Genomic DNA, 576,716 nt, shown 5'->3' on the forward strand with positions numbered 1-576,716 from the left:
TGTGTGTGTGTGTGTGTGTGTGTGTGTGTGTGTGTGTGTTTCAATATGGGTGCCTGCAGAAGTCTCATTCAAAGGGCTGTGCAGCTGTTATATGAGACCCACTGTGGTCTTTTTGTAAGAATCTTAGGTAAGGTAAAAACCTAGTGAGAAAATAAAAAGCTTCTTTAGAACTAGCCTGGAAGCTCAAGAACTTAACAATTACAACACCGCAATATGGGCTCAGGTCTGGAAGTTAACAGTAACTCCAGGAGTTACTCTTACCCTAAAGAATTTTGTACATTTGTGTTTCAACAAAACACTCTGCTATTTCCATCTTCCTCCCACCCACTCACTCCCCAGGGGATGCTTGGATTGATGGGTGGATGATAGATTAGATAGGAAAGAGGGAGGGAAGGAGGGACAGAGAGAGGGGGAAGGGAGGGAAGGGAGAGAGGAAGGGAAGAAAACCAGCTCCTCTCTCATCCTCCCGTCTCATATCTTCGAGTAAAAAGCACCTGTTTGTTGGCTAATGAGTCCTGGATGCTGAAATGGTTGCTGGGTTCAGTGTTTCTTTCCACTTACCTTCCCCGTGGGTCCTGGAAATATCTCCAGTCTAAATAAGGAAAAGAAAAGACCCAAAAGAACTTGTTTTCTAAGGAAACAAGACAGCTCTGGGGATGGTAGCTCTTGTCAGCTCTGGGGACTCCTCTTCTTTCAGGGTCCTGAGGGCAAGGCCTGTGTCCCCCCGCCCATCCCCCATCTCTCCCTCAGCCAACACACACCCTTCCCCTACCCCCGAACTAGTGGGAAAGAGCTCCTTCAAGGTATGGTGTTGGGAGAGCAGGCTCTGGAGCAGGGAGAGATTACACAAAGCAGGTGTGTTGGGAGAGGAAACAGATGTCTCTGAAAGACAACCGAGCCTTTCCCAGGGGTTCCTTGGTCAAACCAGTAACACCACCCTCATCAGGGGACCCCTTACCTCCAAGTAATGGTGAGGCCACTCCTGTCCCCGGAGTCAAACCTGTACCACCTCTCCACTGGAAGATTAAAGAAAAGAAAGAAACAAACAAATAAATTCACCTCCATGTCCCTTCTGAAAGAAGGACTATGAGCCTAGAGGAGTGTAAAAACGAATGCCCACCTGAGGGAACTATTCCTGGAACTTGAGCGTTTGGAGGCATGTTCAAAACATTGGGAAACTTAATGTAAACTTATTTTTAAATGGCACGTTACCTTTTTGAAATAAAATGCAATATATTTTTTCTTCAAGCTCTAGACACATGTTCAGGTGAAGTTCCTCTAAATTTCAAGTAATGAGTACAATTGTTAATAATATACTACAGAGTGTGCAGAAAGTCTGGAAATACAGGAGAAATCATGTATTTATTTTACTTTTCCCAGATGACGGTCTGATGAGATGGTCATTACCTTTACTTTACCATTCTCTCTACCCTGATTAATTATTCTTCACCACCACGTGACATAATCAAGTGTGAAAAGGGTTGGTAAACCATGAGGCGATGTATAAGCAAGGTCACTATTTCCAATAGTTACTGTTACCAATGTAGCGGTGATGCCAGCTACATGCCTTTTCTGGAGAACTGGTAGGAGGAACCCACCTGAAGTAATTTGCTAGGAGATAAGGAGCTTCCAGGCTGGAGGCAGTGCATGGTGGCGGCAGACTTGCTCGTGAGCACCTATCATGAGTCCCACTCTACACACTCCCAGAAATATTTGAAAACCACATGATAGAAATTTGCAGTACTGTGAGAGCCATTGGAGTTTGGATGATTTTCATTGATGCTGTATTTGTATCTCCGTCAGGGAGCCCTTAGGAAATCTGAATGACACTAACAAGTCATTTTTACTTCTGCTACAATGGAGCTGCATCACCCATGCATTTCATTTATATGCATGTAATTTATGAGAAATCAATTATGGTGGATCGGCAAAAAATAATAATACTAATAAAAGGATGAATCAGCCAATGCATGCTGATAACGACTATAGGAATATATCGTGGATTATTTTAAGGGTTTTCCAACACTGAGAAAGAACTAGAAGGCATTGTTTAGGTGGCCACGTAGGTAATGATGGCTATGAAGACATCCTTCAAGGAGAAATGAAATTACTTTAGACTGTTGAGAAGATCTGACTAAAAAAGACTTAGAGGAACTAATAAAAGCATCTAGGATTTTATGATAACACCAAATTTTGTACCCTGCCTTTTGCGTGTGACATAAAGTAACTCCAATTTTGTCTCTGACTGCCGAATATAATTCCCAATAAGATGTGATTCCACTGTACAACGACTAAAGAAATGGAATCCTTCCCGGATACTGCAAGTGTGTTTTGAACTTAGGGAATTTCATAGGTGCTCACAAGCAATATTTGGAATAGCGTGAGAAGCAGCATGATTTCTTGATGGAAAAAGGAAGAATGGATATAAACCAATTAGGAATCTTTATGAACCAGGATTCATTACGTCCATTGCCTCTGACTCAGCAACAGCTATTTTGGAGAAAAATGAAAGGTAAGCTCACCCTTCACCTGAAATCCTTCATTTTTAATGACATGTTTATATTTGGCTTATCTGAATTTAAATTACAAAGATGCTTTTGAGCTTTGGACTTCTCACAATAGCTGTGCACTAAATATGTGCTGGATACTCATTTTCACTTACTACTATAGTAAGCTTCCATCAAAAAGATAGAAATGTGATATTTAAGACATATTTAAGACATTTAAGAAACAGCATTGTTGTTTCAATGGGGGATGAAATCTGTGCATGTAAGACCAGCTGGAGTCTTTTGAATTGTTTGAAAAATGTCCCACTGTAAAAGCTAGAGCCACTATAGCCAAATGGAAAAACCTGCGAATGCTGTGTTCATTCATTCATTCATTCATTCATTCAACAAGTATTTTCTGGGCCACCACTCAGGGCTATTTTCCAAGCTCCTACTGTAGAAAAGATGCTTAGCAAGGACTTCTTGGAGGGGGTGATATTTGAGACCTTCCTGAATGATGAGAAAAAGCCAGTGATGTGAAGGGAAAGAGTCTCCAGACAGAGGAGCAAAGGCCAGTGTGGCCGGATCCTAGAGGAGAGATGTGAAAGATGGGGGCTGTCTGTGTGCGGCCCTTCCAGTGGAAGGTGTAATGCAGGAGAGTGGTGAGCCAGTTTGCATGTTTGAAAGTTCATTCTGGATGCTTTGTAAAGTGATCATAAGAGGGCAAGAAGAGAGAGAGAGAGAGAGAGAGAGAGAGAGAGAGAGAGAGAGAAAGTAAGTTAGGAGTCTGTTACAGTTGTCCAGGTGATAGCTGGCAGTGTGTAGACCAGAGCGATCGTCCTGAAGATGGAGAGAAGTGGTCAGATCTTAGATGCTCAGCGTATCTCTTAGAGGAATTCTATGCACTCTGACTACACTTTGCTCCCCAGTTGCAACTGGCACTCGAACATAGTGCTCATTAGGAATCTCTTAAGCTCATTACCGTGCCTCACATTTATACAGAACTTCCCATTTGAAAAGGTACAAAGGGCGGACAATTAAGTTCGCGAACTCATCCTAGGAAAAGGGCTACATACCTCATTGCTGAATATCACTACGGTCACCTTCGAAGTCCTCCCCTTAGGAAGCTATGCACCCATGCCAGCACCTAGTCCACCCTTCAAAGCAATTTTGGAACTCTTTTTCTAGCATGGCCATCAGAGCTGTCGTCGTATTACCCTTGATGTCCTGAACATTATCAAAATGTCTTCCTTTCAATATTTCCTTTATCTTCAGGTAAAGAAAGAAGTCATTGGGGGCCAGGTCAGGTAAGTAGGGAGGATGTTCCAATACAGTTATTTGTTTACTGGCTAAAAACTCCCTCACAGACAGTGCCGTGTGAGCTGGTGCATTGTCATGATGGAAGAGCCATGAATTGTTGGCCAAAAATTCAGGTCATCGGACTTTTTCACGCAGCCTTTTCAGCACTTCCAAATAGTAAACTTGGTTAACTGTCCAGTTGGTAAAAATTCATAATAAATAATTCCTCTGGTATCAAAAAAGTTTAGCAACATCATTGCAACAAAGTTCGTGAACTTAATTGTCAGACCTCGTATGTTGATATTGTCTTATTCGATTCTCATCACATCCCTGTGAGGTACACCAGGCAAATATTAACCCCACCTAAAAAGGTGAAATGTCACACAACTAGAAAGTGTCGCACCCAGGTGCCCCAATCTCTAATCTAAGTCTCCCCTCCCATTTGATGGGTAGTCTCCCTGCCCATCAAAATCAACTTAACATGTTTTTCATGGCATTGTGAAAATTTAGCCCATATTGATGAGGAACAAATAGGCCAAGGTTAAAACAAGTTAGGAAACGATCCCAATACGTTCTAATTGTGTGTAGCTGGATTTACCAGATATATATATATAAACCTCAAGGTATAAAAATATGTGGGCTTTCACAAGACAAGGGGAAGTGACCAGAAGGGGGCTTGTGTAGGTCATGGAACATAGTGTTAGGGGGTGGGAGAGGTGGATGGAGTTTTGCAGGATATAGAGAATATTAGACTGAAAGGAACTGTAGAGACGAGGCAGTACTCTTTTATAGATGAGCAACTCAAGGTCCAAAAAGAAAAAAAAAAATGACATGCTGAGAAAAATTTGATGAGAGGATGAAAGGCAAGTGGTTGGGCTGGAAAAAACAAACAAACCTCAGGATGAAAACCATAAATAATTCCGTCTAAATCTGTAAGGGAAACAGGGAGGCTAGAGGGAAAAAAATGAGTCTATAAATAAATCAGATAAAGGACAGCAAGGGTGGAAAAATGGCAGACTCACTGTGGGTGACAGTCACTATTTCCATACTGATGTCTGCTGGCAGGCACAGTCTCCTTTGATGAGGGTCAGGGGCATTCAGTGGACATGCACTCCTGGGCATCACCCTCCGGAACCACGGTCGTCTCGTCCTCCCTTCTCCAACAGCCCCCCGTTTCTGCTTCTTGTCCACTCTTTTGATTGAATTATTTTTTTCCTGACCCACATTAGTCAGTTTTTTGCCTTGATGCCATTCTTTGCATGCCCCGTCTTTGTCATTTGTCTTTCCCTTCTGCCTGATAATTCTGGAGGGGTAGAAATTTGTAGAAAATATTTGAACGAGGGACTCTCCATTAGTTGTCAAATAAGGTTGAAGGGACTTAGGCAAGCATGTAGATTCACACTGTGTTCAAATAGTTTATGTCCACTGTGAATAGTGCTCCCGGGGTGGGACCCAGAGGACCTGCCAACCATCCACTCAGGGTAGAACCTATCTGAAAGAAACTAGGATTTAGGATAATGTCGAAATGATTTCATGCACACTACTCTTAATCTTTTTTTACAGAATTGCCTGTTGACGTGTCAAAATGTAAGGTCCGAACATGCCCTGGGTAGGAGATGCTAGGTTCAGCCATAGACAAGAATAAATACATCCCCTCCACGAGCTGAACGACAGATGAAGTTCACGACTCTCTAAAAATGGGGTGGGTAAACTTAGGTGCATTTCCCAGAAGGTTGTGAAATGGAAGGTGGGTTTTTTTTCCTATAATTTTTTTATTTCAAGAATGTTATATAAATGCAATCCTACAGTATATATAACCTTTGGGGTTGGCCTTTTGCACTTTGCAAAATTCACTGGAGATTAATATAAGTTGTTGAGTGAACCAATAGTTCATGCCTGTCTATTGCTGAGTAGTTAGTATTCCATGATATGAATGTGCCATCGTTTAACCATACACCTGTTGAAGGACACCTGATTGTTTTCAGGTTTTGACTATTATGAATAAAGCTGCTTTGAACATTTGTTTACATGTTATTATGTGACTATAAGTTTTCATTTCTCTGGAATAAATCCCCAAAGTGGAATTGCTAGATTTGGAAGGCTTTTTTTAAAACTCTGTCATCAATTATATGTCAGCAAAGGTATTTTTCCAGCTTCCCGTGAATGCATCTCCCTTGTCCTCTAAGGATCTACCTTATATCAGCCGGTGATACACTAAATCCACAAGCCCCACACCAACTTGTTCCAAGAACTGGAAGGGCTTTCAGTTCTCAGAGCACGACTAACTGGAATCTTCTACTGACAGTTCGGAGAATTGGTAATAGTTATAACTAAGGTTTGCTAATGAGCTCACTTAATATTCTCAATAACCCTATGAATCAGGTCCTGTTATTATTTCCAGTTCACAGATGAGGAAAGCAAGGCACAGAGGAGCTTAAATAACTTGCCCCAAGTCAAAGAGCGAGGCAGTGGCAGAGAAGGCTTTGCACCCAGGCAGTCTGGCTCCAGACTGGTCCATTAACGACCATATGATGCGATAACTAAAGACTCAGGGCTGGAGAGGAGTTGAGAGAGGACACGCTCCAATATCAACCTACAGATGAGGAAAGACCAGACAGATGAAGTGACTTCACTAAAGTCATTCAGCTACGTCATGACAGTCTCTACCCAGGTGCTTGCCTTCCTATGGCAAGATGAGTCAGAGTGATGTCATTCAATCAGGTGTGAGGCTACCCAAAGGCCAGGCCAGCCAGGACCTCAGAAATCCTTTCCTTCAGATCCAAAGGTTAGACAGAAGGAGCTGAGGGTCTGTGCCACACAATCCCAGATTAGGCACCCCAACAAGCCCAGAGAAACTTGATTCCATGGGGTTCCACCTAGGTCTCCCGCGGTGTTCAGACCACATTCACTACATATACAGAATTATTTCTCAGAGCCAGTCCTTCAGTCCTCCCAAAATCCTGTGTTCTCCACACAAGAATTCCACCAGAAGGGCCCTGACCCGAGGGATATAATTACCCTTGATTTCCATCCTCCATCCTCTGGGGTCATAGAGCCTCGATCTTTACCCTTGACCACACCCTGTCTGTCTCTGCCCAATCCTCTGCCCCAGGCTCTATTGTGGTGTCATCATGATGTCACACCAAATCTGGCCTTTCAGGGTATTAGGGGACCACAAGGGCTATGTAGGTGGAAAATTAATCTATGGCACAATAAAATATATCGTCGGTAGGGAGGACATTATAGAATTGAGCAATAGAAGAACAAAAATGGATCGTTGCTAGAGACTATCTGTAATTCTCTCTTGCCCAGTTTTAAAGCTGGCAGGGAAGAATTAGAGCAAGTCACACCTAGCATTTCTCTGACCACTCCGGTGTTTCTTTGGGGGGGTTAATTTGCCAGAGGCTGGTGTCAATCCAAAGAAAGCCTCTTCTGCACAACACAGAGACCAGGGTTTGGAAGTGTGAGTAATGTGTTCCTCCCATCAATGCAGTGTTTACACACGGCTTCTTAACTTCCTCAGAGTAGGGTTCTCAGTAGAGACACTTTCCTTTTTTTGTTTTTGTTTTCTTTTTAATATATGCATTCAGGTAGAATGTTGCGGGGGAGGGGGATATGTTTGAAGCACTGAGAGAGCTTGCAGGAACCCATCAATAAATAGTAAATGCCTCACAATCTGTCCAGTTTACCTCGACTGTCACTTCCAAAAGAGGGTGCTACCACTCTATTTCCCTCTGAAACTTTCCATACTTGCCAGAAAGTAAGAAAACAAAGTTTGAGGAACAGAGAGCAGAAACCTAAAAGCAGAAACATTACATTGAGGTTCACCCTGGGAAGATCAAGTTTAAAATTACATCTGGCTCGAAGCCATGGCTACAGCTCTAAGGGATGACCATGGAGACGCTAGTAATGCTTCCCTCGCCGCGTGGGGAAAACTAGTCTTCGAAGGGCAGGTTGCTGACCTGGCTGACACAGCCCAGATCCAACGGTGGTCATAAAGAAACGAAATTCGGACTTTGGGAGTCGGGGGAGGTAGCGGTTGGAACGAGTAACTGTTCCCTGCAGGCCAGTCTGGTGCTCAGACTTTTAGACTCATTGTAAGTTGCCACTGCCAACACAAGAGCAAAGCGTGTGACTGGTCTTTGGTGCAGCATGACAGTATTAAAGACTGATGCTAAACCTCACACACACACACACACACACACAAAAGACGAAAGCAATTCAAAGACTCTGATAAAAGGGCAAGAATCCAGACTTCAGGAGACAGGACGAGTGGTGTGGCTATTTCCTATGTGTTTCTGCCCACCCACCGCTTAGCATGTCCCCAAGCAGGGCCCAGACCTTGCCATGAGTGACAGATCAGTGATGTAAGCAACAAGGTCTTTAATGGCTGTGTGTGACTTAAGTAGGACTGCTACTGCGTAGGGCTGCTGTTCAAATGAGGACCTTGATTTTGGGGGCAATAGAAGCCCCAACTGGCCAAGCCCAGGTAATAGCAATCAGCCATCAAAGGTAAAGCAGATAGTCCTGTCATCAGATCTCCAGGGACGGTATGACATGCAGAAGATGCTAACTGTGGTGTGGGCTTGCCAGTAAACAAATGAACAGGTAGGCCACCCAGGTCTTAATTACTTGGAATGCACAAAAATCCTCCCGCTGTGGGAAACTAAAACCCTGACTTGTATTCAAGAGTCTTAACTTTTTATCCAATTCTCTGACTTGAGTCAGTTCACACATCCAGACCCCCTTAAATGAGAGGATGATTGGGTCCCACTGTGGAAGAATCCTCCTGATACCATGTCTGCCCTATAAGCCTGTCTCCCAGCCATTCCCAAAAGGAACAGCCACCATCTGCCTGGGCTGACACTACCCCCCAGGAACGCAGCCCACCACCAGCCTTTGTCATTCCGCATAGTGGTGTATGATGACCTGGTGATAAGTGGAGTTCTAGCCCAATTTTGCATATTGGCAGGCCCAGTGGAAACGGGGCCCTTTCCGGGGGATATTTCAACATTCTGAGTGTTTAATGGACTGTTTGGCCTCAGCAAGTCGCAGAATGCCCTTTGGTTCCCCCGGCCAAGTCTCGGGTGACCCTGTTTGCTTATTTCATAATCCTTCCGCTACCCTACGCTACCTTAGTTATGTTTACTAGTTATTTGTCCCTTCCAACTAGAATAGAAGTGGCTTGAAAGCTGGCACCTTGCCTACCTTATACACTGTTGTTACATGCCCAGAGCCTGAATAATGGTTATTATATAGTACACCCTCAAATGTTCGTAGGGTAAATGGTGGTAAGTCAGACTGTCACTGGCGCAGTCCCTCCCCATAAACAGAGTCAATCAAAAGCAAAACTGCATCCCTGGAATAATCAGAAATTAGACCACAAAGACTTAAAGCCTGCCGTGTCCTGTCACCCTTCCACCAGCTCCCCAGTTTGGTGCAAAAGGTTCGTGGGACTTGGAGAAGAGCTGCATCTATCAAAAACTTAATCAAGTAGTGAGTGCAATTACAGGGGCTTTTCAGATGTCGTCTCCTTACGGAATAAACAAACACAGCTCCTGGCACTCGGGAAAAAGCTAGTGATCTGGCAAATGCATCTTTCTCTGTTTTGATGAACAGAGACTACCAGAAGCCATATGGTTTCAACTGACAGGGTTTCATACCTTCAGAGGGGTGGACTTACTACTTCTAGTCATTCAGAGCATGAAACCCAGAGCTAGGTTCAAATCCTGGCTCTGCTACTTACCACCTGTGTGACTTTAGACAAATTACTTCACCTCTCTGTGCCTCAGTTTCCGCATCTATAAAATGGAGAGAAAAGTACCTACCTCAAAAAATTATTATGAACTAAATGAGTCGATACTGTGAAGTGTTTAGAAGAGCATCTTGCACACAGTAAGTGCTATAAAAATGTTAGCTAGCTGTAACCATTAAGGGTTCACCTTTGCAGCTCCAATACATAATCAAGTCAGCAGTTGCTTGATTAACTCACCAGCCCTCAGGACAGCATGCTGGTGCTGGTTCACTGGAGGTGACATCCTGCTGATGTGATCTGGAAAGCAGGCTGTAGCTAGCATGTACCTCTCCGTTTGTTCCCAGAACTGTAATTATGTAACTCCTGTGGATTATGAACTCGTTTCCTCCAGTCTTCCTACCTTTCTCCTCCAACCCTGTGGGCCCTTGGAGTTTCTGACACCACCAGTAGGACCTCCCAGCCTCAGATTGTGGACCTGCAAACACTTCCTTCTACTAGAGGAAGAGAGCGGGAATGGAGAATAAAGGAAAGGGGCCCCAGACCTGGAGGACGCTTTAGGAGTCAGGAGTGAGCTCTTATTATCAGACCAGTGACCATGCCTCAGGAGCAGGGCTAGGTTCAGGAAGAATACTTTGACTTGCAGAGAAATGGGAGGCACGTTCTGCCCCACTGAGCTAGCCCAATCACTGGCTATGCTCCTATCAGCCTCAATGGCTTTTAACCTTCCACAAACTCCAATTCACAAATTTCCAGGGGCATCTTTGTGATTGGAAAAAAGCATCCAAGTATTTCTGCCATGCTTCCTCCATAAGCATCGTATGACCAGGTGCCTGCAGCCTCACTCAGATGCACGGCCAAGGTGAAACCAGGCACCAGTCCTGGCAGAAATCTGACCCAGTCCTTTCCCCCGTTCTGTTCTCACAGCCTTCCTTGCCAGGTCATTCTACAGGGGGAAACAGCCTCAGGGAAGGAGATACCAGGGGGCCTCAAGCATCCTTGTTGAAGACCCCAAAGGGTAGATATACCCACCAGTGTTCATGTGTAACTGACTCTTTACAAACCTCCAAGTTCAGAGCCTAGTGCAAATACTCCAATTTGTGATGCACTATGGAAAATACTGGGGTAGATGGATGGCTCAGTTGGTTAGAGTGCAAGCTCTTAACAACAAAGTTGCCAGTTCGATTCCCACATGGGCCAGTGAACTGCGCCCTCCACAAGTAGATTGAAAACAATGACTTGAGTTTGGAGCTGAGCCGACTTGAGTTTGGAGCTGAGCCACTGGTGGGCAACCAGTTGGCTCAGTGGTCAGAGCGTGGTGCTCATAACACCAAGGTCACGGGTTCAATTCCCACATGGTCCAGTGAGAAGCAATCGCTTAAGCTTGGAGCTGAGCTGCCGGTGGACGGCTGGTTGGCTCAGTGGTTAGAGCGTGGTGCTCATAACACCACGGTCACTGGTTCGAGTCCCACATGGGCCAGTGAGCTGCACCCTCCACAACTAGATTGAAAACAATGACCTGACTTGGAGCTGAGCTGCGCTCCCCACAACTAGATTGAAAAAAACGACTTCACATCCTGGAAAAACACACTGTTCCCCAATATTCCCCAATAACAAAAAAATTTAAAAAAGAAAATATTGCTAATACTAGGGACCCGCTCATGATATCCAAGGGTATTCTAAAAATTGAGGTCTTATAGAGGAGAAGCTTGGGGGTACATGTCTGAGTCACACCCCAAGCCCTTAGAGGACAAAGACAGTGAGGCCGCACTTCAGAAGAGCATGGGAGCTAAATATGACAAATGAGAGTCAACTGAAGAGAAAGCCCCAGATAGAGCAGGAAGACTCCTAGACTCCCATCACCCAGGAGGGCATGGAGGGCTTGGACAATCATATCTTCCACACTGCCTGAGAGCACATCAACCAGACTGGAAGAGAACCTGGACTTCTTTTGAAATGCAAACCCACGGGTCCATCTTCTGGCACACATATGCCCTCTGGATGAGTCAGGAGCCTGGGTCCTCCAGCTTTCTCTCTGTTATCTTACTTCTTGCTATCTTAGAACTCTTGCTCAAAAGTAAGCAGTCTTTCTCAGTGAGGGAAAAAAATAGCAGCGACATACCAATGAGTCACGCAGCATGTATGAGGGAAAACTGAATTTTTGGAATTGTCTTCAACAAGTGGTTCCCATCAGAAAGGAACTACTTCTAGAAAATGGACTATTTAAGTACAGATCCACCACTAACCTCAACTGTCAAGCTACAGGCCTGGGGTCAGGCTTAGCAGTTTCCCAGGAAGTAGTGACAAGATATTTGTTAGAACAGCTACTGAAGAGTGTGCAAAGTTCTAGGAAACGGGACAGTCAGATAGGCTCAGCCTCTTATATTCTCACAAGTACGAAAGAGACCTCTAGAGAGAGACCCAAGGAGTTTCTATTTCTTATAAACAGCAAGGGGGCGTCCGGATAGCTCACTTGGTTAAAGCGGGAGCTCTGAACAGGGTTGCCGTTTGAGTCCCACATGGGGCAGTGAGCTGCACCCTCCACAACTAGATTGAAGACAATGAGCTGCCACTGAGCTGCCGGAGGGGTGGCCGGATGGCTCAGTTGGTTAGAGTGCGGGCTCTCGACAACAAGGCTGCTGGTTCAATTCTCACATGGGATGGTGGGCTGCGCCCTATCCTGCAACTAAAGATTGAACATGGCGACTGGACTGCACCCTCCACAACTAGACTGAAGGACAACAACTTGGAGCTGATGGGCTGGAGAAGCACACTGTTCTCCCATATTCCCCAATAAAGTTTATTAAAAAAATGAAAGAAAGAAAAAAAAACAGCAAGCCATTTTAATTAAAAGCATTTTAAAATTTCAGAAACAAATAACAACTGTCTGATATCAATAGCAATGAGCCAAGCTGACGCAGCAGGAACAAAACAAGATCGTTTATCAAACTTGAATAATTCAGATAGCCATTTGCATGTTTCACTGATGGGCTTTTATTAAAATTGTACATAGATCCCATACTGAAATTTTTTTTTTAAAAAAAGAACTTTTTTCCTAGTATCAAAATAGTTACTTTTTTAAATACCTTGAAAAATCTTTAACACAATTATTTTATATATTAATTATTCTCCTAAAATCTTAATCCTCTCTCTCTTCTAGAATCTTGCATTACTGTCACTTCCACTTTTTTTTGACATCTTTAGTGTTTTATCCCAGAGAAGCATTAAAAGGAAAAAAAGGTTTTCCTGTAAAGTCAACTACCGTGTTTCCCTGAAAATAAGACCTAGCCAGACCATCAGCTCTAATGCGTCTTCTGGAGCAAAAATGAATGTAATATAAGACCCGGTATTATATTATATTATATTATATTATATTATATTATATTATATTATATTATATATTATACAAGGTATTATATTATGTTATATTATATTAGACCGAGTCTTATATTAATTTTTGCTCAAAAAGATGCTTTAGAGCTGATGGTCCGGCTAGGTCTTATTTTCGGGGAAACATGGTATTTAAATTAAACATTTTGTAACACTAGGAGAAGCCAATGACAATATTTGATTTGATACTTAAGATTTGTATTAGCTAGGCTTCCCTACAGAGTTATGCTGTAAGGTCTGCCCACATCCAATCGCTCTTCAGTGCAGGTACTGAGGTCCTGGAATTCAAAGAAAACAGTCCTTGCCCAGAAATAGTAATGCTGACCCAACAGCACCCTCTGGTGTCCTGTAAGTATAAAAGCAGCCAACAATACAGGAAGGTATGTGGATATGAGGTGTTAGAAATCTATTATAGATGACGAGACCAAAAAATTTTCATTTTTCAGGGGTCACAAGATAACTGGCTGCCCCAAATCCCACTCTCAACACAGGCTACCTATAGCTGCTCCGTGTCGAGTTGAGAAAATGCCAGTTTCACACAATACTGGAATCCACCATCAAAAGCTGGACTCTGGTAATGTTTTCGTTCGACCTAAGGAAAGAGTGTGGTATTTCACTTTTTGCAAGGTGCTGAAAGAAGTCTGTTCCCCAGGAACACTCCTTTGTGACGTGCTCAGGGCACTGGCCCTTGTGGGCCTGCTGGCCTTTCGAGGGAGGTGGAGAGAGCTGGGCGCGGACTGAACAGCCCCCTCCAGGCGGCTGGTCGGGCCCCTGACCAGGCTGTCCTGAATCCTCAGGGAAGGGGACGAGCCTTGATCCTGCTCATTCACAGCTGGGCTCAGCCTGCCGCTCCCCAGGGAAGCTGCGGACACCTGGGGGCCCACCGCAGCCCTGTCATACTTCTTATTCTCTTTCTTCCAAAACATAGACCTCAAAAGGGTAAGGGTCCCCTGCGAGAATCTGTCTGTCTCAGAGTCCCTCTCTTCTGCCTTAGCCCTGAACTTGGCTAAGGGATTTCGGCGACTGTCTACACTGTTTCTAGATAATGCTGCTGCTCGTGAAGCCTCCTTGGGGGAGGGAGCTCTGCTACTGCTCCCCACCTGGCCACTTCCCTTCCAGCTGGTGGTCTTCTGACCCTCTGGCTGGGCTCGTTTCTCATTGTCCATTGAAGGCATCACCGTGAGGGGCAGCTCAAACTGCTTGGGAAGCCTGATATCCTGTCTTGTGTTTTCCTTCAATTTCATTGCTGTGTTTAGACCGTCTGAGATTCCAGGGCCTGCACCACGGCTGGGGTGGCCTGAAGGGCAGGGCACTTCGGCCAGTACTTTCTCACTGGCTCGTCCACTATCGTCACTCTTAGCAGAGAGGGTGGCATTTGACCGTGTCACCACTGACTTCTCATCCCCGCCAGCAGCGCCTGTCAACAGCGGCACGATGGACTGGCTCGTGGATCGAGGTCTCCGTCTGGACTCCAAGTACTCCACCAACTCGACAGATGCAACAACTGGTTTCTCCCTGTGTCCAAAAGACCACCGGAGGGGCATGGTCTTGAAGGTCCCCTGCTTGACTCGGGACGGGGTGGGCGCCTTCATGCTGATGCTTCTGCCTTTTATACCTCGTACCAAAGGCCTGGACTCCAGCCCTCCTGAAAGAGACACCAAGAGCATCAGTGCCCAAATATGCCTCCAGCTGCAGGGCCAGTCATTTCACGGGCATTGATTGAGCCCCTCTGATGAAGCTAGCACTGTGCTGGCCTTTTGGGACACAGTAGTGACTAAGACACTATGGTTCCTTCCCTTGGGAGCGTCATGTTTTCATTCACTATTCCACTGAATCCATTTACAATTCTGAAACCCTGGGGCAAACCAGTGCCAAAGAAGGTAGCTAGATTATAGGTAGCTACAGGCCCAGGCAGTGCAGACTCCCAATTAAGCCCAGTCTAGTCCTAGGATTTAACAGCATTTTCATGCATCTTTAAATAGTCCTATGAAACAGAATGCTCAGCAAAATTCTACTTATTGGGTCTGCTTTTCCAGGTCTAATTAGATGCATGTACCTTTCAAACGCAAGAATCTCGACATCCTACCCCGGGCTAAAAAAAACTGAATTGTGTGTCTGATTTTATCAGAGCTGCCACATATGCCTCCATTGGGTGTTTTGCAACATCTGCATATAGATGGAAAGATGTTTTTGATGTATACTGTTAAACGATGAATAGAGTCTAGAAAAACTTAGCATAACCCAACTTGCAAAATAAATAAATAAATAAATATATAAATATATGCATATATATGTATTGATGTGTGTGTGCATGTATGATGCATGCAAGTCAAAACACACAAACTCGTATGGAGAAACTAATACTAAAATGACAAGGTGCAGAGGGGGCAATGCAGGTGCTGTCTAAGACTGATTTTCCTCTCAATTCCTTTATGTATCTCAACGTTCCCAAAGGAAACATCCATAAAACCAGGGCTGTGCAGTTTTTCTAAAGAAACACTCATTCAGTTATAAAAACAATTCCATTTACGATAGCATCCAAAAGAATAAAATACTTGGGAATTAACCAAGGAAGTGAAAGACTTGTACCCTGAATGCCACAAAACATTGCTGAAAGGAATTAAAGACGACCTACATAAATGGAAACACCTCCCATGTCCATGGATCGGAAGACTTGATATTGTTAAAATGTCAATAGGCCCCAAGGTGATCTGCAGAGTCAATACAATCCCTGTCAAAATGCCAATGAACTTTTTTGCAGAAATAGAAAAAGTCATCCCCAAATTCATATGGAATCTCAAGGGACCCTGAATGGCCAGTCACAAAAAGACAAATACTGTATGATTCCACTGTATGAAGTGCCTAGAACAGTCAAAATCAGAGAGACAGAAAGTACAAAGGTGAGCAGCAGGGGCTGGGGGGAGAGGGGAATATGGAGTTAGTGTTTCATTGGTGTAGAGTTTCACATTCACAAGACGAATAGTTACGGGCATGGACGGCGGTGATGGCTGCACAACAATGTGCCTGTTTTTAATGTCACCGAACTGTACATTTAAAAGTGGTTAAGACGACAAACTCTGTCGTGTGTATTTTACCACAATAAAAAAAAAGTCAAAAGAACACTTGGTCATGAATCATTGCACCATTGAGATGCCTTGACTTACAAGATGCCTGTAATCACTGAGAAAGAAACCTTCCACTGAAACATACAACATGGTACAAGGACAGTCACACACATTTATAAAAAGATCCTAGGTCAATTATGCAAGCGTGTCACCCACAGCTGTCCACTCTCATCATGGAGCATGAGAACTCCAAAACTGAGTAAAAACCCCGGCCACCAGAAGCCCCCATAAAGAGTAGCACAGCCCACTCGCACATGCTATATGGAGAGGGACCAGGGACTCTCAGGGCCACAGGTGAGAGAGGGCTCAGGGAGGTCAGAGGTCAAGGGGTCACAGTGTAGCCAGGAGGGAAAGTGCAACACACCTCAGCCATGCTTCCCAGGAAGAAGTGACGGGAAGGCAAAGGAGTGAAATGCCCATTGATGACAGGAGGAGTTTGACCACGTCTCAGAGGTTCCTTGAGAATTTTACCTTTTCGATTTTTCAATTTGGGTATTTTTTTCTTTGAAGCACTTCAGCAGATCAGCCAGCAATAGACACAATCGCACCCAAAATACTTTGTGATTTCAGTTTTGATTTGACACCGTTACTCCGCCATTCAATTCCCATACCTCAGAGGAAAAAAATTAAAAAATTCTGGCGTCTGAGAGGTGTGTGAAGTTTTTTTCCTCTTCCACAGCCCTGACAAGGGCAGAAAGAGAAGCTTTGTATTAAGAGGACAAAGCTGTGACTTTTGGTCTTTCAAAACAACACAGCCTGTAGCCCTGGCAGGTGGTGAGATGGGTTGGCAGGGGCCCTAACACACCAACCTTCCCTTCTTCCTGGTATGAAAGGGCCTGAGGCCAGACGCACATCACCCTGCGGCTCCATTTCATGGCAACCACAGATGTCCACGCAACCCCTTTCTCCTCTTTCTCAAGGTGGCAGTGGGAAAGCACCTTTGCTATCTTTACTCGATTTCATTCTATTTACTGGGCTCTAACAGGATCTGAGAGACAGCCAAAGCTTTAGATCAATGGAGAAATAAACGGCATAAGGACAGAGGGAACAGGATATGTGGTGCTTACTATCAAATATCTTGCTTCTGGGGTAGGGGGGATAAGTCCCAGTGCTCCTCCCGTGAAGATGCTGGGGGCCAGAGACAGAGGTGTTCAGAGGACCCCCCCAACCCCCGAACACCTCTGTGTTTCTCTCCTGTGGAATCTATGGCCTTGCTCATGCCCAGTCTGGCTTGAGAACCAGAAAGGGCCTGGCGTTTTAAGCCACCTCGAGGATGTGAACAGTTAAGTTCTTCCTGTCCTGAAGGTCCTATGAGCTCCAGAGCCCCCCAAGTTCACAAGAATCCTCGTCACACTGGTGGTGCCTGTACCAATGGGGGGCACGGCCCCCACCCACCGCCCGTCCCACACAGTGGCTCTGGAGCCAGCAGGTGCTGTCCTGAGAAATGCCCCATGTGTTCCTATGTGACTTTTTATCCTCAGCGAATGAGATGGGGCATCCATGTGACCTCACAACGTGTGCCATGAGCAGGGGACAGGCAGGGGCTTCTCCTCACCATCCTTAGCCCACCTGCAGCAGGACAAGACTTTTCCTAGTCCAGCGCTTTGAGTCTCTCCAAGGGTTGTAACCTAGGCATTCAATAAATATTTGATAGGAGCCTACTGTGTACCAAGGAGTTTTCAGTGCTGGGGATACAGCGGTGTAAAAAATACAAAGCGCTTGTCTGTTATGGGGTTTGACGAAAAACAAAAATATATAATATCATGGAATGGAATGCTAAGAGTTATGAGGAAGAATGAGGGGGGAGGGGAAACACAGGGTCGTCAGCAAGTGATGAGTGAGGAGAGACCTGAGTGAGAGAGGGAGGAAGCCACATGGAGATCTGGGGAAAACAGGCTCCAGCAAGAGGGAGCAGCAAGTGCAACGGCCCTGAGGCACAGGGAAGCCCGGTGGGTCAAGGAAGCAGGAAAGAGACCACCATGTTTGGAGCCAAGGAAGAAAAGGGTCCCCACTAGGGATCTTCATCTTCTAACCCCAATCTGTATTTAGAGACATCTCTGTGTCTTTTTGCAGAGTGCAACCTGGGGCAAGCCTGACCCCCAAACCTTTCTCTGGTCCCCAAGAAGGTAAGGAGAAACTACACAGATGAGCAGAGCCTCTCCACCTCTGAGAGTAAGCCAGCAGGATGAGGCCGGTGAGGAAACAGGCTGCCTCAGAACTCAAGGCCACTGCCCCTTCTACCACTCTAAGAATCATCAGGACTCAAAAGAGGGTGGAGGGGAGCCCCACTGGGCAGAAGCAGGGAAAATAACAACACACATAAGAGGGTCCAGCAATCAAAGGACAAGAATATGCAACCATCAGAACGGCCCTGTAATGAAATAGAGCCACTGGAGGAAAACAAACAGCTTAAAATTAAAGCTCTCAAGGAGATTCAAATAGAGAACAACAGGGAACTGGAAAATATAAATTTCAGGTTTTTAAACTCAGTAAATAACTTGAAAGCATCCAAGGTCGCTGTTGAGACTCAAATTAGTGGCTTGGAATTTATGAAAATTCCATAATCGTGAAAGCAATGTCTCCGACCACAGAGCAAAATGACAAAGAGACAGAAATCACAGGAAAAAGCTAGGAGACATAAAGGACAAATCCAAGCGACTCACTAGGCAAACAATAGGAATTTTAAAAGTAGGTGAGACAATAGTTAAACAAAGAATGAACATTTCCCTAAAGAAAAGCCTGCATCTGTAGAAGGAAAGGCCTCCCCGAGATTTATGTAGGGCTGATGAACAAAACACATACCAAGGCATATTCTGGTAGAATTTCTAAACTCCAGTGTCAAAGACAGAATCTCAAAAGCTTCCAGACAGAAAGAACAAGTGATTCTCATGTGAAAAAGAATGGGCTTCTCATCTGCACCCCGAGGCCTGGTAGACTGTGGGAAAACATCTGAGAGAAGCCTGAGAGAAAAGGATTGCAACCCAAGAGTCCTCCAACCAGCCAAGCTGCCATTCACTCCCAGTGAAAGAAAATATTTGTGGCTATGCAAAGAGTTAGAGAACATAACACACATACCAGAAAGGAACTCTGACCAAACCCTAATGAATCAGAACTGAGACCTCAGAATAGAGGGTGACGGAAAGAAGACAGACAGCGGTGCTCAGTGGACCCTGCAATCCATGTATCATCCACCCATGTGGGGGACAAATGGTCTTAGAATGTGTAACACAACAGTATGTAAGTGTGCTTGGGACAGGAAAAGTGCTGCAAGAGTTAGAATTGGTCTGGAAGAGTATTAAACTAGCTCAGAAAACTCCAAGAGTTGGGGATTGAGAGGGCGAAGAGTTCCTAAAACAGACCAGAGGGAACACATAAAAGCATTTCAAAGCTCTTATCTGGAGGGGAATGACATGGAAGCATTATGTAGGTCTCATCTTATTGGAGGGAGGAGAGAAGGCAGTGAGGAAATAGAATGACTTACAGGAAAGAGTCGGCTTCTCATATCCATATAATAACAGGGAAATGAATTTGACTATAAATATTCGGAAAGATGAAACAATTAGCAAGATGGAAAAGAACAGCAGAACTCTCAAAGTGAACTAGGGGGACAAAAAGGGAACAAACAGCAACACGATCAAATCAGTAAAAATAAGGAAAAAAAAGAAAAACAATAGACTAAAATTTAAATGAAATAAAATCAAATTCTGTAGTTGTTACATTAAATACGAATAGACTGAACTCTCCCATTATAAGATAGGCTCTGAATTTTTGACATGAAAAAACAAAGCAACATACTATTTACCAGAAACCACTTAAAACTTTTAACGCTACAAGAAAGACTCAAAAAGCAAAAGAGAAGAGCAAAATAATATCAGGCAAATGCAAACAAAAAGAAAGGAGGAAGGGGGTTGAACTTATTAACCTTGAAAAAAGTAGATTTTAAGATTAAAAGCATTAAGCAAGATAAAGAGAAACATTATAATGAGAAAAGACACAATTTATAAATTAGATCTAATAGTCATCCGCTTACAGACGCCTATTAACAAAGCAGCTAACAATGTAAAACAAAAATCATTCAAGTTCCTGGAGTGCTCGATTAAAAACACAGCTGTCCAGGAAGGTGTCTGTGTACCTCCTTCCTAGCCAGGCAATTTAGAGTCAATTTAAAGACAGAGGGGGATTGAATACAACAATCAACTCACCTAGTTTGTAGTAGCGACGTAAAGTTCACGTCCCTCAAATAGACAATGTACATGATTTTATATGTACACAGAACATTTATAAAATAATACTCATGTACTTATTCAATCACAAAGAGACAATGTTTGAAAACCACATTCTTGGCTCCCAATCCACAAAATTAGCAATAAAGGTGAGCAAAAAAGCTTACATACTTGAAACTTCCAGATAACCGTTAGATCAAAGAAGAAATCAGAACTGAAATAACATACTATCTGGAAATCACTGAAAAGAGAAAAACAAAACCTCTAAGGCCCAGTGAAAACCACAGAAGAACTATATAACATCGGAGCACTCATATGACTGAAAACCTGAGGAAGCTTAAATCCCAGGGCCCATACTCCAGGGGGCTTGAGAAAAACCCCAGCAATTTTTCCACATGATCATGTTTTTATAAAAGTTGCAAAAGTAAGGTGTTTGTATATCTTTTCCTTGTATAACCTCTCCTGACACCTGTCCTCAATCATATAAGGTACAGTCCTGACACAACTTCAATCTATTCATTTTAGTTTAAAATGCCTTTATTATTATAATATCCCATAGCCAGAGCTACTGTGAGGATGAAGTTCCCAAGCTATCAGTGAGTATCTCTACAAAGGACAGCTGGCACTTGGGAGGGACACTTCTATACTCAATGGTAACCATCCCTGGGAATGGCAGGACATTGCGCATCCCTGCCCCCTTGGGGACTAAATGCCAGTGGTCCCCTCTACTCCTTCTGACAGTTAAAAATGTTCACCCACATACCCACGGGGAGAGGAGGTCATACCAACCACTACTGAAGACCTACAGGCTAGATTTTGATCTTGCCCCAGTTTAGTACTAACAAGATGATAAGGCTGGATTTTCAACCATCTCGGAGCTTCTCGAACAGGTTTCAAAATCTATCGCCATTTTATTCAAACCCCAAGAGGGAAAGCTCCCTTTGAAAGCAAGGTGCTAATAGTGTCCAAACAGAATAAACTCAAGTTTGGAATTTATGTCTAAAGACCACAGATCCAGGACTCTGGCAGCCAGAGGGCGTGGGGTCTAGCTGCAGCCTTGCCGGTTTCCAGAGGGTGCGCTTGTGACCGGTTACTTCCAAGACTCAGCTTTCTCCCTGTAAAAGGGCTACTGATTTCACCTCTCCCAGAGATTTTGATGACTGGATGAGATAAATAAAATGCCTGCAAGGGTCTGGAGGCCAGTTATTCTTAAATATTATTTCTCCTCCCACCCCAGCCCTCTCTCTGTCTCTCTGGGGAGTTTTCTGGAGCTATGTCTTCCCCTGTCCAAGTAACATGTTGAAAAGTTTGGCCATCATTTGAAGTTGCCTCCTTTTGGGGGTGTCAAACATATTTCTCCCTGGGAAATGGCCTGAACAATGGCCCGGGGTCCATGCCACTGGACGGAACTGGGATGAATTTATGAACTCGTCAGAGGCTCACGCTGATGGGGATGAAGAAACCTGGGAAAGAATGTAAATCATACTTTTTTTTCTATAGACGCTACTCTGAATGTTCAGTCATGAAAATGTGAAGGGAAAAGAAATATTAAATTCTTGTAAGGGAAAAGAAGCATTAAATAGGCTGCCTACACAGAAACCTTTTTAAGGAAATCAGACAAATGCAATATGCACGTAGAGGTCCTCCGATCAGCATTTATCTAATAGTGAAATATTGGCAGCCAAAATTCCAAACATTGAAGAACGATTAACCAAACTGTGATACATAAACCATTATCCACCAGAAAGTTGGATTCCATGATAATCTAAAACCATTGGCAGCTTTCAGATTCTATCACATTTATTCATTCATGAATATGGAACCAGAGCCTGGTACACACCAGATTACTGCATTGGCTACTTTTATACAATAGTAACAAAGTAGAAAGAAATAAACAGCTGCTGAAAAACACATACACTGTGCCCCAGCAATTGCACTCCCAGGTATATACCCAAAAGAAACATAGACATGTGCACACAAAAAAAGACATGAACAAAAATGTTCACAGCATACTACTGGTAATAGCACAAACCAGAAACAACCCCAATATCTAACCACAATGGAATAAACAAACAAAATGTAATCTACTCTTACAACGTGGGAGACTGATGAGGGAAGTGGTGCAACCACCCAGGTGGAGATGACACGGAATGGCGAGTCAGAACATCGTGCATTAAACGCAGACGTTTCAGAGCCAACCCGTCATGTAGGCTTCACAGCAAACCTAGCACGCATTTTTGGAGAATCCACAAATAACACGAGAAACCATAAATCTATAACCCGTCCAGTGGAAGACCCAAGGTGCTTCCCCTGATGCTGAAGGAAAACTCCTCCAGGCCAGACTAGGCCAGCCTGCTATTGATTCAAGCCAATCTGTGAACCCACGGGAAAAAAGAGGTGGTTCTCCATGTCCCACCTATCATGCTTTCTTTTCCAAATCCCTGATTTTGCTCTTTTTTAATTGACAATAGTCAGCAGTCAAGAGAGAACTCTCTCTCTCTCTCTCTCTCTCTCTCTCCCTCTCTCCACAAAGGACTTCCCATCCACCCTATCTTACCCCTGCAGAGGGACCCCCTGCATCCTTTCTCCCCCACCCTGGCCTAGATATCTTCTTCTATGATTTACCTCTTTGCCCTTAAACCCTGCTTTATATCCATATTCTTGTTCACTTGTTTACATTTGGTCTTCCCCATTGGACAGTAAGCTCCAGGGAGCAGAGAAAGAATGTACCTGACACTGGAGTGGACAGGGGAGGACAGGCAGGCGAGGACTAGATCATGGAAGCCCCGATGGGAGAGATGAATAAACCTCTCATAAACCACTTTACACCCAAGGCCGTGAAATATCTGCATTTTCATAAAGATGAGGAGCAACAGTCATTATAGAAAATGAAAATAAAATCAGCAAATTTAACCAACGTGATAAAACATACCCTTTTCCTGCCTGGAGAGGCTGTTTGTGAAAATGGGAGGGTCGGGCACCTGGGACCGGGAGGGGCCGGGGGCAGAGCTCCAAGACACCAGGCTTCCCCTCATGCTGCCATTATTGCTCCCGAGCCTCATGAGCCAGTGATCAGACAAGGACGAGCTAGTGGAACCTGCGGGGGAAGCAGAGAGAGGCATGGCTGGACCCAACTCCATCCTTTTGGGATCCCCCAGGAGCCTCTCGTGGTTAGACTGCCATCCCTGAGCCATGGAACTACAGGACCAGAATGGAATTATATATACGGAAGGTAAGGACCAGAGAAGAAACCTGCAATTGATTCACCAAACTGAAAAATTTAGGGAAAGGCATTTGGGCACAGAAAGGAAAATACACTGATGAGTATTGCAATGCTTTCCATGAAATTGCTTGTCACCAAGTATGGTTTTCTAAACATGGTATGTTTTTCATTCTTTCTACATCTATCTTCTGTAAAAGGAACGCAATCTTTGCATTAGTGTTGATTTAGACTTCCTGGCCTTTGGGTTTTATTTGGCCATTTTCCAACAATTGTTGGAGAGCAAATCTGAGTAATTTAAAAAGAAACGCTCTTTCTTCCCAAAGAACAAGACGGCTAGTATACAAAGCAAAGTAAGTCACTTAAAAAGGTCAACTTTATCCATATTTTCCTCCAGACTTCCAAGCAAGTTTGAGATTATCTAATAAACATATCATTGGGAAGTGGTTAAACGATTACCTTTCCTATGAAGGCCCTGCAATCCTCGTAACCGACCCTTCCTTTCCAGCAGGACTAATGCAGGTTTACATTACACGAGCTTAATTAAAATCTGGCTTGACATGAGTGAGACTGGGATTATGGAATTTCCACACCACCACAAGTCACCTGCCACAGATACAAAATATTCCTTCCCCCTTTCTTGGATTTCAACATGACCACTCCAAACCCTTACAAACGGGATTCTAGCACAGAGTGTTCAAATCTCTAGCAGCAGCCACGGCTTCCTCTTTCAGATCCTTGCCTACTCCTTCTGGTCCCTGATGTTTGACTAAAGCATCTGCGTAGTTCTTAAAGTGACTTCCCAATTCCCCCGTGTCCTGTAATGACCTGTCATGACCTACCTCTCATGGAGCTGCTGGCTGACCAGGACGGGATACTGTTCCGTTTCTGATAAAATAGGATGTAAGCCCCTCGGGTAATGACCTCATCTTCTAGGAGCGATTCCACCGTGCTGTCATCGTAACTGTACCACTGGCCATCCAGAGAGTTCCGGCAGTAGGCTGCAAAGGTCCAAACCCCAAGTCCCATTATTGGAACCCCCCAAAAGGCAGGAAGGCATACCCCACTGGCATAGCTCATAAATGGACATGTTTTAACAGAATGAGAAACATTGGTCCATTTTTGGCCAGAAATTAATTTTGTGCAGAAAGGATCAATCACTTACACTCCCTGATAAAGTGTGCTGCTACTTTAAGCTGACTCCTTATGGTGTAGCCCTTACTCAGGCAAAAAATCTCCAATAAAAGGGAGCGCCAAGTTATTAGCCAGACAATGATGTCCACATTTACCCCATTTCTTCTAAGAAGTTTCACAATGTACACCTCTATTTCCGTACATAATGAAAATATGCAGTTGGATTATAGTACACTTCTTTCCTACCTAAAAATTGAAGTCACACATTTAAGAAAATGCTCATAAATAAGATTCTCACCATCTTCCAAACAATTAAAACACACCTCTGGGAATGATACTGCAACCCACTAATCTGGAGTCAACCAACTTTTTCTGTAATGGACGAGACAGAAACTATTTTTGGCTTTGCAGGTCACATATGGCACATACCATCTCTGCTATATATTCTTGTTCTTCGTTTTCGGCACTTTTTAAAATGTAAAAACCATTTTTTACTCTTGGGCTGTACAAAAACAGGTACTGGACTGGATTTGGCCCACAAACCACAGGTTCTGACTCCTGCACCAATGAAAGCCAGGCACCGAGGAGTTCATCTCTGCTCTTCCCTTTCCCTCCCACCCCACGCCCAGTCCAAAAGCTAGGCCTACTGATTCTGCTTCCAAAAATGTCTCCTGAATACCTTGATTGTCATCACCTGAGCCCCAGAAACCTCCGCCTAACTGAAAATACAACTTCCACTCTTGTTCTCTTCTACCCATTTTTCATAGAGCAGAGCTACAACCTCAATTTGTAAACTACGTTATGTCTTTACTCCTCCAGCTAAAACCTTTTAATGGCTTCCCACCACCCTCTGGAAAAACTACAAACTCTTGTCCATGGCTTACAGTGCATGGCTTACAGCTTGTCCTTCCGATCCAGCTGCAACTTACCCCTGAATCACTCCACTTCAGCCCTGACAGGTTTTCATCAGTTCTCAAACACATCAATATTCTGCCTCAGGGCCTTTGTACATGCTAGCAGCTCTTCCCTTTATTCACATAGCCAGTTCCACCTCATCTTTCAGCTCTTGACCTAAAGATAACATTCTCAGACAGGCCTTATCTGTATCACAGACACAATTAATCAATCACCTTTTCATAATGCCAGGTCATGAAAGTGGTAAAGTGACAGCATCTTTTTTTATTGTCTGTGTCTGAAATTAGACTGAAGTCCCATGAGGGCAGGGCTCACATCTGTCTTGTTTATCACTGAAGCTCCAGCACCTAGCACAGAGTCTGGCACAGAATGAGTACTTAACAAACATTTGTCCAATGAATGAATGAGTGATGACTGTGGATTTCTATGCACTCCAGTGCCTTCCAAACTGTGGGTACATTAGTGCACTAGAAACACTGCACTTCTCAAAAAAATGAAATATTTTAAAGCATTTTTTACATGAAATAATTTATGCTATTCTAGAATAGAACAGACCAAGGTATAAGATTATGAATAACTGAACAAGTCCCCAGCTATTTGTTTCTGTCCTTCCAGTTATCGATTTCTCTCAAGATCCTCTAAGGGGTAACAATTAAATGTACCCCATAGAAATAAAAAATGTGGTAAGTACGAGTCCAGATCTGATAAGTAAAGTAAGAGTCTTTGTGTTGAATCACAGATGAGGATAAATGAGGACATATTCAGTCTGTAACTAACTTTATATTCCGACCACCAACCTGGCTCAAGTCTACGGCTTAGACCAGGCACCCCCACTCTCTAGCAGGTGCCCGTTGTGCAGAGGGTGAGGGGTCAGCTCATGCCGAGTGCCCAAGTGAGCTCAGCGTTCGTTCCAGGAGCACCGGGCGTCCTGAAGCCCAGGCCACAGCCACGACACATGGCCACGGCAGCCACAGGCAGAGAGGCAAAGCTCACCTGTGTAATGCCCACCTTGCAGACTGCCGTGGTGGTTGCAGACGGCATACAAGTCGTACAGGAAGTCCAGCGGGTAGCTGGTGGGCAGGCAGGCCGGCTGCTTCCAGGAAGGCCAGGGGTCTGGCCCGGCCCTGGGACCAGCGCTTCTCTGGGCCACATGGGGAGCCATGTTAAGGCCGCAGAGTGGAAACTTCACCAGCGTGGAGAGCTTGTTTCTTCTCTCGCCCACTTGACAGAACCTCTTGAGGTGGATGATGAGTATATCAGGCAGGGTCCACAGACTCAGCTTCACCGTGCCCTGCTGGAGGACTTTGCAGTGGGGGCACTTCCACGCATCATCCTGGGCCAGCTAGAAAGAAAGCCACCAGGACTGTGAGGCCCACGGCCATCGGCCAACCCACCAAAGGGCAACCAGCCCCCTTCCAGTCCGGGGAGTGGACCCCCACAGCGGGACCTGCTCCTCCTTTGTGTAGAACTGAAAGCATTCATCCAAGGTACAGCTGTGCTGCTGGTGGGCCTGCTGCTGCCGCCACACACTGTCCGCATCCTGGACCTGCTCCTCTGGGAGGCTCCCGAACAGGCTGTGGAGCAGAAATGCATGGCACTCAGCGTGTCTCACCTTCAAGAGGGGTTTCTCCTAAGTCTCTGCTCACAGCCCACAGGGTGGACGGCATCTGCCAGGTGAGACGAAGGAGAACCACTGGGCACCTCAGCACTCACTCCGTTTGACTGGAATTCTCAGCTCCCCCGCCAGCTGCCTGAGGGACCATGTCCTTGGCTTCTCTGCCTTTGTTTCCTTGTCCTAGTGCAGGGCCCAGCATCTAATAGGAGATTAATAAATACTTGCTGGACTGAACAGTGTCCTTTTTCAAAGAAGGGCTGATGCACTCTATGTGACAGAAGCAGCCGAGTTTAGTGATTAAGAGCATGGACTCGAGCCAGTCAGCTTGGGTTCAAATCCTGGCTCTGCCATGCACGAGCTGTGTGACACTGAGCAATTATTTAACCTCTCTGTGCCTCAGTTTCCACATCTGAAAAAGTGAACCGACTCCATAGAATGTGATGAAGATTATACAAATTGCAAATACGTGAAGAGCTCAGTGCAGTGCCTGGCAGAGGGGGAGTGGGTGTCACATAACAGTTTATTACTGCGACTATTGTTGCCACTACTAACACTACCCACCACCACCATTATTACTGTTACAGGCATATCTCGCTTTATTGCGCTTTGCTTAATGTATTGCTTTCCATAGATGTTATATTTTTTTCAAATTGAAGACAAGACCCTCCACCAGCAAAAAGATCACAAGTCACTTTATGGTGGTCTGGAACCAAATCTGCAATGTCCCCGAGATATGCCTGTACTATCATTGTTGTTTACACACAGACAATTGTCATTCCGGTTTCTCAGAGGCATGGATCACACGGCATCAAGGAAGTATACATCCTGTCTTAGGGTCATAAGGGGAAAGCTGGGCACAGGAAGATTTCTTTGCACAGGCAGACCCTGTCTCTCCCCTGCTGGAGCCAAAATCTGCTGAACTCACCGCTCCTTGACACAGCTATCCCACTCTACGGCCAGTTTGACATGTGGGGGGCCTCCTGGCCTCCTGAGGTGCAAAGCCCTGAGGAGAGAATAAGGAACCCATCAGAAAGCATGGAGCCTCCTTCGAACATCTCTGCAGGGTCCAACCCTAGCACTGATGTTACAAACAGAAATGCCCAAAACTTAGTGTAAACTGACGTCAGTTATCTGGGGAGCTGCTGTTGCTGAAGCTTCGTCCTCTAATCTACCTCTGAACACTCTCCACTCACTCCCTTGGGAGCTTGTGTTCCCCGAGGATATTGGTTATTGCAAGGACACAGGTCAACTCTCCCATTGCAGCCTCAGCACCTTTGCAATGTCTAGAAGGCAGCTCCACTTGAACGTCCTACACAAATCCCCAATTCTGACAATGCCTAAGATGAGCTGCTAACTTTCCTCCACCATAGTGTGAAAGGAACACTCTCTAGTCCACCTCCACAACCTAAAAGGTCTTCCCTTGCAGCCCCTCAAGTACCCAGAAAATGTGAGTCAGCCTACAGCTCTTCCCAGCTACTAGGGCTGAGCCCATTTCAGAAAAGGTTGGTTGGTGATTATTAATACAGAAGAGAGTGGAGGACATGAGGTTTTGTCCCCAAATCAACAGGACACACACACGTGATGGGAAAATCTGCACCTAAGAGTGCTTAGGACGTGTTGTGAGAAAAACAGTGCAGATGGCACGAGGCCCTGTTGCCAGGATGATTCACAAACAGGATTTGCGCTCATGGAAGGTACAGAATCTGGTGGCTAATCACTGACAGGTCTGGAGTGGAGTCGTGGCACCATCCCGAGGAACAAGAGCCAGGAAGGAGCAAGGAAAAAGGTGTGTCTGGGAGATGCCCACTTAGCTGAGCGAGCCCTGTTGATTCCGGACAAATAATGACCAGCCTCCCTCACCTTTCTTTAAAGTGAGGGGAATGAAGCTATGGGCGTGTACTGTCTCCCTCTTCACCTCCTGACTCCCCCCGAAAAAAAGAGAAGCACCTTATCTGGTTGGTGGGACTAGGGGGGAGGTGATCAATTCAGCCCCTCTTGGTTACTCCTTTCTATGGCCTACAGACTGGCAGGCTGGCATTCTCTCTTATCTGTACCTCGAGGTTCCTGGACACAGCTCCATCTCTGCAGGTGGAAGACTGGGACATATATTCGATTCAGAGAAGACGCACATTTGCAGCCTTAGATCTAAGCCTCTTTCTTTTGGACCCTCAAATTCTCCGTTTCCACAATGCAGAAGGCCTGCAATTAGGGAGCTCTCTGCCTCACTAGGGGGCTGGGGCATTTAATTCTGGGGAACCTATTCAAAAGCTCATATTGGACGCATATCTGAGCCGCATCCTTGAATCAGTAAAGAATCACCTAATAAACCTAATATTTTGATCTCTTTCTGCCTCAACCCTCAGTCTACTTTTCCACTGGAGTCTCCAGTTGGGGGTGGAAAAGGAGAATTGGTATCTTTAGGCTTTAAGACGGTTACACAAACCCCCTTAGGCTACCAAAAAAGAGAGAGGCATGAGCGCAACCTGAAGTTCGCTCCTTACATGGAAACAATCATTCAGGAGACTGCACCATCTTTCCTCCTGATCACGGCCTTGACTCAAACAGGAAAGAGGACACTGTTTGAATTTATGGCAGGATGAGATGCCAAGCCACATTATGAAGAGTGTAATGGGAGAGACACTCAAAGAGATCACTGTAAGGTGTCAAGGGGTTGACGGGGGCTCAGAGGAAGTGCGCCCAGGCTGCTCTGGGGACCAGAGAACACATCCTGCCTCGGATGAGCAGGAGTTGGCCAGGTGAATGGTGAGTGGTGAGGGGAAAGTGTCAAAGGGTTGTACAGGCAGAGGGCTCAGCAGGAGCAAAGGGTGGGGTGTGTGCTGGAATGACAAGCAGAGGCTCCACGAGGGGCAGGCCACATGGTGAAAGAGAGGGGCCAGACCAAGGAGGGAGGGCTTGGACACGTGGACTTTGTCCCATGGGCCACCTGAAGGGTTTCAAACAGACAGGTATGAAGCAGATGAATGAGAGGGGCGCTAGTCTGGAGGCCAGTATGTCAGAGCGGAGGCTCCCAGGGCATCCAGCTACGAGCTGATAAGGGCCTGAACTCAGGCAATGGTGGTAAACGTGGAGAGGAAGGAACAGGTCTGAGGAAACATCAGCATTCTGAATAAGACTTGATGACGGATTGATTGTAGGAAACAGCGAGAAGGAGGAATGAAGGAAGATTCCAGGTCACCAGCTTGGGTTACTGAGTAGATAGCTGGTGGTCACCATTCAGACACAGAAGACAGGAAGAGGGAAGGCTTATGCAAGAAGAGCTCAGATTGGCAAACATTTAGTTTTCATGTCTATGTAACATTTAAGTAGGCTGAGCAGGTCTGTATCTCAGAGAAAAATCTGGGCTGGAGAGATAGATCAGAGAGCTCTGGACCTAAAGCAGTAGGTAGAATTAAGGCAAGATCACCCAGGGATGGACCATGGAGGAGCACACGGTGGGCCAGGGTAGGACGCTGAGGACCCCAGAGAGGGAGAGGAACACTTCAAGGAAACAAAGAAACTTCCAGGAGATAAATAAAATGTGGTCTATACATACAATAGGATATTAGTATTCAGCCTTAAAAGGGAAGGAAATTCTGAAACACGCTACAATACGGATGAATCTCGAGGACATTATCCTCAGTGAATAAGGCAGTCACAAAAAAACAGATACAGTCTGATTCCACTCCTATGAGGAACCTAGAGTAGTCAAATTCACAGAGACAGAAAGTGGAATGGTGGTTGCCAGGGCCTGGAGAAGGGGAATAGGGAGTCAGTGTTCCATGGGTAGAATTTCAGTTTGGGAAGATGAACAAGTTCTGGAGATGGATGGGGGTGATGGTTGCACAACAATGTGAATGTACTTAACACGATGGAACTGTGCTCTGAAAAACAGTTAAGATGGTAAATTTTACGTTATACGTATTTTGCCACAATTGGAAAAAAAAAAAAAGAAAGAAATTTCTAGGAGAACAAGGAAATGCTGGCATAGGAAAGCCAAGAGTCGAGGGCTCTGTGAAGGAGGCAAGAGATGGACTGTATCAGATGCTGGGAGGAGCTACCCGAGTAAGGTGGGGGTGGGGGTGGGGGTGGGGTGGAGGCCCGACTGCAGTGACATGTTGGATGGACAGAAGATGTGACCAGAAGGGTTATGGCCTCAAGGGAAGGTTTCCTTTAGTATGGTCAACTTGCTGTGCAACTAGACTTTTCCAGTGCTTCTCAAACTACCTCTGGTGGCAGACCCGTTTCTTGATTTGTTTCCAAACCCCTACAGACTAACACTTTTGTAAAATATCATCAAAACGTCACGAGGGAGAGGGGCAGGGAAGACATAAAAAACACAAGTTCAGTTTTTAATCAAACTATTACATTCATCATATGTTAAATTGTTCTGTCATATTGCTTTAATACTTCTAAATGCTTCCTCTCAAGTTCCTATTATGGACTGGTGACAATCAGCAGGTAGACTGACACCAGTCTGTAGGGCACACTTTGAGAAGCATGGTTGTCTTCTCCAAGACAGAGTGCTGTGAGGGGGCCCTTCTCGGAGTCCCCCACCCCACTGCTGGGCTCCCTCTTCTATCAGACCCACACAGGACCTGGTGGACCTGGCTGACATTTCTTCTGCCTTCCTAACTCTGTAAAGTAGCTGCTAGCCAAAGAGAATGCAAATGGGGAGTAGGGCACAGAACCTTCTGGATTGCCTACCCTGGTTCCTGGTCTCTTGATAAAGGGAGGGCCCTTCTCTACTACAATTCTGATACCAATTCAGATTCTGACATGAATTCTGATGTGTTTGTTTTCCCTACACCACTAAGCAATTAACTCAATTCTGACGATATCTACCTAGAGACAGCATCAGATCCCACAGGTTAAGGGCTCACACCTACAAGACTGCCCCCACCCACTTCAGACACCAATAGCAAGTCTAGGTTATTACCTGTGCTCTGACCAACCAGCTTTAGATTGGAAGGTCCAAGGATCCCCTCCTTGGATTCCATTAATTTGCTAGAGTGACTCACAGGACTCAGAGAAAGAACAGTTTACTACCTAGATTACTCTTAGGCTGGTGCAAAAGTTATTGTGGTTTAAAAGGTTAAAAACAATCGCAAAAATCGCAATTATTTTTGCCCCAATGTAATAGTGTATCATAAAACAATAAAACTCAGGAACAGACAGGTGGGAGAGATGCACTGGGCAAGGCACGTGGGCAGGGGAGCAGAGCTTCCGTGCTTTCTCCAAGTACCACCCTCCCAGCACCGCCACGTGTTCATCAGCCTGGGAGCTCCCCAAACAATGTCCTTTTGGGTTTTTATGGAGGCTTCATTACGTAGGCATAAATGATTAAATCATGGACCAGTGGTGATAGATTCAACATCCAGCCCGTTGGCCATGAACCAGCTGTATGAGTATGAGCAAGTTAACTAACCTCCAGGAACTTCAACGTCTCCTCGTCTTTAAAGCGGCCACGACAGTACCTCTCTAGACATTAGCACTGCAAGCACCGAATGTGAATAAGGACCTAACACGGCGGCTGGTACTAGAGAGGTAAGTGACTGAGAGTAATGAAGCTTGTAATCAATTTGATGGATGCATAGTCTCCAATGAGAATGTATTCATTCTCTTACCAAATCTGGAACATCCGCTTACCTGTCAACTGCCCAGTGACAGAGGGGTCGACTGTCCCGTGGGGATAAGTAGCTGCAAGTCAGGGATTGCCCCACAACCCGGATGGAGAACAGCGACCCTGGGTTCTGCCAAGACAACAGAGGAAGCGGGTCATCATGCATGTTGATTTAAATTATGTGCAAATAAATTACTCAAAAAATGTAATCCTTTTCGTTAATAGTCTATTTTGAATATTCCTTTAATAATTAGTATTTAAAACCTAGAGATGTAAAGCCTTCATTTTTTTTGGATGATACACACTATATCTTTTAATATAGTGATCTAATAACACTGTTTAACACATTAAATTTTCCAAAAGGATAAACATGTTTTTAAATAACTCATGTGTAATTGGAGCAGATGCTGACATGGTGGATGTAAAAATAAGTCAATTATGTTAATGAGTCATTAATAGGCAATTTAACTTACTTTAAAATAATTATCATTACCAAATTGCCAAAAATGAGCCACTGATCTAAAAGCAACTTAGCGTATATTTTATATACCAAATACTAAGTAAATACTTCAAATTAAGCCACATAAAGAAATACCATCTATGTTTTTTATTCTAAGATGTATATTTTTTCATACTCTAACTTTTCTAAACTTGAAGTGAGTCTTAAATAGCATTATTGACAAGAGTCAAAAAGTAGAATCAACCCAAGTAAAAAAATCAACAGATGAATGGATAAACAAAATATGAAAAATATACATTATGGAATATTAATCAGCCTTAAAAAGGAAGAAAATTTTGTCACATGCTATAACATAAATGGACCTTGAAAATATTTTGTGAAATAAACCAGACACAGAAGAGAGCAGAGTGTATGATTCCATTTATATGAGATATACCTAGAGTAGGCAAATTCATACACAGAATGTAGAATGCAGATTTACCAAACGCTGTGGGTGGGGAGATGGGGAATTGTTTAATGAGTATAATTTTTGTGGGGATGATGAAAAATTTGGGGGTATAGTAGTGATGGTTATGCAACATTGACTATAATTAATGTATACTTATGAATCCTTAAAACAAATAAATGTTATGTATATTTTACCACAAATGAAAAAAAAAATCAATAGAATCTCTAAATAAAGGAAATACAGTTCTTAAAATTGTCACTGATGAACTTGGCTACAATTAGAAAAAAAAAATAACATTTTTTTTCCAAGCTCTGACAAAGGTAAAAGGCAGACATCTCTACTTAAAGAACACTGATGAAATAAATATAGGTTGAATTCAGACAGGGGAACAGGAGGAACACATTATAATTCCAGAAAAAAGGAACAGAGCATGCGGAGACAGCGTGACCCAAAACATACTCAGAGAGTAGCGAGTCGACTCCTTTGGCTGTGGCAACTGACGTGCAGAGGGGACAATGGGACAGAAGGTAATGTGACCACAAACTTGGTTGTAGAGGGCCTCATGTGTGAAGTTCAGGAAGTGTGTATGCTTAGCTGGACTGAGTCGACCAGCAGCTTGCTTCAACAAAGACAAAACCAATGGCTGGAAGCAAGCTGACTCAGAGGCTCTGATTGGGCTGGCCATGGAAAGGTATACAGTAAATCCTCACTTAAGGTCCTCAATAGGTTCTTGCAAACTGCAACTTTCAGTGAAATGATGTATAACAAAACCAATCTTACCACAGGCTAACGGAAAAAAACAAGAGTTAAGTTCCTACAACATATTTCTGGTCACAAAAACATCACCAAACTTCTGAAAAAAAAAAAAGACCCAAAACACTTCAAATATTAAACGTTGAAATAAAGGTGAGCCATACACACATTTAAGAAAGACAAATAAAAACAAGAGATTGATTTTCCAGTTCAGAGTCATGGGTGGCTGGAGCCTATTCCAGCAGCTCGGTGCAAGGTGGGCACCCACCCTGGACAAGATGCCCTTCCATCACAGGGTGCACTCACACCCACACCCACATTCACGTGGAACGGGGCAATTTAGACACCCAATTCACCTCATGTGCACATCTCTGGGACATGGGAGAAAACCCACACAGACATGGGGAGAACGTGCAGACTCCGCACTGATATTGGCCCTAGCCTGAAATCAATTTTTTTTCTCACCAATGAAACAACGTTGAATGAAGCAATGTTATTCAAGGACCTGCTGTATTTTCCAAGGAGAAGTTAGTTACATCTGGGAGTAAAACTCTTTTTCCTGGCACCCATAATGGAGCTTTGCTGTTTGGATGGCAACATAACATAATCAAGGGCCCTACACTGCATGGAGGCAGCTCACCCTGACTGCACACAAAGTTTAGACAGTGACTGTAAAAATGTCTTGGCAACGATAAATCTCTTTTTTTTAATAATTCATTCAAATTGAACCTGTCCAGGAAATTGGTCATTTTTGTAAGTGATACAGTCCTGTCCTCTATTCTGGGCTAAAGAAATTCATTTTAGAACCTCCAATATATGTTCACAACTTTCAATCTCAAGTTCAATGTTGTGAATTCTGAATGTATTCTTTTCAAATGATTACCCTGTTGTGCCAGGAGTGAATATTGTGCTGAAAGCATTATGGGTTAAATGGATAGGCTAGCCTGGGAACCTCACAATCATTTAGAACACATTATTCCTACAGAAAATCATGCCCACCACACATATACCAATGGCTCTGTGGAAAAGCATCCATAGCTGAGTTGGAGGTTGCCTGTATTAGAATTTTGGGGCCCCATTAATTGCTTGATTGGTTTCTAAAGTCAAAATGACTACAGAGGTGCAGAGGCAAAAGTGCACATGTGACCAGGTAGAGAATAAGGACAGCTGTGTTCAATGTTCACATGAAAGTGCTTCATTCACTTTCAAGAATCAGGAGCACAGGGTTTGGGGGAAGGCTAACGCTATTCCTAGAGATTCTGACCTACTTAGAGAGAAGTTTGTGTTTCTAATTTGAACAAGGTGGCAGATCGGCTGGGCAGAAGAGACAGCCAAATCCCTTAGAGATAAAAGATTGGGATGAACGAAGGGAAAGTATTCAACAGAGTGATATTTGGTGTAAATCCTGAATCAAATGTATGGTTTTCCCTGAGCATGAAGGAACATGAAGTATGAAGAATTACTTCTGCAATAAGTTTGGTACATCCCCCAAATGAGAAACTCTAAGAGAACAGCTGGGGAAAACAAAATTCCAATGCTACTGACCTGTGCCTAAAAATGTCAACATCTTCTGCGCCAGGCAGCCATCAGAATAGTTTCTGATACTACGGGGGCTAAAAGGAAGGGTTTTAGAATAGGTTGTTTTTATTTGAAAACTAGCAATCTGAGAATAAATAAATGAGCAAGGCAAAAAGGTGTTTTCCCTTGAGTTTCCCATCTTAGTTTTTGAAAAACTGGACAAAATCATTTTAATATCTAGGTTTTCATATTTGGACATAAACATCAATTTTAATATTCTACAGAAATTATATCTCAAGTCTCTTGAATTTTTTGACTTAAATATAGAAGTTACAATTTATCACAATATGCTATCCTCTAGGAAGAACTATGGTAAGCCATAAATATACAAAATTGAGAATAATGTAAATCCCACTCTATTCCAATGGTGTTTTGTAAGAATGAAAGAGAAAAAAAAGCTCTGTCCATAAAAGGTGTTTTGTAATGCCATCAAGAGTGAAACGCTACAGGCCATAAATTGTTTATTTCCTTGCACAGAAATCAAAGTTGCTTTAGCAAACAACATGAACACTCATTAACAGGAAATTCTTGTCTCTCCTGAGCTATTCCTAGTTTCCCACCCTCATCTCCAGCCCCACAACACAGACACACACACACACACACACACACACACACACACACACACACTGACCTGCACGGGGGCCTCACTCTTCATGAGATATCGGACCTTACTGAGAATGCACTGCTGGAGCTGGACCCAGGAAATTGTTCTATCTTCCTTTATCAGAAACGGTGGCCCAAACCTGAAAATCCAAGGCCATCAGGTTATTTCAATAAAGGAAAAACCAACAGTACCCAACAGCCAGGAGCATTTGCTCTACTCATACACTCCTTTCCACTGGATAAGACCTAAGTACCAAGCACAATACAAAATTGTCCGTCAGAGAACCTTGTTGCAAATGCAGACACTGGGGTGAAAACAGAGGCCCACGGATGCAAAGCCAAAGAGAGACCTTGCAACGTAAAAAGATGGCGCCGAATGATTAGCCGGCAGGGAAATGCTCTTCCCCACAGTAGAGAGTGGAGTAAGAGAACATTGGAGCCAGAGGAAAGCAAGGCAGAGATAAACCCAGAAGGAACCCACTCAAGCTGACACATTTTTTTGTGCATCAGGAGTAACCTCATAACTGGCGACTTTTTCATATCCCCATCTGATGAACACACAGGAGTGAGCTTGTAGCACCGAGAACCCCCAATGTGGCTATGGCCGTCAGTCCCAGCTCGGCCATGGGAACTAGTGGACAAATCACTGACCACTGAGTGTTCCACAGCCACACTGTGCAAGGTTACATGAAGATCCCGTGGGATAAGAATGTGAAACTGAAATATATGGCGATGGAAGGAGAACTGACTCCGGGTGGTGAACACACAATGGGATTTATAGATGATGTGATACAGAATTGTACACCTGAAATCTATGTAATTTTACTAACAATTGTCACCCCAATAAATTTAAAAAAAAAGAATGTGAAACTGTTGAATAAACTTTGCTACAACGGCACACATCTGAGGTGGTGTGTCTGAATGGGCAAGGGTCCTACATTCTGTGGACAGATGCATTTATTTACCTTATCTTCTCCTGTGAGGCATTCGGGTTGCTTCCGATTTTTTATTTAAACAATGCTTGCTTACAACAGGAGCTACATATATTCTTATACGTACACCTTTGGGTATGACTAATTGTTTCTTTAGGATAAAATTCCAGAAGTGGAAACATAAGACGGAAGCTATTTATTTCCCAGCCGCCCTCCAGAAAAACCACAGATTTGTTGTCAGTCAGGCACATGTACTGTTCCCTTGACACTTACCCAGAATGAGTATTGCCAGTTTTCAAAAGTTCTTTAACAATCTGAGAGGTTAAGAATACCACGTTGCTATTGCAATCAAAATTTCTTCTACTACTATATGAAGTTGAATATTTTAACCTAAGCTTGTATTTCTTCTGTGAACTAATATTAATCTCTGTGGCTTGTTTTATTAAGTGAGTATTTCTCTCAAAAATTTGAGAGCTAGGTTTTATGTGATGGATACTCATCCTTTATCTGTTACACGATATAAATATTTTTCCTCATTTGTGCTTTACCTTTTAAATTTGCGTTTAGTTTAAAATTACAAATATATTTAAAACACTCGCCTTTTTCTCTATAGCCCCTGCCTTAGGTGTTAAAATAGCCCCCCACCCAAAGACATAAATATCCCCCTACATTATATTCAAGTTATTTTAAGGTTTCCTTTCCTACAATTACCTCTCTAATCAATCCAGAATTTATACAAGTGAATTTATGGTGGGACTAAAAATTTGATTATATAAAATTAAGAAAGAACTCAATTAGCCCAGACTTTTTGATTTGAGTAATTCATTCACTCTCTAGTAATATAAAATATGTCATTTTATCATATAATAAATATTTAAATACATTTTGGCCTACTCTGTTCCATCGATTTAAGTGTCTATTCTTCTGCCTTTATCACAATATTTTAATAATTAAAACTGTTCTGTTTTAATAGAGCAATTCTTCTTCCTCCTTCTTCCCTCCCCCAATATTTTCTGCCTATTCTTACAAGTTTATTATTCCAGATAAATTTTACAAATGTTTTATCAATCTAAAAATGTTTGATTGAAGTTGTATTTTTTAAAACATTTATTTGGTTTATATAAGAAAACTACACTTTTGTATATTTGTTATGTAACCAATCACTTCCCTGAATTTTTTCATTAGTTCTAATCACTTTTATGTTCTTGGTTCTCTGGACATTGATATAACCTGCAGATAGTGGTAGTTTTATCTCCTCTTATGACCAGTTTCTTTTTCTTTTTCCATATCTTACCGCCAAGGCTTTACAACACCGTATAAAATAATAGTGGTGAGAGCAATAAAAATTGTTCCTGAAATTAATAGGAAAGCTTCCAATATTTAATTGTTAAGGATGATGTTTACCATCTGCTTAAGGCAGTTATTTCTGATCTTTTGATCAGAAAGTACCCTATTCCTTCTCTTAGTTGATTAATCTTGAGGATGGATGTTTCATTTTACCAAATTAGAATTATTTAGACAGAATTCCAAGTACATGTCTACACATCTCAGACATTATGTAAGAAGGATGAAGTTAAACATACCTGCTAGCCTGCTGCCCTGACCCCACCAAGTTACAGAAGAGGATTAGCACCTTGTTCTCACTATGGACGGGCGGGGAAAATCGCTGACCCTTACAGGCTGCCAAGCGTGGGGAGACCGACGGACCAGGTGCACGAGCTGAAGAAAGAGAATTACGTTTGTTATTCTTAAAGGAGCTGCTTCACTGGTTCAGGATCCTGGCTTCTCTAGGTCTTCTTCCTCTTTGAGCATCTCTTAACCACCCTTGGGAGACACTAGAACACTTTAGGGGAAGAGATCTGGCATCTGGCACATGAAGATCATATAACTAGTGAATGTGTGTTGTGTTCAGCCAATAATTTTAAAATAAGGGCAGGGATTTTAACTAACACGCTTCAAAGCCAATCTGAAAAATACTCCAAAATGATTTTGGTTGCTTGTATGCAACCAAAATCAGAGAGCCATAGGGCATCCACTCTCTTAGAAAGCCAACATAAAAAGCACACAGAGAAGGTAACAATCTTTACCCTTGAGGAAGCAGAGGAATTGGACTTTTTTCAATTTCTAATCATTTCTGAAAATTTGACTTTTAAGGCACAGATGTGTCACCTGCGATTGAATTTGAAACGGTGGTTTGTTTCATGGATTTACAACATAATCAGGACCAGTCAACGTCCTGTTTCAGATTCCTTGCCCAGAGTCTCTGTTGACCCAGAGCAACTGCAGATATTTGGTTCCCACAGCCTGCCACCTAGGCTGGCTGAGGATATGAGACCTGTGCCCAGGATTCATCGGGGGTATATGGTAACACTGGCACCTAAATATGGGCCTTTTTGACTGGCTAATTGGGCCCAAATCTATACTGACCTACAATGAAAGACTGTTAGAAACTGACCGTCTTAGCCAATCTAAAGTTTGGTAAAGGCAAGCATCGGGAAGTGGGACTGGTAACAAAAAGTCATTTAATAACCTCTTTGGCCATCTATTGATCCTGTCTGTAAAAATTTTACTTTAAACACAGACCTTGAACCACAGGCATCTGAAAACAAAGATTACCCCAGCATCTATTCTGATTAGTGAGTGTCAAAGGATGGTCTCAGGACCAGTAGCGTCGGTACCACCTGGGCACTCTTTATACTTGCAAATTCTCAGGCCCTTCCCCTGACCTACTGAATCAGAAACTTTGTGGATAGGACTCAGAAATCTGCTTAAACAAGTCCTCCAAGTGACTCTGATATTCACTAAGGTTTTGAAAACCACTGTGTTAATTGAATATTTTTTAATAATCAACCACCTGTACACAAATATCAGAGAAAATAAGGTTGATAGTTCCGAGTACTAAAATCAAATGTCTTATGCCTTAGCACACAATGAGTACCCTCTCAAACCTGTAACTCAGAATATTTAAGTAAAAGTATGCAAGCACTACCTGAGAGTATCTCCTGGCCAGGTGGTGGAGGGGCTTGGAAGGCATACACATTATCTCCCTCTGCAATACTGTTCAGGTCTTCTTCATCAAAGAAAGACCGCTGGAGTCCACTGGGATACAGTTCAACCAAGATCACCTGGAATGAGAAGGATCATTTTCCCTCTTGATTTCTCAAAGAGAACTTAACAAATAAAAAATCTAAGGGTAAAAGGATTAAGAATACAAATTGGCAGTTACAAAATAGTCAGGGGGATGTAAAGCACAGCATGGGGAATACAGTCAATATTGTAATAGCTATATATGGCGTCAGACGGGACTAGACCTATGGAAGGATCACCTCATAAGTTATATAAATGTTTAAACAGTATGCTATATTCATGAAACTAATGTAATATTGAATGTCAACAGTAATTCAAAATTTTTTTTAATTTTAAAAATTAATAAAATAAAGTAAAAGTGACTGATAGGCTTACACCTCTCTTTTACCCTTGCCTTCCTTCTAACTAGTGAGAATACTATTTATTTTTGTACTGAAACACAGTATGTATAACAATTAGATTGGCTACAGACATCTCAGCTGCAGCAATAGAATATCAAACTGCTTTATAGAAGGGTGGGAGGAAGAAAGTGGAAAATCTAAAGTTTAATACCCAGCTAAACCATCACATAAGATGAACATAAAATAAAGTCTTCTTCAGATAAACAAATAGTGAGTGTTTACTGCTAACAGATCTCCACTGAAAGAACTTCTAATAGAACTACCAACTTTTTTCACATTGTGTCATATATGAAAAATATTTTTATGGAACACTGAGGTAAGCAGAAGAAGCTGCTTTTATAGTGGAAAATAGGGGTGACTGCCTTGAAGGTTCTGGCTGCCCCAGACCCAACTTTGTCACCTCAAGGGCTGAAGGAATCAACATCTCAGCACACATAAACCATTGAAGGCTCACTGTCTGAGAAATTCTCTTGTAAAAGATACATTTCAGGGTTAAAAACAAACAAACTGAATCAAAAAGGAAAACTTGAGATGTGAGAAGAAATAATAAACCAAAGAAAATAGTAAACATTGATAAATGGTAAATATATGCATATTATATAAACCTATACAATCCTATAATAACAAACTATACTACTACTACAACCGGGGAGAAAGAGGAGGAGGGATTAAAATACTGGACAACAATATCCATCTATAATAATATCTAAATGAAAAAGATATAAAGGAAATTAAAACATGCCAAGATCCTTGTGTTTTTTTGGGAAAATTAACATAAGACTTTGTTACTTATGCATGTTGACAGTTTGTGATAAACAGTAACAGCATAGAAATATAATTATATGACCCAAACCTGAAGAGATGGAATAAAGAAAAATTGCTCAATCCAAAAGAAGCAGTAAAAAAAATAAAATAAACAAAAAACAGTAAAGGAGGGGGAAAAGAAACAAAGGAAAAGCAGAGTAAATAGAAAGCATAAAATAAGATGCTATAAATAAGTCCAAATATATCTATAATCATAGATAATATAAATTGGATAAGATTGCCTGTTTAAACAAAATCTCAAAATAGACTAGGTTCCAATCAAAGTGTCCATCCCTGCACTTTAGGAATCCCAAGTGATACATATCTCGCTGAACAAACACATCACACCTCTCAAAGTCCTGACAGTCCTTTTACTCTCTTAATTATTCAAACTCTACCTCTTTCAGACTTCACCATTTTGATCTTTCATTACTGCCATTTTTTCCCCCAAGATTTTCACCTACTGTCCTACTCTCTCTCTTACTCTCTCAATAGATCCCTACAGGACACTTTGAGTTTACAAAGCAAGATATACACATTTTCTTCCACTCGAGACCCTCATAAAAATGATGGTAGAGGTCAGAGGGACTGGTTGGGAGGGGGCAGGTAGAAGCCCACTGGAATGATAGAGATTCAAGTAATCATGGTGGTTTACATGGATGTATATGCATGTAAAAAAATTCAACAAATTTTAACCTTAAGACAGGTACACTTGATTGTATGTGTATTATCCCTTGACAAAAAAGTTAAAAATATTATTTAACTTGAACAAAATCCCATGAGGTCATCAGGGAAGTATAAAATTTCCATTTTGTAGTTAAAGAAACAGAGGACCAATTATTTTGTTAAAGATCAAAAAACTAGAAAGTGACTGACTCACAATTAGAACCCCATTCTGAGCCCTTCCCACCATGCCATATTGCTTTTTCTCACCATCATCTCTATCCTGCACTTTTATGGGGCCCCTCTTACAAGTTCTGTCCTCCAGAGTCACAGCGAATCCAATTTCTTTACCAAGACTCCTTTTAAAAAACACTAGAGCACAGCCATCCCATTTTCCCCCAGATCTCCCCTCTCATGTTACATGTCCTCAGTTCCCTCAGTGGTTCCTCATATTTCATTCATTGTCCCTTCAGTATCCCGGTCTATATGCTCATGAGTGAAAACACTGAATAGTCGCTCAGGCTCTGAAATCAAGTCATCTGTATTCACGTCCTGCCTCAGCCACTTAGCAGCTGCGTGACCCTAGGCAAGTCACTCAACCTCTCCATGCCTCTTCTTTGCTCTCTGGCAAAATAAGGATAACTATAATAGCTACTTCACAGGACGGTTATAAGGATTAATTCAGCTATGCATATACCGTGCATAGAATAGTGCCCAGCACTTCCTAAGCACGACTGAGGGATAGCTCCTGTTGGAATTACTATGACGGTGATCATCACGTTCTTGAAGACAAAGGTGGAGTCTTTCTCTGATTATTCTGTGCAAACGCCAGGAGAAGTCAAAGCTCAGTCATCACGGACACCAGAGACTACTAATCAAACAGAAACTCATGAGTCACACTAGAGGAACCTGGGAACCAGAAGTTAGCCTAAACTAGAGAACCAGAAATTAGCCTATTTAGCATTTTGTCATCCAGTGACAAGGCCACATGCAATGCCATCATACCTCATCTGCAGGGACTTGGCCTTCGTCTGCCACCATTTTCCTCAGGGCTGCCACTGTGCTGAGAATCGGCACGGCAAGGCCAACCCGCAGGAACCGCTGGCTCTTAGAGGGGAAAACCAAGGTGACACTCAAGAACCTGAAAAATAGGAAGGAGTCCACAACATTAAAGGACGGACATGGACTGTGGCCAACACCATTGACAGTGGGTCACGTTCAGCACTTAGGCTAATCTCTGCTTCCAGGTCCGGTCACTGCATTTTAGGTACACTGTCACAAGGTAGCAGTGGAGAGCCAATTCTCGGAGGGTCTTTGCTGAGTTAAAAAGAAAAGGTATTTGATTAAGAATCAAAATAAAGTCTACGTCTCAAGGTTCTGTTTATTAAATAGATAATCTTAACCAAAACCAAACTTTAAGTTTGAGAAGTAAAGTAGTCAAGCTTCTTCTTCAGTAGGATTCAACACTGCTAATGATGCCTTCCTTTCCTTACTAAAATTCTCCCTTGGTGATGGGACATACCGGACCCCTCTAATCCCACATCCTACTCTCCCCACCCACATACCAGGCCTCATTCCTCCCGCTCCTGTGTCTGCTGTTCTATAGGGCAGTAATTATTCACACAGCTAATTAACAGAGCTGGGATTTGAACACAGGCAGTCTGGCCCCAGAGTTAGTCGTCCTAACCAATACGCTATGCTGCGTCCAGCCAGGAATCTTAACTCACACCTACCAGTAGACATCCTCTGATGGTATCACTGGTGATAGGATAAGCCAGTGTCACATGTGTGACACAGGAATTCAGAGCAGAAAGGGAGATTAAGTTGTCGGGAAAGGCTTTATGAGGCTGTCACGTCTTCCGCTGCATCCTCAAGATGGAGGATGTCCACAGAGGGCATGAGAGATGGTATTCGTGGAAGTGAGGAACACAGGAAGAAATGCCACCATCCCAATGACAGTGAAGGACACTATCTAGGAGCTCACTAAACTTCCATGATGGAGATCCAGTTGCCTTATAGTCACCACCAAGGCCTGGGCTTCTGGAAGGCTGGCACCATGGACTTCTTACTGTTTTTTTGTAAAGCTGGGCCTCACCATGATTGTTACCCAATTCTATCTCCTCTTTTCTTTTTTTCTCATTTGCTCCAACAACCCTTTTCCTTTTCCTTTGCTCCTTGGATAAACATTTTCCTACACCTTCGTAAACAGGAGAAAGGATTTGGAAATACAGCAGGCATAAGTAGACGGTGACAGATTTTTTTCCCGTTTGCCCATCTGACCGAGTGGTACTGATTGGCCCATGCCAGCTTCTGAATGGGCCAAAGACATAAGCCTGGTGCTGATAAACAAAAGCATTGTTTGTAATTACTTCTTCAGTTAAAGATGGGACACTGTAACCCTTCACTTTAATTGTCACATTCCGTAACTGAATGTCACCCAGTTATAAGGCTGGTTTCTAGAGAACTATTGGCTGAGAAGCAAAGGAGAGAAAATTGCCGCTGCAAGGCCAGAAGGTTCCCAATAAAAAGTAGGGATAGGGGGCCGGCCCGGTGACTCAGGCGGTTAGAGCTCCGTGCTCCTAACTCCGAAGGCTGCCGGTTCGATTCCCACATGGGCCAGTGGGCTCTCAACCACAGGTTGCCGGTTCAATTCCTCGAGTCCCGCAAGGGATGGTGGACAGCGCCCCCTGCAACTAAGATTGAACACAGCACCTTGAGCTGAGTTGCCGCTGAGCTCCCAGATGGCTCAGTTGGTTGGAGCACATCCTCTCAACCATAAGGTTGCTGGTTCGACTCCCGCAAGGGATGGTGGGCTGCGCCCCCTGCAACTAGAAAACAGCAACTGGACCTGGAATTGAGCTGCGCCCTCCACAACTAAGATTGAAAGGACAACAACTTGACTTGGAAAAAAGGCCCGGAAGTACACACTGTTCCCCAATAAAGTCCTGTTCCCCTTCCCCAATAAAAATCTTTAAAAAAAAAAAAATGTACGGATAGAAGTCAAGTTCACTGGCATGATGCTCACATACCTCGTCTGGCGCAAAGGGATAGGCAGTGACACACACAGAAAAGGATCGAAGGTGTTGCTCTGTTTCAGGCAGTGGGGACAAGTCAAGGAAGATCTGTGAGGACAAAGAATAGAAATTTAAGTTTAATTACATTTAAACAGTTTGGCAGTTGCTACTAAAAACTTTAATATAGAATTACCATTGTAATTCTACTCCTACGTATATACTCCAGAAATTGAAAACAGGTATCCCAACAAATACCTGTACACAAATAAATGTTCACAGCAGTATCATTCACAATAGTCAAAGGGTGGAAACCACCCAAATGGTCACCAATGGATGAATGGGTAAACAAAATGTAGCGTATACACATAGTGCATTATTCTTCAGCCATGACGTCCCGACACATGCTACAACATGGCTGAAACTCAAAAACATTATGCTATGTGAAGGAAGTCAAACACAAAAGGCCACGTATTTTGTAATTTCATTGATAGGAAATACCCAGAATATATTCCAAAATATAAGGGATTTCTGGATAAGAAATCCTTTATCCTAAAATCTACATTAACTTCCTTGGGAAAATGGAACTGTATCCCACAAGCAGTCTGTGCTTGCACCACAAAATAGCCCGAGGGTCAGTCAGCAAGGAAACCGGAGCTGCTATCAGAACCAGGTTTTCTGACTTTGCTTGACTGTTGAACAGACAAAACAGAAAAAAAAATAAATAAAATAAACAGGGACAAGAAAGATACCCTGAGGTTTTCCGGGTGCTGCCCAAGGCGACCCCAAGGGATCTGCTCACAGAAAGTCAGTTTGCCTGGATGCAAGTTAAGAGAACAGCAACCATGATTTTAGAAAACAGACGCGAGTATTTAATGTTCAACCCCTCTCACTGCCTCTGATAAATTTCCCTGTGGGAAAACCATGGTAATGTTTTGGTAAAAAAAATGGTGTTCAGACATCAAGATCCAGCCAGCAGGGGGACCCGACACTGTGGGGGTCTCCTCTGCCACCCTGTTTCTCTTCCAATCCTTCTCCCATTTTCACCTATTGAGTACCTAAACATAACAGAGGCTTGAAGGAGGTATTTTTGTCCTTAGGAAATTTCCAAATCCCTGTTTCACATTTAAGCAAACAAATGAAAAGGAATATTTTTCTTTGACTTATTCTTTTTTTTCTTTTTCTTTAAACCTACTAAAACTAAGTTAGGCTGCCTTTTTCTTACAGAGTTGCATCATATTAAACTGGAACAGGGCTCAGGGAGAGGCCTTTATATTGAACCACGAATGTCTGTCAGGGAGCAAGAGACGTGTAGTTTGGATAAAAACATTACAAGGGTCTAATTTTATATTTAAAGAATGAAGAAAACATGATTTTCACAATAAACTACAGAAAGGAAGTGAAGTGCACCTGTTTCTGAAAGGATGAGAAATGAGGACAGAGTGAGTGGGACCAAGAAATCAGGAAGAGAGAAGGGCAGCATCACTTTTACAGAAACCTCTGGAAGTTACTAGGCTCCAGCTATCTCACAGGTAGCCTGAGAGTTGCTGTAGTCCTCGCCATCCCTTCCAGAGCATTCGCAGTTCTGTCCTATTGTCCCCCAAACACTCACAGAGCAAAGGGACAGAAAATCACCCCCCTGCCCTTCAATCACCCACCTCCCTAAGGTGGTCGGTCATTCTCCTCGTCTCTTCGCTTGTTACAAAGCCAACCTAATCAGCGGCTACTGAACCTCAGCACTTCTTGGCTTTCCACCAGTTACAAACACCCAGAAGTAAGACCCAGGCTTTGACACTGCACATGTCATCACTCTGATCTCTCACTGCTGCCAAAAACACATTTCACACCTCAAACCTGGCCAGCTTCACCTGCTTACTGGACAGTGGAACTGACATCTACGCCACCAGAAGCAAGATGTCGCCTCTCCAAGATCTGTTCTGAGAAAGCCTTCTAAAGCATACTCTGCCTAAAAGGGAACGAACGCTGCCTATAATGGGGACCAGATTAGACTTTCTGTGAATAAAGCTATGAATGACACGCAGAAATAAACAAATACATGCACGCCCACGTGTACACGCACTCTCTCCTCTAGGCAAAACTCCAATAGAGCAACAATCTTGGTTATTAAACTTGCAGGTGGTTTTAGGTTGTGGTCATAATCATATAGAACAGCTAATTATTTTTCCTCTAGTCCATATCTCCAGCACCCTAATACTATTGCTCTTTCCCTGTTCCAGCCAAAGTCAAACACTCAGCCCCCTGAAAGGGGGGGAGGGAAGATGGAGGAGGGAGAAAGTCAGTGAACAGGGTCCTCTCAGTTAACCCATAATACCTCTTTTGGCTTTCAATTTTATAAAGAAGGCTGATACCAGGGCAACTTTGCATTCCAGGCAAGCCCTCCCAAATGGAGAAAAGGCTGAGGAGGGCCCAGCCAGCAGCACCACTCAGAGGCACCAGCGTGGAGCTGGCTGTCACTGACTGCTACAGAAAAAGTCCTCAAAAGTCCTAGCCTGATGGGCACTTCTCAGACCTCAAAAGTCTCACTTTTAACCTCAAAATCTCACATGTAGCCTGAGAGTTCTTCTCAGGCTCAAAAGTCTCAGACCTCAAAAGTCCTAGCCTGATGGGCATCGCTAGCAATTATTTTTTCTTTACTGTAGATTATTAGGCACAAAGCAGATATTTTTCGTTGTCATCAGTACTTTTTTTTTTTTTTTTTTTTTTTTTTTAGCATGAACACCTCGCTTCTTACTCATCTTCCAACAGTAATCTACCCAAACGGCACTGGCAGTCCTTAATATCTGATTGGCTCCAATGTCAATTCCTCAGGAATCCTCTCCTGACTCGCCCTGTACCTGTCAGGCACTTTGTGATATTGTGATTTTAATAAGAAATATATATTTGCTCTCCACACCTGCTCCTGGCACAGAGCTCCCAAAACCCTTGACATTTCCTAAGTCATAAGAGCAAAAATAAAGGTGAAAGAAACATCTTTTATTATTTGTAACAAGCCCCTTACTACCACACCTGAGTGATGTTATTGAGGTGATTTTTGGAAAGTTGGTAGATAACCAGAGGATGGGGCTGGGTGCCAGGGTAAACAACCATGTGATTAGATGGTTGGAACTTTCAGCTCCCCTCCCCCACACCTCCTGAGAAAGGGAAGGGAGCTAGAGGTTGAGTTTATCACTAATGGCCAATTATTTAATCAATCACACCTATGTAACGATGCCTCCATAAAAACCCTAGCAGAAGGGGTTTGGAGAGCTCCCAGGTTAATGGACACGGAAGTGCTGGGAGGGTAACTTGCCCCGAGAGGACTCGGAGGCTCGGCTCCCCTTTCCACACACCTTGCCCTGTGCATCTCTTCCTTCTGACTGTACCCGAGTTGTATTCTTTTGTAATAAACCAGTAAACGGCTAAATAAACTGTTTTCCTGAGTTCTGAGCTGCTCTAGCAAACTATGGAACCTGAGGAAGGAGTCATGGGAACCTCCAATTGAAAGCCAGTAGGTCAGAAGCCCATGTGACAACAGGGACTTGTAAATTGGTGTCTGGTGGGGAAACAGTCTTGTGGGACTGAGTCCTTAACCTGTGGGGTCTGATGCTATCTCCAGGTAGAGTGTGTCAGAGTTGAACTGTAGGACACTCGGTGTCTGCAGAGAATTGCAGAATTGTTTGGTATGGGAAAAACACCCACACTTCTGGTGTCAGAAGTACTGTAAGTGTGGTAGTAATAAAGGGTAGTGTAAGAAAACAAGAGTTTTTTCCTCTTTCATACCTGTAACGTGCACTTCAAAGCACCCTCAATTTTGCCTTCAAAGCACTCACCAGACATAACTATATAAAAACCCAGGAGTCACCCTGTCTTCTCATCTCTCCCACAGTCCCTCCACCCCATACCCTTAGACTCATTAGCAAGTTCTGTTGACTGCTCCCAAAACATGTTCCCCATCCACTTCTCTCCATCTCCACCACTACCTCCAGGGGCCCAGCCACCATCATTCACCGCTGAGACGACTGCAAGACATCAGCTGCTGCTTCGGCTTCCAGTCTTGCCTCCCTTCATTGCCCATAACAATCAGCATCACCTCTTAAATTGGTAACGAGACCACACCCCGCTTTAAATTTTGCAGTGGCTTCCTGTGCCCTTTAGACTAAACCCCACACTTGGACTGGACACCTGTACTACAAGTCCCCATCCACCGCTCCAGCCTGACCCCCCCACCCCGCACTCCTCACTACTTGGCAATTCTCTGTTCCTTGAACTTGCCAAGATCATTCCCACCTCAGGCCCTTTGTCTTTGCTATTTCTTCTGCCTGGAATACCCTGTCCCCAAGTATTGGAGTGGCTGACTCCTTGTCACTCAGTTCCCAGCTCAAATGTCCCCTCTGAAAAGAAGCCTTCCCTGGCCACCTTATCTCAGGTTGGCTGCCTCCCCCACCTCCCAGGTTACACCTTATCATTTCACTTAACACTGTGGTAAGTCGTTTGTTGACGTGTTTTATTATCTAACACCTCCCCAATAGAACGTGAGCTCCATGAGAACAGGCGCTGGGTCTTGTTCGCAGCTCAATTCCCAGCACCTAGAAGAGAAGCTGGCACATAGTAGGCATGAATGAACTATCTAGAGAATAAATGGATATATTTAATTAGTATTTCTCTCTCATGGGCAAGGAATTATTATGTTCTTCATTCTAACCAGGGGACGAAGCACAGTATCAGATGCTCAGATATTTAAAAGAAGAGTAAGAACAGAGTATGTGTGGACAAGAGAGGAAGAGGGTAGAGAGAATGGAGTGAGCGGAGAAATAAGTGGATTTATTGTACAAGGACACCAATGAGTGGTACCTCGTGGCAATTACTGGTGACCCTTCCCTGCTCTCTAACATGCCCTCCCCTTGTACTCTCTTTTCCCTCCTTCTATGTGTTCTTCTTTCTCCTTGATTCTTTTCCTGTCTCATTTTTGTGTCAAACAGTTGTGCTTTGGGCATCTGAAGATAGACAGATGCTCTATAAGTAGCTTTCATGGCTAAAAAGGTCAGTAGCCACGAAATCTAAGTTTCCTCTATGCATACCTTACAGCACATCACCACACCTCTTAGGAAGTAAGTGGGTCTCTCTTCAGGTACAACAGAAGTATGGGATTGTTTAGAAGAGATTTTAATTACCCAATACACTAAGCAACCAAGAGTAGGAGTGGAGTGCCCCCTGGTCATTCTGGCTGTCTCTGCAGGGTCCTCCCCCTGCCTCCCTGCCCAGTGGGGTAGGGAGGGGGAGAACTTTCTCAAGTGCTATGGATTTTCCACTCCAGTGGAAAACAGGTTTGGCATCTTTGCAAAGTGTTTCAGAGACTATTTGGTCTTCCTAAACATAAAAAAAAAAAAAAAAAAAAAAATCACCTCAAAGACAGGGATCATGTCCAATTTATTTTATTGGCGATTACTGAATATAACATAAATCCTAAATCAGGACAGTTTCTGGGCAATTTTAAGTGATCTTCTCCTTCCCAAACAAAGAATACAGATGCCCAAAAATTAACTGTTAATTTATTTGAAATGAATAAGAGAAAAAGAAACAAAAGAGGAGGCCCATGAAAAAGACAGCAGAGCAAAGGAAAGGGAAGAGTATCCAGAAGACTCGGAGAAAAGCACACCTTTGAAAATGATTTAATGCAACATGCGGAAGAAAAACACGATTTTAAAAACAGTTTGATATCCATAATAGAAAACAAGAGGGCAGAGCTTCTGCACAACTGAAGTAGCAGCAGAATATCACAAGAAAAGAACAAGGTAAAATGGAAAAGCTACCAAAGAGAAAGAATAACAAAGAAAACAAAAGCAGGACTTAAGCTTCTGAGATCAAAGGTCAAACCCTGGTTCCACAAATTACTATGTGTCTTCATGAAAAGCCCATCCTCCCAGCTTGTTACTCATCTCCTGGGGCTCTTGAAAGCATTAAATTTTGGGCACAGCATGTCACTTAGAGGGGGTTCTCTGTAACAAAGGCTCCCTCTAAATCCTGATCATTGTGCTTATTCCACTTCTTTTTTTTGTTTTTGTTTCTGTTTTGTTTTTGTTTTTCTTTTCTTTTTTTCTTTTGCTTATTCCATTTCTAAGCGAGAATTTCATTCTTGTTGAAGATGTTCCCACCCATTCAATCCCATTTATCCCTCAGAGCTCATCAAAAGGCACACCTCCTCTGAGAAGTCTTGGATTTCTCCCCTTTCTGACCTCTCACTGCAATTAGTGCTTTCATTAAAACACTGCAATATTTCAAGATATTCTGCCTTATATGAATCTCTGAACTGTCAGATATAAAAGCCTAAAGAGAACTTTTCTGAAGTCGAAGGCTGTGCGAGTGTTTATTTTTTATATTCTCCAGAACGCTGGAAAATCTTGACCTCATAATAACTTGTTAAACTGGGCTCTCTAGCTATAAAGAATAAAGAGGAAGGGTCTCACCAGCTTCCCAATGACTGCCTGCTGGGCAGCTCCACCTCCACAATCTATAGAACCATCCTGGCATCACCCCTCTCAAGGAGAGATGGAATGCCGAGAAACCAGTAAGAAGGAAAAGAAGAAATACTAAAGGTCGGAGACCATAGGAGTGAGTGGTTAAATGGGGTTTCTAGTGGGAGAGGGAGGGTGTTTGTTGTTTTTGCTGTATTGTAATCTCAGGGTAAACCTGGCCACAGGAGGCTGGTTACCAGCATATACGTTTGCTGAACTCATTCTTACCTATATTGTGCTTGAAAGTGGCTTTGCACAAAGCTTTGACCTAGAGAAAGCTGAGCCGATGGTGACAGGAGGTTCTCAGAGGTTTTACTGGCTTCAGGCTGAAGCTGAAAAATAATGAGGAAAGGAAGCAAATTAGACAAACCTCCCATCAGTCCACTGCTTCCAGACCAAGGAGCTTTGGCTTCCTCCTGGGTCCACATACCCATTTCTGGGCCTGGACTCTACAGAACCTGGACCTTCAATGTTGCCTGTACCATAATTCACTACTCCTTCAATCTCTTGACTTCCCACATTCTCTACGACGGACGATGTGTTGAAAGAGCAGAACTGAAGCATGAACCTTGGCGAACACTCACATGTACTCACCCAGCCTCAAAGACTGCCTCTGGATTGACTACGCTGTTCTTTATCTCCATCCTGCTGGGCCTCTTGTGTCTACATGCCTCCTGGACATTATACTTGGGTGCGGTGCCATGACTTCAAACACCTCCACACCAAATCTTCCCAACTCCTACCTACTGAACTGTTTGTGTCCACATTCGCCAGTGGGCCAGTCTTCACACGACCACCATCTTTCTCAGACAAACCACCTTAGAATAACACATAAGCCTCCTTCATTCCACACATCAATTCTATTGCAGCCTTCTCTGCCTTCCCCTATGTATTAGTTTCCTGTTGCTATTGTAGCAAATTACCACAAGCTGGAGGCTTAAAACAACAGATATTTATTCTCTCACAGTTCTTGACACTAGGCATCCAAAATCAGTATCACTAGCCCAAAAGCAAGGTATTAGCAAGGCCGCACTCCCTCTGGACACTCCTTGCCTCTTCTAACTTCTGGTGGCGACAGGAATCCATGGTTTGTGGCCACATGACTCCAGTCTTCAAGGCCCGTATCTTCAAAGATCCAGGAAAAAGGAACACATGTGAAGTGTTTGAGTTGAAGTGTATTGATGTCTGAATTTTAATTTAAGATACATCAAAAAAATAAGATGAGGGAAAAAAAGGATAGAATGATGAGTGGACAGAGGGATGGATAGGTGAATAAATATGTGATTAAAGCAATTTTAGTAAAATGCAAATTATGGAATCTAGGTATGTGGTGTTCATTGTATAATTAGCTCAACTTTTCCATATGTTTGAAACCTTCCATAATAAAATAGTGGGACAAATATTCAGAATGGTCACTCTTATTTGTCCAACTATTAATATTTTATTAAGCCCAAATTTGACCAGACTACAGGCTGTGCAAAGGGAAGTAGAAAACAGGGCTGGAGAGAAAGTCTGGAGCCACCCTGGGTGGGGCCTTCGGTATCTTACAAACCACCTGGTTCAGTAAACAGCATAGCACCAGGGTTAAAAGTTTGACTCTGGAGTCAGACTGTCTGGGTTCAAATCCCTGCACTGGCACTTAGCTGGTGAGGTTACTCGACCTCTGATCCAGCCAAGTAACTCACCCAATCTCTTTGCTCCAAGGTTTCCCAACCATAATAAAGGGATACTGAAGGATAATACCTATCTGATAGGGATCTTTTGAGATTAAAAGAGTTCGTATATATAAAACACTTAAACAGTACTTACTGTGCCAGCCACTGTTCTAAGTGTTCATTGGTGTTGTTACACAATGGGGAGTATCTGATGGGTTTTGACACTAGTGGTAGTTACATTCACAGAGACATGTTTTCACTTGACAGACATGCACAGGATGAAGGAAGGTAAGTCTGGAGGTAGGACACAGATTAGGAGGCTCAAAGGCCCAGGTCACAACAGGGTAAACTAGAGTAAGTGCTGGGAAAATGAAGAGGGAAATACTCAGACACCCTTGTGTGTATGCGGCTCATAACTGAGCACCAGGGGAGCAAGAAGAGAAAAAGGGAGGAGATAAACAGGACCAACTCCAAGCTTCTAGTTTGGTGCCTGGAGGATGAATGCCTGTTCCACTGACAGAAGAGTCAAAAGAAGTGGGTCAGGGAAGGGTATGCCGAGTTTGAAGGTTATCCACATCCAACAGCAAATAGACGAAGGGCTCAGAGGAAAGAGAACTTGGATGTAGGACAGACAAGGGTATTTCTGGCTGCCCAGGATTCACCCCTCTTCTTTGGTAGAGCACCTCTTTGGCAACATTGAATCCAGCCCAGGGGAGGTGGGGAAGGCTCTTCAATCAGGAGTCCTGCTGTCCCTTACCAAAGGACAGGCACATGACCCAAGCTACACCAATGAGATGTTCCTGCCTTACATGGGAATGGGAATCCTGAGCAGAGTGACCCAAAAGCTGAAAACAGTGATTCTAACAGTAGCGTCCAGGCCAGAGCCGTTCCTGCCACTGAGACAGCCCCACCCTAGAGCTGTCTGGTTCTCGAAGGTTCCAAGCCTGGTTCTTCAGCCTTCCCTTTGATCGTGTATGCTGTTCGTTGGTCTTCTCATAAGTTCCCTTCTTTGAGTCAGCTGAAGACCTCACAATGATAGAGGCTGCTTCTGTAGCACATTGGGAGCGGCAGTGGATGGGATCACCCAGGGATGGGGTAAGGAAAGAGGAAATCCTGAACGAGGCTGGGGTGAGAAGCCCCAGAGGGTCATTCACAAAGCCAGGGACTGTCAGGTCAGACCAGGCTGGCTCTACTCTGCTAGCCAAGTGACGCTGGACATCTCTCTGAGCCTCGTTCCACATCTAAAAGGAGCAGGACTATCACAACCACCCCATGGGGCCATCATTAAAATAAAAAATGATGTGTGTATCCTGCCTGGCACATAGTAGGTGCTTAATAAATGCTAGCTTCCTGGTCCTCTCCCCAGTCTCATCCCTTTTTTTATTTTGCAAGAGTGCCGCTTTCTGTAAGATAAACTGCCAAAAAAGATTGCTTCTGTGGTACTCTCTATAGGATAGTAAAAATGTGCCCTTTTTGTGAGATGAAAACATTTGAGAATCATTACAGTTACAGCGAAGAAAGTAGTCCTTATGTTTTCTATTCCAGTTTCAATAAATCTAGCTAGATGGCTTTCATATGTTTTGAAACAGAAATAACCTCAAAAAGAAAAATTGTTCACTTACGCAAAGGGATAGTCCCTTTCCTTCTTGGAAAGGGAAAATGAAGTTTCGTGCCAAATAATCCCCACAGCCCTGCTCCTGCCCTTCAAGTGTTGGCAGCCAGGCCTCCACAGGTGGCCCAATTATCTGAGAGCAAATTTCAGAAAAGAGCCTTTGAGCCCAGACAGAGAAAAAGATCTTTTCTGGTTTCAATCAGGTCAAATTAAGAGCCAGGCAAGCTTCTCTCTGGCCAACAACCACTTCTGTTCTTGAACACGCTTGGCCCATTAAAGAAACAGAAAGTAGCCAGCATGGCCAAGAACGCTGAGTGAGGGCAGAGGAGCCTGTAGTCAGGCTGCGTGGTTGGCAGGCCCCCGCAGATAGGGCCCTGTCAGCCATATAGGAGTCTGGATTTTGTTCTAAGTGCCACAGGGAGCCACTGGAGGGATGTAAGCAGGAGAGTGACATCAGTTTATTTCCTTTCTGAAAAGATCGCTCTGGCTACAGTGTGGACAGCATTTAGTAGTGGGACATACTGGAAATTGGAAGACCAATTATGGCTCTTGAAGTTGTTATGAAGAATTATTGGCAGAGCCTCTTGGCTTAAATAAACTCAATGCCATCTTAAAGAAAGGTCTGGGAGTGGTGCACCATAGTTGGGAGCAACCACTCTCACTGGAAGGGGGGAGTGCTTTTGCCCTCCAGGGGACATTTGGCAATATTTGGAGACACTTTTTGGTTATTAATCACAAGTGGGGGTGCCATTGGCATCTACTGGGGTGCTACAAATGCTACAATGCCCCCACAACAAAGAATTGCCGGGCCCCAAATGTCGAAAGTGCTAAGGTTAAGAAACCCTATTCTAGAGTTGCATTTCCTAGATGGATCCTGGCTCTCCCACTTACTTGCTATATGACTTGGGGCAAGTGACTTAACCTCTCTGTGAGCCGTGTGCCTTTTCCTGCCACTAAGGGATGAAGAGGAATATTGAAAGGCAATTTAGAAGGCTGATGGTCCTTCCACTTTCCAGGTAGGAAGAGCTGCCTGGCACAGGCAGGGAGTAAGAGGGGAAAACAGGACAGAAGTCCTTTCCTATGAAACCAGCAGAAAGAGGAGGCACAGGTTTCCTCTCACCCCTGGTGGGGAACTGAGAAGGCACGAGACACTCAGGATAAGAAAAAGGATCCAGCCTGCTGGCTTTGAAATGGACAGACTCAGGTTCAATTCTATTTCCCCCAAGTAGAAGTTGAGTGACCTTGGGCAACTTACTTAACTTTTTAGGTAGGTCCAAAAGTAATTGAGGTTTTTGCAATTATTTTTACGCTTTTAAGCCACAATTACTTTTGTACCAACCTAATAAAATCCCATTAACTATAAAATATGAGCTATCCTTACAAATATTAAAACATGATAACTACTGAATTGATTCAACCATTCAAGAGTTTATTGAGTGTCTCCTGTGTTAGTAGTAAAATAAATCATGAAAAACATCAAGTTAGATGCATCGCACATAAATATTCGATAAACAGTATCTTTTTTTCTTTTTTTAAATATATCGTTCTGATTTCAAAATGTGTTCTCTCTAAGATTATGGAATACACAGTATAGTGGACATGTTTATCGGCTCAGCATTCCTTTCTTTGGGGAAGCAACCCAGCCAGCACCTTGTGATTGGATATAGTTCACCCTCCCCGCCCCCCAACACACACACACACACACACACACACACACACATACACACACTCATGTGACCCAGGTGTGCCCAATCAGAATATGGCATTCTGCTGGCCACCTGCTCAGCAATGGGCATGTGAATCACTCTGGGACAATCACACTCTTCCCTGGGCATTTTCCTGGAATCCCAAGTATTAAAGACCATGTGAGCATTGCAGGGGCCCTTGTTGCCCCCATGTGAGCAGAGCCAGTCTGAGAATGAAGCCAGAGACAAGAGATAGAGAGCCAAACACCTGGTACCATCCTCTGAGTCCTTGGATCCAGCCTTACCTGAAGCTGGTATAACCCCGGGACCTGCACAGTATAAAAACCAATAAATACCTTTTCCTTAAGTTGAGTCAAGTTAAATTGATGTCACTTGCAATTAAAAGGGCCTAAATAAAATAAACAGAAAATTACTATACATAAAAGAAAAAGCACCCATAATCTCACAAGCCAGAGAAACCACCATAACCTTTGAATGGGTGGTCCTCCCACGTTCCGCTATGGTGATGTTTTTGCTTTGTTGCATTTGTGTGTTTTGTGGATGACTGGGGTGGTTCTTCTTAAAATAAGAAAACAGACTTTCAAGCCAGACCCTCTTGGACTTGAATACTGACTCTGTCCCTTCTCTAGCTGTGTTGCTTTGGGAAGGTTACCCAACCTCTCTGATTCTTGGTTTACACATATATAAAATGGAGAAAATAACCCTAGCACCACTCCATAAATGATACTTGCTACTCATACTGTGTATAACACTCTGAGATGTGATCCAAGGAGTACTCTGTACAACCATTACTTCCTTTGTTCCATGCATCTGGCAACTTGCTATATTGGGCAAGAGGACTGTTTTTGCAGCTCCATCAAACTCTTAGCTTTTAATTACATTACACTGTTGTTTAAAATGGGTCTGTTCTTATTGAGACATATATAGTTCTGTTCGCCTTTTCTTAAAGTTGCAACTTGCCATTTTAAAAGAGAAAGAAACAAAGATAACAGCTGGCTATGTGGACAAGTTAAAAATAATGACTCAGCTTCCTAAGCCATTCATTCTTTTTCTTTTTTAATAAAAATTGTATACATTTAAGGTATATAGTATGATAATCTGACATACACATACATAGTGAAATGATTACCACCATTCAATTAACATATCCATCTCTTCACATAGTTTACCTTTTTTGTGTGTAGTGAGAACACCTGAAATCTACTCTTAGAAAATTTCCCGTATTATTAACTACAGTCATTATGCTGTACATTACATCTGTAGACTTAACTCATCCTACATGACTGCCACTGCCATCACCCTTTATTCCTCTAGAATGATGGGCTTCAAGTAAATAATGAACGGAGGTGAAGATGACAGTTGAAAGACTTAAAGACTTCCAAAGGGTTTTTTAATTGACTCGTGAGGGGGATGGTAATAAAGTGTCCAGATTTAAAACAAACAAACAAAAAACTGGGAAAGCAGTTCTTGTAGCTGCATCTGGATCAGTTTTGAGACACAACAAAAGGAATGCATGACTGATTGATTTCCAAAGCTTATGGTACATTTTTTAAATTACAGCAGCTTATTCATGGATGCTGTTCTAATACCTTCGCTCACTCATGGTATAATAACGTCCCTTGCTTTCACTTTCTTAAGAGAGAGATAAAAAGATAGCATTAGAGCAGAACCCACCATCGATCTTTATTTAGCAAAGCTCATAGAGAACAGAGCTGACGTATCAATTAAATGTGGCTACTACAAATGATTGTAGTGCTTTCTTACTCCCAAAGGTTTGAAGTTTCATCAAAATCTGGGAATGCTAAGGGAGTGCACACATGTAAAGATGCACACATCCATCCTATGTCTTTAGGGGAAAAAATGGGAATTGCTACTCTGTAGGATATGTCACTGAGAAAGCCATGGTAGAGTTAAAATGTCACCATCTGAAAATCATAAGCAATGGTAGTCATGGCCTCAGATGACCACACAAATGCACAGAATGTTGACAAAAATGAGATTTTTCCAATTTTAAGCCAAAAGGAAACCCTATTCACGATATCACTGGGATTAGAGAAGAAGGAAACGCAGCGGGAGGAAATGCATTGTCTACAACAAACAGCGCTAAGAGAAAGAAGAGAAAAGAACAGGGAACAGCGCTGTGTATACAGGAGCCAGAATACGCAGGAATCTAAGAATCTGAATTGGAAGATTCAGTTTTGAGGAGTTGGAAGGGAAGAAAAGAAAATCAAATACAGTGTGTTGTTTTGAGAGTGACCGACCTTCTCGGACCCTGGCCCTCGGTACAAGCCCTCCAAGTCCTCATGCACGCGATCCAGCAACCAGAGCAGGAACTCCAGGGCGTCATGCTGGGAATTGCCTTGGAACTGAGAGCCGTACTTGGAAACAGCATTCTGAAAAGAAAACCAGAGGGTCAATTTGGCCCTTCCAATAACCAAATAAGGGCCTATAAGTTCCAGATCTACCAGTGGTCACTCTTCAGCCCAGACGTGGGATGACCACACGGAAACAATATGGAGTGAGAAATGGTCTTTCCTGCTAAAGCCTGTCCTTTTGGGGCAGATGCTACAAGGGTTTTTTGTATAGGTGAAGGTATCTTTTTTTCCAGAAAGACTACTGATGTATGTTCTGGCCTTTGAAAACCCCTAGGGTTGTCTCTGTTGAATATTTTGATTCTGTTGACCATCCATCCTCCCTGAAGCTCTTGTCCCTTGATTGCTCAGGCACATGCTCCCTGGCCCCCTTCCTTCCGTCTATTTCCACACCGTTTGCCTCTGTTCATCCCGCAGGGGGAACAGCTTCTTGCCTTACCCTCCCCCTCAGTGATTTCATTCACTCCCACAGCATCAACTCTCTCTCTTTGCAAATGACCATCCGGCGTGGTGAAGCGGACTTCCTTAAACACCAGGCATGAAGCTTCTTCACAGACTCTTCTACGGTGTGTGAAATCCAAGTGCAAACTTCGCTTTCTGTGTTTAGACCACAAAATGTTTGATCATTTTCAACCTTCATTCTTTTAATAAATATTCACTGAGTGCCTACCACGTGCCAGGCACCATCCTCCAGATTGAGGACACAACAGTGAACAAGACAAACAGGACTCCCTGCCCTCCAGACACTTATATTCCCTGCGCCTCCGGCACGGTCCTGTTCAATTGTGTAACAACTTTTGTCATTTTCTGTATAAATGCATATTGCAGCTTTTTAAAAGTTTATGTCAAAAGGCAATGTATATACACATACTTTTGAAAAGGAATTCAAAATATAAAAAAAGGCAGGAATGAAGAATCTTCCTTGTACTTGGCCTCTATCCCTGTAGACCCCTCCCCAGAGACAGGTCAACTGTCAGTTTCTTAAGCATCTTTCCAGGGACTTTTTTTTTTTTTTAATTCATGTGCAAGCATGAGCATCTGCGTGTAAGTGAATCCCCTTGTCTGTGTGTGTGCACACAGTACATGTGGTTGTTTATCCCACTCTGAGACTGCAGAGCCAGGCATCAGGCCTATTCTCTGCTCACGTCCACCAAAGGGGGCAGTCTGAGCAAGGAGGCGGACACAGGCGGGCCTCACCACTGCCAATCAAACCCGATGGCCTGGGCTTTATTTTTTTCCTTTCTTTTACTCTTCTCTTGGAATTTAAAGGAAACTTCAGGATGAGATGAAGCAAAATCCAGGATTTAATTAATTGAAATGCTAGTTCTGAGTCTACCATGTTTCCCCGAAAATAAGACAGGATCTTATATTAATCTTTGCTTCAAAAGACGCATTAGGGAATGTCATCCTGAAATCATGCTAGGGCTTATTTTCTGGTTGGGTCTTATTTTTGGGGAAACACACAGTATGTTTCAATCACACTGGTCTGGTTCACTGGAGGGTCTCGTTCTCCCAGGCTTCTCTGCATGTAGTAGGACTGCCAGATTTAGTGAGCAAAATGAATAAGCAATAAACAATGAATAACGTTCATAGTATAAGTTTGTCCCACGCAATATCTGGGATACATTTATACTAGAAAGTTGTTGTTTATCTGAAATTCAAATTTTACTGGGCATCACGTATTTTACCTGACCACCCTACTCCCCAGGTACCCTAAAACCTATATCCTTAGTACCAATATTCGTTCCTGGCAGAGCAGCCAGCCCCACCAAATGGAAATCTCTAAAATCAGCTCTTCCTCTTAAGGTCAGTTTCCCCCTTCAGATTCTCTCTCACACACACTTCAGTCAGTTGCCAAGCATTCTGGATTCTGCCCCGCCCCTTCAGGAGAGTTCCATTCCCACTGCTGAGTCCGAAGTACTGCTACCCAGATGACAATACCTACCTATAAAGGAGCCCAGCCCCGACAATCTCCCCCTGCCAACCCACTGCCTGCATGGCAGGACAGACCCATTTTCCTACAACCCCAGCGGATAACACCACGAGCCTACTCTAAACTCTTCCTGACTCTCTAAATCACTCCCTAATAGTCCAAACCCCTTCTCTGGTCTGGCCCCATCCAGGTATCTCACCACTTTCCTCATGGGTTTCAAAGCTCCAGCCACTCAGGTGGCCCCAAACACACTTCCCCACTTCAAAAATCTATACCTTTATTGTTTCTTCCTTCCGAGTGACCATTCCTCTCCTGTTAACCATGCTAATCCTTTAAGACTGACATCCTTTTCATGGTAGCCTGGCTACAAAACCTTTCCAGAAAGAATTTGACAACTTCAAGTTGATAGACAAAACAGGGCCTTAAAAATGTCCCTGGATATAAACAGTACAGTTGACCCTTGAACAACACAGGTTGGAATTGCACTGGTCCACTTATACACAAATTTTTAAAAATAAATACTGTTAGTGTATTTTCTCTCATGATTTTCTTTTCTCTCTAGCTTACTCGATTGTAAGAATACAGTATATAATACATATAACATACAAAATATGTGTTAATTGACAGTTTGTGTTACTGGTGGTTTCTGGTCCACAGGAGGCTATTAATAGTTAAGATTTTGGGGTGTCAAAAGTTATACTCAATTTTTGACTGCACAGGGTTGGGGGGAGTGTCAGTGACCTGAACCCCAGCATTATTCAAGGGTTAACTGCAATTGGGGGATTTAGATTAAGGAATGAGAGATATAAGCAAAGCTATCTCTAAGTATCAAAATTATCAGGGAAAAACTTGTGGCACATTCATATTAGATGGCCTTAAAAATTATGCTTGAGGAAACACTAATGAGAAAAGAAGTGATCCTGTCATTAAAAAAAAATGCAAACATATCTATCTGAGATTGTTTTATATATATTTGTAGATAAACAAAAGACCAGAAAATATATGGCAAAATATTAATAAATGGTTATCATAGAAGGATAGGACCATAGGTGTTTTTTTTCATTCTCATTTGTACATTGCAAAAAAAAAGAATTTTTTTTTGTAGTGAATATTGTTCTTTATTGGTCTTTTTCCAATTGTAACAGTATCTGGCAGGTGTTTTCCAGAAGATTTTTTATAATGTAACCTATCGATTCTTACAGAGGCCATTCCTACAGAAAGTCTATTGAAATGTGACTAGAAATACATTAAAGCTAAATTCTAACTTGGGAGGCAAATGCGGAAATATTTGGTATTTCTACCGTACAACATAGCATCCTCCATCCGTGTGTGTGTCTTCTCTCAAACATTTATAATTTTTAACATATTTCTTATTAAAATTATTCCTAGTTATTTCATACTTCTGGTTGTTTTCACGAATGAAATCTAATTTTTATAGTGTTCTAAATGGTTATTGCTATTTCTTTTTATCTTGTGTCTGACCTCATTAGTGATAGTGGTAATTATAAAATATGGATTTCTAGGGCCATTTGGTAATTTTTTCTGTTTAATATTTTTTACTCCATTTCCATTTTATGTCTTACTGTTTTGTCAAGAACTTCCAAAACATAAGTGTGATGAAAGCATCCTGTGTTTCAAAAAGCAATTCCTCTAGTACGTCACTTGAGTCATACTCTGTGTCTAAAATCGTAGGTCTAAAATGGACATATAAGCACATAAGCACATAAGCTTTAAGCACATAAGCTAAGATAAATCCTAGACGACTGAAATCCTTAATGTAACCATAGAAAAACTAGGAACACATAAAATAGAATATTTATCAACGGTGTAATACAAATAAATCTAAAACTTCCAGTATTGGGATAGGGAGAGAAGAGAGTTTGGAGAAAACATTTGCAGGAAATACAACAAGGGTTGAAGAACTTATAGAAACAAGTAAAAATAACATTAAGACGAAGGCAGATCGGATAGACAAACGACATAAATAGACGATTCCAAGAGCAGTCTTACAACTAGCAAGAAGTGTGGAAAAATCCTATACCTCTTAATCAAACAAATAACAGAAATCATAAAAACAAAGTAAAATGGTGCTTTTCAGGGCCTGAAGGGTGGGGGAATGGGACAGGTGTTTAAAGGAAAAAAACCTGCAACTCGTAAATAAATAAGACTTGGAGACCTAACACACAGTACAAAACTGTATTATAAACATTAAACTTCCTAAGAGACTAGATTTTAATTGCTCCTAACACTAGAAGAAATGATAATTATGTGACAGGATAGAGATGGTAGCTAAACTCCTATGGCCATCCTATTGTACTATAAATGTATCAATGCACAGTATGCACACTGTATCATGTACAGTAATCCCCCCTTATCCTCGGTTTTGCTTTGCACACTTTCAGTTACATGAAGTCAACCGAGGTCCGAAAATATTAAATGGAAGATGCCAGAAATGGACAATTCGTAAGTTTTAAATTGTGCTCCGTTCTGAGTAGCATGTTGAAATCTCACTGTCCCACTCCATCCTGCCCAGGATGTGAACCCTCCCTTTGTCCAGTGTCTCCACGCTGCATATGCTCCCTGCCCACTAGTCACTTAGTAGCCGTCTCAGTTATCAGATCGACTGGCTCAGTTCTTGTGTTCAAGTCACCCTTATGGTAGCCTCAGGTTGTCACAATGCCTGTCACTCACCTCACTTCACCTCAGCACAGAGGTATCTTATCTATCATCTTACATCATCACGAGAAGGGTGAGCACAGTACAGTAAGATATTTTGAGAGAGACCACATTCACATAACTTTTATCACAGTGTATTGTTAAAGTGATTCTCTTTTATTATTAGCTGTTCTTCATCTCTTAACTCTGCCTAATTTGTAAACTCAAGTTTATCATAGGTATGCATATATATAGGAAAAAACAGTATTTACAGGGTTCAGTGCTACCTGCAGTTTCAGATATCCACTGGGGGTGTTGGAATGTACCCCCGTGGATAAGGAGAGACCTACTATACACCTTAAACTTACACAATGTTTTATGTCAACTATAACTCAATTTTTTAAAAAGTGTGTATTTCATTGAACATAATTTACAATAAAGTTGATTTAAAAACCAAAAAACATAAAAATAGCAAACTATTAATCTTTGCTTTGACCATGTAATTTCACTTCAAGGAATTAAGGTTATGGAAATGAGCAGAGCTGAGGACAATGATTTAAATACAAGAATTTTCAATACAGTGTGACAACTGGAAAATTGTACAGTGCATAAATGTCTCCATAGGGATTGGTTCATTTAATAAAATATTATGCAATCATTACAAGTTAAATTCTGTAGACTATTTGAATAACCAGGAGAAAGTTTTATGATAATAGTTTTTTTTTTAAAAAAAACAGGATATGAAATTGGAATTTTCAAATGTTTGTATGTGCTTTGAAACACATCAATGTGTATGAAGATTATCTCCAGAGATGGTTATCTTCAGTGGAGTTCCAGTTCTTTTTTTACATTTTCGCACTTTCCAGTTTTTCTATAGTATACACATATTTAATTACATCATTAGAAAAGCAAAATATTATAGATAATATCATGAACAGGATATTTTAAATGTATGTATTCATTTGTTGTTAAAACAAAGAGTAGCCTACTGTCTGTGGGAAGCTGGGTGACTCAGGGCTCAGGAAGGGGGAGCACTGCACCCCGGAGTGCAGGTCTGGGGTTGGGTAACTCACTCCAGCGTGCTGGCACCTTCTCAATTTAACTCCCTCTGACCGAAGCTAAAAATCCCTCCTGAGGACCAAACTCCTTTCCAAAACCTTACATGACTTGTCCCCAACCAATTCTCCAGTCTCTCCTCCCCGCCCCAGGTCACACAGACTCTTATTATTAATTCTTTCAACCGTTCATTTATTCTGCCAAGCTCCTCAGCCCCACCCACCTCAGTGACTGGCACCTTCAGTCCCAAGGCCTGGAATGCACTTTCCCATATTCCCATGTCCTTAGTTGACCCTTGCTGCTCCAAAACTCAACTCAATGATTACCTCTCCAGGGTAACCTTCCTGCCCCTCTCCACCGTACCTCCTCCAATCAAATCACATCCTCTGGGCAGAATTAGCTCCTTGTATTTTTATTTTCTAGCACTTGTCACAAACTCTAATCATGTGCCTGTGATTATTTCATTACCCTCCATCTCTCCCACTGGACTGTAAGATCCTGGAGAGCAGCCCCAGAATCAGGTTTTATACTAATCATTCATGCATCTCATGTGCCTGTTATAGTGTCTGGACACTCAAGAAATAGTTGTTGGATGAATGAATATTTATTTCTTCATCTGTAAAATTGGAGGAACTCACCTAGATTTCAATCAGCAAGGTTTAAAACTCCTGATTGCCCTCAAGGCTGGCTACCCAGAAAGTCCCAGGAAACCCCAGGTCACATCACCCTCATTAACATATTAACAACTTGATTATCCTTCCATTCCCCAAGGTTCACTGGGAGCTTCCTCCAGACCCTAGGGGATTCAGAGCAGGCAGAGATAGGAAATCCTGGTGAGTCACAGAGGGTGATTAGTAATTTGGAAGTTTTGTTTTTCAAGCTACTCTCACCTCTCCTGTCCCTGCAGTAACTGGATGAGACAGCATCCAGCATGAGAAAAGTACAAAGATTTACCTCCCTCCCTCCTAGGTCTCTCCAGGTAAGGAAGTGTAATGATAGAATAATGAAAAGTTCCTTGGGGCCAGGCACTGTTTTAAATGCTGTACATATAACTCATTTAATCTTCACAACAAGGCTATACTGTAAAAGGTAAGGTGCCATTATGGTCCCATTTTACAGATGAGTAAAATTGAAGCACAGCGAGTTTTGGAAACTTGCTCAAGGTCACAAAGCTCCATTGACCTTGCTCTTAACCACTATCCCATACTGCCTCTCATATTTTAAAAGCAAATGTTGCCAAAAAGATATATTAACGATGCCCATTTCACCCACGGATTCCTGCAACACAGCACTTCACTAGTGGAAGCAGGAGAGAGGAAGGTGGGGCTTGGCCTCCTCGTGGGTCACATGGCAAGGATAGCTTTCTCAGGCTGAAACTCAGAGCGGTCGGTGATGCTTGTGGAATGAACACTGACAGGTTCCCCTCCCCCAAGAACAACAATCACTAGTCTATGGAAAGCTTCAGCTCTGCCCAGAGCTGTGGTTTTTAAGCAGGAAGCAAGCCATGCGCATCGATTATCAGGAACTCTTGGATCCCAAACAAACGCCCCGCTTTAACCCCGGGTGAAGTGATACATGTAACTTCCCAAGTCTCAGGACCCTGCAGTAGATCCCGAATAAGTAGACCGTGATGCTGGGGAAAATGGATACAAACCCATGCTAACACATCCTCGTGGATTTAATTTACGCTAAACAAAAGGATGCCATCTCCGATACAGCACACCCAATCAACTCAAAACAAGAGCGGTCACCCGAGGAGGAACTGCTAAATGTCATCTAAAGAAGGCCCCAGGAAAACCCTTTCCTGATGGAGCATACACTTTGCAAGAAGCGAAACCAGAAGGGCCGAAACGACGTTACTGCCGAGCGGCAACGGCGGTAGGCGGCAGGGCGCTGCCTACCTTGAACTCCGCGGAAAGTTGGGGCGTGTATTCGCGTGTCCAGAGCGCGCGCACTAGCGCCGCCAGCTGCTCGGTGACCTCCGCGTGGCCGGGCACCGCCCGGTAGCGCCCCAGCGCCAGGAACTCGGCCAGCAGGTCGGTGTTGCTGAGACACTGCACCACGGCGTTCATGAAACAGGTGTTGCCGTGGTTCTTCAAGCCCTGCGCGCCGGGGGGCCGCGCCCCATCGCCCGCGGGGAGCTGGGGCTGGGATCCGGGCGGGCGCTCCTCCCCGGGGCTCCCGGGAGCGGTTGGAGCCGGGGCCCGGGAGCAGGCAAAGCCCCCCTCACCGTCGCCATCGCAGTGTCCCGGCTTGGCCCGAGGTGGCGAGTCCTCCGGGCGGGAGCGGCTGCCTAGCGCCAGCAGGAAACGGCTGAGCAGGCGGCGCAGGGAGCGGCGGCGGCGGGGCCGTGGCGCGGGCGGCTCCTCTCCTGCGGCGGCCCCCGGGCCCGGCTCCATGGCTCCCGTCGGCGCGCCTCCCGGAGCGGAGCCCGGGGCCCCGAGCAGACCAGCGGCTAACAGGCCCTTACAGCTCCTTAGAGCCCCGGACAGGCTCCCCGGCGCAGGCTACCTGCGGGCCAGGTGTGTCCGGACCAGGCGGAGGCGGGGCCGAGGGCGGGGCCACCCCGCCCCGCGCGGGAATCCAGTCGCAGGTTCCGCCTCAGGGCAGCGTTGGGCCACCCACCCCGCCCCGCGGTGCGGACTGGAAATAAAACGCTGGGAGTCACAGAGTTCACGTTCCCCTCCCTCCCATACCTCTCCTAAACTGACAGACTTGAATTTATCTGCGCTTTTCGCGCCCCCCCACCCAGGCCTTCAAGCTGTGGAAATAATAGAGGAATGATAAATTTGAAAGCGCCTAGTAGATTGCAAAGTCTTGGCTATTTCTAAAATTCTTGTAATTACGTCCAGGTAAATATGAAGGAAAGGGAAAGGAAGACTCCAAAGGGCAACCTCTGGCAGGATGAGCGAAGTGCACTGGGAGCTGTGATGCGGTGGGGTGCGCTTTTGTGCACAGCTGGCTCCTCCGCGGGCTCAGGTGTGTGCGGACGGGTGGCGCCACTCCTTCCAGCCTGTCGGCGCCTTAGGGTAGGCAGAGCCTTTGCCCGGACCAGCCATCCTGGGACTAGAACTGGAAGCCGCGTGTTATCCCGCGTGAAATAACCGAGATGGTTATGGTTCGCTTTTTTAAACTACAGCCTAGGTTAGAGTTATTTTCCAAAAACTTGCGAGACTTGACCGTCCTCTCTTTAATTGGTGGAGAAACGGGCTCAGAGGGGTTAACGCAATATACCAAGGCCACAAGGCCTGTAAGCAAAGAAACCGGAACTCGACCTGGGTCTGTGGACTGCCGACCCCACAGGGTGGCTCTTTCCAACCTCCGTACAGTATAGTATTTGCTTATCAGGAACTTTTCTGGGTCTCAAAAGGTCCCCCTACTCCGTTACCTGCTTTCCTTAACGCAAAATCCTTGCTGAATTGTTGCCCAATCAGAATTGGCTTTGCCTTGCCTGGCGCTTGATTCCCTGAGAAACTCCGCCGCCTCGGCTGCTCGCTTTATCCCGTAACAGATTTATATTAAATAAGGCAAAGTTAACAAAATGAATTTCTCATCAATTTCTAGCTCAAAAAGAGATCAGTATTCATTATTACACCAATGTCCTGAAATGTTACTTATTATTTGATAAATAAGTGATCATTTATTAAATATCTACCTTGGTATGTCAAATAGGGCCAGCAGCAAGTCACCAGATACAAAAAAAAGGAGCATTTAGTTAAGGATAAAGAGTAGGCTTAGAACAAAAGACTATACTATGCACTGGGGACTTGGTGTTTCTGGAAAATGTCATTATTGACCTTCGGAAAAGAACACCCGGTTGGATTATTAATACACAAGGTCCATTCCCTTGCCCTTCTGGTGGTAAGCACAGGAGAAAGATTTTGTGGCCAACTCCAAACAAGCACCTATAAAATTTCATCCTTGATAATCACCCCAAGATCCTCAACACATTTTCTTGGAGAAAGCACCATAATTCATGTTTAACTCTCTACTGTGTCAGGAATTCTGCAGGAACCTTACTACATTATTTCACTTAATTCTCACAGTAACCATTTGAGAATGGTTTAAAAGCAAATTCTTGCTTTTACAAAAATTTTATTCTTGCTTTACAAAAGGGAAAATATCAGAGAGTTCCTTATCAGGAACTTTTCTGGATCTCAAAAGGTCCCCCTACTCCGTTACTTGCTCTCCTTAACGCAAAATCCTCGCTGAATTGTTGCCCAATCAGAATTGGCTTTGCCTTGCCTGGCCCTTGATTCCCTGAGAAACTCCGCTCAGAGAGTTAAAAAAAACAAAACACCTACCCATTATCTGGATTCAAAACCAAGTCTTGCCCCATACAGCTTGACCAATGAAATGCTGATTAAGAAGGTGAGCTGGCCCTCCTTATTCTTAAAGGACGGCAGCAAAGCTATCTGTGCACGTATCATGAGGAAGGACTATGAGTTTTTCAGAGTCACAGAAAGGAATTATGACAGGAAATCAACACAGGGAGTTTATTCATAATAAACGTTTAACAGGTGTGGACAAATTATTCTCGACCATATTTCAATTTTAATATATAATGTAAGAATATAGAATGCATTCTATCAAGGAAAGGAGAAACTTACAAATAAAATATTTTGACTAAAGAACAAAAACACAGATGTAAGAAATCAAAACCAGCTTTGGAGTTATCTGAGCTCAGCCTTCTGCAGAACTGTGCAATGCTGGGAACCAGGAGTTCTCCGTTGCTTCATGAGGCAAATGGGTACTTCCACCTCAAAATGGCTCCATCTGTACTTACACTAATGATGTACTGATTTCCCGGACTTATCCGGATACCCGTGATGTTGCCACTGTGCCCAATCCCAACGTGAGTCACTTCACCCTCGTTATAATCCCAAACCTTGACCAGATGGTCATCTCCACCTGAAAAAGACATTTATATGGCATTGCTGTAACAGAATAAACAGCTCTGATTTCAAATAACTGGATCATTTTCAACCCATCCCCCATGTGCTAACTTAAAGGAAGAAAATATGTTTGTATAATAACACTTTTCCTTGATTATAAAAGTCTAGATCTGTTATAGACAATTCGGGGGGAAAATACAAAGAGGTGACATCACCCTTGATCCCAACACCCAAAAATAACCACTAGTAACATCTTGGTTTAGTTCCTGCCAGTCTTTTTTTTGAAGTGTACAGGTATACATATATATCTGTGTACGTGATTGTAGTGCAGGGGATCCTGCCGACTACGCCAAGTGTCGTGCGGGGTGTCAGGCGGGGTCTCTGGTCCCGCTCCCCACATAAGAACGCAGGACATGGTGAGGCCAAACAGGAACACCCACGGAGCCATAGGTAGGGGAGTCATATCTCTATACTCTCGCTGGCGGCTGTGTTGGAGAAACAGGAAACAGGAGCAACACAATTCTCAACCCTCACTGTGCCGCTTGCAGACTCAGCCACCACCTTCTTGCTAGCTCCCCCTTTTTCGCTAGCCTAGCCACGGCAGTTATATTAGTGCCCAATGGATCACTGGTTACAGCTGACGGCCAACTAGCCACAGCTGATGGCCATTTGATCGCAGTCGACGGCCATTTACTACCTGAGCCAGCACCTTTCTATGTGAGGCCGAGAGCCTGGAAACTGCTTTTTGGGGCTCTGCCCCCACAGTGATTGTGATCACACCATGTCTGGTTTTATACCTTGTTTTCAGTAAAAGTAGTTGTGAGACTTTAATTCATTGGGGGCATCTATTTGTTAATATCCTGAAGAATCAAAGAGACTGGCAGGAAGTGATATTGATGTTGTTCCAACAGGCATGTTGTGTGGTAAATGCCCCATGGAAATGCTGATTTAAAAGCCTGGCATTTTAGGGTGGCCGGTTAGCTCAGCTGGTTAGAGCGTGGTGATAATAACACCAAGGTTGCCAGTTCGATCCCCACGTGGGCCACTGTGAGCTGTGCCCTCCTTAAAAAAATAAAAACAAAAAAATAAAAGCCTGGCATTTTAGACTTCAACAGGAAATAACAGAGCAAGACACGCTGGACAGACAGCCCAGGCCATTTAAGGCCCATTTGTATCATTGAGGCCTAACCACAAAAAAGCCAGCAATGTAAGGCTTAGCTTTTCTTTGTGCCCCAAAGGCTCCTGGGCAAATGTTTCCTCTCACTGAAATATGACTTCTGGATTTTACTTTCCCAGCCACACTGACTGCAGTGCTCAGGCCTGAATCAAAACATATTGCCCTTTAGACTATTCCGTGGTCCCTTCCAGTTGCCTCCCGCCTGGGAGTTCCATGTTCCTATCTAAATAAGTTGGGCTTGGCTTTCTGTTCTCATCCCAGGACTAACCTGTAACAAAGTACACTCCTTCCTGTGTGATATCCATACCATTGATTGACCCAGACAAGGAAGCTTCCAACTCTCTGATTACTGACCCATCAAACACTTCCCAGTAAGCAATCTGGAATTCAGGAGAGCAGCATTAGGCAGGATCTAGCTCAGTTGGAATCATCCACACACATGCTAACAGAAGATGGTTCGACTTTATATAGAAGGTAGTAAAAATGCATCGTGGGGTGATACATCGGCTGAAATTATAAATAAGCTAAAACAGAGGGTGGAGAAACCATTTTAATATTTTTAGTATTGGCTTTTAAATTTGCATTCTATTTAAAGAACTGTCAATATGCTGGTAAACCCAAACTGTGACAGAAAGTGCTTTTGATGACACAAAGCAGATTGAGTCTGAAGCAAGCTGTAAAAGAAAAAGGAAACCGCCACATGGCATCCGCTTTCCCCACTTCTGTCCTTGGAGCAGGCCAGTGGAGTTTCAGGCCCGGTGGGAGGTTGAAGTATTTCCTTCCTTCAGCTTGGGGAAAGAGCAGTCCGGAAAGTTCTGGAGACTGGGCCTTACAAAGTCACGGGCCAGCCCTTCCTGTTCCTCACCCCACCCTTATTCCCAACCTTCTCTTCTGCCTCAAAGCAATAAAGCATTCTACAGGGTGGAGTTTGCAGGCAAATTGATAAGATCCGGTCCCCTCCTGGGGAGGGGAACTAGATTAGGGGTGGAGTGGGGGAAAACAGGAGCTCAAGAAGGGAGATTTTTCTCTGAATATACGATTTTTATGCTTTTTGAACTTTTGAAACTTAAAAGTATACAGCCTATTCAAAAATACAATTTCTTTCTAAACAAAGAGTACTTGACCAGGAATCAGGAATATGAACTTGGGCATACATTTCGCCCCTTTCTCTTGGTTTCATGTTGATGGAAACTTGCTGTGTTCCAGTCATTATGCCAGGAATCTGTATTCCTCTGAATGTAGCTAGAAATTGTGTATACTATTAAATATATACAGAGGGTGCCAAAAAATGTATACACATTTTAAGAAAGGAAAAACCTGTATTAAAATTACACTGACGAGCACCACTTTGAGCACCTCTTGTAATTGCAGACGTCAAAGGCCACTTGTATTTATCTTTTGTTATCGGTATATATTAAATATTAGAATTTTAATACAGCTTTTTCCTTTCTTAAAATGTGTATACATTTTTTTTAGCACCCTGTGTGTGTGTGTGTGTGTGTGTGTGTGTATAAGTTCTATTGATGCTTGATTGCTTTAATATAAAGTTCTGTTTTCATAGTGAAAATGTAGAGGACTATAAAAGCACAGCGACATCTTTATTTCTCAGTAAGTACACCCATAAAAGTAGTTTGTGCTTGACTACATGCTTTCTTGGCTGAAGAAGTCAAAGTGACCCTCTCCTGGGCAGACTTATCAAGCCTCAGGCTTTCCTGAATATCCTCTGTGTGGGATGGTCTTCCCAGAGATGTCAGCGTGGTGAGGTCCTTTTGTCACTCAGGTCTCAGTTCAAACGTTACCTCCTTAAGGAGGCCTTCACTGACCGTCCTAGCTTTCTTTCCCCAAGCCAGTATTATATAACCTGTTCTATTTTCTTTTCAGCTCTTTCACCACCTTATATCATTTTGGTCACTTATTACTCATTGTTCATTCATATATTTCTTTACATGTGTACTGTCCAATTCCATCCCCTCCCACCCAAAATAAATACATAAAATAAGTAAGTTCCATGACAGCCGGGACATTGTCATGTCCCCAGCACTTAGAAGAGCTTTACAGATTTATGGTTTAAACAGAATTTTTATGGTTTAAAAATTCTAATAAGAGTGAAATAGACTGTTTCAAGTCTCATAAACTGAAACCTAAAATACAGCAGCTGTCACACTAATGTAGAAACTCTATGAACCATATATCAAAGCATTTATAGTGATGTAGTGGTTAACTCCCTAATATCCATTCTAAGAGGAAGCCCACTTAGACCAGAGGGCAAACATGGGGTTGGGGGATGCACAGGCCGAAGCCAGTTTGGGCCAATGAGCGAGCACAAAGAAATTAGCAAGGCCAATGTACAGAGACTAGAATTGAGGCAGACCCCACGACATTCTATCTGTGTCAGGCAAATCCTAGTTGGATGAGGCAGTATTTCTTGGCTTTTTATGGCAAAGTGTCTTTGGGCAGTAGTTCTCAATCACCTGGGAAGCTTAAACAGGAAAAGGCTCCACTCCTAGATACTTATTTGGGGTGGTGGGAGGTGGCGGGGGGGTTTGGAGGGGCACTTTTAGTATGTTTCCTACATTATTTTTATACTTTTATCTCATCAACTTTTTCTGTAGCGAGTCTGAATTAGAGCAAATCCATTAACTGGATGTGCAGGGAATTGGGCTGATCTGACATGGCGGACAGGGTGGGTGATACCTTAGTGTCCTGGCCCCGCCATGGCCTCTCTCCTAAAGCCTCTTGTTTGTTCCAAGGGGAAACATTCCCCTTGGACCAATCTTCACCCATGGACATGAACTCTCCACCTTAAGAGATTTTTAGCACATCAATGAAGTAGAGTGATAAGAGATGAGGAGCTCTATTGACAATCAATCGGTTTGAATTTAGTCAAAGTGACAGCTGGTTTGGACACAGCCAACTCCTTTCCAGCCTCAGAAATTTCCTAAAAATAAAAACGAATGTGTATTGAGTGCCTACTATGTGCAGGCACCCTGCTATTAGCATTATATACGAGCACGACTTTAATCTTCACAGCAACTCTGTGAGGTCAGTGGTGTCATCATTGCATTTTACAGATGAGGAAGTGATGGCATCAAAGGGTTACATGGCATTTCCAAAGTCACACTGATCAATAGCAAAACCGTCATCTGAACTGGCATGTCTCCAGAGCCTGTACCGGCAGCCACATCACTTCACTGCTTTTCTCTTGTACCAAAAAGATCTTGAAAAAAATAAAATTGAAAAAAAAAAAAAGGTTCTTGACTCTTGCCAACAGTACTCACCTTTCTGTCTGTCCCACAGGTGATGAGCTGGAACTCGTCAGGGTGATAACAAACACACTGGAATAAGTTGTTCGCCAGGATCATCTGATTCCTTCTAAGATGTCTGAAAAAGAGATTCAAAAGCTTGAAACTTGACTTTCTGTTCCCTAGCAAACTTATTTAGGGTGCAAACTGGATTTGGTACAAGCTTGGATTGGGGTTGGTTTATTTATCCCAGGCAGACTTCCTCTTACTCTCCCCACTCCACTTGCGTTCTCACAGCGCACCTATGGAGCAGTCAGAAGATACTGGGTGGGGCCTTTCTACAAGACTACACACAGGACTCAATGAGAAGCCTCAAGTTCCAGGGAAAAGGAAGTAAGACAGGCTGAACACAGAGTCAACCTGTTGTCTTCTACACAAAGTACTGTATTCCTGAGGCTGCCATTTTAAAGTGAAGGTCTCTACAAGCTGAGCAGCAAAGCGCGGGGAAGGGCTTTATAAAAATTGATAGTATTGAGCCTAACCTCTAGGGATTTGGATTCAGTAGCTTGGGATGAAGCCCACATATCTGCATTTGGAATCGGCATCTTAGTTGATTCCAATGTGCACATAGTTTGAGAACCACTGCTTTAGGTACATATCAAAAAATGTGGAAATTAGCTTCTGCTTCCATAGACGATGTGGGTGAGCCGCCATTTCACAGGCCAGACTCTGCTGCCTAAAATAATGCTCCTTCTGCACAGTTTCTTCTCATTATGGAAATTTTCAAATATGGTATCTGAACTGACCATTTTTAACTATTTTGGCACAAATTAACCCAATATTCCTGCTACAAAACAAGGAGGCTTTAAAATATTGAGGTGGTCACAAACCATTCATGGAAACAAGCATAGACATGCCCTTCTAGTTATATGTTTTCCCAATGGGAAGTCCAAGTGTAAGCTGACACCTCCCACAAGCAGCCCCAGGGGCATTACAAATGCAGCATCCCAGATACCACTCTAGATCTACTGAATCGAAATCTAGATTAGTACAAGATCCCCAGGTGATTTGTATGCACATCAAAGTTAGAAACATGCAGAGCCAGAAGACAGAAGCTTGCTTTGGGTTTTGTTTTTTAATGTATTAAATAAGAAGTGTTCTATCTTTGTCTTTAGTTCCCATTCTCTTCTCCGATCAAGAACGTTTCATATTTATCTATCTATATATCTATATCTATATCTATCTGTCTATCTATCTATCTATCTATCTATCTATCTATCTGTCTGTCTATCTATCTATCTATCTATTTTCCCTCTCACCTCTGTACTTAATCAAGTCTAATGTATTTAGTCACAGAAGCCAGGCATCTTAGGAGTGGTAGCGGGTAGCAGTGTGCTGGGCAGGGAGAAGGGTTGGGGGAATAGGGCCTAATTCTAAATAAGAACACACAGCAAAAATGCTTATAGTAAAAAAGAAAAAAAAAATCATCCTTGAATTACTCCAACAATAAAGTTTCCATGCGTTGGTCGCAGTGGTTGGCGTCAGTGACTCCGTGGGGGTAGCAACATGCTTACAGTATAAGAGTCCCGAGAATATGGCCAACGAGGGAAAGGGCAGCTTACGCCACTGCCACCCCCGTAGCAAGCTCACTCTGGGCTTGACTAGACTGTGTGGAACGACCAGGGGAACTGCCTGCGTGCGTTACTCCTTTCCCTTCTCCAGTTTGGGAGAATACTTAGAATTGAGTCAGTATAAGTTAAATCATGCTTCACCTTGTGTATCCAGAAAGTGACTTCCCTGTCTGTCCGGAAACTTCTAACATCCAGCTCTTCCTGGAAACGAATACCCTTTCTACCAGTGTCCGTGACCCCCACGCAGCCATGGAGATGAAAACCTTCTGATGAACCTCCCTTACTGTTGCCTTAAATAAGATTTCCACCTTTCATTTGAATCTTCTCTCGAGTTCAATAAAACGCTAGCATTGTTGGGTTTGTCAGTGCCACTTCATCCTCCCCCATCACAGGTACCTACACAAGGTCCCAAATGATGCAAGTGCCATCTGTGCTGGCTGTGACACACTCCTCGTTGTTCTTCTTCACCCGAATGCAGGACACGGAAGACTTATGCTCCTTCAGGGCCTCCTCCAGCTTCTGGGTCTGGCAGCCTATCTGCCACACTCTCACCTGAAAGCCACAGAGCACAGGCTCTCGATACAGGCTGGGACTTTCAACGAGATAAAAAAAATTCCAAAAACTTTTTCACCTCTGCTCTGTTTGACTTGTTCGTTTGTTTGTTTGTTTGTTTTAATTGCTCCTGTTCTCCTCTCAGTTCAGTGGGGGTGGGAATGCTAAGTTGTAGATCAGGAATATTCTTCCATGGAGCCAGGAAAATGATCCCGAACATCATGCACCTGCTTCTACTTTCAGGGCTGAGAAATGTGTCAGATGCCTGCTACTAAAACCGAAAATGCAAGGGCTGCTGCTATCCCAAGTGAAATATGTCCACTCACTTCTGCTGAGCATTGCTCTCAAATTTCCAGTGCCATCAGGAAATCTCTTAGGTACTCAGAGCCATATTTAAACTTTCACATCAGCTGCTCAAGTTTAATAATTTAAAAAATCCATGGGTCTCAACCCCATCAAGACCAATTCCCACTTTCCATAAAAGTATGTTCTAATACATTTTTTGCTATCCTGAAATGAAATTCATAGGTAATACAACTACCTACGCACAAAATTTCAAAACTGTCAAAATGATGCTCTAACTGTAATAAAAATGGTAAGCGAAAAGAAAGCAATTTAGTATGTCCTGTAATGGATAAATGCTCTGTCACCACTATACAAGAAAACATAATAATGTAGTCAGATGCATATGCCTTCTTATAATGAATATGTTGGACTTATTAAAATAAGAAAAGCAGAAATTATTTTCTATACGTAATATAAGACAATGAAATCACAATAGTCTAGGTGGACACTAGACTAAAAACTAGTGTTAGGATAAGTAATTTATTTGTACCTGGTAAGAGGTAAATAACTTTAAATTCAGTAAGAAAAACATTCTAGAAGATTTTCTTAGTAAAGAAGATGAGGAAGCATGAGGTTATCCCAAATGAACTGGGCCATATTCACTTCTATGGTGTCCAAGTAATTCCCTACATTATGACACAGGATGGAATAAAGACTATTGCCAAAGAAAACAAATCTCCAGTCTTGAAATCCCACTACATGTGGGAACACACAATCGGTCTTTTTCTAAGTAGTGTGGTGTGTATACCAGACAAACAGTCCCAGGACTGGAACCTTGGAGGCCCAGGGCATTATTAGCCGTTTAGTTGTGGGATTTCAGCGGGGTTTGGGTATGCTTGGGGGGAAGGGGAGATAGGGGTGGGACTGGAGTCCTGGCAACTCAGGCAACGGCCATTGACCAATGAAAATGGAAGTATCTGAGTATTTTAGCAACTACTGTATTCATACCGGTGCACACCCACGGACCAGCAGCCCTGATCTGTAGTATTTACAAAGACCTTGAAGACTATGTGTTTTGGAAGGAAAGGTCTGTAATAGCTGTGGGGAATGGCAGGAATGGCTGACACTGTGAAAAGATTGCTGAGCAGGGCCAAGGACAGTGAAGTTGTAATGTGTGATTTCCTTTGGAAGCGCTCATCAGCCAGGGTTCAGGCACCTAGAATGAAGGTGGTCTGGTTCAAAGCAAATTTGGGCATTAGCAAGGCAGATGCCACAGAAAGCTGAGGGAGCAAAACCCATGCTGAGGCGTCAGCAGCAGCATGGCCGAAGGGGTGAGGGAAGGGCGTAAAGCCGTGCGGGTGGTGGTAGGCAGAGAAGGTCATGGTCTCGGGCTAGACCTGTCCATAGAGCACCTGAAATGTGGCTGATCCCGGGATACTCTCCATCCCTGGGAAAATGCACACCCCAGGTTTTGAAGGCGAAGTACAAAACAATGTAAAATACCTCATTAATAGGAGCATTGTTGTCTTCACTTTACACACAGGAAACTAAAGTACAGAGAGGTTAAAAGAACACGCCCCAGGTCGCACAGCTGGGAAGTGGTGGAAGTGAAATCTGAGCCCAAGGCGGTGTGACTGCAAAACCCAAACACTCAGCCACTAATCTGCTTGGCCCAAACTCAGCTGAAGGGAAGGCCGTGGGATAGAAAAACAGCTGGGGAGCAAGGGAGGGGAGACACAAAGACGAATGTGTGCGTGAAAGATGTTGTAGACTCCTCGAAATGATGGAAGAAAAAGGTTGAGAGTAATAATTTTAAAATAATGGTCAAAATGTCTGGGTAGTTTAAAGGATTGATTCTAAAAAGAGCATCTCCTTTGAAAGATAAGATAAAAACAATTTATATAACTATGATATTTCAAGGCAAAGAACAGGTATGTATTCCAAAACTGGCAAAACACCAATTTGGATTCATACAGCTTGATTCCATACAGAACACTTTCATGTCTGCATCTTAAGTGTCCTATCTGTGAACAAATGGACTTATATGTGGATTTTTATTATTAGAACTTTAATTTACGATGTATTTTAGGGTTTCATCAAAATGTTAATGTTAATCCTGACTCGGAGCACAGGTGTAAAAAAAAAAAAAAATCAAGTTATTGACCTCCAATGAAGCAGTTGTCCTAAATTGAGGGTTTTTTTTTTTAAAGATTCTGCCTTCAAGAACAATACCTCCCCTTCCCCGCCGCCGCTGATGACCCTTTTACAGTCACTGGTGGTAGCGATGGCTGTCACTCCGATCCTGTGGGCATTGTTAATGACATACAGCAACCGGCCTGTCTCTGGGGTGAAGGCTCGGATTTTACCGTCGTTCCACGCTGGCATGAAAGGAAAACAAAGGGCAGGCAGAATCAGCATATCATATTCTCTCTGCAGCCTGTTGCTCTCCTATCGCATTAATGAGAGTCAGGATTGGGGAGCAGTGGTGGTCATGGAAGAAAGAGGCCAGTCCCCTACCAACTGCCAGGAATCATATCCTGCTTTCTCCCGATTCTCCAAACTGATCATACCTGGCTGAGGGAGAGTGGCTTGCCTTGGTTGAAGCTGCGTCCAGGGACACCCCACTCCAGGAGAGAGAAGTGGGGTGGGGAGGAAAGAGGGAGGCCAACTTCCACCTCTCCCAGGAACTGCAAAACTTTAACATTCAGCTAGCTAGTGGACATCACACCTGGGGTGTGTAATTTAACATCCCCAAATAAATGTTGGCCCCTCCCCCACCTTTAAACCAGATGCTCTTTCCCCCATTCCCACTATTTTCTTCATCTCAATATAATTTGCCCATCTATCCAGTTGCTCAAGCCAAGAACTTCAGAATTATTCTTGATTCCTCTCTCTTCCGTCCACCCAACTAACCCAACATCCAATCCGTCAGCAAGTCCCATCAGCTCTACAGTTAAAAATTATCCCAAGTCTGAACACTTCCTAACCCCTCCACTGGGGTGACCCTCACCCAAACCACTAGCATCTCTCTCCTGAATTATTATAACATCTTCTTCTCTGGACTTAGACTCTTGCTCCCCCATAATCAATGATCTGTGCAGGATTCCGGGTGAATATCTGAGAACCATGTTAGCTCTTGATCAAGAGCTTCCAAAGCCACACCTCCTCTACTACCACTCTCTGACCTCAGCCTTAACCCTTTAAGCTCCAGATACACCGATCTTCTTTCTAGTCCTCAAATACACCAAGTGATTTCCTCAAGACCTTGATACTTGCTGTTCCCTCTGCCTGGAATGTTCTTCCCCTGTGTCTTCACATGGCTGACATCATCTTTGGTGTCACCTCTTGACTTTAGCAATTTTAAGTAGGATGCTCAAGGCAGATCCCATTTCAGCAAAGACTTGAGGAAGTGAGAGGGTGAGGGATAAGTTGTGGAGCTAGCTGGGAAAAGAACATTCCAGGCAGACCAAAGAGCTTGAGTAAAGACCCTGCATGCATAGGAATAGCAAAGGAGCAGTTATGGCTAGCAGGGGCAATTGGGAAGAAACAAAGTCAGAGGTAAGAAGGTGGAAGTGGGAAAGGTGCGGTCACGTAGGGCCTTGTAGGCAATTGCAGGGGTTTGTCCTTTATTCTCTAAGAGTAAAAGATCTTTGCACCCTAGGAATGGCATGATCTGACTTTTACTTTAAAAAGAGATTTCTGGCTTCTGTGTTTAGAATAGACTGAGGGAGATGGATGGTAGGCAGGGGTAGAACCAGGGAGACATGGTAAGAAGCTACTAGGATAATCTAGGAGAGAGATGATGGTGGCTAAGACAAGGAACAAAGAGGATGAGAAGTGATGGAAACTTGGATATACTCTGAAGAGGGGACCATTAGGGACAAATGGATGTGGGCTATAAAAGAGGAGGTAATAAGGACTTCAGTATTTGTTAGCTTTATGTGTGTGTAAGCTAAGAACTCCTGGTGGCCACTATGTGGAGAAAAAAACATGCCCAAGAGAGAGGCCAACATGTAGGAAACAAAGCCAAGAAAAGAGGGGTGAGATGGGTTCCGGATATCACCATTTTAAACATCTAAACATCTAAAGACCCACTTGACTTTTCACTGATGTGAACAAGCGAATTTACTTTTTGACCACTGGGGAAATTTTTACGTAGATTGAACCTAAGAAGATATTAAGAAATCATTGTTTTATAGGAAAATATTATTTTTAGAGACGCATACTAAAGTATTTAGAGGTAGAATATCATCATGTTATAGAACTGATGTTAAAATGTTTTGGCATAAAATAATCAATTGAGTTAAAAATAAATTCCCTTTGAGATACAACTTCAAATCAGGTTTTTATCCCTTGAACAACAAAAGGGGTTCTAACACCAGTGCCCTATATTTACTAAGGCCTCAAATCCATTTTATAATTGAATTACTACATTTCCGGGCGCGAGAGAAAGCTACATACTATATGTAGCAATTTGGAGAAGAGAAATTACTAGTATTTGGTTCTTCCTAGCTCAGAAAGTTTCCCAGCTAGAAAGGAACTGCAAAGAGAGGCTCGATTAGAAGCAAGGAGGCAGGGCACAGTGGGAGGCTGCTCCAGATTATCTACATGGAGAGACTAGTATTTAATGAGAATGACAAGACCCGCAGCCACTGCCAGAGCCAGAAGCCGAATCGTGGGATGTCAGCCTTACCTGAAATGATGCTCTTGCCGTCTCTCATGAAGTCAATGCTGTGGCAGGTCATGTTGTGCACAGTGATCCGCAGCAGCTCCCTGTTGGACAGCGTGTGCCACACTCGAATGTCCTCCTTGGCACAGGTGGCAAATAGTTCAGCAGTGCCACTGAAAAGAAGCCCCCACAAGAATAAGAGATGCAACCATAAAAGATGCAGTATTTCTTAGATGCATGTTTGACACTAAAATGTGTTTCATAAGGATATAGGGAAGGATGTCTTTTAGGCACCAATTATCTCCAGGCTTGATGGTCTTATAGATTGCTTGTGTAAAATGGCATTGGATGCCCACAAATCATCTGTGAACAATCTTTTCCAGTCCTTTCCTTTGACGAAGGGTTGGGGCAAAGTTGCTCAAAAAAGAAAATGTCAATGTAAAAGTCTTTCAATATCGTGGTAGACTGGAGGATAACAAGCAACATTTCCTGAAATAAAGTACATCTGTGAAATATTTATGTTAAAAGAGGCTAAATAAAACTTTTCCTGTAAAGTAGATAATCATCAAAATTTCAAAGAAGAAAATGACAAGGCTGCTAGAATTCATGTTTGCCGATACCCAAAACGCTTCTTTGCTTAGTTATGAGAAAATATGAGATTGTGGACTAGGAAGAGCATCCCAGACTAATTGGCCTGTCAGGTTTTTGTTTTTTTTTAAAGAACAACTTGTAAATAGGATGAAAAATACCAAGTTGTCAAAAAATTACAGATTATTCCAATTTGGATATGGAAAGGAGTAATACTAGGGTACAATAAAAACCACCTGCTTGGGGCTGACCCAGTGGCTCAGGCGGTTAGAGCTCCATGCTCCTAACTCCGAAGGCTGCCGGTTCCATTCCCACATGGGCCAGTGGCCTCTCAACCACAAGGTTGCCGGTTCAATTCCTCGAGTCCCGCAAGGGATGGTGGGCTGCACCCCCTGCAACTAGCAACAGCAACTGGAACTGGAGCTGAGCTGCACCCTCCACAACCAAGATTGAAAGGACAACAACTTGACTTGGAAAAAAGTCCTGGAAGTACACACTGTTCCCCAATAAAGTCCTGTACCCCTACCCCAATAATAAAAAAAAATCTTTAAAAAGAAAAACCACCTGCTTTATCAGTATGAATTTCTAGCTACACTCTGTGTGGAGACCGAGCTAAGTTTTATATTTAAATACCTCTCAAAAAATTTCTACATATCATTTCTCTTACTTTTAAGATCTACTCACTTTTGAATTAATAAAAAAATAAGTGGATATTTTCCACATATTTAGCTTTGGGACTCAGAGTAAAATTATAATGCTGAACTAGTTACTTAGAAAGAGTAAGTGCTAAACAGGACAGCAGATGAGATGGAGCTCCTTGACAGAAAGTCCTGATTAACAGAGATCAAATCAAGCCAATCTAAAAATAATAATATTTATTTAACATAAGAGAAGTTTTACTTGGATACTGCCTTCAGTGACTAAGCTCCGCCCTTGGGGAAAGTGAGCTCTTAAAGAGGTATATAGAGCCCTCATGAAAATCAAATATCATAGAATGAATACACCCAGAGAACTTTCCAAACTCTCCCTACCCTTGACAGACAGTCCACTTACTCAAGAGTCAAGTCTAGTCCACAATGAGCCATTCTAGTAATAGATTGTCTTTAATTTAGAATCTGAAAGATTAAGTTCCAGCAAAAAACAAACTGATTGGATCAAGATGGTGCACTAGGCCCATATGCCTCCTCCCTCCCACCTAAAATCCCATGAAAGTGATATAGAGATAGAGATGATAAAAACAGAGATAGATGTAGGTATTTAGAGGTACATTTTTTTCTTAACAATACAGGAAAGAGAAAAGATTATCATTAAATAGGCCAGAAACATTGATGATAAACAGTGATCGGCCAGATAAATCTGTAGAGAAACAAAACTAAGGGAATTCTTCGTCAGAGACCTATATTAAAAAAAAAAAGAAGAAGAAGAAGAAGAAGAAGAAGAAGAAGAAGAAGAAGAAGAAGAAGAAGAAGAAGAAGAAGAAGAAAAAGAACTAAACAAAGTTCTATAGGCTGAAAGGAAATTACACCAGATGGCAACTTAGATATTTAAGAAAGAATGAAGAGCATCAGAAATGCTCAACTATGTGGGTAAGCACAAAGGTTTATCTTTTTCTTTTCTTCTCTTAAATTCTTGAAAAGATTTATGACTGCTTAAAGCAAAAGTTATAATATAAAACTGATGGGTTTATAACAGAAATAGGTATACATGAAAACAATTGCACTAAGGATAAGAGTGTGTGTTGGGGAAATATACTGTTGCAAAATTCCTATACTGTATTTTACTTAAAGTAATTCAATATTAACTCTAAGCAGACTTTTATATGTTAAATATTCATACTGTCATCCTTAGAGCAACCACCAAAAAATTCATGCAAAGATACATAGCTAGAAAGCCAATAGAGCAATTAACATATAATGCTAACAACATTTGACTAAAACAAAAGGTGGCAGGAAAGAACTAATAGAACAACAGATGAGATAAAAGAAAACAATAACAAAATCAAAGATTTAATACAACTGGAGCGGCCGGTTAGCTCAGTTGGTTAGAGTATAATGCCTTAACAAGGTTTCATTCCCACATGGGCCACTGTGAGGCTTGTCCTCCACAACTAGATTGAAACAACTACTTGATTTGGAGCTGATGGGTCCTGGAAAACCACACTTAAAAATAATAAAAGTTTAAAAAAAAACCCAAAACTTAAAAATAAAAAACACATATAATTGGAGAATCCGTATTTTTGTTAGGAGCAGCCTGCTCTCCATGTCAGTGTCGCTTTGGCGGTTGTGCACTAAGTTCGTGTGACTTGTGTCTACTCAGCCCTGCACCTGGCCTGCGTGTGTCAGCACGTGACTTGTGTGAAGTTTCTTCTGTAGTCTGGGCTAAGGGACTCTTCAGACTTCACGGGCATCCTGGCTCAGCAGCTCACACGGAGCACAGACATCCTTCATTGCTTCGGCTGCAGCGTGAAGACGCGAGGGTGTTTCTGAACAAAGGCAGTGAAACACCTGGTGACTTATGTCCTGCTGCTTGAGTCGCCACAAGGTCCAGTGAGATGGTGGCTAGCCTGTGTCCTCTGCCCCCACTCCCCACCTCACACTCTCCCCTCCAGCTGAGGACTTCCAGGGGACGTGGAAACTGGCTTCTGGGTGGGAGGACAGGTACCCTGGGCTCTTGAGCACACTCAGAATCTCCTTAACCTGCATCTCACTCTTTGCACCCTGCAAGTGGACTTACGGGATCTTTGTGCATCAGTGTCTGGGCTCCTAAAGAAGCATGTGGAGTGCATGAATGTAATACAGTACATGTATGTATGTATTTGTATGTATATATGAGATAGATGTTTTATAGTAAATATTATGTGGTGAGGCAATGATCATGTTAAAAATATAAGAATTTGCTCTTAGCTTGAGCCATAAATCATAATTGGCCTATTTACTTTTTCTTTCGTAGGCATTTCTTGGTCATTACAATGGTTTAGCTTTTGGTTTTGTAGCCAGGAAATAAGTACTTATAATCTGTTTTATTTACACAGACATTTATAAGGAATTAATTATAAATTCTATATTCTAAGCACTGCTTAGATGTTTTGATTCTAAGCATTGCTTATGTTTTGATCCTGAAGTGACTTTTTTTTTATTAGACAAGTTCTGTATTGGCTCCCTTTATGTAATAAATACACATAAAAATGTAAAAAAAAAGATTTAATATAACTATATCAAAAATTACATTAAATATAAATGGACTAAATATTTCAAATAAAAAATAGAGGTTATTAGATTGGCTAAAAAAGCAAGGAAATTGTATGTTGTTTCAAGAGATCCACTTTAAATATAAAGATACAATATATTGAAAAAATATTGAAAATAAAAAGATATATCTTAAAAAGAGTAAGAAAGTTGGAATGAGTATATTAATATACAAAGAGATTTCAAATCAAAGAGAATTATTAGAGACAAAGAGAGACACTTAATGATAAAAATGTCAATAAATCAGAAGATATGACCACACACACACACACACACACACACACACACGCATGCACACAGAGGGTGCCAAAAAAAGTACATACATTTTAAGAAAGGAAAAACCTGTATTAAAATTGTAATACTCAATATATACCAATAACAAAAGATGAATACAAGTCATGTGTATACAATTTTTTGGCAACCCCAATATATATAAAACAGAGCTTCAAACATATATGAAGCAGACTGACAAAAATTAAGGGAGACATTTATATTCATTGCTTGAAACTTTGACACCCTTCTCTCAGTAACTGAAACAAGTAGATAAAAAATTACTATGGATAAGAAGATCTGTATGACATTAACAACATATGGACACATAAAAAATGCATCCATAGAGAAATAAAAAACCTACAAAGTACATAATGAATTATTCCATTTCTATAAATTTCAAAAGCAGATAAAATTAATCTATGGAGCTAGAAGTATAGGTAGGGATTATCTTTAAGGAAGAGGGTGAGGGTAATAATTGGGAGGGGTATTTTTGGGTAATGGAAACGTTCTATTGTTTGACTAGGGTGGTAGTCATGTAGGTGTGGTATTTCACTGAAGGAATTACTTATGATTTATGTGTCTTATGTATGTATGTTATACTTCAATACAAAGATCATTAAAATTATTTTAATACCTAGCCAAACTACCGTGTTTTCCTGAAAATAAGACCGGGTCTTATATTAATTTTTGCTCTATTAGGGCTTATTTTCAGGGGATGTCTTATTTTTTCATGTACAACAATCTACATTTATCCAATTACATTCATGTCATCGTCTTCTGGAACATCGTCATCACGTACTACATGCGTCCGTCTGGCTGAGATCTTAAGTGGGGCTTATTTTCAGGGTAGGTCTTATTTTTGGGGAAACACGGTATCATTCAAGTCTGAGGAAAGAAAAAGAAGAGTTACAAAATATGAATAGGTCAATAACTATATGATAATTTCAAAAGATAGTGAAAGATCTACTCTTACAAAAGGCACTGAGACCAAATAATTATACAGAAAGCTCTTTAGAAAAAGAAGAAAAAAGTGAGACAGGAAACGACCAATAAATTTTCAAAAAAGATTCACGTGACAAGAAGCACCAGCCATTTCACTGTTACAAATATTCGGGAAAACCTAATCATGATGACTCCAGGAACCAAAACTACATTTTATGATCTTAAGAGTTGATTTTCAAACAGAGTCTTGCTACCTGTAGAACAATGATTGTGAGTTTTGAAAATTCAAGCTAAATACTGAGGAAATTCAGAGCAAAAACTGTCTGACCAACTTCAAGGAATGAATCTCATTGAAGACAAAATGTGTTTCAAAACCAAAGAATGGCAAACAATGACTGAAGCTCTTTTTGATATCAAACTTCTGATGGTTATTTGTTTCACTTGTTTTGTGTGGGTTTTACCAAGAAATACAGCAACGAGATCCAGAAGTCCTCTTATGCCTACCACGATTAAGTCTGCCAAATTTGGAAGACCCAAGAGGTATAAAACAAATGACTTGAAAGAAGTTTGAAAAAAGGCACTACTAAGCTTTTTCCAGAGAGCATTGGCAAAATGTAGAAAACTGTTGCCAATCTATTTATCCTTTCTATGATGGATTTAATGGAAAAGCCAACATTCTAAAGAAGCCCAAATTTGAATTATAGAAACTAATGTAGCTGTATGGTGAAGGCAATAGAAAGTCTATTAAAATAATTTACTACTGGAAAAATTTAAGGAGAAAAAAATCATAACCTATTATGATCTATTATGATCTATTATGCTATTAGACGTTGCAAATGTATCCATAAAATTAAATTTTCTGCACACTGCGTCAAATCTCCATGTTCTTATTGTTCTTAAGGGTGAGAATACTTTCCTCTTCTACTTACAATGGAAAGACAATGTCCTGGACAGCTTCAAAGTGACAAGTCGCAATGAGAGTCTCTTTGAAATCTGTGAGGTTGACACAATAAATGTATGATTCTTCTGTTCCTACAAAAAACTGGTGTCCTTCCCCTCGAAGCGTGATAGAAGTGATGCCACCTTGCAACTGGAGTTTCCTTTACGGAGAAGCAAAAAGGTGAAGGCGACTGTTTTAATCAACAATTATTTATTAACCATCTGAAGCATTATAGAGGATACAAATCAGGCATGTGACCTGGGACATGACTTTAAGGAGGTGACGCCATTGGAAAGGCAGGAGTTACGATACTGGGTACTCATGGTCAGCAAAAGGAGAAGCGAGCATAGGTGACCATAGTTGGGAAATCTTCATCAGTGAGATACAGTCTGAAATAGGTTGTGCATCGTGGTAGGATTTGGAAAGAGGGAATGTTCCAGGCAGCCATATGGACACAAATGACCATGGCAGTTAAACATTTGATTAATTCCATTTCTGTGAAATAATCCTAAAATCAGGGGGATAAAAAACCTTTATGTCAAAGGATGTTATTATAACCTTATTTAAAAGAGTGGCACGTTGGAAGCATCCTAAACATTCAATTGTAATGGAATGGTTAAATGTTCTATGGGACAGCAACTTCAAAGAATATTTGCCTTGCCATTAAAATCATGTTTAAAAGATTATGGGAGTATATGTATATGTATTTTACCATAATAACTTTAAAAAGATTATATAGTAATATCAAAAATGTTTATGATGTTTGCATTAAGTAAAAAATCAGAATACAAAATTTTATATACAAAATAAGTACAATTATTTTAAAAATTATATGAATAACGCAGACAAGAAGAAATAAAACGTTAATCGTGGCTATCTTCATCAGAACTTTCAGGGATTATTTTATCTTCTTCCACTTTCCAAATCCCCCTGCTCCCCAAATGTTTAATGAATATGAACTTTTTAAAGAAAAAATATAAAAGAATGAAGCCCTAGAAACCCAGTCTTCTCTACAACTAATTTAGTTTTGACAATAAGAATTCAATGGGGGTCCTTGTGCAAGGAACCAGCTTGGGAAATGCAGTATTTTACAAAGATTCATGTGTTGATGGGACATAGAACAGTACATGAAGAAAGGATGGACCCTAAGTCATATCCCACCCCCTGTACTAACTAGGGTTCTGTGACTCTGGATAAGTTGCCAGAAATCTCTGAGCCTCATTTTACTCAGCTGCAGAATGATTCCTCCTTTACAGGGTTGTAGTGAAGATTAGAGATAATGGAGATAACGTACAGGAGTCCATAGGGGTCAGCCAAGAAATATTGGCTAAATATTGTCATCTAAGCTCCCTAGAAGACAAGGTGAATCCCAGGGCTACCAGGGACAAAGTCAGGGACCCCTGAACTCCAGCGGTTTGTTTTAACACACTACTTCCCCTTCTAGTCTCCATGGCTTCTCACGTGAGTCGCTTTCTCAAACCCAAGGAGGCAGAAATCACTGTGTCCAGTTTGAGCCTATGCTGTCACACAGAGTCATTTGGGAGACATTTATAGCAGAAACCTTGTAGTAATTGCTTTGAGTTTAGTTATCTTCATTCAAATGGGAACATTTGTGCATTAAAAACAAAGGGTTAAAAATTAGGGGGTTAATTTTCTGTTATCGCTTTATGTATCCAGAATCAATGCAATATTGTTCTTATATTGCTTGCTCCCTGTTTCTCTTCATAAAAACACATAACTGGTCCAAATATATTCTCAATAAGACCTATCCTGAGCACTGAATTGAAAATCGCAACCTGTCCCCACCCCACTTTAAACCCTAACACCTACTCTACGTCCTACTCCATTTATCTCCATTGTTCTCATGACCCTTTAACACTGTGTGCTTCACATGTTTATTAATTGTCTTTTCCTTCCTGCTAGAATGTAAGCTCCATGAGGGCAGGAATCGTTTTCTTCTTTTTTGTTTCCTTTGTTCATCAATGTGTCCCAAGCGCCTAGAATAGTGCCTGCCTGGTACAGATTCTCAGTACAGATTTGTTTGAAGGAAGAAGACTGATGCTCATTCCTACAATGCATGTGCAACTAGCCCGGCTCCCTTAGAGCTACCAGAGGCCATATGGGACACATCCAGGGGGATCTGGCTCTTGTTGAAGCTGAGTTCAAGTTCTGCCTCAGCTCTCTGTGAAGTGTCATTCCGATCTTGCCATCCCAACAAGATCACTCCCTTCTCTGATCTTCTTTACAAAATCCATGATATATTTTACTTTATCTGGACCATGAGGTGCTTATATATTATCTTATATTATAATGACTTTTCATACACACACACACACACACACATATACGTGTGTGTGTGTGTGTATATATATATATATATATATATATGCATATATACCTTATCCCCAAAGCAGACTGTAGGTTCTGAGAAAGCAAAGACTATATCTTATTTTATTTTTTAGCATCTAGCACATTGGTTTGGATGGAGGAGGTGCTCAATAAGTACGTGTTAATGATGATGTATAAAGTTTTATTTTATTTTAATTAGATAAGCCGTGAAAAGTACATAGCGTAGTGTCTGGTACACAGAAATATCTGGGAACATTTGCTATTTGTATTAAAATGTGTATTCAAATGCATTAACTACTAGCATAGTGCCTGGAACATAATAGGTACCCATTGCATAATAGATTTCATTGAATAAACCAATTTTGAAAGTTTGCTATTTGAGGTTATTTGTTGGGTAAGTTTGTAACAGCATAGTTCCTCTGTCGTAGCTCAATGTATTAGCTAAATGCAAACATACGTGTTCATTAGAAGGGCAGTATTCCCCTGGGTAATAGTGGACTACTTTGGTTTGATTCAACGTAAGCCATTGTCTTTTCATTGGCAAAGAAATCACCATCTATTATGATTCCCACTCCTCACTTTGCCAATCTCACTTACTGTGTTCCCCTGAAAATAAGACCTAGCCGGACAATCAGCTCTAATGTGTCTTTTGGAGCAAAAATTAATATAAGACTCGGTCTTATTTTACTATAATATAAGACCGAGTCTATATAATATGATATGATATGATATGATATGATATATGATATGATATGATATGATATATGATATTATATGATATGATATAACATAACATAAGACTGGATCTTATATTAATTTTTGCTCCAAAAGACACATTAGAGCTGATGGTCCGGCTAGGTCTTATTTTCGGGGGAACACGGTAGTTGCCAGATTTAAGCGCATTTCCCTCTGCTGGGTGTCTCCCCATCCCAACCCTGTGGGGCCTGGAACTTACTTGAGGGGTTTGTAGCTGGGGCTTTTACAGAAGACCAGCAGTCCAGCTCCAGAACCCACTAACAACTCCTCCATCTTCAGGCACTTGATAGCCGACACTCCCTATGGGGGAGAAAAAGCATGAAGAAAGAGGCCAGCTGGTTTCATCATTAGGAATCAGTGCGTGACCGGACACAAAGGTCATGACCTAGGACATGTCAATGTTGCCACACGTCCTGCAAGGAGCAAACATACTTCACCAGACATTCTCCTTTTAAAAACACCTGTGCATTTGGAATATATTCAAAATTAACACTTTATGTCCACTCCAGTGAAGGTAGAGCTGACAGCATAAGCACAGCCACAGCGACATGAGTTCCTCAGTTGCCGCCCTTTTCACTTAATTCTTATAATGCAGAAAGACCAGATTCGACATCTAAGGAAAGCACAAAAGACTCCTTGTTTGGTGACTATAGTTTCTGAATGAAAGCATGCAGTACGTCATCTTCCCAATAATCGGAAATATTTAAATTTAAAGCCACTTTTAAAATTTGGGGATGTACAATGGCCGTTTTATAGCACCCACTATGAAGTTCTAATGTTAAGATGTGCATGACCAATATGTCATTTCAAAACTTTCAGAATAATATAGCTAATTATGTTCTAGGCTTGTGTCTTAATGAAGGTTGAATATTATAAAACAAATATTATGTCCTTTCAAGTTACGTTAAATTGAATTGGGCCTGTTCTGGTTCAAAAGTCATGATGCACGAGAAGAGAAACCAAGGCTCAAAAATAAGAAGGCATGGACGAGAATTATATGCTCCCCTCTCCTGCACCCCACCCCCAACTCCGAAAGTGCCACAGCAGGACAGCAGGACGAATGCCTGGCTCATGAAGAGACAATCCTCAGAAATATTTTTAGCCTTTGTTCCAGGACTTAGGGAAGCAAGGGATAAAGAGTTCAACAGAGCCTCAGAGTTATACAGATGTATTTCTAAATCAACTTTTTTGAAACTATACATGATATTGTTCAAGTGTGCAGGCTCTGGAGCCAGGCTGCCTGGGCGCGTATCTCAGCTCTATTACTTGCTAGCCATGAGATCTTACTAAATGGTATGTGCCTCAGTTTCCTCATGTGTAAAGCACAAGTAAAAAGGGTACCTAGCTCATCAGATTGTAATAAAGATCAAATGAGATAGTGCAAAGAAAGCACTTTACTCCATGTCTGACACATAAACATTTACTGAGCATGTCATGTTTTTATCGTTATCATTTCGATCATCGTCTTCTTCATTTTAGTGAGTATGCCTAATAAGACCATTTGAAACCATTTCAATTCTTTAACATTCTAACTATCGAGCAAACATTAAGTAGAGTTTCAAAATTGGTATCAAGATCACTTGATGTTCCAACCAAATGTCTTCAATGATACTTCCTATCCTTTCGTATGATAAGAATGATTTTCTTTCCACTTGTATAAAAGGCATCTTGGAATCATTGCTTTGTGGAATTGACAATCAGACTTGAACAGTTAGAAATTAACCTAGTGCCACTGTCGGTAGCCCTTAAGTGCTAAAGGTTTGAGGAACACTGAGACAGACGGCATCTTTTCTGGGAAGGCACTTAGATTCCAAGTGCTGGGAGACAAAACTATCCAGATCAGTAGTTTTCACGTAGTGTTTTATGGAGCCCTTCAGGTGTGTCTCAGGAATCAGAACTGGCAAGGCTGATCTGCTTTGCTTTCATCTGTTTGGTATATTGGAATCCCTCTCCTAAAAATAATTTGAAAAAACATAGATCTAGCCTACATCTCGATCTCCTGTGGGATTATTTCTAAACTCTTCCATTCTTATGCATCTCCTTAAAAGCTTGACTATTAAACAATTGTGTGATTGTTTAATCACACATGCTCCCAGGAACATGCTCCCTAGACTTGCTCCTGACATGCTCCCAGGAACACGGTGCAATATTTCAAAGCTTTTGGGGAATATTTGCTAAATGGAAGGTATCTACGTTTACTTAGAACCATCTGTTCTGGTGTCAGGCATGACATAGGCAGTTGCACAAGCTTTCACATTCAAAGTTGAGTAGAAACAGTCCTTGTAACTTTCTGGGGGTACTGGAAATAGCAGCATTTACTCTGTAAAATTATCCTTTGACTGTAGGCTTTTATTTTGGTTAAACATCAAAGTCTCTGACTGGACTTTTAACCAGAATTGTTAGGAATTCTGCAAATATAAACAATCAACAATTTCTAGGTCTTCTCATGACTTATAACACCATCCAAGGCTGAAAGCTAAGCTCTAGTAATTAGATTAGAAAAAATTATATATATATATATATATATATATATATATATATATATATATATATATATATACAGTCTCGTAGATCAAAGAGTACACTTCTCTTACACATGGCAGCAGGGCTGCCCAAATGCTGGGGTGAATGTGGTTACAATCACTAAACCACAGGCCCTGTGCTTTGAAGATGTGAAACAAGGTGTGGTTCTGATTCCCTCATTGAGGATACCTAGGAATACATTTGCCCTGAATATAAACCAGAGATGAGGGTTTAGAGAACAAGTCAACACACCTTGAAAATTTAGGTGTGGCCTTAGCTATATCACAGACTTTTTCTTTTTTCCACAAACTCTTTCTTAATGAAAGTTCTGTGTTGGCAGTGGAGGGAAGAAATCGCTAGAAAACAGCACAGCAAACTGATGGTCTCTACTCACCAGACTGAATTTGTCCTTTGCAGGCCCAGTGTCTACCAGTAGTTTAGTCTTCGGGTTCAGTTTTAGAATATCTCCAGTTGTGGTGCCAAGGTAGAAAAAGCAATCATCAGTGGCCATCTGGGGGGCAGAGAGAAAAAGAAACCTGAAGCCTTGGGTTTCCTCAGTGATGCCCATAAGCCCCTGGTCAGGGAATGACATGAGCTTTCTCTGAAACCCGATGAAGACCTACAAAGGTATGCATGGCTGCCTCTCTTTCCTCAGACGCAAGAGCGAGTAAGAACAGCTCAAGGCCAAAGTCAGAACTGGAGGAAATATTAGATTCCATGTAGCCTGTACATTTTTCACTTGAAGTCTATTTGTGTCTGATGTTAGTCTGCCTACCCTGCTGGCTCCAACTCCTGAGAATCCTCCAAAAGGCTGCTAGGATGAAGGCGTACTCCTCCAAAGAGAATATGTATTTGCTTTATCTCATCTTTTCCAAAGTCTCTATGCATAAAATGACTGCATTAGACAAGAAGAACAAGTCAATGGAGAGTGAAGTTATATGTATGAATGTATGAATGCACATTAAAAAACATATGACTAATTCCTCTTTATGGAAGGGACTGCATTTCAACAATGAGTTTCGTTGTTAGAAACTTTATTTCTAGTGGCAGAAAGAGCATAAGTGGCATAGGGATGTGCTGTGGGCTCTGAGTGCCTTCTGGCTACCCTGCTTCCGTCCTGGTGAGGCAGGTTTCTGATGTCTGAGGGCAGCCCAGGTCCAAGTAAAACAAGACCAATCCAGAGCTACGTCTAGGCAGCTCCTCTCCAACTTCTGAAGGGAGCTCCAGAAGTGAGATTCTCCCTCACCTGTGCCTCCCCATTCAACATCCCATATTTCCAGACCTCACCTCCCCACCCAATGCATATGTAGACACACACACACACACACACACTCTCTCTCTCTCTCTCTCTCTCTCTCTCTCTCTCTCTCTCTCTCTCTGTCTCTCTCTCTCTCTCTCTCTTTCTCCCCTTAGTCAGTACTGTTAACAGGAACTTGTACTAACAGTTACTTAAGATACACTTAAAGTAATACTTACTGTAATACTAAGGACTATTCTTTTCATCTGTCCTGTTTGGCACTCAGTTGGCCAGATTTTTCTATTTGGGAGATCCAGTTCCCATACTCGGATTGTCCCCCTATAGAAAAGAAATTCACAATCAAGTGGATATCTGTTTAACAACCACTTCTTATCTTCTCTGTTTTATGTATTCTCTTGAAGAAAAAACTGAAGAGAACTAGGTATTTTTGAAGGTTTGTTATAGCCTACTGCTCTACTTAAGATCTTCCATTTGATTCTCACAACCACCCTGGGGGTAGGTTTTATGATCCCCCACTTGCCAAATGAGAAAACACAGAGCCTACATACAGCAGAGCAGGGGTTCCCATCCAGCTCTCTCCGTTTGTGTGGATATAGAGAAACACAAATAAACAAGGAAACAAATGAAGAAAAAACCAGAGTTTATTAGGTATGTTTCTTTCAAGGTATTGAGTTGTGAGGAAATTTTTTAAAAGGAAGGACTTCATTATGGAGAGTTCTGTCTTCAAGGAAGGAGAAAGGAGACGAAGCAATGAAAAGTCAAATCAGCACCTAACATAAGACTTGGCATATACCTGATGTTTAATCATGGTATGTTGAGTTAATATGAATTAATAATTTTATGAAAATATCATGGTCAACATGACAAAGACTTCAACTAATATCCTAAGGCAGAAAAGATTAAAAACATATTAATCAAGTTCAGTTTTTCTTTTTTTTAAAGCCTCCAGACTTATGTACACTGTAAGTGCTGAATATTTTCAATGTACTTTCTTTTTTTGTTTGTTTTATTTTTACTTTCTTTTTTGTTTTGTTTTGTTTTATTTTGTTTGTTTATTTAAATGTACTTTCTAAACTAAAAAAAAAATATCAGCTTTTCCTGGCCTTCCTGGTAGCTGACATTTGGATGCTATAATATTGGAATTTGCAGGATATCTCATGGGAGACAATATAATGGAACAACCTGAAATTGAGACCATCATGGAGAACCACCACAGTGTGTGGGTGCCATATCAGAAATCTTACTTAAGAGTGATTTTTCTCAGTTATCTGTGTACATGACATATAAGGCAGACCTAAATGACAGATTGTCCTAAAAAAACATTTATTTTTGCTTAAATTCAAGTTTCGATCCTGTAGAAACATTGTCCACGGATGTCAATAGGTCAATGCCTATTGCTTAAGCAGCTGCTGAGGAGCAGAGAGACCCTCATAAAATGAAAGCTTAGTCAAACCACTCTGTAAACCTGAAAGGAGTTTAAGAGCTTCCTTGTTACCAGTGGCCTCTGAAGACAGGGTAGGATGTAGTTAGCTGCTTTAGGATCAGAGCACTGTCCTAATAAGGTCTGCTCCTTAGGGGTTGGCTTTCATGCCACCAGTTAGTTTCATGGTTTCTGAATAAATCCTTCCTCATCATTAGGTATGGAACAAATGCATGCTGCATGTCACAAGGTGGGGACAGGAAATAGTACAGATGCAGAGAAGCACAAATGCTTTACTCTGGCTGGAAAAGCAACCAACAATATGTGCCTCTCACAGATGGGCTGAAAAGGATAGTTCCATCCAACATATATTTCAACTGTACATTCACAGATTTTTGACCTTTGAACTCATATATGACATGAAAGTAGGTGCTTTTGTACAGGTTTAACCTTCACTTTAAACTCCAAACAGGGCTCTGGTTGGTGAATCTGTACATTAATGTCTTCTGTTAGACAGATGCTGGCCTCTCTTCAGACCTCCAGCTTGGTTAAAAGCTGACCCTACCAAAAATGATATCATATGACTAATAGTCAAACATTTGAAACTTCCTGGCACAGTTAATTTGCAAACTATCATTTCATGAAATCTAAAGAGCATGTTGTAAGAAATATCAACTGTGAGTGAATCTATGCAATTGTGCAAATTACTCTTACTCTGTAAGCATGGATTTTAGGTAATATGAGGTCTGGCAATTAAGTTCCCAAACTCATCCTAGAAAAAGTGCTACATACCTCATTGCTGAATATCACTATGGTCACCTTCTAAGTACTCCCCTTGGGAAGCTATGCACCCATGCCAGCACCTAGACCATCCTTCAAAGCAATTCTGGAACTTTTTCTGGAATGGCCATCAGAGCTGTCATCGGTTACCCTTGATGCCCTGAATGTCATCAAAATGTCTGCCTTTCAATATTTCCTTTATCTTTGAGTCAAGAAAGAAGTCATTGGGGGCCAGATCAGGTGAGTAGGGAGGGTGTTCCAAAACAGTTACTTGTTTACTGACTAAAAACTCCCTCACAGACAGTGCTGTGTGAGCTGGTGCATTGTCGTGATGCAAGAGCCATGAATTGTTGGCGAAAAGTTCAGGTGTCCTAACTTTTTTATGCAGACATTTTAGCACTTCCAAATAGTAAACTTGGTTAACTGTTTGTCCAGTTGGTACAAATTCACAATGAATAATCCCTCTGATATCAAAAAAGGTTAGCAACATCGTTGCAAAGAAGTCTGCGAACTTAATTGTCAGACCTGGTATGTTATCAATAACAAACAAACCAGAACCTGCAATGAATTTAGCAGGTAAGGAGAATATTTTCAGTGGGAAGCACAGAATTTTTAAATAACCATATTTGAAAGACTTTCGATTAAAAGAATTTTTAATGACTACAAAATCATGAAAATTATGACGTAAGGTGTTTTTCCAGGACTGAAAATATGTTCCCTCGAATTGGAATGACCATGCTTTCTGTACAAGCAAATAAAGTGGTTTATGAGTTCTGAAAACCCCAACTGCAGACACGTACTTTCCAGCAGTAACAAACATCTCATCGTTGCTCCCCAAGAAGATCACTGTGGTGGCATTCCCGACATTGAGGCCGGCCGCTGGACTGCCACAGATGGCTTCTCTCTTGGCTATGCTCCACACCACTACACTGCCAAAATGAGAGGACAAAACAAGTCAGGGGAAGACAGACTTTCAAAATAAGAAATAGTTCTGTTAGTAGTTCGAGAAAGAAAATAAAAAACAGGTTACTTCCAAAGGAACAAAAGAATTGCACTGACCTCCAGACATCTGCTCAGTCACCCTAGATATGAGAAGACAAATGGGTGACACTTAAAAAGTTTCGAAGGAAATGATTATGAGGCTAGAAACCAGTGAGTGCATCAATCAAGTCTGACACCAAAACAGACATTTTCAGACATTGAAGGCATAAAGGTTGACCACCCATTTATCTCACATAAAAAATTCTTTGGGGAAGTATCCCAGAAAAAAGGAAAGAAAGCAAGAAAGAAAGGAAGAAAGAACGAAAGAAAGAAAGGAAGAAAGGAAGAAAGGAAGGAAGGAAGGAAGGAAGGAAGGAAGGAAGGAAGGAAGGAAGGAAGGAAGGAAGGAAGGAAGAAAGAAAGAAAAACAATAAAGAAAAATAAGGCAATAAAGAGGATGACATAAAGCAGTGTTCTCAAACTTGAACATGTATGAGAATCACTTGCAGGGCTTGCTAAAACAGACTGCTGGGACCCACCCTCAGGGCTTCTGATGTATTAGGTCTGGGGTGGGGCAGAAGAATTTGCTTTTCTAAAAATTCCCAGGTGATGATGATGCTGCTGGTCTGGGGACTGCATTGCTTTGGGTTCCATTTTCTTCTTTCTGGGAGCAATCATACAACTTGGTCCTAAATTGAATTGTGTTTGGATAATATTGAAAATGCTGGGGAGAGGGTAAACAAAGTATTAAAGAAAAAGAATGCAAATATTACAAACCTTGCTAATGTTAAAACATACCTATTTATATTTCCCAAATTTTTTACATATAGAATGTATTGTCATAAGTAGTCTAAAATCAAGGTACAACCAAGAGTTCCAGGAATGGTGAGGTATGAATGAGGTAGTGTAAGAACCATAATTTTGTCTTTTTTCTTAGTAGGAAATTGATAGATACCATCTAAAGTGGAAAAATTGAGAGATATATCACTTACAAAGTTACACTGTTAACTAGATGAACAAAAAAAGACTTTTAAAACCAAGGACCTCATACCCAAGAGAAATGAAAACATATATCCATACAAAATCTTATACATGAATATTCAAAGCAGCATTAATAATAGCCTAAAAGTGGAAAAGACCGAAAAATCCATCAACTGATGAATGAACAAAGAAAATGTGGTATATGCATACAATAGACTATTATTTGACAATATGAGAAGAATGAAGTACTAATACATGCCACAATAGGGATGAGCCTGAAAACATTATGCTTAATGAAAGAAATCAACCGCAAAAGGCCACATATAGTATGACTCCATGTATGCAAAATGTCCAGAGCAAGCAAATGTATAGACAGAAAGTTGTTTGGTGGTTACCTGGGGCTGAGAGGGCAGTCAATGGGGAATAAATGTCAATGGACATGGGTTTCTTTCTGGGGTCCTAAAAATGTTCTAAAATTGACTGTGGTGATGGTTATACAACATAACATGTAAAAAATTTCTTGGGGAAGTACTCCGGCAAAACAACTTCATTCAACTAACCACTAACCTATTATACAAACCACTCAACTGTACATGCTAAGTGGGTGAATTTTATGGTATGTGAAATATATCTCAATAAAGCTGTAAAAAAAAAAAAAAAGGAATCAAGTGCCTCTGGAGTGCAGAACTCTTCATGGTGGAGTGGTATGAATTTTGAATCCTTCTGTGTAGTAGAACACACTTTATGAGTATAAATCATAGACAGGTATAGATTTTTTTCAAAAGCAAGTTTAAGATTTAAAAATAAATACAAGTACAAGGCATTGACATAGATAAAGAGATGGCCAAGTAAATTCCAGCACATTCATACAATGGAATATCATGTAGTCATTGCAAAGAATGAGACATACACCTATACATACACACATAGGAGATGTTCTCAGTATACAGTTAATAAAAAAGCACGTTGCATTACAACCCTGAGAGTGTGATAAAATTAATGCAAAATAATTCATAAATAGGTTACAAAATATTTAAAATGCATGTACATGCAAACATTGAATGTCTACTACAGTTCCCAGCATCCCTTTTGTTCCTCCCCCTGTATGCAGAAGCAAGGTGGTTTGGGTAGAATGAATGCTTCCACAGGTTCAGGATTGACTCCTGATTGTCCAAAACCAATCGGCAGAATCCCATCTTCCTCACTACCATGGCCTGTTCAGGGATAGGTATATTGCATTTTCTTGTCCAGCAAGGGTGTTTTTGTTTGTTTGTTTTTTAATTTCTTTTTTTAGAAAAGAAACTTTCTTTAGAATGTCTGTCTCAATATCCCTCAATTTTCTGCAAGAAAATTTTAGATAGCCTAAAATCAAGCTTAAAATTAGAAAGGAGATGAACATTTTCACAGATTAACCTTGATTAAAAGGCCATTTTTTTTCTCCCCCAAGGTCTAGCCTTGGCATCTCTCTGACGGGAGCTAGAAGTGGGATTGACCAGATGGCCAACCTCCAAGACTCTCTGGGGGTGGGAATCAGTATTTTTAAGTTTTCTTTGGATGATTTCAATGTGCACCCAAGGATGAGAACACTTGCTTTAAGTTGAGCTAAGAATGTTAATAGATGATCATGGGGTACATTTCTTTCCAAAAACAGTCAAATGGGGATGGCTTAGGGAAGGTATGACTACTCAACATGGGAAGGCATAACTATCAAAGGAGGAAATCTCATAAAAATTTTGTGGATTTGCTGTATATAAAGAGAAGAATTATCAACACTTCCAGTCAAGATGTCAGAGTAGGTAAATGCTATGCTTGCCTCTCATGACCACATTGAAATTACAATTAAACTACAAAATAACCACCATTGAGAATGGCCTGAAGTCTAGCTGAACAGAAGTTCTACCTCTAAGGACATACACAAGAAGCCACCTTAAGACTGGAAGGAGGAGCAGAGACACAGAATATGCTGGTCCCACATGTGGGTGTGACCATGAAAAATCAGGAGGGATACCTTGGCTGTGGAGGTCCCCGCACCACAGGAGTGAGGGGTCCCAGTCCCACACCAGGCTCCCCCGCCCAGGGCTCCAATGCCAGGACAGAAGTCCCTATAACTTCTGGCTGTGAAAATCAGAGGAGACTGTGGCTGAGTGAGATGGAGGGTGGCTGGAGTCTCAGTATTCCTCTTACAGGGCCCATGCACAGACTTACTTGCTGATGGACTCACTCTAAGCTCCAGTGCTGCAGCAGCAGCTCAAAAGGCACCAGGGACATACGGGAGGAACTGAGTTGTCTAGCTTCAGGGCAAGGGCTGGAGGGGCAGCTTTCTTTCAAACAGAAGTGCTAGTAGAATCCATTGTTTTTTTTTATTGAGACTTACCCCACGCCCAGTGTGCAGACCCAGGCAGCTGTCATATCTGAGTTGCCATCAACCTGGCTAACACCATTCAACCTACCATGTTGATTCCCTGAGACCCTGCTCCACTCAACTTGTGGTCTCACCCAAGGCCTGTCTTGGCTGATGCTGCAGACTTTCCTAAAATCTCTCAAAGTTTCACAAAATACAAACAAGCAGCATCTGGCTTTGGTGTGCCCCATACCTGTTCCTGAGCAGCACCAAGCCTGGCACTAGCAGCAGCCAGCCTCAGTTTGTAGCTTGGCATTTCAAGTCACCTCCAAGTCCAGCACAGGTGGCAGCCATCTGTGGATTACTTTGTGGCTCATGCCAGGTGGCCCTGGGCAGGACACAGGCTGTGGCTGAACTTGCCCTACAGTACGGCCCCTCCCAGGAGGCCCTGGGGCTGGCATGCCCAGTGACCAGCTTTGGACCTGAGCCAGAGCATCACCTCCAAGAATGACATACCCAAAGGGCAAACTGGGCAGGCACCAGAGCCCTGCCAAAGTGAATACTGCCCTTTAGGGTCAGCCCCTGCACAATAGCTCCTCCACTGTAGTCACAGTCAGGTCTCACAGCCAATCAGCCCCAGCGTTAATCCCTCCCACTGACATGCAAACAACAAAGGCTCAAATACAACAGGAGGGCACACACAACACACACAAGGAACACACCTGGAGTGCCCAGTTCTGGTGACCAGGGAGACTGTGCCACTGGGCCCCACAAGACACCTACTATATAAGGCCATATTCTAAGACCAGGAGACAAAGCAGCCCTACTTAATACATAGAAACAAACACAGGGAAGCAGCCAAAATGGGGAGACAAAGAAACATGTCCTAAATAAAAGAACAGAACAAAGCTCCAGAAAAAGAACTAAACAGAATGAAGACAAGCCATTTACCAGACACAGAGGTCAAAACACTGGTTATTAGGATACTCAATGATCTCAGGGAGAACTTCAACAAAGAGACAGGAAACATAAAAATGGAGATGGAAAACATAAAAAAGAACCAGTCAGAAATAAATACTGCAATAACTGAAATGAAGAATACATTAGAGGGAATCAACAATAGATTACATGAAGCAGAGGACTGAATCTGCAATTTAGAAGATAAGGCAGCAGAAAACACCCAGTCAGAACAGAAAAAGGAAAAAGAATCCCCCACAATGGGGAGAGTTTAAGGAACCTCTGGGACAACCTCAAGAGTACCAACACTCACACCATAGTGGTATCAGAAAGAGAGGAGAGACAGCAAGGAATTGAAACCCTATTTGAAAAAATGATGATGGAAAACTTCCCTAACCTGGTAAAAGAAATAGACATACAAGCCCAGGAAGTGCAGAGTCCCAAAGAAGATGAACCCAAACAGGTCCATACCAAGACACATCATAATTTAAATGCCAAAGTTTAAGACAAAGAGAGACTCTTAATAGCAGCAAGAGAAAAGCTGTTAGTTACCTACAAGGGAGCTCTCATAAGAATGTCAGCTGATTTCTGAGCAGAATCTTTGCAGGCCAGAAGGGATTGGCATGAAATATTCAAAGTGATGAAAAGCATGGACCTAGATTACTCTACCCAGCAAAGCTATTATTTAGGATCAAAGGACAGATAAAGAGCTTCTCAGACAAAACAAACAAACAGAAAAAAAGCTAAAGGAGTTCATTACCACCAAATCAATATTACAAAGAATCTTAGAGGGACTTTTTTTGCACCCTCCTGTTTCTTCTGTCTCCCCCGCCCAGAGGGACATTTTTAAGATAAAAAGACCAAAAGTATGAATAATAAAATTGCAATAACCACATATCTATCAACAATTACTTTAAATGCAATTCAATGATCCAATCAAAAGATAGAGTGGTTGAATGAATATAAAGCGAAACCCTTACATATGCTGCCTATAAGAGACTCACTTCAGACTGAAAGACACACACAAACTGAAGGTAAAGGGATGTGAAAAAGACATTTCATAAAAATAGAAACAAACAACAAAAAAACCTGGGGTAGCAATACTTATAACAGACAAAATAGACTTTAAAACAAAGGAAAGAGAAATAAGAGAGAAAGAAGGACCCAGTAATATCAGTTCTGGATATTTACTAAAGAAACCCAAAATGCTACTTTGAGGGCATGTGTGCATCTATATATCCATTGCAGCATTATTTACAATGGCCAAGATGTGGAGGCAGCCTGGGTGTCCGTCAAAGGAAGAATGGATAAAGAGGTGGTACCTATATACAATGGCCATGGAAGGGAATGAGATCTTGCCATCTGTGGCAGCATGGATGGACCTGGAGGGTATTGTGCTGAGTGGAGTATGTCAGACAGAGAAAGACAGATGCAATGTGACTTCACTTGTATGTGGAATCTAAAGAACAAAACAAACAAACAAAACAGAAACAAACTCATAGATACAGAGAACATTTTGCCAGATGGGAGAGGGGCTTGGGGGGTGGGTGGAAAAGGGAAAGGGATTAAGGAGTACAAATTGGTTGTTACAAAGTAGTCATGGGATGTAGGATATAGCATAAGGAATACAGTCAATAATATTGTAATCACTATGTATGGTATCAGATGTGTACTAGATTTATTGGGGTGATAGATGCACGGGGTGGGGGTTGGTGGGGCAGGGTGTAAAAAGTGAAGGGAGTAAGAAGTACAAACTGATAGTTACCAATTAGTCATGGGGATGTAAAGTAAAGCATAGGGAATATAGTTAATGATATGGTAACAAATATATACAATGCCAGGTGGGTATTAGACTAGTCAGGGGGATCACCTCATAAATTACATAAATGTCTAACCACTATGTTGTACACCTGAAATTAATGTGAAATACTATTGAATGTCAACTGTAGTTGAAAAATTGAAAAAGGGCGGGGGGAGATGAGGGGGAATAAGAGGTTCAAATTTCCAGGTAAAAAACAAGTAAGTCATCGGGATGTGATGTACAGCATAGGGAATGTACTCAATAATATTGTGATAACATGTTCCGATGTCAGATGGTGGCTGGACTTATCACAGTGATCACTTCTTTAGGTGTATAAATGTTGAACAACTATGGTGTACACCTGATATTAATACTGTATGTTAGCTATATTTTGATAAAAATCTTTAAAAATAAAGAGAAGAACTATCAATATATAACTACACTTAAATGCAAATTTCCTTTGTAATAAACACGTGAAGCTCAAAATGCTTGTATCCACAGAAGTTAACCAAAGTATTGAGTCCTACACAAACCTCAGATGTGATTTTTCTTTTACAGACTATGTTCCTGTAGCATTTACATAGGAATGTGGACTTCATTGATTATTCTTCCTTATATAACTTAACGATTTTAAATACTTCCCCCCCCCCCCCAGTTTCATTGGTATGTATTCTCTGCCTACTAAACTTGACTGTGAGTTCCTTGAGGGCAAAGATTATGTCTTGGCGAGACAAGTGAAAAATGCCACACTGCCAGGGTGTGTCTCCCAGCTCTGCTACTCACCAGCCGGTAACTTTAGTTCCTTGACTGTCATGTGACCCTAATAGCTCCCACCTCATGGAGTTGTTGGGAGGCTTAAGTGAGATAATGCAGTGAAAGTGCTCCACACACACCTGTCACATAGTAAGTGCTCAGAAAAATTAGCTGTGGTCTTTGATGCAGCGCTGCTACTGATAATAATGATGATGATGTCTGTTTTTTTTTTTTTTTACAGCAATGGTTCTCTAATTTAGCTTCACTTTAGAGTCATGTAGGAAGCTTTTATAACTCTTAAAGCCCAGGCCAATCAAATCAGATTCTCTGAAGGTGGAGTGAGCCATCAGTAATTGTCTAAAGCTCCCCATGGATTTCAGTGCTCGGCCAGGGTTGAGAACCACTGTCCTATGGTAGTTTCCTCGTAGGTTTTTCATACAACACACACTCAGATATAGACGGGCCAACAGAGAATGTTAGCGGGGAGACAGTACTTGTACATGTCTAGAAATATGCCTGCAGGAAAATAAGTAAGTATGTTTAGTGCATTACCTTCCATCATCTGGGCCTCCTAGTGACACCAAGTACAAATCATTTGGTGAAAACGCCAGATCTTCAATTTTGCCCTTGTGAAGTGACAGCCGAGCAATCAGCTCCCTCTTCTTATAATCCCACAAAATGATATCTGCCTGGGGGCAAGAATATACTGTCAGATCAGAGATAGCTACCCTTGAGGAGATAGCTACCTCTCTCAGTGAAAAATAATCAGTAACATCACTTTGCTGGAAATTCGGTCATGACTTGCAAACATGACAGCAACAAAATGGAAATGGTTTTAAACAGGGACTTTCGTTCCTGAGCATTATCAGTCACCAGCTGCGACATCTGGTGTAAAAACACCAGATTCCTTCGCTCTCAGCCTGATAGAAGGAGAAGTCAAGAGGAAGAAGAGGAAGGGTAAAAACACTGGGTCATGATAGAGCTACCTGAAGAGGGGACACTGTTTCTAGGGCGGCACCTCGAAATCAATTCACAGTGAGTTACTTTCAGTTTATTCACCTTGAAGCCCATGAACGTAACTTGTCCCGAGGCAATGTAAACTCCACTCTTGGAGGTGGTCACACAGGAGACATTGTTGCCATGACCGCGTAGTAAATTCTGTTCCTTAGTATTTATTGACTGAATGAGGATGGTGCAACCGAGAGGGTAAATCAGATGCTCCTGGTCAGGATGACACTGCAGACCAGTGGGCACATGTCCTAAAAAAAAAAAAAGGAATAATAAGGTGCAGGAGTGGCTGCCTTTTTTTTTTTTTTTTTTTTGAGTACAAAAAGGAATGCTTTTGAAATTAAACCTTAGTTCATCAAAAATAAGTTTGGGGGGAATAATGATTAATTTTATTCCACGGACAAGAAGGTCAGTCTAGTACATGAAACTTCTAAAACTTTAATGTGCATAAAATTCCCAGGATGTCCAGTTAAAATGCAGTTTCTGATTTTGGGTTTGGGGTAGGACTGAGATTCTGCGTTTCTGACAGCCTTTTAAGTGCTGCTGATGGTGATGCTGGTCCGAGAATCTCTCTTTGGACAGCAAAGCCGTAGGGCCAATTCTTCTAATTCTAAGACATATAAGAGCTTGAAGCGCGGGCAGCCTGAAGCGCGAGGAGCTAGTCAGGATGAGTGCATAGGCATGGGGGGGGGACGTGAATACTGCCTTGGGCACAAATTTTGTGAAGATAAAATTTTGTTTTCCTTTGGTCAGAAGTTTTTCAGTTGTTCTTCATATTTATTTTACAATATAAACTTTAAAGTCACCTTGACTACGAAAAAAATCAATTTTAGTGGAATGTATTAAATGTGTAGATTGATTTAGGGAAACATAAGTTTTATAATGATATATTATGTTTCCTTTCGAAAAATAGGGTATGTAACCCTAATAAACTTTAATTTTAAAAAAATTGTAATACAAAAATAAATATAAATAAATAAATAAATCTAGGGTATGGTTTTCCATGAAATCTACTTTTATGTCCTCCAGTAGCATTTCCTATTTTTCTTCTTAAAGATCTCGCATATTTCTTATTATATTTATTCCTGAGTATTTTAAAATCTTTCTTTTTCTTTTGCTATTTCCTTCCTTACCAAAAGAATCATAAATACTTATGATATCTTTGACATCTTTCCTTGCTATTCTATGTAGATCTCTTTTTCTTAAGGATTAGATAGTATTTTGTTGTAGAAAAGGACTATAATTAAAAAATAATTTATTATGCTAAAATTCACATAACATAAAATTATCTTTTGTGAGAAATGCAAAAATTTCAGGCCCCAGAGGAATTTTATTTTATTTTATGTTTTACCTTTAGACCTACTGCACCGCTTTCTCCCACGCACCCCCACCTGGCTCTGGTAACCACCAATCTGTTCTCTTGTATCTATGAGCCTGGTTTTTTTTTTTTAGATTTCACATGTAAGAGAGAAATTATACAGTATCTGTCTTTCTCTATCCGACTTATTTCACTTAGCATAATGTTCTTGAGGTCCATCCAGGTTGTTGCAAATGGCAAGATTTCATTCTTTCTTATGGCAAACTAATTTTCCATTGTGTATATGTACCATCATTTCTGTATCCATTTATCCACCAATGGACATTTAAGTTGTTTCCATACTTTGACTATTGTAAATAATGCTGCAATGAACATGGGGTACAGATAGATATCTCTCTGAGTTAGTGTTCTCATTTTCAGATAAATACTCAGAAGTGCAATTGCTGGATCATATGATAGTTCCGTTTTTAATTTTTTGAGGAACCTTCACAGTTTTCCATAGTGGCTGCACCAATTTACATTTCACGAACAGTACACAGAGTTCCCTTTTCCCCACATCCTCACCAACACTTGTTATTTTTTGCCTTTTTCATGATAGCCATTCTAACAGGTGTGAGGTTATATCTCATTGTGCTTTTGATTTGCATTTCCCTGATGATTAATGATATTGAGCATCTTTTCATGAACCTGTTGGCCATCTGTATGCCTTCTTTGGAAAAAAATGTCTATTCAGATCTTTTGCCCATTTTAAAATCAGATTTTTTTTTTTTTGCTATGGAGTTGTATGAGTTCTTTATATATTTTAGATATTAACTCCTTATCAAACATATGATTTGCAAATATTTTCTCCAAGCCAATAGGTTGCCTTTTTATTTTGTTGATGGCTTCCTTTGCTGTACAGAAGCTTTTTAGTTTGATATAGTCACACTTGTTTATTTTTGCTATTGTTGCTTTTAACTGTTGGTGTCAGATTCAGAAAATCATTGCCAAGACTGATGTCAACTGCCTATGTTTTCTTCTAGGATATTTATGATTTCAGGTTTTAGGTTAAGGTCTTTAATCCATTTTGAGTTGTTTTTTGTGTGTGGTGTAGGATTGTGGTCAAGTTTTATCCTTTTGAGTCCTGTCTTTCCCCATTGTATTTTCTTAGCTCTTTTTCATAAATTAATTGACCATGGATGCATGAGTTTATATCTGGGCTCTCTATTCTGTTTCATTGATCTATGTGTCTGTTTTTAATGCTAATACCACACTGTCTTAATGTCTATAGCTTTGGAATAGAGTTTGAAATCAGGGAGCATGACGTCTCCAGCTTTGTTCTTTCTTGAGATTGCTTTGGCTATTTGGGGTCTTTTGTGGTTCCATACAAATTTTAGTATTGTTTTTTCTATTTCTGTGAAAAATGCCATTGGAACTTTGATAGGGATTCAATCTGCGGATGGCTTTGAATAGTATAGAATTTTAAACAATATTAATTTTTCTAACCCACAAGCATGGAACATCTTTGCATTTACTTACATCTTCTTCAATTTCTTTCATTAATGTTTTGTAGTAGTCAATATACAGGTCTTGCATCTCTTTGGTTAAATTTATTCCTAGGTATTTTATTCTTCTGATGCAATTGTAAATAAGATTGTTTTCTTTATTTCTATTTCTGATAGTTTGTTATTAGTGTATAGAAATTTTCAATACAACAGATTTTGGAGTATTGATTTTGTATCCTGTAACATTACTGAATTAATTCATTAGTTCTAAAAGTTTTTGATGGAGTCTTTAGGGTTTCCTATATATAATATGTCATCTGCAAATAGTTATAGTTTTAATTCTTCCTTTTCAATTTTGATGCCTTTTATTTCTTTTTCTTGCCTAATTGCTCTGGCTATGACTTCCAGTACTATGTTGAATAAAAATGGTGAGAGTGAGCATCCTTGTCCTGTTCCCAATCTTAGAGGAAAATCTTTCAGCTTCTCACTGTTGAATATGATGTTAGCTGTGGGCTTGGCATGTGTGAGCTTTATTATGTTGAAGTACATTCCCTGTAATCCTGCTTTTTTGAGAGTTTTTATCATAAATGGATGTTGAATTTTGTCAAATGCTTTTTTCTGCATCTATTGAGATGATCATATGATTTTTATCCTTTATTTTGTTAATGTGGTAGTATATCGAGTGATTTGTAAATGTTGAACCATCCTTACATCCCTGAAATAAATCCCACTTGATCATGGTGTATGATCTTTTCAATGTATTGTTGAATTTGGTTTGCTAATATTTTGTTGAGTATTCATTTATTTATTTGGGTGAAATTCACATAACATAAAATTAACCATTGTAAAGTGAATAATCCAGTGGCATTTAGCACATTCACAATGTTGTGCAACCACCATCTCTATCTAGTTCCAAAACATTTCTGGATTCATTTTTTAAAATAATTTCTTTTACCAATGGGCATTTGGGTTATTTTCTCCAATATTTGAGCTATTATACACAGTACCACAATGAATCTCACACATAATTTTAAAAAAATATAAATAAGTGATTCAAGTTCTTAAAAGCTCAAAGATTATCCTCATTAAAAATTATAATAGATACTACAAAACCATCTTTCACAAAGCTTATAAAATTTATTCTCCCAGCAACAGTAATCATTTCTTATTATCACCTCACTATTATCCATATTTCTAATCTTGCCAATTAGAGAAGTAAAAAAATAATGTCATTGTTTTAATAGAAAATTTTTCTAGAATTTTGAGTTAGTAGCTATATATATATTTCTTTAGCCATTATCTATTTCAGAGTTTGGCAAATATTTTCTATAAAAAGGGCCAAACAGTAAATATTTTAGGCTTTATGGACCACAAGTACTACTCAAGTCTACTACTGTAGTTTAAAAGCAGTGATAGATAATACATAAATATATGCACAAGGCTGGGTTCCAATAAAACTTTATTTACAAAACCAGATAGAGGGCCAGATTTGGCCCACAGACTATCATTTGCAGAATCCCGATCTATCTTATTATTATTGTTATTTTTTTGTTTAAGAACTCTTTACATAATAGGAAAATCATGGGCTTACCTACTCATGTAAATTGATGAATGTGACTATTCTTGTGTCAATACCAGACTCTTAGTAACTATAGCTTTATAAAATGCTTTCATAAGCAACACAACTATATTTGGTTTGCTTAAATAATAAATTCCTGTCAAAATACAATACCTAAAAGAGTCAAGTGTAGTTACGCATTTTACACCCTCAAGTTAAAACTCATAAACTATAATGTTACACTACAATGAGTTCTAGTGTCATAATGATAAATGGGGCTTTGCCTTTCTTCTAATTTGTCTTCCATGTGAAGCCTAAACTAATTACCTGGTATTTAAGGCCTCTAAAATCTAATCCCAGGCTCTCTTTCCTATGTTATCCTGCCAGTCCCTGACATTGAAGCCACACCAAGCTCTTTGCTACTCCCTACCGAGGCCCCACACTGTTCGCCTTCCTCCTTTGCTCACCCTTTTCCTGCTACCTGGAATATTCTGCTCCTCAGTCTTTACCCACTGACTGCTACCCACCTTTGAACACTACTTGAGTTAATCCTTCCTTTACCTCACTCAAGCGTAGAATAGAATCTTTCTCTGAAACTTTCATAAAGCTTTACTTATTCTCTTTTATAAGAGGAAGTATAGACTTTTTAAGTAAACATTTTTCATCGGAGACAAAAATACAGAAAACTCAATAATGTTGCACCAAGTAAACACACCCATTTAACTGTAGTCCAGATCAAGAAATAGATTATTACCACACCTCACACATATTCCACGAGCCTTCTCTCAGTTTACATCACCCCAAAGGTAATTGCTGTTTTGACTTCTATTCTTGTAAATTAATTTTCCTTATTTTAGAACTCTATATGAGTGAAATTATACAGTATGTACTCTTTTTAGCATCTGGCTTTTTTCATTGAACATTATGTTTGTGAGATCTACCCATGCTCTGTGTAGCAGTAGTTCATTCTTTTCCTTCATTGCACAGTAGTCTATTGTATGACCATACCACCATTTATTTGTCCTTTTACTTTTGATGGACAGTTGGCTGTTTTTAATTTTCAGCTATTTGAAAGAATGCTACTATAAATAGTCCCATATTTTGGGGGTGCACATTTCTGTTGCATATCTGGTATAGCATTGGGAGGATACATCAAAAGTCTTTAAGATATACACAGAATTTATCCTAAGGAAAAAGTTAGAGTTAAAACTTTTAGCTATGCAGATGTTCTCTGTAGCATTTAAAAATAAACATAAAGAAATGAAAATTATGTTAAATTCTCAAGAACAGTTTATATAAATTGTGGTGTATCTATGCAATAGAATATTATATTAAAGTATTATATTAAAATTGTGACATAGAGTATATTTACTGGTAAGGAAAGATTTGCATGGGATACTGTTGAGAAAAAAATCTGGTTATAAGAGAACATATACAGCCTGAGTCCATTATTACATAAAAAAAATATTTATATGTAAGTGGTGTTAAGTGTATATTTGAAAAGAATCACACCAAAGTCAACAGTGATATTTTGGGAAATGTAATGATGGCTGATCTTTCTTTCAGTTTCACTGTATTTTTCTAATTTTAAAACATTTCTTAAACGATTTTGTAACCAGCTCTAAAAATGGCTGATATCTCAGATGTACTAAGTGGCCACTTTCTATTAGAAACGGTTCAAGTAAAACGATGAGTCAAGAGCCAAACTCTAGAACGTGCTTAAAACTTTGGATTTTGATTGTTTTGCATCTATTTTTACAATTTTAAAGCTATCAGGCATCACAATGCACTTGAAAAAGTTTGCTTTCCTAAAATGGAATCCATTGCCTATTTTCATCCTTCAGGAAAAAACAAACAGCATTTTCCACTTTAATGTTCAAAATAATGGGCAGTAATAAATAGGATTTGAGCAGAACCATCAGGTCTCCTCTGACCAAAGCGTCTCTCCCCTCTTGCTTCCCCTGGCGTCTCTTCCCCTTCCACCGTGGTCTGAAGTCCCCATCATTAGAATCCTTTGGGGTTAGAGGACATCATAACTTAAAGCGGTTGCTCAAACACATGTTCTCTTCCCAGCCCTTTCTCATTAATACATCAGCTGGACTATGGGAAGTTAGTTGGTCGCAGAGGCCAACACGGGCTCGGCAACCCGATGGTTACTGAGGGGAGGGCTCTTTGCGGGCTGCGTGGGCTTAGAGCCAGCGAGAGCTAACCTAGTGGGAGAATGGCTACAACCACCCTTACTCGTACGTCCGGACAGGTGTGGAGGCATTTGGTCCTTTTTGGGTGCTGGCAAAAACCACCCGACTCCTTGAGGCTTGGAAAGAGCAAGTGACTCTCTGAGGCCACTGGGCAGGATAGGCTGTTGGCACCCGGTGCTTGGCCCTGGCCAAGGCTCATGCCAGGGTCCCACATTGCCTTCCAAGTGCCACCTGGTGTTTCACTGTTCCTGTTGGAACTGCAAGTCCCAGGAATCCCAAACCACCCAGCCGAGATAAGCTCGAGGTCTCACCGTTGAAGCCGATCACAGCCTCCAGCTCCAGCTTGGCCTCCTCAGCCTTGGTCGAAATTTGGTTCTCCATCACCAGGAGACTCCTCTCACTTCCCTTTCAGCCCTCCAGCCATACAGCGTCTTCTGGTCGTTATGGTAACGGACTGCGCATGCGCACCGGACCCAAACTCTAGCTAAACGCAGCCAACGTAGTTCAAATTTGTTTGCATTCTCTCTTGCAAATGGAGAGATTGCTTATTTTTTTCTATTTCTCTGGAAATTTAGGAGGCACAAAATGCTTAGAACGAATTCCTTTTCCCCCCATGTAGTCTGGGATCTTTTTGGTAACTATATAATCAAGCACCAATGGCATTTAAAGGTTAATCACAGAGGACTGCTATAAAATTTGAAGTTGGATACATTTTTAAACGCTTTTTTGAGATATAATCTACATATCTTAAAATTCACTTAAAGTGAGTTTAAGTAAATTTATACAGTTGTGCAGTTATCACCACAATAGTTTTTGTTTTTGTTTGAAGCAGAATAAAATTTTCAGTTAACCGCTAGAGGTTTTGAGGCGCTCCCTCCTTCTTGGGAAAATGCTTAGATTTTGTTCAACAACAATTTTATTTTAATTGCAGCCCAGCTGTTCGTGTCTCTTAGTGGGAGCAGATTGTTCCAACTTATTGATTCTCGGGGGAGCGATTTCCTTTCTTTATCATGGTTCGGAGGCCCTAGTGTATATTCACTTTGCGAACTCCAGGTTCCGGTCGCGCACGTCGAGCCACGAGTTATGAGCCGCGCGGGCCGCCGTAGTCAGCTGCTGCAAGCAGGAAGTGTCCGAGGAGCTGGAGGAGACTGCAGGATGGCTCCGGACCCCTGGTGAGCCCGGGGTGTGGGCGGCCGCGCGTGGAGTGTCCTTAGGGCTGGGCCAGGCTTCGGGGGAGCGTGGTATCGCAAGGCATTGAGGCAGAAGGCCTTTCGGGATGAGGGGAGGGGCAGCAAGGATCCCAACCCCTGCCAAGGGGGAGTCTGCCGCATCCCGCCACCGTCAGTGTTTGCTGGGGTGGTCGGGGCAGGAGATCCGACCCTTGGGGAACCAAGTACTAGTGCTGAATTTGAATACTTCTCTGGTCCTTCTCGGCTGCATCCCGCTGCCGGGATTTCCCGCCCATCCTGGTTGTGGAGCTGTTTGTGCCGGTTTCCAAGGATTCCTGTGAAAGTGAAGTAGAAGTAATAATCTCTTTGCGTGATGCCTGTGCACCTGGTGGACCCCTTTATTTCACTGGTGGAGAAACCGAGATTCAGAATCCATAGTCACCAGCCAGTTGGCGCGAGGACCTAGATCTTGAGGGCCCTTCAAAAAACTTGTAGGAATCTGGGAGGGAAATTACGCATTTGTTTATAAGGCACTTTCCCCTTACCTGAGTCAATGTCATGAAGACTCTATGGTAGCAACCGCTGCAGTGAAACAATAGCTGATAAGGATCATTCAGTAATTAAGTCCCAAGAATTGAATGATGAAAGACAAAAGTTCTGATCTCAAGGAACATATTGCTATAGCATATCGGACTTGAGCCCTTTGTTTAATAATTTAAAACATATAGTTCTATAAAGTTCTTGTTGGAGTATATGTCTTATGTTGATATTTCTAATATAGTTTATAATTGCTTAAGTTGCAGACAGTCTGGATATTAGGAGAAGGGATTGCAACATCAAAGTGGACTATTATAACCTGAGATCTAGGTTATCTGGGCCAATGGCTTAGTTGATTAACACTAATTTTTTTCCCACCTAATTTTAACAACGTATATTCCCTGATAGAAAATTTAGAAAATGCTGAATATTTGCAGACAAAAAAAAATTAACATCTTTATCATTTGGAATAATAGCAATTATTGATTTTTAAAATGAATTTATTACTTTATGTAATATATGTGTGTATAGGTTTACAAAACAGGGAACATTTCTCCATATTGTGAAATATTTACTGAAAAATTTTTTTTAATGGTGCATAAGAGTGCATATGAATAGCCACACTTTATTCCCTTCTTTGTACTCCTTTGTAGCAATAGAGCTTGTTTTGTTATGTTTTTAACTATTGCAAAGACTGCCCCTTTGTTCCATCTCTTATTTCCTTGGCTCACTTTTGAGAAGTCAAGCTATTGGGTCATGGAGATGAACATTTTTAAGGCCTGTGGTACATATTGCTAAATTGCCCTCTACCTCCTGGAAGCTAACTCCCTCACTTTACACATAAGGTAAGATATAAAGCTCGCACAAGGGAGAAGCCTCAGGTTATCCATTTAGATTGGTGGAAGCTATCCCTGGACTCCAAGGCTCTTCCATAGTGAATGTTGAAAAAACATTTTTAATTTTTCCTGTTACTTTCAAGTAGCTTGACTCAGTGGCTTTCTCATTTGACTGTTGAAGGTGAAACAATGGGGGAACTCTTCTGTTACCTTGCCAAGCGGGTTGCTGATCTGGAGGGTAGAAAGTAGTATGGACGGGGACTTTGAAAAACCTATAAAAACAGACTCTACCACTGCTTTGCCTTCGTGCTATTGAAAGTCATAGGTCAGTGATGCTTCACTCCTGAGTAGTGTTCTAATGTTTAGAAATCGAATATAGCAGTTAATATTTTAATGGCATACCAAAACAAGTGGTAAACTCACTGTATAGTAGAAGTTGTGAGTGATTATTGTCTCTGAGCTGGTTCTTTGAGAAAGTTAACTACCGTGTTTCCCTGAAAATAAGACCTGGCTGGACCATCAGCTCTAATGAGTCTTTTGGAGTAAAAATTAACATAAGACCTGGTCTTATTTTACTGTTATATAAGATCAGATCTTATGTAATATAATATAATGTTATATAAAACTGGGTCTTATATTAATTTTTGCTCCAGAAGACGCATTAGAACTGATGGTCCGGCTAGGTCTTATTTTCGGCGGAAACAGTAGCTTTACTTGCTAGGCAGCTTATTTGTTGATGATATACTATTTCTGGAAAAAATACAGTTAAACCTTAATAGTTGTATATTCTGGTTGAAGTGACTTATTTTTTTATTTAATTTTTTGCAACCTTTGTTAATACAAAACCATTAGTGAACACTGGATTATTTTGGTCTATTTACTTTTTAAAAATTTTATGAAAGATAATGAATACACAAAATGGAATAGTATGATGCGCTCCTTTATACTCATCCCCTAACTTCTGGAATTATCAATATTTTGCCATTCATGTTTCATCTCTGTTCTCCATAACTTTTTTTCCAGTGTATTTTAATATACATCTTGCACATATATCAATTTTTTTTTGAAAGATTTTATTGGGGAAGGGGAACAGGACTTTATTGGGATACAGTGTGTACTTCCAGGACTTTTATTCCAAGTCAAGTTGTTGTCCTTTCAGTCTTAGTTGTGGAGGGCACAGCTCAGCTCCTGGTCCGGTTGCCATTGCTAGTAGCAGGGGGCGCAGCCCACCATCCCTTGCGAGAGTTGAACCGGCAACCTTGTGGTTGAGAGGACGCACTCCAACCAACTGAGCCAGCTGGTCGCTCAGCGGCAGCTCAGCTCAAGGTGCCGTGTTCAATCTTAGTTGCAGAGGGCGGAGCCCACCATCCCTTGCGGGACTCGAGGAGTTGAACCGGCAACCTTGCGGTTGAGAGCCCACTGGCCCATGTGGGAATCGATCTGGCAGCCTTTGGAGTTAGGAGCATGGAGCTCCAACCGCCTGAGCCACCGGGCCGGCCCCACATATATCAATTTAACTATACAGTCAGTATTTTCGTGCTAGAACAAGGCCCAACTCATAGTCTGGAAAGTTCTTGTATTCTTTCCTTTCCATTTCTTCAGTCTCTGTCATGGCATTACTCAGCCCTGAAAACTCTAACTATCCACTTTTTCTTCACTCCTCTTGTCAGATTATTCACCAATCGTTTTTTTTCCTTTTAAATCTCTTTTATGATGTCTGTTTCAACCATAGTCCAATCCTTTATAGCCTTATGCCTTGCAGGACTGGTTATGTAACTGAATAGCTGGAGATGTCTTCTACTTTTCTTTGCTGCCACTCTTCTCTCCTTACCAATTATTTATGCAAATGGAGTTCAGGTTAATTTTCCTAAACTAGTGCTTGAGGCATTTGTATGCTGACACCATGATAAGGTTGCTTATTACCGCTGGGCCAGTGGTTCCCAAACTTTGCTGCAAATTGGAACCACCTGGAGAGCTTTTGCAACTCCTCATGTCCAGGTCAAACCCCATACCAATAATCAGAAAGCTTGGGGATGGGAGCCAGGAATTGTTGTGTTGTTTTTTTTTTTGTTGCTGTTGTTTTTTAAGATTCCCCAGTTATTTCAACATGTAGCAAAGTTTCAGAACCATTGCTCTTTATGGCTAAAGTGAGAGCCTGAGGATTGGGGGTAAGACGTCTTCAACACCTCACTTTCTGTGTGAAAGTAGTCCCTACAGCTCTGAAATTCTCTTACAGTTATAATCTGAGTAGGCTGGTGTTCAAGGCTTGTCAGAAACTAGCTTCCACTCTCAACTATTTTACCCTTTTCCCTCCGACGCAGGGCCACCACTCAGCCTGACCTGCTAGGCACACTCTGCTCCTTCCATCTGTGCTGACTCCTGGTGCCTTTTGCCACATCTGAATGTGCTCCTCCCTCCTGTCAGAAGGCGAGGCCTGCTTTAACCTGGTGCCTCAGCCCTGTCACAGGCCGTGTGCCTGCCCAACAGTAGTTTCTGTCACTTCGGAACTCCAGAAATGCTTAGTATTTACACCTCTCATTTGGTGGGAGGTGTATTATACCTTATTGATTTTTGTGTGTGATTTGGAACCACAGAGCCAGACCTAAGCTCCTCTTTTTATAGATGACAGTATGGAGGAGAAAATGAGGAGACGTGGCAGAGCTGGGACAGGATCCAATTTTCCTTTTGAGCCTCCCTTCTATTTTCTTAATTATGTGATGTCTTGTGTCACCTGCTGTTTTTTTCATATACATGAATATATATAATTTCTTTTAGAACCTTAAACATTTTTCTCTCTTTATGACTTTGATACAGGTTCTCCACATACGATTCTACTTGCCAAATTGCACAGGAAATTGCTGAGAAAATTCAACAACGAAATCAGTATGAAAGAAATGGTGAAAGTACAACCAAGGTAGGACCAGGAGAAATTAGTACTTAAAATGATTTGTTTGAGCTTTGAGGTCTGAAAATCCTCCTGTTTCTGAGGCATGTGGGTGTAATGGCCTATATGCTTATATATATTGCATTGACTTTACAACCATGAATTGACAAAACAATGAATAATTACTTGACGACTGAGACTAAATGAAGCATGACATCTCTTTAATTTTTTCTGTTTTACCTTAAAAATTTCTAACAATTTTAGTCTAGTTCTAGAGTTGGTACACTTGCCCCCCGGATCTAAATCTTTTAGGCTTTGTAGGACCAGAGGCAGTGTCCTCACTTCTTTGAGTATCTGTTTTCACCAAAAGAATAATAGTCTCTTTTACATGTTACATTTAAAAATGTAAAAATTGATTGTTTTTTTCTGTGTCTTATGTTATCCTTTGTTTCTGTTTATATTCATTTTTAGGATTTACTTTTTCCCCTCACCTTGTTGATTTAACTTAAAATATGTAAATCATTTACATTGTGAAAAAGTCAAAATTATATGCAAAAGTGCACTCAAAGTCTTATTCCCATCTGAGTCTTTTGCACCCCTCCTTCACCTACTTCTTACAGGTAAACCATTTTCGTTAATTTCTGGTTTATTCTTCCTGTATTACTTTTTGCATAAATAAGCGTGTGTGTGTGTGTGTGTGTGTGTGTGTGTGCACGCGCGCATTTTTATTTCTCTTCCTTTTAAACAAAAAATACTCTTTTGTATCTTGCTCTTTTTTTACTTAATAACGTATCGTAGGAATCTTTCCATATTAATAATCCATTGAGATCTTCGTTCATCTTTAGGGCTCTACAATGTTATAGGGTGTAGATGTACCTTAGTTCATTTGATCTGTCTCCTAAGGATGGGCATTTAGATTATTTCGTCTCTTGCTGTTATGAATAATGCTGCAATAAATAGCTTTGTGCTTTTTTTTCTTTGTATTTGTGGAAGTGGCTATTTTAAGGGTGACTTCTCAGAACCAGGGCATGTGTTTTTTTTTACTTGTTACCAAGTTCCCCTCCAGAGGGGTAGTCACCTTTGGCACCCCCTACCAGTACTGCATGAGTTTATGTTTCTTCATAGGCCGGCCAACAGGGTATTGTCAATCTTCTGAATTTTTGCCAATCTGATACGAGAGAGAGAATATTTCATAGTTTTAAATTTGCAGTTTTTGTATTATGAATCAAGTGAAGTATATTTTCCCATGTTTAAACTCTATTTAAATAGATTTTTCTGTGAACTACTTGTCTTTTGTCCATTTTTTAATTGGATTCTTGGTCTTTTTAATCTTTAAGAGATCCTTATGTATTAGGGAAATTAGCTTTTTGTGATATAGTGTACTTATTTCCTCTCTTTTATAATTTGTTGTTTGACTTTGCTTGTGGTATCTACTGTCACGTGAAAGGTTTGTTTTTTCAAATGAAGTTGACTATCAGTTTTTAATTGCTTCTCTGTTTTCACTCAGAGATTTTATATTTGAAAGTTATAAAGGAATTCATTCCTGTTTTCTTTTAGTAAACGTGTATTTTCATTTTTTTTACAATTAGATCTCTGATTCATTGAACCAGTATCATCTTCGTGGGCAGTGAGATTATTTCTAATTATAAATGAGTTTTCAGTGTGCCTAGATTATTGCCCAGATTGAATTCCTCAATGTAGGCTTTCTGGATTTAGGTTGTATAAAATTTTAAGCCTTTTGAACATATATGAGTACATACTCATATATGTATATATTACAGAATTATGTTTCTTCATCATTTCTGATTATCTTTTAAAAAATCTCACTCTTAGACGAAAATATGCTATAGTTTACTATGCATTTTTTTAATATTGTTGAACATCTTTTATATATTTATTGGATATATGTATTTCTTTCTTTATGAATTGACTATATGTATAAATCCTTAACCTAACTTATTTTGTAATTTCAAAATGTTCTTTATGTATATGTTAACTATATTAAATCTTGATCTGGCATATTTGATACAAATACTTTTCTATTAATTTGGCTTTTGATTTAATACATGACTTTTTAAAAACATGTACTTGTTTTTGAATTTTATTTGAAATGATCAGTATTTTCATTTGTGGTCTTATAGGAAGAGGGGAGGTAATCCTTAGAAAGACCATTTACAGCCAGAGATTATATAAATATTTTACCTAATTATCTAAATTTTCTTTAAGCTTTTTTTCTGTTTTTATTTTTTTAAAGACACATAAATATTTATTATATTTGAAGTTTATTTTGGTGTATTGTAGGCAGCTAATTTTATTTTTTTCCCATTTGCTTAATTATTAATTCCCTTCCCCCAAGGTATGAGATATTTCATATTTTGTTCACTGAGTTTTTACCCTACGGCACTGTTTCTGGACCCTCAGTTCTGTTGCACTAATGAAGCTGTTAGTAACCGCTGGCATCAAATTCTTGTAGTTTTTTTAAATAAAGATTTAATATCTGATTCCTTAAGGCCCCCTTTATTATTACACCTGTTCGTGATTCTTCTATATTTTTCTTCATTTATTATTCTTTTCAAGAGGTTTTTCAAAGCTTCATAAAAAAAGAATTTTTGCTGTGCTTCAATTACCACCTACTCTACAATAAAAGAACTCCAAAAGGAATTTCGAATGGATGTGTTTTAAGTATATTTATAGATTAAATTGGAGAACATATAGATTAAGTTGGAGAATGTTTATTACTTTTTACTCATTCAGCAGTATTTCCTGTAGTTACTATGTTCCAGGTACTGTGCTAGATATTTTTTTGATTTTGTTGAAATTATTAATGATGTTTGAAAAGTAATAATTAAAAAAATTATCCCTAGATATTACTGCATTTACAAAAGCCCTTGATTTTTTCATTTTATGATTGATCTGTATACTGAATTCTTTTCCTATTTATAGTGATCTTTCAGATGCTTCTCTTAACTTTCCCAAATAGATAATTATTAATCTGTAAATAACGATAACTTCATTTCCTTTCTAGCCCTTATGTATTTCTTTAACTTGTCTTATTGCATGGGTTAGAATTTCTAGACCAAAGTTAAATAACATTGCGGTTAAGGCAGTAGTGTTCCATTCAGTTTTCTCTCTTTGTTTTGTTTTTAATTTCCCTCATGCTGTATTAATCATATGTTTATTCTATTTTTAATCATTAAAATTGTTAGTTTTATTATTAGATTTTTCTAACATCAAACTATTCTTAAATTATTAGGATAAATTCTACTTGGTGATCATAGATTGCCATTTTTTTTTATGTAATTCTGAATTTACTTTGCTAATATTTTAAAAAAACTTTTACATGTATAATCCTTAAGGGAGATTGGCCTGTGATTTCCTTTTTTCCATTATCTCTGTCATTGTTTGTTACCAGAATGTATTAGCTTAAAATATAAATTAGGCATTCCTGTTTTTCCTACGTTGTGGAAAGTTTCTGTTATAATAACAGAAAATTTCTCCTGATTATAAAAGCAGTCATTTTCTTATAATCATTAAGAAATCCCACTACTTAGAGATAACCACGCTGGGCATTTTGATGTATTTCGTTCCTGGATTGTTTTTTTCCCCTGTGTGGGTGACATTTCATTTTATGATTTGATTTTTTTTTCCTTTAATAAATTATGATGGATATCTTTCTATGTTAACAAATTTAGATTTCAGTCATACTTTTTTAATGGCTACATACTCTTTCATCTCTTGAATGCTTTTGGTCTTTATTTTTGTAGAGCCTTCTTAGGCCTGGGGGGGGGTGTGTGTGTGTGTGTGTGTGTGTGTGTGTGTGGTGGTGAGCTCTTTTTGTTTGTTTAGCTCTTTATTTCTTGAATGAGGAGAAATCCGCCCTCCTTAGTGTTTCCCCATAAACATTGTGGGTGGTTTTTCTGTGGTTCCCAAGGGTTTTAGAATAGTTGACATTAGACTTTTCTTGGCTGTTGATACCTTTGAGGGTTACTTGATGTGTAGCCCTTGGCCATCCTCTGGTGTTCTGCTGTTTTTTTCTTTAGTGTAGTTGTATAATTGCTACTTTTAACAAGATAACAAATGAAACCTGTCATAGTCTATCTTTTTAAACACATCTCTGATTTCATCCATGGTTGATTGACTATGTTTAATTTAATGGGCAATTTTATTTTTCGTATTTCTGAGAGGCTCTCTCTCTCTCCCCACCCCTCTTCCATCCTTTAAGGTAGCACTTAGAGTCACAAACAAAAATTTCCTCTGGGTTTGTAGAATGATTGGAAAAAATTCACACAATCCTGGAAAAAGAATTATGTATGGTTAACATTCCTTTCGTATAAAAAAAGCCACTTTGCTATAAAGCTTTTAAGTGAGTTATAAGTATAGCAGTGTGTTTAGAGAAGACTGGCTGGGACGGCGATGGGACTTGACATCTTGTCATTTGAAGAAGAGTTCAGTGTATCGTTGGGTTTTCGCTGGTGAATGAAGACTGGGAAACACAATTTCCTGCATGGCTGTAAGGGAGACAAATAGGATCAGAGTGCAGATGCTCAGAGGACAGAATTCAACAGATTGTGAGGGCAAAGTGACAGGTCAGTGTTCAGGTATGGACTGGCTTACCACCTGATCAGGTGGTCGAGAGGGTGCAAACATGTACGTGGCTGGACCAGGCCACCTTTAAGATTCCTTCAAAGTATCCTTTGATAGATGACTGGATAAAGAAGTTGTGGTCTGTATACACAACGGAATACTATTGTGCCATAAGAAAAGATGAAATAGTACCATTTGCGACAACATGGATGGATCTTGAGATTATTATGCTGAGCAAAATAATTCAGACAGAAAAAGTCGAGAACCGTATGATTTCATTAATATGGGTTATATAAAGCTGAAAACAACAAAAGAACAAGACAAACAAAAGAAGAAACAAAAACTCATAGATACCGACAATAGTTTAGTGGTTACCAGAGGGGAAGGGGGGAAGGGGGTGGTAGATGAGGGTAAAGGGGATCCAATATGTGGTGATGGAAGGAGAACTGACTCTGGGTGGTGAACACACAATGGGCTATGTAGATGATATATTACAGAATTGTACACCTGAAATTCTATGTAACTTTACTAACGATTGTCACTTCAATAAACTTGAATTAAAAAAAAAAAAGATTCCTTCAACCCTGAGGTTGTCGTTGGGAGGCCAGGCACCTCTTCCAGTCCTTCCTTGATTAAGTCATAGTATGTAAAGCAGTGTTTACATGATGTTTTTAGTATATTCTGTACCTCTGGACTAGCATACTTAGGATGTGTTCTTTTCTTTTCAGCTTACGGTGACAATCAGAGCTTTGTTGCAGAATCTGAAGGAAAAGATCGCCCTTTTGAAGGACTTATTGCTAAGAGCTGTGTCAACACATCAGATGTATCCATGTAAACATTTCCACCTCTTTTCTAGAGTGGGAGGAAAAACAGTCTTATTTTAAGAAAGGAAGGAATCTGGGCCACCCAGATTTTTCCACAGCTTGAGGAAGACCTGGTTTCCAAAATATTGCCTGTAATCTCGATTTCTATTTTAAGTGTCTGTTACATGTTTTACAGTGAATATGCTGGCGAAGCAAGACATACTGAAGGAATTAGCTTATTTGGGTGTAACCTTTACAAGTGCAGGAAGTTAATGCTTTCTGTCAGTGCTGTATTTACATAGAGCCCTGCACTGCTGCCTAGTTAGACTGCCTTGAAGATGCTCAGCCACGGCTCCCACAGGGAAACTTCCATGGTAATCCTGAGCTGTGATTCTGCTTCTGGAGTTTCCAGAGTTTTGAATGATTCATTTTCTTTTTCAAGAGGCCAATACCCGTAGAAACCATACATCTTCTTTTTTTCCTGTTTATGTACATTATTGCGATGTGACTTGTTTGCTTTATTATTCTTCCGTAAGGTACAGACACTGCCTCTGGTTTGGGAGTTTTGTGGGGGTGCTGGTACCACTTGCATGAAGGACGTTGTGCCATTATCTCAAGTTTCCACCAACACTGTCAAGTATTACAACATGTTTTTAGAAATTCATAATCTGATCAATTTAGCAAAAGACTTGTGGTCCGTTATCTGAACGAATCCTTTAAACCTGATTTTATATTAGTTTGAAAACTGACCTCAAAACTGGACCTCTCTCATTTCTTTTTTTTTTTCCTTTCTATTTTCTTTGCTCATTTGTTCTATTCTTTAAATTCCATATATAAGTGAGATCATATGGTGTTTGTCTTTCTCATTCTGACTCTTTTCACTTAGCACAATACCCACAATACCCTCTAGGTCCATCTGTGTTGTTGAATCATTTCTTTAAATGGTCAGTAGTTCATACCAAATGCCCATATTTTAGTATCTCAGGAAATAGGTGTTACTGCCTAACTTTAAGTATGGGAAAATGTAGGAATACAGTTTTTTAGATAAAACAATAGAAAATGTTTTAAAAAGTATTTTTCTCCAAGTGTAACCCCTTTATGTCACCAGGGAGGTTCATTTAGATTAGTTGTATGATTTTCCAAATAGTCAGTTATTAACCCACTAAGGTTTCAAATAAAAGTTTAATTTCAATAAGCAACCAGGACCTTATTTTTAACATAATTAGAATATTCTGATACATTTAGTTTGTAACTTTACCCTCCATATGGTATCATTTATTACTGTACAGTTGGTCTATTATATAAAGAGTTTTTATTTTATCAGAATCAACAACTCAATATATAGACTTAACGTAGTTTTAGATTAGTGGGGTTATTTTCTCCACTTTCAGTTCTAAGTATTAGAAAGCCTGCACGTGAGGTCAGGGTGTGCGAACTCATTTTGTTACCTAAAGCGCATATATTAAAAAGGTAACTAAATGCCATCACATGATGCAATATTAACAGCTGTGTATCTGCCAACTTCCATTAAGGAAGCTGATTATTATTCATCTTATAATATTTATGTGCTAAACCTATAGGGCAAGAAAGATATAAATTAAGAACTTTTACTTTCTTCTATTAATAATTTTTGGTAGTTATTAATCATAGAGAGTACTAAGCACGCCACAGTAATAATTGACTTTCTTCTTCTGCATGGTTGCAGTTTGACCATCTTTGAAATCTCACACTGGTTTTGTGGTCATCTCAGAATTTGCTGAATTAAGCACTAAACGTTTACAAATACCAAACAGTTATTAAATATATTATGAAAATATTTAAGTACCTTAATGAGGATAATTTAGAATTTCCTAGGAGAAATAAAAAAAACTCAACTGTAATATAACAACTTTCTTAAAAATCCGATGTATTTTTTCAAACAATGGGGTCTATTTCTCCTGGAACTGCAACCACTACTAAGGATGAAATTCAGATAATCCACCTCACGGGGGCACTCCAAACCCATGTATTTTCAGGGAGCCCATTTCTTTTGATAGAAAGGAAAGGAGGTAGTTTCTATGTTATGAAGCCCTGTTTTTAATTCTCTTTCTATTCCCCACATCTTCCTTTCCCCGATACTCCTCTTCCCAAATATTTTAAATAATTCTATGGCAGTTAACCTCTGGATTTAGGATATAGCAGATAGTAACCTGTCAGTCCTAATAACCTCATATTGTTATTTTGTTTTGGTGGTTCCCTCCCTTCCTTACAAAAAAAGTATCGAGGCCAGGTGGAACTTTGCACCCCAAGAACTTTGCACCCCAAGTCACGGATGGAGTTGGAAAGGGAATCCAGCATTCCAACAGAGGAGGTTTTTACACTGAGGAGAGGAATCTTTGAGAGCTTAACTGACTTGTCCCAGACCCCACAGCTGGGAAACGGAAAAGCTAGGATTCAAATGCAGGGCTGTCTGGCCCCACCGCCAGTTGTTTAAAAGCTGAATTCTACTTTAGTAAAAATAATACAGTCAGCTGTCACCTGGCATGCCTTCAACTAGAATTCCCCATTAATTGGCATGCTGCTATAGTGCCAAGACAAATCCTGTTTATCGTGCAAATCCTCAAAACCCTTCTTAATCATCAGAAAGATTAAACAGTGTTCACTGTGGTTTATTAGGTATACTTTATGATGTTGTAATTCTTAGAAAAATTTTTGTCCATAAATCGTCAATAGAGTGACTTTTTAATCCTTTTTTGTGAGGCATAATTAATGTGAGGTGCCTTTTTTAATGTGAGTATTTGAATACCACATTTCCTTACTGTGTCGGGTAGTTGAGAGTTTATGGTACTTTACTGAGTAAATTTATGCCTTTCTGTATTCGTGAAGCTTTCCAAAGAACACTAGGAGTTGCCAGAAAGATAAGTCCTATGAAAATGCCTTCCAGACAATTAAATTCGTGGAGTTCAGGCATAAGATGTTATTGCTGTTTCCTGAAAAAGTATTTCTCTCCTGGCAAAAATAAATGTGAAATTAAAATGAAAGTTCTGTGCTATTGAATCAGTTAGTTTGCGATTCATAAACCAAAGTCTTGCAGCCAGAGAGTTTAAAATTGCTGAAAAACATTAACTTCTATTCACAGTGCTTCTTTGAGATGGGAATTATAATTGCCTCACCAGGTAAGAAAAGGTGTGTGCTACTGAAGGCTACGTGTGACATTTCAGGCAGTACTGAAATTACTCGTAGGATTGGCTTTTCGTGAAGCTTGGGTTTTCAAAGGCAGCAGTTTTGCTGTTTTAAAGAGAATTTAAAAAAAATCTCTTTACAAAGGGATTCAGTATCAAAAGGTATTTTGTTGTCTTGGGAGAAGTTCTGTAGAAATAGTTTTTAAAAATCTGCAACATTTCTCCACTTTATTTTGGGGGAAAAGATAGGTAGATAGAGAGGTAGGTGGATAGATAGATGCAGTGATTACCTTATAACAAACCCTAATAAATGTCGGTGAGGAGAGGCTAACTGAATAGATTTTAGTGATAGCTCTTCGTGGGTCCGGTGGAGGTGAAGTGGATCTCAAACGGTCCGAGATAGTTTTCACTGGTACCTGGTGATGTGCAAAAGTAAGGACACGATAGTGTTTATGTCAGCAGAAATTTTCTGTTACGTGGTTCTTTCTAGTTGTTGGTGTTAACATCTCGTTATTTTCTCACTATGGTAGTAAAAGTAGATGGTAGTTTAGTCGGTTGTGGTGTTTTTGAACAGCCATATGTATATGCGTAGGCAAAATGTATAACTGGTAACTTTATGTAAGTCGCCCTCCTCCCCCAGTTGGTTTGGAAATATTTCTGCTCCATGAAATTCAAAAGCCTGAACACTGTTGGTACAGTGGGAACAATACGGGCTACAAAATCAGAACGAAGACTGAAGACCAGCTCTGCTACTTCCTCAAGGCCAGAGAGCAGGTTAGCCTTCCCTGACCTCAGTTTTATTTTCAGTAGAGTAGGAATAGTCATACTGTGCGAGTTATTGTGAAAGTTGAAGAAAACATATTTAAAGCACCTCACAGGATTGGATCCCCACAATGGTGGGTGTTGAATAAAAGGTAGTTATCAACATTTACTGTGTAACCTTGTAGAAGGTACTTAACCTCTTTGAGCTTCATTTTTCTTATCTGTGCTAAAAAAGGGGTAACAAAAGTACACCTGACTTACAGGATTGTTGTGAGGATTAAATTAATGCATAGAAGGTTCTTTGCATATATTAAGCCCTCCTTGAGGATTAGCTGCTACTTATTATATCATTATTGTAAAAGTTGCTGGTACCATTGAGCATTTATAGGTAGTCCTTACAGAGTTTATAGTCATGTACGGAGATTATATCATAACACACAGATAATGATAGTATGAAAATTGTCCTTGTAAAATATAATCAGTGCTTTGAGAAAGGTCAGGACCTGGCCTGTACAAAACAGAGATTCAGTAGAGTTTGTTAACTTAAAAAAAAAAAAAATTGAAATGCTATGTGAGCCAGAAAAATGCTGCTAGGGGTCTAAACTGTCTAATGTAGTTTTGTTACGGCACCAGGAAGTAATTATCCACAAACTTCTTCCTTCTCCAAAGCAATTAATTTACAGGGAAGACTTGCCTAAATTCTTAAGCTTTCTACCAAATAAAGAGAAAATCCAGGAACTGGTGTGGGGTAGGGCATTCTATGGGTCCAGCACCATTTTAGGTTCAAAATGCTTACCAGGTTATAGCAAAGAAGCTGGGCTTAAGAACATTGGTAGTAGTCATATGAAATCAAGATCTGATTTCATTTACAGCCTTACAATTCCATGAATTGGCTATAATTACATGTAAGATCATTCTAGCTAATGACAAAGGACTATGGTAGTTAGAGCTTCCTTTTCCTTATTTGTCTGTTCTTTGACCTTCTTTCTTGGTTATTCACCATGTTGGTGAAAGAGGAGATGCCAGCACTGGCCACTGACTGTGTGCCTTATTTCCTACATGTCCTTCCTTACCCTGTCCCCATGGCCCCGAGTTACCATGAGTCCACATACACGCAGTGGACTCTGATGATTCTCTGACCTCCTGTTAGCAATAGCCCCTATATAGTCCGTGTGCTGTGCAGAAGGGCCATTAATCTATTTCTTGTCCTTCCTTCTACCCTCCCAATCTCCTTATGCTCTGTTCTCTCAATAGACCGAAAATCAAAGAAAGAAGTGGAGTGTTCCTAGTGGACCGTTGGTTAATTTTCCTACATTTACAGGGAGTCTCTTGGAATATTCTGAATTAGTATTACCAGTAATGTTACTGTTTTTAAGAGAAGCCAAGAGGTGGCAAGGTTAGGTGAGCAGTCCTGGGAACTTCAGGGTGGAGAAGCCCTGGAACACTTGGTGGTCAGGCCCAGCACAATGTAGTGGGGAAGCCATGATTTAGAGCAGAAAGACCGTGACTCTAGCCCAGTGCTGTCCTTACCACCTGAGTTACTCGGCCACACTGGGCCCAGTTTCTGGTCAGGAGAACAAGAGAGTTGGATCTCTTAGGCCTCTTCTAGCATTAACGGTCTGTGATTATGTTCTTCAGTTGCTAATCTAGAAAACGTGACCACCAAGTTATACCGCTCTTGAAAATGATGTTCTTTAATTGAGTTAGTCCGTTCTTAACTTGTTTCACTCTGTAACTAACTAGTGTCTGCTAAATTTTGAAACTTTTTTTATTGTTTTCATTATTAAAAGTGCTTTCTTCCCATATTCTTCTTATTGTTAGTTTTTACCAGTGACGCTGCTCTCTCTTCCTTATCTCCATCCTTTCCAGCTCCATCTCATTCTTCATTGTTAACAGTGTTGATGGTTGGTACCTGTCATCCCAGACTTTTCTAGGTATCAATATATATATATGTGTTTGTGTGTATATGTATATGTGTATATATATATATATATGAAAATATAAAAATCTTTTGACTATAAAGGGATCGTACTACACATATGGTTTTGAAACTTGTGTTTTTGTTAGTTGGCATATGGTAGAGTCAAACAATACAAAACAATTTTCAATGAAAAGTAAGTTTCCTTCACACCCTGAATCCCCAGTTCCCTCTCTTTAGAGGCAGTTGTTTGCGTGTCCTCCCAGAAATTTTCTGCGTATAGACCAACATCCATGGCCATCTGGATTTTTTTTTTTTTAATGCAGTTGGAGCATGCTACTATTCCCTGTTTAGCTGCTACTGCTTTTTAAAATTATTTTTTTGGTTTAACACTGCATTTTGGAAGTTGTTCTATATCAAATAATTCATGTCAGCATTTAGTAAGTGCTCAGAAATGTTAATTGTCATTATCCTTGGTACATAAAGAGCTTCCCTGTTCTCTTTTAGGCTGCAAAACATTGCACTGTATAAATGCTCTACTTCCTCATTAATGAACTTTAGGATGTTTACAATATTTGGCTGTTATAAATAATGCTGTAGTGAGCATCTTTGTTCCTAAGTCTTTGTACGAGGTGTGATCAAACAGTGTGGTGAATGTTTAAATTTAAAAACATTTATTACAGTAAAAGACACATTGCCATTAATCTCCCTCAAAATACTCCCCCTCACTTCAAACACACTTACCCCATCGTTCTTGCCACTTTCTGAAGCAGTTCTGGAAGTCCTCTTTCATGGGTGTCTTTAGTTGCGCTGTCGTGGCTGCCTCGATGTCCTGAATCAGTTTGACTTTGGGGAAGAGCCAGAAGTCTCACAGTTCCAGATCTGGTGAATAGGTGGATGAGGACACATGGTAATGTTCTAATTTGACAGAAAGTGCCGTATACCAGAAGCGATGTGTGATGTGGAGCATTGTCATGGTGGAAGATGATTTATGGCACACTTTAAAACACACCTTCTCTCAACTGTAGCTCACATTCGACTGATTGCACCGAACAACTTGAAACTTGTCACACACTGTCACTAAGATTTGACGTGCCACTTCCCATATTGAAGATCCCTGCCTTTCCATTGGATGGCACTTGGAAGCAGCATTCACTGTATTTCGTGATCACAATCGAAAGGCTCCGTGTCATGCATCACTTCTGGTACGGCAATTTCTGTCAAATGAAAACACTGTTGTGTGTCCTCATCCACATTATTCACCAGATCTGGCACTGTGCGACTTCTGGCTCTTCCCCAAAGTCAAAATGACCATGAAAGGAAAACGTTTTGAATCAATTCAGGACATTGAGGCAGCCACGACAGCGCAACTAAAGACACTCACAAAAGAGGACTTCCAGAACTGCTTCAGAAAGTGGCAAGAACGAAGGGATGAATGTGTTCAAAGCAAGGGGGCGTATTTTGAGGGGGATTAATGGCAATGTGTTTTTTTACTGTAATAAATTTTTTTTAAATTTAAACGTTCACCGTAGTTTTTGATCATACCTTGTATAGGTGTGTGAATATGCATATATTTGCAGGAGGAATTCCTGTTGAAAGAATGTGTCTTTTAAAGTTTGGTAGATGTTTCAAAGGCAGTCTGGCAGTTGGTTGAAACTGTTGAAGGTTCCCGCCAACAACGTCTGAGAGTGCCTGCCTGATTCCTGGGCTCTTTCCAGAACTGCCTTCCAGTTTCCCATCTGGTAGGTGCGAGTGATATCTTATTTCAATTTGCATTTCTTTTACTAATGTAAATCTGAGTGTTTTTTGTTTGATTAGAGTTATTAGTGTTTCTTTTTTCTGTGCTCTGTTACGTCTTTTGCCTTTTTTTATTTGCCACTATCAGTTTGCCAGTTTTAATTTTTATTTTGCAGATATTTCAAGTTTTTGTATAGCTAGATTTATCTTTTCCTTCAAGGCCTCTGCGTTTTCAGTCTTGATTAGAACGATTTTTCCTACTCCAAGATTGTTGAAAAGTTCTCCTACATCTTTGTCTAATGATACTTTTGTAATTTTACTTTTTATGTTTAAATCCTTGAGCCAGTTAAATCTGTGCTTAATTGTATTATTGGATTATATAGTTCAGCTTACATTTGTTTGGGTGGTTGGATACTGAAAAAAACATAGGATGCCAGAGTAGGTTGAATATAGGAAGACAAGGCTAGTTCATATTGTGATATAATTGTTTCTGTAATTTAAAATTCCCATTTTGTTGTATATAATTTATGTTATAGCTTCTGTCATTTTTGTTTTTGTTTTGTGAGGAACTTCTTTTAGATAGAAGAAAAACCTTCTGCTTTATTGACAATTTACCATAAATTTGAAACGCATCAATATTTATTTTTGATGTTGCATTGATCAAAAGGCTGATATTTGGCTCTTTTATTAATACAGAGGAAATAAGTACTTAAGCCCACTGTTTCTTAGTTACAGTTACTACTTAATGGTTTCCAAGATGGGGTACTTAGTGACTGTAGTCAAGAAGGAAATGGAAAAATAGTGGTAGTAATTTTACTACCATAGCATTCTGGAATGTTGACAGAATTCATTTATTATTATTTTTTTTAATATTTAAAGCCACTAACGCTGCTTGGTTACATTGGTTTGGGAGATTTATGGTTTTTCTAACTACTATCTGTTACTGGGGATATGTTTTTATGGGTTTATTTACTGTTTTACTAGCTAGCCAGCTCTTCCTATTCAAAATTAGCAATAAAAGTTATAGATTCACTAGGCCGCAGTTTTCCCACCCAGGGAATGATGATGCAATTACTTGATTCTGCCAGTTTCTTAGAATTTTGGGGGGCCTAAATGCAGTGTTTGGTATCCCTCTTTTAAAAAGAAAAATGTCTATAAATCCAAAGTAGCAGTCTCAGTAATGTCTTGCTATAACTAGGTAATAGTGGTCAGGGCTGCTTGGAATCACCAGCGTTTCAGCTCCAATAAAACAAAGGCCATTTAATAAAAAAGTAAAAGCCAGATAAAACTCAACATGTTGAGGTGGCTTAGTTTTGTGTTTACTTTTTATGTCTGTGACAGATGTATCCTTTCAGAAATGTTCATTAGCTTTCTCCACTTGTTCTCCTTATGGCAGAAGTTTTCTCCATCAGCAGTTCCTTTATTTTGTTTTTTAACACACACACACACACACACACACACACACACACACTCCCCCCCACGCACAACCTAGAAGTACTTGGGTAGTTTGCTTCAAGAAAGCTAGTCTATAAAACTTTGGATTTAGTCCTGATTTTTTTTTAACTGTAACTTATAAATTGTTATAAGGTGTAAGGAAAAGGTGTTAGAGTTTGTCTGATATTATATATAAAGAAACAGATCCAAAAACGTGTAATAACTGGTTCAAGGTCATACATAGTGGTCAACATAGGACTAATAGGCTTTGGACACCTACTCTAGCATGCTTAGTAGATTAACACATTAAAATATGATTATTTCTTTAACTTTTCTTCACAATTACAGATCATGCCATGTATTAAATAATGAACTGATGGTTACAACTTTCAGAGTGAATCTGTTGCATGAAGCAGCACTTTACAAAATATATTCCAGGTGTTAATAAGTGTTAACATCGAAGAAAGGGCAATATAGTAACCTTTCCCCCACCCTCCCTTTTTAACAGAGTATCTTCGGGTATTAAGTCTAGGAAAACAGCCTTGACCACTGACACTTATAACTCAAAACCTAAGGAATCACTGAGTCAGATTGTCCTGTTGGACAGGAATGATATTTCAGTCTTGCTCACTGGGAGGAAAATAGTATTTCCCTCCTGTATTCCTCAATGAAGGAATTTGTGTTCTGATCTATGTCAGTGTTTTATAAGACCCCCTGCGATGGTTCTGTTAAGGTCCTTGAGGATCAGTGAAGTCGAAGGTCAGAGCAGAAGGGTAGTTCAGGTCTTTTCTGTATGAGATTGGTTTGAATCTGTAATAATGAGAGCTGAGTTGGAGAGCTCACTTAATAATGTGATAGGTAAAATGAGGCAATTCTTCCACTGTTGGACCTTAACAAGATGTCTGCAGAACACAGCTCGAAGGAGACCGAAGACAGAACCTATTGGATGATCTTGTAACTCGAGAGAGACTACTTCTGGCATCCTTTAAGAACGAGGGTGCAGAACCAGATCTCATCAGGTACGATGTTTTCATTTACAGGGATTACGTGGTGACTGAAGATTTATCTGCAGAGAGTACAGCTGTACTCTGAATGGCTTCATTCGTTTCACTACTAAAATACATTGTGTTCATTTCTAGTGTTTGCCTATCATTTTCCGTTCAATTTCGTTTTCATTAATTTTCTAGGTTTAGTACACTTGGTGTGTTCAGCTGAATCGCATCTCAGCAGAGGGATATTTAGGTAGACTACAGACGAAGTCAGAAAATTTCTTTTGCGTTCTTTGGTTGAGCTTTCAGCTATGTTAGCTGCCTTTTAAACACCTGAAATTACATACTTATCTGGGAAGATGTTGTTTTTTAATTGGCACGTTGAGAAAATGTGCCCAGTAGACTGTAGTCTATGGCTTAGGGAGGCAGAGGAATGTGGCAGTTGGATCCTTCTCCCTGTTTTTGGCCAGTGAGTGATTCACGCTCTTAGGAGGTGACAGCTTCTCTGTACCCAGCTCTGCTGGAAGACCCAGAGAAGTGGTCCAGCTTTCCCAGGTTGAGGTTAATAAACCATAAATTGTTACATCTTTGGAGCTGGCCGCCCCCTGCTGCCAGAACTCCCTCAACGTCCTTGTGGGAACAATCACAGCAGGAAATGAGCTTAGGATAGAAACTCCCTTTCCCCAGTCTTCCTCTCGGGGGACGGTGCTGTCATCATGGAGAGGCAGTTTGCTCTTGCCTAGATCCTAATGAGCTGTAATAGGGTTTCCCAGGGGCAATGGTTTTGATCCTTGGCCACACGTTATCAGGCCTAGCCTCAGATAATTCAAGGGGAGCGGTGGTCCCAGGTGATTCTGCAGCCAGGATTGTAGACCACTGCCCTAGGGCAAGCTGAAGAGGGTGAAACAGTTTCCTGTTGGTCCCAGTCTTCTCAGGAGCATGTGACCTAAGGTTTTCAGAAAGAGATTATGAACTACAGGAAGCTAGATGAAATCTCACTGTCGTTTCTGTGGAGAAATAAAATCAAGGAGTCAGTGAGGGAGGAGTTGTGTCCTGGGCAGGATGTGTAAACAGTGCTGAAGCCTGCAGTGGGCCGTGGATTCAGTGTGGTGCCTGGCAGTTTTCTGGTGTAAGCGGTCCCATGGATACGGGAGTGAAGTGAGTGGATGAAGGCGGTGAATCCAGGGCTGGTGAAATCAAACAGGAACAAGGGAACCCAAGGGGAAAAGAGAGTACCGTCTGTCAAGAAGGGCCTTTGTACTGAAGGAAGAGGTTTTTTGAGTCCAGGAATTAAAGAAAAGCATAGTGAGCAGGTCTGGGAGCAAGTTTCATGGGGGAGTAGCGGACAGGTAGAGAAGTGATGGTACATCTAAATGTACCTTGTGGTGGTGGAGGTGGTCGTTACAACAATCATGATAGTTACTGTTCAAAAAGAGTCTACTCTGTGTCAGGCCCTGCTTATTGCTCTTCAATGATGCAGAAGGGGCCAACGTATTCATTAGATCTTTGTGGTTTTGGGGTTGTTTTGGCTCCCTCTCGCTTGTCACCCCTCTTTTCTCCTGTGGTATCCTCACTATTTAAAGTGCGGCCTGTATGTGAGCAGTGTCTGGGTCATCCCAAAGCATGTTAGACATGCAGAACCTCAGACCCCACCCCAGCCTTACAGAATCCAAATCTGCAGTTTAACAAGATCCTCAGGTGATTTGAATGTACCTTGAAGTTTGAGAAATACTGCTTTATATCATTTGTTCTTAATTGCAGCACTTTGTATCAGAATGACACAAGAGGCTTATGAAAAATAAAAAAAAAAGAAGAAAGAGAGAAGAGAAAGAAAAGAAATACAAGTGTCTCGACCGTATACTTGCAGAGTCTGAATTGGTCTGGTGAGAGGCCTGGGTAGGAGCAACGCTGGGGGACACTCCTCAGGTGATTCTAACAGGTGGCAGGTTAGAGCCACTGCTCCCTGTCACAGTGTACCAGCAATGAGAGCTAATGGCTTCCATGTGCTGTGTGTGTTCTATGTGCCAGGCACTATGCTAAGCTCTTCATGGGCCTTTGCTCAGGAGATCTTTATAACATCCCATTTTACAGAAGAGAAACTGAGGCTCAGAATGGTCAAGTAACTTGCACAGATTCTAGAACTAATTCATCTCAGAGTTTGGATTTCCTCTAGGTCTGTGTGTCTTTAGATGTGACCTCTTAACCACTGCACCGTACAAAGCTGGACCAGGAGTTATATGGACTCAGCTCTGTTGCTTATCAGTCGCTCGGTCACCTGGGCTTCAAAATTTTTTTGTTGTTGTTTGGACCAGATGAGGTGACTTATGTGAAGGGCTTTGTGAGCTCTAAAACCTTTATAAACATAAGCTGTTATTCCTGGAGCATTGTGCCACCGTCAGGGTAGAGGGAGTTCATGCTGCCTCCTTTGTTTCCAGAAGACCTCCTGTAACTTCCTGTCCTACCACCTGAGCATTCAAGAGGGTCCTGGCCTCCGGTTCCACGTTTTGCACCTGGACCTCTGCCCTCTCTTTCTCCCCTTCCACATCTTGTCCTGTGTCCCCTTTCCTCAGTGCCTGGCTTGCCGCTTGTTGTCTTATTAGTAAACAGTCACACGTTCATTCTTGCCATGGAATCCATGACTGGCAATGACTTATCTTCTGGAGGTATTTTAGCAGAAGCCTCCTTGAGCCCCAAGTTTTTTAATTGTTGGGAGAATGATAGAGAATGAGGCAGGTTGGTGGCAGAGGTGTTTGGGGTGGAGGCCTACTGAGACCTCTGAAGTCCTACCAATTGGACTGCCTCCTACTCCTGTGTTTAAGGCTGGTGCACGTGGTGGGCCTAAAGGTGAACAGCTGGGGTAGCGTGGGTACAGAGAGACCAGACTGAGGAGAAACTGAAGGAAGGGTAACTAAAGTCCCGAGGGTGTGAAGTAATGCAGGAAACCAGGCTTATTTACATGCTCTCAAGATGAAACTGAGGGAAGCATATATATTGTTCTGTCTTTTCTGTTCAGGAACAGAAGTCTAGACTAGTTCCTAATAAGCTTCCAGAAGAATTCTGTTTAAAAGTATATAAGCATCGTAGAGTAGAAGTGACTCCTGCGGAGCAATGAAGAAGGTAAAATGGACATCACATAGACAGTGATGATCTAGTCCAGATTGTGTGGAGTCTGGCCAAGAGTAAGAAACTAGATACTAATCCCCATGAAGAAAGTAAATTATTGCAGGTGAAAAGAGGAAAAAGAATGGGAGGTGGCCTGGCACGTGAATTCTTGGTCTAGGATTTCTTTAGACCCACTGTACCCACCCTAACAGGAATATATCTACATATACCTGCCTGTAATAGTTTGCTAGGGCTGCTGTAACAAAGTACCACAGACTGCGGGCACTTACACAACAGAAATGTGTTTTCTCACAGTTGTGGAGGCCAGAAAGCCAAGATCAAGGTGCCATCAGAACGGTTGGTTCTTTCTGAGGGCTGTGACAGAAAGATCTACTCTCGGCCTCTTTCTGTGGCTTATAGATGGCTGTCTTCTCTCTGTGTCTTCACGTCGTCATTTCTCTGGATGCGTCTGGGTTCAAATTCCCTCTTCTTATAAAGATGCTAGTCATATGGATTAGGGCCCATTCTAATAACCTCATTTTCATTTAATTGCCTCTTTAAAAATTTGCCTCTCCAAATATTGTTATGTTTTGAGCTATTGGGGTTAGGACTTCAACATATGAATTTCTGTGGGGACACACGTTGGTCCATCACTGTCCAAAAAATGCAGATCCTGTAGTCATTGCAGCAGAATCTGATCAATAAGAAAGTGCATACTACATAGAACCATTCTCAAATACTGTGTAGAGAAATCCCTGGGACATCTGTTCAAGGGCTGTGAAATGGTCTCCCAGAGAGTGTTGACTCAGCTCTTCAAGGAGGAGAGCTGGGTCCTCCATCGTAGACTTACTGGAGGCGTGCAGTTTAAGTTCATGGATGAGTGAATGAATGAATTCAAGTCAAAGTAGGTTGCTAGAAGTAGGTTAGATTTGGCGTCAGAGTTTCTGGTCTTTGATTTTACTCACGTGCCTATGTCAGTGTTATCTTTGCCTTTTTTAAACGCCTAATCCCCACATTTGAGGCCTCCCCTTCCATTCCTAACTTTTCATACCCTAATAATTTTTCTGCTTGGACTTGGCCTTCTGAAGATCTGAATTCAGTTGTACACAGTGATCAGTTTGGACTCACTTTAACATTGCCCTCTTGCCTCCGGATTATCAGGTTGCCTAGTCATTTCTAGTGCCAACTATCAGGGATCTTTCAGCTCCATCTTTGGAAAAACCTCATTTCCTTCTCTGCCGGTCGGTTAGTCTGGTATCTCCAGTGACTCAAAGATTTCCTCCGTCTTGCTCAGTCAGTTCCTAGTTCTGGGCTTCTCCAACATTTTCATTTTCTCGAATCTCTGGATCCCTCCAACATTTTTGGTTGCTTTTGTAATTCTTGATATCCACATGGGTTGCCTTGTCACTCGAGGACAGTGGGGTGGTGGCATCTGTGTTTCCTTTAGGTCATGACCTACAGAAACCCATTGGCCAAAAGCTTTATTAGCTCTTAAAAAGAGCATTGCTGTAGATGTGCTCTCTATGGCACATTTGTCGTTAATGCTAGATTGTCACAACACATTTACTGTTGGAGAGCTGGGGTCAAAGCCCCATGACAGTTGGCAGCAATCCCACAGATCAGTTTATCTGACCAGGACTCACTTGGAACCTGTTGATTTGCTGTCCACCTGGAGCCCTTATCTCTTTCTTTCCAGTTTTCCTTTGTGTACTCCTTCTCCTCTCTCACTTCCACCCAAACCCGTGGTCTCCTCTCTGTCTTTTCCCCATCCCTCATTCCCAGGAGTGCTTCTGCCCCTCCCTTTGCTCCTCTTTTCTCTTCCTCCTCATATGTGGCCTTATTAAGGAGAGAAGAGTATTGTCAGACTTCAGTTTGGATTAGCATTTCCTTTAGACAGACATTAATGTGGCAATCACACTCATTGAATGTGTAGCTGTCATGTGATGGAATCTTAGTTTTACCTTACGGATTACTGATCATTATTCTAAAGCAGAAAGCCTTGATGTGAGACTTTGGTCTAAATAAGCAATGGTTGACTAATTTAGGGCATTTGGAAACTTGTTAAAGAAGTCTCTGTGTAACAATGTCTCTTAGAAGAAGACAAGCCGTGACTTATAAAGCAATGACACAGCTTCTGATTGAAAACCCTGTGGCTCTATATTTGAGAGCATTGCTCAGTCTCACAATTCGTTAAATCTTTGTCTGTAAAGAGAAAAAAAAAATCACTGCATACTCCACTGCTCTGTGACCATTTCAAAGATTATGTGATTAAGCAGGCTGTAGTGGGTGGCTAATTGGCTAATCTTTAATCTTTATACTACCAACTATACCGAGGATTATAGGACATAGGAAGTTATTTAGAGGTTAAGATGGTGGGTGTGTGTCAGGAATGGTGTATTAACAAGCAGACCAATTACTAAAATCAAAAGAATAGACGATAATGGAATGTAAACATTTCATTTAAATTTAATTTCAGATATTTATTTTTTCTTTGAGCTGCTAAAAACAGAGTGATACTTCTAATTTGTATTTCATATCACTATATTGGAAGCCAAAGTGGGCAAAAAAAATTTACATTAAATATTGCATCAAAAGTACTCCCCTTTCCCCATTTTAAATCATTCAATGTTTTATTGCAATTTAAAGTTTGGTTTTTAAAAAGCATGATTTCTATCTGATGGTAATGAGATTTCCTAAAGAATCACTGATTTATACTTTATGTTGCTTCCAGTTATTAGCACATGACCAACCTACTCCTCTAGAAGTAGGAAATTGCTAAGGAATATACACCTGCATCACCGGCCTGCTCATGTGAAACAATGGACAAGCCGTAGTTATTTATCCCTCATACTTATGTCCTAGAAATACACTAACTTCCTGCGTTTTCTGACATGTAAAGAATGTGCTGAAATCAGGAAAGCTTTGCTTTTCTATTTCGGTGAGCCCAAGGTTAGTTGAATCAAGGTGATGATATTAAGTACAGTCAAGAATATTAAAATTCCCTGCTAGCTTAATAAAAAATAATTAAGGAGGCAAAAATATTGTGGTAAATAGAAACCTCCTTTCATTAAGTAGATATTTATTGAGTGCCTACATATTATGTACCAAGCACTAGTACTGGGAATATGGTAGCAGAAACACACACAAAAAAACAAGAAACACATAGTTTGTGCATTTGAGCTATGAATTTGAGTTCAGTGAGAGAGGCAGACATGAATTAAAAAATCATACAAATTAGTAAATTCAGCAGAAAAATGCTACATATTGTGCTTAGAGAATATCAGTAGGGAGCTGATTCAGCTAGGGACCAAAGCCTGGCACAGTGCTTGATAGATATTTGCTCAATGAATAAAAATCTTTACATTTTTTTACATTTTTTTTTACATGTAAAAATATTTTACATTTTACATCTTTACATTTTTCTGTATCTTTCATTACATGTAGCATAGACTTGGGTATGTAGTAGGCACTCAGTAAGTTTTTGTTGATTGAAGGGTTGACTGAGTCAAGATGTGATAGGCTGGGCTCTTGGTAATGGAACAAAACTGGGACTCTCAGGAGTTTATCCCATGAAAGTTTTTTTTTTTTTTTTTTTTGCCGGCCTCACATATGTCTGGTGGTGCTCTAGGATAGCAACCTTCAAAAGGTGACTCATAGATTTAGTTTCCATCTATGGCTATGCTGTTTTGATACAAGGCCTACATGTTCACTAGTACCATGTTTTCCCAAAAATAAGACCTAGCTGGACAATCACCTCTAATGCGTCTTTTGGAGCAAAAATTAATATAATATAATCAATGTAATATAATATAATACTGGGTCTTATATTAAGCTTTTGCTTCAAAAGACGCATTAGAGCTGATTGTCCGGCTAGGTCTTATTTTCAGGGAAACACGCAATAACAGGAGAAGTGAGAGGGTGTGGAGAACTCACACCCTTCTTATATGCTGTGGCCTGGAATTTTCATACATATAGCCCATTGGCCATAACCAGTCACATGGCTTTAACCTAACTGCAAGGGAGGCTGGGAAATGTAGTCTTTGTGTTCACGAAGAGGGAAACAAAATGGGACTTAGTGAAACATAGTTTTGTCTCTGCCTCACTGATTATTTTAAGTAACTTTGGTACAGTCTGGCTACCTTCTTAGCAAAGATTAGAATCAAGAATTAATAGAGGCATATGAGGTGAGCTGAGAGGTGACCTTGGTGATATTTGTTCATCTTTCATAAAGCACATTCTGAAAGAGTTTTGTCAGGTAGGGGAAACATAAGCAAAAACAACCCCCAACCCCCGCCCAACACGAGAAATTAAATGTAAAAGGGTATGTATAGTAAAGACTAGAAGGGGAGATTGTGTCTGCAGCAGTGAGAGGAGGAGGACTAAGTAAAGCACGTACAGGGTCTGAAAAAGAGGTGCTTATTGTTCTTATGCACTCTACCCAACGAAGTAGGTGCCTGGTTTAGCTATTACACTAGTGTAGCAGTTAGGATGCCCTTACCTGCACGTAACAGATAACCCTACTCAAAATGGCTTAAATAAGTAAAGATACCTTCATATATAAAGTTTCAGGTTAGGGAATTGAGAGGGATGGTTAATTCTACAGCCCAGTGATGTCATTATGGATCCAGGTTCTCACTGTCTGTGCATTTTGCCTTTCTAGAGTGTTATCTTTATCTTCAGACTGACTCCTTTCAGACACACTCCAAATAACAGCAGGAGAGGAAGGACGGTGTATTTTGCACGAGTAATATGTTCAGATAGCTAAGAAATCTTAAAAGCATGTAACGGTATTCAGGGAAAAGCCTCCCTCCTATTATGTCCCTCATACTTTGACATAAATATCACTTAGTTTTTGGCATACCCTTCCAAGGTTCTCTTAAGTATGTACTAGCAAGTATGAATATATTTTCTTATTTCCCTCCATCTTTTATACAAATGGTAGCATATTATACATAATATTCTATAGTATTCTTTTGTTATCTAACGATATCTTGGAGATCTTCCCAAACCAGCACATAGGGTTTTGTCATTAGTTTTTATAGCCTTACTATAATATTTCACTGTATGTACATACCATCATTTATTTAACTAGTCTCCCATTAAGAGTTATGCATGTTAAAAAAAAAAAGAGTTATGCATGTTGTTTCCAGTCTATTACATTACACACATATAAATATTTAATACATATATTTTTTCTATTACAAAAATGTGGTGAATAACCTTATACATAAGGGATTCCATATGTATGAAAATGTATCTCTAGATTAGTTCTTAGAAGTAGGATGGCTGGGTCAAAGGGTATATGCACTTACAAATTTCACAGAACTGGTTTAGACTTGTTCTAGCAATTTATGTGAATGCCTTGTTTCCATATAGTCTTCCCTAAAGACAGTGTTATTAAACTTTTTGTATCCTACTCCAATCTGTATCCTATTCCAATATATATTTCAATATGTATTTTGTATCCTATTCCAATATATGAAGATAGTTATTTCTTAGTAGAGTTTTATGTAGTTATATATAATTACCGTGAACCAAGGTTATAAAGAAATTATCCTGTGTTTTTTTTACTTTCATGATTTTATTTTTTAACCGTTGAGTATTTGATCCATTTGGAAGTTAATTTGGTGAAGAGTATGAATCTAACTTTTTTCCTACTTGGCTACCATATTTTTGTGATTGACTACATTTTTTTTTTCCACTGAGTTGTCCATCTTTTCTTGACAAATTTTGAGATGGTGAGATTTATTGTATATTTCCATATATGTTTGAGTCTATTTCTGGACTTTGTAATGTGTTCCATTGGTCTCTGTGTACTTGTGCTAGTACCATTACTTTTGAGGCTTTGTTACAGTTTTATTACATAATAGGTTAGTTTTCTGTCGTACTTCTTTTTTAAGAGTTTATTTATTTATTTAGTGACCTCTAGAATCAGCTAATCTATTTCCAAAAAAGGGAGAAACAATTGTTGTTTTTAAATTGGAATTATTTTAAATCTTGAAATTCTTTATAGTGGTGCATTTTCCTATTCAAGAACATGAAATGTTTTCTGTTTGTTCAAACCATCTTTCAGGCCTTTCAGAATGTTTTCTTCAAATAAGTTGTATATATTTCTGGTTTAATTTTTTAGGGGTGGTTTGTGTTTTTGGTTGTTTTAAATTTAGTTTTTCATTCCGCCATGCTTTTTGATTATTATTTATATGGAAGCTGTTGATATCTGATGTCTGCTTTTAATATTATAAACATTTTCTTAATTCTCCGATTGTTATTAATAGTTTTTCTGTTGATTTTTTCCAGTTACTTGTTTTCTTCTTTTTAATTTAGGTATAATTGATACATAAAATTATATTGGTTTCTGGTGTACAACATAATGATTTCATAATTGTATATACTGTGAAATGATCACCACAAGTCTAGTTACCATCCATCATTATGCAAAGTTATAATTTCATTTTTCTTGTGATGAAAACGTTCAGGATTTACTCGGTCAGGATTTACTCTCTTGGCAACTTTCAAGTATACACTACAGTGTTACTGACGATACTCACTATGCTGTACATTACATGTCCATGACTTATTTATTTTATAATGGGAAGTTTATATTTCTTGACACCCTTCACCTGTTTTGCCCCCCCGCCACCCCCCTACCCCTCCCTGCCCCTGCCTTCTAGCAACTACTGTTCTGTTTTCTGTATCTCTGGATTTTGTTTTTTAGATTCCACGTATAAGTGAAATCATATAGTATTTGTCTTTTACTGTCTGAGCATAATTCCCTCAGGTCCAACATGTCACAAATGGCAAGATTTCTTTCTTTTTTATGGCTGAGTAGTATTCCGTTATGTATATGTACCACATCTTCTTTATTCATTCATCCATTGATGGACACTTAGGTTGTTTCCATATCTTGGCTGTTGTAAACAATACCACAATAAACACAGGTGTCCATATATATCTTTTTGAATTGGTATTTCTAGTTACTTGTTTTCTAAGAGAAAGGAAACACCTCCTGCAAGCTTCCCAATAGACTTTGGCTCAAAATAGAAATAGGCTAGGATTGCATCACATCCATGTTATACCAAAAATCATGGAAAAATGGACTTGCCATGATTGGCATGGTTTATTCAGGTTATATATATCCCTGAACTGAAACCGAGGATGGGATCATGTTCTCTGAGCAGGGGAGCGTTGAAACGAATTGAGATTCTGATAAACAAGGGAGAAAAGACATAAAGATTTGGGTAGGCAATCTCTAGCAACTGTGTCAACTCTTTTCTGTAATTCCCTTAGCAATGGCAATTCTCATCATCTTGAAGTTTCTTCTGATATCAGAGACTCAAGGTTCTTCCCACCTGCATCTCCTGTTACTTCTGTTCCTGAAATCCCAGAGGAATGGTAGCTCACTGGCCTTCTGGGTTATTTTATTTAGGTTTAAATGGAACTTAGATAATTGTTTTAAATCTCTAATTCACTTTTTAAAGAAGCTGTGGTATTTACACCTGCCACCTGTCTTCCTGAAGAGGCCTAGGAGCAGTGCTTTTGAAGTACAACACAGTTTTAACAGTGACACATTTATACAGTTTCATAGAGGTGATTTCTTCTGCAGACAGATAATCTCTTGCATTTTATGTTACCGTGTTTTCCCGAAAATAAGACCTAACCGGAAAATAAGCCCTAGCATGTTTCTTCAGGATGCTCGTAACATAAAATAAGCCCTACTGTATTTCCCCAAAAATAAGACCGGATCTTACATTAATTTTTGCTCCAAAAGACGCACTAGGGCTTATTTTATATTACGAGTATCCTGAAAAATCACGCTACGGCTTATTTTCCGGTTATGTGTTATTTTTGGGGAAACACGGTAATTATGTTTAATTCCATTTTAGGAGGTAATAGCTTCTGACTTTGTCTCCAATTCTGGAGAAATGTAATAGGTTAATCTCATGCATGGACTGATACTTAGTATGACAACAAGGAGTATTTGGAATGGGGACTGACCTGAAAGATCTGGGGTATATGTTGCCTTAGCACATTTTCTTTTTTCAGTGTTAACTACTGGTCTGACACTAGCTGTGCAACATGTACATAACCATGTTTTCTTGGATGGAAAACTGAATATGTCATATGACAAAGTATTTTTTTGTGACTTCATTAATGGAAGAGACAGTTTGGTTGATAGTGTTAGGCTGAAATGTTGACACTTTGGGATAGTCCAGTGCTTTATGGGAATTAATAGAATATTTGTTTTTGAAAAAATTTTAAATGTAAATTTAAAGTAGTATATCACATCGTGAACACTCAAATTGTACAAGAGAGTGATGAATGAAAATTGGAGCTTTCTCCTACTTCTGACATGCAGTTTCCCATTTCCTCCCAGAGGCACCCACTTTGAACAGTCTGTAATGTGTGCTTCCAGAGAAATTCTACACATACACAAAGATACACACGCGCGCACACGCGTGCGCACGTCCCAGTGTCCCTCTTCCCCTTTTTATTTTTAACATGAATTATAGTATAATATGCCCTCTTTACTGTGCTTTCTCTTTTTTTTTGCTTAACAGTGTATTTTAGAAAGTATTAAGTTGAATGTTTAAACTAGTACTCTTAAATATCTTGAAACTGTCTCCGAACTTGACAAAGTAGTTATTTGAAGTTTTTTGGCTATGTATACATTCACAAGACTGATTATCACTGGAAGGGATCTCTGTAGTCATTTAGTCCAGACTCTTTTTCTCCATGGGATAGGAAAGGAAGCTCTGTTAGCAGTCTGACTTTCAAATATACTAATTGTAAAGAAAGATCCATTTGGATGATTGATCCAACAAGTGAAACCAGAGACTTTGAGATCTAAATAAATATTAGTTATAGCAATCCCACATCACTGACCAAGTCAACAAAGATACCCAGTTATTACCATGTGAATTGTTAATAAAGCATAGTCTATGCACAGACGGGTTAGGGACAGCAACCTGGTAGTTCCTCTCACAAGGTTTTGAAAGCTGGACAACAAAGAAATATCAAATAAAAAAAATTAAAGATACTATTTATAATAGCATTAAAAAATGTAAACCATGTAGGAACAAGTCAAATGCAAGATTCATTAACCTCTGCACTCGAAACTATAAAACCTTATTTAGAGAAATTAAGGAACCCATAATAGAGGGATATGCCATAATTAGAGATTGGAAGACTTAATACCATAAAGATGTCAGTTCTCTCAAAATTGATCTGAGCAAACCCATTTAGAGTCCCCAGCCAGTTTTTTGTTTTGTTTTTGTTTGTCACTTAAGCTGATTCTGAGGTTTACATGGCAATTCCCAGAGCCAAGAAGAGGGTCAAGGCAATTTGGAGAACAAAAGGCTTAAGGACTCACATTACCAGTTATCAAGACTGACCGTAAAGCTGCAGTGGGGTGTTGGCGCAAGGATAGGCAAATAAACCAATGGAACAAAATAGAATCCAGAAATAGTCCCACACATGTATTGTCACTTGATTTATGATAAAGGTGACACTGCAGTGCAGTGGAGAAAAGATGGTCTTTTCATTCAATAAATATTGTTAGGTCAACTGGTTAGCAATATGGAAAAAAAATGAATCTTACCCTCTGCTGTCACCCTCCATAAAAATCAATTCCAAAAGCATTGTAGATCTAAATGTGAAAGGTTAGAAGAAAGCTTTTAGAAGAAACACAGGAGAATATCTTTATGACCTGGGGATAGGTAAAGATTTCTTAAACAGGACAGAAAAATCACTAAATGTGAAGGAAACACGTGATAAGTGGGATTTCATTAAAATAAGAAATTCTGTTCATTAAAAGATACCATAAAGAAAGTGAAAGACAAGCCACAGAATGGGAATCTATATTTGCAACAACTCAGGAGTTGTTTCTTGAATATATAAAGGACCCCTATACCAAGAAAAAAAAAGACAACCTCTTAGAAAAAATAGGAAGAACACTTGAAGGTGGACTTCACCAAAGAGACTATCCAGTGGCTGATGAACATATGAAGAGTTGTTCAACTTCACTAGTCATCAGGAAATTGCAACCTAAAACCATGATGTCGCTCCATTACACGTACCAGAGTGGCTGCCATTAAAATGACAGGCATATCAATTGTGGCGAGGATGTGAAGTGACTGGAATTCTCCTAGATGCCTCATGGGACAGTCAGGTGTACAGCCAACCACTTCGGAAAATTTTTGTGCTTCCTAAAACTGCAGTGTGCAAAAGACATGTACAAGATTGTTTCTGGTAGCGTTATTCTTAACAGTCCCACTGGAAAACAACCCAAAGAACATCTGCACTGTGGTGGATAAATACATGAGGGCATGTTTACGAGTAGACAACGATACTACACAGCAAATGAGAAGGCCTGATCTACAGCTACCCACCTCACTCTGGCTGAGTCTCGCAAACATCCTGTTAGCGAAATAAGCCAGACAGAAGAGTACGTCTGTATGATTCCATTCCTGCAAAGACAAAACTTATTTGTGGTTTATAAATCACGAAAGTGGTTCTCTTTGGGGAAGTCGTGACTAGAAGGGGACAGGAGGGGCCCTGGGTTTCTGCTAGTGCTGTCTCTTGCCCTGGGTAGTGATTAACTGGGGCCGTTTACTTTGTGAATAATCTTTGGGCTATACATTTAGGGTTTGTCTGTTTATATAGTCTACTTGAATTTAAAAATATGTAAATACATATATTTACATACATACATTTTTATATAATACACATTATACATATATGTATATAAATATGTATATATACTTATACATAAATATATAATACATGCTTCTGTATGTAAGTATATTCTCAATTATATATGTATATATTACCATATATTATGTATCAGTATACATATATCTACACTTACACACATACATATGTATGTATGCATGTGTACGTACACACACACACACACACACACACACACGTACACACGTTAAGAGCTATGCTCTGAACAGACCACAAGGTGGAGATGTAAGTCAGTAGAAGGGGAAAGTTTCTCAGACTGTTCCAGTTTCTAGATTTTGAAAAGTTAGCATTTTTCTCCCTTGAGAGTGAGGAGAGAATGCTAAGATTGCGTGTACTGCCTAACTTGGAAAAGGACCTGCCTCACCTTTCAGTTCTCCCCTTAACCTTCTCCCTTTTCCTCTGTGTAACTGGAAACCTATTTGTCGTTTTTAAACTTCCTCCTCAGTGACTCTGTAGACGTTTGCCCCATCTCCAGTCCGTTCAGTTTTGCTTCTCTGTCTTTCATCTTCTTTCCTTGCCTTTTCCTTTCCTATCTTTCTCTTCCATTGCTCTTTCCACCTGGAAAAAGATGTTTGATATTGGTGTTTCTTGATTTTAGTTGTTTCCCATTCTTAATTTTGAAAAGAGGATTTGCTTTCAAGACCTCTTTCTAAAAATCTACACTGAAGTTGTCTTTTACTTTTGTGGGTCTTTCTTCCTCTAGTATTTTTCCTTCCCTTGTTCCCCGGCCCCATGGGGAAATGACTCATCTTTATTGGATTTAAAACAAAATTGCCAACATGATACATGGTCATTAAAACAAGTCAAACCATACTGAGGTATAACCCTAAGCTTAATGGTCTCTGTCCCTTCCTTTCCCTTCACTGCCATTCTCCTGAAGTAACCAGTGGGAGCTGTTTGGAGGGCTTCCTTCCCACCTTTATCTGTGCTTATACAAATATTTACAAATATATTTACATAAATGTAAATATACATTTGTGCTTTCCTTTTTTTTTTTTAAATGAAAACAATTGTACTATACATAGTACTCTGTAATTTACTTTTTCATTTAAGTTTGGGCATTCCTCCAAATCAATAGATCTAAGGAAATTCTTTTCAATAGTACGTTGTTCCACAATATGAATAGGCCGTCATTTTTCTGACCACTCCCCATTTGATGGATATTGGGCTGTTTAGTTTTTTGCCATTACAAACAATGCTGCAGTAAATATCCATAGAGAAGGTGGCTTCTATTTCTGAGCCCCCAAAATGGGGTTACTGGGACAAAAGGTGTGGGTGTTCACAATTTAAAAGGTACTGCACATCTGTTTCTTGGAAGTTGTAGTGCTTTAAGTTCCCTCCGGCATTATATGTGAGAGCCCATTTCCTGACACCGTAGCTGTCAGTGGGGGTTATAGGGTTTGTTGGGTTTTGCTGATCTGATGGGTGGCATATGGTATCTTATTTTGAACTGCAGTCCTTAACCACTGGTATAGTTGTGACTTTTGATAGGGAGAATAAAAAGACTTCTTACCCTTGTATGCATTAACTTTTAATTATAAAAATCATCTGGGAATTGAAAAAGGGAAGTTCCAGTCTGAATAAGCAGGAAGAAGAAAGAGGAGTTACCTATACACACTGTATTGTAAGTTAGTTATGCTGATTTTTTAAAGAGCCTATTTAACTTTTTAACTTGTACTTTTTAATAAGTGAAATTTTTAAGGAACTACAAAAAGTATTTTTTTTGTTCACTAAAAACAAAAGCATTTTCTATGTTTCCCTCCCTCTCTTCTCTATTTACCAAGCACTTTCGTATATTATTTTATCTGACCCTTGTAATACTCTTCAGAGATAAGCAGAGAATGGCTTACTTTTTTGGTTTACCGATGAGACTGATTCATAGAGAAATCACGGTGCCCACGGTGAATAAATGGCAGAGAGAGAACTAGAACTCAAGTCTTCTCATCCTTTGTTATGGGCTTGTCTCTCAGGCCTTTTCTTTCTTAATTTTGGTATCCTACCATGCACGGTTCCCTGTAGGGGCCCTCATTTGTTCATACTGGCTTTGAATACTTTCTTTGTCTTCTTCATGTTCATTATACCTAGTAGACGTATTATCTACTTCTATACATTCCAGCAGCATATTCCTAACTTAACATGTGTAATTCAGTGGAAGGAACAGCAGGTTTAGTCTCCGAAACCCTGGGTTTCAATTTTGACTTCATTTCATTTTTCTGTCAAATGTATTAGGTTGGTACAAAAGTAATTGTGGTTTAAAAGGTAAAAGTAATTGCAAAAACCGCAGTTATGTTTGCACCAACCTAATCGACAATGGCGACTCCTCAAAATATTGTGATATTCAAGAGATAAATATGGGGTCTGACAATTAAGGTCATGAACTTGTTGCAGCGATGTTGGTAACCTTTTTTGATATCAGAGGGATTATTCATTATGAATTTGTACCAACTGGACAAACACTTAACCAAGTTTACTATTTGGAAGTGCTGAAAATGCTGCGTGAAAAAGTTAGACGACCTGAACTTTTCACCAACAATTCATAGCTTTTGCATCATGACAATGCACCAGCTCACATGGCACTGTCTTTGAGGGAGTTTTTAGCCAGTAAACAAATAACTGTATTGGAACACCCTCCCTGCTCACCTGATCTGGCCCCCAATGACTTCTTTCTTTACTCAAAGATAAAGGAAATATTGAAAGGAGGACATTTTGATGACCTTGAGGACATCAAGGGTAATATGACGACAGCTTTGATGGCCATTCCAGAAAAAGAGTTCCAAAATTGCTTTGAAGGGTGGACTAGGTGCTGGCGTCAGTGCATAGCTTCCCAAGGGGAGTACTTCAAAGGTGACCGTAGTGATATTCAGCAATGAGGTATGTAGCACTTTTTTCTAGGATGAGTTTGCGAACTTAAATGTCTGACCTCGTACACATGAAGGCATATTATTATGCCTTTGTAAAGTGCTTTATAAACATTAGTGAACACTTGGTGTCCCGGATCTTAGTAGAAGAAAATCCAAAAGTGGCATGCCATTTGGAGAGGTCTTTCTATCCTGCACAAAAACAGCTAGAGAACAATGCATGATAGTTCATAATTAAGTGCTAAATTATGTGGTATGGACCTTAAGTGCTCAAGGAGATGAGAAAAAGGGAGAGATCCACGTTGGGGAGGAAGTTGAGAAGACCGTGGAAGAAATGAGACTTCAGATAGCTCTTGTAGAGTGAGTAGATTTGCACACCATGTATCTTCCTGCTTCCTTGTGTATTATTTCTAATCCTGCTCTTTCTAGACCAGTAATTTCCATACCAAACTTCATATAGGTGCCTAAAAATCATCTGTGGGACCTTGCAGATTCCCGAGCCCTGCCTCCAGAGGGAAAGGATTCCATAGTTAAAAGGGCGGGTGCCCATCTCGTTGGGTTTTTAGATATAATCAGATTAATTGATACAATAAAAGCAGGTTATTGAGTTGGACATGATGACTGTAGGCTGTCATTGGCTTTTGTGCATCTCGAGTATATTTGCATTATTCATAGATACCCTTAAACAAGTCTTTTAATGCCCTGTTTGGATTTTTGTATATCAGCTGGAAAATTCTACTATAAAAAATTCTAACATTGTAGAGTTTAAACCCTGTAGAGTGTTTAATTCTACTTCTTGCCAGCGAATAATTTTGTTTCACTACATTTGCATCTCTATCCTTGAAACTTTATCCTTATTCATTATCCTCAGTGTTAACTTACACAATTAATTGAATATTGTAGTGCATTATATCTTTATTTTATAAAATGAATCAGAATGGAAACAAATGTGCTAAATAAAGGGGCAAAACAGTTGAGACAAAGATGGAGTCGTTGGGCGTGCCAAATGTCTAAACGCAAATTGTTTACCTCAGCTGGGACTCACTGGATTTGTCTTTTGAGTGTGGTTGTGAAGAACAAAGTGAAAGAAGATGTAGGGCATTTGTTATTTAAAATAGTGTCCAAAAAGGTGCAGCTGTCACCACAGAAACTCACTCAGAATATGTCAGCATGTTGTTGAGTTTCGCCCATTCTGTTTCAAAAACATGTTTTCAAGTGTGTATTGTAATAAAGTAAGGAGCTGCTTGTAATAAACGGTAACTATTGGATTGCGTAACATTTATTTTGCAGTTGAACTTTAATTGCCAACCAGCAGATGGCTCTCAGTCACCATAAATTTGGCAGAGCAACTAATTCATCTGTGACTTTAGAATTCTTACATTTTTGTGTTATCACTCCTTCTTGCCCCTCTTCAGGTACCGTAACAGTCACACTTAAAATAAAGAATTGTTCTTTTTGGTTTTATTTGCTTGATTTTAGGTTGCCTAGATGACTCTCAGAAGAAGCTCGCTGGGATTTCCCAAATTCCGGTTGGAGGCCAAAATAATGACTTCTTGATGATCTTTTCCACCCTGATTTTTCTGTGAACTGTCTGTTAAAACTTTTTATTGGTAAATTTGGCCAGCAGTGGATAGGAAGAGAAAATGATATTTGTTCAAAATTAGAAAAAGATTTGATTGCAATAGATTTTAAAGATGCTATGGAGAATATCCTTGGGTGATACGTAAGATATGTTCCTTGTTTGAGTTTTTATTGTTCTGGACTAATTACACAATGAAGATTATTTATTCAATTTAACAAAACAAATTATTTCGAGTGTTTACTTTGCAAAGGGCACAGTTTAGGTGATTCTTGTCCCTGGAATGTCCGCTCTCTAAGGTCAGGTCTTGTCTACTTCCACGCACCTAGATTAGTGCCTGGCATGTAGAAGGTACTCAGTAAGTGTTTGTAGGAAGGAAGGGTGAATGGATGGGTAGGTGGATGGGATACAAAAAAAGAACAGAATGGAGTACTGGACTTAAAGAAGGTAGCTGTCTAGTAAGTAGGGGTACAAGTACCCATAGATTCATAGATCATGATTTTTAAGGAGAATTTTACTTTGTAGTTGTTATTAGGCAGTATGTGGAAGCTGGAGAAAATTCTGAAAGGAAATGACGAATTTCCCTTTCCTTGTGTCAAGTCAGTTCACCCAGTTTGACGATCTTGATCCACTATATCAGGTCTATTCACCAACACTTGTGGAGTTTTCCTTTGAATTGCTGTGTGCATTGTCCCTTTCTCGCTGTTCCCTCTTGTCATTTCCCTTCTCCAGACCCCCACCATCTTCTGCCTAAATTACACACGCTGTCTGGCCCACCGCCCTGACTGCAGCCTCTCTCCTCAGTGTAATTCAGTCTGCATATTGTTGCCAGATTTTGCCTCCAAAGAATTTATGTCAAAGAATCTATATCTGATTGAAATTTGAGCTGCTGTGCATCTTTATAATCACAGAAAGAAACTACCAAAAAAAAAAAGTTTCGAGAAAGGAAATACCCTTTCATACCATAGTAGCATTTTCACAGTTCACTGACACCCTAGAAATCTCTTTAGTCCTAATAACTGCAAACCTCCCTGTAGTCTGTGAATACTCAAATACCGATACTTTTTTTCAGACAAAACAAACATTTTATGTAGTCATTTTGACATCTTTTTGAAATGCTAAAGAAAGCTAGTTCTTGGAATTCACTGCTTTTTCTATTCTGTATTCATTTGATAAGAACGCCCTCCCTGTGAACTCTCATAAGCTTCAGCTACATCTGTCAGCAGCATAACATAGATTATCTGTGCCCCCCCTTCAGATATTATTATAATTTAATAACGTACACCATTTGCTTTTGAGGATGAAAATGCAATGTTTTTGTATCTCTTAGAAGCAACTATAAAACTTTTTGGTAAAATCTTTATAAGACAGATCTCTAACCTATTTATTAATGTGTCATTTATTTGGTAAGTTCCACTTTCGAGATGTTTCATTTTGAAAGAATATGGATAAAATTTATTTATTTATTTTCAAGACCATTTCAAGTCTACCCTAACCTCGGAAGCGTAGCATTTAAGCATTTCCTTTCCTTAACTTACTTTTCAAAGGGGACATACTCCTTCCAAAAGTGGGGTTGAGCTACAAGGTGTTTTAGTGACAGAATTCCCTTTCAAGGAATATTCTCTCCATCTGTTGGAACAGTATCAACCTTTGCTGCTAAAGTCTTGAAGGCAGGTAGCAGTCGATTACATTTTGTTTTGCTTTTTTTTTTTTTAAAACCTCTCAAGATAAAAATGTTAAATATCTCCTTTTGTTTTGTCTCTCTTGCTTAAAAATTTCAGAGGTTTTCCTAGTTCTGTTTCATAAACGTGTCCTGAAGCCTTATTCTCCAGCATACTCTGAGACACTGTTTTTTTGGCACTAGCGGTGTAAACATGACTGTCATGTGGCCTCTTTCCTTACAGAGCTCATAACTTAGGAAGGGAGACAGATGAGTAAAAAACTAACTACAATCCTGCTTGATAAATGCCACGTTCGAGGTTTTGAACAGAGTGCCATGGGAGCACCAGGGAGTGATTGATTCAAGGGGAGGGGAGGGGATGGGGATCAGGAAAGACTAAACAGCAGAAGTGACATTTGAGTTGAGCCTTAGGGGATGAATAGAATTTTGCCAGATGGACAAAGGGGTGGGGGTGGGGACTCTCCAGACTCATACAAAAACATGAGAGTGTGAAAGTTTGTGCCTTTGTCTGAGAAGTGGTGAGTAGTCTGTAGGGCTGAAGGAAGAGTAGGGCGTGGAGGTGGGGGTGGGGGTTATTGGCACCTGACCTTGTAGAGATCACTGGGGCCATACTGTAAAGATAAACTTGATCTGTACCTTCTAGAGAGTTGTGGAAATTTGAAAATAGGGAAATGTTACGGCAAGACCTCTGCTTTAGAAAGATAGTTCTGGCAGCAGATCGTTTGAATGAAGGTGAGTGAGAACAAGGAGACCAGGCAGAAGGCGATGTCCATCTTCTACATGAGAGCTGATGCGAGTCTGAGCCAAGGCAGTGCCAATGGGGATGGAAATGAGGGCACAGACTTGAGAACCACCTCTGAGGGAAGCCTGGGTAATTGGTATGATGGGGTGGGGGCGGGGAGCGGGGGAGAAGGAAAGAAAAAGGTTTGGATGATTTGGGAATACAGTGGTGCTGCCACCCAGCATAGCGAGCATAGGAGACGAACCAGCTTCCAGGGTGAACGTAATCAGTGTGATTTTGGATGTATTGGATTTGGAGTAGAACATCCCGTTGGAGATTTCTAAACGAAAAGCAATAAATGCAGATATAGAGCCTATAGAAAGGTATCATGGATGGAGACGAATTTGAAAGTCTTTGGCACATTTTCAGTCAGGATGATGGGTGAGAAGACATGCCTCACCTGAATTTTATATGTGGGGTTTCTTTTTAACTATGTGCCGTTCCTTCCTCCACCCCCGGATTCTGATATTGCCCTGCTAGAGAAGGGAGCATGCCCCTCTCCTACCCGTAGTTAAGAATTTACCACCATAATGACTCCAGAGAAAGTGTCCTATTTCATTTGTGTTGGGGCATAAAAAGTGTTTAAGCACTGTTAGCGCCTGTTCTTATAGCCTGAAATCACTGCAACAGATAAAATTCCCCAGAGAAAAACAATATAGTGAAAAAGAACTAAATAGAATTCCCAAGGAACACCAATATTGAAGGGGGTGATGGAGGAAGAGTTACTGGCAAATTACAGAGAAGGACCTGTCAGAGTGGTATGGAGGCAACTGAGGGAGGACAGGTTCATGGATAGGCGATAAGATCAGCAGTGACACCTGAGGCCTAGAAGAGCGGCAAACTGAAAACTGGCAAGAGATTCGGCGGTAAGGAGGTTATGGGGGAGAAGACTTTTAAGAGAGATGTGGCAGTGATGGAGTTTTTTTTAGTAGAGTGGGTTGAAGAACGAACTGGGAGGGTCAGGAAGTGGGGCTGATGAGCAAAGTTCATTCTTTAAGGAAGTTTGGTTGTGACTAGGAAAGAAAGTCATTACTTGAGGGTTTATTGGATAGGGAACAACAAGTGGCTAAAATTACAAGGCTCTGGAAGAGTGTTAGGATGAAACGGACTAGGAGAACAGATAGCTGCCTACCTGGGAATTTGTTCTACTAGATCCAGCTCCCCAAATTTCACCCACTCTCCACCGTTATCTCATGCACGTTTATGGCTCACATTCCCAGCTCTGGAGACATCATTCATGTCTTCCCCTTTCTTGGAATGCTGTGCTATCTCTCTGTCACCTTGCTAAACCTTACCCATTCTTCAAGGCTGTCTTGAATCTCCTTTTATGAAGCCTTCCCTGAGATGGTAGAAAGGAAGTGCCTTGGGTTAAGAGTCAGAAGCTGTGGGTTGAACCTGTAGTTCTGCCACTAAGTGTGACCTTGAGAAAGTCACTTTGATGTCTCTACCTTAGTTTTCTTGTCGGTAATACCGGCTCTGACTGACACACAGGCTTGTTTACGATTCAAATGGGATAATGTTTACGAAATGCCTTTGATATTACAAAACACAGCACCAGTGTGTGATATTATAATTTCCTGACTATTCTTATTTATTTTATTCACTCAGTTGTGTTTTTTGCTGAATAAGTTAATTCTTTCAAAATCTTTTATTGTTTTTTTTTTCAGTGCCCATTATGCTAGGCACGAAGGCTTTAGTGACAAACAAGACAGTCCCTACCTTTGTGGGGCTTACAGTCTAGTGTGGGAGACAGAAAATCAACACATAGCAGCATATAATAGCTGGTACTTTAAGTACTATACAGAAAAATACAGCAGGGTGGGGGGAGCTAAGAAGTTACAGGGAAGGGTCCTATTTTATTTATTTATTTATTGGGGAATATTGGGGAACAGTGTGTTTCTCCAGGGCCCATCAGCTGCAAGTCGTTGTCCTTCAACCTCCTTGTGGAGGGCGCAGCTCAGCTCCAAGTCCAGTCGCTGTTTTTCAATCTTTAGTTGCAAGGGCGCAGCCCACCATCCCATGTGGGAATTGAACTGGCAACCTTACAACCTTGTTGTTAAGAGCTCGCGCTCTAACCAACTGAGCCATCCCGCCGCCCTTCCGCTAGCTCAGCGGCAGCTCGTTGTCTTCAATCTAGTTGTGGAGGGCGCAGCTCACTGGCCCACGTGGGAACTGAACAAGCAACCCTATTGTTAAGAGCTCGTGCTCTAACCAAGTGAGCCATCCGGCCACCCCGGAAGGGTCCTATTTTTGATAATCAGGGAAACCTCTCCAAGAAGATGACATCTGAGCAGAGTGGAATGAATAAGGGAGCAAGGCTATGGGACCATCGAGGGGAAGAGTGCCTTAGCTGTGGTGGGTAGGAGGCGACAGCAGGTGCAAAGGCCCTGAGATGGGAATGTGCTCAGTGTGTTCTAGAAACAGCAGGGAGGCTAGTGTGCTTGTAGGTTATAGTAAAGATGTTGCATTTTATGCTAAGGTGATGGGAAGATGTGAGAAGGTCTTGAGCAGAGGAAGCAGATTTAGTTTTACAATGATCGTTCTGACAGCTGTGTGAGGAGGAGATTGTAGAGGGTAGGCGTGGAAGCTGGTGGCAGGAGTCCTTAGGGCAGAAGCAATACAGTAGAGATGGTCAGATTTTAGATATGTTTTGAAGGATTTGCTAATGGACTTGGAGGCTGTGGGGTATGAGAGAAAGAGTCAGAGATGATTCCAGTTTTTTTTGTCTGAGCCAGTGGGTCAGTGGTGGTCTTAAAACTGACCTGTCTCTGTCATTTCAGGAAAACTGTGGTAGGAGAATGTGAACAGCGAGTGGCAGCACCAGGGAGTGATTGATTCAAGGGAAAGTGGGGAGGGGATGGGGATCAGGAAAGACTAAACAGCAGAAGTGACATTTGAGTTGAGCCTTAGGGGATGAATGGAATTTTGCCAGATGGATTAAGGGGTGGGGGTGGGGACCCTCCAGACTCATGCAAACAAACACATGAGAGTGTGAAATTGTTATTTTTTTCTTTGTTCTTATTTATGCAATTTGGTACTTAATGAGAACATTTTTAATTAAAGCAGTAAGGATATTAGAAACCATCTTATTCAATGATTTCCAATGATAGGGAATCATCTTCCGCAGGAATAAAAAGAATAACTGGATCCCCCACCGAGGTCCATCTTCCCCACTCACCTTCCCACCCCACTAGTGATGAGGGTGTCGTGTTCCTCAAGGGCTGGACTAGAACGAGGCTGGACTGAAAATCATTGACCTACTTAGTTCGCTTGTTTTATGGGTGAAAAACCAGAGCTGAAGAGGTTATTGGAATTGCCCAGGGATACAACGCTAGCTGTTCTCTTACTTCAGTTAGTAATTGTTTCATGTGTGGTTAGCTTTTCTTTTCAGTTTGATTGTAAACTCCTTGAAAGCAAGAATTATGTCTTAAATTCTTTCATGTTTTCCTTTTTACCTAGGAGAATACTGAGTAATAATAGGCATCCCTCCAAACGTTCAGTGGAGCGTAAAACCTAATGAAAGAAAATCAAGTCTTCTGCGCACAGTGACACCTATGATTTTACCTGCTTTATTGTGAAGGCCTGTCCATTGTTGGATTTCCCAGTAGGTTTGGAACATCAGCAAATACGGACACCGAAAGAAAAGAGGAGAGGGGAGGGGAAGGGAAGGAGAGTCCAGCTTTGAAGAACGTACCAAAAAATGTGGAATCAGATAACCCAGAAAGAAGGCATTAGGGAACCATTTTTCGTTTGGCAAACTGCATTGCAGTTTACTATTGCTTTTATAGTGAACTATGTGAGAGTGAGACCAAGATAATGTTTTCAGTGCTTAGAACTTTTATAGGTCTGAATTCAGCCCTGGGAAATCTCTCCTGCCTGGTTGGTTGATGGGATTTTTTTTTTTCCCTGTGATGTGTGTTCGATACAAATATTAAGTTGTGCCCATGTTATACTTTCACTCTCTAATAGCTGTTTTTTAAAAATGTATCATTTATTTTTAAATATATATGTGTAATTAAAGGCTGTTTTTCTAAGTTGCTGTCTTTTGAGATTGCTGAAACAATTTTCATACGTGTTCTTTTTCCCCTTTAATAATTAAAAATCATATGCTCTAGGTGTGGCAAGAACTACCAGTGGGACATTCCAACGTTAGCTTTAGAGGAACAATGTTTACTGTCAACTCAGGTGCAACATACTAATTTGAATGGAAGCTCAGTGCTGGTGACAGATGCACTTTGGAGGTTACTTTATACACCTCTGACCCATTGTACTGGTTGTTATCACTTGCTTTTGCTGTGGACCGTGCACAATATCCCACAACTCCTGTTTTGAGCAAGAGCTGTCACTTGCAAGATGGTGTAAGTTAGAGGTGTGTACTTTAATTGTAAACTTCCCTTTTTTGTTGTTGTTACTTTCTTCCCCTGTTTTCAAAGCTAGGTAAAATCGAATGATTATCATAGAGACTAAACCTGAAATCTTGACATTTTAGGTACTTGGGACCGACTAAGTAAAGTAAGCCTTTAAAGAAGCACATCTGCCTTTTTGATAATGTGGAAGACAGTTATGCTTGTATTGGCGTGTTAGAACTCTTGAGTAGAGACCAGCTCTGTGCTTAAAATCTTAGTTTAAGGAATCTGAAATGTCCTTCCATTTTTGCATGGGTTTGTTTCTTGATACATGTCATATTCTTCTATAGGTTTTATAGTGTTAAACTAAAAATGAAATTAATTTAGTCTTTTGGGGATACTCATTTATTGAAAATAATATTTCAGTGCATCCTGTGACTACAGTACAATACTTGGTAAAATAATAATAATGAACATTTTGTATTGACTGGTTATTGTGTTCCCAGCACTGCATTAAGCACTTTGCACACATTTTACACGTTCCCCACCCCACTCCCTACCCCCGCCCCAGACCAGAATGAAAGCATTGTCCACAACAAGAATTTATACTTTGTAAGGGCAGGAATTTTGGTCTGTTTTGTCTATATTCTGTTTTTTTTCTCACCCCCATGGATGAGAACAATGCCTACCACATAGTAAGTACTAAGTAAATGTTTTTGGAATAAATGAATTATTTAATCCGTAGCAGCTCTCTGAGGCAGGTATTACCATCCACATATTGATGGTAGGGGGTGAAGCCAAGATTTGAGCTTATGCTGACGGCTATTCACTCTGTGTTGGAGAGCACTGTGCTCTCCAACATATAATTCCACAACTTTTAAAATTTTTAACTTAATATGTGTCATGGACATCTTTTCATGCCAGTATTAAGATGCAGTCCAGTCAAAGGTGATTTTTAGCTCCTGCCTTAAAGCTAATAGACATAGGGCTCATTTATGTAAAAGGTTAAACAGTAGGGTAAGTTATTTGTAGACAGTACGAGAGATGTGAAAAGAAAGGGCTAGAAGAATTAACAAATAATGGAGATGTGAATGAATACATATAAATGTCCTGGAGCTGTACTAGCCCGTAGCAAATGCTTAACCTGTAAACTGTTATCGTCACTGCTTCCACTGTTCCTTCACCTTCGTCATTGTCATTTTTTTATGAATCCTATGAACCATACTCTAAAGTGAGAGACTGTTCACTTCTAGGTTGAAGTGGTCAGAGATGGTTTCGTGAACAAGATGGTCCTTGTGGCAAGGACAGAATGTGGGCCGGTGGGGATGGGAGAGAAGATAAGTGAGATGAGAAAATCCTATAAACATGGGGACTGAGGCCGAAAACGTGTTCTCTGGTGCAGAAGGGGTATGTGGGTTACTAGAGGGAGTAAAGATAAAGATTGATAATTCAGAATTTGTTTATCATCTTATGAATGCCTCATTATATCCATAAAGTTGGATTTGAAACCCTGCGTGTGTTTCTATCTGTAAGCCACCAAATACACTTTAATAGGAAATTATATGGTCATTTTTTAAATGTTATAATCTGTACTCACAACGTTGTATCCTCCTGAGATATAATATTTGTGTCTTTGGTGCCACGTGGCCTGTGAGACAAACTTTGTCCTGATAAAAAGACTACTTCCATTTGGCCTTGTGTTTTTGAAATTTAAGACCCTCGTTTATGATTGCTGACTCACAGGTATCTTGGAAGATTAGTAAGAGTGTTACGTGCTGCCACAGTCTCCTGAAGAGGCTGTAATTCTCCGGGGGAGCAGGCTTGTGCCTTATTCATCCTCATATCTCCTCCCGCACTGAACACAGTTGCTGGCATAAACTAAGGATGCAATAAATTGTGGTTGAATTGAATTTTCAAAGCATGCGAGGCTGGCTACTTCTGCACTTGGGGGAGTAATTTGCAGCAGAGCTCTATTTTTTGAGTTATGTAACACATTTAATCATGTTCTTAGGTCCAGCCTGATGACGGGAGGGGCTAAGCGAGGCGTACCCAACCCTTGGCTTTTGGAGGAGCCAGAGGAGACCAGAGGTTTGGGTTTTGATGAAATCCGGCAACAGCAGCAGAAAATCATCCAAGGTACTGAAAATACTCGAGGAGTTTGGGCTCAGAAACCTTGTCAGATTTTTATTACAATGGCCTTGAATGTTCTTTATACCCACTGAAGATTAGAGTGAGAACTATTGATCTTTTAAAGCTCTTGGCAGTTTTGTGCCTCAGGTACCTGAGGAATAGATAAATGATGTCATCCATCAAGGTAACTCCCGGAAGCGGTGCTTCTCTACTGGGAGAACGCATGTGGTGGCTCTGAATTGATAAGCCCAGGTGAATCTGAGACTTGTGCCCCTTCCTTTTCTCCACAATTGGGAATTATCCTCTAAACACAAGACTCCATCTTTTTCTTATATAAAATAAGTCAGTTTGTTTTTTACCTTCAAGTTCATCTTGCCCAGTGGCTTTTAAACCTGCTAATTATTTTTGTACTTCTAGTTTTTAAATTTTAGAAATAATGCATGATTGTTATACAAAGTTCAAACAATACAGAGGTATATAAAATGAAAGCTCTCAAACTGTAAACTATATATATATATATATTTCCTCAGGCTTTTTTTCTCTATATACAGAGGGTGCCAAAAAATGTATACGCATTTTAAGAAAGGAATAAACTGTATTAAAATTATGCTGATGGTAACCACTTTGAGCACTTCTTGTAATTGCAGAAGTCAAACATGACTTGTATTCATCTTTTGTTATTCGTATATGTTGAGTATTACAATTAATACAGTTTTTTCCTTTCTTACAATGTGTATACGTTTTTTTGGCACCCTCTATATATTCAGTATAAGCACACATGCAATTTGCATAAATGGGATCATGGCATATAATTCCACAGCTTTTAAAATTTTTAACTTAATAAGTGTCATGGACATCCTTTTATACCAGTATTAAGATATGTTATTCTTTCTAATTCAACTTTTTAAAAACAGATTTATTAGGGAATAGTGGTTATTATCATAAATAGCACATACTTAAAGTATATGATTCACCAAACTTTGATATATTGTGTACACCTGTGAAACCATCACTATAATCAAAATAATGAGCATAATCATTATTCTCAAAAGTTTTCTTTATATCTTTGTAATTTTTACTATTGTCCCTCTTCCAGTTCCCAGCCAGCTGCTGATCTGCTTTCTGTCACTATAAATTATTTTCTATTTTCTGTAATTGTGTATAAATGGGATCATACAGTATGTACTCCTTTTGGGAGGAGGGCATCTGGCTTCTTTATCTAAGCATGATTATTTTAAGATTCATCCACGTTGTTGCATGGATCAGTATTTCATTCTCTTATATTGCAGAATAGTATTCCGTGGTGTGAATTAACCACAATCTGTGTATCCATTCACCGGTTGATGAGTATTTCACTATTACAAATAAAATTGCTATGGACATTCCTGTGCATGTCTTTGTATAGACATACATTTTCATTTTTACTAGGTAAACACCTATCAGTGGAATGACTGAGTCATAGTAGGTATATGTTTAACTTTTAAAGAAATTACCACATCAGTTTCAAAAGTGGTTGTACTATTTTACATTGCCAACAGAATTTATGTCTTCTGATTGTTTCAGATCTTTATGAAAACGTGGTATAGTCAATCTTTTTCAATTTTAGACATTCTCATAGGTGTGTGCTGCATTTCATTCTGGTTTTAATATGTATCTCCCTAGTGACTAATGAATCTTTGCATGTGCTTCTCTGCCATCAGTATGTCTTCTTTGTGAAGTCTCTGTTCTAATTGTTTACCTATTTTTATTTGGGTTGTTTCTCTTTTATTATTGAGTTGTAAGAATTTTTTGTATACTTTTTTATATGTCATTTGTCCGATACAGTTCTACGAATATTTTCTCCCCATCTATGGCTTATATTTTTCATTCTCTTAACAACGTCTTTTAAAGAGCAGCAGTTCTTAATTTTGATGAAGTCCAATTAAAAATCTTTGACTACCCAAAGCCACAAATATTTGCTCCTTTTTTTTTTCCTAGAAATTTTATAGTTTTAAGTTTGAAATTAGGTCTGTGATCTACTTTGATTTAATTTTTTATATAATGAAGTATAAATAGAAGTTCAGTTCTTTTTTTTTTTTTTTGCATTTGGATAGCTACTTTTTCTAGCACCACTTAAAAAAAGACTATCTTTCTCTACTGAATTATTCAACCTTTGTCAAAAATCAATTGACTGTATACATGTGAGTATATTTCTGGACTCTGCATTTCTTTTTTTCTTTTTTTTTTTTCTTTTTGCATTTCATGGGTCTGTTTATTTATGTTTGCCTCAATGCCACACTGTCTCAATTATGGTATATTTATAAGGCTTTAAGTTAGGTAGTACAAGTCCTCCAATGTTGTTCTTTTTCAAAAGTTTATTGGATACTCTAGGTCTTTTACATTTCCATGTGAATTTTAGAATCCGCTTTCATTTCCTACAAAAAAGCCTCTTGGAATTTTGATTGTGATTACATTGAATTTTTTAGATTAATTGGGGGATTATTGAATCTTAACATGAATATGATATATCCCTCTATTTAGTTCTTTAATTTTTCTCAACAGCGCTTTGCAGTTTTCACTGTGCATGTATTACACATTTTTTAAATCCAATTTATCTCTTAAGTGTTTCATATTTTGATTCTCTGATTAAAGGCATTTAACATTTTCTATTTCTCATTGTTGCTGATATATAAAAATAAAATTGATTTTTATATATTGATCTTGGGTCATGCAACCTTGCTAAAGTCACTGATCTGTTCCACTAGTTTTTTTTTTGTAGAATCTTTAGGGTTTTCTATACAAATGATCATGTCATCTGTGAATAAAGATAGTTTTACTTTTCCTTAAAGACTATTTTTTTAGAGAAGTTTTAGGTGCACAACAAAATGTAGAGGAGGGTATAGAGTTCCCATATACCACCCCCCAAACCCCACGCATACATGCATGGAGAGTCTCCCCCCATTACCAACACCCCCTCACTAGAGGGGCACATTTGTTACAATTAGTGAAACTATACTGACAAATTATAATTATGCAAAGTCCATAGTTTATCTTGGGTTCACTCTTGATGTTGTACATATGTGGGTCTTTATAAATATATAATGATGTACATCCATCATTAGAGTATTATAAAGAGTATTTCCACTGTCCTAAAATCCTCTGTGCCCTGTCTATTTATCCCTTCCTCCCCCTTCAACCCTTGGCAGCCTCTAATCTTCTTACTGTCTTCATAGTTTTGCATTTTCCAGAATGTCATGTAGTTGTAATTCTACAGTATATAGCCTTTTCAGATTGACTTCTTTCACTTAGTAATATGCATTTAAGTTTCCTCCATGCCTTTTCATGGTCTGATTGCTCATGTCTTTCTTAGCATTGAATAATATTCCATTCCACTGTCTGGATGTACCAAATTTATCATTTCACCCACTAAAGGACATGTTGGTTGCTTACAAGTTTTGGCAATTATGAATACAGCTGCCATAAACATCTGCATGAAGTTTTTTGTGTGTACATAAGTTTCCAGCTCTTTAGATAAATACCAAGGAGTGTGATTTCTGGATCATAGGTAAGAGTATGCTTAGTTTTATGAGAAATTGCTAAACTGTCTTCCAAAGTAGCTACACCATTTTGCATTCCCACCAGCAACAAATGAGAGTTTCTGTTGCTCCATATCCTCGCCAGCATTTAGTGTTTTCAGTTTCTGGATGTTGGCCTTTCTAATACGTATGTGTGTAGTGGTATCTCATTGCTGTATTAATTTGCATTTTTGTGGTGACATATGATGTGGAGCATCTTTTTGTGTCCTTATTTGCCATCTGTATATCTTCTTGGGTGAGGTGTCTATTAAGGTCTTTGGCCCATTAAGAGTTCTTTGTGTATTTTGGATAACAGTTCTTTATCAGATATGTCTTTTGCAAATATTTTCTCCCAGTCTATGGCTTGTCTTCTTATCTTCTTGACAGTGTTTGTCACAGAGTAGAAATGTTAGATTTTAATGAAGTCCAGCTTATCCGTTTTTTCTTTCATGGATCATGCCTTTGGCGTTGTATCCAAAGGGTCTTTGCCAGACTTCTAGTTTCTTGTTCCACATATAAGGGAAGCCACTGCATCCTACCAACCAGTAATAAGCTGAACAGACTGAAAATTAAGAACTCTTCTTGGATCCATTAGAGAGGGGAGGATACAGGGCAGATTGCTTCCTGCAAGATTGGAGAGACAGACATGTGAATACAGGGAGTCATGGCTGACTGGATCAGTGACTCCCAGGAAGAAACCAGCACAGGAACCAGTGCTGAGTAGAAAAACCTGAACTGTAATCAATGAATTGCTGGAGGCTCAGTATGGACAAGTCTACAATGAAAAACTCTAGGGGGACCAAGTCATAGAGGGATCCCCACAATTTAGTGAGATTTACGTCCAGGGGATTGACCAGGTTCTCACAGCAAATATCAGAGAAAAATCCCCTCATGCTTCCCGCAGAGGGGGGGAGAAAGGAACCGTTTTGGAATATGCCAGAGCACACATTCTTACCAAGGTGTGCCCTTAGGAAACTGGTTAACCAGGATTTAACCTGCCGGGGTATTATTGGAGCCTGATTGACCTGGGGGAAAGGAAATGCCCAACTCCAGCCCACTAGCCATCAGTCCTATGTAAAGGGGAGAAAAACACCTTTGAAACACTTGGGATGTTCACAGTCCAGAGGCATAGGCTCACTAAAAGCCTGAGACCTAGTCATACGACTGTAGAACACTCTCCCTTTCTCTGCAACTTCACATTTTAGTGAAGAACTGTTGATAGCGGTTCCTTTGACCTGTATATCATGTCTGGCTGTTAAGAAAAGATAGCATACCAAAAGGCCAAAAACATAATTTGAAGAGTCAGAGCAGGTATCAGAACCAGACATAGTGGGGATGTTGGAATATCAGACCAGGAGTTTAAAACAACTATGATTAATATGCTAAGGACTAATGGATAAAGTAGACAGCATTGAAGAACAGATGGACAATGTAAGCAGAGAGATGGAAATCCTAAGAAAGAACCAGAAAGCAATGTAGAGATCAAAACACAGAAGTGAAGAATGTGTCTGATGGGCGTATTAGTAGACTGGACACAGCTGAGGAAAGAATCTCTGAGCTTGAGATATCTCAATAGAAAACGATACCTCAAAAAGTGAAAAGCAAAGAAAACAAAGACTGATTAAAAAACAGAACAATATATCCAAGGATTGTAATGCGTGGGGCAGCCGGATGGCTCTGTTGGTTAGAGTGCGAGCTCTGAACAACAGGGTTGTTGGTTCTGTTTCCATGTAGGCCAGTGAGCTGCGCCCTCCACAACTAGATTGAAGGACGACTTGGAGCTGATGGGCCCTGGAGAAACACTGTTTCCCAATATTCCCCAATTAAAAAAAAAAAAAAAAGTTGTAACGTGTAATGGGAATGCCAGATGGAGAAGAAAGAGAGAAAGGCACATAAGAAATATTTGAAACGATGGGGAATTTCCCCCAAATTAATTTCAGACACCAAACCACCGACCCACGAAGGTTGGAAAACACCAAGCAGGGTAAATACAAAACAAACAAAACAAAACAAAAAACCCCCACACCTAGGCTTATCAGTTTGAAACTAGAAAATCAAAGATAAAGTTCTGAAAGAATCCAGAAGAAAAAAATACCTATAGAGGAACAAAGATAAAAATTACATTCAACTTCTCAGAATCCATGCAAGCAAGAAGACAGTAGAGTGAACTATTTAAAATGTCCCAAGAAAAAACCCCACCAACCTAGAATTCTGTACTCTGTGAAATTATCCTTCAGAACTGAAGGAGAAATAAAGACTTTCTTAGGCAAACAAAAATTGAAGGAATTTGTTACCAGCAGACCTGCGTTACAAGAAATGTTTTTAAAGTTCTTCAGAGAGAGGCAAAATAATATAGATCAAAAACTTGGCTCTACATAAAGAAAGGAGGAATATCAAAGAAGGAATAAGTGAATTCTTTAAAAAAAAAAAAAGTCACTGCCATACCCAAGATCATCCAGGTTTTCTCCTGTGTTATCTTCTAAGAGTTTTATAGTTTTGTGTTTTACGTCTAGATCTGTCATCCATTTTGAGTTAGTTTTTGCGAAGGATGTAAGGTCTGTGTCTAGATTCATTTTTTTTTTTTGCATGTGAATGTTCAGTTGTTTCAGAACCATTTGTTGAAAAGACTGTCTTTGCTCCATTTTATTACCTTTGCTCCTTTGTCAAAGCTCAGTTGACTATATTTATGTGGGGGTATTTCTGGGTTCTCTATTGTGTTCCATTGATCTGTTTGTCTATTTTTCCACCAGTACCACACTGTCTTGATTACTATAGGTTTATAGTAAATCTTGAAGTCAGGTAGTGTCAGCCTTCCAACTTTGTTTTCTTTCCTTCAATATTGTGTAAGCTAGTCTGGGTTTTTTGCTTCTCCAGATAAACTTTAGAATCAGTTTGTTGATAGCCACAAAATAGCTTCCTGGGATTTTGATTGAAGTTGCATTGAATCTGTAGATCAAATTGGGAAGAACTGACATACTGACACTACTGAATTTTTCTGTCCGTGAACATAGAATATCTATTCATTTATTTAGTTCTTTTTTGGTTTCATTTATTGGTGTTTTGTAGTTTTGCTCATACAGATCTTGTACATCTTTTGTTAGATTTATACCTAAGTGTTTTGTCTTTGGGGTGCTAATGTAAACCGTATTGTGTTTTTAATTTCAAATTCCACTCATTCATTGCTGGTATATGGGAAAGTGATTGACATTTGTGTATTAGCCTTGTATCCTACAACCTTGCTATAGTAGCTTATTAGTTCCAGGGGATTTTTGTTGTTGATTCTTTTAGATTTTTTATATAGACCATTCTTTCGTCTGCAACCAAAGAAAGTTTTATTTATTTCAAATCTGTATACTCTTCACTTTTGTTGTTGTTGTTGTTGAATTGCATTAGCTAGAATTTCCAGTACAGGGTTGAAAAGGAGTGGTGAGTGGGAACATCCTTGCCTTGTACCTGATCTTAGTGGGAAAGCTTTGAGTTTCTCACCATTAGGTAAGATGTTAGCTGTGGGACTTTTGTTGGTGTTCTTTATCAAGTTGAGGATGTTCCCATATGTTCCTAGTTTACTGAGAATTTTATCATTAATGGGTATTGGATTTTGTCAGATACCTTTTCTGCATCTAGTGATATGATCATGTGATTTGTTGTTGTTGTTGTTTGCCTGTGGGTGTGACGGATTACATTAATTAATTTTTGATTATAGAACTAGCCTTGCATACCTGGGATATGTCCCACTTGATTGTGTTGTGTATATATACATATATATTTTTTTCTGCATTGTTGGATTTGATTTGCTACTATTTTTTGAGGATTTTTACACATATGTTCATGATTGATATTGGTCTGTGCTTTTCTTGTAATGTGTTTGTCTAGTTTTGGTATTAACATAATGTTGGCCTCTTTGAATGAGTTAGGAAGTATTCCCTCTGCTTCTATCCTCTGAAAGAGATTGTAGAGAATCGTTGTAATTTCTTCCATAAATGTTGGTGGAATTCACCAGTGAACCCATTTAGCCTGGTGCTTTCTCTTTTGAGAGGCTATTAATTGTTAATTCAATTTCTTTAATAAATACGGGACTATTCCGATTGTCTATTCTTGTGTGAGTTTTGGCAGCTTGTGTCTTTCTAGGTTATCAAATTTGTGGGCATAGATTTCATAATATTTCTTTATTATCCTTTTGAATGTCCATGGGATCTGTAGTAATGTTTCCACTTAGAAGTGTACTGTTTAATCTCCACATATTTGGGGATTTTTAAGTTATCTTTCTGCTATTAATTTCTAGTATAATTCTTTGTAGTCTGAGAGCAGACATTGTATGATTTCTGTTCTTTTAAACTTGTTAAGGTGTGTTTTATGGATCAGACTGTGGTCTGTGTTGATGATTATTCCCTGTAAGCTTGAAAAGAATGTTTATTCTGCTGTCATTTAATAAAGTAATCTATAGATATCCATTATGTATAGTTGATTGATGGTGTTGTTGAATTTAAGTAGTTTTACTGATTTTCTGCCTGCTTGATCTGTCCATCTCTGATAGAGGGGTGTTGAGGTCTCCTACTATGATAGTGAATTCATCTATTTCTCCTTGCAGTTTTATTACTTTTTGTCTCATGTAGTTTGATGCTTTGTTGTTAGGTACATATACGTTAAGGATTGTTATGTCTTTTTGGAGAATTGGCCCCTTTATCATTATGTAATGCCCCTCTTTATGCCTGAGAACTTTACTCCTGCTTTCTTTTGACAAGTGTTAGCCTGGTGTATCTTTCTCTATCCATTTACTTTTAATTTATATGTGTCTTTATATTTAAAGTGGTGTTCTTGTAGGCAACGTATAGTTGGCTCCTGTTTTTCTATCCAATCTGACAGTCTCTGTCTTTTAATTGGTATAGTTTTACCTCTTTATTTCATTGTGAATGAGTTTTATATCTTTTTCTTGCCTTATTACACTTGCTACAACCTCTAATACAGTGTTGAGTTGAATAGAAGTGGTAAGAATAGACATCCTTGCCTTGTTTCTAGTCTTAGGAAAGAAACATTCATTAGGAAGCCAGGTATTGGGAATTTTTATTTGTTCAGTACTACATATTTTATATCTCTAGAAATATCCTTGAAATTTTTTTTCTGAGATTCAGTTAAGTTATTTGGGTCTTGCTTTGTAAGTGTGACAAGAGTAAAGTTTATTTTAGAGAGGGGATCAGCAGACTGTGACCTGTGGGCCACATCTGGCCTGCCAGCTGTTTTTGTATGGTTTGCAAGCTAAAAATGGTTTTTCCATTTCAAGCAGTTCCAAATAGTAAAAAGAAGAATATTTTGTGACTGTAAACATATAAAATTCAAAGTTCAAATCCATAAATAAAATTTTATGGGACTACAGCCATGCTCATTCATTTTATGTATTATCTATGGATGCTTTCCTGCTACAATGGCAGAGTTAAGTAGTTGCTCTAGACACCATATGAACCACAAAGCCTAAAATATTTGCTATCTGGCCCTTTACAAAAATATTTGCTTACTCTAGTCTAGAGATAATTTACACCACTACTGAACTAAAACCATTATGAGTACTCTCTCTGATGCCCTATGAATTGTGAGGTGACCTGGTCAGTCTGCATATGAACTGTGTCCAACCCTGTTTGAGCTCAGAGGATCATTCTCTCTGACCCTTTCATGTGGCTTTTTTCTCCAGGCTTGGTTAGTTTCCTCACATAAACGCCCTGATAACACTCAGCTGAAGCCTCAAGATGACTCCTGTGTAAATCTCCAGAATTTTCTCTCTGTGCACCTCTCTCCTCCCTGGTTCTGTACCCTACATACCTTGTCACCTTGACCTATTTGGATTCTTCTCAACTCATGGAGACTGCCCAGCTCCATCCCCACACCACGGCCTGAGAACTGTCTCAAAGCCATAATCTGGGGCAGTCATAGAACTCATCTCATTTGTTTCCCATCTCTCAGGGATCATGGTCCTTCAATTCATGACGTCCATGTCCTGAAACTGCTGTTTTGTATATTTTGCCTGTGGTTTTGTGTTTTCTTTTCCAGTTGTTTCAGGCTAGAAGTAAATCTGGTCTCTGTCAGTCCGACTTGGCCAGAAATAGAAGCTTAATTCTCTTTTGAACTCCTTTTTCACAGTGAAATTATCCAGTAAATGGGACACTGTGCCTCTCTTGTGTCTTTATTTCTTCATACTTCACCCATGGTCATGTTTGAAGCAAAGTGAAAAAATTAAGAGCAATGCAGCTGTATACATAGCACAACCATTCATTTGCAGTGCTTTTATTCTTTAGGATTCATGGTTCCTCAAAAGCATGTCTTGCTAGATAATACTAATGAATTTTCTGATATCGTTGCTTTTTGCCAGGAAAAGCTGTTTTCAGTGAGGAAAAGCCTCCCTGTCACTGAGAAAGTGCTACATTTAGTGATTGCTGTAGGTTAGGTGTGAGAGGATGCCACCGGCAAGGTTTTGTCATTGAGTCTCCAAGACAGAGAGCATCTTTACTGAGATGTGCACCCTTTGAGAGCCTCTTGGCCTTTGGGGTTTGTTGGAGGGGTGGGGAGGTGAAGGAATTGAGGGGAGTAGCAGCACATACCGCAGGTCCGTTTGCTTTTCTCCTTTTACCTTTGTGTTTTGAAATGCTGAATCCCCTGTTGCTTTCCTAGTAAGCTGATTTTGAAGAATAAACACAGAAATGGAAGTCATCTTTACCTAAAACCCTTACTGGCCTTTTCTCTGCCTCCGGAACCTTGGTGATGTGCTGAGGTTGCTATGGCTTTACTTCACTGCCAGGTCCTGTACTAGGTATAAATAAAGAACCATGAAGGGTCATTTTTAAGTTCCTTTTGCCTGTGGTAATTTGTTAGCCTTTCTGTACTTCAGTGGACCCTTAGAAACATTTTGAAAATCATCCTAAAATAACAATTTATTGGTAGAACTTAGACTCAAGGCAATGAATGCCTTCCTTTCCTAACCTGGAGCCTAGGCCTCATGACAATCAGTCAGTCAGTCTTGGCTTCTGTATTCCTTAAGCTGTAATTTAGGCACAAATGGACATCAGGCAGAAGATGGATGAGGTGATGACGAGAACTAGATCACTTCAAAAATCCCTGAGATAGAACAAAGGAAGGTAGCTTTTTGATTAGTAGATAGACCCTTGTCTGTCAGTCATGGCAGACCTTGGAGAAGTTACGAGGTATCGTTCTATTTTGACTCAGGAGGTTTCTATTAATGGAGTTTCCTAATTAGCTCTGTCTATTTTTACCGTTACTCTACAGGTGTTCTTTCTAGTTTCTAGTAGAAAGTTGCACGTTAATTTTGGATTTCTGTGTTCTTAGGCCTCTAACTATTTTCATGTGAAATAGTGGTGGGGAAGGTGGCTAGTCAGATTCCGTTCTTTACTGGCAAACCTTAGTGGCTAATCTTTGAACCCTTGCAATCACAACTTCACAGACAACTTTCTTTAAAGATACCCTTTCTTGTATCTGTCACCTAGACCGGAATTGCTTTATTAAAATCTCAAAATAAAAACAAAAAGAGAAACGTCTATTCTTAGATCTTGTTCTGAGTCTTTCCAACGTAGTGATTAATTTTACCCTAATCTTTTAGAGTGACCTAATCTTTGCCTCAATCGTTTCTTACTTCTCTTTATTAAGGGGGAGTTCCTTCTATATGTTCAATGTGTTTCCATTGCTTCTCTCTAGGCACTAGACAACACAGCATTAACTCCTTTCCTACCACCTAAACTCAGCTCTCTGATACTGACCAGAAACCCTTTCATACGTCTACAGAGATATCATTTCTTTTTCCTACAAACCTAGAAGACCCTCTGGTCATTCCTTGCTTTAAAACTTCATTTATAATATACTTGCTGTGTGCCACCTGTTGGGCTCAGAACTGGGACAAAGACATAGGAAAGGAAGACACAGTCTCAGCCCTTGTCAAGTGCTCCCTCGGGTCTGAGGAAGGTCCCTCTGTTTTATTGACTTTTTAAGATGTTGGTTACTTTGTGGAAAATGTCAAACGTGTAAAAGTAGAGAGTGACTTCATTGTACCCATCAATTGCTTCAGCGGTTATTAACTCCTAGTCCACCTTGTTTCATCTATATGTCTACCCACCTACCCATCCCCTGGATTATTTTTGAAGCAGTTCTCCGACATTATTTCATTGGTGAATATTCCAGAATATATCTGTAAAGTATGTTTTTAAAAGATTAGGACTTTAAAAAAAAGTACAATGCCGTCATCACCCTTAACAAGTTAACAATTCCTTAATATAATTAAATATCAGCCAGTGTTCAGATTTCTATGATTGTCCTATGATTTTTTTTTTTTAGGTTGTTCACTTCAGGATCTGTACGTAGTCTGCACATTGCAACTAATTGATATGTCCCTTAAGTTTCTTTACTAGATAGGTGCCTTTACCAGCGCGCGCTCTCTTTCTTTTTTTTTTTCTGCAAGAGGTGTTGCAAAAATTTCTCGGTTGAAGAAACAAAGTCATTTGCTCAGTAGTTTCCCACCATCTAGATCTTGCTATTTGTTTCCCCATATATTAAAATACTCCTCTGTCCCACATTTTCTGTAAATTGGTAGTTAGATTTAGAGGCTTGATCAGAATCAAGTTTGTTATTTTTGGCAAGAATGCAGCATGATGATTGTCTCTTTAGTTTTAATCTACAGCCACCAGATAATCCTCTCACAATTACATGATATTCAGTTAGAAGATGGTTTTTCTGAATATCTAAAGATAGGAAGTCTCTCTCCAAACACCTAATTATTCCAAAGTGGTTTTCAAAAAAAATGATTGTATTAGTTTTCTATTGCTGTCATAATAAATTAGTACAAACTTAGTGACTTAAAATGTAAATTTATTACCTCACAGTTCAATAGGTCAGAAATTCAGTGTGGGTGTCACTGGGCTAAGATCAAGGTATTGGCAGGGCTGGGTTCCTTTCTGGAGGCTCCAGTGGAGAATTCACCCCTTTGCCTTTTCCTGCTTCTAGGGGATCATGGTCCCTGGAATGGTGATCCCCTTCTTGAATCTTCAAAGCCAGCAAGTTGCGTCCTCTCTGACCCTTCTTCACGTCTCCCTAGACCGCAGCCAGGAGAGGTTCTCTGTTTTAAGGGCTCATATGATTACACTGAGTTCACCTGGATAATCTAGAATAATCTCCCATCTCAAATTCCTTAATGTTAATCAGAACTGTGAAGTTCCTTTTGCCATGTAAAGTCATATATTCACATGTTCTGAGGATTAGGGCATGGATATCGTTAGGGGGGCATTATTCTATGTGGCATGGTGGACATCCATTTCTTAAAAATTAATGCCATTGTAAAATTGAAGAATGATTAATAGAGTGTGGTATATTGCAAAGGATCTATGGCGGTATGACTTGGGATATGTGATACGATAGTGCAGATTACAGTAATGAGCCATCATTATGACATCATTGGAGTTTTGCATGATTCTGCATAGCTGTCTACATGATTCTTGATTGTGTACATTTTTGCAAGTAGCAGCATTTTATTTTGTTCATTGTCTCTAAGGGGACCATACCACCTCCCCTTAGAAAAGCTGCTTCAGGACTTGGAGAAGCTCAGGTTGTCAATACGATTATTAGCTACACAGCGTCTCAGTTACCTGGACCTTCTGTGTCTTTGGACTGTGAAATGAAAATTTACGGTAGCCCTTAAACGTAGTGAGGAGGAGCTAAGTTCTTATAGAAATGATTTGAGTGGAGTAGAATTTTTAGCCCTCTTTCTGTTTCTCATTAGAGAGCTAACCTCTAGGTAGGTAAGGCAGACAGTGAGTCAGAGTTGAGAGGAAAGAGTGGAAGTGTAGGTATTTTTCATTCATAATCTTTGTCTCTGTTAGATAAAACAACTTTATAACTTTAATGATGCTTTTCCTAATGACAGCTGGAGAGGAATCTCCTTTCCTCTTTTTAAATTGTTTTACCTTTTAATTCACATGGACACTTGACCCTCATTCCTATATATAGATTATTTTTGGTTTGCATTTAGCATTCTATAATATTGGTCATCCTATAGCAGCACTAGGTTGATGATAGATTTATCTTGGAGGCCATCCAAGAGGTTGTTACTAAAGACCAAAAGGACCTCATTATAATGTGATTTTGCTATAAAATGGTCCCTTAGAACGATCCCTGGAGACAGCAGGTCATTTGTATAGTTTAAAAAGTACGAAGTGTCAAAAAATGCCACTAAGGGGTCCTTACCTCACACCATTAGTTTAAATAAATTCCAGATGAATTAACGAGTTAAGTGTAATGGCTTAATTCCATAAAAAGACTAGGAAAAAAATATAAGTAAATGTTAACGTGATCTTGGATAAGAAGACCTTTGTGATTTCTGCTTTTGTAGATATGCCTTTTTGTGAAGCAGTCATTTAAAAATCCCCATCAACAAATGAAGCTGCAATTGGCATGTTACCCTCATCTGGCATGTTGCTTGGGTAGAAAGAGTCCTTAGAGTCAGCCTCAGAATTTTCTTCCAAATGTACCTGAAAGCAAAGGAAAAAGTTCTCACAGAGATCACGGAGACTGCCTACTTAAAAAAACAAAACCAATATCAAATTTTAAAGAAAGGATTTTGAGTAACTTGAGTTCTCTTTAAATTTTCAAAATCTAGGAAAGTAATACAATTTTTTTAAAAAATGCTATTTTTCTATTTATTGTTTTATTTCCTGGTTTTTTACCTAATAACATATCATGGACTTCTTTCAACATCAAAATATACATGGGCAATATCACTTCTAATGGCTATATAGTGTTTTCTTATGTGGATATACTATATGTTTTTAAACAAATCACTGTTTGGGCATTTAGATACTTTCTAATTTTTCACAATTGTAAATGTATCAGTGTGAGTCCAATCGGGAGAGAGAAAGTTGAGCAGGGAAAGTTTAATATACAAAATTATTAACTATGACAGGGAATTAGAATAATGAGGGATTTGCTGGCAAGAAGAGAACAGAAAGAAATAGCAGGTAAGGTGCAGTCACTAACCCTCAGGCTGAGCACAAGGAAATGCCCCATGTCCCCTGGGCTGAGATGCAGACCTTGTGGCGGGGGGCACGGCTGGGGTCACTGGATTTCAGGGCAGTCGCTGTAGTGCTCAGGCAAGCCGGTGAAACTCGCTAGAACCTGCCTTCTGGGGTGCCGGGGAATACTGTTCATGGGGAAGTATCTAACTGGAGGCACTCTGTTATAAAACTGTCCAAGGAGGGGGTGTATCGGGAGAAGTTGCTGGCCTCGGGGTGCAGCTGGCCACTGTGCCCTGAAGGAGCTGGACACTGAAGAAGCTATAAGCACTGCAGGGGCCTGTCAAGAGAGCAGGCTGGAGGCAGGACGCAAAACGCTTTCCTCCTGTTATGTCTCTGCATCCCCCTCTACTGACAAAGCTGGTAAAGGAAAAAATATTGAGAGGATCCATCCAGATCCATTTCACAGAGCAGTCAAAAAGGGTGAAGTTGGAGCTAAAAGGCAATAAATTGATAAACCAGCACAGCAAGCAGTGCAAGGAACATCCCTGTATATACATCATTGCATACTATCTGAATGTTTTCTTACGTACATTCCTAGACATAGAATTGATAGATTAAAAAGGTAGGCACAATTTGCTCTCTAGAAAGGTGTGGTATATTACCTACCCTCCTGTGACTTGGTACTTAGGAGCTTCTAGTTCTTCACACTTTAGTTAACCCTGGGTATTAGCATTCTTTTTCATTTTTATTTCCTGTCTATATCCTTTACTTATTTAAAAAAAAATTGGAAGATTAAGTCTTTCTTATTGATTTGTACATGCTCTTTATGTATTAAGTACTGGAAAGTTAAAATGTTTGTGTAGTCAGGAGTGACCACTTAGCTCAGTTGGTTAGAGCGCGGTGCTCTTAACAACAAGGTTGCCGGTTCGATCCCCACATGGGCCACTGTGAGCTGCACCCTCCACAACTAGATTGAAACAACTACTTGACTTGGAGCTGATGGCTCCTGGAAAAAACACACTTAAGTAAATAAAAGTTAAAAAAAAAAGTTTATGTAGTCAAATCTTGCATTACTTCATTTTGAATATTTAAAAATTTAATTCACCTGGACATCATTTTAGTTTAAGGCACTGAGGTAGGTATTTAATTTTTTCTTTATTTTGTTCCAATAATGTTAATTGCTTTCTCTTTTTCCAATCGATTTAAAGTGTTCCATTTATCATTTATTGAATTGTGTTATAGGCTTGGGTATATTTCTGCACCTTCAATTATTTGTCTTTGATTTTCAGTTACTTGTACTTTTTCTTTCAGAACAGGACGCAGGCCTTGATGCCCTTTCCTCTATCATAAGTCGCCAAAAACAAATGGGGCAAGAAATTGGAAATGAGCTGGATGAACAAAATGGTAAGAACACGTCTGAGATGGGCTCAATTTGCCATCAGTATAAATATTGAAGGCTTGAATATTTGTTGAATGATTTTAAAATTACAAACCATGTAAGTGGTTGAATATCCATGGATTATTATATGTAATTCAATTGAGGATGGTTTGGCAGATTTAGATTGCAGTAACTAAATACTATGTAAAGAAATTTGAGGACAAGTTTACCGTTCTCTGTAGCTGCTTTTAAAAATGCTTTGTTTTAGAATCCATTTATTCCAAGAGCTTTTCTTTATGTGTAATGCAATGAAATTGCTTAGTGTATTGTATGCTGCCGCGAGGGACAGCGAAGCTGCGGGGACTCTGTGTCATCTCCACGCCTGGTGTACCTGGTTCCTCTTCCATCATAAGTGCCAGGCTGCTGGGCAAAAAAGTGCTCGAAGATCTTTATTTAGGGCTTGATGTGACACATCTGGTTGGAGATAGATTAATTTGCAAACCACAAGCATGATGGCTTTGGGAGAGACAGCTTTAACTTGAGAGCCTACCCAAAGGCTCTTGTGCACAAAGTGTGTGGTCTGAGGGGACAGGAACTGCAATGAGAGTTGTAGCATTAGGAATGGAGAAGAGAGGATGGAGGCAGGGGACTGATGGCTCTTTAACTGTGATAGACACAGTCAGGGGAATTGGGAGGGTCACTGGTTTGTGAGTGGCGATCATAAATCCAGTTTGGACGTGTCCAATCAGAGATGCCAGTGAGATCTGAGTTGAAGTATTGAGTAGACAGTGGCAGATATGGTACCAGAGCTCAGTGAGAGGCCAGGACCAATGAGAAGAGATGTGAGAAGCTTCAGCATCGAGGTGATGTGTGAAAGTTTAGTTTCAGTGAAGCCCCTACTATGTGCTAAGCACTTTCATCTGTGTCATTTCATTTCATCAGAACACAGCATCATGATGGCAGTGTTACCTGTTTTTGTTAGCGATGAAGCTAAGAGCTGCTGAGGGACTTCCTAATGTGACATTACTTAGGCGTGACAGAACTGAAATTCCAACCCAGGGCTTCTGATTCTAATGTGACTGCCTTTTCTATTATGTTAGCTTCCTCTCTGAGGAAAACAAAGTAGGGACAGAAAAGTTAAAAAGTAAGGGATTGTAAGGCCCATGATAGAATGACTTTCAAGTACAGTTATCACATACGAGTGAGCATGGAAGCCCCGGGAGTAAGCAAATGCTTGCTCTGGAGGGAGGGCTGCCCCGTCGAAATTGTACAAGTAGTCCTTTTCTTGATCTCTACGAAGAATGAGTTCATTTGTTCCCACAGTACTGTTCCATTTATCCATCATAAATAAATAAGTAAATTCCATCTTCTATCATCTATCATAAATACATAGATTACTAAAGAAAATGGAGAAACTCTCTCTTTACAATTCTAATAGTGGTTTTTAGTAGTTTAAGCACAGAGAGGTGGACAGTTTAGTCCTTTTCCTGATGGTGGTAATGTGAATATGCTAATTCATGTATTTGCATATAATTCAGTTATTGGCCAGTTCCTTCCTTGAAAGTATTGGTAAGAAACTTAGCTCTGTAGAAAATCTGTCTATCATATGTACAAGTGTTCTTTATTCCAAGGAAATTTAGCCTGTTCAATGAGCCTGACTAAAAAGGACGCCAGCCACCATAAGGGTGAAGCGTACCCATCCTATGATGTGCTTAGGTAAGCCACTGGACAATGATCTGTGGGTCAGTGGTACACACTTTAGTGACATGCTGACTTCCCACATGAATATATTTTTCCCACATAAGCAATCACACCAACATGTCCTTATCTTGTCTTTTCTCTAGTTCAATGGTTATCATACTTTGCTGCATATTAGAAACACCTGAGGCACTCTTAAACCTCCCAAAGCCCAGGTCAAACCTGAGTTAGTTTCCTGTTGCTATTCTAACAAATTATCAGACTTAGTGGCTTAAAATAACACACATTTATTCCCTTGCAGTTCTGAAGATCAGAAGTCTGAAATCAGTGTCACTGGACTGAAATCAAAGTGTCCCTCCAGAGGCTCTGGGGGAGAACTCATTTTTTGGCCTTTTCTAGCTTCTAGAGCTGAATTCCTTGAATCCCTTGGCTCGTGGCCCCTTTCTCCATCTTTGAAGCCAGCACTAGTCATCATGCTGCCTTCTGGGTCAAATCTCTCTCTGCCTCTCTTTTATAAGCACACTTTTGATTACATTTAGGCCCCAACCACATATTTTGGGATAATCTCTCCATCTCATATCCTTACTAGTTAATTTACGATTTAAAATTTTTTCCATTACAGTTGACATACACCGTTCTATTAGTTTCAGGTGTACAACAGAGTGATTAGATATTTATATAACTTCCAAAATGATCACCCTGGTAAGTCTAGTACCCATCTGACACCATACACAGTTATTACAGTATTATTGACTGTATTCCCCATGCTGTACTTTACATTCTTGTGACTGTTTTTATAGCTGGCAGTTTGTACATTTTAATTCCTTCCCCTTTTTTATCCTTAATTTATCAACACACCTGCGAAGTCCCTTTTGCCATATAAGGGAACATTCACAGATTCCACGGATCAGGATATGGGTGTATGTTATTCAGCTTACCACATTACTTTCCTAAACTTTAAACGTGAAAATTCAGCTGAAGGGCTCTAGCAGAACTTTGCAATGGTAGTTCACTGATGTGTATATGAAATCTTTGCTCAGTTAGTGTCGTTCAAGGAGCAAAATGGTTATTTTCTAGCTCTTTCAAAGGACACACTGCTCTCTTCAATGCCAGTTTTTTGTTTTTTGTTTTTTTTACAACATATGGGTTTATATTTAATATAGTATTGCTAACCATGGGGGCATTAGTTAATATAAAGGCTTTTTAAAAAACATTAAATCTCTTCTCCGTTTTAATGTCAATATAAAGTATTTTTTTTTACATTAAATCTTTTCTCCTTTTCAATGTTAGATGCATTGAATACATTTATCTAACATTTTTCCCCCAAAGAAATAAAAGTTTTAAGTTATGACTGACTGTATTTGATATTTAAGTACAGTATCAACTTGGGAGATACCAAAACCAAAATCTAATAAAAATATGGAGAAAAGACTCCTCACTGACACAGGAGGCAGTGATTACAACTGAACAGTGGCGACTTCCTAGGATCCTGGGCAAGAATTTCCTTCTTCCAGTGTCATTTGCTTTGAGAATTCTGAGACCATGAAATATTACTTATGCAAATTTCAGCCATCTTACTTCTTTGACCCTCTTTTTCACTAGCAAATACAAATTATAGACTGCATTTTTCAGTGCATTATTTGCGGTGAAGAAAGCATTTTTATTCCATTTAACATACATATATCAATTTATTCCCATTTATAGGGAAACAACTAAGAATGTAAAATTACCCTATTTACTATTTCTTTGGACCTTTCAGACACCAAATCTCAGTTTTTAACCTAAATGGCACAAATGTTTTCAGGGCAAGGATTGATTCTAAGAGGCCCTTCAAAGTCATATCTGTCCATTTCTCTTTTGTGCATATAGCCCCAGACAAGCACAAATGCCTGTAATGCTGCAAACCACACCTAACGAGAGCGATTGCATTTCCAGCTTCTATTGCTTCAACAACAGGCAGCACCAAAAGCAGTCGCAATGAGGACTAAGAACAGTTGTGTTGAAAACTGAGGTCACAATGTTGGGACCTTGAGATGGCTGGATCATGAGTGCTGAAGGTTTCAAAGAAATAATATGTATATAATTCTATCTGACTTGAAATATTCCCTTCCTGGAGCTCTGAATGCTGAAGGTAAGAGGTTCCAACGGGAGAGCACCTTCCAGGAAGCAGCCATTACAGGAATGATGAGGAGGGAGGAGTCTCTAAACTACATTTTCCATAATCTCCCCAAGGCCAGTATTGGTGCTGTTGGGACACTTAGTCTTCCTTCTCACCTTGATTTCTTTCAGAAAGCGAGGAAAGGCTCAACGATTGACAGAGATATCACAGGGATTGGCCAAATTTAGGATATCATTTGAACATCAAAAACAATGATGAGAACTGACACACACTAGCAGAGATTTGTGAAGCAGCTATTTTATCCATCAGAACCATCTCTGTGGTTCTTGGTGCTGACTTTAAGGTTGGGCCAATGCCAAAATTAGGTCTCAGAACCATCTATTTTGGTTAAGTCAGTCCTGTTCATTTTCTTGTTTTATGTTCTTTTCAAAAGGCCCTGTCCTCTTGAGCATGAATTTGAAGGAATTTTTCAGTAAACCAGTACCACAGCTCTTAGTTCTGGAACAGCATCTGTGTAGTCTTGACGGGAGCCCTTTTGTACCCAGCCATCCTTGGACTAAAGGGCTTAAACTCTGTGGTTCCGTGAAGTGATCTTGGTTCAGCCCTTTACTCCTCTGTCCTGCCAACCCGCACCTTTGCCAGCTCCCAGCCCCCACACCCAGCAGACATTTAGGCCTCCATTTACTGGCATTGTCACTTACTGCTAATCCTTTCCCTCATTAGGCTTGGTCACTGGCATATGAACAGGATAATTACGGGGGTTGGTCAGGCTCTTTTTTAACTCTCTATGAGAAGATTGGAAACTGAATTCCTAAATTGATGATAATTCGACCCTTCAGCTTTGTGGTTCTAAGTACAATGTAGTTTGTTAGTAAGGTTTTGATACTTGATTCCAAGATGGCCTGGCTGGACTTTATCCGAGCCTATCGTTTGTCTCATTTAATGAAAACCAAGAGAATAATTCAGTAGGTTGGTAAATCAAATAGAGATATTTACAACCTAAGTGGTATCCTTCGCCAGTGTCTCAGACTCCTCATTGTACACTCGGGTCACAGTAAAAATCCAGACGGGGCTGCAACCCTGTCCTCAACACCTATAGATATAATGGCCTTTTTGATTTTGACAGAAGGAATAAAGGCTGATTATAGTCCTGGAAGGGATATAATTTTTATCCTCTGAGAATCTCTCAGTTCCTATGAAAGAAAATGGCTGACTCTGCCCTATTTCTGAGGAGCAAATGTGCACATCAGAAAACCGCCAGCATGACTGCAATCTCTCTGGGAGGCCACCACAGAGAAAACCCAGCTTATTTTGGCAACCGATGGAAAAATACCTCATGATTCTCTATGTACACATGTATGTATCCGGGTCTAGAATGAAGATGAGGACTGGGGAGGTGTGGAGGAAACAAATGAAAAGGATGGGGTTCAAATGTATGATTAGAAGAGTCTCTGACTGTGACTAGCATGGGAGATGTGTATATTCACATATAACTATGTGAATGTTCGTCTGTGCACGAGTGGGATTTACATCCGTAATGTGAGCATATGAGAAGCAATATGCAAGTATACTACTAAATACATTCTCTCAGCACATTCAACAAGGGCACTGGTTCTCAACTACTTAACAGCACATTGAAATCATCTGGGAGCTTTAAACAATACTGATGCTTGGGCCTTACCCTTAGAGATTCTAATTTGATTGGTATAAAGTACTGTGGTAGGCAGAAAAGTGCCTCCTCTGCCCCAAGATGCCTACCCGAAAATAAGACCGGGTCTTATACTGTATTTCCTGAAAATAAGATCAGGTCTTACATTAATTTTCGCTCCAAAAGACGCATTAGGGAGTATTTTCAGGGGCTCTCTTATTTTTTCATGTACAACAATCTACATTTATTCAGATACTGCCATGTCATCTTCTTCTGGAACATCGTCATAATGTACTAAATGCGTCCGTCTGGCTGACGATTTTAACTGGGGCTTATTTTCGGGGTAGGTTTTATTTTCGGGGAAACACGGTACATACTAGAACCTATGAATATGTTAGATTACATGGCCCAGGGGCATCAGGTTGCAGATGGAATTAAGGTTGCTAAATCAGCTGGCCTTAACTACGAAAATCATTCTGGATTATCCGGGGTGGGCCCAATGTAATCACAGAGGTCCTTAAAAGTGGAAGAGGGAGGCAGAAGTTAGAGGTCAGAGCAGTGTGAGAAGGGCTCAATCTATTGTTGCTGGCTTTGAAGATGGAGGAGGTGGCCATAAGCCACGGAATGCAGGTGGCCTCTAGAAGATGGAAAAGGCAAGGAAATTCATTTCTCCCCTAGCGCCTCTACGAAGGAAGTCAGCCCTGCCAACATGTGCTTCTAGCCCAGTAAGACTCATGTCAGACTTCTGACTCTAGAACTGTAAAATAATACATTTGTGTTGTTCTAAGCCCCTAAGTTTGTGGTAATTTGTTACAGCAGCAATAGAAAACCAACTCAGATTGGGTCAATGGAGGGTGTAATTCCTTAAGATCCCTGGCTGATAGAATAGCCACCAATTCAAACATTGCTGGTCACTGTGCCAGTGAGGAAGAAAGCTCTAGAAGGTCTTCTTCCTGCAATGATATGCTCTGGCCCAGAAGTGACGTGTACATTTCATTCACAACTTACTGGTCAGAAGTCATCAGGTGCCCCCACCCAGCCACTAGGAGGTATAATCATACCAATATATCCTGTTGAGGGGACAGGGGGCCCCAAAATATTGGTTGGATAGCACAAATGAATATTGCAAGGGCAGTATTTACCAGTTAAGGGCCAGACTGCCTCTGATACGTACTAGGTACGTGACCTTGAGCAAGTTTCTTAGTCTTTCTCCTAACTTTCTTATCTATAACAGGGATTTTAGTGCCTGTTTTATAGTGTTGTTATGAAGATGAAACAAGTTGGTATGTGTGAATCTCTTGGGATAGTACCTCACACATTGTAAGCACTCTAAAAGTATTTTTATTATTATTATTATTAACTCTATTTATTCACAGTACAGACTTTTGGTCAAAATGGTAGACTGAGCTGAAGAGGTAGCCCCCCCATTCCTTTTTTCAAATATATAGAAATGTTAAATGAAATTTTTAAAAATCTGGTTTCCAATTCTTTGCTGAGTTTGGAAGCCACAAAGGGGATTCTCCGTGTGTCAGAGATGAAAGCATGAACCTGTAGCAGAGAGTGGAACAGAAGCCGCATGGCCATCAGAAAAAGCTGAACCAGACATGTACCTCAGAGCCTACTGTTCTGATACCCATGCAGAGATGGGGACTGAAGTTGTGGTCCATGTGCATTGTGAGGGGCTGAACGTGGGCTGTCCTTAGAAAGCCAGAAACTGGGAAATGGCAATTTTATGAAAAAACTAATTTCCCCCATCCCCATCCAAGAATGAGATGCGCAGGCCACCCACCTTGGGCCACAGCCACCCTTATATTTTTAGCATGCATACCTAAGTTTACATTTTTCTAACAAAGTCTAAAGCAAATAAATATCACTGAATAAATCAAGTTTACAATTCTTAAACTTTCCTTCACACTCATCTTTCATGTTGTTTTAAACTGCAGCCTCCCCTTTTTTTTAGTCAGTATTTTATTTGGATTTACCAACATGTTTTACTGATTTCCGTTATAATGTTGTATTCGTTCTACTCAGCATTTCTAATTGATTTTTTTTTCAATTTTGAAAACTATACTTTTAAACGCCAATAAACTTTAATGCTCACAATTGCTTTTTTCCACAAAAGTATGTTTTTAAGGTTACAAAATCTTTTAAACCTTTGAATGGTACTAGTTAAAACTTTAGAAATTTCCTTCTGCTCCCTGCATTATTTCTGTTCCTCTTGACAAAGTTTTGTTTTGTTCATCTCAGTCTTTCTGTGTCATGCTTTTATGGGCTGAATTATGGCTTCTCAAAATTTATATGTTGAAGTCCTAACTTGTAAAACTTCAGAATGTGACTATATTTGGAAATAGTGTCTTTAAAGAGGTAATTAAGTTAACATGAGGTCATTAGGGCGGGTCCTAATCCAATATGATTGATGTCCTTAAAAGGAGGAAATTAAGACACAGACACATATATAGACGGAAGACCATGGGAAGACACAGGGAGAAGATGTTTGTCTGCAAGCTGAAGACGGGGGCCTCAGAAGAAACCTCAAGCTGACATCTTGATCTCATACATCTAGCCTCTAGAATTGTGAGAAAATAAATTTCTGCTGTTTAAGCCACACTGTCTTGGTACATTGCTATGGCAGCCCTAGCAAACTAGTATATGTGCTATGGGCTTTTTCTTACATATGTGCTAATTCTTCATTGACTTCATATTTGTGAATTAAGGACCACATAGATGAGTATAGGCAGCTGAGGTAGGCTTTCTGTATATGTAGGTAGGTTTATTTACCCAAAAACCTTGTTTCTCGAATAAGGGGACTGGTTATATACTCAGTATAAATGGACAGGGTAGACCAGTTGACAGATTTCCCTTGAATGTATGTCATTAGGTAGAAGAGAACACAAGCAGATTCAGGACCCTTGGCTGTAACCCTTGCCCCCAAATTTCAAAGGTAAGGAGAATCTTAACCTTGGGGTGACACCTTTTACATATTGTATTTCTTTTCTCCTCTGTAGTGTGTCCTAGAGGTTCTTCTTTGACTCATTCTCTAGCCTGGACACCAACACCATGGGCACTCACCAGGCAAACCTTCCTCTCTAGAGAGCTGTTCTGGTGGCTTCCGCTGGGAGCCAGTACTGCAGCCTACAGTCTACACAGGACAGGAGGAAGGGCCCACTGGCTCAAGTGTTCTGTAGACAACTCTCTACTCACATGCCCTGATTCCTGCCTGACAGCCACTTCTTTGTAGGACATTTTTTGGGCTCCCAATAGCAATTGACTCCAATCTTGGAGCCTCTCCAGGGTTCTGTCAGGAAGAAAGAGCCCTTGTCTGTAGCTCTGATCATGTATTTCAAGTTGTTCTTTTTTTTTATTTCCAGTTTTAGTTTATTTGTTAATACAGTCCCAACTAAATAAAGTCTTGAAATTGACTTATTCACCGATAGTACTCCTTGATGTTTTCAATGCCACCGTGAATTTATTCTTTCAAAAATAATTTTACTGGCATTTCATTGTGTCTTGGGGAAGAAGGGGGCAGTTGTGTATATTTACTGTCTTGAGCTCAAAGTCTCTCTTTTATATTTGTTACGTGGTGACGGTATCTATAGAAATTGTTTTGCTGAAACAGCTAGTGTTCTGGAAGCTTCAGTGAAACAAGTTTTTAATATAGTCTTGTTTTCTAGGGCTTCTGTGATTTGAGTGATATCTCCAAGTTATCATCTGATGTGTTCATAGATGAATTTGCCTAAGGATAAGACAATTGGAGATACGGAAGGTGATTATTTTCCATGCACTTAACGGTATTAAGTACGTGGTGAATGTAAAATCAGTTCTTTATCAGAACATTCATTTCATCTCTAGAAGGGGCTGGTTTATGGGAAGGAGGTTACTGGGAGAGAGAGAGAAAGAGACTGAGCTAGCAAGAGCAATTGTGTTGTTCCAACAATCGTCTGACACCCGCTGGATGTCCAGTCATTTAATTCGATTTTGTCACTATTTACCTGGAGTTAATGTCAGATTCCACAGGTTTAAGGACTCAGTCCCAAAAGACTGCCTACTCTTCAGATGCCAGCTGCAAGTCCCGGCTATCCCTGAGCACTTGTGCCCCACTGTCTACAAATACAGGGTTCCCATGGTCCCCCTTCAGGATTTAATAATTTGCTAGAATGACTGAGAACTCAGGAAAATGCTATCCTTATGACTACAGTTTTGTTATAAAGGGTACAACTCAGAAAAGCCAAATGGACGAGGTACATAGGGCAAGGTCTTGGGGTGGGGGTGCCCATTGGTCATTAGGGTGGGCACGCCCTCTCCAGGCGTGTCACCCTCCCAGCACCTCAATGTGTTCACCAACCTAGAAACTCCCCAAACCTCATTGTTCAGGAGTGTTTTTGAGGCTTCATTACATAGGCACGATTGATTAAACCTTTGGGCACATGAGGAACCCAACCCAGGCTCTTTGAATTTCCTGACTCTGCAAAAATGATATTCGGACACGTGCACAGTGTTTATCATCTGGCTTTGCTGCTAGCTTTAACTCTGATGATGAACTGAGTTGGGCCCCCTTTGGGTCACAAGGACTTATTTTGCCCTTCTGGTCTAGTGCCTCCTTTATAACCCTTTCTTCTAGGCCCCTATCTTGGTCTTCACCTTTGCCAGTCTAAGAGGCCATCCAATGAGAGAGAGGCAAGGATTTTCCAAAGGAAAAGTTGTGGAAATAGTTGTCAAGGAAAAGGGCATTTATCGGCAGACCCCAGGACAGCTGGCCTGGGTGACTCATCGGGCTTCCTTTCCCCTGGGCTTCACCACAGTTCCTGTTTGACTTCCAAGAGGGAGGCTAGCAGGCCAACTGTAGCAGCTGAACTGGAGAATGGACGACAAAAAAGCAAGCCAAAATGAGAGACCAAAGAGAATCTCAAAGGAAAAGCCAAAGCGATCGCAGCTGCAAGAAGCAGATCATACTGGAAGCTCAACCTCCCACTGCTTTGGCCCAATGACATTGTTCCTCCTCCTTGGTGCCTTTGCAGGAAGGGGAAACCTGGAGCTCTTCTTGGAGGCTATGTTGGGGTCCCCTAGTCCACCCCCAGGTTTGGTGATTTGCTAGAAGGATTCATAGAACTCAGCATATACTTGTCGACTCACTAAATTTTATTTATAATCCCCAAATCAATACTTGCAGTGCTTTTGCAATTATTCATGGAAATGTGTAGAGGTGAAAAATTTTGAGTGATCCATTTTGCACATTCCCAGCCAAGGTCAAACAAGGCGAGGCTCTGTGTTTTTATTTTTGCTCTGATACGGAGATGACCGAAGGATGGAGATCTCTGCTCTGGGGCCGGCTGACTGGGGTTTGAATCCCAACTCCGGCTCCTGTTAGTGGGGTGGCCTCAGGCAAGTCACTTAACACTTCTGAACTTTGTTTTCTCTTTTAGAAAATAAATAGAATCTACCACGTTGAGTTGTTTTAGGATTTAAAATATAGTCTATGTGGGATATATATAACGTATATACACACATTAATACATACATACAGAGGGTGCCAAAAAAATGTATACACATTTTAAGAAAGGAAAATATTAAAATTGTAATACAATGAATGACGCTAGCATTCATTTGATTAACACCGTCTTTTGAGTGAATGTCATGCTACACGTTGGTACTGTAATACAATTCAACTTCGAAAAGTAATATATAGATAACATCTCTTAAAATGTGTACATTTTTTTGGCACCCCCGGTATTTCCTTTAGGAACAGTGGTTCCGTATTTGCTAATTCAGTGTTCATGGTGACTTTATAGAACATAACTACTGCGAATAACGAGAATCAATTCTGGTTATACTCATGGTTATGATTTACTACAGTGAAAGAATGCAAAGCAAAATCAGCAAAGAGAAAAGGTGCATGGGGTGGAATCCACGGAAAGCCAGGTGCAAGCTTCCAGTGGAGTCACACAGGATGCGCTTAATTCCCCAACAACAAGTTGTGACAGCACCTGTGAAATGTTGCCAACCAGGGAAGCTCATTAGAGACTCAGGGCCCCGGGTTTCTTGAGGGTATTGGTCAGGAAGGCACCCTTTGCCTGGCACGTTCCCAAATTCCCGAAGGAAAGCAGGTGTTCAGCATAAACCGTATTTTTATACAGTTTAGGAACAGTTTTTCATACTCTTATCAGTTAATGGTGGGAACCTTCCCCAAATCCAAGTTCACAACCGCTAGCCAAGGGCCAAGTTTGTAAGTAGGCCTTTCTGAGAACAGCAGTTAGGCCTGTTGTGTTCATTGTTTTCTGCACAGAGGCCTACACCAACTGTAGTTTCTTTATCGTGTTATTACATTCCCTATGACTAGAGGCTCTGAAAGAATGAGAATGCTTGATTCCTGAGAAAAGTAGGAGTGTGCTCTTCCGAAGCAAAGGGAAAAGCCACTGAAGACAAACTTTAGAAAACTGTAACTATAGAAAACTTTAGAGAAAAGGTAAAAGCCACTGAAGACAAATTTTAGCTCTTCCCAAGTTTCATCTAGAATATTTGCAGGCCAGTTCCATAACTGAAAACCTTTAGCTGGGCTTGGCTTCTTTTTAGGAGTCTCAGAGAATGTGCTTTTAAAAGTGGAAGTTCAGCATATGGGGTGGTGAAAAGGATTGAAGAACTTTGGTAATAAAAACCAAAGCAGCAGGAAGGAAGTGGTCTGATTAGAACCAAGTGCTTCGGCCGAGAAAGACAGCGTCGGAAAGGAACTGAAGTTGCTGAGCAGTAGTTTCAATTGATTTAGAATCCTTAAAGGAGCTGGAGCAGGAAGGTAACGTGGTCTTGACAGTTTATTTTGGGTAGGGACATGATGTTCTCTTTCCATCTGGACAGTCCTGCCAGCAGAGAGAAGTCTTCGAGAAAACATTTTGAATGTACTGATAAAGACCTTTTATTTTACTTTTATTATTAATACACTTGTTTTAACTGTCTTAAACCAATCTACTTTAGGAACTGGATTGACATCAAAGGTAAAAGTGTTCTGTCCATCAGTTTGGTTAGTTTGAAATCCATAAACACAGCTTCAAAAAATTGTATTGTATATTAAAGAATTAACAGTTAGTCAGAGTATGTTTATAACGAGCCTTTGAGTTTATTTCAGTGGTAAGTGTTGTATACCCACAACTAAGTGAGCTTAAGGAGACCCCAGGGTGTGTCTGTACCCCTTGGGATCATTTAGGTAGAATCATTTGAGGCTCTTGATACAGAAGCGACCCTCACTTCTGTTTCTGGGTTCACTCCTGAGTCATGTAGGATTCGTGCCTCTGAGTTTAGAATAGTACTCATTCTGAGCTTGACTGGCTTCTAGGGGTGGGAGAGGGTATCCGACATTTCAGGGGAGCAGGAGCGTGTGGAAGTCACGGTGCGGGACACCTCCACACCTCCGTGCTGTTTTCCTTCTCCCTTTTCCTTTTCCAAAGGGAGCCCTTCTCCAGGAAGCTCTGCTCTTTCCACAGTTAACTGAGTGCACTTCACACTCCTCAACGAGAAGGGAAAGGTCTTCCTTGCTGATTTTATCCAGTTGTGGTGGTGGTGTCAAGGAGGGAAGGAGTGGTTGGGTATTCACTCCAATCCTTAAACCTCTACTTCTTTACGTTATTGTAAAATCTGGACAGTAGCCGTTGTGTTTCATCCCATAGAGCCTGCAACACAGCCTTACTGATTTAGCATGAGACTCAGGCAAATTGCTTAACTCTTCTCTATGTCTCAGGTATCTCATTTTTAATTCAGAAAATAATGGCATTCACCTCACAGGGTTTTTGTGAAGATTAAATGAAATAAAACATAGAAAGGGGACACTGCCTCGCATCCGAGGTCAGACAGTTAAGTTTGCGAACTCATCCTAGAAAAATGCTACATACTTCGTTGCTGAATATCACTACGGTCACCTTTGAAGTCCTCCCCTTGGGAAGCTGTGCACCGACGCCAATGCCTAGTCCACCTTTCAAAGCAATTACGGAACTCTTTTTCTGTAATGGCCATCAGAGCTGTCGTCATATTACCCTTGATGTCGGGAATGGCATCAAAATGTCTTCCCTTCAATATTTCCTTTATCTTTGGGTAAAGAAAGAAGTCATTGGGGGCCAGATCAGGTGAGTAGGGAGGGTGTTCCAATACAGTTATTTGTTTACTGGCTAAAAACTCCCTCACAGACAGTGCCATGTGAGCTGGTGCATTATCGTGATGCAAGATCCATGAATTGTTGGTGAAAAGTTCAGGTCGTCTTTTTCACACAGCCTTTTCAGCACTTCCAAATAGTAAACTTGGTTAACTGTTTGTCTAGTTGGTACAAATTCATAACGAATAATCCCTCTGATATCAAAAAAGGTTAGCAACATCATTGCAACAAGTTTGCGAACTTAATTGTCAGACCCCTTTATAACAAGCATTCAGCAGCTGTTCATGTGAATGTCACCAGGATGTCTTGTGCTTCGAAGGTGATTAGTGAAGGTTTTTGAATGGAGATTCCGCTGGTTCTCATGGGCCACTGGGCCACACCACTGGCCCTGTTAAACCTGTCAGGCCAAGGGAGTTGGGAGGAGGGCATACTGGTCACAGGTCTATGGGACTTTGTTGTTGGAAACGAGTGTGGGGATTTATTATCATTATATCTTTTAGGATGAAACTGGGGAGGAATCTATAACACCCTTTTTGAGTCTTTACTGTTTTTGTAGAAGAGCTGGCATATGTCTTTCCAGTACTTATTTCCACACTCTGTGTTGAAATGTCAAAGTATTAGTCCCTCTCAGCAGCCAAAATGTCTTTTCATCTTGTAAGTAGTACTTAATTTATCTTCCAAGGTGATTAATGAATTTAGTCCACTCGGGAAATACGTGTCCCCGCCATGTTTTCCAAGACCATCCTATCCTGTTCAACCTGTACCTATTCCTGTTTTAATAGTCCTTCCATCTAATTTTCCCAGTTTTATTTATTTTCTAACCCTTTTCTATGAACTTCAGGGCATAAGAAAGAGGGAAAGAAGATTGAATAGTATGGTGGTCAAGAACAAAAAAGCTTTGGAATCGGAAATACAGCCCCCTCCAGCCCGTTACTCTAGCTGTGTGACCAAGAGCAATTTACTTAATCTTTCCAAGCTCCGTTCCCCATAGACCAGGGATGGTAACGCCTACCTTACGGGCTGTGAGGGTGACACTGAATAGGGTCATGCGTAGGCAGTGCTTCGCCCAGTGGCCGCCCGGAGCGAAGCCCTGGCGGCCCTCCGTGCAGGGCAGCTCTTGTTGTTACAGAGCTCAGATACCGTAGCGCGCTGTTCAGTTCGTCATACTCTGTGATGACAGGCATGCTGCTTGAAGAAATGTTTGAACTCGCCTTTTTGAAAGTTCAGTTTCTCCAGGTGATCCCGCACACCTGTGATATGGCTGATCTCAGGGTATAAATTTCTCCACTGCACAAAATTTCCTTTTCACCACGCACAATTCATTTCTGATCTTAGTCACTGAACTTGGAACCTTCTGGTTTTGATTGGCTAGTCAGGGTTCACTGAGGCAAATTCTTTCCTGAGATTGCTCCATATGTTCAGGAAAGGGAGTGTTTGTGAGCTGCACAGGCAGTAATGTAGACACGAAGCCAGAAGACAGCAGTCTGTTGCCATTTTCAGCTACTCCCGGTGGACAACTGGGCAGGATGATTAATTTTTTAGCATCTTTGTTCTTTCTGTTTAGTTATAACACTAGAGCTGTTTAAATCACTCTGAAAATAACATGCCTGACATTTCTCCGGTTAAAAAAAAGCCCCCAAAACCTGAAGTAATAATCTTCTGCCTATTACCGAGGAAGTGTTTTGGTGAGAAAGGAGAGAAAATTGCATGACTTAGGGGAGAAGAATAATTCTGACTAGCTTCGTGGTTGAGAATACATTAAAACCTAACAAGTTCAAAGGCATGACCAAAAGTGTGTATTTAAGAGGCTCAGCTTGGCATCAGAGGGCACTTATGTTCCCTAGCTGGTCCGTCTCTCTGGCTACCGCACTTATCTGGAACATTTATTTTATGCCCACTTCTGACACTCTTCACTTAAGACACACACTTGAGATATTTCAGCACTTAGAGCCCTCCAGGAATCTCAGTATTGTACTTAGTAAGTAGCAGAGACCAGAATCATACTTTGATTTCACATTTAAATACCTTCCTTTCCTTCTTGTGCTGTTTTGTAAGTCTAAAGGAAAAGTAGTTGAGCAGTCACTTACTCAGCCTACTCTGTGTAAGGCATGTAGCTAAGTTTGGCATTTGATTTAAGGATTATACCTAGCAGTAGACTTATAATATAGGTATAAACATTTGCCTGTGTCGTAGCTATATTCCTAAAATAATTGCATGTCATAATGGAAAGATCGTAATTGCAGATCATAATTTAAATCCCTCAGCATACCTTTCTATTTATAGGAATACCTCTTCTTCTGAAGCAACTATTCTTTTTGATAATTGCCTCTTGCAGCTACTGATTTTTAAGAATCAGATTTAAGAAAGGTATAGAGCACGCATGGGAACTGTCTCAAAGAAGAATATGTCAGTCCTGTGATAAATAAAATATTTGATTTTAAATTAGAGTTAACATTATTTTGATTTGGAGGAAAGAAAATACTGAAAAAAGTTTCTTAATGAAAGAAACCCAGTAATACCTTTTTTTTTTAAAAAAATAAGTAATTCTGTAGTAGGGAAAAAATATAAAATTATTACTGTGTGTTGGGTGCCTGCTGTGTGCCAAGAACTGTTCTTTCTGGCTTGCATAAGGAATTGTATTTAATTGTCACAGCAACCCTGTGAGTGGCAGTGCTGTTCCCATCTTACAGATGAGAAAACTGACACTCAGAGAATAGAGTGGTCATCTAAGCAGCTTCAATAAAGTGGCAGAGCTCTCTCAGGCTGTGTACCATTAGGCGAGTTAGGCGCAGGGCTATATTCTGGAATGGGGATTCTTTTACATGACTCCTCAGTGAGATTCTTCCCCTCTTCATAGAAGATCAGGGAGATCTTGCTTCACTTCCTTTAGGGCCCAGGTTGAATGGATATTTCTCCCTTGGACTTTATAGGGCTGTGCCCTAGATACCGGGTCTCCATCTTCCGGTGCCCAGGAAATATGGCTGGCTCCTCATTTGATATGTTCCCCTAGCTGGTTCCCTGACTCTCCCTCAACTAATAGTACCCCAGGGTAGAGGAATCAAGAAGGTGCCCCAAACAGTCCTCTCTGTACAGACTCACTTTATTAAAGGGAACATTACTCCCAGATGATTGTTATTTAGGGTTTCAGTGTATGTTTTATCGCTTCACAATGTTTTTTTCGCATACAAATCCTTGATAGGGGAAAAGAACTCGGGGTTAAGGGAGGTTTTGTTTTCAGTTAAGTCACAAATGATGTCTGCTTTGGTTTGCTTAAAACTGTGATTAAGCTACTAGGTTAGTTGTCTTCATTAAATCTGCTACTCTCTGTTGACTTCAAGTTTCTTCATGTGAAGGCCTAATGCTCTGGGTTCAAGAGACTTGCACCCTCCTCTGGTAGGACCAGCCACCGTGGTGGTGTTCCTCCAGATTCCGTCATCCACCTTCCACAGGCACTGGCTCTACAAAGTCACGCTCTCTCCTTGTATCTGAATATCTGGCTGTCCTTTGGGCTTACTGCAAATACACTCTTACCAGGAAGGCGAGACTATCTCTTCTTTATTTTATCTTGGCTTCTGTGTCTGAGGAACCCTGTGTTAGTAATTTCGTAGGGGGGATGTGCCAGAATCTCGGGTGGTGGTAGGTGGAGGGTGTGTGTCTCCGGAAAAAGTTCCAGGTGATTCTGATACACGACCCCTCACCATCCTGCTGCCTCTGAAAATCACCCCTCTCCACACTGATCTGCATTGCTCTGTCCCCTCCCCATGTGGCGTTCTGTGGAGCAGCTCACATTTTACATTGATCCATTTTTGGGTCTGTCAGGGAAGATAACATTTTTTTCAGGAGCTCTGTACGTGGTGAAAAATATGCAGCTATGCTTTTAAGGAACTCTCATTTTAGTTGGAAAGATAATTATTTATTAAAAAATAGTTATAATACGTTAAGATCAGAGCTGTCCTAGAGATAGGAATGCTGTGGAGAGACTGACTACAAAGCAGTTTTCTCAAAATCAGGGATGGGCAACATTTTTCTTTCCTGGGCTGTAGACTCACCAGAGGACAAAAACCCAGTTGACAGCCAACTTAATAAGTTTTATGGTGATAATTTATGAATTTAATCTTCACAACAAATTTATGCGGTAAATACTATTACTATCCCCACATAACAGCTGGGGTAAGTGAGGCTGAGGTAAGTAAGTTATCTAATGTCATACAGCTACTAGTATAAGACCCGGTCTTATTTTCGGGGAAACACGGTAAGTGTCAAAACTAGGGTTTGAACCCAGATCTGTTTGATGACAAAGTGTGTTCTTTACCATTTAGGCATATTAATTTATAAAAATAACTTGTAAATTTAGTCACTCTTTTTAAAAGATATTTGTAATAGGAATATGACTGTGTTCTTATCCACCCGCTGCTTCCCAAAAAGGAATGGGAGTGAGAGGTAGTGAATGTTGTGAAAGTTTTTTTTTTTTTTTAACCGCTGTTTCTGCCCGGAAGCCCATGCATCTCCTCGACCATTTCCAAAGATGTAGGACTCTCAACCACCAGGTGACAAGGCTTTGCCACTGGCCTTGCAGGACAGTTGCTCATTGTCCTTTTTATTAAGCCGTTGTCTCTCAACTCCAGACTCACCCCTACACGCGCTCCTTCCTGATGCTGGAGCTGACGCTCCAAATGCCCCATTTGTGCCTTGCCAGCTGGCTTCCTGTTAGGCTCTGCCCCTGGGGAGTGCTAGGAGGATGGAGGACAGAGGCCTGTATGCCTTCCAGTCAGCTCGCCGCCTGCTTGTGTCACACCAGCGGTGGCCTCAGTGTTCCCTTCCTGAAGCTGTGGCCACATTCCATTTGTACTTCTTCAGCATTGGTAGAATCAGCCTCTTCAGGTGACCTCCAGAAACTGGCACCCGCTCGCAGGCTGTACCTCCTCCTCAGAAGGTGGACTATCATTTCCATAGAGCTCCAAATTTTCATAAATTTAACTTCTTCCTTTTTGCTACCTGGACTGCTTCCATGATAGCTGAGAGTTGTGGTCTCACCCTTTCAGTTCCTTAGCTAATAACGTTGTATCTTGTTCACAATTCTCCATATTAAAGTCTGTCTGTTAAAATAACTGGTTCGATTTCTGTCTCCTGATTGGACCCTGGCTGATAGCTTCCACATCATTTGATCATGTGTGTTGTCCTCATCTGGGAGAGCGGTCATGTAAGCAGCTTCTAAGGTGTGCTCATACTGCATTGGGAGTCTGGATTTCTGACAACCTTTCAGGAGCAAGAGCAGGACAACACACTCAAAGTTAGGACATCCGGTCTGTTTTCTAACAAGCCATAGGGTAGGCTGCTCCATCATGATTACTTTTGACAACACTCTCGTAGTATCAGAAGTTCTTTTTTTGGTAGAAAACAGTGGATTTCAACTCAACTCTCTTGTCCTAATAACCAGCACATCTCTCTTTCTATTTTATCTCTATGTCCATCTATAAAACAGCATATACAGAAGTATCTATAGCTAGAATAAAGAGTAAAATTCAAACTGAGCCTCGGTTTTCTTGGTAAAATTGGTTATTTCACAGGGTTGATGTGAGATTAAGCAGGATGACATGTAAAACATGTAGCCCAGTCCTGGACCTTTAGTTTTAAGTATTTTATAAATAGTAATTATCTCCCCTTCTAGGCGTTTGCTACTTTAGAGTGGATATGATGGCTAACTCTCTGAAAGCCATACTAAGTTATTAGTTTATGCCAGTCACAGTCAACCTGTATTCTTGTCAAAACTGGATTGATGATGGGCAGGTGACCAATCCCAGCCAATGAAACACAAAGGAGAATCTGTTCTAGGGCCTCTGGCAAAGGCTTTCTCTCCCTTCTAAGAAAGGGATGGCTCTTTGTTTTCTTCCTCTGAAAGATGTGTCTGGATGACCTTTGAAGGGCTCTAATTGCCATTTAATGACTGTGAGGAAGCAGCCTGAGGGCAAAGTCCCCACTGAGTCTGAAGGGGCAGAGATTGTGGTAGCGGAATAAAAGCCCCAAAGATTCCCTGTCCTAGTCCTGGAGCCTGTGACTGTTACTTTACACTGTGAAAGGGACTTTGCAGATGTGATCCAGGGTATGGGCTTTGACGTGAGGAGATTATTTTGGATTTTCCAAGTGGGCCCAGTGTGCTCATAAGGGTCCTTAAAAATGGGAGAGGGAGGCAGGAGAGTCAGAGTCAGAGGGAGGCAGTGTGAAAAAGACTCAACCAGCCATTGCTGACTAAAGCTGGAAGCCACAGGCCAAGGAGTGCCAGCAGCCTCCAGAACCCGGCAAAGGCCGGGTACCAGCTTCTTCCCTGGGGCCTCCAGAGAGGAACGAGCCCTGCTGACACACAGATTTTAACCCGGTGAGTCCTTCTGACCTCCAACACTGCAAGATGTTTGTGGTGTTTTAAGCCACTAAGTCTGTGGTAATTCGTTAACAGCATCAATAGAAAACTGATGCAGAGATGAAAGGGACCTGGGTACTTAAAATTTTGCTGAACTTCTGAATCAGCTGACCCCGGAGCTATCCCTGAATTTCTCAGCACATGAGACAAGTTTCTCTGTTGTTTACTCCAGTTTGACACTGATTTTCTGCTGCTTGCAGCCTAAGGTGTCCTAGCAGAGTATGAATAAGGTAGACTCCAAATGAGTATTTATTGAATTGTGAAAAATGTTGGAGAAAAACCCCAGAATCCACATCTAAGGAAGCAGGGCTGTTTTCTGATTCGTAGTAAGTGTAATAACTTAGAACCTGAGTTTTTTTTTTTTTTTTTTTTTTAATAAAAGACACAAAAGATGTTTGGAAGGATGGATAAATTATTTGAATACTGAGATGGCCTGGACTACAGCAGGTGCACTTTCAAATTGCCAGATTCATTTCCTATTGTGACCTCCAGGCATTCAAATTCTCCTTTCCCAAACAACGTTTCAGCAGACTCTGTGAACATGCCAAGAAGTGATTATTTTTACAAATCCAGATGATTTCCTAATTTAGGATAGCTCAAGCAGAGGTAGGAATGAAGGGAAACATAGACTTTTTCCATCTCCGCAGAGTGGGAACAGCCCCAGTACTGGCTTCAGGCAAATGTTGCTGACAACTATGAAAGCGGTTCTCATCGGACAGCTGTTCAGTGGCCTCGGTGAACTCAGCGGGAAGCTCAGTCCAGTTTCAGATCCGAGAGGCCAAAGATCAAATGCTATTTCCATTGGTTTCTAAGCCTTTTCTCTACCACGTCTGGGTTTCAGATTAGGTTTTGCAATTTCTTCTCCAAAGACCATGCTGACACCCACAGCCACCGACCGCATTTGCTTCATGCCCTAAGTATACTTGCTCAGTCTTACTGCCTTCTCCTCCTCCTCTTCGCCAACAATCCCGGTTTCTAAAGTAAATGAAGACCATTTCATGGGAAAGCAGGACTTATCGTGGCATCCAGCTGCTGCCCATCTAGTGGGGGCCACCTTTACTGGTTGCATATTTAATATACCTAACGCCCTTGGTCATGGTGGTCCCTCCCAGGACCTGGCTGCTGTGTGAACCGCAGCTGTATTGTTAGGGTAGTAGAGAGGGTGTGCTGGGGAGAGTAAACTGTACCCCTAAATCCCAGATAGGGGAGGGGCTGTGGTATACCACAGAGGAGTTCATCAGTATAGTTTTTCAGATGAGAAATGGTCAGAACCTTAAGTAGACTTATTGCTCGCAGACATCCCCTTACAATAAGTAGTAAGTTATAAAGTTTTATAAATAAATTTGAGAGAGTCTGGATGGAAGGTTGTGTGTGTATAGTTAGCCCGCTCTGTGAATAATGTAACATGCCATCTGCAAAGCACATCAACTATATTGCTAGAGTTTCTGTATTCTTGTCTGTATTTTGGGTTCCTCTTTCCCTATCCTTCCCTTCCTGACACCATAGTCAAAATCTTACTATTTTTTTTTACTCAACTGCTGTTTTAATTACCACATTATAATATTTTCATTTGTGCTTTTTTTTGCACCAACATGCCAGAATATTTTCCTTACTCGGCCTTTCCTGGATCCCCCAAAGACTTCACTGTTATTTATGTACTCTTGTGAAAATTCATTCCTGAATTATAATTCCTTATTTTTCCAAAGAGAATATAATTCCTTGTTTTTTCCAAAGAGAAAACCCCCCTACCAAATTCTTGGAATATATATACTTTACAGTTGAAATAATCACTGGTCTAATGTTACTTAGTTTATTATTTAATTATATATATTTGAAATCACGAGGAAAACATATTTAGAAATTTTAGCCTTTTCCACTTTAATTTTATGAAATAATTTTATTCAAACTCCTGCGTGGCATCATTGACATCAGTGTTTTTGTCACTGAAAGCCACGTTACACAGAGTCACACCCCACAGCCTACCAGTCCCTCTCCTTCAGTGACAACCCATACTTCTCTGTCGTCCTCCTCGTCGTTTTTTTGGGGGACGTAGGGTTCAGAGTGTCTTAACAGTCAGTCCTCCCAGGAGAGCAAATGACTCGTGGCACATTTTATTTCTTAATTCACCAAACAGTTATTCAGCATCCGCCAGTTGTACTGTGCTAAGTACAACGGGAAATTAGAATATGTCCTGCTAGCCTTCTTCCCCTGTCCAAGGAGTTTACACTCTAGTGGCCAAGGTAGCATTGTGAACAGAGAACTACAGTATTTTACAAGAGAGATGAGGAATTGGAGTTATAAAGTGCTGTTTAGAGGCTCTGTACAGTTCCTGTCTTCCTGTCTAATGCAGATCTAAACAGGTATGTCCTTCACCATCGGCCATTGGAGCATAGTGTTAATAACAATAGTATTTTCTCCGTGGGATAAACATGTTTTGACTATAGCCATGGCAACTAAGCTGATTTATAGTCATCCTTCTTGGTTTTCCTGGAGTTTTACAATAGCTTGGATGGACCTACACTATGAACCAGTACCAGTGACTTTCAGGGTCTAGGAAATTAACCTTTTGGATCCCCGTACCAATTTCTAGCCAAGTTGAGCTGTAGAAATGAGAAGGGCGTAAAAGAAGTCTGAGGTCCAGCCCATCCTACTGAGACACTTGGCTATCTGAGAGTTCCAAATAGATTTTACCCTTGAAGGCACCGACAGCTGAAGGGGTGTGGAAGTTCATTCATTGAGAACGCTTTTTGTCTAACTTGACCTTGCAATGCCGATCTTTCAGGTGCTCCCGTATATGCAAGAGCCCCTAGTTGTTTTGCTGCTGTCATCCTGAGAGCCAGAAGTCACTGTCATATGGGAAAACTATCTGCCCGTGGGCTTATTTCTTTGCCTGCACTTCATCAGGCTCAGCATCAGTCCCCAAAATCGGGCACTTTCTACCTCCTGTCTTAACCTTTCAGAGCTACAGTGTGTTTTAAAGGACTAATTCCGTCTTCTACGAAGCATTATAATTCAGTAACTAAGAACTAGTGTTTAGAAATAGGAACGCATTTATATGTAACTTCTAGTTGAGCAAAGATTTTTTTTTTCTTCTGTATTTGGTAGCCAAATTCCATTAAAGATTGAAAAGAATTTTCTTTCCTTCTTATCCCACCTCTCTCCAGCATCAGTTTTCTTCTCCACAAGCACTCTTGTGTTTGAAATAAGGAGAAACAGAGCTAATCGTTTCAGGTATTCATAGGCCAAAAAAAGGCTCCACCAAGAAGCTCTCAGGTACTGGGAATGTCTAGGGTGAAAATAAATTAAGATACTTAGAGTAAAACATCAAAGAAGATACCAGATTACATTATAGTTACTACTGAGTAACTAGAATTTGAGTCACATACTAGCCCAGTCATAATGATGCATGGAATTTCTGTTGGGACCTAGCTTATAGTTACTCATTATTATTTGATCCCAATAGAACAATTCATGCATCTTATATTAAGAAAGATTACAGTACATTCTTCTACATTTTAACTGTAAATCATCAAGATAATTGGATTAAGAGAAAAGCATACAGCAGATATAGCTTGAAGTAAACCATATAAGAAAAAAGAAGCAAACTGTCAAACTTAAATTTTCTAAGCAGTGAAACTTTCTTCAGTTTTCTAAGAATTCAGGGACTGCACATGTGTGTATATGGTATGTGTGTTCGAGGGTGTATATATATATATATATATATATATATATATATATATATATATATTTAAGTTGCACATTTGTTTTTTATGATTTAGGGGGAAAAAATAACACCTTGGGTATTTTTTCATTCTTCTTTAAATAGTTGTTTTTGTTTGAAAGGAAAACTTAGAGATGGATTTATTTATAAAATTATACAAATAATTGGACATATATTTTGTGGGAGCTAAATTATAACTCTTGGAAGAGGAATTCTAGTTACTTTTCCCTGACACAAAGTATATAATATTTTAAGTTCATTAGAAACCATGAACTCTAGCTGGGGCCATATCTATGTCAGAGGCACCATTTTATTTAGAAAAATTATGAAAACCATTGTATCCAAAGGGAATTAGTGCTTACTTTGGAAGATTACATAAAACAGTGCAATGGTGCCTTGTGTAAGTTCTCAACCTGGGACTGTCTGTCTCCATAGATAGCACACCTAGTAACAGAGTGTGAGATGAAAAGATGAGATTTTTGTGTGACCCTGTTTTATTCTCCACAAGGAGATGGATTTAAGCAGAATCAGCACGACTATTCTTGGAGTCAAACTTTAGGAAGTCAATGGGATTATGGTAAGGATTAGATTTAGGAAAAGTGAGTAATTCAGAAGATAAATGCTGAAAGGGAGAGATAGTATAAACAAAAGAGAGAATTTTAAAATACAACTCATGCCAGAAGGTTTGAGGGAAAAAGTTCGTGTAGACACCGTCACTTAAGAGTGAAGAAGTAATATAAGGCAGGCTCTCTGATCTGTTGTTGGTATTCCCGCTGAGCATGGGGCCTGCTACATAGTGTGCGCTCCGCAAATGTTTGTTCTGTTGTTGGAAGATGGGAGAAAGTAGCACCTTTTACGGAGGAAGGCCACAAAAGAGGTCTTGTTTCAGGATATCAGTTGGACTTCTTCCATTGGTAGTTAAGAGCAGATATGTGCACAAAGTACGGAGAAGACCGCCAAGAAATAAAACCAGTTCAGGAGAAGTGCTGATGCACGAGCGCAAAAAAGATGCTGATTTGAAGCTGATTAATGGGTCTTACCTTGCCAAATCACGATGCTGGTCTTTGCTGGAGTGGCAAAATGAATTCAGTTTTTGAAAAGCAAAATAAATCATCAATTTATGTGATTAGCTAAATAAAAGTATGCCTGTGAACGTCAGTAAAAATCAGAGGAGAATTTGAAGGAATGTCTGTCATTAAAGCATTATTGTTCTTTGTTACCTTTTTGTGTGTGTATTAGGTTTACTGAGTTATAATTTACATATAGTACATTTTGTCCTTTTTTATTAACAGTTCTGAGTTTTAATAAACGTAGACAATCATCACCCCCAAAAATTCTCTTATGCCCCTCGTACTCACCTCCTCTTTCCATCCCCAGCCGCTGGGCATCACTGATTTTTTTCTGTCTCTACAGTTGCCTTTTCCAAAATGGAATAAAATGAAATCATGAAGTACGTAGTTTTTGTATCTGGCTACTTTCACTAAGAAGAAATGCATTTGAGGTTCATTCATATTGTTGTATCAGTAGTCTGTTCCTTTTTACTGCTGAAAATATTCCATCGTACTTCTGTACGACAATGTGTTTATTCATTCACCAGTTGAAGTTTCCAGCTTTTCACAATATTGAATAAAGCTGCAGCAAATATTTATGTTTAGGATTTTGTGTGAACAAATGTTTTTATTTCTCTTGGGTAAATACCTAGGAGTAGGATTGCTGGTTTATATGGTAAGCATCTGTTTAGTTTTCTAAGAAAGTGACAAACTGTTTTCTAAAGTGTCTGTACAATTTGCATTCCTACTAGTCACATGCTCGTATGAGAATTTCAGTTGCACCTCATTCGTGTCAGCACTTGGTATTGTCAATTTAAAAAATTTTAGCCTATTTTAATATCTGTAAAAATTGGTTCCATTAATACTTTTTATAATGTAGAACACTTCCCCTTCCCCTTCAGAAGCAAAATCTTTTTCTCAGGATGGTGAAAATTTTGTATTAAAAAAATAGAGTTGATTCTCATTATTTGCCATACTTACGTTCTATAAAGTCACTAAATTGGCGAATACTGAACCACTGCTCCTAGGGAAAATACAGGATTATGTTCCCACAAGCCTTTGGTTCCAACACTTTCACAACTCATCAATTTGTAGCCTGGCTTTAAATACGTTTCTGTTTAAAGACACATAATTTAATAAATTTTGTTGATTCATTAACATTGAACTCACGGTCAACAACCCAAACAATGCTTACCTAATACATGCCTTTTTCCTATGCGGTACATCATGGCCGATATTTGTAGGCCGTTTTAAACAAGCAAAATCACCAAAAACACAAAAATGTGAAAAATAATGGCACTAACGAGACCAGGAAACAGACCTTTGTATACAGTATGAGACCTGAAACAAGAAGGCGGAATAACGTCTAGTTCCACCTCAGCTGGGAACATGCTTGCCAGGTGACTCAAAATTTTCACCGCTTTGCGCATGTCCAGGAATAACTGCGAAAGTGCCCCAAGTATTGTTTTGGGGGTCACAAATAAATATTAGGGAGTAGGCAAATTCACCTATATTTTTATCGAAAGTGCTTACATTTTGTTCAGTTTAAATAATTATTTGTAGTAATTTAGTTTCATGCCAAACATAATTAAATATGTCTATTCCAGTAAATTGGTGAGAAAATTAACTTGTCGAACCAGTACCATTCAATAGCAAGGTTGCTTTAAAAACACCTCCAAACTTTCCTAAGATTTTACCCCATTGCAAAAACATACTCTTGATTTATGTTAGGAGATCTTGTGCACCATTCAAACACATTAAGCACACACTTAATTCTTAAAAAGTAATATAAAATGTTGAGCTCCGAATTGTATCATAATAATAGCTATAGGGTATGTGTTTAAATTCACAAAGACAGATTAATGTACTTACCAAACCTCTATTGCCTAAAAGTAATTATAAGTTTTCTAGATTGACTGCCAATATGATATAGGCCCCAAAGAAATCACCCCTGTTTACTGAGACAGAACAATAAATTGGTTTTCCTGAATACAGTGGGTAAAGAATCCAAGTTCTTGACCTTGAATATTTCACTGGTAGTGTTCTATGCAGTAGGGAACAATCAGGATGACATTTGCTGAAATGTTTGAGATTTATAACATAATAGCTTGAGCATATGTGCCAAAAAATAAAAATCTTAAATCCTATCAAATCAAGATTAATTACCTATTAAAATGCTAACAAATAGTGTAGTACAGGTGGTGTAATAAGCTGTCTCTCTCCATATATTGTTACAAAACAAACTGTTTTGGCGGTGACATGAAACATCATGTATCTTCTATCTCACTCTCAGTGGGAAAACGGCAAAAACTGCTACTCCGTCATTCTCGGTGTGGATTTTGGCATTTCATTAGGAAGTGCTATCACAAACCTTTTCACTGAAAAGCATATGCAACTCTCTGGAAACTGCTAAATTTCCTGGCTTTGTACTATTGCCAAAAAACTGTTGCTTCTCCCCGTCATTAAGGACTACATACTTATTCCTTTCTATCTTTGTGGAGAGGAACCCATGCAGCTCTCCCATGAAAAGGAAAACAGTAGTTCGCTTCCTCCCTCTGAGTAGCTTTGCAGAAATTAATCCCATGGGCTAGAAATCTTCTTTATATTCAGCGTTAGTTTAATAGTGTTAGCTGTGGTAATAGCTAACCGAGTGGTAATAGCAGAAATGGTATAATCGTGATTGTGTTTCTTCGTTAAGGTGTTTTTTGAAATTTGTGGGAAAATTGCTCATGAAATTTTGTCAGTAAACCTTCTGTTAGGCTAGGCAAATAAGTAACGGCGTTGCTAAGTTGGCTTCCAGCAAATAGGCAGTCAGCAAATATTTAGTGAGGACCTACTATGTGCCAGGCGTTCTTCTACGTTTTAGTGATACTGTGGTGAATAAAGGCAGTCCCTGACCCCCGTGTAATTACTCCATGTTCTTGTGCTGTCTTTGGTTAAAATGTTTATTATTAGAAGATGATGAAAAACAAGTACAGAAAACAACTATTGAAATATTAATGTACTTAAAGGATCATCATGGTTTAAAAAGTAAGTAATAGGTTGGAAGCATGTTATAGTTTTTAAAAAGTGCAAAATTTGGGATAAGTCAATACATCGAACTTATACAAAGTAAAACACATCAGCAGGTTGATCTGCTTTTCAAATTTGTTATTTAGGCGCCAGTTTTCTTAAACAGTAAATGTGCCTGCCTGCTTACATGGTGTTTTATAGCTCTTCATGTTGGGAGTTTTACTCTCCCCCTCGTCCTAAAAGAAACCCAGTAAAATGCCGTTCTTTTTCTGAGACTCTGGACTATCTTGCTACGAATGGTGTAACAAGCTGTAGTTCTTCATTCGTTTTTACAAAACAAACTCTTTGGCAGTGACATGAACTATCATATCTCTTCTTTCTCACTTGCAGTGGGAAAAGGAAAAAAAAAAGCGCTTTGGTCATTTCTCTTTGTGGATTTTGGCATTTCATTGGAAAGGGCCACTGGGTATTCATTTTTTCTCTTGCTCTGGAGAGATGTACGCAGCCTTCCCAGTCGCAAAGTGAACTGAGTCCCTAATAGTTCTCCAAATTCAGGTCAGAAAGGTGGGAAACTTTTATTTTTCTAGGCAGGGAGTGCATGAATACTACACTTGCAACCTGCTTAGCTTCCCCAAGTTGTCTGTAGCCAGCTCCTTCGCTCAGAAAACTGCACATCGATCTGTCGCGGGCGGTCAGCAGAGCAGCCGACAGCCAAGGTCATTGTGAACCCACAGCGGAATGAGTTGCTTCCCAGCTGGTGATCAATCTGTGGTAAACGGCAACATGTTTGCCTGTACAAATGAGCTGGACCCCTCTGCCACATATCTCTGCCAACTTTTGAAAGAAAGAGTCTGTTTCAATTCTTTTCGAGGGGAAAGACAAAAAGTCTGTCTCCCTTTACACAACCAGCTATTGAAAAATCCATGCAAATATCTATCCACAGCCAGTGTCCTAAGCAAGTTGTTTTGTGAGGTGAGGAAGTTGCACTAAAAAAAGAGAGAGAGAAAGAATACATGGACATATGTATTCACACACACACACAATAAATATGTTTTGTTTTTCTTTTGTAAAGATTGTGTGGTCATGATGCTAGTTGTACCATCTCTGGAGATTTCTCCCGTCCAGATAAAAAGATCCTGAGGTTTAGGGTTTCAGTTGATTTCTCCAAACTCAAGGTGAAGCCAACATTGTGATACTGAAATATGCCATAAAACTTGAATTGCAGTTTATTACTATTAGTTAGGGTAGAATGACCAGGCTTGGGCTGGAAATAATTCCACTGAATCAGTGCTAATTGGAACACACAATGTGTCTTACTAGTTGTGAACGTTAAGAGATGTTTCTTTCACTCGGGCAGAGAGGTGCCTAGTTAGTCCAGAAACCATGACATAGCGGAAGGACTCTGAGTTGGTAGCGATGAAGAAGTAACCAAGAGAAGAATGTAGGCAAGGTTATGTGAATGAGAAACAGAGTGAGGACCTGTGAATGGGTAGCAGAAGTGGGAGGAAGATCTTCCGGTGTTGGACTAGCTATGATACACTGCAGTGGTTTATTTTGGGTAGGTGTGAATGAATGAATGAATGGTAAAAGGGAGGAGGAAATTATTCATGGATAGGGGAAGGCAAAGTGGAAAACTCTGAAGAAGGGTCAGAAAGCAGCATTGCATGTCATTTGGTGGGGATTTAGTGACATACATTATTGTTCTTTCTTGTCTGTGATGTTAACCCTCTGGATAAACAGATTCTGTTGTCATTTAGGACAGAAGTACAAAGGAGCAGTGGGATGATTTGCACCTTGGTCGGGGTAGGTGGAGTACCCCGTTTCTCCACAGAGAGTAGGGATCTTCACACCCCTGCAGGAGCTGGTAAAAAGAAGGTAGATGAGATAGAAAGAAGGGTACTCTGAGAGAGAGAATGCAAATCCCTTAGACCTCAGCAACCAAACTACTGCTCACCATTACGCTATTCTCCTTGAGCCAAAGAAGGGAGTTCTGGTTTAATCAGCAGTTAGATGAGCGTAATGGTGCCCTCCTGTATCGTATTCCACGTGAAATTGTAGCAGACTGTACCACGTTGCTGGATTTCAAGTTCTCTTAAGATAGAGGCTGTGTGTGACCCATCTTTGTGCTCTCCACTTATGCATAGTGGGCACATGGTAGCTGCTTGATAAATCAGCGACTCAATCCTTAGTTCTGTTTTGGCAAAGAGAAAATAATTGAAGAGTCCACAGCTGCTTTCAATAGTTGATTTAACTCCTCAGTCCCAAACATGAATATTTCAAACTGATAAGAAGAGTGGTGTTGCTCTTGGGTTGGATATATGGCCCTTCTAGGCCCCAAGCCTGCTTTTGAAGGTAACGTACAAGGAGGGCATGTTACAGAAGGGCATGATTCAAAATAAATAATTTTTTAAAGATAAATAAATAAGGAAAAAAAGGTATGATTGTCTTCATAGATACTAACTGCTATGATTATTAGTATCTTCTCAAACATCTAAGCAGCTCTCTACAGCTCCCGTGGCTCTTCCATCTATGGAATTATCTAAATAGTTAGCAATCTATACCCAGAACACCTCCCAAATTCACCAGCTTGTGAGTATAAATGAATTTACATAACATTAATACCCACTGAGGCTACATTAACATTAATTTTGAATTTCACTGACTCCCTCCTTTAAATATGTTGGTGAGTCCCAAGAGGCTATTTCAACATGTCCTCAGGAATCTGAGCTGCTAGTTAATACACCACCACTGCCATTCACCTTTACCACTCGGAGACCATGCTTGCCTCCCACCACCATGACTTCCTGTTACCTCTGTTGCTCCATGTTGACTGATTAAATTTGCATAAAGGAACGATGACTTTGGGGTGATACGGATAATGGACCAGAGGGAATCAGGATTAAAGACAGGAAAACCAGTTGAGAGGTGGTTCAAAATAGTTCAATCATGAAATAGATATTGGGCTAGACTGGAATGCTTGGGGTTGGAGGAAAATATGGAGAGAAGTGGACAGATTTGAAATAGGATACAATTAATAGGACTTCATGATTGATTGGCTTCTGGCTTGTGCATCTGCATAGATGCTAATACCATTTCCTGATACGGAGCACACAGGAAGAGGACGTTACGTGGGGATAGAGTGAGATGCCATTGCGTTCAAAGGTGCCTGAAATACTTTCAACTTAGGTCAATGTCAGAAAGAGTCTGCTTTTGAGTTTAGAGTTCAAGGGAGAACTACGTATAACCTTGAAATTGAGATCTCAGAGTCTGTGTGGACGGTGTAGATGGTGATCAAAGCCATGCTTCTGAACACAGAGAAGAGCTGAGGGCCTAGGGCAGAGTTCTGAGGAATACTATTTATTATTCGTTGGAAGGGAGGTGTGTAGCAGCAACCAAAAAGGTTTGAGGAAAATCAGGAGAACAAGGTTAAATGATATTTTGACTAAATTTCTAAGGTCCCTTTTCATTTTATTCTGTTCTGTTGTACCCATCTGAGCATTTGCCTTCCCATAGTTAGGATTGTTAATTATTTGAATATACCTCAATGCCTTCCATTTGGCCCGAGGTGGAAATGTTGCGCCCCTCCTGGAGGGGAGGGAAGCAAATGAGAGGGGTTGAGGCACAGGAGTGAAATGAACCTCTGGGTGCTAGAGACTGAGAGGAGACCAGTCATAGTGACATGAAGGAGTGGGTGGGACCGTGTTTCCCTGAAAGTAAGACCTAGCTGGACCATCAGCTCTAATGCGTCTTTTAGAGCAAAAATTAATATAAGACCCGGTCTTATTTTACTATAAGACCGGGTCTTATATAATTAATATAATATAATACAATACAATACAATACCAGGTCTTATATTACTTTTTGCTCCAAAAGATGCATTAGAGCTGATTTTACGACTAGGTCTTATTTTCGGGGAAACTCGGTAGCTTTGGGAAGACCAGAGGGCACCTAGGATGTGGGGCTAATGTTGTAAGTATTGGGAAACTACTGAAGATTGTTTAGAATGACAGTGACAGTGTAAAAAAATAATAATGATTCCCTATGGATATAATCAGGCACTGATGTGAATATTGTGGGTGTCCGTGGCCAATAGGAGACAACTGCAGTACATTTGGGGTGAAGCATTAACTAGGATGGTGATGATAAGGATGGAAAGAGGAATACATTTGAAAGAGAAAAAGGGAGGAATCCGCAAGCTTGGGTGATGGATCTGAAGGGAGGTCTAAGAGCAAGGGATGCATAAGGGATGACGCCCAGCCTTTGAGCCTATAAGACTAGATAAGTAATGACACCAATGACAAATCTCCACATTTTAGAAATTAGAAAATTTGGAGTTAGAAAATGCCTTTAGTCATCTAATTCAGTGTTTCTCCGTAGAGGATCTAATGGAGTGGCTCAGTTTGGAAGCCATTGTATTGCAAAAGTAATTCTTAATCCTGTCTCCCTGAGTTTTCTTTCTGTCCCTTTCCTAGGGAGATATTCCAGGGTTCTGGAAATGGGCTGGTTTATGCCACCACCATACTTAACCTCCAGCTTTCCCGTATCCATCCTGACCAAGTTTGAAAACTCACATGTGGAGATGAACTTAGTAACAGAATACCCTTTGCCAAGTACCTTTTATTTTTCATGGACGTTGGGGGACATTTTGGTGAGAATTTAAAAAATGGTAGCGTGTGGCACTATGTTCCAGCTCCAGACCTCCCCCTCACCCATCAGGAAGGGAGTATGGGTGGTACTTTCCTGATAAAAATGACAAAATTTTATCGAGGAAAGTATAGTAGTGTTAGTAACCATCAGTTATTATAGTATGAGAAGATAATGACTATTGAAAATAAAAGTTCGTTTTGCAAAGGGAAAAGCACCTTTTAATTGGTTACAAATATGACACCATCCAGCTGGGTTATGTACTGCTGTGTTAAAATAAGTATGGTGTTAAGCATCGGTCCACAGTAAAAGGAATACTGTGTTAAAATAAAAAGATAATGGTCTTGCTGTACTTTATATTGTTGGAAAAAATCAGGCAATGTAGTAAAATTTGATTCCGTTATGCACGCCACCTTCAGGAACTGGAATATGTTATCTAGAGGTAGGGACCAGGTCAGTGGAGTTAGCAAATATTGTCATGTTCACATTGAGGTAGCAGTGTAGAGAGTGCAACTCCAGCCCACTGCCTCTTTTTGTACAATACACGAAGTAAGAATTTAGGTTTTATATTTTTATTTTTAATTTTGTAGGTTTTTGTATTTTTAAATGGTTGGAAAAAACCCAAAAACACAATACTATTTGATGACATGTGAAAATTATATGAAATTCCAACTTCAGTGTCCCTAAAGTTTTTTTTTTTTTTTTTTTTTAATACAGCTATGCTTGTTTGATTACGTATTATCTATGGTTTCTTTTGCACTATAGCAGCAGAGCTGAGTAGCTGTGACAGAGACATATGGCCTGCAAAGCCTAAAATATTTACCATCTGGCCCATTGCAGAAAATGTTTACCAAACCCTGGTCTACAGCAGTCTTTCCCAAACTTTCATGTGCAGATGAATTACCTGGGAATCTTGTTAAAGTAGAGATTCTGAGTCAGGAGGTCTGGGGTGGGCCTGAGAGTCTGCATTTCTAACAAGCTTCCAGACAATGCCAAAACTACTGGTCCTTTAATCATACTTTGATTTGCAAGGGCTTAGTTATATAAAGAGAGGGAAGAGAGGTGTGTTAAAAAGGAGAGATTATCAAATTTTTAAAGTAGAAATAGGCTTCCAGAGGCCAGAACTAGGATCAGTGGGTGCCAGCTCTGGTTTTTACCTTTGGAAGCAGTTTCTAATGATTAAAGATAATCATAGAATCACTGCAGTGGCTGCATGTAAAAGTGAAGCTGGGAGCACTAGCGAGAAGATTCCTGAACTGGGCAAGTTGTTGGTTTTCCCAAAGTGGAAAATGGTGATTGCGATCTCTGTCAACTTCGTTTCTTTGGTTGACAATGAAAAAGTGAAGAGAGAATACAAAAGTGAGAAGACAGAACTGAGTTGCTCATAGATACAAGGCCTAGTCCAACAGGTAGGTGTTAATTGGATTAATCTCTCTTAAATGGCACAACAGCTAGTTTATTTTTGTAAGAGGAGTACATTATTGAGGCCTAATGTTTAATAAATTCACAAAATGAATATTTAACTGTGCTTTTTATAATTTAATTTGTACTTAACTATTACTTGCTTCAGCCCTTGTGTGCACTGAAAAGGCTGCAGTTGTCACAGGCACATAAGATTTTATTTGTTCACTTACGAAGTAGTTAAAAAGTAATCCCCACCCTTCTTACTCTCCACTTGGGTTCATTTCTCCCACGTCCCCTCTCTGAGATCTGTTAATATCAGCCTTAAAATGGATCTCCCAGCTGCAAGTCATTTTCTGTCCTGAGAATGAATCCTGTTGTTAATGGCTTCTTTAAGAAGTACTGGGGGCAGGGGTAGGGGACTGGAAGGGAGGGAGAAGGGGAGGGATAAAGGCCTGGGGTGGGGGCAGAGAGAGAGAGAGAGACAGACTAGCCATTTCGAACAAGCTGATAAATGTTGGAGACTGTAGCGTATCTAGACAGATGAGTGAGTCATGAAGTATTTTAGCAACCTGATATTTAGCTATCGATGAATACTTTCAAAACCGTAAAACTCATTACGTTAATAGTACAAGTTAATAGTACAACTATCTGTCCCTGATTCAGTGAGTGGCTGTAGTAGTGGTCTCATTGTGTTTTTCTACTTCGAACGCTTTTCATTTCGGCTTGTCACGGGGCCTTTAAAGACATGATTTATGCTTCCTAATACCCCAGGGAGGTTAAGTATTTTCATATTTATTGCACGGAAGAGCATTCTGTGATTGCTTGCCTGTCCTAAAATCGGTTTGGAAAAGGACACAAGAATTCTGACCTCAGCTCCACATCCAAACCAGGAGTCAGCACTTGAAAAATGTGAATCAATATCTTGCCCAGAGAGTTTGTTTCATTCTGCTAACCTGGGGGAAGAACAGATGGTGGGAGGCAGCATACACACAATGCTGCTTTTTCTTTTGTAAATCTGCTTATATCCCCACAGCCCAGAGCTCAGCTATGCTGATACAGGCCAAACATCTTTCAGCTCTTTTAGACTTTTCAGGCAGTTCTTCGTCATCTATTATTTTGTGTTCATCGCCATCATAATTGTTATCCCGTTTATTAAAACCTGAGTAGCATGAAGAGTCTAGATTCTGCCCTAAGCATGTTAGTGATTTTACCCTCAACAGATTTTGTGTGTGTTCAGTAGTCCCCCACTCTATCCATGGGGATACGATCCAAGGCCCCCAGTGGATACCTGAAATCACAGATATACCAAAACCAATCTAGCCTGTGTGTTTTCCTATCCACACATACCTATGATAATTTAAAACTTACACATTGTTTGTTTCCAGAACTTTCTATTTAATACGTTTGGGCCATGATTGACCACAGGTAACTGAAGTGGCAGAAACCAAAACCGTGGATATGGAGGGGGGACTACTGTAATGATATTTTTCAAAATCATAATCATTTTAGATATCCGGCCCCTCTTCCTGTTATCTCATGCATACCAGTTCTCTTACCACTTTTACAACCAAACAGATACCCTTGCCTACTTTTCCCATTCTACCTGCCCACTTCTGATTCACCTTTCACACACCACCTTGGGTTTATTATGGTTCTTTCTCTTTTCGTAAGTCAGAGGTGGGGTTCATTAAAAAAAAAAAAAAAAAAAAAAAAAAATTAGGACCCATGCATGTTGTTCCATTCAGTTAATAGGATGGATTATACCTATCCTATTTTGGCTCTCGCAATCCCCCAGGGCCAGAGGCTCAATTCCCACAGTTCATTCCTAATGGGGTTCTTTGCTGCAGAATCTCTTCCACCCTCCGTAATTCCTTAGGCCATTCCTTAAGGACCTTTTAAAATGCAGCCCTAGTTTTCTTCTACTCGGTGTAACTCTCTTCAATTTCAATTCCGTATGTGTTTTTTATATACCTTTGGTATATAAACGTATATTTTATATACGTTTGGGCCATGATTGACCACAGGTAACTGTTTACTGTTCTGGGTGCTTCTTTAAGACGTTGGTATAAAGCACTATGTTTTTCATTTATTCGGGGAGATGGTGTGTGCTCACCATACAGATAAATAACGATAAGAGGCAACATATAAATAAGTACACACTGAGTCACAAGTCGGCATCACTTAAATCCTGGGCTCTTCAGGGTCCCATCCTTGCTCTTCTCTTACTCTACGTGCTATTATTGGGATCCCTTTCTATTCCTAATGGCTAATCCACAACCTACTCCATTCCTTTGGCTTCAACATTGTGTAATGCTGATCACATTTCAATCTGTTTTTCTCCACAATCCTGGGTCCGTATTTCCAACTTTATATTCAGCATCTTCCCCTGGAGAGGGTGCTTCCAATGCAATATGTCTAAAACTCAATTCACTATCTTCCCCCACAAACCTCTTCCACTCCTTGCAACACTTTCATGGTCGTTGGTGTCACCATCCAGCTTATCTTCCAGGTTCGACATCTGCTGCCAGTCACTAAATTCAGTTGATTTCCCCCCTGAAACTCTCGCACATCTTTTCTCCCAGTGTAATATCTGCAATGCCCCAAAAGTACTTTTTTTGCTGCCTCTGCTTTCATCTAAGACCCCATCTTCTTGCTTTGGGAACTATTGCTGTGGCCCAGCAGTGTTTCCTACCACCAGTCTTTCACTGCTTCAGTCTGTCTTTCCCTCTGCTGACAGAATTAGCTTCTTAAAAACAAATCTGTGTTCTTTTCATGGTCAAACCTCTCTAGTGGCTCCTTGTCGCATTGAGGATAAAATAGCAACTTACAGAGGCTGGCTTACGAAAGCCTGTCTGTGGTCTTAGGCAACCTCATCTATTCTGTAGTCACACTAAATACAACAATCCATTCTACACTTCTACCTTCTCACATGTTGTTCCCTCTACTTATCATGCTTTTCCCACCTTTCTTATCTAAAAGACAGTCATAGTTCAAATGTCATCTCCATAAAACTTTTCCCCACTTTCCTAGGAAGAGTTGGCCCTTATCTTTGGGCCCCCCGCAATACTTCTTGAAGTGGCTGAAGTATTCACTGTTTTGGATTTCCCCCCATTTTAATATCTGTGATGCCCCAGTAATACTTGGTGTGTTCCTCAAGAGAAGAGACCGCATTTGATTTGTGTTTTCATCTCCAATAGAGCCAACAGATTTTGAGTCAGTGAATGAATGAATGTGTAATGAGCAATGTTGTGGGCTGAAGACATTGGAAAAGGCTTTGTGATGGAGGATCTTTGAGCCCATCAGAAACCATTACATTACAACTGTAACTGAAAAAAAATATAATAATAATGAATAACTTTTAAAAAGAAAAGAAAAACCACTGAATTGAGCATCTGTTTCCTGCAAGTGCTCAACAATCCTTATGAGGCAGGAATGATCATTTCCATTTTGCAGAGTTAGAAACTAAGACCCGGGTTCAATTATTTGGTTAAGACTATAAAGCAAATAAGCCAGAGTCATGATTTTAATTCAGATTGGTCTGGGGTCCAAGCTCATGGCCTTGTCTACCATGTCAAAATGCGAATGTCAAAGAATAAATCTTAAGAATGCATGACAAAGCCTTCCATGAGGATAGTGATTCCGTGATTATAAAGCACTTGGGAACTCGCAAAGGAAGCCTGTGGTTTTGTAGAGGACTCAAACTATTTTCACAACTGGTTTCCCTGACTGCATCTATATCTGTGCGTCCTAAATATTGTTTGACTCACAAAGGAAGATTGTTGATCTAGAGTGAACCAGTTCAACTTTTCTTCTCCTCCATCTCAAGAGTATTCCGTGGAGTAAAATGTTTTAAACCACACCTGAGCTATAAACAATTTATTCTGAAGGTAACAGTGTTAGTATTGCAGTATGTAAACCTTTAGCTAATAAAAATCAAAGTAGCCTAATTTGGAAAAGTACACAGAAGGTTGGAGGGAAAGCTGCTCAATGTTTTCAAAGGCTCTGTATTTAATTCTATCACCAGCTAGCAAAATAAATAGTCCAGCTGCTAGTTCTGAAACAGACACGTGTTGGAAATGAAATGTTAATAGTTTAAGTGCATTGGTCATTAGAAATCAAAAGAAACATGAAGTACACTTTTCTAGTTTATGAGAAACAAGGTGAAAGTTCCCAAAACTCATTTGTGGTAACTGCGTTTAAAATTGCTTCCTCATCTTTTATTTTAGTGGCCAATACTTAGTACGGTATATAGGTGACTATTGGGGCATTTTTATTTTTATTTTTATGTAGATGCAAAGGTTTCGAAGTAGAGGGAGAGTGCACATCAAGAGATGTTAAATTCCACTTTTCCATGTGTCCAAGTGTTTGCTGTAGATTACAAGCTGTATGCCAGACTCTTCTGAGCAATGGGAGGGTTACTTTCAATAATGTGCTAAGATTGACCTGAAATATTTAGCCAGCACATCTGCTTGCAAGCCTAGTCCTGTGTGAGGAGGTTATACTGGAATTAATTAACTCTGTTTGGCACTCTGTTTGGCACTCTGAAGTGTTTTCTCCACATCTTGTTTTACCAGAATAAAACATATAAAATCAATGAGAACTTCTTCATTTTTCCTTGAGAACTTAAAAACAAACAAACACAAAAACTAGGTGGAAAAAAAGAATCCATACTGCATTGTTATCTTACTTGGAACAAATGTTAAAGTAAAACATTAGAATTAGAATTTTATTTCTTCATGTATCGTCGAATTGTATGTCTTTCACTCATTGCAGTAATGCTGTTTTAAAAATGTTTGATTTTATTGTTAGAAACCCAGGAAACTGAGTAGAGAGGAGTGAGTATGAGATGTGCCAAGGTACTCGCAGCATGAAAAAACACTTTGTGAACGAAGGTGTTATCCTAGGAACTTCCCCACTTTGGAAAGGGGAAGGAATGGAGGTTTCTGGGAAATTTCTGCGAGTACAGTACAGCAGTCCTGCTTCTGACAGCATATTACTGCCGAGATGTTTGGAGTTATTATTGCTGTTAGTGTGTTAATCTTAAACAAGTTATCTTTACCATATCCCTTTTCTCAATCAAATTGAGAGGAGACCTATCTTCTAGAATATAGATGGTTAGAGTTTCTACTTGAGGTGATAAAAAACTTTTGGAAAGAGACAGCCGTGTGGGCTATACAACACTGTGAACTTAATTGCTACTGAATTGTACACTTAAAAATGGTTAAAGATATATATACTCTACCACAGTTTTTAAAAATTAATAATGTAATATACCAAAAACCATTGAATTATACACTTTGAATGGGTGAATTTATGGTATATGAATTACATCTCAAAAAGCTGTTTAAAAAATCAAACACTAAGTGTAGTTAGGGAGTGGGATGTTCTGGTTAACTGAACCTTCTAGGTAATGAAGGACTAATACATTTGCATTGAAACTAACACGTGAAAGGTATCCTTTGTAGCAACAAGAATATGAACTTGACAAATGTTTTTTTGTGCTTCATTGGGTTGTATAGTTTTTAACTTACATACCTTTATGACACTTTGTTATCTACAGAGCATCTGAATAGAGCTGTGCTGTCTGACACAGTAGCCACTGGCCACATGTGGCTATAGAGCGCTTGAAATGTGGTTCATCCAAATCGAGATATACTGTATGTGCAAAATAATACTGAAGATTTGGTATAAAAAAAAGAATGCAAAAAACTTGTTAATAATTTTTATATTGATGACATGTTGAAATGATAATATGGATAGATTATATAGAAATATACTATTAGATGTATTTCTGTTTTTACTTTTTTAATGTGGGTAATTAACAATATTTTTATTTCTTTTGTGGCTCACAGTACATTTCTATTGGACAGGGTTGGTCCAACAATCAGACTGATCTACCCCGGATTCACATACTTTGAGAAAGATTAAGAATCACTTCTGACGACTAAGTAGAATACAAAAGAATTCCCCAGAATTGGCATGCATGTCAAGAGAAGTTCCCTCCCAAAGGATGGCTGCCCCTTCTTCTCTAATTCAGAGTTTTGGGAAATGGGAGACCTAGGAAAGGTCTTTCTCTAATGAGGGGGACAGCTCTGAGGAGTCAATAAGTCCCTGGCCCTAAGAGCACAGTTGAACGACGGCATGTCGTTCCATAACACAAGCTAGCTCAACTGAAAAGTAGAGAAATGATATCAGTAGATCCTGGAGGTTGGAGTGGTTCAGAGGCAGTGTTCCTTTGGCAGAAGAGCAGGAATAGCAGGAGTAGAATTACAGCCTTGGACAAGAAAGGAAAGGACCCTCACAGGCAGCAGACGCCCTTTCAACTCTATTTTAAGAAAATTAAGAATGATCTCCTGCACCCAGGGCCCCATCACTAGCGAAAGCACCCCCAGCCTTGTAGGCCTCTGGGGCTCCCTCCGTGTCCACCTTAACCGTAACCCTCTGACTCAGAACCTCAATGTGTCTGCAAGCCGCCCCTGCCACTCTGTTGTCATGTGCATATTTAATATCCCCTGAGGCAGCCACAGCTACAGCTGAGCTGCCTGCCTGGGCTGTCCAAGTCATCTCCCTAGGTATTAATTATTCTTTTGGTTAGTTCTCTGGTTACAGAGTTACATAGGTTTCAAGTGGTCTGTTCCTAATGATGTTTTCCACCATAAACCCTGTTATTTTTAGTGTGATTTTGCAGGATGTAAGGTTTTTCAGGAATGCATATATCGCATTATAGCAAGAATTCCCATGTGAACTTTGTCCTGCTCCTTCAGTAGACAGATCTCAAAATGCCAAGGTGACAGCCACTGCCACCCTGGGAAGGTGTGTTCCTGGCATTTCACAGTAGACTCAGGTTGAGACTGTGGTATACAGTGATCAGGTATGGCTGGATTAATACTATTACTCTTAAGATGTGGTGTATGTAAGTTTTGTGTGCTGCCTAGGAACCACTCTACCATGGATACAACATTATTTCTATGAGGAAATGTATTCTGGCATTCTTGAGTTTTAAACAACCAATTCACTAATAAACTTTTGGAATTCATTCTCTTTGCAAATTGGCAAATGCTTGTAAGCCTCTAGAAAACATCTCTCACCTCCGCCACCACCACTTAATAAGGCAAAAATGGGAAATGTGAACTTTGGGAAGTGGAAGGTAGTTGTGAAAAATCAAGAAATTAGAAGGTAATTAGTGGCAGCTTAATGGGGACTCAGGCTGTGCTCTGAGATCAGGCGGGGATGCAGACTGTGCCCTGGAGTTGTACAGGCTGAGCTGCTTAGTTTCCTGTGGGCTGATGTACTTAGCTGAGCAAGTTCTTCCTTCAACCCTCCACACAGTTCCAGCCAGAGTTTGAATTGGATTGAAGTCATCTGAAAGATTGACTGAGCTGGACATCCGGGATGGCTCAGTCACGTTGTTGGAAATTGATGTTCAGCTGGAGCTATTAAGCAGAGCACCTACATGTGGCTTTTCCAGTGAGGTTTTAGTCAAGAGGGTAGAGTAGGTAAATGCTGTGCTTGCCACCTCTCACTACCACATAAAAATTACAACTAAACTACAGAACAACCATCACAGAATTGCCTGAAGTCTAGCTGAACTGAAGTCCTACAACTAATGACATACAGAATAAGCCACCTCGAGACTGGTAGGGGGGGAAGAGACCCAGAATGAGCTAGTCCCACACCCGGTGTGTGACCTTTAAAAATCGGAAGGGATATCTTGGCAGCAGAGGTGCCCCTCTAGAAGAGTGAGAGTTCCCAGCCCCGTGCCAGGATTCCCAGCCCTGGGTGTCAGTGCCAGGGAGAGAAGTCTCCATAACTCCTGGCTGTGAAAACCAGTGGGATTGTGGCTGAGTGAGACAGAGGGCAGCTGGAGTCCCAGGTGTGCTCTTAACTCACTGACGGACTCATTGGCTCTGAGCTCCAGTCCTGGGGCAGCAGCTTGAATGGTGCCAGGGACATATGGGGAGGAACTGTGTTGTCTGATTCAGGACAAGGGCTGGAGGGGCAGCTTTCTCCCAGACAGAAGTGCTGGCAGAATCATTGTTTCTTTGTTGAGCTCTCCCCTCTACCTTTGGGCAGACGCAGGCAGCTGCCATATTTGAGTCTCCACGAACCCAGCTAACACCACTAGTTTGCCTGGCTCTGGTGATTCCCTGAGGCCCTGCCCCACCCAACTTTCAGGCACACCCAAGCCGCTTCTAGTGACTTTTTCATACAAATGGCCTGTCTTCACTCATGCTGCAGACTTTTCTAAAATCTCTCATGGGTTCACAAAATGCAAACAAACAGCATCTGGCTTCAGCATGTCCCGTACCTTTTGCTGAACAGCCCACAGCCTGGCACTAGTGACAGCTGGCCCGGGTTTTCAACTTGGCCTCTTGAAGCACCTCTAACCCTAGTGTGGGTGGCAGCCATCTGCAAATTGCTTTGTGGCGAGGTGGCCCTGGGAAGGGCACAGACCTTAGTTGAACTTGGCTTGTTGTGGGGCCCCTCCCAGGAGGTTTGGGGCTGGCAAGCCTGGTGGTCAACTTCAGACTGAGCCGGAGCATCACCTAGATGCCTCCAAGGATGACATACCCAATGGGCAGACTGGGCAGGCACCAGAGCCCTGTGAAAAGAAATTCTGCTCCATAGGATCAGCCCCTGCACAACAGCTCCTCCACTGTAGTCATGGCCAGTCCTCATAACCAATTAGCCTGAGAGTCAGTCCCTCCTTTTGATATGCAAATAGCAAGCAAGGCTCAATTACAACAGGAGGTCACACATAACCCATACAATGGACACATTTGAAGCACCCGGCTAACATGACCAGGGACAATGTGCCACTGGGCCTCCCAGGACACCTACTACATAAGGCCACACTACTAGACCAGAAGACATAGCAGCCCTACCTAATACATAGCAACCAACACAGGAAGGCGGCGAAAATGGGGAAACAAAGAAACATGTCTCAAATGAAAGAACAAAACAAAGCTCCAGAAAAAGAACTAAACAAAATGGAGATAAACGCAGAGTTCGAAACACTGGTTATAAGGATGCTCAGTGATCTCAGGGAGAACTTCAACAAAGAGATAGGAAACATGACACATATAAATTGGAGGTAGAAAACATAAAAAAGAACCAGTCAGAAATAAAGAATACAATAACTGAAATGAAGAATACATTGGAATCAACAGTAGATTAAATGAAGCAGAAGATCGAATCAGCGATGTAGAAACTAGGGTAGCAGAACCACCCAATCAGAACAGCAAATAGGAAAAAGAATCCAAAAAAAATGAGGCTAGTTTAAGGGGCCTCTGGGACAACATCAAGTATACCAACATGTGCATCATAGGGGTACCAGAAGGAGAAGAGGGAGAGCAAAGAATTAAAAACCTACTTGAACAAGAAATAATGACAAAACTTGCCTAACCTGGTGAAGGAAATAGACATACAAGCCCAGGAAGCACAGATTCCCAAACATGGTGAACCTAAAGAGGCCCACACTAAGACACATCATAATTAGAATGCCACAGGTTAAAGACAAAGAAGGAATCTTAAAAGCAGTAAGAGAAAAGCAGTTAGTTACCTACAAGGGAGCTCCCATAAGACTGTCAGCTGATTTCTCAACAGAAACTTTGCAGGCCAGAAGGGATTGGCATTGAATATTCAAAGTGATGAAAAGCAAGGACCTACAACCAAGATTACTTTACCCAGCAAAGCTATAATTTAGAATCGAAGGACAAATAAAGAGCTTCCCAGACAAGTAAAAGCTAAAGGAGTTTCATCACCACCAAACTCGTATTACAAAGAATGTTAGAAGGACTTGTTTACGACAACAACAAAAAAGATTAAAAGTATGAAAAATAAAATGGCAATAACTACATATTTATGAATAATATCTTTAAAACTGTAGAAGGATTAAATGCTCCAATCAAAAGATACAGTGCTGAATGGATAAGGAAACAAGACCCTTACATATGCTGCCTACAAGAGACTCATTTCAGATTGAAAGACACACACAGACAGAAAGCAAAGGGATGGAAAAAGATATTTCATGAAAATGGAAATAGCAAAAAAATCTGGAGTAGCAATACTTATACCACACAAAACAGACATTGAAATAAAGGCTATAACAGACAGAGAAGGACTCATTAATCCCATTTCTGGTTATTTGTCAGAAGAAACTCAAAACACAACTTTGAGGGGACGTGTGCATCCATATGTTCATTGCAGATTGTTTACAGTGGCCAAGATGTGGAGGCAGCCTGCATGTCGATAGATGGAAGAATGAACAAAGCGTAGGAGGTACATATACGAGGATGATGAAAAAAATACGGTGAATGTTTAAATAAAAAAATTATTATAGTAAAAGACACATTGCCGTTAATCCCTCTCAGAATGCTCCCCCTCACTTTGAATATACTCATCCCATCGTTCTTGCCACTTTCTGAAGAATTCTGGAAGTCCTCTTTCGTGGATGTCTTTAGTTGCACTGTCGTGGCTGCCTCGATGTCCTGAATTGATTCAAAACGTTTTCCTTTCATGGTCATTTTGACTTTGGGGAAGAGCCAGAAGTCGCATGGTGAATAAGGTGGATGAGGACACACTCTAATGTTTATATTTGACAGAAATTGCTGTGCCAGAAGTGATGTGTGACACAGAGTGTTGTCATGATGGAGGATGAAGTAAAGACACTTATTAAAGAGTACTTCCAGAACTGCTTCAGAAAGTGGCAAGAATGATGAGATAAGTGTGTTTGAAGCGAGGGGGAGTATTTTGAGGGGAATTAATAGTGATGTGTCTTACTGTAATAATATAATTTTTTAAGAATTTAAACATTCACTGTATTTTCCGATCACACCTCACATGCATTGGACTATTGCTTGGCCATGGAAGGGAATGGGTTTTACCATGTGTGGTGGCATGGATGGACCTGGAGGGTATTGTGCTGAGTGAAGTATGTCAGACAGAGAGACAGATGCAATGTGATTTCACTTATATGTGGGATTTAAAGAACAAACTAAACAAAGAGAAGCAAACTCATAGATACACAGAACCTTTTAATGGTTGCCAGATGGGAGAAGGTTGATGGGGTAGGTGATAAACGTAAAGGGATTAAGAAGTACCAATTGGTTTTTACACAGTAGACATTTTATGGGGGAGGTAGGGTACAGCATAAGGAATATAGTCAATAATATAATATTGTGATCACTATGTATGGTGTCAGATGGGTACTAGGTTTATCTAGATGATAGGAGGCTATCAAGGAGCAGGGTGAAAAAAGGTGAAGGGGTTAAGCAGTACAAATTGGTAGTTACAAAATAGTCATGGGAATGTAAAGTAAAACATAGGGAATATAGTCAGTAATATGGTAATAACTATGTATAGTGCCAGGTGGGTACTAGACTAGTCAGGGATACCACTTCTTATATAAATGTCTCACCTCTATGCTGTACACTTGAAATTAATATAAAGTAATATTGAATGTCAAAAAAAAATCAATGCAAGTAAATTTTTATCAATTCATCAGCTGACTAATGTGCAGAAATTTCTAATAAAAAGATAAATGGGAATACTAAATATCCCATTGTTATAATACTCATACAGAAGCATTTAAAAGGAGATACTTCATATTCTAAATAAAATTTAGATGTAAACCTCAAAAAAAAAGTAGTGGTAAAACATGAATTTCAGACTACTTTTCACCTCGTAACTAAGAAATACATCTAGACATAACTTACATTAAGTTATTTTGTTTCCTCAGAAAATTTTCAGAGAATAGATTTTTCCACCCCAGTTCTTAATTAACAGGAAAAATCCTTCTGTATATCGAAATTCAGGATTTGGGGCTACTTTGGCACTTATCAAATTAAAAGACAGATTGTCTGGGTTCTCATTAGCAGGGTGCCTTTTAATGGTTGGCTGATCCTACTGGAGAAGAGAGGGGACATGTATTACAGGATAAAGGGTGACCTTCAAGCCATGTTTCAGCTATATTGTGGTGTGTGTGTGTGTGTGTGTGTGAGAGAGAGAGAGAGAGAGAGAGAGAGAGAGAGAGAGAGAGAGAGAGAGAGAGAGAGAGAGAGAGAGAGAAGGGCAGAGACTGAGACTGATTGGTTGTCTGTGGAGGTGCAGGCCTTTCTATGTGCGTATTGAGCCTGTTTTGCCAGAGCTGACGTCCATGACTCCCTAGAACCTGGGATCTGAGCTGAATAGGACAACTATTAGCAGACTACTCAGGGAGTCTTCCGTGCTTAGCAGAACTTGTGAATCTATACAGTTTACTTCTCACTTAACTAGAAGGAAGAACTAAACCCTGGACTGCAATTATTAAGACGTTAACCAAAGGTAACAGCTTAATAAATTTTGATCATAATAAATTATAATGACATTTTAAAAACTGGTTTACTTTTCACTGTAAAAACCTATAAGCAGTAACGTTTGAGTCCATGCAGTGCTCAATAACTGGCTGCTGTTACCATTATTAGGTGCAGTTTGTTATTAAGTGAGTGTGCCCCTTATTTCAGGTCCACATCTTTGTTTTAATGACAGTCAGAGGAATCATAGCATTTGTCATATGGATATTAATAGTATACATAATTTAAAAAATACTATGAACATACAATTAGGCTATTGAAAAGAAAGAACCTGGATGGTGGAGTGTGTGATCAAATTAATTTTTGAGATTTGGTAAAGGGTTGAATGATACTCGCTAAAAGAAATTTTTCTCTGCATAACTTTGGGTGATACAATATAGTGTTTCAGACAAAAAGCCTGCTGATTACAAAGAACATATTGATAAGAGGCCAGATTTGCTCATTATTTATACACAAGATTTGAAAAATAGACATTCCTAGTCAGTAACTGTGGCCTGCATCCCACCTCGTAGAAATCCTGATCATTCTTTGGTATAAACCGCAAATGCTGCCCCATTCATGAATCTTTTCCTGTGCTTTCCCAGTCAGAAATGATCTCTTCCCCCTTTATACTCCATAGCACCTTGTACCTCTCTTGTGTTGTGGAGTATCCTTCGTGCTGAATTATTTATAGTTATTTCTGAATTTGTTTTTTCTCTACTGAATTTTAAACTTCTTAAGGGAAAAGAACTGCCATGTCTTTGCATCCCTGGAAGATATGCAAAGTGCCTGGTACATAGGCAACACCAAGAAAGATATCATTTTCAATTTGAGGTTGGTTCCTCCATTAATTTTATTTGTAACTTTGAAGAAAGTACACGGCAAATATCCATCATGCCCCAGTGACTTGTCCAGAACACTTCTATGAGAAAGCTGATACTGTAATTAGGGCTTGATCAATAATAGGCCAGGCTTGATTCAGAGGAGAAGGAGTAAGGATCTGGCAACCAGAATTTCACGGTGGGGAAAGAAAGAATCTAGGGGAAAGGAGCTCCTGGCAGTAGGCCGAAGGAGGAAGGCCCGCCATTCTACTACTTGAGGCAGGTCAAACAGGAGGCCCCAGGCACACAGTGAACTGTGCCAGTCTGTCTAAGCATCTGTAGTGTTTTGATAGTTGACAGGGAACTTCAGCAGCAAGATATGGGGACCCGACCAAAGGGAGCAGCGTTCAAGGATAGACTGGTTGGGAAAGTAAGGAAGGGCCCCAATCTAGCAGGAACCCAGAGCAAAGCAGGAGCTTAAATCCCAAGGAACAAGAAATGGGCAGGCTCCCTGCCCTGGGCACACACAGGTAGGGCGTGGCACATGCAAAACTACCCTGCTGCTGAGCTGTTCTGCTACCTTGCTGTTGTCAAGGCTCAAGACTGGCATCCAACCTAGCTTCCAAACCTAGGGGGCTACCCAGCCAAGGAACCCAGCAGATTGCAGTAGTTGAGCGATGGAACAAATGCAGTCTTGGAGCAGTTCTTTCACAGCCTGTGGTTGGTGGCATTTGATGAGGGCAACACATCTGGAAAATGTTTAGGGACCATCAGCATATGTAGATAAACCCTGCAGACCAACCTGTCACGGCTGACTTGTGTGCTGAAGCCCAAGTCACCGCCGTGCCGAGCTCTGCGGCAGTAGATTTGCAGTGTCCTGTGTCTGACTGATGTGGCATGCTTTTCAATAATAATCAGCCAAAAACTAGGATTGAAACCTAGCCTTTGACTGACATGGACGGCATCTGAAAAGGTCGTCTGGTGCAGTGTTTAGCTTTCTGGCAGACAAATCTAACCTGTGGTAGGAATTTTTCTTGTTTCTTTGGTGGATCACAGATCTGCAGGGGTATGAGGGGGAATAAAAGTGAAAGCTCATAAAAAGACAAACAAAACAAACCATAACTCATATCAGGCTTTGACATAACATTTTGTCTTGAAGTTTTTAAAAAAATTTTCTCTTTAAAAACATAACGTTTGTTAGATTGCTTTTTCATGATTACATGTAAATACAGAGATTTATAAAGAATAAAAATAAATGGACCATGATTTCCTCATTTAGTTAACATCTTTTGACTGTGCTAATAAATGCACTTGTAAGGTTAGAAATTTCAGACAGCACAGAATGGTAAGATATGGTAAGTGAAAGTTTCTTGTGATTCTCTGGGAAGTTTTATGCAGAGATGTACATGTGTACGTATTTATGGGTTGTAGGCTATTCTTTTTTTAAGAAAAAGGGAATATATACTATACATATGGTAATCCTTTGCTTTTTTTAAACCCCATCAAACCCAGAAAGCTCTCTATCAGCATGTACGCATTTACTTGATTCTTCTAAGGAGACGCATAGTATTGTATAGTATGGATTTACCATAATTTAACCAGTTCTCTAATGATAGACATTTTGTTTCCAGTGGTTTTTTCTGTTCCAAACAGTGCTGTAGTGACTATTAACCTGCCGATTCTCAAAACCCCTGTTTCTGAAGATCAGGACATGTATAATCCAGGGGTCAGCAATTTTTTTCAGGATAGAGCCAGATAATAAATATTTTCAGCTTTGCAGCAGGCCATACAGTCTCTGTTGCAGCTGTTTACCTCTGACCTCTGCGGTTGTAGGGCAAAAGCAGCTATAGTTGGATAAAGAGACTGTGGTGTGTACAGTGGAATATTATTCAGCCATAAAAAGGAATGAAGTACAGACACGTGCTATAATGTGGATGAACCTCAAAAGCAGTGTGCTAAGTGAAAGAAGTCAGGCACAAAAGGTCACATATTGTGTGATCTCATTTCTGTGAAATGCCTAGAATAGGCAAATCCATAGAGACGGAGCTCAGATTGATGGTTGCCAGAGGCTGGGGAGAGGGAGCATTGGGAAGCAATTGCTGAATGGGTGCCCGGTTTTCTTTTGGGGTGATCCAAAATGCTTGGAACTAGATAGAGGGGGTGGTTGCTGAATATTGTGAGTGTATTCAGTGCCACTGAATTTTTCACTTCAAAATCGTTAATTTTATGTTATGTGAATTTCACCTCAATAAAAGAAAAAGCAATTCACACTCCAGGGGGAAAAACGAAGCCATAGTCAGTATGTAAGCGAATGAGCATAGCAGTATTCCAATACATTGTATTGTCAACTTTATTTACCATAAGAGAAGGCAGGCCAGATTTGCTGCCGTCTCGTATAATCGTGAAAGTTGGATTACATAGGAGTTCGGCAGGTGTAAGGATTAGATAGATGTAAAGACTTGAAGCAGGAAGTCAATTAGGGAGCTATTGAAATAGTCCAATAGCATTTCTTCACTTTGGGGGAGGTCATAGACCTCTCTGAGAAGCTGGTGAAACTATGGCCCCTTCACCCCCCAAAATTTATTTCTGAGCATTCACATACATTTTGCCTATAAAAACGCCTGTTCACAATCCCATGTTGAGAGACCCTGTTCTGGGTGGAGAAGATGAGAGTTCAGACTCCCCAGAGAATGGCAGTGAGGAAGTAGGAAGTCCAGGGTTCTGAGAAGTTTCAAGTTTTGTAGAAAAGTCAGTGGGATGAAAACTGAAAACAAGCCATTAGAATTCACGGTCAGTTCATTGATTGACCTCAGCAGGAACAGTGTCCTTAGAATAATGGTACCCCAAGCCCAGTTGTAATGCATTGAGAGTGAGTAAGGGTACAAATGGTGGAGGCAGAATTGTAGACTAACTTCTCAAGAGGGTTGGTGTTACAGGAAAGGAGGAAGCTTTAAAAGCATGAGCTTCAGGGCCTGGTTTTTAATAGGAAGGTAAGGATTTGAGCATGTTTGCAGGCTGAGCAAGGAGCCACCTTCATCTTGAAGATGCAAGAGAGAGCTGGGGGTGGAGCAAAGTCCAAAGAAGGGGGGACGTATTGGGATCCAGCAGACAGGTGGCAGATCCTCCTTCGAGGAGGACAGAGGACATACAGACAGAAATGATGGGTGCCTACAGGTGAGTTTAGAGGTGGAGAGGAGGGAACTGGCAGTGTTTTTCCCTCAAGGACTTATTTTTCTCTGTGAAATAATTGACGAGAACACCTGCTGAGAATGAGAAAGGAGGTGGGTGGGGACCCAAGGGCTTAAGAGAACCGCAGAGGTTTGGGGCAGCAATTTCTAAGCATCCCTAGCAGCTGATGTTCAGGTACAGTGGATGAGTGCCTCGGATTCAGTCAGTCAGTAAATGTTTACTGAATCTGTTCTGTGTGCCATGGGGTTACCCATCTAAGAATACTTGATGAGGTCATGCTTTTCTAATTTTCAACAAGAATGTTGTGAAAGTATGGGAAGTGTTACTACAGGTTCTTCATCTGTACAGCCCAGCGTTCTTATTCCAGAAGGGTAATTACAGCAGTGGGTTCAGCAAGTTGATTCATTATAGTTTAATTCCACTGCACAGTGCTAGGAGAGGTTGGTCAGTTGACAACAGGGCAACTTTGACACAATTGTTGAAAAGTTAACCTATACTGAAATAAAAGACAATTCCTGATTCACACACAGATCATTCCTAATGCCTGCAGAGTTTTTGTGAATCCTCTGAGATTGAATATCTAGACTGGACATGTGTCTCTCCCTCCTCTCTATTTTATTTGTTTTAGCAAAATGAGATTCTGTAAGAGCGGGATGGAGGACTGTGAGCTCAGAAACCACAGTCCTCAGTGGCGGTGTAAGTGGCCTTTGAAGTTTGGGGTACGTCCTGAGGCCATTGCCTGTTTATGACCCAGCGACCAACTCTGATAACAAAGGTTTTCAGTACTCAATGGGAGCAGGCTTCAGCATTCTTGGATAGAGCATGCTTTTTTTTTTTTTTTAATTGAAGTATAATTGGCATACAAGATCCTGTTAGTTTAAGGCAGGGCTGTCCAAACTGCGGCCCGTGGGCCAACTGTGGCCCGCAATCCATTTTTAATTGGCCCGCAGCAAATTCCAAAAATATATTTAGTTTACGTAAATAAACCAGGTGAGGCAATACGTACTTTACCTCGAGTGAGTGGCCCGGCTGTTTGTGTGTTTTACCGCATATGGCCCTTGGTGAAAAACGCTGAAAAAAGTTTGGACACCCCTGGTTTAAGGGTTTCATCATAGCAATTCGGTATTTATATGCATTATGAAGTGATCACCAGATACTGACTACCTACCCCATATGTGTTGATCTTTTTGCTGCTGAAATTCAGCTTCCTCCTTCCATATTTCTCCTATGAATGAGCCCAGCTAATGGCACATATTTTCTGGAATCCATAATGTATTCCCCACTCCTTCTTTTCAAAGACGGTTGATTAATAACAGGCTTTTGTAAAGTAAGTTAAAGGCTGTTAATATTCAAGCCAATTCTCAGTTAAAACATTTTCCCGTTTTTCAGAAAACTGGGAAGAGCATGGTAAACAGGCAAGCTCTGAGGAGAAAATAGTCCACTGTATTTTATTTCTTGAATAAATCTTTTTGGATTTGTCTTTTTGGGTTTGGCTCTAGAACCATCTCCTAATGGTGATTTACCCTATACTTTCTTTTAGTGCCTCATTTTTCTTTAGAATAATGTTTGTAGTATTGACTCAATTCTTCGAACTCTCTGTAAAAGTTTTCGCTACTTCATGGGGGAAAAAAAGAATATCTCCATTAAGATGGCTGTTTTGGATTCTGTGGCCATACGTTAATAAATCTTGATTTAGTGTAAAAAATGCGAAGAACCACGATAGCTGTCACGGAAGATAAAAAGAAGTATACGATTCAGTTCTTTCCTTCAAAAAAGCTTAATGTAGCAAGGGATTTGGGATTACAGTCAGGGCTACTACCTGAAAAGTAATTTTTAATCAGCAATGTGCTGAACACCTGCTATTAGCCTAGCAGAGTAGTTGACAATGTGTGTATTAGGAGGGAATTATCAAATACAGTCTGAGTCTTCAAAAAGCTTGCATTTCAGTCAGGGAGGGAAGACGAATACACATAAAACAATCAGTGAATAAATAATACAGGACTGTATGATTGAGCACTACGTTGCATGGGTATGTTAATTTAAAAAACAAGTACACTGTGTCCGGGGAGTTAAGATAGTATTGAGGGTAAGAAGGAAGATCTTATTTGGAGTGAAAGGGGAGTCCAGATGTACACATGTTATCTCGACCGGTGGTTCTCAGCTTTTGCTGTATATTGGAATCACCTGGGGAGTTTTTAAAATGCCAATATCCAGGCTGCACCCAGTGCCAATGAAAAGTAGATGCGGTCACCAATCCAGAAGCTCTCTGAACCCCATCGTTGAGGGGTTTTTATGGCGTTCCATCACGAAGGCACGATTGATTAAATCATTGACCATTGGTGGCTGAGCTCAATTTCCAGCCCCTTTACTCTGACGGGTGGGACTGACAGTTCCAATCCTCTAATCACATGGTTCCTTCTTTCGACCAGCCCCCTATCCAGGGGCCCACCTGGAGTCACCTCCTTAGCATAAACTCAGGTATGGATAACAAAAGACACTCCTATCACTGAGGATATCCCAAAGGTTGTAGGAACTCTGCCAGAAACCATGGACATAGACCAAATGTATTATTATTATTATTATTATTATTATTATTATTATTATTATTATTATTCTACCACTAATTCAATCAGAATTTGTGGGCGTAGGAACCAGGGTCTGTATTTTTAAAGCTCCGCTAGAAGATTCCATGTGTGCAGCCAAGTTTGAAAAGCATTGTTCTCATGCAATCATTTTAAATGCTTAGTATTAAAGGAAAAAAGCCCAAGCCCTACTTGCAGTCCAGTTACGTCAGAATCTCTGAGTGTGAGGCCCGGGGATGGTATCATGTCCATGCGATGTGCACGCGTCTTGGGAAGCACGTTTAAGGTAATGGTGGAACCTTCACAGAGACACTTGGGGATTGGGAGCTGGAGCTCAAGGGAAATGGCGTCCTGACGTTGTTCACTTGAGGGGTCCTTGTCAAGTTGTAACAAATCTAGGAGAGTTGTTGCCATTACAAACAAGAGGGACCCAGGACAAAGACTTGGGGAAACCCCAAAGGAAAAAGAGGCCAGCATAGAAGTTAGAGGTGGAAAACAGCAGAAACAAATTAGGATGTTTTCATGGGATCCCTAGAGGAGAGTTTTCAAAGGTGAGGTGGACAACCTGTTTGAAAAGCCATGGAGAGGTTGTGTAAGGTGATCAGGAAGAAAACCATTGCTTTTGTTAACAGTTATATGTCGAGGTGATTGATGGGGGACTGTTTTCACTGAAATGTATTCGGGGGTAGAAGCCACGTTCTAGGACCTTTTCTGAAGAGGCCACAGATGCCACAGGAACAGACGCCTGGTGCCAGGAACCTGTTAGTGAAAGGAACGTGCAAACCAGGACAGGAGAGAACTTGTGAGAGCGTCAAGGTCAAGGGAAGGATCTTGGGGTTTTGTTTTATAATAAGGTTAAGACACAAAGGGAGGAACCCAGACTAAAGTGAGTGTACAAAGGCAGAAGGAGAAAGGAAAAGAAGACTGAAGCTGGAGAAACAGAGGCTGTCGTCCGCCAACCTTGCCACAAGTCTGGACGGAGACCTCTGGTCCTTCCTCACTCTGTGAGAAGGGGTGGAATGCAGAATTCAGGCATCAGGTATCAAATCAAAACAAGCATCAAAAGCTGTGTTTTGTGACTGGCGAAGATCTAAAAAGACATGAAGAGATTTTTGCGTAACTGATTCTCACGGTTGACCTGTGTGGCCCCGTGACACCCTGGGCATCGGCTATAGTTCCAATTGAGCACTTTGAAAGTACAAATTGTGTGTTTGCTGTGTAAACTCAGCTTCAGGCAAGTCCCCGAGCCCAAACTGTGGTTCCCATACCAGAGCCTGTCCTTGAACTGGAGACTGTCCTTGAACTGTTCGTTAGCAGAGCATAATTAGTAAGTACAAAAATCGAGAGTAAGAATTCAGACTTAGTATAGCATTTTGGCATTGCCGTGACATCCAAATGTACTCTTAGTGGGCTTGCATTTTGTGGATTATTTAAAATTTCATTTTCCTAGTAATTCATTTTTATTGTATTTTGCAAAAGCATTGGCCTGTGACAAATTGGAAATTAAAAAAAAGAAAAACCTACACCCCAGGGAGTCAGAGCAGGAGTGTCCCAGCCCCTCCCCTCCATTCTGACTGACGCTCTTATGCCCCTCTTATGGAAGCTCTGTAGCTATCACTTGTTTCAGGACTTGGTGCTGGATTCTCACCACTTCTTGGATGTTGGCATTTGCTTTCATGGATGGGTGGGTGGATGGATGGATGGATGGATGGGTGGATGGGTGGATGGATAGAAGGAAGAAAGGGAGAGAGGGAGGGAGGGAGGGAGGGAGGAAAGGAGGGAGGGATCCCCTGGCTGAGGTGAATAAGAACATAAAAGAAAATAATAGAGAGATAAAGGCTACCCTTCCAAACCCTCAGCTCAGGCCTGTGGAATTACCCTTTGATGTTCAGGACGCCTCTTCCTGGGTACTAGGATATGAGTAACTTCCAGATCTCTGGAAGCAGGTCTCCCTTATGACAGTCTTGGCTGTCCTCCGACATCACAGCTCCTCGTCTCATCACCATCGGCCTGTCAGTCCACACCTCATCTTTGGAAGAGCTTACTGATTTATGTGTAGCAACAGTATGGGTTCCCCCTGCCATTCTGTGTCTCAAGAGAAAAGATCCACTTAGCCCTAATCAGCTTGGCTGTGAGCAAAGAACTTCTCATTGTCTCGGGTTGGGTGACATTTGTTCCCCACTGTCCCATGCCCTGGCCTCGCCGTTCTAATCTTACACCGCCGGCGGAGTTGAGCTCCCATTACTTCTTACACTGTCTATGGCACAGTTGCCTCGCTGATCTGTTTTCCTCTGGTATAGACTGTAAGCTTCCCGAGGGCAGGGGTTGTGTCTGCTCTAGGCCCTCTGGTAGCCCCAGTACTCAGCCCAATGTCTGACACTTGGTTGGCGTCCAGCACCTCTTTACTGTTTGGCATGCTTTCTCCTGTCGCCATTTTTTCCCCTAAAGCAAACATCTAATCATGTCCTGAAACTCCTCAGTATCTTTCCCTTTCATGATGCCCCTTCTGTACTTCCTCTGCACTCCTTAGTCTATATGGCTCAGCAATTTTCAACCTATTTTTGTCATCTTCTATCAGAACTCCAAAGATAAATCATGTTTGTATGCGAAGAACACTCTGGGAACAAACATATTTTGACAAAAGCTCTCATAGTGCTGCAGGAAATTGGAGTTGTGAACTAATACCTTTTACGGGTGCATCAGTTATGCTCCATGGCACTGGAGAGACTGGATGCTAGGTAATGCGAGTAAATGTGCCATTTTAGGGGTAACCACCACTCTGCTTTATGTAAAATAATTTGTAAATTTCGGTGCTGTGATTAGTTACAAACCACTTTTATTTTAAGTGTTTTATTTTGAACTAATTTTAGAGAAAAGTTGCAAAAATTAAATAGAGTTCCCGGGGCAGCCGGATGGCTCAGTTGGTTAGAGGGCCAGCTTTGAACAACAGGGTTACCGGTTCAATTCCCACATGGGCCAGTTAGCTGTGCCCTCCACAACTAGATGGAAGACAATGAGCAACCTTGAGCTCTCAACAACAAGGTTGCCGGTTCAATTCCCACATGGGATGGTGGGCTGCGACCCCTGCAACTAAAGATTGAAAACGGCGACTGGACTTAGAGCTGAGCTGCGCCCTCCACAACTAGATAGAAGGACAATGAGTTGGAGCTGATGGGTCCTGGGGAAACACACTGTTCCCCAATGAAAAACAAAACACAAACAAAACAAAACAAAAAAAACTTAAAGAAAAGAAAATAGAGTTCCCTTGTATCTCTCATTCTACTTTCCCTAATGTGAACATTTTACTATATTTTCCTCGGACGGTGTATTTGTGTGGTTTTAACCCTCTCCCAATTCAAGTTGACTGAATGATCAGTTATTACTATTAGGACTTATTTAATGTTATCTTGGATAACGACAAAGACATTTAACTTTTAGACTCTTGGGTTACATCGTCTTGTATTCTTTTATGGATAATCTATACCACTCAACACAGTGGCCTCCGACATTTTTAGATAATGCATCTCATTAGTAAAAATTATGAACCACCTTCTAGAATATTATTTTATAATTACATTTATAAAATTATACGTACTACAGTTCCTTATATTATGTGTCTCCTAAAATTAGAAATTAGAAATGGTGAAGATTTAAAAATAAATACAGCATATTAATTGAAGTTTTCGTTTTTTTCTTCTACATTCCAATGAATCATCTTGCATACCCCAGTTTGTGGATTATTGGCTTAAACGACCATCTTGGTTTAAATTTCTCCCTCTTTTTCCCAACAGAAATGGAACCTAGTAAGGAAATGATGCTGTTATGTATATTGTTTTAACATTGATTATCCTGGACTAAGTAACACAGGAATTTTCCAGTGTGCAATTTGGAAACAGCTGAAGTGGTTCTGAGAATCTCACAAACCGAGTTTACTTGAAAACTTTGTGATGAATAAGGTAAAACGATTGCTCTTAAAACAAAGCAACGGATTAAGCTTTTCTTACAGTTAAGGGAACATCCGTCTTATAACCAGGGATTTTAGTGTCTTTATACTGGATCAAATGCTTTTTTCAGATCTAGACACAGTCTGAAAAATAAGACAGTTTGGATGGTGCTTGGGAAAGTTCTAAGTAGCTCCCAAGTGGGGAGACCTTTGTTCTGAAGGAAGAGGCCCACCTTCAGGGGTTAATCAGAGGGACACTGGCAACATCATTCACTGCTGCTATAGGTCAGAGAGAAAAGTTCACATCTGGGCGTTACTGACCACCAGGCCCTTTCTCGAGGTCCTTTCAGAAGTGATATATTGTTAAGTATCCCAAGAGCACAAACCTCTCGTGTAGATTTACTGGGGGAAAATGCTCCCTGTCCATATGATAAAGTTATATATTTATTTTCTTTGAAACTCAGGTAGGTAACAATTCAGGACTCATGGTATTAATAGATACTTGAGCAAACATGCTAGCAAGTAATAACATGCTAGTGTTTAAATTTGTACATAACAGTGTCTGGTGTAAAGTTTGTTGGTCGCTTGGTGAGTGAATGTGTTTCGGTTTTTTACCAGGTAGATTGGCATAGTATTGCAATACCAAGTTGGGAAGCATGTAACAATTATACAGTTTCTGCTTTCGTCCCATTTGTTAAACTGTACACATAAGTCTTTTTTCCTCGTTGCATGTTATATTTCATGATAAAAATGTTTTTAAACATTTTAGGGGAAAGAAATGGAATGAAGTAAATACCATACATGGACTTTGTTTTCTTTAGAGGTTTCTGGGTAATATGCTTAAATTTCCTTTGTCAAGCTGAAGCATAAACATTAAAGTGTTTGCTTGTCAACACATGGAATTCGGTAATTAATTTATATTTAGAGAACCCTTTCCAGTTTTGAACATTTTAGGGAACGAGGTTTCCAAATGTATCTTGCTAACAGCCAAGAACAGCTGCATTTATGCAGTTTTTCAGATGGCTTCTCGGTGACATCTGTGAAAATAGACAACTTCAGTAACTAAGCATGCCATGATTGCATGGTATGTTACGGCATTTTATGATGTATGGGGGCCAGTCTCCACTGTAACTGAACAGTGTGCTGACTTGTACAAAAATACTTATTTTACTTTACATCTGAATTTTAACTTGATGTTTACTAGATAAATGGTAAGGATGGAAACTTCAATTTAGCAAAAAGTGTAAAATCCATTACTTAATTTTTGTCTATGCATGCTTAAATTAGGGAATAAAAAGATGATTCCTTATCAGCAGATTTAACTTGGGATGTGAGTTAACAAATCAGTCATAAACGAGGATGGCTTACTGGCAGTGTTGTTATAACCACTATGAGTCAGAAATAAAAGAGAAGCTCAGCATCTTGCCATTCATGCAAACATGGAACAGAATTTGACGGTATTGGGGTGAGATGGGAGCCGGGGGAGCAACACCTGCACACCAACCGCTTTGGTCTGTTCTCTGGCCAAAGTGTTTTTTGGATTTCTTTCACTCGAGTTTCATTTCTCCTCCTCCCCCAATCCCCAATCCTTTCCTATTTACAGTTCGTAGGAAAAGATCAATCTTTTAGAAATTAGCTAATTAATTAGAGGTGGCCATGGGACAGTTTCTAACTTTACAGATAGATGGTCAGATGATTAACTGTGGCAAAGGAGATTTCTCTCACTCTTGTGCCGACTCTCTTAGTTTTTACTAATAAAAAGCATTCACAAGGGAGAAACCACAGACCTGATCTTCCCCCCACCCCAGTGCTTCCAATTAGGGATCTATTATCTCATTCCAGATAATTGGAAAAGGATATCCAAAATACTACTTCGTGTAAATATGGTTTTTGCCTGCATTCTATTACTAGGAGTTCTGAACACATCTGGAGTGAGGGCCGCCCCAGGGACATTGCAGCACGCTGTTTGGGTTGGCACAGTGACATTATAGTATATGCCAATTTGTAATGGCTTTTGGAAACAGACAGTTTTAAACTCTCCCTGAACTATTCCCCCGAGAAATTATTCAATTAAGTACAACTAAAATTAATGTTTAGCATTTTTTTGTTTAAATAAAATAGGCAGCTAAGAGGAAAATCTGTGGCCCATGTTCATTCTCTTATTTTAGTCTAAAGTCAAGCTCCTAAGAAACAATTGTATGTCCTGGAATCACGGCATTTTCTAGAAGAGACACAGTTGCCAGATCCTCCTTTCCTCGTCCACACTGTACACATGTCTCTGTTGCTGCCTCGGCAGTTGTAGGCACCAAGGTTGTACAGTTGCCACCCCTTCCAGCACCATCCTAACGACCATAGCGAAAAGAAAACTGGAAGGACTCCTTTCTCTGTCTTCTAAGTCAACAGTTGCTTCTCAAACTTCAATGCACATAAGTATCATGGAGGGGATCTTGTTAAAATGCAGGTTTTGATTCATTAATTCTGAAGTGGGCCCTGAGATTCTGCATGTGTAACCAGCCCCCTGGGGGTACTCCTGCTGCTGGCCAGGGGACCACACTGGAGTAGTGAGGTGCTAAGCAGTAGTGGGGGGAGTTTTGGGGACAGGTACCTGGACTTAACTTTGATTTCCAATTTGTGGCTTGGCCCTGAGTACATTCGGGTAGCTATGACTCTTAGTTATTTTTTTTTTCCTTGTATATCCTTCTTTATTTCTCAGAATTCTCAATTCTCGTGGAACTGCATAGGGCACCACCCCCGCCAGGCTGTTTTGCAAAATAGACACATTTCTAATTCATTCATTGCAGGAGATAAAAGCTTCAGTTCTTTTGTCATATGTCTTCCTGAAATGCAGATGCATTACCTACCTCCTTTTCTCTGATACATCCTTTTGTAGTCTTGCTATAAAGAAGGGGAAAAAAAAGTTAACCTGATGTTCTTTAGTGTCTGTTCTTAAATGTGTAGGCCAGAGCCCTGGTGAGTGAAAGGACGTGTGAGTCAGTGTGGCTTTGCGGGTTTTAACCAAGCAGCATTACTTTCAAGGTTTGGCCTCTCGGCTCTGAGGTCCAGGACATGGATGGTCAGCTTTTTCAAGGGTGGTCTACTCGGGACACGATTATAATCCATACAGGGTGAAATCTCTTGAAAGACTGATTCACAACTCAGGGTGGTTCTTTATATGGATATGAGAGCATGTCCTACAGGAATGACTACCGTATTTATGACTGGCTCTCTCCGTCCTTGTATCAAAGACTAATTTATTGTCAGAGAACGACTAGATAAAGATTGAGACATCTTTGTAGAGGCCACCACTTACATCCATCTGCTATTCCTGCCATAAATGAGTCCAGAGTGCTCGTTCCTCAGATCAGTATGGTGTCCATTAGAAAATTTTTTAAGCCTTCAAACTCTCCCTCTTTCAGTCCATCCTTTGTTTTTTTCTAGCTCAATAATTTTATTTGCAAAATACAGTTCTGATCATGTCCCTTGCTTGGCTAAAACCCTTCAGTGGTTCTTCATTGCCGACGCAGTGTTTCCAAGATATGCGTGATTTTTTGTCATATTCACCTGCAGTGTTATTCATTTACAGTTCTTCTTTGGACTTAATTGTTTTTAATTAAATACTAATTTTTATCAAAAGAACACATCTCTGTAATTTGAAAAATCAGAGAGATTTAGGCTTACGAGAAGCAGGCATTCCTCCCATCAGACCTTCCCTACCTCAAAGTCCTTCCCCTGAGAAATAGTGCTTCTAATTCTTTCAGTGGTTTATATGGCCGTATTTATAGTACAATATTTATATTTCAAAATAATGTGCTGCTATTTTTTAATGTTTTCAATCTTAGACTCTGTTGACTTCCTCCTAAGGAAGATGTTACTTTAACCTACAGCAATCCTGTACATACACACTTCTCCTGTCCCCCCATTGCTCACACGTTTTAGTTAAATCAGTGTTTATGGAATTATGACTATGTAAATGTTATTCATGGCTGAGCCACAGTTTGTACTAGAATTAGATGTTTTTTTCATTATACCCTTTTCCCTTTAAAATCAGTAATTGCCTCTTTCTTATTTTTTAATTTGCTTAGTTGTTTTTTATTGATACTTTTTCATCCCCCCAAAAAAAACCCCAAAACCCTCTGATAGAATTGTGAAATTCCTTTCAATATAGATAAACACTGTTGGTAGCTGTCCTAGCCCATTCCAGCTGCTATAACAAAATAGCACGGACTGAGAGGCTTATAAACAACAGAAATTCATTTCTCAGTTTTGGAGTCTGGAAGTCTGAACCAGGTGCCAGGTGGTCAGGTGAGGGCCCTCCTCCAGTCTGCAGATTTCTCCTTGTGTCCTCACGCGGCAGAAGGGATTAGGGAGCTCCGTGTGGTCTCCTTTATCAGGCATTAATCCCCTTCAGGAGGGCTCCACCCTCATGGCTTAAGCCCCTCCCAAGGGCCCCGCCTCCTAATGCCATCACTTTGGGGGTTAGGATTTCAGTATTTGAATTGTGGGGCGGTGGATACCACAATTCAGGCCAGAACAGTAGTCTGTCAGTTTCATCTTGTACTTGGAGTCTTATCTCCCTGGTCTAATTTGGTCTGACTGTATTCAGGCCACTGACTCACTGCTCAGGGATGTCCCCGCACCACCGCCCTGGGAATTCAATGCCCTTTGTCTCTCTTTGACGTGTATCCCCTGTTTTCTGGATCTCAAGTCTTCCTCTTTCTTCCCTCTCCCCTTTTTGGTGAAACACATTCTCCAGGAACTTCCAAAAAAAGGGTGAATGGGAGGTAAAAAAAAACTTGAAGACTTTTCACATCTGAAAATCACTTTATTTTCCCTCCTTGTTTGATTGAAAGAATGACTGCATTCTAGGTTGGAGTTGATTCTCTCAGAATTTTGAAGGCACTCTTCCATTAGCTTCCAGCTTTCAGGGTTGTTTTTGAAAGGACTGCCATCCTGATTTCCATTGTATATGAGCTATTTTTTAATTCCATTTCTCTCTGAAAACTTCTGAAATCCTTCCATCTCTGGTGTTCTGAAATTTCACAATGGTATGGGTGTGACTTTTTTTCAGTCATTGCTCTGAACACTTCATACGCAACTTTTCATCAGGGAACTCATGTCCTTAAATTTGGGGAAACTTTCTTGTATTTTTTTATTGTTAATTTCCACATGGTTTTTCTCATTTCTCTCTCGTTATAGCTCCATATAATTGTCATTATTGGGCCTCAAGAATTAATCCTCCTTTTAATTAAAATTTTTTCTCTCATTTTTTCATTGCTTTGTCTTATTGCTTTATTTCTTAAATAATGTCCTCAACTCTGTCTTCCTTCCAATTCTTTCCTTCCCCCTCCCACTCTCACTATCTTATCTTTAAAAAAATTGTTTTTTCTTTTCATTCGGAAATAATTTCACAGGAAGTTGTAAAGATGGTACAGTGGTCTCATACACCATCACCCTGTTTCTCTCAGTGGTTACATCTTATATTATTATAGTATAATATCAAACCAGGAATTTGACATTGGTGTGTGTGTAGTTCTATATCCTTTTATCACGAATATGTAGACTCATGTAACCATTTTCACAATCCAGAATCAGAACTGTTACTGCTATCCTAATTTCTAAGAACTCTTTCTTGTTCTCTGAAAGTTCCTTTTTACCCTTTTGTTACAATTCTGTGGATACATTGTCTTCTCTTACCTCTCTCCGTGTGTGTGTTTGTATGTGTGTCTCCAAAAAAAAAATAAGTTTGTTTTGGAACTTTTCTCAAATGTCTGTTGATTCTAAATGCTCATATTTAAAAGCTAGGCACCAAAAGTTGATTGGAAGGACTTTGTGTTGCTGAAGTTTAACTTATGGGCCTCCCTTTAGAGCAGTGGAGGGGAGACCCAACATGCCATTATAGGAGTTTCAAACATCCGCGTATACGGTATACATCTTTTCTTTTGGGCTCGTCTGTTTCTGGGAAATAACCCTCCAGTCTCCTCCTAGGGGGTGTCTGCCCCTAGAGTTCTGGATGCTGATTGGAGAAAGACATTCAGGGAGGGGGAGGAGTGAGCTGGGGCTCATATATTTTAGTAAGTACCCTTTTACTTAGTACTCCTCTTTTTATTACGTCATTCCCAGTTACTCAGCGGTGCCCAATGTCCCAGATGCAGAGCTCCCCAACTGGGATTCAAACCTCATTGGAGAAAGTGTGGAATTTTCCACAGCCCAGTGAATGGTAGAGAAGTTCGCTGGGTTTCCCTGGCCAGATCTGGTGGTCCATAGAAAACACTGCTCTTGGAGTGAAGGTGAACTGAGGCCAACTGACGAGGCACCACAACCATGACTGGTGAGCAGGAAACACCCCCAGGGCTAAAGACAGGCAGAGGCTGGTAGGCGAGCACACCGTGGGAGTCCTGGCCCTGGGAGCTGGCCCACTGGCAGGATGGTGCAGGCAAAGTGGAGGGCTTTTGGAGGGCTGTGGCAAAGTGGTCACCAAACTAAGGCTGTGTGTTCACTAAGGGTGTGTGTTACTGCTCTGGGCTCCCAGCTGGGACCCAGCACCACTCGATGTTTTCATACCCATGGTCACTAGGACAGGCACAGCAGCCAGAAGAAGAAAAAACACTAGCGCACCTGACCATGAAGTGGCCCTTTTCCTCTTGCATTGTCTCTCCAGCGCCCCCTACTGAGCGCTCCCTGCAAAGGAGAGAAGCTTACAGTTCAGCCCATTAGTACAGAGTCAGTACTGAAGGGTGAATTTGGGCCTGAGAGGCAATAAATTGATAACTGGCATAGAGGAATAAAATATAATGCAAAGTATCAGTCTGTTGATACATTTTATAAAATTGGGACATTTTTAAGTCAGCAGTTCTTTAATGGGATCCCCTACCACCACCATTTTTAGTTATACTATGCTTCATGTGGTACTTTGCATTTGGATTTTTTTTCTGTGCTTGGAGAGCTTAAAAATACATGTAAAATAAGACACAAAGATTATTTAAGATGTATGTATAATCAGAAAGTCAAAGCTACATGGGTGGACTGTGGCTCTAAGAGACCTGCCTGAAATATATCTGCCTCAGAAAAATGTTGGCATAAATTTCTTTCCTTTACACCTTTTCAGAATGGAAAAACACACCTAAAATGTGTCCGGAATAGGAAAACTAGTTGGAAAGGGGTAGGTAACTTTTCTGTAAAGGAGAAATGTTCCCTTGAGTAAAAAATGTTTCTTCTTCAAGTGACTGTTTTTTTTAAAAAAAACAAACAACAAAAAACAAGAGTACATGATTAGTTTCAGCTTTCTGACTGATAAATGTCATGGTACTGAATCTCTCAGAACCTAAGTCTTAAGCAACCATCTGGGCTTTATCGGAGGTCTTCTATAAGAAAGGGAAATATGGAGAAACCAAGGTGATGTTCCTATGGAATGGGAAAAATGCAGACTATGTTTAGTCTGGAGTTAGACATAGACCTGAAATTTGAGACATAAGAGGCATGAGCTACTGAGTAAAGCTTTTGAATTGAAATCTTCTTGTGTGTTACTGCTTACTTGGGGGTGGGGGCTCTGGGGAGGGTCACTTAGACAACACATAACCTGTGTGGGCTTGTTTTGACATCTATAAACGACTACAACAGTTTCCCTATCTACTTTTCAAGATTGTCAGGAGTATCAGGTGAGATAATAAATGATTACTGTGCATTAAAATTGCATTACCGTCGTCATAACTATTTTAAAAATTCTTCATCCATATGAAATCCAATTGAAAGAGGGAGAGTAAGCCCTAACTTAGAAATAACGCCGTTTTATGAGTTTCATAAAAAGCTTGTCTGTTTTGTTGAGGTCGAAAAGGAAGAACCCAGAAATAATGTTCAAGACTTTCTCCATTCATCATGTTCTCTTTTTGGATTTATGTATTTTGTTCTAAGAATTTGAATATGCTCTAAATATTCAGTAGCCAGACCAGATATGGAAATGCAAGGCTGTGACCTCTTTTTAGCATTCTTGAGTCCCAGAAGAAAGGAAATTACTCAGAGAGACAGATCCTGTTAGATTTGAGATGTAGGCTGTTTTTCAAAGGGAGCTGAGATCTAATAGTTTGGGTCTAGATATTTTATGAGAGACTATTGAGAAGCTTAAGTGATGAAATGAAGGTATAAAAATTGTCCAGGGTTTTCTATAGTCAATTGTGGAGGGGGGGGGGATTTAGCAGATGATCTTGGCTCAGTTGGAAGTTGTATTCTTGACCACAGTCATGACGTTAGCTCATCATGATAATGACCAACAAGATATAGCATAACAACAAGTAACAACTATACATTTTTAGAACAATTACAAATAAGATTATGTTTTAGTTTTATAGCATTTAAATAATTCCACTGACTATGCAAAAAAGCCCTAAGTTACTACAAAGTGTATACACAGCATACAGAAACACTCAACTAGATCATAAATTTGGCTTATTAAACTAATATGTTCATTGTAGTAAATAATAAACATTTACTTAATAGTTTAGAAAATATTTTATAGGGGAAACTTGAATGATCTCATCTTTCAAACAAAACAGCACAGAACAAACAAGGCAGTCTTGGAATGTTTGATCAGATATCTTCTTTTTCCTTTCTGAATGTGATTTTTAAAAAAGCCTCTGGAATCAGACAAATGGCAATTTAGACCAACTTTGCCACTTACCAGCTGTGTAACTGCAAATCACTTGACCTCTTTGAGCTTCGTCTCTAGTAACACTTGCCTCACAGGTTCTCCTAAGGATTAACAGAAATAGTATATTGCTCTCAGGAGCCTCTTGAGAATTCATACATTCCCTTACTGCAAGCGAACTCATGAATGTGTTCTCACTCTTGCATATAAATAGGGGTCCTAAGAAAACTGGAGAAATAGGCCTGCTGACATTTCTTATGGAACCTGAGGATCCTATGGACATCCTTAGTGGAAAACTCAATCGGCCATATGTGTGAATCTATTATATTTCTGGACTCTTTTATATTCATTGATCTTTTGTCCATACCATAGTGTCTTGATTGCTGTGGCTTTATAGGAAGCTTTGAAATCAGGTGGTATAACTTTTCCAACTCTGGGTTTGTTTATTTTTTCCCCAAAACATTGATTGGATGTGGTGAGACTAATAGACATCTTTACCTTGTTCCTGATCTTGGGGAAAATGTTTAATGTGTCCTCTTTAAATATGTTAGCTGTGGGTTCTAAAAAATTTATAATAGACTTTATTCTTTAGAACAGGTGTAGATTTACAGAACGATTGAGAAGATAGCACAAGAGGGTTTCCATACACTCCATACCTAATTTCCTCTGTTACTAACATCTTACATTAGCATGGCATATGTTTTACATTTAATGAAACAATGTTGATATGTAATTATTAACTATAGTCCAAAGTTTATTCAGATTTCTTTAGTTTTTACCTAATGTCCTTTTTCTTAGGATCTCATCCAGGACATCACATTACATTTTATTGCCATGTCTCTAGGCTCCTCTTGGCTGTGGCAGTTTCTCGGACTCTCTGTTTTTGATGATGTTGACAGTTCTGCAGATACTAGTTAGGTATTTTGTAGGATGCTACACAGCTAGACTTTGTCTGATGTTTTTCTCATAAGATGGGAGTTATGAATTATTAGGAGAAAGACCACAGAGGTAAAGTGCCATTTTCACCATATCATGTCAAGGGTACATACTGTCACCAAGATTTGTGACTGTTAAGATTAACTTTGATCACCTGGCCGAGGTAGTGCTTGTCAGGCATCTCCACTGCAAAGTTTCTGCTTCCCCATTCCTCATTTCCAAACGCTGTTCCTTGAAAGGAAGTCACTACATGCAACCCACACCTAAGGAGTGAGGAATAATACGCCCCTCTCTTCGAAGACGAGTATCTACATAAACTGTTTGGAATTCTGCATGGGAGATTTGTTTCTGCTTTCCCATTTATGAATTTATTCAATCATATGTTTATATCAATATAGACTCATGAATTTATTTTATACTTTTGGCTATAACTCCAAACTATTTTGTTGCTCAAATTCTTCCAGCTTTGGCCATTGAGCGCTCTTCTGGTTGGCTCCTTTGACATACCCGCACCGATGTTGGTGTTTTTCTGTTTGTTTTTTAAAGCACTTCTTTTGTTTCTGGTATTACTTCAGGCTCATCTTGTCTATTTCCTGCCCCAATCCTAGAATTAGCCATTTCTTTTTATTGGAGAATGGTATTAGAAACTAAGATCTGGGTGCTAAGTGTGCTCATTGCTATGGGGGTGTTGCTTTTTAAATGTTTTTCTCAGTTGACAAAGCACTGAAATACACATATGTTTATTAATCTGTATGTATACACATATCTATATGTTAAGCTAAACATGAGTTTATACTGATGTCTAACTCTAATCCATTACCACATGGATCATTCTAGCCTCATCCCCTTGATTACCTTTCAATTCCCACTGCAACAGTGAGAAGTTGGCTCCCACCATCCATCACCTATTTCCTTAATTATTCCGTTTCAATATGCATCTAAGCAGTATCTGAATTAAGTCATACCCCTGTGGAAAACAACTTTATCAACTAGAATACAGTGCTTATATGTGCAGTTCCTTTTGCCTTTAGTCTTACAAACTCCACTCATTTCCAAAGTAACCTAGGTCAGCACCTTTTCTTTCCATGTCTTTCAGTGATGCTGTTTTTCTCAGCCTATTATATTTACCCAGGTATTTACCATTTCTGTTGCTCTTCCTTCATTTCTTATGTTCCAGATTTCGTAGTGGTATGATTTCCCTTCTGTCTGAAAAACTTCCCTTAGCAGTTTTCTGTTTTGGTCTGCCGACAGCAGATTCTCTTGTTACTTCATCTGACACTGTCTTTCTTCCATCTTCATTCCTGAAGGATATTTCCACTGGATATAGAATTCTGTGTTGACAGTTCTTTTCTTTCAGTACTTTAAAAATGTTACCCTTCCTTTTTCTTTCAACTCTTTGTTCACCTGTAAGTAATGTGTCTTTACCTTTAAGTAATGTGTCAAATTTTTCTTTGGTTGTTTTCAAGATTTTTTTCTTTGTCTTTAGTTTTCAGCAGTTTGGGTATGATGTGTCTGGGCATGGATTTCTTTGAGTTTATCTTGTTTGTGGTTTGCTGAGCTTCTTGAATGTGTAGGTTTATGTTTTCTGCAAAATTGAGAATTCCAGCTATTGTTTCCTCAAATATTTTTGTTGCCCCACACTCTTCCTCTCCATCTCAGACTCTGATGACATGTTTGACCTTTTGTCATTTTCCCACAGGTCGCTGGGCTATGATGATCCCTCCCCTCACTCTCTTTTCTCCTTATTGTTCAGATTGTATAATTTTTATTGACCTATTTTCCAGTTCACTGCATCTTTCCTCTGTTATCTTCATACTGCTGTTGAGCCCTTCCAGTGAGGTTTTCTAAGTTGATTATTGTATTTTTCATTTTCAAAATTTGCATTTGGTTCTCCACCATATTTTTTGTTTTTCTTGCTGAAAGTTTTTGTCTTTTCATTTTGTCTTTTTGTCTTTTCAAACACTCCTGTGTTTCAGGAGTGTTCACCTTGAATGTTGGGACATTTTTATTATAGCTGCTTTAAGGTCTTTGTCAGATAATTCTGACAACTGTGTCATCAGCATTGGCATCTGTGGATTGTCCTTTCTCATGCATCTTGAGAATTTCTGGTTCTTCATATGCTGAGTAATTTTGGATTATATCTTGGACATTTTGATTATTATGTTATAAGACTCTGGCTCTTTTTAAATCCTGCAGGGATGTTGATACTTTTTTGTTTTAGCAGGCATTTGATTTGATTGGGTTGAGGCCACAAGTTCCAACTAGCTTTCTGTGGGTTGTGGTTCTAGTGTCAATTAAGTTTTCAAAGCTTTTGCAGTGCTGTTTGGATCTGTCCCATAAGTATGCCAGTCAGTGGTCAATCTGGAGTGGATGGTTTTCTGTCCTGTAGTTCATCTCCATGGATGCATAGTTCAGAGGAGTCCAGGAGTTTATAAACAACTTTAATGAGTTTCTTTCCTAAGCTCCTCCCTCTCCATGATCTTCTTAGTACTTTTTGGTCTCTTAGGTCTCCCTTTTTGTTCCTTCAGCCTGAAATTTGGGGCTTTAGTTGTCCCTTTCCGCGGTGCACTTCCCAACTATACATACTAGTTTCTTTTCTTTCTCTTTAACCCAACCTGAGTCTGTGACATATTTTTTCTTTTGGCTTTTTATTTAAAGTTTTTCTTTTTTCTAACATCTATAGAAAATTTGAAGGTATGCCCTTTGTTTTTGCTTTCTTTGTATTTGTATACTTTTTTTTTCAGTAAACCATTTAAAAGTAAGGTGAGGGTGTCTCCAAAATACTTCAACATGTAGCTCCTAAATTGTCATGTTGTCCTATGTAACTACAATATCATTAGCATATCCAAAAAACTTAATTTTGATATGGTAATATTGTTTACAATGGAGTCCATACTTAAATTTCTCCAATTGCCCCAATGATGTCCTTTAATTACTTTATTTTTTGAGGGGTCACTCCAGCATTCAGTCAAAGATTAAAGATTGCATTTATTTGTCATGTCTTTTTAATGTCCTTTAATTTAGAACATCTCCCGCTGCCTTTTTAGGCCATTGACATTTTTAAAGAGTTCATACCAGTTGTGTTATAGGATTTCCCACAGTGTGGATTTGTCTGAGTATTTCCTTATGATTAGATTTAAGTAAAATATTTTTGGTGAAAAGACCACATAAGTATTAGTTGTATACTTTTCATTTCATTCATTACATAAGGAGATCTAAAATGACACTTTGTCCCATTATTGCTGATACAGTTACTCAGTTGGTTAAGGGGACATCTGCCGTAGTTCTTCATTGTAAAGGAACCTCCTCCCTCCTTCCCCCCTTAACTAAGAAGGGATCCATGGGGAGATACTTGGAGACAATGAATATGCTGGTTCCTAACAACCCTTCACTCAGTTGCTTTAACATCAATTGATGATCTTCCCAGAATCAATTATGACATAGGTGGTTGCAAAATGTTGAGAATCTTTGACTCCTATGGGTAATAAAACTATACAGAAAGGCAGAGAAGTGATTATATAAAAATCAGAATGGCGGTTGTTTAGGGGAAGAGGGAGAAGATAGTGATTAGTTGCGAGCTCGGGGAGGAATGAAAGGGGAGGGAGAAGAAAGGTGTTGAGGTTCTTACAGCTGCCTTTTTCGTGACCTAGGTGATAATTAAATGGGTTTTCACTCTAATAATTCATTGAACTGTACATATATTTTCTGTACATGTACTTTTCTGTATATGAATTATATTTCACAACAAAAAAGTTAATTTTAACAGTTTCACAACAATATTTAAATTTGTGTTTCATTGACTCATTACTTACCATGATTTATTTTACATTTTATATTATTATATCATGACAACCAATCTTGATTTCTCTTTTTTTCCATTCATTTCTTCATCATCTGAAAACACTTCTTTAAGTAACTTTTTTTTTCCATGATCGGTACCTGAGTGGTATACACGCATACTTTGGGGGTTGTTATAATGATATAACAACAATGTCTCTGAAATGTTTGTCTAAGATACATGTATCTCTCAGAAAAATAATGTATAATATAAAATATTATATTTTCTAAGATGCATATATATACACATTTGTATATGTATATATAAATATATTTGTATATGTATATATAAATATATAAACATATCTGTATACACATACATAATGCATATGTAACAGTTCATTTCAACACCCTGATCATTTATATTTTTCTCTAGCTCTGACTACTGCTGCATGCTTTCTGCAAATGGAAGCTAGTCCAGCAGGTTATACCCTCAGGCAGTGAGTATTATAGCAGCATGGGCAAAGCTCTCAGCCATTTAGCCCCCCTAAATTGAATGTGTTATGTTAGTTACTACGTTGGTCTGTCTTTCTGCCACTCATTTTGTGTCCAGGCAGTTTGGAGCTATAATGGCTGACAAAAGGGTCCAAGTGATACTGCTCTGTTTTTTCATGAAGACATGTATGAAGATGACCTCGCTGGATTTTAAAACATGTTTTGTGGCAGTTCCAGGTGGTTTTGCAAACACCAAGGTTAAAGATGGGCAGGCAGTTAGGGATTTGGGGAAATCCTCTGGCGCTGTGAAGGGCATCACAAACCTCACTGCAACACAGCAAGAGTAAATAAAAATTTAAAAATGACTGAATGATAGCTCGATGAGGCTCTGGCCAAAGCCATGTGCTGGCTTCAGGAGCCCCAAACAGAAGTGAGTGGTTACCTTTGCATGATGCTCTAAGAACTTGACTGTCATACACTTGTACAGTTTTGTCTCCGTTAGTGCTCCTATTTCCATGACCTCGTTCCCTGTGTTAACCAGCTGGGTGAGTGCTTTCTGACTCCTTGCACAGCCATGCCTTCCTTTTATCCATGAGCACCCACCATAGCGTGGCTAGATTTTTGAATCCTTAGGTCACAGCCTTTGTCCCTCACCTTTTTTACTCCACTGTCTTCTGATATTTAGTGTTTCACAGGAACAGTCTGATGCCAGTTGAATTTTTTGGAGTTTTCTTTAATTCTTTCATTTTCTTAATTTCAGAAGCCGTGAAGCTCTCCTTTGCCTACTATTTGAATGCTTCAGCATTTTTTTCTCTTTATTTTGAAATTCAGAAATTTCATGAGGTATTTCTAGAACTTTTTCATTAATGTTATTCAGAACTCATTGAGTTTTTTCATATTAAGACTCAAGTGTTTTTTCAACTCAAAGAAAATTTTTTTATTATGTTATTGTTTCTGTTTTCCTGGATCTTTGATCCCTGTCTCTTGTTTTTTTTCATTTACCATATTTTGTCCTCTGTAACCTTTTTCTGTGACTTCTGGGATATAATTCAAGGCTTGTTTTCTAAATCTCTTATTTAGATCACAATCTGTTTAACTGCCTTCCTTGTGGTTTTTAATTTGACAATGTGTGTCTATCTGGATACAGTGTTTAAGTTGTTCTCTCACTATGGCTGCCTGTTCTGGTTGCACTGATTTAGTGGCCTCTTAAATCTTGGTGTGTTTTTGTTGTTGTTGTTTTTTGTTTTTTTTAAAGAAGAAACTAGTTTCTCAGATTCTGGAAGGAATTGTATTTTCTAGGGCAGAACGGGCAAGGGAAGGGGAGAGGATGTTTCCTCAAACACTCCTCATATGCTCCCTCATTCTGAGCTCTTTATCTATACCTGTTTGTGTGCCCGTCTTCATACACAGAGATCAGTGTCTGTCTCTTGTTAGGAGCTGGGAAAGGTGCTGTCTTATTTACCTCTAAGTTATGAATATTTATACAAATTTAGAAAGAAATCTATCTAGAAACCCAGTTAATATATAACAGCTGACATATTTAGTGTCAGACAAGGAATTTTTTGCACTTGACTTTCTTCCAGTGACAGAAGCAAAACGATGTACCTGGGTAGGTCTGGCCTGGATGAAGGAAGAACAAAAGGCCTGGGTCCATAGCAGGGAGGAAGAAGGAAAGGAGCCTGTGCTTTCTGCCTAGCCTGGCCCACCTGCCCCTGCTTAAGATGCAAGCAGGTGTGGCCAAGGGGATTTCTCCTAGGCCTTCAAAGCCTGAGTGCTTCCCAGAGGCTCTGCTTGGGGTATGGAGTTTCCCACCAACTGCCGTGCCCTACATGAGTTATAGCTTTTCCTTTGCTGAGTCACAGATTGGTCTTCTGTAATATATTTGACCCTTTTTCCTAAAGGTCAACCCTCCCACCTCATTTTTAGTTTCCATTACAGGGGATAGAGGGAGGTAAACTAATACCCTGAAGAAAAGCTCTTTATTCACTGTTTGCTTTTTTTTTTTTAACATTTGTCTTCAAATGTTATTAGCAATATAAGCGAAAGGCATAACAATGATTTTACAACTGCCAGCATCCATTATGAATACAAAAATGCACCAAACTTAACCTGAAAATATACAGCACACTTTCTGCCTTTTTGAGGAATTTATTGGGACTGTAATTGGGAGTAGAAAAAAATAAATATAATTGGAGTCATAGTTTGATACCATATAGTATTTGTTGCAGCTTTTGGTTTCTGTTACGTTTGCATCATGCTTTTACATTGTCCATTTTTCCCATTCTGTGTTGGAGTGGCACTTAGTGTCTCAAATTAACACATGATAAAAATATAAGCTTCTCCTGGAAACCGAATGCAAATACTTACCAGGAAGCTAAATATCAGTTTCTCTTTGGAGGCTGGACTGTCAGGAATCTGAAAGAGTCAGCTGGTTGTTTCTCAACCTGTGCTCTGAAACCTGTGTTTAATTTGCTCATAATAGACTGTGGTTAGGGGAATTCCCACCTTAGAAGCCAGTGGGCTGCAGGGTGGGGATTCCCCCAGCCTCCCTGCCCTGGGAAAACTGCTTTTCAGGTCAATGACTGACAAGTGGAGTAATTCTATCAAACTAACCAAGAGTGGCAGTATAAACCTTTAAAAACTGATTTGGCAATATGTTTCTAATTCCATGCGGCAGTCATAATCACAGTTCGTTAACTTAAGGAAATGATACAAAAGAAGGAAAATGATAATGGAGGAAAGAATGCATTGACTCATTGTGTAGAAATAGAGAAGCGTTCTAAGTGTTTCACAATGGGCTAGTTTTAATGAATGTTTATTTAAGAGAATGAAAAGTTTGTAACCATTAGAAATTATAATTATGAAGACTGTTGAACAACATGAAAGAGTACAAATGATATCATGTTAATGGGGCGAATGGCTTATATGTTGCAATTATATAAAAATATATATGTTTCTGTCAAGTCTTAGAAGGGAACACAGAAGTGATTACTGGGGTGTTTGGATAATTTGTTACTTCCCCCCCCCTCATTTATAAACTGCAATTAAATAACTTTCATAATTTAAAAATAGAGTTGTTGAAAAACAAACGCAAAAAACTAGTAATCAGAAAAGGTTTCCCAACCAAAATGAAAAACTTTGCATTTGGTCTGATATTAAAACATTAACCCTTTCAGTGTTGACTACTGATTTTTTTGCTGAGCTAATCTGCTACAAAGTTTTTATTTACCTCTAAGTTGTGAATATTTACAAATTTAGAAAGAAATCTATCTAGAAACCCAGTTAATATGTAACAGCTGACATAGTGTCAGATAAGGAATTTTTTGCGCTTGACTTTCTTATAGTGACAGAAGCAAAACAATGTAGCTGGATCCTTACATCACATTTTAGGATGAATACTGTGCCCAAAGCACCAAGATGTCATAAGATCTAGAAATTGCTTTCTTTGAGGATCTGCTAACGGCTGGAGCTAAGTGTCTTTAGTCTAGAAGAGGAAGCTACTGAGGTATATGCAGAGAATTGCCTTGTGGAAGAAAGAATAGTGGAATTGTGTTGTTCTAGAAATAACTAAGTTGAAAGCAGGCAGATTTTCAGCTCAATATACAGAACCTTGTAATAATTAGTCATCCTTCAGCGCAGCTGTGGAACTGATTTTCTCATGCGTTTCCACGTTACTAGTCGCTGGGAGTGTTCAACAAAAGGTTAACCATCCCACTACCAGGGGTATTGTGGAAGGAAGGGAAACCCAAGATGATCCCATGACTTCTTGCCACTCTAAAATTTTGTTCTTCTAGGTCATTTGCTTTGTCTTTCTGGCATGTGTGCATGTAGGCCTGCCTGCCTTCTTTCCTTCCTCCCTGGAAAATCTGAGGAGAATCATAATATTGTAAACTTTAAAATTTTTTTTCAGATTTACATTTTTAATTGAGGTATAATTTGCATACAACAAAATGCACAAATCTTTGGTGTTCAGTTCTATGTGTTTTGACAACTGTATACATTTGTGTGACTATTTAGAGTATTTCCATCATCCAGAAAATTCTCTCACGTCCCTTTCTAGTCAATCCTTCCACCCCTCCACCCCTCCCAGGAGGTAACTACCTTCTGGTTTCTATGCAGTAGATTAAGTTTATCTTTATACTGTATATAAATGGAATCATGAAGTGTATATTGATTTTAGTTTTTTAATTTTAGTCCACAAAATGCTTCTGAGATTTATACAGTTGTTTTTATTGTTGAATAGTATTCCATTGTCTGGAATGGAATTTGCTTATTCATTCTCCTGTCGGTAGATATTTGGGTTCTAATGAATAAGGCTGCTGTGTGTGTGTGTGTGTGTGTGTGTGTGTGTGTGTGTGTGTGTGTATTTTTTGAGTAATATGTTTTTATTTTTGTTTGGTAAATATCTAGGAGTAAAATTTCTGGGTCATAGTAGATACACGGTTAACTCGATTAAACTGACAAACACTTGTACAATTACCTTTGTGCCAAATCTTCCCCAATAATTAGTATTGTCAGTCTTTAATTTTAGCCTTCTAGTAGGTGTGAAGTGGTACCTATTGTGGTTTAAATTTGCATTTTCCTAATGACTATTGATGTTGAGTTCCTTTTCATGTGTTTTATTGGCCATTTGTGTATCTCCTTTTACAAAACATCTGTTCAGATCTTTTGCCTATTTTAAAATTATATTGCCTTTTTATTGTTAATATATAGGAGTTCTTTACATATTCTAGATACAAATCGCTAGATATGTGAGCTGTAAATATTTAACAGTCTGTGGTTTGCTTATTAAGTTTGGTAGTGATATCTTTGAATGAGCAGAAAATTTTTATTTTGATGCAGTCCAGTTGACCAGTTTCTTGTCTTTCATGGACAGACTTTTTATGTTCTGTCCAAGAATTTTTGCTCATCCAAGGTCATGAAGATTTTATGTTTTTTTCTTCTAGAAGCTTTATAATTCCAGGTTTTACAGTTAGATCTATGCACCATCTAAAGTTAATTTGTTCTGTATGTGGGAGGAAAGGGTAAAGATTCTTTTTATTTCTCCATACAGACATCCAGTTTTCCCAGCATTATTTATTGAAAAGGCCATTCTTTTCCTATTTGACTGATTTTGTTATTATTGACAAGTTTGTTGAGAATTAACTGAGTGTGCAGTCTCTCTGGGCTCTGTTTTGATGCATTGATCAATTTGTCAATCCTTATTCCAGTATCACAGTATCTTGATTATTATATATTTGTAAAAAATCTTGAATTTTGGTAATATAATACCTCCACCTTTATTTTTTTCTTTGTCAGAATTATTTTGGTAATTCTAAACCTTTGCATTCCATGTATATTTTAGAATTGGCTTGCCAATTTCATTTTAAAAGCCTGCTAGGAATTTGATTGGGATTGCATTGAATCTATAGGTCAATTGAAAAGAATGAACATATAACTTTAAAATATTGAGTCTTTCAATCTATGAACGTGGTACAGCTCTCCATTTATTTAGGTCGTCTTTAATTTCTCCCACAATGCTTAATAGTTTTTATTATAGAGGTCTTGCACCTCTTTTGTCAGATTTCTAAGTGTTTGATGTAGTTTTTGATGCTATTTTAAATAATATTGTTTTTACTTTCATTTTCAGTTGCTTGTCACAAGTATTTGGAAATATATTGCTCTTTATAATTGACTTTGTATCTGTAGATTTGTTAAATTCACTTATTCCAGTAGTTTTAAAATAGATCCCATAGAGTATTCTATGTACACAATCATGTCAGATACTCATATTTACAAATTCACATATTTACATTTTCCTTTAAAATCTTTTTTGCCTTCTGTTTTCTTATTAAACAGTGTGGGACTTCTACTAAAATGTTCAACAGAAGTCATCAGAGCAGTTAGTTTTGCCTCGTTCCCGATCTTAGAGAAAAAGCGTTCGTTTCCCATTAAGTACGACGTCAGCTCTAAGTTTTTCGTAGCTCCCCTTCATCAGGTTGAAGAAGCTTCCTTTCATCCCTAGTTTGTTGAGAATTTGTATTGTGAATGAACACTGAATTTTGTCAGATCCTTTTTATGCATCTATTGAAATGATCATTGATTATCTCCTTTAGTTTGATCATTGGTTTTTACGTCGTTCTTCTTTTCTAATACGTGTTTAAAGCAATAAACTTTCCTCTAAGCACTGCTTTAGTTGCGTTTTACAAACTTTTATTTTGGATTGTCATTATCACTCAGTTTGAAACTTTTTCTGTTTTCTCTCATGATTTGATTTTTGTCCCGTGGGTTATTTAGAGGTGGCTTCCTTGATATTGAAATATTGGGGATTTTTCCGTTTTTGCCACATGTGTTCTTTCATCATGATGAAAAGTTCCTTTTTATCTCTGATCATACTCCTTGGCTTGAAGTCTGTCTGGTCTGATGTTAATAAAACCATGCCAGCTTTCCCATGCAAACACTTTATATGATTTATGTTTAAAGTGAGTTTCTTATGAAAGCATATAGTTGTGTTGTCTTTTTTTTTTTGAACCTTTCCTGACATTCTGTGTCTTTTCCAGAGCAGTTTGTCCATTTATATTTAATTGACTACTAATATAGTTGGGTTTAAGTCTGCTGTGTAGATTTTTATGTTTTTTTTTGTCCTGTCAGTTTTTTGTTTTGCTATACCTCCTTTCTGCCTTCTTTTGAGTGAATCATGCATTTTTACTATTTAGTTTTATTACCTCTATTGATTTATTTTTTTTTTTTAACTCTCAGTGGTGGTGGTGGGGAGTGTAGGTGTAAGTTTTGGTTTTCTTTCCTTTTCTAAAAAAAGGGATGGCTTTGAGCTTTGTTGTTCAATATAATAGTCACTAGCCATGTGTGGCTATTTACATTTTAATTAATTGAAATTTGAAAAAAATGTGTCCCTGGCTATAGTGTGTAGAATGAATTGAAAGGATTCAGGAGTAGAAACGGGAAGGTAAATTAGGACATTGTCTTAGAAACACTGGAAAAATGTTGTGAGATCTTTCTAACGGAGTTTAAGAGAAATGGTGGGATTGAGAGATACTGGAGAGGGAAAATCAACGAGAGTGGCTAATAAATGGGATGTCCGATGAAGGAGAAGGGGAAGGGAGGTCAAGTGACTCTTCAGATTTCGATCTTGGGCAAGCAAGTGAAGGGTGGTGCCATTATTTGAGGAAAGTGAAAGAGTTGAGTTTTAGAGACCTTGGGAGTCAGATGTTTGTAGGAATTTCCAGGTAGAGAGATAAGCAGTAGGCATTTGGCTCTATGCGTCAAGAATGTTGGAGAGCTATGTAGAGCAGAGAATTTTCAGGTTTTTAATTTAAATATTGATGAACTAAAAGGTATATAAAATCACCACGGTAGTATCATCGAGTAAAAATATACAGGACTCCTGGGATCTCCAGCATTTCAGAGGAGGAGGAGAACCTATATAGAGCTTATAAAAATAGGTGGAAGGAAAATAGGAAGAGAGTATGTCATTAAATACAAGGGAATAGAGAGTTATGAATGAATTGTTAAATAACAGTGAAAGATTTTCTAGACAGCTGTTACATAAATAATATTTGACGAACTTGGCTTAGATCCACTTTTCCAAGGAGCAAGCAAAGTGCTTTGAAATTAGTCAATGCTTTTATCTTTTAAACTCCATTCATTCGTTGCCTTTATCTCTTAGTATTTCTTTTATCTTGCAGTGTACCAGGCACTCTCCTGGGGCTGGGAGATACGAGATGAATAAAAGTTATTTTCTGTGGTACTCTTTCTGTAAGAGAAAGACATGCAAACAAATAATTAGAATACAGAAATATAAGGGTCTGTAAGTAAAACGAGGTTGTAGGAGGTGCTGCAGGAAGTTAGAAACACACCCAGCTCTTCTGTGCCTTTTACAGGCTATTCTTTTTGCATGGATCACCTTTTCCTGCTTCTTCACCCATACAGCTTCAAAACTCAGCTCAAACATCATCCCAGGAACTTTCTTTTTGTTTTATTTAATTCTTTTTTTTATTTTTATTTTTTTTTAATTAATTTATTTTTAATTTATTGGGGTGACAATTGTTAGTAAAATTACATAGATTTCAGGTGTGCAATTCTGTATCACATCATCCATAAATCACACTGTGTGTTCACCACCCAGAGTCAGCTCCCCTTCCATCACCATACATTTGATCCCCCTCACCCTCATCCCCCACCCCCCAACCCCCTTATGCTCTGGTAACCACCAAATTACGTTCCCCAGATTAATTTTCAAACCCCGTGGCCATCCTGTGGTCACCGACTGCCCTCCAATCCCCTCACCCTCCCCCCCACCCCCCACCCCTCCCGCCCATCTAGCAACCCTCAGTTTTTCCTCATTGTCTCCCAAACTGTTTCTGATTAGTTCATTCACTTATTCTTTTCTTTAGAATCCGCAAATAAGTGAGATCATATGGTACTTATCTTTCTCTGTCTGACTTATTTCACTTAACATAATGTTCTCTAGATCCATCCATGTTGTTGCAAATGGTAAGATTTCTTTCTTTATGGCTGCATAATACTCCATTGTATAAATGTACCACAGTTTCTTAATCCAGTCATCTACCGATGGGCATTTTGGTTGTTTCCATGTCTTAGCTATTGTGTATAGTGCTGCAATAAACATAGGAGTGCATAAAGATTTTTGAATTGAAGTTTTGGATTTCTCCGGATAGATACCTAGGAGCGGAATTACTGGATCATAAGGTAGTTCCATTTTCAGATTTTTGAGATACCTCCATACTGTTTTCCATAGCGGCTGCACCAGTCTGCAATCCCACCAACAGTGCACAAGCGTTCCCTTTTCTCCACATCCGCGCCAGCACTTGTTGTTTGTTGATTTATTGATGATAGCCATTTTGACTGGGGTGAGGTGGTATCATAAGGAAAATGGTGACAGGTATTGGACAATGTATCTCGAAAGCAATCACTAAAAAAGGAGGAAGAGAGGGAAGGAAGGAGGAAAGGAGAATCAAAGTTGAAAAAAATAATATATACTCAACTATAAGAAATTCAAACAATACAGAAAACACAAGGAAGATTACCCAGGATCCTATGACTTAGAAATAATCATTATTAACATTATGTTAACATCATCCAGAAATATCTTTATAGGTTTATACATATAAAAAGATAATTTCACATAATTAGATCATACTATATATGCTATTTTAAATGGTAAGTGCTTAATTTCACTTTTAAAAGATTAGTATAAAAAAAAAGATAAACCTTACATAAAGGATTCTTTATAAGAAGAGATAGTAATTACTCAAAGATCCATCTAAAGTTAACAAAAAAAAATTGCGTAAAACACCGATGCTTTGGTGATTTTATAAAGCTACAAGTTTCTGTGTTTTACTTTTTCGCAGCTTAATATGGCTCTGCTGTGAGTGATGAGGAAATTGGCTCTTTCAATGTCTTTTTACCTTCCTCCCCTGAACCCCCCACTCCAACTGCTTCCTGGTTTTCAGTTGTAATTATATCTTCACTGTTTATAACATTTATCTACCTTTCTGTAACCTAATCCATGTATTTGTCTATTCTCTGCTCAGTATTTAAATGGATTCAGTTCTCATCATCATCTCTTATGCCATGGTCTCTGGCTTCTCCGTTCTAGGCTTCTTTATTTGTATCCACCTCTTGGTTGGCTAGATTTCATCAAGTAGTTTTCCTAAGAAGGACCCTGGTAGTCCCTGAAGTCTATACTGTCTGTCACCTTTATAAACTTGAGTGACCGCTTGGCTGGCCATAAACTTGTTGAGCCATGCTTTCTTTCCCCTTAAATTTGACATTTCTCTTCTGTCTCCTGGAATTGTGTTAAACCAGTTTTTTTTCTTTACTACTACTATTCCCCTCATCACCACCACCACCGCCACCACCCCCCCTTTTGAATCAGAATGGCAGTTTTGAAAGAACACACAGGAGGTCTTTCCCTCTTCACTCTGCTTGGGAGAACTGTTACTGGGAAGGACCACTGCAGCTCTGATATTTGGATGTGAAGCAGAGTATGTGGGTGTATTAACCATGCACCTTTGTTTTCCTTTCTAGAGATAATTGATGATCTTGCCAACCTGGTGGAGAACACAGATGAGAAACTTCGCACCGAAACCCGGCGTGTGACTATGGTGGACAGAAAGTCAACGTCTTGTGGTAAGAGAGAGCGACAGTCAGGGTTCTGCCTGCCTCATCGCCTGCGGTTCACTCTGCTTTGAGTTTCCCATGTTTGTCTCATGACTGCAGGGATTGGTTGCTCTTCTAAAAACAGGCAGACCCATTTGATGAGGCATTGAAATTGCTAAAAGACACCTATGTCTTGAAATGAATTGTTATACTTTCAGGGGAAGTATAACGTATTATTATTATTTAATTTAAAATAAGAAACCTTTCTATATGCTTATAGAGAATAATAGTTTGGGAAATGACATGACATTATGCAGATTGGTGGTGGTTCATCTGGGTTGTAAAGGCCACTTCGCTTACTGTTGTGCCGTCTTTTAATGACAAGCTTAGTTGTTGGAGCTTAAACTCCAGAGCAGTTAGGAGCCCGGGTTCTGAATTCTGAGGGAGTTCACATCCTACATTTGGTGATGTTACCTTTGGCAGTCACTTTACTCTGTGATACCTGGTACATAAAACGGGGATTCACATGCCAAGAATCACCTGGAGTGATTCTTAAAATGCTGGTTCCCAGAGGTTCTGATTGAGTCGGACTGGGTTGGAGTTCAAGAGTGTTCCTTGTTTAACAAGTACGCCGAACACTTCTGGTGTAGGTACTTGCTATTCTGCAGAAGCTCTGATGCAGATTTTTGTGAGGTTTAAATTACATATTGCCTGTGCACAGTGCCTTTCCAAGGTAAGTGATGGTAAATGGTGGGGATGGTAGTAACAGTCACGGTGGCTGGTATGGTGGTTCATCTCACAAAGCTGCCCCACGTTTATACAGCTAATACTTTTGTTACAAACGGAAATGCAATAACAACAATGCACACACACACACACACACACAAACTAGCGATCGGAGCCCGTGCTTTGCCTAACTTTTACCCCTTTCAGTATGAAAACTACTCGTATAATGGATTCCCTCTGATCTGTATAGTTTTAGAACAAGGACCTCTGTGCGAGGGTCACCTGAGACATACAGCTTGAGAAGCATCACCTCCCTGCCTGCCTGTGTTTAAATAGAAGTCTAGGACAACACAGGGAGAGAGAACCGGGCAGATAGGGACCCCAGAACCCTGGAGGAAGTGGAGCTCTGAAGGGCCTACTGCTTCCCTTTTATCACCTGTTCTGCTGTCCCAGTTTTCACCCGTCAGATACCAACCCGCTCTGTACTGTCTGCTCCTGCAGGCGTGTGCTTCCTTCTTCCCACCAGAAGCAGAGACTCCTTGATTTTGCTTTCCCAACCTTCTCACATCACTTCTGTCCACAGGGTTGTTGTTCTTTGCACCAGGTCCTAAAACTTGGGAGACAGAGAGATACGGGTTCACTCCTACCTCCCTTTCTTATTATCTTTGATTTCAATATAAACTTACCCTTGCTGAACCTTAGTTTCCTCAGCTGCAAAAAAGTGGACAACCTAGTTATCAAAATTAAATTGTAGAAAGCATGTACAGTGTCTAATGCTGGCCATCTTTCCTGAATTTCCATATTTATGTGGGGAGGCCCTAGAGCATAATGGATAGTGGTCTCTAGACTGGCATCCCATCTTCACCACTCACCAGCTGTGTGACATTGGCAAAGCCCAAACTCCCCTTTGCCTCAGTGTTCACATCTTTGAAATGGCAACAAGAGGGTTGTTGTAAGGAATAAATAAATTAATATAAAGATACAATTGTAGATGATATTGATATAGGTAATATAGATGAAGATATATAGATTAGATACATAGCACTTAGAAGAGTATTTGGCACATAGTAAGCAGGGGGCAAGTATTAGTTGTTATCACTATATGTCCAAAGTAGGAAGAGTCTTCCCAATTCAGTGACTACCTTCCTGTGCTCATGTCCTAAGTGGTCATGTTGCTATTAATTTGGAATGAACATATTTGTAGACATGTTGGTCAGTTTTTGTATTTGCAATGTAGTGGCCCTCAGCACGTCATTCATGAAGTCATAGTGGAGAACGTTGCCAATTTTTTACTTTATGGCATTACCTAGTATTGGTATTTATACCCAGAAAGTTCCATAAAACCTTCTGAATTGAACTCTTAAGTGTTTCATTGTTTTAAAATGGAAGAAATTTAGAGGCTCTCAGATTACTGAAATGCATGTTTTTAAACCTTGGTATCTTAAATTGTTAACTGTCAACTTATCTCATGCCTTACTTATATTTAGTTATATATTAGTTATAAGTATGTATATTATTTTATATATATATGTGTGTGTGTGTGTATATATATATATATATATATATATATATATATATATATATATATAATCTATAGCGGAATTACATATAGTGACTCAGAACGGAGAAGTGCAACCGTTTAACAGTGTTAGATACTGAAAGAAGAAATTTCTTTATTCTTTCAGTGGAAATACTTTAGAGAGATTTGTTTCTCTGATCCCTTCAGTTTTTCCCTAATATTTACTTAGCAGTTCTATCAGTATCGTAGATCAACACTCAAATAACTATGCTTACACCATTTCTGATGCCGGATACCTTTAAAGGAAAATGTATTGCATTTGTATTTTGAAAGGGAAATTTGTAATCATGTATGTTTGTTGACAAGCAGTGCTAGTTTCCCCTTATTGATGAAGGTTGAGCCTGTGGCCTCCAAAGCTCTAGGGAGGTCAGAATTGTGTTTATGACACCCAGCAATTAACTTCTAAGATGTTCATTCATCACTATTAAGCCTTTGAACACAAGGCATATTGTGGGATTTACTGAGTAGGTCTGGCAGCCCTTGGCAAAATTACTCAGACCTTTTATTTTAAAAATTGCTTTATTGTGGTGAACTGTACACACCATAAAATGTCCCATTGTAATTATTTTTAAGTGCTCAACTCAGTGGCACTGAGCACATTCACACTGTGGTGCCACCATCACCACCATCCATCTTCAGAACATTTTCATTAATTCCAAACTAAAACTTTTCCATTAAACACTAATTCCCCACCCTCCTCCCCCAGCCAGTCCCGTCAGTCACCATTGTACTTTCTGTTTCTATAAATTTGACTGCTCTAGGAACCTCATATACGTGGAATTATACAGTATTCATCCTTTTGTATTGGGCTTATTTCACTTAGCATAATGTCTTCATTATGCCTCTGTGTTGGAGCATGTGTCAGAATTACCTTCCTTTTTTAAGGCTGAGTAATATTCCATTGTAGGTATGCACCATATTTGGTTTGTCCATTTCTGTCAGTGGACTCTTAGGTTGTTTCCATCCTTTGACTATTGTGAATAATGTTACTATGAACATGAGTATGCAAGTATTGTTTCAAGTCCCTGCGTTTCTGTGTATATTCCCAGAAGTGGGGTTGCTGTATGAAATGGTGTTTCATTTTTTTTTGAGGAACCACCCTACTAACCTGACCTTTTGTTTTGCTTCCAGCCTTTAAACTCTTAGGTACTTTCTAGTAATTTCTTTTTTTATCTGATAGAGCCCTTTTGCTGGCAAGAGTCAGGGATTTCCACAGCCTGAGAGGGGCAGGCAAGCAGGGAGAAAGTTAAGGCTCTGGGCCCACTACAATTGGGAAATGTAATAGGAGACTCCTCCTATTTTATTATTATTATTATTATTATTATTATTATTATTATTATTATTAAATTGGGGTCCCAAAGCTATACCCTTAGGATAAAAATGGACCAGAAGTAAGCTTGCCTTTGAGAATGATGGAGAAGGACAGCCTTGGCACCGAACAGAATAGTGAAAGGAAAACAAAAGAAAAAAAATTCCAGTTCCTGACAAGTTGTGGTCACAGAAGGGCCCTTGTGTGGATTTGCAACCTGAGTATCCATACTCAGGATGGGCCAGGAAACCTCATACCTGAATTTGGTTTGAAGCATACTTACCTGTGATAGCTCCAGGTGCCTGGCAAAAACAATGAAATGCCTCTCTGGAGAAGGGCCTATTTATCCTAGGTCTCTAGGAATCAACCCAAAATAAATCTTTCAGGGCAATGACCAGCACACAGTCAAAGATAACCTAGGATACGTGGAAACAGCACAACATGAACCAGGACCAGCAACAGACCACAGAAACCAATCTGCACAGACTTGCAGTATTAGAATTATCAGACATGGATTATAAAATCAATTATGCTTGTTATATTTAAAGAAAGAAATGACAAGCTTGAAAGTATCTTCAAAGAATAGGAGACTATAAAGAGTAACATAGAAAATTTGGAAAGGAATCAAGTAGAACTTCTAGAAATAAAAAAATAACAGAAATTCAAAACTCAGTAGACATATTTGATACCAGCAAAAGAGAATCAACTAGAGAGACAGATCAGAAAAAAAAAATACCATATTCCCTTTCCATAAATGCTAGCATTCACAAGAGGATATCCAAATGCCATGGAGTTTAAACTATGATCTCAATAAGAAAGGCATTTGAGGGGCAGGGGCTTGGTCTAAGAGCCTCAAGAAGTATCGTGTTTCCCCAAAAATAAGACCTAGCAGGGCAGTCAGCTCTAATGCATCTTTTGGAGCAAAAATTAATGTAAGAACCGGTACTTATGTTATATTGCATTACATTATATTACATTATATAAGATCCGGTCTTATAGTAAAGGAAGACCGAGTCCTATATTAATTTTTGCTTCAAAAGACGCATTAGAGCTGATTGTCCATCTAGGTCTTATTTTTGGGAAAACACAGTAGCAAAGAGTTAATCACCTGCTTTCCCAAATGCAAGGCCAGGTTGATCATTTTATATGTAAACACATACATCTACATACATGAAACTGCAGGCAAGGTGTGTTTTAACTGTTTGGGGGGTGGGAATTAAGCAGCTCACTCCAGTGTAACTCGGTGGCTGTTCACGTGACACTCTATTACTGTTTAAGTAAGAGCTCTTGAGTAAGCTGAGGATCGTGGCCAGCACCTCATCATTTTACTTAGGGGAGCGCAAAAATAGGTTGTGAACCGTGAAATGGGCTTTTGTTTCCCTGTCCTCAGCATATCTTCCTTGCTGATCTGACCTATCAGTCATAGATGCTTTCGCAGTGGGGAAATTTCTAGTTATTAAGTACAGACCGGACTGCAAGGGGGCCACACAGAAGGGCCTGGTGATGAATTTGTTTGTTCAGTTGTTAACAAAGAATTCAAGCACCTCTTTGTGAACCTTTCACTCGGGAGCCCAGGCTTTAAAATTTTTACTGAGATCTTCGCATGGTTTTCCTCCCTTTTCTCCGCCCACCCCCACCTCAGTAATAGCATAGCATAGAAAACAATCTTGTTTTCTTCCAGTTTCTAAATGCAAATTAGATAGATATTTTCTGTTGGTGCCTATATGTATTTTCAGATATGTCACTTGTATCAGGGACATCACATAAGAGCAGGATCTTTGTAATTGCAGTTTAAATATTCAGTGCGCCTAGTTCTCATTAGAATTCAAAATAGAGCCCCGTCTGGGTCTGACGGACGGAGCCAATTGTGAAAGGCCAGACTAAGAATTCTGAATGACTCGGGTTGAGGGACAGTGTTGCTTCTCAGCATGTTGACTATTCCATGATGTTGTCTAAGCACATTTATGGTGATTTTTAGCAAGGTTTCAGTGATGTGGTTAGAAATCAGCCCAAGTGACATTGCATTAACACTTTCTCAACCTGGAACCACTGGATTTGCCTTCAGCTCATCGGAAAGTGGTCGTCTGAGGGAGAAGGAGCAGTTCAGTGGTGAAGAGTACAGGACAGTGGTGAAGAGTACAGGGCGTGGAGTCAGACAGACCTGGGTCACAGTTGGAGCTCTGCCACTACAACCTGGGTTGAGCCACCTGCCCTCCCTAAGTCTCAGCTCCATTCTCTATACAATGAGAGTGACAACTACTAGTACCCGTGGTTATTCTGCAAACTAATGAGAACAAGTTGGGTGGCACAGTGACTGGTTCTAGAGGATCCCCAATAAAGGCCAGCTATGTTAAAATGTGGATTTAAATTGGTTGCCGAGAGCCGCCTCAATAGATAAGACTCAGAGGCTCTTAGCTCTGTGTGAAGCCAGACTTGAAGAGCCTTTAAGGAGAATGGTGGCGACCTGAGTAAGTCGTGCAGAGATATTCTGGAGTGAGGAAGTTAGCACCTTCAATGATGAGAACTGGAGTTGAATTTCAAAAAAATTAATCGAAATTTAGAATTGGCAGCCAAAGTCTGTCACCGGTAGTGAAATTAGTGAGTGCCACGTCTGGTGCACGCATGGATGGTGGTGGTGGTGGTGCCTTCCTTGGCAGAGCACTTAAATTTGTTCTTTTGAACCTAATACAATCTAGGTAAGAAGCTGAGTTCTGAGTTGTCTGGTTTACTGAACTGACCTCAGAGACAGTTTAATTGTCTCTAAGGAATTGTTTTTAAAACCCTACCACAAACACAAACAATTAACCTGGAGCAAAAGAATAACCATGCGGGATCTTTTCTTTATCTTCTGATTATCAAGAATATTCTTCCTGGCTATTGTTTCCTTACTTTTCTTCTTTTCCCTTACCCGCCTTTGTTGAGACAATCTAGTTCAATTCCTCAGCTCCCTTTTTCTTTGCATACATATATGTCTGTCTCTATATTGTCGTTGTCATCTTTAATTCAGTCTCTGTGGAGAAATGCCCAGTCTTCTGCTAGTGCATGTCTGCCTTCAAAGCCATTTCATCCTCAGCTTAGCGCTGCCTTGTCCATTCATTCATTCCTTTCTTCTTGCATGCCAGCATCGTTATTGGGCATCATCTATGTGCCAGGTATTGGAGCTGAAAGCTACATAAGGCACAGTTCCTGCCCTTGGGGAACTTAGAGCCTAGGAGAGGAACACATGGCACAAATCACTAATGACTGCAGGTGGCACAGGAAGAAAAGGATCCAGGTCAGCTGAGGGGGGTCAGAGGTTTCAAGAGGACACGACACTAGAGCGGTGGTCTGAAGAAATCAGGAGAAGTCTCTGGTAAAGCGCAAAACCCAAATAAGCAGGAAGTGTATGCTATGATCCCATTGAAGGGAGGCAGGGAGGGAAGAAAGGAAGGATAGAGAGAAAGGCGGGACAGTACAAGGATCCAATAACTGCCGTGTAGAAGTGTTTGTCACAGCACGAGGAGCAGATGTCATTGACATCGGTTACTTCAGAGTACTGTGAGGAGCCACGTTTGGAGCTGGGTGACAGGAGATCATCAATGTTTTCTTCATATAGCCTTAGAAATGTTTACGGCAAGCCTGTATTACTGTTGTAATTTAAAAATTAATTACAATGTTAAGAAAAAAGTGCTTCTACTCAATATTTTGGTACTTCCAGTCATTTCTTTCCCTACAGTTAGTATTTTTACTGCAGTATGATAATACCATATTTTTAAACCCTTGTATTTTTTTTAAACATTTTATTATAAACCTACTTTCCTTTTAGTACCGTTGGTGTCTTTCTGTCAAGTGGCTGTACCATGATTTACTTCAGTACTGCTGTTTGGGGCTGTTAGATTATTTCCACAGTTTTCTGTGGTGGGAGTTCTGTCAAAATGAAAATGAGGGTTAGCTAGCTCTGAACAGCCAGGGAAAAAACAAAACAAAACAGATGTATTTCCCGAGTAGGTTTATTTAGACCCAGAGGATGAGCAGGGCGAAGCCTTTTGATATATATTACCAGATTACTCTCCAGTAATGTATCAGAGACCATCCCCCATTGGAGCTCAGTCGTGACAGGTTCTTGCTAAAATGCAGTGCCTCCCTCACTCTTACTCTCCTTGAATAGCTTCTGGTATTCAAGATGGTTCTTTCTGTCAGAAATGGCTCTTCTTTCTTGATTTCTGTGACATCGTATCACCCCGAGATTTATCCTACCCCTCCTGTTGCTGACTCCTTGCCCTGCTTTGTTCTGTTATTTGTTGAATGCCACTGTATGTCAGGCACTGAGGATTAAATGTCAGAGAAGACCTGACACCTGGCCTCACGGGGCACCCGCGTAACAGGAAAGCAGCAAACACAGGGGAAAGGCTCTCCCGGATGTGGACAGGGCACTGTGGAAGCAACTAGAGCTCATTGTCGAAAGCTGAATAGAAGTGTGACCATGGCAGGTGGGAGAACATAGCATTTCAGGCAGTAGGAAACACAGGTTGGAAGGAGGCACTAAGGCAGGTAGCAATACTCCGTTTCTCGGACAATAGGACTGGCTGGCTGGGATCAAGGCGCCTTTGGAGAGGCGTAGGAAATGAAGCTAGCCGGGTAGGCTGGATCAAGTCAGTGCAGGGCCTTGGGTGCTAACTCAGCCTCCCTTTGTCTCTCTCATTATTTTTTCTTCCCTCTTCTATTGAGGATAATACATAGGGCTCCATCCTCTGTTCTTTTCTTCGTGATACTTTTCCTTTAAGTTACTTCATTAACTCTCCTGAATGGCTTCATGGGCAACTAACAGCTCTGCATCTCAGACCTGAACTTCACCTGAATCTCGAGGTCTGTGTCTTCATCTGCTGCCCGTCACTTTCTCTTGACTGTCCCCAGCACCCTCTCCATCTGTACACGTTCTTTGTAGGCTCCTTATCTTTGTCCCAAAAAGTGCTTCCTCTTCCTTGCTTCCTATTTTTTCAGGCTGACATCCCTTCGAGTGCTTTCAGAGGCCAGACAGGACACCTTCATGAATGAAATGAGCCGCTGTGATTGTCTCCAGTGGCAAACTAGAGAATAAGCAGCAGATTTCTGCCAGTGAGAATGCGGCCTAGAATTGCCAGATCATCTGTTTGTTTATTTTTTTAAGAGAAGCCTGAAATCTGGATCTTTAAATGAAATCTCCCAATGTTTTCAGCATTGACAATAAATGAACATTTAAAAAAATTCTGTGTGGGCCAAATAACACATGTCACAACGTACTACCTCGGGACCTCTCTTTCATATCTATCTAGTCAGCCCCTAGGCCTGTCTGGGAATAACTCTGAAATCTCTCTCTTCCCTCTTCATCACTTTCTGTTCCTACCACTTTATTTCTGGGTCTGGTTGCATTTACGTAGCCATTAAAAATCATAATGAAGAAGTCTGTATATTGGTACAGAAAAATGTGCATGGCTGTAACCTTGATCATATTTATGTAAACTGTGTCCCCATCTTACAGATTTGGTGTCTGAATGTAGCAAATATCTACCCAGCTATCAGGATTACAAAAATAAATAAAATGAGTCCCTCTCCTTAAGGTGCTCTTAGTTTTTAAACGTGCCCTTTTCAATTGATTTTAAACTATTTCCCCTCCTAGCCATATCCGCTATATTTTAGAAAAATGACTTTTCTCCGTCATGAATTCAATAGGTATCAAGTAGTGAAGCTATACAGTTTAAAACTCTTAGGAGACCTGCTTCTGAAATCCAAGAGAATGCTGTGGCACTCTGATGCATATTGGAATTGCTCACTATTCGTTTCAGGAGCTAAAGTGTACAGCTCGCAGACCTCTCCTTCCCTTGGCACCCTGAAATGCTGCCCCCGTCCCAGGTCCTGAGGTTGCTCATGAAGTTTGTGTCACAAACACACATGAGAGGTGTTTGTGGTCAGATATCTTTTATAAGTGACCACATCACTTAGGTCTGCTTTGATCTTGAGTTCTTACTGTGGAAAAAAGCCCATTTTTCTGCTAACGGCTTTTATTTAGGGAGCAGGAATAGGAGCAGTAAGTTCAAATGTTGATGCTTCAGCTTAATCCAGGCAAAACGAAGCTTCTGAGAGAAGCACAAAATTGGAAAACCTTTATTTAATGGAAGGTGATTGATAGGGGCTGACAGCCTCAGAGCTATCCCGTGACCACCTCAGAGGCCTCCACGCTTCTGTAATCTGTTACGAGGCAGTGACTTTTGCTATCATCAAGGGGTCAGAAATGATCACAAAGTAGAATCATTTTGTGATTATTGTTTTGCTTGGTGTGGTTTGGAAAGATAAGATGTGATTTCCAAGAGCAGCTTCTGTTGTGAGGGAATAATAATTACACTGTGTGGGCCTCGGCTGATGTTACTGCTGATGCACGTGTTTGTGCGTGTTTTCTGGTAATGCTTGTTCACCAGTGAATTCATCTGCTTTTACTCGGTCCCGTGGGACCAGCAAGTATTGGCTGCATTTAGAAGGGCCATCAGCTGACCTGGAGCAGAGTCTGTTTTGCATGCTCCAACCATACTTGACCTCTGATACTTGCCTATTACTTATGGGGGGAGAGCATCCCATCACCGCACAAGGTATTAGGTTGGTGCAAAAGTAATTGTGGTTTTTGCAATTATTTTTAACCTTTTAAACCACAATTACTTTTGCACCAACCTAATATTTTGCTAACCCAACCTAATCCTTCAGGAGCTCACCATTATTACACTCAAGTGCTTCTCATTCGTATGTTGATTTTATTTTATATTTGTAAATTGAAATGAAATGAAGAATTGGATTCTAGTTGTGACTGAAATTGTGCAAGCGAGGTAAGCCTGGGAGGGAAGTCACTTGGTATCTTTTTACATGTAAAATAAGTACCTTAGGCTGGATGGTCTTTGAGACTCCATCCAATTCTCTCATCCTCTTTGTATACGCCTTGAAGAGAATTAGCCATTTCTCTCCACCCTACACACACGCAGCCATAAATCAGATCTGAGCCAGGGGTCTAGGCCAGGTCTTTGTCAATCTTCTTCTTTAACAAGGGCGGCCAGCACCAAGTGAGATACTTACAGAGGTAAATCATACCTAACCAGAGACTTTTACCTTAAGTGTTAAATATTGCCATGTTGGTTGAAAAAACATTTTAACAGACATATGTAATTTTTCTCATCATAACAAAACAAGAAAGATAGAAAGGGAAATGTTTTAATGGAAGATATGAAGAAGATTTGGTGGGTTTTAGTATGTATTTGGATAGGAAAATAAAAGAATGGGGTTATTGAGAATAACTCTTGAATTCTGTGTTCAAAAGTAGTTGGTAGAGAGATTCCTTATGCTTTTCTCTCAAGTTGGCATTATAGTTCTGGAGCTATTTTTAGTTACATTTTTTAAAAAGTGAACAAGTAGGTATTTTTTATTTTTTGAGAAAATGTCCTAAAATTTAAGTTTCGGTAGAGACTTTCATGTTTCTCCCTCCTTAAAAATTGTGACTATAAAATGGACATGTGGCTGGTTTTAGGCTTATTAAAGTCACAATTATTCACAAGTGGATTATCTCCTTGTGTATTATCACAATGAAAATTTTAATGTCACATTGCCTTCTTGACTTTTTAGTGTTTAAGAGACCCTCCAGCCCCCAACCTGTTTGTGTGCGCTCAGAGAATGAGATTGTTTTTTTACTGTTAGCTGTGATATCCAACATCGCCTACAAGAAATAACAACCACTGATAAATAGAGTCAAATAGAAACAGGCACAGTGAAAGAAGGAGTTGTAACATTTTGAGAAATTATGGTAATTAATACCTGGCTGTGTAGTTTCTAACTACAGATACAAAGCCTCTCTGGCGGCCACTGTTGTTGTTCTGTGCATGAATAAACCCTACGCTACTACCGGTCCCCATGCAGCATGCTTTGTAGCGGCGCCCATGTAAAAAGTGGCTCAATTGCAAAGCGGTGCTGACAGTCCAGAGAATCTGCCCTTGTAACTTCCTGTTGGTCCTCATGACACAGATGCCCACATCGAACTGCACGTTTGAGTGAGGTAGAAGGGGTTGGGTAGTTTATGGGAATTTGTGGTATTCGGAAAAAAAGATCATTCATTCTCCTTTACCAAACCCCTCGGAAATGCAATATTATGAGTCCTGGTATTAACTTTTAAAGAACTCGACTGTAGGTGTTATTGCATTAATGAAAGTTTTTGTCAGCTCTAGGGATCCATTAATTGGCTCTAACAGAACATCACCGGTGGCTCGGTATCTCTTTTTTGGCTCACCACTCCTGTCTGTTTCAGAGCCAGGCAATAACGGCAATTTTCAGTCATCGAACCAGCGTTAAATTCCTTAGAATAATGGGTTTGGGGCTCATTTTACATCACTGTTGTGTTTTCTCTGTCCATGAGTGTGAACGCTGAGATCAATTTCTCCGGATTAGCAGCAGAACGGTCTCTGAATTGGACTGGGTAGCAGTGGTCTGTGACACAGGCCTCCTGCCATGGAAGCCCCTCGGTTCTGTCCTTGTATCTATCTCACGTGTCACCACTCAGAGCTGGCCACATGTCGGGCATGGACCTCAGAAGCCTTGGGAAAATAGGTGTCTTCCACACTTGACTGGTGCTTATAGGAGCCCTTCTCCTTTTTTTGGCCCTTAGAGGAGTGATTCCTTTCAAAATGACACTTGGATTTCTAAAAAGTCTTATTTTTAAAACATGTCTTACAGAAATGGATCTAAGGTTTTCCTCATTGTGTTGGCATTTGTCTGGTATAACCTCTTACCTATAAACTCACAGAGCTATGGAAATAAAACTGAATATGGTCACTTTTAAAAATGAATAAATACGAGGTTGGACAATTAAGTTTGCGAACTCATCCTACATACCTCATTGCTGAATATCACCACGGTCACCTTCGAAGTACTCCCCTTGGGAAGCTATGCACTGACGCCAGCTCCTAGTCCATCCTTCAAAGCAATTTTGGAACTCTCTCTGGAATGGCCATCAGAGCTTTCGTCATATTACCCTTGATGTCCTGAATGTCATCAAAATGTCTTCCTTTCAATATTTCCTTTATCTTCGGGTAAAGAAAGAAGTCATTTGGGGACCAAATCAGGTGAATAGAGAGGGTGTTCCAATACAGTTATTTGTTTACTGGCTAAAAACTCCCTCACAGACAGTGTCATGTGAGCTGGTGCATTGTCGTGATGCAAGAGCCATGAATTGTTGGAGAAAAGTTCAGGTCGTCTAACTTTTTCATGCTGCCTTTTCAGCACTTCCAAACCGTAAACTTGGTTAAGTGTTTGTCTATTTGGTTTGAATGCATAATGAACAATCCCTCTGATATCAAAAAAGTTTAACATCATTGTTGCAACAAGTTCACAAACTTAATTGTCAGACCTTGTGTGGTCATGGTGGTAGCACAAAATGTGAATGTACTTAATGCCGCTGAACTCTACACTCAAAAATGGTTAATGGTTATGTTATGTGTATTTTACCACAATACATTTTTTCTAATTAAAAAATGAATGAATACTCCAGGCTCCCCATTCCTTGAAATTACAGCAAAGTTAGAACAATACAATTTCTAAAATTCCTTGTGCCACACTCTTCCACACAACCATTTTTTATGTGATACGGTAACAGAATCTTAATAATATCTACATATATAGATTTTCCAAACAAAATAGAAATAGGAACAAAAATGGCTTTAAAAACTAGAGAATATCTCAAAAATAAATATAAGTGAATTAAGCATTATTGTTGCTATATCTTATTCTCGCTGTTCCTATTTTATTAGTAAAGCATAGTTAACTGATCACTGATATATTCATACATTCAAAATATTGGGAATTTATTTTTGAAACCTAGAAGGAAAGTTTTGTGCCTGAAATGTGTGATTTGTAGAGAGAGATTTCACTATTCCTATTATCAGTCCTCTGAGATTATACTTTTGATATAATTTCAGAAACATCTACTCTTTTTAGCATATTCGTTATATCCTTAATAATAAGAAATGCCTTCTCGTCCATTTTGCTGCTCTAACTTCCGTTTGTTCATAGATGATGAAGTCTCAAAGAGTTAGAAGATGTGCCTTTTCGTTTTACTCAGGCAACAGGCAAATCTTATTTGCCACTGAATTTGTTTTATACTTTGTTGCTGAGAAAGGTTAAATTTCCAGTCCTTCAAAACAATAGCTATTTTTTATGACTCAAATTTGCATCTCTTTTGTTTTTTTCAACCCTGCTTCTCTTTCTCTTTTTAAAAGTATGTTTTGGACCTGCTTTCCGTGGGTTTTCTCCTCACATAAGTGTTTCTTAAGGTGCATCGTGTATTTTTGGTGTCGTGTGACGGCTCCAATCAATTTAATAGTCATAATGTGATTAAGGTTAAATATTCCTCCATCCATACACACACACACACACACACACACACACACACACACACACACACACACAGATACCTTTATTTCCAATTGCATACGTAAATTCTAAACGTTGGGCAAATTTTTCAGGGGGAAAAAAAGCCCTTTAGTATGTCAATACTAAATAAACATGTTTCTAACTACTTTGCAGCGTGGGTGGAGACTATGATTGAGACCTAATTTTATGTGTAAAGGGAGGAAAAAAAGGAGAACCCACTGGAAGGAGTTTCTTGTTGTCCTATGACTGCTTCTTTTACCCTTACCAAGCTGAACGTAACATAACTTGTTTTTGGCAAATCAGAAGATAAGCTATTTAAAGGCATAGATGGGTTCTTTGGGAAAAGAGAAATAAAAGTACTACAGATATACCATTATACCAATAGTAACCCTCAGAATGAACCCAGTTTTATTATCTAAATTTTTCTGTCCAAGGTGACATACAAACTGTGTTTGTCTACACCACTATTTCAAATAAGTCCAATCAGGTGTCTCTGGCATTGTGGAATGCCTGGAAAGCTGTTCAGATTGTAGGTGACGAAAGGTAATAAGGAGCCCTTTGGGGAATTTCTGGTTAGGGATGTGAGGCTCTCTATGCAACCTTTCCTCTCGGGGCTGATGTGTTTATTTTGAGGGTAGTAACTCCCAGAGACAGGACTCTCTCTTTCCCTCCATGTTATTGTTGAAAGTCAGGCTCACGCTCCTTCGCTCCAGTGAGAGGGTGCTGTCAATAACCCTAAGTGGGGTTCTCTGAGCAAACAGCCCTGTAGCGCTAGCAGCCCCAAAGGGCTCACTTTTGTGGGCTGTGCGCTCTGACATCAGCCGACCACTTGGAGCCTTTACACAGCCATCTTGACATTGCATCTCTGGCTCTGGGGTGCTGGGCTGCCCCTCTTGCCTTTTCTCTCTCTTTTCTAGTCTTCTTTTTTTTTGTTTCTTCATTCTTCTTTCCTGTTTTCTCTTAGTTCCAGTCTTTCTCTCTCCACAGCTCCTCTCTATTCATCATCTCTAAGGTGAGAATATACCTTTTAAAGGCCTCTCTCCTCAGCTTCATTCCCACCTTCTCAGTCAGCATCTATGAAACCTTGCCATCCCCTGGTTTGTTTTGTCTGTCCCAGCCAGTCATTTTCTCCCCTTGATGTGTCACAGAACGTGGATCCATCTGGAAGTGTGTTACAGAACATAGCGGAATATAGGAAGAGTTCAAGAACTGCATTTAAAAAAATGTTATTGAATAATATGTTTATGATATACTCTCCAACTTGCTTTTTTTAAAAAAAAGATTTTATTGGGGAAGGGGGACAGGACTTTATTGGGGAACAGTGTTTACTTCCAGGACTTTTTTCCAAGTCAAGTTGTTGTCCTTTCAATCTTAGTTGTGGAGGGCGCAGCTCAGCTCCAGGTCCAGGTCCAGTTGCCTGTTGCTAGTTGCAGGAGGCGCAGCCCACCATTCCTTGCGGGAGTCGAACCGGTAACCTTGTGGTTGAGAGGATGCTCTTCTACCAACTGAGCTATCTGGGAGCTCAGCGGCAGCTCAGCTCAAGGTGCCGTGTTCAATCTTAGTTCAGGGGCCGCTGCCCACCATCCCTTGCGGGACTCGAGGAATTGAACTGGCAACCTTGTGGTTGAGAGCCCGCACTCCAACCAACTAAACCATCCAGGAGGCAGCTCAGCTCAAGGTGCTATGTTCAATCTTAGTTGCAGGGGGCGGAGCCCACCATCCCTTGCGGGACTCAAGGAATTGAACTGGCAACCTTGCGGTTGAGAGCCCACTGGCCCATATGGGAATCGAACCGGTAGCCTTCGGAGTTAGGAGCATGGAGCTCTAACTGCCTGAGCCACCGGGCCAGTCCCTCCAACTTGCTTTTTAAAAATATCTTTTGTATCTGCTTTCTTGCCATTTCCACTGTGTTGAAGGCAGTGAATTAGCACGTGAGTGATGTAGCATGGCTGCATTTTGCAAAACTGAAGACTGAAGCAGCCTTCTCCTAACTCGGTTTCATCTCCTCACTAAAAGGTATTTTTGTTGTTTGTCATCTTTGCAGTATGCAAACCATTCTTGCATCACTCACACTTTACAGAGGAGGGTCTGTCATGCATTTAGCTACTTACCCAGCTTGGAAATTGGTAGAATATCCTCTTTTATGTAGGACTTCACATTAGAGTATATTTGCCATCTTCTAAAGATGTATGACTTTAAGATAAAACAAAGTCGGATTATACTTTTGCAATCATAACCATGGGTGAGGCACTCTGCCCTTAGCTCTTTCCGGTAATGAGGACTTCTAGAGGTTTTTAAAACAATTTTTTTTTTTTTTTTTTTTTTTTTTATCCTCAGGGAGGCTCTGTTCATCAGGGGTCCATCAGGAAAAAGAGTGACAGTACTGGGTATTCTATGAGGAGACTTAATACACAGAACTTGTTGCAATACTATTGGAATGACCAAGAGAATCAAAGGGAGAAGGAAGTAATCCGCAGATTAGGAACTGGGTGAAGCAGCCACCACCCGGATCCTGGGAGGAGAAGGGTGCAGAAGTGGTATTTCGGAGCCCAGGAATATACTCGCTGCTGCACTCCTAGAATTACTCCTCAGCCAGGGCTGGAACCGCCTGGGAGGGGGCTTTTGGGGTGGTGGTGGGACCATGAGGAGATGCCACCCGGCCAGAGGAGGGCCTGCCTTGCTGGTTCTAGGACTGCTAAAGAAAGGCAACTGTGGCTGCAGCTGGGATCACCCAGGCAATACAGACACTTGCAGAGCTACTGCTAGAAGTAGGTGAGATAAGAGAGAAGAAGAGCTTCATCCCTCTTCTCGCTTTCTGAACTCTTACTGGTACCTTACAGAAGCAGAACATAACAGGACGTTGGCTGGCAAGGGAGCCTAGGAAGAAAACTAGCTTGCAGACTCCAAGCCCCAGCATGACAGAGCAGAGTAGAGAAGGGCAGGTATGCAGCTGGGAGACAGGAGGTAATACCTGGCACGTACGCTCTTCTCATTGGGACCATTGATGTATTCTGTATATATTTCACTGAAAATTATCTGCAGTGTCTTCCCAGCATTTGGTGTTTCTTTCAGAATTAGTAAGTTCTTCAGGGACCCGTTGAACTGGAGAAGGTTTCTGTGTATTCTAAAGGACTGTTCAATTAGAGCCATCTCATAGCCAAGCCAGACAATATGAATTTCAGAACACCCCTAAATATATAGATTGTCATTAACAGAAGAAAGTGTTGTTGTCACATGGAGCTATTGAAAGGAATGATGCCATTTCTACTGCTTGGCAAATGGACCTACCACCTGCGTATTAAATAATTGTAGACACGAACAAATGCACAGTAGTTGGACTTAATGTCTTCCAGTTAGGTCGGCTTACATCCTTTAGTCATTTCCTTTCTATCTTTTTGTGAAAGAAGGTACTATGAGAAGTTGTCTTTAAAAAGTGACGAACAGAAAGGCCCATTGGCCACCCTCTGTTTTAAGGAGTAGAAGGTAAAATTGAAGAAATCTTCCAGAAATTAGAACCAAAAGACAAGAGAGGGGATAAAAATTAGAAAGATCAGTCCAAGATCTAAATAATAGCGATATCACAATGAGAAAACAGGAGTAGGAAATTTTCAAAGGAAATAATGCAAGACGATTTCCTAGATCTAAGGGAAAGGAGTAACCATGCTGAAAGAGTCTGCTAGGTACCCAGCTTGAAGAAAAGACCCATGTCAAGGCACAGCATAATGAAAGTTGAAAACTTCCAGATAAAGAGCAGTTCCTATAAGCTTCCCAAAGGGACGAAGGGGACATAGGGTAGTCAAGGGGGAGATGGCATTCGAAGTGTCTGAAATCAGAATGGTATCCAATATCTCAGCAGTGGAGCATTACAGGAAGCTTCTGGCAGAGGTACTTTCCTGAAATGAAAAAGTCACTCTAGAAAGGAGATCTGTGATGCCAGAAATGAGAGAGAGAAGTAAAGAGAACCTCCTGGATCATAGCAGTGAGAAGACCCAGGATATCTTCTGTGCAACAGAACATGAGAACCGCCATTCCAGAATAGAGCTGGAAGTCAGGAGAGAAACTAGAATGGCTGCCGGAGAGTGTGGGATGTGGCAGGAGGGAATCTAGACGATTGAAAAAGAAAGTCAATTATTAACTCAAGGAAAACAAAAACTAATACAAAAAGAGGAAACATAATTATAATAATGTGTTGCTTAAGAGTGAATATGTACATAGCCATAATAACGTAGACATTAGTTGTTAATATAACCAAAACATCTAATTTACCTGTAGGAAGAGGGAAGAGATGGAGTGTAAGAGAGCTAAATCTAAATCCTGTAATGAAAGAGGAAATGACTATGTCACTTCCACAGCTGATAAAATTTAGAAATGATGGTGCTTTGGAGCATATTATTTTAAAATGTGGAGGTTAATGACAGAGTACTTAGAAGGGGAGGCAGAGATTGCTTTTTTTTATTAAAAACTGTTTTCGAATTACTTGCTTTTTTATTTTTTTTATGTTTTTGGTTTGTTTTGAAAATATTTTTCTTTTTTTAATTAAATTTATTGGGCTGACAATGGTTAACAAAATTATATAGGTTTCAAGTGTGCAATTCTATAATACATCATCTATATACTTGACTTTTTTAAATTTGTGCATGAATCATTTTGATAAAATAATTTTTTTAATGTTGAGGTTTTTAGCTTCCTTGGTTCTGTTTGTCCTGAGGGATATGCTTCTAAATAGCAAAGAAGAATCTATTAATTAAAACTGTGGAGAGTTTATTTCGTAAAAAAAGAATTCAAATAATTTTTAAATAGATTTCTTTGTGTATCCTTCATTGGATATATTTACAGGATGATGAACTGCAGAAATTTTGAACTCTAAGTCGGTTTGTTTAGTAGAGTAATTCTGAATCTACTTTGTGTGTTAGTAGGAGACAGTGAGTAAATATGTTGATGTTTTTTGGAACCAAGGAGATCCAGATAGCGAAAGGGAAAAGTAAGAACAAACTTTATGATGTTAAACTTGAACTAGAAGTATCATTGTGGACTCATGATTTAAAAATAATAAATTTCCTACTTTTATTTATTTGTTTGTTTGTTTTAGTTTCCTACTTTTAAGAGCTTGAGAAGAAATGATACTTCGGTGGCAGTAAGCACAATTAGCACCCAGATTTTGGTTTCTAAATACTGTTCACCACAAATAGGAACCAAGGCTCCTTGCAGAAACAGCTAATTCCGGGTCTGGGGTAGAGAAATGTAAGTCAAGCTTACAACATCTTCTGTCAGAAATCAAGGAAATAGACATACAATGATGAGGGCGTATAAAAAGAACGCAGGAACTGGCTTACAGGGACTCCCACTGGTCAAATTTAGGGCAATTGGAGCCATAAAAAGGAACATGATGGTAATGATGGTCGTAAACACTGAATTTTAAAAATGAGTCAGTGAGTCCCCAGTGATAGTCAAGAAAGGAGGAGGTAAGCACGGGAGAGGGTCTTCTTGCAAGCTAATAAACGTAGACGAATGATAAAATTATAAGTTTACCATTTTGCAGCCACCAGTATAATTATTTAAGAATCATCAAAAAATGCTAAACTATTGGGTAAAAGATTGTGGAATAGGATATTCACATTCTCAAATTATCACCCCACAGATTATTAATTACAAAGGAGGAAAGATATTTAAACAAAGCAATCAAAGTTGGTAATCACCAGCAGTATGACAACCTAGCAACTCGTCAGTCTGGAAAGATGGAATTCGAATACAGATAGGAAGTTATTAGATTATGAGTGGTATAGGTCAGGTACACTTGGATTTTGTTCTCATCGTCTGCAATACTCAAATGTCCAGGACCACTGAAAAGAAATACCACCTGGCACATAGGTAAATCCCTTAAGTTTAGTAGCTTGGAGCCACATACTGCCCAGTTGTCAGTATTCATTTTGCAAAAGCTCACACACACACACACACACACACACACACACACACACACCCATACCATACAGTGGAATATTATCTGACTAGAAAATATAATAAAGTACTGATACATGCTACAATATGGATGAACTTTGAAAAATGTTAACTAAAAGAAGCCAGCCCCAAAAGGCCACATATGAATAATTCTATTTATACAAAATGTCTAGAATAGGTAAATCTGTAGAGTAGAGAGAGACAGCAGATTACTGATAGCCAGGGGCCGGGTGGGAGTCGGGGGGGTTAGAAAGAACGGGGAGAGATTGCTCACTGAATATGAGGCTTCCTTTTGGGGTGATGGAAAGTCCTGGATAAAAATAGTAGTGATGGTTGTACAACACTGTGAATGTAATTAATGCCAATTAATTTATATATTAAAATGGTAAATTTTATGTTATACGTTTTTTCCTACAATTAAAAAAAGCCATTAAAAGCAAGGACTAATTCTTATAAAAAGTAATTCCTCTAGGATCCTATGATTCCACGCAGTACAAGCAATTTGGGAGGGCTGGTGTTAAAACCAGTTTTATAGGTTATTAAAATAAAGACAATAGGTTATTAAAGTAGAGTAGGATACGTCAGGGGCTCAGCCAACTTTTGAAGCTGCTGAGGAGGAGAGGCACTGCTTTCCGAATCACTCCTTGTCACTGGCCTAAAACTGGCAAGGGTAGAACACTGGCTCTGACCCAGTGTGGCTCTTCCTATGGTGTCGCTATGCCAGCCAGCAAGTTAGAAGTTCTAGGGAGCCTGTTCATATCCGGGCCTCCTAGTTTCTGGGTTTGTTTTCTTTTTCCTAAAATACTTGCTTTGGATCCATGTGAAATCAACCCTTAGACGTACATAGGCTAGAAGGCCCCCCACTGAGTGTTTGATAAACTTCTTGATAACGTGTTTGGTTAAGAACAGTGACCAGATGTGGCCAGTGTTAGTGGTTTGTGGCCCTCGCTCGCTAAACTTTTTCTTTCCGTGGTGCTTCTCAAAAGCTCTTAATTTTCCCTGACACACCAGAGTGTTGAAGATTGAGGTTAAGTGGGATGGACAGGCAAACTGCTGAAAGATATGTGCTCCTGTAGTAACATGTGGTTGCGTCAAGGAGAGAGATGGGGAGAGCCGGGTAGAAGGAGAAGTGAAAGAAATTTCAGAGATGAGGTAGGATGAGAAGGGGAGAAGAGTAGTACTGACAGGCAAAGAAAGATCCTCTGTTGAGAACGCCTCCTGTGTTCCCCTATGAAATCAGCTTCCTATACCATGATTCCTTTTCTTGGTCTCAGTAGTGAAAGAACCTGCAGTGACTTGTTTCTAGATTTCCTGAATGAATTATAAAATACGAAAAATATGGGTGTTTGGATTAGGCACTTCTGATGTCCAGTTCTGTAGCAGGAAACAAGGAAAGGCCCATACCTCAAAATATTTCTACTCCCCACTTCTTTGAAGTTTTTCAGTTGTGCCGTTGAGAGAGTCATTTAGGCCAGGGTCACAAATTCAAATGCCCGTGAGGTAAAGAAAATGAGACCCGCAGACCTGGTACATGGCAGTTGGGAACAGCGAGTGCGCCTATGAACTGAAGCGTGTGTGTCCCTCTGGACTGGGGGCTTGCTTTTTGGTCCCACTGTGGGCCCTGGGCTGACAGATCAGCTGCTGCCTCCTTTAAGAAAAAAAAAAGGGAAGGAGGGAGGGAGGGAGGAAGGAAGGAAGGAAGGAAGGAACGAACAGAAAGGGAAAAACATGATTGTTTGTGAAACTTGCCAATTTTTGAACCATCTGCCCAGGCCAAAACATCACTGCAAACCGGACCTGGCTCCCGGCTGCCAAGTCATGACCAGTGATTTAAGTCAACAAATTACTAATACAGAGGCAGAGGCTGGATATGATGTGTGTGAGGTCAGGGGAGGTCAAAGAGTTTGTTATTCACTTTTTAGAGTAACTTAATTTGATTTTTTAAAAAATATCACCAGGAAATCATTCATATTAGGGAAATGGGAACTTGGATGGGGAAATAATTTTATACCATGGAGGCGAGGCGGCGGGGGGAGATGCGGTCTGGCCTGGATGATGTGTCACTGTGGGCCAGGGACAGCCCTGCCATGGGACAGGGCCATCTTGGCAGGCTAAGGACAGCAGTGTGAGATCTTAGGGTGCCTTCGCACTGGGCAGAGGACCAGGTGATTGGAGGGGGGCACAGAAAGAAAGAAAGAAGTTTGTGTCAAAGGCAGAGTGTCTGACTTCCATATTTTGCTTGGGGCCTCCGTCATCATCCAGTCCCTACTTGTCCCATTCCCCCATCCCCATATCGAGCGGGAAGTACCCCCTTTGCTTACAGGCGAACCTATGAGCAAATGCAAGGCGGAACCCTAGACCTGTGCAGCAAAAATCCTGGGACGTGCACAAGGTAGATTAACTTTGCTTCACATGTTATTTTTATATTTTGTAACTCATTTCATTGTACCATAGTCAGTTCCTGTGCTTGGACCTGCTGGTTGCATTACCTGCTCTTTAAAAAAAAAATAATAATAAAAAATGGAAATTTTAAAAAGTTAAGGAACCCCGGATGAAAATTAACTTGATTTCTTTTTTTTAATTAGGCAGGAGTAATTAACCTCATGTTTTTCAAAGAAGAATCCAAACCAAAAGGAAACAGGAGCAGAAGCATGTTGTGCCAGTGCAGGAGTGAGCATAGCTAGACGTTAGTAGCAGATGGATTGCTGGATTGCTGGTTGAGTCGTAGCTGGAGCCGTCTGTGAGAAATCTGCAAGCAGACGTCCACGCCTGCCAATGTGCGCGCTGATCTGTTCCCAGCCAGGATCTGACTTCACCTTCGCCACCCCTGGTCTGACATCCATCACCACCCTGACTGCCTCCCCTGATCTGGTGGCAGAATTTATAGTTCTGAAAAAGTGGAGAGGACATAGAAGGGGGGGCGGGGGCGGGATGCATGGGAACCAGTTGTGAAATGATAAATCAAAGCCTCTTTAAGGTCTAGGATTCGTTGTGCATCTTTCACATTTGGGTTTTTGATATGAGAGGCTTTGAAAAACAGGAATATAGCTTAAAGAGGGTGGGTTTGGTTTTGGTTTTTTTTTTAAGAGACAAAACCATTTCAATGCTCAGTTTGGCTGTTGAAGTAGACATAGCTTTATCCTGGCTTCATTGTGGCCGTTTGCACCTAGCAGTAGAGAGGACAGCTGTAATTAACCCCTTTCATCTGATTGTACTGTCTCTGGGTAAACTGAGCCCCATCCATCATGCCAAAGCCTCAGTAAAATCTTGGAGTGGTTGGGTATCCGGGACAACAGTTTGGTTTCTAAGGCTACATATGGATGGAAGAATTAAGTCTCCACTGTTTCTTGAAACAGAGGAGAAATGTTTCTGGTTTGGCGGCACAGATCGTCATTAGCCCTCTACTCTTGTTCCTCAGAAATCTTCTCCATCCCTTGATGCCAGTCAACCTCCCCACTTAGTGTCCCCCCATGTACACCCCTCGTCTGCACATCTGTCTCTTGACCGCCCTGTCATTTCCTGACACTCAACATGTCTCAGACCAAATTCATCACGTGCAGCTCCCACCCCACTGCCTTAAACATGCATAGCTATACGCACTTGAAACCAAAGCAAACAGCCAGCCTCTCTCAGTATATGTGTTTGACATCATCATTCTTCAGCAGCTCAAGCTGGACAATTTTTGTGTGTTTTTCATATTTGGGTCCTTTTTCTTCCTCTTCCTCCAGTGCCCTTCTGCTCTCCAGGCCGTAGTATTTCTTACACTCGGTCTCCTCCTCCTGCATTCTCCCTGTCACCCTTCTCATGCAGGCTGGGTTGCTGTTACTGTACCTCCCTGAGTGGGCTCCCCAGTGGCCCCGTCTCCCGTCTCACTTTCCTCCTGTGCATCCTTGCTATGGCCCCCCACCTGACCGCTCTGAAACACCTCTCTCATTTTGCCAGGCCATTGGTAGCAAACCTCCCAGCGCTCCAGCTTGCCCCCAGAACCCAGCTCAGAGTCCTTGGCTCTGGATCTGAGGCCCTCTGCAGTCTCTCTCCCCTATGTGTCATCTTCCACCTTCTTCCTATATCCCTATGGAAACCTTCCACTCCAACCAAACCACTTATCTCCACTTCTCCAAACCTAGCTTGTCCATATTTGCTTCGGAGCATTAGCCTCCCTCAGTTGCTGTTCTACTTCCAGGCTTCCTCCAACTCCACTTAAGAGTTGGCTTTTATTGTGGCTAATGCTGTCTGCCAAGCATGTATTATTACTCTTCCAATTTATGAACAACACATGAATATAAATCTCTTTGAGAAAGGAGCCATGCCTTCTCTGTGGTCATCACGGAGCAGCAGAGTCAGGCTGGTGCAGAAACGAGTGAGCTGGGAGGAGAGGCAGCGAGTCAGGGCTCCTTCTCTCAGCAGGGGTCAGCCCCCCCGTGATTGCTGCAAGGTAGCCACGTGCGCGCCCTCGACTTTCCAAGGAAATCCAGCATCTCAATTTCCATATGAAGTTGCTTCATAATCACACGTTTTCCACATCATACTTCAAAGGTGGTACCTACCAGAGGAACGTAGCCCCTTAAAAGGACGGTTTAAAGACGACTTCATATGCAACATGGATATGAAATAGTAATTCATCCAGTGTACAAATATAACATGGAGTAACAATTCTGCTTTTCAGGCAGGTTTGGGATTTGTAAAAGATTTTCTGGAAAATCATGAATTGAGTGTTCATCCTAGGAATTTGGGATTTAAACAAGAGGAGAACAATATGGCAGTGTTTGTCACTCTTTCCTGTTACAGATGAAATCAGTAATATAACATCTCCGTAAACGAATGTACCCAGATGCCTTTAATATCTCCTTGTTATTTTCATTTTACGAAAATGTTCAATGGAACAAATTTTTAAATGGAATTTTACCAGATCGACCTTAAAGGGCACTTTTGTTTAGTGGGGCTATTAAATGTGGGGAGAGTCTGTATGTTGGGGAAAATCACAGCCCTTTCCAGGTTAGATGAATGAGAGAAGGTCACGGGAGGGAATGAAACAGCTGCCCTCTTTGATAGGCTGAGAAAACAGGAGTACTGGCCTCAGCAGGTGTTCGGAGAATTTCCCCACAGGTGCAGATTCCAAATGAACTATTATTTATTACATTTTGGCTTCTGTGACATAGTCATCTTTCATCCACTCATCACATGTTATTGAGTCCCTTCAGTGACGCCGAACTGTAGGGAGGACCCCAAGGTGCATCGGCCATAGTCCCGCCTGCAAGTTGCTTAAAGTCTAGTGTGAGAAAGAAACATCACAACCACAGTGATACAAGAGAGAATGTGATTCGTGTTTCTTAGCTCCTAAAGGATGGATTCTAAAAGTGAATAGTAATAAGAGGGAGGAGCATCCATGGTGCTTTCAAAGATACATGTCTCTTTAGGTCCTTGTATCACCTCTGCGGGAAAGCTTGATTCCAGTCTTGTCTTATGTCCATGATAAGAGAAAACAGACACATTCCCGGCTCTTACAAAAAAAGCCCTTTTCTGCACATAGACCAGTAGACTGAGTACAAGTCCAGAAGGAGGGAGTACTTTTCTACTATACGTATGTCAGTTCTTGTAAGTTTTCTTGGTTCATTTTTCGAAGCACCTTGACTTGTTATTTAATCATGGTTGAGTAGAGAGAGGAAGTTAAAACACTTCATTTATGATCTACCTGAAGAATGGTGTGCCAGGGTTGTAGACGGAGGTGCAGTGTCAGATCCTAGGATTTATGAGATGGGCCCCGATCTCAAGGAGGCTGTGATCTCTGCACCTTGATTCTCTAGCTTTGGTATTCATGAGATCACCTGAAGTGCTTTTTAAAATGCAAACATCTGAGCCCCACATGCAGAGAAACTGGTTCAGGGGGTCTTGGGCCTCATTGTCTGCTAAGCAGCCTCCGATGACCTCGGCTAGGTGATCCTTGGAGCTACGGTATTCTTTGAAAAGCGTTGGCCTAGTAGTAGGGGAGGTAAGACATAGATCAGATATAGCTGCAGACCGCAATGGGGCCATTTATGAGTGGTCCCTCCACATTGCTATAGAAGTTCAGAGTCAAGAGAGAGCTCATTTCCAGCCTCTGTGACTAGAAGGCATGTGAGTTGGTGCAGAAAAGACGGGAGGGATTTTGATGGTTTGAAATGAGGAAGGAACTTCAGGCTGAAGGAGTGGAATGGATAGAGCACTGAAGCCAGGACCGTTCATGCACTGATGAGGAGTGTTCACTGAAGCCAGGGAGAGAAGTCTGCGGGCGATCTGATGAAGTCTCTCCCCGCTTAAAACCCCTTCACTGGCACCCCAGGCCTTCAGGATAAAGTCCAGACTCCGTAGCAAGGTGTCCATAGCCTGGCAGGATCTAGCCCCAACCACACTGCCCCCAACACACACACTCACACACACACACACACACTCACACACCACTCTCCCTCCTTTCCCTTCCCCCTCCCCTCTCCTTTCTCCTCATCCCTCCTTCCTTCTCCCTTTTCCTCCCTCCTTTCCTCCCACCTCCTCTTGTCTCTCCTCTCTCTCTCCCATGGACTGTGATCTACCATGTTTCCCCGAAAATAAGACCTAACCGGAAAATAAGCCCTAGCATGCTTTTTCAGGATGACATCCCCTGAACTTAAGCCCTAATGCGTCTTTTGGAGCAAACCCTAGTATAAGACCCGGTCTCATTTTCGAGGAAACGTGGTAGCTCTGCGGAGCCAGTTGCCATCCCCTTCAGGCCTCCCTTTATTTCGGTGGCTTCGCACATATTGCTCCCTCTACCCAGAACACCTGCTCCTGTCCGCCCTTCTTTTCCCTTTGCTAACTTTTCAGTCCTTCGGGATTCAGTACAGATGGCACAGCCTCTAGAGAAGCTTACACGTGGCGCCTGGGGATCCTCTAAAATGCGGATTCGGATTCAGTAGTTCTGGGTGGAGAAAGGCCTGAGTTCTGCACACCTAACAAGCTCCCAGGAGACATGATGCTGCTTCAGGGGCCACACAGAGAGTGGGACGGATCTAGAACAGCAGCCCCCTACCAGGCTCCACATCAGAATCACTTAAACGCTACCAATGCCTGGATACCTCTTCCCTGTAAATTCTGACTTAATCGCTCTGGAGTGTAGAACATTGGTATTTTAAAGTCTTCCAGGGGATTCGAATGTTCAAATTGAGAACTACTGCACTAGGCAGGCTCCCCTGGCTCCTCAGGTCTGGATTGTGATGGATGCATACAGGGTGTCATCCTCAGTCAGGTACTGACTATTTGCCAGTGACCCTCACTAGACTCTTAGCTACCAAGAGCAGAGGCTATGTCTTATTCATTCATTCATTCATTCACTCATTCACTCATTCACTCATTCATTCAGGAAGGGGTTATGGGGTATCTGTTCTATGCTATACACTGTGCAAGGTACGAAAGATACAAAACAGAACTGAGTTCATAGAATGTCCTTGAGTTCATAGAATGTCCAGTATAGAAGGAAAACCATCATTTAACATGGCACCAGGCATGGTGCGTCCTTAGTAAGTTTATTGAACGAGTGAAGGAGGAATGAGGAGAAGGAAGAATGCAAAGAAAGATGGCAGGAGGAGTTTAAAGAAGTGGTTGTCACCAGAGCACTTTGAACACTCAAGGTACTCTGTGTCTCTGCGTGTAGCTGGAAGCTAGGAGGCAGGTGTCAGCCAACCCTAGATCATACAATTGGACGATTAAGCATTTGGAAGGAGGGCAACCACAGGAAAGAAAAAGGGTGCATAGCATGCATATCTATACATAAGCAGAATGAGTCGACTGGGAACTGCAGGGGAGGGAGATTCTGAAAAGCCTCCTGAGCAGGTTTGGTAAATGGAAAGGCACTGTTTGGTGCCAGGTATTACCTCTCTCCAGTATGTCAGGTGCCCTTGATAATCTCCAGATTCGGAGTTCTATCTTTTATATTCTCTTCTATAAGGGCTTTCTGAGATTCACTCACCACCAAAGCCCATTTCCCCTGTAACATTTTAAGTTCCTTAACTGCGTTCTCTCCAGCGGTGGGGAGTTTTAGAAATTTTAACCCTCATATTCAGGGAGAGGTTACTATACTTGAATTATTATCCTGTACTTGCAAAATTAGAAGCAACGAGCTTGAAAAATCTACTAACAAAGGAAACAAATAGTAAGAAGACATAGAAGCCTGTAGAAGAAGGAGATGCCCAGTAGAAAATGAAGGCAGTCACACAGAAAGAGACGTGAAGAGGAAATGGGAGCGGGAGAGTGGGGTTTGGGGGAGTACGTCTGGCCATCCTGCTGTCCAGTGGCAGTGGAAATTAGAATAAGTTATCACCTCCTTTGAAATACTGATGGGCTCCTTTTCTTCCACAACTTAAACAGTGTTTTGTACTCCGAAAAACCAGCCTTTTCTCTTTGATTTTTATATTTCAAAGTTTCCTTTTTTAAATGGATGTGTATTTTCCCCGTGGAATTCTTGGGAGATATTTTCCGTGGGTGTGAAGGGATGACATACTTTAGAAATGTATTTCCAGTCCTCTGAGGTGTCGTCTGGAAGTCGTTCCGATGTGGGAAGCTCTCAGTTCCCTTTTGTGGCCTGAGCAGTTGGGGCTACCTAATTCCCTCTTACATTTTCAAGGAGACCTTTTGAGTGGAAATAGGTATGAATTGCTCTGAACTTCATTTCCTTCCTCCCATTTCTCGCTGTGGCCTTGTAGGAATAAGAGCAGAAATGAACAAAGAGTGACGCTACTGGGAGAAAACGTTGATGGGTAAATATTATCAGATACCCCACATCCCCCTAACACTTTTTTCCCCAGGCAGAATTACTACCCCTCTAAGCGCCCAATTAAAAATTTAAAGCAGTGTTCTTAGTCCTAATGTCTGACGTGGTCATTGTGGACCTATGCATCTACGAAGCCGTGTTTAGCAGCCAGGTCTCTAACATTCCTTTTGGCTGCCACTCCCTAACAGAAAGGATTTTCACCCCGGTTTGCACTCAGCCTTTGCTTTCCTGCAAGGTGCTGAATCCTCGTCCTGAAAAAGTTTGTAGAAGGGTTTTGAAATGCTAATCACAGCTGCTGACAGGTACGAATACCCATCAGCCTGGAATGTCACACCTATTCAAAGTAATTGAACATCCTTGAATATAATCTCCTTGAAAACCAGAAATGTGAAACCTGGTTGCTTCGAGCTGAGAGAGAAAATTTCCTCCTCACTCCGACAGCAAGTTTGTCTCAGGAAACTAAAAAATAAATCAATAAATAAATAGCTACAGAATTTCCTCTTCCCCCGCCCTCCGCAGTGTTCCTGTATAGTTTTAGCCATGTATACCCAGGGAGCACACACACGTGTGTGTGCGTGTGTGCATGCGTGTGTATAAGACACTACTTGGGTGCCTGTTGTAGTAATTTAACTATAATTTATTTTTCAAAACTCTTGAGGCGGAGAGCTAGCTGATGCATTAATATATTTTCTTTTTAGAAAAGGCTTATTGGAGGTTTTTTTTCTGATTTTGAATACAATAAGTTTACTGTTGAAAAATGGTAAAATAGAGAACAGTAAACAACAAAAATCCACCACCTACAATCACTATTAACATTTTGGGGTATATGTTTCCAGTCTTTTTGTGTGCATACGTATAACATGTCTACATGTATTGCCTTTTCCAGACGATTTTGGGATCATATCTTACATGCCAGGTGACTTGCTTTTCTCACTTCCTGGAGTCTGAAAATTTTCTATGTCTTTACATAGTCTCCAACTCTAATGACCATATAACTTTCTGGAAAAGTGTACTGTATCTTTTTAAATGACCTCCTGCTTTAGGTAAGAGTAAATATTTCTGGCATTTATTCCCAGATATGTTTTAATTTGGAAGTTTGGAACCACAGGAAACTTGAACTTCTATGTTCATCTTTAGTGGAGAAATACCACGCTTTAAGAAGTATTGCATCTCATACCTTTTGGGTGTAGCAGCTGAAAGCTTTTAAAGACACGGTGTATTTTCCCAAAGACCGGCAAAAAATAATATGACCCCCTTTGGCAAACGTATCTTGGGTGCTAGGCGCTGTGCTGGGTGAGACAGGACACAACCATGGCCCTTGCCCTCCCCGGGCTTCTATTGCAGGGGGCGGGGGAGAGGCAATAAAGAGACACCTAAATGTGATCAGTACCAATTGTGATAGTCTAGACAGCCAGCCAGAGGGCCCTCTGGATCTAAAGGCTCTGGAAAAGGATCCAGTTCTGCATTACTTCCTTTATTAACATCATGATTGTCACTAGAGAGTGGTTTGGATACCATAAGCGCGGTTAGGTAATTATGACACATGAATGAAATACAGTACCATTAGTTCCGCTTGAATGTGCTATACCATCGTCTCCAGTTACTCGTAAACTTGGAAGAAGTGAAATGTCACTGAAGATCTAGATCTCTAGAGGAAGAAAGCTGCTGTTTTTGCGCTTTCCTCTTCTGAGCTTTTATCTTCCTTAAGCCGTCGATGTTGTTGGTTAAGTTAACCAAAGGCAGCACAGTGATTTGATGGTTTGTAAAATCTGTCCTCATTGTCCATTGGTGCTTTGGATGAAGGAAAAATGATGCGCTCTCTGATTCTTAGTCATTCTCCCTGACGCCAACTCAATCCTCATTCCAATTTTCCCAGTTCCCATTATGAAGCAGAAAAGACTGCTTAAGGCCTGGTTTATTTACCTAATAAACTGGCTCTTGTATTGCCTGGGAAATGCTAAAATTTTTTAGCCAAGAAATCCTAGTAACAAGCAAACAGAGGTCCAGCAGTCAGGTCTGAAGAAACAACAAAATGAAGGTCAGCTAATATCGCCATTATTCTCCTTCCTGGTGGTCATGACAGCGCTGGGTTTATTTGAAGATCCCAGACTTCGAATCATTGCTTGTATTGTTAGCTGCCCAAGTATTTTAGGCTGTGCCAACAGTTTCAGATATTAATGTATTCTAGGGATCAGTGAATGAAGAATTCCTCTGCACTTTTTTCCTTTTTAATTTTTTTCCCCTTTCCATACACTTTGTTTGTAGTGTCTTTGTCTGCCAGACGTTGCTGGGCATTTCTAATGAGACAGCAAAGAATTGCAGAAGGCAAAAAGGCCAAGGGGGGTAGGGAGAAGAGAACCGTGAGGAGAAACAGGGCGTGTTTAGCACTTTAACAGTAAGGTGACATTTTTACAAGCTAGTCAGGTGCACAGGAGTCATTGGGAAAAGCAGCACTGGCGATGCAAATCCAGAGTGGAAAGTACATTTCTGGAAATGTCTGGCTCATTGGTTAGCTTCTCGCAACAAAAACGCACTTTATTTTTGAACATCGTTTTCCCTGCAGGACATCGGGCCTTGCTGCTGCTTTAGTATTCATTCCAGCTTCATTATTGCAGCCACCTCACAACCCACCCTGGGCAGCTGGTAAAAGGGGGGAAAATTAAAGCAATTCATACTCCTGGTGACTTACTGCTGCAGAATAATTGGTTTCTGTTTGCAAAGAACATTATCACAGCAAAGCCCAGAAAACAGAAAGGTCTGTCTGAGAGAGGGGTTACTGGGGCTAGGATAGAAAGTGGGGCAGGGGGTGGGGGTTGTGAAAAGCCACGTTTTTGAAAAGGCAATTAGCTAATAATTAATTTTTAATATCATTCCGTACTAGGATTTGTCTTCATGTGATATATGTACATAGGCTGGTTTTTTTTTTTAGCACCCCCTTTGATACCTCATGGAAATGTTAATGAGACAAAACCAGTTAAAGAGCTCTTTACACAGCGCAGTGCTTTGGGGAAGGCCAGAATGAAATGCAGACCCTCTGAGGGCTTCTCTGACACACAAGAAGTCCCTTTGTTTCCTGTTTTATAAACCAGAGGCATGTCTAAAATTGCAGGGAAAGTGAGAGGGAGCTGAGGAGTTGGCGCCAGAGGCCTGGCTTTCTATATTTAAAAAAGAGAAAAAATTGCTCGCTCGTTATTCGTGCCTGGATTTGATAGGCAGTCCAGGGTGTTTTTGAAGTTCTGAGGGAAGGTTCTCTGAAGATGTAAGCGGGATCTGTCTTTCACTTAGACTTAATTAAGAAACTTGCTGGCTTTGTCTGTAGGGGGCCCATTACGCGCAAGCCGCAGCCCCCTCTGAATAGGGGCTCAGCCTGGAAAGTGTATACATGCCATACCGCCTTTGTGTCGTGTTGCCAAACTGGAGGCAGGAGCAAGTGCAGACGAGGCTCTGCCAGAGGTCATCCCTTGTTGTTCATAAATGTGAGCCCACGGCCCAAACAGAAGGCTAAAGCAAGTGGAGGGACATTCCTTAGAGATCTAGAACTAATGAACCTTTTATATAATGAATATAGTAAACAAAAAAGTGGGGGGGGGTAGAAGAGAGCCCGTCTGTTCTCCAGAGTCCTGTTCATAAGTCGCCGTGATGGGCCGCAGGGTGAACCCCAGAGGTAAATAGTGTCGTCGGAGTGCTTTGCATGTCAGCCAGGGGTGGTTAGAGCCCGGCTTCCGGCCGAGTCTCACCCTTTAGCCTCCTTCCACCCAGCCCCGGAGTAAGTTTGCCTGGTCACTGTTCTTGTAACCTTGAGAATAATTTCCCCCTGGTGGGCTACAGTGGCCTACCCTATTTAGAACAAAGTTGCTGAATGCTGGAGAATAAAGACCAGTTGGAAGGCTGTGAGCAATGGTTAATCAGCTAATTCGCATTTCAAAAGGCACTAATAAGAGGTGATAAATTCAAATAAAGCCCTGGGTATGAGTACTTTACTCACACTGGCACTGGAAAACCCACGGAGCGCTCTCCCTTCTGCTTCTCTGTCTCTGCCCACTGCTGTCCCTTCTCCTTTGAAGCTGTGGGGACCTCCCAGGGCACCTCTGCCCTCCTCTCTCAGGGCAGGGCCCGGTAGCCCTTCACTGTCCCCCTGGCTGTGACCAGCTGCACCCTCTGCACAGGAGCGGGTACCCTTCAGAGTCTGCTCTTCCCAGTAACCCCAGCCCTGGTCCTTTTTGCCCGGACTCTCTGAGCTCCCTTGCTCTCCTGTACCTCACTGACTTTCTAAGATCCAATCTCAGATCCCAAATAAATAACTGCCTTATTCATTCATCTCTGCCTCTCCTGGTCTGTGAGATCTGGCAGCCCTTGGCCAACTCTGTCCAGTTGCCATTTACTTGGCTTGAGAGGAGGGACCCTACCTGCTATTTTGGCATTAAGTGTCCTGCCCCAAGACCCACTTTGCAACTGGCTGAGTGGTCTGATGGGACTCGAAGTGGCTCTGCAGCTTCGCCACATCTCTGTCACTGCAGCCGTTCTGCCCCTGCTCACTTGTCTGCTCTTCAGACAGAGTTGGGCGGGCCGCATCGTGCGCTTCCCAGGGAGTCTCCTCATAATTGCGTCTTTCTGCTGTTACAGGCTGATGGCCCTGTCCTGGAACCAGTGTCACTCCCCCAGTGACTGGACAATCACCCAGCCAGCCAAGTAGCACTGTAGAAGTAGAGTGATTTTGTTTTAGCCAGTTCAGTTCAAGTGTTGCAAAGTGAACTTGTCAGAACTTTCTTCTTGTCGCCTCTCCCCGCCCTCGGCAAAATGTAGAGTATTGTTGCCATCGACAGAACTCGCTTGTAAAAGGGAATAATTTCCTGGAGCATCCTTGACCCAGCTTCCAGAAGCTGCACCGCCATGTTCGACACTTCTGAGTGTTTCTATGTCAGTAATATTTGTGTGGGATCGTTCCTCGGTGGTCCCCGGTTTTCAGGGTCCCAGAGCACTTTTTAGCCCCATCATGCTCTGGAAATCCATTAGGAACTCAGCTGTCATCTTAATTACATACTCTGAAGGAATGACATTCCATCTGCTGGCCATGAGTGATGTGGAATTCCCCTGAACTTCCTCCTTGACAATTTGATGACAGTCAGAAATATCCTCACGAGCCCTAAGATGACCATTGACCTGGAGAGGTATAGCTGGGAGCTGGCAGCCTTAAAGTTTGTCACCCATGGTAAAGGCTTTCTGCTTAGCATACCCTCTAGTTATCAGGAACAGCTTCGTCTGAATCTTAGTTAGACCCTGAATTATTCTGGAAGGATTCCTTTTTGCAGCAGTGTGGACCAGGTGACCACCAAGGGCCCTGCCACGGGGGCACGAACCGACACTCGTGTCGTCACCAGGGGCCCATGGCCCCGTAAGTTCTGCCTCGGGACACAAGCCTTTTTTGCTTGTCTACCGGGTGAGGGATGGTCAGAGTACTAACCTCCTAACAGAGTCCAACTTTGTAACAGAAAAAGCTCTTAGCTATCAACAACAGAAACCATCTCTGATTACTTAAGTACAGAAGGAATTTATTAAAAGGAAATTGAGTGGTTTGAAAAATAAATCATTGAGAAGACTGAAGAATCAGGCTAGAACATGGGAGGAAGGAACAAAAGGCAGCTAGAACCAGAACCATATCCCCACCACAGAACCATCTAATGGAGGGTCTCATTGCCACAAATGCTGGGTACCACCCCCCCACCCCCAATTAGGTAACACTGCCAGTGTGGCACCAGAGGCTATAGCTAGAGGGGTTGCCAGCAATGTCCCTAGAAAATTGGTGTTGCTGCCACTACCACCAAAATGCATTCTCCATGCTCCAAAGTATAGCACCGAACTGGCTCTGTGCTGGCTGGTGGGGAGGCCGGGTGCCAACATTTGGCCCTTTTGCCCCTGACTCCTCCAAGGCTTGCATAGCCAAGAATTCCTCCAATGTACGAATTGGCTTCAGATGCTAAGAAGCTGAAAACTAACATGTATCCACTGCAAACTTCCAACTTCACTTGGAGTTATTTGCCAAAGATGGACATCTTCTTCCAGCATTCTTCTCACTGAACCATGTAGCTTTACCCAAGATGGGCTACATAATTTGTGGGGCCCAGTGAAAAATGAAAACGAGGGTCCCTTGTTCAGAAGTTACTAAAATACCAAGATGGCGACAGCAGAGCATTAAACCAAGCATGAGGCCCTTCTAAGCGTGGGACGCTGTGTCCCGAGGCAGAACTTACGGGGCCATGGGCCCCTGGTGACGACACGAGTGTCGGTTCGTGCCCCCGTGGCAGGGCCCTTGGTGGTCACCTGGTCCACACTGCTGCAAAAAGGAATCCTTCCAGAATAATTCAGGGTCTAACTAAGATTCAGACGAAGCTGTTCCTGATAACTAGAGGGTATGCTAAGCAGAAAGCCTTTACCATGGGTGACAAACTTTAAGGCTGCCAGCTCCCAGCTATACCTCTCCAGGTCAATGGTCATCTTAGGGCTCGTGAGGATATTTCTGACTGTCATCAAATTGTCAAGGAGGAAGTTCAGGGAAATTGCGCATCACTCAGGTCGCACACCAGTGAAGCCAGCCCTGGCTTTACCTTACCAGGGCCATAGGTCCACAGTTGGGTCTTGGGTCCTTTAAAGACTATACAAATGGATTCTGGTTTATCAGTGTTATTTCATTTTATTTCCTACTCACAGCTTGAGGTGTAATTTTACTTATCCCTATTTTACAGTTACAGCAAATGAGACTAGGTAACAATGGAGCTGTGATTCCTGCCCAGGTCTTCTGACTCTTAAGTTCCTCTTTCTATACATCATGGTCACAGTGAATGGGAGCTTACAGAGTGGAGAGCTGTGGCGGGTTCCCTGGAACGTACACTACACTCTCGGGACATCATCTTCCAGAGTTGTTCATGTTGTAGGAAAAAGACTACTCACTCAATTTTTTAAAAAAAATTTTATTAAAAACATACCGAGCATACAATATTATATTAGTTTCAGGTGTACACCATAGCTATTCAGTATTTATATATGTAAAGAAGTGATCACCATGGTAAGTCCAGCCATCTGATGCTGTACCACGCTATCACAATATTATTGACTATATTCCCTATGCTGTACATTACATCCCCATGACTTATTTGTTTTATACTTGGAGATTTGAACCTCTTATTCCCCGTCACCTTCTTTCCTCCTGTTTTAAAAAATGTTTTTTGGGGTGGGGGAATATTGGGGAACATTGTGGTTTTCCAGGACCCATCAGCTCCAAGTCAAGTCGTTGTTTTCAATCTAGTTGTAGAGTGCACAGCTCCCCGGACCATGTGGTAATGGAACTGGCGACCTTGGTGTTATGAGCACTGTGCTCTAACCAACTGAGCCAACTGACCGCCCCTTCCCCCTGCACTTTTTAAAAACAATTTTCCGTTACAGTTGACATTCAGTATTATATTAATTTCAGGTGTACAGCATAGTGGTGAGACATTTATATAGTATTAGGTTGGTGCAAAAGTAATTGAAGTTTAAAAGGTTAAAAATAATGGCAAGGCCGGCCCGGTGGCTCAGGCGGTTGGAGCTCTATGCTCCTAACTCCGAAGGCTGCCAGTTCGACTCCCACATGGGCCAGTGGGCTCTCAACCACACAGTTCTCAGTTCAACTCCTCCAGTCCTGCAAGGGATGGTGGGCTCTGCCCCCTCCAACTAAGATTGAACATGGCACCTTGAGCTGAGCTGCCGCTGAGCTCCCGGATGGCTCAGTTGGTTGGAGTGCGTCCTCTCAACCACAAGGTTGCCGGTTCGACTCCCGCAAGGGATGGTGGGCTGTGCCCCCTGCAACTAGCAACGGCAATTGGACCTGGAGCTGAGCTGTGCCCTCTACAACTAAGACTGAAAGGACAACAGTTACTTGAAGCTGAACGGCGCCTTCCACAACTAAGATTGAAAGGATAACAACTTGACTTGGAAAAAAGTCCTGGAAGTACACACTGTTCCCCAATAAAGTCCTGTTCCCCTTCCCCAATAAAATCTTTAAAAATAATAATAATAATGGCAAACACCACAATTACTTTTAAATTTAAGAAGTGATCCCCCTGAATAGTCTAGTACTCAACTGGCACTATACATCGTTATTACCGTATTATTGACTATGTTCCCTGTGCTTTACTTTACAACCCCATGACTATATTGTAACTACCAATTTGTACTTCTTAATCCCTTCACCTTTACCACCCTGCCCCCAACCCCCTCCCATCTATCACCCCCCAAAATCTAGTACCTATCTGACACCATACATGGTTATTATATTATTGACTGTATTCCTTATTTTATACCCTGTATCCCCATGACTACTTTGTCACAACCAATCCGTGCTTCTTAATGCCTTCCCCTTTTTTCACCCACACCCCCAACCTCCCTCCCATCTGGCAACCGTCAAAATGTTCTCTGTATCTATAAGAGTTGGTTTCTGTTTTGTTTGTTTATTTTGTTCTTTAGATTCCACATATAAATGAAGTCACGTTGCATTTGTCTGTCTCTGTCTGACATACTGCACTCAGCACAATCCCCTCCAGGCCCATCCATGCTGCTGCAGACGGCAAGAACCCATTCCCTTCCCTGGCCGAGCAATACTCCATTGTATATATGTACCACCTCCTCTGTATCCATTCTTCCATTAACAGACACCCCGGCTGCCTCCACATCTTGGCCATTGTAAACAATGCTGCAATGAACATATGGATGCACACGTCCCCTTGAAGTAGCATTTGGGTTTCTTCGGATAAATACCCAGGAGTGGAATTACTGGGTCCTTCTTGGTCTCTTGTTATAGCCTTTGTTTTAAAGTCTATTTTGTCTGGTATAAGTACCCCACCTTGTATTTTTTATTTCCGTTTTCATGAAATATCTTTTTCCATCTCTTTACTTCCCATCTGTGTGTGTCTTTCAGTCTTAAGTGAGTTTCTTGTAGGCAGCATATGTAAGGGTTTTGTTTTCTTATCCATTCAGCCCTCCTATGTCTTTTGTTTGGAGTATTTAATCCATTTACATTGAAAGTAATTGTTGATAGATATGATGTACCTGTTGCCATTTTATTATTAATAATTTTGATTTTTTTTTGTTTGTTTGTTTTTATAGAAGTTCCTCTAAGATTCCTTGTAATACAGGTTTGGTGTTGATGAACTCCTTCAGCTTTTTCTTAGCTGGAAAGCTCTTTATCTGTCCTTTGATTTTAAATGATAGCCTTGCCGGATAGAGTACCTTTGGTTGTAGGTCCTTTCTTTTCATCACATTGAATATTTCATGCTAATCCCTTCTGGCCTGCAAAGTTTCTGTTGAAAAATCAGCTGACAGGCTTATGGGAGCTCCCTCGTAAGTTACTAGTTGCCTTTCTCTTGCTGCGTTTAAGATTCTCTCTTTGTCTTTAACCTTTGCTATTTTAATTATAATGTGTGTTGGTGTGGGCCTGTTTGGGTTTATCTTGTTTGGGACTTAATATTTCCTTCACCAGGTTAGGGAAGTTTTCCATCATTAGTTCTTCAAATATGTTCTCAATCCCTTACTTTCTCTCTTCTCCTTCTGGCACCCCTATGATGTGAATGTTGTTACACCTGATGTTGTCCCAGAGGTCTCTTAAACTATCCTCATTTTTTTGGATTCTTTTTTCTTTTTGCTGTTCCAGCTGGGTGTTTTCTGCTACCTTCTCTTCCAAATTGCCAATTCAATCCTCTGCTTCATCTAGTCTTCTGGTGATTCCTTCTTGTGCATTCTTCATTTCAGTTACTGTATTCTTCCTTTCTGACTGGTTCTTTTTTATAATATTCATGTCTGTTTTTATACTTGCTATGTTCTCACTAAGTTCTTTTAACATTTGTATAACCATTGTTTTGAACCCTGTATCTGGTGTGTTGCTTGCCTCCATTTCGTTTATTCTGTTTCTGGAGTTTTTGCCTGTCCTTTCATTTAGGATGCATTTCTTTGTTTCCTCATTTTGGCTGCCTCTCACCATTTGTTTCTATGTATTAGGTAGATCTGCTATGTCTGCCAGGCTTGGCCAGGTGGCCTTATGTAGTAGGTGCCCTGTGGGCTCCTGGCACAGTCTTCCTGCTCCACGTTGTCCAGGAGTGTAGTCTGTGTGGGTTGTTCGTGCCTTTCTGTTGTAATTGAGCTTTGATTGCTACTGGCACATCAGTGGGTGGGGTTTACCCTCAGGCTGATTGGCTGTGGGGTTTGGCCACATCCACAGCTTCCAGGCTGTTGTGTGGGGGGCTTACCCCACTGAGTGGGATTCACCCCAGCAGGCTCTGGTGCCTGTTGAGACCGCCCTTTGTGTATGCTGCTTGTGGGGCTAAGTGGGTGGTCTGAAGTCATCCTACAAGTATGTTGGTTCTGGGGCCTCTTGGGAGGGGCTCTGGTGCAGGCCCAGGTCACCCACTGCCTATGACCGGCCAGGAGCTACCTGGTAGGATCTACAAAGCAACAGCCAGATGTTGTGGGGGCTCTACTTCTCAGCACAAATACTCTGGGCTGGGTATTACCTCGTGTGGGGCTGTGATCATTTGCTCCTGCAGGGGGAACCTCCATGGCTGAGATATCTCTCCTGATTCTCAACTGCTACACAGACATTTGGGGCCAGCCTGTTTGGCATCTCTACCCCTTCTACCTGTCTATATGTGGCTTTTTTTTTTTTATATCATTTGTTATAAAACTTCCGTTCAGCTAGACTTCAGGTGATCCTCCAGATTGATTGTTTCATAATGTAGTTGTAATTTTAATGTGTTCATGGAAGGAAGCAGGCAGTGTTTATCTACTCCGCCATCTTGGATCTCTTCTCTGCTCACTCAATTGAAAATAAGAGTTTGGTTTTCACTTCTAAGAACTGCATTGCATGAAACAAGGGAACTCATGCTCATTAGCTGGACCATCACCACGCTCTAGTTCCTTAATTAAAAACAAACAAGCAAAAACAGGCTTTCTTTTACACACAAGTACAACTGTGTGTGTGTTATGCCGCATGACTTTGAGCAACTCACTTATTCAACTTCCCAGTGCTTCAGTTTTTTCAACTATTAAAATCCTGACCATCTTTCACAATATAGGATTTATGCCTCTCTGCCCTGCGGTGGTGCTGTGCTCTCATCCAGCAGGCACAGTCTCATTCTTGGGATCACATCTAACTCCAGTGCCCACGTGCATTCCCGTTCTTCCAGCTACCTTTCTGCCACCTGCTCGAGCCCTCAGTGCCCCCCTTGTGTCTAACCTCTTAAATGCCCAACCTATTACTATCCGCCTGCTCCTACCAGCACCACCCTCAAACCCCCTCCATCAGCAATCTGCTTAGTACAGGCTTCCTCTCTTCTACTGCATCCTGGAGTAACACAGTTGCTTCCTCTTTTCCCCATTCTCTCCCTTTTCATCTAGTGCTGTCCGTGTGTGTCCTTCCTTCTCTCTCTGGTTCCTGAGAGCCTACCGCAAAGCCTGCTACAGAGCAGGAGCTTATTAATCCCACCATTCTCACCACTGTCTTCTCCAGTGTCCGTCTCTTTTCCTTTTCTTTTTTTCTATTCCTTCTTAATTCCCTTCCTTTGACAGGACACAATATGAGTTTAAGGCATAGTTTAGGAATATTTATGGTATGTATAAAATACAAGGTTATTTGATTGTTCTTAATTTAAAAATCATAGCTCTCAAAAAAATATAGCTCTATTTAAAAAGCTATAATGAATTTAATTGTTTTAATAATCATGTAGCCTTTGATTTTTTTTCCCCTTATTTTTTTTTTCCTATTTTCAACCCAAAGAAGGAGAAATTTCCAAGGGTTATTAGTTCATTAGCTGTTAGAAGGAATAATTGATCTGTCAACTCAAAGGATTTATAAGGATTTGGCTCACAGAATTCATGAAAGCAGTAGTATACGTTTAAATTCTGCCTCAAAAGGAAACATTTCAGAAGGGGCTTCCCCTTACTTTTTGCAAGATAAAAATTAGCATCTCTCTAGTGATGAAAAGGCCATCTATTTTTTAAGATCCTCTCAATCTTAAGGAGCTACAGCTGCAGTATTTACACCTACACCTGAAATAATTGGATATGTGTGTCAACTAAAAGAATGGATTATAAATATTATAAAGTATCTTTCAGACTTGGTTTATTCCTAGTAAAAGGAATGGAACACAGCTAACATTTCTTTAAACTCAAACGGGGGTTTGCTTTTTTCTTTTCTTTCTTTCTTTCTTTCTTTTTTTTTTTTTTTTAAGCAAATGCACCCAAATTGGGTTTGGTTCACAAAGGAAAGACTGACTGCAAAGCTAACAGACCCATCATTAGCCATCTCTGCCCTCTTAAATGGCCTGTCCATTCCACTGCTCACAATATAGGACTAAGGCCATAAACGAGGGATCCAAGAGAACTCTGGACAAGAAACATACAATGGAGTGGGATAAATTTCTTTCGCATAAATAGCAGTCTCCAAGGGTGACTGGTGTGAATGGATTCCTGCTGTGAGGGTCTCTGTGCCTACAGAGGAGATCTGTGGCTTTAAGAGCTATGGTCCCACCCCCTGGGCTGTGGAAGTGCTCAGTCTCCCCTGCTGGGCATGGTCCACAGGCCCCCTGTGGGCCTCCTCATTCCTTTCAAGCTGTGAGTCCTAAGGAACTAAGTGACAGCTCCTCTTTTCATTCTGCCTTGCAAATCCTTGAGCTGTTCCTAGTGCTTTCAAAAGGAAAATATAAGACATTTTACTTATTCTGTCCAGCAGGAGCGTGGAAGTCTGGTAAGACCCAGGGTTACGCCAGCAGTAAGCCTGGGGGAGATCTTCCTCCTCATCATGACTTGTAGTAAAAATTCCCTAGCATGACCAGTCACCCACAGTTTATACTTCCTGTATCCCTTACATCATGCCCTGTGGGGTGCCATCTGGGTACTGTTCCCCCAGGACTTGTGTACTGCTGGCCAATGTCTGGATAACCAGAGGGAAAATATGCTAGTAGAAATAAGTGTATCCAATAGTACATGTCAAAGGTTAATTTCTTAGCAGTCGTGAGCCAAAATATCCAGGTTCCAGAGTAAATATTTACTTTGAAAAGAATTAAATAATGCATGTACACAGTTGTTTTTGTTTTTTTGTTTTTAATCAACCAGTCCCCTGCCTCGTTCCTTTTTATCTCTTGTCCTGATCTCCAGAGGCAGTCACTTGGAACCATTTTTGCTTTTCCTTCTCAGGATTACTTGGATTTTACTAAATGATGTATTTATGCACACCATTTTTTCCCTCAACTTTAGACATTACCTGTTGATTTCCTGATCTGATATATAGGGTTTCACTCAAGCTCTATACATACCTTTCCTCTTTCCAGTATCATTGTTTTTATTCCTCTATTACTAGCGTAACTTTCAGTAATGTACTTAAACCTCTACTTCTGTTCCATTGATTATAGACATGCTCGCCTCACCTTCGCCTTTTCTCATCTCTCTACCCATCACTTCTATCATCTGTTGATAATTTCCATTCCATTTTGGCCACAATTAGGATTTCTATACTGTGGTTTTAGGCTGATTCCAAATTAAAAGCCAATAAATAGCTTTTATATTATTATATCTGTATGAATGTTGTGCACTGAAAAACAAAAAATGTGCTATGGTTCAAATCTATTCTCTTTTATTACATTCTGTCATTGGTTTAAAACCATGGCACATTTTAGTTTGCTAAAATTATTTTCAGATTTTGCTGTTTTTGTAATTCTTCAGATTCTTTTTTCTTTTTTCTTGTTGGGAGAAGAAGCACGTATCTTTTTCACCATACCCCTCCTGTCCTCCAGCTTCTAACTCACTTTATTCTTTTGAAGCCATTTCATTCTTCTAGAAGCCCACCAACTTTCTGTTCTAATTTGCCTGTTCTAAATTGCTTCTTATTTATACTAGAAAAAAATTCTACTGCCTTTAATATTTCTTGGAGTTTCCCATTGCCTTCCTTTTCTTCTTGCATTCCTTGCTTTTATTTTGTCTTGAAGTTTTTCTAAGCCGAATCCCCCTTCTTTTTCTGGAAACCTAAATCCTCAAGCCCTCAGGCTTCCTGTTCCAATCTGGATGGGATTATGACTCTGTAAATATTACTTACTGCTGAATCAAGTGGTATGACACTATTTTCTATTTTACATAACTTTTTTATTTTCCAAATATTGATCATTCCTTTTTTCTTTTGTTTAGTTTTCAATGCACTTGTGAGTAATTTTCCCCAATATGTCAACATCTTTTTAAAATGCCTCACAATACTAATTTCCACATGAGAAAATTTATCAGATAATCTCTCAAGGTTTTATTTGTTTACCTTTTGGTTTGTTCGTTGTTTACTTTTTATTTGTTGGTTTGTGGGTTTTCCTGGAGGTTTTCCCTTCTAGACCTTCTTTCCGCTCTGATCTAAACTAAATTGTTTTTGTTTTTTCTGGGCTTTTTGCACATTTTGTCATCCTGGTATTTGTATTTGTTATTATCCTGTGTACTTATTCTGTGTCTCTGATCTCATGTCTTCCTTTTTCTCAAAATTTTAACCCTTATTTTGCTGAACAATATCCTCAACTTTCTAAAAAAAAGGGGGGGACAAGTGGGGGTCAAGAGTGGTATGTATGCCTTACAAATTCTCACATGTAAAAATGCTTTATTCCATCCTCATGCTCAATTGGTAGCTTGACTGGATGTAGAATTCTAAATTGTAAATTATTCGGGACTTGCTTTAATGTCTAATAATATCCAGTGTGGCTGGTGAGAAGTCTGTGCCAGTCTGATTGTTGTTCCTTTGTTTGTTACCTGTTTTTATTTATCTTGTCATTGTCATATTGTTTTTTACTCTGGAAGTTATTAGGGGCTTTATTTTATTGTTGCTGTTTTCAAATGTCAAAACAACATGTTTGGATGTGGGTCTTTTAATTTGTGAAAGCCATTTCTTATGCTTACTTGTTTCTTTTTTATTGGATTCTGTCCTTTCTTCATGGGTACAGTACTTTTCCCAAGTCTCTTTAAGAATATTAACTAGAGATTTGGGTTATATTATGTTTTGTTTTTAAGTTCTCTTCTGTTACCAGAATTATCTCTGTATCCTCTAGGGTCAGTTTTTCTGTTTGTTAATCTGTGCTTTCTATGTCATGCTATGGGCTTTGCTTTAAATGCATGATGTATCTCGGGTTCATATGTATGAATCAGAGGTAGAAAGGTTGATGCCACCACCCCTCTGCCCCTTCTGCCCAAAGTGGTGTGACACTAGGACAGCAGCACCCACACTAGCAGCTCTACTGTCCCAGAGATAGTTTGCCTGGTTTCTTCAGAGAAAACGCTCCACCTTTTTATGTAGGTGTAAACACTTGGCTGTGGTTTTCTCCACCTGGTAAGTGGAAGGATCCATATACAGATCTTAAATGAATCCTATTTTTATTTCCATTTCTCACTCTCTTACTTGCTGTCTCTTAGTCTGGAGCCTCTCGAGAGTTGTGCGTGGAACTGGCATCCTCTTCCGTTATGGCTCCTCCTCGTGTGTTTTCTAAGCCATAGCTTCCTCCTTGGTTTGAGTAGTAGTCAGCCCTATTCCATTTGTCTCTGTCTTCCAGAAATTTGGGGCGATCTCCCTTTCACTGAATGTTCCTCTCCAGTTCTCTTTATTGTTGCAGAGCTATACCTCTCTTACACCTCTCATCCTCTTTATCTCCTCTTAAGCCATATCTTTTCTGGAGTATATTGATCTAATATCTGTTATTGCTCTTCATCTGTCCAAATGGACGATATAGAACTCTCAGTAGACATCCTTAGTAAGACAAAGTGCAGGACTTGTCCACGTCTGGGACTTAGACAAGTTAACGAGTATTCTTTGAATGTGTAGACATTATAGGATATATGAAGATGTAAAAGATATATTTCCAATCTCATAATCTAGTGGGAAGCAAGGCGGCCCAGACTTATGGGCATTTATAGAGGTTTCGCATTTGGGTTAGAATGAACCTCAGGTTGGCGGGCTCCCTGGCAATCCTTTTCCTCACAGAAATTGGAAATCGGCAAGTGATGCAATGAAGGGCATATGACAACTCCTTCATTAAAGATTTGTAGAGTACAAGGAATTGTACTTGATGTCAAGAAGAACACAGAGGTCGATCAGATACATACCCTGCCTCAAGAAGGAGAGATGTGTCTCAATAACTCTTTTTGTTTGTTTTTGCATGGAGGAAAAGCTTTACTAGATCACAGAACTCTTACACTTTTTAAAAACTGCTATGTGGAATGTCCAAACATTTTTAAATGACTTAGGAAACTGTCACATTTTTAGGAAATAAATTCCACTTTCATCATTTTCTCTGCCCCCACCCTCAGTGCTCAGCTATGGAATATTCATTTATTTATTTTTAGTGTATCTGTCTTATTAACCAAGATAAATAACTCTTAGATACAAGACACAATGAGATAAATGGTGTAAGAGGAATATAGATTAAATTGTTATGAGAGTTTGAAGTAAAGGGAGACATTACTTCCTGCCAGTGTGTGCGGAGTAAGGGAAATTAAAACAGGCTTATTGAAAAATGGCTCATTGAAAGAGAGGATTTGGACACGCGGAGGTTGTGAGGAGAGAGTAGAACTTGGGTAAGTCGAGGGTGCAAGGAGAAATTCCATCTCAATTGGAGCCAGAATTTCAAAGATGCTCATAATACGTCATCATGAAGTAATTCCCTTTTCCTACAACGTTGCTTCTACCATGTTTCCCCGAAAATAAGCCCCAATTAAGATGGTCAGCCAGATGGACGCATTTAGTACATTATGACAGTGTTCCAGAAGAAGATGACATGACTGTATTTGAATAAATGTAGGTTGTTATACATGAAAAAATAAGACAGCCCCTGAAAATGTGCCCAAGTGCGTCTTTTGGAGCAAAAATTAATATAAGACCTGGTCTTATTTTCGGGGAAATACGGTATGAGACCCAGTCTTCTTTTCGGGGAAACACGGTAGCACTAGCTTAATTGAAGCATAGGTCTCCTCTGACAGCACCTTGTTCACTTGAGTGTCTTTCTTCTTCCATGACTCTAATATCTCAGAACCCAGCAGTACAGCTCCCTATTCTCCTTCCCTGTCAGCACCCTGCTGTCCTATTCCCATCCAGGGAAATCCATGCCATGTATCAATACCTCCTTTCTATCCTCATTGCCAGCACTGTCAGAGAGGTTTGGTTGGTTTCCTAACCACCCTCTTCAGCCCCTTCCTACTTTCCCCCCTGAACTGCAGAGGTTGGGAATTTAAAAGATACATTTCTCAGACTCCTTGCCACAAGGAACCTACATGTGGCCTGGCTTCTACCTTAGGAGACTTGGAGAGAGAAGTGACCAGTGCGAGGTGTTAGCAGTGCACAGGGAGGTCAGATCTTTGGGCAGGCATGTTGGTTGGGAGTACTCTGTTCTTTGTGGGGAGCTCAGCAAACATTCTAGCCCCTAATTCCTATGGTTTTATGTGGCATGTGGCAGGCAGCTGCAGCCATGGTTCAGAACTGCCTTGGATGGTTGGCTCTATCGGTCCTGGTTATGTCTCCTCCAAATCTGGTCTTCCGGTTGTCCTGAAGAGTTTGTTAAGCTCTCTATACTCTTTAAAAAAAAATAATCCTCCTTTGCCTAAACTAGTTAAGAGTGAATGTTGTCGTCAACAACAAAAACCCCCATTGATATAACATGTTTTGACATTCCAGTCACTCATCTGTGTTCCTTGAGGATTTTGACACTTAGTTCACAGTTATCTCTTTCACCCATCTTCTAGCCATAGTGCTAGGGGATGAAAGAGTCTGCCTTGATGATCTATCCAACACTTTGGTTTCATCGTTTCTCCATCTCCATGGCTACAGCCTGGAGTTTGTATATCTAGAACTGTATCATGGCTAAACGTTCCTCTCTGACCCCAACCATATATCATTCCACTTTCTCGCTCCACTCAGACTTGCTGTTTAACCTCAAAGTGACCTTCTGTCCCATAATCCTTCTCTGTTCTCTTAACACATCAGTCCAGCTTTTTTACCCTGTAAACTCCAACCCAGTGCGTATTCCTTGCAACTACACTCCCACCAGCATGCAATTTCCTCACCCTTTGGACTTACCTGTGCATTTACTGTCTCTCATGATAACCCTTAAAATGTGCACTGCTGGTATAGCCCCTCCCTGCCCCCACATATATAATAATACAAATATAATATTAGCTAATGCTTATAAAGTGCTTACCCTGTACTGGGCACTGTTCCAAGCACTTTAACATATTACCTCATTGAATCCTCACAACAATCCAATGAGATAGGGACATTTAATGTCTACATTTTACAGATGAGGAAACTGAAGCACAGAAAGGTTAAGTGATTTTCCCAAGGTCACACAGCCTATTAAATGGTTGAGCTGGGATTCAAACTGTCTGTGTTCTTAATAACCGCACTCTCTTTGTGGTGCCTTTTTCTGTTTTAAAAGATTCCAAGATATCTGTGCATCTTATGGATATTAAAAACATTTTTTCTATTTCACCATAAATATGATTAATATCTCACTGTTACTATCGCATATTGTGGTTTTGAAAAGCAGTATTCCATTAATATATGTCATTTTTAATGAAAAATTTTCATTTTTATCTCCCATATTATTTCCTTGCTGTGCACTCTGATTTGAATGTCAATTTTGTTGGTGAAATATAGTGTCACACTATTGCAGATAAATGTGTTCAGGAGCTATTGAATAGCTAGGGTGATGGATTTTCTGTATTACCCTACAAATATTGATTCTGTTACATCCAATAATGCGTACTCTTATAAATGAAGCATAGCAATAAACTGGTACTTTTTCCCTCTTCTGTCATCCAGGATAAATCTAGTGTAGTATTAGACTTTGAGTTCCCAAATTGGACAGTGTAGATGTGAATCCCAGCTCAATCATTGAGACCCTGGGCGAGTCACTTAACCTCTTAAGCTTCAGGTATTTCATCTATAAAAAGGGCGTAGACACATTGCAAACTGAACGTGAATGGAGAGGTCACCATGGACCACCACTACCCCTACCTCCCAAACCATGCCCACCCCAAAAAGTTAATCCCAGTACCTCATATCACAGTATCTTCCACAAACAAGCACATACCCATTGTACATACACAAAACAGCTGCAAGAATTTTGATGAATTATAGAGTTCACTGAAGGTTTCATATTGAGACAGAGGAACAGGTTACATTGTATCCCACAAAGCCAGTTTTCCCTTTCAAAAAAGTCACTGCTTTGTCATCCACGGCTCTTTCCCCAGAAGTCCCCTTCACCCTCCTTGGTCCTCACCCTCCTGGCCCACATCAGGCAAAATTTCTCCAGTTCTTGTGCTTTATCAGCCAGGTGGGAGGAAGCCTGCATTCCTGGGAGTCAGTGAGTATTCCATTTAAAAAAGGAGAAGCAGAAACATTTCACTCCATGAAGTATTTCAGTCTAAGCTTGACTTAGAGAGTGGGTAATCCTGTGAGTATTTCTAAGGGTAATGACGAGGGAGTGCACTGTTCTGGAAAGTCTCCGGTTGCCGTTTTGCTCCTCACGGGGAAATGTCATACTTCTTCATACCATCTGGTCACAGTTCAGACGCTGAAAGCATAAAGTCAACACTGATGCTAACATCCTCTTCCATGAAGTTCTCTTATTGAGATTTTGGGGATCGGAGCTCCTGGTTGGTTGGTTGGTTGGTTGGTTGGTTGGTTGGTTGGTTTTTCCCTCGTGCCAGAAAATAAGAGTTCACTTTCTGTCTCCAGCTCCTGGTTACATTTATTTACGTTACTTTTCTGGACATATTTTTCTGAAAGATCATTTCAGGCTGTTCATCAACATGATTAATAATAGTCAATTGGATTATTGACCAATATGCGCTATAAGGTAGTGCTTCTTACAGAAAATATATATTTTGTCATGGTACACTTGCACATGCTCATTAATCAAGTATGAATGAAATGGTTTCTATTGATACGGAGTTTGTGAAGTTCATGCAAGGAAGTCAGTAAGACCATATTTTTCTAGAGTAATCATTTTGTTGGCTTTAGTGTTTGTACTTCTATTTTAGAAAAATTGATAAATCTTACAAGTCTGATACCCTCCCTGCTTTCCTTTGATTTGCTTCATGATGAATCTCACCCATCAAAACCAAAGAACTCACCGGTTTGAAAAGTTAAGTGAAAATTCAGCCGAGTGGGAGCATTTATTGCTTCCAGAGAAAGTTCTTCATTGTAGATCATCCAGGAGCCAGTAATGAATGTGTACCGTCAGGGGCCAGGGATTTCAGGCGATGAATTTCCCAGGGTTTAATCATTTCATAAGGCCTCTGAGTGTGACTTTTTCCCCAATAATCTACTTATCTCAGTAATTTACCCCTCCTACTGCATTGCAAGGAAAATGAGTCTCCCAGGTTGTTTGCATGATAAGTAGCTGGGAATTGTGTGAGCCTTTCAAGAAGCAGCCCTGAGTTAATTGTAGCAGCCTGAGCTAATGGTTTCCCATGTTATTTGGCAGGTTAAGTGAGGAAGGGGGCTTGAAAACGCCCTTTATCACAAGTACCACACATTTGAAAAGCTGAAATCTTAAAAATGTTTGCTCCATGGAAGATATTTTCCCTTGCAATATAAATGGGTGAGAAAAATGTCCTTCCAGAGATAGGACTAGCAGTTTTGTAAACAGCCCTGGACGTTGGCTCCTTGGATGGTTTGGGGGAGGTTTTTGTTTTTGTTTTTCCAATGGATCACACTAATTTGTCCCTCACCCCCTTTTTTCAGTTAAGTCAGAATTGAAGAATAAAGTGCTCATTGCAAACAAACAAGTAGAAAATCATTTAGGAAGAAATAAAATACGCGTCCTTAAATTTTCTGATTGTCTTTTTTAAGGTTCATTTCATATTTATCCTTGAAGGTTTTAGTACTATAGTACATCAACTGGCAAGTAAAAAATGGATTTTCTATTCAGGAAAAAGTCATTAGAATACAGTTTACTTTGAAAGGAGGGGACAGGATATTCTTCACTGTGTCATTAGAGGCAGAGAGAGTTGCATGCGATCTTACATAGAATTGAAGGTCTGGAAGTGTGAGGAGATTGAATCAGAACTGGGTTGGAACAAAGGTACTGTGTTTGCCACATTACGTAACTACTAGATAAAGCTCAGAAAGTTTAGAAGGAGGAGAGCAAGTTCCTGTTGGAAAGGAGGCTGTGGTAAAGGGAAGAACCAGAAACACCTGATCTCCTCTCTCTCTCTTCACCTTCTCTGCTTGGTCAGTGCCCTCCCACTCTTCACATCTGAGCTCAAGCATCATTTCCTCAAGGAAGCCCTTTCTAATCCCCATACAAGGGAGTCTTGTGCATTCTTACATCTTGCTTTCATAGCATTTGTACATGTATCTGTGGAATTGCACGTTTTGTATCTGTGTGTGTATAGTTAAGTTATTATCACTTTCTCCCTACAAAAGTTTAACCTCCCATGAATATGTAAAGATCTTGTCTGTTTTTTACATGCCATCATAATCTCAGTATCTAAGTTCTAAAAAATATTTGCTGAATGAATGGCTGGGTGGATGAGGGTACGATTGTTAAAACTATTTCTGGCAAAGGATATAGGGGTGAGTTCATGGGTTAACTGATGGCTATGCAGAAAGAATTTAGGAGCTTTGTTAAAAGGAAGGCAGAAGAAGAATAGAAACATGAACCTAGAAAATGTAAAGATACATGGTAGCAAATATGTGAGCGTGTGAACTATTCCATAAATAAACTGGCCTTGGGATATAAAAATGAGAAAATAATGAATTTTGAGTGTTTTTTTTCTGAGAAACAGATGACTGAATATATCAGCCAGGTGTCCAGCATAAAATACATGGCATACTCAGCTGGGTAACTTACAGAGGTGTAGACAGGGATGAGGGAACCAACAGATATTGGGCACACAGGGACCAGCAATAGCAGGAAACCATTACTCATACCCCTCCCCCATCCAAAAGGGGCAAGGGGAGAAAACAGTATTCCTGAATCTTAGTAAGCGCTAGAGCCCTAGAAGAGGACAGCAGGGGGAAGAGGTGCAGCCATCACCAGAACCACAGTGCTGAAGCAAGGAGAGAACAGACAAATACTCAGCCTCTCTCTCTCCTGACCTCTGACCTCCAGCCAATACCTCCATTTGCCAAATCCAACAGAAAGCCAGGAGGCAGGAGAGCCCAGGCGACGCAATGTGTGGGGGTTAGCCCCGCGCCTCGCCCCCCAAAACCAGAGTGAAAAGAAGAGCAGAGAAAGGATCCAGAGAGGCAAGTGGAAAATAATCAGCCCAGTGAGGGTATTTAGATTCATGTTTTTTTTTGTTTATTTTGTTGGTAGTGATAAAAATCTTTTTAAGTACATAAGTTATATATCATAGTGACGGTAATTTAAGACTGCGGCAAATAAGATGTGATAATGGTCAATTTTTCCAAATGCCTGCAACTTTACTTTTTAACTCTTCTATTTACTTTTTATTTCGAACATATCTTTTAACCACCAATACAATGAACAAAGTATATCCTAGAAATTTTACTCCTCTCCTGTCTTCTTGACTCTTTCCCTTTTCCATGTAGGTAACCACTTTGATCAGTTTCTCATGTCTCCTCCTAGTGTTTCCTTTTTGCAGATACAAGCAAGTATGAAAAAATATGTGTGTCTGTGTATGTATGTGTGTGTGTAAGTCATATCCCTATTCCCCCCATATGAAAAGTACCATATTATATATATATATACACACACACACACACACACACTCTTGTGCACCTAGCACATACATTATTATATATATGTATAGATATATCTGTAGGATAAATTCCCAGATGTGGAAATTTTGATAAATTTTGCCAGATTGCCCTCTGCAGGGACTGCACAGTTTATTACTTCCAGCAGTACTGTATGAGAGCATTTCCCCACAGCCTTACCAAAAGAGTATGTTGCTCAGCTTTTGGAATTTTGCCAATCTGATAGATGAAAAATATTATTTCGTTGTATTAGGTTGAACCACATGAAATTGCAATTTATGTAGGTCAGAAATGTTAGCTCATTGGTAATTTCATATGGTTCAACCTAATAGCTTTATGTTGTGTTTTTTTTTAATGAGTGAAACAGAATACTTTTTAATACATTTTAAAGAACGTTTGTATTTCTTTTTGTTCTGAACAGTCTGTTGATGTTCTTGGTGCATTTTTCTATTGCTGTTTTTTTCTTATCAATTTTATGGAAAGTTTTATACATTGGAGAGAAGAATCTTTTGTAATAATGAGTTTCAAATATTTTTTTCTTATTTATTTGTCTTTTGACTTTGCTTATGGTGATTTTTTGCGTATAATCTCTATGTAAGTGGACCTGTGCAGTTCAAACTCATGTTGTTCAAGGGTCAATTGTATATTGTTCCAATATGGTTATTATAGTAGCTTATTCTTTACCAAGAGTGTGTGTGTGTGTGTGTGTGTGTGTGTGTGTATGTGTATTTGCACATGCACATGTATATCATATACCCATAAAATATTAACATTGATAAATAGCAGAATTAGGGTTATTTCATTTTTCAAGTTTTATTCATTTATATTTTATTCAGTAAATATACTAATTTTTTCAAGCATATATTTCCATCAAAAATAAGATATTTTAAGGAATGTCACATAACTTACATATATTTCTAGCTATAAAGTTAAAATAAATTGCTAGGACTTAAGATTAATCTCCCAAATTAATATATGACCATGATTATATCCATAGTAAGTTGGAATGAGGATGGATCTATTAAATAAATGGTGGTGGAACAACTGAGTAGCCATCTAGGAAAAGAAAAACTTGGATCTATATCTCATATCAGGATAAACTCCTAACAGATCAAAATTTTATATGCAACAAACAAAACCATTAAAATTCTAGGGGGAAAAAATCCGTAGAAGAATTCCTTTATATACTTGAAGTGAAGATGACCTTACCATGACTCAAAATCTTAGTGTCATAAAAGAAAAGATTGATAATTACAATTACATAAAAATTAGAAACTTTTAAGAAACTTTAGGTCTCTTCTCTAGTGGGTCATTCCTTTTTTTTTTAAGTCAAGTATATGGAGGTTTAATTTACATACAGTAAAATTCAACATTTTAATGTGACCAGTTCTATGAGTTTTGACAAATGTAGTTCTGTAACCATCATCGCAGTCAAAATATTGAAGATTCCCACCACTCCAAATAGTTTCCTCATACTCCCTAGTGGTCACTTCCTTCCTTCCCTCTCTCCCTGCCCCCCCTCCCCCCAACACCCAGGCCCTGACACTCACTGGTCTGAATTCTGTCCCTAATGTTTTCGCCTTTCCATGGGTCATTCTTGGCCCACTCTCTTTCTGTCTTGTGTCTCCCCTATGCTGTATGCATCCTCGTCCCCATGGTCAAACCCAGGCATAGGACCATCATGCTACCCTTCAGGAAGAGGAAAAAGGATTAACATGCATAACGTTTTCAGATGTGGAAGTGGGACATATCACATCTGCTCACTTTGCATTAGTAAGAATTTAGCTACATGCTCACCTCGCTGGGAAATGTACTCTATTACTGTTGAAGAAAGAGAAAGCGAATTCTGATGGACCAACTTGAAATCACCCTTGCAGCCTAGCCACCCACGTATCCACAACCTGCTTTTGTCCACACAGAGAACACACCCTCGTCACAAGGGAGACAGCCCCAAACCTCATCCAGTTACTACATCCAACGCAAAGGCCAGGATTTCTGAGTGATGGAAAGTCTTCTCCAACAGGTTCTGAAGTGGCTCCCCATGGTCCAGTGACCTCAAAACTAAAACACAAGCTATTTGTATCTCTCCTTCCCATCTCCTCCCTGGGATTATGGTTTCTTCAAAACTTATGGGACTTCCATTCACTGTGCCAGGCACCACATCCAAGTTCCATTTCTGTACGTAGTTCTGGCTGATTTTCCGACTTCCGGCTAAACTCATACTGTCTCCCCCATTTTAAAAGCAGCTATTTTGGAGTTACAAATGATAGATTTAGGGGGACGACAGTAAACCTGATGTCTACCACGGGGCTGAACGTCTTTCTTTGGCTTCATGGGAGCCCATGAAGAAAGGCTCTGAATACCCACAGTTTCGTCTCCTCGTGTTTGAGGTACAGCAGTACTTGGCTTTTCCAACTCGGGGAGGCCCCAGTTTTCTAGGCTTTTTTCTTCCACCTCTTCTCATAAACTGGCCAGTTCCTGCATGAGCTCATCTCTTTCTTGTAATGGCTTGCTTAAAGTGAACAAATTATGTAGAAGCATTTATTTCTTTAACAACTGCATGTGTATTATCTCTAAATATATTTAATTATATTATTATAGTTATTTTAATGGAAAACTGTTAAGCAATCTCCTACCACCTAATTTTCAGGATTAAGTTCTGTGACTGAATAAATTCCTTAAAAAGCGGTCCTATAAAATCAAGCATGTAAAGAAATGTCATTAGTAGCACAAAAAGCAGCAATACTGGCAATACTGTTGATAGGGCAGAAGGATAGAGGGCATTGACAAGACAGTATACATGCACCGTACAATTGGGCGAGGACAGAGAGGATCTGGTACTTACCAAGTCTTTCTGTTTAGAGATTATTATTAGAATAGGGCAGATGAAATACTACAACATGGAGAATACAAATGTAATAATCCTTAGACAGAGAAGGCTATTGATAGTTTTTAGAGGAGGATGACCATTCAGTGCATTTGCATGCAGATAGATGGTAGATTTACTAATAAATATCAAAGCGGTCTATTTGAAAAGGCTAATCAAATAGATAAGTGTATGTCAAGCGTAATGGCAAAAAAGAAAAAACAAAAGCACATATCTCCCCCAAAATGCTCTGGTGCTAAACAGTTCCATAGGCAAATTTTTTCAAACTTGCCAGGAAAAATGATTTTCATGTTACGTAAACCGTTTTCAGAATTCAGAAAAAAAGCAAAGCTTCCCACTTCACTTTTTGAAGTTAGAATAACTCTGATATCAAAACCCAATAAAGGTAATATATGTACACAAATCTGTAGTCCAGTCTCACTTATGAATATAATTATCCTCAAAAGAAAAATCCTAAATAAAACATTAGCAATTCAGTTCTCTTTTAAAAGAATAAAGCACTGTGCCCACATCAAATCAATCTCAAGAATGCAAAGAGGTTAGTATTAGGAAATATACTAACATAATTCTTCACATTAATAAATGGAGAAAAGCCATGTGGTCACCGTAGTAGACACTAGAAAGACATTTAATAAAACTCAGTGTCTGTTCTTAGTATTTTTAAAAAGAAAGCAACTCTTCAACTAGGCATTAAAGGGTACTTCGTTATTATGCTACATAATAGCTGTCACAAACTAAATGCTACCATTTTGCTTCATGGTCAAAAATGAGAAGATCAAATCAGGGACAAAATCCGAATGTCCCCTCTCACAACTGATATCACTAACTTGGAAGACCTAGCCTGTGCAGTATGCAAATTAATTAAGAAGGAGAAATCAAAAGTATTATCATGTCTGTAAATATTTACACTCTTCTACCTGGAAAATTCAGGAGAATCAACTGAAAAACTGAAAAGAAAGCCAAGTCCTTTACCGATTACAAAATAAATGTACAAAATTGTTTTCTCATATAGCAACCATAACCAGTTAGAAAATGTCACAGAGATCAGAGAAAAGATCACATTAACAAGAGCCAGAAAAACTCAACAAGAAGTAGGACCTATGAAGAAAACTGCAAAACATTACTAAGGTTCAAAACCGAACTCTAACCAGCTGAGGCAAAATAAAAGGGAGGGGCAGTTATCATAATTGTAATTGAGGCTATCACACCTCAAAGGAAGAACTACAGGAATCAGGGAAGCTCCAAGGCCTTAGGAAGTAGAACATGATTCTCAAAGCTCTCAAGACTTTGCATTAGGACTGCAGGGTTCAGTTGCTCAGAGCGTGCACTGAACAACTCTAAACATAAGGGCTTGCCATTCATAAGCATAGTCACCATGGATTTCTGTATTTAGGACAATAGTTTTATGGCACGTGAGGAAGGAGTGCTTGTTTCCAATTCCCACAAATGTGCTGTTTGGGTTAGTGGTGGGGCTGCATTCCGTCCCTCTTTTGTCTTTGCTTTGACTTCATTCTTTCCTGCTACAGACTGGCTTTCTCCTCATGGTGGAGAACATGGTGGGCAACTCGCAGCCCCACATTTAAGTCCTTCTTACTCCATGGAAGGGGTCCTTCATTACAACACTTAGGAAAGTCATGGGGAAGGTTTCATTTCGGGCTGGCTGAGGTCTTCTATCTGTCCCTGAAACATGGGTTACTGCGTTTGACGTAGCCTCTGGTCAGCGGTGCAGGCAGGCTCTTTTATCAGAAGGGTGGGTAGGTTGGTTGGGTGACAGTTGATAGGCAGGAAAAATTATAGCCACAGACAGAGAAGATCTGCATAAATGTAGGGACATGCCATATTCCTAGATAGGCTGGCTTACGTTGTAAAGAGGTAGATTTTCCCTAAGTTAATATATAAATTTCATGCCATCTTATTCGGAATTCCAAAGGGAGTTTTGGGGCAACTTGACATCATGATTCTAAAGTTCATCTGTAATGACAGACATATGTAGTGAGACTAGCTTGGAAAATTCTGCTCAATCTAACGGAACCACCTTAATTTAGGTATCTTCATCTCAGTATTATTTTATCATCTATCCTAGTCTTAAAACATGATCCAATGTTGACACTTAATTTTAAAAGCTTTTCTCCCTGTACAATTTTTATATAACCCAGGAAATTCTGATTTAGATATTCAGAGACCTGATATCTGACACTCTTCCATCACTCAGATTATTTTGCATGCCCCTCGTACTAGAAGCTGTGGGGTTTCATTAGACATAGAAGGCATACCCCCTTCGTCCTGTCAACGTGCGAAATGTTCAGAACTGTAGAGAATTTTTATCCGTTTATTTGAGCCAAACTGACAACAGTTGCCGGGAAGCAAAATTTCAATGACTTGAGAAAATGCTCCAGAGAATGGCAGTTTTGCGGCTTATTTTATACATTAGAATCAAAAGAAGAGATGTAAGGAGATGTTTCTAAAAAGAGAAGTAACCCTGCTCCACTGACTGGAAGCAAGAAGTAGTGTAATTAAGGGGGCAAGAGTAAGCAAAGCAAGGAAATCCTTGGGACTGGATAAAAAGTAAAACGGAGAGACACATACTGCTTTTACATTGACGGGTACAGGATAGCTAATAATTCACATTTATAGCACATAGAGATGGTATGCAGGGAATAACAACGAGGGACTCTGTGGTCTCAAGCTCTGGTACGGTAGTTGGGTCCTGACAGGTCTGGAAAAAGGGATTACTCTGACATTCCCAGGCATGTTATCTTAGATGCAGAAAGACAATAGACAGGCTCACTTAAGCTAAAGACTGACCTTTGTCAAGGAAGCTACAGGCCTAGGACGGGACTATGGCCACGACCCACTTTTAGATAGAAATTTTTATGTTCAGACCATCCTCAATGGTTACTTTCGGTCTCTGAGTTCGTAGGGCCTGCCATGCAGGCCTCCCCTCAGCTTGTCAGGTTTAGGATGTGGCCCCCTTTTTCATCCACATCACCCATTACATATTATATTAGGCTTTTCCAACCAAAGATGGGTATCGGACATTATAAGTTGGTCATTACACAATTCTTACACACGATTCAGGGAATGTTTACCAGAATGAAAAGAGCAGAAAGAAGGTACAAAGATCTGATCTGAAATTACAAGTACACAAAAGAATTTTGGGGTTGGTTGGTGAAGAATTGTGGAGAGTGGTGGTAGACGGCATGGGTTTAAATGTAAGGATATTATAAAACAGTAGTAAGAACCTGACACTGTGCAAAAGTTTTTGATGATGCCGGAGATGACTTGAGCAAGAGAGCACGTACTGAACACCCGAGCTGAAGGAAGAATCAAGTGATGGAGAGGAAATGCCAGTTAAAAGTGTTTGCACGGGAAATAAATGCTGGTCAGAAAAACTGACATTTGTGATTTGTTTTGTGGTTGCAAATGGCACTCTTCTTGGGAAAGTAAGCCCATGTCTGAGAAGGGACGTGTACGTGTAATGCATTATAATACCTCTGTAAATATGTGTCGTGTCTAATTTCTTTGGCTTTTGAAACAACTGGCGAATTTTCAACCCTGGAAATTTGTAAAATAGGCGAGATAAATGTTTATCTTCTGTGATTTATGTTCATACCAGGCCTGGGTTCAAAGATTTCGACTAGATAACCATTTAAAGTTCGCTTCATCTCCACGTGTTGGAAAAGTTCGTTGATTGAGGCAAATCCAAGCTGAAAGTAACGGAGTCTGCATTACATTCAGAATAAGGAAGAACTGGAAAGGATGGTTTCTGAAAAGAGAAGTAACCCTGCTCCACTGACTGGAAGCAAGAAGCAGTGTAATCAGTGTTAAATACCGTAGGACTGAATACCCAAACAGGCGGCCCTTCCCCCTCCTCCCACATCATTGGCTTTTTTTATAGCTAAAATTCAGTTCCCCACTTGGCTTTGTAAACGATATGCAGATATGGTAAGGTTCAGCGTTCTGGGTAGCATATGTTTGGAATTAATCATGTAAGCACATTTGCACCAGCTGACGTTGGAGCTCACAAACGTGTGGAAAACTATGGTGAGATATGAATCTAGGAGAAAAGGTCACGGTGGCTGTGCTAAAACGCATGTTGGAGAAAGCTCATCCTGGTCCCCAGTGCCATCTGAAGTCCAAGAGCGTATGTGAACCCAAGATGGCCCTCAGACAGTGAACCCCATAGGCCAAAGGGAAATCACCTTCTTCAACTAATGGAGAGTGAATGAAAGGGAGAGAGAGCGAGAGAGCTCGCAAAACACCGACAAGAGAAAAACCAGGTGGTAAGGTTAGCCCATCTGGTTAATTGGTCACAGACTGTAAATTCCCCTCAAGCATCTTTCTTTTAAGCCACATCTGCCCTTGCTACTTAGAAAGACCTGGATCTTCTGAGAAGTTGCCGAGGAATGTTTGCAAGAATGGAGGCCACTCAGGTTTGGGGTGGTTTTGTTTTGTGTTTTAAGTTGAAAGTAGAAGTATGTCTGCTTACAGAGAATTACTGAGAAGAGGAAAAAAACACAGCAGGAGTGGGACAGGGTGAGGCAGATGTTGGAAAGTCACTTAGGAAACTCTGGACTAGTTGCCTCATCAGCCTTTCCATGGCCAGGTGCTCTCCTGTGCCTGTAGGTCCCAGGGCCGGCCCTGGGCAAAAGGACAGAGGTCAGGAAGGGCGTCTTCTGTACCCAGCCTCTCTCCCCGGTTCTTCACACACACTCTTCCTCCGGTCATGTGTGCCTTAGCTGTCTGCTCTCTTCTGCTCAAGAGCAGACGACTCCCCTGAGTGCATTCATTCTCAGATAGAGGGAACAGAAAGCATTGTCCCCACCAGTAATCCTGCCATGTCAGATGGGAGCAGAGTCAGAGAATGACCGAGACATAAACTGGGTTTGGCGGTGGAATTTCAGGCACCCTGAGCCTGTGCTGGGAAGACATTTGGGAGCAGAAAAGACTTCCTTTTACTCAGCAGGTGACTAGGTGACCGCTTGGTCTGGCCTGTTAGGTACATGGAGGTAGCTTGTTTGTAGGAAAGCTGCTGAATATACAGTGGGATCCCAAATTGTCCTTTCAGAAAGTGGCTCTGATTGTGTTCTTGGCTAATGAACATTTCTGAGTACCTGCTGTAGCCCGGCACTGGAATCCTTCTCAGCATGTTTGAGAAGTCACATATGCTAAACACGTTTTTCTGTGCCTCTCTCTGTCTCTCTTGTACCAACCAAGGAAGCATTTCCAAATCTAGTCAGTTGCCTCCTTAGCCCTATTTATGACTCGAAGCTTACTTGGCATTTTAAATAGATAAACTTGAGTGGCAGGAAAAGGGGCAATAATGAGGTTCTTATATTCAGTTCTGATGGTGAATTTCTGTATCCACAAGTGTATTGGGAGCAGTATTCACTTTTATTCTTTTGAAGTCTGGGTATATACCACCAGACTGTGTGAAAATGATACAAAGTTTAAACATCTACAAATCAAGTTTAGAATTGCAATTAAATTAGGCAGCCATGAATGAAGGACAAGGTACCATTTCTGGAGTCTCCCTGTGTTTTGGGCACCATGCTTAGTACTGGCAAGCATCATGTCGTTTAACCCTCATACCCATACAGATACTATTATCTAGTAACTAGAAAATGCATTCAGCTCTTCCCTTAGTAGCTAGTGTACTTTTCTGTATGTGTGTTATACTTCAGTAAAATTTGTGGTTTTTTTTTTTTTTAAATGAGGCCATTGAAACCCAGAGAAGTTAAGTAACCTGCCCAAGGTCACCTAACTGGTATTAGCAGAAGCAGGATTCAAACACCACATGCCTCACTTTGGAGTCTGCTTAGCCCCTACTCTGTCCTGTCGTCCTTCACATTTAATTATAAATTATAAGCAAGCCACATGGTAAATAGTTCCTACAAACAACGGGTATTTGTAGTCTCTTATACAGCTAATTCTTTATTTTTGTCATTTCTTTGTTATCTAAAAATGTCCCTATTCTTTAGTCTTCTCTTTTAACAATTTACTTCTTTTCCCCTCAACCATTTACTTCTTGATTGTTGAATAAATGAGTGAGTGAATACATTATGTCATAACATTTACACTAATGCATATGTTTAAGACGACGTCCTAGATTCACTCATGTCTTCATTTAGTCCATAAACAGTTATTAAATGCCTGCTACATGCCAGGGACTAGGAATATGAAGTTGAATAAGATAGTTTCTTTTTTCAAAGGGGCTCAGAGTCTTAGTAGGGGAAGACAGACTTTTTTTTTAATTAAGTCAATAACGTGTTATGGGTTCTAAGATAAAATCTCTTGATGTAGTGAGAGCATCAAGGAGAAAGTGGCTAGGGTAGATGAGAAAGACTGCATAGAAGAGATAACTCTGAGTTTTGAAAGATGAATAAGTGCTGGCCGAGGGCCAGGGCGTGGCAAGGCCAAGGCTCACTGTATTAGTCTGCTTGGGCTATCATAACAAAATACCACAGACCATGTGGCTTAGACAACAGACATTTATTTTCCCACAGTTCTGGAAATGGGAAGTCCAAGATCAAGGTGCCAGCAAAGTTGATTTCTGATGAGGCCTCTCTACTTGAGTTGCCGATGGCGACCTTCTTGCTTGGCCTTTCCTCAGTGGTCAGAGAGAGAGAGAGAGAGAGAGCGAGAGCTCTCTGATGTCTCTTCCTCTTCTTATAAGAACACCGGCCCTATTGGATTAGGACTCTACCTGACCCCCCAGTTCCTCCTGATGCCCCATCACTGAGGTACCCCACATTCCTTCTGTCCATGCTTTTTAAAGAGTCCTTTCCCATAATAATGTTGTCTGGGTGGGTCACTGGGCTTTTTCATATTTCCTATGTCAGTGTAGTTACAGACTCAAAAGGACCTTAATCTAATATTGGAGAATTCTCCAAAGCTGCCTCGGAAACACAAACCATCCTTCCCCATGCCCAAATTATAATGCTCTCATTTTTTAAAATAGTCTCTAAAATTCCAGACCTCCTGGGAAGCCTTCCTAAACTGATTCAAGAGTAGTGAGTAACTTCACTGGGAGGCCGTGTAATGCAGTGCTTCCGAGCAAGAGTTCTGCAGTCTGACTTTCTAGATTTGAATCTAGTTCCATTACTTACCAGCCGTGTGACCTGGAGCACCCCTTTCCTCCGCTTCTTTACCTGGAAACTGAGGGTTCGGGTTTTTTGACACGTGTTGCCGTGCTGTTGGTCACTACATCTTGCTCACTTGACCTCAGGGCCAGCAAAGAAGTAGCATTAGTGAGAAGGGTGGCATAACACAAGAAACAAGAGGTAGAGAAATCTCTCTAATAGGAGATTTGGGAGGATTAAATGAGTTATAACATGCTTGGCACATAGTAAGTGCTCGGTATTTGTTGTTATTTTTCATTATCTGTCCAATAGACAAGCAGGTATATGGCTACAGTCTCCTGGCGGTTATGTAGAGACTCGACTCAATTCAGTAACATTGGTGAATTGAATTTAAATTTGCTTAACCAACCCATACCCGTCATGAAAGCTATCAAACATTCAAGTTTTGTTCTATTTTCTGTCAGATTACTTCAATCTCTATTGAAAATAGTCTACAAAGAGTCCACTTGCTGGCCAGGTGTAAGGCCATATGTTTGGGGAGAAGGGTTGAAGGCATGACGTTTGAATAGCTGGTGGTATCTGAGGAACTGAGGAGAAAATTCTGGAAAAGAGCCAGAGGACGGCCAGAAAGGGGAAGACTTATTGGCTCTGCCTTTTCCAGACCACCTTGGGGTAATTAAGTGAGATGAGTTTGCAAACCCTACTCAGCTGAAGCCAGAAGCAAGAGCTGTGCTGCAAAGAGGGTTAACGTCAAAGTTCAGAAAGGGGTTCTTCTTAGTTGGAGGTGACAGGAGGAAACTTCTTCCCGTAGGCCTCAGAATAAAGCATAGCAGAGATCAGCCTTTAATAGGTAGCTAGAGAAATATATGAGTGCTTGCTCTTTCCTTTGTCTGCTGTATGGTTACCTTTCTGAAGTTCTGTGTTGTGTTATGAAGGAGACAGGTTAATAAACAGGTTCTATTCTTGTTCCAAGCTATGGCTTGGAAAAGCATTCCAAATGCCTGAACCAGGAATCGGGAACCAACCCTCTTGGTCCTGTGTGCCTGTTACTCTCTCTGCCACCACACGGTGGTGACACACCTAAACTGCAGAGGTAGGTCTCGAAAGCCAGCTGCACTGAAGCTCCGACGACTGGCACCAAGATTGAGACTTTCAAGATGCCTTTGCTCTTACCCTCTCCTCCGTTTGGTATCCATTTATTTGTCTGAAGTTTTTCTTTGACCGTGTAAAGGAATTGCCCGGTGGGAGGCACAGCATCCATCCACCTCTGGCCTCGTCCTGTACCTCCTGGATTCCCAGTGTATCTGTCCCCAATTCTCAGGGCTTGTTCCCGAATGCTGGTTCTGGTCTGGTTAGCTGGCGGTATCCAACACTCCGGAACACACAGACATGTGAGAAAAACAATCCCGCTTCCCCTTAGTTCAACTAAGGCTAGGCTGGAGGATTTCAAAAAGAACTTTTCCTTAGAAACAACAGCAAAATATACACAACAGGATAAATAAATGAATAAGTTCATGGAGTTTGGCCTGCAGACCGAGACTTAAGGATAAAATAGCAAGCAGTGAAGACTCGCTAGCAAAGCTTACAGAGTATTCAAAGCCTTGTTTCTCCCCCCACCTTGGAATCTAAGAACCTGCTGGAACAAACTTGAACAAAGATAGCCCCAATTCTCTCCAGGAGTAGATTTTATTTCTAAGTTGTAACCTCTGTATTCCAAAAAGTATGGGGGCAGCTTACAATAAAGTGTGTGTATGTCTGTGTGTGATCTCAAAGCTGCTAAAAAAATAGAAAATGTTTAAATTTACTGTATACGGGAACATAAATAGAATATACCCAATTGCCAAACTAATACCATGTTTGAGTGTCAAATTTAGCACCGAGAATAGAATTCTGAAAAACCATCACAGAAAACGGGAAATGGATGTGTTACACGATGATAATATCTAATAGAAAGAAAAAAAAAAAACCATAACATACTTTTTCAAGAAAGGCAAGATTTTTCCTGGTACTGAATATTTATCACAGTAATTAAAGCATGTAATTTATCAGTGATTTTATAGAACACACAGAAACTCTCAGTTTAGTCGATAGCAACATTTGTTTGAGTTGAAACTACTTTTCGAATTGACAGAATCCTCATTCCTTCCCAGAATTGGCTCACCACAGCTGTGAAGCATCCTCTTCTTCTTTTGAATGATTATTACTGCGGTCTTATTTTTATAGCTCTGAAGTTTTCTGATTTTTAAACATTCTCTTCTACTTTCATAGATATAAAATGTGTCATATCTGAGGATGTTAGTATTTCTCTGAAGTTTTCTTCTGTTCTTTGCATTGTATCTTTTCACTGAATTCTTTTTTCTGTTTTTTTGGTGGTGGTGGTGGTGGTGGTGGTGGTGGGGGAAGGGCGATAAGTTGGAATTTTGTCTTTTTTTCCATCAAATTTCTAGTGACACTTGTCTACCCATGACTGTTTAAGAATGAAGCGTGAAACAGACATCCCAAAGTTCTGTATGATATGTGAAGTGTGTTAAGTTGTAGGTTTCATAAGAGGATTATCAGACAGGAAAGGACCTAGTCATTTTACTGGGGCCCCCAAATGTTAATATCTATTAGGTCTTTTCTCTTTGCTGAGTCCCTTTCTGCTGTGAGGAGCCCTGAGTCTTCTGCCTGCGAATAGAAGCTTAGCTCTCAGTGTGGGGGTGCCTGGTAGGAGGAGGGGACAGCAAGTTCACCATTTCCTATGAAAACTGGCATTTAATCCCTCTATTTTCAACCTCTCTCCTTATTCCTTCCTTCTTCTGAGCCTGTTGTCCCGCGTTTAGAACCCTGGTCCAAATTCTCCATTGAACCTCTTTCCGGAGAGGAGAGTGAAGAGATAGTTTGCCTACTTGTCTGGGTTGGTAGGGGGGATCTGGGATATAACTGGTCCCCATGTAGTCTTTAACCAGTCCCCCTGTTTTTCGCTCTGCCTCCCTAAATACCTGGTGCCTCCCATCCCTGAGCCTCTCCAGACATCCAGCTCACCAGCCGACATCCTCCTTTGGCTTCCCACCCCCACCCCCAATCAGGTGTTTCGTCTTCTACTCTTAAGTCATTTATCACTTGTCCATTTATTGTCAACATTTATTGATGTATCTGATTGGATAGCATTTTCACCCCTATTCTTTTGGTTTACGGATTTATGTCATTGTCCCCCCTTGAGGTGGAGTTGGGCAGGGGGCAGAGATAACCATGGCCGTTTAATTTGCTGTGTGTAACAGAATCAGCATGTTACATACATCCTCCCTTGCAGTCTTCATGACCCCCCCATGAGGTGGAGGTAGTGCTAGTCCCATACTGAAGATAAGGAATGAAGACCCCGAGAGGTGAAGGCCCTTTGTCAAGGTCATGTAACTAATCAGGGGCAGAGCTGCAATGTGAGCCCAGGTATGCCTCTGAAGCTCACACCCTTATGACCACGTCACACTTTTTCTGGTTCTCTGGGATTGCTCAGGGATTCCTTCTAACCACACTGAGCAGTATTAATCAGCAATACATACCACACACAATCCCAAGGGGCCATGTAGTTCAGCTAACAGGGCTTTTTTTCTTCTCTTTGTTCCCTAAAGCAATTATTTCTTTATTTCATTTAAAGACTCGGCCTCTGCAGCTGCTGCGGACAGCTTAGAGTTGTCTGAAGGTTGAAGACGAGAACCAAAGCCGTGAGCTTACAAGCTATCAAAACTTGAAAGATGTATTGAGGTGAAATACCTCTGCAAAGCCTCCCCACCAAACCTTTTTTTTAAACTGCTTTTTCTTTCCAAAATGAAAAAGAACCATTTGTACTATACATGCATAAAAATCTTCAGCTCTGGCGGTGTTCAAGACAAGCTTTTTTTTTTTTTTTTTTTTTTTTTTGTAACTACCCACCCCGACATAGCAGACAGTATAGTCTTCCAAGGGCAAAATAATTGTGTGTTGTACATCGATATTTAGAAGTCAAAGATCAGTGGATGTGTGTGGGCCGAAACATGTGCCTTTCTGTCTCCCTTTGGAGAAGAAGCCTGTGCTAACAGTTAAATAACTTTGTTTTCATACTGAATATTTAAGTTGCAAATTTGAGCCATGTGGGCAGAGGTTTGAAATCAAGACAGCTGAACTGCTGAGGTACTTTTGGGGTTCAACCACTTGGAAGGAGCGTGGACTGACTTCATGGGGAAGCATTCAAGTGGAGTTTTTCATCCCATTTATGATTGTGCCCTATTTTCTTTTAGCTTCACCAAGTCTGTTGTTTCCCTTGGTGTTCCCAGTGAGGTCCGTATAGTTATTGGCAAGTGTGAAATGTAGTAATACGGGCATTCCAGAAGAAGTTCATTACAACTTTTCAGAAGTATTGAGTAAATTAGTCACTTCTGAAGGGAAAATGTGAAGGTATTGTTTGTCTTTAAAGTATTTGTTTTTCTAAGTACAAATACCGTAGCAACTGTATGTGAAGACAGGTTTATTTCAGCAGAATTTGTGGTAAACAATATGTTCATTTATGACCAGGAGATGGTATATGTAATAGTTTCATTTGCTGCGATTTTCAGGCGTGATATAACCAGGCCATGACCATTCCAAAAGATATTTTGCCACTTAGTGTTTCTTTCGCTAAAGTGATCACTGTTTGAGACTACCAGAGTTGCACCCATGGGTGTCTTAGACCTGCTCCATCTAGGGACAGACGAGCACCTGGTTGTTCATAATGCTTTGGACTTACCCTGGCTTCTGGAGGCAGGCCTTCGAGAAATGGCCCATCTAGGTTAGATCAGGAACTGCAGGAAGCAGTCTGGGGCTCAGGTAGACCAACATGTGCCATATGCCCCTCTTTTGTGTCACTACGTTGGATCTCTAAATTGCTTTCTCCTGATTTGGGTTGTTTTATGTCCAACACTTGCACTATAGAGTTTGGCAGCTCAACAGCCACAAGGGCAATGTTTTTGTCCACCAGATGTTACCTGAGGTGTTCATTAAAAATGCAGATTCCTGAGCCCAATCCCAGGCTTACTGAACTTGACTCTCTGGATCCTGGGGCCTAGGACTCTGCATTTCCCTCCCAGCACCACCACCACCACCACCACCACCCCCGCTCATTCTCAGGCAAATCATGTTTCCAGGGTCATATTTTCCAAATTTCCTTGATGATAAGGATCCCATGATTTTCTTACTAAAAATACAAATGTCTGTGCCTCATCTCAAAGCTACTGAATCAGGATCCCCAGAAGGGTGGGGCCTGGGAAGCAAGGAGAACGGAACCTAGTATTCCAGAAAACTTAAGATCCTAAGGCCAAGGTTGCCTGCTGGAAACCATCAGAGGAAAGACACCAAGCCCTATCCTTGACTTTGAAAGACTTTGCATCTGTTAATTAAAACATAAAACTAGGGAAAGACTGGGGAGGACATAGGGTGTTTGGGCCCCCTCGGCAAGTCAAATCAGAAATTTTTTTTAGGTTACTTTTACCCATTTACCTGTTGCTTTTCTAAGAACATTTGAAGTCTTCTAATTCTGCTAAGCTGAGGTCAAGATATAAAAACATTCCTTATTCTGCTGGTTAAAAGATTAGAGGCAACTTTAAATTTATTTTCTTTTCACTATTTCAAAAAGTACATTTCATTTGCCTTGACTTTTCAAAAGCAATAGCTTTTTAAGAAAAAATTTTAAACACCTGTCATTTCTCATATCTTCTGAAGTTTTCGACTTCATCTGTATGTAAACTGTGAGCTTCTAAGGTCAAGAAAATATGGATTGTTTATCTCTGTATCCCCTGGGTGCAGATCGACGCTTAGTATGTTAACGAATACTACATGGATGAGAGGGATATATTTTATTTTCCTTACTAGGTTTATTTTCTTTAGCTAAGACTATCAGAATTAAACGTAACCTTTTTTTTTTTTGCGAGGCCTCTTATATGTGGTTGATTGTTCGTTTACTAATTTCTAATTTAAAGATTTATGGAAGGCAAAATGCTGATTTTTCTTTTAAAAAATATAAAACTAAGACACAAAACATACAGTTTTACATACCTGAAAAGAGATGTCCAGATCCCCTATATCCTGCCGAGGAAATTTCATTGCATAAATGGGTTACTATTAGTGGATGGAAAAATTAAGTTAACTGGAATCCCCAGTTCACCAATCGTGCCAGTTAACTGAGGTATTAGTGTCCTGTTTAAACTCTCAGAGCTATTAAATTAAATGGTCATGACATGAAACCTCAGAAAAGTCTTATTGTTGTCTAGAAAGATTGTGTACAGGTGTTACTAGCCTGCTTTAGAATAAAAAAGGCTTCAGTATTCTCAAAAATCATTTCCTCTCCTGAGGAAATGCACTATAGTAAAATAGCCTTTTCCAGTACAGTAATTGCCAGCATTCGGCTTCAAAAGAAAATCCTTAAGTATTATTCAGGTTATAGTTTTCATCAGGCTTTTCAGAATAGATGATAATAATTTTGTGTTGATTAATAAAATAATTCCAGAAAATAAAAGGAACTGTAATTTAATTGCTATAGAGAGAAGTTGTTGGAAACATTTAGTTGCTTAAGGAAATTGTTCTTAATTTAAAAAGATGCATACAGTTTAAGCTTATGAAATGAAAAAAGTATCATTCCACCTACTGCAAAAGCTCTCCATTCAAAGTTGGCACGGTGAGCCCTTTATTGAGTTTATACTTTAACCCCATGAAATGAACACTCTCAGAATTCTATTTCAAACACAGAAGGTTGAATATTTATAGAAAGGAAAAAACCTCCTTCATTTAAGAAAAGTAATTTCTAATTTTCCACAACCATTTGTCAGAGTAAAAGATATTATTTGATGACAAAGGGTTCAGAAGTTACTCTGTGCAGTTTTGTGAGCTTCATAAAATACATTCTTTCAAATGCTGATCACCCAGGGTCACATTCAGTTTGGGGGTCTATCATTGTGAACCCCCATTTTTCCTAGTGAGGATACTTGTCCAATGTCCAGCACTCTCTTACCCCCTGGTGCCCCTACCTAGGTTCCACAAAAGGCACACAAACTTTCTTGCTTCAACCTGTGCTGAGGTCTTAGATACCCACTTGCTAGAGGACAGGCACATGCAGTTCTTCACTTTGGGTAAAGAAAAAAAAAAGCATCCCCAGAGAGCTACTTGCTCATTTCATGTATGCAGATTTGCAGGTTTAGCTTTTGCCTGGATATTTCCTCTCAGCATCTTTTTTTCAGTTGGGTATGCTGTCACAGGTGAGCAAAGAATCTCAGTTCTGTTCTTGGCTAAGTAGGTTTCCAGCGGAGTGTCGAATAGAGCACACGGCTAGCCTTCCTTTGGCTGACCTCTCCTCAAACTATGACCCCTAGAGGCACTCATCCTTCATTAATAAAAAGCATGGCTTCCAATTATGTGCCTTTCTCTTGAAAACTTTCCTACCATCCTTTAAAACAATATAATGTTTGAAGGAATATAATTAATGAAGGAATCCACTCTAGGATGTCAAAGAGGAGGGATTATAGTAAGAAAATATCATCAAGTACCAACCAAAGTATTATAAAATGTTCAAAACCATAAAACAAGTGACTGGGAGTCTTGGGGTAGAGGGGAGAAAATAGAGAGTTGGCATCACACTTAGCCTCTGGTGGGAGTGTGGGAGGAAGACCCCAGAGCAGGCCTTGCCAGGGAGGCCTCAACCAGCTGGATGCTGGACCCATACCTGAGCCTTTTACCACTTTCATAACCGCTCCAAGGACTGTATCTGCTTCACATTTAGGATGTTTAAAGTCGATGTGGGTCTGCCCCCCACCCCCCCACCAGAATGGGAGATTTTCCTCAGTGGCTTGCTAGCCGAACAGACAAGTTCTATATAATCCCACCGGAAGAAAAGCAAATATTGTGCTGTCAAAACTTGCTTGAAATAATACCCAAGATGTCCAAAAGTGGACTCGTGATCTTCTCCAGCACTGCTCTTCTTTCTCTATTTTCTATTTTGATGAGCAAGACCACCAACCACTCAGTGTCTCGAGCCAAGTGCTCAGGAGTCGTTCCTGGCACTTGCCTGTCGCTCGGCCCCACACCCAAGCGCACGCCTAATGTTGATTCTCCCTCCTTAGCGTCTGTGGGACTCAGACGTGTCTGTCCTTTCCTTCAGATTGCTGGATTACCAGTGTTTCCTAACTCATCTCCCTGTCTCCAGTTCTGCTCCTTCCCGATCCATTCTCTGCACTGAAGCCAGGGGAGCTTTGGGAAACATGGATTGGCTTCTTACGAAGCCTTCCCCTCTACCACCACTTCTCCCCTCTAGACAAAACCTTTCAGAGACTCCCCGTGGACCACGCTCCTTGTGACAACTCTTACGGCCCACTCTTCTTCTGATCTCCTGCCCTCACACAGCTCTGCAGCAAATGTCGTGGAATTACTGTTTTGTGCCTTCACCTCTCCGAGCCCTGGTTTCCTTGTCTGCAAAATGGAAATAATCCTGTGCTTCACAGTACTTTGTCAGGTTCCTGAAGCATCCTGTTACTATTTTTATTATAACCGAATTAAATGTTTATATTAATTTGGAGAGAACTGACCATGCACACAGTATTGGATCTTCCCATCCGGAAACATGGTATGGCTCACTCCTGATTCAAATTTCCCTTTATGTCCCTCAATAAAGTTACGGGGTTTTCAAAATACCAGCACTATCCATTTTTATTAATTCCTTTGTTCTCTGTTCATTAGTTTAGTTATTAATAAACTTTTAAAATTGTATTTTGTAATTGATGATGACTGATCCACAAAAAGGGGCTGGAATTTATCGATGTATTTGTTAACTGGCCTCTTTAGTTCAAATAGGTTTTCCGTTGACTGTTTTGTTCTTTGCAGGTTAGGCATTCTCATTATCTGCAAGTAATAATTCTCTCTCCTTTAGTTCTTGAAGGCAAGCCAAGGAATAGATGTGGCTCGGCTTTGAATTCACATTGAAGGAGACGGTTGACTTGGGCAGCAAAAGGGAGACCTGTTGACACTGGGTTGTTCTGTGGTGAGGAAGACAGAAGTCCATAGTAGTTTAGTCTAGAAAAGGGCAACTGTCTGTGGAAGCAGAAAAGATGATTTGGAAGCTGTGTTTTGGTGTGTGTGTGTGTATATATATATATTATATATATAATGTATATATAATAATATATATATATGTATATATATATTCTTAAAGCCATTGCAAATGTTTGACTATGAATGTTCGAGTGGGTCAGACTTGGGCTCATATCCCAGGCCTAACTCTGAAGAGCTTTGAAAGCTTAGGTAAATTGCTTAACACTTTGAGCTGAGGGTTTCATCATCATCTTCATCATATCATCGTCAGATAATCATGTCAGTTTGCAGGATTTTTATGGGGATCAGAAATGATGTGTATGAGATGGAAAGCACAGTGCTTGGCACCCTCAGGAAGTGCCAGCTGCACCTGCTGCTGCCGTCCTCATCAGATGGCGGCAGAGCCAGGCTAGCCTTTCAGTCCCCCTTCACCAACCCTTGGCCCTCATCTTGGAAGTCCCTAAACTTGGAGTTCCCTCGCTCTACCCACCACACCCCAACCTCCTCTTTGCTGCTGCTCCTCTCCCTTCCTGACTTCTCTGCGCCTCCCATGATCGTTCATCTCTCAGCTCTTTGGCCTTTTGGTCTGTAACCATCACTGCCATGCCACGCCAGGCCTCTCTGCTAAGCGTCAGAGTTCTGCAGCTGATTCAACTGCCTATTTGATGTCTCAGCTCAAATCCCTCTGCAGCATTAGCCAGAACCCCCTAGTTTTCTCTTTCAGTAAACGTCACCATTGACCCAATTATTCAAGGGAGAAATCTTGTTCCGTCTCCTATCACCACAGCCCCCTTTCTCCTCCCGAAGGAAGGCCTGGTAATTCTATTCTAAGACATATTTTGAGTCCCTGCATCTCCACTGCCACCACCCCACCCCACCCTCTTGCCTGGATGCTGTGATACTTCTCTAGATCTTGTTGACTTTACTTGTCCCTGGAGGCTGTACCCTCCAGGTTAGTCTCCACACAGTGGCACAAATGTCTGAATAACATAAATGAGATACTGCTGCTCCCTTCTCAAGCCCATCAATAGCTTCCCTTGTACTTGAACAAAGTCCATCACCTCACCATGGCCTCCAGAACTTAGTTCCTGGCTCTGTCACCAAACTCATGTTGATTTCTCTCTTTCTCGTTGGCCAATTCTAGCCACCGTGACTGTCCTTCCATTCCATGAAAACCCCAAGTACTCCGTGCTTACTACTCCCTCCAGCTGGAATGGTCTTTGCCCAGCTTTTCTTGTGACTGAGTCCTTAAACTTTTAGGTCCCAACTTGTCACCTCCTCAGAAGGCCATATCTGACCACTCCATTCACATAGCTCATTTCATAGCACCTTGTTTGTTTCCTTAGCACTTAATCTGTGATCTGTAATTATTTCATTGTGTGATTATCTGGGTGTCTGTCACCCTTGGGGCCAGGTGTCATTTCCGTCTTGGCCACCATTCTATTCCCAGTGTCTCGCATGGTACCCGGCACAGAATAGGTTAGTGATAGATGGAGAATGACTGGCTTCTCAGCCGAGACCCCATCGTGAGCCATTTAAGTCCTGCCCTCACTAACCTTCCCCAGCTATCGTTTCCAGCTGTTCTTTCTCTTGTAGCTCCACCCGTACCCTGTGCTTCAGAAAGCTTCAGTATTTCTCATTTGAGATGTAGAGGTGAGGACATTCTCCAGAGTGAAAGGAAGTTAACCAGAAAAGAGCTTCCTCTTTACTCACCGTAAGTTGTGAAGACTTTCATCCTGATTATACCTGCAGACACTGTAAAATCTGGATTTGAAATGGGAGTGGATGTTAAAAGGTGACTCTGACTAAAACCTGTTTTGTTCATGTCTTCGACGTCCCGTTGACTAAAAAATCGATCTCAAAAGTGACAGAAAGCCTTCCAACCATCTTGCTAATGACCCAAAATTTTGCAACTAGAAATTTATTCCTTTAGTCAAACTCTGTCCTTTGTTTAAAGTTCATATATCTGTAGCATGAGATGATATATTCATTAAACGTTTGTTCTTTGGGAGATCTTTAGGTTGGGCAGAAAAAACAGAACCACACACATAATCATAATAAAGGTGGGTTTATTACAAGGGCCCATGTTACCACTGTTAGGAAACAAGGCAGACGTGGCAAGCCTGCATTGCTCCTCATTTCCTAGTTCAACTCCAGAGAAAAGAACCTGTTTACCAAACTTAGCTGCGTGAGCTGGGCTAAAATGTGTCAGAGGCTCTGGCCAGCCTGTGGATTGGCTGACCTCCCTGTCACCCAAGTCACCGTGGCTTGATGCGTGGGATCATGGGGTGTAAACCACAGCTGCCTTGGCTCACCCCTCAACCAGAGCCCTGGTCAAAACAGATCCCATTTGAAGGGACTATAGGCACCGCATGAGACATGTCTGGTAAAGCCTTAGTAATAAGCAAAGTGAATGTTTACTGAGCACTCACCGTGTTACAGATACTATTCCCAGTACATGTATACATACTACTGCTACCCCCTTTTACCAGTGAGGCCCAGACAGGTAGCTTGCCGGTAATCACAGCGATGGGAAGCGGGGGAGCCAGGATTAGAACCAAAGCAGTCTGGCTCTAAAGTTACGGGCATAACCATTCCTTACGTGTCACTGACACTGTATGAATAAAGACAGGAAGATAATGTATGTAAGTAGGTCAAGGCGGGGAAGGTAGAATGACCAGGGAAAAGGGCGCTAGAGGAAGAGGCAGAGAGCAGTGGTGGTCTCCCGGCGTCAGGTGGGCCAGCCCTCTATTTAGGAGTCAAGGGGGAGGCTCCGAGGGGAGCAGAGGTCAGCTTAGGAGGTAAGAGCTAAGGAAGTCCCCGGGGATGCTTGGAGTGAGAGTGGAAATATACTGAGGACGAAACCCAAGAGGGCTCGGTAAACCACTCAGTCGTGATAGGCTGGAGTGAAGAGGATGTGTGTGTCATCAGAAGCAAGAGAAGTGGAAGTTGTAAACAGGCCATTAAATGTAATAGTCGAGCAATGAAGATTTTTGTGGTTCCTGTGACCTAGGGACATTATAAAGAAATTGTTGTATTTTAGAAGACTTTGTTTAAACAAATGTGGATATCATCCATAAATTTGTTTTTTGGACACTTATTGGTGGAAGTGATGAACAAGGCAAAGCTGGTATCAAATCCCTTCTAGAATGTCAGTTGGGACCTAACTGCCACCCAATCCCGCGAGCAGGTGACAAATCTGAAAAGGAAGGCATATCTGTCCTATAACAAGGCCCAATTAGGTTAAAATGCAGAATAGTAGAGTAGTGAAGCTAGATTAGTTAGCAGCCTTTTCATGAGAAAAGTTACTTTCTTGCCTGACTTTCTTATAGAAAAGTCTCATGACCCAACCAGTTATGGTCATTTCCCCAGAACCCATGGGAGACTGTAATGATAAAATGATGGGTTGTGATTTCGTTAGTCTAATCTTATATTCAATACCATTCAGCAAGAATGGAAAAAGCAACAGCACCTCACATCCAGGAAACTGTCAGAAAGGACCACTTAAGAGCAGATTGCCGAGCATGTCAGACTATACACCAGTGGAGCCGCTGAGTTGAGGTCTAGCCACGTAAACACACGCCTGCTCCGTGGCAAAGCTGAGCAGCTTGGATTTCCAGGATAAGATTCGGAATGAGTGGGGAAGTCGCCAAAGCAGGAAGGCCGCAGGCCAATTATGCAATTAGCCAATAGCCTATGCTGGCCCCCACATTTGTTTAGATAAATTTTGAAATCATCAGTGAGCTCTTGAGCCAGATTCCCTCTTTGTGAGGAGAAAGTCAGACTATATAAACCTGCGTAGCGCCACACAGCATGGGGGTGGGGCACGTTCCACTTCCCACCCCCCCGGGCGGGAGCAGAGTCATTCTGTAGAGAGACCTCTGTCTGTGTGTGGCCTGGCGTGGTCCTCGCTGGCGGGTGGGGAAGGGTCACCACCGAGGGTGGCCACCGGAGCAGGGACCTCGTGGCCAGGCTGTCATAATCACACTGCCTGCCCGAGCCCTGCCCGGGGCCCCACTTCAAGGCTCACCCCCACCACATTTGGGGCTGTAGAAGGGATGTTAATTAATTAGCAAAGACTGGAGCTCCAGGAGAGGAGGAGGGCTCTTCCTCTCCATTCCACGATGACCTTTTGGACCCAGAAAGGAGCACTGCGCTCCAGTTGCTTTTATTTGAGGCACTCAGAGTGCTTCCCACATATCTCATTTATCCTCCTGACACCCCTGAGAGGTAAGTTTGTTTGAGATTTCTACAAAGTTATGATTATGCCTATAGATTTGAGTTCCTGACTCTGTGTCATTCTAAACCTTGAGTCTCATCCCCATCTCACTTTTCCTAACATAACTAAACCCTTTGGGGAATGAAATGTCTCAGGCTTTCGCCTAGCCAAAGGGTGATTTTTCCCCCCCTTCCTTTTTTGTTGTTGTTAAGTTTGATTTATTACTTAGCATGCTAGCCAGGCTGGATGGATGTTCAGAATATTATAAATAATGTGGATTGAAAAGATTGTGCTGAAATGTTTATTGCATTCTTAGAAAGAGAACAAGGAATGGCGTGGAGAGCGTGGCCGTGGTGAAGGAGGGGCATGAGGAGGGAAGGGAGGCAAGGCTTGCTCCTAGGATATTTTAGTGTGTCAATAAAAGACAGTGCTCTGAAAGGAAAGAACTTCGATTGCAGTCCTGCTATCAAGAATGCAGAAGTGTTCCAGCGGGTGTAAAGAGTATGCTTCAAGAATGTCAGGACCATAAGGAACTAATCATTAGACATTCCCTCTCTCATTTCCTCACCCACAGTGCTCAAAGGAGGCTGTTAACAGAGAGTCTGCCCATGCTGTAAAGCGAGGTCTCCAGTATGCTAGCTCTGGAGGACCCTCTGGGATGGCAGGCAGCTGTGGCTAGTTGTGTGTGAGGGACAAAGCACCTTCTTTTGACTGATTTGGCACTCAGTGCTTTAGCATCCCTAATCATCGTCCTTCAGGTGTGCTACAAATACAAATGGTAGCCAAGACCAGGACCCCTGATGCGGGGAAATAAATGTCACACTGGCCCGTTCGCATCCAGCAATCGCATTTGAAGCTGCAATCATACCAGCTTCTTCCCGCCGTGTAGTTCTCATCATAGGTTCTTCTTCCTGTCTTGGGCCCTTCCTTAGGTTTCAGTGATGAAGAAGAAGGTCAAAGGTCCTTAGCAGCTAAGGCCATCTGGCTGAAGCTGATGCTAAATAGAAAAGTCTGGCAATCTGGTGGAGATGATTCATGGAGTCTCTCTTTATTCTAAGTGAGAGCAGTCTTTTGGCCCTTCCAGCTGCTGCAGTGATCCTGCAGACCTCCTCAGAACAGAACTCTGTCAAGAGGAAATGAGGCCGAGGTAATATTGGTGTGGGACTGGGGTAAATTGTGACAGCAAACAAGTTTGTGTGTCAGACACTTCCCAGGCTGCTCCTCTTCCTCACAAGGCTGTGTGTTTCCAGCAAGAGCAGTTACTGGGTGCCCGTTTTGCCCCCAAGACAATCTGCTTCCTCCCAGCTGGGAACCCCCACCCATTATTCATGCAGTGCCCAGAGAAAGCCACAGCTCTTCCCATCACGTTAACAGATGATATTAGATTTTACGGTGCAGAGAACTTTTGATCCTAACCTCTCAAACAGTGGTTCTCAAACTTTAATGCCAGAAGAATCAAATGGAGGGCTTGTTAACAAACACCCAGCTTCCTGGGTCCCACCCCCAGAGCCTCAGACTCAGTAGGTGTGAGGTGGGGCCCTTGAAGTTACATTTCTAACAGGCTCTCCGGTGATGCTGATGCACCTGAGGTCACACTGTGAGTAGCCCTGCCCTAAACATAAACATAGCATTTCTGAGTACTTTTTCATAATAACCTCAGGAATATCTGTGAAAAGAGAGTGATAAAAAGTTGCAGGGAATGAATGAAACATGAACTGGAGCTGTGGGATTTGATACAAGAAGGGTCCACTTGGCAGAGCATTAATTCGGAATAAATTGTCGGTGTTAAAAAGAAACCCTTGAATGTCTGGCAAAATCCCACCATTTCACTAAAATGTAACTGTTCATTTATTTGAAAGATACATATAGAATATATTCTCCTAGAATTTTTTTTTTAATTTTTTATTGGGGAATAGTGTGTTTTTCCAGGACCCATCAACTCCAAGTCAAGTTGTTGTTTTCAATCTAAATTGAAAGGGCGCAGCTCACTGGCCCATGTGGGAATTGGACCGGTGACCTTGGTGTAATGAGCACCTCGCTCTAACCACTGAGCAAACCGGCCGCCCGCCTTTCATAGTTCTTTTATAGTAACCTTTTATAGAACCAATGCTCCTTAATAACCTGTTTATTGGTAGTTTACACTCTCCTTCGTTCACTCATTCATTCATTCACTCTTGAACACATTTATTGAGGACTTACTATGTGCCAAGTACTGTTCTAGCTGATAGACTGTCTCCACATTAAGTACCATCAAGTAAAAATGTCATTTGAAATCCATATTACTGACTCTTAATGTCCAAGCAGTATTTGATGATGAAATTATACCAGTCTAAACGATGAGCTGCTGTCCCGTCAACCAAAACACAAATGTATGTTGAGTGTCTATGAAATGACATCTATGCCGGTCCCCTGTGGATAACCCGCTGGGACACAGATGTGGAAATGCATGGTCTGTCCTCTCAAAGAATTTACAGACTATCAGGGAAAGGAAACCATGAACCCAGTCAGTTGTTAATTTTCCCAAGTAAGAGGTCCACTTCTGTCACGTCTGTGTTCAGTATGCAGAAGCCAAGGCAAAGCTGTCTGCCTTGGGCTTGAGAGACCTGTATCCCTGGGGAGGGAGTGTTTCTGAGCAGAGGCTGGAGGTGTAGAAGCTGGCAGTGCTCTGGAGCAGTGTGAACAGTCCTCGCCAAGGAGAAGAGGTGTGAGGGAGCACGGCATGTGAGAGTGAGGGGCCAGGGGGGGAAACTGGATCGTTTCGTTGGGAATGTGTCATAATTCAACCTTTTAATTTTCCTTTGAAATGATTTCTGAAATATCTGACAGACCATGTAAGCCAACAAATATTTCAAAGCCAAATCTGACAGTTTGAATTGTCTGTCCTCCTTGTTTTTTTCAGAAGAGTGGATAAGAAGTTGATGACATCATTTTAATATTATCCTCAAACACCTTTATTGTTTGCACTAACAACACACATTTGAAAGGCAGATATTGTATGGTTTTGTGCCTGGTCTGTGATAGGCAAATAGCTGGCATTGGCTGGAACAGGCGAATGTGTGACCCATGGCCCTCAGTTGTGGTCATCGATGTCCCTTTTGTGACGGTATGTTTATGGTCTACTTAAGCCCCTTACACATTGACCGCCTTCAGAGGAAGGGAGAGGAGAAGAACGTCTACCTGGGTTGCCTTATCCTTGAAAGTGGTGTAAGCCACATTTCTTCTGACAGCCCTCCAGGCTGGTTCCCTCAGATGCAGCTGTTTCCCAGTCTTTCAGCTCTGCTGCAGTGAATCCTTGGGCCTCAAATCCTTCTATTCATCCTTCTTGCCAACAGAATCCTTCCTCAACAGTTTTTAGGCCGGTCATATTCTGAAATGTATAGCCAGGGATCTTGTCCATTTGTTTGCAGTGGGTTCATTGGTGACATCATTGAATCTGGGCACAATGTTAGATGAGTTGGAGGGCACCCAGTTTCCACTCTTAAGTTTTCACTTAGGAACACCCACCATTTGCTGCTACACTGAGAGCTACCTCTACTAAAAGTGGCAGCCTCCCTCTGCCACGGTCAAGTTTCATGGCTCCTCCCATAATGTGCTGTTCATAGAAGGATGTCTTTCGGGGTGGTGAAAAGTGTTTGAGACTAGTACTGAATGGAGGTGACATCGTTGCAGCATTCCCTGAATGAAGGGAGGGACTCCTTCGCTCTACAGTGTGACTACGCCTGTAATGACACCATGTACTTGGTGTCAGAGCTCTGCAGCCTGATTGTCCCTGTTGCGCGTGTGTATTTCCTAGATCAAACTGTAAGCCTGGTGCTGCTTTTGGTAGGAGGCCCTTTTTCCATGATCCAGGGTAGAGCGGCTTCCAAGTCTCTTTTTTGTTCTCTCTCTACCCATCTTGGTGCCGCCCACGGGGCTCACAACTCCGGTGGCTCTCTTCCTGCTACTAATGAAACACTAGCAGTTGACCAGGGCACCAGGTAGTTTTCACTCCATCCCTGCCACAGAGCATGACACTGCAGCATTATCACTAAATTCGTGTTCCAAGGTCTAAAGAGGAGACCTTTGGTACACTCTTGAGTACAAGATACACTTCGCTTCTGATAGAACAAATAGGAATTGCAGTGTTTTGAAGTGCTCTTAATTTAGGTGTTTTTATACCTTTAGGCATACAGGCAGTTGGGAGAATTTTGCGTGAGTATAAATTTCAAAATCTGTTTTCATGATACAGTCTTTGAAGAGTGAGATAGAGAAGGTTTTCAAGAAAAGCATGGCGGCCATATCGGTTGCACCGAGAGCAGTTGTGCCTACGGGCAGGAGGCTGGCTGGGTTCTCCTCAGAGGTCCCTTTCTCCTGCACTGTTGGTGTTGTGCAGTGGGGAGGATACAGGCGGTGTTGAAGACTTAAGGTGATCACAGAAAGGGGGCAAATCTATACGTTTTCTACCCAAAAATTGATGATTGTGAATGTCACTTTTGTAGCAAGAACAATGTCTAGTAGGTAATCGTAGCAGAGAACATGGCGTGTGCCAGGCAGTATACTTGCCACTAAGCATTTTACCTCGTTTCTTCTCCATGACAACTGTGGAAGCTAAGGGTTAGTAGTATTCCCCTGATTTTAGGCTCAGAGGATTGGGTGCTTCACCCAAATGACAGCACCGTGACTTGAATGCAAACCATGTGGCTTCTCAGCCCGTGGTGCAACCCTAGTTGTTATGCTAGACAGCCTCCCAAAGAGGGAAAGCTTGTATGCGTGCATACCTGCGTATGTTCTTGTCCTCCGTCATTTTGCCACACAGTTGCGAAGTGACACGCATGGTGCTGGAAGTTAGTGGGACAGAGAGCTTAATGATCGCTCAATGGTGACCACTTGAAAGCAGGGGTGACCTTTTGAACACAGTAGAGCTAATTTTTCTGCTTCAACGATGAGGATAGGCTTCACAGCCAAACTGAGTGATCATGACATATGTTCTGGTTATTTGGGAAAAGACTCTGCTCTTAAAGTGAAAGGACCACGTCTGGCTGCTCTCTCCAGCCCTTATTTTTCTTTTCTCCCATAGCTCTTAACAGCCATCTTTCTTCAGCCCTCCCCACTGTGGCTCTTGGTTATATATGGTCCGTGTCACCTTGGAGGCCAAAGGAATGCTGAGATTAGGTGGGGGCAGATGTGGCCTCCAAGATGACGAGTGGCCCTCCACCCAAAGTACCAGAAATGGTGCTAGCAATCCCCACTTTAATTGAAATGCATTTACCAGGATTCTTGCAAACTTTTGGTGACATCTGGCGTCTCCTATTTCATCCTACTTCTACCACCACAACCTGGCTTCCGTTCGATTTCCTCAACCAGCTGGTGGCCAGCCCTTGGTGACTCTCAGCCAAAGTTATTATAAAGTGAAACAGCCCCCAATACAGGCAACAGCCATCAGTTTAAGAGGCACACTTTTCATTTGAGAATAGAACTGTCAAAACAGGAATAGCTGCTGTGTGCCGCTTCTTCATGTCCCATGTCCTCACGGACCAAGCAGGTACAGAGTTTGCTGGCCAGGGCATCCCTGCCCTGGAAAGTGCTGGAAACCCATTGACAAGTTCTTCCTCTCCAACTCTCCTTTTCTACACTCCATAATAAGTCCCCTTTCTGTTTCCAGTTGTCATTACATCACCCTTCATTCCAACAGACTTTCGTAATGTGTTATTTCTAAGCTTACATGTTATTAACATTCAGGGATGGCAGTTTCCTGATGCCATGTAGGAAGGCACCCTAATCTTACCCGCAATATGTTTCCAAATCCCACTGTGCGATGCTAATTTCTGGAAAGTATTAGCGTTCCTTCCCCCTTTATGCTCCTAGAACCCGAGGGAAAGGGGATGCGTACCTCTGAGGTACCACCTGCCATTCACAACAGGAAGAGATAATGCTGTATTTTTCTTTTTGGTACTGACGACCTTCTAGCACACTGCACAACTTTCTTATTTTGGTGTTTGTCTTCACCCACTGCACCCCTCCACACACGCGCGCGCGCACGCGCATACACATGAATAGCAACTCAGTGAGGTTGAGGGGAGGGATTCTTGTCTGTTTTGTTCAGTGCTAAATCCCCAGTGTCTAGAACAGTGCCTGGGACCCTGCACATGTTCGAGCAATATTTGTTAAACGAATCCAAAGCCAGTAGAGGTGTGAATCCAGAGGTTATCCATATTGTTTTTGCTTTCCTAACCACCTCAGGAGTGAGGGCCTTCTGTTTCATTTGTTAAGTAAACATTTGTTGAGCAGCTCAGTGTGTGATGTACATACAGGGCCAGGCACCAGTAATAGTGGCAGATAGGGAGCTTATGAAAAGCACTGTGGCGGCAGGAACAATGTGCGTTCACCTGGGACCTGCTTAACCCAGACACCTGACGGGCCCCTACGTGCCGGGGAGGAGGATCCCTGAGGGAGGAGGGATCCCCCAGGGGGACGGTCTAAGCAATAGTTCACCCCATCCAAGGCGTGCTTGTTAGCTCTGTTTACAGAGGGGGACTCTCCTGCCCTGATCTTTGCGCCGAATACGTCTTGCGCCAGAACTTCAGCACATTTCCTGTTCACTTTGACGCTTCAGGACCTCTACTGCATTAATCAAAGAATACTTGTAAAATAGTAGGATATGTGACCGGGAAAGAGAAGAGTTTGGTATCTGAGAAGGCCTCTTATTGGTGACAGCTATTTCAATTGGGACTTCGGCCCGTTCACAGTTAGGTACTGGATGCAGCACAAAACTATACTCAGGGGCACAACTCCTTTGAACTGCACTTTCAACACTAAACCAGTAACACGAAATTGTTCTCATGTTACTGTTATATTTTTCCCAATAATTAGAGGCAAATACTTACTTTTGCTGATGGTGTCTTTACTGAAAGATCTTGGTTACAAGTAAGAGGAAATGACTCTGGCTCATTTAGGTTAAAGAACATGTAATTTATTTGAATGATGTGGGGTGACTTGCAAGAATGTAAGGGATAATTAGGCCAGCCACGTCTCAGGAAGAGTCGGAACAAAAGCAAGTCCTGGGACCTTCCGGCCCGAGTTTGTGGACCACCCCTCTAGAGTGTCACAGTTACTGTGGCTGAGCCCCAGTGCTGTTTAGTTCAAAAGCCAAAGTTCCTGGAGAAGAGAGCCCCGTTGGCCTTGCTTGGAATCCACGTTGGACTCCTCAGCTATGTCTATGGAGGCAGGGTCAAGTTGAACAGCCATGGCTACTGCTGTCCCCCTCCCCCCGCCCCAATAATACGGTTTTTGTTTTGTTTTGTTTTGTTTTTTGAGGTTTGGAACTCGGAGACTCATTTCAGATCTATTAGGTTGGTGCAAAAGTAATTACGGGTTTAAAAGGTTAAAAATCATTGCAAAAACCGCACTTAGTTTTGCACCCACCTAACACTTTGCATCTTGGGCAAATGATTTGCTTTAAAAAAAAGAAAAATCCGAGGGATAAGCATTTGCTATATTGACACAGCGTTCTCCGAATGGCTGTACCTCTCTGCCCTGCCTTGCTGTACCTGAGTTAGAACTTGGGCAACAGCGCCCTCCTGCCTCCTTGGCCAGCATCCCTAATTGATGCCAGGTGATGTGTCCCAGCCCGGACAGCACCAATGAAGGGGTTTGTAATGGTGAATCCATAGCCTGACTGGAGCCATCCAGAAATCCTTTGACACTTAGTCAAGAGGGAATTGTCAAAACAAGATATCCATAACAGAGTTCCTGACCGTCTTTTCAAAGACACTTGAATTTCTGCCAGACTCCAGACAGATTCACATTCCCAGGGGTAACACACAGCACAACGAAGGGATATTTCTGAGCAAATATTGATGTGCCAGAGAATTGGCATTAAATTATTGGCTTGACAACTCATCATAAGCTGCTTTTGATGGCTGATATGAAGGATTAACTATTTACAATTGAACTCTGCTGTTGAATTGTGGTGATTGCTGGGCTGAACTTCTTTCAGGGAAGGGAAATGAATAACACTTTAAGAACACGGACAGGGCCTAGAAACTCGTCAGCACTTTCTGTGCAGGAAGCGGCAGTAATGGCTGAGTTTTTACATGCCCGCCTCTAAGGACGAACTTTTTTGTTATGTTTTGGAGAGGCAGGAGGGGTTGATTTTCTGCCTCTCTTGAGACTGGGAGGCCCTTAAAGAGCCAGGGTGTATCCTTGCACCTTTGGACCTGACCCCCAGAAGGCAGGCACTCCATACACACGCGTTGAGTTCAGTTCCGGTATGGATAAATCGAACTCTCGCGGGCCAGTCTTCCCCGGCACAGTGCCTTGCTCAGCTGCCCAGTGGGATAGCTTGACCTCTTCATTACAACCTGAGTTGCCCTGGGCTAGTGAGATGAGCTGTCACATCAGAGGTGGGTCTCCATTGACTGAGCATTGGCCGCGCCGCCCTGCGGCTGTGACAGAGCCACCTGATGTCTGGATCCCAGGAACCTGCCTTTCACTAGGCCTCCATCCAGCTCCTCTGCCTCGTCTCTTGCAGTCTTAATTCCTTTTAATTTCCTGTTTCTAGGCAAGTCCTTTTTTTCCTCATCCCAACCCCCACCCCTCTCAGGTCACCTTTCCTGATTCCTGCTTCCTGCTGGTAATGCTCTCCCTCTCTCTGGCCCCCAGATGTCTCTCTCTACACCACTCTCTTCTCCCACAGTTGGCTACCTTCTCTTTAGAGTTGATACTTTTCAAGGTTTTCTATTTCCGCAGAGCATTACCTCTTTTCTGCATGGAATTGGATTATCAGCCCAGGGACGGAGGAGATGAATTTTCCCCAGGTTGGGCCTGGGCCTTCAGAGGACAGGGCCAGGTTGCCAGGGTAAGGAAGGTGCCTCTCTCCTCCCCATGTCATCTCAGCACAAATCCAGCCCAGATACACTTGGGGTACCTGGCCTGCCACTCCAAGGAGTCACTTTAGAGAAGACCATGGTTCTTCAGTAAGCCTGTACTTTTCAGAACAGGGCCAGTGTTTAGTCAGCAGCCATGTGCCTTATGGTGAGAGTAATATAATATGGTATGGAATGTAAGCACTGTAAAGTGTTCTGATCACACGTATCTCACGGCATAGCAGCAGCTCTTATTCTTTTTACTTCTGTTCTTGTTTCACTGCTATTATTATTGTCATTGTCATTGTTGCTGAAGTGCCCAGGCTCCAGCCGGGGTCCCTCTCTGCCCATCCTCCCACGTAGCTGAGCAGGTCGTGCTGCTGGGCACGACCTCAGAGCACCCGCCGGCTTCCTGCAGACCTTCCAGGTTCCCCGTGGGTTCGCTTTAACCCTCTTCTCTCGCCCACGACCCCGTCCTCAACCTGTGCCCTTGCGCTGACCTTCCCTTCCTCAAAGGCCTTTCACATGTCGGTTTTTCACAGCTTCCCTCACCTGGTGTCCACTTGGCTGTGCTCTGCTTGCCTTTTGACTTCAGCCAGCATCTCGCCTCGTACAGCTGCCCTTCCTGTGGCTAATAACTGAAACGGATGCTGCCAGATATTCCACTGTGAACTTCCAACCTTTGCTGGACGCCCGTCGTCACCGCTGGGCCTCGGCGAGAATTGGGCTCTGTGTTTCTAAACCAAATGCCACCCAGGTGTTCCTCTGTTTTTGCTCCTCTTCCTTCTCTTTTGGAATGAATGACATTTTATTTCTGTTGTGAAAGTGAGAGAGCAGCTCTCTCAGAGGCCGTTGATGGAGCATCTGCCAGGCACACGGCGCCCTTCTTGGGCAACACAAGCCGTGGTCGTCACTGTCATCATGGCTACTATTTATGGAGTGCCAGTTATGTTCTAGAAGTTTCGTGCACTTCATCTTACTGAACCCTCACCACCAGCCTACGAAGTCAGTATTTTTAGGCTTGTTTTCCAGGTGGTGGAACCGAATTCAGTGTCCAGGAACCTCCCCAGCGTCTCAAAACTAGAAAGTGGCAGGTTTGACGTCAGGTCTCCCTGAGTCCCCAAATTAATGACCGTTCCACCATAGCGTATTGTATGATCCCTGTCCTCTGAGATCCTGTGACCCAGGGAAAGAAATCTTAATAAATAATGTAAGGATTTAAAGAGAGAGGACAGTCGTTTTAAGAGCAGTAAGCTAGCTGTAAAAGCCTCTCTGACTCCAGGGGAGCCGTGCTTCAGGGAAGGCCGAGCAGTCTTCCTGGGGGAAGTGGGGTCTGAGCTGAATGTTCAGTGCCTTGGCTCTGGGGAAAAGTGAGACAGGGATGAGGGTGTACACACAGGAGGTGAGAGGATGTGCGCTTGGCTGAGGACATGGGGGGAGCCCCGTGTAGCTGCAGAGAAAGGTTTACCCACGAACAGAGAAAGGAAAGCCTGGAGGGATGGACTGAATGCCAGGTCAAAACAAAACCAAACTCGGCAAAGCAGAGAAGACTCGTGCACAGTGTTGTCCTGAAAGCACTACTGGGGGAATTAAAACCTGGAACTGCGGTGTGAAGTAGAGTCAACAGGGACACTAGATGCATGTCACCCCACCACCCGCATCTGGGCAAACCCAAGCCCCCACAGAGCTTTCCCCAGCCCAGCTGAGCTTCTAGGTGGTTGGAGGGAGGTGGTTAGTGCCCACACCTTGCGGCCAACCAGCAAAGCAAACACAGCTCCAGAGTGAGCCGGTCTTGGCCGAGGGGTGATCTCAAGGGTAACTGCAATTCTCCAGCCATTCAATCTGAAAATCAAAATGTAAATATGTTCACCTTCTCTGCACAGCGTCTACTCTTTTCTTGGCTTATTTGCCCAGTAATGGGATTAAAGGGAACATTTACATGAACTTTTGAAAAAACAAATCTTCCAGTTTTGTCTTCTCCCTGCTCATTCCCCACCTCCACTCAGGAGTCTGCTGCAAAAAGTCTGTTTGATCAGTGAGAACCAACTGGTTAATACATAAGCAAATGTCACCTATTGAGGGGCACAGCTGGAAGGAAAAACAACTACAGGAGCTTTTCATAAATGTCCTCTGTGGATCTTTAGAGGTTATTGGCTATGTGAGAGTTGTTTGTTGCCTCTGACTCTTGTAGTGTGAAGAACCAGCCAGACGGAGAATACATATTTTGGTTCACAAGAGCCAACATCAGGTAATCAGTATGGCTTTCCTTGTGATAAACAAAACCAGGTAAAAAGACTTCCAGATAAAATTGCCCTTCCTATTCCCCTACTTCCCTCCATACCCCCTCCTCTGCCACCATCCTTCTCTCTCACATTTCCCTACAGCTAAAGGGGAGAAGTGGCCAACACAGAGGTCTGCTCTCACTCTCTCAAGAAAAGCCAGGGTCCGTGCTTTCCTCCTCCTTCACTTCTTGCTCCTGTTTCTCCTCAGGAGTGAGGACCAAGAGCGGTTGCCTATTCTCAGCTGTGGCAGAGGTGTTGGCAGCACAGCCTCCATAATTTGCAGGTTTCCAGTGTTTCACTGGAAAAAAAATATGGACCATTAATCCAGATGAACAATCTTCAGAAAACACAACACTATTCCTGAGAGACTGTGTTTCATATCCTTTCCCAGTTTGAAAAGGAGTTTGTTTTCTTACATCTTTTTTTAATTGCTATGAGCTGGACTTATAAATATTGTTTAAGTGGCTGAGTAATACTCATCTGGTAAACTGACCAAAGGAAATGGACATTTTTTTCCACTCCTGTAACTCTGGCCTCCTATGCCTGCCCCAGTAAGGGGCACTTGGGTATTGGCAAGGAAAATCTGCCCTGCCAGGTGCCAGCATTACCAGTGCACGGAGCTGAGTGAAGCGCGGAGAAAACGATCCCGTTGTCAGGAGCCTCGCCAGGTGTTTTTGTGCTAGGGTTGGGGGCAAAGAGCATTCATTGTTTGAGAAGTTGGCAGGTTCCCAGAAGTTCAACTGTCTTTCCTCGTTCAGAAATGTCAAACATTTCCTTAGCAGGGGATGGATGACTGGACCCCCTGAGGTTTAAGCTCTGCTCTGAGGCAGAAGAAAGAAGTTCTCTCTCTCACACGTGACTGAATGCTAGTCAAGTCCTTGTCATGGCCATCCGGCAGGATGGTCTCCTGCATCTGCTAGCTGGAACCGCTCTGCTGTATCTGAGGTGACTGTACTTATGTGTGATGGTGGTGGGGTGTTTGGTTTTTTTTTAAGGATGCCTTATCTTTTAATGACACTTACTGAAGTATTTGTAGGTGACATATATCTGGGATTTGCTTCAAAATAATACACTGGGGTCGGGGAGCAGGGGAGGGTGTAGATAAAACCTGACTGGCCATGAATCGATCTGAGTGATGACTTCATCACAGTTCATTATACTCTTCTGTTTCCTTTTGTATTTGTTTACATTTATCCACCATAACAATTTATAGGAAGGAAGGGAGGGAGGGAGGAAGGAAGGAGAAAGAAAAAGAGGGGAGAAAAAGAGGAAAGAAACTCTTTATCCCAGTGTTGCAGCCCAAAGAAGTCTGGGCCTCTCTCCATGATAAACCCCACCCTGTTGGGAATCAGGATCCCCTGGACCTGGTGCAGAGAAAGGCTAAGAGCATGGCCGAAGGTTCAGTCCTACCTGGGTTCCAATTCTAGCTCTTCCTCTACCAGCTGTAGGGCCTTAGGTAAGAGAGACTGAGCCTCCCCGAACCTCAGCTCCCTCACATATAAAACAGAGAGAAGAGTCATCTATTGCTGAGAATTCAGCAAGGCGATTCAGCCATGTCAGTCACTGCAGAACTGGGCATGCATGAATATTGCATGTACACTCAGCTTCGCTCTCCCGCCTTTCAGAAGATCCTTGGTTACTCTTTCTGAAACATCCATCAGAGGAGAGAGCCTCCATTCAAGAAAGGTGCAGAGCTGTAATCACATTCCAAGAAAGCCACACTTCTTAAAGAGAAAGGATTGCAGTGATAAGGTGTGTAAACACCTATTCTTTGTCCAAAAGAATCCAAAAAGCTACGGTTGGCTTTTGCTTATCACTGTCACTTGCCATCTTAAAAATGACTTCCTCAGTTGACCCTCAGTGCACACCAGTTTACTTAAACCTGTTGAAAATTTCCTACCCCAAAGGACCCCTGTTTGTTCTGAAAGGGTTTCAAATGTAAGTCTTATTTACCGTTGCTCTCAAAGTCCCCCTTTTCATCTTGGGGCAAGAACCCAGTTTATCACATATTATCAAGTGACATTATCTCTGGCGTCAATAGCTGAAGTGCATTTTCATTTTTCACAGGTATTGTGTACCCTGTCACACCTTGTCGTGCCACAATTTGTGTAATTCACAGCTTCTGTAATAGAATAACTAGTAGCTCAAAGAGGAATCACTGTATTACTAGGAGTTCCAATAGACCCACCCACCCTTCTGCTAACTACTATTAAGGGGTTTGGAAACCCAGACCTTGTTTCTCTGTCTTCCCGGTGTTTCTGCAGTGCTTGTAAAAATTGGTATTGACCACTTTTTGAATTGTCTCTTTTCTTGGTCTCCTTGACGTATTTTCTCAACTTCTCTCTTGCTATTGACTATTCCTCCTGTGTCTTTCTTAGTGGCTCTCCTGGTCCCTTCCTGATATTCAAAGTATTTATTCAGTTATATAAAAAAGAATGTGCTGTGCCTCTTTTGTGAGCCACGCTCTGATGGCTGGTGGTGGACTGGACAGTCCTTGCCGCAGATGCTCACGGGACACTGGTGGAGACAGATAGTAACTGTGGACCTAAATCATGATTTCAGAAGGGTCATTGCAGAGAGAAAGCGGGACAACAAGAGAATGTTCAGTTGGCGGTCTAGAAGGAGATCCTTGAGGAAGTGACGCTGGTGCTGAGTGTTGGAGGATGAGGAGGGATTAAGTAGGCCGAGAAGGGGCAGTGCCCTCCAGGCAGAAAGGATGGCGACAGTAAGGTCTGGAGGCCAGGCGGGAAGGAGCATGGCATGCCGGAGACCCATGGCCAAGATGGCTGGAGCAGAGGTACAGAGTGTGGCTTCAGGGGAAGCAGGGCCTCCTAGACCACCATGAAGAGTTTGGATTTCAGTTTAAGCATTTGGAGAGTTTTCAGCCAGAAAGTAACCTGATCCGATTTCCATTCCGGCCTAATTGTGGAAAATGGATTGGGTGGAAGGAGCACCAGGTAAGTTCACTGCAGTGGCCCGAGTAGGAGATGGTGGTAGTTAATAATGCCTCGAGGCCTCTTCCCTTGGACTGCAAGCTTAGTGTGTATGAACTAAAACTGGATGTATGGTTTCTTCTTCCCAGCCCATTATTTTTCTTGATTTCTTTGTTCTCATCACTTGTTCTGCTGTTCTCATAATCACCCTGATTCGAAAATTCAAGGTACCTCCCTTGTACCTCCACCTCAGTCTGTCCGCTTCCCCCATTTCCATTATTTTTTTCTTCATATTGTGCGATATAAACCTTTCACCTCAGTCAAGAAGTAGTGGGATTCCTACTCAGGTGGAGCTTTTTAGGGTCAACTTAAAGATGTTTCTGGAGGCAGAAATGAATGAAAAGGAGATTTGTTCTGGTCTGGCAAGAAGGCGGACCCAGGTAATATTCACATAAACACACACACACACACACACACACACACCTTACTACACCCATCTTGAAATTCTAGATAAAATATTACAACACCCCCTAAAATGTTAATGCATATTTGAATTTACAAGGAAGAAAGGCAATTTCCAGATGAAATAAATGGAGAGAGAACTGGAAACCAGAACCTAAATGAATGAACTGGTGCTACAGCTGCGCCGTTATCAGCAAGGGCGATATAGAGCAGGGCCAGCTCAATCCTGTGAAAGGCAGATAGTATTATAAATAGGTTAGGCTTTGCAGCCGCAGACAGGGTGACATCGTCATCTTTTCCTTTTTTGACAACCCTTTAAATATATATAAACCATTCGTAGCTTATAGGCTGTACAAAAACAGACCACAAGCCAGATTTGGCCAATGGGCCACCGTTTGGTGACTCGTGAGGTAGAGGCTTGGGTTTCTGTCCACATGAAGACAGGAGAAAAAAATCTCAGGTCCCCAAAAGGGAGTACTCTCAAAAGGCTGGATCACAGGGAGGTGACAGGGAAGCTTGCCATATGTGTTTAAGTCATTCCTCAGTATTTAAAACTGTGGACATGCTGTGCATACATGGTTGGATTTTAAAGTTACACTATACCTAAACTATATTGAACCCTGAGGAACCTATGAATAGAATTCAGGGAGTCCGTGAACTTGAAGGAGAAAGCCAATGAATTGCATGCTTAGTTTCAGTAACCTCTAATTGAGATTTAGCATTTTCTTCAATTAAGAATGTAGTCAACAGACCACAGTAGTAGTAATAGTACTTCTGACTTTGTCACCAATAAAAATCGCAGATATTTTCACATCAAAATATAGTACATGTATTATTATCTCAGAATTAAAAATATATAAATGTGTATGTATGTATGTATATATGTGTGTGTATATATATATATATATATATATTTCAGTATAATTGAATTTTAAAACACACTTCTAGATAATTATTGAGCCAAAGAAGAAATTGTTGAAATTTAAAAGTTTTTAGACTATAGAAACTAACAACAGTTTTTTCATATCAAAATGTGTAGGTTTAGAGGGGTAATATTCAGAAAAAAGATGGAAAACAAGTGAGTTCAATTCAAGAAGTTAGATAAAGAACAAGGTAAATCCAAAGAAGGTCTGTGAATAAGATTAATAAAAAACAAGTGCAGAAGGAAATTGATAAAACAGAAAATAAATAAGAGATGATCAGCAGTCAAAACTTCTTGGAAAAGATTAATAAAAAGGCACACTTAATGGCAGGGGTAGTCAAGACAAAAGAATGCACAAGTCAGTAGTGTTCGAAATGAAAAGAAGGACGTAGATACAACATACTCGTAATGTTTAAATTATAAGAGAATATCATAAACAGTTTTATGCCAATACTTCTGAATACTCAGAAAAAAATGGGCAATCTCCCAGAAAAATATAATTTAACAAAAGTGACTCAAGAAGAAGGGAAGACAGAATTCCCGATATGGGACGCTATCCAAGTGCAGAGTGAGTGTTGAAAAGACATTGAGCAGCCATTGGTTCATTTATTCAACAAATATATATTGAGTCTCCACACCAGGCCCTGTCATAGAGGTGGGGGTGCAGCAGTAAATGAAATAGTCAGAACTCTATATTCTGTCAGTTCTGTCCAAAAGAACTTTCTGTGATGATGGAAATGTTCTTTATTGTCTCTGTCCAATATGGTAGCCATTGGCCACAAGTGGCCCTTAACTACTTGAAATATGGTTAGTGCAACTGAGACACCGAATGTTTAACTTTATTTCTTTTTAATTAATTGAAATTTAAATAGCCAGATGTGGCCAGTAGTTATCTAACTAATGAGATCAGTAATGTGTTGATGGCTTCCCAGAAGAGAATAAGACCCCTGACCTTTCCAGAAACAGCTCCTCAGTCTGAGGGGGCAGCCTGGTGGCCAACAACCATGTGATCCTGGGGTTTGACTCACCTGTTACTTTACAGAAAACTTTCAGGTACTTTATCTCATCTACTCCTCACTTCCCTCCTGAGGCCTCAGTAGCTCAGGGATCCTTCAGTAAGCAAACATTTATTGAGTGCTGACAGCAAGACTGGGGGGACCTGGGTGGGGCCTCCCCATGTAGCACTCCGGCGAGGAGGGGTGTGCACGCTCAGCCCCCTTCTGTGTGCAGCCTGGCCCTGTTTTCTGTTCGCGTTGATGAGATATCAATAAAGCAAAGGGCTGTAGAGCTTACAAAGAAGTTCATTCTAGAACCCATTTTCTCCACTATCCACAGGCTTTGTCTTTTCTTCTTGAGACAAGATTCTTATGTCATCCATCTGCAAAAATATCTAACGGAGGGACTTTTTCTTCATATATAAATTTTTGGTATTTAGTATTTTTTGGTTTTATTTCCTAAATTTTGGGGCTGGGGAAGACCAAGGAGAGCATCAGCCCGCCCCCGCCCCCGCCAGTCTGCTCCCCATGCCCAGCTCTGCCTGCCAGCCCCGGCCCACCTCCCTCACTCATGCACCTGGACTTAGGATTGCCCATTTCTGCAACGCTGATGAAGCAGAGCCAAGAGGACACAGCCCCTTCGCTCAGTAAGCTCCCCATTGCCCACACTCATCCCGTATGTAACGAGTGCTGACCTCGGCCGGGCACCTGAGGCCAGCATGCCCCTGGCATATACCAGAGACAGGGCATGGCTACTACCATGTTTCCCCGAAAGTAAGACCTAGCCGGACAATCAGCTCTAATGCGTCTTTTGGAACAAAAGTTAATATAATTTTGCTGGCACAGCTCTGGAGACGATGGGGTGAAAACTCTCCGGTGCCCCCCAGAGCCCCTCCTTTCTGCACCCACCGGCCTGCAAAGCCAGAGTTGAGCAGTGACAGTTCCTTGGGGCTGCTGACAGCCCCCCACACACACTGGGGCACAGACTGAAGTCTCTGAGGGAAGATGAACCGGAGAACTGCATCCAGCTCTCTCTGAAGATTTGTTTTTTAACTTTTATTCATTTAAGTGTGTTTTTCCAGGACCCATCAGCTCCAAGTCAAGTAGTTGTTTCAATCTAGTTGTGGAGGGCACAGCTCACAGTGACCCATGTGGGGGTCGAATCGGCAACCTTGTTGTTAAAAGCACTGCGCTCTAACCAGCTGAGCCATCCAGGGGAAGATTCTTAACGGGATGTGTGGTGCTCTTCTGGTGTGAATCATTCACACGGGTCTTTTTATGCTTTTGTTTTTCAGGGATGATAATGGTGATTTTATTGCTGCTTGTGGCCATTGTGGTCGTTGCAGTCTGGCCTACCAAGTAGTAGCAATAAAGGGACCACCAGCTGTGACACCTGCCAATGATGGAGAAAAGCTCAGTGCTCTTTTGATACACGGAAACTGCTCTCAATAAATTCCCCCAAAGCTCTGCACTCTTGATTTGTGTTGCTTCAGTAAAAGCGAATTGCGTGGCAGCTCCGGAGGATCAGGCCCAGAGTGGCCCTCCTGGTTCCTACCGTGGTCTTTTCGGGGCCAGCCCAAGGTTCCTTAAGTGGTCCCTGCCCCAGGGCTGCCAGTGAATTTCAACTACTCTGCAGTGTGCTGAGGACCCTGGGGGATGATAGCGAATTAACAGGAAGTTTGTTACTTTGAATGTCTGGTCTGCTCTGGCAAGTCACGTGTCCATGTAGGAAATAAGGGAACACCCAAGGCTCTGGTGTCCAGGCGGAGAAGAAGGAGTGGCGCGAGGGCTGTGACATAGGCACGTGTCTGCGCCTATAACCACCACCCTGCCCGAGTCACCGTGCAAGGCTCGCCACTCCTTCTTCTAGTGGCGCTGCCATTGCTGAGAGCTGTTTCTGGACTCGACTTTGGGAACTGCCTGCAGAGGTGGAAACATGTTCTTTGTCATTCCCTTGGTGATAGTAAACCCATTTTTCAAGGCTGAAGCATCTTTATAAGCAGCCAGAATCAAGTCTGTTGAATAAGGTGGGTGGGGTGGGAGGTGATCAGGCTGGAAAGTACTGTTTAGGAGTCAGAAAGGTGTGATTATTAAGTCAGAAGGACAGTAGGCCTTTATTCGGCTCCGCAACTGGCTCTGACAACCCAGCGTGTGAGTGTACACCATACATGTGTGCGTGCACATATGGAAAAGGGCAGACAGAGAGGGCAGGCCTGCAGAGCACCCCAGGCTCCTGGGAGTGCCGGTGAGTTCCTAATTAGTTAGAGTGGCAGAGGGCCCAGCTTTGTGCCTTCTATCCTATCTGTACAGAAAGCAGGCTGGGCCAGCTGGCCTTGCTTTGCCATCCATGGCAAAGGGGGAAAAAATTCAGGTTGGTGACAGGGCGGTTTCCGAAGCATAAAATTTCACTGAGGAAAAGGAGAGAATGGGCCTGTGGTTGGGGGTTCTGGGATGGGGGTGGGAGGTTCCTGTGGATTTCCTAGATACTACCAGTGACTTTTCTCAAGAGGGTGGGACCTGATCCTTCTGTGGACAGAGATGGACACAGCAGGAAAAGCAGGGTGCAACCTGGTGCAATGATATTTCCTTGGACCCTGAGACCCAGGGAGACCTGGGTCCAGACACCGGGCCTGTAGTCAGAGGGGAACCATGACTTGCCATGCCTGGGAAGTTGTAAATTGCTGCAAAGTGTGGGTGACATTATTCCTGCAAGCTCTTCCCTAGAGGGGCTGGGTCACCTTGAGACCTTGCCTGGCCCTGTTCCCCCTGAGCAGTCCTGCTTCCATTAGGTGCGTGCATGTGGCAGTGACACACGCTTTTCTCCCCTGCCTGGTTGTACGCTGGGACTTTGCCGCGTGTCAGCCAGAACAGACAGGACGGTGCTGCATTCACAACCAGATCAGAGCGGCCCAGATATACACAGACACACGTGTCTTGCTCCTACTGTGAGTCCATTGCAGATCAACTAGACGCTCTGACGACGTCTCCTCTCCCCAGAACCCGGGCTGATGGAACAGCCACTGCGGGCCCTGGCAGAGGAAAGGGGACTCGAAACCCTCACACCGGCCGTGGAATTTTCTGCCCAGAAGTGAACCCATCACCTCTGCTCACAGTTCACTGGCCAGGACCAGTCACCTGGCCCTGCTCAACCATGAGGGGACCAGGAATTACCCAGAAGGCAGAGCCTGAACTAGGTGGTGAACGGCCCAACTGACAACCATACCACTTACCAGTGATGTGAGCACAGGCCTCCGTTTCCTCCGTTCGGAAATGGAGAAAAGAATATTTCTTGCCTCAGAGGGTTGCTGTGAGGATTCGCTCAGTTAGTACGTGTAAGCACAGAGCACACTGCTTGGCTCAGCTGAAAAAGGATTCTTCCTGTAACCCAAGTCTCAACCCATTGGACCAGATGGTCTCCACACTCAGGGAGACACTTTCTATCACACACTTTCGACCGAGGGCAACAGAGCAAACTGTTTTGAGGACATGCGAGTGAGCAAGGGCAGAGTGAAGCTCTCCTGTTTGGACCCAATGCCCACTGACCTCCAGGGGCTGCGAACACATGCAGACCCAGGCTAGGCCTTGCGATGGTGAGGCCCTGGCTGCAGATTTAGCAGAATGGCCGGGCTGTGTTTAGTTGGGAGGTAGCAAAGGGATGGAGGGCAAGGGAGCGGAGTCAGCTGAGCATGAACCGTGCGGTCAGGAAACTGGATTGCAAAGTGAAAGAGAGAAAAGGGAAACAGGCTTGTTTCAAGATGGGTGTGTTCCCAAAGGAGAGGGGCCATGGTGGACGGGGCCAAGGGCTTTTGGACGGTAAGGCATCCTGGGATGTGATTTCTTTGTGGGGTGGGAGCGGGGTGGTTGCTAAAGGATCACCCAATGAAGATCAAGAATCTGGGTGGAGAGCCACGTCTTTCAGTGTCGTCCTGCAAAACCCCAAATCTGTATAAATAGTTTCTCCTTGGAGCCACCACACCCCACCCCCACTTTGGGGCTCATGGGAGGTGGCATTGAAGGTCTGTTTGACTTTCTCACCTCCTCTTGACTTGCTCAGCACGGAGCCCCGGCAACTCGTGGGGCGTCTTTGAACCAGAGCCACAGAGTCCTGGCTCAGCCACACGGAAAGGCCTTTTCCAGCCAAACACTGAGCTGATGTCTGCACACAGCAGCTTCTGTTCTTTTGACGAGTGGGCTCAAGGCCCAGCCCGGCACTGCTAGCTGGGTGACCTGGACAAGTGACTTCACTTCTCTGGACCTGCAGGCAGGGGAGGGGGTTTAAAGAGCTAACCAGGTTAGACTTCGAGGACCTGCCATCCAAACCTTGGGGAGTGCTGGGCCCAGAGGGTGGGGCAGTGCTAGACAGGAAGGCTCCCCCTTTCCTTAGCCTCCTCAAGGTAGGCTTCTCAAATGAGACACCCACCCCACTGTGAATGAAGGGCAGACCGGAAGTGGCAAGGCAAACCCGAACCACTTTTGGGGATCTGCTGCATCAAGACCTACCCTAGAGCAACATGGCTAACGTAAAGATGGCCTTTTCTGGCTGGGTTTGGTAAGGCCTGCCTTTCCCCTTCAAAGGTGTCAGGACTGCAGCCCGGGGTGGCCCACAGTACTCAGAATCAGCCGGATGAGCTAGTAAGACCTTACCCTAAGCATAAAGAAAAGAGGCAAGACAGGGTTTTAGCACCCATCGCCTGGGATGCTTTTTCAGCGAAAATACAATATTAAAATAACAGTTTAAGCATTGTTTAACTTAACTGATTATTAATTATAAGCATTTTAAGTCTGGATACCATATAAAGAAATCCAGATACCCGGTTACAACTGGTACTTTTGTTTCGTTGTAACTTCATTATTATTAATAACTGGAACTAGTTATTTCCAGTTAGACCGTAGTTTTCATTAGCCCCAGGATCTGCTACTTTCAAGACCCACAGGGCCCTGGAACCTCCTTCCACGAGGCTGCTGCAGGATTCGCAACTGTCCCTCTGCTCCAAACACTGGCAGGGTCTCTCCTGACTCCACTCAGAGAACTGCCGGCCAGCCTGTAGCTGTATTTTTTTCTTCCCAGTCGGCAAAGCGGGCCTCAGCTTCCTTAGAATCTTTACTTCCTGCTTCTTCGGCTTCAGGGATACATGGAGAGCTCTTTGCAAAGACCAACGATCATCTTTTATCTAGTCGGGTTTTCTAACCTAGCCCCCCTGAAGTTAAGTGGGCTTTTTACCCTCTTTATTTTAAAAAGGGGGCCAAGATTCATCTTTCCTCTCTTATGTGCAACTTCAGACTTCCAACTCCGTGCCGCTACCAAAAAGCATTTACCTCTTTCCATAAATGACTTGTCTTGTTGAGTCTCCAGTTTGATAAAGCAACGAGTTAATCCATCCGTATACTGCATTTCTCACTGGCTCTGCTCGTCCTTTCACTCCCAGTTTTTCTTGGCATAATTCTATGTCTTTATTTAGTCTTAAAAGAGCATAGAAAGAGATGTCTATGCAACAAAATCTGCAATCTGGTGGTGTCTCTGCCATGCGTAGGCAGTCACCATCCCAAGGCACTGTCTCTGGGAAGGACGACGGGTGGGGCGGGCGTTTTACCAATGAGTGTGCCTCCCTGGAAGTCAGCAGACCCTGGGAAGCCCTCGCACCCTGCACGGTCCGGGTTTTTAACTGGACTACACTGAACCCTGAGTCCCTGATGGGGATAACTCAGTTTCCTTGTGCCTTAGCATTCCGGTCTCTAAAATGGACATTTCCAACCACCTTGGGCCAGTACTTAGCAGAGACCCAGATTATTTCCTGCACTGAGTTTGGTAGATGTCAATGCCTTCTCTCTCCAGCCAGAGAGTGAGGCCCTGGGAGGCAGCAGCCTGCTTACAATCCACATTCTAATGTGTCTCTTGGGCCTGGGGCTACAGCTTCCTGCACAGGGCCAGGCAGCGGTGGAGTCCCAAAGGAGATGGTGGCACAGATCACATTTTCATGAAGGACAGAAAAAAGCCACATCATGAAAGTCCTTGAGAACTGGACCCTTGAAAAGAATGACCAAAGCTGACAGATTTCCCAGGGCAGCACAAACCTCTTAGCCCCCGTTTCTCAGCAGGCCTTAAATCCTGCAAATGATCCAGCTGGGTCTGAACTGACCTTGGGGAGAGCCTGAGACTGCAAAAAAGGTTTTCTTTCTCCTTGGCCCGTCCAGCAACCTGAGACCTGCATCCTATCCCTGACCACCCAGTGTCAGGCATTGCCATTCCAGCAGGGACTTACACCTGAGACTGACTGGGACACCAGAGGTCACCCCTGGATCTCCCTGCCCTGGCTTTGACCCCTGGTTCTGAGGACACAGCTCCTGTTCCTCAGAGCCGGACTCCTTGAGGAGGCCGGGCTGGCCCTATTTCTTCCTGAGGAGATGCTAAAAGCACTTCAGCCACCTCCTCACGCCGCAGAGGAAGGGCCTTCCTTGCCTCCCAGGGGCCAGTTGGATCTGCATCGCTGAGGGGCCAAACCAAGTCCATCACTGAGACTTGTCTTTGAAACAGCTGGGTGCAGAAATTATAGCTTCCTGGTGACAATCGGCTCCACTCTGCATGGCAACACAACATGTTCCTAATGACTGGATTGTTTATTTAATAAAGAAATCACAACAATTTGGAGGTTTAAATATAGCCTCTCAGAAACCCAGTGAGCTCAGCTCCTGATGGCTGCGTGGCGCTGGCAGCGGCCCAGTCCCTGCACCGCACAAAGCCGTCAGCGATGGCTCGGGAAACACTCTCGAGTTTCACTAACCCTGTTGTCTTTCCTTGTGCGTCTCCTCTTGGCTTTGACTAGTAGTACCTGGTTCTATGAAAAGGCAACAACTCTACCTAAACCAGGTTCTGAATCAGATGGGGATGTTCAAAGATGTGTCCTGCCCTGCTGCTGAATATGGGGCACGTGGGAAGACACTTCTTAGCCCTGTCCCCTGCAGTCCCCCTACCTGGAGCCCCAAGAGGTGGCAAGGATGGATCCCAAGGATGGTTCTTGGGGCCTGAAATACAGCTTGCCCCATTTGAGAGCCTTTTAGTTTAAAATCAAGTTCAGAGCCAGCAAAGCCCTAGGACTCCAAGCCCCTGGGACTTCCCTTTTTTTGATTTTTTTTGTTTTGTTTTTTGTTGTTGTTTTTTTTTTTTTTTTTTTTTTGTAGTTGGAGCTCTGTCTTAGGTTTCGTGAAAAACCTAGGGCTCTGTCTTGCTGGGGAGTTCTTAGACCAGAATCCATACTCTCAAGTGGCCTGAAGACCCTCCATCCTTCTCTCTCCCCACATGCCCACCACCCATAACTCAGACCACCCGTAAAGACTGGGAGACAAAGAACAGTGTACAAGAGTTTATTTAATTGATATCTGAATTTAGTTCTATCATGTGGGGCCCACGTTACAAGTTCCATCCGGGTCCATTACAACTCTAACCCCCCCCTCCAAAAAAAGAAAGGAAAGAAAAACCTTTTAAAAAAAAGAAAATCCACAACTTTTCCCATGTCATTAAATATATTCATATATAATAACCATAATATATTAGTATGCATTGGAAAGGAACACTGACCCAAACAATATGTCATGGTCACAACTAAACATTTACAATTCTGAGTGAACAGAACTCCAAAACGCAAGAGGGGGTTGAGGGAGGATGGGAAGTGCATCTGGGAGCAGGGATGGGAAGAGATGTCCAAGGACACCAGGAGCGGGGCTTGCTTGGTTTTGGCAGGGGCGAGGCCCCGCAAGTACACATTTTGATACCCCTAGGGCATGGCACGGCTGCGGCCACGAACCATGGCCCAGTAACCCCGTCAATGAGTCTAGTTTGTCCACTCTCAGTCTCTCTCGTGGGATGGGATCTGGGGGGGGGGCTTCCTTTAAGCATTGAGACCCTAACATTTGTCATTTTCCTAGAGGGGCCATTTGCCAGTCCCTCAGGATCTCCTTGATTTCAGTCTCACTCCAACCTGGGGCAAACCCAAGGAAATCCTGACCCATTTCCTGCATGCTACTATGGAGGCAGAGTTTCGGGAGGTTGCTAGAGGCTTTGGGGGCAGCTCACAGCCTCCTTGGCTTGGACCAAAGGTGACCCTCCCTCCACTTCCTGGAAACTGAGGATGCTCCCTCCTGCCCTGCTTTCTCAGGACAGAAGCCACAGCCTGCAGGCAATCCGGGGGCAGCCCCATATCTTTTCCCCTTCCCTCCACCCCAATTTGTAGCTTTACTGTGTGTCAGTAAAGCAAGCACTCCACTGCCAGGCTCCAGACCACCCAGCAGGGAAGAAGAAGGACAACTGGGGAATCTGGGTTTTATTTTTGTTTTTGTTTTTTTTAAACACTAATCTGGTATGTTTTTCTTCAAACACCTACGTATCACAATTCTGGTTAATACACTCTTCAAAATCAAAATCTAGTTCCATTTTACATCCCTTCCTAACTGTACAACACGGCACACCTCAATTCCTATTTCCATCTCCTCCCCGGGGACAGGGGGTGGAAGAGGGTGCTTTCCCACAGAGGGGTCCTCACTGCTGAAGTTGCTGGCTGGGTTCAAAGGAGCAGAGGGCTGGGTGCTGGCTGGGTCGGTGAGATGGGGAAGGCACCCTGCGATGATTGAACTCTCAACTGGCTGATGTGCCCGCCCTGACACATTCACCAGGGGCCAGGCCTCGGGGTAGACTGGATGGCCTTTGACCTCGGGGTGCTGAGCAGGAGGATGAGGCTGGAGGCTGGTTGAATTTAAAGCAAGCGACATTACTGCTTGGCAAGCTGCTGGCTCCAGAGCTGGGTAGCCTCGGACATCACCAGTGCCGGCCCCTCCGTGGACCTGGGGTGAGATGCACACCCAGGGTAAGAGGTGGTGGGCCACGATGGCCCTTCTGGGCAGCTCAGGGAAGTCAGACTCGTGTCAGTGGAAACAGGACACGTGCCTGAGCAGTGAGTGCCTTCCAAGGGCTGGAAGCAAAAGGCCAAGGCCTCCGAGGTGCTGCTGGTGCTCAGCAAACCACTCGGGGAGTCAGAGGAGGGCTGACAACTGCTAGGAGACAGGTCCCTACGCTCCCAGCCTTGGGCCTGGATCCAGGGAAGACAAATACCTCTTCCCAGGGCCATTCTGTCCTCTCCCTGCCCATCTCTGCCTTTCTCTTCTGGAATCCCTCCAAACCCCCCCCCCCAGCCAGCCAAACATCCTTTCTGTTACATCTTAGATCAGCCAAGGCCTGCCTTCCGGTACCTGGGGCTTCCAGGGGCTACCCCATGGTGAGTTAACAACAGGCCTCACTCAACCACTCTTGCTCCACCTCTAATGATGTTATTGTACCCACCCCCCACAACACACACACTTCTATTCTTCAGGCCAACGGCGGTAACCGGAGCCAGTGTCTCAGTGGCAACACCCCTACGAGCACCCCCCCACAGCCTGCTACAGGAACTGAGAGGGTAGGCTACAGAGCTAGCACGCAATGAGCAAGGAGCAGCACGGCCTGTGGTCACAAAGTCTGGCTTTGGAGTGTGAATCCAGTTCTGCCACTTATTTGCCTGGTGACCATGGGCACATGTGCTTCAGTTTCCTCGCTGGTGAGAGTGGGGGGGTGAGAATCCCTGTCTCACAGCGTTGTCATGAGGATAACAGGAGATCACGTGGGTAAAGTGCGAGGCACAGAGCAGGTGCTCACTAACTGACAGCCATGATGCAGGCCGAATCAGAGAAGGCAGAGGGAAGCCAGACCACGGGGGCCACACTTCATAGTTGGTGTGACTCTTCTGAGCAGCCAGACTCTGGTGGGAAATGAAACCAACTTCCTGACTGAGAAGGGAGCCGGGTCTCTATCTCAGTGTGCCGGGTGTGAGGACGCGGGCCAGAGGCCTCTGGGCAGCGCAGAGAGCGCAGGAGGCAGGGAGGCAGTAGGACCCTGCGCACAGGAATAGACCCTGTGTTACGCAATCAGACCCAAAGGTCTGGGGCTGCCTGCTTGGGAACAGTCTCTCTACGGAGCTGTGGAAAGGGGGTCTGGCCATACCCTACGGCATTGGAGGCCTCCACAAATGGGGCAGCTAGAACCATGTGGATGAGACGCTGCCCAGGCTAAATCAAGACATCTGCTGGGGTCAGCCCCAGGGTGGGGACAGCTGCAGCAGGCTTTCTTGGCCTGGCAGCCTCTGTCCCTTCCCTTGGGGAGCCAGGAATTAGGGCAGCAACAGGAAGTGGTCATGACTTCCTTGGTATCCAGGAACCTGGTCATTCCTGTCCCCGCCTGCCCATGGCTTGGGCACTCTGGCTCCTTACTGGGCCAGCAAACCGAGTCCTGACTCCAGCAAGCCCCTTCCCCCAGCCAGGCATAAGCACCTTTGCAGCTTGCATTCCATGCCCATCCAGGCCGTTCCCAGCTGTTGACACTGCTGAGGGGCCTTGTGGGAGCTGATGTCATTACACAAATAGGGTCACTGCCATAAACCCAGCTAGTGCCCCTTTCCCGTCCCCTGGAAAATGTCGTAAAGAGGCCGGTTCCAAGTTTCCAAAAAGGAAACTCTCTGGGAGGTTTTGCCTTCGCAGAGCCTCCTCCAACAGGCAGCTCCAGTATGAGGCAGTGACCACCCGGCTTGGGCTTCTCAGGGGTGTCCTTGGGTCCACTGCCCTCTGCATGGGCCAGAATCCTGGGCCTGCACAGAATCCCCAGCTGGGCAGGGGCAGGGGCTTCCGCTCCTCTGGCTGCACAGATTGTAAATCCCTCACCCCACCCAGGAGGACCGATTCAGCAGGTGGCAATGGAGCTCACAGCCTGCACGGGGAATGCTGGCTGCACAGGCTGCTTCTGCCATCCCCAAAGGTCTGCCCAGCCCCTTCAGATGGGGCCCAAGTTGTCCCAGCTAGGGGTCCTGTGACCAAGAAGAGCCAGGGGAAAAGGGAGGGGATTTTCGGTCTTCTGTTTGGGGTGGTGGTTTGGCCGGGCTCGCTTGGCCCCCTGCCCAACCGCGGGCCTGAGAATTCACAGTTCTCCTCACGTCCCCTTCTCTCTCTAACCATCCACTGGCCGCCGCAGGTGCGGCCCCAATTGCGCGGCTCTGCGCCAGTCCTTCGGGCCCAGGTCAAGCTGCCCTGCCCCCGCCACGGCGACCCCGCCGGGCCCTAGGGAAGCCCGTCCCTGCTCTGGAAGGAGCCCGTGAGGTAGCTAAGTCTCGTCCTCATTTCTTCAGGGCCCGGCCTGCTGCGTACCCCTCCCCGCGCGCGGCTCCCGCCCGGGGCGCGCAGAGTGGGGGCGGGGGTGGGGCCACCAGGGGAGGGGCCGCCGAGGGCCCCGCCCCCGCGCCGGCTGCGACCCCACCCCCACCCTCCCCCCACCTGGGAAAGCCCTTACGGGCCAAGTCCACGCCGCTGCGGTGGCGCGCCCCCCGCTCTAGCTCGCCTGGCCCGCGCCCCGCCCGCCTGCCCGGCGCCCGGCGCGCCGCTGCCTCCACGCTAGGCCTTCTTGCACTTGCCCTTCTTCTCGCGCTGCTGGAACTTGCGCAGTCGCCGCGCCCATGTGTCCCGCCACTGGATCACCAGGCTGCTCTTATCGGCCACGATGCCGCTCTGGTCCGGCGAGTCCTCCGCGTTGCCCAGCAGCAGGTACTTTTTGAGGGGCTTGATTCTGGGGCATTTGCAGGCGATGTCCCGCGAGCGGATCCACAGGCTCTGATCACCGCGCCGGATGCGGCTCGTACCCTGCTTGTACACGGAGATGATGTTCACCGTGAACTTCCACCAGTCCCCCGCCTTGTCTGCCTTCAAGATGTGGATCTGGACAGCTGCAAGGAAGCACAGACAGGCAGTGGGCCACAAGACGGGGAGTGACGCCTGCGTCCGCAGCTCCTGTGGCCAGGTCAGCCCTGCCTCACCTCACCCTCTCGGAGGCTGAGGACGGGGCAGCCTATTTGATGGAGAAGGAAAGGAGACTCAGAGCTGGGAAGTGACCGCACAGGGTACCCCACTGGGGAGTGGATGGATAGTGGCAAAGCAGAACCTGGGACCTCACCTGCTGATAAAAGGGACAGGGCCATCGCTTCAAGAAGCCTTACCTCATGTCTATTTTGAAGATGCCACCCAGCCCCTTTGGAGACAAGCTCCCTTTTAGGATCCAAGAAGGCCAGAAGCAGCCCATAGGAACTGCCCTCCCACGCCCCCAGGACACTCTGGGTAGAGTCCATCTGCCCAGGGCAGGTGGCCTCACAGCGGTGCAGGATACCCTCACAGGGCTGGGGGGGAGGGGATTCCTCAGGTGGACCCCCAGGCATTTCCAAAGGCCCCCCCCCATCATTTAACACCAAACCTCATGACACCTCCAGACACACCACCTTTGCTCTTGACCCCATCTCAGAAAACCACAACGGGATCTCAGTGCCCGGGTACCCTGCACCCTGAACCTGCCCTTCAGGGTGGCCACAGAGTCCAGGATCCTTGTACTGGCCACTTCCCATCCCTGCCAGGCTGACTCCCACCCTTCCTCCCCTCTCAAACTCCCAGGCCATTCCCCTTCTTCCCAGTTCTCTGCTGTCATTTCATCTAGTATAGGGGCTCTCACACTGGGGTATGCATCAGACTCCCCTGGAGGGCTTATAAAAATACGAGTTTCTAATTCAATAGATCTAGGGTGGGGCCCCAGAATATTATGCACTTCACATATTCCCAAGTGCTGCTGAGGCTGCTGATCCAGGGAACACTTGGAGAATCAGTGCCCTCTAGTAAATGTTACCAAAAGTTATTTCCGCAGGATATTTTGAAGAAGTACTTTAAAAATAGAAGGAAATGATTTTTTAAAAAGTGGGGAGACCTCGCTCAAATATATTTGTGAAATACTGGGTTAAACAAAGTCAGGAGGTTTCTTTACTGCAGGACTTTTCAGAGCCTTTAATCTACGAAGTGTGTGTGTGTGCCGGTGCACATGTGTGTGTGGCATGCACGCATGCGTGTTGGTTTCCCAAACAACCCTGACTGGGGAGCCTTTTCTTTGGTGCATTTCAGGTCACCAGAGCCCCATGGGGCCTACTTGGGAAACTTCCAGGAGGGGAACACATATTCATTCCCCCCAGTCCGGGGGATAAATGGAGAGGCCTCTGCCACAATGACCTCCATGCAAGGCCTCAGACCCTAGTCTACTAGGGTCCAGGGGGGCTGGAGGAAGTCTATAGGAACGGACCACACCCCCAGCACCCTGGGCCACGTCCATCTGCCCAGGGCCATCGCCATCCCCTTGGTCAGAACAGGGCTCCTTCCCCTTGCTGAGCCCACCCAGCACGCCCTGTACCCTTCCCTCTTGGACTGGACTGAAGATCACCCTGGCAGCTGAGTGGACTCGAGCTCTCCTGAGAAAGGAGCAGTAGCTGGTTGCTCCAGATTACAGGTGAAGAAAATGAGTCACAGGCAGGCTCAGGGGCTCCAGCAGCCACGAGGACAGGTCCCCAGGGAATACCTAGTGGTCATCACCTGCCCACTCAGCACCAGGCACAGGGCCCTCCCTGCTCCCCTCTGTGCCCAGGGTGACGGGGAGGGGCAGGGGAGACTGGGCCCCGGGGAGCATCACACGCCATCCAACTCCTCCGTCTGGGCTGAGGGAAGTGGCAGATTTTCCCATATTCTCATTTCAGCTGTTCCTGGGCATCCTGAACTTTGCACTCCAGTCTGAGGGCTCCAAAGAATGGCTGCCATGGCAACCGTTTCCATGTTTTTGTCACCAAGGGACTCAACACTCAGTGTGAACTCTGATGGGGGGTGGGGAGCCCTCCAGCCCAGAGAAGTGGCTGGGCCATGTATGTTTGACTGAGCAGACGGAGGTCACCGTGGCAACTGAGCGCCCCTTAGCCAAGAAAGGGGGAGCCACCTCCGGCTTCCCTGAGAGCCCCTGTTTCCTCTCCTCAGGACTGAGCTGAATACAGAATGAGCCTCCCTCAGGACGTGGCTGTTTCCCTGCATGGGACCTCAGACCCTGGCTCAGCCACAGTGTCCCCCAGCTGGAGTGGGCAGGGGTGGCTCAGCGAGGATGCTGCAGAAGACACCTCTGGCTGGGGCCCCTGGAGAACGCAGCTTTGATCCTAGGCACTGAGCATCTATTGACGTTATGGGCTGAATTGAGACCCCCAAAATGCCTATGATAAAGTCCTAATTCCCAGTACTTGAGAATGTGACAGTAGCTGGAGATAGAGCCTTTAAAGCGGTAATTAAATTAAGATGAAGTTATTAGGCTGGCCTTTAATCCAATGTGACTGGTATCCTCCTATGGAGAGGAGATCAGGACACAGACACACACAGAGGAACACTTACGTGAAGACACAGTGAGAATGTGACATCTGCAAGCCAAACAGAAACCGCAGAAGAAACCAACCCTGCCTTCACCTTGATCTAGTAATTCCAACCTCCAGAACTGAAAAAATAAATGTCTGTTGTTTAAGCACCCCAGTCTGTGGTGCTTTGTTTCGGCAGCCCTAGAAAACTAATACAGTTGGAATCAGCTACTCGGGATGTTAGGCCCCCGGCTCAGGGCCAGCTGGGAGGCAGACCTGGGGAGGGCCCCCCGCCGTGCTGAGAAGGGCTGGCTGGACAAGGTCAGGCTTTGGGCTGGCCCTCCAGGCCCTCAGGGGCCCTTCTTACCCCCTGGACTTTCAAGAACATGACCCTTCACAGCAGGAGGACTCAACCCCTGCCTCACCTTCCCTGGTCTGGAGCAACCCCCTTCCCTCAAGGAATGTCCTGGAACACCAGGACTGGCATCCAAAGCAGCCCCCACACCACTTGCCCAAGCATGGCCTGAAGGGGACCCGCTGAACACTGAGGACACAGCCCAGAGGGGTGCCCGCCCCTGGACACCTTGCTGTTCTAGAGAATCCAAGGGTCAAAGCAGGGGAAACTAGTCAGTTGGGACAAAGCCCCGGCCTTCCTCCTGCCACCCCAGCAGCTCCCAGCAGCTCCGTGGCCATGAGATGAGACAGCACAGGCCCCGGGGGCAGGGGTAGGGGAGGGTGGTGGTAGGATTCGTGTGATTATGCTGGAAAAAAATCCACATTTCCGCTGCCCTTGGCAACGCCTCTGCACATTACACAGCCCACCAAGTATGAGCTGCACACGCAGTGCACGGGCCAAGTCCCCGCAGTGCACATACAGCTGAAAATATTCAAAATACACATTGAAACAGTGACCTCAGGCAGAGCTGCTCAGCACGCTCCAGGCGCGCTCAGCATGCACCGCGCCGGGACTGCCGCCACCTCTGACGGCCCGCTGCTGGGAGCCAGGAGTGACCACGGTCTCCTGGGAGCCGTGCATCACCCAACCGGGGCTGGGCACAGTGGCTGCGGGCAGTTCCGCCCATCCCAGGACCACGGCCCCCCAGGGCGGGCCCCTTACACTCACACAACACTCAATCCAGGCCAATTAGTCTCGGACCTGCGGACGCCTAAGCCCCCGCGGTCCTCACACTGATGTCGTCCTACATAGACCTCAATGAGGCCAGAATGTGGGGCTCTGGTAAGGATCCCCCACCCTGTATTCAGAAATGAGGGAGATGAGAGGCCCCTCAGGAAGGCCAATCGTGAGATCGGACCAGGGTGGAAAGAGGCGCACTGAGGCTCCTTGGAGACGGGTCTGCAAGAAGAGGGTCCCAGTGCAAAGTCAGGGTCGACGTCTCTGCAGTGGAGACCAGGGAGACAGACGCTGGCCAGGAAGGTGCCCCTGGCCCCAGCCTGCTAGTGACGGTCAGGATGGGTGGCTGCTGCGCGGGAGCTGCTGTGCTTGTTCCACAGGGCTCTGCTCTCGGTGCAGACAAAAGCAGGCATCAGAGGGAGGGAGCTGGAGCCCACGAAGTGGGATGGGTGAGGCTGGCTCCAGAAAGCCCAATGGAGCTGTGGCAACCAGGGCTGCCCCCCCAGCAAGCTGTGGAGGAAGTATATCTGCAGGATGGAGCAGACACACACCGAAAAGCAAGGAGAGGTTCCAGAGAGCAAGGTCTCCAGGTCCCAGGAGCCAGGCTGCACTTTGTCTCCTGGCCTTGGAGTCCCAGGGCTGCCATTATCCACGCAGCAAACGCAAACGCTTCTTTCCTGAAGCGAGCTGTTAGCAAGACTGCAGGCAGGCCAAGACAGCAGCCGCCCCCCGCAGCAATTCCTGGGTTCACAGGAAGGCTTTTCATGCAAGGAAGCCTTCTCAGCCCCCAGCCGGGCTGTAAGTACTGACTTCGCAGCTCTAACTCAAGCCTGCCGCTCTGTCCCTTGGCAGAAGCCTGTGCCTGGCTCTAGAGGGATGGCTGTGACTCCAAAGAAGCGAGAAGGGGACTGAGGGCCAGGTCCATGGAGGCCAGAGTGAGCAAGAACAGCCTGTGCCAACCTTGGACTGGTTCTGGCCGAGGGGCAGGGGGCTCAACGGCAGGTCCTGGACAGACTGGGGGTCCTCGGCTGCTGTTCGCTCCTCTCTGACAGGGGTCCTTCCATAGGACCGGACCTCTGGCCATCCTTCCCAGGGCGTCTCCACCTCTACAGAGTCCCAACGTTGGGAAATTATCAGGCCATCAAAGGCAACCTGAGAAGTGGGAAGCGCCAGGTCCCATCCCACACTCGGACTCCTCCAAAGGGGGGTGAGCTGCCCCACGCAGCTCTGACCTCTGTCCACAGCCCCGTTCCTTCAAAGCCTGTCATCATTCCTCCCCAGTGCCAGCCCTGGCCCAGGAGACCTGGACTCTGTCATCTCTGGGCCCTCCGAGGACTCAGCATTGCCACCACCTTGGACAGTTAGTGGCAGGAGGCAGGTCCCAGCTGGAATCAAAGCCCAACCTGCTGGGCTGGGTTAGGGGGAGTGGCCTTGGCATAGGCGGGGTGGGGGGGTGGGGGACGGGGGTGCCAGCTGTCGTCCTATCCCCACAAGCCCTGAGCGCTGGGACACCTCTGCAGGGAGGCTCCCTGCCTCCTGGAGGTCTCCTAGATTTACGGGCTGCTCAGGGTGGGCCCCCAGGGGCTTCCCAGCAGCTGCCCCTCCCAAGGAGGCTTGGGTGGTCAGCCCCTGGCCTCCCCCCAACCAGCCATACCTTCCTGTTGGGCCAGTCCAGCTAGGAAAGGTTTGTCACCCATCTGCCTCAGAGACAGCAGCCAGGATGAATGGGGGGAGGACACTAACCCCACAGAAACCATTAAAACCATGCAGCCCCATAAATCTCCCCGCACAGAAAGCGTGTCATGAGTTGCAGCTGCTTTCATAAAATGCAGCTCTGACCACATGCTTCCCAGTCCCCTGTGAAGGTAGAAACCGCTGTGCAGGGCCAGGTCCTGTTCTCAGGGAAGCCAACCTGCCTCATGGCTGGGCGAGCACATGGAGTGAGAGTGCCGAGCTGGGGTGCAGGGTGGCAGGGCAGGACCAACACACCCGAGACAGAGTGTCACGGCAGCCCCTGCCCAGTTTTTATTACATGAGGTGAAGGGCTGGAGGTTCACTGTGGCCAGGCCAGGCCACCAGCCACAGCCTACCTCTCCCCTCTGCTCCTGCCACCCCTACGCCGCTGCCCCCACCCCGCCAGGAATCCCAGGGTTGCCAACCCCTGCCACACCCCCAAAGCCCCACCTCAGAACTTGAATAAGGTGGGGACACACAACTTAGGGCTGGCTAAAGGTTTCCCCGCTTTCATCCTCAGTCAAAGCAGGAATGGTAGGCCCGCCTCTCGGGAAACCAATAGCACTGGGGAGGCTGCCTCAGTTTCCCATGCCAGGTCTTGGTGCTTAGTCTCTGTTCTTGGGAAGGGAGAGGGGTCAGGTGCTGGAGGCCATGAGGTTGCATGGGGATCCCCAGAGTAAGGGACTCCAGGCGGTCTGGGAATGGGAGAGCCAAACTCAGGAAGACATCAGCCCTGTTCCCTGGGAGACGGTCACGGTCTGGCCACCTACACGCTCAGCTTGAAAGCGAGAAGAAATCGGGGGACTGGCCACCCTGCCTTGCAAGAGGCTCAGTAGGAGAGTGGACCTGGGCCCTGTCCTGCCCCAGCTGGGAGCCCTCATCCCTGGGGCTGTTCCCTCCCACAAAGCAGCCCAACGGAGGGAATGCCCGCCGCCCAGGAAAGACACCTCAGGCTGCCTCCCTCTACTAGTCAGGAGGAACTGAAACAGCCCGGCGGACTCCTAATTCAGTTCTTGTCCCCCCACCCACCACGGCATGGCCAGAGCTGCCAGAGTGTCATCCTGGAGGATGGCTGAGGCTCCCCTTTCTGGACAGCTTACCACAGCCTCATGACTGTGGGATGGCTGTGACTCCAAGAGGCGAGAAGGGAACGTAGGGCCAGGTCCACAGAAGCCAGAGTCAGCAAGAACAGCCTGTGCCAACAGTGGACTGGTTCCGAGATGTGCCACTACTCACACCTGCCTCCCCAGGCTGGCTGCCCCCCACCCCAGACCCCACAGCACACACCCAGAGGGCAATAGTGAGGGCAGCGCCAGCTGCTGTGCCCCTGGGGACCACCCAGCTGGGAGGGTCAAGCAATGAGTTTCCCCCTCCCCCTCCCCCCGGCATCAGTGGAGTCATAGACTCTGGAGGAGAAGGTGAGGGGCCCAGCTTCCCCCGTGTGGCCTTGGTCCTTGCACATCATCCCCAGATCCCTCAGGAACCCTCGGGCTCCTGAACTCACACAAACTCTGGTACAGAGGGCACTGTGGCTGCAAAGTTATACCCACTCCACAGGGGGAGTGTGGCCCATCTGAGAGCACCCCCAAACAACAGTCCTGTCCACAACCCATTTCCCCAGCAAGGCTGAGGCCCCCAGCGAGCCGCTTTGCGGGAATGAAGAGCAGCCCCTCCTCCCCAGCTGGGCTGGCACTTCCAGCCTGCTCCCAGGACACCATGGGTGGAACCCTGTCCAAGGAGGGGTGGGCTACTTGTTTGCCCTCTGAATACCTCCCTCAGCTCTAGCTTTAAGAGTCAAACCAGGGCCGGCCCAGTGGCTCAGGCGGTTAGAGCTCCATGCTCCCAACTCCGAAAGCTGCCGGTTCCATTCACACATGGGCCAGTGGGCTCTCAACCACAAGGTTGCCGGTTCTACTCCTCGACTCCCACAAAGGATGGCGGGCTGCGCCCCCTGCAACTAACAATGGCAACTGGACCTGGAGCTGAGCTGTGGCGTCCACACCTAAGACTGAAAGGACAACAACTTGACTTGGAAAAAATCCTAGAAGTACACATTGTTCCCCAATAAAGTCCTGTTCCCCTTCCCCAATAAAATCTTAAAAGAGTCAAATCACCCCCAAAAGATGGAACTACCTCTCCAAGGAGATCCAAAGAAAGGGCCTCAGGCCCAGAAACAGGAACCAAAGCAGGATTCAGACGAGCCACCCGAGCCCTGCTGGGGAAGGCCACAGCCCGGCACAGTCACCATTCACCCGGGGGGGCAGGGGGGGATCAATTTAGGTGCCTAGTACTTGAAAAGATGTTCCTGATCTTACGCCACCCTTCTGCAGCTGCAGCAGGCTGCTCCGGCGAGGCGGCTGGGCCCACCCCGCATGTCCCATCTCAGGCCTGGGCCCCGCACACACAGGTCGTCGAGCTGGCAGGTGGCAGGTGTTTGAAGACTGCAGATAGGTCTCGCGGAGGAAGCCTCGGGGACAGCAACTGCAGTGCTGGGGTCCTTGGTGCCAAAACACTAGTCCCAGGGGCGGGGGGGCATCGGGACCCAGGAGATCCACCCCACTGGGACAAATGCCCATCTGAGCCCAGCATGGGTGGGAGAAATACTGTGATTCCAGAGACAGGTCCCTGGGGAGCGGGAGCGGATAAGTGTTGCCTGTCTGTCGGTGAAGCATGGCCCGTCCCCCAGCCCCCACTACAGCATCTCTCCGGGCCCTTAGGACAGATCACCACCTCCCCCAGCCCCACTCTGCACCTCAGTGTCCCAATCTGTGAAATGGGAGGAGATACCTTTCATTAGATGGTTTTTGTGGCCCTTAGAGCCTTCCCTACCCCACCTATCCTAAAAATAAGATGTTCAGAGGAGGGAAAACGGCATGAGGAATAGGCAACAGCTCCAGGCAGGGGGACAGACGAGGGCCCGGAGCTGCCAGACCCCCAGGGCAGGCCTCTCTAGAGCCCACCGCCCTGTAGCTGGCTGGGAGGGGCAGTGCTGGGAGGCCCAATTCTGGGCTCCCCTGTCTGTGGGGAGGGGAGTCGCTATTCTGGGAAGGGCTGTAGTGCACCCCACCCACCTATGGCAGGAGGGCCCCGTCAGTGCAGCACCCTATGGGATCAGGGGCTTTTATGTCGGACTGTCACTGGGGCCCACCAGCCCTCCCTGCCCAACCTGGTGGTCACTTGCATTCCGCGACCCTAGGCTGACTCATGAGGACCCAACTCCACATCTGGCCTCCATATGGGGCTGGCCCTCCCCAGGGGTGGAGGGGAGGGCACATCTGGCTGGGAAATTGGAGGATCCCCAGGGGGCCAGTGACCCCCAGGGAAGGGTCAGTGAGCCTCTGCAACACTACGCCATGCACTGCGGCTGGTCTGTGCCTTGCTCCCTGGAGCTCAGGGCAATGCTGGAGGGTGGGGAGCTAGCCTCTCCCAGCCACCACCACCAACTGCCTCCCAGCCTCAGCCAGGGCCCTGCCACCCGCCTGGCTCCCCAGGCGGCCCTCCCTTTGGGGGACACCCCACAGGGCACTCCTCTAACATGTTACTTACACCCAAACCCCAAAGTCACAGCATGCTGTAGACACAGAAACTTCATCCCTAAAACTGAGTCAATAATCACCCCGTTCTCCGCCCTTGAAGGGATTGATCCTGATCAGAAATAGCTATTGACCCCAAGGTCAAGAAAAGGAAGGGGAGGAGCTGTAATGAGGGAGAGAAGCCATCATTTGCTGACAGGCCCCATGTCCCTGGGCCTCGTTGGGAAGACAGAGGTCTGAATGTGAGACTGTCCCCATCACAAGAGCCCGGCAAGACCCAGCCATCAGCTGCCATCTCCACCAGCACCACACCCTCCAGCCCATGCCAGCTCCATGGTAACCACCACATCCACCACCACTGCTGGCGTGGTGTCCCCTCCCTCCATTGTGGGTCTGCCCATGACCTTTCTCCGCCCAGGCCAGGCCCCTCACCAGCCCTACCTCTGCCACCATCACTGACCACGATGCCCATCACCTCGGCTCCGTCATCTCCAACAGCCCCCCCACCGTCCAGTCACCCCAACACCACGGGGACCCCATGGAGATGTCGCTGTGGCCTCCCCTCTGAGGCTTATCCAGAACTGACCGTCAAGGGTACTGTGAGGCTCAGGGCCTTGGCACAGGGGAGGAGAAAGACTTTGACCTTGGAGTCTCTGATCTTGGGCATGTTATTCATCTTGTTGAGTCTTGACATCCCATGGACAGAAACAAATTCCTACCTCACAGCTGCTTTTGAGGATTCAGTAAGGATGAGAATGAAGACTGTGAGGTGCCCGGTCCAGGGCCTGCAGGGGACGGAAGAGTCACCAGCCCAGCAAGGCTCTTCTCTTGGGTTGCCACTGCCCCAAGGGCACAAAGGGGTGCCCTTGGGCTATAAATTGGAATTCCACTTAGGCCCCCAGGCCCACCTCTGTCACAGCGCCCCCAAGAAAGTACACACGTACACGTACAGCTTAAAAACCCAGCTTCTCCCCACAGGTGCCAACACAACTTCCCCTTAGAGTTGTATCCTCAGAAACAATCCTTGTGGGATCTTAAGAGGAATACTTGAGACAAATCATCTTGTGAAAAGCATTCTGATTTTTCCATCTGGTGGTGCCAAAATGTCTTTCAACAAAAGGGGTGACTAATAAACATTTCTGGGAATGAATACTTTTTCCAAGAACTGGCAAAAGTGAGATGATCTCACCTTTCAGAATGTGAGCTGTCTGTCTTCCCACTGTTTCTGAAACTCGGGGAGAAGGAAGAGGCAGGGGGAAGCACCCAGGCCACCTGAGGCTACGGCTCAGGGTGTGGGCAGGAGCCCTGGGAGGTACCATGAGCTAGACTGGCTCTTGGTGGGGTCAGAGTGGTTTCTGGACCCGGGCGTGGGCATGGCAGCTGAGGCCCACCTGGCCTCTCCTTGGCCCCTGCCCCTGGACCCAGCATCCCACACTTGCTCTTCTCCCATTTCCCCAGCCTATTTCTACTTCTGTGCTTACAAGCCTTTCTCTCTCTGCCTGGGCTCCCTGCTTTGTCCAGTGAACACTGGCTATTGGGGCTCCCTCCTCCAGGAAGCCCTCCTCCCCACCCTCTGGAGGACAGGCTATGCCCTGCTTATGCCCACCTGAGGCTGGACCCTGGCCACACATCTGTCTTCTATGTTCTTATCTGTGTGTCTGTTCCCCTCCTAGACTGTAAGCTCCTTGGAAGCTAAGCCTGTGTCTCCTCCACATCTGTAAGCTTAGCACCCAAAACAGGATGGGGCACTCAATGAATGTGCAAGGAGGGACTGGCCGAGGGCGGGGATGGGTGTGTGAGCAGCAGGACTTCTTGGGGTGTGCACTGCTGTGCTTATATGTGTGTGTGTGTGGGGGGTGCCTGTGCCCAGCGGCTGTGAGATGAGGGCAGGTGGTGCAAACAGGACGCAGTGAAAACTGGACAGTGGCACCTCCAAAGGACAAGACGGAGTAAAGAGGAAGGCAGATATAAAGGGAAAAGGAAAAGGCAGGAGGCTGAGGGGCAGGGCCCAGGCCGGGGAGGAGTGCGGAGGGGGCCTGGTGGGGTGGGGTGGGCTGCAAGGCCCCGCCTGGATGAGGTGAGGGCATCACTGGGGAAGGTCATGGAGGCGGGAAAGTCAGGCCCCCTTCTGCCCCCTTACACGCCAGGTGAGCGGGGAGGCTACCAGGGAGCGTGTCCCACACCAGCCCAGGTGCCAGCCTCTGGTCAGGCCGGGCCTAACATCCCCTCATAATAGATGCCTGAGAACAAAGTGTCACTCTGTCATCCTCATCGCCTTGCCTGGCAGAGGTTCTAGAGTCTGGGCCCCCAGCACACGTGCCGCAGAGCAGGCGACTCCAGCAGACGTGTTCTCTGCCTGTATCGGAGTGGGCGGATACAGACTTTGTGGGGAGCACACACACCCGCGCACGCGCGCACGCACACACTCTGTCATAGAAGCACACTCACTCGGAGCATTTACACAAGGGACGGGTCCCTCCAAGGCTGGGTTGCCTGAAAAGTTGTCAGGAATTGTTAAAACACTTGAAAATAATCAAACTGTTTTCCATGAACGACTGTCCCACATTTAGCTTTCTCACCGACGCTTTTTCAAGCATTTGCAAGGTGAGCTGGATTCCCCTAGAGGGCAACAGAGGACTGAGGTGGCCCCAGGAGAGGTGGGACGGCAGTGGCAGCCTGGCTGTGGACCCCTGCCCTTGGAGACGTGGTGGGGCTGTGATGCGTCTTATCTAGATGGCGGTCACGTGCCCTTGAGCACATCTCCATTCGGAGATAAGGACACTGAGGTCCAGGCTCATGGAGGCTCCCTGTCTAAAGTCACAGAGCAAATTAGGAATCCATGTCTCAGATTCTGGGGCCAGTGCCCCTTTCGCTGCAGAAGGAAATGGAACAGGCCACTGCTCCGTGTCGTGGGGTTTCTCTGGACAGATACGAGAAGCACGGTGGGACTTGACCCTAAGGCCCTCCCTGACGCCAGTTCCTCCTTGGCCTGCTCGGTGCCCACTCCAACCCTACCCAGGCTGGGCCCTCTCTCATTGGTCAATAAGCCCACGAGCACACAGGTCAGGACGCGCACAATGAAGCCAGCCCCTGGCCTTCCTCATGCCCCCGCTGCCCCCTGCCTGTGTCCCCTGGCCAGGTCAGTGGGGACCCAAATCTGTGCTCTGCAACAGCATGACATGAAGACCCTCAGGAGCTGGCCTGGCAGGAGGGGCCTGCTCATCACCCAGCAGGGACCGCAAAGCCGAGGTTCTAATTAGCAGCTTCTGGAATATCAGAGTGCCCTGGCTGTAAGGGAAGGAAATGTGTTTCCTAATTGGCTCCCTGCTGGGGTGTCCGTCAGAGAGCTGAGATTATGCAGCACCCCTCCCCCGCCCGAGCCCTCCTTGGCAGCGGCCTGCTCTGGCCAGCCTCACCTCCTCCCCCATCCCCAGGCCAGAGCCCTCCGAGTCCTCTTCCTGCTCATTTTCCCCTGGGCTGGCCCAGGTTTGCCCCTGGTGAGGGAGGGACACCACTGCTCACACTTCGGCCGGGGGTCCAGGGTCCCAACAGGATAGAGGGAATATTTTCCACAAGGTCCTACAGCCAAAACCTGGCCCCCCAGCCTCAGAGCCAGGTCTACAGCTGCTCCCGGGCTGGCCTCCTGCTGTGCCCATGGGCCCAGCCCAGAACCTGTGGGTACCACTCACTCCTTCCTTAACAAGCCTCTCCCTGAGGCCCTGCCCCCCGAACCCTCGCGCCCCAAGGTGCTGGGCTCTTATAAGCCGTCCCCAGGAGCCCCTGCAATCCCCTTCCTGACACTTCTTTGTCCTGCCTCCTGCCTGAATACACAGGCGTAGATGCTGAGTTGGCTACGGACGCTCCCCAACTTTTAGGTAACCCCAAGAGTATCAGGGATAGTTCTGGGGACCAGAAACCCCCTAATGTTTTGGGGCAATGGGAGGGGCAGTATCAGTCTCGCCTTGGGGCAATAGGCCTGGGTCGGGCAGGGTTAGGAGGACCTTAAAGCTGATGGCACAACAGCTTCAGACTTTGTCAGCTCCCTGAGGGGGCACCCTACTTTCTCTCCTGCATGTGCCGCTCTTTAAGCCTTGCCCGGCAGCAGAAATGTGGACGACTGGGCCGTGCGTGGCAGTGGATGTGGGGGCAGGAGCAGGGATAGTTTCGATAAAGTCTGGAGAGGTGGCCATGTAGGCTGTTACTCGTTTCTCCTGTCCTTGGACATGTGGGGCCCTGGGGCTAAATGGGATGTTGGGGGGAGGTACCCAGGGAAGGACCTGTGACAGGAGCAGGAGGCTGGACCTCCGCTGGGCAAGTCACCTCACCGGCTGGGTCAGGGTCCCACCTGTGACAAGAAGGAACGAACTGAAGTCCACCACCACTGACACCTGCTTCAGTCTGGTAATCCGTGAGGGAGTCAGGTATGCAGAGGAGGCAAGGGCTGAGTCAAGGAGCAGAGGTCAAATGGGACCCAGAGGCTGTGCCCCACCAATCCCCATCCACAGAGGAGCCCCTGTTGCCAGGGGGCCACCCAGCCCCCTCCCAGCAGGGGGAGGGCTCAGGAAGAGCCTGGGGGCCCCTCTGGGTCTATGAAAAGAGGGCATCAGGCCTCCTTCGGCAGAGAAAAGGGGACCTGCCAGCTGGTGAGTGAGAAGGCCAGGAGAGCTCTGAGGGGCCAAAGTTTCCCCGGGAACATCAGGGGCGGGAAAGGCAGAATTCCATGGTGAGTGAGCCAAATAGAACGGGGCAGAAAATGGGATCCGTTTGGGTAACTTTTAAATGAGTCCAATTTCCCCTTTTTGTCACTTGAAGAACAGAACGAAGGCTACAACCTTACAGAAAGATTGCTCAGCTCTACCCTTCTCCTAGCTGCTCTCCACAGCGCCTACGTAAGGATACTTCAAGACTGAAATGAAAACAACCCTTCTCCATGTAAGCCTAATCCTTTTCCCTCCACTCTCTGTTCTGGGCAGGGGACAGGGACGAGGGGAGGCAGGGCGAGAGGCACAGGGCTAGTCTTTGTGACGCCGGGCTCTCTGGGCCTGAGAGGACATCCTGGGTTCAGCCTCTAGGCCCCCAGCCTGGGAATGTGGGAGACTCCTGAGGCCCTCACGCCCAAGTTCTCATTCCACAGGAGGCCACCTCACAGTTCTCGCAGACTCAGATGCCCAGGGCTGGGGGGATGTAGCCCTGCCGGCTGGGGTCACACAAGCTTCATCCAAAACAAGTAGGGCCTCTCCTGTGGCTGTCACCCTAGATCAGAGAGAGCTCATCCTTTATCTTGAAACCACCTAAGTTTGTTTTCAAAATCAATGTTTGCTTTCCAGTGGGAGCCAGACGTTTCTGCACTACTGTGGGATGCACACACTTTCAAGGGGCGTTTGGGAACTTACTGTGGGCCTCGGAGGGGTCTGAACAGGGATCTACAAGGCCTGGCCACTTCTGCACTGACACGCAAAACCTGCCAGCAGCTCTGGCTGCATCCTGTGGGAGGCCAGGCTGCCGGTGCGGAGTGTAGCTGCGTCACTGCGAGTCGGGAGGGGTGTGTGTACGTGCACACGCGTATGAGCACACACACACAGTAAAATGAGCAAGTTTTAGAAGTTCTCAAAATTCCTCTGGGTTCCTTTGGGCCTCATCATTCATTTCATTCTGCTAAAAGGTCCTAACAACTGTCCTCATTAAAGAAAAAAAAAAATCCTTCTGTTTGGGTCAAACAGCTGCCTCGTTAGCATCCCCACAGGGCCAGGCTTCCACGCCCAGACTGCCAGACCCCCTTGGGTGAGGAGGATGGAGCATGTGATGGATGGATCTGGATGATGCGTCTGCCCCATCCGGGGGCCCTTCCTTCTCACCCTACTTCTTCCAGCTCCACTTCTTCCTTCCTCCCTTCCCACTCAGCTTCCTGCGGGCTAGTGCAGGCCATTCCATACTGGGAGCCGATTGATTACACATCGGGCCTTCTGCAGGGTGCTTCCCATACATGCACAGTGGGTGCGTCACCTCCATGTTACACACAGGGAAACTGAGGCTCCAATGAGCAACTGGACTCGCCCCAGGTCCCACAGGGGAAGTATGATCAGGGCAGACCTGGAAACGGGAGAAAAAAGAGGCCAGCCCACTTTCCCAGCTGAAGCCAGAGTGATGCTGGGGTCGGCGGGGCCACTGAAGCCTTGGATGGGAAATCTGCCTCCGGGGGCCAGCTGGGGAGGGGCCAGGGGAGACCAGGCAACATGGAGCTGGAATGGGGAGGTGGGCAGAGTGAATATTGGGGGCTGGGAAGAGGAGGACCAGCCCCAGCCTGAATCAGCCAGGCCCACTGTGTCAGGAGGAGGGCTCCACGATGGAAAGCTCCAGGCCTGGGTTCAGAGCCTGTGGGCCTGTGTCCAGGCTGTTGCTACTTCCTGGCTGGGTGACCACAGCCTCGGCCACCCACGTGGATGCCCCAGTCTCTACATAGGGGCCTTCCCTCTACCAGTGGATGGCTGGATGATTCTCTAGGGACTTCTGACTGCGTCTCTCACTCTGAAGTGCCCCATCAGTGATTTGCACACACCTGCCCATGGGCAGACACAGCTTCCTCTCCTTCTGCAGGCTCCCCAACGGCCTCCCACCCACCATGACCACAGTCAGGCCTTGACCCTGTGTCACATGGTATATGGCCAGTGAAAACACTCTCAGGGACCAGAAACCACAAGGCCAGTTCCTCACCTCCCACAGGACAGGGTTGGTGCACAGAGATTCTTAGCACTGAGGCAGGAAAGGGGAGCTCGACAGAGAAGAGGTACAGGGGTCCACTGTCTGCAGGGTCGGGGCGAACAGGGTGTAATGAGAGTAGGGGAACAGGACATCCTCTTCTCAGTTTAGGGAATCGAGGGCTCAGGTGACAGGGAATCTCTGCAGGAGGCTCCCAGGGCTGGAAAAGGCCTGCAGAGATCCCTCTTTGGTGGTATTCAAACTTCAGGTGCATCAGAATTACCAGCAAGCAGTTTAAAATGCAGATTTCCCTGATCTACCTCAGCCTCATGGAATCAACCCTTGGAAGGAAGAAACTTTAGGGATCTGCATTTTAAACAAACCATGGAGAGCTCACCCCCTTTCCTGATGCCTGGAGGACCTCACTTTGAGCAACAGAGACTCAGGTTGAATGTCCACAGAATTGATAAGGGCACTGAAGACCAGAGAGGTAAAGTGACTGGTCTGCGGACACACAGCATCTCAGGGCTCAGAGTGAAGACAGAAGCTAGCCTGGGAGTCCCCACGCCAGGCAGCCCCACTGGCTTGGGTGCCTCCCTGCAGAGCTAGGGGTAAACCCGGTCTTCAGCCCCATGGCCCCTCATGCCCCTTGCCTCTGAGGGCCAAGGTGGAAGAGATGGGAAATTCCTGGGCGTGGGATCTGTCCAATTTGGCTCCTGTCCAGTCACAGGGACTTCACCAACACCCACTCAGGGCCACTTGTACCTAACCCCAGCTCCTCGCTGGTCACATGGCCCCCTCCTCACCTCCCCAGACAAGGGGACTCTCACGGGTCTCTCACTCACCATAGTCCTTCTTGCAGTACTTTTTCATGTTAATCTTCAGCTTCCCTTTGGAGGCCTTGCAGTAGGAATCACAGTCTGCAGGGGAGGGAGAGCACAGACAAAACCTAATTAGGATGGCGCTGAATAGGCGGGCAGTGAGCGGGAGACCGCCTCCCGAAATACCCAGAGGCCTGTGACAGCCATGGGCCAGGCGGAGCAGTCCGCCATTCAGGGCAGGCCCCGCTTCTAAAGAGGCACTTGGGACAAAGGGCCCTTGCCTGACCCACGCCCCCTCGGCCTGACGAATCCTTTAGCCGCTGCCTGCAGTCCCCTTGGCCTCTGTGAGGGACTCTGGGAGCTCCCGTATTGTGCCACCCAGGGCTTCTGAGCGCCACACAAATTCCTCTGTTCTTAAGACGCAAGTGGAGCCTGATTAAAGCTGATGGAGGCCTCATTGTCACCCTGCGCCCTGGGTCTGTGTCAGGCGCTGGCTTTCATGGCGCGGAGCCTCTGGCTGGGGTCAGGCCCCAACAAAAGAGGTCACGGAGGAAATTAGCAGCCCATGAAGCATTAGAAAACCCCTTTGGTGTCCACTCTACTGGAGTGTGCAAATAAAATGCCCCCCGAAGAAGAGTTCAGTTCTAATGGGCCCTACTGCTGAGAGGCAGGGCTGCCCAGCCTGTGTCCACTGCGTATCACTTCAGGGGCTTCCCACAGCCCGAGTGTGAGCTGGACAGCAACTGGGCCTGCTTCTCCTGGGGGTGGCCTGTGGCAGCGCACCAAATGCACACCTCCAACCCCAGCCCATTGCACCCTTTCCCTGCCAGTTATTTCTGCTCTTTGGACAAGATGCTACAATTCCTTCACCACGTCTGTATGTGACACTCTTAGCACGACGGCAGGCCCACCACAGAGGCCCAATTAATCACTCCAGCCTGCCCTGGACCACTACTCAACGTGCTGGATTTCGTTCAATGCTTACACCCATTCTTTGATGTGTGGGAGTTACTCCCATTCTACAGATAAGAAAACTAAGGCCACCTGCCCAATGCATCCCAGACAGCTAGCGCCGAAGCTAGGCCTTGAACACAGGTCTGAGACGCTAAAATCACTGCACTCTTGGTTATACCATGCTGTGTAAACATTAATGGATTCCTCCTCAGTGTGAGTGGGGTGCTAAGTTCAGAACGGGGCTGATGAGTACCCCATCCTCCAGCAACTCTCAGACTGCTAGTGGGGAAGACCATCCAGGCTGGCCTGGGCTGTGGAGGACCCAGCCTCTTCTAGGAGCGCTGACAGCATGGCGTGGTGGAAGGGCTGGGTGTGTGTCCTGGTGAGGGGTGGGGAAGGGGGACTAGCCAAGTGACGGGGACACACACACACACAGACACTAGGGTTACTGCCCCAGGAGCAGGTGCTAACTCCTCATTGTGACGAGGCGAAAACCAAGGCCAAGTTAGGGCTAAGGAGAGATTTCTGTGGGAGCACAGAACAAAGCCAGAGCAGGAAGTCAGGCTTCCCAATGCCACCTGCCCCCTCAACCAATGGCTTAGATCTGCAGGGAATACTTAGAGATCACCCCAGATTCGGCCTCTGGATCCATGGGAGGTGGCTGCCTCCTTCAAGCTCCCAAGATGCACTGACTGGTGCCTAAATTAAAGTCAAAACAGCTCCATCCCACTGCCCTGGGAGCCACAGCCTGGCAGCGCCCTACTGCCTCCCGAGCCAGCTGCCCGGGGCACCCAGTTAGGAACCAGTCTCAGGAAATGGGAATAAAACAGTTCCCCCTTCCTCCTCTCCCTGATCCGAGCCCTTGGACCCCCCCACCCCAGGACGCCCTGCCCAGGGACACCAGAGGCCATAGCGTCAGTCCCTCCCAGCAGCCACACGGCTGGTTGGTTACTGGAGGAAGGACCTCTTGGAATGCAGGGACTGGGCCATCCAAAGTGGCCTGCATCCTACCGCGGCCAAGCCCGAGCGGTCGAGCTCCGAGGTGATGGCGGCCCAAACTCCCAGATCAATGGCACTGGCACCACCATCATCGCACTGCACTTCACTGTTGGGAACAGCCACTCTCAGCCACGTGTCTGCCAGCTCAGGAAGATGACGTTCACAGCAAAGCCACTGCTATGGCTAACCCCAGGTTGGGCATAAGTCCTTGCGGTCCTGAGTGAGCTGGCTGGAATCCCACCCTGCTCTCTCCACTTAGGGAAGTGAATTGGAATGCAAGTGGTGCTGGATGATGTTATTGCAGGGACAGCTTTGAATCTACTCTCATCACTTTTTTGTTATTTTTAATGGAAGTCATTGGCCCATCTTAGTACTTGCATTCTGGTTGGGAAACCTATGCCCTGCCTCTTCTGTGTGGGTTGAAACATTGCTCTGACACAGCACTAAGGTTGACAGCCCTGGTCAAGAGTTAGTCTTGTAGCACGTCTGCTCTTCAGAGCCTCACAGCAACCCTGTAAGGTAGGGACTGCGAATTCCATCTTCAAGACAAGGAAACTAGAGATGACAAAGGTTCCCAGAGGCTCTGCACCACTGCAGAGCAGAAAGGAAGGTAGCCAAGTCCTGTGACAACCTACCCCTATACCTTTGTCTCTCGCTTCCTCCTTTCCCTCTACATCACAGTCCCTCCCAGTAATATCGACAGCTCTTCTTTTCAGAGCCAAGTATCCACCTAGGACAGAAATCATCCTAGAATGTGTGGCATCCATCACTGCCTAATTAGCTTGAGCTCCAGAGCCTGTTTAACAAATTACAGCCATCCCCATGAATATCAAGAGTCTGTGCTTCAATAATGGTGGCCACTCACATGGTACTAACAAGGCATGCAGCACCGCTCTCTACCGTGCCAATCAGCCCCATTTTACGGATGAGGCAGTCTGGCCACAGAGTCTCTACTCTTACCCCCCTGGTTCCCAACCTGGGCTGTACAGTGGAATTCCCCAGAAGCTTTTAAAAAATACTGATGCCTGAGTCCCACCCCCCCAAGACATTCTGATATCATTGGTTAAGGGGGCAGCCTAAGAGTCTAGATTTTTGAAGTTCCCCAGGTGATTCTAATATGCAGCCAGGGTTAGAAACCACTGAACCAACTTTAGCTGTGGGAGGTGGGGACAGGGTCTCTGCATCCATGACTTGCACAAAGCACCCAGCTTGGCAGAGGAAAGGCCCAAACAGGTGAGTGCTCACATAGAGAAACTCAAGCTGGTTGCCCCCACAGAAACCAGTGTCAGCCTCTGAACATTTGTAGTTGTATTTGTGTGTGTGTGTGTGTGGATGGGTCCTATGTCTTTCCTTTCTGTCAGCCAGAAATTCTTGTCAGGTCAGTGTGCTTGTTGTTGTAAAATGTCCCCTACTCCTTTCGGATTTGCTGCTTACAATTTAGTTGTCAGCTAGGAGAACAGGAAGCCAAGCTAGGATTGTATGTAAAACATGGGTAAATAGGCTTGGCATGAGAGACTGAAATGCTCTCCTTTGGGTAAAGTGAATAACCTCCAGAACATGGACGCTGTGGCAGCTCTCTGGATGCCTGTGGACTCTTTGTTTTGGTTGTATTCCAGAGAACTGAGGTCATTGGACAAGTGGTCCCTGGATAAGGAAAATGTTCATGTATTTTCTTCTTTTATCAAATACACACAAAGCTACAGAGACTACTTCAAGATGGACAAACCACAGCTTTAAAATGCAGCTTGGACTTCTTCAAAATGGCATCTACTTGGCAGCCACCCATGCAGCCTCTCCTTGTTTTGTTCCAAAATAGCTATAAAGACAATGAAAAAAAAAAAAGAAAAGAAAATTCACACTAATGCCAAAAACTAAACTGATAGATGACCCAATGTAGGAATCTGGGAGCAATCTCTATTAATTAAAGGCAGATGGTGGTGGAACAAGCTAAACCTGTCCAGGTTTTACCTCCGGACACAGCTCTTTGTCTGATAAATGGAAAGATCCTGAAAAAAAGAAAATGACAGGGAGAGAACAACCAGAAAACAAATGGGCAGGAAGTGGGCGGGGGCACCGGTAGCAGTGCCCTCCTCCAGGGAGGGGAATCTTAAAGAAGGGTAGGGACTGGAAGAACAGTGTTTGCAGAGGATATTTGAACTTGCATTTTTAGCTAAATCATTGATGCTGAGAATGAGAAAACCAGGCAGTAGAAATAGAAGGAAACCACCTCCACAGAGCAGAAGTGAATCAAGGGAAAAGGCTGGTAAGAACTAGGAATTGGAGATAGAGCTGCATACATTCCCCTGCCATCCAGCTTGGAGCTGAGATGGGAATCCAGCTGTCATACTAGTACAGGGATTTGTTGTGGTGGGTTTTTTGTTTGTTTGTTTGTTTGTTTTTTTGCAAAATGCCAAACAATAAATATTTTAGGCTTTGAAGGCCATACAGTCTCTATCACAACTCTCCAAACTCTGTTGCCATGGCTGGAAAACAGCCATAGACAACATGTAACTTAATGGGCATGGCAGACTAGAAAAATTCTAAAAAGACACGGCCTCTATGAAATAGAAGAAAGCCGTAAGGGACAACAAGGCTGAGCTAAAAAGGTCATATGATGACATAAAAAGGGTGATGTATAAGAGAAAGTAGAGCTAGAAAACAAAAATCAAAACCAAAACCTAAAAACTCAGTAGCATAATTAAAAACCACTTTGGAAACAGTAAAAAGAAATGATACTGTAGAAAACTGATTCAGAAATATGAAGAATAAATTGCAGAAACTCTCCCAAAATTTAGAGGAAAAGGATAGAGACATGGAAACTATGAAAGAGAACATGATACAGACAAGAGGAAAAGTGGAGAGGAGACATATAATTGGGAGAGAATTGCAGCAGAGATCAAATGGAATAGAAACAAGAATCAAAGACAGGATTCATGAGCTAAAGACAGATCTACATATGCCAAGGAAAAGGCCTCACTGAGTTTTTGGGAAAAATCAAGGAAAAGAAGCCAACACCCAGACACATCTTTGCAAAACATATGAAATACCAGGATGAGGAAAAAATACATACAGATTGAAAATCAACTAGAAGAAGCTGTCCAGATGACCATGGAGCAAGGCCTACAGGTCTTAAAGGAGGAAAAGTTTGTGACCCTAGAATTTTATACCTAGCTAGACTGTCTTATATATATTCAGACCACAATAAATAAAAGGCATTCTCAAGGGTGCAAGGCTCTGAAAATATTCCAATCATGTATTCTTTATGAGAGAAATACTTGAGAATGTTTTCCAATCAACTATGAAATGAATAAAACATGAGAGTTTAAGAGGAAAAGTTATGGTATGAACACACTGGTAGTGAACACTGAAACCAGTGAGCATAGAGATTTCAAATTTGGTTCTAAAACTGAAGGCAAATATCAAAAGCATTCTAAAATGTTTCAAAGGGAGTATCAGACTGTGTATATGGATGTGTAAATAACTATAAAAATTTAGTCTGAAACTTTACATCATATTAACAAAAACTAAGAAGTAGCATGACGTGGAGAATACAACTCTTTGTCTTAGTAGGTAGAATACAACAGATGCTATTTCATGCTTTACTCTGACAAATAAGAGCTATTAAATTAAATAGTGCTTTTGAAAAACTCCAAAATAACCACAAGCACCAGAGAAGATAGAAAATACATTATAGGCAATATGCCAAAAGAAAAGAAAAATGGAATATATGAAAAGCAATTGTGATAAATTAAGGTCATAAAAGAGCAACTATCTAAAAACAAAATAATGACTATAAATGGATTCAACTCCTCTATTGAAAAACTGATCAAAAATATTAAATAAGTGTTTCAGAGGAGCATAACTAAATAAAGCAATTTTTTTAAATGTATGACTTTTAAAGCAGTTGTAAGCTTCTTTAAAGAACTTGTGCATTTGTCACAAGGTAACAAAGAAGTTCACCTACTAATAAAAAAAGAATGTTTTGTGTGGAAAAATATTTTATTGAAATATATTAAACAAAAACTGAGAAATACAAAAAGGAACAGACAGAAACACGTAAGTAGTAAAAGAATGCCACACTAATTCTAAGGAGCTAAAATTGTACAGGCCACATTTCCTGACCACATTATTAAAAAAAAATGAATAAAAATAAATGAAGTGTATTCAATTGCAGAAATTAATAAAGTAGAATACCGAAAAACTCAAAACTTATAGTAAATACATCCAAGAATTGATTCTCAGTAAAGCCCCAAAACCAACAAATTAAAAAAAAAGACAAAACACTGTCATGTCTAATTATGAATAAAAGAGAGAAAACAGACACAACATTAGGAAGCAATGAGAAAAGGTGAGCAGGAAGCTCCCTGCCCCCATTCTCTTAGGGAACCTTCTGGGGCTCCAATCAAGGATGCAGGTAAATATTGGAAAATCTGCAAGGGCCCCTGCACCAGGGTCACTCTGCACTCCCACTCTCCTCCCCAATAAGATGGGAGCTGCCAGGGACAGACACAGGGACCGCCTGGCTCCCTACTAGGACGGCTCTGTCCCAGGGAGAGCTGCTGAGACCTGGAGGCCGCCATCTGCAGCTCACAGCAGGCCCATCCTGGCTGGCTGGCGTCCTGGCTCCTCCTGGGAGCAGCCAACCCTCCCTTTGATTCCCCCCACCTGCTCCCCTAACCAACCCTCAGCCAAGAGCCAAGAGGGGGCCTTGCAGGCCCAATCCCAGTGGCCGAGCCCCTCCCTCCTCTTCCTCCACCTTGGGTAGCTGTCCCCTCTGGTCTGCCTCCTGTACCCAGGTGCCAAAAATCCTGCTGGGCAGGCCTGCTCGGCAGATCGAAGCTCATCTCCGAGCATATGGCAGGCGGGGTCCAGTGTTCCCTGGTTGGAACCAGGGGCGCTGCATCTGGTGCCTCCCTTGGAGCAGGGCGGGGAGCTGGCCAAGGTCTCGCTCTCAGCAGCACCCCTGACTCTCTGCTTTTGGGCTGTTGGGCTGGTGAAGGTGGGGCTAAGGGTAATGAGTGAGGGGCACCCAGCCACTGCAGTCCATCCCAGGGCAGAGACATGGAGAGCTGGGTGAGTTTCAGACTCCACTGGCTGGGTGCAGGGGAGGCACTCCTGGTCCTCCCCTGGCCCGGGGTGAAACAGTTCAAGGGGCTGGGGCTAGGAGGGGTGCCCAGCTGGCTCCATCCATTTTGGCTGGGCCACTCTGCCCATCAGTAGGTGACAAAAGACAGGTTAGGCCAGTCTGCCCAGAGAGAATGTGGTTTGGCTCCACCGGACCTGGAGCCAGAGCTGCTTGGAACTCCTCAGGCCAGGGAGTCCAATTTTCAAGATACTGCAGGTGTGCACAGGTTTCATAATAGCCATCGGAGGGTGAGGACAGAGGAGGCACTCCCTATGAAGCCAACTCTCACCTCTTGGTCCTAGGATACAAGTGACTAAACAACTCTCCCCCTAGTAGGAATACCTTTTCAGTACCCACACCCACAAGCACTTTGCCCAGGGTACAGCCCCCTCTCTGGGAGAGCCAGGGTCCAAGCAGCTGTGAGCGCCCACACGTCGCTCCAAGCCCATGCTGGTTCTGCCCACCCACTCGATCACCTCCAAGCCCTACTTGCCTTGACAGCATAGTGCCCATTTAACTGTGGACAAGGACTCCCCAAATGAGGCAGCCTCTAGCAATATACTGGCAGAGAAGCTGGGTGTGAGGTGCCTTGCAACATATGGGGGCAAACGGCTGGGGAAAAGGTCAGTGTTTGCAACATAGATGGCAAAGGACTAGTGTCTTTAATATATAAAGAGCTCTTCTGAATCAATAAAAAAGACAACCTAAAATTCAAAGGAGAACAGGCAATTCACAAAAGAGAAAAGAAGGAGATAAGGGGAAGTAAAAATGTTCAATCTCAAATAATCAGAGAAATGCAACTTAAATCGACAGGAACATAGGACTTCCGTCTGGCAAAGGCATATACACACATACAAAGTGGTTGGGATGCAAATTAATACAAACTTTCCTGAGTGCAACTGGCATCGAAAAGAGTGACACTGCTAAAATGAAGGCAATGAGCAGGTAGAGAATGGGGACGGGGGGTGGAGTGGTGGAGAATTACTTAGATACAAAGGCCAATGTGAGGTGACATTTAAGATGACAAAGAGTCAGCCCTGTGAAGCACCCAGGGCGGTATGAGAAACCAAAAGAAGGGGAGCCTGGAGCTGGTGAGGGGGGCTGAGCCAGAGATGAGATTGCGTGGTTTGCAGGGGATCCTTGGGGGGTTGTCAGCCATGGCAGGTGTTTGGATGTTCTTCTGGAAGAATATACTGTGCACTGAAATGTTGAGTGGTGGGACTACGGTTTTTATAGTGTACTTTGTCTTATCTATGTTTTCATTTTACTGCAGTGAGGATACAATGTTGTGTTAAAAATTCTGAGGCAAATCTCTTCTTCGGTGACGATGGGGACCACGTGCCACTAATGGATGGCAGGGGTGAATCCTATAATGAGATGACAGCTATATTCAACAAGGTGACACGTGTATTCCTAACCCATGGGGCTTCTGCTGCTGAGAAGTGCTTACATATGTGTGTGTGTGTGTGTGTGTGTGTGTGTGTGTGTGTGTCTGTGTGTAGCTTCATCCTTTCCCAATTCCACAAATGTTAATACCAAGGGACAAAGGAAAAGTGAGTCGTCCACCAACTGTACGGTAATGTAGTTTGGAGCAAGGACACTGCTCTAGCTATGGTGGTGGGGGAAAGCTCCCTGAGGAGGTACTACAGGCCTGAGACCCAAACAGTGTGAAGGACGCAGGGCCAAGAAGATCTGAGACAAGAGCATTATAAGCAGGAAGAACAGCCTGTGCAAAGGCCCCGAGGCAGGATCAAGCCTGGCACAGTCCAGGGACTAAATGAAGGCTGGGGAGCCTTGCAGAGTGAAAGAGGAGAGGAGCAGAGAAATGAGTCACAGCCTGAAGGGCCGTGTGGGGCTGCATCTAGTTTGCATTCTATTTTAAATGGAATGCAAAGCCACCAGAAGATTCTAGCCAGGCCTGGGTCACTTGGGGCTGCCGGGTGCAGGGTCTTTGGCTGCATGGGCTGAGGGAGGCTTTCACCCTTTCACTGTCAGAGATGGGTCCCTGGGCTGCCCAGGCCCACCTCATACCTGACGTTACCAAAACATGACTTCTACGCTGTACTGTAGTTACAAAGAGCCTTAGAAACCTAAATTGTAATTCTGTTGCATGAGCCTTCTTCTTTCTCAAGGACTGCACATATATATTCTGGTGGAGACATATGGGTATGTGTGCTTTATGCTGGTGAATTAAGCACTGAATCCTCTTCCCACACCCAGCTGTGGGCCTGGGGGCTCAGCCGGTTAGAGCAGTGGGTGCTGCTCCAGCCCCGCCCAGTGATGTCCAGGGAAGCCCTGCCCTTTCTATTAGCTCTTTCTCAAGCACGGCCACTTGCACCCAGGGCTTCTCAGAAGGTCCCCCTTATGGCACCTGCAGGGGAGGAGGGAGGCTCCTGGAGGGCACGTGCGCTGTGCAAGGCACACCCAGGACCCCTTTCTCCATTAGTTTCCCTGGAGAGCCACCCACTGTGACAGCCTCAGTCACCAGGCCTGAGTCTGACAGATCTGCCACAGCCTCCCCAATATCCATACTCCTTTCTTCCCAAATAGCAAACTCCACTATTTTCAACTTCAAATACTCTTCTTCAAAGACACCCTTGCAGTTCACCATGTCCAGGTCCCCACGTCTGGCCCTGAAGGTGTAAGTCGAAGTTTTCTGAGAGGCTCTCCAGAGAAAGCAGTTGTTTCTTGTACAACCCTACGACCTGGGGCCCTTCACCATTCTGAGCCTCCGTTTCCTCATCAGTGAACTGAGGCAGTAGTGATGATAATAACTGTCCTGAACATTCAGAGGATTTAGGAGGAAAGAACTATGGTGCGGCGAGGGGGATACGCATGTCAGAGATGGTCTCCGGAGGAGATGACTTTCAGCTGAGACCTGGACGGTGAGAAGGTGCTGCCAACTGGGTGTGATGGGCTCAAGCCAGCCTCAGCTGAATGCGGTAAACAGAGGTGAATGATGGTGGAGCATAAGGAAAGGTGGCGCCCCACTGGGGGGCATCATGAGGCAAGGCGGGGAGCTCAGATCTCAGATGGAGTGAGCTGGTCCAGGTCCTCAGCAGAAACTATAAAACTGACTCAAACCATGAAGCCGGCTGGCGTGGTGGGGTCTAGGCAATGCAGCTCCCAACAGGAGCACATCCGCCTTCAAGTTCCTTTCTGGGCTAAACTATGGACCCAGAGCTGGGCAGCAGGCCAGAGGGAGAAGGTGCCCAGATGAAGAGGACATCAGGGCCACAGTGAGGACCTTGTCTGTGCCCAGGGTTATGGCCTTGGGACATTTATTCCATTCACATGTCTTCTCCTCCATTCTAGTAAACGGTGGCTGCATCCTAGTATCTGCAGAATATCTGAAAAGAACAGGATCACAGCCCAAGGATACTGGAGAAGCCCGAGAAAGACTCCGCAGCAGGCCATTCACAGGTTCAGCCGCCACACCTTGGCCCTCGATGCCTTTCCCCTTCGCAACCTTCCTTGCAACCCGTTCCTGTGTCATTTCTCTGTGTGGCCTTCCTCTCTGCTCCCAAGCACAGCTGGGCACCTCTGCGTTCTTAGTGCCCCTCTCAGGGTCAGGAACTGTCTGTCTGCCTCCTCTCCCAGTGACTAGGACCTTGGCCTCAGCGTCTGGCACAGTGTGGGTCACTGGAATATGAATTCTGCACCCCGTGTGCCCATGAACATGGCAGTGAAAAATTAAGCAGAATGCAGTTGCTCCTGTAAGATACCAAGACCGTTTGGACCAACAAACCCACGAATACAGGCTCCCTGAACTAGACAGTCAGCTCCCTTTGTAATTATTCTGGTGATACCTGTGAGAAAGCCTAGGTGAAGGGCTTAGGCATCATTTAAACCTGCTAAGTTCTCTGACAACAAAGAGGGCATGATTTGGGCTGAAGAGGGCTGGAGAATCACTAGAAATCAGGAGGCCCTGCCACGTATGTTGGGATGCACAGCTGATATCGGAAAAGTGGCATCCTTGAGTTCTGGATCTCAGGGTGTTTCTGCAGGCCGTAGCTGGCTGGCTCTGGGGTGTGGAGTGTCCGCTGGACAGATCACCTCTACCTGGACGCAGGAAACAATCCACTGCACCGGTGGGAATGGTCTGTCTAGTGATGAACTTCACTAGAATAGTGATAAACTTCAGGGCTGCAGGATGCCAGCAGCAGTTAGCAGATAGGCTTTGGAGGAACTCAAAATGCTGGCTCTGTGACTTTCAAGCTGTGTGTCCTTTGGCACATTATTGTACCTCTCTGAACTTATTCCTCGTTTATTAAATGGGGGTAAGAGTGTGTAATCCTCTGAAGTTCTAGTGAGAGGAAGTCTGACATAAGCTCTAAAAATGTTAGCTATCATTATTTTTACTATAATTTAGGAGTCATGAAAAGAAAATCAATCTCATATTCCTGGCACACTCAAAAAATTTTTTTTCAATTTCTCACTCAAGCATGTACTGACTGACCTTTGGCTGTTCTGAAAAGCAAAGCCATCTTTGGGGATCTGGTTCCTTCCCAGCACTTGTCACACAGTGCAATTATACAAGGTCAGACAATTAAGTTCGCGAACTCATCCTAGAAAAAATGCTGCATACCTCATTGCTGGGTATCACTACGGTCACCTTCGAAGGACTCCCCCCTTAGGAAGCTATGCACTGACGCCAGCGCCCAGTCCACCCTTCAAAACAATTTTGGAACTCTTTTTCTGGGATGGCCATCAGAGCTGTTGTCGTATTACCCTTGATGTCCTGAATGTCATCAAAATGTCTTCCTTTCAATATTTCCTTTATCTTCGGGTAAAGAAAGAAGTCATTGGGGGCCAGATCAGATGAGTTGGGAAGGTGTTCGAATACAGTTATTGGTTTACTGGCTAAAGACTCCCTCACAGACAGTGCCGTGTGAGCTGGTGCATTGTCATGATGCAAGAGCCATGAATTGTTGGTGGAAAGTTCAGGTCAGTTAACTTTTTCACGCAGCCTTTTTAGCACTTCCAAATAGTAAACTTGGTTAGCTGTTTGTCCAGTTGGTACGAATTCATAATGAATAATCCCTCTGATATCAAAAAAGGTTAGCAACATCGTTGCATCAAGTTTGAGAACTTGATTGCCAGACCTTTGTACATTTTCCAATCTGGTTTATTTTTTGCCTCTCTCCCTGAAGACAGGGGCCTCTCTCCAGGGCCCAGGACACATACAAGCTCTCAATACATATTTGTTGAACGAGTAAATAAAAGGGGGCTCAGCTGCCACCACCTGTGTCTGGCAAAGTGACCTGTGGTCCCAACAATTCCCTCACTCCCCTAGTCCAAGGGCAGAAGACATCGGATCCTGCAAGGCAACCTGTACAGAGGGGCAAGTATGTGTAAATGCAGGAAAGCAGAGCCCCTAAACAGGATTCTGAAGAGAGGGCAGAAAAAGACAGTTTTGGAAAAGGCTGCAAACAACAAGCTGACACTTGGGGAGTGTGTTCCTTGCCTGGGGAGTGCAGCAGGAGCTGATACATCTTCCCTCTCCAGGGAGATTTGAAGAGCTTTGGTGTTTTATTTGGACTTTAATAACACAGATTCTAAATCTGTGGTATTATTATGAAAATAGATTTACAGACTTAAAATACTGGGCCTGGGATGCTGAGGGCAGCTCTTACAGGAAGAGCCAAGAAGGCTCTGAGCAGGGATGACCTGGGGGTGGGGGGCGGATGAGCAACCCCCTGCCAGGTCCCCTGCCTTGGAAGCCCATGCTGTTTCGTTCCTGTCTGGTACACTGGGACCCTTGAAGAGAAAGGAACAGGCAGACTTGGCTGGGTTTTAGGGAGGGGAGACCAGCAAACTAAGCTTTTTCTCCCATGGCTGATGCAAGTGGTTGACTGTCCCCAGCCCCCTCCCTGTGGGGCAGGGCAGCCTGCAGCCTGGTTTGGGGGTGGGGTGCCAGGGCTGTGAGAGGTCTGGGCTGCCCTGGCCATGGGAGGCGGGAGAGCAGCCCCTCGTCTCCACTTGGAACAAGAGGGTGCCGTGAGTCCCCAGCATGCTCTTTCTTCTTGCTGAACAAGATGGATTGGAAAACAAATTGGCTCAAATAAAGCATGTAATTAGATTAAAGCCTCTTGCCCAGAGCTTTTGGGGTTGCAAAAAGCCCTCCTGACTGGAGGCAGGAGACCTTGGTGGGCTGAACCAGCTCCCGGACATTCAGAATTTTCTCTTGACCCTTGGCTGCCCCCCCCAGTCCTCCCCAGCGGGTGTGAACTAGGCTGGGGGGATGAATTCCACCATGAAGATGGCCCCAGACCCTGCTCTGCCACCAGCCACAGGTGTTGGGGTCATCCTGTTCCCTGCCTACAGATCCCGCTGCCTCCTTAGGGGGAGACCATGCCCAATCCACGTGGCCCAGCTCGAGCTCAGCCCATCTCTAGTATGAACACCTGGGATGGTGATGAGTCCACACCTGGGCAGCTTTCCACACACAACCCCATCTGGGCGGCACAAGGACCTATAAGGTGGTCCGGAAGTAGTACCAGAACTGCCATTTCCATTACACACATGAGAGAAGGGAAGCCCAGAATGATCAGTGTCCAAGGTCACCGGCCGGTGGGGGCACTTGTGCCCGATACTCCAGGTCAGGGCCATCCAGAGGGGCCTTTGTCCCCAGAGCTGTGGGTAACTTGGTGACCATTAAGCAATGACCCTTAACCTCCCCCGACACTGATGCAGGGGCTCCCCCTCTTAAGGGACCTCCTTCAGCTTCCAGTCCTCAGGAGGAACCCCTGTGTAACTGTTCCCCCACCCTCCATCCTCCTGCCACACCTCTTCCCAAAGAGTCAGCTTCCCCCATGTTGCCCCTGCCCCTCCTCCCACCATCAAGCCCTTAGGAAATGCAGCTATGATCACAGGCTTCCAGAGAAAGGAAGGAGCAGGTATGAAACTCGGGCTTCCGAGTTTGAATGGCGTGATGATAAACTACTTAGTATCTCCACAAGAAAAAAATAAACGAGGGTTTTCAGGAAGACCCTGAGTGGGGGCAAGTATGGAAGCCCAAAAAGCAAATAGGCAGCACATTAGTCACCAGATTTCCCATCCACGCTCATGGAAGACATTACTAATCAACGTCAGCACCCAAGGGAGCCCAGAACTCAATAAGGTGCTCCTAGTTGCTCAGTGGGAAAGCTGACACATTCTCGCCATCCCTGGTTTCTGTCATTTGCCAGCTGAAAGGGTGTTTGAAGGTCAGTCCACCCCTGCACCTCCTCCTGTCATCCCGCTGCCTGAATCTGCCTCACCAGCGATCCCAGGGTTGGACAGGACATCTGACAGCCCCATCATCACCTGCTTAACCAATAAATCAGCCCTCAGGACTTCTAGAGAAAGTGCCCCTCCCTCCCAAGCCTTCCTGGTTTCTCAGACTCGAAGAACAGGGCTTTCAGAACCTCTTTCATGCTGGTCCCTCTTCTCAACCTCTCTGTTCCTCAGGTCGCTGATGTGGAGAACTGAAGAGACTAATCCTGTCTCCTCTTTACTTTGTGGGCATTTATGTTGAGTATGCATAAAATCCTACTTAACTGGAGGCCACTTACCTGCGTATCTCAGTCTCTGGGACACAGGTGAGAACCAAGAAGGAAGAAGTCTGAGCAGCCAAATTGCTATCACAAAGGAACTCTCTTCATGTCTTCATTCATAGCTTAATTACCCGTTACTTACAAACTTTGATAATAAATGTTATCACCATTCCTAAAACAGAGTACTTATGAGCTACATATTTAAATTAGAGATTGACCCACTGGCAGGAAAAAGGAACAGCTAGCAAACAGAGGGCAGAGAAGAGGCAGAAAACTGTGAAACTATGAAAAGCAGACATACAATACCTAAGGGCCATTTTGAACAGAGGCAAAGAGTCCTAAAACAGCTGAAAAAGCTTGGAGATTACGACTGTATTAATACCATCTTTTTTTGAAATGCTGTATCATCCTGAAAGGTAAAATCATGTCCCACGTGCATGGCTTAATAAAGTAGAAAAGTTACTGATACATATGGGAAAGATTTTCATCCACAATGGTTAAAATAAAACAAGGTACGTGGCATTTCAATGAATTATGCCTCAGGTGTCTGAAAACCATATTTATGGGGGCTACTCATTCCGTAATAATGCAAGAACCGTGGCAGAGATTGAAATCCTCCGTGTCAAGACCAGACTCCACTACCTTCTCATGTGGAGAACGAAGGTACTTGCTTTGGGAAGTAAAGAATTCTCTATGTACTCCAGGTAACCACAAACCCAAGTGGCCCCTTGCAGAAGGTGTGAGGAGTCTTCACATTCCAGGCAGTCCTGGCTGTCCTTCCCAAGAGCCCCTGCACGGCAGAGTGGCTAATGGTCACCAAGAGGCCAGTGGATACCCGGGATTTCATCCCTGCCTTGCCCTCCCCACCTGGACACATCTAGGCTTTAACAAGATTGCCAAGTTCATCTTTTATACCAGTCTTCCGTTTCTTAACCATCTCTTTTGTCTCCAGGAACTCCCCAGACACAAGATTTCCAACTGGTGCTCCCCAGTTGTCTCTGCCTTAGAGGACAGCCTCAGAGTTGTGTTTCCCTGCCTCCCACCCACCACCCACAGATCAAAGGAAACTGGAATGAGAGAAGGATGTGTCTCAGGAGCTCAGCATGGCTGTGGGTCCCACACATTCCCCCAAGTGCTGTACCTGACCTGCCGCTGAGAAGTTCCAGGACAATTCTGGTGGACAAAGGACTAACCAGCTTTCACCCACAGAGGAGGCCCTCGTATGCGGGGGAGACACCATTTAGCTCTATTCCCAGCACCCAAAACACCAGCTCCTACCAGAAACTGGGAAACAGCCACCTGGGCACCCTGTAAACCGTGGTAGAAGGCATACAGACATCTGCTTGCTGAAGATGTGCTGCCTAACTGGATGAAGGGTATCTGATTGAGGCAAATGGGGGTGTCCTCAGTTATATGAAGGAAAGACATACAGACCAAATCTACATCAGAGCCAGAGGAATACAGCCCCCTAAGTTTTTTTCACGATGCAAAATTCTGTCACATAAGATGGACTTTGTAGAGGTTTTGCTTGAGGACCCCAAATTATTTCTAGCTATGCCACTGGTTCCCTTTACCTACTATCGGTGCCATCTGGAGGAGTGACGAGCCACCTTCGACTTGAGCTTTTAAATGAGAGCAGAACAGGCACAGCAGGCTCTTAGCCAAGCCTGACACTGGGAGGCCCATAGGAGTCCACCTGTACACTTGGGGCATCTGCTGATACGTGTACACCTGGATCCACTCTACTAAGTAACAGGCTGAATTAGAATCACCTATTTACGCATCTTTCTTGCATAGTAAACCAGGGTTCCTTGAACTCAAGGCTCCATGTTTTAGCATTTCTGTAACCCCAGCACCTAACACAGACCCTCAGTAAATGTGCAATTGATGAATGAATGAAGAGAAAATGAACACATAGACAAGTGCACAAATCCTCGGATCAGAATTCCCACGGAATGCTGGGAGGTGGGGGTGGAGGTTACTCAAAACCACTCCCAAGCCTGGCTGAACAAGAAATCCCCATTTTCAGCCTGTAGCTCAGATGAGGCCAAGGGAAGGATTTATAGAGCACAGGATCCGTATTTCATAAACCCTTCCAAATTGCAGAAAAGGCTGCACCTGCCTCCATCAGTCTGTGACTGCTAATCCGCTGTAACAGTTCTGTGCCCTCCATTCTGTCTCCCACTCGGAGGGCAGCATTATCCTGTGTATTCGCCTTTAATAAGCTGAAGCCATTCGGGCGCTGTATTCACTGGTATCTGCTCCCACAGGGCCAGCCCCACGGGGTCTCCTTGTCGGCTCTCCAAGCGAACAGGGGATTTTGTGTTCAGCAGGGCAAACAAAGCTGTCCCAATGGGGATCCAGTTGGCTCTCGATACGCTTCTCCAGCGAGAGCCAACGGTGGACACAGCCTAGAGTTGCTGTCAACACTAAAGGGTGATTTAGCGGAGCAGGGGAGGGGGAAGCTAAGCTGGGGCTCCCTGGGAAGGTCATGAAAGAGAAGGATGCTTGGAGCCCTGTAGTGTCCTCCCAGCTGGTTCGTTGGCGGGTTAGTCCAGCTGGTGAAGCCAGTGCCAATGAGGTCATGCCTTGGAACCTGGTGTGGCCTTTGGCCTCGGTTGCCTACACCCCAAACCTAGGCAACTGTCCTGCAGGATGCATATCCCTCAGCCAGGACTAGGCCAAACTGCTTCCTACACGGAGCAAAGGCCCTTAAAGTTCACCATCACTTTCTGACGACAATAACTATGACACCATAATGAGAGGCAGCCACAGACGCCTGTGACATCAGCAGAGTGAACAAAAAGGTCTATGGCAAACACCATTACATTTTCCTTCGGGGCTTATAGACTACATTACCCAGTACCACTTGCAGTTAGGTGTGGTCATGTGATAGAGTTCTGGCCAATGGGACATGGGTAGCAGTGATGAGTGACACTTTCAGGCCTAGTACAGAAGAGTGTCCCATGGGCTCCACTATGCTCTCTCTTTACAACCCAGCAATGACTTCAAGGCCCTAGGGATGGCCCAGTAACATGATGGGAGGAGTCTTGGCATCTGACTCACTACTCGGAAGGGAGCTAGCCATCTAGGAATATCTGTGACAGACTGTTGGGCTGCTTGTTACAGCACGTAGCCTGCCCTGACCAATACAGGGGTGGTGAGAAGAGAAGAGAGTTTGAATTAGGAGTGACAGGAGCAAAGATTTGCGTGGTAGAGAAGAGAGATACGAGAGATATCATAAGACTGTCATTACTGAGTGACTGCTTGGATATCAGAGGGAGGACATAGGGCCCCGGAGAACCACCACGAGGTCTTTCTGCAGTGTAGGGCTGTTGGACAGTGGACAAAACAGAAATCCAGATAGTCCCCAAATCCCAATAAAACGTTCCTTCCCCTCAAATAACTTACCAAGTAGAACAGATGTGGCTGGTGCCCTGCCCAGAGCCCCTTTCCTGGGCCAGTACACCCACCTCCAGCTGTGGCAGGTGCTGGCAGCTGATGGCTCACACTTGCACTTTCTCTGAAGGCTTGCCCTTGGCCGATGAAAACTGCTCTGCTTGGAAATACTTGGGAGGTTACATGCACCACTACCCAGGAGGCAGTCCACAGCCAGTGGGCATCTACGTGGGCAGGTGTAACTGCCCAGGCCTCTTGCTTTTAAGCAGGACTTCTGCAATGGGATTCACTCTCCAGAGCTGTCCATGGGATCATGTCGAGACAAGACTTCTCAAACACATATTTCCCTAGCTTCTTCCTCTGCCCTGTCCAGCTTCCGTCACTCCCTTGCTGGTTTCTCCTGAGAACACCCCCTCAACTAATCACCTGCACAAGAATTCCTGTCTCGAGGCCCCTGGTAACCCAAATGAATGGCTAGAATTCCACCTCTTGTCCCATCCACAGCAGCACATTTGCCACAAAGAGGAAGGAAGGGGTGAAGTCGAGAGCCAGGACAATGGCAGACTATCAGGCCAGAAAAGAGCACCACCTTCTCCGCGTTCTCCCCATCTGATGAAGATGAAAACTACTGTGAAGATGGCATGGCCCACATGGAGATTTTGGATGCTGAAGTACAACTTCCCCACCCTGGGGCTGAAGGAGGTGGCCTCGTGGGACGGAAGGAATGCTTGACCGTGATACTAAGGACGTGTCCTAACCTGCTTGGAATCAGGGCAGGGAGGAAGGATGGCGGTGGGTGGAAGCCTAAGCCAGTTTGGCTTAAAGAAAATTTTAAAGCAGCTTCACTAAAGCTGTTGCCCCAAACACTCATGAATTTCTACCCTCTCTTCATCAGGAGAATCTTTTCCCAAGCCCCAGGTCTGATGTGTCTCCACAACTTACCACCTGAAAGGATGCTTGCTCGAGGTGCTACAGTCAGTGGAAAGTTGGGAGACTTGGGTCATCACCTTGATTCTGCCATCAACCCTAAGGCAAGTCACTGTCCTCTCCTGGGCCTCAGTCTCCCTGTCTGTCAGGACGCCCATGCGGAAGCTAGATTGGATGATCCATCTCTAGGTTTCCTACTGGTAATAAGATCCAAAATCCCACTCCCAGGATACCTTTTGGGAGAAATGCTGAGAAATGTTTAACAACTAGCTTTCTGGGAAGCAAAAGCCTTGATCCGCAGCATGTGCCAATTTTCAAGGTGTAAATATTCCTGTCATGGCCAATTTCAAACCACCAGCGTGATGCCCTGAATGCAGAGCTGGGGAGAGATGCCCACAGTCAGCTCTCAGGAGCCAGTGTGAGCAGGTGCATGCCAGCTCCAGCACACCAATAATTTTCAGATACCTCACTGCACAAAATAAATTAATTTCAGACCCTGGTTCATGTCTAATCTCTGCAAACAAAAAGGCTTTCTCCTTTCCTCAATTCTGCAATACAGAGACCACAAAAAAGTGCAAGTGATATTTGCCACACTCTTCCCCAGGGAGAAGCTGGCCTATCCAGGGGAAGGAACAGGAAGGGGACAGTGCCCCACTGCCCCTCTTGAGACGCAGATCCACTGCTCTCAGTGAATGAAAACCCTGGGGGCAGACAGACACAAGCACCATGATCTGTGTGGTCACACCCGGGGCAGAGCAGGGATTTGTCTCATTTGATCATACCCAAAGCTTCAGGAGCAGAAGGACAACACAACAGAGAGCAGAGTCCTGTTCAACAGTAGGTAGGGGGTGAGATTGGGGACAGTCTGAGCACCATCCCAGATGCGATAGGAGACAGCTGGTAGCTGCCCCAGCCGCAAGGCCATATTGGTCCTTCCAATCCTGAAGGTCCATGTCCACAGCAGGCAGGACACCCAGCAAATGGGCCGATGATGCCCCCAGTCCATTCTCCTCTTCTCCTTCCCTCCCCTGGTTCTGGGTACACTTCTTGGTCCAAATCCCCTACAGTTCCCTCAACACAGCCCTGAAAGAGCCCCTACGGCAAGGACTCTGTGGCCACCAGCCCTGCGACCACAATTGGCCTCTCAACCAGTTGGGAACTGGGGAATTCTGACGTGGGAGGGGGCCAAATCGATCCCTTAGCCCAACTCCCTCATTTCCTTAAGACTGAGCCTGCAGCTATCGAGTGGCCTGCAGGACACTTGACTTGGGGTCGGGGGAGAGTTAAGAAATACTCCAAAGTCATGCTCTTGAGTAAATGATTGTGTTTAAGGTTGTTGTCATAACCACTTGCTGTGGACTGAATTGGTCCCACCAACATGCCTGTGTTGAAGCCCTAACCCCAGCATGATGGTATTTGGAGGTGGGGCCTTCAGGAGGTGAGTAGGGTTAGATGAGGTCATGGGGGTGGGGCCATGAGGCTGGAATGAGGGCCCTTATAAGAAGAGACCCAGAGTGCTTTCTCCCCACCAAGGGAGGACACAGAGAAGGCAGCAGCCTTTAAGCCAGCAAGAGGGTCCTCCCAGCCTCTGGCACCCTGATCTTAGACTTCCAGTCTCCAGACCCGAGAGAAAATGAATTTCTGTTGTTTAAGCCACACAGTCTACGGTGTTTTGCTCTGGCAGCCCAAGCAGACTACTGTGTTTTAAGTCTGGCAGAGTATTTAAGAAATCAACCGCTGTGGGTGCTGCCCAACCCCCAGCCCTGGGGTTGAGGGGTGAGGGGAACTTTCTTTACTCCAGTTCAGTGGCTGTTGAGGTTCTCCCCCAGCACAGCCTGACAACAATCCGGATGGAAAAGAGGGCTGACTGTGTGCTGAGGGCCTCAGGCCAGTGTGCCTGGCACAGCCCAGTTACTGCGCATCCCCTCCTAAGTCGGGCGGAGGGGGGGTGGTGGCATGTCTCTGCATCCACCCTGCCTTAGCCTAGCTCTGCAGCCTGCAAACCCTATCCCCACCCTCACACTGCGGCCTCTGCCAACAAGGACCCTGTGACATTTATGTGACACAGGAGCAGGGCCTGGGGATTCCGATCCTCTCTCTCACTGACACCTGTCACTCATTCCATTCCCATCAGCTATCCCCCTTGGGAAGAGCTCCCAAAAAAGGGCTAAATATTCTACCCCAGCATGCTCCTCTGGCCTCCCAGCTCTTCCCCTTTATCTTCCTGGAGGCTGGTGGCAGGCAGCTCCACCTGCAAAGCCCCCTCCCCTTACTCGCCCCACACACAGGGAAACAATGGGGGGCCTGAAACCCACAATGCAAATGGCTTCCTTTGTGCTCCCCAGGGTGACAGAGGCCCCTGGCAGGGGGTGGGAGCATCAGAGCTCTCCCAGCCCTGCCCACCCCCATCCTGACCTCTGCCCTGGGCCCTTTGTGCAGGCCCCAAAAAGGGGAAAGCAAAAGGGGGAGGAGAGAGAAGCCCAGGGAAAGTGACGGAATAGGAAGGTGGTGGAGACCAGTGAAGAGGAGAGACAGAGGGAGTGAAGGACATAGAAAGAGATACAGAGAAAAGGAGAGTCAGAGAAAGAGACAGAGAGTGAGAAAGAAGGAAAGGGAAACTGCTGCATGCAGGCAACCTGGAGCAGGGTTTCCTGGCCTACGGGAACTCAACAGTACGTTGCACCAATGAAATTGCCATTTTTGTGGGTCACAACTGGTCAAATGAAATGGCAAATCCACTCAGTCCAACCTAATACATATGGGGTCAGTCCAATCTTCTGCCAGGGTGGATGAGCAGGTCCTAGTCACAGGTCCCACGTTCCCTTGGCTCCGTCTCTGGTTTCCTTTCCTGGAGCATTCTGGGGAACTGGGCTGATGTCAGGAAATCCGAGTTTAACCCCGTGGTTCTCACCCAGGGGACATTTGATTTTCACAATGGTCCAGAATGCAGAGGCCAGGGATGCTGTGCAACATCCCAAATGCACAGCACAGGCCCCCAACCCAACTTAGAATTCTGCAGCCACACTGTTACCAGTGTTGAAACTGAGAAACTCCGCTTTAGCCTCTTGATGGGCACCTTAAATCACTGCTGAGTCTTCTAGTTTCCACACCCTCTGTTCCCACCATGGAGAAGCATGACATGGATTTACCGTGGTGTCTCACTCTCTTGTGCTGTGGAGGAGTCCCTTCCTAAGGGACAGTCCCCTGAAAGAAGCTCAGAAATTGCACCCCAGACCGCCAAAGCCATAGGATGGGCTGAAGTTCGGGCTGGACTTGGCACGTGGCCCTGCCTCTCCTTCAAGAGCATGAGATGAAGGATGACGACATGTAACACGTGGGTGGCACTTTTCATCTGTTATGCCACTACGTGTGCATTAAATTCTCAAAAGCAACCCATGCCTGGGGACCCAGAAGCACTTCTCAATATTATGCTTTGTAAAGCACATTACTGCATGATGCTTTACGAATTTAACCAGCAAGCAAACCAGCCACAAAGGCATTTGGGGAATAACCAAGAAAGTTTGAAGATGGACTGGTTATCCGATGATATCCAAGAAATGTTGATTTTGTTGGGTGCAATGATGCTATTGAGAAGATGAAAGAGAAAGTTTTGTTTCAGAGACGGCATTCTGAAATGTTTAGGGGCGAAATACCTAAGCTTTTCTTTACAAACATCTTAGCAAAACAACGGTTGAAGCAAATGGGGCAAAAAGTCAATTGTGAAGTCTAGGCACGAGTGTCCACCACTCTCCACTCCTCTGAGATTTTTGATAAGAGGTTTAACAATTAGTTAAATCAAATTAACTCAAAATATAGTAATTTGTAGTGAAACTCAGAATTTGGGATAAATTTCATTTTAGGTTGGGCTAAATTTTACCACAGAAAAAGGACTAGGCAAATATTTCCTACGTGAACATAGCATTTCCAATGATCACATAGAAAATGTTTGCTGACTTCAAAAAACATAGCTTTCTAAACCCTCAGCCGCATCCATTTCAATATGATGTGTAACTAACAAATGAGCTGGTTATCTATGAATACAGCAGCATTGCTCCTTAATACTTTTGGAGAAAACACATAGATTTTATCCTATATACAGGGGTCTCAACCTCAGCACTATTAGCATTTGGGGCCAGAGAATTCTTTGTAGTGGGTGGGTGATCCTGTGCATTGTAGGATGTGTAACAGCACCTCTGGCCTCTACTCACTGGATGCCAGTAGCAGCCTTCTCCCAATTGTGACAATCAAAAATGTCTCTAGAAACAGCCAAGTGTCCCTTGGTGGGCAAAATTGCCCATGGCTGAGAACCACAGAAATGTACGAGGTGTGATCCGACAATACGGTGAATGCTGCTGCCGAGTGCCATCCAACGGAAAGGCAGGGATCTTCAATACGGGAAGCGGCGCATTGAACCTTTGTAACAGTGTGTGACAAGTTTCAGCTTGTTTGGTGCAGTCAGTCAGGTGTGAGAAGGTGTGTTTTAAAGTGTGCCATAAATCATGGGTCATGAACAACAAAGTAACATGAAATGGGCAACGCTCCTTGTCACACATCGCTTCTGATATGGCAATTTCTGTCAAATAAAAACATTTCGGTGTGTCCTCATCCACCTTATTCACCGGATCTGGCACCATGCGACTTCTGGCTTGTCCCCAAAGTCTAAATGACCATGAAAGATAAATGTTTTGAATCGATCAGGACATCGAGGCAGCCATGACAGCGCAACTAAAGACACTCACAAAAGAGGACTTCCAGAACTGCTTCAGAAAGTGACAAGAATGATTGGATAAGTGTGTTCAAAGTGAGGGGAGAGTATTTTGAGGGGGATTAATGGCAATGTGTCTATTACTGTAATATTTTTTTTTATTTAAACATTCACCATATTTGTTGATCACACCTCGTATGGGCACAATGAAATAATTTATTTGAAATGCTCTGAAAACCAGTCTTTTCAGCAAAGTTGACCCTCCATGTGTTGTGTAATCTGCTTTGGCAATCTATTGTATCTTTACGTTTCTCATTTTAATATCCCTATGACATAATTATATGGATCTCCCATAATTGAGTACCTAAAACTCCACTGAAAGACATTTAGTTGTTTCCCTCTTTTGTTATTATAAACAACCACTGAAATATGCAACCTTGTAGCTAAATCTTGGCACCCATCAATATTTCCTTAGCCTAAATTCCTAGAAGTGAAAAAATGGGGTCAAAGATACATTTTGATACAGGATGACAAACCACCCTTCATAAAGGTGGTACCAAGTTAGCGCTCCATCACCAGAGGAAATGAGTGCCTACTTCCCCAACCCTTTTAACACTAGGGATTACTTTTTGTTTTCTAAATGGTATCAATTTAATGTTTTTTAAGATGGTGCCTTTGTTAATGTTATTTCTTTATTACTAGAAACTGTAATACTTCAGAAGCTTATTGCAATTTGTATAATACAAATTCTCTAAATTTCTAGTTCATTTTCTCAGCCCAATTTTGTATTAGGACCTCTTATTGAATTGTAAAAGCTCTTTATTTATTGAGGATATTAACCTTTGGTCATCCATGTCACAAATATTTTGCTCAGCTTTTAGCTTGCTTTTTATGTGGCTCACAGAGATTTTTGAAGTACGCAAGTTTTCTATTTTTATCTACTTAAAATCTTTCGCTTTATGATTTCTGACTTTTGTATCATGTCTAGAAAGCTTCCCTCACCCCAAGATTACATTGATACTGATATGTTTTATTCTAGAACTTTAAAGGTTCATTAAAATAGATATAAATCTTTAATCCATTGGGATTTATGTAGGTTTACAGCATAAAGTAGAAATTTAATTTTATTATTTTAAAATAAATAGCCAGTTTTCCCAGCACTATGTACTGATCGATTCATCCTTTTCTTCACTGATTTATACTCACAGATTTACCACATACTAAGCTCTTATGTTTATACTTGAGTATTTCTGGACTTTCTACTCAGATTTCGTGATTTCTCTATTCCCATGTCAGTATCACACTAATTTAAATATTCTGTTTACAATATTTTAAAAATATGGTAGAGCAAGTCACCCTTCATTACTCTTGTTTCTTAAAAAGAAATTAGGGGCTATTCTCACTCATTTATTTTTCTAGCTGAACTTAAGAATCATATCCTATCCAACTGAGATTTTGACTAGAACTATGCTAAACTTATAGATTATTTCAGGGAGAACTGACATTTTACAACTTGCATCCGGCCTTCCCAGAACACAGTAAGACCTCCCATTTCTTTCTGGTCTTTAGTGTCCCTAGGGAAAGTTTTATCCTTTCTAAATGTATATATATATACACATTCTGTCCTTTTATTGCTATTCTAATTGGGATTTTGTTTCCATTACCGTAAAAATGATGTGCATTCACTGAGCACTTACTACAGGCCAGACACGTGCTTTCCACTCACGGTGACAATGCTTCGTAACGAGTTATTGCTGATACATACGAAAGATCATTGAATTTGTGTGTTAATTTTGTAACGGCCTCCCTGCAGAATTCTCTTACCAGTTTTAACAATTTTCAGCCGATTCTCCACAGGCCTGTTTTTACAACGCAAGGACTGTCCTATGTGTGAGGAAGGCACTTAGCCCTCCCTCCCTCCCCCATTTTCTGATACATGCTGATTTATCTGCCCTGTCTCACTCAGGCCACCTTAGGACCAAAGGGACAGAGCTCTGCTAACTGGTTCTCCGATGGCCAGATGCTATGGCCTCAGCCAGGCCAGCCGTACACACCACCCAATCACATTCCCAAGACCCTCTTTAACTGGTATCTGCAGAAAACAGTGGCTTTTCATTGGCGGCCCCTCCATCTCTGCCTTGGTTTCAGGTCCCCTGTGGATATGTGAGCTCGTCTTCTCTCTTGGTAGCATGTTATTACACAGTCAGGAATATAAAAAATGTACCCCAAATTGACCAACCAGCCTAACTACTGAGAGGCAGAGTGACACGGCGTCAATGTCACACACAGACTCCGAGGCTAGGAGACTTTGGCTGAAATCCCAGCTACTTACTAGTGCTCACTAACCTCTCTGTGCCTCAGTTTCCTCTTACGTGTAATGGGGCTAATGACAGTACCTACCTCATATGGGTGGAAGAGATGATTAAATGGTTAACTATTGAGAAGAGTGCCGAGCACAGAGTAAGCATCAGGTCGATGTCATCTCCTCCTTCATTTAGCCAAAATCTCTTTCTCTTTTATCATGGGTCTGGTCCAATCTCTTCCGAGAATAGTAATTATCTGATGGTCATTTCCTAAATAGCTGATCCTGGACAGCCTAATATCCTGTTTCATACCACCTTTTGAAAACCAGGGCCTCCATCAATTAACAGACCTCCTTCTTATAAGTGACCTGGGTTGTCTGCACGGTCAGAGATCCTAGCTCCAGCCAGCAGCCCCCCTATGGACTCATAGGTTCTTTTCTCCTTTGCCAAGAGTACCCAAGGCTCCCTTACCTGGGGCTCAGAAGACTTCAGAAGGCTGTGCGGCCAGACCTTTTCTACATAACACAGCCCATGTGGCCACTTGCTGTATGTCTGGAAGGCAACAGAGAATGTCCCCCATTTCTTGTGTTGACTGGGCTATTCCTGCTTAGAGACAGGGTGGGGAGGTGCTCAGAGAAATCTCCTACCCTCAAAAGTCTCCCAGTGAGGAAGGGGACAGGAAGGCAAGCACGTTCCCACTGCCGCCCGGGCCCCAGCACCCTGACCCCAGGCTTCCTGCTCTCTACTCACCCCAACCCAACAAGCCAGATTCACTTCACCCTCGGATTTGGACTTCAAGCATTTGACTGTTTTTCAAATTGTGGCAAAATACTCATATCATGAAATTGACTATTTTAACCGTTTTCAGTGGCATTAAATACATGCGCAATAACGTACAGCCCACTATCACCACTATCTAGTGCCAGAATTTTCCCATCACCCCAAAAGGAAATCCTGTACCCATCAAACAATCACTCCCTGTTCCTCCCTCCTCCCAGTTCCTGGCAACCACTGATATCATTCCTGTCTCTGGACTTGCTGATTCTGGGCATTTCACATGAATGGAAATCATACGCTATGTGGCCTTTTGCTTCTGGCCTCCTTCACTTAGCATGTTTTCAAGGTTCATCCAAGTTGTAGCATGTGTCAGTACTTCATTCCTTTTTATGACTGAATACTATTCTATTGGGTATACCACACTGCGTTTAGCCATTCTTCCACTGATGGACGTTCAGGCTGTCTCCACCTTTGAGCTATCGTGAAGTCAAGCACTTGACCTTTAATTGATTTCCAGTCTTCAACTCTCTGTTGGATTCAGGATCTAACATCAGCTGCTGGGAAGGCTGTGATGAGGCCACTAGCAGTTCCCTCACCTGCCCTGGCCTTGAGCAGCCCCTCCTATTCCCTCCCCAGGTCTCCTCAAGAGCTTTCCGTCTAACTGACTCTCCACGCTCGCTGGTCCTCATGCTGACACCTCACACTGCAAAGCCTGCCTTCCCGATGAGGAGCTGACAGAGACCTTAACTCACGCTCAGTGCACTGTGGTATTTGTATTTTCCATATTGTTCCATTGTTTTTTTATTGAGCACTTATGATAAGCCCACCACTGAATCAAAGGCTTTTCCTGGATCATCCCATTTAATCCCCACAACAACCCTACGAGGCAGGGTTATCATTACACTGTTTCACAGAGGAGAAAACAAGATCAGACAGAACTCGGGTCTCAGGCTGCCAAAACAGTGCCCTTTCCTCACCCCAGTCCTGCCCCCAACACCTGCCCAATCTGCATTCAAGTCTTATCAGCTCATTTCCCACACTTACCTGGCCTATTCCCTATCTTGGAAAACAAAAGTCTAAAATGACAATAATCCAAGCTTATCCAGGTTGCAGGTCTATATAAACCCAATTTTCTTCCATGAAAAAAACGGAGCTGCTGAGAGGCCACCAGGTGTGACATCTCTATGGTCACACGCACCCGCAGGCTGGGGCCACATAGCAGAAGGCACCATGTAGGGCCCCAAACAAAGTGACTGCCATCAGGAGACAGGGCTGGGAGAGGAGACCCAAGATCCCATGGGGAGTGGGGGAGCCCAGGAGTTGGCTCCTCGCTCTTCTCCCTCCATCCTGAGTCCAGCTTCCACTCAAAAGACAGCCGTTCCCCTTCATACCAAGAAGGCCAGAGAAAGACCAACAGCCTCTAGCCCTCCATTTCCGGGAGAATCCTACGGGCAGTGACGGGTGGAGTCGGCTCCCGGGGGCTCTGAGAGACAGCTGTGTGCATCTCTTCCCCACTCTATGTTCAGTGACGTCAGGTGGCGGTGACCTGAAACTGGCTATAAGGCAGTGAGTGTTTACACCCAGGAAAAGTGGCAAATGCTGGATATCAGGCCCAGCCCCAGGCAGGTGTTAACTATCTAAGCAGTGTCTCTGCCCTTGGGGACCTCTGCAAGGGACTGTGGAAGAAGCTGGTCATCAGAGGCAGAGGAGAGCAAGCAGGTATTTCTGAAGAGGAAGAAAGCTCCGCAGGAGGTCGTTCCTACCACAAGAAGCAGGGCACGGAGGGCCGCAGGGACCACTGGTCCCACCCCTTCATTCTTCAAGGAAAGCAGAAAGGAGAAGTCTTTGCACGTCCAAGGCCTCACAGCCAATGGAGAATCAACCCCAGATTGCCTGGCTGCAAACCAGGGCTCCTCCCAAGTGGCCTCCACAAACCCAAACAACATGCAGATCAACAACTACCGCGGAGCTGATGGAGGCCAAGGGCAGGCAGGGGGCCCTCTTTTAGCCATGGGGGTGGAGGTCTCTACAACCAGAAGTAGGTGGGTTTGGAGTGGGTGGTCCCTATCTCCCCTCCAGCCCGTTTCCCTCCTGGGCCCCCAACCCCAGACCTCCCACGGGCAGTGCGTTCCTCACCTCCCTGCCCCATGACGGGGTCCCAGCCAGCTCAGACAGCAGGTGGATAGCATTCCCTGAGTGAGCTGGCCTTGCAAGGGGATGGGTTCAGGGTGAGGTTATGTCCATCAGCTTTCAAGACAAATTCTCGGTTTATTAATTCTCCTCTGTTATGCAGGCAAAAGTAAATAAGCTTTTCTCAGGCATCCTGGCACAGAGGCCTCCCCTATTTAAACACTGCAAGAATCAACAGGCTTGGAAGTGCTGAGCTCCCAGGCCTGGCTTCCCAGGGGGCCCCCTGGCCTCCTGCCCACATCGTCCTGCCTGCCGAGACAAGGCGAGCCTGGCCTCTCTCGGGTGGCACGGCCCGAGCTCTCCGGTGTGGGCATCAGAGATCCTGGGCACCCACAGACCACCGGAGAAGGGCCAAAAGGGTCTGGCCAAAGCTACAAGCATCACACCTGCTCGCTTAGTCCCTCTGTGAACCAAGCGCTTTGTAAAGGTGTTTCTGTACTGCTTGCTTCCATTTAAATCATGATTTGAAAGGTTCAAGAAGGAAGAAAGGAAATAAACAGTAACAAAACCAAAAGGAGTCAGGAAGGTTAATTAACTCATCAAGAACTGCTAAGGAAGATTTTTCAAAGTAGGATGCTACAAGTTTCTGTAAGTACTTGCTCAGGAATCTTTTGCCTGGTTGAACAGAGATTGTGGCATGCTTTATACCAGCTTCTTGAGGCATGTACAGAAATCTCATGAGTTATTTTTCTTTACCCCTCTTTTTTTTTTTTTTTTTTTTTCCTATTTGACCCTTTCTGATTTGGAAGAGAATAAGCCAAAAACTACTGCAAGAAACCTAAAGTCAAGCTGCAAGGACGAGAAAAATGGGAGGCAAGAGAGAGATGATACAGATCTGTTGGCTTTGACCTTGGATGAGCTGTGTGCATAGCCCAAAGAGCTGGTCCAGGTGAGCTTTGATGTGACTGACGTCACCTCAAGGAATCAAGAGTCAAGACTCCATTCACTTCAAAACTGCTCTACCCTAGAGCTTAACTAACTGGGGATGTTCCTTTGAATTCTGTCTTGACAGAAAGAACTTCCTCAGCTGTCATCCTGCCTCCCAGGTACCCGTGATGCTGCTTCCTCCAACCCCTTCTCATCACTATTTCTCCTATAAGTGTCCCCTGCAGCTAAACCAAAGGTAACTAAAGACTCTTCCCAACAACCCAAGACCAGAATATCTTTGGTTTTCCCCAGTGTGGCCTCCGCACACCCTGAAATGCTTTTCTCTCCTTTCCTATTTGAGGGCTGTTTGTTGACTTGTGCATATATGTGCAAGTTTGAAATCTGTTTTCTCTCAAACTCCTAGTGTACTGCCAATACTAAAAAAATGCAGAGCCTTTATTCTAAAACATTCGGGCAACTGCATGGCTGTGCAAGCCTCCCTCACACCTCCCAACAGGCCTATCTGGGGAGGAGGAAAGAGGCCCCCAGAGCTGACACTGGTATCCATGAGGGGCCCCACTGTCACTCTTTCTGGCCCCCACTCCCACTCCTACTCCAAGTACCAGCACACAAACGCCCCATGTGACCCGGGATCAGGGCACTGGGTACAGGCCTGGCCTGCTCTCCGTGTGGTGCCCCATCCAGCCAGGCTCTGAGCCCTGTGTAACCTTTCTTGTGCCAAGAACTGGTGATACCTGTGGACCGTTTCTCACAGTTGCATGTGGTATTTTTAAGTACAAAAATAAAATACATACGGCTACAAAGGAAACCAATACTGAAATACTTATCCAAATATTTTCAAAAACCCCGATGAGATGTATGGCACAGTGACGTAACGTATGTGCTTCTTTATTAATGACTATAAATCAGGATCTAGCTGTGGGTTTGGTGACTTCCGTGCTTTTGAAGCAACGGGAACCTAAACAATATTTCACGTTATCTGCACCAACTCTAACAGGACGTGAAAATAGCTGTGATTTCTGCCGGTGGCCAAGGCACCGGGGCTGCTGACCCTGCTATGGCTCGTGGCCCACCTTTGCGACAGAGGACATGCTCCATTTCTGTAAGAGGTGAGGGAGGGATAGTGACGTGTGATTCTCTTCCTGTCCCAGGTCACAGCCCCCTCCACCCCGCTTTCTGTTTGTGGACCCCTGTTCTGTTCCGTGCTCAAGAATGCCTTTTTCATCCCCATCACCCATCTCCTTCCTCCGCCACAGCCCCAGGAAGGAGTTACACCCAGCCACCACCACTCAGATGATATGGGGCAGCTTCTTATCCTTGGTGGATGAGAAGGAGTACGGCTTTGAGAGGCCTAGGCAGGGGACAGAGGCTAGCCCACAGGCACTCATAAGCCCCCTGCCTCTTACTCTTGGAGGGGGCATCACAGAAAAATGCTCTGTGGCTCCATCCTCCTCAATCCAGCCCAGAGGGACCCCTCACATTGAGCAGCACCCCATTGGTGGTTCAGAGGTTTCTGGTCCCTCTAATCACCCTCCCTTGCCCACCCCTTCCCACCCCACCCCAAAGCAAAAGCAAGGAATGAGCAGGAAGGGAAAAGCCTACCTTCTGGCTCTTCCACGCTGCTGGCGGCAGTGGTCGGTGGTGCCACGGGGATTTCTGTGAGGTCCAGGATGGGAGGAAGAGCAGGCAAGGAAAGGTATTACTTTTGAATCTTAGAAAAGAATAATACCCTCCCACTCTTCCTGACTGTACCCCCTGCCCCCAGTTCCAGAAAACCACCAGGGAGGAGGAGAAAGCCAGCCAGCCAGCCAGCATGGGGGCCCGGCACACGGCCTGTTCTCCTGTGGAAGCTGTCCCTCCGCCTGGCAGGGATGTCAGTGCTCCTGGTTGTCGAGGAGGGGATCGGAGTGGGGGAGAGGCAAAAGGAACAGGCAGCATGGAGAGCTGGCCTTGACTCTAGTGGGGGCCTGCCAGGTGCACGTGCTTCAGTTCTCCTGTGTATGTATCTTCACCTTGGCTCAGCCCGAGGCGGTAGAGAGGGGCCTCCCTGCTCATCACCCTGTGGCTGCCTCGGCCCTGCTCACCTCTGACCTTGACCCATTGGTGGAGAAGGCACCATGGCAGGGGTGGCACGCGAGGGGGCTGGGAGGTGTCTTACACAGGCAGGGAGGGGTCTACACCCCGGACGCAGGTCCCAATGGGCACATCTCACCAGCTAAGGTTTTGTCTCGGTGGATACAGCAGACTGACAATACAGTGGATCGAGGGACCTGGTAGAAGCGTGCACTTTCCTGGGGTTACTCCTTTTCTACCTAGAATGGCAATGAGTTCCGACTAGCTCCTGGTGCTCTGAAAACGTGAGGGTTCAGCCAGTCTCTGGGAAAGACCAGGTGTCACAGCTCCGGCTTCCTTTTTCTGAATGAAGCCAAACCGTGGACCAGAAGTCCCTGAGGGGAAGGGAGGTGCTGCTCCTTATGGAAGACCACATATACAGGGGTCACAGAGGACTCCACAAGCTCCACAGACTCTGGTCACCATCTGATTGTTTGGGGTAAGACCTCCCTTGGACCCCCAGACTCTGGATCAGCTGGAGCTGGAACCTTGGTGGGTGGAGATGGAACACTCCAGCCTCGGAGCAAACCTAAGAACCTCCCTCAGAAGCCAGCCTTTGCCTCTCTAGGAAGGAATGGGCAGAGGACCCAGCCCACAATTTGGAGACAAATCTTGTTCTTGGGGGATTTTATCAGCAATAACAGCCAACAGATGCTCTGTCACAGCAGCTTACACAGGCATTAAGAAACTGGACCTTGTACGAGGCCTCCTCTTAGCCCTCATGAGCTACTTGGTCCCAGCAGAAACATTCCAGAGGGAACCTCCAAACGGTCCAGCCTAATCCTGCAAGTCCACGGATCAGGCTGAGGCCACAAAGCCATACTGGCTGCTCTACCCCAGTGCCTTAGGCCTGGCACCAGGGTGTATGCAGATGGCCTGTGGCTCCCAGAGCTGTGACAAAACAGGGCACAAGTCCCCCAGCCTGTGTCGGGGCACCTGTAGCTGGGTGCCCTCAGAAAGAGCTCACAGAAGTCCCAGGATGGAGACCCAGGTCTTCAGGTTGTTGGTGGGAATGCTGGCACGCAGCTCAACCTGCGCTTTGTGAGAGGACGGGAGAAGGTAGAGAGCACGTCGAGAAGCGAGAGCCCCCGTTTCCCAGCTCTCTGTCACTGATTCTGAAACACCAGCTCCATTTCATGGTCTTTCCCCTGGGTGATTGGAAATGCTTGGTTCCAGGCACTTCTGAGCATCCTAACTCCCTTTATAAGGGAGACCTCATTCCCCCCGCCCCCCGTGTTTTCATAATCCCAGATGGCGGCACTGATGTCCTCCTAGAACTCTAAAAATGTTCACTTTGCAGCTTTTTGGACAGACCGAAAAGAAGGATTTTTGCAAGTTGTTAGACTGACGACTACAGGTTGTCATGAAAACCATTTCACCTTGCTCTGCCCTGGACGGACACTGAGCTCAATCTCCCAAAACTGAGATTTGGGTTATCTGCTGTTACTGGACCCCTGCGGACATGTCTCCTGATTTAGAAACTGGTCAGAAGAGCTGCTGGAACTGACGCAGCCCTAAGGGTTCTGGGAGCGAAGACCACACCCAGCTTAGGCAGGTGAGATGCAGTGTGTGCAAGGTTCCTACCTAGTGTGGGTGTGCAAGGTCGGTGGGGACTGCTCCAAGGACCCCCAGGGGCTGCTGGGGTGAGGGGTCCCAGCCTCTTGCTTATGCCTAAGGTTGCTCCAAGTCCGTCGTGGCTGACCGGAAAAGCCAGTGCCCTCCCAGAGCTGAGGTCCACTGACACCCTAAAGCAGGGTCGGCCGACTTCTCCGGTAAAGGACCGGCTAGTAAATGTTTCAGGCTCTGCAGGTCACATAGTGTCGGTTGTGACTGCTCAATTCTGCCGTCAGAGCTCAAAAGTAGCCACAGGCAGCGTGTGAACAGCAGACACAGCTGCGTTCCCACAAGACTTTACTTAAGGACACAGAACTTTCATATCATTTTCACAAGTCAGGAAATAGTATTCTTTCGATTTTTGTTTCAATCATTTTAGAAAGGTAAAAAAACAAAACAAACAAAACACCATCGAGACATACAGAACCAGGCAGTGGACCAGCCCTTTGTCCAGGTGTGCTAACCCCACTCTAGAGAAGCAGACTTTATCCCAGGGTCTGAGCGGTGAGCTGGGATCCGCTCCTTTTTTCATCGTCCTATCTGGTTTAGGCCAGTCCTCCACAGGGAGGCCGAGGCTGTGGCCAGCTCTCAACCAGGCTTGATTCCCACCCAGGGCTAATTCTGCTCATGACACCTGTGTGATCCTACCAGTTGTAAGACATTAAAACCTAGCTGAGCCACGGCCCGAGTGACCCCTGTAGCCTTGCTCACCTCCTCCCCAAGTTCCAGCAACTAAGGGGTTAATGGCTGGCCCAACAGGGCCTTAGGGCCCTCAGGGGTGCTCCCATCCTTCATAAGGGCTGTGGCAGCCCTGCCCAGCTTCCCTCAAAGGCCATGTGGTGTCAGTCCTTTCTGTTCTGAGTCTGCGAGGGACAGGGTGTGTTGGAATTCCCAGAGCAGCAATGGTGGCCCCTGGTACAGACCCTCAGGTTCAGGGTCAAGGTGGCATATGGCAGCCGGACCTGGGCCGAGGAGGAGGCTTGCTTCCGCCCAGGAGCAAGAGACTCACTCTTTGTCAGGACAGATAGCCACAGACAGGTTGGCTCTGCTGGTCCCCAGCTGCTTCTGCAAGAACCCCACAGGCTCGGGGGGGGGTCTCACATGGGGCTGGGGGCACTACACCCACTGGATATCAGTGACCAGCATCTGGAAAGGACCCCCTCAAACCCCCGCACCCAAGCCAGGGCCCCGAGGAAAAGGGTGCCTTGCTCATACTTATGCAGGGCGCGATGGGAGAGCGGCTCTGCTGGTAGCCTTTGGCGCAGCGGTTGCAGGTGATGCCTGTCACGCCGTCCTTGCAGGGACACTGGCCGGTGGTTTGGTTGCAGGTTTTGCCAGCGGCTCCCACGGGATGGCAATCACAGGCTGTGGAGAACACACAACCGGAGGATCAGAGGGAGGGAAGGGGCCAGTGCACACCCTCCCCCGGGGTCCCTCCCCACCCAGAGGCACCCCATGGACCCCACCTCAGGGGAAGAGCAGGAATGGGGGAGCAGGCCCAGCCAAGCCCACACACATTCCAGAAGCTGATATCTTGGCCACCTGCCTACCTGGAAATGGGGAATGAAAATCAGAATGGACCGACTTGAAAGGACTGTTTTGGCAGCAGGGAAGTGAAGCTGGGGAGCCCTTCCAAGGCCTGAGAGGAAGACCACGTTCAAGTACGTTTGCAGGAATTCAAAGTCTGATCACGAGTGGCGGAGTCAGAATTTGGAGGTGCACCTTTCCTCAGTGGGTAAGTTTGTGCGTTCTCACTCCCTCACCCCTGCCAGCTCCTGGTCCCCAGGCTTCCTCACTGACCGAGCCCTGGGGTTCGCCAGATCAGTGGGAGTCACCAGGGAGGTGTGACCCCCCTCCCCACCGGCTGCTGTCCCCCAAATGCTCTGCCGACCAACCCTCATTTGCAGCCAGGCGGTCCGAGGCTCAGGCTTCTGAATCACAAAACCCATCAACTGTAGCTGGGAAGAGTCACAGTGATCATTGAAACGCCTGATTAAACGTGCAAAGACTGGCAGGTGAAGGAAACCCCACCGCTACCACCACTACCAGGGTCTCACAGAAAGGGAATGGCCAAGCTGGGCAGTGAAGTGAGGCCCCCATTCTCAGGTCAGTCAGTGGCTGCTGCACCACAGAGCAGGCCCACTCCCCTCCTGGTTTGCAATGGGCTGGAGAGCTGGGGTTGCCTACTCTGCCACACTGCATCCTGAAGCTTCCTCCCTGTGTTCTAAGACCCAAATCCCAGTGATGGAACGGCCAGTCCATTGTGGGGACATCCCCACGGCTGTGGACTGAGTATTTGTATCCCCCCAAACTCATATGTTGGAGCCCTAACCCCCCAATGTGATGGCATTAGGAGGTGGGGCCCATGGGAGATAATTAGGTTTCGATGAGCTCATGATGGGATTCGAAAGGCAAGAGGAAGAGAGAAACAGATCTCGCCACAAGCACATAGCAAGAAGTCAGCTGTCTGCAAACCAGGAAGCAGGTCTTCACCAGACACTGAGTCTGCAGGCACTTAATCCTGGACTTCCCAGCCTCCAGAACTAGGAAATAAATATTTGTGGTCTAAGCCTCCCAGTCTGTGGGGGTTTTTTCTTGTAGCAGCCCAAGCTGACCAAGGCAGCCACCAACACCGTGACGCTGGGGCAAGAACTGCTACACCAAGAGTCAGGACACCTAAATCCCCTGCTGACTCCTGCCTCCCTGAATCTAGGCAGCGGACTCAGAGTGTGTGGCTGGGGAAGCGAAGACGACGAGGCAAACATTCTGCCTCTTCTCCTCCCCATTCGCCCTCCCTCTCTCCAAGGGAAGCCCAGTGTGTGGGGGGTGGTGTGTCTTCCGGAAGGCATCCTGCAGCAATTTCAATTGGTGCCAGACGCTATGTGTTTCTGATCCAAATGGGAAAGAAAATAAGTGAGAGCAGAAGCTCCTAAAAGAACTAAATTAGAATTTCTCCAGCCAGCACTGCTCATCGTGAGGGCATGAGTCTGAGGATGAAGCTATGGCCTCTCCCAGCCAGCCTGGGGCCCAGGAATGGCCAATGAGGAGACTTAGAAAGGGCAACGAGGGAGCAGGGGAGAGAAGAAAGGAGAGGAATGTGAGAAATTGTTTGTTGAAGTTGTGTCTGGACACGTGAGCACTTCCGGAAACTCTCACAGTGGGGGTTCTGGTTGTGGGGTGCTCCCTGACAGGAGGGCAGGGACACAGGCCCAGGGCACCAAGCAGGCAGGCAGCCTGGTGGACTGTCTGTGGGGTTCTTTCATTGCAGGAGCCACAGAAGGAAAATGGACTGTTCCAGTCTTGCCCCTGTAGATAGCAGTAAATCCTTTTCCTAGGAACTTGTCTTCTTACATCTACCCTGAATTCAAGATCATTCGTTGGTTTTTTTCTTCCTTTCTTTTTATTCAGTAAGAGACTCAGCCTTGATACAAGCTGTAGATGAACATGGGAGGAGGGGATGGCTGAAGAAGACCGCTGACCTTTCCCTCTGGCCTCTTACATCCATCCCCTTGATGAAGAGGGCAATCGAGCATGGGCAGCATCTCTAAGTTGGCCACAGGAAGGCAGAGGGCACAGCACAGGGCCCCACCATCCCGAGCCCCGGCTGTGGGCACCAGTCCGAGGTGGACTCCTGAGGCTCCTGCCAGCTGACGTCCCTTGGCCTGCTTCACAGGCTTTCTGGTAATGCGAAGATTCAAGCCAAGATGTCCTCCCCTCGATGCTGATCGAACACAGCTGTGCACCAGTAACTTCAGGGTCCTTGGACTTGGGTGGAGGAAGGGCATCAAGGGCTGCTTGGTGACTGAAGGTCATTGGAGGGTCAGAGCCAAGTCACCCATAGGCACCACTGTCGGTCCAGGTCGTCCTTACAGTGGCAGGCACTGGCCCGGGGACAGACATGGGGGGAGCAGTGGGAGGATTGCACGTCCCTTCCCCAAGGCCCCTCACAGCTGGGGACCTCTCAGCTGACAAGGGTTGGCGTGCTGCCGAGGAGAAGCCACAGGCACCAGCTAAAGGCTGCTGGAGCTAAGGGCCATTCTTGGTGATGGCAGGGCAACTGTGCCTGCTTGGTAGAGCTGGCACTTCCTATGGGTCCACCCTTTGATTAAAGGAGGTGCTTTACTGCTTGGTTTCCAAATCTTTCTCCCGAGATTCTGCAAAGACTGACCAACTGGCCCCTTGGCCTGGTCTAATGGAAGCAGCAGGCAGACTGTGCTTCCACGCAAATCACTGTACCAGGAAGAGAAGCCATCGGGGTCCCACCGGGCCAGGGGGCGGAGGGAGCTCAGAAGGCCAGTAGGGTCACCTGTAGGGCAACAGGAGCATCACCAGAGGCACGGCATTCCTCCAGCGCAAAACCACCCCCAGGCGCCTGGGGACACCTTGGTGTGTCCACATTCTCATACAGTTGTCCCCTCTGCTCCACACACCAGCCTGCAAAATTGGCGCGACTACACAGAGGAGGAGACCACGGACTGGCAAGAAAAATCGCAGGCAGAGGGAGGCCATGTGAGGGACAGAAAGGACAGATCTCTGAGCATGTCACCGAGGCCCACATCCTTTCTGACACCCTCCGTGTACTTCTCATCCTACAAGCAGAAATTCGTGCTTAAACCTGTTGAAACCAAGGCTAGGTGGGTTTTCTGTTATGTGCGGCCAAAAACAATCCTCACAGGCAGACTTGCATTGCACTCAAATTAAGGACTTTCCTCCATGTCCCAAGAATAAGGAAAGCCCAAATTATTGCTCTATGCAAAGAAGGGTGAACGTCAAGGTGTGGAGAGACTTGATGGACGACAGCCCTCTACAGTGGGTTCTTCTACAGTCTGGGTGGGACAAGGGAATCTGGCAAGCAGCGTCAAAGAAAGAGGGTCCGAGCCACCCACCAGTTATAAAGGAAGCCCCAGGCCCTGGCCCTTAGGGAGAGAAAGCCAAAGGGACCCTGCTGTATTCCCTCAACACAGACACACATAGAGACACACACGCGCACATGCAGACTCACACGCGCACAGTGGGGAGGGAGGCCAGTGGAGGGGAGGGGCTGAGTTAGGGAGAACGTGGAATTCAGCTGAGTGGAGGTCTTTTCCTTTGCAGGGGGTCTGGTGAGGAGATCAAGAGAATCACCCTGATACTGAGAACTTGGTCCAGGTCAGAATGTCTTCTGCCACAGGAAGCTCCCTGGGTGACTCCCATTTCCCTGGAAGTCAGCCACTTTTTTCAGCGGAGGTCAATCCCTTCCAGGGCAGGTCACCCCCATTTACACGGAGCAGGCAGCACCTGGTCATAGGAAACAATCTACCCTGGGGTTTTTCCATCAAGGGGAAAGTGAGACCAGACGGAAGCCCAGGGCCCTGAGAAGGCGGCAGGATTAGGTTTCTCACGAACAAGGCAGGCTGGAGGGTCTCCAGGTGCAGAGAAGCCAGGCTGTCCTTGCTCTGGGCCATCAGACAGGGACAGATGATCAGGGCACACAGATGGTTTCAGATGGGTGTAGGAGACCCAGGTCTGGGCCTGTCCTGCCAGTAACACTGTGTGAGGCCTCGCTCACTCTGGGCCTGAGGCTTTGCTCGCCTTGGGCTCACCTGTAAGGCCAGAGGTCTACACTCGCACTAAAGTCCCTTCCAACCTAACAGCCTAAGGTTTGGTGCCCATATGGCTCCAAGGATCTGGGGTGGCGGCCTGACCCTTGGCCCATCCCCCCACTGCTGCCGTTCGGTGCAATGTCCTGTCCGAGGCTGCAGGGAAAGCACTCCCTCATGCTGCCAGACACATCAGGCCTTCCGTCCACACCCACTGACCGCCCTGCCCGACACCTCGGCTTGCTGCATCATAGTGGGATCTCTTCGCCAAGACTCGGTTTCTCTGTCAGTTAAGAGAAGTGCACCCAGGGTTTCTGAGAGCCCCGGTAGAGCTGACCTGGAAGGCAAACAGTTCTGATCCCAGGCTCCTGGTCTCGAGCAGCTGCCTTTCCCTGTTCCCTCTGATGTTCTCTGTCCTGGATCCCTAAGGGCCCAACAGCCCTCCTCAGGAGGAGATGCACAACAGAGGCTGGCCCCCTCTCACTGCAGCTCCCACTGTGGCGTTTGGAACTCCATCCTGGGCTCCTAACAGGAGGTTACTTCTCCTGGCTACTTTTCCTGAGGACCTGGCTCCAGGGGCCCTTGGGGTCAGGCTGCACCTTCAAATGGCAGTGATCCCAGGGTACATGCTTGTGGAAGAGAGGGGAGCTGGCTTGGTGCCCAGACCTCCCTGGAGCAGCTCTTCACAGGAATGGGGACACGCAACAACCACAGCACCGATCCTCACTTCAGATGTCATTACAGCTGCCACCCAGGCCACCAGCCAGGCGTGAAGGATAGCTTCGGGCCTGACCTCACGTTGTGGACTGACCTATGCACCCCCAACACCTTCACCCCAGGATTCAAATGTTGAAGACCTAACTCCAATGCCTCAGAATGTGACTGTATTTCAAGATAGGGTCTTTAAAGAGGTGATTAAGACGGAGTCATTCGGGTGGGCCCTAATCCAATATAACTAGTGTCCTTAAGAAGAAAGTGTCCACACACCAGGTGCAGGGGGCGCTCCCTTCCCAGCCAAGGCCGGATGGGGAAACACCTGTTCTGGTACTCACAAGGCCTCCAAGGTGTAGAGGAGTGCATCAGGTAGAGAAACCTTGCCCTGACTCCTGGGACGTTGCTATCGGTGAATGGGGCTGCTCCCTAGCACCAATCCTGAGGCCACCTGGGACCCCAATGCTTGCAGGTCACGCCAAAGCTCCGTATCTGCCTGTGGCACTGGGTTAGGGTGAAACATTCTTCTCTGCTTTGAGTAAGACTGGTCTGTGTATCTGGACACCATCCACAAAAATAGTTGGAGCGGGCAACGGCATTAGGGCAAATCCTCCCGTGAGCTGACCCTGCCCTCCCTCGCCTCCCTTCTGACCAAGGGCCCACCAGCCCCTTCCTGCTTCCAGGCTACTCTTTCCTCAGCCTCCCCACAGCTGTTTACTCCTCACACCCGGGGTCTCATCTCAAACGTCCTGTCTTCAGAGAGGTCTTCCCTGGCCACCTTGCAGAGCGGCTCCCTGTACATACACTCTCTTTCCACCCTGTGTTTTCCTCCAAATAACTCACCACAATCTATAATAATCTTACACTTATTTCTTCTTCTTTTTTTATCATCAATCTCCCTCTAGAAAGCAAACTCTCAGGGAACGTGTGTCTTGGTAACCACTGTGACCCAGTTCCTGCATATAGCAGGTGCTCAATAAATACTTGTTGAATCAATGAACAAACTCAGGGCAGCCCTCTCCATGGGGAAAGACCATCTGATTTACCCTGTGAATCTGGAAGAAAGAAGGCGGGGCAGACAGGGGAGATAATCCCCTCACATCCTAGATCAGTGGCAACCTGACTACAGACACTCCCTGCTCCTAAATTCTCCAGGCTGAAGAAGGAGCGAGGATCATTTAAATCCACAGATAATCCACAAACTTCATCTCAGCTGTCTGTGTCAACCTCCTCCGCGGCAACGCTTTTCTTTCTCCCAGCAGTTGCTAACCAGGCACAAAAGAATAAATGTTTCAGGTTGCACGACCTCCCCTTTCCCTTGCCCCTTTCAGATCGAGGTGCAGACAGCAGGAAGGGGAAGGGGAGGGGAGCCCCATAATCCCAAACTGGGTTCTCTGACCCTCCAAGATCTAGTTAACTATAGTCTTCCTGTACCTGATTTACAGCTGATGAGAAAGGCACAGCTCCTGCAGAAGGCGGGGAGATGGTGGGGGGAAAAGAGAGAGATGGAGACAGGGAGGGAGAGAAGAAGGGAGGAGGGAGGGAGGGAGAGAGATGAGGGAGGGAGGGGGAGAAAAATGGGGGAAAGAGGGTGAGAGGGAGAGAGACAGACAGACACTGGTTGCACAGGCTCAGGCAGGCGGGCCGGCAGGGTCTTTCTTAGCGGCACCTCCAGAACCACATTTATGCAACAGCCCGTCCCCATGTCTCTGCTCAGGGCCTCCACGAGCAGCTGCCGGACACTCATCTCTGCTGTTCAACTCGTTTGTCATTTTTTTCTCCCAAAGCGTGTAAATCCTTTATCGAGAGTGTGCAACGGCATTAGGGCAAATCCCCGGGGCCCTGCCCAGTCCTGTGGGAAGTGGCCTCAAAATCCACACCGAGGCTGAGCCTTTCAAGTGAGAGGGGCCGGTTCTGCCATGTACCACCATCCACTGAAAGGACTAAGGCAACCAGAGAGCCAAAGGGATCGTCTCCACTCTGTGCCCTCGCTGGCAATGACAGGGCCTTCTGGTTATTGTATTTCCCTCTACGTGTATAAATAATCCTAACAGCTAACAGGTATTGAGTGATGCCATGTGCCAAGGACCTCCTGTATATCATCCATTTAATGTACACTATAACCCTAGGAGGGAGGAGGAACTAGTATTAACCCCATTTTCAGATGAGAAAACTGAGGCACCAAAGAGTACGTACCGTGCCCAGGGGTGGAACTTGAACCCTGGTCTCAAGATCCATGCTTTTAAAAGCCATTCATTCCAAGGCTGGGGCCCACCTGTTGCTCTGCTGGTAGCAAGAGCTATTTCCCAAGTGAAATGCCCTCCATTAACCAGGCAGCTCACAATCAGGAGGCTTTTCTGCTCAAGACCAGGAACCCCTGAGGATCCTCCAAGAATGGCCATGTGGAATTGGGAAGAGAGTAGGCTGCAGAGACAGGGAACTGGCACCCAGGAAGGTGAAGAAAGTGGCCAAGGATGCCCAGAGGAATGAGACAAAGGGCTAGGCCTGAAGATCCTGTGTCAGAGTATGGCACCGTGAGTGCATGGGGGGGCCGAGTCACAAGCGAAGGGACTCTTCATTTGTAAAGACCTTGGAACAAAACCACCTCCGCCTGATTTCTGCCAGCTTTTCCAAGTTTCCAAGTCACACATTTCATTGATACAAAACATTGTCCTGGTCTATTCAGGGATTGATAAAATTTTGAATATTTAAAAAAAAAAACACGTGGGATGTCAACACTGAACGGAACTCAGAGACCATAAATCTGAATATGATTCATAGATGAGGCGATTGAGGTCTAGGGAGGTCACGAGACTTGCCTGATGCGGTACAGGCTTTGAACCTAGAGCCAAATCTGGAGATCAGGATTTCCGACACCCCTTCCCCATTTCTCAGGGAATAGGAAAAGGATGCACCCACAAAGGCCACAGTTGGAGCTGAGCTTCCATGGGGATTTTCTCTCCTCTGACTTCCTCTTTGGGGGTGGGGGGGGGCTGGCCTTAATTGCATCTGAATAGAGTCCACTCCTAGGCTGTGGTCTCCGCCCTCTAAGCTGGGAGCTGCTCTAGCCACTGAGTACCCTCCCTAAGGTGACCAACACTTTTCCCTGCACTCCCTAAAATGATGATAGGAAATGCAAATGTGACAGGGGACCCACAAAGTGAGAGGGGACTCCTGAGGCTTTTAGGCTCCTGTGGGCTGCATGGACGCTACCTTAGAGTCAGGAAGGGGTAGGGTCCCAGGTTCTCAGCTATGCTGTCACTAAATCCTTAAGTGATCTGATCTAGACATACACACATGTATACACACACACACACACACACACACACGCGCACAATTTTCGTCAAGAGAGCCATAAAGAAGATTTAAATTCAATGATAAAAAGCCTCTCCCCTCAAAAGAATAAACTCTGGGGCCTAGGCCACCTTTCTCAACAAAAGGGCAGCTCACTGTCCCTGTTTCTTAGTCTCCCACTGCCCTGGTTCTCAGCTTTGGCTACACATTTGACCCATCTGGGGAGCTTTTCTGGTTCCCAATTAAACCTCCCTGGACCCAGGAATTAAACCAGAATCTCTGGGGGTAGGATCCAGGAGTTAGTATTCTTGAATTTCTAGTCGATTCCAAAGTGCAGCCAGAGGTGAGAACCTTTGCACTATTTAGACACAAAGCTACAGATACATCGTCAATAGCTTCCCTGACGTGAAGCAAAAGCACGCATCACAAAACCCATTTTACCATGGGCAAATTGATAAAGACAAGAGTTAAGTTCCTAGGACAGCCCATCAACATGACAAGAAAACGAGGGTGAACGAAATGAGGTTATTCGAGAACCCGCTGTACTGACGGTGCCCTGAAGTGAAGGACAAGAAGCGAGAGCGAGAAAGGACACGGAAAGCCGCACACAGTGGGCAGGGAGCCATAGGCTGTGGGCCGAGGTGCTCACTTCCTCCCCAACCCCTGGCAGAGCTGCCGAAAGAAATGGGGTGAATGGGGGCAGCAAGTGTGCACTGGCCAAGATGGTGTGGACCATCGCATCCCTCCGCTCCACTACCGCCTGCACCTTCTGAGGATTTGGCACCTTCTAGGCAGCCTGCATTCAGCCTCGTTGACTGTGAACTTGAAGGGGGCAGGGCAATGAGTGAAAGGAACAGCCTGCTCAGTGAGATGGAACGAAAGCCCTTTGTGCAGGGATGCTAGACGTGGTGGTTAATTTCTTAATTCTCATCGCCATTCGGTTCACGGGAGACTCCTGGAATGTCTTTATCCATCACAGATGGTTTGGGAAGATGATAAATTAATATCATTTAAATGGAGGCATGGCTTAAATGTTAAATGGCAACGTCTTCTTTCCTGTCTCCAAAGAGAAAGTGCCCCCCAGTCCATAAAAAAGACAAATGGGAAACAAAACCGCCTATCTTCTGACAGATTCCAGGATGAGTATCATTCACAAACCATTCTGGGGAGAAAAGGGAGAAATCCATCTCATCTGACTTTGTATAGGCCAACAGCCCCTGCCATAATGAGGCCTTCCCAGGGCTGTGAAATTAGGCTGAATAGCCGGAGAGGACAGCCGCCTGTTCCCTGGGCATGTTTATCACAGCCCTTTGTACGCACCAGTCCTGCCAGCCCCGGGTTGGTTCTAAACTAGGGAAGGGGACAAAGAACCCAACAAATTTGTCGCTATGAAACTTCCCAAACGGGGGACTGCAGAGTAACGTGTGGAATCTAATGCCCGTGCTCCAAGCTGCTCTTGTCTAGGTCCACCCCTACTCTAAACTGAACAAGGTTGGGAGTCAGCCAATCGCCAGCAGTGTATGGGTGGCCTCGGCCCCCTGCACAGGGCTCCTCCCAGGCCTTGGGAAGTCAGGGGGTAAAGAGGCCCCTGAGGCCATTCCCAACCTCAGATCAACTGCAAAGTCGAGTCAAGAACCACTGCCCGTTACCCCAGCGCCCCTGTGAAATGCATCTGAAATAGAGCAGAAATGCAGCCTTCACCTGAGGGCTACGAGGGGGCTTGCTGAGGGCAACCCCAGGAGGCCAGGGCCTGGGGGTGGCTCCACACCTACAAGATTTTGGAAGCCTCTGAGAGCAAACTGTCAGGAGATCAAAATACTGGGGCCAAATGCAACCGCCAAAGGAACATTTTCTTAAACCGTCAGGCCCTGGGAAGACAAGACGGCAGACTCCACGGGAGTGATGGAGAGACCCGTGTCTTAAGATCTCAAGGAACACAAACCCCAGCCAGCATCTGAACTCCTACAGCTGATTCCCACCAAGATCGTAGGGTCTCTTGTTGGTAGGAACTGTCCTGGGGGAACTGAGGGTTCAAAGTTCCCACATCCCCTAAGGAGGTGACACCAAGAAAAGGAGAGCTGAGGGAAAAGATCTGGAACTTTCAAGAGATGCCTTTCGTCACCAATGAAAAGGTAGGACCTTTCAGGTCACATTCTTCTTGCTCACCAATCAGAGAGCAAGTCTTTCAGGCAGTCTTTTCTCACCAATCATGAAGCAGAGCCCTTCGGGCAATACTTTCCCTCACTAATCAGTATTAGGACCAGCCAGATAGTGCTTTTCCTTATCAGTCAGATGGCAGGATCCTGGAAGCATTGTCCTTCCTCACGAATCAGGATGCAGTGAGAGACTCACCCTCTCCTATCTCATTTCCCCAGAAGAATATGCAGATGTCCTTCAGAGCAGAATCCATCCATACATTTCTTCTCTTCTGTGGGTTCTTCTCCCAGGGTTCCCACCAAGGCTGGGGGCAGTTGCTGTCTAGGGCTGGGAGGGAAGACACAGCCACTAAGGCTGGCCACAGCACTTGAAATAATAAGACAGGTCCACTCCCTTGTCTGCCTGTATCTGTTCCTCCTGGAAACCAGCAAAGGAAGCCGGGTGTCCCCACACCATTTAACCAGAGTAGCAGAGCCCCCATAAGATGACCTGCAGGTTCCCAGAACCATACGGCTTCTTGACATCTCATCCAAAATGGTGAGAGGCTACACATGGCCATTGTCTCTTCCCATTGCAACAGAGGAGAGGGAAATGAGGCAAATGGCAAGATGGCCAAGGCTCTGCTCCTTTCTGTGTCTCCAAGGGACCTATTTTTCCTGCTCTGACAGCAGAAACTGACACAATAGTATGTGACCACTGCCCTTCCACGCAGAGCCCAGACCTTCTCACCTACCAGCAGACTTCTCCATTTATCCACCTGAGTGACCCCTGCTGCTTAAAACTTCTTAGCCAAATCCTCAAGAAAGCTATGTGCAACCAGTTGTTTATAAAACCCCGGCTTCGATTTCTTCTGAAAGACAATGAACACTTGGGCACAGGCGAAGGAGTTGGATATCTTCCAATGACATCCTCTAAAAACCTAAAGGCCTTGCTCCCTGGGCATGTCGCTGCTCATGCCTTCCTGCCACTGTAGGGGCTTCTTGGGTTCTTTGCCCAGGCTACCTTCTCAGTCGCTTTTCAAAGTCCCCTGGGGGATTCTCACCTGGGTCAGTTGTTTTTTTGTTTTTGTTTTTCTGATGTGGAAATAGCGCAACTACCTTAAAGCTTAAATTTCTCTTGACAACCACCAGAAGCAGCCTTAAGTCCACAGATTTAGGAGAGCTTGCTTGGGGCTTGGGAGCCACCCTGTTCATTTGGAATGGAAGGGATCTCTCCTGGAAATCCCTGGGAACCTGTTTGTCCAGAGAAAAGTTGTTCCATACACACAAGGCTGTCTTCATGGGCCCCACACTCGATAAGGGCGCATGCTTGGTTGAAGCTCTGCTGTTGCCATTTTGAAATTCTTAGGACGTCCTGAACAAGAGGCCCCATATTTTCACTTCACACGGAGGCCTGCAAATTGTGTCATCGGTCCTGCGCACAAGTGCCTGACATCTGGTGGATTTCCCGTTAAGACGATGATACGTTTCCCAACAGAAGGATTTATCTACTGTAGCTCATCGTCTGGGCCTGAGTCTGCCGTGGCCTGGGTCTCTTCCGTGTCAGGACCCCGTCCATGCCGGACTGTGGACCAGAGCCCTGGCGCTGAACCCAAATGTTGGACCCGAAGAACCCTGGTTCCTGGAATTCCCAAAAGCTAATGGGGTGGGGGCCCCACTTCTCCCCCTCTCCACCCCCAGCCCAACTTCACTAAGTTCCCTGGCATCTCATCAGCGTCTCTGAGTCATCTCACCATTGCTTCATTTTTGTTAGTGGGAGAAAACAAACAGCAGAAAGTTAAAATATTAGTGCTTGCTTCAGTGAACGAAAATAGAGTCTCCTGTCTCCCCCTCATTTTTTGTCCTGAGAAGTAAAGCTATTTGCAGGTGGATTAAATGTTCCTTCTGAGCCCCTGCCCCTGAAGCTGTGACTGTGTGTGTCTGTGTCTGTGTGAGTGGTGGGGGGGCCGGAGGGGGGGGGCCGGGCGGGAGGCACACACATCCAAAGAAATCCGTCTGCCTGGTTTTGGTAAAAGAGAGTCCTTTGTGCCGACGGTAAGCCTGGTGAACATGACCCCCCGCCCTGTGGTATGCGGCACACCTGTGCGGAGGGCCGAGAAGCCGGGAGGGGGTGGGGGTGGGGGTGGGGGTGGGGGTGGGGGTGGGGTGGGGGTGGGGGGGCGCGGGCCGGGAGCCCTGCACCTTCAGAGATCACACCTTCTTCTTTCTTCTCCTTGGAGCCACTCCTCCATCGCCCCTTTGTTTCAGCTTACACCTCCAAATACCAGGGAGGTCGTGCGTGCGTGCGTGTGCGCGTGTGTGTCTGTGTGTGTGTGTGTGAGAGAGAGAGAGAGAGAGAGAGAGAGAGAGAGAGAGATTATCTCGGTCTGTGCCTTTTTGTAAGGGGGCTGGAAAAAAGAAATGGCAAAGGACAAACACAGAGAAAAGCGAGGGAGGATGGTGTCCCCAAGGCCCCGCCCCCACCGCCTACCTTTGCAGGCCTTCCGGTGGGTGATGGGCTTGCCCATGTCCCGGTAGTAGCCCTCCTTGCAGTAGTGGCAGTGGCGGCCGGCCGTGTTGTGGCGGCAGTTGAGGCAGACGCCCCCGCTCTTGCGTCCCGACAGCTTGTAGAGCTCCATGTTGAAGCGGCAGCGTCGGGCGTGCAGGTTGCAGTTGCAGGCTGCGGGGGTGGCAGGAGAGATGTCAGGAAAGGGGCACCTGCGGGGGGGGGGGCCCAAGAGACTCTGTGCGCCCCCCAACTCCTCCGTCCTTCTCCACCGCAGGACAGAGAGGCGATTTTTTCTCCAGGACTCCTCGGCTTCCCTGTTTGCGCCCATCAGCACCTACCACCTGCCATTACCTGAACCATGGCTGAGGCTCCTGCTCCCTCTTAGGGGGAGACTGTTTATTTCCCTCAACCCCGGGCCCACGGCACACATCTCAGAGTTGGGAGGTGGTGCTGGCATGCTCCTTGTGCCCAAATCCTGCTTGCTACGGACTGAATGGTGTCCCCCATGGCCCCACCCCCACACACCCCCATTCATATGCTGAAACCCTAACCCCAGGACCTCAGAATGTGACTGTATTTGAAGATAGGGCTTTGAAAGGGGTAATTACGTTAAAATGAGGTCATTAGCATGGGCCCTAATCCAATCTGACTGGTGTCCTCATAAGAAGAGGAAATTTAGACACAGAGACACACCAGGGGTGCACACGCATAGAGGAAAGCTCCTGTGAGGACACAGGGAAGAAGGGGGCCACCTGCAAGCCGAGGACAGAGGCTCCAGGAGAAACCGACACCTTGATCTCAGACTTTGAGCCTCCAGAACTGTGAGAAATAAATGACTGCCGGTTAAACCAGAGGGTCTGCGGTGTTCTGTAACGGCAGCCCAAGCAGGCTCTGCTTCCAGGACACTGACCTCTACCTGCACACACTCCCCACTCCCTTGAGCTCTGGCCACCAGCCTGTGCTATCCTCCTCTGGCCACTGAGGGCTCTGGGGCCTGCTGCACCGTCGTCCTGACCACACTGCTGACTTGTGGGTCCTCTGGAGAAGGCCCTCAGCATCCTTCTCTCTGGTTCCTCCTGCCCACTCCTGCTCCCCTCTGCCTGTTCCCTACATGCGCCTCAGGATTCAGCATTCTTTTCCTTCCGCTCTGATGCTCTCCAGGTCTGCCTTGTTCACTCCTCAGCACTCCAGACTCCCAAATCTGTATTTCCAGGTTCCACTTTGGGGTCTCCACTTGGACCCAGAAGTGCCACCTCCAAATCCATTCACTCCTCTCCATCCTGCCAGGCCTTGGCCCCTCTGTCGCCTGAGCTGAGCCCTCTAGGCTGTTCCCACACTGTAACCAGAGCAGGAATTCCAAACACCAATCTATGAGGATGTCCGTTGCCTACTAAAAATCTTTTCAATAGCTTCCGGTTTTTCCTCTGGATAAAATCTAAATCACTTCACACAACCTTCAGGACTCTGGATACCCTGCTTCCCTCTGTCGCGCTTATGCTTCAGCTGTACAAACTTTTGTCAATCTCTAGGTCATGCCCTGTGTGAGGACCCCTGCCTGCCCCCTCTGTGACTTTGCGCATGCTGTTCCTTGACTCCTAGGACCCTCTTCCTCCGCGCCTCCTCCCTCATCTGCCTGCATCCTTCTCATCCTCCAGGTCTTGGTTTCAATGTCACTTCCAGGCCCATTTTCACCTCTCACCAGCCTGGCTTAGGAACTGGGGCTATAGGCGCCCCAGAAAATCACATGGGCCTCTTCATATCACACTGTGACGCCTACTATGAATACCTGCCTTCTTCCTTTGGTCTCTAACTCCAGGCTAACTCCAGCTTAGATCAGGCCTAATCTTGCTCACTCTGTAACTTTTTTCTTCTTTTTGTCCCGATTTTGTGCTAAGCTCGTTTTCAATTGCATTTTATGTAATTTCTAAAGAAATACATGTTTAATGCCAGACACTTGAAAAACAAAAGCAGTAAGGAAAAAACTGCACTCACATCTCCACCAACTACTGTTAACACGGGGGTCCTTCCTTGCAGGCTTTAATTAACATTTGCTGAACTGTGGAGCTACTTAATTCTTTCCTACAGACATGGATCACACTTGTACATCTCATGTTTGTAGGCTATTTTCTCATCAGGGTGAATATTTTTTAGCGTCAGATAACGTTCTTCGTAATTCTGAAAGGTTGTCTAGTCTGCCAGTGTATGGATATATGCAATGGGCTCGTTGGTTCTGCAGTGGGTGCATTTAAAAGCAGGGTCGCCCTGGGTTATGGAGTTAGGTTGTTTCCAGTTTTTCACTATTAACAACACAGTGGTAACCATCTTCGAACATACATATTTATGCTCCGCTGTGATGGCTGTTGTACGGTGAATTTCTCAAGACAGAGGTAGTAGTTACATTTTGGGTCTACATGTTTTTAACTCAGGATCCAAATTGCCAAATTGCCCTGAAGAAAGGCTGTCCTAGCTTACACTCCCATCAGCAGGATATGAGAGCTCCTATTTCGCCACACCCTTGAAAAGAATAACAATATGCATTTGGTATCAGCATTCTTTTTTTTTTAATCTTTGCCAATTTGTCTGGAAAACACACACACACATGATTTTAATTTGCGTGTCTCTGATTACCAGTGAGGTTGGCTGTTTCTTCATGTGTTTGTTTTTCTATTTATATCTTTTTTTTTTTTTTGTACATTGCCTGTTCATACCATTTGCCCAGTTTTCAAATAAGGTGGTTTGTTTTTTTTTCCACAAGGTCTAGCGCTCTTACATACAATGGATTAAATACCACTCATTTTTCCTACCATACAGGCTGCAAATATTTTTACCAGTTTCTTATTCATATATTACTTTTGTGGTTTAAAAAAATATTTGCCTCTTTAACTTTTCTCTCTGATGTTATAAGCTTCTTTAAATGTTCTTGCTGGAGTAACCCTCCAAGTCACACACCCATTAGTCACTCAATTTACAAGTAGAGATGGACAAGTGCTTTAGAGGATGTACTGTGGGGAGACAAGGGAAGACTCAGCTCACACCTTAAGTCTGGAAGCAGCTGGACATCACATTGGGCCAGAGAATGACTTCTGAAAGCCTTACAAGTATCCTTCAGCACCTCCAGCTATTGGGGCTGAGCTCAACTACCGTGTTTCCCCGAAAATAAGACCTAGCCGGACCATCAGCTCTAATGCATCTTTTGGAGCAAACATTAATATAAGACCTGGTATTATATTATGTTATATTATATTATATTTATTATATTATACCCGGTCTTATATTATATTAAAATAAGACCAGGTCTTACATTAATTTTTGCTCCAAAAGATGCATTAGAGTTGATGGTCCAGCTAGGTCTTATTTTCGGGGAAACACGGTAAGTACGAAGAAAGAAGCTGCCCATCAGCACAGGGACCCTCATGCGTATGAAAGTTCATGGTCCCTTTGGACTCAATCAGCCAATCAAGTGGGTAGGGGGCTGCCCCCCAGGCCAGGACCACCGAGCCAGTGAATGGGGGGCCCAGGACTGGAATCCTGGTCTTCTGGCTCCTGGTCCATGGCCCCAGAGGAAAAGACACACATTACTGAAGGAACAGCTGGGCCTAGACCACAGCCTGGAATTTGGATCTTTTCTACTAACACAGAAGTCACAGGGCCTGACACACCTGCCCGGGGACAGGGATCTAGAAAGATCACCCAGGCCTCACTTCCTCAGGCCACTCTCACACTGGCAAAGGCCTTAGTAGCAGGATCATCTTGGTCCTTCTTGGAGGCAGATGCTAATCCTGTGTCCTCCTCTGTAAGGACAGCTCCAGCTATCCCCCAGCCCCCCAACAGGGCTGCCCCAGCCTCTGAGCCCCTCCGGGAAGCTCAGCCCCAACCCATAGCCCAAGGGGAAACTTGGGTTGGTATCTCTCTTCCATATGCACCTTACACCAACAAAAGTTTCTTCCCAAACAACGGGTCACACAAAAGAAAACTCAGAGAGAGGCCAAACATCAAAAGACAGGGCTCCTTTCCCTCCCCCTTGCTTTTGGAGCTGTCAGGGGACATCAAGTGGCAATTGCCTGTGCTCAACCTTCTGCAAAGTATTTTACAGCTTGTTTTCTTTTCTCTTTGTTTTATTTTCTCTGCACAAATGGAAAAATGCATCGGGCAAAGCAGCTCACATCTGGATCCCTTGGCTCCACACAGAGATGTCACCCAACTCCCAGTCTGTCCCCAGCCCCTTCCTCAGAGAGACACCTTAATCCCTCACGCCTTCCTGTTTATCTCCTGCCTCTCTTGGAGGCAAAAATATTGGGTATTAGTTTCATTATCAGATTTCAAGGAGAGAGGAAAGGGCAGCTTTGTGAGAACAGACAGGTCAGCCTGGGGGAATAAGGGTGGGGGCAGGGGCAGTGTAACTTCTGGGGAACCTGCATAGGCTGTCCTGTGAGACACTGCATCCTGTCCAGGGGTCCCCCAGTCCCCCAGAGAGAGCTGGTCTGGTCTATACCCAGAGCTCTATGCCCCCCTCAGGTGTCATATGGGGATCACCAAGGATACACCACGTATGGTTCAAACCCAGGGGCATAACATGGGGCAGGAGGGAGGAGGAGAACCCCCCCACACACACTCCCCAACCACAAACCTGACAGGAAATGGGGCCCTAGAGATAGGGTTCTGTTTTCCTCTCCCATCAAAAATGCTCCTAAGTACTATTTTAACATATGCTGGTTACCACCATTTCTTAACCTCTCCCACCAACTTGGACTCTCCAAGCGCTCACTACTCCTAGGCCAGTTCAATTCAACACACATTTAGGCAATTCAGCTACATGTCATGCCCTATGCCACGGGGCCACGATGGAGAAAGGGATGGACAATGTACTCTGAACTGTCCAGGGCTCCCCTTCTGACAGGGGGTGGAGGGGCAGATGAGCACTCTCGGCAGTAAGCTGTTAGAGAAAGTGAGACAAATGCTCTCCTCAATTGTGTTGGTTCCTAGAGGGCAGGAGCAGTGTATGCCCTTATACATAGGCCAGCCTAGAGCAGACCTCAATATGTTTTTGTCATATAAATGAGAGCAAAGTGAGCAAGTCAGAGAGAAGATGGATGGATGATGGATGGATGGATGATGGATGGATGAAGGACGGGTGAGTGGATGGATGATGGATGGATGAAGGACAGGTGAGTGGATGGATGAGTAGATGGTTGGGTGGATAGGTGGGTGGGTGGATGGATAGATGGGTGGTAGATGGGTAGGTAAGTAGGTAGGTAGGTAGGTAGATAGATAGAAAGGGCAGATGGAGGATTGTGTGGTCTGCCTGGACTATACCCTGAGAAGGCATGGCCTTGTGATATTTGTGACATTTCTTTTATTGTTGCTTTGAAGTACTTAGCCCCTTGATTTTAGCTTCTGTCTGTTCAAGTAACTGCAGTATTTTAAGGAGAAGAACCCACATCTAGCCCTGGACTCCTCCCAGGACCCTGAGGAGGGCTTGCACACAACAGGGACTGAATCTGCATCCATTAATTTGATGAGTTTACCAAACACAGGTGTTGGCCCTCTCCCAGAAGACCCTGATGAACTCACTTCCAATCCCACCAGGGCCATCCCAAGCCCAGAAAGAATCCAGTGGACGCAGTTATGGCATATACTGGTCCTTCTCTCAGGAAATCTTGCCCTGGCTTCCCCAAACTTCCTGTGACTCAGGGTCTCTCAGTGGAACAGGAAGGCCATTGGCGATGGGCCTTCTCGGAGGCTCTGTGCTTGGCCCAGGGCCCTCCCTGCCCTTCCAGCACACAGGCTCACGCCAAACATTCTTCCCTCCCTTCCAGGGCCGTTCTTTTGAGAAGGTTGCCCCATGTTATTCCTGCAGCATAACAGGGAATTTGGGACTGACATAGTTGTAGTTGAACGGTCCAAAATAACTGGCCCATGTATGCATATCTGCAGGCTGAGGGCTTCGTATGCAAGAAACCAGACCCCAGCCCCGGGCTTCCAGTGCACCGTGGTAAGTGCAGCTCTCAGACCTGATTAGCCATGATTAGCGACCCACTTCCATGCATCCAGGCCACAGGGGCAGGTTGGGGCATGATGAGGGGCTGGGGGGCGGGTGCTGCTTTTCTCACCGGTTCCGTTGCTAATTTTATCTGTGGCTGCTGGGTAAGGACCATGAGGCTACTCACCACACACAGTGTTCACAACTTCTGGGTGGGGGTGGGGTGGGGCTTAGAGTAGTGGGCCTCAACTGGGGGTGATTTTGCTCCCCAGCAGACACTTGGCAATGTCTAGAGATACTTTTAGTTATCACAACTGGGGAGGGAGATGCTACGGGGCCTTGGGGACAGAGATGGGGACGCCACTAACCATGCACAGAACAGCCCCCCACAACAGACTCATCAAGCCCAATACGTCAACAGTGCCATGTTTGAGGAACCCTGGGTGAGAGAGATGGTGATGTCCCCACGCCCAGAGTATGTGAATTTTCATACCCCTCACTGCTGTCTAAGAGGCTGTTCTCTGAAGTGCAAACCCTGCAGTTTCGATTGCTGCCCAGAGAGTGAACGATGTTCTCAACTTCAACAAATGCTGACTGAAGCCTTTAAAAGGACCAGTTGCTGGTATGAGTACAGGCCAACAAGACGGAGAGAGACCTGCCCTCAGGGAGTTTCTGCTTCAAGAGGCCAGGTGGATAGTACTCTAGTACTGCACAACGGATCCGGAATTTCCAACTGTGCTGAGTGCTATTGGGATTGACAGTCCGGGAGACCATTCTTCCAGGTTCTATTAGGGACATGGGACAGAGGACGGGGCTTGACAAGAGCATCAGAGCAAAGACAGAACAGTCTCATCAGCACTGTGCCAACTGCAACGTGCGTAGGGGTCACCCGGGCATCCAGTTCAAATGCAGATTCTGATTCAGGCGGTCTGGCCTGGGGCCTGAGAGTCTGCATTTCCAACAGGCACCCAGGTGACGTTACTGCCGCTGGTCGGGAGACCAGGATAGGTTGGTGGAGCTGGAACTAAACGGAAAAGAAATCAGTCGGAATGTAAAGTACTCTCTGCAGAAAGAATCCCCAGGAAGGCAAAAGGGCGCGTTTATGGTGGGGAGTCTCCAATGGAGCAGTGGGCAGTGGTCTGGTTTTAAAAGAAACGTCTCCTTAAATGATTGTGTCAGAATAATAAAGTTATTTGAGAGTTATTTTTAAGAGTTTGAGGTAGTTTGTATTTCCTTTTATTTCTTTCTTTGTTCCTCTGTTTGGTATATGATACCATTTATTTAGAGATTGTTTGACTCTTATTTACAAATTTTAAGTATTCTGCCCCCAGTGGTGTCTTCTCTGAGTCCAGTTTTCAGCTTCTCCTAAAATGATCAGACTGAAGAGTCACTGCTCCCCACTCCCCGTGTGCTCCTGCCAGCACTGGGGGGACACTCTGAGCTGGGCTCTCAAAAGGCTCCTTTTGGGAAAGGGGCTGAGGCAGGACTGGCCCAAGCACTTCCAGGGCCTAGCCCCTTTCGTGTCTACAGGTGAGTTGGGCATAAGGGAAATGATCACACATGTGGATAAATCTGCAAAATAATCAAAGCCCAGACTGTAGGTTTCACTTCACTAACGGCAAATCTGGTAGCTCGTGGATGTATTTATTCATTCAACAAATATTTACTGAGCACTAGGCAAGATGCTGGGGACACAACAGTGAGCAGGACAGATGTGGTCCCTGCAGTCTTGGAGATACTTGCTGTGATGAAAGTCTGGTTCATGCTGCTGCCACCGCCACCTCACTCCAAGGTCCACCCCCACCCGCAATCCCAAACGCAGGGCTTAAAGCTTGTCACTGGAGACATCAGCTGGCCAGATACACTGCAGTGGTGACCAGGCAGGGTGAACCAAAGAGACTGGGCAACGGCTAAGAGACTAGAAGCATCACACAGGAGTAGTTTGGTTCCAGTCAAGGCTCTAGGGTTTGCAATCATTTGCGGTGTGCCTGTATCAATTTTAATTTTAAATAAACTATTGAAAAGCATCACCTAGACATGGCTAGGAGAACTGGACAACTTGTTTGTCTGAAAGAATGGAGTCCATAGTCCATACTGGATGTGACAGAGCACCGGTGAGGTTAAGATGTTCTATGGGACTCTTGGGAGGTCCCAGAGAATACCTGAGGGAAGGTGTGACACCTCAAGACATGACATGGGGCCACCCATGACATCCCCAACAGGACATGCTTCTGCAGGACTGCTCATCCGTTTCTTCATTATTAATGGAGGCCCTTTGACATGTCAGACTCTGAGTCAGGAAGCACCTCTGCCCTTCGCTCACTCAAAACTTTGTCCCCCATCTTCCTTCTCTCAGTTTTTCAAATAGCCACTAACTCCCAAGACCCCAATACATAATGGTTCTCAAAGTCGGGTGCCTGGAATCACTGGAATTGCCTATCAAGCCACAGCGAGCTGAGCCTTAACCCCAGAAGTCTCTGATCAGGAGATTGTAACTGGGGCATGAGAATCTGCACTGCGAACGATTCCCAAGTAAGGTGAAATTGCCCATCCGAGGGCCACACTTTGAGAACCCCTGGTAATGATAACGACTGACAATGCAGAGGAGAAAAAAGATGTCTGAGGCCAAGTGAGAACCCATATGTGATGTAATTACTATTAAGTAAAATCAAATGGTACACAACTGATACAACAGCAAAAGGCAGCAAAGACGAGAGGAGAGAGAGCCGGGCCTGATTTGGGAGAGCTGGGGCTGGGCGCTAGTCTTGTTCCTGCACCTCACCCACGTGTGTGACCCTGGAAAGCCCATGTGGCCTCCCTGAGCCTCCATGTTCTCATCTGAAAAATGAGGACCTTGGGTCTGATGATCTCTGAGTTCTACTCTGGCTCTAAAAGTCTATGGCTGCAGGACACCAAAACTCCTGGGAGGTAAGGGGCAGATTCGTGTCAGGAGGAAACTTCTGGACGGTACCTGAGAGTTCAGGAGGGGAGAGTTCCAGGTGTGAACATGCCCTAGGGGAGGGAATACACGGGCAGGTGACGGCCCAGCAGTAAGACCACCCCCAGCTGGGGTAGACCAGAGATGGGGCCTGATGACACCAGGGCCCTGAAGGGACATCCTGCAACCTTCCACACCCTCAAGGTGGAGGTGATGGGGGCCTTCAGCAGGGGAACAGCCTCAGAAGGGGGGTAGCGGACAGGACTGGTGACCACATAGGTCTTCCAGAAGGAGAGGGTGTGGCAAGGATACTCTCCAGGGTCCTGGAAGGAGGAAACCATTCTGAGAGAGAAAAAAAGTAGTCCCCTTTGGGGGCATATGGAGGGCCCATGGGGGGTGCTTGGTGAGAGGATTTCCAGGAGAGCAGTTAGCAAAAGGGAACTTCCCCGATGGACCTGGAAGCCACTGAAGCTAACTTCTCAAAGTGGGGAGCCCACTGACCTCTCTCAAAGTCTCTCTGACAGCACCTCCTCTTGGGGAACAGAGGCCCGCAAAGCCACAACATTGTTTTTAAAAACTCCAACTTGAACACAAAATCCCTGACCCCCGACCTGTACTTTATCTCCGATATCAGAAACAGAATCGACATGAGGTGGATCAAGGTGATAGGAAAAATGGGGGGGGGGGCGGAAAACAACAACTGGGAAATGCTTTGGAAACCCAGTCTGGGGTGTCAGTCAAGGAGGCTGAAGTTCCCTTGGTCAAGGCGGGCTTTAGATGGTTTCGGATAAAGTCCCGGGAGATAAGTGGCCTGTGTTTGTCGAGGGCTTAGAGAGCTTTAGCTGAGTCTGCACACAAAGAGGCCCTCTGTCAACAGTCCTTCAGGCCACTAATAGGGCTGAACAAACACTAGGGTAACAAGCTCTTCACACCTGTGGGGCTTGGGAACGGCAGGGCCCCTTTGTCAGGATGTCAGACAAAAGAGCTGGTGGGAAGCCGGTGCCCAACCCAGCCAGAACCTCTGGGCCTTCTGGAGAAGGGACTGGGGGCAGGAGGAGAAATATGAAGTCTGTGAGGCTTGCTTCCTACAAGCAGGTATGTGGACTCCAACTGGGCTGGGAGACTGGCCGAGTGGCAAACAGACTGGAGAGGGCACTCGTGGGGCTGGCATCAGGGGCCACAGGCAGGGCTGAGGGCCCCGGGGAGAGGCTCATCTCGCCAAAGCACAGACACAGGAGCAGGCTGGTGGCTTTCTTTCTTTCGCGCTGTGTGGGGCGACCAGCCCCTCCCCAGTTGACTGTGCAGGGCCATCCCCCAAATCAGCTTGACCTCACCATCATATTTTCCACTGACTTCTCTTCTCTGTAAACATCTCAGCCTTTTCTTTCCCCTGCCCTTTTTTGGTGGCTGCGCCTCCTCCCGAAGACTTTGAAACAATCCCCTCCTAACATCTCCCAGGCCTTTCACTGCTAAGGAAAAACTCAGGGCTCCTGCTGCACAAACATCCTCCTCTTTGCCTGCCGTGTAGGCCCCTCTCAGCGGAGGAAATGCCGCGGAGGCTTTGGGAAGCCCCGAGCAGTCTTCAATTCTTTGTCTGCAGCATAGTTCCTCAGATCCTCCCTTTGCAAAGCCCCACCCCAGACGGCCAGACGGAGGGTGGGCCTGGCCTTGTCACCTCCCTCAGGGACTTCAGCCCTGGCCCACTGTGTGGCATTCCCAACACCAATTGGTCCTCCGCCTCAAATCCCTCTTCAAACACTCCTCTCATCTTGTCACTGCCCTGTTCTGGAACTTTCCAGTGGCTGTCCATTGACTACTAGGTGTAAGCTCTCTTGCCCTCAAGGGTATTGGTTTTAAAAACAGATGTGCAGCCACAGGGGTCTTGTTTCCCCCTTAGGACAGGATCCTGCATGAACCCCCACACTCTATTCCCCTCCACACCCAGTATCAAACAGGAAGGACATGTTGTCCTCCAAGAGCAGAAACAGGCTCTTGGGGCGGGTGCGGGCTTCCAAGGTTTCCTAGTTTACCCTCTTGTCATGGAAGAGATGAGAAAAATGAGGCCCCAACAGGCAAATCGACCTTGCCAAGGACCTGGAACTAGTTAGGGAGTACTCCTAACTCGGGGCTCTTTCCAGACCTCCTGCACGGTGAGGGTGGCACGGCCATAGGCAGAAAGAAGCTTGATAAACCCCCGTGGCTGCTGGAATTCATTTCTGAAGGCTGAGAATTTTCCAAGTAGAAGAGGTTGTCTGAGCAAAGCTGCCCCCCGCAGCTTGGGTTGCCACGCACTCCTTTGCCTTGTGGCTCGTCCACCCTGCCCAGATGCCTGTCTGGCAGCACAGGGCTTCCTTCCAACCCTTTTCCCCAGAGGTGGTGCACACACTCCCTGTGCTTTATTAAATGGACATATGAGGGCTGATTTGCCAGCCGTGCTGGCCAAGCCTGGCCCCTGGCTCCCTGGAGTCATTTCCCATATGTAATGGGTCCATCACCGAGTCTGGCACATGCCAGGCTGGAGATGCAAGGTGGACTCCAGCGGCAGTGGGAGAGGCTGGTGGTGAGGGAGGTGTAATGACTTGCAGTCGATTTTGTTCCCCTGACACCGGGCAGGAAAGCACGCAATTCCCAGGACACCTTTCCCACTCCCTTCACCGCTGTCCCACAGGTAGCGCCCCTCTGCACTTGACCAGTTATTTAATTCAATTCTTCAGTTAACCCTGACTTGGGCTTTCAGCTCAGAGACTAACCGAACCTGCAGCCTAGACTGCTCCAGAAATACAACACCGCACACAGGGCCATATGAGCCCAACAGTTCAAGGTTCTTGCTCATGAATGGGGACAAGCTGCGACCAAGGGCCCCTGGGCCACTCCAGGTCAACACCAATGTGCCTTCTCATTTTCCTAATTCACTCGCCAACTAGGGCTGCCAGACTTAGCAATTAAAAATATAGGATGCCCAGTTATATTGGAATTTCAACAAATACTTCTTAGTTAAAGTATGTCCGAGTGTAGCTATCTCTTTCCAGACGTGTGCTTCCCCTTCCAGACGTGTGCTTTGCCGAAGATGTGTGACTTTACATGACAGTTTTTAATCAAAGGCAACTAAGCTTCTCAGCACCCGAGAGTCCCAGAAGAGGTTAAGAGGGCCCTCAATTCAAGAGGACCAGCAGGAAAGAGGCCTGTCAGGCCCTTCTGAACCCCAAGGGTTGTCTGAGTCTTCGTTTCCTTTTTGGTCAGTGCCTCCTCGTCCTTCCTTAATCACTTCCCTTTCTCCATCAGCAAAATGAGAGCATGTGGAGACGTGAGAGAAGGGAAAGACCCTGCCCGTCCAATGACCTAAAAAGTGTTCCCCTGACTGCTGACACCATCACTACTGAGCAGACAGGCCACCTCACTGCCCCCACCAGGCTCTCAAGGGGCCCCACTATTCCCTAGGATGCCTCCATTCCACATGCAAAGATCCCCACTTGGAATCACGCTGCTGTTTAGGGAGAAACAGGAGGACGAAGGTAATTAGGATCAGAATGGCCCAAAATCTTTACCCCCAAAAAGCCATTTTCATCAGGACATGCTTCGTGGCGGAACTCATCAAACTCCAAACCCCAATTCTGAATCCAGTTATTTTCATCAAACTAGTAGGTAACATTTATTTAGACACCAGTAAAGTGCTTATGACTTCACAATTAAAGATTTTAATTAAACATCATCACATCACTGAAGAATGTGGGTAGCCTGCCACAGAATTAAGAAAGTGACAGGAAAAGGAAGATTGTAGCTGACCAAGAACAAAATGGGCCACCACTGAGAGAGTGATCTTGTCATCCTGGAGGCATTCAAGCAGAGGGACATAGTACAGAGATTCCAGCTCTGGGGAACTAGACTGATAAAAGTCCTTCCAACTCATACAGCTTTCTACCTCTGGGCTGGGAGACCCTTCCAGGTTTCAGGCTAGGACTGGCCTTGTTAATATCTTATACATGAGTTAGTGGAAGGGGAGTCTTGAAAAGTCTTCCAGTCTATAAATGATCCCCAGTCCTTGGGATAGGAACTATGCATGTAGGAAGAAGACAGAGGAAGAACTTTCCTGTGGGCAAATGTGGGGGATTCATTTGCAGAAAACAAACCAAATGGTCCTTCTGGAGCGTTGTTCTAAGTTATCAGCTACAGCTAGGGAACGCAGCCTGGGGACTACAGTCACCACTTCCTCACAGGGAAGAGTCAGCGCTGCGACAGCTCCGATAGCCGTGGCTTAGCTCAAAAACCAGCCAGTCTTCTGAGGTTTCAAAGGCTTTAGGGCAGAAGAATCTTTTGCCGAAATGCACCAATACAGCTGTATGCTGAGGGACCTCTGGGGGCTCTAAGAAAGGGAAGACAGAGAACAAATGTCCGGAGATGGCCTGAAGGATGAGGTGGGCAAGTGGTGGGGACCAGAGGGCAAAGGCGGAAGGCGAGGGCAGGACGGAAAGATGGAATCGCTTATACCTGGCCATCTGGACCCACTTTAGACACCATAACAGTGACTTGCCTCGAGTCATCACAGTGCAGGCGCCACGGTGAGCACCAGACACCCACGGTTACATTCACTCTGCTTCACAACCTCCCCGAGGCAGGGATCACTAGCATCCCACCTTACACCTTGCTAAGCGGCAACCCCATCACTTCCTCAGTTTCCCCATCATGAAGTACACAACATTGCCCTCAAGGTAAGCCATGGAGAGGTGTGTGTGAAAGGGTGCCTCTGGAGGCCTCCCAAGGGGGGCTCCCAACCCTAGACAACTGAAGCTCCCCAACCCGTGACTTCAGAAACACAATCTCCTAGCCGGCTTCCTCTCCACGGGAGGCACAGATGGAAAACTAGTACAAACACATTTGTTCTTCTAAATACCCCACACCGTACAGTTTTATGTTCTTCTCATCAAAGGAAGCCATGAAATTAAAACATGGAGGCACTAGGGACCTACTTTTATATACTTTATCCACCCAACATTCTCGCACCATGCCCATTTTATAGGTGAGGATGGCAAGGCCGCGGGCTGAGTTTCGCACAGCTTGCAAAGGGTCACTGGAACTGGAACCCTCCCTGCTCAGCGATGGCTCAGAATCCTGGCTTGCTCCTCCTTTCTCACCTGGAAACGGTGGGGGTTAGCCCTTCCCCCCTGGACCGCCACCAGTGACTCGGTTGACTGTGCAATCAGAATAGAACTATTTAAGGCACAAACTGCTTCCCCATCAGGGCCACGCAGGGGTTGTTTTATGACAATTGTTCCCCTCAGGTAAAGTCCTTGGAAATGTCTTTTCTTGCCCTAAAATTAGGGGCTTTGAGAACCAGACAGGTTCCTTGTACAAGTTGGGGGGGGACACACATGTGAACGCCCCACAAGTCTTGGCCCTGGTGCTTCTGGCTGCTTTGAATTTGGCTAATTCCCCGGGCGTCCTCTGTAATTCCACAATAATGTGGCTTTAATTGTCCCCAAAGCGGGCCATTCTTCCTTTATTGTGCAGTAAATTTCCCTCCAGAGTTCAAATTTCCTGCGCCTGCCCAAGCCAGGGAGCAAGCAGCCTGGCCAGGCACCACTGTCCGCATGGTCGGCCTCTCGTCCTGGCCAGCCAGCCCCTTCTCCTCCCTGGGCCCAGAGCTCGGACCTCAAGATGGCCTAGGGTGGAGGTCAGGGCCCCCAGAGGCCAGGCACACTGGGAAGGAGGCAAGGACACTGGCCTGTGGTTCTGTCTGGAAAACGAATTAACTTAACAAATGCAAACAAGCTGTAACAGCGGGATTCATTAGGCCAAGTGGGGACTTGGTTTTATCCATTTGCTGGTCTGTTTTATCAGCAAACGCCACTGAAGCAGGAGTAGGAGATATCAAAAGGGGGCTCCAGAATCTGTTTAAATCTTCCACCTGTATGACCCGAGCCAGGTCATTTGACCTCTCTAGGCCTATAAAGAAAGAGTAATTACAAGCAGCCCTTTATCAGATGAGATAAGGCTAGTACAGCAGTGCCGAGGGTAAGCCTGGAGCTGGATGCACAAGTTCAATCTAGTCTGTCACACTAGCTCAGTGAACTTGACCTTGGGCGTGTTGGTGAACCTCTCTGTGCCTTAGTTTCCTTATCTGGAAATGAGACAATAATGGTGCCCATCTGTTAATATTAATAGCAGCTGACACAGAGGACCAGTAACTGAAGTTACTATTATCATTCTGACAACACAGTTCCAGGCATCTGAAGAAGGTCTCCTGGATGCAAGGATGAGATGGTCTGTGCCCTGGATAGCTTCCTCACGGGGAGACAGATGCAAAAGCAGAGAGCAATCCACTCAGGATGCTTGGCCAGGGGAACATTAGGGGAGACCCTTGACCTCTACAGGCCTCCATCCCGGGGGAAGCAAGGCCAGCCCTCATGGTTTAAGATGTGACTGTTCTAGCATTCACCTGACTCGGTTTATGCCCAGAGTTTTAAGGGATTCTCATGGTGACCATCTTTCCTTTCCAGAACCTGAACCGTCTAGAACAGAGTCAAGAATAGTACAGAAGGGAAAAAAGTCTCAGCAGCCCGAACAGAGGTCACCAGTTTTCACCACTAAGATTGAGGCGATTTATCCCCAGAAGCGGCCATCTCCACATTCTCCTTACTCTGTTTCCATGGAATTCTAACGCAGCAAGAAGGGGGAGCTGAAGTCTGATCTTAGGTAGAAGATAGAACAAGAGGCATGAAACGTGAGGGTAGCAGAGAAGGGGAAGCCGCCCAGAGCACCTCAGCAGGGCTTCTGCTGTGGGAAACTAAAGTAACTGCTAAGTACAGAGTTGTGAAACCGATAGAGCCTCAGAGATGACCCTTGCCGAAGAAAACGGAGCCTCCAGGGGATGTCTTCCCCCATCTAAAGCTCAGGCCCGTCCACCTCCCCCAGTCACCTGGCCACACCTCTGATTTCTCTCCACTCCTCACCCTACCATCATCTTGGGTCAAACCAGCATCCGCTTGAACAAGTAAGTCGATGCCCAGGGACGGTGCTCTTCTCCTCTCTCCTCTGCCCCCATCCAGACAGCCAGCCCGTCTGGAGAAGTCACAGCGCAGGGCAGATAAACTTCCATGAGTCCATGACCACAGAGAATCTCTCCAGCCACACTTTACTCTGTCATCACCTCAGGTCTCAGCTCAGTTGTCCCTTCTCAGTGAGGCCTCCTCTGAACACCCTACTTCCAAACTCCCCGCCACAGCCCTCCCACACCCCTTTCCTTTGCTTCAGTTTTCTCTGCAGCACATCATCTTACAGCATACGCATACTTTACATATTGATTTTGCTTATTATATCATAGCATATAATACTTTACATACTCATTTATTTACTAGGCTTTCCTCATCTAGAATGTAAGCTCCATGAGGGCAAGGACTTTTCTGAGCTTTTTGTTTACTGATATACCCCCAAAGCCTACACCACAGTGTCTGGAACGCAGGACGTACCTGAATGTATGAATGAATGGGTCCCTTAAGACTTGTCAACTCTCTCTCCTACTCCCTGGAATGATTCTCTATTTCAAACACTCTCCACCCTCTTTAAACCTCCAGCCCCTACCATCTCTCTCCTCATCTCCACAATTGCAGTTTTTGGCCTCACCTATTTTTCAGAGGAAATGGAAGCCAAGAGCTCCTACAACCTGCTGCTCCCAACCTTGAAGCCTCCTTCCTTAGGGCCGGCACTCTGTTTCCTCCCTCTGTGCAGAGCCAGTCCCCCCACTGTGGCTTGGACTTATCCCCTCTGCCTGTTCGGGAAAAATAAACCATCACCTAGCCCTTCTACCTCAGGTACCCAGCCTCTCCCTTTTGTTCCCCTTCATCCTCTCATTCCACTTGCAGTTTTGCTCAAATTGCTCCCCTCTCTAAAAGCCCTCCCTCCATCCCATGTCTCCCCCCAGCCACCCTTTCTCCTGGCCTCCCAGCTCAGCTTCTCCATGGCCTCCCTCCGGCCTTCTTTGTCCCATTATTCCATCAGAACACCCATGCTAAGGCCACCCACAACCCTGATACTGCAAATCCAATCAATGTTTCCATCTCCCCTATTAGACACCTCAGCAGTTTTGACAGTGTTTGCCACATCTCCTCGGCAGTCCTCTCTTCCTTTGATGTTCATAGCAGCACCCGCGCCTGGTTTTTCTCCCATGGCCCTGTCTACCTTCCATGCCTGCCCTTAATCAAAGCTGGAGTTCTTCCAGGAGAACTTGGGCCTTCTCTCCTCTCACTTGACTCTCTCCTTTGATAATATCACCCAATTCAATTATCATCTTCTTGGGGAGAAATGACTCCCAGATTGATATCTCTGGTCCAGAAATCTTCTTTGAGCTCCTGACACGTGTATCCAACTGCCTGCCCCACATCTCAGATCTCTCAAATGCACTTCAAACTTAACATGGTGCAAGATCAAAGTCCTGACAATCCCTCCCAAATCCAGTTGTCTTCCAGGACACGATGCTTTCATCTACCCACAAGTGCATGCTGGAAATGTACTAGTCACATTTGTCACCTCCCACTTCCTCAACCCTATTATCTAATCCATCACCAAGTCCCATTTACTTTTAAATTCCAGAATCTCCCCCAGATCCCATTACATCTTTCTCTAGTCCAAGCCCACATCATCCTTGATGGGCGCAGGGGTCATGAATTTGGGTTTTAAACTCATCCAAGCGCTGCCTCATGGTTACGAATTCTCCAGAAACCATCTTTTCCCTCCCATCCAGTGACAAGGTCAAAACAGGCTGGTCTCCTCACTCTCCCCTCTACTCAACAGGTCTATTTCTCGTGGGCCTTTACACTGAGAGTGTAGTGCGTTAGGGTCTGAGCTTTCTGTGGACATCTGTTAGACTTCCTACCGTTACCTCTGGCCCCCTGAGTCCCACAGAGCTGAAGCTCCAGGTCACAAGTGTTTGACATGTCCCCTGACGTCCAAATCTAGTCCCGGACTTGCTCATCTCCATTTTCATTTTGTGGTCTTCAACGGATGCCTTTACAATCTTGCCTGCTCAGTGGTGCGTTATTATCATTGTTGTGTTGTTTTTTTAACTTTGTGGTTTGGTTCATTTTTCAAATTTAATTCTATTGTTGGTTTCCATTGTTTGCAGAGGCAGGCTATCCGTTCTGCCACACTGCCAGAAGTGGGACTGCAGACACTCAGCTGGATGCGATGCCACCATCACTGCAGAACTCCAGCTCTTTATGATGGCCCACGGCAAAGAGCTCCCTTTCCCGTGAACCGTACCGGGAGGAGCCCACACTATCAGACAATTCTTTAAGCAGCGTGCGGCTCTCCTAGACTGCCTGCCACTGTGGTGTAAAAACGGTGGCTTCAACTCTCCAGGGTGGCCAGCGCTTAGCAAACTGAAGGTAATAACCCTTTGACAGACCATAAGATCAGTTTAGTGAGTGGTGGGACAGCATTAAAAAACATAGAAGCCAACAGAAAACATCAGGGTGGATCCCACATTCGTTAAAACTTTTATTTTGGATGGACGGGTGGCTGGACGGACAGACGGACAGACAGACCGAGGTACTCAGTCATGATTCATAATGGTAAATATATTTTCACTGTGTGTCATGGTCCAAAAATGTTTAATTTAAACTCCACTGAATGTGGTTATGGTTGGTCCTTGAGGACGAAGGCCATGTTTTATTTCTCTCCTGTTCTCTTACTGGACACAGAAGCATGCTGGGCTCACAAGAGGTTCTTGGCAAATACTGAGAGACATGGGATTGACTGAGTTTCTGGAGAGAGTGAGGGAATCATTTATCTTGGAAATGAAATCTGTTAGGCCCCAACAAGCTCTCCCCCTGGGCCGTGCCAGGTGAAGGCCAAGTCTGTCCTTGCAACAGCCTTACTTTTGACCCTGAAGCCAGGGTTTGGTGAAAATTGGATTTCCTCCGCACTGCCTCAGGGGAGGCTGATAAGTGTGGGTGGCAGGTGCCAGGTTTGAGAAACCGGGGCTGCCTGCTAGGGGCTCCCTCTGCCCTTACTGTGCCCACTACCCGCCCACACGGCGTCAGGTCTGGGCTCCTGCCTCATGCCCCACTCTTTCTTCTTGTACCCAAACCACTGCCCAATTGATAGGTGTCAAGTGTCTCTTTTATGAGGCCCCTTGTCTGATCAGAAACTTGCTCTGGCCCCACAGAGCCTAAAGGACACATCTAGCTTCCTCAGCTAGGCATTTGAGTCTCCTCGCATCTCCCCAATCTCTTGTGTCTCCCCTACAGCTCCTCTCCGAGGCAAGCTGTGCTCCAGCCCCGCCCACCTGCTCACTCTCCCTCAAAGACCCCTCCAACTAAACCCCCTCCTGCGTGACATCCACAGAGCTGACCCGGAGCAGCCATCCCCACCTCCTCCACCACACACCACGTCGAAGAATGGCTCACTCAGTCACACCTGAGGGGCCAGCCTGGGGCACACCTGGGGGTTCCTGGCCAGCCTTCCAGACCCTCTTCAGGTCCCCTTCTTCAGCCCTCAGGTCCCAAACTCTCTACCCTACATCCCATCCCCAAAGCTCCGACTGCCAGTCCCCCGGGCCTGGTACCTAACACAGCTGCCTTGTCTTGTCCACACTGCCGCCCAACCCCCGCCTCTGCACAAGAGTCTGATTTCCTTGCGTCTTTCGCTTCTTCACCTGCCCATGGCAGCACCCAGCGCCTGGCTGTCAGTACCCCCGGTGGCGCTCAATAAGGCGGTGCGGATGGATTGACGGATGGGAGGGGGATGCCAGAGCCCAGGTGGGAGCGAGGGTCTGTCTGGCGCTGTCCCCCACCCGAGCAAGGGCCTTTGGTGACAACATGCAGAGAGAAGGGGACGGGCTGAGGTCAGGGACGGGCCGGGCTGGGGTCCTGAGCCTCCTGGAAGCAGCACAGTCTTATCTTCCACAGCAGCCACCCTTGCAGGAGCTCTTGCAGAAGACAGAGCTGAGAAAATCACAGGCACACACGCCTCAGCCAGCCTGAGTCCTACCCCTCGTCTGGGTTGCCCCATTATGAGGCCTATTTGAGCTTCCTAGGCCTGGGGCAGTATCTCACCACTAAAATTTATGCAAATGAAATAATGAACAATTTAGGGAAAGGAATGAAATGCCAAGCAGGATCCAAACCACCCCAGACACCGCCTGCAGGAGTTTTCAAGTTGAGCAATCATTTTAAGACGATTTAAAGTCACTCGCCGGCGAAAAAAACACCGGGATTCCTGCAAACCAGCAGGCCCTGTGGCTTTAGGAGGCTGCTGGCCTCATTGTGGGGCGCTGAGGAGGCTGGCTGGGGAAGGGACGTGCAGCCCGTCTTATTGCTCACGGTTTTGCATGAAGGGATTAGTGAGACTTCAGTGGGGCCCGCCCTGAGCAAACTGCAGGACACAGCTTCTGGCCTGGCCATCCTGAAACACCCACCTCCTTCCTGGAACCAGACACAGGGAAAGCTCGAGGTCCTGTCCAGGATACCCAAAATGTTTACCACCTCTTACTAGTAGAGACATGCTTGCCCCCACAATAAGGCTCTGTGTGTATTCATTCATTTGTTCATTCATTCATTCACTCAACAAATCTTCATGGAGTGCCCACCGACCTGGGCGGTACAAAAATGAACAGAAGACTCGGTCACTGGCCTCTGGGAATTTACAGTCTGGTAGGAGGAAGGACAAAGCACAGACATAACTCAAATTCCAGGCACTGATAATGTGCAAGGAGGGTTTAGAAAATGCAGAGACCATTTCTGACGGGCTCGACAGAGAAATCTGCACAGAGGAGGTGTCCTCTGAGCCAGGCCTTGAAGAATAGATATGGGGGAGGGGAGAAAGGCATTCCGGGCAGAAGAAATGGCGTAGGAAAAATATAGAAGACCATCTGAGTTTGGATCATCAGCCTCTCTCATGACTCCTGAAGCAGAGAATCTGCCTGAATGAGGAATCATTTTATTTTTTTTTTACCATCCAGGTACATTTCTTTTTGGATACTAAGCGATCAGGGTCTCCCTCTGTTCTCACTCCACCGACTTTCTGCTCCCAAGTGAGAAGCAGGGCAGGGATGAGCAGGGAAGAAAAGGGTCCCACTGTGGAAGAACGCTACATTCTACAAGGAGCACATATGGTGGGACTAGAGGGGAGGGTTTGCCTACTGGTTCCCAGGTCCTTTTCCTCCCTCCACACCGCATATTCCCAGTTTGCAAGACTGAGGTGGGGGAAGCTTCTTAAAGACCAATTTCTTTAAAAAAAAAAAAAAAAAAAAAAGGATGAAGCCAAATAAAGCATAATGTTGCTGTGATGAAGCTGGGGGGTGGGCACTGTCCTTTTAAAACTGTGTTACGATCCTATTAATTATTTTGAATAAAATACATTTCAGTTTGGTTTGGTTCGGTAAAGACTGACGAACAGAGGTGAGAGCTCAGTCCACGGACCCTGGTCTCTGGCCTGGTGATGGAAAACTTCCCGCCCACTCCTTTCAGGGAAAGCTGTCCCTTTCATGGCCCATGACAGCTTCTCCTCGGTGTGGACTGACTCTAGGAAGATTCCAGAGAGCAGCATGGCTCAGAACACCAGAAAGATGTGAGGAAACGGGCTTAGAGTTTGCAGCAGAGAGCAAGGTGGACAGGTGTCATACGTGAGTGCATGCGTGTTTGCGTGGGGCTATAACACAGAACACGTTTTGGCGGGGGCTGTTCACTACACTCGGAGTGTGGGCCAGGCTCAGTCAATATTCAGTTACTCTCAGTCTGGTACGAGTAGGCCTGGGGCTCAAACTCTGGTCTCCCCAAAGCAAAGCCAGTCCAATGCCCTGTAAACTCTGGAAGCCAAGTCAGATTGGTGCGGGGTGATCTAAAGACAAGGACCCAACCAAGACTACTCCAGAACCTCAATCTGTAAATGAGACTAGGAGTCAGAGTCTAGTCTCTACAGAAAGAATGAGCTCCATAAAAACCATTGGAACCCACCAACGCGAGGGATCTTTACAATTTGGGAGGAAGTTGATGGGCTCCAAGAGCCTGGGTCTTAACCCAATCCTCTGCTCCAGGGGTCAGGAGAGGGTCTGATGGGCATGAAGGACTAAGTAGTTCACCTCAGAGGGTGGCTAATGAACTAACACTGCTGGGAGCAAGAGACACACTGAGCCTTCTAAGAATAGGGATGTGCAAAGGCCCAGAGGCAAGAAGCAGCCTTGCATAAGAATGACATCAGTGTGGTCTGGTTAGTAGGAAGGCTACAGCGTAGGGTGGCAGCTGGAGAGAGGCACAGAGGTAGGCAAAGGTGTATGGGGCGCGGGGGCATTTTCAGACCCAGATGGCAGCTGTTCTCACACACTTTCCACAGGTCAGTGACCCTCTGGTGGCAAAGAAAGACCAGATCAGGGGGGTGATGACGGTGGAGATGCAAAGACCTGGCAAAAGGTGAACAAAGAGCAAGACCTCAGTGGAAGGAGTAGAGACAGAGAGGAGAAGATGGAACTGGGAGAGTCAGGAATTGGGGGGCACTGTGTCTCACTGGGCCCCCAGAACGGATGGAGCTGCCCGTTTCCAGGTAGAGAGCTTGGAGGGTTTGGGCCTGGGTCAGGGGGTTAAAGGTTCTGGGGGCATGTGTGTGGGGTGACCATTCAGAAGGTGGCACCCCCTGGGCCTGGAACCAAGGGACAAGCCTCCTGACATGGGCCATCAAGTCCTGGAAAAAGTTTGCTCCCCTCTCTCAGGACTCAATATCAAGCAGTCCTGGCGAGGTTCATTTCAGGTCTGCAAATACCTAGCAAGCAGCCACCACGAAAAAGACCCCGGGCCTCGGGCTTCAACTCTGAGCTCCGTGATGCAGGGGCCGTGCCTGCATGCTCACCTCACACCTGGTCCAGGTCAGGGTCCAGGCAGGGCAACGAGCATGAGCATCTGCGTGCCAAATGGGTGTCTGAAAGCGCAGGGCTGCATAAAAGGAACAACTGGTTTGAACAGTTACTCTGATGGCTCTCCACTCTGGCCACACGGTAGACTCACCTGGAAAGCTTTAAAAAGGAAAAAAGTGTGGTTTTCCTACACTCAAATGGGGATTAATTAATCTGATTAATTAGTCCAAGTGAGGCCCTGGAGTGGGCAGTTTTGAAAGCTCCCCAGGTAATTTCAATATACAAGAAGTAAGATCCCACCCCACCTCACCCATGGAGCCAACCTTTATTTTTCAAATGGGATCCAGAGAGGCTGTTCTAAGGGAGACCTTGGTAGCAACCCCAGAAGTACAAAGAATGTGGGGAGCAGGGGGTGCACTCTGTTATCATTAAGGAGCAACTGGCAAGAAACCAGTCATTCGAGGGCAAGAGGAGAGTTATTATCAGCCCCAGTAACAAAGAGGTTCCTATTTTAGGGAGATCTCCATTTCCGTGATTGGTGGGGCTTTTAAACTTTCACTAGGAAGGCCCTTTCCCGGAATGGAAGGCCAAGGCCAGCCCACTTGCTTTTCAGCTCCAACAAGCATGAAGCAAGGGCCCCAGCACACACACCCCATGGTCAGCACAGGTCTAGGTTCAGATCCAGCCAAACGCCAGGGCACAGGGAGGAGAAATGACTCCACTGGTGCTGAGCTGCACAAATCTTCCTGCACACGTCCTCAGGTGGGAACCTGACCTCCTGGGCTACGGCTCACCAGGTCCAGAGAGTGAGGACCGCAGCCAGACCACCTCTGAAGGGCAAGGAGGATATGGAGAGACACCTGGAGTTGCCAGCCCTACACTGCCTTCCCAGAGGCCTCCAGGGGATGCAATTAACTAAGTCCCTCAGACGCGCTCAGGGGTCGCAGACCTCTCCACTGGAGAGGTGCAGCCTCAGAGGCTCCTGAAGGGAACAGGAAGGGAATTAAACAGTTGTCCAGGGCTTGGGAGACGTTGGCATGGCTCTGGGTGGTGAATGTATGGTCAGCAGTCACGGGGGAGGGAGAGCTCATCTCAAACTGTGAGCTTTTACAGTCTGTGCAGGGGCTTGGTCACAACCCCTAACCAATGACATATAAAACACTCCATTGTCAGGCCAGACCGCACTCACTCTGACCCTCAGTCACATGGAGCTTTGTCTGATCTGTGTGGACCTGTCATTCATGTCCTTGCTGATTCACTAAACGTACAGGTCGGCCTCATGCCAGACACCGTGCGAGACCCAAGGGGCTTACAGGGGCACAGGAAGTGGGAGCTGGCTTGAAAAGTTCATCTTCTAGCCCAGGAGGTAGACACGATCTAGGGAGTGGGTCGCCCGCGAGAGGGGCGGGGCTACAGCGTGTGCACAGGGAACAGGGGTTCAAAGCAAGTGAGGGATGCATAGGAGTTTCCCAGGAGGCCAAGGGCATTCCAGGCAGGTGGAAAAGCAGAAGCAAAGGCTCGGGGGTGGGAATGTATAATGTATAACAAGCACGTCACCTGTTAGCGGACAAAGTAAGGGAACAGTGAGCCCACAGTGTGTGCGTCAGGGCCTGGGGGAGAGGAGGAAAGTGCGTACGTGGCTGGGGATAAAGGATGGAGTGGGTGCCGTAGAGAAACCACCCCAAAAGCTGGCCTTTCAAGGACCAAAGTGCCCAGATCTCTACTGAGAGAAGTCAGAGGCGGAGACAAGCGTTCACTCATCAAAAAGGAACCAAGGAAACACTAAGGCCAAAACAAAGACAAACAGCAAGGCCCTGCCCTCCAGAGGCCAGAATCGAGTGGAGCAGAGGCCAAAATGGGCCATTTAAAAATGGGGTAAATGCACTTTATTCATTCATTCAGCAAATATTTATCGAAAGCCTACACACCAGGCACTGTGCCAGGCACAGAGGATTCAGCAGTGAACAATCGGACAAAAATCCCTGTCACCAGTGATGGAAAAGAGACAATCAACAGGGCACAAAGGAAACTGTATGGTGTGTGAGAGGATGGTAAGTGCTATGAAAAAAATAAGACAGCAAAGGAGGACAGGGTGTGCTGTGTGTCAGGGGAATGTTGTGATTTTAAATAGGGTAGTCATGGAGGCCTCATTGAGTAGGTGACATGTCAGTAAAGACCTTAAAAAAGTTAAGGTGTGAGCCATGTAGATATAGAGGAGAAGAATATTTCAGGAGAAGAAACAGCCAGTGCAAAGGCCCTGAGGCAAGAGTGTGCCTGGTGGTTCGGAGAAATAGCCAGGAGACCATAACTGTAACACATACAGGGAATTAGAGCAGGCACAGAAGAGGGGGCACCTATCCCAGCACCAGGCAGAAGGAGGACAGACAGAGCTCCACAGTGGATGTAAGCCTAGCCTCAATATTAGTGAGAAAATGGAGTCCAAGACACTAAGAAAATCAGGATACAATGCTCACAAGGAAAGAACCACCATTGTGCCACAAAGCACGGCAAACTTTAGTGGGAAAGTGTGGAGTTTGGAGGCCAGGTAGATGTGGGCCGGGAGCCTGAAATAGGATGAGGCAAGGAGGAAAGGAGGACAAAACCCACTGGAAGGGTGGTTAGGCAGACCCAGGGTCGTACACTAGCGTGTGAAAAAGTGGAAGCCATCTGGGATGCCCTGAGGTATTCAGGGTCTAAGAGATGTCAGGGACCAAAGGGGAAACCCGAGTGGGAGCAGGTCTGGGAGAATAGACAGATTCAGCCCTGGGAGGTTGAATTTGAGGGGTAGCCAGTGGGAGCTGTCTCCTCCTGGGCAGCTGGCCAACCAGCTGCAGCTTTGGGGGACAGAGAGTTCTCAAAACAAGATCAGAAATTCCTGGAGGGCAGGCACTGAACCACCTGCTCAATCTTTGATCACCTCCCCCAGCACCTAGGAAAGGGAAGGGGGGTGGGTCTCTCTGCCACCTCCCTCAGTCCTCAGGGTTACCTCCATCGTATAGCTGGGGGGACAAGCACATGAAGAGCAGACCTGTGGGAATGGCAGAGCTGGGAGGAAACTCATGTATGTCCCACCTCAAAGGCTCTGCCCTTCCCACCCCACCACCTGCCTCCTGGAAGTGAGAAATCCAAACTTGCTGGCTGACTCATGTCAAGGTAGAGAGCAGGAGAGACAGTCATTGGTCAGCCTGACCCAGGAGTCACCAGACTCCTATCAGGGGTGCCCGAGCAAGACATCTCAGGGATTCTGAGCACCAGCACAGCAAGAGCCTGTTCCCAAATAAGGCACCTTCTTCTAGAACTGATGCCCAAGCAGCTGGGTCACTGGAAGAGGCGTAGACACAATCTCCAGACTGTGAGATCACAACTTTCAAACTCCTTTTGTTGGACTGAGATTTCATCAATCCTGAGATGCACATTTTTCTACATTTTGCCATCTTTGGAACCAGTGTGGGCCAGGCAGTCGGGGTGGCTCAGGAGTCACTGGCTGCACATGAGCACCTAAACCTGCAGCGTGGGAGGGACAGTATACAAACAACACACGAACAACAACTCAGAGCCAATGGAGATTCGGGAGCAGATGGTGAGTGGGACATGGTTTGGGGACATTCCTAATTTCATTGATTTTTTTTTTTCCTTTTTAACATATGCACAAACCTTAGGCTCAAAATAACCTTAGACGTGATGAAACTCACAAGGTCACTCAGAATGCTGGTGCTTGAAGGGACCGTTTCCTCCCAGAGAAGAAAAGCAATTAGGGGAATACACGTAACTAGTGAGTGGCAGCAGTCAGACCAGAAGACTTAGCTGAAACTCGCAGTCTGGCATTCTTTCCACTGCATCAGGAGGTTCAGGGGGTCCGCCTCCATGTCTGACTCTGCTCTTCCCTCCGAGTAGACCGGCTTTCTGGGGCCTTCCAGGCAAAGTGACTTTTAATGAGGCCCACTGGCGTCTCCAATGGGCGCACTGTAAACTCAGTTCCACGCTGGCTGGAGTGTTTTTCAATTTCCTCAGGTCTGAGCTCTGCAAAGACGTAACTGAGGGTGTTAATCTCAGCCCTCGCTGTTTTGCTGGACTAGGTAATGAAAACAAGCACTACACAGGATAGTGTTACTGCCGAAAGGGGCCTGGAGGTGAGAGCCAGCCCCCTGATTTTGCAAGCAAAGAAGGAGGCCTTGGCCGGGTCACTCAGGGCAGCGTCCAAGATGGGGCTGCAGGCCCCTTGCTTCATTTTGAAATTCTCTTTCTTCTGTTCCATAGCACCGCTGATAAACATCACATGGGATAGTTTTAAACTCTAGGGACTATTTCTCTCTGTTCTCTCAGTGCCTGGAAATTCCAGGAAGGTTCTGATTTTGGTCAAGACTCTACACTCAGTTCAGGTGAACTTCACCCAGGCAGCCCTGTGAATGGGGCAGGGATGGAACATTCTAGAGGCCTTGAGAAGTGGGTCAAAGGATCCCCCAGTAGTATATACCAAAGGGGCAGCCATGGCAAGTACCCTGGGTTCTTCCTCCTCCCAAGAACTGAATCCAAGGAAAACATCCAGGTGCAGCCTTAGGTTTAGACGAAGAACATAAGCCTAAAAACAGGAATCTGAGGCAAAGATGGGGTGGTGGGGAAGAGGATGAAGGGCATCCCCTCTGCTGTGCAGTGGGGACAAGAAGAAATTCATGATCCAAGTACAGATGTCAGGCGAGGGAGCCACCTCCACCTCCACCTCCCTCCAGCTGGTTCCCTTGGTCCAGGGCTGACTGCCAGAAGCGTCATGTTCATGGCCCGTCCTTCAAAACCCTCCCATTTCACTGGTGAACCACAAGAAGGTTCTGGAGGGGGAAAGGGTGGATTGAATCAGAAGCTCCTGCTCCCAGACGGCAGAGGCCAGGGTAACCTAGAATACCCTTAGATGAACTTGAACTTTCTCTTCCTGATTCCCAGGAAGATTAACTCCACCCCAAGCCTTTCGTGTCATTAATAAAATCATTGATGGCGGCACATTTTCTCAGGAGACTTTCCACCATTCCCCAGGGCTGGGGTACAAGTACCTGGTAATTGCCTCTGTGGTCCCCTGAGCCCTCAGTAGTTTTTAAAACCAAGTACGCCCAGCGGCAGCTGAGTGCCTCCAGGGAAATCAGGCAACAGAGCCTGGTCCCTTCTCCTCTGCATCTGCTCCCCGCTGTAAACACCCCGCTCTCCAGCTGTACCATGCTCCCCAGGGCCACAAACTGGGGACACAGAAGCTATTGCTCTCACCTTTCACCACAGGAGCCGTGTCCTCCAACAAGTGGCACCAAGCTTTGGAGTCGCACGATCACTTGAGAAGGACTCGGGGTCGTTTCTTTCCTTTTGTTCCCATGAGGAGTTCGCCAAGTTCTGAGGGCACCGCCTCCCACAAGGACCCTAAATGTGCCTGCTTCGCTCTGTCATCCCGTCTACACCCAAGCCTCCATTATCTCTGACCTGGAAACTCCCAGGTCCTCCCCCTGCTTCCTACAGAGCAGCCAGGGTGATTTTATGAAAATGTAAATAGGATCATATTATGCCTTAGCTCAGCGCACATACCCTCAGCTTCCCTTTACACTTGGAGTAAAACCCACACCCCTTCTCTGGCCTCCCGCATGTAGTCCCTGCCCGCCTCTCTGCTCCCATCTCCGCAGGGCCTCCTTCCTCCCTCTTGCGCCACCCGTGGCTGCCTTCCCCAGGCCCTTCTTCAGGATGTCCGTGGGACACACGGCAGCCTGCTGCATAGCCCCATGCCCCCAGGTGAAAAGGAGCCCATGGCTCCCCACAGAAACCCCATCCTGGCTCCCCGCTGCCTACACACAAGCCCCCGCAGCCGGTGTCCGCGGCCTCCCATAGTGCGATGCCCTGGACGCCATGGCTCCTGATGTGTCTGGACGTCCCCTGTGTGTGCCTGCCTCCTCTGGCTCCCACCGCACCCTCTCCCCAGGGACCTCCTACCGGTTAGTTGCCGGAGCTGAGCCCCAAGCCCTCCTCCTTCCCAGAACCCCTCCTTACGCCTCCAGGCCCCTGAGCCAGGCAAGCCAGAGTGGAACAGGCAACAGCACCCCCGGGGGGCCAAACTGAGCGCCTAAGCCCCTTCATGTAGCCAGCGCTTTCCACACCCCCTTGCTTTTCATTGCCTTCACTAACCCAAACGGGACGTCCACTCATCTCCCATCCTGGCTGCACGTCAGCCCTTTACCTCTAGGTCACCCACACCACTAGAGCCAATGAAATTCCTTAAATGCTATATTGTTCTCTAATTCTTTCAAATATGTCTCCGTCGTCCCCACCCCATTTGTCACTCATCCATTCACATCCTGACTCTACTGTGGTGTCAGGTGGACTTGGGGTGACTCTCGGCCCTGCTACTTGCCGGCTGGACAACGTTGCCAAGTTACTTAGACTTCCCCGAGCTTCAAGTTTCTCATCAGTAAAACGGACGTAACACCTAAGTTAAAGGCTCGGTAAAGAGTAGATCAGATATGGTGACAAAGAGCCCGGCGCAATAAGGGATAATAGTAATTCACATGAGTGAATATTTACTGAGCATCCACTCTGTGGAAGATTGTGTGACGGTGAAAAAAGGATAGAAGCCTCTCATGGAGCCTGTGGTCCACCGGAAGTACAGGAAAGACAGGTACAACAACAACAATAATAATAATAACTGCAAACATATAGCATGTGCCAGGTACTGTGAAATGTTCGTGTATAGTACTAACTCCTTTAATCTTCACAACAACCCCGGGAAGCATCATTCCCATTTGACAGATGAGGAAACTGAAGCACAGAAAAGTGAAGTCGTATGTCCAAGTGGCAAATCAGTGGCAGAGTCAGGGTCCCTAGGTCTGGAGGCTGGAAGCTCAACCACTTGTCTAGTGCTGTGGCTAACAGGATGAGGGCCAGCAATGAACAAGCAGATTTCTTTTAACTCCTCACAGCATCTACTATTATGCACAGCACAAAGCAGGTAGCTGCTCAGTGAATCAACTGTGACCTGTGAATAGGAGGCTTCTGCAGGATTTCTACCACCTGGTCACCACCGGCTCCTCCTCACCGTCACTGTCACTGTCGGCGTCACTGGAGAAGAAAGCACAGCTGAGTGTGGTCTGAGGGCGGCCCAGGCCCATCTTAGGCCCTGGGTGTGGCCAAGGATCCCTTGGAAGTCTGGGCAGACCACCCAGCAGGCTTCCCACCCACACGTTCCCTCTGAGTTCAGGAAGTGGAATCAGAGAGGAGCTGGAGGGAGGAGAACACAGGCAGGACATGTCTGTCCGACCAACTGTCATGGCAACAGCCCAGCAACGGGACTGAGGAAGGGGCATCCCTAACTCACTGGAGCTCTGAGTCCTCCACCACATTTCCACCCTGAACTCCCCACCTCAGGAAGGAAAAAGCAAGGATTGTTCCTGGCACATCCAATTATGGAAGAAAAGTGTCTAGGAGTCAGAGAACATGAGTCAGCAGAGTGGGGCTGCTGATTTTTAAGAAAAATGGATGTGATTATGAGATTCAGTAGAACTGAGGGACCTCGGCTGACACAGACCCACCTTTCCTGGGTACCAAGCACTGTGTGAGGCTTAGGAGCAGGGGAAAAGCCAGACATTACTAATAAGACTTACGCACTTGCTGGTTCAAATGACAAAGTCACTATACTCAGGATCCCTAAAGAAAAGCTTTAAAAGATACAGATTTCCTTTCACCAGGGAGGACAATAATCGTAAGTATATTCAAAGCCTTGGAACAACAATGTGAATGATCCTTTGCTGTTTGCATGGTGTTGTGCCATTCACAAAGCTTACGGAAGTCTTAAAATGTGTCATCAACCACAAGAATCAAAACAGTGTGAATTGGCATAAGAATAGAGAGAGAATTTAATAAAATAGAAAGTCTAAAATGAGACCCATTTATTTCATAAAATGGGGGGGAAATTGGGAAGAAAAGGACAAGCTGAGTAATAAGTTGTGCTAAGGCAACTGGTTTACCATTCAAGAAGTATAGTAGTTATACTCTACTTTTTCATACCTTCTACCGAGATAGTTCAGACAGATTAAAAGTTTACATGTAAAAAGTGAAACTGCAAAAGTTACTGGAAGGAAATGTAAGTAAATATTTATATAATCTTGGGGTCGAGAAGGCCTTTCTACAGGATGACACCAAAAGCAAAAACTGCAAAACATATCTGAATATATGACAATTTTAAACTTTACATGTCAAAAAGCACCACAAATTTTAAAATTTCAATAATAATAAAATCAATAACATCGTGAAATATCTATAAGACAAAAAGTGAACAAAAAGTTATAATCTTTAATATATAAAGAGTTCATTAAGAAAAAATGAACTCTTACTAGAAAAATGTATGAATACTCCAATAGGTAATACACAAAATATAAATTTTCAAAAATGTTCAACCTTCCTTGTTAGTTTTCAAAAACATACAAATTAAAACAACCAAACACCACTTTTTGTTTTTGAAGTTGGCCAATATTTTTTAGACCAACTAATGCTCAGTACATGACAAAACAGACACAAGCATTTTGGGGGAGAGCAATGATACAACATGTATCAAAAATCTTAAAACGTGCTTATTCTTTAACCTAGCAATCCCACATCTAGGAATTTATCTGTAGGGAACACTGAGAATGGCACAAAGGTTACCTTAGAAGGATACTCAACGCAGCAAAGGTTAGAGAGCAAAAAAATCCTAAAACAGCCCAAATGTACAAACTTAAATGCCCGATGAACTGAGGCATCGTACACACCCACAGACGCAATACTACGCAGCCACACAAAATACAGGGTAGAAAACTATTCAATAACATGGAAGGACGACAAAAACATATTAAGTGAAAAGTAGTGTGACTGCATGTTTTAGAAACATACACAGGTAGAAAAAGGTCTACACAGCCATCGATCCCCGGTGTTAACACGGTTACTCCGGCTGGTAGGATGAACTGTTACTTGCATTTTCCTCTTTCTTCCCTAGTCTATTATCATCTGGTTTTTTTCTACAACAGGCATTACCTTTGTAACATGAGAAATAAAATAAAAAAGTTTAATCAGAAACAGAAGCACACCACTGGGGGGCTGGGGTTCTGCCTTGACAACCTGCCCACTCCCCGGTGCATGGCACTCCCTGACACTCACTTGCTTTCTCCAGGTCAAACTTGACAGCAGCCCCTGGTGTCTGGTCAAGAGCATCACTGGGAAGTTAAAGCCATTGCCCCAACCCCAAAGCCTGTCATCCAAGTCACTATTTGCTAGTTATGAACCAAACTTGAGAGGACTTCAGAATATGGGGGGGGGCGGGGTTGTTGCTGCTAAAAAAAAAAAAACAAGTGTAATTTTGAGACTAACTCCATAGAACCCCAAATGCATACAGACTAAGAAAGAGAATACTGCCTTGCCACTGACCAGGTCCTATTCCAGCTTTCCCACGTCCAGAAAAGGGTCACTGACACATTGGAGAGTGTCAGGGGAAGTGACTGAGACATTGAGAGGTCTGGAAATGGTCACAGGAGGACTGTTTTGAAGAAGGAGGTGCAATCGCCTGGGGAAGAAAAGACTGGGGTGGTGAAGGGGAAGGCATTTTGTGGAAGTGGAAGGGCAGCTGTTCTGTAGTGTTCGGGGGGAAATGTGGTACTGACCAGAGGTGCCAACCCTAAGCTGGGCGTTGGTGTGGCTGACCATATTCATCCCGGGTACAGAAGGGGTGGAGAGACAGCAGAGCCTCTGCAGAGCGCATGAGAGCAAGCACAAATTATCCCAGAATAATAATAATCCCAGGTATGCACAGCAATGCTGAGAGGTCCCAAAGAAAAAAGTAGCGCCTGAACTGAGAGGACGAAAATCACAGAGGACGCACGCTTTGAACAGGCACGGATGAACAGAGAAGATGGGGGAGGAAATCAAATACAGGATGAGGCACAGTCGCCAGATATTATACTGTGGAAGGAAACATTAATTACCCCAGCACAGGGAGGAGAGGGAGCAGCTAGGGAGATGCTAGCTCAAGGGGGAAAAAGTGAAAGCCACAGGAAACTAGAACCTGAATATAAATGGCCTCTAGGAAAAGAAGGGGAAAACTGCCCTTTGGGAGGAGACAGGAGTTTTATCACCAGTGGGGTCATTAACAAGCTGGCTGTGGGAATCCGGGTCACTGTACGACCAGCTCATCCCTCATGAGAGTTTTAATTATCACATCCAGCTACGTTCCCGACGTGTCCATCTGAACCACCTGCATCCTAATATTTCCTTACCCAACCTGGCGCTGTATTGAAACAGGACCAACTTTTGTCCTGGTCCCACCCCCCATGGGAGGATGTGTAGCCTGGTGGTTTAATCCTCAAGGTCCCAGATCGGCTCCTCTCTTGAGGCTCACAACAGGTCTACGGGGAGAGACAAGAGGTGCTTGGAAACTGCGAGTTTGAGAGAAACAACGTAGAACAAAACCAAGTTTACCACAGGCTACTTGATATAAACACGAGTTAAGTTTCTGCGGCACGGCACATTCCTGGTCACAGAAACATCACAAACTTCTACTAAAGACTCAAAACACTTCCAGTAGTAAACACTGAAGTAAATGTTAAGAAAAGGGAATAAAAACGAGTAAGATGATTATTTTCCAACCCTTTTATTCCAAGTCAGGGTTGCGGGCGCCTAGATCCCATCCTGGCAGGCAGCTCAGGGGACACGGCGGAACCCCACCCTGCACAGGGGGCTCATCCATCGCAGGGTTACTCACACACACACCCTCATACTCATTCTCACTGGGACAGTGCAGACACACCAATCCACCTTACAGACACAGCTTTGGGACGTGGGAGGAAACTGCAGTCCCTGGAGAAAACTAGGCCAACTTGGGGAGATCATGCACACCCTGCACAGACAGTGCCCCCGGCCAGGAATCAACATTATTAATGATACTGAACAAAATGACCTTATCGGAGGACCTGCTGTACTTGATCAAACCAAACCTTTGACCAATCATCACCAAAGACTGCTCGACCCATGGAAAAACCTGGATATTTTTAAGCAAAAAGAAAAGGAAAAGGAAAGCTTATACTGAGCGAACTGGCCACCTGAGCAGCGATCAGCTGGCATGAAACAACACGGGGATGATCTAAGCCAGTGGTGTCCAAACTGCGGCCCGAAATCCATTTTTTATTGGCCCGCAGCAAATTCCAAAAATATAGTTTACTTAAATAAACCAGGTGAGGCAATACGTACTTCACCTCGAGTGAGTGGCCCGGCTGTTTGTGTATTTTACCGCATATGGCCCTTGGTGAAAACCGCTGAAAAAAGTTTGGACACCCCTGATGTAAGCGCAACAAATTGCAGCACAAGAGGAAGTCGCCGTGACAGACGGAGCAGCTCAGGGCAAGACGTGGGACGTCTTGATGCGGCCTCACCAACACTGCATGGACCAGCCGACAGCCCCACCAGCAGCCTCTTGGGGGCTTGTGGGTGAACAGAATCTAAATCCTAAGCGGCACTGACGTCATCACCAAAGGTAGCCAGGTGTGGGCCGGGTGGTGCCCGGCGTAGGGACTTGGGGAAAACCCAATCAGAAAGAGTCCGGTGGGCGTTTGGCCTGTGGTGGGGTGGCAAATGTTCCAGCCTCTCCCCAACTGGGGGAATATTTGAAGAAAACGTTTAACACCCCACACCAATCCTTAGCACAGGTAGGCAACAAATCGGGCATGTCAAATCCTGGGACTCCCCCTAACAGTAACTTACACAGCTCTCCCCATGCACCAGGCCTTCCTGCAAACACTTCCAATAACCAACTTACCAATTAAAATGGGCAAAGGATCGGAACGGATATTTCTCCAGAGAAGATGCACAAATGGCCGACAAGCACATGAGAAAAGGCTTACTATCACTAACCATCAGGAAAATGCAAATCAAAACCACCAGGAGATACCTACTGCGTACCTACTGCGTGCCTACCAGGATGGCTAGAATCAGAAAAGGCAGATACTAACAAGTGCTGGCGAGGATATGGAGAAAGTGGAACCCTCACTTACATTCCTAGTGGGAACGTAAAATGGTGTGGCCACTTTGGGAAACAGTCTGGCAGTTCCGCAAAAAAGTGAAACACAGAGTTACCACGTGACCCAGCAATTCCATTCCTGGGTCTATACCCAAGAGAAATGAAAATACATGCCCTCACAAAAACCTACGCACAAATGTTCACAGCAACCTTATTCATAATTGTCAAAAAAGGGAAAACAACCCAAATGTCCTTCAACTGATGGCTGGATAAATAAAATACAGTATAGCCATACAATGGAATATTAGTCACCTATAAAGAGGAATGAAGTTCTAGTACATGCTACTCCATGGGTCAATCTGGAAATCAGTGTGATAAATGAAAGAGCCAGTCACAAAAGACCACGCAGTATATGATTCCATCTGTGCGAACTGCTCGGATAGCAAATCTAGAGACAGAAAGTAGATTAGTGGTTGCCCAGGGCTGGGAAAAGGGGTGGCTGGATGGGTGAAAACGGGAAGAGACAGCTCATGAGGACAGCATTTCTTTTGGGGGGATAAAGATTGATTGTGGTGATGGCTGCACAACTCTGGATATATTGAAATACACTGAACTGTATATTTTAAAGGGGTGCATTATATGGCATGTGAATTCTACCTCAATAAAGCTGTTTTTAAAAAAAAAAGAATTAACCTAATCCTCACATCCACTTAAGGTAGGCACTGACATTAACCCCCTTTTACAAGTGAGGAAACTGAGGTACAAAGGGTAACCTGCCCCAGGTCACTTGAACAATGGCAGAGCCAGGACTTGAAGCTGGCAGCGTGGGCCCACAGTCCACACTCTCGAGCACCACTGGAAACTGCTTGCCACCCAAGATATGGCACCTGTACCTCTTCACCTGCAACACGGAGGAGGCAAATAGGGGCAGATTCCACCCCTCTCAGTCCTTTCCAAACAGGGTCTTGGACAAGATGGCTCCTTTTCCCCTGCTGTGTGAACTCTCTATCCCCCACCCCAAAGGTTTGGGGGTCAAGGTGGAAGGGCACAAGCCTTGCACAGGCAAGGCTTCTCCCGCTGGACCCAGATCAAGGACTGGTGGCTCTGTCTGAGACTCTGTCCTCATGCTTCAGAAATGCACAGGCCTGACTTTTGGCATCACCAGCCATTCTGCAACTGTTCCACCCCAATGCTCAACCTTTCCTCGGGAAGCAGAGCGTCCTTTGCCATTTTCCCTTCAGTCAGCACATAGACCCTGCTGCCAGGCAGCCCCTTTCCCCGGCTCCTGATGACAATCTGCTTTATGTCCTCTCTGCCTCCCTGCCCCGTCTCTCGGCTTTCTCTCTATTCATGCGCTATTTCCTTAGACGCTGCATTTTTTCCTATAACATCATGTCTGATCTAGACTTTCCGAAAAGCACCCTTTCACGCCTCGAGGCTTCCCCGGGTGTTGCTCCCGGCTGGGCTGGACCCTCACCGAGGCCCCTCCTCCGCCAAGCAGGGGCCAACCCATCCCCTCTCCCACACCCCATTCAGGGAATCACAATACACATTTTCATATCAAAAGCCATCTCTTGTACCTCAGCCACAAATCCTTCTTGAAAGTAGACAAGATATCCTCAATCAAGGATAAATCCCATAGGAAGTACTCAATGCTTAAAAATATTTATATCCCACACTTGTATTTTCATATATCGTGATACTCTCCCGACCTTCTACTTCTTGTCGACTTCAAAATAACACATTCCTTATCACCTCTTCTGGGGAGGACAAGGGGTGTTTTTCCATGAGTTCTGTGAAAGGGCAGTCCCCAAGCAATACAAACAAGACTCTGTACTGAGAGGCATTTGGAAGTTGACCTTCTGGGACCTTCTAAAGTGACAATGAGAACGTGATGGATGGCGTGTTTTCTGGCCCCAGTTTTCAAGCTGTGGCAAGCACCATCTTCCTCAGCTCCACAGAAAGGCCTGGGATTTCAGCTTTGGAAATAAAATAGGGGGAAGTCAGAGAGATGTGGAAGAGAAAGGGGGAAGGGAAGGAGGGGGCCTCAGGAAGCCCCCACCATCACAGTGGTCCCTTCACAGAATCAAACGGCTAGTAGAGACTTTAGACACCATCCAGCTGGACCTTCTGAAACAAAAGATGGGGCAGCGAAGGCCCAGTAAAGTGAGGACTTGCAATGGCAAAAGGCCACCCAGTTAGTTGGTGGGTGGGGGGGTCAAAATTGGGGGCTGCTTCCTGACCCCAGGGGGGCTCTGCCCACCACACCATGCTGCCTGCCCTCACGAAGGAGCACCTGCTCACCGTTTTGGGATCTGGGTTCTGCTGAGGCCCCTGCCTGTGCGGACAAGGGTCTAACCAGCTCACAGCCTCTTCTCCAAGGACAACAGAGCCCTCGCCAACACCAAGAGGAGATGTGCTCGGTTAACCAAATAAGATGATGACACCCACAGGCGGCTTTCCTGGCTTCTGAGAAGCTTCCGCCATCTGCCCCCTGGAGAAACAAATGCAGAGAGGTTGAAGAAAGGGCCACCCAGCATGTCTCTCGGGCCTCCACTCTATCCGCTCATGTTTGTTTTGTTTATGAGAGGAAAAATTCTCCGACTGTTCACAAAAAGCGAGACATGAGGTCCCTTCCTCCGGGGCTTAGGAGACGGCGAGGACCTCACTCCTATTTGCTTCGCAGGCTCTCCTCCATTGCACATGGGGCAGCCAAGAGCAGCGAGCTGCATCTGAGGCTGCCCCAGCGCCTCCAGGGACCTCACCGCAGTTGGGTTGTCTCTGGGGGCTGTGGCCTCAGAAAATGTCAGAGCCGTGTGTCACCGCCCCTGGGGGAAAGATGAGTCAGTACACAGACCTCACTCCTGCCTGCCTTCTTTCCTTCTGAAGCCGCCTGATTGTGTCTGCAAAGCTGGTTTTTAAATTAACTCTGGCACACACGAATGGGAGCATTGATAGCATTTATCAAATCCTCCTCCAATCTCAGCCGGGATCTGTCCAGCTCCGGGAACTTCTGTGGACAAGGACACCGTTTCAGTAGAGACGTCTTTCCTTGACTTAAGCTCTGAGAAGGAAACCGTTTAACTGGTCAGCAGGATGCCTGCGTACCGAGCCCAACCCCGGGGAGATGTGCTAAGATGACGCCAACAGAGTCCATATTTGCAGAACTCTGTAGAACTACCTTAGTCTCCTACACTCCCATCCAAAACTCAAAAGGTTTTCTCAAAAGCCTCGAACTTCTTGAATCAGTCTCAACACATCTTCTGGTCCAGGAATGAGCTCAAGTGTGTTAGTTCTTCATTCTTCCACTTTCACCGGACCCTTCCATGTGCCACAGTTCCGACCCTTAAGAAGCCTAGAGGAAGGGAGAGGGATTGAGGCAGACCCAAGGAACAGGAGTACTGGGGGAGCACAGCTTTCTGATGCAACCCCAGGCTGGGTGTTGCACCCCCACCACTTCTCCCCAAGAAAATGCCCTGAGCATCTCACACAATCTGCCACCGTGCCAGGTTCTAGAAATACCAAGACTACCCTTAGATGGTTCACAGTCTGAAAAGGAAGATGGACACAGACACAAATGTGATAAATGCTACCGGTCAGGAGGAGGAAGTGTTTCCCAACAGTTTATTTTGGTAACACCTTTTTCCTCCTTATTCCCGCTTTAATTTTCTTTTTACTCAAATAATACATTTTTTTGTAATGAATCAAACACTACAGAAACATATATGCACGTTGAATACTGAAAGTAATTGTATCCCACCTTAAATATATTATTATAGCCATCCAGACCTTTTTCTAAGTAAGCATGTATACATTTTTCAGAAAAAGAAATAAAAAACATATTATATGCTCCTACTATTTTAAATCCTGCTTTTCCCCCCTTACTTCTTTTAAGTCAACAAAAAAATACATAATGTTTTAATAAGTGAATCATACGCATTTCACTTTATAGCTATATTAGTGTTCATTTCACTAATCTATTGTTGGACACACTTTGTGCTCCTCAGTATGTGTGTTATGTGGGTTTTGATCCTGCAACTAACTTTTCGGTTTTCTTGTAATCTTTCCCTACATTTCATCTTCACTTCCATCTTATCCTGTTGCCTTTTTATTCCAGAATGATCTCTCCTGAGGAATGTTGGCTTTGGTTGCACAGAAAATGTGTCTTCTTATAAGTTGAGGGTGTCAATTTCCTGACATTTGGATTTGGAACTTGCAGTATAATCATTTTCAGAAGTGGGCTCTTTCAGATTCAGTTGGTTCTCATTATTCATGGTAGTTATAGTCTATAAAGCTGCTGGGAACACTCAATCAGCAAATACTGAACGACTGCTCCTAAGGGAAATACAGAGTTAGGTTCCTGCAAGCCTCTGGTCACAATTTCACAACTCGATCAATACAATAACCTTGTTTTATGTGCATTCCTGTCTAAAGACACCTTATTTGATCTACGTTGCTGATTCATTGGCATTGAATTCATGGCCAACAGCATTACAGCTCATGCCTGAAGGAAGCTGGTCTAACACCCGTACTTTCTCTTTCGGGTACATCTTAACTGTCTCGTGCCTAGAGACACAAGACAGCATTTCAGCACTTTACTTGGGCGCCATTTTAAACAGCAAAATTGCCAAGACAAGGAACAAAAATTCAAAAAATGTGGCACCAAGTAGACCACAGAAAAGTCTGAGACCACAGAAACACATACTTGTTTCCAGTCTGAGCTGAAACAAGAAGGCAGAGTGTGTCACCTTGTTTTCCGTCAGCTGAGGATGCACATATTGGGTGATGCAAATTCTTCACCACTCAGCTCATGCCATAATCACTGTGAAAGGGCCACGAGCATTGTTTTGGGACTTACAAACAAATGGTAGTGAATGGGTAAATTCATACACACGGACCCCACAAACAACAAGGGTCTTTAATACGATTCTTTTTTTCCTTGGTTCTGCTCTATTTTCTCTATGGGCCCTGTTTGTTTTTCCTATAATTATCTTCAAAAGGACAGGATCTGTACAAGTTTAATATCTGTTAATGCCCCATCTCAGCCCGCTTTTGCAGGGATAGAGTTACCTGTTCAGCTCCACAGTGGGGGAACAGGTTGACGACCACTTCCAAGGTTCTGCCTGGCATACACCTGCTCACCCAAGGGGGAACCTTCCCTTATTCCCACTGCCTGTTTTCTGGGACTCTGAGTAGATGGGAAATGTGATAAACTGCATACAGACACTCCTCTTTGGGGTGATGGCACCTCACAGAATACACTGCTTCTCTCAGAATGTACTGTCCCTCCTCTACACCCTCCCAACACTGCTCCCGCTTCTCCCCCGCCATGCACAGACACCCTTCTTTTAGCCTAGTCCTTCTCTGGGACTTGGGGAGTTTGCATAAAGTAATGGATTGAATAGCCCCCAAAACATATGTCCATGTCCGTCTTCCCAGTGCATGTGACTGTGACTTCATTTAAAAACAGGGTCTTTGCAGATGTAATTAAGGATCTTGATGTGAGATCATCCTGGATTTAGGGTGGGCTCTAAATCCAATGCCGGGTGTCCTTTTAAGAAACAGAAAAGGAGAAGACACAGAGACACACAGAAGGAAAGGCCATGCGAAGAGAGAGGCAGATACGGGAATGATGTATCTGCAAGTCAAGGAATACCAAGGGTGGCCAGCAGCCAGCAAAAGCTAGGAGAGAGGCATCGACTGAATTCTCCCTTAGAGCTTCCAGAAGGAACCAACACTGCCAACATCTTGATTTTGGACTTCTGGTCTCCTGATCTGTGGGAAAACAAATTTATGTTGTTCAAAGCCACTCAGTTTGTGGTTCTCTCTTACACAAGTCCTAGGAAACTAATACACCTAGATACAGAAAGATGGAGGAGGTGGGAAGTAGGGAAGGGAATTCTGCTCTTCCCACCTCAGGAGGTAGCAACTGAAGGGATTCTCACCGATATAGATGCTGACGTTCTAAGTCGGGGCATCCCATGGGGTGTATCATTCTGCCTTCATTCAAGCATTTGCATGAAATAAAACCAGCTCAGAGAATACAAAGGACAGAAGGGAAAAAGGACAATGACAGACTGGAAGAAAATAATGGCACCACACATAACAAGGGACTGTATCCAGAATATATAAATAACTCCAACAAATAAATAAAGAAAAGACAACCCAATAGAAGACACACACACACACACACACACACACACACACACACACAGAATAAGTATGTTATAGAAAAGGAAACCTGAATAGCCAATAAACATATGAAAAGAAGCTCAACCTCACTAATAATAAGACATATGCAAATTAAAACAACAATGCAAATGCAAATTTAAACAATACACCCACTGGATTGGCAAAAATACACAAGTGTGATAATATCAAGTGTTAGCTAAAACAGGGAGAAATGAAAACTTCTATGCAGACCTGGTGGGAATTAGAGCAATCATCTTGGACAGTGATCTGACAGGATCTAGGTGTCTCTCCCAGAGAAATTTCACACATGGCCCCAGGAAGGACAGACAAAGCTGGTGATTGCAGCAATGTTTATAATAAGAGAAAACTGGGGGAACAGTCTGAATGGCCATCAATAGGAAATGGATAAATGAACTGTAGCTTTTTTATACAATGTCATATCATATGACCCTGAAAACGAATGAAGTAACATGCCCGATGAAGCAATATGGATCCATCTCAAAAACGTAAGCAAGTTACAAAATGACCTCATCTGGTGTGACAGCATTTAGAAAAACTCATTAACAACACACTGTATTGTGCACAGACACGCTTATGTAGTAAAAGTTGAAAAATATGGAAAGATAAATGGACTATACTATTTGTCATTGGGAAGAAGGGAGTTTAATGGAACTAAAAAGAATGAAAGATGTTTCAAAGGTATCAAACGATGTTTTCTTATTTTAAAAAAAAAGGTTAAAAAAAAAGACATGGAAGAAAAAACATGTAAGCACATAACAATCATATGAAGAAGAGTATCATCACTTCTTCGAGGGTGGGCAGATAAAGTGTTCTGGGAATGGAGGGGAGAGAGACTTCCAGCTTGAGAAGGCTTCCTAAAGGAGGTGGCACTGAAGCCTTGAAAGATAAATAGGTGGGGTTGGGAGATGGGTCTGAGAATGACTTCCATACCACCTATGCCTGCTCTCCTGGGTATTGTAGGCCAGCCTCATTTGCTATGTCTACTGAATAATGTCTTAAGTTCTCAAATTTTAATATAGAAGTAAAGGAGTTTAACACTCTATAGTTATCTTTCAAAGCAAAATAACCATGGTGGTGGCTGTGTGGCTGTGGATTGTATGTCTGATCAACAACCAGGAGCTGGAGAGCTGGAAACCCTTCTCAGACTCCCTTGCAGCTAGCCGCTGCGTGTTACTTGGGCTTTGTTTGCCAATTAGGCCTTCATGTGAATCAGCAAAGAGAGAGGCAGGGCAGAGGCATGGGGGGGCGTCCTTTATGGAATGGGCTGTGTGGGAAATGTAGTTCTAGAGCTGGCAGCAACGTCTCCACTGGCAGTTTCTGCAACTTCCTGACTGTGGCAGAGGCAGCAGCTCCCTGGGGGGCTTATTCTGGGGGTGTTTAGGGGACTTTGTTCCTGTAAGTCCACCTAGAGTCTTTTCTTCAGCAATTCTGAGAGTTACTAAACTCTTAAAGAATCCCTTTCTGCTTCAGTTAGTGGAATTTGCAGGTAAGAACCCTGCCCAATGGAAGTTCACTGAATGTTTGTTTTTATCAAGCCTATGATCTTTGATTATATCTTTTTTTCTTGTGAGTTTACAGCCCCTCAGCTAATATTTTTTACCATTATGACAAAAAAAAACACGTTTGACAAATAAACGAACCAGAGAATGAATGAGTTTCAAGCATTTATGACATACAGCAGAACAAAAACTTAGGAAATCCCCCAAAAAGATTACATTAGGCCAGGTTTTGGCAAACTTTTTTAATGTAAAGGACCAGATAGTAAACACTGTTGGCTTTGCAAGCTATACGGTTTCTATCTCAACGACTCAACTCCACTATTGTAGTGTGAAAACAGCCATGGATGGTATGTAAACAAGTGAGTGTGGCTCTATTCCAATAAAACTTTATTTACAAACACAAGTGACTGGCTGGATTTTGCCCACGGACCACAGTTTATCAACCACACCCCACCATACGCTAAATACACAATAAACCAATCACCAAAGTGACCCCACAAGCTATGCAGAACTTGGGAGAAGTCAGCCATCCCCTGGGCACCTATGTCCCGTTCCCAGATGAACGAGCCATAAATCTAATCCAAAGACTCCGTGTTTACACAGGTCACCTCCCCACTCCTGACTTTCTCTTACTCTTCAAATATATAGTCTGGAAACAATCATAACTAAGGAGATAGTACCCACATGTTCTTCACTTCTTTTTTTTTGGCAACACCATAAATCACCTTTATTAGAGCATTTAGGATTCATTTCTCTCAACTGGCTGAGATATATAGAATTTCTATTTCAGTGTTTATAATTAAAATACAATCAAAATGCATATGGAAACTTAAACTGATACAGACATTAGTGTTTATACTATAAAATATCTTCATATATTTGAACATATGGTAATAATAACTAAACAGAATTGGCACTTACAGGATAACTTCTGCCCCAGAATTACAAAATTTGGAGAATGTCACAAATACAAAATGTATTCGTTTTACCTAACCTCCCAAATGTACATAAGTGTCATGGTGGCGTCACTTGGGTCTCAGTCCAAATTCCATCCTTTCTATTATCTAGATGAGTGACCGTGAGCACATCACTTTTCTTTCTGAGCCTCAATTTCCTCTGCTTTAAATGAGATCAGTACGGGGTTGATGTGACAAATGAGATGACCTGTGCATGTTAAGCACCGGGCAGAGATCCCAGTAAGCCTCAATGAAGAGTTCAGTGCTGTGATGGTGGTGGTGGTGGTGGTGGTGGTGGTGGTGGTGGTGGTGGTGGTGGAACAAAGCATGTTTTGAAATGTCAGTGACCAGATGGCAAATCAGTGATCAGAACCAAGCATATGGCATTTAGGATATTCAGCTCTTTGTGTCAACTCTGAAGCAGGTCTCCATCTTCACAATTCTACCATCTTACCATGATAATACCTCACACAAAACTTCTGTCCCCAAGATACAAAATGCAAATGGCTTCACCCAGGCACAAATCCTTAGTACCAAGACTCAGATACTAATTACTGCCCCATCTCACCTATAGAGCATGTAGGAAGTCCCATCTCTGCAATTAACCACCTGTGGGATCACAGACAAGCCACTTCACATCTCTGGGCCAGGAAGCGTGGCCCATTTAGTGCTTCTCAAACTTCAAAGTGTGTATGAATCACCTGGAGAATCTTGTTAAAATGCAGGTTCTGATTCAGTGGGTCTGAGGTGGGGCCCAATAATTTGCATTGCTAACAAGTTCCCAGGGAATGCTGATGCAGCCCGAGACCTCACTTTGGGAACCACTGGCCTAATAGGTCTCTTGGTTCCTCCACCCCCAGACTAGCATGCTTTGATCAGAACACTAGGGCTCCTCTGCTCACCATTCATTCATTTCTTTTTCCTTCTCTTCAACCCACTCCCCTCTATCTTTGTGCTGCCTCCTTTTCTATCCCACCCATGGATTGGGAGGAGGGGAAAGAGTTCCCACAGTTCCTAAAGTACCAGAGGTAGGTTGGCGGTTCTCCATCAACAGTGTGAAGGAGAAGGAAGGAGGGAGGGAGAGAAGGGGAGAAAGGGAAAGAGGGAGAGAGGGAAGGGAGAGGGAGGGAGAGAGGGAGAGAGAGAGACCACATCCCAAGGAACCAAACAAAACCTTTTAGGGGCAAATCCTGTTTCTCTTTACCATGGAGCACTTACCCCCACCCCTCTCTCCATGCAGAAGCCAGGGATAATATCACGAACACTGAGGAACTCCCACATCTCCACAGAGTTATAACAAAACCGTCTCAGCAGGAAAAATTATTCTGAGTTAATGCCTCCTACATCCACCTGCTGGCTGGGAACATTCTTTCCTCAGCCCAAAAATGTTCTTAAGCCTTTCCGGGCCACCATTCACACATACCAGTCTCCAGATACCTCCAGAAAAGGCCCGGGGAGGTAGCTGACTGCTTAAAAGACAAGCCTGGTGTGGGGCAGTGGAGAGGGAAAAGCCGAATTTCCTAGGACACGGCAGACAAAGTGGCCTGAGCTGACTGGCCGGATCTGGCCCCAGAATTCCAGGTGTCAGGAGGCGGCTTTTCTGGGAACCCTGGCCCTGCTGGTAAGAGAGTTAACATCATGCCTTCCCATTCCAAAGTGGACACTCAAAACAAATCACCTGACCACACAGCTCCCCAGGGTTCCGGCCCAGACAGAAAGCATGAGTTCTGCCCCCCGACAGGTCCCAAGTACAGCGTGCTTCCCCAGGACCCTGGGTGCTGGGTCTCTTGCCAGGCGCACATGGTCAGCAGGGCCTCTGCTGCCACAGTGAGACCTGGCGATGGGTCATCCCACCCCTGCCCCACTTGGAGGCACTCCCTCTGATGTGGTCCTGGCCCTGACAAGCACAGCCCTGTAGTGTGGAGGAATTCGGCTCTGACTCTGAAATGTCCTGTGGGCAGCATGCCCTGGCTGCCATGTCAGGATTGTGGTTCCAACCTCTCACTCCGCAGAATAAAGCCCACATGGGAAATCCTGCCCTTCCACAGGCCAAATCGCCTCCTCTCGAGCCTCCCAGGACCTGACGGGAACACTCCATCAAGTTCAGAAAACAGCCAGAACAGAGTGTTGTGGGGGCAAACATTCAGCCCAGATGTGCCAGCAAGAGAGACATTTCATTCCGGCTGGCATGCGCATCCTCAAATGTGCCAGTTTCAACATGTCGGCCTGTTTGCCTGGTGGTTCTGATCCTATTGCTACCTCAAGGTCACGTGGGGCCCTCCCTACCCCTGGCCACATTTTCCAGAGCCCCTCTGCCCTCAGGAACTCCCATCCTGGGCTCAGCAGCAGCACTTCCCGTCGGAGCTTCTCACTGGCCCCTCAGCAGAGCAGGCTTTGTACTGTTAATCATTATGTGCAATCGTCTATTTTTTTTATTATGGTAAAATATACGTAACATAAAATTTACTTTCTTATCCATTTTTTAATTTACAGTTCAGCAGCATTGAGAACATCCACACTGCTGTGCAACCATCACGACCATCACTTCCAGAACTTTTTCACCTTCCCAAACTGAAACTTCATGGCCACTAAACAATAACCTCACGTTCCCTCCCTCCCTCAGCCCCTGGCAACCACCCTTCTATTTTTCTGTCTCTACGAATTTGACTGCTCTATGGACCTCATATAAGTGGAATCACACAGTATTTGTCCTCCTGGGTCTGGCTTATGTTACTTAGCATAGTGTCTTTAAGTTTCCTCCATGGTGTAGCACGTGTCAGAATTTCCTTCCTTTTTAAGGCTGAATAATATCCCATTGTATATATACACCACATTTTGTTTATTCACTAATCCCTCAATGGACACTTGGGTGGCTTCCACCTTTTGGCTATTGTAAGTAATGCTGCTCTGAACATGGGTGTACAAATATCTATTTAAGTCTCTGCTTTCAATTCTTTTGGGTATATACCCTGTCAATTACTTTCTAACTTGTTTTTGACATCCAATATTTGTCAGAAAATTGCTCAGATAATGGAATTTTCACAAACTAAACACGTCCATGTAATCAGCACCCAAATCAAGACCCAGGATGCTACCCGCCCCCAGACAGCCTCTCCTGTGGCCCCGTCCTACCGTTACTGCCCTCCACCCAACTGAGGTAGCCAGTATCCTGACTTCTAACAGCATACATGAGCTTTGCCAATTTTTGCAGTTTACAGAAGTGGGATCATATAAAACGGGTCTGGCTTTTTTATTCAACATTATGTTTGTGAGGGTCAGCCAACCTTTGCATGTAGTTGTGGGTTATTCACACTCACTCTTGGATGGCATTCACTGTGTGATACATCACAATTTATTTTTCTGTTCTACTGTTGATGGGCATTTATGACTAGTGTCCAGTTTGGGACTATTGCAGATAGTACTGCTATGAACTTTCTAACACATGTCTCTTGGTAAGCATATGTACACATTTCTGATAGGTACATATACCTAGCAATAGAATTGCTGGGCCATCAGGTATACACATATTAGCTTTAGTAGATAAAGCCAAACAGCTTACCACTTTAAACTCCTGCCAGCTGAGTATTTCACCAATACTTGATAGTCTCTTTTTCATTTCAGTCATTCTGGTGGATACATAGTGGTAGTACCTTGTGGCTTTAATTTGCATTTCTCTGATGACTAGTGAAGTTGAGCACCTTGTCATATTTATTATTTACTCTTATGGTTTAGGGACAGGTCACAAAGCTCCCAACAAGAAAGCACAGCAGGGATCTCAAAGTCTTACAAGGCTGGGTCTCCAAGCCTCCCATCCAGCCAGGGCTCATAATGGAATCCAGGCTTGAGTTGTGTTACGTAAGATAAGGCTAAATCCTCCACTCACCTGGCCAGGTGACTGTCATGGGCCCTGAGCTAGATTAGACACGACTGGCCTGCTCCTCAATCAGTGTTTGCTCATAACAGTGTCCCAAGGGCCAGGCCCTTTGCCAAGAGTGGCAGATGCCACTAGGTCAGCACTGGCTGATGTGAAAAGTCAACAAATATAAGTGTGCAATTCTTAGGAACAACGAGCCACAAATATGGAGAATTCCGCAATCAGTAAAGGAACTGAGAGTAACTCATGTCTGGTCTTGCTTAAGAGTCATGCCAACCAACTCCCTGAGCTAGATTTGATCTGTTGGTATACCCAGTCAATTTGATTCAATCTAGCAAGTATTTATTGAGGCCCTATTATGAGCCAAGCATTGAGTTAGATGATGCTAGTGTCGCAGACATGGAACATGGTCTTACATCTCAACAATCATACAGTCTACAAGAACATGTGATAAATGTCTTAAGTTAGGTATGAACATAATGCAGGCAGGACATCACGAATTTAGTGGAGAGAAAATGTCTGGTTATAGAGAATCAAGGAGGCTTATGGAGGAAGAGAAGTTTGAGATAGACTCTGAAAAGGATGGGGTATCTCAACATCTGTTAACTGGTAGGGAAGGCCCTCCAGATGGGGCAGCAGGATGAACAAATAGGTTGGAGGAGTAGAGGGTAGTTGTATACAAAGTTTCAGTTTGACAGGAGAATGACAAAGGCAAAACCCATGAAGAAAGATACTAACTGACATGACATAAAAATTAAACTCTGGATTGAAAAACAACAAAACAAAACACCCACAAATATCATTTAAAAAGCAAATGCTACTCTGGGAAAAATTACTTTCATCATAAGGTGGACAAAAGAAGTTGTTTACATGAACTCTAGCAATCCACATAATAAGCCATAAAATGATGACACAGATCTCCTTAACTAGTTCAGATATTTATGACACATTGCTGAGCAGAAACACAGGGTAGTTACTAAACAACAGAGTAAAATGTGTGCACAATTACACATAGCAAGATGTCTTGAAGGACTTTAATCAAAACGTTAGTGGTGATTATTTCTAGGGGAAAAGGATTATTCAGTAAACTTTCTTCTGATTTTTTCTACATTGTTTAATTTTAAAAAATAATGTAGAGGAAGCGTTTTTCTCAGTCTACTGAGATCTTGCTTCCATTGGTATCTTCTGTCTTGGCTCAAATAAACTCAAATCAACTCATAAACACAAATTAATTAATTAATTAATGTGGATTATTTTAAATTCAGTAAAAACACAATTCAATTTTTTAAAATGTGATATGTGATAATTTACCTAACAAATAGCCAATTAAAAAAATAATAACTATGGTGGGCAAGAGTTTGAAGAATTCTCAAATGTTTCTGGGAGAAATATTACTTTGATCTTTTTGGAGAGCAAATTTAATTTAAAATATGCTTATCCTTTGACCCAGAAATTTCACCTTTAGGAATTTACTATAAGAAAATTATGAATTTACACAAATATACATCTAGGATGTTCCTTATAGATTTTTAGATAGATAGATAGATTGATAGATAAAGAGGGAGGGAAGAGAGAGTAAGTAGATTAAGAGCAAAAAATTAGAAAAGGAGAGCAAAGACATATTTATATAGATATTCACTATAGCTGTTTTCACTATAGCAAATAGTACATTGGGGACTGTACAAATAAATTATGTTACCTACATTCAACGGCATAATAAGGGATCCATATGTGCAAGATTTAGAAAGATTGTCACAATATATTGAGTGAAAAAAAGCAATTGTGTGAATAGTGTGCTTCTACTTGTGTAAAAAAACCACAAAGATATATATTCATATATATCCTCGTATGTGTAAGGAACATATCTGGAAGGATACAAAATGATGCCTTTCTCGGAATGAATAAGCCTTTAGTGTGAGAGGGAGACGCTTTTCAATGTAGTGTTTGAATTTTTTTGCTTTTGAATTTTGCTTTTGTAGTGCTTGAAATGTTTCCACCCACACGGATCATGACTTCAATTAAAACAATGGTTTAGAAAAAGAAAGAAGGGGAGAGGGATAACTTTTGGAAGTCCCCAGTGACAGCAGAAATAACTGATAACAGCTTGGGAACAAGACGAGATACAAGGAAAGTTTCAGTAAGTGAGTAATGCAAGCGAGAAAGAATGACAGTGAGAATAAAATAGAAGTTTGGGACCGACAGTCAAATAGGTATGTAAGATCCGTTGATTCCTGGCAAATTACTATATTATAGAATGATTTTTAATTATATACTAAAAACGCTTCTGCAACATCAAAATAAGATTAGGTTAACACTCTTTAAGCAGAGACATTTGAAACACTAGAGATATTCCCACTTAAGTCAGAATTAATACAAAGATGCCTGCTGTCATCCTTACTGTTTTAATTTATTCTGGATGGTGTAGCCAGTGCAACAAGACAATAAAAGAAAACCAATGGCAAAAATGCTGGAAAGAGACAGAAGATGCTACGAAGATGCTACAATGTGACGGTCTACCCATAAAACCCAGGAAGACAGCCCCTTGGTTCAGTGAGCAGGCCAACTACTAAATAAATATATGAAAATAAATTTCTTTTATACAGACCAACAGCAAACAATTAGAAAATATACCATTACAAATGAAACCATTCATCTTGGCTGCAAACAATTCAAAATGCCCAAGTGTAAACTTAAGAAATTTACAGGGACCTTATATGAGAAAACCATGTGGACATCTGATGGACATACTTAGGTTCCAGATTAGTGGATCCAATATTATAAAGATTCCAATTCCCTCAACATTCAGCTATAAACTTAATGCAATTTCAATCAGAATCAGAGGAATTTTTTTTTCCAAGTTGACCAAATCATTCTAAAATTCATTTGGAAATAAAATGCAAAAGAACAGCCAAGAAATTTTGTAATTGTGGGATTCATGCCCTAAAATAATTAAAATATTAAAACAGCGTGGAACTGGCAAAAGAACATAGATTCGTATCACTGGACAGAAAGAACTCCAGAAACAGAACTAAGAATCTGTGAGAATTAACACATGACAAAGGGAGCATTTTGAGCCAGTAGGAGGACGATGTTGGGAAAACGTAAGGTTGGATTCTTTACCACACATGAAACATCAGATAATTTTAGAAATGGATTTAAGGTAAAAGTGTGAAAAGGATTCAAAGTTTAAGTATGAAAGAACTAGAATAAACTAAAATGTAGATGAATGTCTATAACGTCTTGGAGAAGCGTGGTCGCTAAGAATGGACACTGAAAGCAGATGTTAAAAGGAAAACACTTAGGGGTGGCCGGTTAGGTCAGTTGGTTAGAGCATGGTGCTCTTAACAAGTTTGTCAGTTCGATCCCCACATGGGGCAGTATGAGCTGCGCGCCCTCCACAACTATATTAAAACAACTACTTGACTTGGAGCTGATGGGTCCTGGAAAAGCACATTTAAAAAAAAAAAAAAATCTTAAAAAAAAAAAAAGAAAGAAAACACTTAGAAATGTCTCTACATGAAAATGAAGGCTTTTTTTTTTTTTTTTTTTTTTTTTTTTTTTAATATCAACAAGCACTAGAAGCAAAACTGCGAGGAAAAGGCCAAACTGGGGTAAAACTGCAATTGATAGAATAAACAATTCACATTCTTCATATACAAAGATTTCTTACAAATAAATAAGGGAATATCAATTCCCCCATGGAAAAAAAAAAAAAAACACAAGGGGCAATGAACAAGCAATTCCCAAAAGAACGAATACAAACGGGGAACAAATATATTTTTAAATGTTCAAAGAAATGCATACTTTTTAAAACAAGGTGCTATTTCTTACCCTTTAAATTGGCAAGGACTTTTTTAAATGGCAAGACTCAGTGTCCATGAGGGGATGGACAGAGCAGTACCCTTTGGTGCTGCTGATGAAAATACAGATAATGCATCTGACAAGCAATTTGCCAACATGTGTAAAAGACTCAAAAGATTAAAAAATTGATTGAGCCCAAAGAAATAACTAAACGTGCACAGAGGTTGAGCACCAAGGCTCTGCTTCACGTGCTGCTGGTAATAGAGGAAAACTGGAGAAGTAGTGGGAAGGAAACTCGTTAGGATCTGTGGCACATTCGTGTACCAAAATGCCAAGCAATCATTAAAATTATGTTACAGCAACAGAGTCAAGCTATCGGTAAGTTTAAAAACGCCAGTTACGAAATAGGGTATGTTTGACTATAAAATCCTGTTTTTAGAAATTGAATGTATATATGTATTAATAAGTGAAACAGAAGTTTGTATATCAAAATGCAAACATATATACACAAACGGTTTCCCTGAGTAACGAGATTATGGGTGATTTTTTCCCCTTTTAATCTGTCTACTTTTTTTAAACGTTTTTAAATGCAGATACTTCTGATATAAGAAAAGCCAACTTTTAAAAGGTTATTTCTAAAGGAAAGCTTAAGTATACACCCATATTCAAAGCGGCATTATTTACAATAGCCAAGAGGTGGAAGCAACCCAAGTGGATAAACAAAATGTGGTATATACATATAATAGGATATTAATACGTCTTAAAAATAAAGGAAATTCTGACACGTAGATGAAGCATGAGGACATTATGTGAAGTGAAATAAGCCAGTCACAAAAGGACAACACCGTATGATTCCACTTATGTGAGGCATCTAGAGGGGTCACACTCACAGAGACAGAAAGCAGAATGGTGGGTGCCAGGGGCTGCGGGGAGGGGAAAGGGTTTAATGGGAACAAATGTCAGTCTGGGAAGCTGAAAAAAGTTATGGAAATAGATGGTGGTGACAGTTGCACAACACTGTAAATATACTTAACACCACTGAACTGAAAAATGATTAAGATGGTAATTTTTTTTATGTCATGAGTACTTCACCACAATTTAAAAAAAAAAAAAGGCTTGACACACAAAATACTTCCATTTTAAAGGTTGGGGGAAGCACTTCAGTTCTTTAGAAGTCACTTAGGAAGAACAGCTTATTCTCTGATAATGCCAAATAAACGAGGTGTTATTGTATAAAGTGAGACATAACCAACACTCCAGAGACCTTTCACTTGGCACTGCTGACTCCTCTGCCTGGCATGCAGAGCCTTTCTCAAGCTGGCACTTTTTTAATCCATCTCCCTTTGGTCGGCTCCACCCTGCTGGGCTGGGGACTGAGGGGTCCCACTGGAGAGTATGGCTGGGGCAGCAGGGCCTCCTCCCGGCCTCTAGCCACCCCCTCCCTCCCTATAACACCCCCAGTGTAGCTGAACCTCTGCCAGGCCCCACCAGCCTCCCTGCCCCCTTCTCTTGGCTCAGAGTCCATAGGAGCATTTGACTTTCTAATTCTCCCCTCCTCACAACAAAAAAGCGAAATGTTCCCCAGGCACTTGGCCTGGTTTCTGTACCCGAGCAGAGATGGCCAAGCAGAGATGGCCGGAGAAGGCAGGCAGCAAGAAGCCAGCCCCTGCAAGTTCTCAAGAGTAGCTGCCTCACACATCATCCGGCTTTATAAACCAGCAGCAATATACCCATCTTTCTGCTCATCAGTGGCCAGAGACATCAAATGACTTTCTTGCTCAGGGGCACAGGGGGAGTCCTTAATGGCTTGGGAAAGTGAGAGGAACGGACAGCAGCCTAGGGCACTGGATCCTGGTTCCCACCAAACGATGAATCAACGCCTAAAGTGGGGAGGAAGCAGGTGTTAACACCATCTCTGCTCACAACCCATGGCCTGTCCCGTGGCCTCCGCAGGTCCCCCATGTCCTCAAATGCCATTTCCCTCCTGGGCCTCAGAAGGATGGGTGGACACATGGGCTTCAGGATCTCTTGGTACAGAAGAGAGCAGTGTTAATTTTGCTACGTAATTATGCTGCTGTGTCTAGAGAGCTTTGTTAGTGTTAAAAAAAAAAAAAAAATCTGTTTGGCCACTCTAACAAGTGCTCGCCAGAAACTGCAGAAGGCTGGTGGCGGGAGCCAGGTTTTAAAGGGGAGATGAAACCCTGGGCTGGAAAAAGATGATCACGCACAAGCAGCTGCAGCTGTGAACACAAGCCCAGCCTCCAGTGCTGAGGTGTTTGGGGTGAGCAGAGAGAGAAGGTCCCAGCGTGGCTGAGGGATCAAGGCTCAGGGGGTCCGGGTGGGCAGGGAAGGTGACAGAGCAGAGGTTCTCAGAAGGAGCAATTAACACTTAGGTTCGACCAGCAGCGAGAAACCCATCAGGGACCTGGAAGAGGGAGCATCAGAAGGACTTAGGCAAAACTTTCATGGGGGTGGGTGTTCTCAACAAGAAATTATCATTATCAAGAACGCTGCGCCAATGTGTTTATCAAGACATAAAAAGTAAAAATTGGAGAGTAACCAAAATACATTAATTTAACAATGACAAGAGTGCAAATCAGGCCCCTCAGCGCCTGGAGAAGAGCCTCTCCCCACCCTGGGGCTGGGCAATCCAACTCCACATCCGTCACCTCCCTTCCGAAGGCCGCCACCCAAGGTCCAGGCATGTGGCTGCAGAGAGATTAATCAGTCAACCCAACGATCAAAATAGTTCAGACATCACGCTTTGCAGGGTGAACAGGTGTGAGAGAGGGTTCCATGATGGGTCCTCCACACGTGCTTCCAGCCAGCTCAGAAATAGTTACGGTGGCTCCGCCAAGCTTCCAATGCTGTCTGAAACCCCAAACCCTGCAAAGAAGATAACTGAAGCAGAAATATCCTGCATCTGAGACATCTGAACATGTTCCACGCTTCCGGGTCAGCCCAAGGTCTCAGTCCCCAAAAGCGCAACCCACTGAGAGAGGTGTAGAGTCCGACCTAGAGCCCATCCACCCATCCATCTGGGGCCCCTACTTAGCTTTGATTGCTGGAGTGCTAAGAGCTCCAGAGAACCATCCAGTCTCTCAGCTGGGAGGGACCACGGAGAATTTCTAAGGCTAACCACTTGTTTCTTATAAACAAGATTGAGGCCTAGAGAAGGGAAAGGAAGGGTTGGCCCAACATTACCCAGTGAGCCGGTGAAAAACCTGGGCCTGGGACCCACCACTCCTGACCCCAACTCACTAAGGATCTCTCCAGATCTTCAAAAGCAGGACAATGGGAAATTTCAAGTCTTAGAACACGTGGCCAAAGGACCCCTGAGGCTGACCTGCAGACAGACGCCTACCAGGGAGGCCCCAGGTAGGGCACAGCTGGGCATGGCCTTCAGCTGTTCCCCTTGCCTCCTGCTCCCTGCCCGTCCTACTAAAGGCCACCTATTCATCACCAACACCAGCTTAGTAAAGTTGGGGCTCTGACTCACTCACCCAGCCCAAAGGTGCAGCCCTCAGCTCTGGATATGGCAACCCCATTCTCCAGGAAAGTCACTGAAGGCCATGCTGCAGCTTCAGGGAAAGAGGGGACAGCAGCTGGCAGCATAGGACAAGGTGGCTTCATTCAGCCTCCTGGTGGAATTGGTGTTTCTACATCTGCTTCTGAGTAGATTACAAGCAACTTGGGGCAGGATACCCAAGGAGCCATCTTTATTACCCTGGGACCTCAGGGACTCCTAAGCCTTGACCTTCCTGAGCCAGACACTTAGCCTTAAGAGGAGTGGCTCAGACACACTACACTCTCCCTGGGCCCCGGGACCAGGTTTGAGGGTCAAGTAGCCATGGCATAGGAGCACTCGGGGGAGTACCCAGATGTAAATCTTCCTCTCCTGTGTGCTACAAGGTCACGGTCCTTAAAAGGGTCAACCCTTGAGGAAGCACAAGTCTGGCTTAATGTGGACCTTTTTTTCAGCCTTCAAAAGAGGAAATATATAAAAGGCAGAGCTATTGCTTTCTTCATCAGATGACAAATTCATTTGAAAGCTACTGGGCAAATCATCACAGGCCCAGAGCCCCAAAGGGAGAAGCAGCTCTCCTGAGAAAAAAAAGAGGGGTGAACTCTGCTTCCCCAGCTTCATTTATCCTCTAGGAATTTGAAGGAAGAGCACCTCAAGGGAACTCTAAGGATGACTGCATATGCAGAGCCGTATCCTTCCTCTTTCAGCCTCAGGACTGTCATATGTGGAAGGCAGTCAACTTCAGATCCTCCCCCAACTGCTGTCTCTCTGCCTCGGTCTCGCCCTCCTCAGCTTCACTGTCCCCTTTGTGACCACAGTGATCCTTCCACAGCACAAATCCAGTCAAGCCCCCCAACTCATTTAAAACTCTTCAGTAGCTTCCTCCTGTTTTCATCAGACAAAGTCCAAATGCTAGACGTGGCCAACAAGAACTTGTGGATTGGACCCTGCCCCACCATCCAGCCTCATCTCTCACCCCTTACATGTAGCACTGCAGCCACAAAGAGCCTCTTAGGGTCCTCGGCTGTCCCCAGTTCTCTGTCATCTCTGGGCCCTGAGCCTATGACTCCCTCTCCCTGGAATGCTGCTGACCCCAACCTCCCCAACCAACTCCCATTTGTCTTTCTAGTGTGGTGGGTAAAATAAGGCTCTGAAGCAGGCAGCCCAGGCTTGAATCCTGAGTCTGACACAGACAAACTCACTGTGTGACCTTAGTTAAGCTGCTTGACCTTTATGAGCCTCATCTTCCTTACCTCTGAAATGAGAATAATTTGACTTCATATGATCAGGGTGAAAATGAGACAATGCATGCAAAGAGCTTCCCAGTGTAGGCATGAAGGAGGCGCTCAATAAATGCTAGTGGTGATGATGGTCATGATGGTGGTGGTGATGGTGGTGCAAGTGATGGTAACAGTGACGATGGTGGTGAGGGCCGTGATGATGATGAGGATGGTGATGAGGACAGTGATGATGATGAGGGTGGTGACGATGACAGTGCTGGGGAGGAGGATCACAATGATGGTGATAATGAAGGTGGTGGTTGTAATGATTTGTTAAATGATGCTTTTATTTACCCCAGGGAGCCTTCCCTGATCCTGCCCCATGACAGACCAGGTATCTCCTCTTCCTACTTCAACAGTGCTTGTTCTAACCCCACCTAAGTGGCACTTATCACTCATACTGTGTTGCATATCCCTCCAGAGTATGAGTCCCTTGAGGGCAGGACACACACGGCGGTCTCCACTGTTATTTCCATCACTTAGCACAGAGACTAATGAGATAGATGCTTAAGAAATAATAGCTGAATGATTTTAATGTCTGTTAGATTTATTTGTGATGATAACATGACAATTTATCTCCCTACACTTATGTCCACTTGCTACCATTTAAAAAAAAAAAAAAGCCCTCATAAAAGAAACAAGGAATGTAGTGATTTAAATGAGTACAAGTGGGGTGTTACCTGGTTTTTATTAAATGGCTTTAACAAATAGTCATCAGACATGCATCTCGTTTAGGCTTTACTGCTAACTGCAAGAAACCATCCGGAAGACTCTTGCAAACAGCCCAACTTGGAAATCCCATGTTTGGTAACAGTGAGAGCCAGGAAGGTCAGAAGAGTTGACAATTGTCCCCAAGTGTGCACTTGCTGTCCCCTACTAGAATGTAAGTTCCCCAAGACTGGGGCTTCTGCCTGGTTTGTTCACTGCTGAATCTCCAGCACCTTGAACATAAAACCTATGTGTTGCTTGACTGAACAGCCACAATGGCAGCTCCCATTTGAGTACCCAACTATGTGTGGGTGCTGGGCAAAGTCCTTTCCTATGTGTCATTGAGGTTGGCACTTTTTTTATGAATATGTACTTTAATTCTTTATTCTTAACTTATTTTTTCCGTTACAAATGACATTCAATATTATTTTATATTAGTTTCAGATGTACAGCATAGTGGTTATATACTTATATAATTTATGCAGTGATCCCCCCAATTAGTCTAATATACACCTGGCACTATACATAGTTGTTGCAACATTGACTATATTCTGTAGGATGTAAGTTACATCCCCATGACTATTTTGTAATTGCCAATTTGTATTTCTAATCCCTTCAGCTTTTTCACCCAGTTCCCCACCCTCCTTTCCTCTGGCAACCATCAGTTTATTCTCTGTACTGAGTCTATTTCTAATTTGTTTGTTCATTTATTTTGTTCTTTAGATTCCACATATAAGTGAGATCATATGGTATTTGTCTTTCCCTGTCTGACTTATTTCACTTAGTATAATACCCTCTAGGTCCATCCATGTTGTCGTGAATAGATTTCATTCTTTATGGCAGAGTAATATTCCATTTGTATCTATGTACCACTTCTTTATCCATTCATCTGTTGATGGACACCAATCTCCATATCTTGGCTATTGTAAATAATGCTGTAACGTACACAGGGGTGAATATATCTTTTCAAATTAATCTTTTGGATTTCTATGGATTAATAACCAGGAGTGGAATTGGTGGGCCATAAGATAGTCCTACTTTTAATTTTCTGAGGAACCTCCAAACCGTTTTCCATTGTGGTCACACCAATTTGCAATTCCACCAACAGTATACAACGGTTCCTTTTTTCTCTGAATCCTAGCCATCACTTGTTGTTTGTTGATTTATTGATGATGGCCATTCTGACAAGTGTGAAGTGATATCTTATTGTAGTTTTTATTTGCATTTCTCTGATGATTAGTGACACTGATCATCTTTTCATCTGTCTACTGGCCATGTGTATGTCCTCTTTGGAGAAATGTCTATTCGGGTCCCCTGCCCATTTGTTAACTGGATTGTTTAGATTTTTTAGTGTTGAGTTGTATGTTTTTAATAAATTTTGGATATTAACCTCTTATCAGATGTATCATTGGTGAACATCTTCTCCTATTCACTAGGCTATCTTTTCATTTTGTTGATGGTTTCCTTTGCTGTGCAAAACCTTTTTAGTTTGATGTTTATTTTTTCTTTTGTTTCCCTTGCCCGAGGATATACATGTATATCTGAAAAAATATCACTAAGAGTAATGTCAAAGAGTTTACTGCCTATGTTTTCTTCTAGGAGTTTTATGGTTTGGGGTCTTACATTTAGGTCTCTAATCTTAATTTTGAGTTTATTCGTATATATGGTGTAAGAAGGTGGTCCAGCTTCATTGTTTTGCATGTTATCACTCCAGTTTTCCCAATATCACTTATTGAAAAGACGGTCTTTACCCCACTGTGTGTTCTTGCCTACTTTAGGTCATCAACGAAATGACCATACAGTCATGGGTTTATTTCTAGGCCCTCTATTCTGTTCCATTGATCCATGTGTCTTTTTTTATGCCAGAGCCATGATGTTTTGATTACTATTGCCTTGTAGTATAGTTTGATAGCAGGTAGCGTGATACCTCCAATTTTGTTCTTCTTTCTCAAGATTGCTGTGGCTATTTGGGGTATTTTGTGGTTCCATAAAAATTTTAAGACTATTTGTTCTAGTTCTGTGAAAAATGCCATTGGTATTTGTATAGGGATTGCATTGAATCTATAGATTGCTTTGGGTTGTATGGACATTTTAACGATGTTAATTCTTCCTATCCATGAGCATGGCATATGTTTCCATTTATTTGTACTCGTATCTTCTTCAATTTCTTTTTTCAGTGTCCTATTGTTTTCTGAGTACAGCTTTTCTACATCCTTGGTTAAATTTATCTCTAGGTATGTTTTTTTATGCAATTATAAATGAGACTGTTTTCTTAACTTCTTTTTCTGACAGTCTATTATCGGTGTATAAAGATGCAACCAATTTGTGAATATTAATTTTGTATCCTGCTACTTTACTGAACTCATTTATCAGTTCTAATAGTTTTCCAGTGGAATCTCCCAGGTTCCCTATATATAATATCATGTCATCTGTCAATAATGACAGTTTTACTTCTTTACCAGTTTGGATGCATTTTATTTCTTTTTCTTGTCTGACTACTTTGGCTAGGACTTCCAATACTAGATTGAATAAAAATGGTGAAAGTGGACATCCTTGTGTTTTTCCTGATCTTAGGAAGAATGATTTTAGCTTTTCTCCATTGAGTATGACATTAGCTGTGGGTTTGTCGTTATGACCTTTATTATGTTGAGACATGTTCCCTGTATTCCCACTTTGCTAAGAGTTTTTATCATAAATTGATGCTGGATTTTGTCAAACGCCTTCTTTGCATCTACTGATATGATATGATTTTTATCTTTTGTTTTGTTCATGTGTTATGTGACGTTAATTGATTTGTGAATACTGAACCAACATTACATTCAGGAATAAATCCCACTTGATCATGGTGTATGATCTTTTTAATGGATTGCTGAGTTCGGTTTGCTAATTTTTGTTGAGGATATTTACATCTATGTTAATCAGGGATATCAGCCTATAACTTTCTTTTTTGTAATGTCTTTTTCTGGTTTTGGAATCAGAGTAATGGTGGCCTTGTAAAATGAGCTTGGAAGCTTTCTTTCCTCTTGAATTTTTTGGGATAGTTTGAAAAAGGTACTAATTCTTTCAATATTTGGTAAAACTCACCTGTGATGTCATCTGGTCTAGGACATTTGTTTGTTGGGAGTTTTTTTATTATTACTGATTCAATTTTGTTAGTAGTGCTCTGTTAATTCATATTTTCTGTTTCTTCTTGATTAAGCCTTGGAAGATTGTATGTTTCTGGGTATTTATCCATTGTCCAATTTGTTGGCATATAATTGTTCATAATATATTTTTATAATCCTTTGTATTTCTGTGGTGTCAGTTGTCATTTCTCTCTTTCATTTCTGATTTTATTTATTTGGGTCCTCTCTATTTTTTTCCTGACAAGTTTGGTTAAAGGTTTGTCAATTTTATTTATCTTTTCAAAGAACCATCTCTTGGTTTCATTGATGTTTTGTATGTTTTTGTAAGACTCTATTTTGTTTAGTTCCACTTGGATCTTTAGTATTTTTGTCCTTCCACTGACTTTGGGCTCTGTTTGCTGTTCTTTTGCTAGTGCCTTTATGTGTAAGGTTACATTATTCATTTGAGATTTTCCTTGTTCCTTGAGGTAGGCCTGTATTGCTAGGAATTTCCCTCTTAGGACTGCTTTTGCTGTATCCCATAAATTTGGGATTGCTGTGTTTTCATTTTTATTTGTCTCAAGGTATCTTTTAATTTCTTCCTTGATCTTCTTGTTGATCCATTTATTTTTAGTAGCAAGTTATTTAGCCTCCATGTGTTTGTGTGTTTTCAGCTTTTTCTTGTAATTGATTTCTCGTTTCATACCATTGTGGTTAGAGAAGATACCTAATATGATTTCAGTCTTCTTAAATGTATTGAGACTTGTTTTGTGGCCTAACATATGGTCTATCTTGGAAACTGTTCCATGTACACTTGAGAAGAATGCATACTCTGCTTCTTTGAGATGAAATGCTTTTAAAATATCAATTAAATCCATCTGGTCTAGTGTGTTATTTAAGGCTGCTGTTTCCTTGCCGATTTTCTGTCTGGAAGGTCTGTCCATTGTTGTCAATGGGGTGTTAAAATCCCGTACTATGATTGTATTACCTCTGACCTCTCCCTTTATGCCAGTCAATATTTGCTTTATATATTTAGCTGCTCGTATGTTGGGTGCATAAATGTTTAAAAGGGTTATATCCCCTTGTTGGATTGATCCCTTTACCATTATGTAATGTCCCTCATTGTCTATTATAGCTTTTGTTCTATTTTATTTTTTTAACTTTATTGGGGAATATTGGGGAACAGTGTGTTTCTCCAGGGCCCACAGCTTCAAGTCGTTGTCCTTCAATCTAGTTGTGGAGGGTGCAGCTCAGCTCCAAGTCCAGTCACCATTTTCAATCTTAGTTGCAGGGGGCGCAGCCCACCATCCCATGTGGGAATTGAACAGGCAACTTTGTTATTGAGAGCTCGTGCTCTAACCAACTGAGCCATCTGGCCTCCCCTCTGGCAGCTCAGCGGCAGCTCGTTGCCTTTAATCTAGTTGTAGAGGGTGCAGCTCACTGGCCCATGTGGGAATCGAACCAGCAACTGTGTTGTTCAGAGCTCGCGCTCTAACCAACTGAGCCATCCAGCTGCCCTATAGCCTTTGTTTTAAATTCTATTTTGTCTTATATAAGTATTACTGGCCCAGCTTTTTTTTTTTTCATTTTCATTCACATGAAATATAATTTTCCATCCCTTTACTTTCAATCTGTGTGTGTCTGTTAATCTGAAGTGGGTCTCTTGTAGACAAGACATGTATAGGTCTTGTTTTCTTATCCATTCAGCTGCCTTATGTCTTTTGATTGGAGCATTTAATTCATTTACCTTTAAAGTGATTATTGATAGATACATAGTAATTTCCATTTTATTATTCATCTTTATGTCCTTCTCCCGCCCTCCCTTCCCCCTCAACCCCCACCCCCCCAGTTAAAGAAGTCCCTTTGACATTTCTTGTAATACTGGTTTGGTGGTGATGAACTCCTTCAGTTTTTTTGTTTTGTTTTGTTTTTTGGTCTGGGAAGCTCTTTAGCTCTCCTTCAATGTTAAATGAAGGCATTGCTGTGTACTCTTGGTTGTAGGTTCTTACTTTTCATCACTTTGAATATTTTGTGCCAATCCCTTCTGGCCTGCAAAGTTTCTGTTGAGAAATCAGCTGACAATCTCATGAGAACTTCCTTGTAAGTAACTAGTTGTCTTTCTCTAGGATTTTCTTTGCCTTTAACCTTTACCATTTTAATTATAATGTGTCTTGGTGTGGGCCTCTTTGGGTTTATCCTGTTTGGAACTCTGCACTGCCCGGGCTTGTATGTCTATTTCCTTCACAAGGTTAAGAAAGTTTTCAGTCATTATTTCTTCAAGTAGATTCTCGATCCCTTGCTTTCTCTCTTCTCCTTCTGGTACCCCTATGATGAAAACGTTGTTATGCTTGATGTAGTCCAAGATGTCTCTTAAACTATCCTCCTTTTTTAAAAATTCTTTTTGCTGTTTCAACTGGGTGTTTTATGCTACTTTGTCTTCCAAATCACTGATTCAATCCTCTGCTTCATCTAGCCTGCTGGTGATTTCTTCTACTGAATTCTTCATTTTAGTTATTGTATTCTTCACTTCTGACTGGTTCTTTCTTATGGTTTCCATGTACTTTTTTATGCTTGCTATCTCTTTGCTGAAGTTCTCACTAAGTTCCTTGATTATCCTTATAACCATTGTCTTGAACTCCGTACCTGGTAGGTTGCATGCCTTCATTTTGTTTAGTTCATTTTCTGGATTTTTTTCCTGTTCTTTTATGTGGGACATATTTCTTTGTTTCTCCATTTTTGCTGTGTCTCTATGTTTGTTTCTATGTATTAGGTAGATCTGCTATGTCTCCCAATCTTTGCCAGGTGGCATTATGCAGTAGGTGCCCTGTGGGATCCAGTGGCACAGTCTCCTTGGTCACTTGCACTGGGTGCTCCACAAGTATGCCTTGTGTGGATTGTGTGTGCCCTCCTGTTATAGTTGAGCCTTGATTCTGTTAGTATGTCAGTGGGTGGGATTGACGCTCAGGTTGACTGGCTGTGGGGTTTGGTCACGTCCACAGCTAGTGGGCTGCTGTGTGGAGGGCTTACCCCAAGGAGTGGGATTTGCCCCAGTGGGCTCTGGTGCCTGCTGAGACTGCCCTTTGGGTGTGCTGCTTGTGGGTCTAATTGGGTGGTGCTCTGCTGTGGTCTGAAGCCAACCTCCAAGTATGTTGGTTCTGGGGCCTCTTGGGAGCGGCTGTAGTGCCTGCCCAGGTCACCCACTGCCTGTGACTGGCTGAGGAATACCTGGTAGGAGCCACAAAATGATCCCTGGTTGGTTGCTGCCTTTGCTAGAACTAGAGGCAAGTAGAAGAGGCCACACTGTGAACTGAGGATGTCTGCCATCACAACTGGGCCTGGGGTAGCTCTGCAAAATGCCCAGGTCACCCCAAGGCCTGCTGCTGCCTGCTGGTTCCTGTAAGGCTCAGCCACTGATAGAACCTCATATGGAACGTGATTTGGGTGAGGCAGGGTCTCAGGGAATCACCAAGGTGGGAAGAGTGTTCACCAGGTTAATGCAGATTCTGGTTTGGTGCCAGTGCTAAGTGTGGAGCTACTCAGTAAAAGTTTCAGAGCACACCAAGGCCAGTCGCTGCCTGCCTGGGGCCCACAGCACTCAGAGAGTTATCCAAGAAAGAGTGCAATGCGGGTGGGGCTGCTGTTCACCAAGAAAGTGCCTCAGGCATTGAGCAAGTTGGGTGGGGCAGGGTCCCAGGAAATCACCAAGGAGAGAGCGGGTGTACAAAGCAGAAATCACCAGACCAATGCAGATTCATATTTGGCTGTGTGAGGGGCAGCTCAACACAGGATAGATGGCACCCCACCTGCTGGCTGTACATAAGGAGGGTTCTACACAGGGAAAATGGTTAACGGTCTCTCCAGTCTTCACCCTGAAGCCACATAACTCAGTCTCTCCCTGTATGTCTCTCACACCTCCAGAGTCACTGTCCCTCTGCCACAACCCAGGGCGATTGCTTGCAATGAGTGAGTTTGTGTGCGGGATCTTTAAGAGAACATCTGGCTTTCCCACAGCCTTCACTCCCACCCAGATGGTAGGTATCCTCACTGTTTTTCACAACCAGATGTTGTGCGGGCTCCTCTTCCTGACACTGGTATTCGGGGCTGGGGAGCCCAGTGTGGGACTGGGGTCTCTTGCTCCTCAGGGGTGGGGGGACCTCTGTGGCTGATATATCCCTCTCGATTCTCAACTGCCATACACAAGTGTGGGGCCTCCCACTCTGCATCTCTGCGCCTCCTACCGGTCTCAATGTGGCTTCTTTTTTATATATCCTTAGTTATACAACATCTGTTCAGCTAGACTTCAGATGGTCCTCCAGGTTAATTGTGCTATAATTTAGTTGTAATTTTAATGTGGTCTCAGAAGGAGGCAAGTAGTTATCTACTCCACCACCTTGGATCCTCTGGAGGTCGGCACTTTTGCTAGTCTATTTTACAGATGAAGGTACTGAGGCTGAGGGGTGGAGGCAAGGACTGAAGGGGCTGTTCACGATCCTGGGGACCTTGTTCTGTAAAGCAGGAACTGAGGTTCTATAGCAGAGAAGCTAACTGCCCCAGTACCCATTCTGCCCCTTCCTTTTAGTCACAGGGCACGTGGTCACCAAGCTAAAGACCATACTTCTCAGTATAACGTGAAGCTACATGTAATCATATGACAAAATTTGATGCAGTAGAACATGAATGGAAATGAGGCATGCAACTTCCACATCACTTTTTTGTTTTTAAGGAAACCGCAATCTCTTCACTCTTCTGGCAGGCTAGAATGAACACAGGGTGCTGAGGAAACACCTTCTCCCACGAAGATGAGGACAACATCCCAGAGGGTGGTGGAATAACAAGACAGAGGCTGGGTCCTGTCCTGGATCACATCATGGAGCAGAGCTACCTCCTCACCCTGGCTTACCCCCTACCTCTGAGCTATTAAGCGAAAGAGAAGTAAAGATACACTTTGCTTGAGCCAGTGTGTTTTGAGGTTTCTGTGTTACAGAAACAGCCGACAGCTAAACAGGAGGTCCCTGCCCAAGTCACACAACTCATGTCTTTTGTTTGTTTCCGTAGCATCCCGATACAAGGCAGAAAAGCTGCTGGCTTCATTCCTGTTGTTCTAAGTATCAAAAAGAAATAGTTAAGGTGCAAAGAACAGAACCAGAGCTGACAAAGCCCACAGGAAAGCTGTGGAGTGAGATGCAGCATGTCTGTAGGTCTCCTTCCACCCACACTTGTAGTAAGCCCAGAAAGAAGAACCAACTCTCAAGGGATATTGCTCCCCAAATGGAAATCTCCGGAACAACTCATTACACATTCCCTCAAGGGCCACCCTGTGACAGCCTCTTGTGAAAACAATACCCTTGGTAGCTATTTCTACACTGGAATGATGATGAGTTTGGGGTTTGAGTTTTCCTCCCACAAAGTGACCAGACAAAACAGCTTCTTTTTATTCAAGTCATCCTGTACCTTTATAAAAATGTTCTCTTGCTATTCCTGGCATGTTCATGGAAGCTGCAAGTACATCTTATCTCATGCAATACATGTGCTCCTGAAGAGTTAACAATTCCAAGTTCCTACAAAACCTTATCCTTTTAAGATGTATGTGGTGAGCTTTCCATTTAAAGGAGTGCTGTTATGAATCTATACATAAAAGTGGATCATCACCCCCATTGTATATGGTTTCTAAACCTGGATTCAATTTCCCTTCCCCAGATTAGCAGCTCTTTGTCAGCCACTCTGCAGTTCCTCACTGCGCCTCTAAAAGACCAGGACCCAGTAGCAAACGCAATGTTCCAAGCACACGAGGAAGCAAGGTCTCTTATCTCTGTGGCAACTGAGATTCTCTATGTGCCAAGTAACAGAAAACTCAACACAAAATGGTCTAAGACAATTTTCTGGTGTGGGTTAACTGAAAGGTCTGGAGGTAGAGCTGGTTTCATTCAGGATGGCATCAAGGACTTGGTTTCTTGTATCTGTGCTCTAGGCCTCTGGGGTATAAGTATTATCACATGGTGGGTGTCGCTCATGGTGGCCAAATGGACGCAGCAGTTCCAGGCTTTGTATCCACATACCACACCATCCAAGGTAACAGAGAGAGGGCTGGCTTCCAGAATCTGCTCCAGAAAAGTTATGCAACTTATTGCAAAAGCCTCCAGCCAATGTCCTCTTATGCCTCTTTAGATCAAATTAAGTTACACCTCTATTCCTGAACCAATTTCTGTAGCCAAGTAAATGCTGTATGGCAAAGAGGATGGAGTCATCCTGATTGTATTGTACAAATCACAGACAATACCCCCAAAACCAAATGGCTGTTTGCAGAGGAGAAGGGGTGGAACAAATGTTGGAGAAATAATCGGTCATCAATGATTACATTGGCTTTCTTTGGCAGCCATATTCCATAGCTGACTCATAAATCTTCCCTTCAGCTAAAATCCTTAATTCCCTCTGACAAGTATCCATCACACTGGAATGGTGCCATTCATTTTTTGGACCGATGGCAAAGACTTTAGATTTACGTCCCCTAATTTTTCATCTGATTAGGTTGGCTCAGTTGATTGTCATCCAAACTTAGAAAACCTAATCTCTCATGACCAATCTCTCAAGACCACTCACTGCACTTGCCGGCGTAACTTCCACTTTCTAGTCTCTCTCTGAAACCCTCAGACCAGTGTCCATGGCAAGGCGAGTGCTGCTCATGGCTGCCAGGCTCTCTGCACTGTGTTTGAGCGCTGCCACTCTCACCAGGCAGTTGTGTGGGTTCCCCGCCCATTCAAAACAGCATGAGAAGGGCTGTTGTTTCTACAGAAATGAAACTGGAAATATTCAACAAAAGCAAGTCGCTAAATTCACAAAAGAAGTGCTGTCAACTGAAGATATCTGGACAAGACTGGAAAGAAGTTATAAAAAAAAATGTAAGATTCTGAACTCAGATAACTTCACAAGCTTCTCTGAGGATTTGCTTCACTTTAATGAAATTGGAGACTAGAGACAACGTATTACAGGCAAGGTTTATGCAAGAAAGAACACAGAACCCAACCAGCAGAACCAAACTCAAAGAAAATGTCTTGGCCCTACATCAAAAGCTTGGCAAATGGATGTACATTGACATGTCTTAAGTTAAAATCAAATATTTAAATGTTTATCTGACTTATTTGATTATTCAGCCAACTGTTACCTTCAACTGTGGGACATTAAAGGGCTTCCCCTATGGCTATCCCACCCCACACACACCCCAGCTTCCTGCCATTCATAACTTTATCGACCTGTCATCAATCTTTTCCTCAAAGGAGTATAAATGTTGGGAAAGTCAGGCCTGAGCTTACAATTCTCCCTGTGCCAGGAGGTCTGCTTCCTCATCGACATGTCAGGATGGAAGGAGGGACTTTAAGATGGAGCGTGGATCAGTGGGACAGGTGGGATTGGGCAAGAAGGGGGCCGGGTGCAGAGGCTAGTTGGGAGGGTAGTCAAGTCTCCAGGTGGAGGGAATGTGGATGTGGGCACTTAGAGTGGAAAGGAACAGGTGCAGATGGGACATTACAAAGGGATAATCAACAAGACCGGGTGACTGGTTGAGAAATCAAAGCAGGCCAAGAGACGGGGCTCCTGAGGCTCTCCTTGGCCTCAGTGGGGAGACCACAGAAGAAGTACGTTTTGGTTTCTAGGTGAGATTTCAAATGTTCTAAGTTTGAGATAACAGTATTTGATGTTTCAAGAAGAGTAGAGCGTAGACAATTCGGAACCATTTACATCTCACCTCTCAGGATAAATGGAGTTACTGAGATGAGAAGTACAGAAGGCAGGGCTCACCTCAAAATATACCCACATTTTAGGAGCTGGAGAAGGAGGGCAGGCCAAGGAAGAAGAGAGACAAGGCCTGAGCAGAAATGTGGGGAGAGCCCATGTTCATGAAGACAAGGGTGAGGAGAGTTTCCAAATGGAAAGAGGTCCATGTGACCAAGTGCTTCAGGGATTTCAAGAAGGGCCACTGGATTTAGCTACCAAGGTCCTTGGTTACCTCAGTTAAAAAGTTTCAGTGGTATGCTGAAGAAACTGTGGGAGCCTGTGGGGATCCAGGTATTCTGGCTGCCTGGGGGACCACTCCTTCAGGGGCCAGAAGCAGCTAGAAGGAGTGTTAGGGGAAGGGGATGGTGTTCAAGAAAAAAGAAACATTGCTAACCCCTGAAGCCATCAATATGGGGGTTGGGGGAGAAATCAAGCTCCCAGCCCACCTCATTATGCAAGACACTTTCTTAAGTGGACTGGCAACAAGCCCAAAGCTCAGGAAGAAGTGTTTCAGACACTGTAGAGGCAACCAGGCTGGAGGAGATGAAGCCAAGCCACTATTGCTCACCCCCTGGGTACCTGCTGCCCCCAAAACTGACCACCCACCATCCTGGAGCAGGGTGGCACTCTAACAGCATGGCGAAGGAGGTCTGCAGAGGCGGGGCTTTCATCAGGACCTCAGTTCTGGGCTACACAAAGGATTCTGGGAGCTGTGTACCACTGAGCCTCTGCTGCTTTTGCATTTCAGGCCCTGCTTCCTGCAGTGGGTCTCCTCCCCCAGGGCCCAAGGCTGATGTGTGTGAGGGGGAAATGTCGGGGAGCTAGTAGGACCATAGAAGGCAACAGGAGCATCCCTAAATGTGTGACTTCTTTCCAGCTGGATGTGCCCCAGCCTGCTGAGTCAGCTTCTATGTACCCCAAAGACAGGGCTGAAAGTACAACAGGAGGGAGGGATACAGGAGGGAGGGAAGGGCAAAAGAACAAACAATACTCAGTGTGGACAGGAGAGCTTAACCACTGTCTGGGAATGGGAACACAAAACTCAAGTAATGATAATAAAACCTGTTATGGAAAACATCTTCTTTAGGTTGACCTTCACATGCCCAGGGCCCCGTGAGCCTCCCCAAATACTGATGACCAACAGACAATGATGGAGCTTCAGCCCTGCTGCGCCCACTCCGAGGGATTCTTAGTTCTCATGTGTGGTTGAGATTTTGGATACCTTGTCTCAGATTAGACAGATGGGTGCTTTAAACATCATTTCTTCTGCCTTAAATTTCCTCCCGTGACTTCTCCACCATCTTTCCAATCTTCCTGAATATTTTACTATCCAGCTAAAATTCATCTTCCCAAACTTTCCCCACTTCCTTTCTACCAGATACGTTATATTAATAATAATTATAATTATTATTATTATTCACATAGCACCTTAACAATAAGGTATGTCATCTTTGTCTCAGCTCATTTACTCTTCACAGCCACCTTGTGAGGGAGCTGGGGACTATTAGCTCCACTTTGCAGCGAGGACAATGAGGCTCAGAAAGGGGAAGCAACTTGCTCAGAGCACTCAAATGAGCTGCTGGTATGGCCCGCATCGGAAACCAAGTCTTTTGACTCCCAGCCCAGTGCTCCACCTCCGATATCCTGTTGCCTCTGGATGCCCTCCCTCTCACCTCTAATGCATCTGAACTTATGTTCTCCTGGGTCCACTCCTCAAACAACATGTAGCCCCAAACTCTGTCCTTCTTCCTGGCCAAAAACTACATCATTTCTTCCATTTCTTTTCTTTAAAAAAAAAAAAATTCCATTTCCATTGCCCACATTTTGGAGACATTTTCTCTCCAGCTGTTATCAGTTCTTTCTTCTGTCTTTTCCTGTGTTAATTCTGAGATGTCCAAGACAGGAAAGAAAACGACAACATGGTTATGTTCACCCAACTGTCTGGCCATTACTTGCTGCAGAACAGGGTAGGGTGCACTTCCAGGAAAGAGAGGGAAAATCAGCAGTGTGGCCAAGGTATTAGCCTCAAAAAGGCATTTCCTTCCCTCTGACTCCTATGCAATGTGAGCAAAATGCTCGGACTCATACTCTTGACACAAAACTCAGAGTCAAATTACTCCAAATCGCCATCATTTAGGAATACACTGACGGTCTACACTGGATTTCCTAGAATAAGTGCAGGGGAGATCCCTACCAAGAGAGCACCCAAGAGAGCACCTCTGACAGTGTGGAGCTAGGACACCTGAGTCCTAGCTTAGGGCTGAGTGGTGTCCCACCCTGAGTGGTGGCAGGTGGTTGACAGGATCACACAGGAGTGAAAGTAATTGTCCAAATACTTAAATCACCAATAACAGCCCAAAATGTATGGCTCTGTGTATTCAGTGGGGACTCTAATCAGTGGTTGGGCATGCTGAAAGGTGAGAAACTGGCAACTGGTAGGAAAGGGGACATGTCCGAGCATTGCCGTCGCTATACCTTGAAGAAATTCCCAGCTGCGGCAGTTTGTGTGGTGATCGGATGGACAGGGGACCCGGCACGACACTCACATGGGGTTAAGTCCATTCCACTTGGACATGGGGCCCCCTTTTGTTAGTGGAGGTGGTGGTTGTCGTGAGTTTTAAAGGACACAGTGGGGTTGAGCATCGTCCATGGGGCGAGGCTCTCCAATCAGCTCCCGTGAGTGACACCAGCTAAGTGAGTGACCTTGGGCAATCGCTTCATCTCTTGGACCAGCAGTTTCTAAAATACCTCAAGGAGCCCCAAGACTTGGTGGTATCACCTCAAGGGCTCCCCTGAGGTTGAGAGGTGACCCAGCCCATGGGGCCTCTCTAACTTCAAGCCAAGCCACTCTGCTTTCTTTTGCTCTGTCTACTCAGGTTCCATGCAGGATTTTGTCCACCAAAAGAGTTTGCCAACCACCGACCAATTTTAAGGTGTTTTCCCTGCTGGGGGAGTGTGTTTTCCTCTGACTCTGTCCTGCCTCCCGCCTGCAGTACCGGGACTGTCTCGGGGCCACACCAGGCTAAAGCAGGGCCACACACCCCCCTAGCCCGAGGCCACAGGGTTGAAGTCCCTGAGAATCCCAAAGCCTCCTTCCAAGGGCAGCCCAAGGCAGCCAAGGGAAGCAACGAGAATGAACTAGACTATGAAAAGCCCTCCCCTTTCCTTCCTGTCACCTACCAAGGGCAATTCATCCTAACACTAATCAGATAAAACTGTTACAGAGAGAGCCGTGTTTTATAGGTTGCAACACTGAGGCATAGAGAAAGTAGGCAACTTGCCCAAGGTCATACCATCACTAAGTGATAAGGCTGGGATTTGAACTCAGGTCGTCTGAGCCCAGAGTCCATGCCCTTAACCACTGTGCTATACTGCCTCTTAAGAGGACTCTTGGTACACAAACCAACTAGGCCTGACTACAATATGGTGAGATTGACCTTTTAGCAATCCAGAATATTCTACACCCACATCCACACATTCCTTTGAATAAGACCGTTGGGTATTGGGGACGATGGGGTGGGGACTGCTCATTTAATCCAACAATGCCACCACCGCCCAAAACATTTCTGGGACTTGTCTCAGTGAGCTGCCCTCAGGGGTTTCTGAATATCCCAGATGTTGGCAGCTCCTCAACGCCAGGATCTGGACAGCACATTTACATCCAGTCCCAACCCTTGGGTGTCACATATGGTGAATCCAGGCTCCAGGATCAAGCTTGGGTTATGTTGTTATTGGATAAAAACTAACCATGACCATAAAGGAACGAAACTGGCTTTCCCTATGGGGCCCATAAAACAGCTCTACAGGCCAGTGGAAGAAATGTCTCTCCTCCCAGGGTGGCTACTGAAGTGGACAGGACGCTCATCTGGACCTGTCAACTGGGGTCTGTTTGGTGAAAACAGAAAAGTCGGCTCCATCCTTTATAGTCACACCTCTGAAGGCAACGAGTCATGAACTTGGGAGTTATTTTTCCAATGGTGGAGAAGAATTTCCACTGATTTGCACACTCGCTCACCCGCTCCATGGCTCTGCCTTGTAAGGAATGACACACATTTTCGAGAAGGCTGGCCAGGTGAGGAGTTCAGCCCAAGGCCGCGCACAGAGAGACGCTCAGTGACCCTTGATGAGAGTGAGTCACAGCATGGAGCTCCAACCGGAGCGAGCTGGCCGCGTCCCATCCCTGATCCTTCTGAGAAATGCAACTGCCGAACTCACATGTTGCCACCCTCACCAACCTAAGTTTCCTTCCTGCACTGGTTCGATCTCAACGCTGCCAGCAGCCGACACCACTGCCTTCCCTCAGCTGCTCTCTTCATTGCCTAAGTGGGGCCCTCTGGCTCTAGGTGCCAGCAAACCAATTCCCTGAAGTCATCATTCAACATATCCACCAATTCCTGCCCCTCCCAGGTTGGTTCTGTCACCAAAGAGCTCAGGGTGCTGGGACACTGGCAATAAGGATCATGCATCTTCCAGGTCCTGTTTGCAAATGGCTTCCCTCTTTCCTGTTTCCCTCCTTGCGAGACCATTGAAAAATGGTGGGGAACCAGCTCAGGAAAACACTCAGAGAAGGGGTACTGAACCGGCTGCACCAAGGAGAACTGATGACCCAACGGGCTGCCCTACCGAAGAGACAGCAAGGGCCATGCTCACAGCAAGCTCTTTCTAAGCACCTACTAGAGGCCAGGCACCAGGCACACTGGACCGCTGTTCTCTGTGTTCTGGAAGGCACACCTGGGATGAACACGTGCAATTCCCACCATCTCTCTCCAAGAACTGGCCTTGCAAGAGAGTGGACACCCGCCACTGGAGGGGACGAAGCAGAGGCTGAGCATTCTTTGCCAGGGTTAAGCGTCAAAAGGATTCCTGCATTGGGTGGGAGGTCAGATGCTGGAGAATTCTAGAGTCCTCTCACCCTTAAAATTTAACAAGTCTGTGAAAATCTAATGCAAAGAAAGATACACGTGCACACACGCCCCCAGTCTACCACTGACGTTATCGCCTGCCTTGAGAAAACTGAGATTTCCATCCCAGGCTACTCCAGTGGGAAAACTGCCCTAAAATTGTGCCCTGCCCTAGTGAATTCCGAGGGCAGAAAGTGATGGAGAAATGCAAACGGCAGTTGCATTTCTCACGGGGCTTGCTTAAAGAGTTCAGTTTCTTCCCAGATGACTCCCTTTCAGGTTCTGCTCTCTGAACCGCCCTGCATACACCGACGCGGGCTCCCACGGCCATTCTCCACACTCAGGAGGCAGGTGTCCGGGGCCCAGGTGGGAGCCCTGCCTCCTCCAAGCCACCGTCACTGCCACCGTTTGCAAAGCAGGGGCCCTGTATGGCTGACTCCTCCTCACCAGGCCTCCACCGGGCACACTGAAGTGCGGCTGCCAGCCTGCTTTCAATATCCGCTCGTCCCGCGCTAGCCTACCAGCCAGACGGTCCCCCCACCCCTTTCTCTTTGAAGAGAAGTGATTTAATTTCATGAGACTTTGGGGTAATCATGTTATGATCTTCAGCATTAACCAGAACCAACTCCCGGCTACAAGAGGGTGGGGAAGGAAAGGCGAAGAAAAAAGTAAACAGTCCCATTCGGGACTGCCAGAAATGAGAGGAAAAAGAAAATCACAGCAGCTGCTTTGCTGGTTCCCCTGATGAGGACGGGCCTCTGCCAGAAATGGGGCCTCTGTGCCAAGGTTTCTGGAAACAAGGAAGTTGGGCTTGGCAGAGCCTCCATTTCTACAGGTTAATCAGCTCAGTTCTGGTGCGGGAGAGATACTGGGTTTTGTTCCTTAGCCTCCCTCTTATTCCCACCCCACCCCCATCCCCACCTCCACTCATTTCCCATGGCACTCTGTAGCCCCCGCCCCCAGCTGAGGTCACCTGACATCTTCTGTACCTGTGCCCGGGGCCTCCCCGCCTCCTCTCCGAGGCTGAGACCAGGATGCAGCGCTGCTCTGGAGACCAGGTCCAAAACAGCCACTTTAGATTTCCCTGAAGGGCTTCACTTGCGCACCCCCGTCGACCTCTCAAAGCTTTCTGGACCACAAAAACCAGCTTGATAAGAAGGTCAAGTTGAGAGAAGGCAAGAATAAGTTAGGGGGCGGGGGGAGGTCATAAAAAAAGACAAGGGATAATTCAGGGCACAACCCCAGAATAGTGCATCTAAGGGTTAGCTGGAGCCAGCAAGGAATTTTCATGAACAATGGTCCTTCTTGGCAGACAGTCCAAGGGTGTGGTGCTAGCTTGAAAAAACAGCAAATAACCCAGGCTCCAGGGCCACCAGAAAGAGGACTGGTGTGAAGCTGGAAAGCTGGGGTGAGGGACTTCATGTAGACACCCAGGAAATGATGGGTCACACAGGACGGGGCTCCCCTTGGGGCGATGGCCCCCGAGACATCTTGACAGGGCTCAGCTCTGTGAAGGGCAGACAGTTCTGCTTCCGGTCCTGGCTTCCTTCCCATCTCTCTGGGTTGCCTGTCTGCTCAGAACCCCCTCAAAGGCTGATGTGGGTTCTCTGGCCCCTCCACAGGAATGCTGAAACTACAGCATCTGCTCGGGGCTGTGACACACAGGGACCACCATGTCACATAAGGCAATTCCTCACACCTCCATCTCTGTCTCACCCAGCATCCATTCAGACTTTAGGCTGGAACTTAAAGTGTCTTAGGAATTCTGGAGGGAAATGAGACCGTGGACGTCACTTTGGAGACATATGTTTGCAGTTTAAGTCCTTTTCTAGGGTGCAGGGGAAATTCAAGTGAAATCGTCCACTGTGTGATGGCCACATTGTCCCCAGGCCTCCATTCCAGGCTGCTGGCTGAACAATATTTGTGTGGCGGGGTCTCCCTCCATCCAGGCAGGCAGGTGGGCACACCCTTAGACCTCAGCTAAGCCAAGTACTTTGGCCTCCGTGAGGCACAACAGTGCCGGATGTAGAAACTATAATTCATTTTAATACATTTTTGTCTTTGCAAACACATTTTTTTCCCCCAACTTCATATAAAAATTTAATTTAAGATAAAGGTCAAGCAGGGTAGAACAAAGGGATTACAAAGTCTAATTACTGAATGTGAAGAGATATTATATGAGAAAAGTGATCAAAACAGGCTTAGAGCAAGCCTTGGACCATGTCAGGAGCTTAACGTGGCAGTTCCAGAGACTGCCCTTTAAAGCTTGAGAAATACTAAAGGAAATCACTGTTTCCACGGGCATCAGTGTTCAGTCAATCCATGTTACATCAAAATTTGATCTGTGTCCCCCCAAGAGAGCAGACTCCTTAGGCAGCTGACAGAGGTAAAAAGGAGCTGGGTTCATGAGCCCTACACTCTTCCGGGTTTGTGGCTATTCTCTCAACGTGGAAAGTTCTAGAAGGTTGGAGGAACTGATGTCTGTGGGGAGTGGGGTAAGCTGGGGACCAGAAAAGGGCTCTAACAGTAAGCAACATGGCGGTCACGCAGGGCAGGGATGTTTGGAAACAGAGTATCCCAGAATTCTTGGGAAGCCCCAGTGGTGGGTCCAACCCCACAAAGCACAGGTCTCCTAACAGTGAGCTCCAAATCAGTGGCAGCTTAGATTAGTGGTAAAAGCGCTGAATGAGGTGGTAAGAAATGGAGATTCTAATTCCATCTTTTCCTCCCACTGCACTGTTCCAAAGTCTCAGGCGGTCAGACTACATACAAGAGCCGTGATTGCTCTGTGTCCACTCCCTGTGTCTCTATGACCTCTCTAAATAGTGATGTGAGCTTAGACAAAACTTCCTTCCTGGGTGGGGGGAAAGAACCGCAGATGAAGTTTTCTGAGTCCTCCTAACTGGCAGCTTAAGTAAAACCTAACCAGAAAGGCTCAGGGCTAACATTTATTTAGTACGCGCTATGAACCAAATACTGTCCGGAGCACTGGAATTAACTCATTTAACTCACAGCAATCACACAGGAGGGGACACTGTGACCCCCAATAGATAGACAGAGAACCTGAGTCACAGAGTGTCCGAGACACCTGTCCAATGCCACAGAGTTAGTACATGACACAAGTGGGGTTTGAGCCTAGACACGCTGACACAGAAGTCCCCCCTGTCAGGCCCCCAGACTACACAGCCTCCCAAGAGGCAAATGTAGGATTCTCAGCGTGCTCTGGCTATACAAGCTCTCAACCATGTGTCCTGGCAACACAGCTAGACTAGCTCCCTCTTTTCTCCCAGAAGGCTGCCTGCTTCTATCTGGATTACCCACCAACCTCTCCCTAGGAGGATGGTGCATAGGTAGCTTATCAGTCTATGGCATGACACATTCACCAAGGGACGCAAAGATGGAACATATCAGGGCCACAAACAGGGGATCAAAACTTCAAACATTTTCTTAATGTGGGGTGTCAACCTGGCCAGTCTTTCTTCCGTAGGAACAATGGGAAGCCCCATACAACACTTCCACTCAGACTCTTCACTTTCTTACTTCAAGCTACCTGTCGGCCCTTCTGTCCCCAAATCCCTGAGAAGCTAGGTCCCTGAGATCCAGAAGAGGCCAGGCCTCCAACATGGAGAACATGGGGCATTTAAGGAAGGATGTCGCTCAGAAGAGTCAAACTCTTCTTGAAAATGAAATGACTTTCTTGGCTCCGTTATTTTTTTTTTTTAAACGCAGTGAAAGTGATTAATCCATCTTCAAACCAAAATAGTTTATATGCAGAGTCTGCGGAGGGCTTTTAATTATGCAATATGAAAGAAAAAGGGTTCATTCTTCTGCTTTGGAACAACAATAAGCCAATAAAGTGGAAATTAAACTGATTTTTAAAGAAGGCCAGAAAGAAATGTTCCTAAAACTTAATTTCCACTCATTTTTTTTTTTAATTCCCATAACTATAAAGCAGTTGAATAGACCTTTAAAATGTTTTAATAGGAAAATTCCTGGGAGGGGAAGTGAGACCTTGGTGTCTAAGAGGTTCAAATTTAACAGTTGAGAAAAGTGTCTTAACAGCCCACAATCCCCACAGGATTGTGAAATTCATCAGCGTGGTCTCCTGGTACTGGGTCTTCACAAATGGTGGAAGCAGCCAGGCAGGGAAACCAGCGGCCAGGTGCAAGGATAGGAAAACTCAGTGTCCTACTTTGAAAAGCAGACAATCTTATTCCTATACTCACAGAGTGGGGCACGTGTGTCCAGAATGCAGGGCATCAGCCAGGAAGAGAGCTGTTCCTCTTTTTCAGGGGACAGTTTATATTGCTGCTGTGTCATTTGGAAACCAACCACCCCGCTTCTGCATGTTCGATCCCCCACGGAAAACCTGAGGTTAACACACCACACTGTTCCCTCCCAAGGGTCTAAAGTGAGAAAAGGCCTATAAAAAAGGCGGGGTGGCGGGAGGCTTAACTAGGGAACATTATCTGATTCTCCATTCACACCAAACAGGTATTTCATGAGCTCATCAGACCCTTTTCAGCTTGGCCATTTATTCATTTATCCAGCCAATAAACCTTTATTAAGTGCCTCCAATGAGACACGAAGGCTCTGTGCTGGGAAACACAACCTAAGCTCTTTGAATTTCACCAGAAGATACACCTGGGCAGGGAGCATCCTGGCTCAGGAGTGATGGAAGAGGCATTCATTCCCCAAGCCTGGAGCCCCCATCTCACCTGTTGAGGAGCTAGACAGGCAGAGATGCCTAAAAGAACTCCAGACCCAGGCCCACCAAGGGTACTTGTGCATCGCAAACCTAATGGGACATGGAGGTGGCTGAAGAATTTAGAAAGATGGGAGTTAGGGACAGACTGAGAAAGGCCTCGACTTCCATGCAAAGGAGTTTGGACTTGATTCTGTAAAAGACGGGGATGAAGAATCCGAATCACAGAAGAAGGTAGCTTGGGTGGCAAGTAGGCCAAAGAACAATGGGCAAGTGAATGAACGTATCTAGAGTGTGGTTAAATAAAATGTACCTTATTCCACTGGCAAATGTTATTTAGTATCATGAAACCGTTATTCTATGGTAGCAGGAAGCTCAAAGAAACGAAGCTTCAAAATATTTATTATTTTCTATGGCTTACTCTAAATCTCAGAGCACATATGCCTTCTCTATAGCCCACTTCCACACTCTATTGAGGGTGTCTTCAATAACCTGAAGAGTCACTGCCATTTTGCATCCCTACCAACGATGCCATTTTCGATGCTATTTACTCACACAGTTCAATTCAACCATTCTGAATATCTGCTATTGAATTTCCTGTTTGACCCACGTTGAATGCAAACAATGCTAGCCTCTGCTGTCTTTAATACAATTAGTGAATTCCTTAATTAGACAATGATATACTCGTATACTATTGCAGTTGCTCCATCTTTTAATGTCTTATGAATACATCCAGATTAGGGTGTCCGTTCTACTATGTTCTTCGACATGTATACATTATACATATATTTTATACCTTTGTCCAGACACACATGTGTATAGAATCTCAGGCTAACGATAGACATTCTCGCAGACAAGCTAGGATTAGCAAAAGGACAAATGAGGATTTTGTGCATTTATGGTCAACTCTGTTCATTATAATAACGTGTTTCAATTAGGCTTTCCTGCCTTTCTGAGAACTAGTTGGTAAATGGTAAAGTTGTTTAAATTTCCGCACACCTCCCTTACGCTAGCACACAGCCCACACTGTGCTAGGAGCCCAGCACAGCATCCCTTTGGGGTCATCACGCCTTCCTTCCTCCATTGAGTGCAGGTTTCTGCTGCGCTCACAGGCTGTACCCAGGACTGGTCCAGGGACTGGGACACAGACCTCAAAGCAAACGCGGTGCCTGCCCTAATGACACTTGCAGTCTAGTGTCAGGAGACACGCATCACAGGACTGAACAGGTATGTAAGCCAGATCACTGCAGATGGTGAAAACAAGACAATAGGATGCTGTGGGAGTATGGGTTCGCTACCAGCCAGGGCAGGTCTCTCTGAGTAAGGCATCTGAGCCAAAACCTGAGAAGTGAGGGATGGGGTTGGGGGGAGAGCTCAGCAGGTTGGAGCTCGGTGAGTCTGAAGAAGGGAGGCCAGTGTGGCTGCACTGGGGGAATACACTTCAGAGGCAGGCTGGCATGGAGCAGCTGGGGGTACCATGGAAGCCACTCGGTTTAAAGCAGAGGGTTTGCGTTTCTCTCCTGCAGCTCCGGAAATGGATCAAAACAGGAGGGCAAGGAAGAGGCTTTGGTGGTAGCTTGAGAAACGACATGAAATACTGACTAGGAATATTTTGGAAAGCACTGATCAGACTCCGTGAAGAACTGTTTGGGGGGAGGGCAGTGATGGAGAAAGGAACTGAAGGTAACTCTCCTAGGTATTTGGCCTGAGTAGTTTGAGGTCTCTATTAGATATCCCAGTGGAGGTGGGAAATAGGGAAGTGTGAGGTTTGGACCTCAGAAGAGAGGTCAGGACCAGAGAGGTAAAGCTGAGAGGCTTTGCATGGCTTTGTGTAAAGGCAAGAGAACCGAGGAGCTCACCTACAAAGAGCATGTGTAGAAGGAAGGGCGGAGAGAATTCTGCTGTGAGCTCCTAAATATAAAGGTCAGGTAGAGAAGGAGCAGCCAGGAGAGGAGGCTGGGCAGGAAATGGATGGATGCACAGATTTATATGCAAACAGCCCAAACCAGTTAGTGTAATCAGCAAAGGAATAGGACTACTCACTCAAATATATTTTCCTCCTCACAGACTAGGTTTCTACATCCCCCTAAGACAATACAGCTCCTCTTTCTTACTCCTCCAAGGACAGCAACAGGCTGATCTAGATCTAGCTCTTGCACAAATAAGGGACTGGTAATTAGTATGTGCTGTATTGCTTACTTAATGATTGATAAAGTAGGTAAATCACACTGAAGAACCCTGGGTAATGGGATCCAGATAGATTTCTCTCAGTCCCAGAAGCTATGACTACGGCTCCCTCCTCGAGGCGAGCATCAGTGTTGGCTGAAAGAGACGCTTCACTCTGCTTAACTCGTGTGCTGACATCCTTCATAGCAAGGAACCCTCAGGTTATGGTCTAAATCATGCCTTGGAGCTCGGACCGTGAAGGAACACCACTGTGTGTACTGTGCCAAAAATACAACAAAGCCTTCAAAGTCATTAACGACATCTAGAAAAGGTTACAGGATGGGTAAAAATTACTCTTGCCTTAAAAAAAAAAAAAGGTATTGATAGTCTCATGTCTGGGCAGGATTTCTCAGTGAAAAATGGAAAAGTTGAAGTTTAAGATGATGTGCTTTCAGATTTTAGATAGGCACGTAACGAATGCTGAAAATCTTTGAAACAACCCTGTATATTTTTTTCCTAACATAAAGGCACTGTTGGTGAATCTGTTAGAGGTCTACTATGAGTTGACATTGTCACACCTACGGATACACTGGATGTCAGATATCCTCATCACATGATACATGAAATGTAATGCCTGAACATAATTTAATGTACTATTTTTCTGAGCTTTCTCTTGAAAAGCAGGGTGACTTCTTGGGTAGCAGCAATTTACCTTTCACACTTCTGTAACAATCAAGGTACCTGATTGCCCTGAATAACATTTCAGGCTGTCAGAATATTTCAAGGCTGTGAATTAGCATTTCAAAACCTTTGAAACCAAGGGTAGGAGGGCTTTTTCCTTTAGCTAAAGACTCGGCTGGCTGCAAAGAAGCAAGTATTAAATGCACATATTTCTGCAGGAGAATATTGGGTATAGGGTCTCAAAAAATGTGTCAAAAAGCTTGAGAGACATTCTGGCTCAATAATCATATAGCCTGAAATTTCCAGAAAGAATCTGAGTTCAATATTCTGTTCAATGTCTTTATAACTCATTAAAATATCCTGAATATCTCAACACTTTAGAAACAGAAACAACATGTTTCTAGATTGCTTCTCCAACCAAGGAAGGGGCATAAAAATCTTTTGTTAGGCTATGGCCCCTAATTTAGAGTTGGGGAAATGTCATACCAAGAATGTCTGTGATTGTCAAAATATAACAATGTCCTCAAAGATTTTTTGTTAGCAGGTTGAGCATCCAGGATTAAAGATCTATTGATGTATGAAATTGAGAAACAAAACCTCCTGACTGAACGAGTTATTCCTCTCACAACCATATCCAGTGGCCACCATTTGCACTGTTCCATCAGGCTTGTCCCTACTACAATCTGATCCAGGTTCCCCATGGCCTATTCGTGGTTCTCCAAGTGTGGTCCCCAGACCAGCAGCACCAGCAGCACCTGGGACCTTGTTAGAAATGCAAATTCTGGGGCCCCATCCCTACTTACTGAATCTCTGGGGGGGTGGGGGGTGGACAGCAATTTGTGACTGATGCATGTTAAAATATGACAACTACTTGCCTGTGTAAATCCCATTCATTAACCTGGCCGCCATCTTGCCTTTGCCACCTCTCTTTGCCATCCCCTAATGCTCTCCCACTCCAAGCCTAGGTTCTAGCTAGACTCTCTCACTGACTGGACATTGCCCGAAAATGCCAGCTCCACCCTGTCCCTTTGGGCTCTCATCACTCATTGTACTCATCTGCCTAGAATAAGCCACCTTCCTCATCCCATTCTCCTACTGCCATTCAAGTCCTCTATTTCCTAGGAAAGGGAGCCCAGGAACACACACTGAGCCCTCTCTATCTCTCTTACCAGGCCTTCTCCACCTCCCTGTGAGCTATGGGGCTCTACTGGTTGGACCGCCATGTTCTACCACTACAACAGAACATATACTATGTGACCTTCTGTGTCTGTCTTCTTTCACTTAGCATGTTTTTATGGCTCATCCACATTGTAGCATGTATCAGCACTTCATTCCTTTTTACGGCTAAATAATATTCCATTATATGTATATATTAACACCATATTGTGTTTATTCATTTATCCATTGATTGACATTTGGGTTGTTTCCACCTTTCCGGCTATTGTAAATAATGCTATGAACACTGGTATACAAGATTCCGTTTTTGATTCCTTGCTTTCAATTCTTTTGGGTATATACCTAGGAGTGGAGTTGCTGGGTCATGTGGTAATTCTATGTTTACCTTTTTGAGATGCCTACATGAATTCCTCAATGTACATCTGTTCCATTTCCCCCCAGGGTTATTTGTGGGCTGGAACAGAACCTCAGACACTTTCATATTATACCCTCATGTTATACCCAAGCCCAGCACATACAGTAAGTAGCCTCACAATGAGTGATAATATAGAGGACTTACTATGTGCCAGGCATTTTGCTAAGAGCCTTATGAGTAAATGGAGACACAGAGAAATTAAGGAGCTTGCTCAAATTCACATGGCCAGGAAGTGGCAGCGCCAGAATTAGAACCCAGGCAGGCTGACTCCACAACACGGGCTCTTAAACCACCACACCATCAGCCTCTCCTGCTCAATCCTAAAAGGCAAACATGGGGGGTGGAGGGTATAAGGGAGGTTCCTGATACCGGGGGCTCGAAACACAAAATGAGATCAAACACAGTAAAACAACTCACAATGGAAAAACATCTAGCCTCCTTAGCATCTATTGCCATTTTTCATCCTTTTCTTTAAGCTACTTTTCTGAATGCCTACCATAAGTCAAGTATCCTCTGTAGGCCCTAATCCCCACCAAAATCCTATAAGATAGGTATCATTATCTCCATTTTATGGACAGTAAAAGTGAGGCTTTTAATATACAATGCCAATTCTTAAGACTTGCGTGGCCATCTGGAGCCATTCAGAGCCTGGACAGAATCTTACACACTTCCGTACGCTACGCAGTCACTGATGACCTTCACACACGACCTGAGTCATTAAGAGAAAGCTAGATTATGTTTGGGGCGCTCTGTTTACAAAGGCAGAGAAGTATAAAATGCATTTCAGGAAGATTGTTATTCGTACACCATTATGATCAATGGTGTTGCACTTAAAAGGAGCAGTGTGTCATTTTCTGGAAAATTTTCTCACGTGGGACCTCTCAAACCTGGCTGGCCGGTCAATGAGCCTGCACTGTGGGTCAATAATCCCACCTTCCCTCCTGACGGCTTTACAGAGATGTTTTGTAAACTGCAATCAGCAGATGAATTATAAAAACAAGCAGCAGCAGCCAAGGTATTACGGAATGGAAAATAACTGAGAAATCAATGAAAACAGGGAGAGAAGGTACGTGCAGCAGTGAGAAGGGGTCACCAAGAAAGAAGGGACAGGTCAGACTATTGCCCCTGGAAAGCAGCTCAGCTGGAAGAGCAAAAGCAAACAAGACAGTGACAACCCTGGGCAATCACTAGGAAACAGACTGAGGGTCACCCGGATCTGTGTGCAATCAGCCAGTCATACGTCAAATTAAGAATTAAGTGTTGAAATTATTTCAGCCAACATACCCGATTGCTTGTTGTTTACATAGTAAATTCAGTGAGGTCAAAAATAAAAGGTTGTATAACTTGGTTCCAGGCCTCTCTTTACCAAGTGTGTCCCAGGAGCCCTAGGGGTCCTTTGGTTCTTTGGGAGGTGGGGGAAGGTGGAGACCACAGGGCCTGAGGGGGCCATAGAGGATGCACTCCAGCCACCCCCCTTCACCAATGCCTCCTTCAGCCAAAGCAGCTCAACTTTTACCTGTTTTCCCCACTGAGCTTCCACATAAGCTTTTGTATGAAAAAAGAATCTTGAGGATGAGGAGCAAAGTAGGTGGGGCAAGAACATAAGGCCTCCATATCACAGAGGGTCTCTGCTCGGCTGCCGAGGGGCAGAGAATGCAGCAAGCACACCTGTACCGTGTGTTCTCTTGACTGTTTCTCCAGCTTCTCTTCATCCATGATATTGGACCAGCCCCAAATCTTATCAGTTCTTCCTTCAGAAGACCACTCACTTCTTTCCCACGCCCTCGGCCACCACTCTAGGCACATGTGCATCCCCCTCCTGAATTCCAGCAACAGCCTTCCTGCTGCTGGTGGCCACACACGGCTCACCTTCCTGACACACTTTCCTGTTGTCATCCATGTCCCAAAGGTTCAAAGTGTCCTCGCTGGCCTCAGAGAGTGTCTCAGGGCACTCGGACTGGGCTTACTCATTAACCACGGTCTGGGCCAAGAGGAGAGGTGCTCCCGAGTACTCCCGCGTCTCAGCTTGCTGATCCTTTTCTTTCTCCCTGGTGCCCCCTGTCCCGGCAATGAAGAGAATGTGTCCAAGCTACATTGTGCGGCTCCATGAAATGCTCCTCGCCCCTCCCTACTGGCCAGTGGGGGTTTACTGTAGGGCAGGGGGTGTCTGATAGAAACAATTGCTGAGGTGTGAATACACCCAGAGAAAAGGGACACGGCTGCAGGCTGGCCTCAGGGTGTGATCACCCTGCCTCAACCTTCAGCCACAGGGTTCCTTCCATCAGTGCTTGATAACTGCTCTTACCAAGTTCACCCTGGGGCATCTGGGCCTCCTGCTGCTGCTGCCTTCCCCTCATCTCATGGGGTGAAATCCTATTTCTGGACTCTGAGCAGAGCCTGGGCAAGCTGGGTTAAGTGCTCACCTTCTCAAGTGTCACACTGCAGGACCACAGGCACGTTCCCGATAAACTGGGCTAATGGACAGAGAATGCTCTTCCTCTGCCCCCAAAATGCCGCGGCCCATCACTCACCACTCACACTCTCCACCTCAAGCTGGGCAGCCCACAGTCAGAGCCAGCAGGCCAGACACCCTAGGTAGCCAGTGTCTCTGAGGTCCAGCCCAGAGCCCATCCTTGCATTATCCGCCAGCAGCCAAACAAGTCACCAGTCTTCCTGAAACCCTCCAAGACCTCCCGTGGTCCTCAGAATAAAATCTAACCTTTTACCAAGCCCACAAAGCCAGTACTGAGGGCAGCCCTCCCGCCTTCCTCTCCACCGCCTCTCCCACCTCCCCGCTTCCTTCCCACTGACCTTTTCTCTGTTCTTCAAACACAGCAAGCTCCTTCCCGCATCAGGACCTCCGCATTTGTTCTCAACATGGAATGGCCTTATCTCCTACCTTAGCACGCGTGGCTCCTCCTTCTCATTCTGGTCTCAGCCCAAATACTACTCCTCAGAGAGGCCTCCCCTGCTGCCTGGCTTAACACTGCCCTCCAAGCACTCCCTGCTCTTATCTCCCATCCTTTTCTCCTCTGACGTCTGTCTCCCCCAAAGCCATCAGCTTTCTGACAGCAGAGACCCTGCTTGTCCACTGTGGTGTTTGCAGCATTCAGAACTCTGCTTGGACACAGAAGGTATCCAGCATCTGATTGTTGATAGAATGAGTGGACGAATGAATAAATGAATGAGAAAATGAATAAGTGAACAAATGGAATGAATGAATGAGTACACGAATGAGTGAGTGCTTACACGAACGCAGCAAGGCAGGTAACAGTCTCTCAGATCAGGCAAGCACCCTCTCAGTGGTCCTCAGCTCAATCTGTTATCCTTTGCCCAGGGAGGGCTGAAACCCAGCAAACTCCAGTCCAGCTTCTACTGATGTGCTTTGGTACCCATTTACCCAACCGAGATGCTGCCAAGAGGGCATGTGCACTTTATTCTTCTTTTTCATAACACAGATAAAACTTTTACACTGTCCATTTAAACCACCATTGTTTGGTCCTACCCTAAGGAAACTTCCAAACTAAAATTCCTTTCTCCCCTCATTTTGCCCCTTTGTGGTGACAGAAATGCTCCATTTAGCATGCCTAAAGGGCCATTAGCATCCCAAAGCTCTTGTTGTGCTGCGCGGCTGGAGGCTGTTCTTGATGGAAGGGCTGTGGGCCTGGCGAGATGCTCAGGCTGAAATGCGGCCTCTGAAACCCCCGCCACTTGGCATAATCTCCCTCCTCACTCGCCAAACTCAACTTGCCCTCTCATTTCAGATATTTAGTGTGGATTCTCGTTCTCCGACTCTTGTTCTGAAAAATTTCTCTGCCCCCCGCCCCCTTCCTTTCTGCCTCGTAAGGGCACCTTTTGATAAATACTGTATGAGGGAACTTTTCATTCCAATGAAAGACCCCCTCCACAAGGCAAGATGAATATCCCCTTTATAGAACAACAGGGGTGTTAATCCTTCCCTTGCCACCCCCCTTACTTCGCCCTCCATCCCTGCGCAAAGAGAAAGCAGGAGCCATTTCCCCGTGAAGCAGGTGGGATAAACTTGGGCAGGGTTCTTCTGCTTCCGTGCTTTAGACAGGCCTGAATAAGTGATTCCTCCTGAAGTGAACATTTCAGCTTGTCAGGGACGTCACTCTGTGTGGCACATTGTTCTAGATAATCACCCTGCTGCTGCTGCTGCTGCTGAAATTAGCTTGTGAATCAGACAAAAACACTTCTGGAAGTGCTAACCCAGTTGCTAGGTTCTCTGGGAGGGAGAGTCTGCCCTTTCGTCCCCATCATTCCGATTCTCCCGTCTCATGGCTGCCTCACATTTCCTATATGCGGCCTCAAAATGAGACGTCAGGCATCCTGCCTGCCAAAGCGAAAGCGTGGCCAGATATCCCATCCCTGGGAAAAGCACCTCAGAAGCCTTGAGGAACACAATGGATCTGCGTGTTCTGGGGCCTGGTGGGGCCAAGGTATTCAGGGCAAGATGGGCCTGCTCCACACCACACCTAGCTCACCTTCCACCTTCAGCAGCCCTGGCGCAGGGAGCCAAAACATTCCCCTTGTCGCCCAGAAAACAGTAAACCTGTGAACCATTTGCTTCACATTCGTGTTGCTGGTCATTTCATTTAGCTAAATGAATTTCCTTAATTTCTGGCAGACACTCTCTGAATAGGCCATCTCAGAGGCAAGAGACTGAAGGTGAGTCGATTTTTTTTTTTTTAAATACTTTTCACTGATGTATTTATCCACTGTGTATTTCGCAAGCACCTTCTACGTGCTGGCATTCTGCTAGGCCCTGAGGACACAAAGATAATGCCCACAGGCCTGTTCTGGGGAGATCCAGACTGCTGGGCGGTGAAAGGATGGGGGCTTAGGAACCCAAGCATTTGCAATGCTAGAGCTAATGACCACAGAGCACCTCCAATCAGTGGGGTCGTGGTGTAGAGCTTTATGTGCTGGAAAGGCAAGAGGATGCCACTATTTTCTTAATGATTAATTTATAACAAAGTAACCTTTGGTCTAGACTTTCACAGACAGCTCTTCCAAACCCCACTGAGTCATAACACACAGCAGCAGCAGGAAGGGCCACTTCCTTTCCATATCCCCCAGGTATGTATGGGAAGAAATGGGGCTGGTCTGGGAGAAGGGTTTAGGACAAGGTTCAACAAGCTCTTTCAGTACAAAGCCAGATAATAACTATTTTAGGCTTTGCGGGCCACAGGGTCTCTGTTGCAACTGCTCAACTCTGCTGTTGTAGGGAAAGCAGCCACAGACAATCCATAAACAAATGGGCATGGCTGTGCTCCAACAGGAGTTTACTTACAACACAGGCAACAGGCAGAATCTGGCCCACAGGCTGTAGTTTGCCAATTACATGGTCCAGTTCAGCACTGAGAAAGAATCAACTCTGGGCCTGGTTCTTCATTAATTTAATGAACTGAATCAATAATCCACATAATAATGGCAAACTCGGTTAAGTAACAAATTTCCTGAAACCAATGCTATTGCTAAAGCAATTAATGAGGTGAGGACCTACAATGCACTGGAGCTGTGACAGGGACCGAGATGAGGAGGACGGTCAGGAGAGCACTGTGCGTCAGTGACGAATGACATAGGATTTTGTTTTGACACGTGACAGAACATGGAGGGGCCTGTTAAACAATGCGATCAAAAACCTAAAGTACCTGGTCCCATGGGAAGCCAACACTCTCTGCTATGTTTCAAATAAAAGGAAGGTGGTCAAAAGGTCCAAATCTCCAGTTATAAGATAAATACGTAAGTGCTAGAGATCTAATGTACAACATGATGACTGGAGTTAACACTGCCGTACGGTATACAGGAACGTTGTTAGGAGAGCCAATTCTAAGACTTCTCATCAGAAGGAAAATGTTCTTTTCTTTTTATTGCATCTATATTGAGATAATGGATGTTAACTAAATCTACTGCGGTAAGCATTTCACAATACTATATGTAAATCAAACCATCATGCTCTACACCTTAACCTTTATACAGTGATGTACGTCAATTATTTCTCAACAAAACTGGAAAAATAAATCAATTAAATAATCCAGTAAGAAAACCATCCCAGCACGTACATCCACCCACATGCCACAAAGGGGGGAGGAGTTAGGAGTGAAGGCAGGTGGAAGGACCACCACCTTTGGGCCTGTCGCCCAGTCTCAGCTATCAGCAGAACAAATGTCGTAGGGGCACTGGCTCTTATTTAACTCTAATTAATTTGGACCCAGGGTCAACAATCGGAGCAGGCCCGGAGGAGAGAACTACCATAGCTTCTTGGCATTCTTGGAGTGGGGGCAGGAGAACTTCCGGGATGTTCTGGCCTGTCTGTGAGCACCGAGGACTTGGATTTCTGAATTCAAATGACAAGCCAAGCCTGGCACTGGCCAGGTTGAGCCCTTCTTTGTGTCTGAAAACTCTTTTTGTTCCAAGTTGGTGTAACTTTAAGCAGCCTGCCAAGGAGAGCCTGAGAAAGCTCCCAGGCCAGGCTGCTTTCCCCATCTCAGCTTCGGTCAAATCCCCTTCTCCCATGATGCACCTTTTCTCAGCTGCCAGGCCAGGGGGCTCAGATGGCTCCTGGCCAGGACAAAACAGCTCAGCCCAGAGGACTGATTCTCTCCCTCTGAGGCAAGAGAGGGACTTGAGGTTGGTGAGTGGGGAGAATAACTGAGTGCATGAACCGCTGGGGAGGACTAGCATTTCCTGAACAACTTGATATATATAGACACTGCGTTTTATATACATCGTTTCATTTAAGCCCCAGCAATCCTAGGACATAGACTTGATTAATCCCATTCCACAGATGACAAACTGAGGCTGAGAGGCTCAAGGTCTAGCTGGTAGGTGATACAGCTAGGTGGCCACCTGAGGCTTGTCTGATTTCAAAGCCACGTCAGTTCTTTCTACAACACCAATGGTTTTCAAACTGGGAATCACAACACTCGAGGATAGTGATTGATTTCTTTTTAATTTGTCAATTTGAAATAATTTTAGACTTAAAAAAAAATTGCAAAATGGTGCAAAGAATTCCTGTATACCCTTCACCCAGCTTCCACAAATGTTTGTATCTTACATACCCACCCAACAATTATCAAAACCAGCAAACTGAAATGTACAAAACTTCCTCAAATTTTTCCAACTGTCCCCCTAATGTCCTGTCCCATCCTGGCCCAGGATGTCTCTGATCCAGAATCAGACACTGCATTTAGTTTCATGTCTCCTCCAGTCTGTGACAGTACCTCAGTTTTTCTCTGTCTTTAATGACCTTGATGCTCTTGAAGAGTACTGGCCAGTTATTTTGTAGAATATCTGTTGTTTGGGATTCCCTGATGTTTCTTCATGATTAAATTCAGCTTACGTATTTTTAGCCAGATCCTACAGAAGCGACGTTGTTTCCTCCTTAGTGCGTCCTATCAGGTCACACATGACGTCAGTATATCCCGTTACTGGTTACGTTAATTCTGATCATGTGGTTAAGGTGATCTCTGCCTGGTGTATTCACTGTAAAGCTGCGATTTTTCCTTTTGAAAATTGTGGGGAGATACTTTGACACTCCGTAAATTTTCTACTTCTCATTGTACTTTCACCCACTAACTTTAGCGGACATTGTGATTCTCTATAACTATTACTGGGATTTGATTTTTTTTTTTTCCAAACAGTGATTTCCTATTTCCAGCATTCTTTTTACATTAACTAATTGGAGTTCTACTAAACGGAAAAGTAGACAGTGGTTCTTAAATCTCTCTGTGCACGGGTTTCATCTAAAGTATTAACCAAAGTACAGATTTCCAGGCCCTACCCCCAGAGACATGACTTTATTAAGCCAGGGGAAGGCTCAGAAATACACATTTTAATAAGCATTTCCCACTCGTCATGAGGTTTTTTTTTAAAGTTATAATTCACATACCACACAATTTACCCTTCAATAGTGTGAACAAAAAAGGATCACAGGCTGAAACTGACAAGCTCAGGGGAGGCCTGCATGGTGGGCCCTACAAACTCAAAGACTGAACTTAACCACATAGGATGGTCTGAACAGAAAAATTCCTAACTAAAAGCAAGTCATGGCGGGTAGTCACATCTTAGGCCTGTAGCTTCCTTGACAAAGGTCAGTCTTTACCTTAAGTGAGCCTGTCTATTGTCTTTTTGCATCTAACATAACATACCTTTGAAATGTCAGAGTCATCTCCTTTTCCAGACCCCTCAGGGCCCAACCACTGCACCAGAGCAGGAGACCACAGAGTCCCTCATAATCTTGTTCCCCGCATATCATCTCTATGTGCTGTCAATGTTAATTATTAGCTATCCTACACCCGCCAATGTAAAAGTAGTACCTGTCTCTCCGTTTTACTTTTTATCCAATCCCAGAGATTTTCCCCACATTGCTTTCTCCCGCCCCCTTAATCTACCACCAACGGATTTCACGTAACCCTCCTATATCTCTTCTTTTGATTCTAATGTATACAATAAGCTGCAAAACTGCCATTCTCTGGAACATTTTCTTAATTTGCTTCCTGGCAATTGTTGTCAATTTTGCTCAAATAAACTCATAAAAATTCTCTACAGGTTTGGATGTTTCTTACGTTGACAAAAGTGTACAATTTAATGGTTTTCAGTATATTCACATCAACTGTCCATCAACACTACCAAATTCCAGAACATTTTCATATCTCAAAAAGAAACCCTCCACCCATTAAATGGTCATTCCGCATTCACCCCACCCGTCAGTCTCTGGCAACCACTAATCTGTTTCCTGTATGGATCTGCCTATTTTGGACATTTCACATGAGCAGAATCATACGGTATACGGTCTTCTGTGACTGGCTTTCAATTATGATAAAGTTTTCAAGGCATAGCATGTTTAAGCACGTAGCAGTACTTCATTCCTTTATATGGCTGAATAATATTCCACTGTGTGGATATACCAAAATTCATTTATCTTTTTATTACTTGGTAGATATTTGGGTTCTTTCTACTTTGGGGCTATTAAGAATAATGCTGATATGGACATTTGTGTACAGGTTTTTACGTGGCTATGTATTTTCATTTCTCTTGAGGACATACCAGGAGTGGAATTGCTGGGTCATATTGAAACTCTCTGTTTCACCTTGTGAGGAACTATTTTCTAAAGCAACTATGTCACTTTACTTTCCTACCAGCAGTGTATACATGAAGGTTCCAATTTCTCCACATTCTTTTTAACACTTGTTCCTGTCTTTTATTATAGCTGTCTTAGTGGGCATGAAGTGGTATCTCATTATGGTATTACTTTACATTTCTCTGATGACTAAAATTATGTTGACATGTGTTCATGTGCTTATTGGCCATTTGTATACCTTCTTTGGAGAAATGTCTATTCAAGTCCTTTGCCTGTTTTCAAATTGGGTTGCCTTTTGGTTGTTGCCTCGAAAGATTTTTTTACATGTTATATTCTTTATATATTCTGAGCCCATATCAGATATATGATGTGTAAATATTATTTCCCATTCTGTGGATGTTTTCATTTCCTTGATAGTGTCCTTTGAAGCACACATTTTAAATTTTAATGAAGTCCAATTTATCTGTTTTTTATTTGGTTCCACAGATTTTGATGTAGATCGTCTATGGACAGCTCTATGAGAAATACTCCAAGGGTTTGATCAAGATGCTAGAGGTTACACTTTTCAAATTTATTAGCATAAAGTGGTTCATAGTATTACCTCATATTTTTTTAAGTCTCTGCCAGATCTCTAGTTATGTCTCTTTTGCATTCTTAATGTTGTTTATTTGTACCTTCTCTTTTTTTTTTCTTGACCAATCTTTCCAGATATTTGTTTATTTTATTAGTCTTTCCAAACAACCAAATTTTGGCTTTAGTCGATCCACTCTGTTGAATATTTTTCTAGTTCACTGACTTCTGCTCTTATTTTTTATCCCCCCCCGCCCCCTTTTCTCTGGCTTATTCTGTCCAATTTTTTCTAACTTCTTAAATTAGATACTTAGCTCATTGATTTTCAGCCTTTCTCATGGTTCTGGTATCCTGTGAAAACACATGCCTCTCTTCAGCATCCCCCCTTTCTTCCATGAATTAATCACCCCTTGGCAAGAGAATGAGGAGACATAGAGGCAGGCATCGAGCTGAGTAACCTGCCTGTTCTGTAGGAAGCCACCAATGGAAACACTCCTTTGGAGAGCTGAGAGCTCCTGGAGGGTGGTGGTGGCGTATTTCAGAGCCAAATGAAGCCATTCAGGGTCAGATTTCATTACAGGAGGTGGCACCCCATGTCAGTGAGTTCTTGTGGCCTCACCATCTTGTCCTTGCAGACTGACTTCTATTTCAGCAAAGCTCCTCTGCCAGGCCAAAAGGCAACGAGGCAGATGCGCACGCAAGGGCAGGAATGAGCCAAAGCAACAAACTCAGCCCCAGCTGTCAGCTCAAACTGCTTCAGTTTCAGCTCGGAGTCATCCTGTCCTTTTCTTTGCTTCTAATACTGATTCGCAGCTAATTCCACCCCCCCACCCCCCACCGCCCTCGGTGGTAGGAAACCCCAAAACCATCATCACGGAATGGGAGCGCTGGAAGGGACTGAGAAATCATCTGTCCAACTCCCGCTTTTCACCGAGACCCAGGGGGTATCCATTCAAGTTCATGATACGGTGAATGTTTGCTGCTATCAGTATAAAACGAGCTTTGTCCTATCTAATGCATTCTCTGAATACTACACTTCAGATACTAGTTTGTAACCCATGCTCTTACTTGGTATTCATTTGCCTTATTTGCTTTTACACATCCCATAATTTGAAAATGTTGGATGACTTAGTCACTTCATTTGTTAAATACTGAGAGCGAGATGTGAGTGTCTCCCACTAATATTGTGTTTTTGCTCCAAGCAGGCAAAACTAAAAACAAGGAGATAGAGTATCTGAAGAACGTAATCAATAAAATTGATTTAATAAATATATTGAAGTATGTACCCTAAAAACAGAGTTCTCTATCAGTTCCCATAGAATATATATATATAAAAAAGTGTTCTTACACATGAGATTATTTTTTAAAAACCTTACCAGCTGCAATACAATAAAGTTGGAACTTAAGAACAAAATATATTTTTTGAGGACCTATTCTTTCTGGAAATAAGTATCCAATTCATAACACCAGGAGCAAAAAGAATATCAAAACTACAATGATGCAGTCATTATTAAAACAGTGACAATGAGAGCCGTGCAAATCAAAACTAATAGGAAGAGGTCAAAGCTACTCTAGAAAGGACAGGTACTTGCCCGAAATGGCTTTACTGCTAACCAGTAAAGATAAGAAAACAATGGTATTAGTTGAACTGAAAATTCAACCAAAAATATTAGGAGGACCACAAAAGCCTAAATAAGAAATTAATAAAGATAAAATAGAAATTAGAAAATGAAAAACAATTTAAAAAGGTTCAAAAACAAGTGGGAGGCTAAAATAGTAGATAAGCTCCCCAGCTCTGAGAGCAGACATATCCAGCTTGAATTACAGCCCTGAGCTTTGTAGCTGTGTGACATCTGGCAAGTTAATTTTCTAAATTTCTCAACCACCTGTAAAATGGGAATAAAACACAACTCACAGAGTTGTAAAGATTTTAAAAATTTGACAGTGCATACAAAGTAGTTAGTTAGCACAAGGCCTGGCACACAGTGAGTGGTCAATAGATATTATCAGGTGTCATTATCATCACTTTCAAAAATGTCAAAAATACAAACCTATGCAAAGAGAAAATGAGAATAAATATTCAGTATTAAAAATTATAAAGGTGATAGGGCCACATATGGAAATTTTTAAACATGTTTTTAGTGATTACTATATACAACCATGCTTAAAAAATGAAAATCTGGGTAAATGATTATTTTCTTGGAAGAGAAATTACCAGATTTGACTCAAAAAGCAGTTGAAAAATTCCTGCATAAACATACAAGCATGGAAGAAATTGAAATGGTTATCAAATAACTACTTTCAAAAATGGCACAGGGCCCAGATGGGCTAATTCTAGCAAATCTTCAAGGAACAGATATTTCTCATGCTACTTAAATTATTCCAGACCACAGAAAAGAATAGTACGTTCTCACTTCATTTTATAAGGTTAGAACAGCCCTGATACAAAAGGCAATATGAACAGAAAGAAAAAAGTTCAGACAAATCTCACTTTTAAACAGATATAAAAATTAAAAAATAAATATTAGCAAAAAATAATATATCACCAAATACTTTCTTCCAAGAATGTTAGGATACTTTGGACTTACAAAACCACAATGAGATACCACTTCACACCCACTGGAATAACTATAATCAAAAAGACTGAGAAGAAGTATTGGTGAAGACATGGAGAAACTGGAATCCTCATATGTTGCTGGTGGGAATGCAAAAAGGTGCAGCTGTGCTGTAAAATAGTCTGGCAGTTCTTCAAAAGGTTAAACACAGAGTTAGCATGTGACCCATAATTCTACTCCTAGGTATAAATCCAAGAAGAATAAAAACTCATATCCACACAAAAAACTGTACATCAATGTTTACAGGACCATTATTAATAATAGCCAAAAAGTAGAAAATGTCCATCAACTGATGAATAAATACATAAAATGTGGCATATTCATACAATGGAATATTATTCAGCCATACAAAGAATGAAATCCTGGCACGTGCTACAATATGGATGAACCATAAAAACATTAAGCTAATTGAAAGAAGTAAGTCACAAAAGGCCACATACTGTATGATTCTATTTATATAAAATGTCCATAATAGGCAAATCCATAGAGATCAAATTGATTAGTGGTTGCCTAGAGTTTGGGTGGTGGTACAAAGGCGTGAATGGGAAGTGACAACTATTGAGTTCTCGTACAAGGCTTCTTTTGGAGATGAGAAAAATGTTCCAGGATTAATTTTAGTGATGTTGTACCACTCTAAACATATTAGAAACCACTGAATTGCACACTTTAAATGGGTAAATTGTATGGTATGTGAGTTATGTTTTAATAAAGCTATTAAAAAAATTAGGAAATCAATTAATGTAATTCATTACATTAATAGTCAAAGCAGAAGTACTGTATGATCGTTTCGATTGATATCAAAAGGATTAACGTTCCATATATTTTTTAATCATTTTTTTTCTACTACACTTGACATACAATATTATATTAGTTTCAGGCATACAACATAGTGATTAGACATTTATATAATTTGGGAGGTGGTCACCTCGATAAATCTAGTACCCATCTGACACCATACATAGTACAATATTCTTGACTATAGTCCTTATGCTATATTTTACATTCCCATAACTATTTTGTAATACCAATTTGTATTTCATAATCCCTTCCCCCTTTTTACCCCCACAACCACCCTCCCACCAGGCAACCATCAAAATGTTTTCTGTATCTGTGAGTTTGTTTCTGTTTTGTTTGTTCATTTATCTTGTTCTTTAGATTCCACATATAAATGAAATACGGCATTTGTCTTTCTCTGACTTACTCCACTCAGAGTAACACCCACTAGATCTATCCATGTTGTTGCAGAGGGCAAGATTTCATTCTTTTTTTATGGCTGAGTTATATTCCATTGTGTGTGTGTGTGTGTGTGTGTGCGCGCGCGCGCGTGCACACACGCGCGTGTGTGTGTATCACCGCTTTACCCATTCATTTGTTGCTGGGCACTCAGATTGCCTACATATCTTGACAACTGTAATAATGCTGCGATGAACATATGGATGCACATGTCCCTTCGAAGCAGTGTTTTGGGTTTCTTCAGATAATACCCAGAAATGGTATTATTGGGTTCTTCTTTGTCTCTTGTTATAGCCTTTGTTTAAAAGTCCATTTTGTCTGATATAAGTATTGCTACTCCAGCTTTGTTTGTTTCCATTTTCATGAAATATCCTTTTACTTGCAGTCTGTGTGTGCCTTTCAAGCTGAAGTGAGTCCCTTGCAGGCAGCATATGTAAAGGTCTGGTTTTCTTTTCTATTCAGCTACCCTATCTTTTGATTGGAGCATTTAATTCAATTCATATTTTAATTCATATTTTGATCTTTTTTTTCTTTCTTTTTAAAGAAGTCCCTTTAACATTTCTTGTAATACTTGTTTGGTGGTGATGAACTCCTTTAGTTTTTCTCTTGTCTGAGAAGCCCTTTATCTGCCCTCCGATTCTAAATGATAGCTTTGCTGAGTAGAGAAATCTTAGTTGTAGATCCTTGCTTTTCATCACGTTGAATATTTCCTGCCAACCCATTCTGACCTGCAATGTTTCTGTTGAGAAATCAGTCAACAGTCTTATGGGAGTGCCCCCGTAGGTAACAAACTGCTTCTCTCTTGCTGCTTTTAAGATTCTCTCTATGTCTTTAACCTTTGGCATTTTAATTATGATGTGTCTTGGTGTGGGCCTTTTGGGATTCATCTTGTTTGGGACTCTCTGCACTTCCTGGGTATGTATGTCTATTTCCTTTGCCAGGTTAGGGAAGTTTTCTATCATTATGTCTTCAAATAGGTTTTCAATTCCTGCTCGCTCTCTTCTCCTTCTGGAATCCCAATAATGCGAATGTTGGTATGCTTAATGTTGTCCCAAGGCCCCTTAAACTATCCTCATTTGTGGGAGGTTCTTTTTCCTTTTTGCTGTTCTGATTGGGTGTTTTCTGCTACCTTATTTTCCAAATCGCTGATTCGGTTTTCTATTTCATCTAATCTACTGTTGATTCCCTCTAATACATTCTTTATTTCAATTACTGCATTCTTCATTTCTGACTTGTTCTCTTTTATGTTTCCTATCTCCATTTTTGTGTTTCCTATCTCTGTGTTGAAGTTTTCACTGAGATCATTGAGCATCCTTATAACCAGTGTTCTGAACTCTGCATCTGGTAGATACTTGTCTCCACTTTGTTTAGTTCTTTTCCTGGAGCTTTGTTCTGTTCTTTTATTTCGGACATGTTTCTTTGTCTCCTCATTTTGGCTGCTTCCCTGTGTTGGTTTCTATGTTTTAGGTAGAGCTGCTATGTTTCCCAGTCTTGGTAGACTGGCTTTATGTAGTAGGGATCCTGTGGCGCCCAGTAGCACAGTCTCTCTGGTGACCTGAACAGGGTGCTTCAGGGGTGTCCCTAATATGGTTTGTGTGTGCTCTCCTGTTGTCGTTGAGTCTTGGTTGATCTTGGCACATCAATGGGAGGGATTGACCCTCAGGCTGATTGGGTTTAAGGACTGGTCGTGACTACTGTGGAAGAGTTGTTGTGCAGCTGCTGACCCTACAGAGCAGGACTCACTTTAGCAGGGCTCTGGTTCCTGCCAGAGGCAGCTGGCTGGTGCTCTGGCAAACTAAAACCCAGTCACCAGGCATGCGAGTCCCAGGGCCTCCTAAGAGGAGTCCTACCACAGGCCAAGTTCAGCCTCCACCTGTGCCATGCCCGGGGCCACTTGGTATGATCCCCAAAGCAATCTGCAGATGTCTTCTACCTGCACTGGGCTGGAGGTGCCTGGGAGAGGTTAAGCTAAGAATCAAGGCTGGCTGCCACTAGTGCTGGGCTTGGGGTTGTTCAGCACAAGATACAGGGCATGCTGAGGCCAGAGGATGCTTGATTGGGATTTGTGAGCCTTTGAGAAATTTTAGAAGAGTCCGCAGCACTAGTTTATATGGAAAAACCACTGAAAATTACTGGCATGAGCCCGCAAGTTGGGTGGGTTGGGTGTCAGGGGATCGCCAGGGTGGGGCAAACAGTCTTAGCCAGATTGATGGAGACTTGGATATGGTGGTCACCTGCATCTGCATACTGGGAGCAGGGAGGGCTCAACAAAGGAACAACGGCCTTCTGTCAGCACTTCTGTCTGGAAGAAAGCTTCCCCTCCAGCAGTCACCCTGAAGACAGACAATTCAGTTTCTCTCCTTATGTCCCTGCTGCTTTCAAGCTGCTGCTCCAGTGCTGGAGCTCTGAGTGAGTGAGCCTATCAGTGAGTAAGTATGTGTGCAGGCCCTTTAAGAGAATCGCCTGGGACTCTGCCACCCTCACTGGCCACAATGTCTGCTGGTTTTCACAGCCAGAAGTTATGGAGACTTCTCTCCCTGGCACTGGAACTTTGAGCTGCTAAGCCTGGTATAGGGCCCCTCACTCCTCATGGGGTCCTCTGCTGCTGAGATATCCCTCCCAATTTTTAACCACGACATACTGGTACGGGGAACAGCCCCTTCCATGTCTCTGCCCCTCTTACCAGTTTCCATGTGGCTTCTTCTGTATATCCTTAGATATAGGTCTTCTGTTCAGCTAGACTTCAGGCGACTCTTGATGATGGCTGTTCTGTAGTTTGCTTGTAATTTTGATGTGGTCATGAGAGGAGGCAAGCACAGTATTTACCTACTATACCATCTTGACAGAACATTCCACATATTCGTGATTTAAATCAACAATAGCAACAAAAAGAGCAAACTGCCAGCTAAACCAGTAATAGACATCACTTCACTGAGCATAATAAAGAGTATCTATCTGAAACTAGTAACCAACAACATAATGATGGGACTCTAGAACATTCTCACTCAAGTCAGGATCAACACAAGGGTTTATCTTACCATTATTATATGGAAGTTCTATCCAATGTAGTAAGATAAGAATAATAAAAGTACAAGTATTGGAAAAGAAGAGCTAAAATATTCATGATTTGTGAATTACAGCTGAACATGAAAAAAGTCCAAGAAAAAGAGAATTAACTGAAACACTTTGAGAACTAATTTTAAAAGAGTTAAGTACAGCTGCTGGTTACAAAAGTAACATAAAAATCAACAGCTTTCCTACATGTCAGCAACAAAATGAGAAGAAAAATAGTAATCAAAATTTCAGAATAGTAATCAAAATTATAAATACATAAAAATAATTTTTTAAGTGTGAGGCTAATCTAAACAAACTTACATACTCTATAAAAGAAGATATAATAAATGAATAAATGGAAATGTTCAATGCGTCTGGCTTGTAAGATTTAAAATTGTAAAGGTACCTACTGCATACCTATTGAAACGGCTAAAATTAAAAAGACTGACCTTATCAAATGCTGGTGAGGGAATGGAATTGGGAAAACTGGAACTCTTATCTACTGTTGGTATGAATGTAAAATGGTACAACCACTTTGGAAAACAGTTTGGCCGTTTCTTAAAAAGTTAAACATAGACCTACCACATCATCAGTCATTCCACTCCTAAGTATTGACCCAAGAGAGATGAAAGCATATGTCCATGTAAAAACATGTTTAGGAATGTTCATAGCTGCTTTATCTGTAATAGCCAAGAACTGGAAACAACCTAAATGTCCATTGGCAGATGAATAGATAATCTGTGATACAGCCATTCAATGGACTACTACCAGAAATAAAATAGAGTGAACTATTCATGCACATAACATCACGAATGAATGTCAAACTAATCATGCAGACTGAAAGAAACCAGACAAAAAAGAACATATACTATATGATTCCATTTATATAAAAATCTGGAAATGGCAAACTAATATAACATGACAGAAAGTACAACGGTGGAAAAGAGCAGATGTGGGAGGAACTGTCAAGGAGCATTAGAAAACATTTTGGGATAATGGTATGTTCTTTATCTTTATTGTGGTGATGGTGTCATAGGTATACACACGTCAAACTTACCAAATAACATTCTTTAAATATGTGCAATTTACTGAATTTCAATTATACCTCAATAAGACTTGTTTTTAAAATTTATCTGGAAGAACCAAAGAGAAACACACAATTTGTGATTTTTATCCAGACTTACATCCTATCCTTTTGATATCCTAACGACCCTAGTAGAAACACTTAAATATTCAAATCGTTAAGTACAACAGTTGTATTGATAGTTACAATCTAAAAAGTGTAAGATTATCAATTATCACCAAGTTTATTTTAATAATATTGCCATTACATTACCAACGGTATTTGTATTAAAACTTGACAAATTCGTCTATAGCCTATGTATTACTAAATAAAAATAGCAATGAGATTAACTGAAAAAGAACCAATGAAAAAGAATAAATGAGTAAATACTGAGCCTACCAGCTTTTTAAATGCACTATCCAAATAGATATGAAATGGCAGGAAAATAGATCAGAGAAACAAAATGGAAAATCCAGAAAATAGATCCAAGTTTACATAATACTTAAGCAATTAATAAACGTGGCATCTCAAATCAGTGAGAAAGAATTATGTTTTTCAATAATTGTCATTGAATAACTGGCTAAATGTTTGATTAAAAAATGAAGATCCTTACCTCACACCATATATCACATTTAATTCCAGATGGATGAAAGATTAAAACATATGACTTTGAGTTCTGGCAACAAGAGGGACAGAGCTAATGCAGAATCTCAACCACTGCCAACATCCATAAATACTAGATAAATGTAACTTTAAAAAATATTAATATTTAATGTGTAGCAGCTCACACAAGAAATAAAAGCACTCCAGATACTAAAGGAACTAAGAATTCCAAAATATTAAAAGGAACATTGAGGCCATGGCGATCATGAAGTATGAATGAGTAGGGAGGGAGGAGATAAGAGGAAAGAAATATTGGTTATTAGATGTGGAAATAGGCCTTAATGGCTATAGGCTTGGGTTTTAGTACCCACCCACAGACACAAGATGGTGCCAGGAGTGAGAAATGAGACCCTGCGTTCTTTCCTTTATCGGTATTTCATGAGCATCTACTATATGCCAGGCCTCCTGTAAACAAAACAGATCAGGATTCCTGCCCTTACATAAACTTACATCCTGACAAGTGTTAGAATGGAACAAATGGGAGGATGTTAATAGACATAAGTAAATTAAATAGTATGTTAGAAGGTGGTAAGTGTTATGGGGGGGAGAGAAAATACTGGTAGAGCAAGATAAAGGTGATCAGGAGTGTGCATGTGTGTATATGTGGTGTGTGTGAAAGAGAGAGAGAGGGAGGGAGGGAGAGAGGGAGGGATAGAGATAGATAGATAGATAGATAGATAGATAGATAGATAGATAGATGATAGATAGATAGATAGATAGATAGGTAGATGGATAGATATAAGGAAGCTGTTCAAGGATATTAACTAGGATAGTCAAGGCAGGCTACACTGAGAAATGACAACTGATTAAAGACTTGAAGGAACTGAGAAAGCCATCCATCTGAATATCTGGACAGACCGAACTACCAGGAAGAACAGACTGTGGGGTTGAAGGACAAGGGTATAGGTAGGGAGACCAATGAGAAAACTAGCAGTAATCCAGGTGGCAAAAAGCCTGGACCTTCCAAATGTACCCTAAGTGACAGGGGGACTAAAAATCTTTGTCCATCAACCTAAGGTGACAGCAAAAGTTTGTCTCTACCCAAAACTCTTGAGTAAAGGAAAAAAAGTCTTCAATAGGAAAAATTAAACCTCAGACCTGCTAGAGATCAGAGGCAAAATGCATTCTCCTCATGTCTTACAGGAATTTCCAAGGTGATTAATTAATGGAAAAATCAGTCCCAAGACAATGATCACTCTAGGATGTTTGGCAAAATCACTTGATAGAAACACTTCCAGAACTAAGACCAGTGGGATTTCTACAAAATCCCAAGTAATGATAAGTTTATAGTCAGATAGTACAAAGCACACAAGGAAATCATTCACCATGAGCAAAGATCAGCAGACAAAACAAGCAGAAGGATCAGTCCCCCATAGAAATTAAGATCATCCGTCACACTAAAAAGAACTATAGGATAAGTTATGTTTAAGATTCTTTACAAGGTAACAATGCTGGGCAAAAGAAGACAGGTATTGCAAGAGAACGTACAGTATGATTTCATTTATGTGAAGTTTAAGAACCGGTAAAACAAAATGTATGGTGTTAGAAGTCAAGATGGTAGTTATAGTGAGAAAAGGACATGAGAGGGCCTTGTGGAAATGTTTTATTTCTCGATGACTGAGCTAGTTACACAGATGAGTGGACTTGGGGAACATTCATCCAGCTGGACACACCTGATTTGAAGAGAAAAGACTGGCTCGCTGACATGCCAGAGGGCAAAGAAGGAACAGGTCCCATGTCTGGCCCTCCCCAAATGGCAGCACTGGTGACTGAGAGGTGGGGAAATTCCTGGTAGTCTTGGAGGGCAAGCCTAAGTGAGGTCCCCCAATCAGAGCCTGAGCAGTCTTCTGAGAGAACCCCAATGGGATGGAGAGGGGAGGAAATACATCACTCAAGTTGTAGAGCTACTCGCAGTTGAGATGGTATTGGAGGGGAACGGGTAATGCAGATTAGAAAAGTCCTCAGGAAGAAGGTGCATTCCACTGGAACACAGAAGATGAGAGCTAAAGATGGTCTTTATGGCCCCAACCCCTCATTTTACGGAAGAGAAAAATGAGGCCCAGAAAAGTAAAGGGACTTACCTAAAGTCACCTCTGACCCCCAGGATTAACAGTTTTCCTTGACAGGGTATGTACAGAGTAAAGACAAGAGGCAACAAGGCACAGGGGTTGAAAAGCAAGACTCCAGCGCCACACCACTTAGATTCTAATTCCAACTCCACCAATTGCCAGTTAGCTATGTGACCTTGGGCAAGTTCTGTATCCTCTGTGTGCCCCTATTTCTTCATCTGCAAAATGGTGTACACAACTTTCTACAAAATGTACAACCAATGTATAACTGCTATCTACTACAGCTGAACAAATACCCACCCAAGGACCCAGTGAGTCCACTTCTAGATACACACCCAACAGAAGAGCATCCATATGTGCATCCAGAGACATGAATAAGGATAGTCGCAGCAGCATTATTTTTAATAGCTAAAACCTGGAAACAACCCAAATGCCCACCATTTGAAACGAATCAGATAAATAAATGTATATACGTATACCATAGATCACTATAAAAAGCAATGAGAACTAGAGCGGCCAGATGGCTCGGTTGGTTAGAGCGCGGGCTCTGAACAAAAGGGTTGCCGGTTCGATTCCCACATGGGCCAGTGAGCTGTGCCCTCCACAACTACATTGAAGGACAACGACTTGGAGCTGATGGGCCCCCCAATATTCCCAAATAAAAAATAATAATAATAAAGCAATGAGAACGAATAAAACTACAACTACCCATGGATAAATACCACAAATGTACTACTGAGTCCAGAATACAATTCATTTACATAAAGTTCAAAACCAATGTATGGCAGGTGGGGGGTCTAGTGACTGGAAGGGGGCACAGAGCAGCTTCTGAGGTGCTGGTATGTTCTTGATGTGGGTGCTGGTTATTCAGGTACGGTCCTATGATGAGAAGTCTTTGAGCTGCTTACTTATGAGTCATGTGCTTTCCCACATGTATGTTATACTTCAATAGAGAAGTTTACTTAATAATAATAACAGAACCCACCTCATAAGGCCATTATGAGGACTAAATGAGGTATATTTGCAAAGTGTTTAGAACAGAGCGTGGCAATAGTAAGAGCTACGGAAATGTGTTGTGCATGTGGAAAGGTGAAGTACAAAGTCTAAGATGACCACGTTGCCTCTGGGGGTCCTTCCTATGGCCCCTCTGAACCCCCTGCATGACAAAACATGACAGCTTCTCCCTCCTCATCCTTCCTCACATACCCACATGGTCTTGAGCAGAGCCCCCAAGACACTAAGACATTGAAAGCCCAGAGAGCCAAATAACATGCCCAAGCTCACGCTGCAGGTAGAATGGACTTAACCTCTGAAGCTGGAGAGAAGCTCTTAACCATAATCCCTAATACATGCATCTTGGCGTTTCGTATATTATTAGACAAAATGCGGTGCTCTCTGATCTTGATTTTAGAACGAAACATTTTCTACAGATCAGGAAAATCTGAACTTGCTTTTCACTTTCACTGGATGTTCTTCTTCAGAGACCTTTGATTTAAAAAAGCAAACGACAACAAAAACAGCAACAAAAAACCCCAGCTCTCGATCCCTGGTTCCAGCACTAAACTACGATGAAAACTACAGGGGAACGCCCACTCCATTCTTCCCGAGCATTTCTGGGTATCATGATGGCAGGTCTACCAGAAAATGTGGTTTAAAAAGGATTGATTTCTGTGGGTTGGAGTGAGGAGCAATTTCCTCCCTTGTGGCAGCTGGGAAGGCCGAACACTTTCTCACCGTGAATTCTCTCCAGGTCTGAGCCATGAAGTGAGACAGGGCTGGGTCTGGGAATAAAGAGTTGGCTGAGAGGAACCTGCCCACCTCTGAGGTCTGGCTTTAGGCAGAGGAAACAAGTTGGCTTCAGGACTCAGAGCAGGGAGGCCAATGTCCAACAGCCCTGCCCTGAGGCGCCCAACCCAAAGGTACTTTCATGTTTCAGATGCCAAATTCTGTATCTGTAAACACAATGTGTTTCCTTTTTCATGCCGGGGTTGGGACTGTTATTGTTCGGCATTTTCTGCACACCGGCCCAAATGTAAGCAGAGCACTGAGGGAAGTAGCCTGGAAGAGCCCTCGTTTCTCAGGGCCACAAAGATGTGGTTTGGGGTCAAGGGTCCAACTTCTCCGGTGGGAAGAATTACACCCCAACCTGGGCAGGGCCCACGGGGGTGGGGTGCGCTGACCCAGGTTGCAGTGTCATTTCCTTCACGTTTCGGGGCACTGGTGAGCTTTTGCCTCAAAACCTGAGGCAGTTCTGGAGCTCTCCCAGTCCAGAGGACCTGCCTGGAGAGGTGACTTCAGAGCTGATACCCCTAGCAAGACCACTCATTTCAGGGAACTGTAGTTTCTAGAAAATCTCGACATGGAAGAAAACAACAAAAACACCATGATAGACCAAATGCAGGAGAGAAAAGTGAACTGGACGAAACTCTAATCCTTCCATGATACAGGAGCCAAATCCGAAACCTGCTTCAAGATCCTCAGCACCTCCCAGTGTCCACAACATTTGGCAAAGTTCCTCACTTTGGGGGCCCTCCCATGTTTACAATTAGTGCAAGTGTACAAGTATTCACCTTTCCACATGCACAACCTCCCCAGTGAGAGTGTATTTCACCTGCAGGTAGGGCATCCACTTCACTTCTCTTTACATCCCAGTCAAGAGCCACCTGACCACTGAACACTCCAGAAACGTCCACTTACAGGATACTTCCTTTTTTTTTTAATTTTGGAATATTGGGGAACAGTGTGTTTCTCCAGGGCCCATCAGTTCCAAGTCGTTGTCCTTCAATATAGTTGTGGAGGGCGCAGCTCACTGACCCATGTGGGAATCGAACCAGCAACCCTGTTGTTCAGAGCTCACGCTCTAACCTACTGAGCCATCCGGCTGCCCCACAGGGTACTTCTTTGTCTGCAGGGTGGAGCAGCAGGGAAAGGTCTTCTGAGACTGAAAATAGCATACAGCTTTCATCTCTTAGGCTATTCTAAGCAGTAATGGCTGCCTAGGTTATTATATTGAGAAGAGTTCCAATACCCTAAGACCATTTCTGGACTTAGGAAAAAAGAGTCCTGTGATTGAGTAGCACTGTCTGCCCCGGGTTCAGAATGGGACAGTGGTGGTACATTTGCTAGACACTCACCACAGCCACTCCAAGCAGGAACAGATGAAATAAGCACTGACACTGGTAATCAGGCAGGCAGGAAGTGTCCGTCACTTTGGGACCTCAAATATGGAATATAGCACAACAAATAGGCCCCCAGGAAACTAAAAGAGATATCTCATTTCCTTGTTACACAGGACTCAATTATTCAAATCCAGCTCCTTCAAAGGTCCCTATAGTCCTACAGGTTGTCTGACTTCGGTGTGGAGCTTCTGGAATGTGTGAAAATTGGACAACAACCAATTATCTCTCATCTGTAGGCAGAAAAGGACTGGAGGAAAATCTAGAAAATCTAGCAATAGCACTAGCCAGAAAGGAGCATGGATGGGCCCCCAGCTAAAACCCAGCCACCTGAAAGAGGGCTCAGACCTCACTTAGGCTGGCTTGAATCCTCCACAGAGAGAGATTTCCAGCATCTCCTTCCAGGCACTAGCTGAGTTGGAAAGATTCTTTAGTTATCAGTTGATGTAATGAACCAGGCTGTTACTTTCTGCTTTTCAAGGTTCTCACCCAACAGATTTTCTTTGACCTCTGAAAAGAAACTTGGAAGTCCACCATACCTACAGAGACATCTTTCTTCTGGGTCTTTTTTTTATATATATACATTAATGTACTGCAACATGAATTCATTTCAACTTAACTGTAGCTACTATACTAATCTTGATGGCAGAAGGGTCAGTGATGTCCAGGGATGACCCTAACATAGGTAAAGGCAGAGCACACTGCTCCATTCCTTGGAAGCACTCCTGCACACCTGTCCCCTCGGATGACATCTTCCCTTGTTCTCTGAGTGCCATCGGATGCCTCTGATAGAAATGTCCATTGCAAAGGAGGCTGGGGGCAGGAACTTAAGTGTCGGAAGGGAAAAGCTCAGAGTAGAGGCATTCTGCATCTCACCCATCACAGGACCACAGTCCCTTCTCTCTGTCAGAGGGTAGAACCAGCACAAAATAACATAGCCAGGGCTGAACACACACCTAGCTAAGGTCTCCAAGGAGCTGGGGATGGGAAGGGAATATTATTTCTATAGGCAGAGGACTGACAACTGAAATGGGCCTCTGCCTTCTGATGTGTGTGTGTGGGTGGGGGAGGGGTGTTTCACATGCATTATACAATGTTTCAAAGGCAGATTAAAATCCAATTCTGAGTTTACAGTAGAGATACATTTTTGAAATAAGAACAGGGAATACAACAATACTGAACTCACTATGTTGTGCTATACAAGTCAAACCTCAGGACAGCAGGCAGTACAGAGGCAAAGAGACCTGTGTCTGGAGGACTGTCCCAGGCAGCTCACTTATTTCAGAACAACCGTGCCTTGGAGCTGGTTGTAATAGGACATGGCTTTTATGTGACCAGCCTTCAAAACAAGCACTGCTAATATGCCCTGCTCTCTGTGTACGCAGTGGCGTCACTGAATAAGCCAAGATGTACCCTGCAGACCTGTCCACACTTAGATCAGTTTGTGTAAAAATTGCCCTTTGGTGGCAGGGACATCTGTTTTTCCAAAGTTTCGGTTCCTTGTGGCAATCTGATTAATGGAAGCGAAGCGCACATAAAGCACCCAGTACAATGCCTGGCATTTAGTAGGGGTTTGTGGTCTGTTTTCAGAATGCAACCTGACAACCACCTTGGACTGACATTCTAAGCTCTGCAGTTCCCCGGCCACCCAAACCAATGCCACACTTTTCGAGGCTATGGAGACCACAACGGGTGATATGTGTCTTTCCAGATGACAGGCAGAATGCTGCGGGCCTCTTTGCAAGTATTAGGTTGAAATCCTGAGCATTTCAAAAGCCTTCCTACACCTCCAGTCTCCCTCTAATGAAAAGCACTGCAGAAACCCAAGGTAAGATTATCACCTCTATAAAGGAAGAAGAAAATACTGGCTCACAAAATATCCGTGCTTGTGCATGATAGATAAGGTTGTTTTATAATCCAGTTCCCTAGAGAGCCATTTATTTTGGTGAGGCCAGTGTGCATAGCAGACACTATACAAGCCATCAAGATAACGCGAATACCAACCCAGTGGACTTTTGAAGTGTAAACATAAAAGTCTATTAAGAATACAATGTTGGTTTAATCCCAAGACAAAAAATTTACTTAATGAAAAGCACAACTCATCTCAAGAAGGAAATATCGATACCAGCTGTGAGCAGAAAATGAGGGGATTCCTTCCAGGGAACATTTGAATTTCAACCCACTGCCTTTCCAATATTTTCTCTGGACATAACGTCTCAAATACTTTTCCGAGGATCTCATTTTTCTGTAGGAGGAGGAGGAGGAGGTCAGAGAGAAGTCTGGGCAGGGCCAAAGGAGAGCTCAGCAGAGCCTGGAAACGCAGAGACCGGCCCCACAAGGTTTGCCCTGACACGACTCTGTCTCTCTTCTCTGGGGAGCATAGAGACTAGCCTCCCTGCCCACCAGATGCCAGGGAGAACCGCAGCAAGACGTTCCTTCCCGCTGCCATGGGGCCAACAGAGGTAACTGACAGCCCTGTGGTGCTGACACACATTAGCTGCCCCTACTAGCACCACGTCACTGACAAGTATATGCCATTAAACTCCTCTCTTTAATAACAACACTGCCAAGAAATTTTTCAATGTGTTCCCAGAGAAGCAATGGGATTCTGGGTACTAAGGAGAAAAGAGAAGGCCTTATTAAGGAAGATTTTCAGAAGGAGTCCTTAAAGAGGATTTTTCTGATTACGAGCTCTAGTCTACCACCTTTGAGAGAGATCACAGATGCTGGAATCAAGAAAGACTTGGTCATTAACAACACTTGTGGATGCTGAGAACCCACCAGGAAGTCTTTGAACCCTCTTTACTTCTATTCCTAACTCCCAGCTCCCACCAAGCCTGATGGCCAAACTGAAACACAACTTCTTATATATAATTTCATATTTAAGCAAGTATGAATAGAATAAATGTAATGTAATATAAGATCGTATTATATAACATAACATAAGATGGAAACCACCTGCAGTTCTAACAAGAAGCAACAGGTTGTTCCAACTTCTCTCCTATACATGGATATGTAACTGCCGTTCATCCCTCCATCCATCCTACGGGGATGTAGTACAGAGGATGCAATAAAACAAGGCATAAACATCAGGCTGGAGTCCCAGCTCTGCCACTTACTAGCTGTACAGGCATGTCGTACTAATAGCTAGTAGGCTTTGGGTAAACCATTTCATGTCTCTAGGTTATGGTTTCCTCATCTGTAAAATAGAAACAATAACAGTGTCTATTATGAGCATAGTCACCATGATTAAATGACTAAATTAATGTGAGTGCTTGGCAAAAAATTAGCCCTCAAGAGTTAATCGTCATAATGACAATAATTATAATAATTACTATGACTATGAAAACATTCACTGATCTACAGCTGTGTGCCAGGCTCTGGACTAGGCAGCAAATAATGTTAGCCTTCTGATTTTGCTGGAGTCTTTAGCAGGGCATTAGATGTCTCATGGCAACATCATCAATATAACCTCCCTCTCTTCCTGGGGATGACGGTAGGCCCACACACCAGAGCCGTTTACAGCGTGAGGAACCCCCTCCCAAAGCCATGTTTAAACAATTACGAGCATTATGTTGCAGGTACCCATGACCAGAGGAGGCCAGCCCAGCGTGGTGCTCATCTTGCAGAGACGTCTTTTGTGTGGGTTTTGGGTTTCAGCTGGGCAATGCAAAGCCATAGAGTGAGTCGCAAAACGAGTTTTCATAAGCTCACCCTGTCACAAACCAGTCAGGGGTTCATGCTGACATCCCCACAGTAAGATTAAACAGCATGCTTCGTCAGGCACTAAATACCAACACAGCTCCGACGTCAGGGGGACACTGATTAAAACTGATGTCAATAATTTATGAAACACAATATGGTCTTCAGATGCTGAAAGAAAGAAAGAAAAAAGGAAGGAAGGAAGGAAGGAAGGAAGGAAGGAAGGAAGGAAGGAAGGAAGGAAGGAAGGAAGGAAGGAAGAAAGAAGGAAGGAAGGAAGGCAGGCAAAAATGGCCTAGCAACCCAGGTGGTTTAAAATTGTTCGTCTATTTATTTTCCCTTCAATGTACACATGCCCCACCCCCACTATGCATGTAAGTGCTTCTTTACACCATGATTGTAAGTGCACATGTGTATAAAAGCATGTGAACACTGCTGATACATATGAGCGGAAGAAAGTATTTAGTTATTCCACTGAGAGCTGTCGAGGTTGTAACGTTATACACAGTCTTGTCTTTCATATTGTTTTGAGAGGTTTTGGGGGTTTTCTTTTTTCCGGAAGAAATCCAAAATTGCATGTATAATAAAATTGGGCTTTACAAAAGTTCACATTTATTCCGTAGAGAACTCAACCTTGAAACAACACCAAAAAGAAAGCTTGACCAAAGAAGACCTATAGGATATATGCATTTCTCAGTAATCCGAAAGTACCTTGGCCCTATGTAAAAGAACCATTTAGTCAAATGATAATATCAAAGTTTTCTTTAAAAGTTTTAGGGTTGGAGGTGGTTAACCTGGGAAAAGATGCCATTTTAGTCGATTATAAATTGTCTCGTTGTTTTATAAAGGCAAAACCAGAACAGCACAGTGACAATGCTTCATTTTTTATCAAGACTGATTTTTTTGGAATAAGAAAATATATACCTTTCTACTTTGCCGTAGTTGTAAATAATCTGGGTAGCTTGACTTTATATGTCAACAGTGTGAGATTCACAAGATGGGATTACGTTGGAGGGAAAAAAATCTGAGCTGCTGATAGTACAACAGTTAGGGTTTGAAGGATTTATTAATGCTTTTTCTTAGCACAGTGCTCTGTAGTGTCTCAGAACACCTGTCAAATACTAATTCGTTCACATATCTCCACTACAGGACCTTTTCATAAAAAGCTCGACCTTTAATTGTAAATCACTTTTAAATTGTCCTTGCTGGCTTTCTCTTTCACAGAATGATGGAAAAATCACTAAGACTTTAATTAAGACTTTATGGGGACTTAAACATGACTTTCCCGGCTGTATCTACAAGGTATCAGAACATCTATTCAAAAAGGAAACTAAATAACTTTAACATAGTTGAATTGGCTTGTTTTTATAAGATGACTGAATAATTGGCAAGACTTAAAGATACTTTAACTACTGAGAATTAAAATAACTTCAGTAAAAACCAGAAAATAGCCGATTATTTGTCATGTAGATTATGTACTTATTAGGCCTAATTAAACTTCTTGAGCAAAAAGGCTTACTAATTACATTAGTTAATATGTTGATTGCTCAATTTGGCTTTTAAAAAATGGTCAATCCAATTTGTGCACATAGTTAGTGCTTTAGTCAAAATACGAAATCCTAAACTATAGAGGTTATTTCAAGTGTATGGCCATTGTTATAGCAAATGCGGGCTATGCCTCCACATCCAAAGTGTCAGGGAGAGACAGGGGTGGCTGGTGTATCTGAAAAATACTAACGCTAAGAGAAATCTTCAAACCAGTAAAACGTTACCACAACATCCAGTTTATTTGCCTGGATGTATTATTCACTTGTATTTGTCCAATTAGACCCTGCTGGTGACAATTTGAAGGTATCTTTCACATGCACATACAAACTAAAACTGATAGCAAAACCCTGGGAGGCCCTTGGAATGTCAATACAGGGTTTTTACGCACAAAAGGAAGAAAAGAGGAAAGGGGGAAAGGAAGAGATGGGAAAAACCACCAATTCTGAAGGAATTCAGCAGATCAAAGGAATTTTACTCTCAAAGAACACTAAGCCCGGGTGTAACTACTATCTCACTGCGCAATCCTGAAAAGTCTCTTCAAACTGGCAACCAGTTCTGTCCCTTAAAGGAGGAGGAAGAACAATTCGGTCTGCAAAAGCGGGACACATGGACTGAAAAATGGAGGCCCCGCCATGCAACAGGAGGCACAGCCCTCTGCAGACCAGGACGCTTGACTGGGCCTCAGTGCCCACCCTGCTCTCCAAGACATGTTTTCCATTCGCTTGCTCAAAAGTCTGCATCCGCAGTCATGAGGCACAAACTATTCGACAACAACATGACACAATTAATCAGAACCAGACCTCAAAACGTGTGTTTGTGGGGACCAGCAAACTTTGCAATGTGCCTCAGAGGGTGAAGCAATTGAAGAGACTCACAGTGGCTATTTGGGGGATTGGGAGTGGAAAGGAAAAAAATCTATCTGTTCACAAAAGAGTGCACACCAAATGGCACTTTACGATCTAAATAATTTTCATTAAAATGAAATGAGGGATTTGGAAATTTACATCTCATACTGGAAAAGTAAAGTATTGTCTTACTACCCTCCCCCTCCTTTTCTCCGTCACCCCTGTCACCCCCCTCACCCCCGAAACTGATGCCTGAGAGTTTCTACAGCAGCAAAGTTGTACAATTCAGAAAGAGAACATATCCCTTTTTTAAGCCTCATTTCTGAACCAACATATTCACCAGTGCCGGTTTTGTCAGATTTTTCTTTCAGGAACTTAAACCCCATTATAAGGCGAGAATCTGGACCCTTAGTTAATTCAAAACTGTTTAATTTCACCAAAGCCTGACACTAACAAAAAAATCTGGTATACTTCTTTTTTTGGACCAGGATTGAATTGGTTTCAAATAATTACTGAACTCTCCTTTGTAATCTGTAGATAGTAATTAATTTAAATCACATCATTCTTTTGCTAACACAAACGCGCTATCCCAAAGAAAAAACAATTTTTTTTTCAAACCATAAAAGACAAATGAAGGGCACAGGAATGATATTCGTCGGGTACCGAACTGGCCCCAAACTGCAAATCCTTTTGCCATCTCCCAAGGGATTTGTGGTAGTGGGGCTGGAACTTCCCGGGAACCGGGCCGGGTTCCCCAACAGCGCGCCCAGCAGCAGCCCTAGGAAAGGGGTGGGGGGTGAATCCCAGGGTCCCGCCAAACTGAGAGGAAGGCAATGAGTGTTTGCATTTGGATCCGGGGTTAGGGGGACAAGTCGGCAAATTTTCTGCGAAACCCTCTCCCCGCAGCATTTCCCGTGTCTTGGCTTCGCAGTGCGCACTGGGAGCAAACCCGAGCGTCCACCTCCAGCGCCACGCAAGATAGTAGACCTGCTCTCTGCCCTCCCGGGTCCAGGATACCCCGGAACGCAGCTCCCACCATTCCCGCAGTGGATGCTACTCGGGTGCAGCCGCCGCCCGCGAACCGGAGAACCCGTAGTTGGGAGTCCCGGGAGAAGCTGACCGCGTCCCCGCCCGCCTCCCGCGTCCCCGCGGCGCCCCACTCACCCACGCACTCGTTGGCCTCGCGGGCGGTGGCGCGCTGCCAGGGCCGGTCGTAGTGGAAGGGCTTGCAACGGTCGCACTCGGGACCCGCCGTGTTGTGCCTGCAGTCGCACACCAGGCTATCGTCGCGGTCGCGCACGCAGCGGGCCGCGTGGCCATTGCACTTGCAGCGGCCGCCCACCTGCAGGTCCGACACCGCGTAGAAGTACGAGTCGCGCGCCAGCTCCGAGTCGTCCTCGTTCTCGTCGCCGAACGTGTGAAGGCGGCTGAAGGCCACGCGGATGTCGGTGGCCGTTACCCAGTCCTGAAGCACCGGTGAGTTGTCGAAGTCGTGAGCCGAGGGCCGCCCGTCCAGCGTGCTGAAGGCGATAAGGCCGCCCGAGAGCGGACGCATGTCCGTGTGCGAGTCGGTGCACACGGCCTCTTGCTCGTTCTGCTTAGTGATGGGCGCGCGGTGCGGCCGGTTGTACATCTTGCGGCATTGTGTGGAGTAGAACTGGAAGGGCACCCACGTGCGCCCGTAGTCCATGGACTTGTAGATGGCCATGGACTCGGGCCGTGGCGAGCAGAACTGCAGGCTCACGTACGTCACCTCGAACTTCTTGCCGAGCGACAGCGTGAGCGTGACGTTGTGCGGAAACTGCAGGTAGTTCTCGGACTGCCAGCACGTCAGGTTGTGGGGGTTGTTGAGATCGGTGAGGAAGGCGGGTGGATGCGCCTTCTTGGGGTCCGACGAGTTGCAGAGGTGGCAGGAGCGCAGCCGCTCCTCGCCGCGCTCGCTCACCACGCAGTAGCGCGCTGGGGGCCGGCCGCAGGTACTGGACACGCGCACGTCCTTGCCGAAGGCCGCGTTGACAAAGTCAGGGATGCAGCGGCGCGGGTGGCCGTTCTCGTCCGTGCAGGGGTCCGGCTGCGCCGCCTGGCCCGCGAACATACTGAGCCCGGGTCCGCCGCGCACCGCGCCCACCAGGCAAGCCACCGCCGCCAGCGCCGCCAGCGCCTCCCACACTGCGCGCATCATGCTGCGTCCAGCTTGCCCCGGCCCCGCCGCGCCGAGGAGTCGGTCCGACCGCCGCAGAAGGCGCCTGCGGAGAGAGGGGAGCTGCGCTCAGCCAGCGCACCCCGCGCCCTCCACCCCCCGGCGGGGCGGAGAGCGGGGGCGCGGGCGCACCCTCCGCTTTCCCAACACCAATCCGGCAGCTGACTGCCCGCCTCGCTCCCCAGAGTCCCGGGGACAGGCGAATCCTGGAGCCCCCAAGCCCGCACTGCCCGCGCTTCTTCCCGAGCAAGCGGCGAGCCGGGGCCGCGGACCAACGCTCGGCTTCCCAGCCACCACCGCCTCCATGCCGCCCTAGGGGCATGCCCGCGCCCGCCTACCCGTCCGCAGCCAGCCCGCCCAGCACCCCAAGTCGCCGGTGCAGGAAAGCACCGGGTCCTCCAACCCCACACGCCCCGCGCCCCTTCCTCCCGCAGCCTGGGGACCCTCTCCTCTGCCCCCGATAGCGTCCCCGCCGGAGAGTCCGCGTTCAGGACTTTACCTCTGGAAAGGGCAAAAGAGAAAGAAAAGTTTGCCCAGCCCCGGCCGGGGAGCCCGCACGCGGGACGGCGAGAGCCTCTCGCTCGCTGCTAGCAGGCGCGTCCTGCCTCAGCGCCGGCTTGCCAGCTCCATGCCCGGCGCGGCCGCTGCTGCCCCAGCCCCAGCCCTGGCCCGGCAGCCGCCGCCGCCTCTCTCGCCCGAGTGACTACGCGGCCGCCCGGCTCCCGCTGCTACCGCCGCGGTCGCAGTGCTGCCCAGCCCGCGCCCGGGGCGCACACACACTCACGCTCGCTGGCGCGCACTCACACACACGCACGCACGCCCCCGAGGGCTCTGCCGCCGCCGCCGCCGCCGCCGCTGCCGCCGCCACTCGCTCCGGGAGTGGGGGGCGGAGGGGAGCGCGGGGGCGGGGGGGCGGGACCGCCGGGCGGGGCGCCGGCCAATAACGTCGGCGAGAAGCCGCCCGCTCGCGAGCAAAGTTTTCACCCCGGGAAAGAAGAAAGTTAAAGGGAACCAGCCCGGGACACGGAGAGAGCGAGAGCGCAAGCGGGTGGGAACCGGGGAGCCCGAGATAGAGAAGCAGAGACAAAGAGAAAGCGAGAAGAGCGCCCGGGGAAACCCCGGAGAGGGGGCTGGGCCCGCGCGCACCCCATGGAGGGAGGAGGGGCCGGCGGGGGACTGTCAGCCTCTCCCCGGCCCCGCGCCGCCCGGAGAGCCCCGCAGGTTTCCGCCGGCCCCACGCCTTGGGGAGCGCGCACGCGGGGGGGAGGGGACAATTTTCTCCCTCCTGATCCCAACCAAACACATCTGTGTTTGTTTTCTTTGCTGCGCGGAGGTCGGGGCCTTCCTCTAACCCAGCCTGATGGCCCCGGTGGCACCGCGTACAGGACCGTGCCCCTGTGGGCAAACAGCCCTGGGTCATGAGGAAGGGGAGGAGGATGTAACCTCCGCCTTCTCACCCCTCCTGCCCGAAGCCCCTCGGGTCTGGCGAGAAGAGGCGGCTCCTCTGGGTCCCCCTTCCCTCCGCAGTTGTCAGTGCGCGCTTGGGCCTATCTGTCGGAAACGCGGCTCCTTTCATGCCGGGAAAGCTGTGGTGGACAGGAGACTATAGGAGAAAGAAGCCGGACAGCACCTGGGCACTGGCCAACGCCCCTCCCAGACAAGTCTGCAGAGCCTCAGGCTGGGGGAAGCCCAGCCCAACCCACATCCCTGGGGCAGGCTTATAGGTCCTTCTTCCTGGCTCACTTTTTTAAGGGTGCTATGCCCTATTCTCTCTCATGGGAGCCCCACAACTTTGCAAAGCAGGTTATTAACTCCTTTTTGCAGATGATCCTGAGGTCTCAGGAGGTGAAGAAACTTGCCCAAGATCTCCCAGCTAGCAAACATCAAATCCAGGAATAGACACCTGGGCTCCTTCCTCTCCTCACATTTGTCAAATGGACATTCCCACCCACTTATAGTCTCATGGAGCATTCTGGGGGCCACCCAGGCTTCTCCTTCTTGCCTCATTCTCTGCCACCTTAACAAAAGGACTGAGGACAGTGACAGCATCCTTTGACCATCTTGCAAAGAGCTTTGGGGGAAAGAATGCACTGGACTGAAAGTTTGGAACTAAATTTCTGTTGATTTATTTGCTACTAGGAATAGGTCTGGATTGAAAGCCCACGGTCCTGTTTCTGGCCCAACGGCTGACTTGCTGCATTAGGTCCATCAAGTGCCTCATTTTGTCTTATTGGCATTTTCATTAACTCTGAGACTCTGAGAAAGGGCCTAGGTTCATCTGGCCCAGCTCAGTCTCCTTGGAAGAACGCCTTTCTCGGCCTCTGTGAGAGACAGCCCCCCAAGCCAGCTCTTCCAGGCATGGGAGTTCCCCACAGCCCAAGGAAATAAATCCATTCCATTGCAGGACAGCCTGGATCCATCCTCTCCCTGGGGCAGTGCTTTTAGCTCTGCCTTCTTGTGCCATCACCACTCTCTACACTGGTTATTTATGCCTTACCTGTGGCAGAGAGGATTTCAGGTGACTTATAAGGGTGCTTAAAACATGGCAAGATAACATATTAATAAATTAGAAAGTGAGGTGAAAGGAGATAAATGAAATGTTTAACCACGGTGGAAAGTGAAATCCCAGTGATATGTAAGGCAGCATAGCAGTTAGAAGGACATGCTTTAGAGCCAGAGTGTGATACTGGCAAGTTTTGCAACTTTCTGTGCCTTGTTTTCCTCATTTGTAAAAGAGGTACAATAATACCTACCTCATAGGCTTGTGAGTATCAAATGAGTTAATACTTATCAATATTAGAGCTTGTAATATGCATGTTATATAATCTACATGAGTATACTTTCACACATATGTATATGTAAATATACATAAAGCCTGGCACAGAGTAAGTGGATGCAGAAATGTTAGTTCTTAGTATTAAATTGCTAGATCTTTATAGAAATTTAAATTTATTTCATAAATACATTTAATTAATCAACTTATAAAATGAAAAAAGCAAATTACAAAACACTATACCCCAAAAAACGCTATGCACAGATATTTTTATTTTTTCAAAAAGTATGCATACAGACAATATTGTTAATTGTGGTTATCTCTGGATAGTGAGATTAGAGGTGATTTTTTTTTTCCTTGTGTGTTCTCAATTTTGTATAGTAAAATAAGAGGGAAAGCTAAGAGAAGAAAGGAAAACCAAAAGGGAAGACCAAATAGAGATGGGAATAAAGCTAAAATGCACCCAGGAATGCCCTAGTCACCTCCTGTGGGTGGGTCACAGATTTGTCCCTAGAGCTTTCCCGCAGCCCAAGTGAAAAGGCCATGTCAGTTACACAATTCCCAGTGTCCACGAGATGAAAACAGACTTATTACTCAAGAGAATTACAACTATTTCTGGTACTAAAATCAGACAGGAATTTCTCCTGGGGGGCCTCATAAAGGGAATACAGTGTGAAGCAACGAGCAAAACCCCTTGGCGACACCCCCTTAACAGTCACAGCAGAGAGCTAGCTCTGTGCAGTGGTTTCTGGGATGGCCCACGACACCAGCTGATGGCATCACACCAAAACACAGGAAAAGACCCGCTGACAAGGACAGGGCTGAAAGAGGCAAACCGGGGTACCCCGCTCACCACCCGAGCCCTCTTGGGTCTATTTTGAGGTATGTGCAAGACTGGATCAGCGGGTGCTTTCCAAGTCTGCCTCCTGCTGCTGCTGGTTCTGTCCACAGAGATTTTGATGGCTCTTGCATGGCAGCAAGTTTGAAATTGCCCTTCGTGGATATAGCTATTTTACGTTGCCAGCTGAGCTGAGGGGAATTGGGGGCGGAGGGGCTTTTAATTTTTATTGTGGTCACTTAGGCCGAAGCTTATCTTCTTTAGTAGTTCCTGGTGGACAGGACTGTCTCACCTTGTATCTTGGAGGTCTGGAACATTCTGGACACAGTAGAACTTTTCTACTTCCATTCCAACCCACACCTCCCAGTCGGTCCAATTCCAGTCTGACACAGCAGCCCAGACCAAGGTTCTGCCTCTCCAAATTTTTGAAATCAGCTCCTTATCATCCCTCCGTTTTGTATTTTCTAGACAAAATGTTCCCGGTTCTTTTAAAGCTTTCTCATAGGACATTGTTTTCTGACTACTCTGCAGACTCCCAATGCCCTCTAATTTGTCAGTGTCCCTTCCTAAAACATACTGTCTTTTGAGGGGACAAATGAAAAAAACAGATGTCCAAGTGTTGTGAAAGCATCTCAAAGTGGGGGTTATAAATACACACCCGCAAAGGCATGTCAGGCTCTAAGCAGCGGGATCCATGATGCAAAGTGGAGTTCAAAACACAACAGTGTGGCTCTCGGGTGAGAAAGTAAATTCCCACGTGTTTCTTCAAGGAATGTGTTGGGAGGGGAAGCTGCCATTCTTGGCACCCAGCCTTACCTGAAGCCCGAGGATCACCCTAGGAAGAGGAGAATGTGGCAGATTCAAGAAAACTCAGAAGTAGCCAGAATAGGAGGAGGAAAACAGGAGACTCCGGTGTCCTAGAAACCAACAGGCGAGTTTCAAGGAAGGAGGGGCAGTGAGCACTGTCACATGCCATCAAGGTCAAGATAAGATCTGAAAGGAGTCCTTTGGATTAAACTGCAAGGAAGCCATTGGTGACCTTGACTGGCAGTGGTGGAAGAGTGGTGGGGACAGAAGCCAGACTGCCTCAGGTTATGGAGTGAATGGGAGGTGAGAAAGTGGAGATAGTGAGTGTAGACAACTTTCAAGAAGTGTGAAAACAAGTGGTAGGAAAGAGATGGGGTCATAGCAGGAAGGTGGCATGGGATTGAGGGAAGATTGGGATTTTTTATTGTTGTTTATAAGATAAGGCTATTTAAACATGCCCTAAATGTTGATAGGAAGGAGAAGGTTGAAAACAGATAAAACCAGCTTTGTAAAACTGGTGGTCAGGTGGTCTGAAAGCTTACCTTGTTTCAGTAGAACAGGAAGTGACACCACCTACTGAGAGTGAGGGAACAGGTGGGAGCATTGAAGCTTTGGGACAGGGGAGAAGGTTTGATGAGATCATTACAGAAAAGAGGATAATGTTTGCTGGGCAGATAAAGATCCTATTGAAGTTGGCGATTATCTATGAGAAAGAATGCAAACCAGCAAAGTCACTGGACTCCCCCACCCGCCGCCCCCAGCAGTGTTCAGCAGCCCCCTGTGTAGACCTAGAGAAAGCAGAACAATTGGATTAATCTAGAGTTGAGGGTTTGTTCCAGGAGGTGGGACAGAAGGACAAGGGGAAGAGGGTGGCTGATGTGACGGGCCATGAAGACAAAGCTAAATTTAGAGAGAAGGAAATGAAGGGCATGGCCAGAAGAGGGAATAGAGAGGCCAGGGGTCTAGACCTCTGGTGTTCACTACAATAGCTAGTAACCACATGTAGCTATTTCATTTTCAACTTGAATGAATTAAAATCAAATAAAATGTAAAGCTCACTTTCACAATTGCCCATGATTTGGATAGCACCAATAAAGAACATTTCCATCATCATCGAAAGTTCTATCAGACAGAGATGGTCTAGCAGATTCAGGAAAATAGAAGAAGAGGTGTGGTGGGGAATAACTAAGGAGACTGTGGTCCAAAACCAGATGTCTGAATTGAGGAGTCCAGAAGTGGAACAGCTCTGGGTGATGACATCGCCCACGGAGGGCAAGAGGGGAGTTTCTGCTGGGACGCAGAGCTGAAGGTGACTGGAGAGAAGGAGGTCAAGGTACCCAATAGGCTGTCCCCCTGGGGACTAAAGACACTCGGAAGCAGCAGCAGGGCTTGGGGCAGCGATGAAAACTGAACCGGTGCTGGTGTCTTCAAAGAAAGGGGAGTGACCTAGATGGAGAGGGGATTCCAAGGATGAGATGTGGACGGTAGAAGAGCTGTGTGGTTCTGGCCTGTAAGGAGCAGGGTTCTGTTGTTGGTGTTTTAATGAAGATGGAAGGCACGTTGGGGACTGAGGAAGACAACAGATCCCCCCACGAGGGCATTGGTATGTGTGGTGTGGGAGAAGAGCAGCCCCGCTGAAGGGCGCTGCAGTGTGCGTGGGGTAAGGCCGTGGGGTAAGCATGAAGGCAGGTAAGCTGTCAGTGAGCAGGGTGAGGATGCAGGGGAGGGCTTATCCCAAGGATGGGGTCACCAGATGGCACCGGCTAATGGTTTGTGAGCAAGGAGGACAGGAAGAGAGTAAGGGCTTAGGAGAAATGATATGACCTGAGGGGCTTTCATCATGGGCATGACTAAGGATTTTAGTCTTTACATCAAGCATTTATATAATGCTTACTGTGTGCCAAGCACTCTGCTAAGCACTTTATCAATCATTAACTCATAATAATCTTATGAGATTGGTGTACTATTATTTCCATTCCACAGAGAAGGAAACTGAGACACAGAGAAGGAATTTGCTGAAGATCACATCTCTGGTAAATAGAGGAGCAGGGATTTGAACCAAAATGGCCTGGTTCCAGTGTTTGAAGCTCTTAGCACCTATGAGCAAGACAGGCTTGGCTGCCATAAGCTTTCTGACACAAATGGGTCTCAGCCATCTCCAGACAGGAGAAGGGAGTCAAGTCTACCAAAAGTATGAGCCGTGATCTGGCTCGACTGTGCTTCTGAGCATGTCTGGTTCAGTTAAGAGGACAGACATTAAATGATTTGATTTCCAGGACTCCCAACTTAGGCTGGAAATTGCAGCAGCGGAGGTAATCCCAGCATCTGGCCTTGCCAAAGGGGTCAGTGTGCCCTAGATGGATTGTTTCGTTCAGAAATGGAAAGAACTTAGACCAAGCTTGATTCCAATTCACCATTTACCGATTGTATGACCTTGAACAAGTTGCTTTACCCATCTGAGCATGTTTTCTCACGGTGAAATTGGGGTCATCACACTTACCTTATAGGTTTGTTAGGTGCTTACGAAAATGTATTTGAAAGGAAAGAAGCTGGAACAGAGTAGATGCTCAAATATGTGAGAGTTAAGAGGTGCTTTTGTTTTATACTCATAGTCCTCAGATCTGGCTCCCAGATCCCTCACCCTAGAAGAATTAGGGGCATCTTCTCGTCTCAAGGCTTCTCGCGCCTGGCTCACCTAATCGGCCTCATGGAGATGGCTCAAGGGATCCATCCCAGGTCCCTGGACAGGATTCCAGGAGCTGTGACTGTTCTGGAAAAGGTTTTAGAGCATGGGAGGGCAGGGCTGGACAGTGCGTAGGGTTCCCAGAGATGTACCCATTTCTTCAGTGCTGTTTCTCTGCATCTTCAGCTCAGGCCTCCCCTATTGCAGGCTTCTTGGCTGAGGATTCAGGAGTTGGGCATAGAAGCCATCCAAACCCCAAATCTGGCAAATCCTTTAATCTACCAGAGCTCTTTGAAGGGGTGAAATGCCTGTGGATAGGGGGAACCAGCAGATGTAATTTATTTTCATTTGCAAAAAGCTTTTGACAAGGTCCCACCCTGAACGCTATTAAAATAAAGAAAATGGAGCACGGTGGGGGGAAGTTTTGTCATGGATGGAAGCCTGGCCTTCGAGGCAGGAAACAAAGGATGCAAATAAAGGACCGGTTCTCTAGGTGGAGAAAATAATTGGGGGGGGGAGAAGGGTCCTCTGAGCCCAGAAATGGGGCTCAATTCATTGAATATTTAGACAAAATCTGAAGGAGGGAGTCCCTTCAGTATAACCTCAAAATTTAGAGGTGACACCGGAGTGATGCCAAGAGAAATAGAGTGAATGGGAGGGTCTCAAGAGGGTGTTTGAATGGACTGTGGAACACAGACAGGCTTGGCAGAAGGCGATGCATTTGGTGAGAAGTAATTTGAAATTCTCTTATTGGACGCAAGGTTATCAGTTAATGTCGAAAAATACTATTTTAGGACTCAAATACAACCTTGTTGTTTTTGAGATTGTTTCTGTGGAGATTGTTTCTCCACAGAAATACTATTGGCATTCAGGATCAGAAAATCCTTACTGGGCAGATCCGTCCTGACCACTAGAGGACATTTAACATCTCTGACCCCTGTCCACTAAATACCAGGAGGTCCCATCCCCCCACACACACACCAGTCATTATGACAATTGAAAATTGGCTTCTCGTATGTACAAATTCCCCCGGGGAGAGCCCACCCCAGCACCCTGACCCACTTGAAATGTAGCCCATTTTGCTAATAAGGCCAAAAGAGGCTAAATACATTCTCAGGAAGAGTACTGGAAACTAAAGCAAGATACATCTATGATCTTCTAGGAAATCCTAGTCATCATATCTCAAAATACTTATGGAGGTAGAGATGGCCCAGACAGGGCCACCTTGATCGTGATAAGTGTGGGAAACACAAACAAAGCAGAGGAGGGGACAGAGAATGCCAGGAGAGGTAGATTTTAGACATGGTACTTGGAGGCAAGAGGAGGGTGGTCTCTGAGAAGGATACAGTAGAGCAGAGTTAAGTGAGGAAGGGGGCTGCAGGATAAGGGTGGGGTGGGGTGGGTGGTAGGAGAATGTGTATTCCAGCCAGAGGAAACAGCAGGTGCAAGAGTCCTGTGGCAGAGCTTGCCTTGTGTAAGGAACAGGAAAGAAGAGCTTGATGGAGGCTTGGTGAGCAAGATGGGGAGTGGTAGGAAGTGTGATCAGAGAGGCAGGCACAAGCCAGGGTATGCAGAGCACTGCAGACATTGATAAGTAATTTGAACTCCTTGGGATCCATCCTGGGTGCCTCCAAGGCCCTGGAGTTGCTTTTCCCCATAGCTCTTAATACCATCTTGTTTCCCTAACTAGTTCATGAGCTTCTTGAAGAAGGAACCGTGTCTTTCCCCTCTGAAAATCCCCAGTGTTTAACAGACTGCCTGACACAGAATAGGAATGCACTACAAATTCATTAAAATTAGTCAAAGACCACAGAATTATAGATAACTGATGGTGGTGCCCAGCTATGGAAGGCTTAAAAATGTTCCCCAAAAGATATCCATGTCTTAAACCCTGGAACCTATGAATGTTACCTTATACTGCTGAAAAGGGTCTTTGCAGATGTGATCAAATTAAGGATCTTGAGATGGGACTATCATCATGGATGATATGCCATCACACGTGTCCTTATAAGAGATTAGCAGAGGGAGATCTGACAAGATAGAAGGCCATGTGAAGACAGAGGCAGGAATTAGAGTAGTGCAGACACAAGCCAAGGAATATCAGTAGCCAGCAGAAGCTGAAAGAGACAAGGAACTCATTCTCCTCCAGGGCCTCTGGAGGGAGACAACATTTGATTTCAATCCAGTGATAGTGATTTCGAACTTCTGGCCTCCAGAACTGTGAGAGAATACATTTTTGTTGTTTTAAGCCACCAACTTTGTAGGAATTTGTTACAGTGGCCTAAGGAAGCTAATACACCAACATCCCAGAAATGCCAGAATTGAGAGGGTCCCTTGCAAATCTTAAAAGATGAGCTTGGGGTAAAGGAAAGAAACAAAAAGAGGGAATGCTAACACTCTGGTCTTGAGATGTTTGTGAAGTCTTCCTTTGGTTCTTCTTCTCATGAGTAGTGGCCATGTCTCACTGTTCTTTACCGCCCACAATGCTGAGTTCAGTGTCTCCAAGGTAAGCTTGCCAAGTGCTTGCTCTTTGTGTTAAGATATTGTAAACCCCCTTTTCTGGAGGACAGAGTTGCAGCACCCTTTATGATTTAGAACACATTCCAGAAGTAAGTCAATAGTCTCCTGAGCATTTGAGAGAAGAGTAGCCACAGTATCAGGGGACTTCAGTCAGAAATTCTTCACTTAGAAGCGTTTGTAAGCTGACATCAGGCCAGGCATCTTCTGTTCTCCCAGAGTCATAGAGAACCACAGATTAGGGTCCTGGAGAAATGGTGACTGCTGAACATGTTACGTTGAGAAGTGACAGCTGACAGTAGATTCTACCCCAGCCACCACCCAGGGACTTACGGCAGGTCCCACCCAGATTCATTGCTGCATTAGAGCCCAGTGGAGTTAGAGAATAGGAGCAGCCCTTAGAAAACATCCATCCAGTGTTCCCCAGTTTACAAATGAGGAAACTGAGGCAGGGAGGCTAAGCAAATTGCCGAGGAGCTGATGTTCCTAAAGATGACCGTGAGTTATCGAACTAGATTGTGGTCACCCATTCAACCTAGGGAACACCTCCTATATTTGGTCCTACTGACTTAGGTGGGGGAAAAATTATGATTCTGATGGAAAAAAATCCTTTTCGTGAAAAATTTCTAGGCTTAAGGGAGTAATCTTCTGTTAACTGCAAAAATCAACTATGTGGAACAGCTTATTTTTCCCAAATGTCAGTAAAATGAGGCATTACTGGTCTGCACATCACACAGGGAAAAATTTAGGGAGCTTAATTCCAAGAGGTAGTACAGGATGAAAACAGACATGGACCATCGATTCCAAACAGATTGGTTAAGTACATGAATTATTCAACTATGATAAGGTATTAAAGGAAAGTAGGATTTGGGTGGAAGGAGGGGACCTTTCTCTCACTGAGGCTAACATCAGGCAAGGAGTGCCACCATGCTAGCCCCAAAATGATGCCAGAAACCACACACAGGCTGGATGGATATGACCTAACCTAGAAAGCTACTTCCTAGGCTCTGGCTTGGGCACCTGGTTTATGGGGTCTCCCAGGAAGCCCAGGTTCCTAGCTCTGTTTGCATGGAGTTCCTTAGGTGGTCTGCAGGACAGTGCAGGCCCAAAAAGACTACTTGCACTGTGCTCCGATCTCACACACTCCCTGACCTTTACACTTCTGAGACGGTGGGTGCTATGAACTAAATGATTGTGCCCCCCTCCCAATTCATGTGTCGAAGCCCTAATTCCCAAGGATGGGATTAGTGCCCTTATAAGAAGAGAGATGAGAGACATAATCTCTCTTTCCACCATGTGAGAACACAGCAAGAAGGCAGCTGTCTGCAAACCAGGAAGACAGACTTCACCAGGAACCAAATCTGCTGGCACCTTGGTCTTGGACTTCCCGGCCTCTAGAACTGTGAGAAATCAATGTTTGTTGCTTAAGCCCCCCAATCTATGGTATTCTGTTATAGCAGCCTGAGCTAAGAGGGTGGGCAAGTCGTTTCACCTCTCAGAGCATCAATTTTCTCTTCTAAAAAATGTGGATGGTAATATTATTTATCTCCTTCCTTCCTCCCTCCCTTCCTTTCCCCTTCCTTCCTTCCTTCCTTCCTTCCTTCCTTCCTTCCTTCCTTCCTTCCTTCCTTCCTTCCTTCCCTTCGTTCCATCCATCCATCCATCCATCCGTCCATCCAAGTCTTCTGTGGATATCAGGAATACTGAGTTAAAAAAGCATATTCAACAGACCCTGAAGTGTCCAAAGCCCTAAACAAATATAATTTTTATAAAGTTATGTGGAACCAGCTAATCCAGTGCCACTACCATGACCATGGTTACCACAGGGCCACCGCTGTCTTGAGAGGATGACAAGCTGCCCTGGGCAATTGGAGATCATGTATAGGACAGTGACAACTAGCAGTATAGAAAGGCTGGAATTGCTGTTAATAATACTTTACTAATTAACAATTAGCCAATGAGCATGAATAATATGTATCAATAAAAAGTATTCGCTTCAGCTTGAGGTCAGCTAGATCCCTCAAGAGTAGAGTCTACAATCACAACCACAATTATCTTCATAATCACAATGATCACAATCACAACCATAGTCACAACCATAGTCACAATCACAACCACAATGGCAGCTCACACTCACAGAAAAAGAACACTGTCCTGGCTGTCGGGCCCAGTCTGGGAACTGACATTTTATATCTGAGCCAAGGGGTTTGTGTAGGCAATGATGGTGGCGAGGCCAGAAGTGAAATTGTGAGAAGTCTCTCTTCTTAGGGAAGACAGGGAAGGAGAGGATAAGCCAGACTATAGGTCCCATGACTGGGTGCAACCTCTTCGTTGCTTATTACTACATGTCCAACACCTAGCACGTAGTAGGCACTTAAAAAATGTTTGCTAAGTGAACACAGAGGGGCCCAGCCAATGTGTCCATATGTAAGGAACAGAGATTTCTTGGTGCCCAGGAACATGCCTGGGCTTGGGTTTAGTGGGTCTAATTTGGTTCTGAATCCATGAAACTTCATCTCCCATCAATTCTTCACCCCATTGCAGATCATATTGGTCTTGCTCCAGAACTTGGATGGTCCTCGGCATCATCAAAATCTCATTGTCTGTGATACACACACACACACACACACACACACACACACACACACACCACATCTCCTGGCTTCAGAGTGAGAATAAACCCCTTTCAGCAGGAAATAAGGACCCTCCCTGGGCTGGGTGCCCTCACCCTGGATCCAAAGGGCTCAGGAGACAACTGCCTCCTGCCCGGGCCCCCGCAGCTAAGATCTGATTTTCTCATCATCTGGATAGTCTCAGCAACTTGCAGCAAAGGGATGAACCAGGCTGACCTTTCTGGAGGTTTGTTTAAAGCAGAACAATGTTTGTCTTGTCCAAACACTATGAATTACTCCAGAGAATCCTGCCTAGTTTTACAATCCACAGCTACAAATGGCTTACATAAATAGGAACTCGTCCCCTCCCATGCCCCCTTTCTGTGCCTAACAGCTTTTCCTCCCCACACCGGTTTTCTTCCACTCTTCCAGACTTTCTCTCTATTCCTCCCACCCCCCACCCTGCATACCTTCTCTCCTCTGAGCCCCAGCAAGGTAAAGGGGCAGGTGATGGGTACTCTGGGCCACAGCCCGCACCTGGGTTATCGCTGGCTCGGATCGCCTATGGTGGGCTGCTCTGTCCCTGGTGTGGGCAGGGTTTGCCTTGCGAAGGGAGCTTCTGGGCACATTTGTACTACTTGTGCGGGGCCTGCAGTGCACTGTTAGCTCCAACTGCCAAAGACTGTTTGGTAAGAGGAGGCCCCTAGATTTGGGGCTCAGTGTCCAATGAGTCTGCAGCCCACTTAGGCCACTCCTCATCTGCCAAGGTGCTCAGCTCACCTACAGCGGCTCCCTCACAGGCTGCACACTCAGGGAATCCAGAGGTATCTCCTAGAACTAGACTCCATCCATTGCAAGCCTCCCATAGAAATAGGAGAAAGACTGTTCTGCTGATTAAAGTATGAGCCACAGAAAGCAAGCTGGGTCTGTGGTCCCGGAGGGAAGGAGTCGCAGGGGGAAAAGCCCAGTTTAGGCTGCATTTCCTTAAATATAGCCCCTGTACCGATTACATCAAAATGCTTTGGGCAGCTTGTTTAAAATGCAATTTTTGGGGTCCCTCCCTAGGCCCAGGAAAGCTCCCTTTGGGGGTGGGGCCAGGGGCTGATGCCCACAATATGATATTCACCATTGTGCTGCGAAATCCACTCTAGTTCCAGCCAGATGACTAACTAGCTGTGTGACACTGGCAGGCCACTTCAGCTTTCAGTATCACCATCTGTACAATGGCCCTATAATCTTTGAAGGGCCCCTCCCAGATCTTACAATGTGTGGTTTCAAGGAGAGGGGGACACCAAAACCCAAGAGCAGCCAAGGTGGGTGAGAAAAAAATCGATAGTCACTAAAGTTCCAAGGAGAGGTACTGGTGAAGACTTGGAGAGATGCCAGGGGCGTGGGCCGCGGGATTGGTAGTTGGAGGTGTGAATGGTGTGTGGGATCCTTCTACTGAGGGCCGGCGCGTGCACTTGGAGCCAAATGTGATCTCACTTCATTCTTGCTTTGCAGGCAAGAAAACTGAGATTCGAGGGAGGAGTGACTTCCATTCAGAAGCTGGTGAATCTCATGGGATTCAATCCTCTACACACCCTGGAACACCCATCTGGCCATTCCAGAAACACCCCTTCCGGCCAGCTGTTTCCCTTGTCATTCCAGCCTCTCAAATGAGCTTCAAACTTAGAACCACAGCTCCTTGTCTTCCCCCGATGGGAAGGTCCCACTGGGCCCCGCGAGGTGGAAACACGGTGAGCCCCCACCGCAGGAAAATCAAGTGCCTGGAACTTCACCCTGGATAGAGCCACGCTGGCCCTGCCCACCGGAAGGCTACTTGGTCCGCAGGGTTAGGGCTGCAGTGCACCATCCGGCTTTGCCAGAGGGCCAGAGGCGCCGCCTGGGAAAGGCCCCAGCTTTCAGAGTCCTGAGTCCATTTGTACCCAACACTCCGGGTTGAGAAGAGGTCAGAGGATAAAGCCGGCCGTCGTCACCAGCTCAGTTGATGCCCCAGGCAGACCCTAGGGTGCGGGCAGGAGTGGCGAGCTGGAAGGCACGGTGTCACCTCCCCAGCCCTGCGGGCGAAAGAGCTGATATCTCAGAGAACCCAGAATTAAACGTCTGTGAGGGTCGGGACTGCACCATTTGGCCCTGCTTCTGCGATCTGCGCTTGTGCATTGGATTCCACTTAACAATTTGGGAAATCTAGAAACTTGCTGCGTGGCCACAGGCACACTATGGACGGCTCTGGGCCACGGGTCCTTCTTTTTTGCGAAAAGAGGGGTTTTGGACGGACGCTCTCCAGGCCGCAGCTCCAACGTTCGCGCCTTGAATTAGCTGCGCCTCCTTCCAGTTTAGCATTTTATTTTCTAATCAAGCTCTTTGTCCCCTGCGGCCTTAACCGGAGCCCCGTGCTTCCGCGTTTCCTTTCGTCCCCTGCCCCGGTCTCTCTCGCCCGACTTTCCCGTCGAAGGCACTCGAGTGAGTGATTCCCGGGAGCCGGGGCCGAGGCCGGCGGGTCCGCGGCGCGGCCGGGGCTGTATAGAAATGGCCAGAGAAGCCGGCGGGCGCGGCGGCGATTTATTCTGGGAGTGACAGCCCCTTTGAGCGCTCAGCGAATGGCATTTTCTGTCTGTGAAAGCCTTTCTTCCCACCTCTGTTCAGATTAGCCCGGGGGATGAATGCGCCCATTATCCAGCCCGCTGACCATTCTGAAATGCCAAATTAATTACTAAGCACTGAATCAGGCGCCGGGGCCGGGGCACTGGGAGGTGTGAAAATAGCGAGCGGCTGGAGATGGGGAAGGCGAGGGGCGCAGCGCCGAGAGGCCGGGAGGGGTGGCCCCGGGCGCGGGCGCGGCGGGACCGGGGCAGGCTTGGCCGGCCGCCGAGCGCGACCTGCCGGCGTGACCGGGCGCGACCGCGGGGCGAGCGGGCTGGAAAGGGACCCCGGCGGGCAGGAAGGCGCAGAGCAGGGTGGTCACTCCAGCAGGCTAGGGCTCTCCCGGACCGCGACCAGAGCGCGCCAAGTGCGCTGGGCGCGGGGCCGGGGCTCTGGCGTGCGCCACGCGCGGGCGCCTCTTGCCGAAGCCCCGCGGGGGCAAGGCCACCCCCAGACGGCCCCAGTCCGCGGCCACCCGCTCCCTCCCCGCCCCTACGCTTCACCGCTCCAGCTGCGCTCCTAGGCCTTCAGAAAACTTGGGCGCCGCCCTCCAACCACAACCCAAGCCAGAGCCTGGCGAGCGCGGGGTCACCCAGGGCGGCCCCCACTGGACCCGGACTCCGGCTGATGGACAGCACTTACCTTCCCAGGCCCGGGTCGGAACAGGGAGGCGAGATCTCGGCGGCTACAGCTGGAGTGCGCGGAGCGCGGAGGAGCGCGCGCCTTTAAGACTCTTCCCCAGGACTCCGCCAGGTGGTGTCAGGCCCGCCCGGCCCTTGCGGCTCCTCACCCCCGCGGCCACCCTGCTTCCCAGCCCGTCCCGGGCAGAACCCCAGCCCCTCGCTCCCACTGCTAGCCCTGCCGCGCCCGCTCCAGCGGAGTTGAGACAGAAGCTCAGGAGGACAGGATGGGTATCATTTGGGATACACGGATGACCAAGAGAAAGCCAGGCATCCTATCCACGCTAGATTTGGTTGGCCTGGAGATGGAGGAATCAATTTTCTTGGCCGGATGCTGGAGGAGGGGGAAATAGGGAGGAGAGGGTTGCGAAGTCTTGTTCAAGGACGTGCGATTGTGTCCCCACTGTCATCACCTCAGGAAGCGCCTCAAGTCCGTGCTAAACTGGTCCTCTCGCCCTTGATCCAAGATGGCGAGTGACACGCCTCCCCCAAACACCACCGAAATGACTGAAGAGATAAAATAGAGAAATGTCACCACCGAAAACTAGGGAAATGTGTCATTCACATTCCTCAAACAGAAAAGTTTAAGAAGACCCGAGGGAAGGGTGAAGGAACTCCACATTCATCAAGCGAGAAGCAGGAGACGACCTGGGAAGAGCTTAGAACAAGCCTGTGTCCCTTGCGCCCACTCCAAACCCAGGATAGGGTGTCCACAGGCATGGCGGGGGTCCGTCCCCAGGGGGGACCGTCCCAGAGCTCACCTGCTACAGGGGGTTGCCGGCATAAATCATGATTCGGGCCATTATTAAAATCTTACACCATGTGTCTTCTCTTTAAAAAAAAAATACATATATATATATATATATATATATATATTACATTTGTATTGAGATTTCAAACTGCAGTAATAGTTAACTCAGTTTTTCTGTCTTGGTTGTTTACTGCTTTTTCTTTTATATAAACATTTTCCTCATTCCTGAGTTCCTTATTTTGATTAATTTCTCACACAACTGAAATGCTACTTTGAGTAACCCTTGGAGGAAGGGCATGTAGATAACGGACTTTTTGAGACTTTGCATGTCCAAGAATATTTCGCAGACACTAGTTAGATATAGAATCCTATAGGATGGAGAATCCAAAACTATTTACATTTACTACACTGTAAGGTAGAGATGTTGTCAGCATTAAACATGGAAGTGAATGGAAAGTGCTTACTTTGCTCTATGGCTAAGATACATAGAGGATCCATGAATGTAACCATTTGTGACTATCAGTTATTAGTTATCGATTCATTGTCTTCTGGTTTTTATAGTTGCAGAAACTTCTAGGTTTTAAAGAATAATATAATTCAGACTCTTTGATCCTGTTTTAGACACCTGTCTTTAGTTTTCTCTACCTTTTAAAAGAAAAAAAATGTGTGTGTGTGTATATATATACATATATATATAGGTATATATATAGATTCTTTTACTGCCTTCTTCACTAATTGTGACCTTGAGTTAGTCCCTTCTCCATCTTAACTGCTTCTCCTGTAAAATGAACAAATGGGCGACATGATTGCTGTTGTCTCATCCAGCTCCAACAGTCTGGGAGTCTGTTAGTCTTTGATGAAAAAGCAACAGCCCCACCACAAGGAGATATCACTTCACACCAACTAGAGTGGCGATAATAAAAAAGGCAGATAATGAGTGTTGGCAAGGATGTGGAGATATTGGAACCCTCATGCATTCCTGGTGGGTATGGAAAAACATGGTGCAGCCATTGGAAGAGTCTGGCAGTTCCTCAAAAGGTTAAACATACAGTTACCATATGACCCAGAAATTCCACTCCTAGGTATATACCCCAGAGAAATGACACACACAAAAGCCTGTTGACCAATTTTTTTAGTAGCATTAGCATTATTCCTAATAGCCAAAAGAGAACAACCCAAATGTTCATCAACTGATGAATGGATAAATAAAATATGGCATATTCATATAATGCAATATAATTCAGCCATAAAAAGGAATGAAGTACTGCTACGTGCTATACATTGGATGAGGTTTGAAAACAGTTTGCAAAGTGAAAGAAGCCAGTCACCAAAGGCCACATATTGTATGGTTCCATTTATTATGAAATGCCCAGAATAGGCAAATCCATAGAGACAGAAAGCAGATTAGTGGTTGCCTAGGGCTGGGGCTAGGGGTTGGGGAAAATGAGAAATGAATGTTACTGAGACTGGATTTTCTTTTTGGGGTGATAAAAATTGATTGTGGTGATGGTTGCACAACTCTGTGAATATATGAAAAACCATTGTATTGTACACTTTAAATTATATGGTAGGTGAATTCTATTTCAACACAGATGTTATATGAAAAATAAAAACACTTATTAAGCACTCAATACTTATCAAGTGCTGGAGTAAGTAGCTGTGATACAGAAGTGGATAAGGGGACATGGGCTCTGCCCTCAAGAAGCTTATAGTATAATTGGGCCTTTAGCTATTTCAGGGCCCTACAATCTGCCAAAAGAATGAAACACCCTCCTTCCACTTATGCACAAAGATTTCCATGGCCTAAACAAAAACAAGAATTTTCTGGATCTTCCCATGTCCTAAAAGTTTCTATTCTTCTTATTATGAACTTTCAATTCTTCTTCCTCTCTCGGCAATCCTCCTGCCCAGAAAGAAATGGCTGCAGGGAGCGCAACAGACTCAGCATAGTCTTTGACTCTCAGAGTAGTGTTTTCCAAAAGAGGAGACTTACAAGGCCATAGCACAGTGACTAAGAACAGCAACTGTGGAGCCAGACCTCCAGGGTTCAAATTCCAATCCTGCCTTGAACATTATCAAGTCACTTACCTTCTCTATGCCTCAGTTTCCTTGTGTGCAAAAGGGGGATAACAGTGCCTACGTCATAATGATTGTGTAAGGATTAAATAAATTAATATATATATATATAATGATAGCCTGCGGTAGGCACCCCATAAGTTACTTGATAATACTATTCAGTTATTGTTGTTACCTATCTGCAAACTAAAATGCTTATCTCACAGACCTACCACTTTCCGATGTTCCACTAGGTGGCGCAGGCGCATCACTTCGAGCAACGAAAATGGCCCTTGGGTCCCTTGCACTTAACTCTGGGCTTTCATAAACCATGCAAATAGTTTGCTAGCACTGTGGTTGTGGTTCCATCTGTGAGATATATAATACCACTATATATGTACATATATTATACAACTACAGTACATATATATATTATATAATATATATAGTGAATGGCACTGGTTAGAAAAATTTGCTGCATTACAGTGATTACATATGTTATATAGTATATATTATATATATTATACAATCACTATAATGCGGCAAATTTCTAAAATCAGTGCCATTCACTGGAAAAAGTTTTCTCCAATCCAGAGAAACCAGTGCATGTCTACAAATGATGCATGGTTGAGATAAAATGTTAGGTGCATACCAACTCATGTTCTACCATCCAACCAAGGCAGTGAAGCACATGTGTGAATTTTCCCACAGCACCCTCTTCTTTTTTATCACAAATATTTTGTAACACCCTCCCTTATTATCCTGAAATGAAATTTATAGACAATATAGTTTCTGACATAAACAATTTCCTCCCCATAGCAACATAATGCCATGATAGTAATTAATATAAGGAAGAAATTTTTAAAAAGTCACATACAGTAAATCAATGTTTCACTAGGTAAATGCTTGGGCCTAACTACATTAGATGACATAAGGAAATAATTGAATGCTTCCATCTATAAAAAGAACTACCAAGATGACCACAGTAGCAAATGATGTCTGATAGAGGTGTGCTGTCCTGGTGATTCAAACACCGTGAGTGGTGTTGCACTAAGCAACATGATTTCCCTGGGTGGCCAACAGTTCTTGGTCAAGTTGCTTTCCTGGAAATGTTAGTGCATGTTAAAATTGTGAGTCAAGACACAATGAAACAAAACCTTTGTGCTCGTAGACAAAATAAAGTTAGATTCTAGGCACGGATGCTTCTTCATCTTGATGAATCTCCAGTGGGACTTTAAAAAGTTGCATGGGAAATCACGCTGTGCATGACCGTCTCCTATGTGCACTGCAGATGTCTGGCACCTCTGGTACCTGACTGCTAAATAGTAGTAGTGTTCTCCGATCACTGTGACAGCTGAACCCCTTCATCACAAATTTTTAACTGAACAATAGCATCTCCATTGAGAAAATTTGCTATGGGTATTTCTAACCAAAAGGGCACTGGGTCTGCTAAAGGCTCTAGTTGTAAAGAGCATTTGCTTTACTCTAGTCCGTACAAATATACTTGTCTGGGACTAGAGCGAGGATTCAAAGGGGGTTCCAGAGAGAGGGAGGCTGCGGGATGGGGTCTTTTTCTCTGACTGTCTCCCTTCGTGTTAGCTCTTTGTCCAGAAAGGGGAGGCCTAAGGGAGGCTGGCCTCAGCTGCCAATCTCAGACATAACTTAATGATCTTTTTGAGGCTTTTCCTAAAACCCAACTGAGAAGTAAATCAGCATAGACATAATCCTGATTTTAGCCACAGGGGCCGGGGCCTCTGAGCAAACCCCTAGCCTGTGAGAATTTCCTGCCATCCGTTTGCTTGGCATGTCAATCTCAAGCTATTCCTGCTCTGCTCTCTCAGGGAGGGGACTAGTGAGACCAGGACTCCTTGGGACAAGGTTTTGACAAGTTGGCATGTACAGGCTCGCTCACTGGGCTCCATTAATTATGTCCACCTCCACCTGCTATGGGGCTTTTTCCGGTCCCTGCATCTGGTCCTTCCTTTCTCTTGGTAGTTATGGCACCTCCCCCCTACCCTGCCCCAACTTTCAGCTTGTTTGTCCTGAGAGGCAGGTATGACATGACCCAATCCCCCCCGCTGGTATTCCTGGAATTCAGCTGCTTTAGCAAGACTGGATCTTTCCTGAGCAGGGCAGCTGCATGTTTCTGTACACATTCCATTTCTTCTGCCAATTGATGTCTCAGGGCCAGCTGGTCAGCTACAACACAGGTTTTGACACCTCAGAAATTCCTTTCCAGATTCTCTGGTCTAAAAAGGGCAGCTGAAGGACCCAGAAGCCTTCCCATCATCAAACAGAAGGGTCAGAAGCCTGTGACTCTGTGTATTTTTGCTCTTTACACAATAGTCCAGATGGCTTCTCACCCAAGCATCCACGCACCTGCAGCTGTAAGCCAGTGTAACTTATCTAGTGCACAGACATTTATTGACCACTTCCTGTATGCCAGGCACAATGGGTACAGTGAAACTGGGTAGACAGTTCCTGTTCTCATAGGGTTTACAGCTTAGTGGAAAAGACAGACATTCAATAAACAATACATAAACAACTCTGATCCCACATTGAAGTGAGATCATACAGTATTTGTCTTTCTCTTTCTGACTTATTTCACTAAGCATAATGCCCTCAAGATCCATCCATATTGTTGCAAAAGGCAGGATTTCCTCCTGTTTTATGGACGAAATATATATATATATATATATAATATATACACACACACACACACACATATATGTATATATATAAATGTAATATATATTCACAATTACATATACATATATGCATATATATGGTGTGATCAAACCATATGGTGAATGTTTAAATGAAAAAAATTATTACAGTAAAAGACACATTGCCATTAATCCCCCTCAAAATACTCCCCCCTCGCTTTGAACACACTTATACCATAATTCTTGCCACTTTCTGAAGCAGTTCTGGAAGACCTCTTTCGTGAGTCTCTTTAGCTGTGCTGTCGTGGCTGCTTCAATGTGCTGAATTGATTCAAAACGTTTACCTTTCATGGTCACTTTGGGGAAGAGCCAGAAGTCGCACGGTGCCAGATCCGGTGGATGGATAGATGATAGATAGATAGATAGATAGATAGATAGATAGATAGATAGATAGATAGACAGACAGACAGATAGATAGATAGATATCTAGATCTAAATCTCTAGATCTAGATATATCTCACATTTTCTTTATCCACTCATCTGTCAATGGATGCTTAGGCTGTTTCCTATGTCTTGGCTATTGTCAATAATGTTACAATGAACATGGAAGTGTATTTTTTTGAGGTAGTGAATTCATTTCCTTCAGATAAATATCCAAAAATGCTATTGCTGGATCATATGATAGTTCTATTTTTAACTTGTTTGGAACCTTCATAATATTTGCACCTATTTACATTACCACCAATAGTACACAAGGGTTTCCTTTACTCCACATCCTCAACATTTGTTATTTCCTGTCTTTTTTATGATAGCCATTCTAACAGGTGTGAGGTGATATCTCATTGTGGTTTTGATTTGCATTTCCGGTGATTTAATGATGTTAAGCATCTTTTCATGTACCCGTTGGCCATTTGTATGTCTGTTTTGGAGAAATGTCTATTTAGGTCCTCTGCTCATTTTTTAATCTGATTGTTTGAGTTGTGTTTGTTTGTTTTATTTTTGTCTTGTTTGCTATTGAGTTGTATGAGTTCCTTGTATATTTTGGATATTAACCCTTACCAGATTCTTTTCCATTCTTTTTCTTTTTTGCTCCTCTGACTGGATAATTTAAATTGATCTATCTTCTAAATTATTGATTCTTTCTTCTGCTTGGTCCAGTCTGCTGTTGTAGGGCTCTGTTGAATTCTTCCGTTCAGTCATCGTATTCTTCAGCTACCATATTTCTGTTTGATTCTTTTTTATGTTTTCTATCTCTTTTTTTGCACTTCTCATTTTGTTCTTGTTTCGTTTTCTGGTCATTAAAGAGTTTACCTGTGTTCTCTTGTACCTCTCTCAGCATCTTTAGAACAATTATTTTTAATTCTTTGCTGGGCAAATCCTACATCTCCATGTCTTCAGGGTCAGTTATCGGGAATATACTGTGCTCCTTTGGTGGTGTCATGTTTTCCTAATTCCTCATGGTCCCTGTACTCTTGTATAGATGTCTGCACATTTGAAGAAGCAATCACCTCTTCCAGACTTTATGGACTGACTTCAACAAGGAAAGACCTTCACTGTGGTTGGAACATGCTGGAGCATGCTGTGACCCTGGGTCTAGTGGTGCAGGGCACAGAGTGCAGGGGCATGTGGTGGCTCTGGGTCTGAGGGGGCCAAGATGTCTTGTCAGCTCAGTCCACTGGAGTCCACAGTATCAACAACTTTGTGGTTCTTGGCGAGTGCTGTGGGGCATCCACAGTAGCTGCAAAGGCCGTTGGCGTCTTCAGCAATGCTTCCAGGTCCAGAAGTTAAGGACCAGGGCAGGCAGCAGTGGTTTCTGGAGCCAGTGGTGTGCATACAATTGGCTGTAGGGGCCAGCTATAGGTGATTGTGTAGTGGTAGGGACCAGTTACAGACACACACGATGGTGGGGGCCAAAGCCAGCAGCAAGGGCCAGGGTCAAATGCAAGCATGCGAGTGGTTTTGGGAACCCTGGCTGTAGGTGTGCACTGCAGGGTCTCACCTTGGACATGCACACAGCTGTAGAGGCTGGTGAAAGGAGTAAGGTTAGTGATATGCAGGTAGACGGGTGAAGGGACTGATGTTTCTTAAATGGACTTCTGAACTCTCCCAGAGCTATTTTTGTTTGTGGATATCTAACTATGGGACTTTGTCAGGGAACAGAGGCTGGGGTCTTCTACTTTGCCCTGTTGGTGATATCACTCCCAGAACTTGTATCCTTAGTCTCTATGTCAGAGTCCCCAGTGAAGATCATGGTAATAATATCAGTATGTATGTTGCACATGTTATACAAAGAGACTGACAAAACTACATCCACAGCAGAAGGGTAAATCAACTATATTTCCTTATTTTCTGTATCCTTGATGCTCTGGCATCTGGAGCCTTGCTAACTAGGATTAGCTAATCCCTAGAGATAGCAAACAACTCCCTTGTGAGCATGCCTTTGATATGCAAACCAACCAATTCAGAACCCAAACCCAAGTTTGCACAGGTTAGTCCACTATCCTTCCAGTACTAATCACCTCAGGGCCACCTATCAGACAACTAGAGACATCCCCTTCACCTCAGAGCCTGCTGAACTGATTCAAACTAGCCAGTCCTGAGCCTGCTCACCCTGCACTGCCTTGCCTTTCCCATGAAAACCACAACAGAGGCTCTTGCCACATTTTGTTTTTGTTCTTCTGCCTCATGATTATCCCGGTACTTCCCCATGTGGCCCTGCATGGCGTAACAAACTATCTTTTCAGCATACCATACCCCCATAATAATAAAACCCACATTTTAACCCAAGGAACCCTGGACATGTAGGAGAAGCACAGAAGGAGAAGCACAGAAGTAGGACTAGCAGCAGGTCTCTGAGTTCCACTGCTCTCCCCAGAAAAAGGCCACAGGGAAAGGTGGGGGGTAAGTTTTGGGAAAAGGAATAAACTCTTCAGAAAGCCGGGGGAAAAAAAGACTAATTTCTCAGATAAAAAGAGAGTCATGAAGGGAGGAAGACATTGGAATGGATATTTGGGTAAGTGGAGCTAAGGAGAGAAGAAATAGCTGAAGTCTTTTATTTATTTTATAAAATTCATGCCTGTTATTAATAATAGCAAAATCTCATTTGGCATTTTCTGTAATCTGGGCACTCTTCTAACTGCTTTCTGTGTAGCCTGTCACTTAATCCACACCACAACCTTATCAGGTGAGGACTATTATTCTCTCCATTTTGGAGATGAGGAAATGGAGGCACAGAGATTCAATAATTTACCTAAAGTCACATGTCTAGTAGGTGGTGGCAGGGCTGGAATTTCCAATTCAGGTTGTCTGGAGGCTGCTTCTTAACTACTACACACTGCCTCCGAGATGATTTCAAAGCCAGCTCACTTACCCATGGGAGCATGAGGTGGGGAGAGCTGACCCTTTCCTCTGCTTTGTATATGGAGGATAACGGCAGCGTAATCAAACTCTGTCCCCAAAGGAAGTTATTTCCCCTCTCATTGTGAGAGGACTTGGGGAAGCTGCACCAGCTGGCAGCTCTGGCTATCACAGCGTCACAACTCAAGAGGCAAGCAACACGCAGCTCATCAGTCTCTCCTGAGGGGCCCTCAAATACGAGAGAACATTCCAGAAGGCTAGTGGCCCTCCTGAGATTTCATCAGAAGTTGTCCCTTTGTGCCCTGGCTCCCCACCAGCCACAAACAGAAGGATGGAAGGGCCCAGGGCGTTGTCCTGGAACCAGAGCCTGTGATATTCCTGTGAGTTCTTGCTGGACTGACTCACCTGGAATCAGGACTATCTATAGTCAAGGGCCTAGACCTGGGCAGCCTTGAGAGTGGTGTCCACCAGGTTGGCAAACCGCCCTGAGTGCTGGTTGGCAGATGATTTGCCACCAGGAGGTCTCTGTGTGACTTACAGATGATTACACCAAGAGTTATATCTCTCCGGCCAACAGGGTGTGCGTGTGAGGTAGGTGAATAGAGGCGAGGAGGAGATGGTCTAGGGCTGTGAGATCTGAGACCAGCAAGAAAAAAAGGCTGGAGACTATCATTGGTGGTTTACTCTGCCTCCGCTACAGAAGTTAACTCCTCTTTCTAAAATACCAGCGCCCCCTAGTGGGAATAAGTCTCCATTCACACTTCAGGATTCTTAACCTAGAGTCGCTGAACTTGGAGAGGAAAAATATACATCTTAATTTTCACTCACCTCCAACTGAAATTTAGTATCTCCTTTAATAATGAATGTATGCAACGTGTCGCAGTAGTGTCAACAAACAGTACCTGTGACTTTGCCACCAATAAATTAACAGGTATTTTTATATCACATTAGTTGTTGCAAATAACTTGATATATCATTGACATTTATCACTATGTCAAAATTATGCCAGCTGTTAGATCTGCCACTGGATCATGTTATGTAATACATGTTTCTGGATTTCCACTTTGTTTTTAGTTATGTTAAAGCCATAATTCAATATAATTATTTACCTTTGTAGTCCTAAGTGTTTTATCTTATGGATTTGAAACATTAATGTGAAATAGGGTCCATAGGCTTCACTGGGCTGCCAAAGGGGTCCAAGACATAAACATGGTTAAGGACCCCTGCTTTAGAAGGAGATAATTTAATCAGATCCTCTTCTGTAATCTAGGTAGTGGGTGCTGATCCATGGTGCAGGTATGGAATTCAGGACAGGCAGGATCAAGGAGAGATGGGAGGAGAGGAGTGTGACAACTACAGTGTTTTGCCTTAGACAATACACAGTTGACACAATGGTTTGAGTTTAGATATAAAAATTGGAATTTCCAAATCCTGTTGGTGTTAGTGCATGAGGGTGGAAGTAGGGCTCCTCCCAGGTGCCAGCAAATACTGGCAATGAGGTTGCCTTTTGAGAAAAACAGATAATACGGTGAGACAGAGTTAAGTCTAATAGAACTAGGCAGAATTACCTTAAGAAGAGAAAATGGCTTCCAGGTTTAAGAAGAGTATACCACTGCTGTGTATATTGATATAAAGAAAAAAAGATGTCTATCTATAGAGAACTTTAAAAAACTTCTTTATTGTGAAATGTGACATACATTCAGGAAAGGCCATATAGCATATGTGCACAGTTTAATAAATAATTTTAAAATGTGTAACTACCACCAAGGAATAAAATATTACCCCCTCTCCCTATAAGCCTGCCACGGGCTTCTCTCTGATCATAACCGTCTCTCTTTCCTGGAGGTTACCACTATCCCCACTTTTGTGATTTTTAGTGTGCTGACTACTAGTAAGATTGTGCATTCTCTAATGGGTTTATTGGCTATGATTTTTTTTTCTGTGAAATGCAAGTTCTTGTCTTTTGCTCCTTTTCTACTCAGATGTTTTCTTTAAGTTATTGATTTATAAAAGTATAGTGTCTTACCTATTTTGGATATTAACTGTCAATTATATGTGTTGAAAGTATATTCTCTAAGTTTGAAGCCTGTCTTTTCACTTTCTTCATAGTGTCTTTTAATTAATAGAAATATTAATTGTAAGGTGGTTTAAATATTTTTAACCTGATTTTATAATAAAGACTTTCTATTGTGTTTAAGAAATCTTTCTTTAACCTATGGTCATAAAGATATTCTCCTATATTTCCTTTTCAAAGTTTTAAAGTTTTGTTTTTCATATTTAAGTGTTTAAATGTGTGTTTAATTCAAGACATTATCAAAATGCAGTAATCCATCTGAGGACTTCTAGTTCCAAGTAGAATGTAGTAAGTAGTGGTAAAGCTCCTGTTGCAATAACTAGAAACAACTGGATAAGTTACAAAAATCATATTTTTAAACACATTAAAGAGCTATGGAAACAAAGAGAATTAGATTAACTGAAATTTCAGTCAAGGAAGACCCCTTTTAGGTGAGCCAAAATCAACAAACTTTTCTTCCAAAGGACATTTGCACTTCTAAGAGGGGAAAGAAATCAGCAATGTTTTTAATGGTGGCATGGGCTGGCATGATGGTCTGGAATCTAGAGGGCCCTCACACTGAACCTTGATTTTCCCCATGGGATATTTGCTGAGTGCGGGGGTGGCATGGAGGCTGGGGAGCTGGGCTGTAAATGTAGAATGAACTCTCCCGCAGTCTTGTAGTGCTTAGAAGTCAAAGTCCTGCTGGAATGAGTGGCATAGAAGAAATACGTGGCAGGTCTTGCCAACGAGACATTTGAAAGCGGAAGTGGACTGAGTGGAACTAGAGCTGTGACCTATTCCAGTACTAGCTGATTTCTGATTGGATTGAGATGGTCAACCCCTCACTCTATGAGGAAACCTAACAGAGGAAAGGACAAACTTCACATGAAGGAAACAACATTGACTTTAATCTCTGTGGTTCTTTTATAAACATTGTCCAGCTTCTAAGGAAAATTAATGTGACAAGTATGGTGGCAGGAAAAGATGACCAATAATCGAGGGAAAAAAACGGACAACAGTAGCCAACTTGCAGGTGATCTAGATGTTGGAGTAGGCAGACAAGGACTTTAAAATGACTGTTACAAGGATGTTAAAGGAAACCGAGGGAAAGACAGACAAAATGGATGAAAAGATGGAAAATTTCAATGGAGTATTGGATCTAAAGAAGAATCAAGTGGGCATTCTAGTACTAAGAAATAAGATACCGGAAATTAAGAACACATGGATTGAACAGCAGAAGACAGGATTCGTAAACTCAAACACAGCTCAACAGAAAATAGACAGCTGTAGCACAGAAGAGAAAAAGATAAGAAAAGAAGTAAAATAGTCTTTGTTCACAGACAACATAATTGTCTACATTGAAATCCCAAAGAATGTACCAAAAAATTACTAGCACCAATAAGCGAGTTTATCAATGTTTCAGGATGAGCAACATGCAAAAATTAATTATATCTCTACATACTACCAACAAGTAACTGGAAATTGAAACTAAAAACAATACTTTTTATAATAGCATCAGAAAACATGAAATACCTAGTGATAAATCTGATAAAAATATTAAAGACCTATATACTGAAAACTATAAAACATCACTGTGAGAAATTGAAAAAGACCTAAATAAATGGAGAGATATATCATGTTCATGATCAAAAGACTCAGTGCCTTTAAGGTATCAATTCTGTCCAAATTGATCTACAGATCCAATAAAACCGCAATCGAAATCCCAGTAGGCATCTTTTTGGTGTAAATTGACAAAGTGATTCTAAAATTTATCTGGAAATGTAAAGGACATAGAATAGCAAAACACTTTAAAGTGGGAACATTTACAATACCTGATTCAAGACATTATCAAACTGCAGTAATCAAGACAGAGTGGTGTTGGCATGAAGATACACAAATAGATTAATTAAACAGAATAGAGACAGTCAAGAAATAGACAAACACATAAACGGTCAATTGATTTTTGACAAAGAGGAAATTGTGCTAGAACAGCTGGATATTCATATGTAGAAACAACAACAACGAAACTAACAAAAAACAGAACTTTGGATCTATACCTCACAAAAATAAGTGAAAATGGATCATAGACCTAAATTTGAAATGCTAAACTGTAAAACTTCTAGAAGAAAGAAGAAAAATCTTCGTGATCTTAGGTTAAGCATATCTTAGATATGACACCAAAAGCACAATTCTATAAAATAAAAAACTAATAAATTGGATTTCATTAATATTAAAAACTTTCATCAATATTAGTGTTTGAAAAGACACTAATAAGAGAATGAAAAGCTATGGACTGGAAGAAAGTCCAAGATGGCAGATTAGATAAATGCTATGCCTGCCACCTCCCAAGAGCCCATTGAAATTACAACTAAATTATAGAATAACCAACCTTAAGAATCATCTGAAGATCAGCTGAACAGAAACCCTATAATTAAGGATTTAAAGAAGAGGCCAAATTGAGACTGATAGGAGGGGTGGAGACACAAAATGTGCTGACCTCAAACCCAGCTAGTGGTCGAGCACCAGGAGGGACACCTCGGCAGCAGGGCTCCCTCCTGAAAAGTGAGGGGTCCCAGCCCCAGACTGGGCTCCCCAGTCTGGGGGTCCTGTGCCAGGAAGAGGAGTCCCCACATCTGGCAGTGAAAATCAGCAAAAATTCCATCGTCTGTCCCGGTGAGAAGGGAGGTGGCTGGAACATCCACTTAAAGGGCCCATCACAGACTCGCTTGCAAACACTTACCCTGGGCTCCGTTGGAGGGATGGCACCTCGAGAGGCACCAGAGACGTAAGGGAAAGACTGAATTGTGTGGCTCAGAGTGAGGGCTAGAGAGACAGCTGCCATTATCCCTCTGTGGAGCCCACCTCACATGTAGCGTACAGGAGGGTGCCATATCTCCTCTGTTGAACCCTCCCCCAAAGTGCCAAGCCTGAGACCACATTGGTTTGGTAAAATCCAGGTGTGTACCACCTTGATGATTCCCTGGAACCCTGCTCTGCTCAGCTAGTGCAGCATCGCTGGAAGCACTCTTGGCTCCTCTGCGGCCAGCCCTGCCCTACAAGCTTTGGAAGCCTTTTATACCAGCAGATGGCTCGCAGTGGCCTGGGGAGCTTTTGGTGGCAGGCTGTCAGCTCTAGCTTGCACTGCAGCCTTTTCTGGGTGGTTCTTGGGGATCTGTGGGCCCAAGGCAAGCAATCGATGGCTTGGTGCTCTCAGGGCATTTTGCAGAGTGGCCAGAGGCTCAAGACCGGTGCAAAGAAATGAACCTACATTAACTTTGTGAAAAACACTGGCCAAACCCCATAACTCCCTAGGACCCCACCCCGCCCAGCTAGCATGGCATTGACAGGAGCACTCTTGGCTACTGTGCAGCCAGCCCCACCCCACAAGCTGGTGGAGGCTTGTTCAGCAGTGATGGACCACAGTAGCCTGGGAAAATTTCAGTGGCAGGCAGTCAGCACCAGCTTGTGCTACAGCCTTTCTTGGGAAGCTCTTGGGGTTCTGCAGGCCTGAGGTGAGTAACAGCTAGCTGTGGTGCTTTTGGGCCATTTTGTGGGGTGGCCACACCAAAAGCACAATTCGCACTGGTGTGAGAACAAAACCTGCATTAACTTTGTAAAAACCACTGGTAACACTGGTAACACACTGTGACTCCCTAGGACCCTTCCCCACCCAACTTGGTGGCATTGCTGGGGGGTATTGTCAACATGGGGTCAACCAGCCAAGCCCATGCACCTAAGAAGGCTCTTTCAGTAGTTGAGCCCTGTGGGCAGCCGGCAGCTGGCAACAGGTGTAGGGGAGCCCTGGGCCTTTCGCTAAGCTTCCACAGGCCTGATACTGGTGGCAGCTGGCCTTGGTTCACAGTGAGTCCATCCCCACACACCGTCAGATCCAGCTCAGGTACTAACCCACTGCACATAGCTCTATAGTTCCTACCAGGTAGCTCCAGCCCTGTCACAGGCAACGAAGAAATTGGCCTGCATGGGAGCCTCTCCCAAGAGACACCAGAAACAACACAACAAGAGACTGGCCTCAGACCACACCAGAGCACTACCTGATTAGCTCCACAAGCAGCACACCAGATGATCTCAATAGGCACAAGAGCCCCCTGGGGCAAATCCCCCCACTGAGGGGTCAGCATCCACACAGCAGTTCATACACTGTGGGTGTAGCCAATCCTCACAGCCAGTCAACCTGAGAGTCAATCCCACCTACTGACATGCCAAAAGCAATCAAGGCTCAACTACAAGAGGAGAATACACACAATACACAAGGGACACTCCTGGAACACATGTACAGGTGATTAATAAGACTGCACCACTGGACCACATAGGACACCTACTCCATAAGGCTACCTGGCAAAGACTGAGAGACATAGGAGATCTACCTGATACAGAAACAAACACAGAGAGGCAGCCAGAATGAGGAAACAAAGAAGCATGTCCCAAATAAAATAACAGGAGAAAACTCCAGGAAAAGAACTAAATGAAATGGAGGCAAACAACCTACCAGAGACAGAGTTTAAAACACTACTTATAATAATGCTTAAGGAACTTGGAAAAAACTTCAACAAAGAGATAGTAAATATAAAGAAATATGTAGAAACCATGAAAAAGAACCATTCAGAAATAAAGATACAGTAACTGAAATGAAGAATACACTAGAAGAAAAAAAACTGAAAAACACACGGAGGTTAAACAACATGCTACTAAAGAATGAATGGGTTACAATGAGATCAAAGAAGAAATCAAAAGATACCTTGAGACAAATGAAAATGAAAACACAATGACCCCGAGTCTATGAGATGCAGTGAAAGCAGTCCTATGAGGGAAATTCATAGAAAACAGGCCAATCTCAAGAAACAAGAAAAATCTCAAATAAACAATTTAACCTTACACTTAAAGGAACTAGAAAAATAAAAAGATAAAAACAAAAGAAAACAACAACAACAAAAACCACCAGCAAACAAAGCCCAAAGTGAGTAGAAGGAAGGAAATAATAAAGATCAGAGTGGAACTAAACAAGAGTCCTAAAAAACAATACAAAAGATCAATGAAACCAAGAGCCGGTTCTTTGAAAAGATAAACAAAATTGATAAGCCTTTAGCTAGACTCATCAAGAAAAGAAGAGAGAGGACCCAAATAAATAAAATCAGAAATGAAAGGGAAGAAGTGACAACAGACACCACAGAAAATTTAAGAAAATACTACGAGCAGTTATATGCCAACAAATTGGACAATCTGGAAGAAATGGATAAATTCCTTGAAGCACACAATCTTCCAAGGTTGTATGAAGAAGAAACAGAAAATCTGAACCAAACAATTATTACTAACAAAATCGAATCAGTAATCAACAAGCTCCCAAAAAACAAAAATCCTGGAAAAGATGGCTTCACAGGTGAATTTTACCAAACATTCAAAAAAGAATTAACACCAATTCTTCTCAAACTATTCTTAAAAATTCAAGGGGAGGGAAGGCTCCCAAGCTCATTCTACGAGTCCACCACCATAACCCTGATTCCAAAACCAGACAAAGACATTACAAAAAAAGAAAACAATAGGCTGAGATCCCTGATTAACATAGATGCAAAATTCCTCAACAGAATATTATCAAACCAAATACAGCAATACATTTAAAAGATCATACACCACGATCAAGAGAGATTTATTCCTAGTATGCAATGTTGGTTCAATATTTGCAAATCAATGAATGTGATATACCATATAAACAAAATGAAAAATAAAAATCATATGATCATATCAATAGGTTTCAGAAAAATTATTTGAAAAAACCTAGCATCCATTTATGACTAAAAACTGTCAGGGAAGTGGAATAGAGGGAAAATACCGCAACATAATAAAGGCCATACCTGACAAACCCACAGCTAAAATCATATTCAACTGGGAAAAGCTAAAAGCATTCTCCTTAAGATCAAGAACAAGACAAGGATGCTCACCTTCACCACTTTTATTCAACATAGTACTGGAAGTCCTAGCCACAGCAATCAGACAAGAAAAAGAAATAAAATGCATACAAATTGGAAAGGAAGAAGTAAAACTGTCATTATTTGCAGATGACATGATACTATAGACAGAGAACCTCAAAGATTCCACCAGAAAATTATTAGAACTGATAAAAGAATTTAGTAAAGTAGCAGGATATAAAATTAAAATTCAGAAATCAGTTGCATTTTTATACACCAATAATTAACCAGAAGAAATAGAAATTAAGAAAACAATCCCATTTACAATTGCATCAAAAACAAACAAACAAACAAACCTAGGAATAAACTTAACCACAGAAGTAAAAGACCTGTACTAAGAAAATTATAAGACATTGAAGAGAGAAATTAGATACAAATAAATGAAAGCCTACACCATGCTCATGGATAGGAAGAATTAATATAGTTAAAATGTCCATACCACACGAAGCAAACTATAGATTCAATACAATCCCTATCAAAATACCAATGGCATTTTTCACCAAACTAGAACATAATCCTAAAATTTATATGGAACCGTAAAACATCCCAAATAGCCATGGCAATCTTGAAAAAGAAGAACAAAGCTGGAGGTATCCTAGTATTGGCATTAAAACATACACATAGGTCAATAGAACATAACAGAGAGCCCAGAAATAAATCCACGCCTATATGGTCATTTAATTTATGACAAAGGAAGCAAGAATATACACTGGGGTAAAGACAGTCTATTCAATAAATGGTGCTGGGAAAACTAAACATATACAAGCAAAAAACTGAAACTGGACCACCTTCTTATTCCATATACAAGAATAAACTCAAAATGGATTAAAAACTTAAATGTAAGAACCCAAACCATAAAACTCCTAGAAGAACACATGGGCAGTAAATTCTCAGACATTATCCTTAGTAATATTTTTACTGATGTATTTCCTTGAGTATTGGGCAAGGAAAACAAAAGAAAAAAATAAACAAATCAAACTAAAAAGTTTTTGCACAACAAAGAAAACCATCGACAAAACGAAAAGACACCCTACTGAATGGGAGAAGATATTCGGCAATGATACATCTGATAAGAGGTTAATATCCAAAATTTATAAAAACCTCATACAACTCAACACCAAAAAACCAAACAATCCAATTAATAAATGGGCAGAGGACTTGAATACACATTTCTCCAAAGAGGACACACATATGGTCAATAGACATATGAAAAGATGCTCAACATCACTAATCATCAGAGAAATGTAAATTAAAACCACAATGAGATATCACCTCACACATGTCAGAATGGCCATCATCAATAAATCAACACACAACAAGTGTTGGCGAGGATGAGGAGAAAAGGGAACCCTTGTGCACTGCTGATGGTATTGCAAATTGGTGCAGCCACTGTAGAAAATAATATGGAGGTTCCTCAAAAAAATTAAAAATAGCTTATGACCCAGCAATTCCACTCCTGGGTATTTATTCATAGAAATCCAAAACACTAGTTTGAAAAAATATATGCACCCTTATGTTCATTGCAGCACTATTTACAGTAGCCAAGATATGGAAACAATCAAAATGCCCATCAATAGATGATTGGATAAAGAAGAGGTGGTACGTATGTACAATGGAATATTACTCTGCCAAAAAAAGAATGAAATCTTACCATTTGTGACAACATGGATGGACTTAGAGAGTATCATGCTAAGTGAAATAAGTCAGACTGAGAAAGACAAATACCCTATGATCTCACTTATATGTGGAATATAAAGAACAAAATAAATGAATAAATAATACAGAAACAGACTCATAGATACAGAGAACAAACTGATGGTTACAAGAAGGGAGGGTGTTGGGGGGGCTGGCTGAGAAAGGTAAAGGGATTAAGAACCAAAAATTGGTAGTTACTAAATAGTCACGGGGATGTAAAGTACAGTACAGGGAACATAGTCAATAATATTGTAAAAACTGTATAGTGTCAGATGAGTACTAGACTTATTCGGAGGATCACTTCATAAAATTATATAAACGTCTAATCAATATACTGTACACCTGAAACTAATATAATATTGAATGTCAACTATAAAAAAAGTCATGGGGATATAAAATACAGCATAGGGAATGTAGCCAATAGTATTGTTATAACTATGTACAATGTCAGATGGGTAATAGGCTTATTGGGGTGATCACTCTGTGAGGTATATAAATGTCTAATGTTGTTTTGTACACCTGAAATTAATTTAAAAACTGTTAAAAATAACAATAAAAAAACCTATTAAAAGAAAATAGAAAAGCTATGGGCTGGGAGAAAATATTTGAACAGGCATTTCACATATATTTTCACCGAAAAACATATACAGATGTGGACCAAAAATTGCCTCTATAATAAATCTAACAAGTCCAGTGACTAAAAGTCCTTAAAGTCATTAAAGGGCAGGTCACGGTTGGGCAATCCCACTCCAGTAAAAGGTTTTCTTTGCCTTAAGCAAGCCCTGTCCATTGTTTCTGTGCATCTAAGTTAACACACCTTTGGAATGGCTCTTTTTCAGATCCCTCAGAAGGGTAACCACCCTCAAGAGAGCACATGATCTTGTGAATTATCCTGTAATGCAATCCCACCCTTGCTTTCTCCCAGGTTCACGTAATCCTCCTTAATTCCCTCCTAATTAATTTCAAATGTCAAACAGTGACAGTTCTCTGAGGGTGGGGCATTTAGGGCTGTCCCAAACCCATTCTGCCTCCCTTGGTGGCTACAAGACTGCTGGTTTTCACAGCTACCATGGTTTCAAGGATGTTGATTTTTCAAGTCTACCCAGAGCCTGGGGATGGGGGCTAAGAAAAATGCAAGTTAAAACATGCCCAACATGCCCAAGGCTTGTTGTTATTACTGAGAGTCAGACATTTTTCTTGAATAAAATGCTCCTCAGATTGTCAAAATTTGAGAATTAACCTTTGGTTAATTTCCAGAGTTCTGAAAAAGTTGATTTTGACAGTTTTATTTTATCTATCTATCTATCTATCTATCTATCTATCTATCTATCTACCTACCTACCTACCTACCTACCTAATCTTTTTCCCGGTGTTCTTGTTGCTTTTATGAAGCAGAATTTTGGAGGTTTTTACGCTGCTATTTTAGAATTGCTTCTTCTGGATTGCATTAAATAATATAGATTAGTTTGGAGAGAACTGATACCTTCATAATAATTTTTATCCATGAAAGTAGGATATCCTGCCAACTACTTTAGGTCCTCTTAAGTGTCCTTCAGAGAACTTTTACATAACAAATTTGGCATATTGTCTGGCACGTGTTTTATATTTATTCTTATTGCGTATGTTGCTATTGTAAATTTTTTTTAAAAGATACATCTTTTGTTAGTTGCTGGTATACAGCAACAAAATACATTTTTGGACAGTGATCCTATAGCTAGGTACCTTGTTAACATCTATTCTCGTTTTCATTAATTTCTCTGTGCTTTCTTAGTTTTCTATGTCGACCATTATATAATCTGTAAATAATGACCATTTTTTCTTCTTTTTCAGTGCCTTCGCATTGTATTGTTGTTACCTTCATGTTCTGGCTAGGATCTCTAATACAATGGTGACTAGAAGTAGTAATATTATACATCCTGGTCCTGTGTCTGATTGTTTTTTTGAAACCAGATGTTTTTATTCCAAATTCACTGCTCTTGGCATCATCCCACAGCTCATTAACTGCTCTTTTAAAAACAGCTTCATTGAGATAAAATTCACATATCAGACAACTCACCCATTGAAAGTCTACAATTAAATGGTTTCCAGTATATTTAGAGTGGTGCAACCATTACTACAATCAGCATTTTCATCACCAAAGAAACCCCATATCCATCAGGAGTCACTCCCCATCTCCCTGGACCACCCCATCTCTAAGCAACCATCAATTTACTTTCTGTCTCTATGGACTTGTCTTTTCTGGACATTTCATAATATATGGAACCATACAGTATGTGGTCCCTTATAACTGGCTTTTTTCACTTAGAATAAATTTTTCAGGGTTCATCTATATTGTAGCTTGTGACTGATTATAAAGAAGTTGCTTTCAATATTTCCTCACTAAAACTATTGGTTTAGTATAAGTATTTGGTAGACGCCTTATTTCAGGTTAAGGAAGTTCTACTCCCAGTTTTCTAAGAGATTTTTTTTTTTCATAAATTGAAAATTTTACCAAATGGCTTCTCGCATCCAATCAGATAAGTAAATATATGATGTTTCTCCTTTTACACTATTAATATGATGAAATGACACATAGAATTTTCTAAGATCAAATTACCTTTGCATTCCTGGGGTAAATCCAAGTCATCATAATGTATAATCTGTTCTGGCCTTCTAATATCTCTGCATCTAGATTCATAAATAAGATTGGTCTCCAATTTCTTTTAGTATCTTTCTTGAGTTTGTATATCAAGGTTATGGTGCCCTCATAAAAACGAGTTAGGAACTATTTCTTCTTCAGTTCTCTGGAAGGGTTAGTATTTGATTGGAATGATCTGTTCCTTGGAAGTCTGCTAGAATTTACCTGTAAAATGGCCTGGTCGTGGAATTGTCTTTGTGAAAAGATTTTAAATTATTGCTTCAATGTTTTAATAAATTATGGAATTGTAGGAATTCTATCTCTTCTTGAGTTGGTTTTACGTCTTTTTTTTTTTTTTTTAGGAAAAAAATCCCCATTTCATCTAAGGTTTAAAATTAATTAGCATAAAGTTATTCGCCATATTCTATTATTTTTTCGTAATCTTCACTGTTATTTGTATTTAGGTCTCCTTTTTCATCCCTAATATTATTTACTTGTACTATTTCTTATCTATCTTGCCATATATGTGTTGTCTTTTTTTTTTTTAACTTTTATTTATTTTGAGTGTGTTTTTCCAGGACCCATCAGTTCCAAGTCAAGTAGCTGTTTGTGGAGGGCGCAACTCACAGGAAAACATGTGGGGGATCAAACCGGCAACCTTGTTGTTAAGAGCACTGCGCTCCAACCAACTGAGCTAACTGGCCGCCCTACGTTTGCCTTTGTAAAGAACTGTCTTTCAGCTTTATTTGGTTCTCTCTGTTGAATATTTGTGGGTTTTTTTCCATTGATTTTGTCTTTTATCTCCTTTTTGGGGGATGGTGTGAGGAATTATTCTGCCGTCCTTTCCCTAACTTCTTAAATTAGACATTTAGCTAATTTTCAGCCTTTCTTCTTTTCTCAGATTAAGGTTTAAGAGGCTATAAATTTCCTTCTATCTACCACTTTTACTGTATCCCCCAAGTTTTGATATATATTTTTTCATTATTGTTCAGTTCTAAATATTAAAAAAATCGTTTCCATTGTGAATTTTTTCTTTGACTCTGGGGCTATTCAGAAGTGTCAAGTTTTATGTTAATTTTAAACTTTTTTTATTTGTTATTGACATCTAACTTAATGGCACTGTGGTCTGGGAATGTAGCCTGTACGACAAAAATTCTTTGAAATTTGTTAAGACTTGCTTTGTAGTCTTGCATATGATTAATTTCAGTCATTATTGTGTGTGTGCTTGCGAAGAATATGATTTTTTCAATTATTGGATATATGGTTCTACATATATTCATCCAATTCAGTTTAATTATTTATTAAATCTTTTATAACTACTATATTTTATCTTTCAAAGTATTAATAATTCAGAGAGACTTGTTGATAGCTTCCACAAGGATGGTGGATTTCTCAATTTCTCCATGTAGTATTGTTAATTATTGCTTTATGTATATTTCTGGGCAGCCTGTGGGGTCTCAGCTCCCGCTCCCCACATAAGAACGCAGGACATGGTGAGGCCAAAAAGAAACACCCATGGAGCCATAGATAGGGGAGTCATACCACTATAGTCTCGCTGGCGGCTGGGTTGGAGACACAAGAAGCAGGAGCCACATGATCCACAACCTGCCGTCCACTTCTCTCTGCCAACCAACCTCACTTGCTAGCTGCAATCTGCCTCTCTGCAATCCACAATCCACACTCTGCCACTTGCTAGCTCAGCCACCAGCTTCTTGCTAGCCCCCATTTTTCTGCTAGCATAGCCACAGCAGTTATATTAGTGGCAAACGGCTCACTGGTTATAGCTGATGGTCAACTAGCCACAGCTGATGGCCATCCAATCACAGTTGATGGCCGTTTACTACCCGAGCCAGCACCTTTCCATGTGAGGCCGAGAGCCTGGAAACTGCTCTCTGGGGCTCTGTCCCCACATTGGGTTTTATTTGTTTTATCTAATCCAACCATCTCCAACTGTTCATAGGTCACTTTATTTCACTACATTTATTATGGTTATTGATGTATTTTGGCTTGTTTCTACCATTTTAGCTTGGTTTCTATTTGGTTCACTTTTCTTTTTTTTTTTTTTTAATGGAGGGCGAAGTTCACAATGGCCCATGTGGCGATCCGACCAGCAACCTTGGTGTTATTAGAACCACGCTCTAACCAAATGAGCTAACCAGCCACCCCTTTTTGTTTCACTTTTTGATTTGTCTTTTTTTCTTCCTTCGTTCTTGCTATTTCTTTTGTTTGGTGTGTGTGTGTGTGTGTGTGTGTGTGTGTGTGTGTGTGTGTGTGTGTGTGTGTGTGTCTTGGCTTGTTGTGTTTGTCCATCTGGGAGTGTGGGGACAGACCCAAGAGTGCAGTTTCCAGGCTCTCGGCCTCACGTGGAAAGGTGCTGGCTCAGGTAGTAAAGGCCATCAACTGTGATTGGATGGCTATCAGCTGTGGCTAGTTGGCCATCAGCTGTAACCAGTGAGCCATTGGCCTCTAATATAACTGCCGTGGCTACGCTAGCAGCAAATGGGGGCTAGCAAGAAGATGGTAGCTGAGCTGGCAAGAGCGGATTGCAGTCAGCACGGTGGAGTGCGGGTTGCGGATTGCAGAGAAGTGGATGGCAGGTTGCAGATAGTGTGGTTCCTGCTTCCTGTGTCTCCAACCCAGCCACCAGCAAGAATATATTGGTGTGACTCCCCTATCTATGGCTCCGTGGATGTTCCTTTTTCGCCTCACCATATCCTGCGTTCTTATGTGGGGAGCGGGAGCTGAGACCTCGCCTGACACCCCGCATGACAGGGAGATTTCACTTTATTGGTTTTCAGTTTGGCTTTGTATTTAAATTGTTTGCTGTTCGATTTTATCCAGTGTTTCTTTACTATTAAAAAGAGAGGAAATATTTCCTTTATCAGTACTGTCTGCCATTTTT

At 43.6% G+C, this 576,716-nt stretch overlaps 4 protein-coding genes and 1 pseudogene across 16 annotated transcripts; 1 reads left to right on the forward strand and 4 right to left on the reverse strand.

Annotated features, from left to right (window-relative positions):
- Positions 1-12,979: 12,979 nt before the first annotated feature.
- Positions 12,980-67,609, reverse strand: USP43 (ubiquitin specific peptidase 43). Of its 3 annotated transcripts, none has more exons than XM_033091751.1 (15): positions 66,922-67,609; positions 59,266-59,397; positions 52,260-52,363; positions 45,538-45,630; positions 43,514-43,649; positions 40,543-40,678; positions 39,137-39,272; positions 36,650-36,761; positions 32,806-32,909; positions 28,085-28,162; positions 26,992-27,118; positions 26,553-26,886; positions 24,338-24,496; positions 23,208-23,372; positions 12,980-14,572 (listed from the first exon to the last, which is right to left on the reverse strand). In XM_033091751.1, exons 1-15 carry the CDS (start codon positions 67,417-67,419, stop codon positions 13,485-13,487), a joined length of 3,402 nt encoding a protein of 1,133 aa, XP_032947642.1. In that variant the 5' UTR covers positions 67,420-67,609; the 3' UTR covers positions 12,980-13,484. The 3 variants fall into 3 exon arrangements, with proteins under 3 accessions (XP_032947642.1, XP_032947641.1, XP_032947643.1); XM_033091750.1 differs by having other exon boundaries at positions 26,538-26,886; positions 66,922-67,608; XM_033091752.1 differs by lacking the exons at positions 52,260-52,363; positions 66,922-67,609 and having other exon boundaries at positions 26,538-26,886; positions 59,266-59,358.
- A 1,915-nt stretch (positions 67,610-69,524) lies between these two features.
- Positions 69,525-112,368, reverse strand: CFAP52 (cilia and flagella associated protein 52). Of its 2 annotated transcripts, XM_033090633.1 has the most exons (14): positions 112,237-112,368; positions 105,419-105,618; positions 104,912-105,048; positions 97,346-97,474; positions 94,564-94,663; positions 93,482-93,598; positions 90,764-90,864; positions 87,449-87,619; positions 81,496-81,644; positions 79,035-79,180; positions 76,366-76,517; positions 74,371-74,473; positions 71,361-71,472; positions 69,525-69,931 (listed from the first exon to the last, which is right to left on the reverse strand). In XM_033090633.1, exons 1-14 carry the CDS (start codon positions 112,304-112,306, stop codon positions 69,756-69,758), a joined length of 1,863 nt encoding a protein of 620 aa, XP_032946524.1. In that variant the 5' UTR covers positions 112,307-112,368; the 3' UTR covers positions 69,525-69,755. The 2 variants fall into 2 exon arrangements, with proteins under 2 accessions (XP_032946524.1, XP_032946525.1); XM_033090634.1 differs by lacking the exon at positions 71,361-71,472 and having other exon boundaries at positions 69,736-69,931.
- A 569-nt stretch (positions 112,369-112,937) lies between these two features.
- STX8 (syntaxin 8) lies at positions 112,938-349,254 on the forward strand. 6 transcript variants are annotated; one of them, XM_033091721.1, is made up of 8 exons: positions 112,938-113,097; positions 117,282-117,381; positions 122,664-122,758; positions 132,659-132,769; positions 159,847-159,971; positions 175,828-175,920; positions 256,496-256,597; positions 349,074-349,254. In XM_033091721.1, exons 1-8 carry the CDS (start codon positions 113,009-113,011, stop codon positions 349,139-349,141), a joined length of 783 nt encoding a protein of 260 aa, XP_032947612.1. In that variant the 5' UTR covers positions 112,938-113,008; the 3' UTR covers positions 349,142-349,254. The 6 variants fall into 6 exon arrangements, with proteins under 6 accessions (XP_032947612.1, XP_032947610.1, XP_032947611.1 ...); XM_033091719.1 differs by lacking the exons at positions 256,496-256,597; positions 349,074-349,254 and adding exons at positions 177,526-177,610; positions 177,894-178,282 and having other exon boundaries at positions 112,955-113,097; XM_033091722.1 differs by lacking the exon at positions 349,074-349,254 and adding an exon at positions 279,135-279,163 and having other exon boundaries at positions 112,956-113,097.
- LOC117012772 (small integral membrane protein 30-like) lies at positions 178,353-180,380 on the reverse strand (annotated as a pseudogene).
- Positions 349,255-357,123: 7,869 nt separating the features above from the next.
- On the reverse strand, positions 357,124-552,799 carry NTN1 (netrin 1). 5 transcript variants are annotated; one of them, XM_033090226.1, is made up of 7 exons: positions 552,599-552,799; positions 536,045-537,126; positions 423,694-423,882; positions 410,699-410,848; positions 407,360-407,413; positions 375,977-376,051; positions 357,124-359,567 (listed from the first exon to the last, which is right to left on the reverse strand). In XM_033090226.1, the coding sequence occupies exons 2-7, from the start codon at positions 537,060-537,062 to the stop codon at positions 359,239-359,241; spliced, it is 1,815 nt and encodes a 604-aa protein (XP_032946117.1). In that variant the 5' UTR covers positions 537,063-537,126; positions 552,599-552,799; the 3' UTR covers positions 357,124-359,238. The 5 variants fall into 5 exon arrangements, with proteins under 5 accessions (XP_032946117.1, XP_032946112.1, XP_032946116.1 ...); XM_033090221.1 differs by lacking the exon at positions 552,599-552,799 and adding an exon at positions 538,227-538,282; XM_033090225.1 differs by lacking the exon at positions 552,599-552,799 and adding an exon at positions 537,885-537,920.
- Positions 552,800-576,716: the final 23,917 nt, after the last annotated feature.

Source organism: Rhinolophus ferrumequinum, chromosome 21, assembly GCF_004115265.2.
Source record: "Rhinolophus ferrumequinum isolate MPI-CBG mRhiFer1 chromosome 21, mRhiFer1_v1.p, whole genome shotgun sequence".
Classification (NCBI taxonomy): Eukaryota; Metazoa; Chordata; class Mammalia; order Chiroptera; family Rhinolophidae; genus Rhinolophus; species Rhinolophus ferrumequinum.

Excerpts from the sequence above, each read along its gene's own strand:
- USP43 (XM_033091750.1), bottom strand. The coding sequence starts at position 67,419 with ATGGAGCCGGGCCCGGGGGCCGCCGCAGGAGAGGAGCCGCCCGCGCCA. Across the intron at positions 36,762-39,136 it reads TCAGGGCAGCAGGCTAGCAG|GTTTGGGCCACCGTTTCTGA; the intron begins GTATGTTTAACT and ends TTGGATTTTCAG. Across the intron at positions 28,163-32,805 it reads TGTCACTGGGCAGTTGACAG|GGCTTTGCACCTCAGGAGGC; the intron begins GTAAGCGGATGT and ends TTCTCTCCTCAG.
- CFAP52 (XM_033090633.1), bottom strand. The coding sequence starts at position 112,306 with ATGGAGAACCAAATTTCGACCAAGGCTGAGGAGGCCAAGCTGGAGCTG. Across the intron at positions 105,619-112,236 it reads GGCTGTGATCGGCTTCAACG|GACATGTGCCCACTGGTCTG; the intron begins GTGAGACCTCGA and ends TTTTTTTTTTAG. Across the intron at positions 69,932-71,360 it reads AGGAGTGTACTTTGTTACAG|GTGGAGATGACCATCTGGTC; the intron begins GTTAGTCCTGGG and ends TGTCTTTTTCAG.
- STX8 (XM_033091719.1), top strand. The coding sequence starts at position 113,009 with ATGAGCCGCGCGGGCCGCCGTAGTCAGCTGCTGCAAGCAGGAAGTGTC. Across the intron at positions 159,972-175,827 it reads GCAGCAGAAAATCATCCAAG|AACAGGACGCAGGCCTTGAT; the intron begins GTACTGAAAATA and ends TTTTTCTTTCAG. Across the intron at positions 175,921-177,525 it reads TGAGCTGGATGAACAAAATG|GAAATTTAGCCTGTTCAATG; the intron begins GTAAGAACACGT and ends CTTTATTCCAAG.
- NTN1 (XM_033090221.1), bottom strand. Across the intron at positions 407,414-410,698 it reads TCCCATCGCGCCCTGCATAA|AAATCCCCGTGGCACCACCG; the intron begins GTATGAGCAAGG and ends TGGACCTCACAG. Across the intron at positions 376,052-407,359 it reads CAGCGTGGAAGAGCCAGAAG|ACTGTGATTCCTACTGCAAG; the intron begins GTAGGCTTTTCC and ends CCTCCCCTGCAG.